At 42.4% G+C, this 576,716-nt stretch overlaps 2 protein-coding genes across 9 annotated transcripts; both read left to right on the forward strand.

The window, feature by feature from the left end:
• Positions 1–93,181: 93,181 nt before the first annotated feature.
• CPNE4 (copine 4) lies at positions 93,182–440,163 on the forward strand. 8 transcript variants are annotated; one of them, XM_075921920.1, is made up of 18 exons: positions 97,069–97,610; positions 172,445–172,492; positions 182,829–183,016; positions 299,659–299,838; positions 314,040–314,111; positions 317,729–317,803; positions 328,031–328,114; positions 332,251–332,340; positions 380,472–380,570; positions 388,952–389,038; positions 393,033–393,092; positions 399,940–400,073; positions 414,426–414,480; positions 421,293–421,394; positions 424,684–424,735; positions 429,334–429,467; positions 432,570–432,806; positions 439,586–440,163. In XM_075921920.1, the coding sequence occupies exons 3-18, from the start codon at positions 182,837–182,839 to the stop codon at positions 439,715–439,717; spliced, it is 1,773 nt and encodes a 590-aa protein (XP_075778035.1). In that variant the 5' UTR covers positions 97,069–97,610; positions 172,445–172,492; positions 182,829–182,836; the 3' UTR covers positions 439,718–440,163. The 8 variants fall into 8 exon arrangements, with proteins under 8 accessions (XP_075778032.1, XP_075778039.1, XP_075778035.1 ...); XM_075921921.1 differs by lacking the exons at positions 97,069–97,610; positions 172,445–172,492 and adding exons at positions 104,226–104,410; positions 105,087–105,197; XM_075921917.1 differs by lacking the exons at positions 97,069–97,610; positions 172,445–172,492 and adding an exon at positions 93,182–93,323.
• A 24,974-nt stretch (positions 440,164–465,137) lies between these two features.
• On the forward strand, positions 465,138–524,169 carry MRPL3 (mitochondrial ribosomal protein L3). Its single transcript, XM_075921925.1, has 10 exons — positions 465,138–465,387; positions 465,713–465,891; positions 467,832–467,923; positions 470,525–470,623; positions 477,175–477,274; positions 480,285–480,345; positions 496,947–497,055; positions 500,963–501,040; positions 502,981–503,058; positions 521,923–524,169. Exons 1-10 carry the CDS (start codon positions 465,296–465,298, stop codon positions 522,070–522,072), a joined length of 1,038 nt encoding a protein of 345 aa, XP_075778040.1. The 5' UTR covers positions 465,138–465,295; the 3' UTR covers positions 522,073–524,169.
• Positions 524,170–576,716: the final 52,547 nt, after the last annotated feature.

The following is a 576,716-nucleotide window of genomic DNA, read 5'->3' on the forward strand; positions in this document are numbered from 1 at the left end:
TAGACATATCCTTAAAGTGATACACAGAAGTGAATGGACTTACTCCAGATTTACCTATGATAAAGGTTGCATAGAATCCATCACTGCATCTAATTGTTACACAGGTGAATTAGATACACAATTTGATGGCCACTGTGCACTTTCTAGCACTTTCTGCTCATCTCCCTTTCCTTGGAGCTGTTGGTGGGATATTGTATCAATATAGCACCAGATCCTCATTTTGATATGAGATGGCAAAGCTCCATTAACTTTGGTGGAGTGATGCCAATTTACAGCAGATGAGGGTCATCTCTTACTCATGAGCACGGCTGACTTGGGTGGGAGATAGAGGGCATAGACTAAAATGTAGTTGCTGATGCAGCTAGACTGTTACTGATTAATGACTGTAAAATCAGGACCCAGACTTTGAAGTTGTAATGGGAGCAGAATGGGAGCCAATAGAGGTGTCCCACACTATGGGGGATAGTCGTTGCAGCTTTGGTCCATAGAGGAGGCAGACTGATGAATTCTACACAATAGGGAGCCCCTGCACCGCTTGCACCTTCAGCCCCAGATACAGTGAGTTCCAGTAACTCTCTCTCTGGAGTGTGAATTACTGCAGCATATTACCATCTGGAAGGAAGGTATTAAAGTCACAGAGTTTAATGCCAGAGAGGACCCCCCTGCCTTCCCATCATCTAGTCAGAACTCCTGTATATCACCATCCACTGGCACCACGTAGCACCCTACCCTAAACCCAACAGCTACAGTTAGATAGAAGCATTATAGCTCACAGGGAACTAACCTATTATAGGCCACAGGCAGAGAACAGGAACGACCAAGGCACACCAGTGCTGGAGGGCCCTACAATGGTAGAGGATGATTACGTAAGAAGTAAGGAGATGATCTTGGCAATTGACCGTCACCCCAGGATGCAGAGGAAGGAGAAACCCCTCCAAGGTCACTACCAATCTGGCCTGGGGGAATTCCTTCCCTACCCCACATATACTGATCAGTTAGATCCTGACATGTGAGCAAGAACTAGCCTGCTAAACACATGAGGGAGTGAATGCTCAGTGTCACCTCAGAGCCCAGTCCCACTCTGTTCCATATCCCATCTCCCTGAAAGGTAAAACAATGGCACAGTATGTCAGAATGCCCATGTCACTGTGACACATTGTCCTCCATGCCAACAAAAAGCATTATATGCTTGATGTGTGTCCGGTTTCCCTAGCAAACCTGATGTGGAGGAAGAGTATTTTCACTTGGCCATTTAGACTTGTTGATGAGCTGTGCAGGCTTCTGGGGCATCACATAATTTTGACAGAGCGGGCCAGATGCCTTTGATATGAGAGGAGGATGGCGTTTCTACCATCCAACCATCATCACAGCAGTTTGTCTTAGTTCTTCTTCCAGGTGCTGGCCTACAGGAGCCACAAAACAATGTGTGCGTGTAATCAGGCATCCAACTATTGTTCTTATGCACCTTACAATACTTTCTTTTGCATTTTAATAATTGTGTTTAACTTTGATGTGAACTACAATAGCTGTGATTAAAGCAATTGTTCTATTCAGCTGGAATGCTTTCTGGAACTGTGCTAGAGTCAGTGCACTGTGTCTAATAATACTGATTGGCTTATCTGGTGATTTCCCAAAGAAGTTTGTGCTGGAGTTTTCTAATTCTCCTTTTAGCTGAGGGCTTCTCATTAAAATGTTCCTGTTGTCGCCAGAATTAAACTGTGGATTATATAGCTAGAATCCTAAAGCCAGAGAGAAAGGTTGGTACATTTAGTCCTTTCTTTGCTGCAAAAAAGGGGTCAGAAATAGGTAGCCATGAAGCAGCACAGGGCACTGGCAAGGCCAAACCAGCGCCATCCTTACTCATATGCGGAATATACAGTTGCATAAGGCACCTGAAGATTTGGGGCACCCCTGGGTCTTAATGGCCACCCACCTACCTGACAGACCTATTAGCAGAACCTGTGAAAGAGCCATTCAAGTGGTAATGAAGCCATATAACAAGCATTTGCCAACTCCTGTCAGTTTCTGAATTTACTATGTTTAAAATTTGTTTGAAATATATTAGTGTGTTGCAAAATATTATAAAATCACATCTCTAAAGATCTTCATCCCCCCTGGCTGCCATTGGGCATAGGGACACCTGTGTAATTGTACAGCATAGGGTCCTACAAATCCTAAGGATGGCCCTGGGCCAAACCACTTTGAGTTTCCACTGATGCTGAGTATGCATTATGCCATTAATCAATTACAAACTCAATTTAAAGTTATAATGTGGACAAGCCCTTATACTGTACCAGTGTACAACAGTTCTCACAACAGTTCTCTGTTGTGGCTTTGGGCAATGTACTTATTGCACAACTTTATAAAACACTAGCCTGAGATCAAAGAAAAACACTAGTGCAAATTTTTCCCCTCCAACCTGTGCTGTCATCTTTGTTATCTATTCTGTACTTTACACGCAGACTTCAGTTGGTGCTCTGTGCACAGCATGAGAGCAAAATAGAGAACTAAGATCTGTATTGCAACTAAGAGCTACCCAGTGCAGATCAGAGACGGGGAATTTTACTCTCAAGACCTCGAGGTACTCTGATTGAAGTTAATAGCTAAACTCCAATGACATCAATAAATGCACGGTTGGGCCCCTTGGACCAGTTCCGTCTTGACGTATATCCCACTGAGTTCAAATGAGTTGTTTATGGGGTGAATGGCCTTAAAATGGCGGATGCAAATCTACAAGAGGCAGTGTTTGCCCTTTCTCAGGCAAAAATAATGTAAACAAGTTTAAACCCCATACCTTTCTTGCCTCGGTGTCAGAGGCAGCAGTGTGGGAGGGGAGGGGGAAAGGAGGAAGCCGGTATGCACAGGGAGCCCACTTTTAAGGGCATACCGACACCCATGCTGGTGCCTCTGATACAGCGGTTACACTCACACACATAAAATTCAGTGGTTACATGTTTATGTAAATAAATGTATGTTAACATCCCTACACCTGATACTGGAGCAGTTGAAATCTTCTAAAACTCATCAACTCAAAGCCCACACCTCGTATAAATAGAATGGGATGGTGGCAGGACATGTTGGGTCCTTAGTCCTGGAATGCACTTCCAGCCCTTGTTCATCACATCCTAGAGTTGATGATCCATATGAAGAAAGATCTGGTTTACTAGGCTTTATTTGGCAAGGTGGGGAGGGGCTTCTAGGAAGGGACCAAGTCCACTGTGGTTAGTAGGTAGTAAAATATTTAGCAAAATTAAGAGTATAAATATCTGTGTCCTGGAAGAATTCTTTTACAAAGGTATATTGCCATCTAGTGCTAGCTTCTGTCCTAAGTCATTCTCTTTTTGTGTGGGCTAACTGTAACATATTTTTGATTCACAATTATTTCTCTTTCATAATTGTGGTTGGAGTTCTAGTTATATGCTGGGAAATTTTGACTGGTAGCTTTTCAGCCAGAAACTGTGTGGATGGTCCAAAGCCATTTTACAAGCTTACATAATAATGGAGTTTAGTTTAATAACTTTTACAAAGATGGGCTGATAACAACGTAAAATAAATTTTAATTATTCTTCAAAGAGGACCTTTGCAAGGTCAAAAAGTGGTCTTTTCTGAATAACTGCAGTTGGCTGTGATGCCCTTCCAATCTTTAATCAATGCATCAATGAACTTCGTCTATATCAGGTTCTATATAGGGTACGTCTAGACTGCAATCTTCTTTCAAAAGAAGCTTTTTCAAAAGAGAGCATCCACACCTCAAAACCGGATCGAAAAAGTGATCTGCTTTTTCAAAAGAGAGCATCCAGACTGCATGGACACTCTCTCAAAAGAAAGCCCTTATTGCTATGCACAGAATGTTCACCAGGGCACCTGTGTTTTTTCCGATTGCCTCTTCTTTCAAAAAATGTTCCTGTTCTGTGTCCACACATACCTTTTTTCGAAAGAGCTCTTTTGAAAAAGGCGTTCTTCCTCGTAATTTGAGGTTTACCAATGGCGAAAAACCCCTGCGTTCTTTTAATTTAATTCTGAAAGAATGTGATCGCAGTGTGGATGCAGGTGAAGTTTTTTCAAAAAAAAAAAAAATGTAGTCTAGACATACCCTTAGTGAAACTTCAGCTTCAGGAGAACTGGAACAAAGTAATCTTAGGTAGGCCCTCACACTCCCTTCTCTGGCTTCTCTCTGCAGAATAGAATTGGAATGCAGAGTGTTAGATGTAGCACTTGAGGTTTACCTGTTTCATTTCCTCTCTTGAGAGTTGCATGAAAGGGCTGGAGAAAAATTACCAATTCATTTATAGCAGTGTTGTGTTGAGACTGTGGTGGAAGTTAGGGAAGCTTAACAATCATGGAACTCATTCAGAAGCAGACTTTTGCAGGGTTACTATGTGTAGAAAATGGGCCTAGAATGAGAGGTGGTATTTTGGTTTAGTTGGAGACTGGCCCCATGTCGAGACAATGCACTCCAATTTGAGGTTAATTGGAAGGGTTTTGAGTGGGAAAAATTTGGGCTTCATGGGAAATAGAGTTCATAGAGGAGGTTTTGGGAAACAGTAGGAATCTTTTGGGTGTCCATTACTCCTTTCCTAGGGGAACAGGTCAAGAAAGAAACTGTTGAAGATTCAAAACTCGGGAGAAAAAAAATCAATTAATAAATATTCCATTTTGGACCAGTCCAAACTAAAGTTACATCTGGCTACAGTGATGTCTCCTGGGAGTTGTAGTTCAGATGTTTCATGCCTCCATTCTTCTCTAGGGCCTGGGTTCCTCATCCATATTACATCTCTCATGATGCACTATGGTCATGAGACTCCCATAATGCATTATGCTGGCTCAGCTAAGGTGAAGATCACAGTGCCATACTGAAAGCCTATAGGTGAGAATGCATATATGAAGCACATAAATGATAACTTCCATGGGGCACCGCAGTAGGTCAGGTGAATGGAGCTTAATGTTGAAACTGAAATGAAAAATCTAAACTTTTCAGCCAAATTGACAATTACCCGCAGAACATGTAGTTTTTGCAGAAAATTCATTTTCTATAAGCCCCCTTCCGACCACATTGTGATGGAAAATTCCTGACCTGCTTTACTTGTGACTTATTTTATGATGATGATGATGATGAAAGCTTAGAATCTGGAAAGCCAGGCAATAGCGTCATAGAATCATAGAACACTAGAACTGGAAGGGACCTCGAGGTCATCGAGTCCAGTCCCCTGCTCTCATGGGACCATCTAAACCATCCCTTATAGATGTCTATTTAACCTGCTCTTAAATATCTCCAGAGATGGAGATTCCACAACCTCCCTGGGCAACTTATTCCAATGTTTAACCACCCTGACAATTGAGAAGTTTTTCCTAATGTCTAACCTAAACCTCCCTTGCTGCAGTTTAAGCCCATTGCTTCTTGACCTCTCCTCAGAGGCTAAGGAGAACAATTTTTCTCCCTCCTCCTTGTGAAACCCTTTTAGATACCTGAAAACTGCTATCATGAAGTGCCATAGAAGTGCCAGTGTGGCATACGGGAATATACCAGCTGTTTCTGAGCCCAGGAACTCTTACTCCAATAGATTCTTCTGGGAATCGGATACTAGCTAGTAGAGAACAGTGTGGGGGCAGAGAACCCTTTGAATGGAAAATGATGTTATTTCCAGTGCTTGTTTTCATACCCTGGTGAAAAGTTGCATGCCTTTTCTTATCAGAAACCCTTAATTAGGTTTCTCCTTTGGACTCTCTCATTGTTGCTGGTCCATCTATCCAGCACACTCACTGAGAAGACCAAATTTATGGATTCATTTTGCACTGCATGGTCATTAAAATCAGGCTGGACTGACAACTTACTTTCTTTGTTCTTTCGCGTTTTTGTTTCTGTCTTCTCTATATGTACCTTAAACCTGACCTCTAGACTCCCTTGTTCTTACAGGAACAAAATTTCTCAGACATCTCACATTATCTTTGGTAATATTTGGTATATATTTTCACTACAGAAAATTCAGCATTTCCATCTATTTTCATTTATTCTGAAGGGAAAACCATAATTATTTCAGTGTCCCAGATGTACATTTATTTACATTATAAGTATTAATGTGTAATGAGACTGTTAGAGTCATGTCATCCAAGAGCTGACTTAGCCACAGATTGATGCAGCTTCATAATAAAGTCATGCCCCGAATAAATTCAGGATACTTAATTGCCTTACACTGTTAGCTGGTAGAATGTGAGAAAGGCAATGCTGTCCTGTAGATTTTGAAGATGTGTAACAACTCTAATTGGAAAAATTCAGGGTTTAAGCCAAGTGAGCTGTACATTTCTAGCAAAGAACAGATGTATCTCAAATCCACCTACAGAAAAAAGGGACTAATAGATATCAACAACTTATCAATTAACAGTTGTGCCATGTAATTAAAACACAAATCTCATATCTCACTCCTGTTGGCACATCTTCCTGCATTACCACTTAATTATGAATATGATTGATTCAAATTTATGCTTTTTAAATTATAGAGCACAGGGAAAAAATTTATATATTAGAGGCAGGACTGGTAGCATTGCCTGTTATGAAGGTCACATGACACTTCTCTGTTTTCAATTGCTTATAACCTAAACTTTGACAGTTCAGAAGATATTTCTGTTTCAGGCTGAATTTTAGGAAAGATTTGGCCAAATGACTAAACCAGTCACAAGAATGAGGTTAGGGAATAATATGTTGTTTTGCCCACGTTAAAAATTACAGTATATACACCAGTCTATTTGGCACTCTCAACTTCCCTAGCAAGCTTTCCTGAAAGATGGGAAGGAATGGCTTTTTACCTCTTAGCTCCATGAATTTCCAAAGAGCATTTTCTCAAACTTAGGGCAGCATCACTGTATTTACCTACCTAAATGTTACAGGAACTTTGTAATGGTCGATCAAGTGTTGCATCTGTAACCCACACACCTGCTGGGTGTGGTTCACTGTCCCATTTAGTGGCATTTAGACCACTTACAGAGAGAGGAAGAATGAGTGTGCTCTACAGCGTTAGCTGAGAACCGGATGACTTATCACTGTAGAGGCACATGTGCTAAGCTCCAGAGGTTGTTCCAGACCAGTCTTGTCTCCCTGTCTTATTCCTAATTTTCACTTGGATTCTGACTTTTGATTTGGCTCCACAACCCTGACTCCTACTTCTCCCTGAGCTTGGTAGTTGACTTCTGGGTCTGTGCCTATTGTTACCCTGAACCACTACCTCATCCACCAGGCAAAGTCCTGCCCCACCCACTAGGTAATCCATGCCTTGGAAATTTACACTGTTCCAAAATGGCTCCCTTATTGATGACAAAAGAAGATTATGTACTTAAGTTATTGCATCTCCAGCATTTGCCAGGGTTAGCTAAACTTTCTTTAAAATGCTTTGGTGTTAGATAGAAGATGTATGCAATTTTGTTCTGGAAAATTGCAGCAAAAATAAATGGATATTTTTCTGATGCTCCTGCCATATTTCTTCCCAGTCTACTTCTGTCACTGAGAAATGTAACTCAGCTTCCTGATTTAAAACCCAGTTTTTGCTGGTTTCTTGAATTGCCATTTCAGACAGATTGCATTGTATTTGTTTCACTCTCTGTCAGCATTACTTAAATTAATGAGTTTCAAGACATTGGTTTTTTTGTTTTCATTATCACCTGGTGAGGAAAAGGGTTGAACATATATAAGGGCACAGACATTTTAATTTCCTGCAAGCAATATTTCATGTTGATCTGGCTGGCTAAATGTTTGCTCTTTCTTGAAACTTTTATTAATACACTACTAGAACTTGATATCTAGCTGAACCCATTATATTAAGGAGCATATTGTTGTAATGACATGTATAGTCTGGGAGTTTCTGGGGTTACTGCTGGTCAGGGTGAGTATGGTTGGTAGGGGGGTGGAGGGGATGGCAGGACAGGGGAAAAGGAAAAGGAGAAAATTTGCTGGCTTATAAATATGAAAACATCAGAACATAATTCTGAAATGGCCAGTGGAGGCTTGCCTTCCATCTCCAAAATCCTGAAAGAGATCCAGCTTTTGTTTGCCTGCCCTGTGTTCCACAGTAGTTTCAGATTTATTTTTGAGGTTGCAATACCGTCAACACAGTACAGGCAGTCCCCGGGTTACGTACAAAATAGGGACCGTAGGTTTGTTCTTAAGTTGAATCTGTATGTAAGTCGGAACTGGCGTCAGCCGCTGCTGAAACTGATCAGTTTCAACCGCGGCTGAATCTGGACGCTAGTTCTGACTTACATACAGATTCAACTTAAGAAACCCAGGCGTCCCCAAGTCAGCTGCTGCTGAAACTGATCAGTGGCTGATTCCAGGAAGCCTGGGGCAGAGCAACTCTGCAGGGAGACGGGGAGCAAAGCCTTGGAGCACGCCCGCAGCGGGACAGCCCAGGCGCGCCGCTGCTGTCCCACTGCGGGCGTGCTCCGAGGCTTTGCTCCCCATCTCCCTGGTCTGCTGTTCGGGAGACGGGGAGCAAAGCCGCGGAGCACGCCCGCAGGGGGACAGCTCAAGCACGCCCGGGCTGTCCTGCTGCGGGCGTGCTCCAAGGCTTTGCTCCCCGTCTCCCTGCAGACCAGGGAGATGGGGAGCAGCTTTTATTGCCCCAGAGGACGGGGGCAGCGGACCGCGGCGCATCTGGGCGTCCCGCCGCTCCCGTCCTCCGGGGTGAGAAAAGCCCCGTTCGTAACTGCGGATCCAACGTAACTCGGGGACTGCCTGTATCATCCTGTGACAACTGCAGTGTAGTAATGCAGTGTCATAGCCTCATGATGTGATTATTCAGTCACACTGAATGGTCACGTTGGCCAGCATTCTCCCTGGATGCTGTTCTCTTATGAGCAGACTCATTGTTTCTGTTTTGGAAAGATAAAGAACAACAACAAACAATCTTTTGACCAATAATGTGGGTGCATCTACACAGTACCCTGAACTTGAAATAAGGTACACAATTTGCGCTACTCAAATTGCGTATCTTATTTTGAAACTATTTCGAAATAGCTTATTTTGAAATTTGGTGCATCTACACAGCACCAAATTTCAAAATAACGTGCTATTTCGAGCTATCCCTTATTCCTTGTGCAACGAAGTTTACTGGGATGGTGAAATAGCACACCTTTTATTTCGAGAAATATTTTGAAATAATGGGCAGCTTGCAGTGTAGATGTACCCTGCCTGATAAAAGCATTGACTATCATCTACTGTGGCAGGGTCCCACTCCTGGGTCCCAGACCTCTGATCTGTCCATCGGGCCATTGTAGAAGTCCCACTTGCCTTTTCTCAGCATTTGGCCTTCTGTCCCTTGGCAAAACAAAGGGGTGTTGGGGCCTATGCCCCATGCCAAGCAGGGCTGAGTAAACAGTCCTCCTCTGCCACTGACTGAAGTTTCTGGCCACCTTGGGGAGTGAGGGGGGAAGGGAGCCTCCAAACACTCCCTGTTGGAGCCCCTCACCACTCCCTGCAGCCTTTAGCAGTGCTGATGTTCTGCTCTGCTTCTCTGTGTCTCCTTATCGGTTGTTCATTCCTCTCCACCTCCATTCTCCAAACTCCCCTAACCTTCCCCACAGGGAAAGTTTTTTAAAAGGTCATGTGGCAGCCTGAAATCAGCTCACCTGACCCTTAATTGATTTACAGCAATCCCTGATTAACCAGGGCCATTGCTGTTTCTTTTTTTGTTTTGTTTTGTTTTAGGTTTTTTTTAGAGCTGCCTCTCTCCCCTTCCATCAACCCCTTTAACCTTCCAAAGGGCAGGAAGATGTGATTCAAAGCACATCACCACAAGAGGATTGTATGATCAAGAGAGGCTCTCGTTATGGCTTAGTTGAGGTCCAGATAACACTTGGTCCAAAACTCATTATCAAGTTATTATTACCCCATCTTAGTGGTGTCTCACATGAAATGGAACCCAACCTGGACTCATCCTGGGTTTGTTTTTACAGAGCGTCATCTTCCATGGTCCATCTTTATAGATTTCCTTTGCCTCTCTTCCATGCTGTATTTATATTATTCCTTGATTTTAAATGCTTTTCTTTAAATCAATTTATTTAACAGAATACTGTATAAGACGCACATTACATATATTTACATTGAGGATACCTTCACTTCTATCTCATGGAGACATTAAATATCAAGAGATTAGTGTCACCTGATCTTATTTTAGGAGGTGTAGAGGGCTCCTCACCATCTTGATAATCTTAACTTCAAATATGTAAAAGATTGTTTAAGCCACACTGTGTACCGTGAGACTATTCTTTTGGCTGAGTAACATCCCATTGCAGGCTCATTCTTACTAAAGCAAGAGACTTCATGCAAAACTATCAAACAGATGACTCCAGATCCTGTTGCCTATAAACAGATGTTATCACAAACAAGGCCAATACCATCCTGACTCAAGGACCAGGTCACAAAGACATATAGGAATGAAGGGGCGTGCAGTAGGTTCACAATGAATGTGCATTTTTTTGTACTTCAATACATAATGGAGGAGGGAGAAGCAAAAGAAATGAAGGAAATGGAGAAATATATTGTAAAATAATGGGCACAAATAATCAGAAAGCAAGAAAAGATTTGTTAATGAACATGAAATTAAATAGGTTACAAAGGAATAAAATCCTGGGTTTTTGGGCATGTGTATAAATACATTGTAACCAGGTCATCTTTAATAAGTGTCAGACATTATATTCTCATAGTAAAAAGGAATGAGGAAATCCTGCTGGCTCATTTTCCCCCCTTGGTCTAATTAGAAGAACAAGAACATATTACCTAATTGTTTAGCGTTTTGAAGTAACAATGATTGTATGAGGGAATCCTCTTGAAATAGTGCAGTGTCTGGCTTGCTGCCATGCCCAGGCAATTATTTATTTTAGTATTTTCACATTGTTACTTGCTGCATTAAGCGAGCAGCATTTTTATCTAGCTTACTCAGGGAAGGTATTTATCTGTACTTATCTAGTCTGAAGTTGTATAGCAAATATGCTAAAGATGCAAAAAATTAAGTGAAATGTGATTTGACGACAATGAAAGTTTAAAACTTCTATACCACTTGCATTGCTCTAGGAATCTGGGTTAAGGGACATGTGCTTAGTCATTTCAGTGAACCACAACCCTATTGTGTTTACAGAATGTATGATGACTATGATGCTATGTATAAGAAAGCTGACCATTGGTATAATTGATGTTACCACTGTTATACAGTTGTGTACAAAGCATGTTGTGTAAGGTGTCAATGGAAAAGTTATGATGTGCTAAATATTATTATCCTGTTTTATGAGTGTATCATCTTTGTAGCTGAAGTTATGAAGCTCTATGTACGCTTGTTGTATTTGCTAGTGATACCCCCAGATGGAATTTACATTACAGTTAGACAGCTATGTGTTCATGGCCTGTTAAGGACACTACACTCTCACTATGGGCCACTGAAGAAACTCAAGTGATCCAGAAAGCTCTTCCTGTGGATTCCTCAGAGAGAAAGGAGCTAATGACCATCTCCTGTGTATCAGCAAAACATGCAGGGGCATGTGATATGCTCATGTGATCTCAGACTTCATTTTGGCCAGTAACTTTCCACGGACAAAGGCTGAGGGTTTTGGGAAAGGAAATGTCTATCCACATGGCAGTGAACATAAAGAGACAGCCAAGTCATCTTCATGTTTCCTCTTTTCCTCCTCTAAATCTCTGAACTGTGGATTTACAGTGAAAAGGAACATCTTTTGGAAGTTACTAGAGAGACTTTTATAAGATAGCAGCCTACTCTGTCATTGCTATAAACCTGCTATAAGGACTTTGCAATCATTTGTACATATATGATCTATTAACCAATTATAACTCAGTTGGTTTACTAAGGAGTTGGCAGACAATGTCATGTTTGGGTAAGATATGAGATTCATATTCACTTGGGGATGTGTTTGGTCTTTTGGGGATTAGAAAACCCCCTCACGTGGTGAAATAGTTTTTTAATAATCTCTCGCTATATTAGATTGGGTCGCCTGGATGGGAGCCAAGGGCTGGAATGCCTAAAGGAACCATGTTTGGTTTTGGTTAACCAGTATGATACTGCAGAGGCTTTTTTATTAGTGGTTTGGTGATTCTAATTATACAGCAAACCACCAGCTCTGGGGATTCTGCCCTTTTTCTTGCAGTCAGCCCTGAGTGTGGCATTCTCAGCTTGGCCAATCCCAGGCAACTGGGCATAGTGATTTGTTCTGACAGAGGCTCACTGCAGTGGAAAGTTCATTCTGTATGGCAGAAAGTGGTTGTAACTTACCTCTCTTAAGGGGACTCCTCATGGCCTATTGGTTCATTTTGATTTCTATAGATTATAGAGTTATTATTTGAACAGAACTTTTAATTAATCAAGCTGGTTGTAAAAAAAATCTAATTCATTTACATCTAGTTATATATTTACATCTATTCTGCAGCAGCTCTGTTGAATATTTTAGTCTCTAACAAGCTAAAAGACGTGAACGTGACTACATTCAAAATAAAAAAACTTTATTAAATGTGCATGCAGGTAGGATTATATTTTGCACGGATGATTTCTTTTGCATTTTATTAACAAATACAATTGCAATAAATACAGTCAAATTGTACTTCATCTTCACACCCTCTACTAGTTTCCCTTTAATGGGATTTTGCCAAGCACTCAAAATGCTTTCCATAGCCAAAGCTTTTATGGTTAAAGACAACGGCATGATGGCAAGAAATCAAAATAAATGAAGAACAGCTGACGCATAAAATTGATAGGCATTAAATCTCGATTATGCACAGAAGCATGATTGCATTTGATGCCACTTGTTGACTTCAATACATTTGGGCTTATGCTACATGAAGAGACGTTTAAGCTTCTAGGCCACAAAAAACAACAGAAGCTGAATATGGTGCTTGTTGAGAGGCAATAATATCCAGGAGAAATGATGCCTTGTGTTTAGCAGTGAATTGGGTTTTAGGAAATTTAGGCTAAGTTCCAAGCTCTGCCACCTGCTTCCTGTGTAAACTTTAGAAAGTTGCTTCATTTCTGTGACACTCAATTCCCCAAGTTTTTGGCTTGCCTCATGGGAGGGCTGTGAGGAGGAAAGAACTATGAAGTAAGTCCCTCAGGTAGTAGGGAGACAACAGCAGCCATGTAAGTTACCTAGTGTGGAAGACTAGGATGTGGGCAGTCATGCCTAGTGGTCAGAACGGTGCTGGTCAGGCTTACTAGTCAGAGTCAGAAGTCAAGCCAAAGGTCAGAGCTAAAAGTCCGTATCTAGGGATGGGGCATGGGAAGTGGAGTGAGGCAGGAATAAGTGTTACCCAGGAACTTAGTAACGACAATGAAATTAATGACATTTGGACTAGGATCTGATCTTGTTTGATTTTGTTCCCGACACCAGAAGCACAGGTCCTCAGACACTGTATCTATCACCAGTGGATTCTTATGGCCCCAGTAAAAACGCAACTCGGATATAAATTTAACCGATCTATTAAAGAATTTGAACAGTACACGGTATGTGATAACACAGAACACATTACACCAGTACAACCAGTAAACCAACCCCATACCCTCGAACCGGAAGAGAGAAGAAGATAGTAAAGGATTCTCAATACAATAAGGTAAGTTAAAATACTTCACAGGTGTCTGTCTGGCTTAGATGGAAGATGACCCTTAGCAGACTGAGGGAGAGATGCAAGCAGCCTAGGACCTTCTACCATTCAGCAGGGAATCTGCTGTCTGGGAGGAACAGTATGTGATCCCATGGAGATGTTATTCAGGGCTCCGGGCCAACCACGGATTCCTGTATATTGCAGAGGGAGGATGACAGCAACTGGCTCAGGGGGTGATGTGACTGAGTCCAGAGCAGAAAGTCGGTGGATTTGTCCCTGCAGTGCCTGATGATTGGTGGCCATCTGTGTGATCTGTGCATGCCTGGATTGGTTGTTTGCTCATATAGGTTTAGGCCAGAGCCCATTATGGAGTTCAATGACTTCTATGAACATTCATGTGGATATCTGGCCTTATCTGTGCATAACTGAACTTCCTCACCCTAATAATGTTGGTGGTGTTCTCCTTGCATAGGTTAGTATATTAATTACCTCAAACTTAGCATACTAGTCAATTGGTTACTATGGCAATTTTATGGTTGAACTCTTGCTGATGTTCCTGTCCTAAAATATCCCAACTGTCATCAAATGAAACTCTGTGTTTATCTGTCAGCAGCTTTGTCATACTTGTGTATTGCAGCATTTGATCCTATGCTATCTTGCCACTTAAGGTCACTTTTGGTTAGCAACTTATGCTAAAGCTTTTAGAGGCCTTAGGTCCTTATGCTAAATTATTGTCATACACGCTAGGGCCTGCAGGGCTCTTGCATTACTTCTCCCAATCTATTTCTTATCTTATATCTATATTTCATCTAACAAATATCTATACCTATACACTACAATGCATGTTTCCTTCAATTGGGAGCTTCATGGATGGGGCCTACAGTGAGCAAAAGTCCACCAGTTAGCATCTTTTTCTGGTACCAATAGGCTGCTGGATGGTGCTGCAGTCTAAGAACTCCAAGGGACCTTGCACCTACACTGTGTAGATGAGGAAGGACTTCTTGCTGCACATAGTCAATAAATAAACTCTTCCACAAGAGGGAAGTTGGTGGAGGAAGGGATGCTCAGGTAAATAAGCGTTCTTCTAGGCTCAAGTCATGCAGTCCAGGAAAATTGTAACACTGAGTAAACACCCTGGACAAGTGCCTACACTTACATCATAGTGAGGAAGGGAAACTTCGGAGCCTATTAGTCCTGCTGGATTTTTGGGGGATTACTTCTAATGAAGGAATATGACAAGGAACATTCCTTTTTCTCCAACACTTCCAGCCCCCTCATTGTGAACATATGGAAGAGTGTGCGTGGTTAGGGTTTTGAGTATTTAACCTCTTTGTGTTCTTGACTCAGTTCTGTTCTAAAGCTAGCAGCCGTGAAGAGGCTACTTCAGGTGACCACTGGAGATGTCTGTCCCCTGTGCACTAAGTACTCTTGGCTGGTGAGCTCTGAGATGGCAAAGGTAGTAGATGTCCTCAGAGGGGATGCTGACAACCTCAGGTAGCAGAGGTTGTAAATACTGTAACTGCTTTCACTGACCAAGAAAGGGACGACTCAGAGTCACAGGTGGCATTTTGGTTTTCCTGTCCAAGAAAACATATCTGTTCCTCAGAGTCATCTATGCACATGGTCCTATATGAACATTTAAACCAATAATAAATACAGTGTTTTCATAGGAACCCTATTGACACCCATTCCCTCTCTGAAGATCTCAAGGAATGCTTTTCTGATTAGGGTCTTTTTTAGTACTGATCAGTAAGCTTTCTATTTTTTAGCAGTAAATTAGTCATCCTGACTTCAGAGCATAAAATTGATCACCAGCTGAGATCAGAAGGGAATGGTTGTCCATGGTATAGTATTGCATAATTAGTTACTGTTTTATGTCTTCTAATTTGTTTCAGTTTAGACAATTTTAATTTTCCTGGGCAATCTATTACCAGAAGGTACTGAATCTCAAGTTATGTCATGCTGTCTGGTGCTGCTTTTACTGCCAAGACTGTGATTTCAGGAGATGATCGCTACTAACCATGTGGTAACATTCAGATCGAGGCTACATGCAATAGCAACATTGGAACAGCAAGTAAATTGAACTGAGTGAAAAGTTGTATTAAAAAGGAGTAGGTCAGACCTTTAAAGAGGTGAGCTCCACAAAAGCAGGCATATTAGGAAAGATAAGTCATTATAAAGGCAATTAGGGCTAACTTAATTTCCTTAGCAATCCTAAGGTCTCTTGTGTGGATTAATGGGTCATGATTTACAGAAAGCACACTCTGTCTCTCCTTTTGTGCACAAACATCCATTCACCCAAGCAATAGCACTGGGATGCAGGTGATATGCCAGGCCAAGCCCAGAACATGTAGATTTTGGAATCCCTCACCCAGGCACACAGGTCTCATGCTTGGCTGGTACACACACAAATGATTGTATTCTCAGAAATGGACACTTGATTGATGCCTCTTTGAATTTCAGGTCCATAAACTTGGGCATGAGAACCAACTTAAAATAGAGGAGTTTTCTTTGCACTATACCTTCTAGAAATACTTGTATTTCTATATTTATTATTTAGACTTTTGTTTGGTTGATTTCTTTTTATTTAGTAGCCTTTGGTTATCTGCTTTCCTTTTTGCTAGTGAATACGTGTTCATAGAAATGTAGGGCTGGAAGGGACATTAAGGCTATGTATAGACTGCAGGCTTTTTGCACAAGAAGCTTTTGTCGGAAGAGATCTTCCACAAAACCTTCTTGCACAAGAGAGAGTCCACACTTCAAAAGCGCGTCGACAAAGTGATGCGTTTTTGCGAAAGAGAGTGTCCAGACTGCCTGCATGCTCTCTCGCAGTGATTGCTATGGACAGAATGGCCACCAGGACACCTGTGTTTTTTCCTCTTCCCTCTTCTTGCGCAACCCCCCCCTTCCCTGTCCACACACGCCTTTTTCTCCAAGAGTTCTTGTGTAGAAAGGTATTCTTCCTCAAAGAATGAGGATTACCAATTGCACAAAACCCCTCTGATCTTTCAATTTACTTGTGCAAAAACACATTTGAGGTGTGGACACGCTACGAGTTTTTGTGGGAAAATGGTGTTTTTTCCGCAAAAACTCTGTAGTGTAGACATAGCCCGAACAGACCATTTAGTGCACCTCCTGTGCTGGGGTAGGACCTAGTAAATCTAAAATATGCCTTACAGGGTTTGCCTATTTCAGTGCTTAACTACCTTTGTAGTTAGAAAGCTTTTCCTACCATGTAAATAAATGTCTCTTGCTGTAATTATTTCTTGTCTTACCTTCAGTGGACATGAAGAACAATTGATCACTGTCCTTTTTATAACAGCCCTGAACATATTTGAAGGCTACCAGGTCCTTCCTCCACCCCTCCACTTTGTCTTCTTTTCTCAAGATTAAATATGTCCAGTTTTTAAAAACCTTTCCTTGTAGGTCAGATTTTCTAAACTTTTTATCATTTTTGTTGGTCCCCTTGGGACTCCCCCCACCCTTCTCTCTCCAGTTTATCCACGTCTTTTTAAAAGATAAGCAAAGGCCCCACCAGTGCTCTGTAGCACTGGACAATACACACCACAACTGCATCACACTGATTCATATTCAATTTGTGATCTGCTATAAACCTCAGATTTTCAGCAGTAGTACAGGTGGGGCTGGCTGCAGCTTCCCACTGCTCCCATTGGCTGGGAATAAGGAACAGTGGCCACTGGGAGCGACAGGTGGCTGTACCTGTGGATGCTCAAGGTAAACAAAGAGTCTCATGGCTCACCAGCAGCTAACCATGATGGGCTGGGAGCCAAAGGTTGCCAATCCCTGCCCTAGCCAGTTACTCCTCATTTTGTAGTTGTGCATTTGATTTATTCTCTTTGGCTACGTCTAGACTGGCATGATTTTCCGCAAATGTTTTTAACGGAAAAGTTTTTCCATTAAAAGCATTTGCAGAAAAGATCATCTAGATTGGCACTTTTTTGCGGAAAAGCGTCCGTGCCAATCTAGATCGCCATTTTCGCCATCGGGGCTTTTTTGTGCAAAACAGTTTTTAGCTGTCTACACTGGCCCTCTTGCGCAAAAACATTTCCGGAAAAGGGCTTTTGCCCGAACGGGAATGTCAAAGCATTTGCACAAGAAGCACTGATTTCGGACAATAGAACGTTAGTGGTTTTGCCCAAAATCAAGTGGCCAGTATAGACAGCTGGCAAGTTTTTGCGCAAAAGCGGCTGCTTTTGTGGAAAAACTTGCCAGTCTAGACGCACCCCTCAAGTATAGTACTGTGCACTCATCCTTACTGAATTTCATCTTATTGTTGGCAGGCCAATTCTCCAGTGTGTGAAGGTCAGTTTGAATTCAAACCCAACCCCCCAAAGGGAAGGATAGCACCCCCTCACAGCTTGGTGCCATCTGCAAACTTTAAAAGTGTACTGTCCACTCTAGTATCCAAATCATCCATTAAAAATATTGACTAGTACTAGACCCAGGACAGACCCTCTTTGGGACTCCACTATATATAACCCCCACCCCCTGTCTGACAGTGAACCATTGATAACTACTCTATGACTATGGTCTTTCAACCAGTGCTGCACCTACTTTATAGTACACATTGGACCTTCTTGGTCTGGCACCCTGGGGACCTGACTGGTCCTGAAGGAGGGAGTTTGCTGGACCAGGGGAGGTCAGACCCTCTGGCAGACTTTCCTGCCCCTGAGCCACCAGGCTCTCAGCTCCTTGGTTAGTCCTAGGGCTGCTGGGTCTCCACTGCCTGAAGGCTGCCAGATCCCGCAGCCCTGGAGCAGCTGGGGCTCTGCTGCTCCAGGGTGCAGGGGCACCGCTGCTCTGAGGGTACAGGGGCCTGCTGCTCCAGGGCTCTGCTGCTCCAGGCTGCTGGGGTTCCACTGCTCTGGAGTTGCTTGGGTTCCACTGCTCCGGAGTCACTGAGGTTCTACTGCTCTGGAGTGGCCGGGGTTCCACTGCTCTGGAGTCACTGGGGTTCTACTGCTCTGGAGTGGCCGGGGTTCCACTGCTCTGGAGTCACTGAGGTTCCACTGCTATGGAGTCACTGAGGTTCCACTGCTCTGGAGTCACTGAGGTTCCACTGCTCTGGAATTGCCAGGGTTCCACTGCTCCAGAGTCTCTGGGGTTCCACTGCTCCACAGTCACCAGGGTTCCGCTGCTCCAGAGTTGTTGGGGCTCTATTGTCCTGGGGCCTCTGGGGCTAAGCTGTTCTGGGGCCACTGGAGCTCCGTAGCCAGCCCCAGGGCCACTGGCACTTTGCAGCCCCAAGGCTGCCCCAGGGTGCCAGGACTCTACTGCCCCAAATTGGAGCTCTCTGATCTAGGGGCTTTCTCATTCAGCAACATCCATGGCCTACTGGACAATGGATTTTGGTGGGTCAGAGAGTCCTTGGACCAGAGAGGTTCAACCTGTATGCTGACTTCCTAGATGAAATGGGGAGGGGTATGATTCTTTAGCCAAGCAATTTTCCTTTGTGTGAACATGTTCCTTGTACACTAAGGAGTAACACTCGAAAATAAAGCAGGATTCATAAAACTCACACTGAGCACAGGTTTCCAGTTGTGGAGGGAATGTAGTTAAAATAAATGACTGTAATAATAGTCAAGGATTACAATGAAAGAACACTACTGTATTGTTTTTTAGACTGGCAGCCAAATGAATGGTTTGGAGGGCATATTGTATGGTAAAATGTAAGTAATAATAGCACATTAGTAAGGAACCTAGGTCTTCTCACTTCCTTGTCAGGAGTCTCCCACTAAAAGGTAGAAAAGGAGACACCATGGAGGATATCTATCTAGCCATCTAAAAAGCCCCAGTGTGGAGGAGCTGGTCCAAAATGCTCATGGATAGTATGTCTGCTGAAAAATTACTAATTTTAAAAGCAATTTATCTGGCGCCTGAGACTTGTCCCCTGTGTATCTCTCAAAGAATTGTAAAGACCTGGCCAAGGGCAGTTACTAAGGTGCCTGATCTAGGTGTTGAGTGAAATCCTTATAGGATGCATATCCTGAATCTATCAGGGAATTAGTGAGATGACGTGAATACTCAAGGGGTTGAAGTAATGTGTTAGGCAGTGCAGGGGCGGATGAGAGTTTTGCGCACCCCACAGCAGCCTCTTTTTTATGTTAACTGTTTTGGAGTTGTGTTTCTTCTATTCTCCTTGCTAAGAGCGAAATCACTGGGAGCTGAAATGGGCAGAAGTCACAGCCAGGAGGTGAGTTGCAGCAGATGGTGACTGATAGCCAGCAGGGTGGCAGTGGAGAGATGCGATGAGAGGCCAAAAAGGCAGAATAGTTCAGGACAGAGACACCCCTGCCATGAGAGAATGCATGGGGGCAGCCAACTTGTTTCTAATATTTAAATTGGGATTGCTTCTTCTCCTGTTTCTCTATGTAACCCTTCTGCCAAGTTCAATATCTAGGGGTTCCTAGATAAAACACAAAACATAAAACAGACATCCATAAAAGCCTCAGGGAGTAGCCTTGCTAACCTGTAACTTTAAAAACAAGTAGTCCTGTGGCACCTTAGAGACTAATAAATATATATGTTATGAGTTATGATATAATATATATATTATCATGAGCTTTTGTGGGCAAAACCTACTTCTTCAGATGAATGTGAGTGGAGGAAAAAAAAGGGGACCCTCAGAATAAGAAGGGAGAGGGAGAGGGAGAGGGAGAGGGGGAAAGTACCTGTCAGTTGTAGTGGCAGTGCTAATGAGGCTAATAGAGAGGGCTAGACGTGTCCCATACTTAGCTTTTGATGTCAATTGGGTGTTGAGTGTAAGGAAAGCTGGTTTTATAATAGGATATCCAATTCAAGTCTTTGTTAAGGAGTCACACATCCAGCTAAGTTACACAAATGCTTTCCCCAGCCACTCATGAGCCACCAATATAGAGGCTCCAGCTAATCCCTCCAGCGCCTCAGCTTTACACCCCAGGGCTATACCATCTTCCCCAGTCAGAAGCCTGACCAGTATACATTCATTACCTAGTTTGCCCCTCTCAGTGTGCAGAGGACACACGCTAGTCTGTGTAAACTGAACTGAGATTTCTGAGCACTTCTGTTTTAGGCAAAACTGCTTTCACACGCCATTTTTTATAACTAAAAAAAGATTTAACTAAGTAGTGAGCATAGAGACCACAGTTGGTTACCTAAGAAATAAAAGTAAAGTTGTAGTCTGAGTTCTATAATCTAAACAAAATGTCAATCAAGAAGTTTTCTGGGAGGGTTGTTGTGAGTGTGCTTCCCTTTAATGGGCTGCCAGTGCATCTGGCTGCTCCATTGTGGTAGCGGAAAGGATGGTTGTGGGTGTTACCATGGATATGTCAGTCACACACACATAGAAGAACTTCCTAACTTCCCCCACTAAGACAGCACGTACAAACCAACAGATATTAAAATTCAACTGGCCAAGACTTTCAAAAATGATACCTCACAAGGCATCCTGTGTATAAACCATATCATGCTTCTATGAGGCACAGAGGACTGCTTTGAGGTACAGAGTGTCACAGTTGCACACTTTGGGGTTTGGTTTGCAGTTGTCCTGCTCAGTGCTGACTCCCCTGTAGACATCCCTGAGTGAACTCTTTCAAAACAGCTGCTTCAGATCTCTCATGACTGTGGAACCAGACTTTTGAGGGTCCACCCCCAGACCAGGTGTGGCTGGTTTGCTCATTTAGTAACCCTGCTCCTGGCTGTAAGTGTCCTGCAGATAGTTCCCTCACTCCCTCTCATTTCCTTTGCTCTCTCACAGTGGAATAAAAGCCTTGAGTGATTGATGTAGTTAGTAAGATGGCATGATGATAGGCTGGGCATTCAACCATGAGTGCGATTAAAGGAAGATGTCATTTAAAATAAGAGTAGCAAAAGTGCAACCTACAAGGAAATGGGAGTGGATTAAGGATCTGAGAAAAACGGTAACTGAATGTCATTTGTTCGCTGTTAGCTAACCAGCAGTGCTCTTTCCCCGCATACATAGGTTCCAATATCCTGGGGAGTTCCCCCAGGACTGGCCATGATGGAGAAGCTGGGAATGGATTTTCCTCTCTATCTGCAACATAGTTGTTTAAGCAGCATTAAACAACTAGGCTACATCTAGATTGCATCCCTTTTTCGGAAAAGGGATGCAAATTAGACGTAGCGCAATTGCTAATGAAGCGGGGATTTAAATTTCCTCTGCTTCATTAGCATAAAAATGGCTGCCACTTTTTTTCGGCATGGAGCTTTGCCGGAAAAAAGTGCCAGTCTAGACGCGGATCTTTTGGAAAATAAAGCCTTTTCTGAAAAATCCCTTATCCCTCTTAAAATAAGGAATAAGGGATCTATCGGAAAAAGCTTTATTTTCCGAAAGATCCACGTCTAGACTGGCGCTTTTTTCCGGCAAAGCTCCGTGCCGAAAAAAAGCAGCAGCCATTTTTATGCTAATGAAGCGGGGGAGATTTAAATCCCCGCTTCATTAGCAATTGCGATACGTCTAATTTGCATCCCTTTTACGAAAAAGGGATGAAATCTAAACGTAGCCCTAAGGTTTAGGAGATGGTCTCTAAGTGAAATCCATGCTTTGATGAATTAGAGCCTCAGTTTGTGTTACTAGTGAATTTTGTATGGATGTGTCATGGAGGCATTAGCAAGAGAAGTCCAGTTCTAATGAAAGGAGTGTCAGGTGCATAGGTGCTGGAACTACGGGTGCTGCTCCACCCTGTGGCTTGAAGTGGTTTCCATGATCTACAGGGCTTCCAAATTCATTCAATGGTTCTCAGCATCCCCACTATAAAAATTATTCCGGTGCCCCTGCATGAGGGGAAACTAACACTGGGGAGATAAGGACTATTGGTAGAACAATGTGAACTCTAAATAAACAGCTGAGTTCCCCTATGATTAGCTTTTGTTTCTTGCAGAATCTGTGATTCAATGGGAAACCTCTTCTCCTCCACAAGGTATCAATCAAGAAAAGTTTCTGAAAGTCCCATGGCCTTTCATCTCACAGAGCTATATGTTTTGTTGTGATGCACAGAAAGCAAGCTCACATCTAACATTTGCATCCATTGCCTTAGATTCTGACATCTATGAAATGTAAAACATGTCACCTCCCTTTGGGTTTGTCACTCTGGGAACAAGAGACTTCCTTTGACATTCTATTGCTGGATAAACAAAGCCAGCTGCTCAGATCTGTGCCAATCTTGAACCCCCATTGGAAGGGAGATGTTTGAATTTCAAACATGAATTCTCTGTTTCATAATAGTACCTTGTGTGGTCCAAAAATTAACAGTCTTCTTATGCTTTTTGTAAGCATTACAAATTAATTACCAGATGTATAATTAAGTAAGCGTTCTCGACTCCTGGCCCTCTGAGCCTAATTGCACCTTTGTTGGTTCTCAGATGTAATTTACCCTGAAAAAAAGGGATTTCAGTTTGACTCTAGCTTCAGACAAACAAAAAGTCTAATGTAGGAGCACTGTGTATGCATATAAAGACACCTTTTTATAATTTTTTTGGAAACAGCTGAGAGAAAGAGCTTCCTTTTTTCAGCTTTTGTTTTCTTTCCCATTTGGCAAACATTGTTACTACTCTGATTTCAGTTTAACTCTGTTGGCTTTGCTGAATATTGAAGCCATGCTATCAGGGAAAGCCCTGTTCCAGGGAACACACTTTAAGTTGTTTCTCCTTCATCATTGATAAGGCCAAAGAAAACTACAGCTTTAGAATGCATTAATGCCACTGGCTTTTTACAGAGTAGGGAAAGAGGCACTTTTCTCCAGCAGTTGGAATAGCAGATAGAGGTCAGCTACTTCCATTGCATAATCCTATCTCCCGGACAGGGGATCCTCCTCACAGCTAATATCATTCTGACACCCTCATTCATATAAACTACAAACTACCACAGCTTTGCTAGTTGTTTATATAGTGTGGTAACTATGGCAGCTTTGAGCCCTTTTGGTTAATAATCATGTGCCGTGCTCAGCAATTTCGTATCTGATACATCCACAGTGTTGTTCTGCACCTTTCATTACTAATTATCATATAACACTTACATCCAGAGGTTCCAGTAAGAATAAGGGCCTTGCTATGTTAGGTACTGTATGACTGGAGGTAGATTTGGTCCCTGCCCTGTGGAGTTTAGAATCTGCTGGCAGGGAAACAAGTTAGATCAGGGGTGTCCAAACTTTTTTCAAAGAGGGCCAGATTTGAAGAAGTGAACATGCGTGAGGGCCGTCCCTGCACTCTCAGCCCCAAGGCGGAGGGTCCGCGGGGTCGGAGGCGGGCGGAGAGCGCAGGGCACACCGGCCTCACGGCGGTCCGGGGGCAGGGCGAACCCGCAGGAGAGCGGGGCTGCGGACGTGCCCTACAGGGCAGGCTCTAGGACCGCGGAGGCCATGGGCGGCGGCGGCGCGGCCGGAGGTGGCGTGGCCGGAAGCGGCATGCTGGGTGCGCAAGTTCAAAAGAGCGCCGGGGAGCCAGGAGAGGGGGAGGAAGCGGGGGCCGTATTAAACCGGAACACGGGCCGCAATTGGCCCGCGGGCCGGACTTTGGACATGCCTGAGTTAGATAGTCTATTAGGGCTTTTCTATTTGTAATTCTATTATTTTCATTAATGCTGTGTTTAAGACTAGCATTAGTTAGTTAACTTGTTCTCGCTCTCCACAACATATGGTGAAAATGTTGTAAATCCTATAAACTATACCTGTTTTTCAGATGATTTTTCAATAGGGTGGGGATTTAAAAATGAAAATAAAATCCAACAATCCCTCAAGTGTTTAAACTATTCAGATATTCTAGACCAGATTCTAAAATTAGGTTAAACTGAATCTCATCTATTTGACAATGTCTATTTAAATTTAACACAGTGTTTGCTTACAGTTGGCCCAAAGGAGAAAGCCCTGCCTTGCACCCCTCAAGGCAGATCAAACAGATAAAGCCTAATTACATTTACCAACTGTAGCTTGATTACAAATGTGAACTGACCAGAAGTGTGTCCCTGCCATCAGGGTCTAGCAGCAAAAAGTCCTGGGAGGGGACTGGCTCCAGAATTAGCAGAAGGTTGTGGCTGTTGGTGAGATCAGATCTCTTGCTTGCCTGCTGAGCATTAGTCTCCTCCTCATCTACAATTCCTCCTTGTTGTTGCCCGTGGCTGTGAGAAGAGTCACTTGGGAGGTACCCGCAGAAGATGGAGGGAAGGGTGAGAGCTGGGCACAAGGACTAACATCTCTCCCAGCTCCCCCTTGAAGGAAAGATCTAGCCCTGCTGTTGCTGCACTGCTGTCGCTGCCTTCTCCTGAGTAAGAGGCCTGCCCTGTTAGGACTCAGACCTTTCAGCTGAAGGTATTGCCTGCAGCCATTACCAGGGAGGCCACCGCCAGCAGGCTGCCCCGAAGGGCTGAGCCAAAGGGGGCTTCCCTTTGCGAGAGTCCTTCAGGGGCAGACTGAGGGCAGGGGTGTGTGTTGTGATGGTAGCAGTTTTGTGTGATATTGTAATTATTGAGTGCAGGGAGGGCAGGTGAGGGTTCTTGGGGAGAGGAAGTTCCCTTTACCTGCCCAAACTGAAGGTTTGTGTTTGTTCTGTTCTCCCTCCCACCCCCCATTATGTGCTTTGGCACAGATGGGGTGCCTAAGGGGGAGGGCTCAGATGGCATCATGGCAGTTGTGACAGGTAGGAGAAGATATGGCAGGAAGATCCAGACTGGCCAGCCAAGGGGAATGAGGTTTAGACAATTATGTGCTATTCCTTGTTCTGGTCCTGTTCCCAACCTCAATAATTCTGGGAACTTTAATACCTGGCCATCAGCCCTGAGGGTGCTGCTGCTGAATGCCAGGTCATCCCAGAAGACAGCTGTGATCCATGATTTAATCCTGGATGAAGGGGCTGACCTGGCTTGTATCACTGAGACCTGGCTGGGAGTGGAGGGAGGTGTTGTGCCTTTCCCAATTGTGCCCAGCTGGATTCTCAGTACAGCATCAGCCGCGGCTTAATGGTCGGAGAGGTGGGTTGGTGATTGTCTATTGAGATACTATCTCACTGGCTAGGGCCTTGGTCCAACGAAGTGTTAGATTTAAGTGTTTGTACTCGATTTTGGGTGCCTGGGATAGGTTGGGTATGCTGTTGTGTACCGTCCACCTCGCTGTATGGAAGATGCTCTGCTCAAGCTGGCTGACGTGGCCTTGGACGTGGAATTGAGGAACGCGAGACTTCTGGTCTTGGGGGACTTTAATATCCACGCTGAGACTGTCCTGTCTGGACCAGACTGAGATTTTATGGATACCATGACCACCCTGGGGCTATCCCAAGAAATAATGGATCCAACGCATGTTGTAGGTCATATGCTCAATTTGGTTTTTTGGACTAAGGGTGATAGAGTTCTTGGGATAAGGGATGTGGCTACATTCCCTTTGTCCTAGACTGATCACTACCTGGTCAAGTTTAGACTATTTGCTGACCTTCCCTCCACAGAGGCAGAGGACCAATTAAGATGATCCGCCCTCAAAGGCTGATGGATCTGAAGGGTTTCCTGAGGTCTCTGGGGATTGTTCAGCCATTATGGCAAATGGTCCTGTAGATGTCCTAGTCGATACATGGAACATCAAGGTAGCCCGGGCAGTTAACATGATTGCTCCTAAGCACCCTCTTTGGGCTAGTCAGCCAAGTTTGCTCCCTGGTTTTCTGGGGAGCTGATGGTAGAAAAATGGTCTGTGAGACGGCTAAAACGCCGCTGGAAGAGAACTAGAGCTGAGTCCGATCAATTGCAGGTTAGAGCTGAATTGCGAGCTTACTCTGTGGTGGTGCTGACAGTGAAAAAAAGCTACTTCTCTACCTGTATCGCATCCACACAAGGTCATCCAGCAGAACTGTTTCAAGTGGTTCGGGGCCTGTTGCAATCTGGCACTCATAATGAAATGGAGGAGCTCTTGGCTTCCCGCTGTGATCTGTTTGCGAAGCACTTTGCAGATAAACTCGCTCACATCCGGTCGGAGCTGGACTCTGGTTGCCATGTAAGTGGGGCACAAAATGTGTTGAGTGCACCACCCAGTCATTTTTCTCTGGATCAATTTCAGCTATTGCAGACTGAGGATGCGGACAAGGTGCTTGGAGGAATGCGACTGACCAGTGCTCGCTCAACCCCTGCCCTTCATAGCTTATTAAATCTAGCCAGCAAGGGATGACTGGCTGGATCCAGGGGATTATTAATGAGTCTTTTAGATCCGGTATCGTTCCTGCCGCCTTGAAAGAGGAAGTGATAAAACCGTTACTCAAGAAGACTTCCCTGGACTCATATGATTTAAATAACTATCGCCCAGTTGCTAATATTCCCTTCTTGGGCAAAGGACTCTAGCGGGCGGTGGCGTTGCAACTCCAAGCTTTCTTGGAAGAAACAGACTACTTAGATCCATTTCAGATGGGCTTTAGGCCTGGTTTTGGAACTGAAACTGCCTTGATTGCCCTGGTAGACGACTTACACCGGAAGATAGATGGGGAAGTGCATCCCTGTTGATTCTCTTAGACATCTCAGCGGCTTTTGATACCATTGACCATGATATCCCTCTGGGACGCCCAGTTGAGTTGGGTATTGGAGGCACTGTTTTGCAGTGGTTCCGGTCCTACCTGTCGGGACGCTTTCAGAAGGTGGAGCTAGAGGGCTGCTATTCGACCCCAGGGCGATTGTGCTGTGGGGTCCTGCAAGGTTCCATCTTGTCCCCTATACTGTTTAATATCTACATGAAGCCACTGGGAGAGGTCATAAGGAGTTTTGGAGGATGGTGCCATCAATATGCAGATAACACCCAACTCTATTTCCCTGTGACATCAGAACCAGGTGTGGCAGTGACTGATCTAAATCAGCGTCTGGAGGCAGTGATGGTTTGGATGAAGTCAAACAAGCTGAAGTTGAATCCAGATAAGACTGAGGTCCTGTGAATCAGGAGGCCATCTGTTCGGGAATGTGGTGTGGCACCTGTTCTAGATGGGGTTACTCTCCCTGTAAAAGAATAGGTTTTCAGCTTGGGAGGTCTTCTGGACCCTTTCTTAACATTTGAAAATCAGATTCCTTCAGTGGCCAGGAGTGGTTTTGGGCAGCCTTCCTGAACAAGCATGACTTGGCCACAGTGATCCATGCTCTTGTTACATCCAGACTGGATAACTGTAATGCACTTTATGTGGGGCTGCCTCTAAAGAGCCTTCGGAAATTTCAACTGGTCCAGAATGTGGCTGCTCGAATCTTAACTAATACTTGTTATATGGAGCACATTATGCCAGTGCTTTGGCAGCTGCACTGGCTTCCAGTATGTTTCTGGGCACAATTTAAGGTTTTAGTTATGACCTATAAAGCCTTAAATGGTTTGGGTTCGGGGTATCTGAAGGACCATCTTCTCCCATATGAACTTGAGCAGGGATTGAGGTCAGCTGGGGAGGCTTTGATTTGTGTTCCCCCACTTGTGGAGATAAGATTAACATCTATGTGGAACAGGGACTTCTCAGCTTTTGATCCCAGGCTGTGGAATTCTCTTCCTCAGGATATTCGTGTTGCACCAATGCTAGCATTGTTTTGGCGTTATGCTAAAGCCACCCTTTTTACTTGTGCTTTTATTAATGCTTGAGTCTGTATGTGTGTGTTCCTTTTTTCTAGATGTTTTTAGCAGTTTTCATGTCCCTCTGCGGTCTCAATTTAAAATTTTTATATATATTTGTATTGCGTTTAAAAAAATGTGTAAGCTGCCTCGAATATTTTAAATAGAGACATGGGGTAAAAATATTTAAATAAATAAATAAAATATCCAGGGACAGTTTTGGGACAGTCATTGGGTCCCCTCCTACATTCCCATGCAGCTGCTCATAAAAGAAACATATTTGAGGCTGTGACCCAAACCAACCATTTTCCGTCTTTGTCTTCTGCTACTCCTGCCTGAGCTCCTTTATTTTTACACAGCACTGCTGAGTGTCCCAGCTGTATCCTTTTTCACCATGTCCTATGTGATTCTGGCATAGATATCCGCATTTCTTCTGCTGCTTCGGAGTTCTGCCTGCACAGATTCCTCTCCCCACACAGCAATCAGATCCAGTCTCTCCTACATTCTCCATGTTGGAGTTCATTTGTGAGACTCACCATTCATGGTCAAGTGTGCTGCTGAGTAGTTGGCCAGAGTGGTCACATTGCGGCAGTGTGGGACATCTTCTGGAGTTCACCAATGTCAATTTTAACAGTGCTGCATCTCCACTATCCCAAAAAAACCCATGCGAGGTTGTATTTAGTACTACCCCTCTCATCAAGAAAATAGACTTTTATCACCCTTAAAGTTGGTGGAATGGGCTTGGTGATGAAGACTCATTGGTTATAAAGACACGCGGCTAACTTTAACCTAACTTGGTAGTCTAAACAATCCTAAGCTATGTTACCATCCTCTAGACATCTCTGAAGATGCTGCCTCTTGTGCAGACAAAATCTTACATTTCAAGAGGCTGTCATTTGCATCCATGGGTGTATAATTTGAGGTAATTAACTTTCATTACTAAACTAATGTAATATTATGCAAAACACACATCTAAGATATTCTTTGTTCCTGCCTCCCAGCTTTCCAAATCTATCAAACACTATATGAAAACCCCTAGCTCATCTCCCATGTGTTAAGCCTACAGATCCCCATAACATTCCCTGATGTTCCAGCTACCCATCACAGTACCCCATAGGGCTAAATCAACCCCAGGAGCGTGTGAGTTCAGGAAGTTTTATAAAAGTGGGTGGGGAGGGAAAGTGGGTCACAGATTTGTTGGTAGAGAATATTTTACAAGAACAGGTCTCTCCCCTCTTACCCCTCCTGGCAAGCTTAACGGTAGAAAACTTGCTGCACTGTCAATTCTGATTCTTGGCTTGAGCATCACAGATGATGCTCTCAGCAGGTTTCTTCGGCTTTTGAGCCAACTTTTGGAATGAGGTGACACTGACCAATATAAAACATTGCAATGCAATTTCTTTCAAGGAAACTGGAGATCAAGCTCTATTTCTTCAGCCTCATTGTGCCGGAGAGTAAAAAGCATGGTATCATAGTAACCAATTGATAGCTGGTCAGCAATATACTCTCCATAAACCTGCCAGCTCCCTGGGAATTAAAAAGGAGTGGAAAGTTTTGCCGTTTTACAGGAACACTTCTGGAACAAGGGGAGGTTGAAGAAGGTGTTTAATTGCTAATCACAGAGTAGGTAAGAAATGCTCAGGAAAGCATGGACATAACAGTGGACGACGTGTTTCTTCAGACTCTTAGAAAAAGGATTGTGATGGTTTCTGGGCAAGTAAGGAACAACAGTTATCTTACATTATATGCATGTGGTGGTTAGAGCAAAAGACAAGACTATACCACGATGTATAATCTGGCCAAAAGAAACAGGAGGGCTTCCAACATATCTTCTGTTTGAAGTGTGAAAACGTAAAACAGTAATTGTAAATTCAACAAGTGTGTGTGAGTAGTATCACCATTCATGGAAACCTTTACGGGCATTTGGCAAAGAAGAAAAGATGGTCATACATATATTCCATAGTTATAAATTAATTATAAGGTAAGGGCTGAAGGGAGTCTATACACAGATTTATATGGTAACATACCTTTTCCTAATCGCCATTTCGATGCAGAGGTATGAGAGGGAATGAATGCAGAGGAGGCATCTCTCATTTATGAGAGGGAGAGTGAAGCTGATACCTCTAGCACTTAATTGTTGGTTAATGTGAGGAAGTACCTGGAAGTTGATCTTATGGACTTATTGTCTGCCCAGTTTTGAGGGAAGGGAAGGAGCACAGAATATCTTAGATATGTTTTTTTGCTCCAGGAAGTAAAAAGCTACTTATCAAACCCCACCAGCATATCATGTGAGATAAGGACCATGTGAAATGGACCCCCTGATTTTTGTCTGCTGAAGGGAGACCATTTTGAGCTGTTGAAAGCATGGTAAAGGGCTAACTATTTAGAAACCTCATATTCATTGGTAAGCTGATCTTGGTTTAGTTAGAGGGTTTTTTAAACAACAACTATAAGTGGGATGCGAGCAGAATTGGCTTCATGTTTTCTAACTAGATTTGAAATTTCATCCCTGAGTAAAGCTCTGCGTTGTAACTTTTAGGCATTTTTTCAGTATGCAGTGAAATGATTGCAGTATTTCTTCACTTGGATTTCTCAGATACTAGGAAATTTCTTTGCTTCACTTGTCTGTTTTATCTGTATTCATCACTGTTTCAAAGACTTGTTCTCTTTGTTTACTGCTCCTATTAGCATATTTTTACAGCTGAAAACCATCAAACAATTACTTTGTGTAACACAGAGTGTAATTACCATGCTTTAGAAATTCTTTGCTAAGTGAATTTCATTATATTTTTCATCCTGGGTTTTGAAACATTAAACAATTTGTAGTTTGTGCTATGATTCTAATACAGATAGTCTAATGAATACATAGGGGTTTTTTTGTGTGTGTTCCAGTAATGCGGTACTTCAGCATTCCCAACTGCCATTAAAATCATACTTGTGTTAAGGAAGTGATTTGTGAAAACTGAGAATACTAAACCAGATTCCCAAGAAAAATCATGGTTATTTCCATTAATGAAGACACAAACTGGATGAGAGATTTTTTAGTAGACCAATGTCTGTTGGCAAGAGATACCTCATTGAGCTTACATACAGCTTTTCTTTTTTTCTTCAGTTTCTCTTTCACCCACAGAAATTGATCCAATAAAAGATACTGCGTCATTTACCTTGTCTCCTTGGGACCAACACAGCTACAACAATGGAAGCATACGTTAATAGTCAGTTATAGACGATCACTCCCCTCTTCACAAACACATGAATGAAAATCCAGAAATAGGTTATAACAAATATAATTTGCACTTCCATAACACTCCTAACTGAGATTTTCAGTAGCTCTCCAAACCAGAATTAATTTAGCCCAACAATACATCTACTGTGAAGCCATTAGCCCCAAATTATTGATGGTCAAACGAAAATAGAGAGAAGATTAATGACTTGGCTTGTTGTCATGGGCATCAGTGGAAGAATGGAGGAATATACCTATGTCTGTTGATTCCTAGCCCTGTACCACAACCACAAGGTCCACCTTTAACTCTGCAAACACATGGTTATGCATACACATTTTTTCCCTTTTGAAGTTACCCCTGCTAGCTATTTATGTGAATTTAACCCATTCTGTACTTTTTATAGTGGTTGCCGATGAGCAGGCAGAATGGCATTTCTCTTTAATGTGTTCTCGGTGAGTTGTATAGTCCTGTATTGCACAAATAGTAGCTGTATTTGACACTTTCCTCATTCCTTTGTGGTGCTCTGTTACTATGGTGCCAGACCCTATGAGTGTCTAGACAGATGCACTCTGACACCATCTGCCACGTATGGGAAGCTCAGAGAAAAGGAGTCTGTGTGGAGCTGGAGTTGGTGGAAGGAGAAGCTATAAGGAGCAAGTATGACTCCTATGGAGCCCTACCCAGATAAACCAAACCTGTGAGTGAGAGTTAAAAAGGGACGATGAGCTGAAAAACTTTGTTTCAGACTTTTGAATTCACTCTCTTGCAAGCCTGACAAGAACTGGTGAAGAGTGAATGAAAGGATTCAGTTTAGGAGGTCAGTGGAGACTTAAGTGATTTCTTTCAGAGGGCATGGATGAAGAGGAAATAGAGGTGAGATGGCCACAGAGAAGGTAGTGCTTGAGAGGCAGGTAGTGGCCACAATCAGAAAAGGATTAGACGTAATAGTGTCTATTAGAACCTCTCTCAGTTACATGAAATACCACAAACACAAGTGATTAAATACAGTATCCCTCCGCATCATAAGCGAACTTAGAAGGGTTAGGAGGAGGCTTTCTCAGGGGGCAGTCTGCCTACTCCACATCTGTCTACCGAAGAGTTTCATGCCTCTGTTTTCTGCCATTGTTAGGAACAGGACATTGAACGACTGTGATGGGGCGAGGCAGCCCCACACTGAATCTGCAGGGCCCAGCCAGGGTTACCTGGCTGCAGAGGCCCCTCCCCCACAGCCCTACCGAGCATGCCCAGGCTGTAGCTGTGCTATAAAAGCCTGGAGAAGGACTCAGTCTGGGGAGACAGCCAGAGGAGAAGGACTGGTGAAGGGAACTCCCACTCAGCTGTTGCTGGGGACTCCAGGAGAGGCCGGAAGTGACGCGTAGGCGAGTTGGTGCAACTCAGGGACTGCCTGTCGAGGGGATGCCGGCCCGGAGCTCGCAGCAAGCTGGGCAAGTACAGGGGAAGGAACCTCGGGGATCCAGGTAGGAAGTGGCCCAAGGCAGGAGCGGGAGCCGCCTCTCCTGCCCAGAGAACCTCGGTGCGTTACGGCCGGATTGCCCCGCCAAGGGAGTGACCTGTTACCCGGTTGCTCACAGGGCCCTGGTCTGGGACCTGGTGGAGTAGGGTGGGCCCAGGTCCCCCTACCTGGGGTGCGTCCCCGCTACAACCCTGAGCTGCATTGTGGACTCAGGCCAGGGGGCCTTAGACTTAAGAGGGAAGGCGGGAGGGGCCCGCCACAACGATACAGACCTGCTGACGGGGGGCTAGAAGGGAAGGGGACAACTGCCCTGGGGCCCGACAATACAAAAGGGCCTGGAGCTCCTGGCTTCACTAAGACATGGTGCTTTCTGGGTGGCACTGAGGGCTGCTTAGTCCCAGCTCTGCCCCTTCTGCTTGAGACCCTGCCCCTTCCAGGGGTGCCAAGTAAGCCCCCCCCTCACCTTGCCCAGGGGCTCGGTGAGGCTGTCAGTCCTGCTGAAACTCTATGGTTGAGTAGTCTGCTCTGCCATGGCAGTGTCTCTCTCTTTCTAATAGAAAGGTGGGGCATGTTGGAGTATGTATGTTGCAATCTTTACAGTTCAAGAAAAGCACCTGTCCTTAATCGTGGATTGGAAAACTGGCCGTTGAAATTCTGAAGCAACTTCATATTTAGGAGAAACAAAGGAGGAGTCCTGTGACACCTTAAAGACTGACAAATTTATATGACCTGCATCTGACAAAGGGGGTTCCAGCCCATGAAAGCTTCTGCCCAAATGACTGTGTTAACCTTTAAGGTACCATAAGACTCATTGTGGTTGAAACAGACTAACATGGCTACCCTTTTGAAACTTTATATTTAGGGTTTCGAAGCTTCCCTCTTTCTTCTTACAGCTTTGGCTTTTGCAGTCTTTACTCAAATACCAATCAATGCTTGCAAGAGCCATAGCGGTGGGTTGCCTGCTTTGCTTCAGTAACATTCAGCAGTGGCAAGCACTGCTCACCAATTTTATGAAAACATCAAGAACAGGATGCCTGAAGGGGAGGGGGAAAGAAGGATTAGTGTTATTAAGGGCTGAGGCAGTATTAAGTATTTATGAATGACATTTTGTGCTCCCTTAATTAAGGGAGCGCTTTGCTTGCCTTTATCAGCATTCATTCAGAAATACACTGTGCTTCACTGGACTGGATCATCTCAGGACGGACAAGACAGTATAAGCTGAGCATTTGGACACCGGCTGGAACTGCTTCACTTCTCACTGATTTCCAGAGCAGCGCTCAGGAGAACACTAACCAAGCTCAGCATAGTTCTGCCCCTCATCTCCATAATAGGTGCAGACATTGTTAATTATGCCTTTGCTTTCTTACTTCGCCTTTATAGCAGTTAGGGTACGTCTAGACTACATGCTTCTGTCGCCAGAGGCATGTAGTCTAGACGTACCCTTAGTCTCTCCTTTTACTGAAAGTCCACCAATGGTGAAATAGTGATGTGGTCTCTCAGGAAACTTGTATATGAATAGTTAATTCCAGAATTCTTATATTGTCAGTCAGGGTTAAAGTGCAGGGATACATGGGCCAACACAGCTTATGTTCAGTGCAGAGAGCTCCTCTCCTTTACCTCCTCCTCTTCCTGGCTAGGAAGAATACATTTTTTCCCCTCGCATCTTCTGCTCTTTCTTGGCTGTTATGGTGAGCAGAGAAATCTCATAGTTCAGCAGCAGGTGCCTGGCTGAAAAATTCTGAGGCTCCCAGCAGTCCTGAAAGGAGGTAGAGCAGCAGCACCCAATAAAAGAAGAGAAGAGTCTTAGTTTGAGCATCTTTCTAGCTCCAATCTCACTCCAGGGAGAGAAAGGAAGAGGGAGAACCCCCAGGGCTGACTTCTCCACTGCCATGGCAAAAAGGCCCCCCCTCCTACCACCAGCTACCTCTTCCCTCTTGGACAGTGATGGGGAAGCCATAAATATCCTAATTTGGGGCATTACATTTTTTGAAATGCCTTCATTTTAGGAAATGCCCCACACATTTTACTTGGATTTTACATCAGTATAGGGTTTCCACTCTGGCCATAGGAGAGTGTTGCTGCTGGCGAGTGTGTTGCTGAACCTTTTCTGTGCCTTTCTGCAGTATCCTGAGGTAATCTGGTTGGAGCAATGCAGGGCTCTGCAAACTGTAGTGCTGACATGACGTTTTTATTCCTTGAAATTTCAATGAGTGGACGGGAGGAATTTCAACACAATTTTCCCTTTTTAAAATGTGGGTTCATAGAGTTTAAGACCAGAAGGGATCATTAGATCTTCTAGCCCACTGAGGGGCAACCTAGACTAGTGAGTGGGCCACAAGATTTTGGTAACCAAGACGGTGTCCTGGGAAAAGGTTGTCTTGATAATTGCACTAAAATTTGTGGAGTGTCATGATTGAACCATAGCAGTACTTTGACTGGATGCAGAAGGAGCGTATAGCTCTCGCAGTCAATGTTGTGTGCAATCAGCATGCACCTCACTTCGCATGCCCTTGCTTTAAGTGCATATCACTTCTGTAATACTGGTAGAAAAAAACCTACGCAGAAGGAAACCAGCAGAATCTGGCAATCTAGTATGGGTGAGCAACTGTAAACAAAATATCTTGTGGGCAACACATAGAACCCCAAAGGACTGCAGGTTGCCCACCACTGGTCTAGTCCAATTGCGAGGACATCGGGGGACATTAATTTGCACCCAGTTTCCCCTGTGTTAAGCAGTGTAACTTGTTTGACTTACGTGTAATTTGTATATAGCACCTTTTCCCTCCCATCTCCTTTTAGGCTTTTTTACTATAATGTCTAGCTTTTTCTTCTAGTGTTTTTGGTTTCTTCTAGGTGTATATTTTAAAAAATTATCTCCAGTAAACTGTGGTGTCAGGAACCAATGGTCTTTGGTTGTTTTTTTTTTTTAAGGAACAAACATCAAAAACTGGAAGGGCCTATGGCATGGAAAGTGTGAAATAACCAACCTTGTCATTTTGCAAAGAGCCAGAATGCAACAAATGTTGGCCATAATCAGTCTGTATCTTCCAATCCGACCAAACGGTAACTTTTCCACAGAGGCCCATTCAAGGGGGGTGTCAGCCAACCCAATCCTTTTCCAGATGCTTGGCACACACGTGGAATGTTTGTCCTCACATCTATCGATTGAGCCATATTCTGACCTGTCCTTGGTGTTGTATCACCGACACAGGCCAGGTCTGAATGTGGCCCATTATATGTTGTTGCCGCCTCCCCTTGAGATGTTGCTGGTGGAAGACTGTGTTTCTTTGTACTTTGGCAACTGTTCTACTTCTTGACGATAAAACACTAAGGCAAGATGTTTAATTTTAATATCTATGGTATAAATTACCGGTGTTGTTCTTCCCTATCATTTCCTTGACAAAATTAATTACCAATACAATTTTCTGTAGCATGTGCATTTGCAGGCTGTAGGAGACAGTGGCTGAGGGTTCAATTTGTGTAAATTAATTCTAGTACAATTGACTGTGTGAAAGTGGTTGTGGCACAGATAAGATTAAGAGCCATGTGATAGGCTGGCATTCTGGAGCTTTAGCTCTCTGTTTTGCTGAGCAGTAAATGTAATGAGCCAGATTGCGTGATTAGCAAATTGGGCCTCATTGGCAGGATGTCAGAATGCAGATAAGACCCCCAAGGGAATCCTGGGATGGATGGTACAGAGTCAGGGATAGGACCATGGCTCTGCCTCCTTCCTATCCTTTGTAGGGTTGAGTGTACCGTGGAGGGGGCTAGGAGGGATCAGACCTTGCCCTCCCCAGCACTGATGCCCGGAAAGGACACAGTGTAGCTCAATATTGGTCTCAATGCAGCAAAGCACCTGCTGCATTTTCACCCCCGAGGGCTACTTTATGTGCTTAAAGTCAAGCAAGTACTTAAATGCTTTGCTTAATAGGGTGAGTTCAAAGCCCCATTTAGAAACACAATTTAAACTTCTGTGTGAACAGTTACAATATACTGGAGTAAAAAGAAGAGGATCCTATTTACTGAGGGTCAACTCATGAGTTCCTGACTCATTAAGGCACAGCCCCGTACTGTGGTATGGAGCAGAACCAGCCCACCTCAGGGGGGGCACAGAATGGGGGAGAGAGAGAATGCCACTCTCTCCAACCTGTGGCTCCCCCTGGCACACTAATCTTACTTTGTGCGCTAGAGGAAGGGGGGCTGGGTCAGGGCTTCAGCACCCCACAAAGTCAGGGGACTGTGTGCCCTGCAGTTTCCTGAGCTCAGGGATTATACAGTTTGGCCTAGCCCTTATGCAGGCTAAGCAAGAACAAAGGCTCCTGGTGCCCTCCCCCACAGTCCAGTCCTCACTCGGTCACACCATTTTCTAGGTAAATGGCAGTTGTATTGAGTATGGAGCAGGGACTTACAGGCTTTGGCCCCTAGTGCACTGCGTTCTGAAGTAAGGTACAGGCTCAGGGACCTGAATGAATGCAAACAGAATGCCCAGAACTAGCATGATGGTCACCATGTTGGTTCTGAATGGAGTGAAAACCATGAGCATCTCCCATTGGAATTAAGAACTAAATCCCATAGCTGTATGTTCCCGCTAAAGTGCGCGCCTGCATAACAGTGCACAAAAAATTCCCCCCCCCCCCCGCCTCCTCTGGAGAGCTGTGCAGCATCACTCATGCGCCAGGCGGCTGCTCCGGTGGGTGGGGCCGGCTGAGATAGCGTGGTGAGGGAGCTGGTGGGGCGAGGGGCCAGGACCTGCTGCGTGGCGGGGGGTTGCTCCAGTGGCTGGAGCTGCCACATGCCGGGGGGGACGGGGCCTGTTCTGGCAACTGGAGGAGTGTCAACTCTGGCCAGGAACAGGTATGCCACATGGCCGGGGGCGGGAGCAGGTTCTGTCCTGGCAGCAGAGAGCATGTTTGTGTGAATAAATTGGGTGCCACAGTGGTACACATTCAAACCAGGACACATGACCTCAATATTGATGCACAAACCAAAACTCACTCCGCTCATGGTTGGAAAATCTTAGAGGGAACACTGGGCCTGTAACAGACTCCCGTCCTCTGTAGGACCAGGCACAGACAGAGGCACTGACATGTAAATGAATGTAAAGTGCCTGTGAAAAGCTCTGTGCTGAAGTCCCCAAATACTGAAATCCCTTCTTTGTGTTCACAGAACTGATACAATGGAAACAGTTGGTCAACCACTTTCCTTAAGCCATACTGCCAAGTTACTGAATACTGACAGGACGGGATTAAGTCTGATTCTCAGATGCTGTTTCATTCTCCTGCTCGTTCCATCTTTGACGTCTTTCTAGTGGTGAAAGTAACTTAAAATTTCTTACAGGTACTGTCCTATTGCAACCCGGGTCCCTGCCAACTCTTTAAATAGCTCCGTGCTAGCTTTTGCTGCAGCTCAGCTAGCTCTTATCAGAGCTGTGCACCTGGATGAACCCACTTACTTTCACCTCTGCTTTTTTTTTTTATTTTACCAACAAGGGAGTCCGTAAATGCCAGTCTTGTGTTGTGGGCACATGTCTATTGGGAAGCAAACTGAGACCACAGCCTCATTGCACATGACTCAGCAAAAATTCGTCAGATGCTAACAATTTTGTGTCAATGGCAACCATGGGTAGAGTCAAACTACCAGCCTAAAGGAGACACTCCATCTCCCATTACCAATCTGCATGGGCTGCAACATTAGGCACAATCCTGACTCATTAAAGTCAATGGGTTTTAAATTAGGACTACAGAAGGCAACAGGATTTCTGATGTTGATTTCAATGGGATCAGGCTTGGGGCACTCACATTTCACAAAACTGGCCGGAGTAGGAGAGTGACAATTTAAAGGTTAACTAGCTCAAGGACAGTTTAGTCTGTCATGGGGCTGCGAAAAAGATCAAATGACATTTCACAGGTGGGGAAAAAGCTGATGGAAAAACAAAAGAAAAGGGGAAAATGTTATAGGTCTCAGAAATTCAGTACAAGATAAAAGATAGGACCATGAAAAGATTCTGGGGTATTTCAGAATTGTGTGAGCAATACATTGTGCCTAGCTTCTTCTATAGGAGGTTTTCCATTAAACATGTCCTTCATCCTGGTGCTTTAGAATTAATTTAAATTCTAGAAGGTCAAGCATCCACATTTCAGCTCCAGTTTAACTCAGCAACACCTTTATTATCTTCATTGCCCTTCAGTCTTGAATTGTTACATGCAAATGAAATACGAGGGGAGAAATGGCTTTCATTTTTGTATGTGACTGCATTTTGTACAACAGTTTGCATAAGAACTATAATAAAATATTTGTATATATTTTTATTCAGTGCATCATTGCTACAGATAAGAACAACAAATGTTTTCCACCTGTACAAACCATTAAATATATAGTACTTGAATAGCTTTCACATCCAATTTGGCATTTCTTGACCAGCATCTGGCAGACAATATATTTCTGAAGTGGGTTGTTATTAGCAACAGTGAAGCCACCTTTTAAAAATTAGCCCTCTGGGATAAACTGATTGGGTTATATTGTCCTGTTTGCTTCTTGACTTTGCATTGACCTGGAAGGTATTCTGGGATGCATGTAATGTTTTTTGCAAGCCTACCTTGATGGATGTCTGACTTCCCTATCAAAACCAGGCTTGTCCTGTGAAAACTGAGATGTGCAGTAGCTAGTTGAATTGTCTGAGGGGTAGCAGCAGTGTTAGTCTGTATGTGAAAAAACAATGAGGAATTCTGTGGCACCTTAAAGACTAATGGTATCCTCAGTGCACAAGGAGTAACAGTTAATTCAAGGGAAGGGTTTTGGATCGGACTACCGCATCTATATGTGGTGACTTAATTCGGGCTACTGGCATTTTAAAATGGTGACCGGCCGCTAATATGCTAATCAAGCGCGAGATATTTAAATCCCACGCTTCATTGGCAACTTCGATATGCTTTATTTGCCTCCCTAGTTCGAACTAGAGGGTAAGTATAGACATACCCAAACAGATTTATTTGGGCATAAGCTTTCGTAGGTAAAACATCTGATGGAGCGGGTTTTACCCATGAAAGCTTATGCCCAAATAAATCTGTTGGCTTTTAAGGTGCCACACGATTGCTACCTGAATTGGAAGTTTTGGATCCAAATGGCAGAGTTTGTTAAAAAATTCCCATTGTTTTTTAAAACAGTCTTTTTATACGAGGAGCTCTGCTGTTTAACTTTAATCTTTTGCATTAAATGTATAACCCAGAAGTCTGTACTCACAAATGCCACTTTTAATCACAAGCTTCATTTCAAACGGAATTGACAGTTTTAACTTGCAGACTGCTCTACACATCAAAAGTGTCTGGCTTAGCAGGGTCTTGTTCATAGAGCTGTGCAAGATTCATGTCTCCTAGTATTTGGGTATATTTGCCCAACTCCTGGTCCCAATGACATACTATTGATTACAGTGGAGCCAGGATTTTATCCCCCACATTTAACGTGTATGTACTCTGGCATATGCAGCTAGTTGCTATGGTGATAAATGCTTAAGATATTATTTTAGATAGAAAAATAAGATGAAGGTCAAGTGCTATGATGCTGGAATACTTGGGGTGACCATATTTCCCTGTGCTGAATACAGCACACCTGGTACAATTACTTGTATTCCAGCAAATTCAGTGGCAATCAGTCAGAACTATGCAGTACAAAAGTTCAAATTAACATCAGGTTGGCTGAATCTCTGTTTAAAAAAAATACTGTGTAGCCTGAGTCTTTTTACTTATCTTTAAGACTTGCATGGGGAGAGGACAGACACGCTCCCTCTCCCCCTGCATCTCTCTCACATGGGTGTGGAGGGTGACTTACTGTACTGATCCAACCTTCTCTGGCCAGCGCTTTCCATCCTCCATGCTTGGCTGCTTCTTCTGGTACCTGACACCATGTCTCCTCAAGGCAACAGGCTGGGGGCCTGCAGGGCACTGTGCAGGAAGGAAGGGATGGGAGTTGCTTCCAGCTGGAGGGAGGTGGGGGTGCGGGTAGGGATGACCTGGCCCATGTTTTTTCCAAAGGTCATCTCTTCCCTCCTGCTTCACTCATTCCTCAGTAGCTACAAGCAGCGTGTCCCTTCCAGCTCATGCAGTGTAGAAAGGCAGCTAGTGTGGGTAGGAATGGATTAAGCCCTAAGGGTGCATTTAAGCCCCCAGGGCCCAAGGGTACCTGGCTGCAGGGAAACACAGGTGGCTCTGCAGGGGGACAGAGCACACTGTCCTAGGGGACAAAACAGCCCCACACATCCTGGGGGCAGACCCTAGGGCAGGCACCATATGAAGAGGGGGCTAAGCCCCCCGGCCTGGGACCCTGCAGGGTTGGGATGCAAACAGGCAGGAAATAGCTTTCTGCCCACCCCTGCAGAGCTTAGCTGAGGGGTGGAGACACTTCTCCCGCCAGTGCTGTGGGGGGCTTTGGTACATGCAGGATTTGTCAGTGTCCTGGGCCAGAGGCCTTGAACTTTCCCAGGGCACAGCCCAGCCAGAGGCTGGGGGGAGGGGGGGGAGAACCTGCCAGCCAGTGAGCTGAAAGATCCAATCAGGGATGGGTTCTCTGCACAGCACTAAGAGCAGGACATTCCCTGCCCCCTCCTCGGAGGATATAGAGGAGCAGTGGGACTGGGCTTGTGAATGGGCACAGCTGGGAGAGGACAGTGAGAAGGGAAGCATGTAAAGTGCTGATGGGTAGGCAACGGAGGTGACACGTAACCAACCACTGCCTGCCCGTGCTCATTAGCTATCCCAGCAAGCAGTCAGCACTGGCTGGAAAAAGGACGGGGTGAGCCTGTTGGCCAAGAGCAGGCATGCAGCAGGGACTGCACTGACAGGCCAGTGGGGGAGTGGCCAGACCAACACACTGCAGCTTTGTGGGACCACACTCACTCCCAGGCTGTGTCTAGACTGGCAAGTTTTTCCGGAAAATCAGCTGCTTTTCTGGAAAAACTTGCCAGCTGTCTACACTGGCCACTTGAATTTCCGCAAGAACACTGACTTCCTACTGTCTGAAATCAGTGCTTCTTGCGGAAATACTATGCTGCTCCCTTTCAGGCAAAAGTCCTTTTGTGCAAAAGTTTTGCACAAAAGGGCCAGTGTAGACAGCTGAGATTTGTTTTCCGCAAAAAAGCCCTGATTGCGAAAATGGCGATCGGGGCTTTTTTGTGGAAAAGTGCGTCTGGATTGGCCACGGATGCTTTATTGGTTATGAGCTCTTTAATGAGACGAAAGGACTTCTTTCAACCACATATTTTTATCAGAGTATCGCTCACAGCTGGCTGGCAGAGGTATTAGATGCAGTAAATTTGATCAAGCACTTGATTAATTTAGGATTTTGAAAACAACAAAGAAAACTGCAGGGAGATAATTTGTTTATTACTATGGAGTGAATTAGAATGTAGATACTAATGTCAGTTTTTAAGGAGTAGGATGCCAATTGTTTCCATTGACTTTGACTGGAGTTGAGGATGCTCAGCACTTCTAAAAATCACCTTATAATTTCATACTTATTATTCATTCTGGACCACGTGGTACACCAAGCCTTGTGCAATTCTAGCTCTTTTCTAGTTAGCATATTGATTGAACTATTAATCCAGGATTTGTGGCTTTCCAATGTTCCAAAGCCAGGAACATTTTTTCCCACTGTGGAGCAATTCAAAGTTTTAAAATTAAATCTATCAAAGGACAAACACCAGTTTGGCAGTGGTGTTTTACAGGAGCTCTTTTGAGTGAAGTTCACAATATATACACATTTGTTTTGGTGGAATAAAAATATAGGACTATAATATCTACTCTTGCAAGATTTACAGTGGCCAGTAGGTGGCAGTGTTAATAACTTTATTTGAGCACCAAAAGCAAAGCTGTAACTTTGTGTAAATGACTGAAGGTTAGACAGTGTGTGTGTGTGTGTGTGTGTGTGTGTGTGTGTGTAAATCTAGCTTTTCTTATGAACTGAACACTAGATTTAACAAATGTTAAATATCTCTGATTAAGTCTTTCATTATGTCTGTTTCCCGTCCTATCACCTATAGCTTCTCACTAGCCACTTATGTTCATTGTTGTGACTAATGATTGTCATGCAATGTTTTCATGACTTATGTATTCATCTTCAAATCCCTGTTGTGTCTATGGGGAGGTGACTGATGTCCAAGCTAGTTGGTTAATGTCCATTATCTGCCCCATTAACCTCATGTGGGCTCTCTCATTTCAGGAACACAGGGCAATAGCTAGTAGTTACCCAAAGGTGTAGGACATGTTGTTCAGTGCAATGCTGGTTGCTAATAATCACTACACTCATATGTTCAGTATTGATATCCTATCTTTGGCTTTGCTTGTAGTACCAAGACCTGACTAGATGATTCAGCTAGTCCTGTGTAGCTGGGCTTTTTCATTTAATCTTAAGTGGATGCAGCACTGAACTTCTATTTTAGTACTAAAGTTCCTTTTTAACAGTCCGTGTATATATAGTTCTTTACAGATGAGAGATCTGCTGCCTGGGTGAGGTTGGAGCTGAGGGATTTCCTGCATGCTGCGATGTTAACTTGCGATGTTATCAATAGAAGAGTAGCTGTAAGCCTATGATTCATAAAGTTGTATGTTAGTTTTTTAAAAACATCCTGAAATTGGTGGAGAACTTCAAATTTGGATGGGAACAAGCAGCAAATCCTAGTGAGGAATGAATCTGATGATATTCTCAACAAAAAGAACACTCAGCGTGGTAGCTGTTTCCCACCCTTCACACTGACTCAACATACATTGTAGGCTTCAGAGCGATGTCAGGATTATAGTGCACTGGTAGTGTCACAGCAGGGGCAGTTGTCACATTCCGGAGTACAATCCAGACCAGTGAGAAGTTATCACCATCTGCTCTATAACTCTAGGGCTACGTCTAGACTGGCATGATTTTCCGCAAATGCTTTTAATGGAAAAGTTTTCCGTTAAAAGCATTTGCGGAAAAGAGCGTCTAGATTGGCACGGACTCTTTTCTGCAAAAGCACTTTTTGCGGAAAAGCGTCCATGCCAATCTAGACGCTCTTTTCCACAAAAAAGCCCCGATCGCCATTTTCGCGATCGGGGCTTTTTTGCGCAAAACAAATCTGAGCTGTCTACACTGGCCCTTTTGCGCAAAGGCTTTGCTCAAAAGGGACTTTTGCCCGAACAGGAGCAGCATAGTATTTCTGCAAGAAGCACTGATTTCAGACAGTAGGAAGTCAGTGTTCTTGCGGAAATTCAAGCGGCCAGTGTAGACAGCTGGCAAGTTTTTCCACAAAAGCGGCTGCTTTTGAGGAAAAACTTGCCAGTCTAGACGCAGCCTAGGTGTTTCTCAATGTTTTCCTGTTGTAGCTCCCAACCTGGGCCGCTCACAAACATTCAGCATTCAGGTTTACTCTGAGGCCTGGTCCACACTACAGAGGAAGATCGAATTAAGATACATTGAGTCCAGCTATATAATTGACATAACTGGAGTTGCATATCTTAAATCATGTTTCCATGCTGTCTACACAGTGGGTGGCTGAAGGGAGCAAACACTCCCATTGGCTTCCCTTACTCCTCACCAAAGGAGAAGTACCGAATGCCAGCTGGAGCTGCCCTCAGTGTTCGATTTAGTGGGTCTATACTAGACCTGTTAAATTGAACATCAGAAGATTGACCTCCAGGGTGTCAATCTTTCACATAGTATAAATGTTGCCTGAGTGTCTGTGTATAGCTGCAGTCCTAGTCCAGCAGCTTTGACCCAAGCAGATTGTCAGTAGCACAGCAGCCATGCTCAGGCATCTAGCTGCCTGGCTAATACATGCAGGGTGACCCTAAGACACTCCTTTCCAAATGTTCACCAAAATATGTGTTCTGCACTGTCCAACCCTCTCTTGGGCCATTCAGATACTAATTGTCTGTTGCTCCTGTAAATGGTCAATATTTAACAGTTTGCTGCTGTAGCTGATGTTACCAAACCGCTCTGTTGAAATATTGCACTGGATCGACTTGGATTTAAAAAAATAAAACATTTGTATTAATAAAAAGATAGGATTTTAAGTGAATTCAAGTATTGGGTACTAAAGCCAGAAATGGTTACAAGAGAAATAAAGACCTGGCACTTACAAGTAGCTAAAACTTAACAAGCTAAAATACTTTCCAAGTGTTTCCAGCAACAGGGCAGACCCAATTTTCAGTTCTGGATCTCCCCCAAAATCAAAGGGCTGGTACCTTTTGTTGTCTTTCTTTGATAGTCCAGTTACCCTGTGAAGTGGATTCTTTGGAGGGGTAACCTTCAAAGCAGTTGATTCAAACAGTAAAGAAGGTGACATGAAGTTAGGTGGCAAAGGAGGCTTCATGTCTTTCTTTCTTTCTCTCTCTGTTTGCTGAAATGAGAATTTTCTCTGTCTCCAGTCATTTCTTCTACCAGAGCAGGTCTTTGTGGTTTTGAACATGTGCTAATAATATCATAGAGGGGGATTTAATAACTTTACATAGAATGTTGCTACATACATGTCACCATAATATTATTGGGCAATGAATTATTAGTTTTCAAATGATACCTCACAACAAGGCATATTTTGTATAATGATTATTATAATACTGTGTAGGGTATGAATAGAGGGGAGCTGTCAATCAGAGTGGTTGTGTTGAATTGTGTCGGGAGGTTGAGCTAGAAGATGTGTGTGAGTGGCGTTTGAGCACATGGGTGTAGCAACTGGACCAAGTTATCCACTACCTGTGCAGTCTCCCTCATATGACTAATGAAATGCTTTCATGCAAATTAGGTGTAGAGTAAGGGTCATGACTGAGTTACCGCTGATATCACAGTGCTCTAGAACAGTGTTTCTCAACCTTTTTTCTATAAAGCACCCCATATATATATATATATATATATATATATATATACACACACACACACACCCAGTACCTACAGTTTTCAGACACACATTTTTTTCTATCATTGCAACACATTTGTTTAAACAACTAATCATAGCAGGGTGGGCAGTGAAATTTTTGGGTGTAAAAAGTACAAAAATGATAAAGTGCTATAAAACTTCAAACAAAAATTCAGTTTTCTCCAAATTTCAGTTGTGTTGATGTGCCCCCCAGATTTCTCTTGAGTAGCCCTAAGGGTACTTGTACCACTGGTTGAGAAACACTGGTCTAGAACTCTTGGCCTGGCATTGATACATGCCTTATATGTACAGTATGCAGATGTACTTTGTAAAGCCAAAATGGCTCAACTCAAAAACTGGATGAAAACAGTCCATGCAACCCAGTGATGATTTAACAGGGTGACTTGCTGAACAAAGAGAGCCCTCAGCCATGTTTTTCATCCATTGTTTCACAATGACTCCTATAGACAGGTTCGACCCTTCAGAGTGACCCTCTGAGTCAGACTGATGTTTCTGGAATATATTGTAGAGATACAAGACTGCACTGAAAAAACCCAAAAGTAGCTTGCTGAAAAATTTCAAACACTTTTTTTTTTCATATCCAAGTGTTCAAATGATTTGCAAATAGCTCTTTGGCAAATAATTCAGAAGAGCAACTGGCTCTTTGGGAAATCAAAAATTGCATGTGAACCATTCACTAACAGCAAAACATCATAATCTGCCAAGTTATACGGGTAGATTATTCACTAACAATCAGATCACTTTATTTCAGTCTTTTAAAATATTTTCTCAACTTACATTATTGAAAATATTATTCAAATATTATCACGATGGTCACTGACCATTTGTGTTTACAACAATGCCTGATTTCCAATAAAGCAAATATTGTGATAACCATTTTGATAAACATTGTTGAAATGTTATGAAAAAATTGAAAATGAAGGACAAGCCTTTTCATAAAACTAGAAAAATGTGTTTTTGTGGATATGGTTTTTGAAAAAATGCAGTTTATTGGCAGAGGAGCACCCACAAGTTGTTAGGAAAATTCTGACCAGTTCTGATAAGTCTTTAAAAGATTTAATAGTGACTTTGCTCCAAAGCCCAAATAGTTGTACTGTTGCTAGAGTGACCTGTAGTCAGTCTCACCCCTTAGATCTTCTCTGTCTCTATGGGGGGGGGGGGGGAGGGGGGGAATAATCTGTTCTGCCCTTGTGCCTGATACAGACTGCTTTCAGCTCAACAGCCACCCCATTCTCCCCTGCCTGGGTGCATGTCTGGGGACACAGTTGGGCTTGGACAAAGTAAGCAAGTCCATACAACATTTCCATCAATTATGTTTTGACTCCCTGAACTTCCCTTGTCAAGATTTTCTTTTCTGCTTTTCTGGGTGACAGGAGTGTGATGCAACTGCAGAAACTTTTCCTCTTCCAGAGCGGTTCTCTGTATAACTTCCCAGTAATCACTTGCTGAGTGTACTTGGACCCACGGTTGCTAGAAGAATTTTTATAGCAGAAGTGCTGATAATGGGAACCATGCATTTGGTGTTTGTTATTGTTACTTCAAGCCAGCAGGTGCGACAACACCCCTAATTCCAGCACCTCCACCTGGACTTTGAACTTGGTTTGACTCCTAGAATGTGAGGTAAATGGAAATATTAGTTTTCTCTGTGTTAATTCAGTCATGGCCTTTATGGAAGGGAAGACTCTAAGCTGTGTGAAGCATATGGTGCTTTCCTAATATGCTCCACTGAGAGCTATGTCAAAACGATCAAACTCAATTCTCTGAGGATCTCTTAGAGCCATCTCATCACTAGGCTATATATTAACTATAATCAGATGTGCACTGCGTGCTGAATTATCATATTTAAATTGCTTATTTTACCCATGCATGAAAGAAGTTTCCTTGGTGGAGGGGTGGGGGAATGAAAACTCAATTTATAATTTGAGATTCCTAAATGTATGTGTGTTCAGGCTTCTGAGTTGGCATGTGTTCTAGGGATACAGCTGTCACGCCTCTACCATAATCAAGGAAAACAGCATTATTTGATATCAGAGGCCATCTATACAATTAAAAGAATACTTTTTTAAAATAGCAAAGTAATATCCCTTTGAAAGATGATTGTATTTGTCCTTCCACTTAAATGCTGTTTTATCTAAAGATCCTCATCATACTCCCATTGCTAGATAACAATGTCTCTTGCTCCAAAAATTTCAGGATGGAATATTGGTCGCGCTGAAGTCAATGGCAAAAATGACATTGACTTCAGTGAAACCAGGATTTCACCTTTCAATTAATCCCATTTATGTAAATAGGACTTTTCACAGAGCAGGTATCATGACTGGACAGGATAACACTGCCAGATCATTAGGGTTAGGGATAGTTTGGCAAATTATGCTCTTTTTCTGTTAGCATATTGCTCCTCAAGAAACATTTGATTTCCCAAACAGCCAGTCACTCTTCTGAAATATTTGATAGCATTTTTGTTGGGGTTTTTTAGCAAATCATTCTTGCTTTTCCATATCTAAACTTGGGCTGAGAGTTTTTTGGACACTTGAGTGTAATGAGTCTAGGATAGCAGTGTGGCCTTCCTCTGACCAGAAGAGGAAGGGCTGTCTAAGATGCCTTGTGGGCAGGACCAGATTCACTCAGTCCCGTCCACAGGAAGCAGGAAGGTGGGGCTGGTAGTATAAGAGCTCAGTTGGAGCCCGGCTGCAGAGCAGGCCAGACGCTTGGCCCACTCTCCCGCGGAGGAAGGCCCAGCCATGTTGCCCTTGATGAGAGAAATAGGTTGGTCCACCAGGGCCGTTACTGGCCCCAAAGACTGGTCAAGGCTGCCACAGCCATGGCCAGGCCCCAAAAACTGGTCAGAGCTGCTTAGACCACTGCCAGGGCCCGAAGGTTAACTGGGACTAGGGTTGCCAGGTGTCTGGTATTCTACCACACAATCAGGTATTCTACTGGACAGTCCGGGATTTGCGCTCTTTGTCCGGTAAAAAAAATCAGTGAATACCAGACATGTGCAATGTCCAGTACTCTCTGATTTTTCTGGCTGCGCACCGGATGGAAACCTGGCGTGGGCGGGGGAAGCGGCTGGAAGGCGGGGCCACGTTCGGTGCTAGGAGCCTGTGATTGCAGAGAAGCCTGGCGGGGGTGGACTCCCAGCCACTCCCTCCGCCCCCACCAGGCTTCTGCGCAATCACAGGCTCCCAGCGCAGATGGAGGCGGGGTTGCGATCGCCACTGGGGGGCTTAGTATCCCACGTTCCTTTCTTTTTTTTTTTCGCTCGACCAAAAAATAGGGAAACCAGCTGGCAATCCTCACTGGGACTCCCAGGACCTTTGCCGGGCCCCAAAGACTGGGCTGGTCCACCTGGACCCCGGCCTGAGCTAGACCCAGACCCAGACCCAGAGCCCATGAACACACTCCCATCACCTCTGTCCCCAACGGACCCGCAGTACAGCCGTGGAGCCAGGGGGCCCCCAAGGGGAACTGGGAAGCAGTCTGGGGTAGCTGACCTTGGTCCGGCTGAGGAGGTGGAGCTCAGCTGGGCAGTGTGTTGTGGTCAGGATACCCACTGATCCAGGGTCAGCCACTGTTACGGTCCTGGGCTGCGGCAGAATGGAGCGGGTGGACCTATCTCCCCTCTCCCACCCCCCCAGCCACCCCTCTCCTTGGGGTGGAGGAGGAGACCTGACCCCCCACTCTGCCTGTAAACTGTCCTGAGCCCTAGACTGATAAACTATTTGTACTGTTTGTTGCCCCACCCTGACCAAGACCGTGGCTTTAGAAACTATTTACTTAGCTGGCAGCCAGAGCTGAACCTATACACTGTTTATTGCACCAGGGCCTGGTGTTACCTGAACCAGTGAACAGCTATTTGTGTGTCTGCTCTGCCCTGACGCCAGACTTCAGTTGGGCCTATGGACGGTTAAATGGATTTTGGGTGCCTGCGCTGCCCTGTACTCTGGGCCCGGGCAAAATGGGGGACTTCTAACTGACTCTTTGCGGGCCTGAGCTCAGGTTGGGCACTCAGGACTAAACTGCAACGTCTACATTGGGAAATGTGGTGGTGTTTCTGTTCCTTGATTAGATTTGTGTAACTCTTAGAACCATGCCTCTGGTGAAAATATATTTTCAAAGTCAAAATTTGCTTTCTGCACCTAACTCACTGTTATTGTGACCGTTCCTGAAATATATATGGAAAGCAAAGACAGAAGTGATGTGAACATAATCAGATTAACATGGTTTTGCAGTGAAACAAATATTCGCAGAGAAAGTATTTGTCCAACTTTGTCTTTGTACTGGCTAATCTCCAGGGAATAATCTCTCGTTGAAGTATTTTACGTGAGCACGATGCTGAGTGTGCCAGTCTGTTATTACCCATTGTCCTCTATATTGTGATTAGAATTGGAACAGATTAAGTTCCAAAAAAGAGCAGCTGCCACCAGTTCTGACCAAGGAAGTTATACTGCCAACAGCAGCAGCAAAACCCAGAGACAGAGCAGGCTTTCCCTTGTCTATATTGAAACAGCTTCACAAGTCATCATAATAATCACATTTAAAACTCCGCCTTCCCCTTTTTCTCCTGTCATCAATTATATCACCAGAAACCTCAAAAGAGTCAAAAATATAACATTTCACAATCTCCGTAATTCTTACTACACCTCAAAAAAAAAAAGGTGAAAACTAATTGCACACAACTGATACGTCAGAAAAGGCAGAGATACCGAAAACAACACAAGGATAGCAAAGAGACACAAAAATCTACCTAAAATATAGATTCTTAGAATTGCAAAATATGAAATAAAAGCACACACAATCCCTCGACATGAAGCTTTGACTCTATGTAGCTCCCAAGAGAACTTCCTTTCCTGCTCGTATATGATGGTGCTCTCTGCCTTTTGTTCTCTCCCTGTCCATCAGAATTACAGACGTCACTAGTTTCATCCCTCTTGTGTGACACCTTGCAAAGGCTTCCACTCCCCCATGCATCCCTCGGGACTGCAGGAAGGCAGCAAGTTCCTCTGCAGTTTCTCCTAGATACATAGGATGCTGGAGGACTGGCGCTTCAAGAAGTCAGACTGCCTCTGATCTTCCACTTCCATAGCTCCGCGCTCTGGATTGCATGTAAGCAGCTGGCGGTGGTGCAAGAAAGCAAAGGAGGAGGCAGTAGCTATCTCAGGCTTGGTTTACATTAGAGAGTTATGGCAACAGAAGTCAGCTTCCATTGACCTCATCATGTGAGTGTGCACACCATAGCCTTGCTCCCGCTGAAGTAAGTGCTCTACTTCACCAACATAAAAACTGCACCAGTTAGGGTGAGGCAGTGGCCACCAAGACACTGCAAGATTTACATCAGCTGTCGGCTCCCATTCTTGTCAACTTCATGGCTCCTTACTAGAGCCATGAAACAGGCAAGAAAGCTGGGCTAGCACCAGAGCCAGTGAAGGGCTCCAGTTAGAGCCTGGCTAACCCCTGGGCTCCCCACTTCCAGTCAGACTGTGCCTGCAATTCTTGGATCCTGTTGGCTCCCACCCCGCTCTACTGGATCCCAGTGCAGCTGTTGCCCGGGCTCCCCACTCAGAACCAATCTGCTGCCTGGAGGCTCCAGGCTCACCAGGTATTACCAAGAGGCTCTCCACTGCCAGGAGTCCCCTTGCTCTCGGCTCTTTGCAGACAGACTCAATTTAAATTTCTAGTGTAGACCCTAAGTCTTGGGTTGCACGTAAAACTTCTATATCTTCATAGAGGTGTTGTTCAGGGGTGTGGAAAAAAAAAATCAGAGCCCTGCTCTGACTGACAAGCTATGATAATGAACCCCCCAGTATCAGTGCAGCTACACTGACAGAGTGCTTCTGTTGGCACAGCTAATGCAGTTGGAGGTGGCGGTGTTCTTATACTAGCTTGCGGAAACAGCTGAACTGTTGTGTGCTGTGTCTGCACTAAGGGTTTACACTGGCATTCCTAATCTGTCATAGGCTTTGTAGTATAGGCCGCAGTCATCTTCCGGTGGTGGCGGAGTGAAAGGATATTTTAATAGGGGTGACTGACAGATAGGACAAGTGTCTCTGCTGAAAGGCCTTAAAAGTGCCAAAAAAAGAGCATATATTTGATTCTAGAAATAAACTTCCCCTGTGATCTGATTATTATATAATTATTCATTAGAGTCTTTTGCACCTTCTCTGAAGCATCTGGTCTTGGCCACACTCAGAGGCAGAATGGCTGACCAGATGGAGTTCTGCTCTGCTCTGGAACAGCAATTTCTAACGAAGGAAGTAAATATTCGGTAAAAATAACTGAACATGGGACACTCATCAGAAAACTGCAACTGCAACTAAAATTCCTGAACTATAACATTGCATGTGGACAATACTGAACTGTCAGTTATTAGGTACAATAGCACCTCTGCCCTTTTTATTGGAAGGAATGTGGGATTCTTTGGAACATTCTGTGGGATTGTCCAAAACTGGTTTATTTTGGAGAAATGAAATGTTTTAATATATGTAACGAACACACTTTATGCTTTAGCAGACTTATAAAAGTCATCTAGTAAACCATAGGTGACTCTGAATCTTAGATTCAGCAGAGCTGCATTCTGTTATAAATCTACCTAAAAGTAATTATTTAAATACTATTCACAAGTAGTTGTTGTTATCAGGGACTTAAACCCTTAGTCCAGGAAACAAACAGTGAAGTCCTTATATAACTAAAATGCTGAATAAACAGATTCACACGTTCCATATAACTAATCTATTCAAATTCACCAAATAGGCACAATACTCTTCCAAAGGACTACATCAATTGCAATTAATGTCACAAAGCCATTTCATTTTAGTCACTGGAGATACCTTCTTATAATTTGTCATTTACGTCTGCACTGCAACTCTATTTCGAAATAACTAGTGCTATTCCAAAATAGCTTAATCTGAGTCTATGCAGCAGGCAGTTATTTCGAAAGTGTCAAAATACTGTCAAGCTGAAGGACTTCTTACTCCAATTCCTGTAACCGTCACTGTACAAAGAATAAGGGAAGTTGATGGAAGAGTGCTCTATTTCGAAAGAAGTGCTGTGTAGATAGCACCAAAACTCAAAATAAGCTATTTCAAAATAAGCTATGTAATTGGCATAGCTCAATTTGCTTAGCTTATTTCAAGTTAAGCCCTGCAATGTAGATGCACCCTTAGACTGATAACTTGTTGTGGTTCAGATATTTGGTTCAAATATACATTTTAGAAGTTTGGATTTTTATTTGAAACTTGTCCAAACATCAGTGGTCTAAAAATCAGGCCAGGAATCTTGGAAAAACAGGCAAATTTGGTGGGTTTTCCCCCACCTCCCTGGTTCTAGGTTTTGTGCTAGTCTAAAATGCCTGGAGAAAAGCCTATTCTCCTGAGGCTTCATAACTTCCTCTTCTTGATTAAAAACCGGGAAGAGTTAAGAAGAAATATGTTAAACTAATTTAAAGTCTAAGTTTTGGATGACTGTTAGCTTGATTTCCATTTTATCTCTATTGGGGTTTCCATTCCTGGTGACAACAGAAATGTGTCATGCAGTCATTTAGCTTACACAGATTTCACAGTTTTTGCCTTTTTACTAAATGTTGGGAGTGGAGGAGACAGATTAGGTAGGCACAAGGGCAGTGTGCTTGGTTTCCTTGCCCACAGGAAAAGCAAATATCTGTGTACTGACACTATGTTGTTTGCTGATTTTAGTGAGACTCTTGTATAATCTCTTGTGATTTTTTTTCCTGCCCTCACAGCATTACAGCTTGATACTTCCCTAATGATTTTTGTTACATTTTGAAACCGAATAAGCACTGAAATGTGTATCCGAGATTCAGCAGCTTCTGTGAATTTGTTGTCCTAGTGGTAGTGTGACGGGGTTTCTGGGTGCGAACACCGCGCCCCTATCCCTCAGGCGGAGTTAGAGGGAGTTCGGCAGACCCACCTGTCTCTCAACTGTCCCGGGCGTCCCTAGCCCAGTTTAATCGCGGTGCCAGCAGATGGGTGCGATCACCCCCTCTGCCCTAGGTTGGGCGAAGGGGGGTTCGGCGGACCCACCACCGCGTGATTCCCTTCCCCCGTGGTCCGGGGCGGGGCCCCCTGTGACGGGATTTCTGGGTGTGAACACCGCGCCCCTATCCCTCCGGAGGTGCTAGAGGGGGTTCGGCAGACCCACCCGTCTCTCGTCGTCCAGGGTGCCGGGTGTCTGGTCCCCCTGGAAGCCAGGGTGACGGCTCCCTGCCCTTCCCCCTTCTGGGCCGGCCGCCGCCGCCTTTGTAGGCGCAGGTGAATGACGCCGTGGGGGTAAGCCCTGCCTCCCCGGCGTCCTGCCCGCGGCCCTCCTCCCACCGTACGTCCGCGGCCCCGCCCTGCAAGGCGAAGCGCGGCGCCCTGGCCGGGCGTGGCTCTGAGGCTTGAACTTCCCTCCTCATCCAGTGGCGCGCGCCTGCCCGCATCCTTTGGCGGGTCCGTGCTGGCAGCGCGCCGTTCAGCCGGCTTCCGGCCCTCGCGGCAGCCGCTCTCCCGTGGACCACGGGGGTCTCTCCCCCGCGGTCAGTGCGGACCCAGCAGGGTCCGTCACACACCTCCCCCCTTTGGGGAGGCTGGGTCTGGGTGGGGGTGGGTTCCCCTATGCGTGAAAAAAAGTCGGCGTTAAGGTGAGTGGCCCCAGGTCGATGTGTTATTTCGAAGCAGTAGGGCTGTAGGGCCAGGTACCTCCACATTATCCGGGCATTAGTATCCTTCATCAAATTTAACCAGACTAATGGGGCATGGTCTGTCACCAACTTAAATTTATTTCCCCATAGATAATACCACAAGGAGTCCACCGCCCATTTTACCGCCAATGCCTCCTTCTCGACTGTTGAGTAGACCCTTTCGCGTGGCAGCAGCTTGCGACTGAGGTATAGAATGGGGTGGTCCCCATCTTGTCCCTCCTGTGTCAATACAGCTCCGAGTCCCACCTCCGAGGCATCTGTATAAAGAATAAAGGGTTGGTCAAAGTTTTGTTGCCTCAATACTGGGGCAGAGGCTAGTTTCTCTTTCAATGTCTGGAAGGCACATTCGGCCTGCGGGTTCCATTGTACCTTGGTGGGTTCCGAATTCCTTACCAGTTCAGTCAGGGGGGTTGCCAGTGAAGCGAACTGGGGTACGAATTTTCTGTAATACCCCACGAGCCCCAGAAACTGGCAAACCTGTCTTTTGGTTGTCGGGGTTGGATATTCCTTTAGGGCCTACACTTTACTGTAAATGGGCTTTAGTTTTCCCTGCCCCACAGTGTACCCTAGGTAGGAGACCTCATGCTGTGCAAAGCGGCACTTTTTGGGGTTGGCTGTGAGGCCGGCCTTACCTAAGGCTGAGAGTACCGTTCGTAGGTGCTCCACGTGGTCTTTCCACGTCCGACTATAGATGACAATGTCGTCTATGTAGGCGGCGGCGAACTCGTAATAGGGGGCCAATACCCGGTCCATCACGTGCTGGAAGGTCGCCGCCGCCCCGTGGAGGCCGAACGGCATGGTCCGAAACTGGAATAGACCGAATGGGGTCGAGAATGCAGTCTTCTCTTGGGCCTTTGGGTCTAATGGTATCTGCCAGTATCCCTTTGACAGGTCTAACGTCGTTATATAGACCGCCTGTCCGAGTTGTTCCAGTAGCTCGTCTACCCTTGGCATAGGGTACGCGTCAAAGCGGGACACGGCGTTCACTTTCCGGAAATCTATGCAAAATCGAGTTGATCCGTCGGCCTTGGGGACCAGCACAATGGGGCTGTGCCACTCGCTTGCTGATTCCTCTATGACCCCTCACTGCCTCATTGACTGGATCTCGCGCCTTATGGTGTCCCAGGCTTTCCGGGACAGGGGCCGCAGTGGTTCCCGCATGATCCGGCCTTCCTCCGTGGCAATCTGGTGCATTCCTAGGGTCATTCAGCCCGGTCGCGGCATGAGGATCCCCTGGTACCACTGGAGGATGTCACGTAGTTGCACCTGTTGTTGTGGGGTCAGGTCGGGATTCAGGCTAATCTCGAGCTGTTCCATTTCCGTCCCTCCCCGTGGTCCCAAGTCATCCTCTCCTGATGGGGGAGCGATTAGCAGGGCGTCCCGGGGTACCCACTTCTTCAGAAGATTAACGTGGAAGAATTGGGTCCCCTGGCGTCGGCCCGACAGCTTAATTTCATAATCGACCTCCCCTATCCTCTTGATGACCTCAAAAGGTCCCTGCCATTGCACTAGGAGCTTCGATTCTTTTGTGGGCAGGAGTAGCATAACTCGGTTACCCAGCTGGAACTCCCGCCGACGTGCGTTGATGTCATAATACTTTGCTTGACGGTATTGGGCGTCCTCAAGGTTCAGTCGAGCATACTCGCCCAGACGACTTAGTTTCTCCCGGAGCTGCGCGATGTATTGCACCGTCACCCGCCCGGTGGTAGGTTGGCTTTCCCATCCCTCCTTCAGGAGGTCGAGGATTCCTCGGGGGCGGCATCCGTACAGCAACTCAAAAGGAGAAAAACCTGTGGAAGACTGTGGGACTTCTCTCACTGCAAACAGAAGGCTGGGTAACATCAAATCCCACCCCCTAAGGTCGTCCTGCACGAACTGTCGCAGCATCCCTTTAAGTGTCTGGTTAAACCGCTCGACTAATCCGTCGGTTTGTGGGTGATAAACCGAGGTCCGTAGCCACTGAATTTTCAACATTTTGCACAGCTCTTTGATGACCCGGAAGGTCACGTTTGGGCCCTGATCCATGAGGATCGTTTGGGGCAGCCCCGTTCTCGAAAAAATCTGGAGTAGCTCCCATGCTAGCGTGGGGGCTTTCGTGTTCCTCAGCGGGACGGCTTCGGGATTGTCCTGGGGGCCCAGCTTCGTAAGACGTAGGGGCAGATTAGGTCCTTCCCCCGCCACTCCTTGTCCTCCAGCTGCCACCCCCCATCGCCTTTCTACGGTCTGCCGCCACTGGTCCTGCTGGGCAGCTAATTCCTGGATCAGCAGCCTCTGGTGCTCCTGGAATTGAGTGGTCAGCTGCTGGACTAGTTGAGTCTGTTGCTCCTGTTGAACTTGATGTTGTTGCCACTGGGTCTCACTGAACCACTCGAGGAACTGTCGGGGCTCCATCAGATTGCCCGTCACTTCCTCGCCCACCGTGGGCTCTGCCGGCCAGTTGGCCTGTTCGCGTTCGTCTGTGGGGGAAAGTTTCCGCGATGCCCACATTCTCCACCAGTGTGACGGGGTTTCTAGGTGCGAACACCGCGCCCCTATCCCTCCGGGATGGTTAGAGGGGGTTCGGCGGACCCACCCGTCTCTCGACTGTCCCGGGTGTCCCTAGCCCAGTTTAATCGCGGTGCCAGCCGATGGGTGCGATCACCCCCTCTGCCCTAGGTCGGGCGAAGGGGGGTTCGGCGGACCCACCACCGCGTGAGTCCCTTCCCCCGTGGTCCGGGGTGGGGCCCCCTGTGACGGGGTTTCTGGGTGTGAACACCGTGCCCCTATCCCTCCGGGGGGATTAGAGGGGGTTCGGCGGACCCACCCGTCTCTCGTCGTCCAGGGTGCCGGGTGTCTGGTCCCCCTGGAAGCCAGGGTGACGGCTCCCTGCCCTCCCCCCTTCTGGGCCGGCCGCCGCCGCCTTTGTAGGCGCAGGTGAATGACGCCGTGGGGGTAAGCCCCGCCTCCACGGCGTCCTGCCCGTGGCCCTCCCCCCGCCGTACGTCCGCGGCCCCGCCCTGCGAGGTGAAGTGCGGCGCCCTGGCTGGGCGCGGCTCTGTGGCTTGAACCTCCCTCCTCGTCCAGCGGCGCGTGCCTGCCCGCATCCTCTGGCGGGTCCGTGCTGGCAGCGTGCCGGCCCTCGCGGCAGCCGCTCTCCCGTGGACCGCGGGGGTCTCTCCCCCACGGTTAGTGCGGACCCGGCCGGGTCCGTCACAGGTAGGTGTTACTAGAATTCTCCCATGATGTTATTAGTCTAGCCTCACAGAGTTTGTGAGATGTATATTGTGGGAGAAAAATCAAATAACTCCAATTATGTCTAAAGGGGGGACTGTGCAGGAAATCAAAACTGTCTAAAAGCAAAAGGCACACATCATTGAAGAGAAGCTTCCTTCATACGTTTTATTCATTTGCTGTCCTCCAAAAATATTTAGCGTTTGGAGATGGCAAAACACAGAGAAAGCTTCTGTCTGCTGATGGAGACCTGAAATGACTGCATCATAACCTGAATCAGATAATGGCTAGAGAGCAAGAACTAAGATTCCTGCAACCTGGCATGCCCAAGCTCATGCCCTTTCCATTTTGCTGAGATGTTCAAAAATGATTGGAGAAATTCAGGATATATAAGGTTATAAAAGTATAAAATGATTGAAACATCCTGCAGTGTAAGAGAGCTGACCTAGTGCAGTGTTTCCAACTTGGAAAGATTGAGAAACCTCTTAAAGTAAAAAATAAAACTCACGATCCCTTATATTTACCATAAAACCATGAGGCTAAAACCCTATGGGTGTTTACAGGGATAGCTGTATATCATTTGTGAGAGCTTCAATAGACTGACAGAATATACTAAACTTTGAAAGGTAAGAATGGATAGGGGCTGGGAATGTGAGATTTTCTTGAGGCTGTAGTAAAATGCCTTGTGACCCCAGCTCTCCCATTGCCTTTTATGCCCCTTTCTCAGGGGCATCACAACCCGAAACACAGATCTAGCAGACAGGGCACTGAAATTGGAATCAAGAGACTTGTGCGTATTCCATTCCTTGTTTACTCACTGACTTCTCTTGTTAGGACCCTGGAGCAAGACACTTAATCTATCCTGTATGTCAGTTACCCAAAAGAGATTGAACTTCCCTGCCTCAAAGAAGTGTTATGAGGGTGAAATCTATTAATGATTGTGGGGTGTTATGGAGATGAGGGCCATATCAGTGCACAAATAGACTCACATATTGCCGAGAGAATCTTAGTTGGTGGAAAATATGCACTGAGAATTGGGAATAAAACGTATGTTAAAAGAGCACTTGTTCTTACACCCTCTTGGTAGTTGCTTTTGTTTCCATACTCCCCTCTTCTGACCCCTTGATAGACATGTTTAAACTCCTTAGGAATCTCTTCAAAGGCCAGTAGTGCTGCCGCCATGGTGTGTGCCCCTTTGGAGACCCCAGCTGCAGTTTGATCTTCCTCTGTGCCCTAGTGCACTTGGTTTGAGCTGAAAGTCAGTATAGCGAGCCCTAAGGAGAATGCAAACTGGGGTAACGTACACACTTGGAGGAATGTAGGAAGAAGATTCAAGTTATACCATTTTAGGTCTTGTTCTTCTGTTGGACTGCAACCTTAATATGTTTCTAGACTTGCTTCCATTCTTCAGAGTTTGCCCCCAAGACATACATAACAAAGTGTATCCATAACATGAAAGGCACCAATAGAACTATTAACTAGAAATGCTAAAATAAATGCTAGACAGTCTGTTCTTGCATTTCTGTGTGCTTACAATTGGATAGGGAGAAAACTGGGCAGAAGAGGATTGTCTGGACTGTGAAGACTCCTTCAAAGATTTGGCTAAGCATCTGAGCTTCTGGTTGTTTTTTATCCAAGGCTAACCCTGAACTTTTGGAGTTTGTATGGCACTAATTATCACTCCAAAAGGACCAGGGAGACATTTTTTTCCCTTGTCGTCATCACTCAACATAACTGCAACAGCTATGGAAAAAATGCTGCTCAAATTGTGAGGTGAAATTTCCATCAGTCCACAGTGGACTTTTTCTCCCGACCCGTCATAAATAAAATACTATATATAGATGGCTTATCAGTGGTGAACATATTGCACCGCTATCCATATTGGTAAAGCCCTGCATAGATGCAAAATTTTGTATCTGTAGCCTCAAAAATGAGTCACAGATATCTGCACTGGAAACCTGTAGATATCCACAGATTTGCAGAGCTCTACATATCAGGCATACAGATTCAGGCATATAACATTTCAGTTACTGAATAGCCAGTCAACAGGGCTGCTTACAATTGTACAGTTTTAAGGAAAGAGAGTGACCAAGTCTGCTGTCACTCAGATATAATCATTCTCTCTCCAACATAGTGGGATGTTTCATCCAGAGCCCCAGTGGGTATGTGGGTGGGTGTGTATTCCATATGCCCATTGCCTAAGCTTGGTAAAACTGAGACCCTCTTCTGAGGCACAGTTTCAGGGCACTGAAAACTGAGCATGTCTGCAAAACTGTAGGCCAGCGCCTCAGCTGGTGCAGATCAGCAGAGCTCTACTGAAGTGATGCTATTGGCAATCACAAGGAAGGAGCGGTCTTGGGGAAATGTCAAAAAATTGCCTTTTTTGCAGTTCTTTTTAATCGTAGGGTAGAAACGCAAGCTTATGAAAATGAACACAATTGCGCAGGAGGATTAGGACCCTCTCTTACCTTCACAAACACAGTTCCTCAGTAGTGAATCCAGAAACAGAACTATGTCCACATGAGAACGGATGGGGGCAAGACTGCATTGGACAGAAACAGAGCTGAGCTATCAGGTGGAAAACATCCCTAAGAAGCTGATAGAAAATATTCTAAAGTCTTTGGGGCACAGGCAGGTATTAAGTGCATACGATAGGCTATTAGTATACAATTAGAATTCTAGAGCTGGCCTCTCACCCCAATTAATAGGAAGCCAGTTTGAACAATGCAATAAGGAAGAAAATGGTTCTCTTGTCTCTGTTCATTTTATCAAGTGCTGCTGCTTCTCTGTTATCACTTACTATCCTGTCAGGTTTTTCTTTGGCTTTTGGTTGACATGTTCATTCCTTCTGCCTTTCCGCTGAGCGAATCTGTGCTTAACAAGAATGAGAAAAGAGGTAAAGTCAGAGCCCAGTGAAGAAACTTTAGAAAGAAGAAAACTCTGAATTACATTCTCAGTTGATATAAACTGGCATAGCTCCACTGACTTCAGTGGCACTCTGGCAATGGATTAGGTGCCCCTTTGGACTGAGCCTGAATGTGGTCATGAATCTGTTTTCTGTGCCCCTTTGAAATCTCAGATGTCTGCTGGCCTGTCTGTTAGGGCTTTGAGCTCGAAGATCATAGAGCGTTAGAAACACACACTGGAGATTTTACGGGCCTGATCATTCATATATATGATTAATCCAGCCTAAAGGCTAAGTAACATTTGGCAATAAGGGTTCCACTAAACACCAATCTGCTGAAGGACAAGTGCTCTGGCTATGTCTCATGGGCCTGGGTGTGATGGTAGAATAAAGTAGTGTAGGGCTAGTTATGTGGGCTTTCCTCCACTCCTTTTAAGTAAAGAAAATAATAATAATTGGTACCAATAAAGCAACTTTCATCCAAGATCTCAGAATACTCACTGAGTATGGTTCCCTCCCTTGTTCACAGCTGGGTAACTAAGGTTGTGCAAAGATTGTGAATTCCCAAAGTCACACAGTAAGTCAGTGGCAGAGTTACAAACAATTTCTAGGTCTCTCAAACTAGCCTGTGCTTTCTGCCATGCTCTTTGGTATGCAGCAGCAATATACCCCCACTTCAAGCTCCTGACACCCTGCTCCCTTATTCCCCAGAAAAATCAGATATAAAGTGCAACTACTATAGGTAATGATCAACAAAGAGCTGTTAATGTGTAATATCGCTTCCTCCCACCAATTCCCTTAGACATACATAATATGAAACTATGTGTATAACATGCTTTTATTATTTGGAATGCAGAGAGCAAAGCTAGGTAGGTCATCTTGTCAATTCATATGCCTACTCTAATAGTATCAAACCACATTTCCTCTCAAGGAGTTGCTGACAGTCAGGTGGAGGAAGGACAGTTGCTAGAAACACTATTGAATCAGTGCTGAAAATTGAAAAGATGAGTTTCAAGCATCCTAGCTCTGTTAAGTTGAATGGCTCAATTGACTCTTCATTTGGGGCTGACTGGTATTTGACAGGGAAAGAGTACTTTGGAACATAGTGCTTTGAGTAAGCATGAATTGGTAAATGCTTCTGTCCACGTATTGACACAACAAATGACACTTTGCCAATTGCTGGCTCCTGGAAGCCTTAGATAAATTAAATGTGGTTTCCAGAGGCACAGGAATTCCAGTTATTACTACTCGCTTATTAACTTCTAATTTCATGGATCTATAGATCATGCTCCTCATTTTTATGCAGAGCTTTTTTTTGTTTGTCTTCCTATTGGATTTATGCATTTTTATCCTTTTAACAACTCTAATATAGGCATAAATATTATATCTGGTGACTGTGTCAGGATCACATTGTGGTCTAAGCACTAGATCCTTTGTACAAGGCTCATTTAATCTTAACAAGTTTTTTGTGTAATATAACATCAGCTATGATATACAGTGTATACAATACCACAAACATTTCTACTAATAGATAGGCTCTTTGGATTAGTCAAATCTTGTTGCTGGCACACAGGCTGTGTATCTGGGCTGGAGGGTGTGTATCTCATCTGAGGGCAGGGGAAGGAGTACAAACCGCTACTTTGGCCCCCATGATGTAGAAATGGATGGAGTAGGTTCCATGGCCCTGTTGCCACTGGTCCTCAGGGAGCTACCTAGTGCAGAGTTTCGCTCCTCAGCCTTGTAGGGTTCAGGTTATGGCCAGGGGCTGTTTAATTGTGGGGTAGATGCTCAGGTTCAAGATGGAACCAGGCTCTGGAGCTCTTTTCCCCATTGAGGTTCCAGAAACTGGGCTCTAGTCTACTCCTGAACGTTGTACACTGCCATTAGGCAGCCCTGTATCTGGAGCCAGTGGTGCTGGAACAATTTTTATAGTGGGGGTTTTGAGGGTGGAAAGTGTTTATTTTGGCTGTTATTACCACATCAAGCCAGGCTGACAGCAATCCCAGCACCTCTAGTTCCAGGCCCTACGGCCCAAGCCATGCGAACCTGGGTCAGCTGACACAGGCCAGCTGTGGGGGTTTAATGGCAGGGTAGACATGCTCAGTGTTTTCAAGGAGCTGCAGTCTATGGTGTGCAGGGGACCACCTTCCTGCTGTCTCAGATACTCTGCTACCTCCTTGCACAGCAAAATCATGCCAGGTCAGCAGCATCTAGGACCATCCCTCTCCATGGAAGTAGTGCAGCATTTTCCCTAAAACAAAAACTGATGCTGCCTATTTCAGCAAGCATCTTAATTTGCTAGATTTTTACACATGCCAATCCACATTGCTCATGTTCTTTCAAATCCAAAGAAATGAATAGCTCTTTCTGTGAAGAACTCACGCATAGTGAGGGTTTCCTGCATACTTGTGACTTAACTGAGTGACTGGTGAATCAGTTAGCTGACTGTCTAACAGTGACGCTCAGCAAAGGAAGCATCTGCCTGGATTCCAACTGAGTATTTCTATAAGCAAGTGGCGGGAAGGTATTTCAGACTCAGCAAATTGTACAGCAATATAAGTGTATTACATCAACACTTATCTTTTTTGACAAGTTTTGATTGATAAAGGAAACAACATAGTCTGAGCGCATCTATTTTCCATAAACCCATGTTGATTTGGCATTCATTGCATTCCCCTCCTTTAATTCTTTATCAACTGTGCCTTGTAAGATCCACTCCATTCTCTTACCCAGATTAATGCTAGAACAACAGGCCTATAGTTACCCAGGTTGTATTGTTTGCTCTTGTTAAGATTGGCACAACAATAGCTTTCTTCTGGAATAGTGCCAGCATTCTAGGACTTCTTGAAATCAATACTCCCAGTCCAAAGATGTCATCAGCCTGTTCTTTTACAACTCTTGGTTGCAAGTTATCTAGAACTGCTCATTATATAATCCCTAACTTTAGTAGCTACTGTATTACAGTGCTTCCATTTTACCAGTATCTCTGGAGGATATCATATGCTGTAGACGAGCACTAGGCACGGCCTTCCTGCCACAAGAGCGTGGGGTAATAAATGAGCAAACTGCGGAGGGCGAATGGGGTGTCTAATGTGGCCGGGGTTTAAGCATTTACCTCATGGTGCTAATGACCTGTTAGTTCCATGCTAGGCAGGAGCGAGCTAGTGGCTGTGCAGCAGCTTTCTAGTGAAGTCACGATCAGGTTCCTCTGCTCACCTGCTCTGTGCCCATTCCTCAGTTTGTTTGAAAGGTTCCTGGTACCTTTTTTTTTGCTCAACACAATTTTTTCTGGCCCTAGGGGGTCACAAATCAAAAAAGGTTGAGCACCACTGGTTTAGAAAGTAAGAGCCTCAGAAAGGTTTGGAACCTGTTCAGTCTGATCTACCTGGTACTAGCTGTCAAAACAGTGGGGGCATTGTCCTTTTACATTTTCCTTTACCTCCTTTTCTCCTAAGTTCCCTCTAAGTTGAGTGATCATGCAGCTATTTACTGAGCCCCACTCAGAGGTTCAAAGTTCCTCTGAAGGCAGGGAGCTCAGCTGACCGGCAGAGTGTGCGGCATCTGTAAGCTGCAGCTAAATGGCTGGGCACTTGGGATGGATCTACCTCTCCTGGTACCTGATGCCATGGCTTCTTGAGGCAACACATGGGGGCACCCAGATTTCTGCTATGGTTCACACCAGAGCATGGCTAGCAGCAGCCTTTCAGCAGTGTGTAAGAGAGAAGGGATGGGAGCTGCTTCCAGCCACAAAGAGGTGGGGGTGGGAGTATGGATGACCTGGCCTGTGTATTTTCTCCTGCCCTTACATCCTGCTTCCCTCTGGCTGGAAACAACTTGTCCCTCCCTGCCCACACAGGGTGTGTCTAGACTACATGCCTCCTTCGACGGAGGCATGTAGATTAGCCAGATCGGAAGAGGGAAATGAAGCCGCGATTAAAATAATCGCGGCTTCATTTAAATTTAAATGGCTGCCCCGATCTGCCGATCAGCTGTTTGTCGGCAGATCGGGGGAGTCTGGACGCGATGCCCCGACAAAGAAGCCTTTCTTCATCGACACAGGTAAGCCTCGTGAAACCAGGCTTACCTGTGTCGATGAAGAAAGGCTTCTTTGTCGGGGCATCGCGTCCAGACTCCCCCGATCTGCCGACAAACAGCTGATCGGCAGATCGGGGCAGCCATTTAAATTTAAATGAAGCCGCGATTATTTTAATCGCGGCTTCATTTCCCTCTTCCGATCTGGCTAATCTACATGCCTCCGTCGAAGGAGGCATGTAGTCTAGACACACCCACAGTGTTCAAGGGCAGCTAACACCTCCAAGCTGCTGCTGGCCACTGACATAACCCAGCCATCTCCTGGCTCCTGGCTCAAGCCCGAGCAGGAAGGGGTTAAGCCCTAAGATGCACTGTGCTCCATGGCTCAGAGACTCTGCAGTGGCTTCAGCAAACCTGGCCAGAAAGGTGGCTCAGCAGGGGAGGGTGCCTAGGGAACAGAGCAGCCCCACACATCCTGGGGCAGGACCTATGGCTGGGCAGTGTGTGAAGAGGGTGCTGTGCCCTTGCCTGGGGGGCTGCAGCAGAGCCTGCAGGGTTGGGGCACAAACAGGCTGGAAACAGCTTCCTCCCTGGCACTGCGGAGCTTAGCTGAGGGGTGGAGAAGCTCCCCCATGCCAGGGCTGTCTGTGGGGGGCTTTGGCACATTCAGGGCTTGGCTCTTCCTGGCCAGTGCCTTGGGTTGTAGAGTTAGCTTTCCCTGGGTGGCAGCCCAGCAAGAGGAAGTGAGGGTAGGCAGGAGCCTGCCAGCCAGGCTGATGGTGAGCTGAATGCTGGTTGGTTCTCCACATAGCACTGGGAGTGGAACGTACCCCGTTGGTGGGGGGAAATATGGAGAAGCAGCAGGACTCAGGGAGGGGAGGTGAACCAGCACAGGTAAAGGGCATGAGAGGGGAAGCCTGTAAAGGGCTGGGGAGCAGTAGTGATGTGTATCCGGCCAATGCCAGCCCAGTAGTACCACAGCAAGTAGCCCTTGCTGGCTAGAAACAGGACAGAGAGTGAAAGGGGGCCTGCTGGCCAACAGTAGGCACATAACAGGGACTGCAACTGGTGGATCAGCAGGGGGAGCGGCTGGCCCCGCATGCTGCAACGGTGCCAAACCACTAGTCTTGTACTCCCAACCCTATCATCAGCCACCAGACCGCCCCTTTCTTCTCCCCCACTCACCACTAGTGAGTGAGAAGCTGGTGAGGCAGGATCCAGCCAGCAGCAGGACTTGCCAGTACTGACAGAAGGAGAAAGGGAGAGAAAATATGGTACAATTGGCCCATTTAAAAAAAATAGGGACACCCGCAAGAAGGCTTAAATACAGGACTGTCCCTTTAAAAATGGGACATCTGGACATTCTAAATATCATCTATTGTTCCATCTGCAAATGTATTCATCTGTGCTACTTCACCTAAACAGTCCTTCTTTCTACATACAAGGAAAACTCTAACAGCTCCATGTAAGCCTCTATGATGTGCTGGCTGTGTAGGGGTGCCACTAGTGCAGCTGTGCAATTAAGTACCATAGTCCATGCATTCAAATAAGGCATAATCTCTGTTGCTTTGTAGTATATAAATATATGAATGATGGGCTTGATTATAGGGTTCATGTTTTCTTTGGCTCTTCAGTGGAGCTCATGGACTGCAATTGTAGCTGGCCCATGCCTTTCCACGGGTGTTTAGTACCGTGGAGTTTCCTTGCACACTTTACAGGCACTGACTACAGTCAGGTCCAAAGAGAATTTCAAGTCTTTAGCAGAGCTGCTTGTGTTTTGGTTAAAATGGTCCACAGGGTTACTTTTAATCAGTCACTTTGTTGAATGTCTTAGGAAGGTGCATCACAGAAAGAGGGCTGCATCTCTGAACCAACAGACGCATCCACTTGCTGACTTTTCTTTTGTAATCAGTTGAGTCACTTTCATATTTCTCTGGCTTTCTCTGACCCTATGGGGCAAGTCTTCTATGGGGCAAGAAGCAGAAGGCAGCAGGATGTTGATGTCATCAGCTATGCTCCTTTGATTCTACCACCTGGAACTTGCCTCTGCAGAGCTGAAGCTGGGTAGGGGAACTAGGTATCACAATACACTACAACCCCTCTGTGCAGTGGTGTGTAACCAGGGCTTTTTTGTGTGTCACGCTGATCTCCAGCTACCCCAACCACTCTTGGGACCATTAATAGCACCCATAATTTAAAACAGCCATCAGGTTGCTTTAACTTGTCTTACTACACAATTGGCTGAAGATCAAGGAAGATCCTTGATGGAACAGCTATTGGGGAACGTTTGTCCAGCACAAGAATTGCAATATATGGTGCGTTGCAGCCAGTCACACAGTTCTAATGGCCCATATGACAGTTACAACAAATTTAAGATTCTACATTTAATGTGAGACAGCATGGTGTCTCATCAGTTAGGGAATGGATATCAGTGTTAGTTAAATACATTGGAAGGGGCAGGCTCAGCCCTATGTGTTTTGCCTTCTTAGATAAAAAATATTTTGGCCATACCCTGAGTGGCAGAAGAGAAAATGTGGCACCCCCATATTGATTTGGTGCCCCCCAGATATTGGTGGCCAGGGCCGACCAATCATCCTAATCACCCATTGCTAATGCCAGCCCTAGAAAGGTGTGGAAGAAAACAAGCCTTCACTCTGCGTTGTGTTTAAGCAACAAGTAGCCAGAGGCAGTTTATTCGAGCAATATTGCAAGGGAAGACATCCATAAGCGGATCTTCAAATACAAAACAATTAAAAGCCAATATATATACCTTTCTATTACATATAACATTAAACAATTACTTCCCTGCCCACTCAGTTCCCATCGGACACTGTCTTATCTCAAGGCTCTCTCTGAGGTAAGCCTTCCACTCTTATCAATATGGGAGAGACGGAGAGGCGAACACAGCGTCTCTTCTGGCTCTCGCGTTAGCAGGAGTCAGAGTGACCCAGACTCTTGCTCTGCTACTGACAAACCCTGAAATGGCCACCCAAATCCCCTTTCCCTTAGTCCTACTTCCACAAAGGGGAAAACTCACATGTGATGGAATTCCACTGACTTCAGTAAATTATACCAGGGATGAATTGGGCCCAATATGTCAGTGCAATTACCGCTGCTTATCTCATCAATTTTCTGGAAATTTTACACTTGTTGCCACACAAAAGCAGATAATTTTCTCTGCTCTATTCATGACCTGATAAAAATAAATGTGTTCTTTGGTCCCAGTCATTTGTTCACTGAAACTGTAAAATGAATATGGAAATTCACACAGATTGAGTTAATAGAGAATGGACTAGCTGTTTATACTATGCAATGGTCCTGAAGTGTAAAAATTGCAAAGAGAAATGTGTTCAGTGAGCCAGAACTCCTTGAAATGCATTACATAATAGTAATGTTCTGCAGAGCACATCATAAAAGTTTGAGTAAATAACTGAATGGATGTACAATTAAAAACAAATTGAGTGCGGATTGGAGGGGATCGCAGTTTTCAGTAACAGGTTAAGCATGGCTTTTCAAATGAGTGGCGCTAGATTGCATGGACAAGTTAAGCATTTTTTCCACTTTAAAGTGCAAAGGAACTTGGAAATGTAAGCATGTTGGTTCTTATAATGATGCTGTGCTGACTATTTCCTGGCAGATAAAGAAGCAATAAAGCACTTTTGAGCTAGATGATGACTGCTGGTTAGAACATTGAGAAGAAATAGTTACTGATGACGTATTTACTACTCAGCACTTCACTCCTGTTTGACTTCAATGAGGAATTAACTTATTGAACCTTCTGTGAGTGATCTGAACTATGGACAAGGGCTCCAAACCTAGTGCAGTATATCCTTCTGTTCGCTGCCTTCTCGTATAAATGTACAATAGTTTGAATTTATAACTCATTTAAGACATTGTAATGTCAGAAATAATGAGGAGGCCTGTGGCACCTTAGAGACTAAGGGTACATCTAGACTGTGACACTATTTCTGGAAGAATCCCGAAATAGCAATGCCACGTCTTTAAACGTGTCTGCTATTTCCCAAAGGAGCGGGTGTGCTATTCTGGCATCCCCTGTAATCCTCATTCCACGAGGGCTAAGGGATTTGTTGGAATAGTGTCTTATTTTGAAATTACATTTCAAAATAAGCTCTTGCCACCTAGACTCGAAATTAAAGCCCCTAAATTGAATTAGCTGGTAAACCTCATTGCAGGAGGAATACCAGCTAATTCGAATTAGGGCTTTAAATCGGAATCCCGTTTCACTGCCATGCGTAGACGTGGGCAGTTACTTCAGGCTAGTCAATTTCTAAAATGGCGACCAGACGGGAACATGCAAATCAAGCACGGGATATTTAAATCCTGGGCTTGATTTGCAATTTTGGTCGCCCTCATTAGCCTTCCTAGATCGATCTAGGGGACTAGTGTAGACGTACCCTATGTCTCTAAGGTGCCACAGGACTCCTCATTGTTTTTGCAGATACGGAGTGACACCACTATCCTGCTGAAATTGTATCTTCAATCACACATTCCTTCTTCTCTGCTAATAAATGCCCATTGAAACAAATGGAAAAACTCAGTCGTACAAAATTAATACACTAAAACAGTTTCAGTGTCATGTTGCCTGTTGGGAAATCAGATGTGTACACTTGGCTTTCCCATCACACTTCTTTCCCAGATTTATCAGGCCTTTTTGCTTATGCTCAAAATAATTGTATCCAGGGCAGATTTGAGGTAAGCAACATTCAAAGACATGTTTGTTAGAAGACATAGAGTATATACTGAGAACAAGTAAAATCTCAACATTTGCAACTTGGCAGGGATTCCTACATCATTTTATCTTCTGTTCTATGTTTTGAAAGATACCATCATTACAGTATCTACCTAAGGCAGTGAATGTTGAATTTTTAATCATTGCCACTGCACATTTTATGTTGAAATAAGCTGGAAGTCACATACACCTATTAAAGAATGATGTGTGCAGAACCATTTGAAACACAAGAACATTTTATATATACCAGATTTTTATATTTAGCAAAGGCAATGTGCAAACCAAAATATGACACGAATTCAGAAGCAAAAGGTACTCAGGGTAAAAAAAGAGACAGTTTTTAGAAACTTGTCATAGCATCAGGAATTTGGCCTTTGTAGGTGTTTGTCAGACACACATTGGAGTGCCCTCTTCTGTGGTGAGAAGCTGCACATGGAAAACATTATGGTGACCTTAGAACCTTGTAGATTTTTAGCTCTGCCATTTTAAGTATTGATGAAATGGCCAAAGGTATATTGGCAATATGGTATTGGACATTGATTCTCAGGGAACATGGAATTTTCCTATGACTTCCTGTACTTCTTGACCATTTCTGAACAGAAGTGATGGTGGGCGATGTGCTACCATTTATGAGCTGTGAGGTTAATGGCAGCCACTGTAGACATTAAGATGAGGGGGGTTGGGCCTAACAGTTAGTCGGGAGCCCGAAACTGGATCCAGGGTCAGGGTTAGGTGCCAAGCTGATGCCCAGAGCTAAAGCCGTAGTCAGGTGCCAAGTTATTTGTTGAAGCTAGAATCGGTATACAGGGGAAGAAGCAAGACTTGGAGTGTGGCAAGAAAGCAGAAACTGGGAGTAGACGGGATCTGAGATAAAAACTGCAGGAATCAGGAACAGGAGGGAAAACAAGGCTGAGGTTGCAGGTAAGAAAGAAGGATCAGTGGTGCAGGTGTGCCTGCCTGCCTGCCTGCAAGAGATTCAACTTGTTCAGGTAATTTTCTATGCCACTTTCTCATTTAAGTAGGGTGTCATGGCCAATTAGTGGGCTTGGCTGTCTCCCCCATTCAAAACCTTTGTGGATGGGACCCTTTGGGAGCTAAAGCTTCCCTGGTCCCCTTCCTTACTGGATGAGAGGAGCTGCTTGGTAGCATCCGCAATCTGAGCACTACTTGGAGACCTGCAGTCCTGGGATTGAGGCCTGTAATCCTTCACAGCCATGTGTAAGTGTCAGTAATAGATTCCTAGTTTCCCTTTCTACATCTAATTCCAGACAATGTCTTGAGTTGGGGACACTGTCAGGCTGACAGTTTTATACAATATTACTTCATGAATGATCATTCAGAGGAATCTATCCCAGTTCAAGTCATTCTTAAAAGAAAAGCAGATTATGGCAGGATGTAGAGGCTTCACCTAAATGTCAGCAATATCTTTAGACTGTAAAGTCTTTAGACTGTTATCTATGTTGTATTATACAGTACCCTGATCTTGATTGTGGTCTCTGGGTGTCAGTGCAAAGCAAATAAGTACAATATCGAGTTAACATCCTGCTAAGATTTCAGACAGATACACATAATGACATGGAGGAATTAAATGGGGCTGACTTAATAAGGTAGCCTGGGGAAGGGGGCAGAATTCCATAAAGTCAGCTTCCAGGTAGTCAGACAGAAGGCTTGAGCCCCACAGCTAATTTCTAGAAGGACTCTGCTGTAGAATTCCCATGTAGGATCCTATGCAACATGAACCTCAAGAATAAAGATTTGGGGTGAAATCTTGATTGGTTGAAAGACATTTTTGCTGCTGCTGTTGGATGAAGTTAGTTGCTGTGGTACTTTGAGGCTACATGCCTACCAGAAATTGCTCACCATTAGACACAGCTCTATCCTCATTCAGCACGTGTTCTGGTTGATATAAAATTCATTGTTATAGGACTCCATTCTCTATAGACTCTATAGCCCCATGGCGGTGCATTGAAGCAATAGCTCTATAAATGTTGACCTCTGAGGTTATTCATGTAAGGCTCTTGGATATCATTCTGATTTATCATGATGTGCATTGCCAGAAAATCTATTATATGGATGCCGGAAATGTTCAAAGTGAGCAGAAATTCCCAAGAACTGAGCACCAGCATTATTTTTTTTTTATTTCTGCGGGAACTCATACACAAATTTCTCTCTTGATGTGGTAAACAAGAGTTTTATTCCTCCTTGTGCCTTTTTACATGGCTTCTGGTATAAAGTGTCATGAAAAATATGTGCTCTGGACTTAATCCCCTGGACCCTTAGATCTAAGAGTTGTTATATGAGGTTGATGATATGTTTGAGTTTTACCACTGTATGTGACTGATGTATGCTACATCAGCTCTTTCTGATTCATCACTCTTATCGATTCACCACTTTTCACCAAGACAGACAGATTCTTCTCTGGATACTGCTTCGTTTCTTGTTTCCTGATTGGGCCAGATTTATTCCCATTGTAAATCTGTTGAGGTCAGTAGCATTTCATCAGGGATGAATTTGGAGCAGCACTGAATTTCAACCGTCCACCCTAGAACTGCTTATTTTTGTACAATCAAAGATGTCAGGGCTTTTTTCTTGAACTATCAAAGCTCTTTCACCAGGCCAGTTGCTCGCAGGCCTGATGTGGTAATATCAGAGGGTAATTCGTCTCCATGGCGTAGGCACCCATGGGCCTCTTTTCTGAGACTTCCAAACGGTGGATGATGTTAGCATTTGTTCCCTGGGAATAGGACAGAGAGCATCTTCTCACTTTACACAGGCTGCCACACAGCCATGAAGATTGAACTTGCTATAGACTATGTTGCCCTTTACTAATGCTCTTGGAACAGTTGTGTCATTCTTCAGCGCATGCCACGTGTGGCTCTCGGGGATGCTAGTGCATGCGTGACTCTCGGAGATGCTAGTGCATGTGTGACTCTCGGAGATGCTAGCGTGTTGGAGTCGTTTGGGGATTTTCTTGGGAATCTTTTCCATTTAATTTTTAAAAATTTAAATACTGAGCACTTGGACGCAGTCATGTCTCTGAGGTAGAACCTTGAACTGAGGGAGGGTGCAAGACAAGCTCTGAGAAATATTCCACTTTAATCAGCAAAAGCAGAGCATCTGCTAATACATCCTTCATGGCATTCTACTTGGGGGTGGGAAGGGATGCCCAGGGAGAAAGAGCCCTAGCTCAGACTCCTCCCTGTCCTCTCTTTTGGGACATTAGGGAGAGAGCGGAGGGTAGGGGCTGCAACCGTGTCTGGCTCATAGGCTGTCCATGCAACGAGGAGGCTCCTTCTCCCACTGGCCACTGCTGTGGCCCCACACCAGGGACGGTCGCACTTTATCCTTTAATATTTTCCTTCTTTGTTTATATTAAGATCTTCAGTGCAAATCATAACATAATCCTGTGCTTGTATTATACTCCTCCTCCATACACCTACAGACATTTAGTGGCAATCTAGTTCTCATATCACAACTTCTCTGTGCTGCTTCACCACACTGAGACTGATATTAGAGAGGCAGCTTATGAGAACCACATTCTCTCTTATCCTAAGATTACATAAGCACCTGCTGAGGGCATATTCTTGCTTAGACTAAAAGGATCGGGGAGTTCGCCATTGGTTTTGGTTGGAGCAGGATTAGAGTTTGGATTAGTGAAAAAATAAATTTCCTTATAATAAAAATCAGGAAATATTTTGCTTTTGTTTTTATTTTCATTAAAATTAAAGCTAATGTAAGGCATTGTTAAACTGTGTAATTCTGTTGTGTGTTGTCACTCTGGAGGATATCACATTAACCCCAGAGTAACTCTACCACCAAAAAAAAAAAAAAAAAAATTACATTGCCTGACATCCTCTAAAAATATACATCACACATTGCTAGTTATTTTTAAGTAGCTGAAAGGAGAAGTATATTTAAACACCTCTCCAACATGTTTCAATTATAATTTATTGACATGCTAGCATCCTACAGAAAAATAACAGCCTCTCAACAGAAGGAAGGCATGAAAAGGAGGCAGCTTTTCTTAACAATTTTAAACAGTTGAATTGGGAGATACTATTAAGATGCTCAGATCCTAAGAGAATGCAGGAGTTGGTAATGTCCAGCAGTAAATTACGTGAATAAATAAATATGATATTGATTCTCTCTCCTAGGGAATTAAGTCTATGACTACATATTGTAACCTCACATCTTCCATTAATACCCCGTGATTAGAGCTGTATCAAGCAAAAATCATGGGCCAAATTAAAGAAGTCAACTGGATTTCTAACTCCTGATTCTTCCCTCTGGTTTTATTCTAGTGTGTCTTTTGTAGTTTCTCCTGCTATATTACCCTGATGTAGCCCCTTTTAATTAAATAGAGCTAGTCAGAATTTACTGTGATATAAGTGACAGCAGAATTAGACCCATCCAGGGCTAGATTGTGCTCAGCTAAGACCTGCCTGCACCTTGGTTCCTGCTCCAAAGCATAACCCCCCAACCCACTCCTGCAGACATTCCCATAGGCAAGTGAGATGGTGGATATGGGTGAGGATATTATTTGAGTCTTGGAATTCTCTACCCTTCTTATTCATCCGATTAGCTGGCCATGTCTGAAGGGGTGAAGTAAAGTACACTCTTTCCAAGAACTGCACAACTTTACTCTTCCCACCTCACCCATAAACTCTAAAGATTCCTCCCCTGAGCAGGGGAGAAATTGTAGCTTAGAGGTATCTCTCAAAGACTCCTTGCTTCCTGGGATATTCATCTTGCAGCATCCTTTGGTCAGGACTGCACCCACAGGCACAATCTAGCCTTAAAATAAGCCTAAGGCAAAATATTTGCACACCTGCCGAAATTCTTCCCTTTGAAAATCTTCTCCTTAACGATGTTGAACTCGCATTCATGCACGTTACATTTATTAGAATAGGCATTGGCATCTTGCTATGATTAATTTTGGGCAAGGGATTAGTTGCATTCAGCTATCATCCACAACCTGCCTTACAGAACAACTGCAGCAACGTGTCAGAGGGGTTATGAAACCAGGTTACTATCAGTTCCAGCAAATGGCTTGGTTAAAATATCCCTTAGCTAGGATCTGAATCAGTAAATATTGCTGAAGTCCTTCTCTGCTTTTCATTGTTCAAAATATTGGAACAAGTTATTAGACCATGTTACAGAGCTATCACTCTAGATCTCCATTTGTTGATGCTTTGAAGTTTATCCCTTAACAAAATCCCCAAATGTTGATTGAAGTCATGGTGGCATTAAATCTGAGGCTGCTTAAATTGAGCCTAAGGTCCCCAAATCCCTGTATGTATTTCCTGCAGAGTGATAATGACCAAAATGACCATGAGCCCTCTTTTTCTTGTACACTAAAAGGCTTCCTTGAGAGAAATGTCTCATCTCATGCCATTTGTTCAGTGCCTCATAATCACTAGCTCTTCTGTATTGGATGCAGTGTGGTCTAGTTATCTAGGCTACTGAAATGGCAGGCAGGAGACTTAACATCTATTCTGGGTTCTGACACAGTGTGTCACAAGCAAGTCACTTCAACTCTCAGTGACTCTATTTCCCTCCTCAGCTTCTATCTCTCTTATTGAGTTTGTAAGCACTGCAGGACAGGGGCTGTTTCTTAGTATGCAAGTATAAGACAACCCCATTCATAGATAAGGCATGTAGACAGAACTACAATAACATCACCACCACTACTACTAATCCACGCCACCAGATAAAAAGTGTGAGCTGCCAAATAATGATCCTGACATGCCTGGAGCACAAGCCAGACCCCTCATCCCCATTCTCCAGGATATGTCATTTTCAGTCTTCAACCTATGCAGGTTGCAATGGCTAATCACGAGGCATTAAAAATGCATGTTCACAAGGAATAAGAAGGGGATTTTTCCTCTTGGACCTGCCAACCCTAAATAGCTGAAGCAGAATTTAATAAAACCCTAATTACATTTTATATATAATACACTGGATAAGGAAGCCTTTAATAATCGAGATTGCCAATTACTATTATAAAATGGCTGACAGGATACGACTGCATCTTTGTTATAATATTATCAGATTTTCCTACTCTGGTATATGCTTCTGAAGCCAGCTTAATTAAAATAAAAAAAATACTTAATAATATACCTAAATAGCATTAGCCTGTTTTACTGGACCAATCAATACCTTACATTTCCTAGATAATGGGGAAAACAAAAAAAATCAGTGTTTTTAAAATATGCAGCTCTAGAGTAATTAATAATTAATCCAAACTTGTTAAATTGCTGAAATTAAACAAAGCATTGTTAATTGTGTGTGGCGGGGGGGACCCATTTTCTATGAGTGCCTCTCTGGGGGCAAATGTTTCTTCAGGATTAGCAGAATTCTTCACTAGCTACTTGTTATTATCCAGAGACTGTACATCAAGGTCATGCTCTCAGTATTTAAAGCCTCAGTAGAGAACAGCAAAGCAGACAAAAGCATAGTTGTACTTTAATACTGTTCCTTTACACATTATAGAAACAGCCTCAAATACTGTTGTTTGGAGTTTCTTTCAGTCATAAAAGTTATTTTCTTTATGGATAATACTGTGTTCTTACTCCCCTCCCTGAGGGATAAGGTGACCAAATGTTCCATTTTGGCCGGGACTGTCCCTTTTTGAAGCCCTTTCTTGGCCATCCCAACTATTTTGGTAAAAATGTGCATTTGGCCTGTTTGCTTTTGCCCACTTGATAAGTTGGCAAGAGCAAATGGGACAAAGGCCCTCTTTTGTCAAAAAAGTGGGGTGTAGAAGAATGTGTGAGGGGATGGTACTGGAGAGTTTTAAGAACAGGTTACACAACCCCGGTCAGGGATGGTCTAGATAGTGTTTCTGAAAGTGTTCCATGAAATCACTTTCAGAATTACATTAACTGGCCACCCCGGTTTGTTTATTTACTGGCGCTACGGCCACAGAGCTTCGCAGGTCCCATTGGCTCCGTTTCGTCCTTTGCAGCCAAGAGGAGCCGCAGGAAGTGGTGTGGGCCAGGCTACCACTTCCTGAAGCTCTCCTTGGCTACAAAGGATGAAATGGAGCCAATGGGAGCTGCGAGGCTCTATGGCTGCAGCGCCGATACATAAACAAACCAGGGCGGCCACTTAATGTGTTTCTGAAAGTGATTTCGTGGAAAACTTTCAGAAACACTGTTCTAGATGGTGCCTGGTCCTGCTAGGAGTGCAGGGATCAGGACAGGATGACCTCTCGAGGTTCTTTCCAGTGCTATGATTCTATGGTGATGCCAACCCCACATGGGTAGGTGGTGGGAGAGGCAGGGCTCTGACAGGGGGCCAGCAGTATTTGGGTGAGAAGCAATGCCAGCTCCAGCCTTTGGGAAATATGGTCACCTTATAGAGAGTGGCCCTTTCCAACATTAAGCTCTCCATTGAGAGCCACAGAAGAACATTTGTGTAATCCTTCTGGGCAAGATTATCATCATTTTGCAGTTTCTTTTTTAGATGTGTTTTGCATTTGAAATGGGAAGTATTTTGTGTTGCATAGTAGGGGTGTGACATAAGGTATGCATGTGGAAGGGTGAGATATTATTTAATGTACATTTGAGGACTTTTCTGTTGGGTACCTTAAGCCTTCCTGCCTGGTCTACTATAGACCAGGCCTCTGTTAGACACCCTAAAGTCTTCAGGCACAGAGTACTATAGAAGTAGACATACATTACTTATCTATTTGCTTGCAAATGACATGGCTACCTACATTAAGGGGGGAGGGATAGCTCAGTGGTTTGAGCATTGGTTAACTAAACCCAGGGTTGTGATCTCAATCCTTGAGGGGGCCATTTTGAGCAAATCTGTCAGGGATGGTACTTGGTCCTACTGTGCAGGCTGGGGCCTGGACTCAATGACCTCTCAAGGTCCTTTCCAGCTCTATGAGATGTTATCTTATATTATATTATACATGGGGGAAGTGAAATGTGGAAAACACCAATATTATCTGATATTCAGAAAGGATGTAGCAAAAATGAGAGCGGCATGACTAGTGATCTGGCCAGTGGACTGGAAGCCAGGAACTCCTAAAATCTAATCATGGCATTGATACTAATTTCCTCCATGGCATTGTTTATAGTGCCTTCCTTCATTCCCATTTGTGCGGCTAACCTTTCCGTGACTCACAGGGCTGTTGTGGTGATTAATGAGTTAATACTTGGAAAGAACTTTGGAGATTGAACACTCAGTATGTGCTGCTGTCATGAGTCAAGGGAATATGTTGTACCTTGGCAAGGCTGTGGGCAGCCACGATAATAAGATGTAGACTTGCCACGACTCACATAATTGGAGTTAGGGTTACTCATCATCTTTGACCTCAATCTTCCACAGCAATTTTTGGATGTCATGCTTCAGATATGAAGGACGTTAGCATGCCGAATATTTGAATAGATTACTGAAAATAGACATGTGCAGGTGGCGATGTATGTGGGTTGTGAACTGTTCATGGATAATGAATTACACGTTCCCTTAATATTCAATTTGTGCCGTTTCCAGGAAAAAAAAATTAGATTGGATAGCCACTAATTATTTTGCCATTCTCCAAAGAATGCTTTTGGCAAGGTATCAACAGGAATTAATAACCATTAATAAAACTTGGAAGTAACAGCTAAAAATGTTTGATTCAGAGGTGGCTATAGAGTGTTGTACTTGGCTTCCACTACTCTAATTGATGTAAGAACTCAAGTGTAAGGGAAGATATACTGGGAGGAGAACCCACTTGGACAGAAAACATTGGGGAACAACATTCATTTTGTACATGAAAGGATCACTTTCCTCAGTCTGCATTTTAATACAGTCTGGAAATAAATTCCCTTAGCAAAGCAGCAGAAAAGGTGTCACAAAAAACCCTCAAATACTGAACCTGCAAATGGGCCTGTTTGATAAATAGAGATTGTGAAGATTAAGATACTAAAATATAAGAAGCCCTGTAACTCCATTATCTTAGAAAAGTCACCAACTAGAAGGAAAAAGAGATATAAACCCCATGGAGAATTGAATTCCAGCTGAGGAGGAGAGAGACTGTACTTTTCTTTTCAGAAAAGATTGCAGATACATTGCACCTTCTGCTATCCTTTTCTGGATAGCCCTGAACCATAGAGGGGAACCTTTTTTGGGCCAGGTGCTGTTGACCCATCGAAAAATCAGTTGGAGACCACACACAAATGAGAAGCAAAACGAGAAGCTCCTGACTGAGAAGGAGAAAGTGCAGTGTAGCTGCACTTGAAAATTCAGAGAAATCTCTACTTGTGATGGGTCAGTTGGATCCCAGTTTCTGCACTCTTAGGGGTACCTTTAACTCCCATTATACTTATAGGCGCTGAAGGCACTCGTCACCTTTACAGGAATCATAGTTTAGGTCAGGAATGGGGAACCTCAGGCCCAGGGACTGGATGCAGCCCCCAGCTTGCCTGGATTCGGCCCCTGAGGCTCAGTATTGGGGAGCCCGTGCTGGTGCTCTAGCCCCCCTGCCACTCACCCACAAGTCTAGAGCACAAAAAATCTACTAGACTGGGTCCACCTAGGCTGTGGTGTGCCAGGGGAATGTGGGGAGTGTCTTTCTCCTTCTCAGTCAGGAGCTTCTCACTTTGCTTCTCATTTGTGTGTGGTCTCCAACTGATTTTTCTGTGGGTCAGCAGCCCCTGACCCAAAAAAGGCTCCCCACTCCGGTTCAGGGCTATCCAGAAAAGGATAGCAGCAGGTGCAATGTATCTGCAATCTCCTTTTCACCTGATCCTAGCTAGACGTTCTGTGCTTCTGCTAGATTAAACTCAAGGGCTGTGTCTACATTGGCAAGATTTTGCACAAAAGTGGCCACTTTTGCGCAAAATCTTGCCACCTGTCTACACTGGCCATGAGTACTTGCGCAAGAACACTGATGTTCTAATGTATAAAATCAGTGCTTCTTGCACAAATACTCTGATGCTCCCGCTCAGGGATAAGCCCTCTTGCACAACTGTTCTTGCGCAAGAGGCCAGTGTAGACAGGCAACGTTAATTTCTTGCGCAAGAAAGCCCGATGGCTAAAATGGCTATCGGAGCTTTCTTGCGCAAGAGAGCGTCTACACTGGCATGGATGCTTTTGCGCAAAAGCACATCTCTTGCGCAAAGGCACATGCCAGTGTAGACACTCTCTTGCGCAAATATTTTAATGCCAAAACTCTTGCGTTAAAAGTATTTGCGCAAAATCATGCCAGTGTAGACATAGCCAAGGTGAATCAAAACAGACAATGATCTAGACTATGTATGTAACCAATATTAAGATACAACTTGGTGAGGCAATATCTTTCACTGGATCAACTTCTGTTGATGAAAGACTAAAGAGACAAGTTTTGAGGAGAATTTCTGGACAAAAGCACCAAAAAACCTTATCCCGTACACTAAGGCTATGCCTACACAGCTGCATTATTTTGGAATAACTGATGTTATTCCAAAATAACAAAGAGCATGTTTGCACTACAAAGCCTTTATTTCAAAATAATGTCTAGCTGGAGGACTTCTTACTCTGACTCATAGTAACCCTCATTTCACGAGGAGTAACGGAAGTCAAAGGAAGAGTGTTCTTCCTTCGACTTCCTTCTGTGTAGATAGCACCAAAGCCGAATGAAGCTATTTTGACGTCAGCTACATAATTGACGTAGCTGAAGTTGCGTAGCTTAATTCAACTGTAGCCCCGCTGTGTAGATGTGCCCTAAATATCCAAGTGGGAGAAACCAGATACAGGTCGTCCCCGACTTATGAACAAGTTACATTCCAAACACTTGGTCATAACTTGATCTGTTTGTAAGTCGGACCCCATTCATTTAAATGTGACCGCGCTGTTCATAAGCGCGGATCACGTTAATAACTCGGGGACTGGTTTAATGGGAGGTTGGTCGTAAATAAGAACGATCGTAAGTCAACATGTTCGTAAGTTGGGGATGACCTGTAATTATTACACTCTTAAATGAACTCACACAGAAAAATGACAAAAGACAAAAACAGCAGACCGTGTATGGGCAAACACTTTTCACAAAATGATCACTCCATAACTGACCTTTCTGGCCGCATCCTCAAAGGAAACCTGCTCAATGCTTTCAAAAGACAACCCTGGGTACTCAAATTCATAACTTTGCTAGACACTGAAAATCATGATCTTAATAAAAGCTTTGTCACACTTGAAGGTTTAAAGTACAGCTCTCTGTGTAAACCACCTCCAGGAGGAGAGTAGCTAACAGCATTGGGAACATTTTGGTCCTGAAGCTGTGGAGGTGTTAATGGGCCACTTCACCTTGAATGCTTTCTGACAGTATGTATTAACTATTTATGCTAAACAATCTATTCTACCATGTACTTAGGTCTGATACTCTGAGTACCTATCTCAGACCTGAAAAAGAGCTCTGTGTAGTTCAAAAGCTTGTTTCTATCACCAACAGAAATTGGTCCAATAACTGGTTGACAAATTGTATTAAACAAATGTTTGAAAACAAATTTGAATCACAAGTTTAACAGTTATGGAGTGAATAGGGTATCCGGGGTCAAGTTTGGGTTGAGGGGGAGGGTACATAATGAGCAAGGTCAGTAATGGGCCACCCCAGTCCAGTGCTACCTCACTTATTTTCTCTCTAATGTCCTGGGACCAACACAGCTACAACAATGCAGAAGGACAGGTATTTAAATAATGAATTACACACACACACTAAATTATGCACAGCTTGATTACTTTCAACCTGGAATGACTCTTAAAGAGAAATCACTGGGACAAGTCATGCTCCTCTCAAAGCAAATAAACAGCAGGAGAGAGGCCCATTATGTGCTTTTGAGCACGACACCTTTGGACTGAATTGGGGAGGAAAAAGGCTTCTGTGGCTAGAATTTGGTGGCTGCCATTCGTTCCTTGAGATGTGGAGCAATCCTATCATATTTCCCCCTGTTTTTTCTTCCCAATATTCTATATTTATTTTTCACTAAAGCTGTGGTGGATAATCCACTTACTCTCTCCATGCAAGACAGAAGAGTCTTGTTTTCCACCCTCTAAGAATGACACTTCTGATGGAACTGAACTCAGTAGCTAAAATATCATTACTAGAGAGTGTTTTTAACTTCTGGAGTACCCCTGGTTCACACAGATTTTTGGTGATGGTAGTTAGCCTAGAATTTGAAAGATCTGTGAAGATATTGTTTCAATAACTACATAGTTTTAACTAGATTATGGAATATATGAAATAACTGCTCCTTTACTTTAGTTCATCTATAGCTCTTGTTGACCTATTAAAGGAATGTACGGATAAAAGATGACGTAGGACACTATCCAATAACAATGTGCAAATCTTTCAATGGGAACTGTTTGTTCCATTCATCAATGATAGTATAGTATTTGTTATGAAAAAGCAAAGCTGTTGCATACTATGGGCTTGGTAAATAAGTAGATAGTATTCAGACTAATGCATATTGAACACGAATATTTAGTGAGAACTCTTCCTGGGAACACCTGTCTTCTGGAGTCCAGCCAATTTGCTGTTCTCTCACAAAGAGGTAATTATTTTCATAATCGACTTCAACAGTGCAGCAGATGTATAATAAAAGGTTGTTAATAGAATGAGAGAAATATGTGATCAGCAATAACATGCATAGTTCTGGATATTTACCGGGCAAAACAAAAATAGAACAAGGTTAGAGAGACAGAAAAGGAAAAGATGAGTTAGCACATGGAAAGAAAAACAGATGAAAGAGAAGGAGAGGAGGAGTACATTAGGCATAATGTGCTAAAAGGGTCAGGAAACATGCAGAGAAGACAAAAAGTGATCAAAAGAGAATAAACCACCTGGTTTCTGATTTCTCAGTTGCAGACTTTTTGTGTGGAACAACAGAACTGACTTAAGGCACAGAAGCAGACATATCAGGATTCCATGCCAGTTACAAGTTAATAAGTTATCTTGGGTAATGTTTTATTTAGATAGGCCGTTTTCTCATCTGCTTTTAGCAAATGATTTAATGCCTTCTGCAGAAGTAATCAGGCATTTAAGGTACATCAGAGTAGCCTCTTCTAAACGTTCTTGTTAACTTGCAAAAAAGTAGAAAAGGGCACACTGGGAGATAACCCTTTCTCATTAAAAAAGAGTATAAAATTACAGTAACCTTGAAGTTCGTCTCTTGTTACCTTGAGCTACCATCTTCAGCAGTTATACAGAAAAATATGAGCTCAGCAGTGTTAGACAGAGATGGTTAGGAGTACAAAGGAAAGGCCTTCCTTTTGGAAATCTAAGGGCTCCTTCGTCCTTTTATTTATGACACATAATATCTGAAAAATGGAAACATCACAGATCCCATTTTTGGAAATGTGACTCCATTATGTGTTGGAAAAGCTCCGTGAACAGTGTTGCTTCTAAGAAAGCCATTGTCATCTTTTTTTGCTCAACGAACAATGCTTTACTTTTTTATGTCTTAGAACTACAGTTATATGGTATAAAAGGCAGCACTGCTGGGATAATCTTAAATAGGGGAACACAGCACTTGCTGGAGCAAATGAGACCAGTGTTCCATGTTCTTCCAGGCTCTTGTCTAGGAGAGTGATTAGGATCAGATATTTCAGAGGGTGAATGGACCCAAATGCAAAGTTTCTTCCTACTTCTCATTATTCAGTGGTTTGCTTATGCCCTGAAACACGAGAGTTTATATTCCTTCTAAAATCTTCAGTTTTAAAAATGACAGTCACAGAAAAGGATTGTCATAAGCACATTACAATGGAACCTCAGCATGATGAACACCAGAGTTACTAAATGACCAGGCAACCACGCACCTCATTTGGAACTGGAATTATACAATCAGGCAGCAGCAGACGGGGGAAAAAAAGCAAATACAGTACCATACTGTGTTAAACATAAGCTACTATAAATAAAGGCAAAGCAGCATTTTTCTTCTGCATGATAAAGTTTCAGTGCTGTTAAGTCAACGTTCAGTTGTAAGCTTTTGAAAGAATCAATGTATTGTTCAGAGTTACAAAGTTTTAGGTTTACGAACAACCTCCATTCCCGAGGTGTTTTTAACTCTGAGGTTCTTCTGTACTTTCCTCAGGGCCTTGTCCTGCAATGTACGTAAGGAAATAAGAGTGGAAATAAGGTGTACACTGATAATTATGCAGGACAATGTAGCACTTTAAAGACTAACAGGATGGTTTATTAGATGATGAGCTTTCGTGGGCCAGACCCACTTCCTGAGATTTGATCTGAGGAAGTGGGTCTGGCCCACGAAAGCTCATCATCTAATAAACCATCTTGTTAGTCTTTAAAGTGCTACATTGTCCTGCATTTTGCTTCAGCTACCCCAGACTAACACGGCTACATTTCTATCACTGATAATTATGTGAGTGAGTAACCACTACCCATGCTGGATTCTCCATCACAGATCAGTTTTAAATCAAGATTGGATGTTTTTCTAAAAGAACTGCTCAAGGAACTATGTTGGGGCATTTCTATGGCCTGTGTAATGGATGATCACAGTGGTCCTGTCTGGTCTTGGAATCCATGAATATGGTCTCTGTGAATTGATGCCCTTAGTCTGCATAAACCAATTAATGTAATAATGCAAGGTGTCTGTCCTCAACGATCACGTTACAGTATCAGGCTTTGCTCATCATACTGCATCTGCTCCCTGGGTGTCTTTGAGTCAGACCTGTTTATTGCTAAACAGGATTGTTGGATTGCTAAGAATAAGTTTTGGTCCTCAATAAGGGCTGCAGAATCAATAGATGAGCACACTGGAAAATATGCTCCCTTGTTAGCTAAATTCTCATTTCACGGGTTTGATTTCATGTTGTCAGGGGTGATCCCCCTCTGGCACTCCGAGTACAGAAGGTGGGGGCCCTCAAAAGACCTTAAATACTTTGCCTCTATAGGCTCTGCTTACAAAACAAAACAAAAACAACCACCTCCCCAGAGTCACAGATGCACTGGCTCTGGAAGATAAGCTGCCATCATCAAGTGATTTTAAAGAACCCTGGAAAAAAAACCCAGGAAGGAACACTTGACTCCCTTTCCCTGGGTACCTCAAGCTCTTCTGCCAGAAGAAAGCTTGGAAAAAGAAACAAAAAGCACAGAAAACAAATTGTGTCTCTGATAGCTGACCTCTCAGTTACCGTGGATAGTTCTCTGAAAACTTCCACACAGTGTGCAGCGGCGGTCAAAAAGGCAAATAGGAATGTTAGGAATTATTAAGAAAGGGATAGAAAATAAGACACAGAATATCGTACTGCCCTTGTATAAAACTATGGTATGCCCATATCTTGAATACTGTGTACAGATGTGGTCTCCTCACCTCAAAAAAGATATTTTGGCCTTAGAAAGGGTTCAGAAAAGGGCAACTAAGATGATTAGGGGTTTGGAACAGATTCCATATGAAGAGAGGTTAAAGCTGGGACTTTTCAGTTTAGAAAAGAGGAGACTAAGGGGGGGGGGGATATGATAGAGGTCTATAAAATCATGAGTGGTTTGGAGAGGGTTAATAAAGAAAAGTTTTTTATTAGTTCCTATAATAGAAGAACTAGAGAACACCAAATGAAATTAATGGGTAGCAGGTTTAAAACTAATAAAAGAAAGTTCTTCTTCACTCAGCATGTAGTCAACCTGTGGAACTCCTTGCCAGAGGAGGCTGTGAAGGCTAGGACTATAACAGAGTTTAAAGAGAAGCTAGATAATTTCATGGAGGTTAGGTCCATAAAAGGCTATTAACCAGAGGTTAGAAATGGTGTCCCTGGCCTCTGTTTGTCACAGGCTGGAGAAGGATGGCAGGAGACAAATTGCTTGATCATTGTCATTGTTGGCAGACAGGATACTGGGCTAGATGGACCTTTGGTCTGACCCAGTACGGCCGTTCTTATGTTCTTACACAGACCTCCTGTTGCCTTCCAGGACACAAGACTCAAATCATGGCCTTTAGGTGATTTTATTAACAAAACAAAAATATAGACTTGATAAAGCATGCTTGGTTGGTAGGAGTTACAGAGCAACTGAGAAAAGAACAGATCAAAACACACACAAAAAATCTCTTTGGGCTGTAGCTTAAATATGGTGAATGGGGGAAGGAAGGTACAGGGAAATCACACAGAGAAGTTTAACAAAACAACCAAAACAAAGAAAAATACCCTGATCGTGACTAAATATACATTTTCGCCTTATTTACTCACAATCCCTTCACGATGCAGTCCACTTCCATGCCCAAATTCCTTGGAGGCATGGTAGTCCTGATTACTGCATATTGTGCCCTCTAGCCCTTAACTTAGAACTCACACAAAGGAAGGAGCAGCTAGGTATCTATATATCATTCATATTTCAATAGTCCTTCCCATTGGCTTTCCTGGCTTTCTGCCAATACCCCTGCGAGCTATCTGAGTTTAACTCTTTAGTCACCAGATACTGGCCAGCACTCCTATCCATCACACATGTGTCTTTTTTTTCTTTTGCATACACAGATGTGGAATTTTGCAGATTCAGCATGTGCACATGCGTTTTTATAGGTACTCCTGTTGCACCCACTTTTGAAAATTTGGGTCAATTTCTGACCAGGGAACATGTAAAATATGAACATTTTTTGAGGAATATAGGATCTGTCAAAAAAGGGTTTATTTTTGATAGATCTGCATCTAGACTGCCATTTTTTTCGAAAAAGCTCCGTTTTGAAAAAAAGCTGCAGCCATGTTTATGCTAATGAAGCATGGGATACTTAAATCCCTACTTCATTAGCAATTTTGACGTGCCTAATCTACATCTCTCTGTCGACAGAGAGATGTAGACTAGACACAGCCACAGGTACTAATAGCAAATCTAATAGCCTGCACAACACTTGCTACAATAAGGATTTCACTTCATGGTTTAGCAAGATCCTATAGTTTAAGAAAGCAGTGTAACCCCCCTCCCAGGAGTAACGGATTTCCCTTTATCCAAGAGCTTCCTAACCTACCTTGTCGAGTATCAGAGGGGTAGCTGTGTTAGTCTGAATCTGCAAATGCAGCGAGGAGTCCTGTGGTACCTTATAGACTAACCGAAGTGTTGGAGCATAAGCTTTTGTTGGGAAAGACCCACTTCATCAGATGCATGTAGTGGAAATTTCCAGAGGCAGGTATAAATATGCAGGCCAGATCAGCCTAGAGATGACGAGGTGGACCCAATCAGGGAGGATGAGGCCCACTTCTAGTAGCTGATCTGGAGGTGTGAATACTAACGTAATATATGACATCATGTGCCAACAATGCCCTTCTGCTATATACATCGGCCAAACTGGACAGTCCCCACATAAAGGAATAAATGGACACAAATCAGATATTAGGAATGGCAATACACAAAAACCTGTAGGGGAACACTTCAATCTCCCTGGACACACAATTGCAGATCTAAAGGTAGCCATCCTGCAGCAAAAAAACTTCAGGACCAGACTTCAAAGAGAAACTGCTGAGCTACAGTTCATCTTCAAGTTTGACACAATCAACTCAGGATTAAACAAAGACTGTGAATGGCTAGCTAACTACAAAAGCAGCTTCTCCTCTCTTGGTATTCACACCTCCAGATCAGCTACTAGAAGTGGGCCTCATCCTCCCTGATTGGATCCATCTCATCATCTCTAGCATGATTCTGGCCTGCATATTTATACCCGACTCTGGAAATTTCCACTACATGCATCTGACGCAATCGGTCTTTGCCCACGAAAGCTTATGCTCCAACACTTCAGTTAGTCTGTAAGGTGCCACAGGACTCCTCGCCACTTTAACCTATCTTATAGCTCTCCCTGAACTCCATTCATCCTCTGGGAATCAGTCTCCTGTTAAGTATCAGAGGGGTAAGTTAAGTCTCCTGTTATTTGCTCCATGTCCACTGTCATTTCTTTAAAGAGTAATGCATAAGGAGTAGAAGCAGCAGCAATAGCGGCCTGGGTAAATTTGTTGATACTACTGCAAAATACAGAAATCAAAACCAAGTCGTGCTTCTGTGTCAGTTACTGAGGAATGGGAATAAAGAAGCTGTTATTGACAGAATTAAGTTCCTCTCCCATGTCTCTTCCAGCTGTTTTGTAGAGACCTCAATGGTTTTCAAGTTTCACTGATGAAGAGGAGAAAATAGCCCAGGGTTATTCTTCCCTCTCCTACACAAACTCAGAAATAGACTCAGAGTAGTGGTACAAACACTCATCTACTTTAATATCTAACCTTCATAGTCATCTTCTACCTACCAGGAACATGACTACTAGTACTTCAAAAATAAAGGTGGGGAGGAAACTATGGTCTCCGCAGGAATTCCAGCCAGATACAGAACATGACATCATAGGATGATCACTGGAAAGTTACAGCAGGAATGACTTTGGCTTGCAGAAAAAAGTAAAAAAATAAGGTATCTAATGCTGGAACAAATCACAAGCTTGTATTTTTGACTGGTCCATACACAAAAGCACCTTCCTCACTCAGGATGGGTACTAGGGATGTAAGCGACTAGTTGACTATCCGATAAGCAACAGCTAGTCCCTCAACTAGTCGCTTCCCCCCCATTGCTGCCTCTATCAGAGGCAGCAAGGATGGGGAGCAGGAACCAGTGCTGTGGGAAGCCAGCTTAAAAGCTGGTTCCCCCCAGCACTGTCTCCATAGGGGCAGGGGAGGCGAGGAGGTAGCAGAGACTAGCCATGAGCAGGGAATCAGATGATTCCTGGCTTGCGCCTAGTCCCAAATGCTCCTTTGCTTTTTAAATATATTAAAGTGCAGCAGGGGGGACCCAGTGTGAGCCAGGACAGCTAATTCCTGGCTTATGTTGGGTACCGCTTACTGTGCACCAGCCTTGTAAATGTATTTAAAATGTATTTAAAAGGCTAATGCATAGTGTGTGTGGGAGGGGAGACCCTATGCAAGCCAGGAACCAGCTGTCCTGGCTCGTGCTGGATTCCTTCTGCTGTGCTTTAGCCTTTTAAATATATTAAGAGCTCTTAATACATTTAAAAGGTAGAGCCACAGTGGGGTTAGCTCCCAGGTTGGATCCCGGGGCCGCAGCAGGGTTAGCCCCGCTGCAGCTTCCCGCTTATCGATGAATCGACTAGTCGATGGAAAATTCATCAACTAGTCAATTAGTTGATTAAACTAAATTTAACATCCCTAATGGGTACATAAGCAAAATTGTGCTCTGAGAAAATCTCCTGGCCTTATTTAAAATATTGGTCTCAATAATGAGGCCTAAACCATATTTTTTCTATATTCCATAGATGGAAGGTGAGACTTCCTCTCATGTGACAGATGAGAAGTGACCTTAACTCCAAGATTTCTGAATGTTACAGAATAAGTTCACCTTAAACTAAGCATCTAAATGATGAACGTTCATTAGTTCCGGTACGTACCTTCCTTTGTATGCATACACTCACGAAAAGACCAGCAGAAATTACAGTGTTAACTATAGGACACAGGAAATGTGAGATATTAAATATCCTCTGAGATCTCAAGTCTATAGCTGCATTCAAAAACTCTGACATCTTGCAAGGAAACAGCTCTGACCCCATCAGCAGAGACTCTTTATTACTGATACACAGAGATACTTCCTGCTGTGTGTGAAACTTCAGCACAAAGAGGTTGGGAGTTTTTTAAGCAAACTTTTTTAAATAAAAGATGCTTTTTCTCCCTCTCAGCCAATTTTGTTGAGAAAAAAAGCAATAGATCACTACTGTTAAACAAGCTTTATAGTTTTTCTTCTCTAAAGAAAATAGCATGAGACTGGCATAATCAGGTGCTATTTGACAAAAGTGCTAGAAATGCAAGCACCATGGAGTAGCTAAAAACCACTGAGTGGGGGGAAAAAAGAGCAAATGTCAGTGGCTGAAATAACATGAGTTGCATTGAATTTCCTCTTTGTACATTTTAACCCATGGATGAACAAATGGTAAGTGCACTGAACTTCCATATGTGTTCAAAATGTACTAGTGTGTCAAGAATCAGGCATCAGCTAAAGCAGCACTTCTCAACCTTTTCCATATCACGGATCCCATTTTTCATATTGGGACCCTCTTGGCTTTCCTTCCCTCTAGCTGAGATTTCACCTGGACTTACCCTCTCAGTAGCAGTATGGGAAGAACAAGGTGGTTCTGAAACATTGACACCTCTTTGCAACCCTCTTGGGGGGCATGCCTCAGGGTTGGGAAACCATATGTTTGAGGAGTACACTATAGCGCCCAATAATTGGCCATCTCTGGGTCATATTGCCAATTTGGCCTGAGCCTGAGGGTTGCACCTAATTGGTATAAAAGGGTTGTATAGCAGTCTTCAACTTCATTCTGGACTTGGAACCCACAGAAAGTACAGGTCCTAACTTGTGATGGTCGATTTTGATCCAAGGAGTGCTAAATCTGAAAAAAACTCTTGGTTTCACTGTAAACTCTATAGGAGGAAGTTGGCCTGCTGGCTCCAATGGCCAGAGCTGAGATACCCAGTGCTTTTTAAAAACTAACAAGAGGTTAGTAAGTTCTCTTCCCTCTTGTGGCCATATTAGTCTCTGCAGCCAAATGGCATCTCTATAAAAGCAGCAGCATGATTTAGCATCAGTAAGCACTACTGTCGCCAAATCCCATCACAGAACTTCTCTGGGACTTCAGGAATGCTGGGCTCTCATTTCCTAAGTTCCAAACAGTGACAGATTCCATTTTTCAGAAGGAGGCTAATTTTTATTCCTGTCTCTGTGGCTGGCATACTGCTTCTATAAGAGACGCTATTTTTATAAGGGAACACTGTAAGTTTTGAGATACTGGGGAAATTGCAATGGTAGCATGTCAGGGAAAATGTATTCCATGAACAGACGTGATAGGCTTCACTGGAACTATTTCACTTAGCTCAGGATCATCAACTCTTCCTACCTCACTCTTCCATTACCTTTTTCTCACTTTCTCTACTGCAAGATTTTCTTTAGGGCTCTAAGGATGCAGTGCATCTCCCCCCCCCCCCCCCCGAAATCTCTTCACAGCTATAGCTAAATTAAGGTTAATAATAAAGGAACAAACAATCTTGCCAAATAGGTAATGTTAATTTCCTATGTCGTTATTGCTGTGATTGTCTTGCATCAGTAGGCATGCGTATTGCTGGGCAGTAACTCGATTCTTTACTGTTGCTGATACTATGCGTGCAAGATTTACATCTAAAGGACAGGCCTAAATTGACTCTTGAATGTAGCACAATTGTACCATCCATCGTGTATTATGCTGCCTTTTTGTATTATATTGACTAGCTAAAAAAATGACCAGGCATTTTTCAGATCAAAATCCAGGGCAGCTACCCCATGGTATCAGCAACAGTTTTCTTAATTTTTCTGCCTCTGTCTTTTTTTCAATTTTTTTTCAAATCTCATCAAAACTTCCTGTGGAAATTTTCTAATTTTGACAAAATGGAATTTTCCGACAGAAAAATATTCAATTGGAAAATTTTCAAGTAGCTCCAAGGTGCCTGTACTGTTTACTTAGAAGGTGGCTAGATAAGGTCAGTGATATATCCCCAGCCCTAGTTAACTTTGCCTAGTTTATTTCATGGTGAAACTATAGTATCTTATCTCCACTAGGACTTTACAATGGCGCACCACAATAAAAACACACCTCTATTCTAGCACTGAAGGCAAAGCCTAGAAATTGTTGTCTTCAAGGAATACTATTGGCTTCCTTTTTCTGAAGTGGGACTCTGCTTTCAAAAGTTTGGGAAACACCAATGGAAAGAATAAATAACAGGTAAGATTTGAATTCTATAATCCAATCAAGGGGTCAGATGAAGTTGCATACCACAATAGCAAAGCCTCATTGATTTGTATAATCACCATGACCTCAAGATGTAATCACAGCTCCTTAATTCAAAAATCTCCTCTCTTTTTATTGTCTGTAATATATTCACTTGATTCAAGTGCTGTACAGGCAATGATGTTCTGGCAGCAAATCTTGGGAACTGCTAATTAAAATTCTGTTGCCAAACTGAAAAAAGGGTTGGGATAATTTCCTCCATTGAGTGGAAATCAACTCCTTTCTGAATACCATTAAGTCTGTGCATGCATTTCTAACTTGCCTAACCCTGAACTATCTATGCACCATATGCGAAACTGATTGAAAACACCCAGGTCTCCATGCCTTCCAGTAAGGATGACTTGTATTCAAGAGGCTCATAATATACCTGAGAAACAAATATTTTGTTTTTTGGTGTGAACTACATTGCCCCAAACAACAGGTTTGGAGTGTTGAACTCCAGGGCAATCAATAGGGAAGTTTATATTACCCTGCTGTACATTGTAAATGTTATGAATAAATAGGAATTGGGACCAAAATTTTCCAAAATAAGTAGTGCACTTGGGTGCCTCAGTTTTTGGGTGCTCAATTTGAGACACTATCAAGGAACCTGGCTTTGAAAAGGCGAGTGCTCAGCGCTCTGTGGATATCAAACATTTTTAAGGTGTCTCCCTTTAAAGAGGTTTGATATCCAGGCACCCAAACCTGAGACTCCCAAAACCCCCAGTCACTTTTGAACATCAGAATTTTGGTCGCTAAGATCCTGAATCCAGAAACTTTCACAAACTCTACATTTACTTCCCAATGTTCTAAACACTAAGGTGCAAATGTCTCATGGGATGGCAGGAGTAACAGACCAGACATTGTGAAGACAACAGCCACTACCGGTATCTCTTAAAAAATCTTTTAAAGCAGGAAAAGGGAAAAACATTTTCTCCTACCTGCTTTTGTGATCTTTGTTTTGTGCAGCTGGATGTGTCATTGGGATTAGGTCCCGTTGTGCAGGTTCAGGGAGGCTGCATAACCTGATGATATGGATTAACGGTACAAGATTCCTCACTCTAAAGAAAAAATAGGATAGAACTGTGTTTTGTGTTAGCATCTTTCCTACTCAGAATATCCCAAACAAATGTATAAATTAATAAGCTAAATAATGAGGCAGTGATTGTGTACTGAGATGATGTCAGTCATTGCTCATATACAACCTTGGATGCTGGAACCTGTTTAAGCGAGATCACTGACTGGGTCAGCAGTATGTTTTTTATCAGTGCCATGAGGTCATCACATTTCACCTATACAGAAAGCCACAGCTGAGGGTATCATCTTCAGTTCTCTCTAAGAGCACAGCATAGTCCTGAAGCCTCAACACTGGGTAGGAGGTGAAGTCCTGGCATGCTGACTCAACCTGTCGTCAGGTTTGTGTTTGTACTTTTGTGCTCTGCTAGATGAACTGTGATTATATCTGCAAAAGCGACGAGGAGTCCTGTGGCACCTTATAGACTAACTGAAGTGTAGGAGCATAAGCTTTCGTGGGCAAAGACCCACTTCGTCAGATGCATGCATCTGATGAAGTGGGTCTTTGCCCACGAAAGCTTATGCTCCTACACTTCGGTTAGTCTATAAGGTGCCACAGGACTCCTCGTCGCTTTTGCAGATTCAGACTAACACGGCTACCCCTCTGATACTTGTGTTATATCTGCTCATGTTTATGGTGTTGACCTGGACACAGGGATATAAAACTATTACCAACAAAACTAACAGAGGCCTCATTTTGCTTAAGCTACAGAGGCCTGTGGTTTTGGCCCTACATTCTCAGCCTGGTGTCTGATGTGCAGCTAGCTGATAATCGAGAGTGTACCCAGTATGTGGCCAAAGCTTCTTGTACCCTGCTGGCTCTGAGGTAGGAATATTACCAAGTGAGTGACAGTAATACTAATGATTTAAAATCATTAACTCAATTTAAATAACTGACTATTTGAAATCATTAGCACAAGCAGCTGTTTTCATCAAAATTATAATAAATGAAAAACAATTTTCTCTCTCTCTCTCTCACTCCCCCCCTTTTACCTTGAAGATATATCAATGCCACCCACAAGAGGAAGCAGGTATTTTTGATATCCACATCTCTCTCCATTTCAACAATTTCTTGTCTCATCTGCGAGCTTCCACAACAGAGGTTTCTTCAGCAATGCTAGCTGAAGACTTAGCAGTTAATGCCAGCAAGCACACAAAATGGCGAGGTGCGTATTAGTGAGGTATAAATAACCATGGGGTGATAGTGAAGTGCTTATTATATACATCTGGGGGGGGGGGGGAAGGGAGGGAAGCCTGCTTTGAACATGGGAATATAAGATGAAAACAAAAGAAAGCAGAAATCTAATTTAAAACTGTTCATACTGAATCAATCAAATCAGGATCCCAAATGGAGCATATAGTACATTAATTCTTTATGTGGTCTGGCCTGTTATTAACCTCTATGATTTCTCTGGAATAACATGCATTGCTTTAGTATATCCACATTTCTTTTTCTTTCCTTCCTTGGCCATATGCCAGTGCTTTTCTCCTCTCTGATGTGAGAGGCTCCATCAGTACTGGCATAGGACAACATGCTGCTGCTACCCTTACGCTATTAAACTCAAGACTTGTGATCAAAATGAAACCAAGATGGGGATGTCTTGGCTATCTTCAGAACTGGAGTAATTACATGGCCATGCTGTTATGCGTTAGGTAATCTAAATAAGGAATAAGGAAGACAACACAGCTTTACACTGACAGAAATAGTTACAGGGAAGAGGTAAGTGGAAAAGACAAGGGAAATCACAGATTATAACAGCCAATGGTTTGATGAATTGTATGTAAATCAGAATCTGTGCTGTACAAGTAAATTAAATTTATTTTTGTGAGTGAATAAATACAATGATTGATCCTTGATTTTTATGGTAGGAATGAATTCCAGGTCAGTGTGTTTTACATAATGGGCTCCGTTAAAATGCTGCTTTTAATTTGCACTGTATCTGCACTGAGAAAATTCAAGCTTTACAGTGTATGTTTTAACATTTCTTCTGCACACACTGACTGTGTGATGTTAGTGCTTCTAATTAGGGAGCTGAAGCTTGTTGGCAGAGGAATTCAGCTCCATTACAAGTTGTTGTTTTTTTGTTTTTAACATGCAAGGCCTGTGATGAGCGTTCTGGGTTTTGGCGATGGAATATGATTACACTGCTTGCTTTCTGTACTTCACACCTCACAGTGCTTGGGATCAGCCCGACAGGATTTACCAGCTCTGCAAACACTTGACATGAGTAGGTTCAGGGCATAGGAATGACTGTCTCTGTTTCAGGTATTGTTTCCTTGGAGAATCGCATCACTGGAGAAATTTATTTTCATTTCTGCTTTGTAGATATCTTAATAGCACAGAATCATAGGGTTGGAAAAGAGCTCAGGAGGTTATTGAGTCCAACCCCCTGCCCGAAACAGGACCAACCCCAACTAAATCATCCCAGCCAGGGCTTTGTCAAGCCAGGACTTAGAAACCTCTATGGATGGAGATTCCACCACCTCCCTAGGTAACCCATTCCAGTGCTTCACCACCCTGCCAGTAAAATAGTTTTTCCTAATATCCAACCTAGACCTCCCCCACTGCAACTTGAGACCATTGCTCCTTGTTCTGTCATCTGTCGCCACTGAGAACAGCCTCTCTCCATTCTCTTTAGAACCTGCCTTCAGTTATTTGAAGATTGCTGTCTAATCCCCCCTATACTCTTCTCTTTCACAGACTAAATAAACCCAAATCCCTCAGCCTCTCGTAAATCATGTGCTCCAGCCCCCTAATCATTTTTGTTGCCCTCCGCTGGCCTTTCTCCAATGGGTCCACATCCTTTTTGTAACGGGGGGCCCAGTACTAGATGTAATACTCCAGATGTGGCCTCACCAGTGCCAAATAATCACTTCTCTATATCTGCTGGCAATGCTTCTACTAGTGTTCCCTACTATGCCATTAGTCTTCTTGGCTACAAAGGCACACTGTTGACTCATATCCAGCTTCTCATCCACTGTAATCCCCAGGTCTTTTTCTGCCAAACTGCTGCTTAGCCATTTGGTCCCGAGCCTGTAACAGAGCTTGGGATTCTTCAGTCCCAAGTGAGAGACACTATACTTGTCCTTGTTGAACCTCATCAGATTTATTTTGGTCCAATCCTCCAATTTGTCTAGGTTACTCTGGCCCCTATGTCTACCCTCCAACGTATCTATCTCTCCTTCTAGCCTAGTGTCATCTGAGAACTTGCTGAGGGTGCAAACCATCCCCTCATCCAGGTGATTAATAAAAATGTTGAACAATACCAGCCCTAGAACCGATCCTTGGGGTGATATTGACCATCAACCAGACATTGAACCACTGATCACTAACGTTGAGCCATTGATCAGTATAGCTACTCTTCATACTGGGTGAAAATCACTGCAGTGCCCATCACTCTATTTATAGGGCCTCCATTGCTGTAGTAGCTGAATGCCCGACAGGAGGCTTATGAATTTATCTTCCCAGTACTCCTGCAAAGGGCTATAACTTAGATTTTGCAGATAAGGACCTGAGGCCCCAGAGGTCCAGATTTGAAAAGCTATTTAGTTGTTGCTCTGCTCAATGGTGCAACACCTATCTGACTTGGAAGACTCTTTTTCAAATGTGACTTATGCACTTGGCAGCCAAAATTGCAATGGGACTTAAACTCCTAAATCAGCTGGGCTAAATCCCTTTGCACATCTGTAACAGAGAGACTAAGAGCCTGATCCTGCAAACACTTAAACATGTGCTTTGCTGAAGATACAAATTGAGTTGCTTGTGTGCTTAAGCATTTGCAGGATCAAGACATAAGTGACTGGTCACTCAGGCTGTCTGTGGCAGAACCAGAAACCAAACCACTGTCACTCAATGTGTTGTCTCTTACCTTGGCTCCAAAACTATCCTTCATCCCTGTTGAGGTATTCTGCCTACCCAATTTTAGGGCCAAATATGGAGATTATGGCCCCAGGTCAGCAAATTAACTAACCATTTGAGTAGTCTCATTGAGACTACTCATATATGCTTAAAGTTAGGCACATTCTGAAATACTTTGCCAGATCGGGGTCTTTGCCACCCTAGGCTTTGCTTTCCTTTCTGGAGACATGAGTGGGATTTTCATTAGAGATAGGCCCAGATCTGAACACTACAGTGCCTTGGAAAAATTTAGAGGAGGAGTTGAGCGCTGTGCTGCAGATTCAGCTGCAATTATTGTCTATACAGTGCTGCCTGCATACATGGAGCTGCAGCGTGTGTGTGTGTGTGTGTGGCAGGGAAAAGGGGATGTATAGTAAAATATAATTTCCCCTCCACTCCAAATTTACTACAGGTTGAAAGTACCCACCCTTACCTGATCTGTGGTGTTGCTAGTGCAGTGCCACCATTTTAAGTGAGCAGTGGCTTTTGTTCCCTCTGGCATTCAGACTGTCTTGTTTATCTGTGTCAGGATTCCCAGTCTGCCTGACTGAAGATGATAACATACCCAGACACTGTTCTTTAACACTGCTGCTTTTGATTATGTACAGTGAGTTTTGGGTGTTCCCTTTGCCAATCTGGTTGAATCAGTTCTTTGGAAAGAGCCAGATGCGATTAGGATGGTTAATTTCTTCTTCCACTGAGCATCAGAACTGCAGATATCCCCCCAGCTGTCAGTTTTAGGGGTGCAGGAGACCTAACACCCTCACTGTGTCTGTCCCTGAAGGGGGATGGCTTGTATTTCAGAACTCTTTTTGCTCTGGGCTGCCAGCAGCAGGCTAGTTTTCCCACAACTAAGCTATTGGTCCCTGGTTCCCCCTGTCTATACAAACTCTGCCTGTAGTGCTGAAGGAGGCAGGAGTTTGTATATTGACATGTGCCTGGCGCTGATATTTGATTGATCTAGGTTAGGAACTTGAGTACTCACCTTCCCCCCCCCCCCCCCCCATCCAGGTGTTTAATTGTACTGACACCGTGGCGATCTAGAGGATGCCCTTGGCGGAGCTTTAGCTGATCAGCGTTGCCAAATGCGCCCCAGGGAGCCGTGGGTTCTGTGGACTGAGAAGTTGCCGGAGGGGGAAGAGAGCGCTTGAGTCCTGTGAAGGGAATTACCTGGCTGGGGGAGACGCTGTGCTAGCCGGGACCACCAGGGGGCGCCTGAGGAGGGCTCTCAGCAAGCAGCTGCCTCCAGAGCAAAGACGCCCGGGCTGCTCAGAAGGTGGAAATCGCTCCTTGTGTGAAGCTGCTGCTTCCCAGCCCCGCGCTTCCCACCTCGCTCCAGCTCTCCTCGGTGCTGCCAGCTTCTCCGATGCCCTGAGGATGGAGTCGGCTTTTCCGGAGGGATCAAACTCCTGCCTCCAGAGCAGCAGCCGCCCCTCCCCAATCTTCTCTCTTTAAGCCAGCCCAGCCCGGGAGGCAGCATTTAAAGAAGGGGACACCCTCCCCCCCGCTCCACCAGAATCTGGGACCAGCCTTTTCTTCCCCATCACTTGTTCAGGTAGGTGACCTGCTGGCTGCTGAGTCGCCTCTGTTCCGGGGCAGGGAGGGGGTCTCACTTTCCTCAAAATCTGTGCCTCCCAGAAACAAATCAACTTTAGTCAGTTTCTTCTTCCTTTCTCCCCAGCTGGGGAGCGCAGGCAGAGTGGTGCTAACTAGCGCTCTGTAATCTGAGTTCGGGCACGACCTAGGCGCTGGCTTTTCCAGCTGGGACCGCCTGCCACTGTGATTTCCGTGCGGTGTCACTGAGGTGACTCTCCTTCTGGGGTCTCAGCGGGTTAAAAAAAACCCGATTTGCTAGCCTCAGCTGAAGAGAAATTGAATGTCATTGGCTCCATCGTGCTGAAGAACCCGATGCGAACTTGGGGCTCGCTGTTGTTTTTACAGTTGAATACGGATTAATATTTCAGCGGCTGGGCTGGGTTTTCTGGTTAACTCGATCAATATAGTCTCTGTGTGCCCGTGTGTGTTTATCTCCATCTCCCCCTATGCAGCCGGCTGCTTGGCAAGTGCTTAAAATGAAACGGAAAGGGGACTCCCCAGAGGATAACCCAGCAGCAGTTTTTAAAATAATATTGAGAATTGACTCCACAGATGCTGGAAGTATTTGGCGGGCAATAATAGTGTGTCTTGGGTGCAAAATTAAACCCGGGGTAGCCAGATACCATTACCGGGCAAAACACACACACAGGCACACCCACCCACCCAAAAGATTTTTGGATCCTAAGGCAAAAGTTTATTGCTGTTCTTGTCAGTATTTGATCATCCTCTCATCCCCTTTTATTTAGCTAGCAACATTTCATAGAGGGTGTGTGTTTCTTTTTCTTTGGGGGTTTATGTTGCCTCTCTTACCTGGTGAAACTGGTTCTGAAGTTTCTGATGGGGTACAGCTAAAATGTCTGAGCATGCAGAACATGGCCCATATTAGACTAGAACATTGCTACCAGAAATGGCTTATACATAGTGAGTTGCATATAATACATAGTGCATATGCTTACTAGCAACAGCACTCTGGACAAGACTCAGCACAATACAGTAGGATCATCAACACACATGTATGATACTTCTCCCCAATCCTTATATGAGGTTGGAAATAAGAATTATGAAAGTTGTCATGATTTTTTTCTTGGCCTATCAATACAAGCAGATCTAAATCATTGTCTGTTAATGGGAAAATAATTAATTTGAGTCTTTTTTTTTTGAATAACAAAATCTTTAGAGACAGCTAATCAGAATTTTTTATTTCTTTAGTTCTAACTTTACCTTCACTTACAAGAGGGCAATTCAATTAAACATGCCAAAGTAAGTGAGGGAGAGAATTTGGTCCATTAATATTTTTGTTCACAAGACTTGTTTCTTAACTCTGTACTTTTAGCTCATACGGTTTTGGATTAGTTTCTGTAAGTGAAAGCTATGTGCTGAGTTGCAGTAGTGGGAGTGCTGTTTGCAAAATCAGTTTCAAGAAAGAAAGAGTTGAGAGAGTTTTTTTTCTAAAAGTACCTGGTAGATAATAATAGTGTCAGATCAATTCAGTATATCTGAAGAGCCATAAATCTTCCACCATCACTTCCACATTTGCTTTAAAATTTGCAGCTAGAGAACTTGCATGCTATTTGTTAAATCTTTCCCAGGCAAGATTTAATTATTTGTTTGGTATTCTACATAAGGGAGTGCCGTAATGTGATTAGTATGTATATATGGTAGCATACATAAAGCATAATTCTGCTCTCATTAAAGTGTGAGTTATAGATTTGCTTAGCATATATAATCTGATGTTTTCAGAGCTCAAAATAAACTTTTTCATTGAGAGAGAAATGGGGCTTGATCTTGAAGCCCTTAATCAGCCCTGTTAGCTTCAATAAGGAATTTTGGCTGATTAAGAACTGCAGGACAGTGCCTCTTTGTTACACAATTGGCTTTGTAGGTACAATTGATTTAGATAACTTTGCATCTGATCCTCTTTTCATGTTTCCAAAGTAGAATTATTATAGATGCTCACTTCTTAAAGAATCAGACCAATGAATCGGAGACATAAATATAATAGGGACTGTCAGAGAGAACAACAAAAGTTTGTTAGTTAAGCAGAGGAAAAGATGGTGTTAGTATGGGCACTGATTGAGAGAGAAATGCTCAGATAAAACAGTTAAGGGTTGCAGTATAAAAGCCTAAGGAAAAGGTGGTGATCCCTATATAGAAATGAATAGTATTGTCATTATTTGTATTGCAGTTGTGCCTATTAGTCCTAGTCATGAACCAGGACCTCACTTTGTTAGGCACTATATAAACACAGTACAAAGAGATAGTTCATGCCCCCAAAATACCTTGTGGATATTTAGTTGTACTCTCACCAAAATGTTACTTCATAGTGTAAAAAAGCCCTCAGACCACTATTCTAGCACATATCCACAAAGTGCTCTGCCAGTTTCCTCCTTCATCTTTTCTGGTGTTTTACTAGAATACCTGCCAGTAAACATACACAGATGCAGTCCAATAAGCTTCACAACACATCAGAGCTACTTGCGGAGCTTCAAAGACTGTGGCTGTAAAAAGAGTTTGTTTTTTCTTTCAAAATTCTGAAAAAGTAAAATAAGTAAATCTCACCCATGTTTAATCTAGTGGCCACATGGCAGCAATCTTTGTTTGAAGAGATACTTTCTGAATAAGCCCCTTTACTATGGATTTTACTTTTTGGAGAAACTCTATTTTGTTGTTGGCTCATGGGAAATTTTGGGGGAAAGTCTATGTACATTCAGATTCTTCAGGTGTGAAAAGACCCTTTACACTCCACACTACAAAACTCAGAGCCCATTTTTATAAAACTTTTAACTTACCACAAACTTACAACAACCTTGCCTGAAGGCAGGTAGCTTGGAAAAGCAATTTCCATTAAGAAATAGTGGAACAGATATGTAGTTGAGCTGGTACATGTTGGTGTAGTTCCATTAATTCCAATGGAGCCATACTGATTTACGCTAGCTAAGAATCTGGTCTGTACATTAAGTTTGTGATCATCAGAGCAAGGAGGAGATTGGATGCTGGAGTCCCTTTCCCATTGTGCTGAAGAGGGATGGCTCTATGTTAAGTGCTTTCCTGAATTGGGGCCTCAAAGGGCAGGGTGTTTATCAGCTAAATTCAAACACAAGTATCTAATTTATTTAGGAAAAGAGACTAGTACAATTCCAAAAGAGAAGATTAATATGAACATAAACAGAATTTGCAATTTATTTAATGGGAATAAAATCACATGATTTGAGGACAGAAATTGGCCTGGAATAGGGGGTCAAGATTGGTGAATTATGGAGGATTAATGCTATTAAAGAGAACCACGCATCCAAAAGCCTTCAGCAGAAAATCATAGCCTTGACATGCTCTGAGAAACTTTTAACTGTTTTCCATGGCACAGTGCTCCAGATATATGTGGGCAGATGTAATTCTCACTAATTGCATCACACATCTATCACTACATTTTGGGTCTCCTACAACAAAACAAACTTGACATCCCTACATATTTCCAGATATAATACATGGCACACAATGTTAAGGTTCCCTAGGTGTTTCCATTATATAGCATATGTCTTGTAATGGTCCTCTCTCTGTCAGATAGACAGACACAAATGTATATGTATTTGAGTATCTCACAGTATATTCAAATAAAATATATGCAATTATTTGAATGTGCTATCACAATTTTCCTTTGTCTAGTTCTTTTCATACTTGAAGCAGATGCAGAAGAAAAAGTCCACTACAATAGTGCAATGATAGGGTTGAGAATTTGAATGCATAAAAGTAAAGAATATTCCAAGTTATGTTTCCCAAAGCAACCATTATTCAACAACATTTCACATAAATATGAAGGCATAGAATTTAACAGCATGAGATGTGTTGCACTTGGAAGCTCTAAGCAAATATGAAGTTTAAAAACCTAGAAAGGGGGTAGCATATGTACAAAGAGCTAAATTATGATTGCTGTGGGAACCATAACTATGATTTTCTTAATTTTGTGTCTTGACTCTCTCAACCATGTTACGTTACTTTATTTTTTGCACTGAAAATATAACACACAGCTTTAAAGTGTTAATTAAAATAGTTTATTTTATAGGCTTGTCTTCGCTAGGAAACTTACCCATTGCTGACAACTGGTGCAGTTCTGAGGTTTTAAGTACTACTACTCAAATGGTGCATCATGAAGTGCATCTTTTTCAATGCTTTCTGCTAAAATGTTTGATATCAATTCAGACGTATCTATTCCTGACACCAATTGTCAGCAATGGGTTATTTCTGCAGTATAGACTAGAATTAGGTGATGTGACACATTAACTGCTAGCTCTCCGGTCTACTCTGTCACTCAAGACTCACATGCTCATCACAAACTGGTAAAGTAAATAGTGTTATTCTGCTCTTCTGTGACATTTGAGGAGCCGATCCTACAAACACTTCTGAGTGTAGTGCTTTCTTTCTCAGCCTAGCTTCAGGACAGTACTGCATTCAGGATAGCAGTTAAACAGGTGCTCAAGTCTGACATTCAGTGGCAGGTAAGTGCCTTTGAAAATCTACAAGGACTTCAGTGTGTGTTAAGCACATGCTTAAAGTAAATACATGCTCAAGAGCTATCCTGATGAGGGATGAGTTTAAGCCTAAGTACTTGGCTGAATCAGTCAGAGGCATCCTCTCTCTGTGTGTGTGTGTGTGTGTGTGTGCGCGCGTGCACGCACGCACGCACACATGCATCCTTTCTCTGTATACACACACAAATTAAAGTCAACAGTACCATGAGGATGAAAAGTATTTTGTTAGCGGCTTTTGTTGGCCATCTAAACCACTAGATCTTAACCTTTCCAAACAACCCTACCTCTTTCGGGGCACACAAGACAAATCAGATTCCTAAGTATCACCTCACTTCAGACTACTTGTTTACCAAATCAGATATTTAAAATACAAAACTGCCACAGAACATTAATGACTAATTGCTTACTTTCTCATTTGGCCTATACAATTTATAAAACAAATCAATTGGAATATACATATTATACTTACATTTCAGTATATAGAGCAGTATAGACAAGTCATTGTATGAAGTTTCAGTTTGTACTGACCTTGCTAGCACTTTTTAAGTTAGCCTGCTGAAAACCAGGTAACTAGATGAGCTGATGTATCTCCAGCGGTGTGTGTGTGTGTGTGTGTGTGTGTGTGCTTGTTTGAGAACCACTAACCTAAACCACAAAAATGGAATGGGAGTAGTTTGTATATACAGGTTGTACCTCCCTGGTCCGGCTCCCTTAGGCTCTGACCTGTCCCGAACCAGAATATTTGCCAGATCTGTGGAGGTCAAGAATGGCCCCTCAGCTGCTGTCAGCTGTTGAGCTTCACTCTCGTAGCAGAGAGACCATCATTGACCTAGTAGAGATGGGAAAGAAAGGTTATTGGGGGAAGAGACAGAATGGCTGCAGAGTTCCGTGGCTGGGGGATGGGGACCCGAGAAAGCATTCTTGCAGGAGCCCACCGACCTCTGCAGCCACTGGGCTGTGCGCCCGGTCCCCACTGCTGGGGCTCAGCATCCACCTTGCCTCTTTCCCCAAGCATTTCCTCCCATCCCCACTCTTTTCCCTCCATCTCAGAGCTTGAACTCCCCAAATAAGCCATTTGTGCCACTTTGGAAGTTATGGGACGATGGGGAAGGAGTTGCTGTGTGTGGAGTCCTCCTGGCTTTTCCCCCTGAGTGCTCCAGCTTGGGAGCACCTACAGGGATGTCACAACACAGATGTTGCCCTATAAGGCAAGTCTGAACTATAGAGGTCCAACCTATATTACTGGAACACAGACACACTATTATGTAAGTGTCCTAAATCAAAGTTTACATTCACAATCTAACCACAATTTCTTTCCTCAGCAAGAGGTGATCTATTGGGTGAATGCTCGGGCCAGTGAAGCCAGCGGCAAAACCCTCATTGACTTCAGTATAGAAAACCTTTCACCCTTCATGTTTGAAAGATCACACACAAGCAAGCAAACCTGATTTAGGGGGCTACCGTTTATTGCTTGCTTGAGGGAATTGTTTTGGTTTAGCTGGGATTTATGCATTTGGTTAGAATGCCTGACGTTGACTTAGTTATACAGGGTCTTACAATAATTATGATGAATCAGGTGAAAATTGTACTCTGTCATTGTGTGACCTGTCAGCCTGTTATCTTGATTCACCCCAAAAAATATAAAATGGAACAGCCATTCTTCCTTAGGCCAGTCAGTTTTGAAAGGCTACCTCTGTCTACCTGTGAAACGGTTGTCTAAATAATGTATGTGTGTACACACACACACACACAAAATGCTCCCAAATAAGAAACCTTCTCTTTTACAGTCTCACAAAGGAAGGCTTAAGCAGGTAAAAATGAGAAGTAAAAAGGACAATGTGTTAGGTTGGAACTTGAGATCCAGTTTCACCCCCTTTGAGCGAAGCTGTGGTGTTGAAAGGGCTGAGTGCAGGCAGGTGCAAACGGCCGTGGCAGCAAATGGAGGGGCAATGACAAAAGGAAGGGGCGTTGTGTGGGGTGTGAGAGGAGCAAGGCGGCCGGCAGAATCCAGGGAATGAGCGCGCAGGCCAGAAACGCGGGTCGCTAGAGGGCGCCCGAGCATCAGCCGAAGTAGAGCCGCGGCGTGTCAGCTGCTGGGACTGGAATTGGCGGGGATTCCCCCGTTAGGCGATCGCCGCTTTGTCGGCTGTCGGGGGCCCGGGCAGTGGGGTCCTGGGGAGGCTCTGTCTGCAGCGGGCTGGTCTGGCCCCGGCCCCCCGGGCCTCGGCCCCGCTGTGTGAGTTGCAGCCGAGCCCGAGGGAGTCCCCGGGGCCAGCCCCACTGGGAGGAGGGAGCCTCGGGCTGGGCTGAGCCCGCTGTGGTTAGCCTGGCCTGCCGAGCTACACGTGTGGGTGCGGTGATTAGAGATGGACCAAACCGTAACCCTGGATCCAAGCACGGGGCAGCGGGGTACAGCCCCTGCCCCCCCCCCCCCCAACACTTGGCTGAATCCCAGTGCCAGCCAGCGGGGCAGGGTGTGAAATCCGCGTCGGGCTCAGGGGCTGGGAGCCGCTTTGCCCAGCGGAGCGTGTGCCCGCCGCGCTCAGCAGGAGTGCGGATCCAGCGCTCTCCCTCCGGCCCCGCTCCCGGGTCTCTGCGCCTAGGTGCGAATGGCGGCCGGGAGGCTGTGCAGCCCCAGTCGGCTGACCCGGGGCTGGATGTGCTAAGGCAGAATGCCCTGCTCCCGGGACAGGAAACGCTCTTTGGGTGGGTGGGTCTCTGCAGCCAGGGCAACTTTCCAGTCCCCCTGGGGCAGCAGAACCCACAGAGCTGGTTCTGCTGCCTGGCCAGGGCAAAGAGATTGGCCAGGAAATGTGACTATCGTCCACTTTCTCCTTCAACCCGCCTTTTTTTTCCTCCCTGACTTTGTCCTGTCCCTTTACCTCTTGCTCTGTCATTCTCTCTGTGTCCAGCACGGGTTCTCCAAGTTAAGGAGACAGGATGCCTGCCAGACGTCTCTGACGACACTGTTGGATGACACGGAGCATCACCAAGTTATGGAAGTCCCAGTGGTGTTCTGGCTGGTGGGTCAGACTAGGGATGTTACATATCTGTTAATTGAATAGTCGAGTAATCTTGTGAAATGTTATCAGTTAGTTGACTAGTCTGTAGTTCCTGAGGCAGGGCTGGCAGCCACAGTATCAGAGGTAGAAGCGTGGGGTGCCAGGTGGGAGCTGGTCTGTGGGGGGGGGAGCCAGTTTAAAAACCAGCTTCCTTCACAGACCGGCTACCTGTTGCCTCATGCTGCTGCTTCTGAGAGAGGGGTAGCAGTGTGAGGTGGCAGCAGTCCTTTTCTAGGAGGAGGATGTCTGAGCTATTGGACCTAGCATGGGCCAGGACTGAGCTGGGCTGCCTGCCCACTTGGCTCCTAATACACTTTAAATGCAGAGCCACAGCAGGGGTAGGTCCCCGGACACATCGCAAACCAGGCTGCTGGCCAGCCTGCTGAACATTTACTGGGGGTGGGAGTGGGGAGAGGGAAATGTGTGTAATCTATAGCATTAACTGATAAGCAAAAGCTTATTGGTTAATTGGTCAATCAGGTATACTATTACATCCCTAGGCAGTGGTGGCCCGTCAATACAGGTGAACTAGGTGGTTGCTTAGGGTGCCAAGATAAATGGCCGTTGAGGGCTTTGGAGGTGGGGGCAGTGATTGCGTGTTTTGCCTAGGGTGCCTGTTGCCAGCAGCTCATCTACGGCCGCTCCTCATCTTAGGTCAGACCTGTATGCGATACAGGGCTCTTTAAGAGGCTGCATAGGGCTAAGGCAGCCTCTGATGGCAGGGGCACCAAACTTGAGGACCAGAAGTCCAGGTGAGGATAAAATAAAGTGTCTTTTACTTGAATATTGGGTATGTAGAGACTTGGTATATTGCAGATGAGAAAGTTTGCTCTGTTTTAGAGCTCTGTTTGATAGTATTCAGTCAGCAAAGAAAAATGCCCTGCACCTTTCAGAAATACAAAGATCTCTCGCCCAGGTTGGCCATTGTGACTCTCGTCTTACGGCTTTTATGATGCTTGAAATATATTTATCGTATATTTGTTTGTCATATCTAAATTTGCTTTGGTGAGCTTCTCTCTAATTTTCTATGAATTAGCAGAGTTGTATCAGGAAGCTCATTTTCTTTTATACCAATTTTGGTTTTTTTCCTTTCACTGCAAGGAAGTATGAGCGTTAATATGTGAATCACAGTCTAGAGAAATCTTAAAGATGTAAAATATTTTACAGCGTTATTCTGATGTAAATAATTGTGCAAACCTGTAACTAACAAGCTTTTAAATAACCTAGGCAGCTGTTCCTTGTTTGGTCTTCTGTTAATTACTATGAAAAACTGCTGTTTATTGCTGTTATGTTTGCTAGTTGATGGGGGTACGCATCATTTGCTGACTCCTGGTACAAATTTTGCCTTGGTACATCATGTGTTATAATAAACATTTAGCAGATGCTTTGATGGGCTTGTTTAATTTACAGTGGAAGCTTTATGGGATCATTAAGTTTCAGTGAAGAAGATAAAAGTAACAATTCTTGTATAGCATATTGGCCAAAAGGGCTTGGCTTTATATGATGATCAAGAAAATGAAAAATACTGTGTTTTATATGGTATACAACATAGTACAAATGAAGTATGAGAGAGAAACAGGATTAGTGTAATTAGGATACAGTTCACTGTGTGGAAGAATAAGTCAATCGCCTAGGTAGCTCTCAAGAGTATGTTCCTTTTTTTGTGTGTGCAAAGTCTGTCATGTGTTTAAGCTTGGGATTGACATTCTGGGTTCCGCTTCACTACTATGAAAGCAGCTGTAGTCAGTTCCATTGTGCTACAACTTATTTTTATACTATTTTTCATGTGTACATAATACATGGGTAGTGTTTGGAAATGACTGTACAAATGGGAATTGGCACCACAGAGGGCTGTTTGAATGAGCAGGTGCTTTATAGGAGGTACTGTAGCTTCCCTTTCCTGCCTTTAAGAATAGATGGGGTATACTGTAGGGTACCTTTAGCTTTTCTTTTAAGTTAATTGCCACTTGCTTATCTGTCATTAAATTTCAATTCTCCTTGTGAGCATGCTGACTTTAATGGCCATCCTAACATTCATATCTTTTAAGAGGCTCAAAAGAAAATAGTTTCCCATTGTAAATTGTGCTGTAGTGTTATAAAGACTCACACACAATTTACCTGCTTTGTTTTTAAATAACCCAAACCTTACTGTCTTCTAGACAAAAGTACTGAAACCCACAATGATATTGTGAATTAGCATCCTCTTCGCTGAATTGCAGGGGCTGGTGTGATAGAAATTGGTTTAGTCAGAGCCAGCTTCTTTGGGGAAAAAAATGAGGCACTTAGTGGCCCTCAGTTAAACGAATAATGTATAAAGTTGTTTTTTTATTTGTGACTCATGTCTTTGTTATAACTGTAATTTTAACTGTCCAGTGTAGCTTATAATTAGAAATGAGAGGCTAAAATCTCATAAATTTGGATTTGTAATGAATAGTTAGTTTAAAGCAAAGGGGCCACACAAAGACAGGAGAGAGACATTTAGTGTGATGACACATTCAGAATTGACCATGATGGGCCATTTCTGAGAAAATGAATGGTGTAAAAGTCCATAAGTAAAACCAAGTGCCCCTAAAGGGAAATCATTTTGGGTGGGATTTATGTATGGTATATGCTGACCACATGTGACTGAATCTCTAAGGGTTTAGAGAGTCTACACAGCACCCGAAACTCAAAATAAAGATATGCAATTTGTGCTATGCAAATTGCGTATCTTATTTAGATAGGCTATTTCAAAACTTGGCACATCTACATAGCACTAAATTTTGCAATAACACACTATTTCAAGACATCCCCTTAACTCGCATGGAATGAGGGTTATCGGGATGCCAAAATTGCACGCCTGTTATTTCGAAAAATATTTTGAAATAACGGATGGCTTGTTAAGATATGGGGTAGCTATTAGCTACAACAATAGCTTCATCTCAGACTCCAAGTTGTGTCAAATCTCAAAGCTAAAAATAAAGCTGAAATGCAAGTTGAAATCTGAACGCTTGGTAACATTGACTGTAGTGGGAATTTTACCCAAGAAAGGACCGCACCCTATGCGACCAGTCACTAAATATTCCCAATGGATGGTCCCCTGCACTGCTGCCCATATCTGATTTGTGCATGAGAATAAATTATTTAACAGAGTAATGGCTTGTTGTGATCAAAGTCTTTGTTGATTTATCTTGTATTTTGATCCTTAATTTCTATATTTGTAAGGGAAAATGGTTAGTGTTACTTTTTTTTTAACTGATGTAGTAAAAATTAACACGTCTAGTATTTCCTGATATGGGAGAAAAATCATCAACCCAGAGATATGTAAAGAGTCAGGCAAATGCTGTTTATGCTTCAGGATCCTGTTTTACCAACACTACTTAGTAACTAATCAGCTTCCTAAGTCAGATCTCAGGTTCTTGTCTAAACTGGACTTTTACCCATGAGTGTAGATCTGCTAGGCTACATCTAGACTGCATCGCACTGTCAACAGAGGGATGTAAATCAAGCACATCAAAATTGCTAATGAAGCAGGGATTTAAATATCCCGTGCTTTATTAGCATAAACATGGCCACCGCTTTCTTTTTAATGGAGCTTTTTCGAAAAAAAAAAAAAACCCCCAGAAACAAACAAAAAAACCCACCCTGTCAGTCTAGATGCGGATCTGTCAAACCCTTTTTCGACAGATCCTGTATTCCTCAAAAAAATGAGGTTTACAGGATCTGTCGAAAAAGGGTTTATTTTCTACAGATCCGCATCTAGACTGCAGTTTTTCCTCGAAAAAGCTCCATTAAAAAAAAAAAAAGTGGCAGCCATGTTTATGCTAATGAAGCACAGGATATTTAAATCCCTAATTCATTAGCAATTTCGACGTGCCTAATCTACATCTCTGTCGACAGAGAGGTGTAGTCTAGACACAGCCTTAGTGATTATCCCTAGCATGAAGGTAAACTACAAACAAGCCACACTGCAGCAGTGTAAATTATGTCTACCTGAGGGGATCTTGCTGGCTCAGTTAAACTGGTAACTAAAAACCCACTGTAGAAAATGTGACACCATAAACAAAAGGATGTGCTCAAGAAATTGGCTGGGGATATAGAACAGAGTGCAGTGGAGGTTATACATAACATACAAATGGAGGTGGGGTGTGGGGAGAACAAGGAGGTTCATATGATAATTACACATGGGCCTTGTAAGAAGGAGTAGACAGTGACCAATTTCAGAGATAATGGAACTTTATAGGAAATGTCCAAACACCAAGCAAGGGAAGGGTGGAAATCAATTTATCAGTGGGTGAAATTTTGTTACCATTGACAAAACTCCCAGGCTACGTCTACACTGCAGGCTTCTTGCACAAGAATTGTTTTGCGGAAGAGTTCTTGTGCAAAAAATCTTCCACAAGAGTGCATCCACACTGCCTTGTGCTTTTGTGCAAGAGTTGTGGATTTGCACAAGAGCATCCATTCCAGTGAAGACACTTTCTTCCGCAAGAAAGCTCTGATGGCTATTTTAACCATAAGGGCTTCTTGCACAAGAAATTAAAGTTGCCTGTCTACACTGCCCTCTTGTGGAAGAGCTCTTGCGCAAGAGGGCTTATTCCTCATGGGGAGAGGAATAACTCTTCTGGAAGAAGCCCTGTTTTCTGACGCTGTACTGTAAATTTACTTGCGCAAGAACACGCATGCAGTGTAGACAGCCAGCAAGTTTTTGCGCAAGAACAGCTGTTTTTGCACAAGAAGTATGCAATGTAGACACAGCCCCATTGTTTTCACTGGGACTAGAATTTCTTCCAGAATAAATATAGAAAAAGAGAAGTTGACCTATTTTGTGTTTACAAGCCTTTCAAGAGAAGTAACTCATCATCATATTAGACCCTCTGTGTGCTGACACACACACCCTCAGCAGGGTGTCACATGCAGTGCTAGAGAGGAGAGATGCTAATATTCTTCTGGAACAAGATCGAGAGAGAACAGATTTGGAATGGGTTACCTAGGGAGAGTGTGGAATTTCTATCCCTAGAGGTTTTTAAATTCCTGCTTGACCAAGCCCTGGCTAGGATGATTTAGTTGGGATTGGTCCAGCTTTTAGCTTGAGGTTGGACTTGATGACCTCCTGAGATCTCTTCCATCCCTATGATTCATCTATGATGACATCTTTAGGGGATATCAGTTTTAGTCTTTACAATTAAAGCTGAGATTTATGCTTGTGTGCAGCAGCTTAGCAGTTCTAGTTTGTGGCATGATTACTCTTGTGGTTCTGAGTATGCTTCCAGTGTTGTAGTTCAGCTAATGGAAAGTAGTTTTTGACTATCAAAAGTGAGTCCTCAGTAGCTCACTCGTATGCATAAGAATGCCATCTGACATCCTCAGAGAGGAAGCCGCCCCCTGTTCTGCGGGAGATAGGTAAAATGTGATGCGAGAGGCATCTGCGTTACTTCTCCTAATGCTATGGGCTCCGCTGCTAAGAGGTGTCACTGAAAAGGCAGTGGGCACTGTCGGTTGTAACAAGCACCCGATAACAGGAATCATCAAGGTGGATGAAACATCTGTCGTCTTCTAATTAAGACTAAAATGTAAGTAAACTGATCAGAGACTGTACATCTTGAGGCCTTGAGTTACTTTCAGTAACTAGTTCATTTTAAGTGTGGTGTGTCAAGTGTTGTCCTTCTGTAGGACTATTATTTCTTATTTCATTCTTGGGAACAATTTATTTCTTGGAGAACCTGAGTGAATGATTTCCAAAATCCTTCAATTTTATCATAAATGTGGTACAAGAAGCTTTATTTTTCTTACAGTGAACTAAAGATCATAGATGGGAAATGAAGTACCATGATGGTTCTTATGTCAAGCCATAATTTTTCATGCCACATTTCTTTGAAAACATTTGTTGTCTGATCCCGATCAGATTTGCTGCCTACTTTTCCCAACATTATTTTTGTACAGTATTTACTCCTCTGTAGAGTGTCAGAGACCTGTTGGTAATACTATCTGAGCGCCTTGGAAGAAAAACATTAAAAGTGAAATGACTGGAGATGCATTTTAAAACTACAGATTAACAGGGAATGCAAGGAATGTAGATATAAAAACATGTAAAGATAGTTTGTGATTACAGTAGAAAACTCTTCAGTTTGAGTGCTCCAGCATTATTCCTGTTTGATTGTGATGCTTTTAGTGTTTTGGGTTATTAAAACAAATCATTGTACATATTGCTCTTGGCACTGTTATCAGTGTATCCATTCTTTTCCTAGTTACTCTTCTTTATATTCTTTAGCTTTCTAAATAGGCATAATATGGTCAGGTCTTGCGAACCATGCTCACTCACCCCTGATTACCCCAATGAAAGAACATGTGCAGCAAGGGACTACTTAGCCTGAGTCAGATTGGCATAGTCCAGTCCACCAAATTTCTGTTCTGAGAATGTGTGATTGATACAGGTGACAGCGATGCCATTGCAAGATGCACTCAGGCTGCCTAAAATACTTGTTGATATTTCTTCATGACTTGGGTTTTTATTGCCGCCTTAGGTGTAATATATCATTGTGCATAAACAGTTATGTATTTAAGTATCTGCTGGAATGAAATTACATTGTATTTTTACATACTTTGGCAAGGCTTTATTGTGGAGGCAGTTGTACTTAATAACCCATTTAGTAGACGAATAGCTCTTTAATGCTGTACTATGGACTTCTAATTGCCCTCTATGACAGTCACATTTTAATTGTGAAAGGCACTAGTTTTATTTCTGTGGCTGGATTGAGGTTTGGAGTAAAATGGCTTGGAGAAAATTTTCAGGATTTGATCAGCCCGAAATGGCTCACCAATCCACTGCACCCATCTTCTTTCCTTCTTCCTTCAACTACAGGAAGATTCATATTAACTCCGTCACAAAATATATGAGCTACACTTTTAAAACAGAGTGCCATAGCATGTGTTGACAGCATAACCAAAGGATTTGTTAGGTCTGTGGCAGGGTAAATGTCCTGTGACTTTAGAGAAATGTGAGAAGATTAAAGAGAGAATTGACCTAAAATTATTCCAGTAGCGCTTGCCAGGAAAGTTCAGTTTGAAATAATCCTGTTATCGATCATGGGTTTTCTTGGCTCAATGATGGTATAAGTTAGACCAGAAATTAAATTGTCATGAACTGATTATTATGTGACCAATCTCTTCCTTGGTAATGAACTATAACAGTTTTTAAAGCAGGTATAATGACTGTGGGTGGGCAAATATTTCTATACAAATAATTATCTGATTTCAGTGAGGACAAATAAAAGTTAGCTCACATGCCTCTGTGGTGGCAAAGTGAGTACATTGATCTAAAGGCTTTTTGCTAAGTTAACGATCAAGTCATACCCTTCTTAAGAGCTCATGCTATGTTAAAATGTAGGCGCCGACCTTGCCAAAAAGGGGATGTAGTAGAATTAGTTATTGCTGTGAGCTGTATTTGGGGCATTAGAAGTACGCTTACTTTGTTTCTCACAGTAAAATCCTTTGCTGAGAGCCACAAGCTGCAGGTATCTTGATGTGCCTGCTACCTAGCTGCTTGCCTATGATAAATGCCCCAATGCAAAGGGGTAAAAGGACACATGCAAGTGTACAGCATGTGTAGTTGAACCCCTGGGAGTGAGAGAAGAGCATGCACCCACTGGTAAGGGCTGGTCTCTGTGCTCCTCAGGGCACTTACAGATGGAGGTATGTGGATGTTAAACATCGGCTAGCTCTAACAATGCAGTCTGTTGTGTATTAAGATAGGGTATGCTTGCAGCACATCCTGCTGAATCCATTACCTTCCGCTCACTGTTCACATTATCTGCTCTATCCAGTGTTCTTTGTTACTGAACAGCATGCAGATAATTTCTCTCCTCCTAGTTTTATTTTGCAGAGGCAAGTCTTAGGCCCTGATCCAGCAAAACACGTAGTCACATGCATGTCTGAATACAGGCAGTCCCCGGGTTACTACAAGATAGCGACTGTAGGTTTGTTCTTAAGTTGAATCTGTATGTAAGTCGGAACTGGCGTCCAGATTCAGCCGCTGCTGAAACTGACCGCCAGTTCTGACTTACATACGATTCAACTTAAGAACCCCAAGCTTCCCCAAGTCAGCTGCTGCTGAAACTGATCATCAGCTGATTCCAGGAAGCCTGGGGCAGAGCAACTCTGCCTCGGGCTTCCTGTAGTCAGCGCTGGTCAGTTTCAGCAGCGGCTGACTTGGGGACGCCTGGGGCAGAGCAGCTGGGGTGCTGCTGGGTTGCTCCAGTAGCACCGCTCCTCGGCGCTATTGGACCAACCCAGCAGCACCCCAGCTGCTCTGCCCCAGGCGTCCTGATTCAGCCACTGCTGAAACTGACCAGCAGCGGCTGAATCAGGACCTGGGGCAGAGCAGCTGGGGTGCTGCCGGGTTGGTCCAGTAGTGCCCAGAAGGCACTGCAGGACCAATTGGCAGGGCCCCAGCTGCTCTGCTCCAGGGTCCAAAACAAAAGCCTGGTCTGCTGGGGGGGGGGGGGGGCAGCACACTAGCCGCGCCCCCCCCCCCCCCCAGCAGACCAGGGATACGGGAGCAGAGCCGCAGGGGCAGCGGGGTGCCGCGCCTCTGAGGCTTTGCTCTGGCAAAGCCTCAGAGGCGCGGGATCCCCGTGGCTGCGGCTTCAGTCCTGGTGCCTGTGGTCTGCTGGGGACGGTCCCCAGCAGACCACAGGCACCGCGACTGAAGCGGCAGCCGCGGCGGTTCCCCGCGCTTCTGAGGCTTTGCTCTGGCAAAGCCTCAGAAGCGCGGGAACCCGCCCAGTGCCCCTGGTCTGCTGGAGACGGTCTCCAGCAGACCAGGGGCACCGGAGCAGCTTACGAACGGGGCTTTCTCGCCCTGGAGCTCGCAGGTAGCAATCCACTACCTCGACCTCCGGGGCGAGAAAGCCCCGTTCGTAAGTGCGGATCCGACGTAAGTCGGATCCACGTAAGTCGGGGACTGCTTGTAGTCCCATTCGCTTCAAAGCACTTTATGCTCATAATTAATTGGCTCTCTTCCCTTTCTTAATAGCTACATGGCTGGGAGGTTCAGACCATTTTTCTGGTTGAAAGCCACTTGTCTAAAGGAAAGATTGAGGTGTAAATTCCTGGCCCCATTTAAATCAATGGCAAAACTCCATTGATTTTACTAAGGCCTACATATCCGTCTAGGAACCTACTTTAGCCTGAAGCTGGATTTAACATTAACTCACTGAACAAATTTCTTTGCCTCTGTTTCCTTATATGTCAGAGGCTCTTGACAATTCATCTCACTTCAAAGTAGTTAATGTATGTAGAACACTTTGACTCCCTATTTGACATCCATGGGACTCTTGTGTGTGGACAAAGTTTAGTAGATACGTTATTGCTATTTCCTATAAAGCACCAGAACTCCAGGGCTATGTATAGACTGGCATGATTTTCCGCAAATGCTTTTAACGGAAAAGTTTTCCGTTAAAAGCATTTGTGGAATAGAGCATCTAGATTACCACGGACACTTTTCCGCAAAAGCACTTTTTGCGGAAAAGCGTCCGTGCCAATCTACACACGCTTTTGCGCAAAAGAAATCTGAGCTGTCTACACTGGCCCTTTTGTGCAAAAGCTTTGCGCAAGAGGACTTTTGCCCGAATGGGAGCAGCATAAAATTTCTGCAAGAAGCACTGATTTCAGACAGTAGGAAGTCAGTGTTCTTGCGGAAATTCAAGAGGTCAGTGTAGACAGCTGGCAAGTTTTTGCGGAAAAACTTGCCAGTCTAGACACAGCCCATTTGGTATAAACTGACAGTTCTGTGGAAGTAACTGGAGTTAAACCTGTTTACACCTGCTGAACTAATCTCTGTTGGTTTCAAATTGTTTCTCTGAAAGAGGTATTCTTTCCACGTGCCTGGTTGCTGGGTCTCACCCATATGCTTAGCATCTAGCTTAGGGGTGAGGAACCTTTTTTGGGTTGCGGGCCGCTAACCCACAGAAAAATCAGTCAGGGACCACACACAACTGAGAAGGAAAAAAAAAAAAGACAAACCCTCCCTGACATGGCCCCTAAATGAGAAGGAGAAAGATACTCCTCGCATTCCCCTTGTGCACCAGAATCTAGGGGGATCCAGGCTAGTAGAATTTGTGTGCTCCAGTCCCACAGTAGGTATGGGCTCCCCAGTGCTGGAGGGGGAGAGCTCTGAGCATTTGGGGCTATATCCAGGCAAGCTGGGGGCTGCATCCGGCTCCCAGGCCTGAGGTTCCCTGCCACTGCTATAACTGATCACCATATTTGGGGTTGAGAAGGAGTTTTCTCCGAGGTCGGATTTGGCAGAGACCTTGGTGGAGTGTGTTTTTTTTTTTTTTTTTTTTTTTTTTTTGGGGGGGGGGGTAGGGGGACATCCTCTGTATCATGGGCACAGGGCACTTGCAGGTTTCAACTGGAGTAAATTGTGAATTCTCTATAACTGGACATCTTTATACCAGGAATTGTGGACTTCAGTAATTCAGCCAGAGGTTATAGGCCTCTTGTGGAGTGGGTGGGTGAGGCTCTGTTGCCTGCAATGTGCAGAAGGTGAGACTAAGTGATCATGATGGTCCCTTCTGGCTTTGAAGTCCGTGAATGGCATTACCTTTAGGGTCTGATCTTGTATTCTTTGTGCATTGAAAAATCCCATTGAAGTCTATAGACATTTTGACTGTCGAAGGAGTGAGAGATTTGGTATATGCCATAATAATTCTGCCATGATTGGTACATTGTGCATAAACCATGAAAAAGGACAGAAAGGGAAGATGACGACTAGAAAGCTATATTCTTTATGATGAGCAGGAAACGCCTGGCTTGCTGCTTAATTTCATCTGGCCTACGGCAAATCTCCGGGCTGTGGTCTGGAAGCCCTGGCATGTCCTTGTGGCTTCTAGGTGCAGGGTAGATTAGGGAAGATCTGCACGGTGCCTAGTGCCAGCTCCGCAGCTCCTATTAGCTGACCTTGCAGGTGCAAGTGGTGAGTGCTGGGGTGAGCTGCCTGAGCCCTGCTCTTAGGGGTCGGACATGGTGGTTACTTCCGGAAGGAGCACCAGACAAGGAGCCTGACTTAGCCCTGCTGCGTCCTTGATCGGGAGCTAGCTCCTATGAGCGCTGCCCAAGCAGAGCCCACGCCTTTGTCCCAGATTGGAACCTCTTCTCCCACTCCAATGCCCTGCCAGACCCTGCACCCTCATCCCAATCCAATCCCTTGCCTTAGTCGTGAGCTTGTTTCCACACTACAAACCCCTTGTCCCACAGCCCCTTTCTGCAGCCCAAGCCCCTCATCAGCCCCACCCCAGAGCCCACATCCCATCTGGAGCCTTCACCTCCTCCCACTCCTCAACTTCCTGCCCCAGCCTGGAACCCCTTCCCCCATCCTGAACTTCTTTTATGTTCCTACCCTGAGGCTCTGTACCGCTGCTCTGTGGGGCTGGATGCAGCTCACCCTGCTGTGAGGGGAAGCCATAAGCTTCTGCGTCCACATAGCCCACCATTTTTTTTTCTGAGGGTCAGTGGCCTCTGATAGCAGGGACGGGGAACCTTTTTCTATATGGCATAGTTTTGGGTGATCGTGTGAGTTGTACTGTCATGTTTATTTCTTGTAAGGTGTGACTATAAAAAAAATGTGATGCGTGTTATTAAATTAAGATTAAAACATTTCAAAACTCAAAGTTCTTTGTGTCCTTTTAAGTGGATTTATTTGTTTTAAAAGATCAATAACTGCTTTTTTTTACTCCTGTTGCTTTTCATTAAAAGATAAAAGGATCTGATTTCTAGCATTCGTTAAATGTCTGGGGTTCTTAGAGTTCTGCAAAATTCTTGTCGCTAATAATTGTACAAAGTGGAAGGGTTTTTATCCCCCTTACCTGTGTTACTCTAGATTAAGACTGAAAGAATGTTTAAGACTCTAATTAAAAATGTTTTCTTAGTTCATTGATCTGAATCAAGTTCACTCTTTGGGTTGTGTGCATTAGGAAACTGCTGTTATATTTGGGTTGGAAAAATATAACTAAACCAGACCCACCTGATTTGGCACAATATGTCCCTTTAGTGTGGCTGACTCACAGGTGGAGGTGGTTGAGCCTGCTACAGCCGTGGCTGTCAGAACTAAGGACAAGTCTAAGCTATAAACTTACGTTGATATAACAGTCATTCAGAGAAATGGATTTTCAATAGCCCTGAGAGTTATCGGTCTACTGACCTAACCTCTGGTGTAAACAGTGCTATGTGCATGGGAGGGCTTCGCACTGCAGTACAGCTGCCACTTCTCACAGAGGTGAATTAACTAGGGCAAGAGGAGCAGTCCTCCCATTGGCATAGTAAGTGCCAAGGGTGAATCCCTGATGCTCACTCAGGGTGTGTCTAGACTACATGCCTCCGTCGACGGAGGCATGTAGATTAGCCAGATCGGCAGAGGGAAATGAAGCTGCGATTAAAATAATCGCGGCTTCATTTAAATTTAAATGGCTGCCCCGCTCTGCCGATCAGCTGTTTGTCGGCAGATCGGGGCAGTCTGGATGCGCCGCGCCGACAAAGAAGCCTTTCTTGATCGGCACAGATATGCCTCGTGAAACCAGGTTTACTTGTGCCGATCAAGAAAGGCTTCTTTGTCGACGTGGCGCGTCCAGACTGCCCCGATCTGCCGACAAACAGCTGATCGGCAGAGCGGGGCAGCCATTTAAATTTAAATGAAGCCGCGATTATTTTAATCGCGGCTTCATTTCCCTCTGCCGATCTGGCTAATCTACATGCCTCCGTCGACGGAGGCATGTAGTTTAGACGTACCCTCAGAGACGTGGCATTGCACAAAGAATGCAGCGTTGGACTCAAAACTTTCACAAGACCCATACTAGCCAGAGGACTAAACCTTTAGCTGGAGGCTGATTGAAAATATTAGAGAGAAGCAGGGGATACAACAGAAAGTACCCTCTCTGTCAGGGCCCAGGGGCAGTATCTGATGAGACTCCCATGAGAATCCAGCCTTCAGTTGCAAAGAGGGCTGCTGTCTTTCTGTCCTGATTGAAGTTTCTACTTTCTTTGGTGATCTCTTGCTTTAAACTAGATGGCCAGGGAGTGACGGGATGGAGAGGGACTTTGTGTTCTGGCTCTCCTCCCAGCTGCAGAGCACTACAAACCTCCATGCAGTTTTGCTGCACCAGTTGCATCAGTGAAATGGACCGGAATGTTCTCAGTTTTAATATTTCTCTAGACAGCAGTGAGCCTCAAGAGAAACACCAAGGCATTCCAACATGGGGGAGACTCTGATACTGTGCATAAGGGCTCCAGGGAATTCATTTGGCTCTTGCAGGATTCCTACTTCCTCCACAGTCTATTTGTGTGGGCTGCGTGCTGGGGACAAGTTTTATCCCTAAAGAAATAGAGGCAGTCGCAAGAGTTGAAACCAAAAGAGAAGCAAAAAGGTTGAAAAGGAACAATCTTCCTTGATGCCAGAATCCCACCAATTTTTATTTGTCACAAAAAAATTCTATAGATCGTGTTCTTGTCTCTAGATGGGTTCTTGTATAACCCATCTGCCAGGAGGTGATGGCAGCAAGAAGGGCTGGGTTCAGTATCTATAGGTTCCTCTTTAACTGTATAAAACAGGACCAGGTCAGGCAGGGCCAGCCCGAGCCATTTTGGCACCCCAGACCCACGTGCGTGGTGCCGCCCCCGGGCGCAAGGCACATGTGCGGCCCCGCCCTTGGGGCACAGGCCTGCCCCCCCCCAGGGTGCGCGGGCCTGCCCCTGGGGCACACGGTGCATGTGCGGCATGGCTACGGCTGCTGGCGCACAGCCCAAGACCCGCCCCCATGGTGCATGCGCTGCCCAGCCCGGCCCAGCTAATGCTGCTGGCGCGTGCGCCGGGCCGTGCAGGGCTCTGCAGCCGTGAGAAGAAGGGCACTGCTGGCCGGGGCCAGCGCTGTGGGAGCCGGGCGCACGGCGCCTGATGGCAGCTATAAGGGACGCCGCGCGCCCCTTACAGCTGCCATCAGGCGCGCCCCCTCCCCCCCATCGGTTGGCGCCCTGGACAGCTGCCCAGCTCGCTCGCCCCTCAGTACGGCCCTGAGCTCAAGCCCCAACCCTGTAATCGGGGAAGATTTAACCACCACCCTTGGGCATCTCTAAAAGGCAATACTTCCCTACTTGCAAACACTAAGACTACATCGATACTGCGTTCTCTTGTGCAATAAAATATGCAAATGAGGCGAAGAGGTGAATATCACGGCACCTCATTAGCATACTTGAGCTGCCATTTTGAGCAAGGGGCTTTTGCACAAAAGCTGTTCTGCTGCTTTTTTTTCAGGCAGAATGACTCTTGCGCAAGAAGGGGGTTTTGCGCAAAAAGGAGCTTTGTAGACAGCTCCTTTTTGCGCAAAAGCCCCATTGCGTAAAATGGCGGCTCATTAAGTATGCAAATGAGGTGCAGCGATAGTCACTGCTTTGCCTCATTTGCATACTTTCTTGTGCAAGAGAATGCAGTATAGACGTAGCCTACGTCTGTTTATAACAAAAGAAAACTTTAAAAGGGAGAAGAAACCCAGCACTAAATCAGGGGAAAACCATGAAAAAGCTGGTGATAGTAAGCAAATGCCCATTTTCTAGGACAAAGGGTGGTGTTCTTTGCCTCAGTTTCCCATCTTGTGATGTGAAAGTCCAACGAATGAATATCTGTATATCACACCACTCTCCTCTCCCTCTATGGCACTCCACTCAGTCAGTTGTCCCTGGATCAATGAAGTCCCAGAGGTCAGAGGTACATTCACATGGGTTCACCTCCCATCCCTGAAAGTCATGGACGTGGCAGATCATTGTGCAATGTCTCTCCTGCTGCCGCTGACTCGCTGCTGCTGCTGCTGTTTTCTCTGCCACCACTCTTTGCTCATTTCCACCTCTGGCACTGGTTTTCTTTGCCAATAATGAGCTGTTGCTGTCACTCCAGTTGATTGCCATGTCTGCATTGTGGTGTTCTGGAGTTCCACCACTTAGTCCAGCTATTACTGATTTCACTGGGTAGTGGGGAATCTCACTGCTGGTGCATTCTCTTGTTGCCTTTCACTTCAGCACTGTTATTACCCCTGTTCTAAGGCGTGGTCCCTAGTTGTGCTTGTCAGTGGTTTCAACTGTAATAATCACTAAACAGAAACCAGGTCTCTCAGTTGAGTCCAATCAGCTTTGTCTCCAAACACTGGGGAAAGAATGGCCAAACGATGAGACTCATGATTAGGACTCTTTTTAAGCAGGACCAGTGCAACCCTCTCATTTTCACTGGGATTTGGCATCTCTGTCCTCTGCTGACCAAGGGAGGTTTGGTTTATGGTGACCTCTTAGATCAGGGGTGGGCAAAAGGGCCTCTGCGGGCCAGATCTGGCCCACCTAGTGGGTGGATCCGGCCCCCAGAGGCCCTGCCAGGAGCACCGTGGTGTTTTTAAGTGCTGAACGTTGCTCACAGGGCAGGAACAGAGCAGAGGAGGCTTCGCACGCTCCCCCACCCGAGGCCCTAATTGGCCTCAGGTCAGGGGAGCGCGGAAAGTCTCCTCCCATGACAGGGGCATGGGCACCTAGAGGGAACATGGGGGGAGGGGGCAAGGCACTCCCTTACCCCCAGACCAATCATTGTCTGTGGGTGGGGAACCCCGAAATATCTCGGCACAGTCCCTTCCACTTGATGCCCCACCCCTTCCTGTGTGGCCCGGGGCCACTTCAAAAATTTCCGAAGTGGCCCCTGGCAAAAAATTATTGCCCACCCCGTCTTAGATCAAGGTGTGTTAAGTACAGTTCTGCCTCCCTTTACCAATACAATAAGGATAACACTTCATTATCCTGGTACTCAATGCTGAAGTGAATTGCAACCCAACATCAGCTAAACTTGATCACTTTGGCAAAGCAGCTCTATCTGCTGAACACCTGATCAGAGTACGGTGAGTCTATGCAAATATGGTCTACTTCTGAACTCTTTCCCTCAGTTCACCACTAGATCTTAGAGGAGAGCTCGTGGCCCTGGCACCAATGCAGCTGAATGACTCCCAAATATTAATGTAGTTACCCTGACAGGTTACCATGTGAGGGCGGGAGCAGTGCTATTATCTCCATTTTACTAATGGGGAAACTGAGGCACAGAGTGGTTAAGTAACTTGCTTGAGGCCCCACACTGTTTGTGGGAGAGTAAGGAATTGGAATTCAGATCTGAGTCCTGCTCCAGGTCCAATAGCACAAACAGGTCCTCCAATGGGAGAGGAAAAGGGGGCAACTGCCATGGGGCCCATCAATTCAGAAGGGTCAGGGGCTCCCAGCTGCTGCTACTACAGCAGCAGAGGCACCTGCATCCCTGGCCCCTTTAAATTGTCACCAGAGTTCCATGCAATACACTTCAGGTGGCTCTGAGGGCTGTCTGCTCCAGTCCCACCTCTGCTGCCCAAGGCTCCACCCCTTCAGGGAGCACAGAGTTGCCTCCCCCCACCTTGCTCAGGGGCATGGTGAGGCTGTCAGTTCCCTTGAGCACAAGATATCCTATTGTCTTTAAAAAAAAATTAATTATATTTTTAATTATTTAAATAAAGCTGAACATTTGAGGCTAAACTATCTAATAATCTTCCTTTTGATTTCTGTTTTGGATAAACTTCGTGCTGGGGAGGTGGTAGCTACCAACATTTCATAGCAATGAGGACACTCTTTCAGCAGCCATGGAAGAATCTACTATTTATGAAAAGATTTAGAACCATTTGTCTCAAGCACATTATTTACTTTCAGCTCTAATACCAGATGTTTTAAACGTCCATTCCCAGTACAATACTCTAAAGAACCATAGGAAGACAGTCAATTTAGGTAAATAGCAATGCCTTTTTCCAGACTAAAAAATGGTTCTGTACTGATATATCCCTAGCAAAGCCCAGGAACGTAATTTCTCTTTCCTTTTCATTTTCCTTTAGCTGTGAGATTTTTCTCCATGCAGGGAGGCATGAGAAAGGAGGTTCTTTTGTTAACAGCACAAAGGGTCAGTTAGGTTTTTTTGTATGTGATTTGTTTTTTTTTTTAATCATGTCTTCAGTTTCCTCCTCTTTAGAATTGTATCTGTTATTGTGACTGCAGACTTTCCCACTTACATTGTAATCCACCATGGGTTCTTAATAACCTTTAGAACCGTGGCATTTTCCAAACCCCTAGCCAAATGAATGCAGGATGTTTAGGAGGGTGGCTTAAATCATGTCATGTGCACATTTAGACTGTCCTCCTTCAAGCACAGTATGACTTTTATAACTGACAGTGGGGCTATGTGCCTACTGTGGCAAACAACCTTTGAGGTTAAGAAGCATCCTTGCTTATTGTTTGAAAAGGTGGATTTCCACACAAAGCGGAGGGGGAAATACCAAGCTACTGCTGAGCTTCACTGCTCTCAAACTAGGAGAGGGCATGATTGTTGTTATTTGGATTAGTGTAGTGCCCAGGGGCCTTATTCATGGACTAGGCAGAGGGGCCAGGAATAAAACACACAAGCAGAGTGGACAGCGGGATGACAGCAAAGATCATGTTATTCCAGGATTATTTGGGGATGGGTAGCAGGGAGGGTTCCTTAGGAGGGGGATCAGCTGAATGGAAATAAGAGGGAAGCTAGGAGAGGGGAGGTGAATGGAACAGGGCTGGGGGAGGAGTGAAACTGGAGAGGAGTCTGAGAGAAGTATAGGGGAAGCAGAGAACTGCAGCAAACAGCTGATCAGCGCAGGGCAGAGAATGTCATCAGTCTTTAGTTTTGTTTAGAGGTCTCTGCTTTGGCAGCTTCTGCTTCCAGAGTAATCTTGTGCTCAATCCTGTCCATCCTGGCTACAAATGTTAAGTGACCTAAAGTGGAAGTAAGATCACTTTAACCAACAAGTTGGGGATTTAAAACAGCGGTTAAAAGAAACTAAGTAACAATTGGGGTTTTTTTTAATGACTTGGGGAGCTGAATCAAAACCCATTGAAGTCAATGAGTCTTTCCACAGACTCCAGTGAATTTTGCATTAGCCCTTTCATGCTGGTCTTATGCAACAGTGACAATAAATATTTATATTCAAAGTATAGATGCCTGGGTTTTAACTGGATGATTTAATGGAAGGAGGGTGGAGCAACTAACATGTCTGAAAGGGCTAATGAGCTCCTTGGATGCATAAGCAGAAGAATCTTGAATAGGAGGAGAGAGGTTATTTTACCTCTCTATTTGGCACTGACACGACAGCTGCTGGAATACTATATCCACAATTCAAGAAGGATATTGATAAACCAGAGAGAGGTTCAGAGATGATCCAGAAGAATAACTGAAGGATTAGAAGACACCTCATAATGCTAGACTCAAGGAGCTCCATTCGTCTAGCTTAACAAAGATAAGGTTAAAGAGTGAGTCGATGACAGTCTATAAATACTGACCAGGCAACAAACATTTGATGTGCTCTTCCATCAAGCAGACAGAGGTACAACATGACCCGGAGTCTGGCTGTCAAAGCCACACAAATTCAGACTGGAGATATGGTGTACATTTTTAACAGAGAGAGTAACTATTGGAACAATTCCCCAGGGTTATGGTGGATTCTCAATCACTGGCAATTTTTAAATGAAGATTAGATTTAAAAAGAGAGAGATTTTGAGGCATTATGTTGGAACATAGCCTGTGTTATTCAAGAGGGCAGATGAGTAGAGTTTAAGGCCAGAAGGATCATCTAATATACCCCTTTTGGATTTCATTTTTGTAAAGGCATACTGAGCAGCTTTAAAGAGCTCAGCATGGTGGGGCTACTGAATCATCCTCACATCAGTGAGCACTGGCACTGCTACTAGCTTCCCAGTTGTCTACTGGCACCATCTCCCCACTAAATCTTTTTCCTGATGCTAAAAAGGATTTTTCACGTATGAGAAAAGGAAAGGAAACCGAGCATCATAACCAGCCTGCTTAACTGTGTCTTCAAGACTTTTTGAAATGGGAACCTTGCCATCAACCCTTTCTACTATCCAGGTATAGGGCATCTCTACACTTAACACTTGCAGTGATGTTGGTTAAAGGTGTGATTTTTGTTTTTGCTAATTTTTTTCCTCACACAATCATGCAGCTATAAAACTTAGCAGCAGTGAGTTGAAGTTACATCAACATAAGTGTATTTACAGTATAGCTCATTTTGCTCCGTATAAAGTATTCGTGCCAAAGTCCTTTTTGCAAGCATAAGCTTCATTTACACTAGGAGGGGTTTGAATTATTTTGGCAAATCCTCTTTACTGAACACAAGACTCCAGTGATGATTTTCATCCCCCACCTGCCAATCAGTTTTTTAAAAATCTTCTCCATAATAAGAATCTATAATAAACTTAAGCAACCAGGATAGATTTAATTGTACAACTAGGGCTGTTAAACTGTTAAAAAAAATCACAATTAATCACATGATTTTAAAAAAGTAGATGCTGTCAATCACGGTTTTAGTCACACTGTTAATAATACCCCACTTTAAGTTTGTTATGAATATTTTTGGATGTTTCCCTACATTTTCAAATATATTGATTTCAGTTACAACACACAATGCAAAGTATACAATGCTCACTTTATATTTTTTATTACACATTTTCCCTGTAAACAACAAACAAAGGAAATAATATGTTTCAATTCACCTCATTCAGATATTTTGTAGTGCAACATCTGAATCATGACAGTGTAACCTACAAATGTGGATTTTTTTTTTTTTACATAACCTCACTCAAAAACAAAACAATGTAAAACTTTAGATGCTACAAGTTGAAGCATGAAGGAGTATATGAAAGTTTAGCATATCTGGCATGTAAATACCTTGCAATATTAGCTATAACAGTGCCATGCAAAGAACTTTTCTCACTGTCAGGTGACATTGTAAATGAGCAAGCAGCATTAGCTCTTGTAAATATAAAGAAACATTGTCTTAGTGATTGGCTGAACAATAAGAGAGACTGAATTGACTTGTGGGCTCTAAGGTTTTATATTGTTTTGTTTTTGAGTGAAGTTATGTAAAACATTCTACGTTTGTAAGTTTCACTGTCACGATAAAGAACGTGTATGAAGTGAATTAAAAAATATTTTTATAGTGCAACAAAAATAGTAAAAAAATAAATTGGTATTCTATTGCTTAATAGTACCATTAACACAACCTTTAATTACAATTTTTTATTAATTGCTGTCAGTTGGTAGCACTATTTTGCTGTGATCAGTCTGGGAATGTGAAAGCTATTTCCAAGCAGCCTATATTCTGTAAAAGAGTTGCCACCCACCGACCAACCCCTTAGCCATAGCTTTTCCTAGGCCAGGTTCCCAGAGTGGCTAATTGTGTTTTGTGTTTGCTCCTATGAATTTCAGCAACCAAAATACAATCTGAAGGTAAAAAACCCCTACCTTTTCCTATCTTTTATTATTGTTCTTGCTCCGTGTAGAACTAGAGGGCCAGAAATTTCCCATCTAAAAGTAACATACTTTTTCTCAACAGGAACAGTAAGAATCATCTAAAAGACTGGTAAAGCAAGGTTCCCCCACTTTTATTTTTTAAAAAGGAATGAAGTAAATTGTTTACATAAAAAGTTAACCTTTAAAATTTTACACTTTGTTTTTATGTTCATGGTGTAAATTCACTTAGGGCTGTCAATTACAGTCCGTTAATCATGATTAATCATGATTAACTGCATTGTTAAACAGAACACCAATTGAAATATATTACATTTTGTATGTTTTTCTGCATTTTCAAATATATTATTTTGTTACAGTATTCACTTTGTATTGTTTTACAAATATTTGCACTGTAAAAATTATAAAAGACATAGTATTTTTCAGTTCACCTCATACAAGTATTGTAGTGCAAGCTGTTAATCCTGAAAGTGTAACTTATGAATTAGAAAGTTTTTATTATATAACTGCACTCCAAAACAAAACCATGTAAAACTTTATAGCCTTCAAGTTCACTCAGTTCTACTTCTTGTTCAGCCAATTGCTAAGACAAACAAGTTTACATTTATGGGAGATACTGCAGCCTGCTTCTTATTTACAGTGTCACCTGAAAGCACGAAAAGGCATTAACGTGGCACTTTTGTAGCTGACGTTGCAAGGTATTTATGTAACAGATATGCTAAACATTCATATGCCCCTTCATACTTTGGCCACAATTCCAGAGTGCATGCTTCCTTGCTGATGATGCTCATTTAAAAAAATCAATTCATTAAATTTGTCACTGAACTTCTTGAAGGAGAATTCTCCATCTCCTGTTTTGTTTTACCTGCATTCTGCCATATATTTCATATTACAGCAGTATACTCAATGTGGATTTTTTGAGCGAAGGTTTACTCGAGCTCCTGATAGAATTCTTCTACATCATTCACTTCGCTTGTGAATAATCTTGTTGAGTTGGAGGTGTAACACTGTGAATGCGCGATGACTTGAACTTGAGATGTGTTTTGAAGACCATTCCTTGTTGATGGTGAAGCAGATTTCTCCCACAGTTCTCATGCTTTCTCCTTTTCCCAGTACAATGGTACTTTTGTCTCTCTACCTCACTTCCATCTGCTGTCTTGGTTGTGTTTCATTGTCTTCTCCTCCATTAGATGTTTGGTTGAATAATCTCTCATCAGTGTCCTGCAGGTATAGATGCACATTGAGAGGTCCTTTTTCTGCCCTCTGAGATTCTGAAAAGCATCTTATCAACTGAACTCATCTCAACCATCCTAAAATAATTCAAAGAGCACACAAGAAATTGGGGCCCATTTCTTTGTGGTGTTATCCATTTCTTCTTCCACCCACTGGCTATTCTGTCAGTGGTATGTTTACGTCTTCAATTTAGCTATCTCCCAAGCTCAAGAAGGAGAGCTGTCCTCTCCCTGGTTTGGCAGTCTGACACCTGGTTGAATCTACTGAAGAATCTACTCCAATATCCTCTCTGTCAGACAAGCCAGGGCCTGTTTGTGTCTGAAGTGTTAGTATTAGGATATTTATTTCAACAGAGCAATTAGCACATACTCCCAGGACTTGCCAGTGAAGTTTGACATGGTGTTTACCAAATGAAGAAAGGAAAAAGCCAAATCCTCTGGGAAAACAAAACCCTTGCTCAGAGGTTTAGCTGCTACTTGGAAATGCGGAAGATACCATCTTGCTGGAAGGAGTCCAATACCATTCTGTTGTACAAGGGTGATTGTGAAGATCTAAAGAACTATTGTTCAATATTTTTGCTCTCACATGTTTACAAGCTATCCACCAAAATAATAACAAACCATCTCTCTCATAGTTTGGATGAACAGCAGCTGAGAGAGCAGGCAGGCTTTCTGAGGAATTTCAGCCCAATAGACCACATTTTCACTATAAACAAGCTATTGGAATGCTCAAGGAAATACAAATTCCCTTTATGTATTGCTGCCTTCAGCTGTAGAAGGGCATTTGACAGTATAGAGAATAATGCAGCATTGAAAGCGCTTGCAGATCAGGGCATCAGCAAAACTATATCAAACTATTAAAGGAAGCAAATTCTGACTGCACTACAGATATAACTTTATTTGATATTCCCCTTTGCATCCCAGTTAAGAAAGGTGTGAAATCAGGAGACACAGATTCACTGGAACCCTTTACAGTCTACCTTGAAATGATAATGAGATGAGTGAATTGGAAAGGTGGAATCAACATCAATGAAGAGCAATTGAACCATCTCAGATTCATAGACGATATTGTGTTGACTGCGACTAAGAACAGAAAACACTGTGAGAACTCAAGACCAAAAAGTAGTCAAAATGGACTGAAAATTAACTGCTCCAAAACTGAACTTATGCAGTCTGATTCCTTGCCAAAAGTGCAAATAACAATCAAAAGAGAAGATATAGAAGTTGAGCAATATGTCCATTTTGGGTCAAGAAATTGACATGCACCTGAAATGCCCCCTGTACTTTATGGAATTATTTTATGTGTACAAATATGCATAACTCAAAGATGCTTTGGACAAAATACCTCATGTAACCTATTAATTTTAATGTCTCAGTCTTCTGGATCTGCATATCTTGTTTTGGTACATGTATCATTATTGTATGTGAAGTTAGAGAGTTGGGGTAAGGAATGGTTTATGGTTTTAAATGTGCAAATGAAAGCCATCAAGGGTGTTTCCAGTGCTTGGACACCTCAGTGTCTGGGTGATCATCTGTAAACAGCATCTTTTCTCCTTTAAGTCTAAGCAGTGGTTGGTCTTAGGAAGACATGTGACTACCCCATCTGGTAGAGTCTGATCAGATAATTTTCCATGGAAGGGAGGAATGTAGAAACAAAGAATTCCCATCCAAAAGGAAGTCTGTTTAAGATGCAAAGTTTTCAGGCTCTTTGTCTTTGGCTGGTATGACACACCTGGCCTAGATAATAACTGGAGTCACCAGGGGAAAAAGATCTTCCCTGGCTTGGAGGTTGATCTGAAATAAGAACCGTTTTAGGGTAAGTTGGCAATAAGCTTTAGTGCGTTAGAGCTAGCTACGCAATTTCTTTTATTTTAAATTTTGTAATTTACTTGGCTCTGTCTGTTTTCACTTGCAACCACTTTAATCCTACTGTTTTGTACTTACCAAGCCCAGTGTAAATAATTGTTACCTGAGGGAGCAATCAGTGTACATCTTCCTTTCATTGTTAAAGGGGGCTTGCTTGAATGGTATATTTCAGGTTCTGATCCCATTTGGGAGGTGAGTTTCCTAGATGTTGTGCCTGAAACTGCATTCTCTTCAGACCTGAAGTGATTCAGTGTCTGCGTTGCTCTTGGGAGGTTCAGGGAAAAGTTGATCTCAGCTCTGTGCCTTGGCTGGGGGAGACCAGGAGATCTGGTCCCAGCAGGACAGGGCAGTGAGAAGCTGCAGAGAGCAAGGTGGCAAATGGCAGTGGTTTTATCAGCACACCCGTAAGTAGCCCCATTGGGGTTTCCATGACTGCACCTTATCACAGCACCATGATCAGGAAGGTGAACTCACAAAGAAAGAAAGCAGTTTGGTGCACATTTGGTTCTATCAAAGATGTCCTCCAAAGAAAAATCTACAAGGCAACATGCATTAGCCTCTTTGACTCTACAGTGCCAGCAGTGTTGTACAACAGCGAAACATTGGTGCAAATGAAGACAGCTGAGCATCAACTGTTGGTCACAGAGAGGGCAAAGGGATGAATTCTGTTAATTTCAGTCTGTGACTGAGCCCCCAATGACATGATCAGACAGCAGAGTGTAGTCCGGGATGATGATGTTGAGAGCAGGAATAGTAAAATGCGATGGGATATAGTGAGACTCATGGATGATCGATGGACTGCAGCTCTCACTGAGTTGTACTGATAGGAACTGAAATGACTAGTCAGCCAACCTCCAAAGAAATGGGAAGATTTTATCATGAAAAGTAATGGCCACACGTGGAGAATGGAAGATGCCTTGTGATTGGCACAATATACGAGGGCTGAAAGACTTTTTGATCAAAGTGATAGCAGTCTTGGATAACGATCCAGCGTGTGTGTGTGTGTTGTGTGGTTTTTTTTTTTTAAGAACTCTTTCACTGCTGAGTTGACAAAACACAAAGAGGTACCAATGTGATATTTCTAAAAATAGTGACAGCTCTTGACCCAGGATTTAAGAATTTGAAGTGCTATTCAAAATCTGAGAGGGATGAGGTGTGGAACTTGTTTTCAGAAGTCTTAGAAGAGCCAACACTTTGATATGGAAACTACAGAACCTGAACTAACAAAAAAAATCAATTTTCTGTAGGTGGCATCTGATTCAGATGATTAAATGCTCTGCTGATGAATATGTGCTGATATGCTCTGCTTTGGATCATTATCAAGCAAAATCTGTCATCGGCTTGGATATATGTCCTCTGGAATGGTGGTTGAAACATGAAGGGGCATATGAAACTGTAGTGCAACTGGCATGTAAATACCTTGCAACAACTGCTACAACTGTGCCATGTGAACACCTGTTTTCACTTTCAGGTGACATGGTAAACAAGAAGTAGGCAGCATTGTCTATTACAACTTGTTTCTTTGAGTGATTGGCTGAACAAAGAAGTAAGATTGAGTAGACTTGTAAAGTTTTACATTGTTTTATTTTTGAATGCAGATATTTGTATACATAAGTCTACATTTGTACGTTCAACTTTCATGATAAAGAAATTGCACTACTATACTTGTAATAGGTGAATTGAAAAATATTTTGTACTGTACTGTGCAAATATTTGAAATAAAAATATAAAGTGAGCAATGTATACTTTGTACTTTGTGTTGTAATTGAAATCAATATATTTGAAAAGGTAGAAAATATCCAAAAATATTTAGGTATTCTATTATTGTTTACCCACCCGATTAATCATGATTAATTTGTTTTAACTGCTCAGCAGCCCTACTTAGAATTTTTTGTACTACAGCAAGCAAAGCAAATCTCTGGCAAGAAAACTCCTAAGCCAAGCTATGCTGTGCTAGTAAAATAAATTAATAAAAGAACAGGGTAACTAAAAAAATTGCAATATCTGTAGGCCCAAATCCTGTTATGAGATTGGCACATGCTTTTAACACTGAGAGTAATTAACCTTTGGAACAATTTACCTAAGAAAGTGGTGGATTCTCCATTACTTAAAGTCTTCAAATCAAGCCTGGATGTCTTTTCTACATATTTCAGTAGAAGTTATGAGCATCTTGTAGAAACTACTGTACTATGGCCTGGGTTGCAGGAGGTCCGACCTAATGTTCCGTTCTGGCCTTTACCTATGAAGTTCATAGCAGGATTGGGGCATTAGAATATAAGCATGGGGGGGGGGGAGTTGTTTACTATGTGAGTATAGTGCCTAACTCGATGAGACCCTGACCTGGCTGAGTCATATAGGTGTGATAGGGTGGTTATTATTTATATTATCAGCTTCTCACAAAAGAAGTAAAGCTTCCTCTGCCCTTCACCATTTACAATGTTTCGTACTAGCTGCTAGATATTTGCTTTTCTGGTGTCTGTTATTTTCCTCCTCCTTTGTGGGGGTTCTGCGCCACCCCCTATCCCCTTTTTCCCCTACGTCCCAAGTCTGCCTCCTTTTTCTTTGGTTGGTGCACTTCCAGCAACAGAAGTGCGGGGTGGGGAGTCCGGGCCCACCCTCACTCCCGGACCCCAGCCCAGGGCCCTAAGGACAGAGTCGCACAGACCTGTCCCACCGGAGGGGTGAAGACCGTAAGCTCACCGGTGCGCCGGCTCCTCGCCCTGCCCTGGGCTGCTTCCACCCCGCCTCGGTTGGTCTCTGCACTTCCTATGCTTCTCTCCCTTCTCCGCTAGCTCTCCGCTCCTCTCCCCCCTCTCCCCATGTCCTTCGCCACCTCTTTGAAGGTCCCGCGGCCACATCTGTGGTGTCTGACGTCATCGACGTCGACCACCGCCGCCCCCCCGGCGGCCCCGCCCCTTGGCTACGCGCACACCCCTGCTCGACGGCTACCTCCGCCCCGCGGTTCAGCTGAGCCGCAGCGGTGCTACATTGCCCGCACGCCGCGAATAAGCCCCGCACTGCCCCCATAAGCGAAAGGGCGATCGCGGGGTCCATGTGGGGTGGGCCCGCTTCTACAGGGTATGCGGGTCCCGCCCCGTCACATCCTTATAAAGAGAACTCTGATCAAGTCTTCTCCATGTCCACTGAGAATAGGTTGAGTAGTAATTGGGTTAATCTGGTGCAAGGGAGATTTAGGTTTAGATATTTGGGAGAACTTTCTAACTGTAAAGAGAGTTAAGCTGTAGAATAGGCTTCAAAAGGAAGATGTAGCATTCCCCTCAATGGAGGCATATCCGAGTAGGTTGGACAAACATCTGACAGGGTTGGTCTAGGTTTCTTTTGTCCTGCTTCAATGCATAGGGCTAGACTTGATGGCTTTCTGAGGTTCCTTCAAGCCCTACATTTATGATTCTTACACTTCTACCATTGTTGGCTACATCCCTATTCAGAGCAACATAGTGGGGAGCTAAAGATTGGAACCAACAAGGATGCAAGGTCAGTAGCAGAGGAGAGTGGTACTGATCAGGGGCATGCAAATGAGGGGATACATTTGCTGCTGAAAATTCCACACTCACACACATTTCAGGAGGGTAGAAGAATATTCATTGTTTCGAACTTTGGGATGAGGAAAAAGAGGATAAATCGGTACAGCTATTTTGGGTTTGTTGAATCAGACAAGAAGAAGGTCACCATAAAAAACCTTTAAGTTGTAGGGTGGAATTTGTGTACAACTGTGATGAGCAACCTGTGCCCACTGGGATTCTTATGTGTGACCCACGAGACATTATGTTTACCATTACCCATATACACGGTTGCCAGATTCTGCTGGTTTTCATCCTACCAGTTTTACAAAAAATGACATACCGTTAAAGAAAGGGCATGCAAAGTGAGGTACATGCTGATTGCATACAACATTGACTGATTGCATATAACATGCGCGCCTTCTGCATCCAATCAAAGCGCCTCTATGGTTCAATCAGCACGCCCCACAAATTCTAGATATGCAAGTTACCAAAACTACCATCTTGGAGACCATCTTGGTTACAACAATCTTGCAGATGTTTGTCCACCCTACTCCAAAGTGAAGGAGCCCATTCACTATCCTAGGTTGCTCCTCATTGATATACAGAGTTGGAAGGGTGGCATAAGATTCAGAATGGGGAAATAGGGAATCGGGGGAGACTAGTAATCAAGTTGTCTCTTCCCCTCTATTGTCAAGTGAGTCAATCTTTGACATAGCAGCTATTATATAAATTGGGACTGGACCATAGCTCCTGCAGTAATTCATCTTGCTGTACTAGGCAGCTGTTGGAACAAATCTTGTGGCCCTTATTTCTAGTTTCTTATCCAATTTGTTGCTGTGGTTGCAGTAAATTGGATAATAAAACTTGAAAAAAGGTCTCCACTAAAGACTTCTTATTTCTAAAGCGACAAGCTCCCCCTTCTCCTGACATTTTATTCCACAGTGTTTTTCTGAAAATCTGTTCTGCAGTCTCTGCATTCTGCTGATTAATATAAAGTCAAGTCAGTTTGCTTCCAAATCAACGTTTTCTTTACACAACAGTTTATTCTGGAGAGCTGCAAATTAGGAAGGAAAGATAGAAGACCATGAAGAACCTCAGGGTGTAGATTGCGTGGCTTCTTTTGAAACTTGACAAAACTGGTAAGTTCATAAGGAATCAGGGTTTAGGAGTGGGATGCCTATGTCAAATTAGTGTCAAAGTAGGAATTGTCGCTGTGTTATACACAAAAATAGCTGTGTGACAACATCCATTTGTTAGACTTTCCCTGACAGGAGTCTGTCTTTCTCTAACAGAAGGATGTGTTAGTGCCTCAAGCATGCATAATGTTGACAAACCCCAGTTGTTGGCAGGTAGGCTCAAACTTTGGAAGCTAAGTACATGAGCCTTTTCTGCATGGAAGCTCCCTGTCAGTCTCCGCAATACACGAGGTTCGAAGGGATGCCGGAAAGAATGAGACCACGACTGGGGGGTTTAAAAAATAAAAACTGATTTTATTTTGATGAAGACTCTGGCGCCTAATGACTATAAACTTAGTCACATGCGCGGTCGCCAGACAATCATCAGAATGAAAAACAAACAAATCATCAAACAATATAAAACAATTCCCTGAGGCTTTTCTAAATCATAATAATTCTCAATAACTGCCCAGGGGTTAGAAACAGTCAAATTCACACTGGTGCTGTTCATAAGTCTAACTATTTACACTATATTACACAAAGAACAATTAAAATCCTTAGTTCTTTTAATAGTAGTTGTTAACACAATAACTCTTAAACTACTGTTACTTGATAGGCAATGAGGGCAACTCAAAAATCAATTGGGATAGGGATAATTGCAGGGAAGAGGGGTTATACCGATTCTGAAGACAGCAGGAACACGAGTACCAGCCACATGCTCACAAACTGTCTCCAGTCAGGTCGACCAACTCGAGGTATGCTCAAACAGACTCGAGAGCGGGGGGTGCAAGGTGACTGGGTGATCAGGCCAGGCGTTGACACGATGCGATCCCCAGTCGGGGGAGGGGGGGTTGCCTGCCTGTTTTATTGCCTGAGGACTTATCATCCCATAGGTTGGATTTTGCCGCAGTGGGTGGAGAGAGCAGGCCTGACCACAAGTCAGCCCATTGGCTGATCTTTCACTGCAGTGGGTGGAGCGAGCAGGGGAAGATCAGTAATTTACATGCCCTTATATGGGAAGCGCTCCACCTCACAGACAGAGCCCCCTATACCAGCCTTTGAGGTATGACAGGCTATGGCTCTCCTGCGACGGGCAGCCAATATTGATGTTCTGTCTCGGACACCCCCTGGCTGTTAGTCAAGGCTGACACACACTCATCCGTCTCTAGATGGTCTAGGTGCTATTAGAGTAGGACAGAGTGCCATGCCAAGTAGGCATAGGTTACGCATGGGTTTGGCAACAAGCTCCTGTAAGTTGAGGAACAAGAAGCTCTTTATATTAACTACAGTAAATACCTTGTCCAAGGCTACGTGGACTATAGCACTGAGGACAGCCAGGAGTTTTTTTTTTAAGTGGTCATTTTTGGAGATACGGCACTTCTACATAAAGACAAAAATCTGGCAGTCACAGCAAATAGCATGACCCTGCCAGATGATTGCTCCTTGGTCGAGGAACAAGGAGGCGAAGAGGAGTGGACAGGGATCACTTTGAAAGGTTGCCTATGTGGACTAGAGCCAATTAGAGTGAATGTTGAGTGGCTAAACTGAGTTGTATTTGGTGGTTCTGGTGATTAGGTGGGACCTCATTACCGTTGCTCAGTGGAACGAATTCCCAGACGCCTGCTCATTGTTTTATGTGGATTTACTAGACTGCAGAAGACTTGGTTCAACTGTAGGGTGAGATCATGTCTGCCTTTGTTGGAGACTTTTAAATGTGTGTGTTTGGGGAGAGGTGATGGCTTCGGAAATGGAGCATTGCTTTTGGTGTGCACTAAATACATCTTGAGGCTATAGGACAAGGCAGAGCAGATGAGCGAAAGGGTGTGTGTGTGTGGGGGAGGGTGTAAACCGTTAGACCATTGGGTCTAAACCAGCAATGGGAGAATAGTCTAAACATTCAATTTGTAGCTAGATTCTCATCTTAGTGGGGAGGATATGGTGGCCAGTAGTGTGTGGGTTTTGACTTGTTTATGGAATACACACACTAACCAGATAGAGGCTTGACCGCACCCTTATCCAGAAGACCATGCCACTGTGCTCCTGTGGAGTATTCAGATAGGAAAGTAATAGAAAGGTGATTTGGCTGTGCTAAGTGCTAAATGCAATCCCTAGTGAAAACACCTGATCATAAAATTTCTATATATACTTCTAGAGAGTTTGTGCATTTGACTGTCTGTCTGTGCATGATTCCATCCATCCTTCTGTGAGTCTGTTCATAAACACCTCTTAAATGGTAAGAATTAAATGGTAAATGTGGCATGCAAGGTTCTCTTATCCTAACTTAAAGCAAGGTCACGGTTTGGTTGTGTCAGGAAAATGGGATGTAACTGGAATTTTATTGATTTCCATAACATGGAAAGGGAGGAGTCTGATAGGAGGAACAGTTATGATCTGCAATGACTACTGGGGGCAGCAAGCACAGGGGACAGTGACCACAGTGGGGAGGCCACACCAGGAAAAGAGTGTCCAGTGGGGGCTAGGGCTTTCCATAATGCTGGCCACTGGCCAAGATAAGTGGCCTCCCTGCCCTCAATCTCCAACCCTCATCCTCATCTGCAGTGGCAAAGAGGGCAAACTGAAGGAGGGGGGTGACTGGGCAGGGTGGTCAAGCAGCTGGAGGCAGGGTTAGGTTACAAGCTGGAGGCAAAATCAGGGCCTGGGGGAAAGGAGCGGGATAAGCCCTGGGTTGAGGCACTGCTAGTTGATCATAGAGCGCAAAGCCCTGTGAAGAGCTGTGGGGGGTGGGCAACCCAGCCCTGCCCCTCCCACAAGGACCCACATAGGGGGCCAGGCAGCCCAGCCTCACTCCTCCTTCACCTCCCACCTGTATGGAGCCTCCGACTGGCTGGGAAGCCCCACCCCATGAGGAACCAACAGCTGGGGAGATGGCCAGCACAGCCCCTCCCCCCCAGAAGATCCACCAGGGCAGCGCAGCCCTGGGCCCCCAGGAGGAGCTACTGTTGTTGGCCATGAGACCCTGACCTCCCAGCGTCCTTTCCCCACAGCTTCCAGCCCACTGCCTTGACTCCTGCAGCCACACACCCTGCCCTTGTTGCAATTAGCCCATTGCTTACTGTCCTGTCATCAGAGAGGTTAAGGAGAATAATTTTTCTCTCCTTGTAACAACATGGTAGGTAGTTGAAAGCTGCTATCATGTTCCCTATGTCTTCTTTTGTCCAGACTAAAAACACCCAATTATTTCAATCTTTCCTTATAAAGATTGGTCATGTTTTTTAGACCTTTAATCACGTCTGTCGCTGTTTTCTGGACCTTCTCCAGTTTGTCCACACCTTACCTGAAATGTGGTGTCCAGAACCGGACGCATTACTGCAGCCGAGGCCTAATCAGCATAGAGTAGAGTGGAAGAATTATTTCTCATGTCTTGCTTACAACACTCCTGTTGTAATACATCTCAGAAAAAAGTCTGCCTCCCCCCTTTTTTTTTCCAAACAGTGTGTCACTGACTTATTCAGGTTGCAATACACAATGGCCACTAGATGCTTTTCTGCAGTACTCCTTCATAGGTCGTCATTTCCCATTCTGTATGTGTGCAACTGTTTTTTTCCCTAAGTAGAGTACTTTGCATTTGTCTGTGGAGAGTTTTATCCTGTTTACTTCAGACCATTTCTCTAGTTTGTCCAGATCATTTTGAATTATTATCCTATCCTCCAAAGCACTTCTAACCCCTCCTAACATGGAATCATCTGCAAACTGTATATGTGTACTCTACATGCCATTATCTAAATCACTGATGAAGATATTGAATGGAACTGATCCCTATGGAACCCCACTTGTTATGCCCTTTCAGCATGGCTGTGAACCATTGCTAACTACTCTCTGAGAGTGGTTATCCGGCCAGTTATGCACCCATCTCATAGTAGCTCCATCTAGGTTGTATGTCCCTAGTTTGTTCATGAGAAGGTCACGTGAGTCTGTATCAAATGCCTTACCAAAGTCTAGATAGACCAGTGTATCAGTGTATACTGATGGGCTCTATTAGAATCTTTCCTTTGATCTCAGTTGGTTTCACCTGAAAATCCAGTAACCTAAGCAACTGGTTACCCTGTTCCATCCAACACCTGTTGTGGCAGGTTTGGGTCCATGTTCTGCATTACCAACATACTACTATCAAAAGCTGAACTTTCCCCTATTTTAAAAATAGAGTTTGTTCTTGGCTGTCAATAGCATTCCAATGCTCATTTTGTTTTGGTGTGTTGTCCAGGCCTTTTGGTATTAATCTAGGAATTCCAGTGTAAGGGTAAATATAGTAGGCCATATTCATTTGTAATATAATTCCTCTGACACTCATTGAATTACACCTGACCTGTATTTGACTCTGGCAATACTGAGAATATTAGGTAATTCTCCTATGTTGGTCTAGCACCAGTACAGTAGTGCTTTATTTGGATTAACCACAGTGGTCTAGATTAGTGAGGATTAGACAGAGGCATTTTTATTAGTGTCCTTGAAGCAGATCTTGCTGGTAGAAATGTCTGTGGCCAGTCTGTGTTGCTGTTTGTATAATTGCACTGCATTTTTATTGGCAGAGAATCAGCAAAAATTCACTTGGTACCCAGGTCCTCATTTTGGTTACACTGTACTTGTTTCCTCTTTGTTGTTGTTGTTGTTTCTTTTTGTAATTGATGGCTTTACCTCATGATATAGAATAGTTTGGGTTAAGCAGGTTCTTTGAATCTCTCCTCATGTAAACCACTGAAATACTTTGAAAATAGGGAGAATTTGCTGGTCATCATTTTTGTTTTTAACAAACACTCCCACCTTAATTAGGTTAGCTGTCTCTAGCCAAACTGTGCAGTTCATTTTGATCAATTAATTCATAATCCTTATTGAATGCTGTCTTCAAGTTAAAAGGCTACCAAATGAAGGCTTCAGTATCAGATATTTAGTGCCCCTATTTGTCAGCAATCTAATTTTTTTTAATCAAGTAACTCAATTGCTCAGTTCCATCAAGCAAATTTCTGTTTCCCTAAGTCCCAATGAACTTGATTGCTGGGAGAGGAAATGTTAATCTCATCCTAATTTAATAATCTCTTTATAGAAAAGAGGAAAATTGCTTTTTAAAAAGTCAGATAATGAGAAAGCAAGTTTTAAAAGAGTTTGCAGAATTGCTAAGAAAGTGAATGTGCTGTCGTGATCTTCCGTCTGTCCCAGTATTTGCATAATACAGTTTTCAAGTCTCTCGTTTATATTGCTAATTATAGTTCAACATGGCTTCATGTTATGCAAAAACTACACAGTAGAGTCCTAGTTGTGAGGTTGTTGGACACTTCACTGTGAGCCTGAACTAGGAAGCATTGTATCTATTTTTTGAGACTGAGAATAGATATCTGCTTATTGCTGTGGAACCTATTGCCTATGAATTATGGAGGAAATCTCTTGCTAAGACTCCTAGATGAGGCAAAGTGTAGAACAGATGATAGGGATTTTAAACTATAAGACTATAAACCAAGCAGTATGTAAGACGCAGAAAACACTGGGGCCTCTTGAATCACTGCTTGTGGTAGAGCCCTTTTACAGATGAAGATAGAAAATTGACTGGAAATTGTGCATTCTGACTGTGCTTTTTGCTGCATTTCAATAGTGGCTTGAAAATACTGTTTCATTGGGAAGAATCCAAAGCTGTAAATCTGGCAAGGAGTGGAGGAGAGAGTAGGAGAACCAACACAGGGCATCTTACAATAAGTTTGTGTTCACCTAAGGTTTTTTTGGAGCATCCTCTCTCTTCCCTCTCTCCTCCTCCTCCCCCAACTTTCTATGCAGTTTCCACAGGACTCTGTCCTTGGTCTCTCTGGTGGTGTGTGCTGCCCCTTTAGAGAACAGTCTGGTGTTTACAGCCCAAGCAAACCTGTGTTTAATCAAGGATCTGGCTCCATCATGAAGCTAGCTATTAAACAGGAAGAGGAAACTGAGCAAAACTGGACAAGAAGCTATGAGGGTTGTTTTCTGACCTGAGCTAGACTTTGCTTGGTGACTCCAAGTTTGGGGGAGGGTCCGAGAGAACTTTAAGAAAATGTTTCTTCCCCGAGATCTTCTAAAAAGAGAGAGATTTGTTTGTTTTGGCTTTCCCTCTCTCGGATCCTTTACAGATCCCTTTTTCTTCTCCCTTTACATCCTGTCTCTGGGTAATCTCATCCACAAACCCAAATGCACCTACCCTATGTATAACTTTGTCTTTGCTGCTCCAAAAAAGTACTGTTTTTTTAACTGCAGGATAACTGCTATGTGTTATCTGTCTACTCTATGGCTTTACAGAAGTATAAAGGACTATAATTTTACCATGAGGTCTACCATTGATGGGAGCTACGTTGTTGAACTGATCTATCTAGCTTACGATAAAAATGATAGTGAACTTACCTGCACTAGGATATTGATGATACTCAAAACTGCCTCTCTGTTCCAGACCTGTCTCCCTCTGTCCAAACCAGATCTCAGCCTGTCTCTCTACCATCCCCTTCTAGATGATCAGATATTGGCCTAGGATCAGCATGACCAAAACACAATGCTTGGTCATTTTCCGCCTTCATTTCTCTTTCAGTCCCTGTGGATAGCTTCACTGTTCCCCTTGTTGATGGGGCCTTTGACATGGCCATCATCTGCAACTCAGCCCTTTCTCTTGTTCCTCAAGTAGTCTAAATCTAACCAATTCATTCTACATAACATCTCTGAGATCCAGCCTTTGTGTAAGCGGGGGAATGATTCCGCTATTGTGGGGAACTTTCCTGGCTTCTATACCACCCCAGTGAAATGGACCAGCGAAAGGATCTGAGTCCCCGCTCCCACTTCCTTTACCCCATAGCCTCCCTGATCCTGAGGGCTCCCCCTCCACTCTCCTGAGTAGTAGAGCCCTCGAAACCCCAACAAGGCTGGGCCCAGGTTTCCTGGGGCTTAATCCCTGACCTTGTAGTCACTAGGGGCAGGAGTTAGGGTGTCCCCACTCCGAGGTGCTCTCTTTACACTGCAGGCCTTCTTGGCCCAGTGATCACTTCATAAGGTTCAAAGCAAATACAATTTATTAAACATCACCTGATTAAAGAGAATAGAATAAGAAACAATGAGAATGGTTAAATGAGAACACACAGCCCTGCTCTGTAGCACAGGGACATCAAAACAGCAGCCTGCAGAGTGTAAGGACAGTCCACAGTCTCTTCCTTAGAGGCCCCTTAGAGGTCTTGGATGTGCTGCGGGGGGGAGGGGAGGGCTGCAGGCTGGACTTGCTTGCTCTGGCAGTGACCACACAGCCTCAAGCTCTAAGTGGCCAGACCCCTCTCCCAGTCCAGAGCCTCTCCCCACACTTTGCAGTTCCCAGCTGCTCACCATATCCAGCTGCAGGCTATGCTGCTTGGGCAGTTCCAGCTCCTTGTGTTGCTTCTCTGTTCCTTTTGGCTCTCTGAGCATTGCCAGTCTGCTGCTCAACACAGGGTCTGCACTCCTTGAGCTGTGTATGCCTGGCTCTGCTGTTGCAAGACTGTCTCTCCACACAGCTTGCACTGCTTGGCCTGTCTGTGTCTGGTTCTGTTGCTGCAGGACTTCTTTACACAGCTTGTACTCCTCTTTCAGCTCTCTGTCTTTGCAGGACCTCTTCTGCACACAGCTTGTTTGTTCAGAGAGAGAGCCAGAACAATCCCAGCTCACAGGGAGGATGGGGCCTGGCCTTTCCCCTTCCTCATTGGCCTATCCAACCTGTCAATCAGGCTGAGCTGCAGTGTTGGCTGCTTTCCATTGTCTCTGGGGTCTGTCAGCCTCCTGAACCCTTCCCCCTCTGAAAGTGGGAGCTGGTAAACCAAAAAACTCCCACAGAGTTTTAGTAAGGGGTAACAGTCCCCTTACATTTGTTTCCTATCCCCACAGCTAAAATTCCTGTCCAGGCTCTCCTAGTCACCTTGATTACTGCAGCATCCTCTTCTCTTGCCTTGCAAATACAGTCTTGCTGTGACATTGCCTATCATGCTGACTAATAGTGTCTCATTGTCTGCTCATGTTCCCCCATTTGTCTTTCTATATCCTTCTGCTGTCTCTTGCCTTATACTTAGATGGGAAGCTCTTTGGGGAGCTATTACAGTGTTTGTTTTGTACGGGCATAAGAGAATGTTGTCCTAGGTTGTGACTGGGACTCCAAGCTGCCACCACAATATAAATAATAATAATCGCTCGTTTCACACACACAAAATATCTTTTAGATATAAGCGCGCCTATCAACATATCAAAAGTAGTTACATGGGCCATGTCACTGCAGCATATGGCCACTTCGCAATTGGTACTAAATTTTCGCCTCTCATCACATCTGTATGTACTGAAGTACCACACTCATTTTACAAGTGGCAAACTGAGGCTCACAATAGATCTAGTGACTTTCCTGGGATCACTTACGAAATCTGTGGCCAGGTCCAGAACTGAACCAAAGTCTCCCCAAATCCCACAGGATATGGCATTGGACAAGACCAACCTTCCTTGACTTAAACGGATGAAACCTAAAGATGCTAACTCCCTCCTTAATCATCTTTGTACCAAAGTCACCCTGACCTGAATGAGGTATATGAATATGGTAATGAGAGCAAATGGCGGTATATATCTCTGCTTTCATGGTCTATCTACACCTTGCCCCAATGTGTGTGTGATGTATAGGAGTAGAGCAATTGCATTGCAATTGTGCTATCTTCTAATATGAAGTAGGTAGAACTTGGCTAAGGGTTTAGTTAGGCATAGTAGGGAATCAGTTGTAGATAATGCAACTTGCTTCTGTAGATGTCTAGCATATTTCTATGGTTGCTGCAACAGCTGAGCCTACCTCTAGACATCTGTAACAACCTTTTTGAGGTGTAATAGCATAGGCACCTCTAAAAAGGGAAAAGTCTGAAAAGACTGTAGTACTTGCTTATGTTTCACAGGTAAGCAAACTAATAATGACCAGCAAAGGCAAATGAATGTCTTTCCTAGATTAGAAGACATGTTGGGATACTGAGCAGAAAAAAAGCTGTTTAGTGATTTCTTATTCATAATGACTGACTGTGTTTCAGTGGTTACCACTGGAGAAGACTTGCTTGAACATGTTATAGAGATTTCCATCCTTTCAGAGTTAGAGCTGGTTTTCTGGCATACAGCCAAAGAGAGATGCATGCACACATAACTGGGTATTAATACAGATGCAGGCAGTATACAGGAAACTGCATGGTATGCATGGTATGCCCCCTTCAGTGCAAAGACAGTCATTCATAGATTTCATGCAGAATCATGTACTTCTAGTTACTTATACCACACCTAGTTCAAGAGTGCAAAATTCACAGCACCCGTTAAAGGCATAGGCTTGCCTTAACACTATAGGCTACAATGGCCTTATTCTTTTAAAGGAGTGCCCCACATCACTCTAAAATGGAAGAGACCTTTCTGTGGTAGTGTCTGCCTGTTGCCAGCTTGTGGTAATTGACTGTACAGATTCTAGTCATTGGTTTTAATATGGTTAGTGGAATGGGTCGATTAATGCTCTGTATTACCCGAAACACATAATGGCTGTATGCATTACAAACTATAGGTCTTCATGGCTTGCTTAGTTCATTAGTATCATATGGTAGGCCAGTGATCAACTTTACAGAGGATCCAGATATATACATGACTTCATAATAAATTTAAATGAAAGAGCTTAAAAAGCAATACAACTCATTCCACCTTACATTCTGAATTGTAAAGGGAATACTCTATGAATGTATAGAGTGTATGCAGCTTAACCAAAACATAAGAAATATTCTTATATGAAAATAGCTATTGATCCATTTGAAGCTTTGTCCGTTTCTAGAATGCCATGTTCCCCAAGACAGTTTTGGATGATGTGTGTGTGCAATTTTTTTTTTAAATCTCATTAAACCCTGTTATGAAAGTACAGGCAGTCCCCGGGTTACGTACAAGATAGGGACTATAGGTTTGTTCTTAAGTTGAATTTGTATGTAAGTCGGAACTGGCTCCAGATTCAGCCGCTGCTGCTGAAACTGACCAGGGGCTGACTACAGGAAGCTGGAGGCAGAATTGCTCTGCCCCCAGCTTCCTGGAATCAGTCACTGATCAGTTTCAACAGCAGCTGAATCTCGAGCCTGGGCCAGGCAGCTGGGCTGCCAGGTAGGTCCCTGAAGGACCAACCCGGCAGCACCCCAGCTGCTCTACCCCAGGGTCCACAACAAAAGCCTGGTCTCCTGGGGGGGGCGCACTAGCTGCGCTCCCCCCCCCCCAGCAGACCAGGGACACGGGGTGCAAAGCCGCAGCAGTGGCGGGGTGCCGCGCCTCTGAGGCTTTGCTCTGGCAAAGCCTCAGAGGCGCGGGACCCCGCCGCCGCTGTGGCTTTGCTCCCAGTGCCTCTGGTCTGCTGGGGACTGTCTCCAGCAGACCAGGGACACTGGGAGCAAAGCCGCAGCGGCGGCGGAGTCCTGTGCCTCCCCGGCTTTGCCAGAGCAAAGCCTCAGAGGCGCGGGACCCCTCCGCCTCCCTGGCTTTGCTCCAGGTGTCCCTGGTCTGCTGGAGACAGTCCCCAGCAGACATGGGGCACCCGGAGCAGCTTTTCTCACCCCGGAGGTCGAGGTGGTGGGACCACTGCGCTCTGGGTGGTCCCGCTGCCTGCGAGCTCCGGGGCGAGAGAGCCCCGTTCGTAAGTGCGGATCCGACATAAGTCGGATCCGCGTAACTCGGGGACTGCCTGTATGTGATTATTTGCGAAGTTCCCATGGTAGTATTCTGAGATTAGTGTGCATGTGTATCCATCTGGGTGGGGCCACTTGAACATATAGCAGGGGCTAATGGTGAATATGAATGAGAGATACAGCGGGTGTGCATTGAAAGAAAAGTTTTACTGCTGCAAAAACAGTCCCAAAGCTGAGTGGTATACTCATAAATTAAGATGTGATTAACTTTATGGGCTATGTTCACAGCTAATATCAGTGAGCGTGACTCTGCTTGCACTCAATGGAAATTGCACTGTATTTGATCCAATATTTCAATGCTATGAATTTTGTTACCTTATAAAGTGGAAAAATACATTATCTTAAGGTAGAAGTGGTGCTTTACAGTCATGAGATGGTTGTTTTTACACAGTACAGCTACAGTTTAATCTCCTTAGTTTTATTATTCATTTTGTATTGAATGAAGTAACTGCACTGTTTGATATATATTAAGGATTCTGCACATACAGTTTGATTTCCCCCTGGCATTTCCTTTAGTCTGGAAGATGGCATAAATTAAACTTCTATAAAGGTTTCTCATATCACCAATCCTGTAATCTTGGAATCAGCCTTGCTGCCCTACCTCATCTCATATGAAGAGCGATAATGCCATATGTCAGCAAGGAGGCGGCTGGAATTGAATTCATTTTTCTAAGACAAGTGGTTCGCACACAGAAAGGTGAACCCTGGTCACGGTTTCAGTGACATGTTTTGTTCCACATCATGTAAAACGAGCTGCTAACACACACACATACACTCCAAAGACTGGGCACAGGGGGACCTGTAACAACACTCACCAGTGGGTTCTGTAAACAGCATGCTAAGGAAGAAATCTGACAAATTAAAAAAACCTACAGAGGTATTGATGAATGTTATTCAGCCTTGAACTATCCTGATTCTCAGTTTCTGATTGGGCACCTCCTGCGCATCTTTTCATTTATAAAGAGGCCTACCTGTACAGCTGATTATTGGGTGTTTTTTAAATCACAGCTTGATGGAGGTCTGCCATGATTATGAAAGGTTCAGTTATATCCTGTCACCATCATCCTTTTTGATACAATTCACGCATATTCCCTGTCAGAACAATTTGATGGTATCAACGCTTCATTGTGGCTAAGTGTGTTATGTAGGCTGAAAGGTGCTGATTGAGCTGCCAAGTTTCATTCTGACATTAGGAGATCATTCTTGTATTCTTATAAAATGGGTTTTGTGGGGTTTTTTTCTTTTGGTTTTGTGACTGAATATACTTTGCACTTCACCCAGACAGTATTGAGTTAGTCCTGGGAGGAAAAAAAAGTGAGTGACTTTTGTCCCGTTGTTTGATTCTACATCTATAAATAACTCCAGAACTGCAACCTTCTGCTTTCATGGAGAAATGAATAATTAAAAAACCCATAGGAAGACATGTGGATTAATTTAGGCACTTAATTTCTTCAAAATATGGAGAGCATTTCAGAGTCTTGTGCAAATTGATGAGTCACAGACAATTATTTCAAGCAGGAAGACAGGCAGTGCTTTATTTTGAAAGCTGATGAAAGTTCGTTCAAAATGCTGTTTTTAAAAAACTGAAATTACTAATGAATTTCAGGTATGTCTGCTTATGCTCTTCAGATGAGCTGAGGGCAGGAGAAAGAAATACCTCTGCTAAACAGGCACTATTTATAATTAAGAATTTATAGAGTGACAGTCACATTTTAAATAATTGCAGTCTTAAAAACCGTTTTCTTACATGCATTGCTTTTCTTGCTGTATGCATCATGATGCAGAGGGAGTATTTTAAATTTCAGTGATCCTAAGAAAACTGATTATCTCCTTTGCATATCAGTTGACTTTCCATGGGGATATCATAGGCAGGGCAGGTGATACTGCTTATTATTAAAGGCAAGCCCTCACTCCAACCCCTCCTGAGGGAGGCCAGCCCCCATCGCAGGGCCAAATCTCCAGCCCACATTGGAGCACTGAAAGGAGAGGGAGGGGAGGTTGAGCAGCATTCATCCCCGGATGCTCTGGCTCCAAAGCATGGGGAGGGCAGGTGGCGCATGGCCCCAGTGTACCCAAAGCCAGGGAGCTGTGCTGAAGCAGGGGGAAGTGTGTGAGGGGGGTCAGGGAGGCATATCTGGCAATCTGGGAAGGCATTATCTTCCCATGTTTCTTATACCTGCCACCCCTGAACTTTACCAAACTTTAAGCAGATGATCACGAGCATCCCCTCTGACCTTAAAGTCTGAGAGTTATGTGGGCTGAATCTTTCAATGCCAGGTGTCTTCCTGAAACTAAGTATTTCTGAAAATTTTCAGCTAAAATGGCTCAATTGTTCCATGAACGTGGCTAGGGAATTATGTATCTATAGTTTTGACCTTGTTATAAGCTTTTAACAAACTCCGGGGCTATGGTAGTGGGGCAGCTGAGATGGGTTGGAGCCTCCCCTTGCCATGAGGCCCCTCCCCTTTGTGTGGCTCCACTCCCTGCCCTTATTGAAGGCCTGAAGCAGGAGCCGGATGATGTGGACTGTGTCAGTAAGAGTCACTCAGGTGGGGGGGATGACTTCAGGGCAGGCAGAGCCCTTGAGAAACAGCATCTTTAGGGGTAGGGCCCAGGAGTTTGGGCTGAAGCAGATCAATTTGAGCAATTATGGGGAGCCCCTGACGCTCTACCTGCCCTGGGCAGTGGACCCGTGGAGGATGACATGTGCCAGGGGCTGCTCCAAAGCATCCCTGCCACCCATCCAGGCTTACTTCTTAGCTGCTGTTGGAGCTGGTGCCTGGCCAGCAGCTGCTGCTCTCTCCACTCTGTCAGCCAGAGAGTGACAGCTATTGGGGGGCAGAGTCTAAGGCAAATGTTGGGGTGGCTGTTGCTCCCAAATGCCCCCCCCCCCCAAGTGCCACCCTGGGCACACTTCTCTTTGAATATTACTTTGAATTACACTAGCACCTCCATTCAACAGAGCCCTGATCCTGTAGGGAATAACCTTTGTGTCAGACGCGTGCACCATCCCAGTGAAACTCTGCTCAAATGTGGCCGAGTTATAAGCCTTTGAAAAATTACCATTTACTCATACTAAGTAGAAACTTAAATGTTAGTAGCTAAAATCTCTGAAGCTTCTGTCCTCACTGAAAATGCTTAAGACTTTCACTGCACTGGGGCGCTGGGTCAGTAGTCTCTGTAGACCTGGGGTTGGACAAGTTACATCACCACATCAGGAGATGGATACCAAAGCCAAGCCGGTTGCAGCTGAAGGCACGAGTTCGGAGCAAAATAGGGCCTAAGACAAGATTCATAGCAGTACCAAGCCAGAGTCCACATTACTGCTCAGATGAGTCCTTGAGGCTACTTCCTGACTTAAATAGCTGGTGTGGAGCAATCAAGCTGTCACAGGATTCTGTCACTCTGGCTCCTTGTGGCAGTGACTAACTTAGACTAGTAATTGTTGGATGCTGCTTTACCTGGCTCCCCAGTGGAAAGGTGGAGGTGTGAGCTGCCCAGGTTCTAGAGCTGTGGATTCTTACACTCACAGCTCCTAGTGCGCCATACTGCACGTGCATCATCTCCATAGGGCAGCTGTGTATGCTCTGGTGCAAGACTGGCTGAATGGAGGGAAGAAAGGAACTATGTGGCTGGGCAAGGAGACTGAGTGTGGCAGCCAGGAGAGAGCAGAGGAAGCTGGAACTGGGTGGGCAAGGAGACTGGAAGTAAGGGTGGGTGGTGAATCTGGAAATGGTTGGGCAGAGAGATGGGTATAGGATGGGGAACTGGTGAGGGAAATAGAGATACTGGGAGTCAGGGGTGGAGTGACAGGGTGAGCACTGAGATCAGCTAGGAATCTGGGAATGGCTGGACAAGGATATTAGGATTAGGACCAGTGAGAGGGAACTGAGAGGGGGAGAGAAGAAGAAAGCAGATTGGACAAGGAGCTGAGGTGTAGGGTGAGAATTATGCCTGGCTGGGCAAAGAGACTGGGATAAGGAACTAGGGAGGGAGAAGAATTTGGAAAGGAGCCAGGGAAGTGGTGGTAGGTGGGGAGGCTGAGATTGAATGAAGAGCCTGGGGAAGGAGAGAAGGACTGAGAGCCACTTGGGGAGTGAGGAGGCAGATCAGCAAAGGAACTGGGATGGGAGAAGCCCGAGGAATTGAGATTTAAGTGGTTAGAAAAATAGGACTGGGAGGAGCTAAGGTTTGGGAAGAGATCGGAATATGATACGGACAGGTTGGTGTGGATGAAGATCAAGGGATCAAGCCTGGGGTAAGTGGTCAGAAAAGTCTACTCGAGCACTCTTCCCTTCTGAGTTTTTAATGGAACTCAGGCTTCTTGAGTCTCACCATTCCTCTGTTGTGAGCAAATACTGGTAAAGTGTATGCATCATGCCCATCTATTGCTGCTCTACCTAGAAAATGACAACCTAATACTGCTATCAGTTACTCGATTAGCTCAAGTGGTCTGCGTGTCATATATAAAAGTTACAAAGCTGCTGATGATCCATGTGGGTGCCAATATCATGCCTTGTGGCAGAATTTTTATTTGTATAGTTTGCTTCTTAAAAAAACCTAAGAAATCAGAAATAGAAAATATCATGGCCCGCAGTTGACTCCGTTCTGCTGTATTCTCAGTCTAATACAACCCGGATGTATGGTCTGTATAAGACCAATGATGTCCTTTGGTTATAAGGACCTGATCTGACACCACTACAGTGAGTTATCTTTCCATCAATCTTTGAATCAGACCTTTAAATTAAGGCAGACTTTGGCTTTAACTGTATTCCCATCTCTAGCCATCACTTGATGACTTTCAACTGTTAAGAGGAAACAATACTTCAAGTCAAATTAATTATAATACATTCTGTAAATAGTTATTTCTTAAATGCTGATTGATTAGCAACTTCAATAATGGATTTTCAATGTTTGAGGTTTTGTTGTTCTTTAAATGCAAGTCTGAATGCAATTTATTAGGCTTTTCCTTAGATGGAAAAATATGCTGAACATTTTTATATAGCAAAGTTTTTATATATTGCTCTAGAAGTGCAATTTAAAATGCTGAAAAGGATCTCAAATTATGTAAAAATCAATTCCTGTAATTCCAAGAGGAATTACAAGGAGTAAAGCATTGGGTAGCATTCACTTTGCGGAACTGTGGCTCAAGATTCACAATACTTTAAACCTTAAGAGAACCTTTGAAAGGATTTCATTGGTTTTTAAGCCTGAAGAAACAATCATGTAAAGTATAATAAATAGTTTATTTTAGAATTTTTAACCAGTTAGAAAATCTATTGAGAGGCAAAGTCTTCCATCACATACATGGGTACAACTCCCATTTATCCATTGCCTGTACCTAAAAGTGGAATTTGATTGTAAGGACCTGATTTTCCCCTCACTTAAACTGATGTAATTCCTGTTAATTCATTGGGATGCTCCTGACTTATAAGTGTTCCACTGCCATGGAAATAAGAGGAGACTCAAGGCCCAGGGACATGTATAACTGCAATGAAACACTCATGTTAGCTGGCTCAGGCTCTTAAAGCTATAAAACTGCAATGTAGGTGTTTGTGCTCTCCCTCCTTTCAGGGTCTGAACCCATGATCCAGGCAGATCCTACGCTCCTGCCAGAGCCAGAATGTCTGCACTGATGTTTTATAGCCCTGCACATTGGGCCTTGTGAGCTCAAGTCATCTGATGCAGCCCAGCCCTGAAGACCTACCCAAAGAGTCTTAATTATACTGGAGAGAGAACCTTCCTCATCTTTAACATGCTTATAACTGAACAAATAGTTTGCAACAAATAACTTGGCTAATGGATTTTTATGTCTCTTTATGTTGTGGCTTGCCCATGAAGAATATTGCTGTTTTCTCAAATGTGTTTGCTGTTCAATTAAATATTGAGAATTCCAGTTGCTACTTGAGTCTGGATATTCAATCAGTGTTGCTGATCTGACTGGATTTCATAATCTGGTTTCTTGAGCAAAATCTCACAAAGGCGAACATTCTGCTTGCAACATTGAATAAGAAATTCCTGTTCAGACAGAACAACTGGTGATAGATCTCAGGGGAAGAGTCTTGCAGAAATGTCCCAGTTTTTCCATCTCTGTAGAAGTGGGGACCATTAGACCCCAATAGCTCTATGATTACAGAATCTAGAGTCCTCATTCCTTTTCTGGAGCAGGATGCAGACTTTGTGAAAGTAAATTAATAATTCCACAAGTTACCTTCACCTAATACCCAGTGACTCAGCAGCCCAAAGTATCCCACTTCTCTCTGGCTGCCTTAATGAATCACATCATATGTGAAATAGCACCTATTCTTGTCAGCGCTGGAGAACATCAGTGCCACTTTGTGTCCTCGGATGTTCACTTCTTATCCTCTGAATCTAATTCCACAGCATGAAATCATCTGTCAGAACCTGGCAATGTGAGCTGTATTCCCATGAGGCAAGGATGGGAACCTGGCCAATGTATAGAAAGTCTGAGAGAACTCTCCCTGTCAGGTGCAGTTGAAGTCTAGTTAAGCAAACTATATGCAAAGAAGAAAGCAGAGTATAAAGAGGAGTTGAGAATCAGACGAAGGTGTTTTGCAAGACAATCTATTTCCCTCCGTGTTTTTGTTTTGTTTAAGTCCTGCCAGATGTTGAGCACCTGTGACTCAAGCTGAAGTGATTTGAGGGCCCAGAGCACCTTGCTTGGCTCACAGTCCAAACCTTTAAATCAAAGCCCCTTTGGCCCTGTGATTGCTTGTGGCATCTCCACTGACCGTACTGTTGTCATGGTGACAGTAGTGGTCTGAGAGAACACTTTTGAGCAGCTGGGACAAGTGAATTCAAAGGCATATGTTGGGTTTCTGTGCTTTCCTCATTCAAAACACAGTGGGTCAAATACTGCCCTTTTCTGATCCAAATATCTATCTCTAGAGCCATCAGGAGATCACAGGAAAGAAGGCTCTGGGTGGGCCAGGGGATGCACGGCAGTGTCTGCTTTGCTGTCACTCCAAAGGGAAACTGTCAGGGTGGGATCTGGGAACAGCTGCACATATTTTACCAGCCACACAAGGACAAGGTGAGGAAGTACAGGTCGCCATATTGGCAGGAGAGATGGGATGAGAACCTTGACTGATGTAAATGAGAGCAGTGCCATTGATTTCAGTGGAACGTTGTCAATTTATAGTACACGAGCACCTGCTCCATGATATCTGCTCTGGTGCCCTGGGTAGTTTCTAAAGCAAAATGTAGCATCTTAGCCTTCTTTCTACAGGCGGAGGAAATATTGGATCGTGTATGTATGGGGTGAATCATGGGCTCTCTTTACCCCATCCAGTGGAGATTGTCTGACAGGTATTCTACAGGCATAGCTCAGGGTGTATGTACCTCCCCCAGTTTGGGGTTTCATGGGACTGCCCTCCTGTGACCCTCCCAGGCTCCTTGGCCCAGTTAAAATAGAACATTTCCACTGTCAGCATTGCCCATATCTGTGCACATATTATTCAGGGTGTATACGATTGGTGAGGGCAGAGTTTGGAAGGGCAGTGGCTTCAGCTGTTCCCTGGCATACTCTGCCCCCTCGAGCACATTCAGTGGCTGGGGCACTCACAGATCAGGGGGACTTCTGCCCAGCTGGGTCCGCCATGCTGCAGGCTGCTCCACCCGGCAGGGCTGCTTGGGCCAGGCCTGGCCCGCCACACTGCAGGTGGGTGGGGAGTGCTTCCTGTCCACAGTGCGGTGGGCCTAGCTGGACTGGAGCAGTCTCCCCCACCCTCCGACAGCGGGCGGGGAGCTGCTCCAGCTTGGCTGGGCTCTGGGTTAACCGATTAACTGTAATGCCCTTACAAAAGAGACAGCCAGTGACTGATCCTGATATAATGGTGCAGTGACAAGTCTCTGGCACGTGCCAGAGTTTTAATCAGGCACCAGATTATTTAAGGTCATGCAACTAATTGAGTCACTTTGAAATACTGTATATATGTTTCCCCCTTTTCTTTAAATATGTGGTTTCACTCTCATCTTAACTGCTTCACTGGCTGAACTACAGGTTGTGTAATAGCAATTTCATAGATTCAGTTGGGTGACTCAGTTCAGTTTATATGGGGGGAAAAAAGGCAAGATCACAATGGACACAGTCAGATAATTCCTTAACCAAAAGTATTTCAATAAGAGAGTCTCACCCGTTATCATTCTTTCGTGATTTTAAACCTCTCTTATTTGTAATAGTTGGAAGATTCTTGGGCTGGGTCCTAGATCCTGGATTTGACTTTAACTGGATAACCATTAGCACTGTTTTAGTAGCAAGGTGCACATTCTTAAATAATTCATTGCATTAACCACATAGTCAAAGCCAAGTATTGCTATGTGCAAATTAATAGAGAAAAATCCTGGGCCCATCTTTGTCCAGGGGATGAGAGCTGAACAAATAGGACAGCTGACGATTCCTTTGATGTATTCTGCTGTAAGTTGCCCCCGGACCTGACGGGATTGTGGGAATGGGCTTTGGGGCACAGACTTCCTCAGTCCCTCATTCTTTTGTCAAGAGCAGCTAGGCCAGGCATGAGGATTAGGCCCACTGTCTTCACCTCTTAACATCAATAAATAACTCTCAAATCAGAACTGCTACAGAGCATTTAGTTTTGTAACTCTGATTTCTCTGCTCTGTGCACTAAGTAATTGCGAGATTCCCTGAAGATTTGGCTTGGTCCTTGCTGTTTGGAATGCTGTCAGGCAACACTACTTCAGAGATGCAGGCTGACAGCTGAATTGCTTTTGATTCAGGTCTCTGCTCTATTGGTGTTATATTTTGCAGAATGGTAGTGTGTGCTACAGTCATGCATATAGAATCCTAGGATTAGAAAGAACTTCTAGACGTCACCAAGTCCAGTCCCCTGCACTCATGGCAGGACCAAGCACCATCTAGACTATCCCTGACAGGTGTTTGTCTAACCTACTCTGAGAAATCTCCAGTGATGGAAATTCCACAGTCTCCCTAGACCATTTGTTCCAGTGTTTAACCAGCTTGACAGGAAGTTTTTCCTAAAGTGTAACCTAAACCTTCCTTGAGGCAATTTAAACTCATTGTTTCTTGTCCTATCATCAAAGGTTATTTTTTCTTCCTCCTTCTAGTAACAACCTTTTAGATACTTGAAAACTGTTATCATATCCCCTTTCAGTCTCCTTATTTCCAGACTAAACAAATCTTTGCATCGTCTCTCGTAGGGCATGTTTTCTAGACATTTTTGATGCTCTTCTCTAGATTTTTTTCCAATTACAGTCTTTCCAGAAATGTGGCACCCAGAATTGGACACAATACACCAGCTAAGGACATCAGCACAGAGTGAAGCAGAAGAATTACATCTTGCTCACAACACTCCTGCTAATATATCCCAGAATGATGTTTGTGCTTTGTTGCGCAAAAAAAAAAAAAAAAGTCACACTGCTGAGTCATACTTAGCTTGTGGTCCACTATGACCTCTAAATCCCTTTTTTCAGTAAATCCGTTACTCCTTCCTAGGCAGTCATTTTCCATTTTGTATCTATGCAACTGATTGTTCATCCCTAAGGAGACTACTTTACATTTGCCCTTATTGAATTTCATTTTATTTACCTCAGACTATTTCTTCAGTTTGTCCAGATCATTTGAATTACAGTCCTATTTTATAAAGCACTTGCAGCCCCTCCCAACTTGGTATCACCCACAAACTTATAAGTGCACTCTCTATGCCATTATCTAAATCATTGATTAACATAGGGTATGTCTACACTACCACCCTAGTTCGAACTAGGGTGGTAATGTAGGCAACCGGAGTTGCAAATGAAGCCCGGGATTTGAATTTCCTGGGCTTCATTTGCATCTCGCCGGGCACCGCCATTTTTAAATGTCCGCTAGTGCGGACTCCGTGCCGCGCGGCTACACGCGGCACGGACTAGGTAGTTCGGAATAGGAAGCCTAGTCTGAACTACCTAGTCCGTGCTGCATGTAGCCGCGCGGCACGGAGTCCGCACTAGCGGACATTTAAAAATGGCGGCGCCCGGCGAGATGCAAATGAAACCCGGTAAATTCAAATCCCGGGCTTCATTTGCAACTCCGGTTGCCTACATTACCACCCTAGTTCAAACTAGGGTGGTAGTGTAGACATACCCATATAGAACAAAACTGAACCGAGAACTGATCCTTGTTGGACCCAACTCATTATGCCTTCCAGCATAACTGTGAACCATTAACCACTACTCTCTGGGAATGGTTATCCAACCAGTTATGCACCTACCTTATAGTAGCCCCTTATAGGGTGTATTTCCCTAGTTTGTTAATAAGGTCTTACAAGAGTGCATCAAAAGTCTTACTAAAGTCTAGCTATACCATATCTACTGCTTCCCCCATCTACAAGGCTTGTAACCCTGTCAAAAAAAGCTGTTGGTTTGGTTTGACAGATCCATGCTAAATTTTACTTATCACCTTACTATCTTCAACATAATTTGCAAATGGATTCCTTAATTATTTGCTCCATGGTACATAAATTAAGCTGACTTGTTTGTTGTTCCATGGGTTGTCCTTATTTCCCTTTCTATTAATGGGCACTATAGTTGCCCTTTTCCAATCTTTTGAAATCTCTCCTGCAGACTTTTCAAAGATGATGATAGCTAATGGCTCAGATAACTCTTTGGCCAGCTCCTTGACTATTCTACTATGCATTTCATCAGGCCATGGTGACTTGAAGACATCTAACTTGCCCAAATAATTTTAACTTACTTTAACTTTCTTTCCTTACTTTAGCTTCTGAATCTACCCCATTTTCATTGACATTCACCATATTGCATGTTCAGTTGCCATCACCCATGTTGATGAAAACTGAAATGAAGAAGTCATTAGGTATCTCTGCCATTTGCACATTTTCTGTTATTGTTTTTCCCTCATCATTCAATAACAGGCCTATCCTCTTCCTGGTTTTCCTCTTACTTCTAATGTATTGGTAGAATGTTTTCTTGTTACCCATTATGTGTCTAGCTAGTCTGATCTCATTTTGTGCCTTGGCCTTTCTAATTTTGCCTCGCCATACATGTGTTGTTTGTTTATATTCATCCTTTTAATTTAACCTAGTTTCAACTTTTTGTAGGACTCTTTTGGTTTTTAGATCATTTAAGTTCTCCTTGTTAAGCCACGGTGGTCTCTTGCCATGCTTTAAATTAGGCTTTCATTTGATCAGTATCCTTGTCTCCCTGTAGCTATAGAGAGGATTTATATGGGAAAGTCCCCTGTTGACAGTTTTTTAGATGGTATTAACTGTCTTTTTTGGGGGAAAAAGAGAAAAATATCAGTTTAGGTGGCTTGGAGCTGTTGTTGCTGTTACAGGAGCCTAAGCCTGATTCTGTGAAGCTGATACAAGACAAATACATGCAGAGAGGGAGCTAAAAGAATAACAAAGATAGGAATTGTATTTTCTGTCTCTGGTGTTTTCACTGCCAGAGAGCTATGGGCCCAGTGCACAGTCAGATCAGATAAACTTGTGCCAACATGGGGCTAGCGAAAGCATTGTTTTTAGCTGCCTCTCTGGACAACAGTAGGGTGACAAGATGTCCTGTTTTAAAAGGGACAGTCCCATATTAAGCACTCCTGCAGGTGTCCGAACTTTTTCTTAAAAACTGGCAAATTGTCCTATTTTTTAAAATCTCATCCCCATCAGTACTTGTGGGTCCTGCTGTTGGTTGGATCCCTGCTTTTCAACCACTCCCCACCAGGGGTGGAGAGAATCCAGGGCCAACAATGGGGATGGCTGTGCAAGGCTGGTGGTGGGGCAAAGATGCAAGATAAGGGGCTGTCTGCTGTCCCTGATGGTCTCAGTGCAGCCCCTGCTGTGGGCCAGCTCTTGACCAGCTCTCCCCACCCCCATTTCTAGTTGCAACTGACTGTGAGTGCAGTGGTTGGTGAGTTCAGGCAGTGCTAGACAGCAGCCAGTTGTGTCATCTCTCCTGCCTACCCACTGGACGCTTATGTGATTCCCCCTCTTGATGTCCTCTTCCTGCTTTGCTCCTTCATGTCACCGAGCTCTGTTACTCCTCTATATTTCTCTCCCCATCCCTCACAAGGGTGCATGTCCTACTTCCAGTGCTGTGCAGAGAGCCAGCTCCTGGTTGGAGCGCTCAGCTCAGCAACAGCCTGGTTGGCAGGTTCCTTCCTCCCCCCACTGCTTCTGGCTGGACCAGTGCCCCAGGAAAGCCCAACTTCCTCTGACATGGAGTGCTGGCTAGGAGGAGATGAGTCCTGCATGAGCACACTGCTGGCATGGGGAAGGGTCTCTGCCCCTTAACTAAGCTCTGGAGTGGTGGTGGCGGGGGGAGTGATTTCCAGCCTGTTCACGCCCCAATCCTGCAGGTTCCAGAGCAGCTCCTATATTAGAGACTTATCACCCTCTTTACCACTTACCCCCACCCTGAGTCTTGCCCCCGGGGAGTGCTGAGCTGCTTCATCCCCTAAGTATCCTCATCTGTTGAGTCACCTCTCTAGCCAGATTCGCTGAAGTCTCTGCACTCTGGTTCCCTTGGCCCTGTTGCATACTGCCTCCTTAGGGCTCATCCCCTTCCTGCCCATGCTGTAGCTGGGGGACAGGAAGAGACTGGGTTATGTCAGTGGCCAGCAGCGGCCTGGAGGTGTTAGCTGCCTTTCAACACTTTGTGGGAACAAAGGATTCCTTCTCCTTGCCCTTGTCCAATGTGGCTAGAAGCAACTCCCTGTATAGTGCTGAAAGGCTGCTGCTGGTCACATTCTGGTGTGAACCCTGGCAGAAACTGGGGGTGGAGCATGTGACCCTATGTGCCCCCTTCCCCCCCATGTTGCCTCAGGAAGATGCGGTGTCACATACCAGGAGAGGTGGGTCCATCCTAGAGCCCAGCCATGCATGGAGGGCAGAGAGTGCTGGGCAGGGTGAGCTGGGTTGGTCTGTCACCTCCCATGTGAGAGAGAGGTGTACAGGAGTGTATGTTACTTCTCCCCCTGAGTGAGTGGGGGAATGGAGGTGTGTCTGTCTGTCTGCCACGCCTCCCCCCATTTGAACTCTAAAGCCTTAAAGTCAAGAAGAAAAACCAAGAATTCAACTACACAGTATTTCATTTTCACGGGGGCTAAGTCAGCTTGGTGTTAATATGAACATTTGTAAGATTGATTCTTTGGCTGAATAAGTCATTTTATCCATTCAGCATGGGGAACTATGGTCACCCTGGTCAACAGAGTTGCAAAAGAGTGAGTTGTTTTGACTGGTTTACCTGACTCCTCTTAGATCAACAACAACAAAAAGAAAAGAGAAAAATAGCACAGAAAAAGGGACAATGTATTCGGAAGGGCATGACCGCAGAAACCCAAGTCTCACATCTGAGGTGTTGTTCAAATGATATTGCCACTTCTATCAGTTTCAATTACATTCTGATTATCCTTCTCTGGTCAGGACATCTTTCAGGATCAGGATGATGAACTCCTAGTGGTGTCATGGTGGATCCAGAAGTGAGACAGTCGTCATAGCAACTATGATGATGGATCTTGCTTCTTTTCAGTCCCCACCTGTGTCATTAGTTGCTGCCCCTCCCATGCAAGGATCTCCAGCTAAAGAATATTCAAGAAGCAGTGGCAACCTCATCCCATAAAAAATAACCAATCAAAACACATTTCAGCAATTTTGACTATAAACATTTCATCCTATTTCTAGAACTTTCCAGCTCATTGTTATACTGATCTATGACTTGACTTGAGCCTTGAAGTTTTAACCTAAAACATTTAGTTTGTACCATCTTTGCCCCCATATTTTGTCAACTTTCATAAACAGTTTTATGAAAAAGGCCAAATTGGACTTTTCAGCTATCCAAGGTAACAAAAGTCCTGACCGCTGCACAACAGTTCTAAATGGAGACACTAACTCCAATAATAGTCAGGTCACCAGAGTGCAAAGTACTAATAGTAAAAAGCAGCAGATCTCAGCAGATGAGCAGGAGCAACAGAGGAAAGATTAAGACCTTTACAATTGAACAGCATTTTTAATTAAAATATTCACTTTAAAATATTGCAGAGATAAATTATAATCCATCTTGAGCACTAGGAAGATAAGAGCAAGTTTAAATATTTCATTTGCCAGTGTGATTTTTGTCTGAACAAAATTCGGAGAGAAAAAAATCACCGGAAACCATGTGTCTAAGTTTAAAAAATGCTCTCAGATGGCAGTGAATTACTCAAGAACCAAAAACCACAAATGAGTGGAAACATGATGATTTATCTTTAAGCAAACTAAATATGATCTTTCTTTTTCTTCTTATGTCTTTCATCTCCGAGATTGTATAGCAGTGAGCTCTCCTGTGGCTGTTACTGAGCCTTCTTCTGGGCGATAGGCGTCCAGGAATGAAAGGAATTAAGCTCAATGGTTAGAGCCCTGCAAATCTGTGAATAGCCACTTTATATCCATTGGTATCCACATCCGTGGACGTGAATGTGGATATCTGCAGCTCATTTTTGTGATGTGAATACAAATTTTGTATACAGAACCCTGCAAATTTGTGGATATGCGTTTTATATCTGCGGGTATCCCCATCCGCAGATGTCAGTTTGGAAATTCGTGTCTAATTTTTGCAGCTATAGATGTGGATGCAGATATAAATTTTGTATTCATGGAGGGCTGTATCATTGGTTGTAGAATGTAAAAAACTTGATATGATACAAATTTATGAAGGGAGAACCTCCCTAAAGGTAGTTGGTAGATGATTAACCTGTTAAGTGAATCTGTTTGAAATAGGAAGAAGCAGAGGGGAAAAGTCCCAGGAATTTTTCATGTAAAGAATGAAGTTTCCTTTTCTCCTGCATAGATGAGGATCTCCTGAAAAGGAAGAGCAGAGAATTCTACTCTTATTACCAATCCAATCCTTGCAGATATTGATTCCTGCCTTCCCTGCTATGCACACCGCTTCTGGTCAGTGCACCTGTGCAGCTGGGCCAACAGCTACCACAGACCAGAGGGCAAAGTGTTGGGGGGGGGGGGAAGGGGGAGGAGAGAGGAGGGAGAGGAGGTGGGGCCTGGCTCCACACCCCAGAAAGAACAGCACCTCAGGCGGAGGGGTCAGAGCTGAGGGTAGTCTGCCCTTAGTGTCTCCTGAAGTGCATCACTGGCTCTTCCCCCCCCCCCCAGCCCTCAGAGCCCAGCGGAGCAGCACTCATGGCAATCCAAAGGAGCCTGGATTGCCGACCACGGCTGCTGCAGTAACATGCTGCGCCCCTGTGTAAATTCTCCCTCTCCCCCCATTATCAGCCGGCTTGCATATATGGATGTGATCAGAAGAATATGAACAATCCATGTGCCTCTGCCCAAATCACTGTACTTTTTTTTTTCATTCCTTCCCCAGACCATGGAAGAGCTGATCAGTTTCTTTAACCCTCCAAAAGTGTGTGAACAGGAATACTCAGGAATGTTAACTAAATTAATTAAGGGTGTGAATAATTAAGCAAAATCCATTTAAGGCAACTTTACTTCTGAATGAGAGCGTCTACACAGGGATTTGATGTGCTTTAACTAATGTGCCCTAAATTCACATGGTTAATTAATTTGATTTAACTTTCCTGAGTGGCCCAATGTAGATGTACCTGGACTAGAGAGTTTGAAGGATGTTATGACTGGAGAGTGTTGCACAAAAGATGCTGTATGCATGTTAATAGTTAATAGGCAATGTGCTACTAGATGGCATTGAAAAATATGCAGCGTTCACAAATTTTGCAAGCCTAAAGTTGTTTTGTGCACAGTAACTGACCCCCCACATCCAATGCAGCTTTATATACAGAGCTCTCAACAGATACCTGAATAATGCATTCTGGCTGCAGCTTATCTAGAGAGGTCTTATCTGGAGTCTTCCCGAGACAGCAAAAAGTCTCTCTCTTCCAGGCATATTATCAACCCAGTAGTTGAGGAAATGGCAGTGACTTCTTTCCTGCTTAATCCAGAATCTGATTAACAAATCAAACTAGCCATTCCCTTACAACAGCTGCTATTAACAAACAGCTAGGGTGGCTAAACAGCAAGGCTATGTCTACACTGTCAGCTTCTTGTGCAAGAACAGCCATTCTTGCGCAAAAACTTGTCTGCTGTCTACACTGCACACACGTTCTTGCGCAAGTAAATTTACAGTCTAGAGTTTTAAAACAGGGCTTCTTCCGGAAGAGTTATTCCTCTCCCCATGAGGAATAAGCCCTCTTGTGCAAGAGCTCTTCCGCAAATGGGCAGTGTAGACAGACAACTTTAATTTCTTGTGCAAGAAGCCCCTATGGTTAAAATGGCCATCAGAGCTTTCTTGCGCAAGAGAGCATCCACACTGCCATGGATGCTCTTGCGCAAAAGCACATCTCTTGTGCAAAAGCATATGGCAGTGTAGACGCGCTCTTGTGGAAGACTTTTTGCACTTGATCTCTTCCGCAAAACCGTTCTTGCGCAAGAAGCTGCCAGTGTAGAGGTAGCCCAAGTGTGAAAATCTGAGATAGGGTAATAGGTGCCTATATAAGACAAAGACCCAAATAGCTGATCTGTCCCTATAAAATTGGGGCATCTGGTCACCCTAGTAGCAGTCAGTCCTGCAACTGCCTGTTTTAGAGAGTTACAGATAAGCATTCAACAGGCCCTGAGACAGTGGGTCTGACACAGCTGTTTAAAAGACCTAAAGCAGTAACTTGCATTTTATTTCTGCTACCACATCAACAGCAGCAGGACTGGACAGAATGTTGTATCCTCAGACTCTGAAGTAAGAGATTTTAATGCATGTTGAAGATTTCAGGAGCCCCATTGTATGTTACATTTCTTTTGTTATGGTCAGATTTTATGCAATTTAAATGAAGTTGGTCTGAGTCATGGCTTCATAAGCCTATCCTAGTTGGTGATACTAGAATGCCTATGGCAGACTAACAAGGACAAGAAGATATGAAGTGTGGTGAGACTAGCATTTGCAGATGTAATTGCTGATGGAAAGAACATTTGTTGCACAGAATTGGAGTGTGGGGGAGGGGAGGAGGAAAAAGGGAAAATGAAAGCTGAAAGTCCATGTTTGAGGCAATATTTGTATAAGAAACACTGCCAGTTTTTCAAAAGTGACAACTCCCTTAACATCTGGGAAGCCATTAACAGTGTCCATCCTATTTAGAAATGCCCATGGCCCTGGACAGGGTCAAACTCAGAACTGAAGACACCTGAAATATTGTCAAAAAATCTAGTTGAGTCTCACCCTTTTCACCTGGTGCTAAGGTGTCTTACAGTATGGAGAATGTATGTGTTGGGTTTATTCCTGCAATGGCTGAATCTGCTCCTGGATCTTTCTCCCTTGAATTAAGCTGACTTCTGAGGTATCCATCACTGATGTCTCACTTTAATAATGTATTACACAAATGCATCATTAGAACAATAATTCTCTGCTGGTATATAGGAATAATTTTAGTGTAATGCATCATCTAAGCAACAGCTTGTTTTGATGTATTAGTCTGACTTATATTCCTGTTCAGTCATCTGTTGATGTATTTGCTCTAAAGTTTGGATACAGAACTAACTGCTCTGGGTATGGATTCAACATTATTATACAACCAGTGCTTCAACACATGAGCAGCCAGATGTTTGTATAACCTAATCTTTGCACCAGGCAAAAGTATGTATAATTTGCATCCTTACTATGGGACAGAGGATACTTCATACATCAATCATCAGGTTATACTGTGTGGCAAACAAAATTTATGGCTAACAAGCTGACAGGACCGTATAGGAATGCTAGATATTTTCAGAATGATTTAGGAGTTTTGAATACAGGCAGTCCCCGACTCACGCGGATCCGACTTATGTCGGATCCGCACTTACGAACGGGGCTTTTCTCGCCCCGGAGCTCACGGGCGGTGGGTTGCCACCCGTGTCCTCCGGGGCGAGAAAAGCTTCTCCTGGTCTTCCTGGTCTTCTGGGGGGGTCCAGCAAAGCCGCTGGACCCCCCCAGCAGACCAGGGACACCTAAGCAAAGCCGCCGTCTGGGCGGCTTTGCTCCTGTCCCCCTGGTCTGCTGGGGGGGTCCAGAAAAGCCGCTGGATCCCCCCAGCAGGCCAGGGGGACAGGAGCAAAGCCGCCCAGCCGGCAGCTTTGCTCGGGTGTCCCTGGTCTGCTGGGGGGGTCCTGCGGCTTTGCTGGACCCCCCCCCTCCAGCAGACCAGGGAGACAGGAGCAAAGCTGCACAGGCGGCATCCCGCCGCCTGTGCGGCTTTGCTCGGAGGCAAAGGAGCAAAGCCACACGGGCGGCGGGGTCCCTCTGCCTGTACGGCTTTGCTCGGGTCTCCCTGGTGTGCTGGGGGGTGAGGGGGCACAGCTAGTGAGCCCCCCCCCCCCCCCAGCAGACCAGGCTTTTGTTGTGGGACGCCTCGGGTAGAGCAGCTGGGGTGCTGCCGGGTTGGTCCTGTGGGAACCTACCGGGCAGCGCCCCAGCTGTTCTGTCCCAGGCTCCAGATTCAGCAGCTGTTGAAACTGATCAGGCTGATTCCAGGAAGCTGGGGGCAGAGCAACTCTGCCTCTGGCTTCCTGTAGTCAGCCCCTGGTCAGTTTCAGTGGCAGCAGCTGAATCTGGAGCCAGTTCCGACTTACATACAAATTCAACTTAAGAACAAACCTATAGTCCCTATCTTGTACGTAACCCGGGGACTGCCTGTACTTTCCTCAAGAGTCCCTGGAGCTGGTTGCAATGGCTCATAATGTATTTGGAGCAGAAAGACAGATATTTGTCAGCTTTTTGAGACATTCAATTACTTTGAGGTCCTGTTATTGAGACTGCACCTCAAAAATATTGTGAGAAATCACTCTTTTCTATTACTCATTGATGCTGTTTTAGTCTCTTTTTTTAGCATGTTTGTATCAGTCTTAGGTTTGGGCTATATGGAGAAATTTTTTTTTAAAAAGGGGGGCCTGTACTTAGAAAGGAGAAAGACAGTGAGGCCTTGGGCTCAAGACTATTATGAGCTCTACTCCCAGGGCCACCTAACGTTTTGTAAAAGAGAACTTATGTAGGTTCATGTGACCCTTATGTAAACCAAGAGGTTTCATGCATAGCCCAAGCAACTATATGAATTAATGGATTTTAAAGGCACCTATACACTTGAGATCATTACTATTAGAAATATGCACAGGATCAGTGAGCAATTAGAGAAAAAGTTCTAATATGTTTCTGAAGTTCCTATATATTGCAGATACACTTGAACCGCCATACTCTGTGCATTGCTAATCCAGGAACACCCATGATGCTCTATGCACTGCCGCTCCCCCTAGCCCTCAGCTAGGGGCATTTTTCCCCACCGCTCCCATAGCAGCAGGTGGCAATGCCTAAGAGCAGCAGGGAGTTTCCAGCCACATTGGTAAGTGGGAGCAAGGCAGTAGGTGAGAGCCCCACCCTGTCATGCCCAGACCCCACAGCACCTTTCCTGGCCTGGCAAACTCTTTAGTTTGGCATACCCTGCTTCTCAGTTGCCGGATTAAAGAGGTTCAAGTGCACTCTATCATCTGCACTCCATCAGCTGATTGTTGGTGTGTTGGAATTTGTGTGTTGTATTTGTGCTTATAGATTGTGTTAATTACAGATATATAAAACATAATTGTTTGCTAGTGTAAACTTAAAATCCGGGTGTAAATATCTGAATGGGGAATGGATTGCTTGTGTTGTCAGTCAAGTGTGGTTGTTCCAATGAGTTCCTGACAGGTCCTCTACTCCATTGATGATGATGATAAACTTTCAGCTGCGTGCATATGCTGCCCTGTCTAACGCGTTAACCGTGTGCAATTAGTTAACATGACAGCCTCCCGAGAGAGCCCCCAGAGACCACAAATCAGATCAAGATCGAAAGCATCTGAGGGTATGTCTACACTACGACGTTAATTCGAACTAACTTAGTTCGAATTAGTTAATTCGAACTAAGCTAATTCGAATTAACGGATCCAGACTAAAAAACTAGTTCGAATTAGCGTTTTGCTAATTCGAACTAGCATGTCCACATTAAGTGGACCCTGAACCGGGGTTAAAGATGGCCGGAAGGAGTGCCGGCAGGGCATCAGAGGAGGACTTAGAGCGTGGAGATGCTGTCTCAGGCTAGCCGAGGGCTGTGCTTAAAGGGTCCCGACCCCCACCCCGGACAGACAGTTCTCAGGGGTGCCCCGCTTGCAAGCAGTCCTGGCTTGGAGTGCCCGGACTATCCACACTGGGCACATCACACCACTCGGCCATCAGACTGGCTGCACTTGCTGCAGGCTGCCATCTGGGGAGAGGGGGCAATTGGGGGGCTGCAGGAGAGCTTCCACCCCCAGAAGCCTGCAGAGCCAGCCCAGTCCTCCCCATCGGGGGCTCGTACCCCATTCCTCCCTCACCTCCTTCCATTTACCCTTCCCTAGCCCCTCTTTTTAATGTACAAAATAAAGATAATGTGTCTTCCAAAATGGAATCTGTCTTTATTGAACAAAACTGGGAGAGACTGGGAAAAGAAGGTGGGAGAGGGGAAGAGAGAGGCTGGGAGAGGGGAGGGCAACTAAAATGATCAGGGGTTGGGAACAGGTCCCATATGAAGAGAGGCTAAAGAGACTGGGACTTTTCAGCTTAGAAAAGAGGAGACGGAGGGGGAACAGGATAGAGGTCTCTAAAAGCAGGAGTTGGGTGGAGAGGGTGCATACAGAAAAGTTCTTCATTAGTTCCTATAAAGAAGGACTAGAGGACACCAAAGGAAAGGAATGGGTAGCAGGCTTCAAACTAGTAAGAGAAAGTTGTTCTTCACAAAGCAAAGAGTCAACCTGTGGAACTCCTTGCTGCAGGAGGCTGTGAAGGCTAGAACTAGAACAGAGTTTAAAGGGAAGTGAGATCAAGTCATGGAGGTTGGGTCCATGGAGTGCTATTAGCCAGGGGGTAGGAGTGGTGTCCCTGCCCAAGGTTTGTGGAAGGCTGGAGAGGGATGGCACAAGACAAATGGCTTGGTCACTGTCTTAGGTCCATCCCCTCCAGGGTCCCTAGGGTTGGCTGCTGTCAGCAGACAGGCTACTGGGCTAGATGGACCTTTGGTCTGACCCAGGACGGCCATTGTAAGCTCAGGGCTCAGGGTCGGGGGTCTCAGTGGACCCCCTTGATTCTCTTGCACACCTGCTCCTGGGTGGCCAGGCTGGCAGCTCTCCTGCCCTAGCCGGCCACTTTCCTGTGCCTAGTGTGGAGATCGTGGACGAGGTCCACGATGTCTGCACTAGCCCAGGCGGGTGCCCGCCTCTTGCGGTCCTGGGCAAGCTCCCGGGAGCCGCCAGCCTGGTCCTGGGAAGAGGGGGAGGGCATCGGGTGGGTGGCTCGATCCGTGCCAGGTGCAGGGTCTGCTGGCTGGGTGCTGGCAGGCTTGCACCTGGCACGGGCACCGTAGCCAGCCCGTGCTCCTTTAAGGGGTCCGGGACCGGGAGGGGGACAGACGAGTTTCCCTGGTGTTGGCCAGAGTGGCCACCAGGGAAACCTGGGGAGGGCTAGCCTCCCACTAGTTCGAATTAAGGGGCTACACACCCCTTAATTCGAACTAGCTAGTTCGAACTAGGCTTAATCCTCGTGGAATGAGGTTTTCCTAGTTCGAACTAAGCGTTCCGTTAGTTCGAATTAAATTCGAACTAATGGAGCGCTAGTGTAGCGCCTATGAAAGTTAGTTCGAACTAACGTCTGTTAGTTTGAACTAACTTTGTAGTGTAGACATACCCTGAGTGAGTTTATTGCCAAGCGAAGTACAATAATAGTTGTCATCCAACAGACTCGCCACTATGTACACCATGACAATGGACTAACACCCAACTAAATGCTCTGGATTCTGGTGTCCCCCAGTCATGGTCAGCCGATGATCACCCTTTGGGGTGCACTCTTATACACAAGTACAAGCAAGTTCCACATCACTCCTGGTATGTCAGGTTGCCACCCTCTGTTAGTTAGTTGCCATCCCTTACCTCACAGAAGGGGAGTTTCCATTACTATCCATCATGCTGTCAGTTTACACCTTGTCCTGAACCTAGGTCAGTATGTTTGTGATTTGTTGGTACCGAGATGTTTTTTAACAAGGTGTTCTGTTACAACCCCTCTGGAATTTGCTAACAGCCTGTGCCTATTACCTCTTAGGTTTGAGTGTTTCTATAATATCAGCCCTGTTCTTGCCAATTTCTGTGAGCAGGGTCTGCCTCTTGCTCACAGTTTAACTTTGCTTTATATTAACAAAGTCTTGACCATTGCTGTCTAGGCCTCCTACTTGGCCTGTGATATGCGGGCTTATGTTTCAGACTACACCTTGGAGCACTTAGTTTTTATGTTGTACACTGTTCTTGGTTCTAGTGCTACGTAGTTCTGCTGTATATTTGGAGCTCAACCATTGATACTCTGTGTGAGAGGCTGTTTCTAGAGAGTGGGTACATGTTGCAGGCTTCTTTCAATTTAAGAGCCAAATATCTGTTGAACATGAAGCGGAGAATGGCAGTTGTGAGCAGGTGCTGCAGTCTCATTGGCAGGTGTGGTCTAGTTTCACACCTTTATTTTCACTTTAAAAGAGTTATTTGAATTTCTGCACAGAAGTCTTCTTTCTCCAGAGTTTATAAAATGTTCATTTGTATTTTGTATTCAACTGGTTTTTTAAACACATATTTCAAACCAACAGATAAAACTGGCTGTATATCTTTGGTTGGAGTCAGGTAGTGCATTGATGTTTCCCTTCCATATTTATTTTCTTATTCCTGTGTAATATGCCCTTGTCTCTTTTCTATGTCTGCACAACACCTAGCATAATGTAAGTAGTTATCACAACACCACTGTGGTCTGTTTGGATCTCTGTTATCCAAATAGCCATCCTGCTGGAGGCCTGCCATATTCTTTTGCCGTCCTATGCTGTGCGTGGGAGCCTGCTCTGCCCAGGCTGGAACGCCCCCTGCAGCACAGCATGGAAGGTCTGGGTGGAATGGAGCAGCTGCCCATGTGCAGCGTGCTGCAAGCAGAGGGCTGCTGTAGCCAGGCTGGGTTGACGCACCCCCTGCTCACGGCTTACCTGGTTACCCCAGTAAGTATACCAATAAGGCTATACTTACCAGTTAAACCAGTTCTCATTTCATCCTCCCTCTTTCCTCTCAAAAAGAAAAAAAAAAGTGCATTGTATAGCAGTCTTATGAGGAAAATGTCAGGGTTTATTGGGGGGGGGGGGGTAAAATCTAATCAAGGGAAGAACCTCCTGTCCCACTGGCTGCTTGGAAATAATACTGCTTTCTTCGAGGCTTCTTTGCACTACCACAGTGGTGATGGAAAGGGATCTTTGTATCAATGGGGATCAGGCCCGTAATGCTGGGTAAGTATAGGTTTTTCTCTCTTTAGTAAGCATTATTTCTGTGCATCAAATACCTAAAACTCTCCATCTGTGCTTTATACAATGTGCAGCATTAAGAGCTTAAAGCTAAGCAACTTCCTAAGACAGTTCTCACATGTTTCCATTTAAAATATCACACCTGCTCTCCAAAGATGAAACAGGGAAGGATCGTGTGGTGGAACTTGCCCTTGTGTCTTTAATATTAAAACACCATTTTAAAGAACTGAAAACTTGCTGTCAGGTGATACTTTCTATTTTTATACTCGCTTTCAAAGGCCGATGATTTCCTATGAAGCATCTGAGGAGAGGCAGGGGGAAATCACACTGACAGTGATTAGAGGATTGGGGAGAATGTTCAGGACTGCTTTTAAAAATCTAAATTCATGGAGCACTTGCATTATTAGTTCCCTTGATCAAGCCTACTGCAGTGCTTAATTTTTGACCTTTTATTTTTGTTTGTCTTTTAAATGCTGATGAAAGTAGCAGAGGCACAATGTGCAAGGGTGCTATTTGCTTGGAGCCTACAGCCATTGATTGTTCAATGTGAATTTTCACGTTCTGCTCCCCTACCAAGTAGTGGTATGTTTAATGTCACGATCAACAATATCTAGAGCTCTTTTTGTGGAATAATTTGAATGGCTGTCAGCAACGGAGCTTCTGCCAGTAATATGGCACGTTCCCTTATTGGATTTTACATACTTTCTGTTGCATTATTTAGCAACTGCTCAAAACAGCAGAGCTGAATTCTTTTACCCTTTTGTTGTTCGTACCTGCTAACAAAGATTGATGGTGACATTCAGATTGCATAGGAAGAACAAATTTGCTGTATATGTTCATCAGTTCCCTTTAAAAAAAACTGTTTTCAGGACAATCCAATTATGGAAATGTTCCAAAAGGCTCAGAGGTATCTTTCTTTCCCAGCAGTGTTTCTATTACAAAATTGACAACTGTGACACTTTATCTTCCTAGAAATTTAGATAGAGGATAAAATGTTCAAAAAGCATGTAAGGGTCTTTCTTCCTATTTTCAAAAGTGACTTAGTTACTTAAGAGACTAAATCCTGTTGACTTGCAATGTCTTTTGAAAATGGGACTTAGTTGACTAAGTTAAAAAGCTTCAGAGGGGTAACCAAGTTAGTCTTTAAGTGGAAAAACTTAAACAAATATTCTAGTAGCACCTTAAAGACTAACAAAACATGTGGGTGGTGGTATGAGCTTTTGTGGGAAAAACCCACTTCTTCGGATGACTGGAGTATTAAAAGTCCAGATCCAAGAATAAAAAGGGGGTAGGGGAGAGAGAAAAAAGACAGTGAATAGATTTTTCAAGTTACAAGAGGCTAATAAGAACAATTAGCATGATGTGGTATGAGAACTTTGGTAGAAACAATGTTAATTCTTAAAACTTATACATTGACTACTAGAAAAATGCTAGTAATAATATAAACAGCATTAAAAGACCCTCCTCATGTAAATGAGCTTTGCCCCAGGAAAGGTGGATATAAATCTAGTAGCTGATATAAGTGTAATCAATATAAATCAGTTTGGATGTTTACCAAAAAAAATCTAACCCTGTGAAGGACCAGACCAAGTTTTTTTTTTTTTTAACCCTCTTTCCCCTCTCACTCCACCAGCCAAAAGTCTGTTCAGACATCTACCGCCTTTATCTGCTATTTGTGTCCTACAAGTAATGACCAGTTCATATGCATTTATCTCTGTAAAAGATGTTCATATTTCCTAACTAGTTTGAAATATAATGTTCTCCTGCCTTTAGATTTTAATGCATTCCAGTTTCATGAGCTTCTTATTACAGCCTAAAGTCAAACCAACTGTTGCATTGGTTGAAAAGAGAGAGAACAAACTGGTGACTACTATACATTTTGGTAAAAAGGTGAAATCTCATAGTTGCTTCTGTAATATTAAGTACATCTTTAAGCCATGATATAGCAATGACTTAAACACACTTGACATTACATAATGAGAGTAAATCTATTGAACTATTGAACTATTCATATCATATAAAGGTAAGTATATGCATAAGTCTTTGCAGGATCAGTACCTTAGCTACACGTGTGGTTTTCTCTCTTTTAGGTGGAACAATGTATTACGTTCTTATACCTTATTTTGTCATACATCAGATGTCTTAATTTCCTCCCAGTGCCCTTCTTTTATAGCCTTGCAATTGAACCAGCTGGTTCTATGATGAGTCCTTTTGAATTGTCAGCGTGTGTATATTTCCATTTATTCTCTCGGCACTTTGTTCTGAGACCTTCTACCCTTCTGCCAGACTAAATTACCTCTACTATGAAAGCTGTCCGATGTTTGCAATAACACAATCAAGGATTCTCCTGATCCTCCTTGTTTACTGAATTTGTTGCTGTTGCTCATTTTATGATGAGTTTCTTCACTCTTTCAGTAACTGTCACTTGAAATAATCATTTGGATTGCTGCTTGAGTTACAAAGAATCAAAAGAGGTGTAAAAATATTTTTCACGGCATTTGCTTTCCTTTGGAAGCATCTACTTCGCCTATCAATTTCTTTCATGAAATGGTGATTTTATATCCAACTTGGTGTTGATACTTTGCGTTTTGCCATTGTTAACTGTAATGTTAATTGTTATAACAGCTTGATTATAGAACTTAACCAGAGCTAGAATATAATGGCTAAATCATCAGCTACTTTTAGGAAATAGCCTTATGTGGTGGCTAGAGAACAGACTGGATGGATAAGTGCTTGGCTCTGTTCCCAGCCTCTCAAATACTAATTCCTATCAGACCACAAAAGAAAATAATAAATGGAATAGAGGTGGCTAATTAGCTAAACAGTTGAAATGTGTGCTATTGTCTAATGTCCTTTACATGGCATCTTTGAGAAGCATTTGTAATGTTCATATATTACATAAAACTTCAGCCCAGGTGTGAGGTTTTTGTCAGAGCCTGATACCAAACATATATGAAAATTATCTTTATGTATATCTGAGAGAGGCGATAATCAATTAAAAAAGCACAGTGAGGAAAAAATGAACAAATAAATCTCTTAATTTCTCAGTTGTTCTTTGGCTCCTCCAGGTGTTAAAGGGTTCCATCACAATTAAACTCAGTGAATCACTTTCAGATCCTCAGGAAAGAGTTGCAGTGCAATGCATTGTTGTGCTATAATTACAGCGAGAGGTAACAAGAAGTACAACGAGGAAAGATTTTCTTTCTGTGGTTTGTTAGTGATTTCTAATCACTGTACACATTAGCAGTACGCAGTGTCAGTACTAGCCTATTGGCAGCCCCTAAGCAGGAATATTTGTGTCCCACCCACATAACACATTGATAATTTACAGAAGTAGCCCTTGAGCTACACGGGGCCGGAAACCATTGCTTAGTCTGTTTGGGCCTAGTGCCATTGCTGGTAGTACTGGTTATTCTTTGCAGCAGGACTAGAACTCTGGCAGCCCTCCTTTCTGTCTACCTTGGGCCCAGATTCTAGTGTTGCCAACTGTCTAATCACACAAACCCAAACACCCTTGCCCTATCTGCCCTGTCCCCTTCTTGGAGGCGCTGCCTCTGCTCACTTCATCCCCCTCCTTCCATCACTCACTCTCCCCCACTCTCTCTCACTTTCACCTGGCTAAGGCCGGGGTGCTGGCTGAGGTGCAGGCTCCGGCATGGAGGGCAAGGGCTGAGGTCAAAGAGTGTGGAGTGTGAGGAGGGACTCAGGGCTGTGGCAGAGGATAGGAGTGTTAGAGGGGTATGGGTTCTGAGAGGGAGTTTGGGTACAGAAGGAAGCTCAGGGGTGGAGCAAGGGGTTGAGATGCAGGAGGGGGTGCAGGTTTCTCTGCATCTCTGTATCTGGCAGGCTCTGGCTTACCTTGGGTGGCTCCTGGTAGCGACTAGCATGTCTTGCTCGTAGGCTCTGGGGTGGCCACGTGCCAGGGCACATTGTTTCTGCCTGTAGGAACTGTTCCCACAGCTCCCATTGGCCATAGTTCCTGCCTTGCCCCACTGTGCCACTCACTGGACTCTTAGCAGCCTATTATAATCTCCTGGATGACTTTCAATGGATGCCAGGAGATTGAAGCTGATCCCAGGCCAATCTGGAATGACTGACAACCTTACCAGATTCAGCAAGGTACTTAAGCAGCTGCCCAATTAAGCATGTGCTCAGAATTGGGCACTTGCTTAATTAACTTGATAAATCGGGGGCCTTAATGAGCCAGTGTACTAATGGATCATTTCTTCCTACTTCTTACTCAACTACACATGCTCTAAGATACTGTCATTATCATGGAGCCAGGTGATTATATGGTTTACTGTCTATAGTATGCAAGGCCAAAGATCTGATCTAATTGGCTGCTGTATAAAAACACATATGTTTCTGTTTATTTGTTGGTTACAAGTTGTCCTAGTAGAGTTATTTCTAGTGGAGTCACCTTGGACCTGAAGTTCATGGCTATCTTTCCATTGATTTGGATGGACTTTGGACCAGGCTGAGTAGGAAGATTGTGTATATTCATTCAGGATAAATAAATTGTGTTTTAGAAACTAAAATTTATTGGTTGAGTTGCTTCTTGCAAACTAGTAAAAGTTATCAAATCTACACCAGAAGTGAGTGGATTGCTTGTATATTATTTGGAGAGCTTTATTGCATTGAAGCTATAACACAAATCTGTGACCTTTTGTTTTCCAAACATCGTCTCTGTCTTTCTACTAATATGTGAACTTGAACTCCTAATAGTCTAGGAGCTGCTCATAGATTCTGAATGCAAAGCTTCTCGACTGCATTTGAGCTATAAATATATATAAATGGGAAAAGTTACTACGGCAACTTTTAGAGCTTTTAGCCCTAGTGCTAATTTTGATCAACAGGCCTCATTTCACACAGCCTGATTAGTATTCCTCACAGCTACACAGCCTGGACATGTCATTTAGCTCTTTTTGAAACACAGCCTTTGGTGTTTACGAATGCAGAAGCAAACAGCTGCTACCAGCTCCCTCTAATTCTTCTTCTTCACTTCCAGGGTGCCAGTAAAACAAATGGTTCAGAATACAACCCTCAACATATGGTGGTAAGAAACATCAAAACTCTAAATCCATCTGCTTGTCCTTTGGTCTGGAGTATGGGTTTCTAAATATCAAACCCAGTTTGGAAATGCAGAACACATCTGTGAGCACTATTTTATCTCAGTATCTTTTCCGTTCCCTGCCCGCTTGTTAGCTTACATTCAGTGCATCCACTTTGAACTGAACTCCAGGCAGATTATGTATATTTGTCTGCTTGCCTGTGCCAGGATGCTGTAGCCCAGCTAGCTGTAGATACAACTTCCCACTTGATTTTGCCCATGTAGGAGAGCAGGATGAGCCTGAAAGAGCAGAGGACAATATAAAGGTTGGCTTCAGAAAAACATTTTAGACTTATTTCATGGTAACTCTAATTTTGTTCTAATTTTGTGACGCAGTATACACGTAGCTTTGAATTAAGAACAGGATACATCAATACGTGTTTTACTCTGCCTTGCAAGTCATGTTCTGGAATGTTAAATGGTGTCATATTGGCTGCTACCATAGCACACTGTGCAGTGCTCTCTCTCTATCCTCCCCCACCCAATGACTAAACCACATAGAGGTTTAGGAGTTTATTATTGATTTCAAACTATTACATCTCACTCTTTACGCCAAGCCACAAAGGCTCGTGCATTTAGCTTCATAGCTCCCAGTTTCAATCCCTGAAGCTCCAGCTGTTGACCCGGCCAAGTGCTCCATGAAGCTCTAAAAGCATGAGAATCTACTACTTTAAGCATTAGATTGAAGCCAGCAGTAGATACATAAACTTCTTTAGGCTCTGCTGATGCTAGAGAGGGACAAAGACCTAATACCACACTCATTTTACAATGTATTCCAGATAGGTAGTGAGGCCAATGTTTTTTAAACTTGAATGCTTAAACTTAGGTATCTAAATAGATAGTAAGACACCTAAATCATTGGCCTGGTTTTCAGAAGTGAGTTGCAACTGCAGGTCCCATTAATTCCAGTATGGATTTAGGTAGCTAAATTAACTCTAGACTCCCAAGTAACACTATTGCTCAATGCCCTTGTTGCTTTGACACATTGCCTTATCATTTAATTCAATGGGATTACATGAACTGGTGGCAAAAGCACCCAAGTTGGTGAACACTACAGTCTTTACCATTAACATCACTAATCGAACTGCAGAGGTGAGATGTGCAGGTCCTAAATTTGCTAGTTTAGATACAGTTAGAGAATTTGGTTGAAGATTGGTCCTCACTTTGGGTAAAAATGTGAATTGATTCTTCATTTTAACTTAACTACTTTATTAATCTTTAAAGCCAAGATAAAAGGAGCCATTAGTCCAGGGGTGGCCAAAAGGGCCTCTGTGGGCTCGATCTGGCCTGCCAAGCAGGTTGATCTGGCCCATGAAGGCACTGCCGCTCCCCTGCCCCCAGGCCAATCATGGCCTAGGGACCAGGGAGTGTACGGCACTTAGTCAACACTGGCGGTTGACTCTAAGCACCATACACCTGAGGGCAGGGAGCAAGAGACTTTGCATGCTCCCTCCCCTCCCCAGGCTAATCAGGGCTTGGGGGTGAGGGGAGCGCATGAAGTCTCCTCCCTCCCTGCTCCCATCCGGCAGGGCGGGAGGAGACTTTGCATGCTTCCTCACCCAAGTCCTGATTGGCCTGGAGGGCGGGGTGTGGGAAGGAGCTTGCAGTGGTTCTCTTTGGGGGTGGGGTGGGACAAAGACTTCACATGTTCCCCCACCCACAGACCAATCAGGGTCTGTGGGCGGGGAAGCACAGAAGTGTCCTGGCCTCACCACTTACACATGAGACCTGCCTCTTCTGGGGTGGCCTGGAGCCACTTGAAAAATTTCTGAAGTGACTCCTGCTCAAAACTTGCCTACCCCTGCATTAGTCCATAGAAATGGCCACTTCATGATGATATTAAGCAGTGCAGCCATCTAAAAAGATGCATTTTCTCTCCTATGCAGGATACATTTCCCATCAGACTCAATGAGCTGTCCATGCATATCTGAGAGCAGAACTTGACCCAAAGCCAATAATGCATCTTGTTATACAGCATATATTTAAGAATGGATGAGTGTATTAATGTTCAGAATATGAGTACAACCTTATTTACTGTGATCTAAAAGCATCTGAAGACCACTGATTTGCAGTATGGTGGTATGTCTCTCAAAATCCAGTCAGTCGATATTGTCTTTTAAATTAACAACAGTGACTCTAGCTGGATAAAATTAACTACCAAAAAAAAAAAAAGCAGCAATATAATCAATGCCACACGGGGCTTGATTAAAAGCTCATTTAGGCAAATGAAAAGACTACTGTGGAATTCGGCTCATGACTACCGTCAGAAGAGCCTTTGTTTAGAAGGTATATCAACCTCACTTTTTGAGCTTCAGTGTCCAACCAATTCCAGCTGTAGCTGTCAAGTCTGTCTGACCTCTGCATCCAAAATAGTTACAGCACCTTTAAAACTGGAATATACACAATTGCTCCAGTTCTAGAAGCTCCATATACCAGACAGATGAAACTCCACAGAAAAAATATCCACACACAACTGAAGGACAGGTTGAGGTAATCTGATCAGAGTTCACTGCCTCTCCATTGTTGTGTGTGTTACTGTAGCACTTAGTAGTCCGAGTCATAGACGAGGCCCATGTTGTGTTCCGTTGTCTTCAGAACAAGAAGAGCTCTCAATCTAAGTTCTCAATCTAAGCTGTTTGAGTAGAATCTACAAAGGTACTTAGCTGTTGCAACAGTGAGCACCATGGCACCTCACTTAATGCCTAGAAAATCACAGGAACCATACTGGGATCCTGCCAGAGGAGTTAACCATGTAGTCTGTCTAAACCATTAATGGAGAGAGGTAGGCACCAAAGAATGCCATCCATAAACTCCAGCAAAATAGGTATGGAGCTGCCTCAGCAAGCCAGTGAAAGCAGCCAATCAGTGGGATGTGTTTTAAGCCCTGCACTTCTCTTGGACATTAGATACCCAAATCCAGGCTGCAGGGAAGTACCTTTCTCTGCTAGCAATCCACAAATGGCAACTAAGCCACTTTGTGATGAAATGAGTTAGACATCTGTCTTGCTCCATGCAAAATAGCTGGAGGAGGAAGGGTTGCTCACCTTACTTTAGCACAGTAATTGGAGCACTTGGGATGTAGAAGACCTAGGTTCTATTCTCTCCTTTGATTTGAACAGGGATCTCCCACCTCTCAGTGGAATCTCTGGCCCAATAACTAGTTATGCACATGTCTACAGTGGAACAGTCATTGGGCATATCCCAGCCCAGTGCTCTCACCTTTAGGCTAAAAGTTATAAGGTGGGTGCTACTGCCACCTTCCCCTCACATCCTGGGTTTTGAATGGGACATGGGGGGTGGTCTGAATGCTCAGATACTACCTATTAGCTTGGGCTCTGCATGTGAGTGAGGTGGAAGAATATCTATTCTCCCCACACTTAGGAACAGTTCAAGGGCTTAGCTGGGAGGTAGGTGTCCAGACATCTGGAGGGAGGCCACAGTACACATGCCCAGGGTCTGTAACAGAGGTGACTGGGAAACCTTTATCCTAAGAAACTTAAAGTGCTGAATGAATTTAAGAACCTATGGAGTTTAATAAGAGTTTTTGTGGATCTCATGAAGACAAAACAGGGATTTAGGCACCTTAAACACCTTTGTGGATCTGAGCCTAACTGCTTAATCATCCCTGTGAGTGAGTGATTTATCTACAGTGCTCATTAATATATTTCTAAAGAACAAATTGTTTTCTCCTGAACCAGATATTGGGTATTTTCAAAATAATTATTGAGGAGAGGGAAACTTAAACCATACTACAAGATTCTTGTTATTTCCACTGCTTTTCTGCTTTCAGATTTTAACATGCAAAACTGTTATGCTATCAATAAAAATAGATCAAAATATTGTAATCATTTAAAGTGCAAACATTTATAGCATAATACACTTTAATATACTGGTAATTACATCAGTAAGTTGGTTTGCTAGTTGATTTTGACTTTTTTTCTTAGAGGCAGAAATTATGTTGACATAGGAAAAATTATAAAGAATTTCTCCACACCTTCACCTGCATTTTCTCTCTCCTGGGTCCATGTGGTTTATCACTGTCTAATGAGGAAAATCCTTATGAGTGTCCTGGGTTGAAATATTGGTAGCATATCATTGACTAAAGGCACCATTTTAATCTTCATCAGAAGAAATGAAATGGAAAAAATATGACAATGAACAAAAAAATTCAGCATGATATGACCCAAGAGAGGGTACTTTCACATCCCGCTTAGTCCACTTGTCTTTTGTATCAACTGCATCTCTTCCCCTCAAAGGTAGCTGTCCATCAGTGGGGGGAAAAAAAAACCCCATATAAACTTTGAAGGAATAATGAAATACTAACGAAGCAAAGAGAAAAGATTGAGTCGAAAGCAAAAATGAATACTCTAATTTGTTCTGCTCTCGATGCATCTGTATAACTATCAGATTTCATAAGAGACTAACTTCTAAGTGAAGCAGAAGAATAATACTTTTTTTAGCCACATATCATAGGCTCAAAATATATTTTATGAGTCCCCCGTTTCCTGGTAACATGACATCAGTAGAGCAATCCAAACCAGTGATTATATAAAGAGAAGAATATAATGGAACAAAAGAATAAGGCAGCCACTTGATCTTTTTCGTTGATAAATTTAGTACTTGCAATAACTAGAGAAAAGGCTATGGTATTAAAAAGGGAAGTAACTTTATAGTTACTCACCATTGAGAAAAAACAGCCTATGATTGCTGGGGGAGGAGGAATAATACATCTTTTACTCCCAGGATTTTCTTTCTCCCCAGTTTTGAAGTCATCTGTGTTAAAGTTAATTATTAAGAATCACTAACCCATTGCTGCACAAAGGATGACATTTCAGTAGGGATGTAATATGTGTATGATGTGAAATTAACCTGGTTTTCAAACCAATTTAAATGCAGAGGAATAAAAATACCTTGACATCTAGTAGATAAGGTTGTTGCACAACTTCCTGAGGCAGGATGGATAATAAAGAGACACAGACATTTTCAAAGGCACAATCAACAGTTAGCTGGAAAAACTTCACTTCATTTTCAAAGTGGGAGTTAGCTAACTAATTGCTGTTTAGACTCTTGGAAATCTCCCCTGCAGTCTTCTCCCAGCCATAACAGATTAACCATGTGAGGGATAAGATATGAAGAAAAAGTCCTGGAAGTCGATGGCAAAACACCAGTTGACTTCATTATGGCCATGATTTTTGGTGTAATTTTTAGCCATATAATACAAGTTAAACTCTCTAGTCCGGCACTTTCTGCTTCAGCAATATCTGTGGTCCAGCATGAATTTGGTTAACCAGATGTCTGCTTATCATGGATGTGGCCATGTTTCCTGTGGTTCCATAAAATTTGTTTCCAGTCACCATCCCTGGCTCTCTGTGTTCTGTGCTGTTATTTAGCTCTAATTAATCCCAAAGTGTCTTCTAAGAGCCCAGAAAGCAGTGGAAGTGTTGGTTATGCTGATAGACAATATTGGCCTCCCAGGGTCCAGTAAATTCTCTGGTTTGGCACCAGTCAAGTCCCCAGGGTGCCAGATTAGAGAGGTTCAACCTATAGATTTTACTGGCCCCATTGGTTACTTCCAGCTTTAATGTCTTTTGAAAAGTTGCTGAATGTTTTTTGGATTTTTGGTTTTGGTGGCAGTTGTTCCAAGTGTCTGAAGGAGTGTTTATTTGACTCGCTATGTGTACACGACATACTGTCTAGAGATTCTCTTCCCTTCAAAGCAGTGGCTGACAAATGTTGAGCTTGTTTGAATGCGTTAGAGTAGGGGTGACTGTGTGAACTTCTGATCCAACCCTTCCCCCCTTGTTTTTAATCCATAACTGTGATATATTTTTTGCCTAACAGAGTAGCACCCGACAGAATGATACAATCCACATGGCAGAATATACTGGTTAAGTTTATACTATTGCTGGTATATTTGTGATTCAACCGTTTTAGGGTATTTATGCTAATTATAGTTACATGGATAACATTTGAAGGAGAGAATCAAAATTAGACCCAATTAAATAAGTCTGTCCCTACTCCAAATTTTTGGGTTCTGTCCAAACCAAACTCTCTTAAAATGTCATGTACAGTTCACCTTTAAAGGTCATCTATATTAATTTGTTTAGATCTCTATTCACAACAGCATTTAAACATGTGCTGTTCTCAGAGCCTGTCTAAGATGGTTGTAATGACAAATTAAATATAGACCAGCAGATGCTATAAACTTGAACAATGTGTTCTGCCATCTTTTTCAGTCTAGGCTGTAGCACTTTGTGGCATGCTACTTGAGTAAGCGCCTTCTTGAATAGGGAGAGATTTAAGCATATAGTTAAGGCTTTTCTGAACTAGGCACTTAATTACTCATGCTGTCACACATCACAGTCCCCACTCCTCTTAATCATGACTGTGGAATATGTGTGTATCAAATTGTGAGCCCCATTGGATTAAGCACTCCATTTTGGATTATGTACTGAATACAGGTTTTAATTTACCCAAGGCAGTTTATTGCATAGCGTTTCAGGCATCTGCCCCCTCCAGAAAAAGCATTTCACCCCTTTTTAGAAGACTGTCACAGAGAAGCCATCCAGGGAGCAATCAGGGGTTAATCACCATGAATGACTCTTGTCCACTGGCAGGTCCCACAGGGCACGTCTACACAGCAGGGCAAAAGTCGAATTAAGCTACGCAACTTGAGCTATGTCAGTTGTGTAGCTCAAATCGAAATAGCTTATCAGCTTTTGGTTCTGACTACACAGCAGGAAGTCTGAGAGAGAGCACTCTTCATCTGACTTCCCTTACTCCTTGTAAAATGAGAGTTACGGAAGTTGGAGTAAGAAGTCCTCCAGCTTGCCATTATTTCGAAATAATGGCTTGCAGTGTAGACACACTGTTATTTCAGAATGTCAGTTATTCCAAAATAAACCTGCTGTGTAGATCATAGCCATAGTGTTCCCTGTAAGCTGATTGCTTCAGTGGCCACTCAGGAGAGATGCTGGTGCTGCACAAATGATTGGCTGAGCTACTCTCAGCCAGCAACATGTGTTTCTATTGGTGGTGCACCTCTTTACATGCATTGGTGCACATAATACAAAAAATATTCTGCACCTGGATGGAAAAATTAGAGGGAACACTGGTCCCCAGGAAACAATCCATTTTCTATACAGGTGTGGTTAGCCTGAGTGGGGGAAGGCGATTAGAGCTTTCCAGCTTAGCACGTGGCCAAAGGAGATAGAGACCACTTAAGAAGTGGTGCCACTCTGAGCAGTGGGAGGCCAAGAATTGCTACATTTTCAGGGGACAATGGGCAGGGTGGATGTCACCAGGTCTGAAATATTGACCAATCTCAAAAACACAGATGGGGTGAGATCAGACCAGGGGAAGATGCATCTTGGGACGTTTGTTATTTTTCAAAAAGCTGTAACTGTAAAGTGACTTTGAAGAGTAAAATTACTGTGGTTAAGAAGTTCCTTTGCTGAGACTCCATTTCTTGCTTTTCTGTCACATTGGGCTTCTAGATTAATCCCTGAAGAGACAGAGTGCTCACAGGGTAAGAGAGACTCTGAGGGTGCCTTTGTGAGGGACTGAAGATGTCAGACACTGATTTTGGACTCTAGCGTAGCTGAGTGGTGGCACTGCATGATCCAAGGTAGGGCATCAAGCAAGAAGTCTGAGCCTAGGAGGTATGCCCTATAGACACAGAGCTAGAAACAATGGTTAGATTCTATCCAGACCAGGTGACTTAGAAGCACACAGGACCCAGAAAGTTGCAAAAAACTGGGGACTATTCATAGGTTATTGGGTTGTAACTAGAGCTGGGTGAATTTTTTTGGACAAAATGATGTCATTCAAGCTATTTTAATTGACCCAAAACAAGTCATGAATTTGAAACACAAATTAGCCAAATAGTTTCAGTAAAAACAAACACACAAACAACTTCCATAATAATAAAAAAAATAATCACTGGGCCAGGGAAAAGACAGTGTGAATCACTCTTCAATCTAGAGCTTGGGAAATCCAAGTTCATATCTCTGCTTCAATGACTATTCAATTGTTTATAGGAAGTGGAATAACTTCAACAGCAGAGACAGAGGCCTGTCCCATAGCCAAGGTTCCATCCTGCAATGAGAGAACACATTTTACATCTGTTCTCGTTCTCAGACAATAGGGAAAACTGAACCTAGGTCTTCCACAGGCTGGTAAATAATCTCACCACTAAAATAAGGGTTTTAGAGGAAGCCACTGCTGCCATGCAGCCCTTTACAAATGCTTACATAAAATCCAATTTGAATCAAATTAAACATATTTTGTTTGACTTGAAATAGATTTAAAACAATTTACTGACATTTTTCACACTTTTAAAATTTGGTTTGACCCAAACTGAATCTCCCCCTCCCCACCAGGATTTTCAAAAATCAGTTATTTGCCCGTATCTTGTGGTAATAATGACAAGCATAGAAAATAATGATTTGAGCCATTGTAGACGGACAACACGCATGTTGCTCCTTAGTGAGAGAAGCCATTCTGCTTCATCACTTAGACACTTTTCAAAATTTAATTTGCATTCTGTCAAGGTTCTACGTTGGCTTGTCATTGTCGTCTTCTCATTCTGAATGTTGAAAGTTGCTGAACTAATTGTACCTTTTAGATTAATAGAAGCACTGTGGATGGGCTCACATTGTTTTTAATGACTCTTGAGTGAAAGAAGGGCAATTTTAATTTCTTTCAAAAAATACCAACTGTTTGCTTTTATCAAAATTATTCTCTGCAAACATTAACCTCTGAAAATAGGGGTGTTGCCTGAAAGGCAGCGAGGAGCATTTAAAGAGAGCGCAGAAAACATATCGATAATCTAGTAATATTAATCCTGCTCTCTAGCAGAGTGTGAAATTGCTTGTTTACAGTTCTTCTCTGGGGGGGGAGGGGGGGAGCCTGAAGATAGCAAGCCACATATTAGAAGCACCAGATTTGCGAGGTCAAATTATCCTGTGAAGTTCAGACATGACTGAACAATTAAAATGGCCCAATATTCCTTATATATAACCTGGTTCATATTATAATTTTGTTACCACTGCTTCATTATTACAATGCTGCCTACAAAACTTGAGCTGCGATATGGTTGATGATAAATTTTTAAATTGTTTGTATTAAGCTAGTGCCCTTAGACTCCATTCTCAGACACTGAACAAGCTCTTAAGATATGGCCCCCCCTACCCGAAGAGCGTACAATCCATAATGCTGAGACTTTACAATTATATATGCTTATACTCGGCTGCCTATGCCATAAATTTAACACTGACCTGAAGCGAGGAGGATGGGAAGCAGAGAGTGAATATAATTCAGGCTTTATGTGTACTATTGTATCTTCGTAGCAGGGCCTTCTCTTTGTAGGGTTATGTGGAAGTAGTAAAGTGAATGTGTCTTTTGTTAGGTTGGCATGCAGCCAAATGGAGACCTCGCCAAGGATGGCTAAATTCATTTCATTACAATTTTGTGTTAATTTGAACATAGGGATGCTGAGGGCAAGTTCAGAATTGTATCCAATGAGCCCTTCAGTCTGGGGAATGTGATAAAACGTTGTCATAAAGGGAAACAATACAGCTGTCAAAAGAGAGGGTTGAAAGTTGTGAAGTTAAGTTTCACATCTGAATCTTCCTAAGGTTCCGGGTGAGGGTGATGAGTTTCAGTTTGGACCCATCTGTTTTATGTTTGACTGGATTTTCTCTTCCCTGTATGGATTGGACTATTTCCTCCAGCCCTTCCCATCTCCATTTCCCTTCCTCACAGTCTCTTCACCATAGTTTCATTCCACATCTGCTTCTCCACATCTGCTTCTCCACCATCCTGTCCAGTTAGTGAATCCCCATCTAACTAAACACACAACCCAAAATAAACTAACATTCTGTTTGGTGCCATCATGTTGTGTACTTTGCTAGTATGTCCTACCTCTTTCACTTACCCTGCAACTGTCTTGTCTATTTAGCCTACATGGCAGGACCATCTGGGTTTGCACAGTGGGGCTGCGTTCCTGGGGTCTTTTAGGCACTACCATAAAAATCATGCCTAATAGTTTATAAATGTGAAAGTTTTGGTAGTTGTGTGGGTTATTTATTATTATATATTTTGTTCTCTTCCAGGGCTTAAAAGCATTCTAGACATTTTCATTTGAATTTGCTATGACTCTCACCCATGACAGAGGGAATCCTTTTCTTTAGACAGCACAGAATTGGACGGGCTTCCATGTGAACAGAAGGATTGCACTGTGGTTAAATTGGTTTTGAGAGACTCTTTTCTCTCTTCACAGAACAGAGAATGAAGAAAATGAGCAACATCTATGAATCAGCTGCCAATACCCTGGGAATCTTTAGCAGCCCATGCCTGACTAAAGTGGAGCTGCGAGTTGCATGCAAAGGCATATCAGACCGGGATGCCCTTTCCAAGCCAGATCCTTGTGTCATCCTCAAAATGCAGTCACATGGGCAGTGGTTTGAGGTAGGTGGCTAATAAAATGAATATGAACTTGTTGCTGGATGCTCTGGGGTAACAGTTGAAGTACCATGGCGATGAATGTGCTAGATAGATGTAAAATAGTCAAGTTGGGTTAGGTAGTAACTTTTATTCAGACAACTTCTGTTGGTGAGAGAGAGAAGCTTTCAAGCTCACACAGAGCTCTTCTTTTATATATTTATATTTAGCCGTGACACTCTGAGTATCTTTCCCAGACTTGAAGAGCTGTCACAAGACTGCATACAGGCCCACTGATGGGAGCAGGAGGCAGTTGCACAAGGGCCTGGATTATTTAAAAGGGCTCAGGGACCCTTGACTTCTGCTGCCAGTAGAGCCAGCTAAGGGATGCTTTCTGCCTGGCCTGGCTCCCCGCTGCTCCCAAAAGTGTCTGTCATGACCCTGTGGCTGCTGGGGAGGGCAAGTGAGAGTGGGGGAGAGCGAGTGATGGTGAAGGGGGCTAAAGAGGCCAGAGCCTCAGAAGGGGCAGAGGGAGGGCAAACACTTTTGGGTTTGCATAATTAGAGCATTGGCCACCCTATTGGGTGGACATCAGTGTTCCCTCTAAACTGCGCCACAGACAGCTTCTCAGGTGATTAATCAGCCCTGCCCAGTCAGAGGCTTAGGGCTCTGTGTAAGGAGCTGATTGATTGGGCGGGGCTGATTAATCACCTGTGAAGCTGTGTTGCCCCGCAGCTTAGTGGGAACACTGGTGGGCATGTGGAAGCCCTGGCTAAATGGGAAAAGCATTCATAACAGTGCAGCTAGCAACTCCCTTGGCACCAGCTAGCACAGGCACAGCACCACCCAAATGTCAGGGGAACTGCATCCATGTCTTGTTTGTCCGAGGGGGCCCATTAACTATCCTGCCCTGGGGACCAGAATTGCTATTGTTGGGCCTGGTTCTTAGACCTTTTTTTTTTTTTCCCCCCCCTGCCCTCCCTTTTTGAAAGTATTTTAACCTTTAATGACCTTCCCCCACATGCTTGGTTGCTTTTGTGGCATCAGTGGAGATTCCCTACAGAGCTAAGTAACCATAGCATGCCATCCTTACTTCTACACTGCTGCCTTCAGAGCTGGGTGGCCGGTTAGCAGCCACTGTTTTCCAGCTGTTCAACTCTGAAGGCAAGGAAAAAGGATGAACAAGAAAAAGCACAAACATATTTATTTAAAAAATCTGTTTGGATGAGGTCATGTCTGGAAAAACCTGCACATCAAAGGTTACCATATCTTTGATCTCTACTTCCAATAGCTTTGCAACTCCTTTTAGATTGGGACCCTCAATTTGAAAAATGCTGGCATAGTAATCATTTAAGCCTGATGCAAAGCCCACTGAAATTTTTCCACTGACTTTATCACATCCTTAAAGATTTCTTTGGCTTTCCCCTGTCTGGAACCTTTATAAGAAGTCAGGATCATTTAACTATTCTCCTCCCTTTCTGCCTCTCCTTGGTGAAAAAATAAAAATAAAAAAAAAAGCTTACTTTGTAAAGACAGAAAGTATTTCAATGGAGACCAGAGAATTCCCACAAAATTATACTTTTTTCAAAATTCTGCATCTTTATTTAAAAAGAATGCAGAAAAGCCCTAACAAACATTAAACAGTCTGCAATTAAACAGCTGAGGAATACAGCCAATTCCCAAATAATTCTTCATTACTCACTGTTTCCACTGCTTCATAATAAATCTGTGGGATGCCTCCCTGCCATTTCTGCCTCAGAAAATCTCCCACGTAAGTGATATTTATAATGAAATCCTGGAGATTTTATTTTTAAAAAATACCTCCTCTTGTGTCTGCCTGAGGGGTCCTCTTTGATTCTCCTGATCCTTCACAGTAACACAAAGGAGAATGATGTAAGGATGAGGAAAGTCTTAAAATAAGATTATGCTTGAGGTTTTGAAGCCGTAATCTATTTGCCATTTTCAATAAGCGATGGAGGTTATACAACAAATAATTAGTCAACACAATTAAAACATTAAAGCTGGATATTACAGTTCTTTTTCCACAAGATGTTCTCTTTACACATTTCTGACTTGCCAATTGGTGGTTAAAAAACCCAACAGCCCCCTTTATTATTAATGAAGTTTCTAGGGTCACTTTGTGTGTGCACATGTGATGTATATAAAATTATTTTTGCTCATCTTTTGCTGCATTGAAATCCAGCTCTGTGCCATTTTACAGAAATGAAAAATGATTGTCAAATATACAAAGCTTTTTATCTTTATAACATAAAATGATACCCATGTTAGCTAGGGATGAATGGTCCGTCCTGTTCAATCAATAAGCAATCCCAAAAGTTACAATCTGACTTTTTAAAATTAAACCTCTCTCTCACTCTGGCCAAATATATATTCTTAGTTGCATAAAAGTTGTAATGAGATTGAAAATTCAGAATAAGACACGTTCTTGCAAATAAGAAAGGTAAGCATGCGCTAGAAATTTTATTCTTTAGCAAAATCTCCTGATTCACTGGTAAAACTTAGTAAGTACTATGTAATGGAGTTAAATGGATTGCAATAAATAATTTGGCACATTTCACTTTTTTCTCTTTTATTCTGTATTTTCTGTGCTTAGAATGTGAAATTCTAAAATTGTTGTCAGCTTTATGAATTTCAAGGGAAGAGTTCTTGGTGTAAAGATTGCTTCAGTTATGAATTTTGTTGACAGTTTACATAAAAAATCTCAGAGGGGTAGGTTTTAATCTGTAACTTTAAAAATAACAAGAAGTCCTGTGGCACTTGTTAGTCTCTAAGGTGCCACAGAACTATTCATTTTTGACAGTTTACATAGTAATTTAAATCAATGTAACTAACCCATGTGATATTGTGTATATTTGGTAGTAATGCCAGTTCATTCTATGTTGGTTAGGACATAAACCATAGTTACAATAAACAACAATAAATATGACTTGTATAACTAGCCAGCATAATGCAAATTGTGAATTTTACAACTGGATATACCATTAAAATTCAACAGTGTGATTATTTGAGCTAAAGTATTTATCTTTCAGGGAGGTGTTTGTGTTTATAAAGTTCAAACATGTGAGTCCTTATGGAAAGCAAACGAGGGTTGTGAACGTGGTCAAACCCAAACTCATTTTTTAATTTGAATGAATATTCATAGATGGATTCCCTTCCCCTCCCCCCACTTAGGAAGAGATTATTGCAGAATAAGATTTACCATAAACATAGCTATGAGTATACTAAGCAAAACAGAATTTTAAATTATGGTGTTAATAAACATTTTTAGCAAAGTTTACCAGACTTTTAAAATTGTACTCTAAGTGAAACTATAAGGTGTGTCTAAACAACACCCCTCTGCCGACAGAGGGATGTGGATTAGGCACATCGCCATTGCAAATGAAGTGAGGATTTAAATATCCCATGCTTCATTTGCATAGTAATGACCACCACAACACTTTGCCGGCAAAAAGAGGCAGTCTAGATGGGGATCGGTCAACAAGGAAAGCTTTTTCAAACTGATCCTGTAAACCTCGTTGCATGAGGCATAAGGGATCAGTCAGAAAAGGCTTTCCTTTTTGATCAATCCCCATCTAGACTGCCGCTTTTTGCTGGCAAAGTGCCGGATCAGCAAAAAGTGGCAGCCATTTCTATTCAAATAAAATATGGGATATTAAATCCCTACTTCATTTGTAATAGCAATGTGCCTAATCTACAGCTCTCTGTCAGCAGAGGGGTGTAGTTTAGACACACCCATACAGACTATCTCGGTTGTATCACTGCTGAAATTTAAGATAATTGACTAGTTAACAAAGGTAGACTACAACTTGTAACTTAGAAAATAGCATAAAACTAGTGTGTCCGATTTGTGATCATTCCTGTGATATAAATCTGGAATGCAATAGTAGCTCAAATTGTGCAAAAGTTCCCCAAAGCAAACAGTAAGCTCAAATCCTATTTACCACGTGAACGTTTAAGTGATACTAGAATAAGTTTTAAGTGATACTCTGTGCTGGTGTTCTTCACAGGGTGAATCACACCCAGCGTGTACGTGGTCTGCTTTCAGAAAAAAATTAAAAAGACCGTTAATAGTATATTTTAATTGTATAACTGACACCCCCATGGTTCATGTGTGATACTCATTTGAAAAGTGACAAAGAAAAAATAATTGCTCCCTGATCATCTTTAAATCTAACTTATGTCAGATTTACCCTGTGTCTATGGAAAGTCCATATCTGCCCATTTTATTGTAAACAAAAAGTTTCTATTTCTTCAGGATCCACAAAAATAATGGAGCAAATAATCAAGCAATAAATTTGCAAACACCAAGAAGATGGTAAGGTGGTTAGTAACTGTCAACAAGGATTTGTCAAGAACAAATCATGACAAACCAACCCGATAGCTTTCTTTGACAGGATAACAAGCCTTGTAAATGGGGGAAAGTAGTAGATGTAGTATATCTAGACTTTAATAAGGCTTTTGATATAGTCTCACATGATCTTCTCATGAACAAACTAGGGTAATACAACATAGATATAGCTACTATAAGGTGGGTGCATTACTGGTTGAATAACCATTCCCAGAGAGTAATTATCAATTGTTCATAGTCATTCTGGAAGGGCATGAAAAGTAGGGTTACCCAGGGATCAGTTCTGGCTCTGGTTCTGTTGAATATCTTCATCAATGATTTAGATAATGGCATAGAGAATACACTTATAAAGTTTGTGGATTATTCCAAATTGGGAAGAGTTGCAAGTGCTTTGGAGGATAGGATTATAACGACCTGGACAAACTGAAGCAATGGTTTGAGGTAAATCGGATGAAATTCATTAAGACCATGCAAAGTGCTTGTTAGGAAGGAACAATCAGTTGCACATACAATATGGGAAGTAGCTGCCAATGAAGGAATGCTGCGGAAAGTGATCTGGGTATCATAGTGGACCACAAGCTAAATATGAGTCAACAGTGTAACACTGTTGCCTTCTCCTTGCCCCCCTTTTGGCGACCCCCACTCAAAAGCAAACAGCATTCTTCAGGGGACTGGACTATATGATCTCTTGATGTTCCTTCTTGTACTATGATTCTGATTTTGTGTCCCCTTCACGGTGCTGCAGTGACGATAGAGTTTTGATAGGGCAAGCTTTTTTTTTCTTCTGAGTCGTGTATAATTAACAACTGTTTATTATGTTACTGGGCTCAGTTCACTGGAGTCGTGTAAGTATTACTGAAGACAGTGGCTGGGAGATGATGATGAACAGTCATGATGATGAACAGGCCAAGAATAGCCAGGCTGATGCAGACAAGCTGATAATGAGAAACAAAATTTTTTTTAAGGTTAAAATGATCCTATTTGATCCAGAAACCCTTGAGAAGCAAGAAACGTGAAACTCCGTAATGTCTTTTTTTTATAGTTACAATTTGCTGTAGTTCAAAGTATTTGTGTCAGGGCCTACACTATAAATCCTTATGTAAATATTTTTCTTATTCCGTATAAACTTGCCTTAGGGTACATCTACACAGCACCCTAAACTCGAAATAAGATGCACAATTTGCACCATGGAAATTGTGTATTATTTCAAATCTATTTTGAAATTTGAAATTTGGTGCATCTACACAGCACCTAATTTTGTAATAACATGCCATTTTAAGGCATCTCTTAACCCTTGTGGAATGAGGGTTACTAGGATGCTGAAACAGAGCACCCGTTATTTCAAAAATAACCTATGGTATCCTGAAATAGCCATGAAGTATAAATGTATCTTAAGGGTGACATTTGGCACACAGTCAGGACATGAATCTTGCCTATCCTGTGCTTTTGGGCAAATATAATTTGAGGGGAAATTGTCTCAATTTAGAATGGGAGACAAGGAAGTCTATTTCAATGGCAAGCTGGAGGCTTTTATTTTTAATGGCAGTTGAAATGCCTGTAAACTTATTGCTGTGTCTGGGTAAAGAAAAGATGTCCTGTTTGCTGGTTATAATGTACACATGGAAAGTAGGCATGTTACTTAGCCACCTAACAAGCTTTCAATGTGATGTCTGGTCCTATTAGGTTAAATGAAGTCAGGAGGTGTAATATTATGTGAACCAGCCAGATGGAAGGTGATGTCTGCATGTTTGTTTTACGAATTTGAAAAGAGAGAGCAGTTTTGGAAGACAGTGACAGTTTTTGTGAGTTTCACAAATACAGTGCTCTCTGTAGCACTGCTCTTAGAGTGAGCAGCAAATAGGAGGGTATCCGCTACCTTAGAGGATGGCTCAGGTAGCTCTTTTTGTGTGTGATTGTTTCAACCCCTTTTGGAATAAATACAGAGCAGGTAATTAAAGTGCCATCAAAAATAACACACAACCAATTCATTCTATCAAATAAGCAGATAAAGAGAACATAGATGAATACAAGCCTACAAATATATGCAACTGTTTAGTCAATAGAATATTGGCAAGCTCAGGGACAGTCTTACAGCACAGATAAACCATATGTCAGCCTAAGGCAGCACACTAGAAAAGTGGCAAGAAATGGAGCCATTATTCCCCCACCTGCATGCTTCCTTGTTTCTATTCCTTTCTTTCCTTCTATCTCAGAATTAGATCTCAGTGTCTTCCTGCAATTCTCTCTCTGTCTCTTCTTGTGCTAAGGTTTCTATTCCCTTTGTCATCAGCGAGGTCGGGAGTTGTAGGGAGAGCGGTATTGACTTGGAAAGGTGAATGAGCTGCATTACATGGTCTTCAGTTTGCCTTAGAACTTTTTTCTGTCACCTACCTATATTCCTTTGAAGGCCACTTGAGAAGATTCATGTGGAATTTTCTGAATTGTTTCAGTCGAATTCCAAGAAACCTTTCGTTTTAATGTTTGCCTAATTAACCATTTAAAATGTTTTGCTGAAGCAACTTTGTTTTATCTATTTACAAAACAAGTGCATTAATCAAGACTTTGCAGACATTACATGGTGGGGAGAAGTGAAATTCTTTTCAACTTTTTTGGTAGAGGGTACAAGAAAATAAAATAAATGTTTTGGGTCAATTTATTTTTTCCCCAGTTTTGACCAGATCTCAGTACAGCATAATGACTACTCTGGAATCATTGATGGAGAAGGATCTCCTAATTGAGGTTTTACTGACTTCACCTTCGGACTGTAGCAAGATTGGGATTAGGATTGTTCTTGAATAGTCATATTTCCTCATCGTTGAGTGTTCTGAGAGTGTGGTACTATAAAGGTACAGGTTGAATCTCTCTAGTCTGGCACTCTCTGGTCCAGCAACATCTGTAGACCAGCCTGATTTCAGTTATCCAGATGGCCACACTCATGATAAATGGCTAAGTTTCCCATAGTCCCATAAAGTTTTACAGTCACCAGTCCTGGCTCTCAGTGTTCTGTGCTGTTATTTAGCTCTCATTTACCCCTAAGTGTCTTCTAAGAGCCCAGCAAGCAGTGGAAGTGTTGGTAAAGCTGCTAGACAATAGTGAGGGCCCATATTCCAGCAAATTATCTGGTTTGGCACTGGTCAGGTCCTGAGGATGCCAGACTAGAGAGGTTCAACCTGCATTGTCATGTGGCATCAAAATAGGTCTTAAAATGGAAAGCTATAATTAAAACCCTAGCTGTTTAATTGCGTATGTGGCTTCATGATCTATTTCCTCCTCATGGAAGGTGAGATAGATTGCAAGATCTCTTTGTTTTAATTATTTCCTTTGCATTTAGTTAGACATTGCAGTTGGTGAATGTTAGCAGCTCTTCTCAAGAATATCTGATATTCAGTCCTGTTTCACTTCCAGTTTTTCTTCTGTTGATTAAATGTCCCAAAATCTTGCAATACAGTGAGGAGAGTGACAAAGGCATCTCTCCTTGTTCAGAAACACTTTAGTTTACAGTGTCAGACTACAGGCCTATAGAATATTTTATCTCTGTCTATCCTCCAAAAAGCCTGTATTCATTGGCTGCTGTACTTTCAAGGACTTGATATTTCAGGGAATTCCCTATTCCAAAAAGTTGGTTCCATGAAGGAGTTCTTTCTTTTTGGCTGTTAAGACAATTTCTGCCTGGGATTGTTCTATTTTACAAATGTTAAGAACAGCCATTCTGGGTCAGACCAAAGTTCCATCCAGCCCAGTATCCTGTCTGCCGACAGTGGCCAATACCAGATTCCCCAGAGGGAGGATCACAACAGGTAATCCTCACGTGATCCCTCCCCTGTCATCCACCTCCAGAGAAACAGAGGCTAGGGATACTATATCAGAGGAGGAACCAAGATTCCTATCAGAGGAGGAACGAAGACACTAATCATAAGTGAACCATGAGGAATTTTCTGTCTTTTTCAGAAAAATGACTTTGATATTTTTGGTGACGGTTTTTAAAAACCATCAATATTACATGTTTCCATCTTGTAGTACTCACATCCACCATAAGCTATACATTGAATTACAGTCAAATCAAGTGTATTTTTAGTCTTTTTTTTCTTTTAGCTCCTGTCATGACTATGAGGGATGGGCAGCAGCCTGGGGACTAAGGGGTTAACTGTACCTAGCCTAGCCAGGAGCAGTAAGCCAATAGAAATGCAGATAGGGATTTCAAACTGGGACAAAGGAATTTTTGTTTTTTTCCTCCTTTGTCTCTGAGCCAGACTCTCCAGATACTGAGGGGGACAGACAACATGTCCCTCTCCAAGAAAAGACTCTTCACCATCTGTAAGTAGGGCAAAGTCTAGATAAATCCATTAGGTTTTATTGTTTTATGGTTTGGGAATGGGAATCTGACATCTGTGCATTTAGATTAACCTTCTGTCTGCCTCTCCCCAAGGCAGCACAGAAAACAAAAGAAAAAAAAAGAGAAAAAAACTGCAAAGCTTGCAACTCAAAAGAAAAACTTACGTCCTTTTAAAATCCTGGGTTCTCAAAATGATCCCACTGCTCTGCCACCATGTCAAGGCTGATTGCCCACTCTGGCATAATGAATGCAGAAGTGGGGGCCCGCAAAAGTACCCCAAAATCTTATCTTTCCAGGCTTTGGTATAACCCCCCCATCCTAAAAACCTAGATTTTGGGGGATAAAAATCCGCTGCCACCATCAAGTGCTTTTGAACCCCAAACAGGGGTGGACACTTGACACCAACCCCAGGGGCACCCCAAGCTCTTTTCTCCAAAGAGCTTGAAAAAGAAAGAGAAAATATAAACTGCAATCTGTGGCTGCTAGCCCCTAGTCAGAGGCATGCAGATCCCACAGACAGATTTTCCAAGACACAGAACTGAACCAATACTAGGTTAATAAAAAAGAAAGAACTTTTATTAGCACAACAATACTCCTGTTACAAGCATAGTTAGGGTATGTCTAGACTACAGGCTTTTATCAACAGAAGTTTTGTCGACAGATACTGTCGACAAAGCTTCTGTCGACAAAGAGCATCTAGACTACATTCAGTTCTGTCGACAAAGCAAGCTGCTTTGTCGACAAAACCCTGTAGTCTAGACACAACCCTAGATGCAATAACACCTTCTGTCGACAGAACTCTGTCGACAGAAGGTGTTATGCCTCGTAAAATGAGGTTTACCAGCGTCGACAAAACTTCTGAGTTCTGTCGACATTATGTCGACAGAACTCAGCGGTAGTGTAGACGCAGGTTTAGTTTTGTCGACAAAAGTCTACTTTTGTCGACAAAACCCTGTAGTCTAGACACACCCTTAGATTGGCTAGATGGTAAGAGCCACCAATTCATAAACTCATGGGGAATTTTCCCATGGGAACAAAACTTAGTTACAAAAGAGAAGAAAACCCATTTTTAAATGCACAGACGTTAGATTCCCAAACCCAGGGGTGGATAAGAGTGCCACGGGGCCCAGGGAAGCGCCGTGGGGCCCCTCCTTTGACACGGCGCATGCGCGGGGCCTCAGGAAGCGCGGGGTCTGGGGCAGCCACCCCGCTTGCCCTGCCCTAAATCCGCTGCTGCCCAAACCATAAAACAATAAAACCTAATAGATTTATCTAGACTTTGCCCTACTTAGAGATGGTGAAGAGTCTTTTCTTGGAGAGGGACATGTTGTTGTCTGTCCCCCTCAGTATCTGGAGAGTCTGTCTCCGAGACAAAGGAGGGAAAAACCCAGACATTCCTTTGCCCCAGCTTGAAATCCGTATCTGCATTTCTATTGGCTTAACTGTACCTAGCCAGGTAGCAGTAATCCTTAAGTCCCCAGGCTGTTGTCCATCCCTCATGGTCATGACAGCCCCCCAAAATGTTTCTGATTACATTCTTGAATTCTTGTTTCTTATAATATGGTGTAGCTTTTTCTATAGACTAATTCCTTGGCTGTGTCCAGACTCAGGGTTTTTTTCGGGAAAACTAGCCTTTTCCCGAAAAAACTTCCCCTGCGTCCAGACTCAAGCCGCGTTCTTTCGAAATAATTTCGAAAGAACGCGGCTTTTCTTTCGATGGCGGTAAACCTCGTTTCACGAGGAAGAACGCCTTCTTTCGAAAGTTCCTCTTTTGAAAGAAGGCGTTCTTCAATGTAAATAGGGCTTCCTCGAAAGAGAGCATCCAGGCTCGCTGGGTGCTCTCTTTCGAAAAAGCGGATTGCTCTTTCGAAAGATCCGCCTGCAGTCTAGACGCGATCTTTCGAAAGATGCTTTCGAAAGAGGCTCTTTCGAAAGAAGCCTGCAGTCTAGACATAGCCCTTGTGAATAACCTGTTTTAGCATTGCAATTTCTACTGACTCACAGTTAACCAAAACCAACCTTCCCCAAATGTTATCTGTCCCTATAGGGCTATTTATATTGCGGTTTGGTATTTGCTCTTCAGCCTGCATTCTTCTTATAACATTTCCTCCTTTTAAAAATAGGTAGAGACACCTTGGTTTAATAACCCATCACACTGCACAATATTAAAAACTGTAAAGAAAAAGCATTCTCATATCACCGGAAGGAAAAATATTGTGACCATCTTTCTTATGGAATTCATGTTATTTGCTCACATTGTAGAGTGAGGAGAGTTATCAGGAAAAGAGTGTGGAGAATAGTATACTGCCTGAATTAGGTGCCTTAATTTATGTGTGCAAAACTTTGCATGGGCTCATGCATGTGCGCGCACACACACACACACAGCGCTCTGCTTCTGTGCTCGCTTTTCTAGCACCAATGACTCTTCCATTCAGCTAATGGAATCTCTTTGTAAAACCCATTGCCTGTATGTTTAATACTACTGCTGAAACAGTGCGTACTAACACAGTCAAAGAAGAGATATGAAGAATTAAGGGCTTAAATATTCTCATGCTGGAACATAACCAACCATCAGCTGTTGATTTTGTTATGCTCAGCTATACATACAGGCTACTTCAACACAGGCATAATTTTCCGGAAATGCTTTTAATGGAAAAGTTTTCTGTTAAAAGCATTTTTGGAAAAGAAAATCTAGATTGACACGGATGCTTTTCCGCAAAAGCACTTTTTGCGGAAAAAGCATCCGTGCCAATCTAGACGCGCTTTTGCACAAAAAAGCCCCAATCGCCATTTTAGCCATTGGGGCTTTTTTGCGCAAAACAGTACTGTGCTGTTTTGCGCAAGAGGGCTTTGCACAAGAGGGCTTTTGCCCGAACGGGAGCAGCACAGTATTTCCGCAAGAACACTGACGATCTTACATGAGATCGTCAGTGTTCTTGCGGAAATTCAAGCGTCCAGTGTAGACAGCTAGCAAGTTTTTCCGCAAAAGCAGATGATATTTTGATAACTCTTCTTGCCCCCATGGACTCCAAAGCTATTCTTCTTTCTTATGGATCACCAGTCAATATAGAGATGGTTCAGTCACCTAACTGCTCTATTGTTGAAAGCAACAAGGTATTGCAATCAGCTCAGTCCACTCTTTCACCACCTGTTAGATCATCTGTATTGCTGCCCTACTGTGTAGGCTCAGCTAGGCAAAATTCTGCATTGTGACAGCCACCCAGGTCATTCCAGTAAGCAGCCTCTTAAGTCTGGTCCAGGATTTACATCCTCAGTGCAAACAGGTGGCTGTAAATTAGAGCTTTTGAAATTAATCAGCATGCTTGTCTCTCCATCCCAGAATCACTGCCAGTCTTGAAGGACATTGCTATTGGCCCCTGATGTGCCTTTGTAATGCTAAGATTGGCACTGAGCGGGCAGCATTGGACACGACTGCATGAGGCTGGAAAAGGCTTGCAAAAAAGCAGCCATGGCAAGTCAGCAGGAACTGCAGGCCATAAGCGTTTTTTTCTGGAGCTGGGCAGATCTTCTGGTGGGGAGTGTGTGTGTGGCTTATTTGAACCTATTGGAACCATTGTTAGCATTGTGTGCAGCAGGTTGTTTTCATCCATCATAATCCTCCATGTTGTGCTAAAGGTAATGGCATCTTGTCAGTGTTCTGGTAGAGCAATATGAGCCTAAACATACATTACCATCTGAGATGTATGGGAAAGGTTGCCACTAATTATACAGGGGGTTGTGTTCAGCTCTGAAGCAACGAGATGTGTATGCTGATTGTGCCCCAAACTGCTACGCAATGTTCCACTGAAGTGAACACCAGCACCAGGACTGAGGTTTGTAAAACATTTGCTTCTGCTCCCTAGGAGGTTCCTGTAGCTTCTGGATCAAGGCAGGGTGGGAGGTGATTCTTTTTCTTCATGCATTTTATGTGGGACCAGAATGTTAGAGTACATTCCCACTTGACTCCTAAATAACTGACACCAGGCTGAAAAAGGAGGGGATGATGCCCTGCACAGACAGCAAGGGATTGATTTGCCTTAGCTGGCCAAGTGCAGGGTTGGGGCTATGGTCTTAGACTCATGTAATGTTCATCTCCACTGGTCAAGATAGGGGGCAAGAGCATTCATGTCCTGGCTGAGTGGCTTTTTGACATAGCATCAGGCATTACCCACATCAGCAAAACAGCTATTGTCTACATGTACCTACTTCTCAGTGTTAGTTGTTGGTAGGTCATACCTTTACATGTTGAAAAGAAGAGAAGCTAGAACAGATCATTGTGGGAGTTTATTACAGATTTGCCTACTTAGGGCTGCCAACCCAGACTGTGAGATAGTATAGACATAGGAGCCATCCAAATCTTGCAGAGATTGTACCTGTATCCTGAAGTTTTATTTTGGCTTGGAAACGTACTAAGGTCGTTTCCTAACATTTACTTTTTGCATCAGGGTGTTAGTAACATCCCTTTTCTAGTTAGAAGTAATAGTTAATCTGGAGCCAAAACCAAATAAATAAATGTTAACTTGCAGCGAGGGAAAGTTAGGTTAAATTACAGGAAAAGATTTCTAATGATAAGGCGAGTTGAGTTCTGTAATAGGCTTTCAAGCCAGCTTGTGGAATCTCCATCATTGAATGTTTTTATGAACAGGTACGACAAACATCTGTTGGCGTGGGATAGTTTTACTTGGTCCTGCCTCAACATAGGGAGCTGGACTAAAGCTTTTTTGGTCCCTTCCAGACAGATATGTCTATGATTCTATAGGACTGCATCTAAACAGCTCGGTCCCTGCAGCCCCAACCACATTGTGTCTCTTTCCCTCTGTCCTGGGAGATCTGAGGTCATCTGAACCAGACAGAATACTCTGAACTGGATTCAAACACTGGGAGTTGGACTCAACATAGCTAATGCTGTTTGACTTAAATTTCCCCCCACTGCACCACCAGTTCAGGCACAGCCCATTCCCACGGTACAGATGGAGGTGAGAGGGGGTGCCCATGGGGGAACAAAGAAAGTTAGAGCTTGTATGTTAGGGGCCCGTTTTCAGACTGTCTGTGGGCAAGACTGAGCTGGCCGCTTCCCTGCAATAGTTCAGAGGTTACTTCCCTCAAGCGTGGGAGGGAGGAGGCTGGATTCAGGCTTTTAAGTTTGATAAACTGTGTTCATCAGCAAAGACTTCTCCTCTCCAGGTTCCCTAACCCCGTCATGGTGCAATATAACACACATGCAGTAACTTTTTTATTAGCTCAAATAAATAAATGAGAGCAAGCACACTCCTGTAAAGCTATACAAAATAGAGCAGTGGATCTCAAACTTTTTGGCCCATGGACTATCCCGCTCAACACAGATCACCAGCCAACCACCCATAATGATAAAATGGGTGCAGGAGGAGGTGGGAGTGCAAGGTCTGGCCAGGAGGTAAGGCGCAGGAGTGGGTAGAGGTCTGGGAATGAGGGATGCTTACCTGGCTCTGTGCTGCCCACCTCTCCAGGCACCACCTGCATGATTCCAGCCAATGGGAGCCTGGGAAAGCCTCCAGGCAAGTGGTTTCCTGCACTGCCATTCCCCCACCCAGGAGGAGGGGGAGCAGCAGCATGTAGAGCCACTTCCTTACCCCATAAGTCGGATCTGGCCCATGATGCCTGAGTCCTCCCCCCATAGTGGGAAGTTGGTGCAGGGCTGGAGCACCAGTGCAGGCTCCGTGCTGCGGGGGAGAAGAGCCCCAAGCCCACGGATTACACATTGAGAACTAGGGATGTGAAAGACTAGTCAACTATCCCATAACAAATGCTTATGGGATACTTGACAGGCTAGTCGACTAATCGCTCCTCCCCATACTTGCTGCCTCCATCAGAGAGAGGCAGCAAGGTGGGGGCCGGGAAGAGATAGGGGTGCTTCAAAGCGGCAGCGCCGTGTGGATCTTGGGGCCAGATCCCAGGCTCCATGTGGGGCACCTGCTTTGAAATGTCATGTGCTGCCCAGGGCTGGCTGGGGTGTGCCTAAGCTGCAAAGGGTGTTTCAAAGCAACAGTGCTGCATGGAGCCCAGGGTCAGCGGGGGAGTCCCCAGCTGATCCCAGGCTCCACCCAGCACTTTAGTCTTTGAAGTGTAGCAACAACCCTAGGGCTGTTGCTACACTTCAAAGGCAGAGGCACCCTATCAACTAATCAAATAGTGGATGCAAAATGCATTGACTAGTCACCTAGTCAATTACTTGCAATTTAACATCCCTATTCAGAACCACTGAGTAAGAGAAAACGAAGAGCTAATAGGTCATTTTAATGTTCTCTTGCAAGCGTAGTTGCCTAATTAGATACTCCATTGATACTATGCTATCTGAGCCAAAATCTGTACTATTGCTATTTGTTTACTTTATTCATTTTGCTGACCAGAATCTGTGCAAATTATCGTGGGATGTTCAGTGTTGTACAGACAATATTTATATAACAGAGGCTGCGTTTTCAGCTGCTGTCTTCTGTCTAGTTTGTACATTCTGGTGTTGTGCCAGTAATGTTGCAGATGCACTCACAAATTTGCACATGCAATTCAGGTAGCTAGGCTGGGTACTCAGCCACCTAATTTGTGCACAACATTGCCAATGCTTGTGAACTCTCGCTGGTGTAAAATTCTGGACTGGTTTTAGACGGTTTGAAAATGTAGCCCTAATCTAGAATAATGACTCATATTTGTGTGCTGCAATGCATGAAACATTGAGAAACAATAAAGAAAAATCACCACTGTTTTGTATGTATGATGTTGCATTAAAATATTATGGGAGACAAAGTATATAACTACTTAATTATCTTTATTGTCTCAGGAAAATGGCACTTGAATTATGTCTGTGTAAGCATCCTAGTATACACTTACAAATATTGCTTGCAGCGGTGCTAAGTGGCTCTCACTTCATGCTGCATTAGGTTTTTCTTAGAGCCACTCAGATTAGCTTATTGTAAAACCCATGAATTTAAGCAGTTGAACAGATAAAAATATTAATTTTTTTCAAACGAGGCTACACAAGTATCAAGTGTACTAGCTGCATATTGTTTTCAAGCAGTTAAAAAATAATCCACCCAAAACATTTTTCTACAGTTTTACATGTCAGAATTCCCAGGGCAAGATTGGCTGATAATATCTGGAATGGTCAGAAAGACTCTTCCATTCTGTTTCTGATTCTGCCACAAGCTATCTGTCTGATCTTGAACAACATAATTTACCCATCCACAAAATGGGTTTAATAATATCTACTCTATCTGTACTACTTACGAGCATCATGAACACAGATGTAAATATGATTTATATTATGGTATCCCCTAGAATATGGGATCTAAGTCTAGAGGTCACAAACAGATCCAAGTGGTTGCTCACACCCTCTGTTTCTTTATGGCTAGATGAAAGGAGCATCCTAAATCTTTTTTTTTCTTCTTTCTGCTGTACCATGAAATCACATTATGGAAAGGTTAGTTACTCAGTGGTTCACAAACTGGGATATGGTTTAATTTGTGCTAGATGCTCTCTAAACGTATGCTAAGAGACAAGTGCACTTCAAAGAGTTTACAGCATAAAAGCCCTTCTATGCAAAGACTTATATGTGTGCTTAACTGTTTGTATGGTGAATAACATTAAGCATGTATAGTCTTTGCAGGATCAGGGCCTGAACAAACAAAAAAGGCAAAGAGAAGAAGAGAGAAAATAGTATTTTTGTGCCTCAGTTCCATGTTTGCAAAACAGGCAAATTAAGTGATCTGCCCAAGGTCACACACATCCCGGGGGCAATAACATAGCTATTTACAACAAGTGAAGCTCTGTCCCAGGATATCTGGGTCAGAACCAGGCACTGAAGTCCTAGTCTAGTACCTAAGCTATTTAGGCCATCAGTCCTTTAATTAATCATTTGTGATCTTTGTGATCTTCAGATAAAAGGTGCAAAGAATAAATACTTATTTTACAAGGCACCAGCTATATTTCTGGCAAGACATATGTTTTATTTTCACAACTGAAGGTCTATTTTCACTCACAAGTTTGAGATAGTCACTTGGAATAGTGCATCACCCTAGCAACTAGTGCATGTTACTAATGAATCTATCCTCCACACTTCAGCTATGCACACAAACTCAGGTGGCAGTGTGTGACCTAACTATTCACATCCTCCAGTGATTTTTTCCAAGGGCACCGAGCAAAGTCAGGGAAGTGAGGAGCTGATACCTGTATCTCTAATCTGAATAAGTAGGAAATATGCTGCTGCTGTTTCTTAAAAACAGAGGGATTCTGTATGTGTCCAAAGGAAGGAGTCAAGATCAAAAGTGAGTGTGTTGGCTTTCCCCTTCACCTGAAAGGAGAATTTCATCTGAAAATTCGATCTGAGTCTTGAAAGTGTGGGAATATTTTATCACTATGCTTAGAAGTTAAAATACATTATTTGGTTCCTGTGGGAGTTCCCTTTGACTGGCATCAATTAGAAAGAGAAATGGTACCTTTCTGCAAGAAAGAGCTACCTTGCTATAGCATCCTGACCCCATACTCAGAAAAATACATTTAAGTCCGTTTGATCCCCACTTTCATTCTTTCCTGCGCTTCAGTGATCATTTAATTTAAACATTGGTGAAAGTGAGTGTGACACTTTTGTCCCAGGCATACAGATACAGAATTTAAATGTAATCTAAATTACAATAGAGGTTGTAATTGAGCTGTCTTTCATGATGGCTATTTATTACAGGCATACAAACCTCACATGTCTCCAGCTTTGAGAAAACACTTGAATTGACTTGAGTCATCTGGCCAATTGTGGCAAACTGATAGTAAACAGGAACCTGCAAAGTTAGAAGGAGGGAGGATTCACTTTGTTCAAAGGTTTTCAAGAAATGGGGGTGTTTTGGTGCAGGGGTTGGGGAGGGATTGTGATCATCCTCCTTACATATTATTAGAAGGTTAATTCCAGCTACATATGTGGGGGATGCCTTGGGGGGTGGAAGGGTTCAGAACCACTGACGTATGTGAAGATCAGCTTCGCTTCCTGCTTCATTCCAGTTGTTCCTTGAATGTTTCCAATATAAGTAGTGATTAACCAGAGTTGAGCCTGAGTTCATAAACCTTCCTTTGAATCTAAAATCAAGTTAAAATAGGAGATCTTGTTGCTGTTGTACATGGAGTTTCAGCCTGCACTTTCAATGTCTCAAATTTGATTTCTATGAGGGCTCGTTTAAAATTTTCCATCTGAACCATTTTGATGGTCAGTTGGGTTTTTGACTAAACAAAAAATGCCATATAAATTGTCTTTATCTGGAAAATTTTGAGGCTTCATCAGTAAACCACACTCCTAAAGCCTGAAATTTTTGTTAGGAAATGTTACCCCAGTGCATCTTATGAATTGTATTTCGTGTGCCTAATAGCCCATAGTAGAGAATGGGGGCAAGTTCCCCATATTGACTACATTTCTCATGATTCTTGGTTGTGGCAGAACCCGGTGCATCAGGGAGATATAGTTCAGCCAGGAAGCCCAGCCCCTAGAGGAGAATGTGGGAAAGAGAGCTCCATTTTTCAACCAGTTCTAGTTGCTATCAGTTGCTTCAAAGAAGTAAATGAAGATTTTCTGTATACAATAGTTGTGTGATATAGTGACTTTTGAGCAGATGCATACATCAGCATACAGACCTATTTAGTTCTTATGAGAAGATTAGAAAACATGATTTCCATTTTAAAAAGCAATAATTACAATATTGAAAAGTTGGCTTCCCTCCTTTTTGAAATTGTTCATGTCACAAAAGGAGGCCTTCTGCCCATTAGCTTACAGCTTGCAGAGTTTGCCAAACTAACTGAAGTGTTGTCTCTAGACTAGTTCCTTAATGCAACCTCCCCATTGGTATCCTTTCACATGTTGTGGGTTTGGAACTGTCAATCTAAGAAATGGTTTCAGTAACACTCCTGGAGTTGTGATGCCTGCTGCTTTCTTCTGGTATTATATGGTTTACAAAAACTGCTCCCTGAATTCATGGCACTATGTAAAGCCTGTGCTGCATATGGTGTATTGAGATTATCTGGCCTGATTGGTCTCTATTGGTCACTGAGTTTGACTTAGTTGAGTTATGAAATTTACAAGTTAAAGAGGGCAAAATATGTGATCAACAGCTGCCAGGAACCATAAATACAGTGGCAGTTGCAATTCATTCACTGTTTCCGAATTCAAAGAAATACAGTCAGTTGTTTTGTAAAGTTTCAACATAACTGCATCTTAAACTACATGGTGCAATAATGTGAAATATGCAATTGTGGATTGTGAGTTTCAGGGTTATCCCATACACATGCTTTTTAAGACAAATAACATTCTGTAGTGAGGATACATTTTATAATCTCCATTTTATTATGGCATGTAGCCATCTTTTTTAAAAAAAGAGAAGAAAAATGAGAAACTCTTTACTGAATGTTTGCAGAAATAAATTGTTTTGCTATAATACACCTCACAAGATGTTATGCTTAGCTAGTGTAGAATTGACTGTTGAAGTAAAACTTCTTGTACTGTCACCAATCAATGCAAAGTCTGTTGTGCTGTTTATGTATTGGCAGACACAGCTTCTTTCAAGACAGGCCAATGATTGTTGCATCTACTAAATTTACCCTAACTATATTAGGGAGGGTAGATCCACCCCTCTCTCTCTCAGGCCTTATCTATACTTATGATGGCTTGAGGAATAAAGGCACTACCTGTGTAGCTACAGGGCACAGAGAAAGGCACATTGCGTCCACACTTGTCATTCTGTGTTGTATCTACACATGGCAATGAAAGGCTCTGATGGGGGTGGGAGGAGACAGCAGAGACACAACACTGCTACAAATAGCAGTATAAACATGAGAAGCACTGCTTAGGCATGTAGAGAGCCATGTCGTATATACCATAGGACATGTGTAGGGCACCCTGTTCCACTTCACTCTTTGATATTCTTTACCATCTACACTACTATTTATGCCCATACTAGCTAGGCATGTAGTGTCTGTATTCTACATGCTGCCATATGTGTAGACATAACTTTAGGTGCCTGTATGGAATAGTTTCAGCAGCCCTAATTCTCCCCACTCCCTCTGCAGTTCGTATCCTTTTGGCCATCTAAATAGTTCTCATTTACTGATGCTGCTGTTTGCTTTTTAAAACCATGTTTTAGTAGTGTTCCCCTTTACACCAAGCTTATTTGCTTTGTGGATACATATTTCATAGTCTGCAGGAGATTAGATATACTTGTAACTTTTTGTCAAACCCAATAGTCTATATTCAAGGATTAGGTAGGCAGCATTATATGATCTTTCATTTGTCTATTCAAGGCCACTGCCCTTGTGCCAAATCCCTGTGCTGCACTTTACTGCTTAATGCCTGGCCTACATTTTGTCTTGTTTATGACTCGGTAGCTGCCTGATTCTTTCCTTGATGCTTTATTAAATCAGTTATTCTACCATCCTTTGTATTAGTCTTACTGTTTCTCCATAAATCTGTCAGCGTGTTTGTCAAGAGCTTTCCTATTTGTTTCTTGATCTTCTCCTTCTATATAGCCTAACCTAACCCTGCAGTTAACAGGAGTTGCATTTTTTATTTGATTATGAATTTGTATGTTTTCTTGGTGTTATTGTGAAAAGGCTGATCATGGGAATGGGGTTTGATTCCCAGATTCATGCAATTCATATGAAAATTCTGTCTTCTGCCCACACAGGTAGACAATGACATTATTCTAGCGGGAGGTTAAAATAAGGCAGAATGAAGTGGTCCGCCGGATAACTCCGCGCCAAGGGAAAACGTTGAGAATTCAGTCCAAAACCTTGACATTCCACAGGGAGTCACTGAAGAGAACACAGCACCGGGGCAACATGCCCTCAGTGGCCCTGTGTTGCTGAGCAGATGTGCTGCTGTGCTCTGAACCAAGTGGAGCTGGGTGGGTTGTTTTAGATCACAGATTTCATTTGTAGGCAAAGACAATTACTCTTGCAACCTGTAGTTCACAAATGTATGAATCACCATGACTAATCAGAATCAGGCAGGAGGGAGCACAGCCTACTCGTCAACCACTGGAAAGCATATTTTTTATGACTATTGCTTTTTGTGTGAATAGAAGTGAGCGCTAAGACTGCAGATTACCTTAATGATGGGAGTGCAGATGTCTACAATAAAGGTAATATAGATATGGCAAGGGTTTGGGGAGAGAGTGTTAAGTGCTTTCCTTTCCCTATAAGCATCACTTTAATCTTTTCAGGATTCTGCCAACTGCTTTCCATCTAGTTGCTGATCTTAGCCAGGCCCTTGCATAGCTGGGACAAGACAATATTTGCATCTGATACGAAGGTGAAATAGAGCTGGGTGTCATCTTGACTAGTGCTGATGCTTTAGGGAGTCAATGTGGCCTAGTACTGGTACTTAGGAGATATAGGTTCCGCTGTTGCTTTTTTGAGTGATCTTGGGTTAGTTACATCACCTCAGTTTCCCTATCTGCAATATGGGGATAATATTTAATTTGCAAGGCACCTTAAGGTAGACAGGTAAAAAGCACTGCACACAAAACAGATATTAGTAGTCTATACCACTCCACAATCTTCTCTCTTAGAGCCTTCCTAAGAGAAATTGTATCTCTGTGGAAATACAAGGGAGACTCTTGAGGTAGAGTATGAGGTGCACATCTCTCCGCTGCAAGTGGTCTGACAGGAACCAGTGTAAGTATCTCCGTGCAGTCTAGTTAACCCCTTTGACACTTGAACTTTTGTTGCTCAGCTTTTCTGTTGCTGTTTTTCAGCACAGCCTTTGGGGATTTCTAATCCTCCAAACTCTTTGCATGCATTGGAACAAGGCAGACCAGTCTCTGAGGAGACTGGACTTTTTGTTTCCTCTGTGAACAGTGCGCGCCAGCAAATTTTAGTACAGATGTTTGATACCTTACAGAATAGTAATAGAGATGTAGCCATGTTAGTCTAGTCTAGCTGAAACAAAAACCAGGACTATGTAGCACTTTAAAGACTAACAAGATGGTTTATTAGGTGATGAGCTTTCGTGGGCCAGACCCACTTCCTCAGATCAACATGTTGATCTGAGGAAGTGGGTCTGGCCCACGAAAGCTCATCACCTAATAAACCATCTTGTTAGTCTTTAAAGTGCTACATAGTCCTGGTTTTTTTGTTTCTGGTAACCTTACATTCATTTCTTTCTCCATCATGCCTTTTTAAATGGGCTTGGTGACTGGTTGGGTAGGTGTTTGTTCTATGTTCACTGTATATTGTGTCTTTGTGATTTATTATTGTTTATCTTTTTTTTACTGCATTAGCTTTAGTTATATTTTTACACGCCTCTGTTTTTTTTCCACTGTGTAAAGTACCGAATCTCTTATCTCTGATGATTCAGGAAGGCTGTAGTTCATAGTCACTTTAGTATCTCAAACTGCTCCCCATCTCCATAGTAAAGGCTGAGACTTGCTATCTGTTGAAAGCCCAGTTTTTTTCCACCCATTTCTAAATTCTCATCAAAAAAGCCATTTTCAATTCAAACTCTATGTAGTGCTGCTGAGCAGCAAACTGTCCCTGCTTCCCTCCCTCCCCCGGTAATCTGTCTTGATTCAGGATTTGCTCCATGTCAACAAGTGAGTCATTGCAACAGCTGGAATTAGAGCTCAGGTGTTGCTCACTCTCGACCCTGTGTTCATTACTCTCGATCATGCTGACAACCCATGCTAACTCTGGTGGTTGGGGGTGTGTGTGTGTGTGTGTGTGTGTGTGTGTGTGTGTGTGTGTGTGTGTGTGTGTGTGTGTGTTTAATATTTGTCTCTAGAGCTGGCTGAAAAACTGGAACCTTTTTTGCACCAAATATATACCTTTTTTCAGAGAAAAGTATGAGATGAAAATCTTTTATCAGGTCTACTCCTAAGTAATCTCTGACCTGCAATAGCAATATCTCTTTTTACTGTCCAGTATTGCTTTGGTCATGTCAAGCTACTTTTCTTTGTGTATATATGTTACCACCCATAAATAGTTTCTTTTCTTATTTGGTTAAATTCAAACAAATGAAATAATTATGCCTTTGTTTTCTTTCATATTTGTTCTATGTTTTGCTGTTACTGAATTTATTTTTATTCCTAGTGTATGCCTTTATCTTTCTACCTATTTTTCTATATATTTATTGTATCTTCTTTTGTATATTTGTTTCCCTTGTCTCTGTATCTTATATATGAAAATAAACTGTTATGCACAGAACATCTTGCTTATATAAGTTCCATCTATATCAGAGTAAGTTAATCACCATGAAATATAGAGGCTTAATCAACAGTTAAGATATACTGGTAGATACTGGATTTTCTCCTGCCATGATACCTGTCCTCAGTGTTTTTTTTGTTTGTTTGTTTGTTTTCCTGGTTCTCCACTCTAAAAAGTAGTTTTGGGCATCGTAACAAATGTACAGCAGTTAATTAAAGGTAAGGGTAGAAAATCATTTTAATTCCAATCTCCTGCAATCATTTGCAACTTTTGCAACTTTTAGAATTTTACCTTTTAGGCAGAAATGTTCTTGGTCTTTTTTTTTTTTTTTTTTGGTTATACAGTGAATTATTTCGGGGGGAAATATTAGCAGTTTTGTTACAGTGAGATCAATGGAAACAATACATGTTGTGAACTCTACAAGTATTTTATCATCTTCTTTAACAACTCTTCAGTTGAATGGCTAAAATATTAATAAGTTTTTTTGCATAGAACTAGCATTTATTAAGGTTGCCATGTTCTGAAGTAACTTGGTCTTCACTGAATAATAATTTTTTGAATAACACATACCCATAAGAAAAAGCATTTTTCCCTGTTACAATTTTTGTTTGTTCTGTGATGGTGTTCCTTGTGGTAGGCACCAGTCAGGTAAATAATAAAGATGACAGTTCTCTGCCCCAGAGAACATAGTCAACATAGTAGGCATGAGGTAATAACATGTGGATGAAACAGACAATTCTTTAAATCAAAGCTCTCTTTGCAGATGATTTAAAAGATCAGGTTTCATGGGCACAAACAGTGAAGAGCAATTTAACATTAACAAGCTGCTTCAGATTAAGAGAGCCCCTGATTCTTTTTTTAGAAGCTATTGGATTCTGGGCCTGCACTGGGTATGGCAATTTCAAGTGATTAAGGTGCTTTGCATTTTATGAGTGCTTCAGTGAGCGACTGATTCAAACAAGTCTTTGTGGAGCGCTTCAGGTTCTGAAGCACTAAATTACTAATCATGTACAGCTGTAGAAAGCAAACAAGAAGCACAGATCACAATCCTCTCTTACATTTATAGGGCAGAACATTTAACAAGATCTCCAGTGCAAAAAGCCACTCTGTTAAAAACATGTATTTTTTTCTGCTATTTATTTAATCTCATGAAAGAAAATAGACTATTTAGACCAATAATAAAAAATAAATATTTTTTTAAAATTAATTAAATGTAGTGCATTTGAATGGTGTCCAGGACTCTTGAACTTGTGCCATATGCTTGTATCTCTCCTGCCAAACCCCTCCCTTTCCATTTAATGAGAAACAATCAAATTCCAAGTACATCCCATTGTCCTGACACAACCAAACCCTGGCCTTGCTTTATCTTATGATAAGAGGAAGCTGCATACAAAATGTGGTGGTCCTAGCTCGTACCATTTAGGAGGAATTCTTAAACAAATCGACCTACAGACAGATGCACATTTCTGAAATATATAGTAAGATAATAACTGATACATAATGAGGATTTGTACATAGCTGGTGCTGGAAACATATTCTTTCAACAGAACTCACATCTTTCACTGGGAAATATATGATAATATGGAAATGTTATGTAAATTAGGGTTGTCCAACTTCTACCGGTGTGTAGACATGCATCCATGTTGCACAACGCTGAGTAGGCATGTTGCAGCAGCTTGGAGAAAATTCATAATTTTTTTTTAAACAGTGTCTCAGCATATTTTGGATTCAGGATGATATAAATAAAACTTCCGAGTGTCAAGGAACGAGATGTCAATAGGAAGTTAAGAATTGGAGGATTTTTTGAATTAGTAACTTATATATTACAATTCAATAGTTTAATTAAGATAATTTATCATGAAATATATATCTAAGCCTTCTTGGAGATGTTTTGCGTAGGTGTGTAATTGTTAGGTCCTGCTCTTGCAAACACTTATGCATGTGCTTAACCATAAGCATGTGTGAAATCCCGTTGCCTTCAGTGGAAAACCCAACCCTCCTGTTTAGAAAAGCTACTGAGTCATATTGAGAATAGTTGATGGCCTGTACTTTTGTGGTCTTAAGATATAACTATTCTGTTGTTACAAAGGTGACTTCTGTGGGAGAACTCATGTGTGTAAAGCTAAATATCTTTGCTAGCATGTGCGTATCTTCACTGATTGAATTTCCTTCCTGTGTGTTGCAAACTAGAGTTGGCTAGAAAATAGTTTTCCTGTCTTGGAAAAAAATAATTTAATTGTTTTTCATCTTTTCCATCATGACAAAACTCAGATCATTTGATTATTTTTTTAAAAGATTAAAAAAAAACAAAAACCAGACAGTGCATAGTTAAGTGTTAGGGTATTGACCTAGGATATAGGAGAGCTAGTTTCAAATCTTAGCCCATAGTGACTTAGGCACGTTCCTGCAAAACTGTTTCAGTTATGGTGAAGTGACATCTTCTGACCATAAAAATGTTTCATCCAAAATATTCTGACCAACTGTGTTCCCAGTACCTTGAGTTCTGAGTGCTAATTGTATATTAGCCTCCCCCTCCTTTTTTTTTTTTTTTAACAATTCTTACTGTCTTCTAGGATTGGCTAGAAACAGGAATTAAGAATGGGGGTGGAGTGGGACCTACTTTCTAGATTGTGGCTCTTTTCCAGCTTTTGTCAGTTTTAAAACAATAATAAAGTGAAAGATTTATTTTCTCAGTGAAATCAACATTTTCATTTTTGGTCTAACACTTTTAAAAGTGAAAAGTAACACTTTTTAAATAAATGAAAATGTTACTTTTCTGACTTTTTACCTCCTTCTCCCCAGCCCACACTTTTCTGTGGGAAGTTGAAGGAAATTAACAAGCTGGGCATTTTCTCACAATTTCAAATGAAAAATATTTGGAAAATACTGAAATACTTTGGTCTTTTTGCAAAAAAAAAAGTTTAAATTAAGGAGATGCTTTGCAAAATATTTTGTTTGACAATATATAATTTTTCACCAAGAACCCATTTTTTAATTTATTTATTTATTTATTTTTGGCCAGCTCTATTGTATTCTGTATCATCAATGTTAGTCCACTGTGATCACATGACATATTTGTGACTCTCTGGAAAGAATGTGCAGTTGACATATTTCTTTTTATGCTCATTTTTCTTTCTGATTATATCAATAAAGAATCTTTACATTCTTCATTATGGCCCTGCAAACATTTATGCACTAAATTAACTTTAATACATTGAGCAGTCCCACTGAAAACAATGATCACTCATGGCAGTAAAGTTAAGCATGTGCATAATATTTATAGGATTGAAGCTTATATGAGATTACTGTACACTTCAAGGACTGGTTCTGTATATTAAGTTTTGCTTCTATATTTCCCAGCTAATGGAGTCTTTCTAAATTCTGCTATTCAGAACTCTCTAGTGAGTCTCATACCTCTTGGTACCAAATTAGATGATGCCTCACAAATCACTAAAATACAAAAGAAGCACATGGTACTTGCAGTTCATCCTTTCTCCATTGTATAATCCTGTGACCAAACCCTTTGTAGACTCTTCTGACTCCAAAGGGAAATTTTCAAAGGTGTGCTCTCTTTAATTTATATTTATTATTATTAATATGTGTTTATCACAAATAGACAAAAAAAACTCAGATGGAGAAAGCCTCTTAAGTCATCTCGGCTATCCTTCTGTGTCTGTAGTATTTTTTTTCCTGTGCTATATTCTGGAGCGCTTTGTCTTGTCTGGTTGATGACAGGATAATTGACTGTAAGCACAGATACTGTACACCTACTGTGTAAGAAAAACTATAGTTTTCATTAGCTCTGGTCACAAGAAACAAATGTTGTTTACAGTACTTCAAGTAAATCCATTTCCTTATTCTGGCATATCACGCAGTGCTTAATTTTAAAACACATGGTTCAGCAAAGACTGTTCAGGGATTCCTGTTATCATGGAATACAGTAGAATGGTGCATAGTAAAATGGATCACATTGATTTATGGCAAATTGCCAGAAAACAAATAGAAAAATGTATGGTTTTCTGCAGGGTAGGATTTTTGTGGGGGAGAGACAATTCCATCAGATTTAACTGTTTATAAGACTTAACATAGTTTAGCCACTGATGTCACACATATAAGATTAAATAGAAAAAGTGAGTATTTCTGTATTCAAATATTCTGTTTCTCACGTGTTCTTTTACATGGCTGATGTTAGATGGATTTGCAATTGTATTAACGAGGCTATAATATCTGTCCAAAATTAACCCCAAATTAACTCCAGGATCGGGCTGGAGATTGGGAAGCATTTAGGGTGCAGAGTCCCAGTGGCATTTACTGAGTCTCCCAGGAAGCGGCTGCTGGTTCCCTGTGGCTTCTAGGCACATGGAGGTCAGTCAAGGAGGCTTTGTGTGCTGCCCTTGCACCCATAGATGCTGCCCCTATAGCTCCCATTGTCTGGAAACTAGGAGCAATGGGAGCTGCAGGGGCAGTGCCTGTGGACATGAGGGCTGCACACAGAGCCTTCTGGGCCACCCCTGAGCTTTGAGGCCACAGAGACCTGGTGGCTGCTTCCAAGACCTGCTCAGAGCTAGGGCAGGTAGGGAGTTTTCCTTGGCCCTAGACCTCTACTGTGCCACCGACTGGACTTTTAACTAAATGGTTGGCAGTGCTGACTGGAGTCATCCGAGTCCCTTTTCAACTAAGTATTCTGGTGGAAAATCAGATGCTTGGCAAACCTAATATCACTTAATAACTCTAATTTTCAAACCACAGGAGTGAAGTATGATTAAAAAGAAAAAGCTTCCTCCAAGGAGTCAGGTGTTTCTGGTTCTAAATTCCATGTACCATTTTCTTCTCAGAAATGATTTTTCCAAACTCCTGAAACATTTCTTACAATAACTGAAAAAACACTTCTTAATATTGTTTGTTCAGCACTATGCATTTGTATCTTATAATTTAATTTTTATTGTATTCATTAGTCTGTCAATGGGGGTCTTTTTATGGGTGCTTTATAGCTTCATTTCTAGCATTTCCCTAAAAACTCCATATAAACTACAAGAGAGGTTAAACCACTTAATGTTCTCCATAAGGTGGTATTGAGAATGCAGCTCAGAATTCTTATTTTTAGGTTATACTTGTAATGTCAACTCCTGTGTCTGAAGCATAAGTGAAATTCCCATTGATGGAGTAGCATGGCACCACTTTGGTTGGTTGGCTTTTCATGCTGGAAAATGACTATAACAAGCAAACATCAGTGACTCTGTGTTGAATTAAAATCAGAATATTTCTTCTCTGTAGGTTCAGTGATGGCTGCAAGAACTGGAAGTGCAACTGTTTTTAAGAAAGAGTATCATAAACGTGAAATCAAAGGCAGAAAAGGACACTGTATATTTGATGATACAGCATTTCTCTCTTGGCTGCTATGAAGGTTAAATAATTCAGGTCTCTATTTTGCCTTTGTTCCAGGCAGCTGAGTACTGTGGACCCAGCTGTATGTGTACAGTGTTCCAAACTACTCATCCAATGAAATGCTATTTTCAAAATTCTCCAAGTCTGTGTGTAACAGAGGGCTGTGCACTATGGCTTTATTGCACTTGTATTAAGTGCTTATTTCTTTAGAAAATTAGTATGGGAGATTTGGGGAGAGGCCCCAGTTATGGCAAAGCTCTTAGTGAAGCAGCCTGTTTAGCAGCTTTTTGTAACAATAACAGTCTTAAACATTAGTGATCTGATTATCAGAGTTACTGAGTACCCCCTCAGTTTCTGTTGAGTTCAATTGGAGGTGATGCACACTCCCTGTTTTAAATTTTTCTTTTGGCAATCAATTGAATCTACTCTGTCACTGAGGTTTGGAAGAGACCAAGTAAACATCATCAGTGGGAAATTTAGTGATTAAAGATTGTCTGGCACAAAGTTAGCCAATGAGCCAGATCCTTAGGCAGGGTAAATCAGTGTCATTCTGTTGACTTCAGTGTATGTACACTTGATGAGGGTTGGCCCTGCATTTATGTGAGTTTTTTTTTCTTGGCTTTTGGACACTGAGTAGGAAGTCAAACTTAGCAGACAATTACCTTTTAACACAGCATGTACATTACATGGCAGAAAACCCTACAGTTGTTTACTGCGAAAATTTTGCCCTTCTCTTGCTCCAACTCTCTTGTAACCTACAGTATTCACTGGTCCTTTGTCAGATGCTAACTTAGATGGTAAATGTTGTGGGACAAGAACCAGTCTTACATGACTGTAAGGTACCCTGGAAATTTCCGATGAAAATCCCCAGACGGATTTTTTCCTACAATGAAACCTACAATGTTTTACCTGAAAACTGAAAAAAATATATTTTTCATTTTTATATGAAAGCCTGAAAAATGTAATTGGAAAATGGAAATTTTCTACAGAAATTTTTGCATCATGACTAAAAGCTACTTTCTGTTTGAGTCTTTGGCCCGCTGTACTCATCAACACTTATGAGTTTATGTTCAGCCATCTCTGAGGGAGGTGAGTAGTATAATCCCTTTTTTACTGACCAGGAACTGATAATGTAGATCCTGGTCACGTAAGCAGTGTCTGGCAAAGCCAGATCTCAAATCCAAATTTTTGAGTCCCAGTTTAGTATCTTGACCACAAGATTGTCCTTTTTATCTTGATGTAGTTCATTCATCACTAGCATGACCCCTTACTGTAACATTCAAGCACCTCACACTCATGCCCTGTGAGGTAGGGAAGTGCTATTCTCTCCATTGTACAGATGGAAAAATGAAGTACAGATGATTAATTCCAAGGCCAGTAGGAACCATTGTGATCTTCTCATCTGACCTCCTATATGACACAGGCCAGGGAACTGCCCCAAAATAATTCCAGAGGGACTAAGTGACTTGTCAAGGTCACCTAGAAAGTCCATGGCAGAAAAAGGACTTGAACACAGGTCTCACAAGTCAAAGCTTAGTGCCCTAAATGCTGGGCTACCCTTTTTTCTTTCATGCTGAGAAGGGACGATGGAAAAAATGAAGAAATGAGATGGAAATCATTTTCTTTCACTGTTTGACTATTTTTTCCTTGCGGTCCTTTCCCCTTCAAAAAGGGCACCTTTTGTCTCAGACTTGAGATTGGGAGGAACTCTCCAAACTTAAAATAAACGCTTCAGTGAGTAGCCGAGTTAGTCTATACAGAAAAAACAACAAATGGTCTGGTAGCACTTTATATACTATGTGCTACCAGACCATTTGTTGTTTTTTTAAAATATAAGGTTATAAGTAGATGAGACAGGGAAGGAAGAAAGAGTATAAAGTAAGAAGATTTTCACTTAGGGGCCTCGTAAGGACCTGCTAAATCAAACACTGATGGTGACCTGTCAACCCCCGGTACTCCATGGGGTCATGAGGAATAAGGGAAGTTACTGGAAGAGTTTCTCCCATTGACCTCCTTATGCTACTTTCATATTTGGAGTTGCATATCTTAAATTGAATTTCTCTTTCCCCCCCTCACCCCCCAGTGCAGACCTTGTCTTAGTTTTTCATTCAGTTAGTGTGCTACCTTCATGATATTCAGCAAAAGGAGAACAAATAAGCATTTCTAGCAATAAACTTGTCAATACAAACTGTTCTGTAAAAATTGCATCTGAAATGTGTTGTTTGTTAGTCAATATTCAGACCACAAATGTAAATACCATCCTCTCTTACATACACTGTATAAGTTTGCCTTCTTTATTTGAATTGTGCATCCTGTGGTATGTGAATAAGAGATGACAACTTGGGTAATATGTATAGGAGCGGAAAAGGGGATTTAATGAATAAGAAACATACATAATTTACACAGAAAACTCTGTACTGCTCTGTTTTTGCATACGTTATTTGTCAATCTTCTGGATTTGTGCCCTTTTTTTAAGCAATAGCCTTTTAGTATCATAAAAGGTAGGATTTCTCAGGTGATGCTTGCTGGATACACTGTACCTCAGGTCCCTGTTGCACTGAATTTTCTTAAATGTCATGGTTTCTTTCTACTTCCAAGGTCAAAAGAGACCTGTTAACAGGCTCAGGAAAAACACAGTGATGCCCAGCATGAGCAAGTAAATGGCTTAGCATATAGGGCCAATTTTTCAGCCAGGACATATTCAAAGACTTGTATCTTTACTCGCACAGATTGCAGATGCAAATTATTATAAGGCAATTTAGATCACTTGAATATCTAACCACCTGATTTATGGACCCAAATTAGTACTTAAATGTCCAAGATCACTAAATTAGGTATACAAGATTACATCAGCATTGTTGCACTTGAGATTTGGTGACACAAAAGCAGATGCTAACTTCTGATAATCTCATGGCACATATTTTAATCATGTTTATTACAGTTGTGTTTAGAGACCAAACAAGAAATGGGGCCTTGTTGTGCTAGCCACTCTTCAGCCATAGAGTAGTCGACGGGCTTGCAATGTAAAGCAGACAAATGCAGAGTTGGGGGAAGGAGTAAAACACATAAGCAGAGGGAACATTACATAGCTGGCAAATGTCACCTTAGTTCCATGATATATATAATCCTTATTGGATTAATTACTGGTGATTGTGATTGTTTGTTTGGACTTCCCTATAAGACTTTTTCCACTTGATGCTGCAAGTACTCAGTGCAGTTATGCCTGGGGATACTGGAATCAAACTGAGTGATACTTCCATACCTGGGTTTTATTATTAAACCAGGCATTTTGTTTAAACACCTCAATTAATTTTAACACTTTATTGCTTTTAATACCCCTGACTATTTAGTTCCTACTGAGCTTTGCTGTGTTAATTTGTACAAAAGCTTTTTTTTTTAACTGGACGTATATTTTTAAAATGACCTTTCTTAATGTTTCATTGTTTAATAAGTAATTTTTAAAGATCTTACTAGATACTAAAATTGGGAACTGTAACTTTTTAATTTATTTTTTCAGAATAACACATTTAGCACATTTTTGATGATTTTACACTTATTTTATGGGTTTTACACTTATTTTAATGTAATATATTTCATCTGCAAAGCTGTACTCACTAAATGCAGTCCTTGAAGAATGGCTGCTTTTTACATTGGATTTATGCAAATATGTAAAAATCATTGGGTTTTTTTTTTCTAATGTTACAGGAATTTTTTTGATTTTTTTTCTAAAATTTTGATTTTTTTTAATACTTTTTGCATTCATTCCTTAAGGTGGCACATTTTGTTTGTAATGTTTCAGGTTCCAGAAATAGTTCTTATGAAACTGCTGCCTTGATTTTGGCTTTCTTTGCTCTTGAATAAAAATAGATACTATTTTTTCATGGCTGCCAGTGGGTCTTATTTTTTTAAAACTTCAGTGGCAATTAACAGAGCTTTGCTGTGCTCTGCCAATATTTTATTTATTTATGGCATTTAACAGACTTTTGCTTTGCTTTGCAAAACAATATTTTTTTTTAATCTAATACGCCTCTCTGGAGTTCCACTCCCACCCCAATATTTCTCTGGGAATTCACAGCGTCTACCCTTAGATTTAACCTATTTCTCCAACATGGTGCTAACTTGTAATTAACCCTTTAAATCCTTCCAGCATCATTTAAATCCTTCCAGCATCATTTCCCTTATTATTAGGTAAGGCGGGTGTGTATATACATTTACACATTGCATTGCGTTTACTATACAGTGCATCACACATTTTGGGACTGGCTTAGTCACTTTGTCGGAACTGATTCCTTTACCATGTGCTCTGTCCTGACACTGTTCATGGATGGCTTACTCTTTGCTTCATCTTACATTTCAGGCTTACTTTATCCATTGTTAACTTGTCCATTGCAAATGGTTCCCTGGATGTTTCCCCTTATCTTAGCTGGTACAGACATTGTTTCCAGACTGCTGATTCATTTACTTTTCTAAGTATACCTTAAAAAAAAAAAGAGGCCTCACCCCTGTCCAATTACATGTCAAGCCAGACTTCAAGTGTCAGAGATGTAAAGGCAGGTACGTATTTATGAATTGAAGACATAACATAAAAAATTAACAGGGTACAAAAAAGGGCCCTGAGTCACACTCACTCACTCTGAGCAGAGCTCAGTACTTGTGTAGTATTGTAGACTCCAATTTATGCAACGAAGTCCCCTTTTTTTCTCCCTCTCTCCTATCCCCATCTATCTAGCAAAGGCTGTGCTGAATTATCAAGCAGGGGATGGTGCAGCAATGTTAACTGATTCTGAAATCATTAAAGATCTTGTTGTATTAAAAAATTATAAAGATTCTCATCAGAGTGAGAGGGCATTCCAAAAGACATGTGTCCATGCTGATGGTGGGTTCTGCTTGATAGCAATCCAAAGAAGTGTGGAACAACACATGCTCATTATCATCATCAGAGTCAGATGCCACCAGCAGAAGGTTGATTTTCTTTTTTGGTGGCTTGAGTTCCATGTTTTCTGCATCGCGGTGTTGCTCTTTTCTGAAAGCATGCTCCACTCCTCATCCCTCAGATTTTGGAGTGCACATCAGATTCTTAAAGCTTAGGTCAAGTGCTGTAGCACAAATTTAATTAATGTATTATTTCTTTAACGTGTGTCAACAGCATGGAAACATGTCTGCTGAAATGGTGGCCAAAGTATGACAGGGCATACGAATGTTTAGCATATCTGGCACATAAATACCTTGCAACGCTGAATACAGAAGGACTCTGTGAACGAACTCCTGTTCTCACTTTAAAGTGACATTGTAAATAGGTAACAAGTGGCTTTATCTCCCATAAATGTAAACAAATTTGTTTGTCTGAGTAGCTGGCTGAACAAGAAGTAAGACTGAGTGGACTTGTAGGTTCTAAAGTTTTATACTGTTTTGTTTTTCAGTGCAGTTATGTAACAAAAAAATCTACATTTGTAAGTTAAACTTTCACAATCAAGAGATTGCACTACAGTAGGTGATTGCACTACAAGAGGTGAGCTGAAAAATACTATTTTATTATTTTTCCAATGCAAATATTTGTAAAAATACAATATAAAGTGAGCACTGTACTCACTGTGTTCTGTGTTGTAATAAAAATCAAGATTTTTGAAAATATAGAAAAACATCTAAAATATTTTTAAAATTTACAGTTGTATTTTATTTTTTAATTTTTGATTGCATGAGTTAACTGTGATTAATCGACAGCCCTAATAGAAATATTTGTATCGCTTTGTGTACAGTTTACCAACATTTGCTGATAAGTTTTGGAAGTATTGGATTTTTGACACAATGTAAATGAAGAAACAAAGCAAGAAAAGAAATGCAGAGAAGAAAAGCAAATAGAGAAAACAATAATGAAGGTTTCTCTCCCTTACTACTCATAAACCTTGCTGACAAAACAGAAACACATATGCATGTATCACCAATAACTGTCCCTTCCCAAAACAAGAATCTCTTTTGTGATGCATACAAACAACAAAATTGCTTAGCAATGTCAAAGTAGTGGATGTAATGGCACTTCTTAATGAACTGATCAGGATTCACCCTTTACTTTGTGTCTTCCACTACTTGTAAATGTATTCAGTCCCCCTTTTGTTTTATTACATGTATAAACTGTCAGCTTTTTGGGGCATAAACTCTATTCTATTTGTTTACAGCGCCTTGCAAAATGGAGGCCCGGTTCTTTATTAGGGGCCCTCTAAGCACAACTGTAAGAAAGAATAAATCATGTTAAAATTATAAGAGAATCAAATTTTCTTCTTGTTCCAAATTAACTTTCCCTCAGAGATAAAGCAAGCAAGCAAGTAGCTGTTTTAGAAAAACACAGCTAACAGTATTATTTCTTGAAGGCTATTAATAAGCAAATAAATGCTGGAAAAGATAAATTTAGTTTTCTCAATTATAGAAAGATGTTCTAGGTGTAAAGCGGACAGACCCTGGTCGGCAGCAGGAAGGATTGAACCTGTGATCTTGGGGGCTAAATCTATATGCCGTTACAGCGTGACCTAAAAGCCAACTGTCCCTCAGCTGTGCTATAGAGCAGACATCACTCTCCCTTGTCTGTGGTCTCAGTGCCTCTCAGTTATATAGGGAAAGAGCTAAAGCTTGTGTCTCTGAAGCCTTTTCATCAGTCTGTCTAAAAATATGAAACACGTGAGTATTTATTGGAATTTTATCTTTTTTAAAATGTGGAATTAAAATTGATAGGGTTTTTTGTGTGAATGCAAAGTAATTGGGTCTTTATCAGTTTGTCAATTTTTCTTGTTTTCCCCATTTTAATACTTTGTACTATTCAAATATCCTAATCATCCATTTGAATAGATACTTTTGTATCTGTCCAAAATACATTTTTATTAGTTCTTTAGCCTACTAGTTCCCCCAACAGTAGAAGAAAAGTAATCAAATGCCAAACTCCTATTACTACAATTTATTGCGCTCTCAGTGAAAGCTAGGTTTTAATGAGGGAAGGCGAAGGTATCAATTGTGATATTGAACGCTTGCTGAAGTTAATTGTTAGCAATTTGTGACCTGGGATGGCTTTTGGCATAAATGAATCAGGTTGCTGTTTTTCGTGTCCACTTCTGCCATTAAGGCATTTGTTTTTCACTCACCCCAGTGAGAATAAGAAGAAAACATAGAATTGCGAAGTGTCACATACCTCATGTGACTTTCAATTTTGCAGTCCTGTTCAAATATCCTAACCATCCATTTGAATAGATAAAAATGTATTTTGGAGAGATGCAAAAGCATTAGTTCTTTAGCCCCCTCATTCTCATCAGATTTTTGTATACCCTGCTAGGGTTGTAGGCAGCATGCATTCGTAGGTTTTTTTCAGGCCAAAAGGGGATCATTATGATCATCTAGTCTGTAGAAGACAAGCCACAGAATTTTCATGCAATGATTCCTGCAGTAAGCCCATAGCATTTGAGCTATGCCATATCATTTAGAAGGACATCCAATCGTGTCCTTACATGATGAAAAATCTGCCATACCTTTAGAGGAATTGTTCTAGTGGTAAGCTACGTCACTGTTAAAAATTTACACCTCAATTGTAGTGGGTATTTCTCAAGCTCCTACTTCTAAGCTTATTTATGCCGTTGTCTGCTCAGTTAAAGAGTCAGGGTATGTCTACACTGCAGAGGTGGTTTCTTTTTGAAAAATTACCATTTTTCAAAAAAACCTTCAATTACATCCACACTGCAATCTCGTTCTTTCAAAAGAAAATTGAAAAAACAGAGGGGTTTTTCGGACATTGGTAAACCTCTTTCTACGAGGAAGAAGCCTTTTTCTGAAAAAGCTGTTTTGGAAAAAGGTGTGTGTGGACAGGGAAGAGGGAGTTCTTTCAAAAGAAGAAGAAAAAGCACAGGTGCCCTGGTGGCCACTCCGTCCATAGTAATCACAGCTTACCTCTGAAATAGCATCCATTCAGTGTGGGTGCTATATTTTGAAAAAGAAGATTGCTTTTTTAATGTGCTCTTGCAGTGTGGACTCTCTCTTTTGGAAGAAGTTTTTCTGGAAGATCTCTTCTGGAATAGCTTCTTCAGAAAGAAGACTGCAGTCTAGACATAGCTTCAAAAATCCTTACCCCATGTGTAGGCAATTGTAGGCCAGGGTGAACTTACCTCTTAACCTTTTCTTGGAGAAATTACATGTAGCCCCCTTTTTCCTCCGTGGCTTACTTGGGACAGGTCACACTCACATGTATGCCTGGGCACCTGATGTTTTTTTACATAAAAGGAGATCTTGAGTACCTGAGTGGTGATGTTATTTAATTGGGGATTCCCTGTCCACACCCTTGCTGCAGTCCCTTGCTCCCTAAGAATACACAATGGTGATGCCTTCACCTGGCTGGCCCTGTACACACTTAATGGTGTGCCTTGGGAGCCTCTGGGAATAAAATTATTCCAGTAGTAATCTGGATCTAATCCCAGGACAACAATTATAAATAATATACATCTAATAGATTACATAGAATTAACACACCTTTACTTAACAACTTAAAGAAACAGGGTTTAACAGATTAACAGTGAATACAATAAATTAACAAAGTACACAGAAATAATAGGAACTTATCTATCTGGCATTTGCACGGCCCCATTTATCCCATCCCAGAGTGTGCACTTCTTTGGAGTCAGAGTCCCAGACACTTGCTTGTGTGGGTGTACTTGTAGGTCTGCAGCTGGAGTGGAGACAGCACTGTGCAGATCCTGTGTGTTAGTCCAAGCTGAGCAGCCAGCTGCAAAATCCCTCCGCCACTGGAGCAGGCTCCCCCAAATGCCAGCAGCTCTGGTTCACAGGGCTGGACACTCTGCCTCCCTTTGGACCCAGAGTTAGTCTATATTTCTGAGGTCTATCCCAGGCATCTGGACTGGACAAAGGCTCCTCCACAGCAGCCTGGCGGCTCTGTCCCAAAATGGAGAACCCCTCTCCCAACATGCCCAGATAAGCCCCACTTCCTCCTTTTACCTCAAGGGCTCATGGGAGTTGTTGTCTCCCGTGCTAGATTGCAGCACACAGGATTCTCCCAGAAAGTCAGAGGCCCCTTTAGTAAGTGGACTACGCATCAGTTGGAGCGTCTTTATTGTCTAATTGCAGTATAAGGAAGCTTTTCCAGACCTTGATTCATTCTTGTAGCTGTTTTCTGAACTCTCTCCAATTTGTCAACAGCCTTTTTGAAGTGGACAGAGTATTCAGATAATGGTCTCAGTATTAAAGTATAAGGAAATAGCGACTAGAATAGTGAAAGCAAGAGTGAGTTTGAAGGCGATGGATAAGAGCTGGAAAAGTAAAGCAATTCACTTAGGAATGAAGCTGAGCGTCTTGAAAACGTGTATTTAGCAGCATGTTGTACAGGTGTGAGACATGGGTGATAAGAAAAGATTCTAAGAGAAGGATATTGGCATTCGAGAGGAGTTGTTATAGAAAGATCCTGAGAATAGGATGGATGCAGGTCACCAACAAGGAATCATATAGGAAGATACAGCCGCCAGAGAACCTACTGCAGAAGGTTATACAACAGAATTTACAGCTATTCGGGCATATCTGCAGAATGAATGATGAGCAAAAAGTTAAGACCCTGGTATGCAGCATAATGTATGGTCCAAACAGGAGAGGCAGACCCCACAGAGAATGGATAGATGATATAGTAGATTGGTGCGGAGCTAGTCTACAGAAACTAAGCCACTCCACACTGGACAGGGAAAGATGGAAGGAAATAGTGAGGGAGGCATCGGACACCAACGGGCATTGAGCCTATGGTGGTTGTAGATGATATGATATCTATACAGCAGGGGTTCCTTGGCAATGTCTCTTGCTGTCATTAGGGCCACTGTGTCAGCCTGTCTCTCCTCCTCTGCTCTCTCTGTTCCTCCATTGTCTGTGAGCCAGCAGGAAGCAGCTGGAAGGAAAGGGGGAAGAAGGGAGTTTCAAGATGATGATTAGCACTTTATTTCCTATACAGACTTCATGGAAAATTCTTAATGGCACAGAAAGGCAGAACCAGGATACATTAGTGATTGACTCAGGGCTCTGGGGCTGATAGTCAATGGGCAGAGCACCAGTATAGGTGAAAGAGCCGGTTTCAGCTAGAGGATTCTGTGGCTTTTAAAAACTCAAATGAACACAAAAGAAAGTACCTCTATAAACACCCAGCAGCCTGTGCTCTGGATGCCTATCCTGTAAATTAAACACACACCAAATGACAAGCCACCTGTGCCCACAAGACAGTTTTCAGCCCACAGGCCTCTCAATTCCCAACAGTCTGAGAAAAGAGAGATTCTATCCCAGTAATGTTAACAAACCTGGGCTTTGGCAAACTGAGGCGGGAGCAAGTTCTTACGTTGAGGATGCCTGCAGCTGCTGCTGCTTTATACAGAGTGAACTCAGAGTAAGCATCCCCTGCTGGCACATGGAATAGGTGGAGCGGCAAGCTCTCATATAACAAAGTCCCACAACACAGTGTGTCATATTTTAAAAAGTCCATCAAGCACAATCAAGTTCAGATTTTCAAAAGAGCTCATCTTCCATTTAGGAAGCAAAATGAGTGACTGGATCTTCCAAGAGCTCAGTGTTTTAGGGGGCAGAGATCTTTTGAAAACCAAGCTGCAATGGTGGTGGCTAAACCCCTAAAAAATCTGGCCCCTCTGACGTTGTGGGTGAAAATTAACACTTTGAATATCACATTCAAGCTAGTGCAGATCCCAGAGAAGTACTTTTATGTCCTGCCACAGTACGACTCCTCTTGCCATGTACTTCTAACTTTAAAGCTGCTGTGCTGTGTAACCGTGTGCAACTGCATATAAGAATGTGTATTCAGAATCCCTAACTTTGCTCTTTTGGGGCAGACTTTTACAAACAGGATACATAAATCCTCTCCCCAAGCAACTGAGAGTGATGGTTAAAATATAATTTGTATCTCTTATAAAATGTTGGTTGATCCCAAGGTGGAAGGGGTTGCTAGCACTTTAAAGGAGGGGGTTAAAATCCAAAATAACCTTGACAAATTGAAGAATCCATATGCAGAGAAGTACACTTGGGAAGGAAAAATCTCATGCACAACTATAAAATGGTCAATAACTTAGCTAGGTGAAGGTACTGCTGGAAAGAATCTTGAGTTCATAGTGGATCAAAAATGGAATATGATTCAACAGTATGATACAGTTGAGAAAAAGGCCAATACCATTCTGGAGTGTATTAATAGGAGGGGGATACACAAGAGATGGGAGGTAATTGTCATGCTCCAGTCAGCAGTAGTGAAGTCTCAGGTAAGCACTGTGTTCAGTTCTGGACACTGAACATTCATAAAAAAAGCGATGGCCAAATTGGAGAGCAATGAAGATGATGAAAAGTTTACAAAATCTGACCTGTGAGGATAAGTTTAAAAAAAAGGGGGGGGAGGCATGTTTAATTTGCAAAAAGGAGACTAAGGGCGGGGATGAATTATAGTCTTCACATTTCTCAGGGCAGTTCTACAGAGAACTGTGCTCAGTTGTTGTCCATGTCCACTGAAGATGGGACTAGAAGTAATGATCTTAATCTGCAACAAGGGAAATTTAGCTTAGCTATTAGAGAAACCTTTCTAACTGTAAAGATATTTCAACACTGGAATAGGCCTTGAAGGGAGGTTATGCAGTTCCCATCTTTCTAGCATTTAAGGCTAGACAAACAGCTGGCAGGGATGGTGTTTGATATACAGGCAGTCCCCGGGTTACGTACAAGATAGGGACTGTAGGTTTGTTCTTAAGTTGAATTTGTATGTAAGTCGGAACTGGCACATATTGTAGGGGAAACTCTAGCCAAAAATTTCTCCAGAGCTCAGTTTTATTCTCCCACACCTCACTTCCCTCAGTCCTTTATTCTCAAGCTGAGGTGTCTGCTGAGAAAAGCCGCACTGCGTCTCCCTGGTCTGCTGGGGGGGGCGCTAGCTTCGCGTATCCCTGGTCTGCTGGGGGGAAGCAGCTAGTGCGGGGTTGCCTCACCCCGTTTGTAAGTAGGGATCCGATGTAAGTCGGATCCATGTAACCCGGGGACTGCCTGTACTTGCTCCGGCCCCGGAGCAGGAGACTGCACTAGATGACTTCTCTAGGTCCCCTCCAGTCCTACATTTCTGTGATTCTACAGCGATTTTCACCTACAAATGCAATCTAGGTATTTATTAATCTGACTCCAGTTTGGCTTTCAGATCCCTAATTTGGTTGTTGCACTTATTATTAAATGTTCTTTTATCATCCTAGCAGCCCTGCCAACTCAAAGTCTTCCTTGTCCTCCACCCGCTGACATGGAAATATCAGTTCACTGCACTGTTTATCATTCCTGATTGGATGGTCTCCCAGGATATTTTCTCTGGAAACCAGCCAGGTCATTGTAAGATGCCATAGCTGTTCAAATTGAAATGGAGATGAACCAACATTCTTTTTACATTATACTGGTTGTACAGAAGGTCCATGTAGCAGGCTTAACTCTAAACTCTTAGGGTACGTCTAAAGTACATGGCTCCGTCGACGGAGCCATGTAGATTTGTTGTTTTGGCAAAGGCAAATGAAGCCACGATTTAAATGATCGCGGCTTCATTTACATTTACATGGCTGCCACGCTGAGCCGACAAACAGCTGATCAGCTGTTTGTCCGCTCAGCGCGCTAGTCTGGATGCTCCCCTGCCGACATCAAAGCCCTTTGTCGGCAGCCCCGGTAAACCTCATCCCACGAGGAATAACAGGGCTGTCGACAAAGGGCTTTGATGTCGGCAGGGGAGCGTCCAGACTAGCGCACAGAGTGGACAAACAGCTAATCAGCTGTTTGTTGGCTCAGCGCAGCAGCCATGTAAATTTAAATGAAGCCGCGATCATTTAAATCGCGGCTTCATTTGCCTTTGCCTATGTGTCTAATCTACATGCCTCTGACGACAGAGGCATGTAGTCTAGACACAGCCTTAGGGGTGAAAGCTACCTATGGTGCTGGATTTATGCACCATATGTGAAGTGTCTGACCTGGCCTACATTTGCATCCCTTATATGCAATACAAAGGGTTTCTCTCTCTCCCCATATAGTACTACAGGTTGAACCTCTCTAGTCCGACACCTTTGGGACCTGACCGGTACAAAACCAGAGAATTTGCCAAACCACTGTAGGTCAATATTGTCTAGCAGCATCACCAACACTCATTGCTTACTGGGATCTTAGAAGACATTTAGGGGTAAATTAGAGCTCAATAACATCACAGAACACTGAGAGCCAGGACTGGTGACTGTAAACAAACTTTATGGAACTGTGGGAAACTTGGACACACCCATGAAAAGCAGACATCCGACAAACTAAAATCATGCCAGACTGCGGAGGTTGCTGGACCAGAGAGTGATGGATTAGAGAGGTTCAACCTGTAGCATGCATGCCATTTTTAGAATAGGTCAGGTACAGGGTAGGGGAAGAGGGTACTGGATTCCAGTGTCTGCAGATCTCTTGGCTTAGGGAAGTGAACCACAGAGGCTGAAGTTGCTGGAATAAGAGCTCCAGGAGCAAGCTATGAGGAGAATGGCCATGTAGCAGTCCTGCTCGCAGGTTGTCATGGTAATTGCAGTATTGCCAATTCTTATTTTATCATGGATCTCACAAAACATGTTACTTTTCTTTAAGCTTAAAGAAAAGTAATCCTGTGAATCTCTGATTTTAATTAAAAATTTAAGTGTGGAGCCCTCATGTTTGTGAAAACCATAGAACCCAAAAGACACAACTCAGAAAACAGACAAATACTAAATGTAAAGTTCTTTTGAAAAAGTCTCATGTTTTTAATGCTGATTTCTTGATTGGGGAATTAGGGATGGGGGGGTGTCATAACCAAAGTTTTCACAAGTGTTGTTAATTGTGTGATCCCCATTTTCTGAGTGTCCAAATTCAGATACTGGAATCTGATCTACCAAAGTACTGATGCACGCAGCTGCAATTAAAACCAATGGGAATGGTGCTTTGACGGTATAGTAAAGCCAAGTACTTTGAAAAATTGGGTCTGTGTCCCAAAATTTGTGGATACTTCTGATCTTCATCTCCCTATTTCTCAGTTTCCCATATGTACAATAGAGAGAATAGTTTTCATCTCACAGGCATATTATGAAAATAAATTTACGAATATTCATGATGTGCTCAGATACTCTTAGCAATAAGCATCATAGAAAAGCCCAAGGGGAAATTAATAATTCTGTCTTCTGAGCTGGGTTTGAATAGTGTGCAGTAAATAAGTCATGGGACCACACACAGAACAATGAGGATAAAATTAAATATTGAATAGCTTCTCCGTCAGGGAGCACCTATACGCTGAATGAGGCAAAGGTCCTCATGTAATTAAAAACTGTATCATAATACACACACACACACACACACACACACACACACACACACACACACACACACACACACACACACCAGGAAGCCACACGCAACCTTAATTCTTGATTTAGTACCCTTTAATAATGTTCTTTTAATGTAGTTCTCTTTCTCTAACTGTAATATACAATATATATATATAACAATGATATGTAAACACAGTTTGCAGTAATACTATTTTTGCAATAACACTATCAAACTTTTTTGGTGATGACTGTTTTATATAGTATGCTCCTATCTTATTTCCCTTTGGATGGGGAAAATATTAAATTGACATCATATAAATTAGAAAACCTGGTAAGAAAATAACAGAAACTTGCAGCCTTAGCTATAATGGCCCTTAAGAAGAGAACAAAGAAGGTAATAATGCCATTCACTGCAAATCAGAGCAAAGAGAATACTCCAAAAGTGCTGACATTGGAAAGCCCTGATGCTTATGTATTTGTGGAGCCAATCTGAGGATTACATTCTCTGCCTGCTCACTCTTAGTAGTAGTCTCCAATTTCCAAAAGCAAAAATAAGGAGAAGCCTATCAGATAGCTCCCAATTCCATGACTTCCAATTCGCATTGGGAGCTTTCTTTTCAATTCAGGGAGCAGATTGTCACTTTGGTTTTCCTCTTTCATAAGTCAGGCAGAACTTTTAAAGTGAAAACATCCACTCCCCATTTAAAATGTGTTTGTCCTGAGTTGAAAGGATTTTTAAAAATTTGTAGCAAGTTCATTTCAGATGAATTCAAGTACAATGTGGCAGGTGTTTTCAACTTTTTTTTTCGTAATGTGGGCTACATCTTAATAGAAAATGTCTTGTCTGCCCTCTTATCTGTGAAGCTGCTGATCTCTTGCTCTCACACTAGTGCATATGTAACATCCCTGTGACAAGTATAGCAACTGCTTACAAGAACAAGTAATATGAGGAAAGTATGTGTGTATTTTCAGCAGTCTTAAATGTGAGTTAGCAGCTGGAAAGGTGAGCTCTTGAGGAAACCAAAGTTTAGCATGCTCTTCATGTTATAATCCGTTTCTGAATGGCTGGTGGATTAAACATAATAACCTCAGTTTTGCTATTTAATTCATTTTTAAGTGTATGGTAGAGTGCACAGCAGCCCAACAGAATTTAGCATTTGTCATCTCACTGTTGTTACCTTGTAGTTTGCCCCATCAGCTTCCTGTATCTACATATTATGTCTCATCTTATACAGGTTGAGACTCCCCTAGGCGGCTGCCCAAGCACTCAGCTTACAGGGAACACTGGACCCAACCCCATTTCCTGACAGGACCAGATGAGAGGGAGACCTACAAGGGGATCATTGTGTAGCATTCCTCTCGTGGGTTTTACCGTAGGAGAGAAGCAATGTGCCCAGGGCTCTGTACACTACACAATAATGTACTTATACACATCTTACACGTCACAGCAGAACTGTACTAAGTACTAATTTCCCATCTGCAACTGCACCGTGTGACACATGTCCAGCCCATGCTTCAGTACAATATATCTTGAAGCTATCTAATCCTTTTGTCCTCTGCTTTGACTGCCCCTATTACAAATATCTGTGCCACAAAGCACTCAGCCTATCTTGAGCTGAGCAGCACAATGCATAGGCCATCGGCTGTGCAATCAAATCCCAGCAAAATTGTTTAAGGCTATTTGTAAGTGCACTCTATTATTTACAGCTTTGTGTTCCTAAGCAAAGGTGTCTGGGTACAGCATGTAGCTGCTGTAAGTATGAATGGCTGCCTTTTTCTTTAAAATGAACAAGCCAAATCACTTGTAGGTATTCACAAGAATTGCGTCTGGGACTTGTGCTACATGATTTTAAATGTCCAATTATTATTTATTTGCATTGGTATGCATGTAGAGACCCCCAAGCAGGAGTGGGGTCCTATTGTGATAGGGATCATGTTTGCACAGCTCCTATTCCCAATATCTTACAGAGTAGTTTACAGAGCAGGCTTATAGACCATAAACCACTTTTGTGAAAAAAGTTACACTTATTTTTGCTCTTATGTGTTAAACCGTTTGGTATTTTCAATATTTTTGTGAATTAAAAATGTTGAGAATGTTATTAAACTTTTTCTCTTACAGCAAAGGTAGTAAATGGAAAAGTATGAAAACGTTAAAGAAATTTAATATTTTTTAAAAGATGTGCACACTATGTAACAATATAAAATAAAAATTCAACCACACTCACTAATTCTTGTGACTTTTTTTTTAAAGTAAATTGTTGACAAAAACCCTTTTCTTCTGAAATGTTTTGACCACCTTTGAAACAAAACACACATGTATGGTATAAACAGAAAGGGGGAAAGAAGAACAAAGAGAAAGAGAACAAGATAGGAGTTTGTTTGTTTCACAATCTTGTGGATCCAATGTGTTTTTAACAATAAATTAATTAATCAGTTAGTCCAGACTGCTGACTGAGCTAGCCATTGTTTGGTTAGCTGATTTTTTTTGTTTTGTAGGCACAACAGTGGTGTTGGGGGCCTGCGGAGGTGAGATAATCTAGTTAGTGACTTCACGGTTTAACTTACATTGGGTGTTCCTTGGGCAAGTCCTTGTCTACACTAGCAACTTCCTCCTGATCTAACCTACACAACTTCAGTGATGCTACTTTCATACTGACCACAATGTCTTCTGTGTGGTCAGGTCAGTGAGGGCTGCATGCCTGTCAGCTCGAGCTACTCTTCTCATCCTGGTGGAGTACTGAAGTCAATGGGAGAGCGTGTGGAGACTGTTTTATCATGTTTGAGCAGACACAGTGAATTGACTGCCAGTGGATTGATTGCAGTAGCATTGATCCACCACATAGGGAAGTCAAGCCCTAAAGAGCAGAGTGGGAGCAGAGTGGGAATGGCTTTTCAAAGGTGGCACTGTTTACAGAATGAAGGGGAGGGCTGGGAAGTACAATAAAAAATGTTGCAATGATAAAAAGGGAGGGGCAGAATTATGTGAATGAGAACATAAAGCTTGAAGGTGTAATAGAAAATGGAAGGTGTAATAGAAAATGGAAAACTAGTGGTAAGAATCACAGAAAGTACAGTCCGAATGGTGGACCAAGAAAATAATGCTTCGCTATTGATCAGTTGGTTTTATTTCCTTGGGAGGAAGTTACTTATTTTTTCTGTGTTTTAATGTATTTGCCTGTTCCCTCCTCCTCCTCCCCCCCCCCCCCCCCCGGTAAGATTCTCACACATATCACATTTCAGAATTGCTGATTTATGTATCAATACCAAATCACTCATATTTTGAAATGTGTGCTGTTCTTTTTAAGGAGATGACCTATATTTCTTCAACCCTTATATCAAATCTGTACTGTACTGGATAGCAGAATGAAGAGAGAGAATCTGAAGAAGGCTTTATGTAAAAATATTGATGGTACTCTGTTCCATATCTCATCCCATACGTGAATAGCTTCTATTTAATGGAGAATACTAAAACCTAATCTAGTTCTTATTTCTCATCCTTTGAGAGCATCCCCTGAGAAAGTTCAAATAATTTTTTTTGTGCTGACTTCAAAAATGGCCTATTGCTGTAGGCACTCTTGCCAAATTACAAGAAGATCTCTAAACAACAGTGGAGCTTCAAAATTAACCTTTAAAACAATAGCCTTCAAACTGATTTAAAAAGTCTAGGATCCCTTGGGGCACAGCCATTAAAATATAGGACTCTTGTGATTAATGGAATGAAACAATATTTAGAACAAAACAGCTTTTTCTCTTAATTTACAAAAGGATATTTAAGGATTTTTACTCCTTCAAATCTTGTCCTATCCTTCCTTACACGTTTCATTACTCCATAAACTGTTTTCATCCAGTTTATCTGAGGCCAGTTCCTCTGGACAGAGAGAGAGGACAAAACAGTATGAATGGAGCTAAACAGCTACTAACAGAAAGAGAGGATGTTGTGGGCTGCTCTGGTCATAAAATGTGACCACCTTAAGAACCTAATGGATGGTCTCAACTATCAGGAGATCATGTTTTGCCAATGTCCTGTGAATGAGCAAACACAAGTTGCAGAGATTGTTGTTGGCCAAGAAGTCAGAGACAAGGTGGCTTTTGGGGAGGCAGGGATCTGAGTTGCTTGATGGCTGTTCATTGAGTATTTGAACCTCCTTTTGGTTTGCCATGGCATTGTTTTGTTATAGTTTCTTAAAGATTATTACTACAATGTCATCATGCCACTCATTACTAATGAAATTGGGCATGGCATATTGTACCCTAACACAAATGCAGATCTCTAACTGAAAGAAAGGGTGGGGTGGATCTATTTATTAAAGAGGAAGTGATTATCATAGACCTGGTAATGTTTGATACTATTAGTCAAACATATTGCTCATAAATTGCAGCTGGTTACAACTCATGGGCTACGAGAAAAGATGTATAACAGAGTGACATTGTGGACTTACGTTCATCCCATCATGCATTTGTGCATTTGTTACATAGTTGAGAATTTCTTACTAGTAATTAAGCAGAGATATATGTTAGCATTGATACACAGAAGGGCTTAACTCGAAATAAGCTATGCAAATTGAGCTATGTCAATTGCATAGCATATTTCAAAATAGCTTATTTCAAAACTGGGAGCATCTACATAGCACTTATTTTGAAATAGAGCACTCTTCCTCTGACTTCCCTTATTCCTCATTCAAAGAGCATTACAGAAGTCGGAGTAAGAAGTCCTCCAGCATAACAGTATTTGACATTATTTCAAAATAATGTTGCTGTGTAGACATACCCTAATTTATCACAAGTATGGAAGTATTATCAGGGGAGATATTAAGGTAGTTGGGCACTAGTTTCACCATCACTAAACCCATATACAGTAAATTGATGTAGGTTCATCCTGTTATTTCTACTACTCATGTACTGGCCACCGAATGATGCTGGAATCTGGACATATGTGTCCTCCACTTGGTTTGAAATGTTTTCCTTTCATTTGTAGGCTATTTTGGTTTTATTCCTCTTGTATCCAGAGGTAGAATTATTAATGAAAAATGAGAGGTCTCTTGGTTAATAAGTTGCCATGTAATCTCTTTATGCCATGAACTATTGTTCACTTGTTTAGCATTTTGAATATTAGGGTCTCAGTATTTGAATAGTCAAGGTGACTGACATTTAAAAGTTAACTTTGTCTAACAGAAACAATAACTTTCTGCTCTAAGGATAGCTTAGAAATGTAGTATTTCAGCAGGGTTGGCAAGTGCTGACGTTTTAATGGTATCCTCTATAAGTATATTCTATTCTATATAAGCGATCATAAAATATGTATTATAAAAGCACAAAATGCTGATTGTGGCACAAATAGCATAAATGGACCAGCATCTCACATTTTCTAAGTACTTATATAGCAGAATGGGCAACTTTAAGTAAGTAGAAGGCTACAAAATCCAATAAAACTCTTTGGCCAGTCAAGCATTTTTCTTTTAGAGGCAGCAGGATGAAGTGGAAGAGGTTGTAGGTGAGGAAGCTGCCCTGGGACATGTCGCCTGCTTGCTGCAGTGAGAACGTGCACCAGAGTAACAAATCCTGCATTGACACCATCATGCCACATTGTATCACATGCACCTGCCTGCCCATGTTTGACTCCATGATCTCCAAGACAGTGGATGAGTCTGCACCCTCCAAAGGACATGTGGCCCCAGTCTGGCAACCCCTGGGTGTTGTCCAACAGGGTTAGCCAGGGAAAAGCCTACTGCAACTGCCTACTGCTGCTGTCTCCTGCTCTCAGTCCAACAGGTGCCAGTGAACAGCCTTCTCTCCTCTTCCAGGTGGTGGACGGAGGCACCTCCCATGTTTTTCACCATATTTGGCTCCATGTTGCCAGAGCCTCTTGCTCCTTACCTCACACCAGACACTTACAGAGCTATTTCTTATCCTCCCCCTTCCGTAATTTCTTGCACTAGCACAGCCACCTCCTTTCACGTTCAGATTTGGGTAGGTCTGGGAGCTTACTTGGGAGTCTGTGGCTACCCATCTAGGCCCTCCTATGGCTATGCTCATGGGTGTCCAGCCAAATAAAATGATCTGGGAAAGCACATGTGCCTCCCAGCTGCCCATAATGTTATCAGGCCTTTGCTCCGGTAGTTTGAATCCATTTTAAAAGATGAGGGCCTGGATTTACAAAGGGCTCAGCTGTGCCACACAAGTCTCATTTTCAAAAGTGATTTAGGCTGTTAGGAGCCAAAACTCTTATTGACAGTCATAGGGATTTAGGTTCCCAAGTGCCTAAATCAGTTAGACATGGCAATGCTCAGTGCAGCAATAACTAATACGGTTAAAAATCTGAGCTGAAAAGTTTATCTTTGTGTCTGCTTACTCCCGACAAGACATTGGAGCTTTTTCCGTCAAACCTATCCAGGGGTCAAGCCACAGCTGATGTAAAGATTCATAGCCCAATTGAGGTCAGTAATATCAGTGTTCCCTAGTATCAGCAAAATTACAGAACAATGTGACCAGTTATTTCATTAGGGCCATAAAGTAGCTAAGTTCTAGCCCAATTTCCCTGAACAGCTCATCAGAAAAAAGAATTCTGATAAGCACTTTAAACATTTGCTGACAAGAATTGTTGATGAAGTCTCACTTTTAAATTGAATGCAAATAAATGGCTAATTGCAGCAACTCCTGTTATTTTTAGATCTGCTTGAAAGGCAAGTTGACAGAAACCTAGCTAGCCCCTTACTTCCTTGTCACATCCAGTATCCTGCTGAGGAACCTCAGTCACTTGTCTTCATAAAAAATGGGCCCATTAATATCAGATCTCTTGCTTTTCTCAAAGAAAATGTCTGATGCAGGCAGGGGGAAATTTAAACCTTCTCTGACTAAAAGTTACAAAAAAGAACAGAAATACAATATTAACTTGCTCCCAAATCTGAAAAAGTTACTGTTTGGGGGCTGAATGGAATTTTTTATACACTAATATACTCTGATTGTTCTAGAGTCACGGTGCTATTTTCATTACACTACACTCTCGTAGTAAGCATAATATCTAGTTTAATGCTCCCTCATGGCTGAGTGTTTGGTTCATTAAGGCTTGGTCTACACTAATGCGGAAAGTCAACTTAAGATATGCAACTCTAGCTACATTAATCATGTAGCTGGAGTCGAAGTATCATAAATCACATTTTGGTGCCGTCCACACAGCAGGAGGTCGATTGGAGCACATGCTTTTTTTGACTTCCTTTACTCGTTGGAGGAGCAGGACTGTCAGTGCTGACAGTAGCACCCTCTCAGTTCAAATTAGCGTGTCTTCACTAGACCATGCTAATTTGAACCCCAGAAGATCAACTGTGGCAGCTTCAATCTTCTCTGAAGTGTAGATAAGCCCTCAGATACTCACCTGTTATCCGTAGGATGCTTTTCTACTTGAACATATTTTAACTATAATTAGACCCTCATGTGGCAATCCCCTGGTGCTCCCAATGACTACTGACTTCAGAAGGAGTTACAAAGGCACATGGATTGCTGGATCAGGCCTCAGCTCTGAGGAAAAGATAAGCGCTTTTTTTCACCATGTGCTCCTATCAGGCGATGATAAAGACCCCCTATTCAGGAAAGCACTCAGGCATGTACTTAAATTGCACTAAGTGCTTTCCTGAATTAGGGTCCAGTTGAGTTCTCCAGTCTAAAGAGAGAGAATTTTGGTGTGGTATTAAATATACTAGAGTTTGGATTTAGTAGAAAGCACTTTTCCTTCAAGGGAAATTGCTCAGCAGGCAGTGAATACAGTTCACATCTCGAGGCATAAAATGTCTGTGATGTGTAAGATGGTGTAAAAGCTACTACAGTGTTTTGGACAATGACAGTGGAATACTATGAGGCTTTTTGTTGTTTAATAAGGGCCTCTTGTCTGAACAGATCACCCAGAGCTGATTGCCTCAGAAATGCTTTCTAGCCCTGCAGCTGAACATGTCTCTCTCAGTTTTTCTTACCTTGCAAAGGACCATTTCTATGTATCTCTCTTTCCAGCTCTGTTAGGTCTTTCTCATCTACCATCACCCCAATCAGTCCTTTAGTCCTCTGCTCACTTTATTGCCTTTACTTTTCTGTTCATGCCTTTTCTTCCTAATTCAAGCAGTCTCTTCTCCACACTCCTCTCTTTTTGTCTGGACCTTCTCTCTAGCTCCATTCACCCCCCTTCATGAATTCCTACTCTATTGCCTCATGCTACTACTGCTTCTCAAAACTGCAGTAGGGTTTCTGTTATGTACTCTTTCTTGGTGTTTTGTCCCCTCCTATTTTCACATAACTCAGCCCACTTCCTCAATATGACAGGCTATTTCAGAGGGTGAGTGATATCACTCAGATAACTCAGCCTTCTTGCATCCAGCCATAAAATGCACTGTGGTAATTGGATCTCATGTCTGAAAAGACTTGGTTGCATCTTTAATGCTTGAACTAGTCCAGAATTCCCCAAATGCATCCTCTCTCCTTTACTGTTTACTTGGTAATTTGTCTCTTCTACTATGACAACTTCTTGGCTTCCAAGCATAAGTCTTTAAGATAGCAACAATAATTATCTTTAGAAGTGAAGTTATTTTTGTGTTTTTATAGCACCATGGTGATTCCATTGCTCAGCCAGATTTGTGACTACTTTCGGTGCAATATTGAGGGCTAAATTCTGATTCCATTTACATTTGAATTTAATAGGGAGTAAGTCCATTGATTTCAATGCCCTAACTCCAGATTTAATTTGACACTTACTATTTCTAAAAAATGAATTGCTTGCTGCTCAATGTTAATGAAAACTTTACTGTTTCAGAGTTCTGAATTAAATTGTTTCAATTGAAAGAGTTATTTTGGAATTATTTGCAGACTTAACTAATGTATCTTGATTCCCAAGACCAGCTCTACAAACAATATGCAAAAAAAATTACTTGAGGAAATTATGTCCTGAAAAAGTGTGAGACATTTGCCTGTGTTAAATCCCTTAAATGTCATGTATTTGTTTTTGCAGTGTCGTTGTAACCATGTTGGTCCCAGGATGTTAGTGTGACCAGGTGGTGGGGTAATGTCTTTTATTGGACAAGTCTCTGTTAGTGAGGAAAGACAAGCTTTTAAGATTCCACAGAGATCTTCTTCAGGTCTGAGAAAGGTACTCAGTGTCAGAACTAAATATAAGGCGGAACAGATTGTTCAGCATACGTAGTTATTTGTTTCTTCCTTATGCTGAAGGTTTCCTTGATATAATTATTTTCAGCAGTAGGCCTAATGTAACATAAACTAGCTATATTCTTCATTATACAAAAAACGACACAGATAAACCCTCAGAATTTTGTAATAAGTATAGGAGAAAATGTCATCGTTGAGGGCGGGAATAGTAGCCTCTTTATGGAGCTTATGTTCTATCCCCCTCTTGTTCTAGAAACATCTATATTGAGGTGGGGGCTGTTATGGCTCCTTACCCACTCTGGCACTATGAATGCAGAAGTGGGGGCCAGCAAAAGTACCCCAAAACCTTATCTTTCCAGGCTTTGGTTTAAAAAAAACTTCCCCCCAAAATCTTAACAACCTAGATTTTGGGGATAAAAACTTCGCTGCCACCACCCAACTAATGATAATAAACTCAGGGGAGCGATCACTTGGGAAATCTCTCCCCAAAAGTACAAACCAGGACACACAAATTAACCAATACCAGGTTAATAAAAAGAAAAGAGAAATTTTTTTTATCATCACCACAATATTCTTGTTGCAAGCATAATGACCAGATGGTAAAGTCACAAAGTAATATACTCATGGGGCATTCCAACATCGGCCCAAACTTAGCTGCAAAAAAGAGAAAAACCCATTTTAAATGCACAGACATCAGATCCCATTTCCCAAACAATAAAACGGATTTATCTAAACTTTACCCTACTTACAGAAGAGTGAAGAGTCTTTTCTTGGAGGGAGACATTCTGTCTGTCTCCCTTAGGAGCTGGAGAGAAACTGCCCAGGAACAAAGAAGGGAGTAACCCAAAATTTCTTTGTCCCAGTGTGAAATTCCTACCTACATTCTTATTGGCCAATTCTATCTGGCTTAGGTATAGTTAAGCCCTTAGTCACCAGGCTGCTGGCTAACCCTCATGATCATGACGGGAGCCCTATGGGATTCTTTATGGTACACCCTTAGCCTCTCATGCAGCCACAGGTTTTGCTACTTATCTCTTTGAGGGGGCTAGTAGATATGGAGCTTGGAGCAACAATAAGTTTCAACTGGATTCTACTAAGTCTTTAGGGGATCCTGCAATAAAGAGCTGCTTGTGAAAGGGCTTCTTCTGTTGGCTTTATGGAGAGAGGGGGAGAATGTAACAGATTTTGTACCTTGCCCAGTTTCTGCCAGTTTTTACTTGACTCTGCCCATATAAAAAGAGGGAAGCAGAGAGCCCCCACTTATTACATATTAGAAGATTGCTCAGGTCTTTAACTCAATTAATTTTCTAGTGGGTTTTTTTTTGGCAAATAAAAGGAAAATGCACATGCTTCATTTGAATCACTGCTTTGTATGGGGTTGGAGATGAGGGGTTCAGCATGCAGGCTGCCCCCAGGAGAGAGGACTGCCCCAGCTCTCTTTCTCTGCAGCAGCTTGGGGCCAGGTGACAAATGCCTTTTCATGGCCACTGCAGCTCCAGCAGGCACAGCCAAGAGAGGTGTATATGTCCCCCAGCTTGGGTGGATCCAGGTTTGTTTGCCCCCTGCCATCCACAGCCAGAATGAGGAATGAAGGAAACTCTGCACTTTTCCCTTGCTCCCTGATGAAGGGGAACAGCCAGCAATGTGCCTGTATGAATGAGAAGGGGAAGTTTCAGCCCCACCCTGCTCTCCCTAAAGGGTCCCTGGAGGGTGAGAGGCTTGGGGCTGGCCAGTTCCAGATGGGGGCAGTTGTGCCTTCAGCCAGCTCCTTTCACCTGCCTGGTGATTCTCTTTTCTGTTTGGTTTTATGAGAAGCAATCCCATTCTAGGCACATCCCACTGCGCTGGCACAACCAGCCCCTTACCTTGCTTTAAGCTATGATAAGAGGAAGCAGCGTATTGAGTTTTCTCTTACTGCTTAGGAGGAGTTCTTGAACAGACAGATTCACAAACAAAATCTCTCTAATATATAGTAGATTAGGAGAACCAGAATAGTCTTGCAAAGAGTAGCCCACTGCCTTTTTGTGGAGGTAGACAATAAGGTTTTATTCTTTGATCACGGTATGAATTAACAATAGTGGGAGCTGCCCATATAAAATCCTATTGCCTTATTAAGATCATAGACTCCCTTTGAGCTTGTTTAGCTAGGAATCAGAGGCAAATAGTGAACTTTCCTATTCCATGATACCATCTACATGTCTCGTTAGCCTTTAAGCTGCTATTAGACTATTTGTTGGTTTTAAGTAAGGTTACATCAGCTCTGAACTCCCCTGAACCAATCTGTTTGAAATCTGCAACATTCCATGGCTTGTGCCTGTCCTGAATGGGTGCAACTAGAGGGACATAAGAACGGCCGTACTGGGTCAGACCAAAGGTCCTTCTAGCCCAGTATCCTGTCTGGGGCACCAGGTGCCCCAGAGAGGGTAGACCGAAGACAGTGATCAAGCGATTTGTCTCCTGCCATCTCTCTCCAGCCTCTGACAAGCAGAGGCCAAGGGCACTATTTTATCCCCTGGCTAATAGCCTTTTATGGACCTAACCTCCATGAAATTATCTAGCTTCTCTTTAAACTCTATTATAGTCCTAGCCTTCACAGGGACATTTCCACATATTGTTCTAAGTCTAGACAGGTACAAGATAATACAAGGGAAAAACCATCAACTACTAGACTGTTAAAGTGCAGAATGTCAGAATGTTCTCTGAGGTTCCAATCACATCTAAAACCTAGTGATAGTGATGTGGTTGAAGCCATGATGAATACTTTGAAAATATGCTCCGCGGAGTGCTTTGCTTATCACATTTGAGACAACTGTGCACATTGCTCACCTTTTCGCTTATATTTTCAGTTCTGCACCTTCAAAAAGGGAAAAAAAATCCTAGTCTCAGAGAAGTTTTCGTTCATCTGCCATCAAGTCATTCTTTTGAGTCAAGAAAACCATAACCTTCCTCATTAATGAATTTATTCCTTGGCACTTGAAAAAGTTATTTTCTATTGTCTTTGTCTAAAAATAATGCAAGCCTGCTTTGAAATTTTGGAAAATGTATAAATGTAATTATTTAAAAATAGGCTTTAAAAATTCATTTTCTCTTTTGGCAATGTTGGTTGCCATGGAGTTCAAGTAATAGGTTGTGATGTTTAACACTGAATTAATTACTACTTCTCACTCACAGAGAACATCTAATTATACATATTCATGAAGAACAGTGTTTGGCATTCCTGAGGGAGAAAATATCCCTTTTTTTAATATTGTCTTTACAATATTGGGTCTGAAGCATGCATATTTTTATAGCACTTTGTAGGTGTTAAACCATTTCCACAGTGTTTTCAACAGAGGTGTAGTTTTAAAATTAATCTTAGCTGAACTTGTTTGCATTATGGTCACTTATATTTAACAGAACTGAAATTGTCCATCTTCTAAAAATATTTCTGTGTGTGTACATACGAGTATATGCATGTATTGTTTTTTTTTTATAATGAACACCTAGATATATTACTGAAAAGAAAACAAAAGTTAAATTAATATAAATTGCAGTATATCAGAATTAAAAGCCATCCTTGGAATGACTGCTTACAGACCTCTCAGGTCCAGATTTTCAGCTTGATTTATGCTAATTGGGGATTTTACTCCAAGTAAGTTATTGTATATTTGCTCATTTTGCAAAGCTTTATCGTCCTGAAACCATTTAGTTTAATAATCAGATCTGGCACAGAAAGCTATCCATGTAAGAAGTAAGGCTCTAATTTAGGAAAGCATATCTACATGGCAATTGTTTTATCTCAGGGCTTGGACCCACAAACTCAGAACCCTCCAGGGCGGGAGGGTCTGAACTCGAGTGAAGCCAGATCCCCATATCTGAACCCTATTGCTTTACAGTAGGGCTATAGTCCAGCTTCACTCAAATCCTTGGACACAATTCCATGGGATAATTTCCTCAGTCCCCTCTACCCCACCAATCTGCAATCCATTCTAGTGAAAACAGAAGCCTGCTTCCACCCCACCTGTCCTCCTGCCCCAGCAACCAGCAGCATCTCAGGTCATTATTGACCAATTGTTTTCTGACCACCCATCTGCAAGTACACTGTCACACAGCCTTCTGGGTTTGCAATGGAGAGCAAACTGATTGCGCCGTTTGCAAAATGAGCTGTTTCTGGTAAATGTGCAAGGTAGGCAGTAACTTTTTTCACAATCCACCATGTTCCTCGGGCTAGTGCAGCCACATTTCAGTAGAATGGGGAGTGGCTCTAGGAACTCTGGGCAGTGGTTACTTTCAGTTGGGTCTGGGCACTGCAGTGTGGATGCCAGAGCCCTACGTCTGAGCATGGGTCAGAAAATTCTTACCCGAGTTTAAAAACAATGTAGACACTTGAGCCCAAGGTTCCTCACTATGAGTCAGATGACTTGAGTTCCACTAACCCTGGACTTATGTTGTAGTGTAGACACACTGAAAGGAGCTGCATGATCAGGCTCTTAATCTTACCCTGTGAAACTACTTCACAAGATACAGCCAAAAGAGTCCTGAATAGTAATTGCTTTCATTTTAGTTGTGTTTTGAAACACAATCCCAAATTACGATGAACATTTTAATACATGTCCTGATAATTGTAGTGCTTTTGCACATTTTCTGCCATTGAAATGTGTAGCAAAGTGCCTATTGACCTCAAAGATACAAGAGCAAGTCTATGATGTGTCTGTTTCCCCCTTAACATGTACAGTTGTCTTCCATTGGCAGCAAAAGAACTTACACCTGTCAGGGGAGAAAACGGTCCCTTACCCTTTTTATCTCAGCTAATAAAATATATTTTAGGTTTTTTATTGAAAAAAGAAAATGGTTGTTTTAGAAACTATTCTTTGATTGCTATGTACTATCTATATAACATTCTACCGGTAATATCAAATTCACCCTGGGCTTTGGTGGAGATAAGGTTAGAACAATTCTAGACAAAACTGAAGCAAATTATTTGAATCAGTTTGATAAACATTGCCTGTGGAGAGATTTTGTGAAAACTAAGGAGACTGAATATTACTGTAATTAACTAGAAACTATGGGATTTGAAATCTCTGGTGAATTCTCTGCCATCTACAGTATGTTCCATTTCCTAATAATAATAAGGTATGCTCTCTTTTTATATTTAAAGTCATATTAATGAATAAATAAAGGCAGGAATTTCATGAGTGGCTCAACATTTTCTTTCTATTCACCCTCAGTCTTTCAAATTCTGCCAGTGATGTGTATCTCTTCAAGTTAATGAGATCTGTATTACCTATATGTATACATCCAAGGACAGAATCTGGACAATCTTTTCTTCTTTCTTTATCTTCCTGCACCCTCAGGGGTAGAGGGCATCCACCAATTTAATTTTGTGCTTGTCTGTTCAGGGTTTTGAGTGTCATGTCTATGAATTTGACTTCTCTCTGTATTGTTCTGCATAAAGTTTCTCTAGGTTTGTACTAATTTTCCTTTTTCCAGTTAGGGTCCATATTATCGGCTTGCTTTTTCAAAAAAACTGCTTGTAGTCTAGACGCTTTCTTTCGAAAGAAGCTTGTAGTCTAGATGTAGCTTAAGAGGAGTATTTTTATGTAGTCAGATATTTCTTCGATGCAATCCTGTTTATTTATAAAGAACGTGTGCCAAGTCCAGTTGACCTGGCCACAGTAGGGATAAAACATCAGGAAACAGTTTTCTTAGTCAATATTCCAAGGTTAAGTCTAACCACTTAATTGATTAAATAGGAGCAGCCGGGAAGGAACAGGGAGGGGGTTGCAACCAGCTGGTCTGGAGCAACTCCTCCCTGCCACCAGGGTTCCAGAACTCCCAGATTTCAAGTCCTGGAGCCTGAACAGAGTCCAACTCCAGCCCCAGTCTTGGTGTCTCTAGGCACACACTCAGTGCACAGACCTTCTTTTGGGACCCCTTCCCAAAGTGTTGGAACCCAGTGTCCCACTCCTCTCAGTGCAGCACTCCTCAGGTGCCCCACTCTTCCTCCAAAAGGTGTGAAACTTTGGGTTTACAATTAAGTCTCTCAGAGGCTTGGGCAGTATATAAAGACATACATTTCATACAATTTCTTCAACTTTATGCTCTTTATAGTTAATCAGGAAAAGTACAGATCATCCAACATAATAAAACATCCTAAATACAATGTCAGTCACTAGCTCACCCTTCAAATAGCAAGCAGTCACTAGCTCACCCTCCCCTTACTAGCCTGTTGGTTCAGCGTCTACCTTAATCTTAATCTGGTGCAAAATGCTTCTCCTTCCCCAGTTTCCCCCATGAGTCCCCTTTGTCAGTATCTGCTGGGGTCACTTGCTTCTTCTGTTCTAACTTTTGGTAATTTCACACCACTGTCAGCATCCCCTCCCCCATTTTAGAGAGGAGGAGGACTTTTCTTCTCCCAGCTAAAGTAAACCCAATTTCAAAAAGTGTTTTATTTTGAATAGAATATGCTTCAATGGTATGCACTCACTGTGGTTCTTGGCCTGGCATGACCTACCATTGCTAACTCATGCTATATAGGTTTCCATGATGAAGTCATTTAACGGTACAATTTCATACAATCATCCACAGTTCAGAAGTGAGTGGTACAAACAAGAATCCCCAATTCATCACAGCCAGCATATCTCCTCTTAGCTAGCTTTATAGCTTTTAATTTAACTCCTTGATGTGATTAACCTTACTGCTGTTTTCCATTAGCATGGTGATGATTTAGAATGTATCGGCCTGTTAGTATGATTTTGATCCATCAGTCTTTTCAGTTAATGCTGGCCCACATTTGTGCAGCTCCCTTCAGTCACTTGGCTGCAGATAAATTGTAAAACCACCGTGTTCTTCCAATTAATATTTTAAAGTGATGTTGGATTTCAAATGAAATCCCACTTGTTTGTATTCAAGAGAATGAAATCCAGCCAACTTGAAGGTTGTCATTAGTTTCTGACATGCTCTTGGGAAGGTAAGTATATGGAAGAAATTAAAATGTGTAAACACACTAGCAGCTTTAGTGATGGTAGTTGTAGTACATATTTAAACCAGTAAGTAGCGGTGTAGTATTTTCAGCCAAAAAGATGCTTTTTATTGCATATCAGTGCAATTAAAATACGTAAGTATTTGATCATTTCTTACCAATTTTGTTCATGTAAATGCAAAGAGAAATCCTGTTTTAGCCAATTAATGTTTCAAAGGACCTTGAAATCCTTGAGTGAAAGGTGTTGTAGGAGTACAATGTATTATAGTGGTGTTTGCTCTACCCATCACATGATTTCTCCCTCCCTCTTCCCCCTTCTCAGTAGATGTGCTTCTAAATTGGGATCCTAGGTTATTAGCATAGTCAGTGATATAGAATTATACAACAAATAATGAGAGAGCTCTTTCCCAAGGGAGACATATGGCTTTGTTTATCTTTCATGTGTCTTCAATGTGAGTCTGAATTCACCAATAAAGGAAGATCTTTGGGTGGTTCCTAATAGTGTCTCACTCACAAAATGGTAGTACAGTATTCAATATAATCCAGTCAAGAGAGGAGTCTGTGTTCCAGAATGGCCCATAACTCTACCTTACCATCAGAGCTGGGGGGTTAAAATTAAAATCCATTTTGCAGAGGATTTCTATATTTTGACATTTGGTTTCATTCCAATTCAGAATGATCTTCCACCCCCATTCTGTGTGGAAGGGAATGGAGCCCTGCTTTGTTTGGCTGCTCCAAGCCCAGGGCCACTGACCCCACAGCCCAGGTTGCTGAGGCACTGGAGCGCTCAGGTTCTTGCCTCCTCGTCAGGTCCCCTGGGTTGCTTACCAGATGAGCAGTTGAGCCAATAAGAAACTTTGTTGTAGTCAAACAGCTCCTACACAACGTTTCCAGTAAGATGAGTCAGCAAATTTTACAGCCAAATTCTGTCTCAGGTTGCACTGTGGGGTCTAGAGACTTCCCCTCACTTAATTGTCTCTCACTCATCCACACCCAGGACTTTCTATTCTTCTTTGGGTTGCTTCCTTGCTTTTGGTCCATTGTGTTTTCTCTGGCCTCAAGAGAGCAATGTTTTCTGCCTCGCTTTCATAGTATGTTTTTCTCTAAGTCCCTAGCCACTCCAAGCTTCTCCCTGTGCTCCTTACTTCCACTTATCTTCTGGGTGATCTCTAACCTACCTCAGACTTATCTGTCAATTTCTCTAGATATCTCCAAGTCCTCCTTAAGCACAAAGAGGTGCCCCAGAAACGTTGGCTGGCTTGCACTAGTTATCTGTCATTAAATATGATAGTATCCAATAGGAAGTAGAGTCCTGTAGATACTGCACGGAATTGGGCGTAAAGAGACCTGGATTCTAATGCTGGCTTTGCCACTAGCCTGCTCTGTGGTTTTGAGCATGCCTCTTCCTCTGTCAGTGCATCTGTTTCCCCTGTCCCTTTTTTCTCTGTTTTGATTGTAAGCTCTTCTAGGAAGGGTCTGTCTCTCAGGATGTGTTGGTACAATACCTAGGACTTCTGGGCACTGATCCCAATAGGGCTCCTATTCTAATACAACCAGTAGGAATCTGGGAATTTCATCTTGTGGACATCAAGCTCATAATGGGGAGAAAACATAATCATTCTGATCACCTCCTCAAAAGCCTATGACCTAGCCTCAAAAGTAGATATTATGATAGAGGTACGCACTTTAGCTTGATTTAACTGGCCGTTAATAATACGTTCAGATGCTGAAGGGGGGATTGCATCTAATGGTTACGGATGATCTCCAATATACGTCATGAGACGTGAGTGTCATTCAAGAAGATAAATGGGTACTCAATTTGACAGTGAGAAAAAAATGCCACCAGTTGTATCCGGTTAGCATATGAAAGTCTCAGCCATCTGTTTAGGTAATAGTTTCTGATTTTAGATGGAGAATATAGTCAGAAATTTAAATGTGGGGTGGGGACCTGTACCATCTCAACTGGATCCACTCATTTTCAGTGGGTTTCAGAAGAGCATATATATAATGTTATTGGTATGGTTTTTTAATCGTAAAATAATAAACAAAGCTACATAGGTATATGTTAATCTATACCTAGCATCCACAGAATCCTCAGGGAGTAGCCTTGAACCTACTTAATAATTACTAATCAATTTTAAATTTGGACTATTTTTCTAATAGAAGGGTGGGGAACATAAGGTCCGAGGAATAGATCAGGTCCCTGGCTTGCCTGGATTCATTCCCTGAGGCTCGGGGGGGTCCCCCAGTATTGGGGGCCCATGATGGCACTCCAGCCCCCCCTTAACCCCACTTCAGGGCTGGAGCACACAAACACTATCAAGTGTTGTTCTCTTTCTCAGTTGGGGGGCCACATCGATAAATGTTTATTTTGAGGGGATGGTTTCTTACTAGTGTGTGGCCCCCGACTGATTTTTCTGTGGGTCAGTGGCCCCTTACCTAAAAAAGGTTCCCCACTCCTGCTCTAAAACTTCAGGGAACAAAACCAAACCAACTGATTCTGGGCCAGATGGTATCTATCTCCATATGGGCCTCCAGGGGAAAAAAGCCTTTCCTTTGTGTCCCTATTCAGGTTTTAGATCAATCCCAGTCCTCTCACATGGAAAGTGTTAGGATGACTCCAAGTTAGTGCCAGTGGAGTGTACTTTCTCCAAAGTAAATTGGAAACTGGGGTCAAACCGCTCCGATCATAACTCAGTCATGGGACTCACAAGAAGTGGAAAGTATAATATAGAAATAAGGTTGTTTACCTAAACAGCCACAAGTAAGACACATGAAACTCTGCCCATGAATCAAGTTCCACTCTCCTGAGATGCAAAAATGAGACTCAAACTATGAATGTGGGGGCAATGCTAGACTTCTTGGGATGGGCTTGAACTTCATGGGATTCAGATGTTATCTTGGGCTTTGCTGGGCTCCCTGGGCTCAGCTCCCTCTTGCTAGTTCTCAGCTTCCTTATAATCTCTGCTGCTTGGCTCCCCTCGATGGGCCAGGAATGCCCCCAGAGTTCCCTATGAGCTGTGCACTTTTTTGGTGGCTCAGGAAAGAGTCAGATGCCGCCCAGCTGATTAGCAGAGCATCCACAGCTAGGTTTTTTGTTTCTACTGGTGGTGCACATTCACCTATGCCTCGGTGCACAAGTTCTGTTTGATTTCTCCATTTTACGGGTCATAATGGTAAAAAGGAAACTGACAGGCTGCGTCTAGACTGGCATGATTTTGCGGAAATACTTTTAACGGAAAAGTTTTTCTGTTAAAAGTATTTCCACAAAAGCGTGTTTAGTTTGGCACGGATGCTTTTGCGCAAAAAATGCTTTTGCACAAAAGCATCCGTGGCCAGTCTAGATGCGATTTTGCGCAAGAAAGCCCTTATTGCCATTTTAGCCATTGGGGCTTTTTTTTTTTGCACAAAACAGTTCTTCCCTGTCTACACTGGCCCTCTTGCGCAAGTATTTTTGCGCAAGAGGGCTTTTTCCCAAGCGGGAGCGTGAAAATATTTGCACAAGAAGCACTGATTTTTGTACATTACAAAGTCAGTGCTCTTGCGCAAATTCAAGCAGCCAGTGTAGACAGCTGGCAAGTTTTTGCGCAAAAGCGGCCGCTATTGCACAAAATCTTGCCAGGCTAGACGCACCCACACTCTGCCAACCTCTGCTCACAGCCCAACCACCAGCTACACGTAACATCCAAATGAGATGTTGCATAGATTTTTCAGGTGGTCTTAATATATCTGGGTCTCTTCCCTGTGTGTTTTGATAAGCAGTGGACGAATTTAACAATACATTACTGGTCGTTGATATTCTAAAGGTAATATTTGCAAAGGCTGGAGGTTTAATTTAAAAAATGAATACTTTACATTATTGAGCAAAAAAAAAAAAAAAGTACCAGGTCGCTGAGCTTCTGTGAACTGGCTTAGTTTGAGCCCCTGAAGACAGTGGCGATATCACACAGGGTAATGCATGCAATAGATTTGCCTTTTGTATGAAACATTGTTCTTGCAGTCCTATTCTAGACTGTAATTTCTGCAGCTCCACATTTCTGCCTTATTTTCTCAGGTCTAAGAAATGTAGCAACTTATGACATAACCAGTTCAGAGAGCTTCAGGTCATACAGCGGGTATTCTCAGCAATCAGCAGCCCTAGAAAAAGAGTGAATAAATATTTCATCTGTCATTATTAAAAAGTAATGTGGTTTGTAACACTGTTCTTGGAAGCACTCAACTGTGCCTGAGTCAAATCGGCAGTATCACATAAAGGTGTTTTGTGTGTGTGTGTGTGTGTGTGTGTGTGTGTGTGTGTGAGAGCACACGTGTGCTTAGAATGCTCACAGTGCCGGATTTATGCACAAGCAAGTTATTACATTTTAGGCCCTCAAATTATGAGGGGCCTCTAAATACAGCCCTCCTCCCCCCCCCAAAAAACCCCCACAACCCAGATTTTAGTTACATTTTTGCCTCTTTACCAGTATATGTACAAATATAAAACTTTATTATTTCTGTTTTCATTGTCTTTTCTATTAGAATAATACACTTTTTTTTTTTTTTGGTAATGGTATGGGGCTTCTTAAACTTGATGTATCTTAGGGCTTCAGCATGTCTTAATCCGGCCATGGCAAAAGTTTAAACAGCTGTTCTGCACATCTGGCCAAAATTCAAACCCAGAAAGTATTTCAGAGGGTTTTTTTTTATTTTGGATCATGGATACGTTCTGATTTATGTATTTTCTGACATTCTATTCTAATCCTGGGCAGTCACAGATTTATGTTATTTGCATGAGAATATATTTTAACATGCTCTAAGGTTTGGGGCTGTGTGAAAGAAAGGTGTGCAAAGTATGAGACATAGAATATAACTGAACTTTAATCTCAATTATATTGAATTTTAATATAATCCAGGCATTGACTGAACACTAACTATTTTGTCTGCTCTTGATGGTAATAGTAGTAACTGTATATGATGTGGGCTGCATCTCTAAATGGGTGAAGTCCACTTCAGCGGACTACCCATATTCAGCTGAGCCAGGAGTGGACAATAAGCAACCTGCAGGCCAGACATGGTTTGCCAGGGTTTGCCCACGGTGCGCCACTGGACACTTACCTGTTCATCCACATGTATTGCCACTTGCAGCTGCTTTTGGCTGTGCACTTCCCGCAGCTCCCATTGGCTGGGTGGGGTGATCTGCAGCCAAAGGAAGCTGCAAATGACCATATCTGTGGACCTGATCCTTACCTTGGGGCTTGAAACATCTAGCAGGGGCCCAACATAATCTATCTTCAATAGCTTTCTATACAGAGCTGCCCATGGTGCTGCTGTTCTCTCAGCCAGCCAGTCCCCAGTTGCACACCTTCAGGGCTCCAGAGACACTGACTGCTGTTCTGGTCTCCAGCCCCTTTTATAGGCCTACCTGGCTGCTGATTGGCTGGTTCCTCCTGCAACCATTCCAGCCTGCTTGGAGGACTTATCTGTGGCTTCTCTTCTGGGGTGGGTTGTGGCAAAGCCACAAACCTCCAGCAGATGGCTTTGGGGCCTAGTCCACCCCATCACAGACCAATTTTAGGAAATTCCTATGTACTTTATTATTTTACTTATAATGAAAACAAGGATAGAAAATCAGTAGGTCAAGGTTTCAGGCATTATTTTCAAGGTCCTTCATGGAATTGGCCCAGCTAACAAACTGCCCTATTCTGTGCATCCGTATGTTTTATAGGAACAGTGGAACTTTTATCCCTGTCAGGCATACAACAGTGTTTTCTCAGGAGTTGACTCATTCCTCAAAGATGATTAATGCCATTTCTACTCTTGTTGCCTTCGGATTGAAATGTGAAACCTGTTCTTCCCACTACAAAATACAACAGCCAAAAATAGCAATCAGAAGAAGCAAACAAAAATACCTGTACTGGCTGGGAAGCAATGGGAGGGAAGAGGGGGCTAGAAAGGTACATTCATGGGAAAGCTATAGATATATTATCGTGTTTACAAATTTTGTGAATAGGGAAAGAGTATGGGATAAAAGCATAGCAGGCAGATTAAGACAGAATAAATGCAAAGAATGGGCTTCCTTTAAAAATGCGAATATCAAAATGCTAAAGCAAATAAATGCATATGAAATCTTTTGGACATATCTAATGAGGACAGCTTGGAGACAATTACTATTATTAATAAAATACAGAACAAACAAGATCAATTTAAATTCAAAATCTAACCTGGGTGAACTTAATATAGTTTTATCTAATTTATTTTTTGACAGAGAAAAAGGCCAAACTCTATCTCCCTGCCTAAAACATTAATCCATATTTTCATTATCGACGAGGAGTCCTGTGGCACCTTATAGACTAACTGAAGTGTAGGAGCATAAGCTTTCGTGGGCAAAGACCCACTTCGTCAGATGCATGCATCTGACGAAGTGGGTCTTTGCCCACGAAAGCTTATGCTCCTACACTTCAGTTAGTCTATAAGGTGCCACAGGACTCCTCGTCGCTTTTGCAGATTCAGACTAACACGGCTACCCCTCTGATACTATTTTCATTATGTGACTTAGAACAGGGCCAAACTTAAATGAATAGGATGTTTGCTTTGAAACTGAAGAGCTGATTTTATCTCTTCTCCTCTTGATAGTTTTTTAAAGAGTTTACTGTACTACCTCTGGGTATGTCTATACTAGCTTGTTAGTTCGAGCTAGGTAGGCAAATGAGGGCAACTGGAGTTGCAAATGAAGCCCGGGATTTAAATATCCCGGGCTTCATTTGCATGTTCCCAGGCGCCGCCATTTTTAAATCCCCCTTAGTCCGAACTAACTGCCGGCGGCTAGATGCAGCAGTTAAACGTTAATTCGAACTAACTCCTTAGTTCGAATTAACTGTTAATTCTCATGGAATTAAGTGTTACTCCTCATTTGCAACTCCAGTTGCCCTCATTTGTCTACCTATCTCGAACTAACAAGCTAGTGTAGACATACCCTCTGTGATTGGCAGATATTTCTCCTCTCCTCTTTGTGTTCAATATGAGTTTTGAAAGCTTCACTTGTAAGACTGTAAAATTCAGTTGCATGATATACTAAGAATGATTCACTTTAGATTTAAGTAATGTTCGTTCCAGAGACTCCAATTCATCAAACTGTTTACGCATATATTTAGCTTTAAGCATGTGTTTACATCACCCCTATTCAGTAAAGCACTTTGAGTAAACAGTTAAATCTCAGTGATTTCATTGGGGATATGCTTTGTTGAACAGGGATGGATTTAACCACATGTTTAAACTAAACTTAGCTTAAATGCTTTGCTTGAATCAGGGCCTCGCATGCTCCCAGTTTACATATTTTGTTATTAAACATGTACGTTCTGTAAGGACATACATGTCCCATTAGGCATGTCGGCTTATTATTCTAAGTGCTATGCAAACACAGTTAACCATCGCTGTGTTGAATCAATAGGGACCTGAGACATATAAGTTTCAGTGGGGATAAAGAGACACTTGCAGGCTTAGGGCATATAAAAAGCATAACAAGATGAAGTATCGGGGATGGGACTACAAAATACAAATGAATGAGCTTTAGGAGTTTTTAAATTGGGTTACAGGTACTAGCAGGAATGGTGTCCACGACTTAAAGAAAAAGTATAAATGTAGATTCTAACATTGCAGGAAAAAATGCCTTTAGATTGTCTTTTTCTACCATTATCAAAATGCTCATTTTTTAAAAAGTCAGAAACACTAAACTCTTTGCACGCTCCTGCAGGGTGATGTCCTTTGGTCTGTCAGCTGGAAAATAGATCTGCATATGCTTCAAATAGTACAAAATTACTGTCATGATTAAAAGCAGAAAAATGGGAAATTCAGCAATGGGCTCTAGTTAGCTCTAATCCAGATCTTAGAGAGAGAATATTAGTTTCTTTACATGTCTGCTCAAGCTATATATTAGGCCATTGATAAAGGTTTCCATGTCTTTTATAAAATACAGGACTATGTAGCACTTTAAAGACTAACAAGATGGTTTATTAGATATGAGCTTTCGTGGTCCAGACCTACTTCCTCAGATCAAATAGTGGAAGAAAATAGTCACAACCATATATACCAAAGGATACAATTAAAAAAATGAACACATATGAAAAGGACAAATCACATTTCAGAACAGAAGGGGGATGCGGGGGAGGAGGGGAGGAAGGTAAATGTCTGTGAGCTAATGGTTAGTCTTTAAAGTGCTACATAGTCCTATATTTTGTTTCAGCTACACCAGACTAACACGGCTACATTTCTATCACTATTCTGCATGTCTCTTATATGTTTCTCTTGCTACACTAACTCATGTCTTGACGATTCTGGCAGTCACAGGCCTGGAACCCTGACTTCAGTAGCAGGTAAATTGATTGTAATTGTAATAAATAAGAATGATCATGGCTTTAACAAAGGGAAAGCATGCCTCGCCAATCTTAGAATTCTGTAAGAGGGTTAACAAGTATGTGGACAAAGGTGATCCAGTGGATATAGTGTACTTGGACTTTCAGAAAGCCTCTTATCAAAGTGCTTAAGCAAAGTAAACGTTTATGGGATAAGGAGGAAGGTCTTCTCATTGATCAGTACCCTGGGAAGAAAAGGGTTTCCACATTAGAGAGAGGTAAATGATAGCGACGAGGAGTCCTGTGGCACCTTATAGACTAACTGAAGTGTAGGAGCATAAGCTTTCGTGGGCAAAGACCCACTTCGTCAGATGCATGTAGTGGAAATTTCCAGAGGCAGGTATAAATATGCAGGCCAGGATCAGGCTGGAGATGATGAGGTGGATCCAATCAAGGAGGATGAGGCCCACTTCTAGCAGCTGATCTGGAGGTGTGAATTCCAAGAGAGCAGAAGTTGCTTTTGTAGTTAGCGAGCCATTCACAGTCTTTGTTTAATCCAGAGTTGATTGTGTCAAACTTAAAGATGAACTGTAGTGTCAAACTTAAAGATGAACAGCAGTTGATTGTGTCAAACTAAAAGATGAACAGCAGTTTCTCTTTGAAGTCTGGTCCTGAAGTTTTTTTGCTGCAGGATGGCTACTTTTAGATCTGCAATTGTGTGTCCAGGAAGATTGTAGTGTTCCCCTACAGGTTTTTGTATGTTGCCATTCCTAATATCAGATTTGTGTCCATTGATTCTTTTACGTAGGGACTGTCCAGTTTGGCCAATGTATATAGCAGAAGGGCATTGTTGGCACATGATGGCATATATTACGTTGGTAGATGTGCAGGAGAATGTACTAGTGACAGTATGGCTGATCTGGTTAGGTCCTGTGATGGTGTTGCTGGTGTATATATGTGGGCAGAGTTGGCACCGAGGTTTGTTGCAAGGATTGGTTCCTGAGTTCGAGTTATTATGGTGCGGTGTGTAGTTGCTGGTGAGAATATGCTTCAGGTTTGCGAGTTGTCTGTGGGCAAGGACAGGCCTACCTCCCAAGGCCTGTGAAAGCGAGGGATCATTGTCCAGGATGGGTTGTAGATCACTAATGATGCGTGGGAGAGGTTTTAGCTGGGGACTGTAGGTGATGGCCAGTGGTGTTCTGTTGGTTTCTTTCTTGGGCTTGTCCCGTAGCAGGAGGCTTCTGGGTACACGTCTGGCTCTGTCGATCTGTCTCCACTTCCTCGTGTGGGTATCACAGTTTACAGAATGCTTGTTGAAGATCTTGTAGGAACCAATCCTTGCAACAAACCTCGGTGCCAACTCTGCCCACATATATACACCAGCAACACCATCACAGGACCTAACCAGATCAGCCATACTGTCACTGGTATATTCTCCTGCACATCTACCAACATAATATATGCCATCATGTGCCAACAATGCCCCACTGCTATATACATCGGCCAAACTGGACAGTCCCTACGTAAAAGAATCAATGGACACAAATCTGATATTAGGAATCATAGAATCATAGAATAATAGGACTGGAAGGGACCTCAAGAGGTCATCGAGTCCAGCCCCCCGCCCTCAAGGCAGGACCACGCTCCGTCTACACCATCCCTGACAGATGTCTATCTAACCTGTTCTTAAATATCTCCAGAGAGGGAGATTCCACCACCTCCCTTGGCAATTTATTCCAATATTTGACCACCCTGACAGTTAGGAATTTTTTCCTAATGTCCAATCTAAACCTCCCCTGCTGCACTTTAAGCCCATTACTCCTTGTCCTGTCCTCAGAAACCAAGAGGAACAAATTTTCTCCTTCCTCCTTGTGACACCCTTTTAGATATTTGAAAACCGCTATCATGTCCCCCCTTAATCTTCTTTTTTCCAAACTAAACAAGCCCAGTTCATGAAGCCTGGCTTCATAGGTCATGTTCTCTAAACCTTTAATCATTCTTGTTGCTCTTCTCTGTACCCTTTCCAATTTCTCCACATCTTTCTTGAAATGTGGCGCCCAGAACTGGACACAGTACTCCAGCTGAGGCCTAACTAGTGCAGAGTAGAGCGGCAGAATGACTTCACGAGTTTTGCTTACAACACACCTGTTGATACAACCTAGAATCATATTTGCTTTTTTTGCAACAGCATCACACTGTTGACTCATATTCAACTTGTGGTCCACTATGACCCCTAGAACCCTTTCCGCCATGCTCCTTCCTAGACAGTCGCTTCCCATCTTGTATGTATGGAACTGATTGTTCCTTCCTAAGTGGAGCACTTTGCATTTCTCTTTATTAAACCTCATCCTGTTTACCTCTGACCATTTCTCTAACTTGCTAAGGTCATTTTGAATTATGTCCCTATCCTCCAAAGAAGTCGCAACCCCACCCAGTTTGGTATCATCTGCAAACTTAATAAGCGTACTCTCTATCCCAATATCTACATCATTGATGAAGATATTGAACAGTACGGGTCCCAAAACAGACCATTGCGGAATTCCACTTGTTATCCCTTTCCAGCAGGATTTAGCACCGTTAACAACAACTCTCTGACTACGGTTATCCAGCCAATTATGCACCCACCTTATCGTGGCCCTATCTAAGTTATATTTGCCTAGTTTATCAATAAGAATATCATGCGAGACCGTATCAAATGCCTTACTAAAGTCTAGGTATATGACATCCACCGCTTCTCCCTTATCCACAAGGCTCGTTATCCAATCAAAGAAAGCTATCAGATTAGTTTGGCATGACTTGTTCTTCACAAACCCATGCTGGCTATTCCCTATCACTTTATGGCAACATACAAAAACCTGTAGGGGAACACTTCAATCTTCCTGGACACACAATTGCAGATCTAAAAGTAGCCATCCTGCAGCAAAAAAACTTCAGGACCAGACTTCAAAGAAAAACTGCTGAGCTACAGTTCATCTTTAAGTTTGACACAATCAACTCTGGATTAAACAAAGACTGTGAATGGCTCGCTAACTACAAAAGCAGCTTCTGCTCTCTTGGAATTCACACCTCCAGATCAGCTGCTAGAAGTGGGCCTCATCCTCCTTGATTGGATCCACCTCGTCATCTCCAGCCTGATCCTGGCCTGCATATTTATACCTGCCTCTGGAAATTTCCACTACATGCATCTGACGAAGTGGGTCTTTGCCCACGAAAGCTTATGCTCCTACACTTCAGTTAGTCTATAAGGTGCCACAGGACTCCTCGTCGCTTTTGCAGAGTCAGACTAACACGGCTACCCCTCTGATAGGTAAATGATAGTGTCCGTCAATGATCTGTAGCGAGACCATTACTGTCCAACATATTCATACGTTATCCCGCAAAGTAGTAAACAGTAAGGTGGAAAAATTTGCAAATGATACAAAACTACTCAAGAGAATTAAATCCAAAGCTGACTACAAAGTGGGTGACTGAGCAACAAAACACAGGAACATAAGAGCAGCCATACTGGGTCAGACCAAAGGTCCATCAAGCCCAGTATCTTGTCTTCCAAAAGCTGTCAATGCCAGGTGCCCCAGAGGGAATGAACAAAACAGGCAATCATCAAGTTATCCCTCCCTTGTCATCCATTTCCAGCTTCTGACAAACAGAGGCTACAGGCACCATTCCTACCCATCCTGGTTAATAGCCATTGATGGAACTTATTGTTCATGAATTTATCTGGTTCTTTTTCAAATCCTGTTAAATTCCTGGTCTTTGCAATATACTCTGGCAAGGAGTTCCACAGATTGACTGTGTGTTGCATGAAGAAATACTTCCTTTTGTTTGTTCTAAATCTTCTACCTATTAATTTCATGTGCTGACCCCTAGTTCTTGTGTTATGTTTTCCTTATCTACTTTCTCCACATCAGTCATGAATTTATAGACCTCTATCATATCCTCCTTAGTATCCTCTTTTCTAAGATGAAAAGTCCCAGTTTTGTTAATCTCCCCTTAAAACAGCAGATGAAATTCAATATTGATAAATGCAAATGAATGTACATTGAAAAACATAATCCAACTATCCGTACAAAATGCTGGAACCTAAAATAACTGTTACCATTCAAAAAAGAGATCTTGGAGTCATTGTGGATAGTTTTCTGAAAACATATACTCAATGCACAGCAACCATCAAAACATTTAATAGAATGTTAGTATCCATGAGGAAAGGGATAGATAAGATAGAAAACATCATCATGCCACTGTTTAAATTCATAGTATATCCACATCTTGAATGTTGTGTGTTATTCTGGTCACTCCATCTCAGAAAAGATATATTAGAATTTGAAAAAGTACAGAGCAAAGCAACAAAAATGAACAGCTTTGGAACAGCTTCCATATGCGGACAGAATGAAATAACTGGGGCTGCTCAGTTTGGAAAAGACATGCCTGAGTGTGGATTGCTAGAGGTCAATAAACTCATGAAATACGTGAGGAAAGTGAATAAGGATGTGTTAGTCACCCCTTCACATAACACAAGAACCAGGGCTCACAGAATGAAATGAATAGGTAGCAGGTTTAAAATAAACACACACAAAAAGTATGTCTTCACATGAAGCACAGTCAACCTATGAAACTCATTTTCAAAAGTATGAAGGCCAAAAAAGAATGAGTTAAGTGTCATGGAGGATAAGTCCATCAATGGCTATTAGTCAAGATGGTCAGGACACAACCCCAGGTGCTGGGTGTCCTTAAGCCTCTGAGGCTACGTCTAGACTACGGGGTTTTGCGGAGGTATCCCTCAAAAACCCCGCCGTATCCAAGGAACACATTTGCTCTTCTGCTTTTTTCGTGGAAGAGCAAAAGCACTAGTTTGGGGAGCTCTGTATACCTCGTTTCACAAGGCATAAGGGCTCTGCTGAAAGAGGAGGCTTTTCCGCCACTTAGCTCCGTCTTGACAGGGCCAAATGGCGGAAAAGCCTCTTCCGCAAAAGCTGTCGGAAAAAGCTACACAAATTGTGGAGCGCAATTTACGTAGCTTTTTCCAATAAAACCCTGTAGTCTAGACCTAGCCTGACTGACAGAATGTGGGACTGGTAGATGAGATGGATCACTCAATATTTGCCCTGTTCTGTTCCCTCCGAAGCATCTGGCATTGTTCACAGTTTCAGCAGCAGCGGACTTGGAAAAGCCAGGTGAGGGGCAGCACTGTGGGACCAACCCGGCAGCACCCCAGCTGCTCTGCCCCTGGCTTCTCCAAGTCTGCTGCTGGTCAGTTTCAGCAGCAGTGGACTTGGGGAAGCCTGGGGCAGAGCAGCTGGGGTGCTCTGCCCCACGGCTTCCCCAAGTCCACCGTTGCTGAAACTGACCAGCTTCAGACTTGGGAAAGCCGGGGACAGAGCAGCTCCAATTGTCTGGCTGGCCAGAACACTTCCGGGTTCCAGGTGGTGCTGAACTATCGGGAGTGCCAGACTACTAGATGCCGAACAACTGTAGTTTTACTGTATTTCCATTCTTATGGTTTTTTCAGCAAAAAGTTGGAATCTGCTTTTTAAAAAATGCACTGGTCAGTTATTCAAGGATCTTCAGTGCTTAACTGGTTGCAAAGAAGACTCTTTATTTAGACATTTATATCCTCTCACCATTAATAAATGACGCGGAGATAGTATGTTACAGTCTCATTTTACTGTCTTTGGGGAAGTTATATTATTATACATATTTCTATGCAATGTTGTAGTATGTTTTATTACTTTGCTTTAAAAGAAAAAGAAAAAGCATTTCCATCACATGCAGCTATTTGCTAGATAGAAATAGCATACTTCTTCTGGCCCAGCATGTGTACCCATAGTGTAGCCCTACCCTCACCCCTCCTTATTTGCATGTTTATGCTTATAACCTGCAAGGAGACTGGGCTTCTTTGAAGCCCTGTTTCTTCCCAGAGGCACCATTTCTGCCTGCTAACAAACATGGCAAATACCCACCTAAAAAGATCATAAGCATCTGACAGTGACCTTTTAGAATTAAACTCAGGGATGACCTGTGTGGTTTTAGGCACTTTACTTATATATGTCTATACATGCAAATACAAAAAGAGATAACACGAAGAAGCTTATCTCTTTTCTACGTGTTGGTGGAGAGGAGGCAGAAGGGTCTGAGAGGGGATGCAGTACCTTTTAATGTAATGTCCTGCCCATCAGTTTTAATCCCCACGGTAGTAGAGAAGCCATTATATGCAACTCATGAGTTGCAGGTTCGCTTGTCTTGGGTTATATGAAGGTCTTTTCACTCTGTATGTTCATGCTTACTAATTTGGCTGGCGTTGTGCCTTTTCACAGCTAGTTTGACTGCGGTGGATGCCATCTGATGATGGATTCAGACATGCCACCTGCCTAGTGCTGCAAGTGCCATTACTACAGCATATGCCTGCTCTCTGCTCCTGAGAAAAGCCATTTCAAGGCAAAGCAGCATCACCAGGGAACAAACTCAGTCACAAATGAGTCAAGCTCATTGAATTTCACGAATGATTAGACCTGATATCTTGGCTTGATTTTCATGAAGTGCTGAGCACCTGCTCTCTGAACATCAGGCACCTCCAATGTGTCTTGATTAGATGCCCAAAAACAGAGGCACCCAGATGAAGTCACTTTTGGAAAACTGTGGCCAGGTTGTTCATTTGGCCCAGGATAGTTTACAGCAAAACAAAGTGCCTACTGTCTTCAGTCAAAGTGCCTACCGGCTTCAATTAGTAAATGGTATGCCGCGGTCTCTAGTCCTCCAAAGGTATGAACGTAGCAGATTCTTCCTACAAAAAATACACAGGGGAAAATGGCTTGTGGTAGTTCAGCTGGCGGCTGTTCTGTCAGCCCTTCAAAAACAAGCACAATTATGCATCTGGATATGACTACAGAGCCTAAATCTGGAATGCCATTTAGCATCCTGCAGATATGCACGAGTAAGAAACAAGTTTTTCAGCTGTGGAGGTGTTGTCTGTCACACTTGCATAGGTTGAACATACTCATCAGCGCTGGTCTCATGTGATGTGCTGTGTTCAAAACATTATGGCTGAGATTTTCAAAGCTGCCAAGGGATCTGAACACCCCGTGGTCATTTGTATTAATAGAAATGATGCATCCATATCTCTTAGGTGGCCTTGATATTCACAGCCTGCAAGAGTGAGACAAATTCCCTTGTATAGGGATTGCATGTGTTTTGGGTATATGTGTCAATGACTATGGCTTTGTGGTTTTTAATACTCTGAGAGGGGAAGGGAAAGGGTGTTGCTGATGCCAAGAGTCAAGGGCCTGGTGAGGGGATACTGGCTGCCCTTGAATTACACATTCCAGGCTCAGACAAACTCTGATATTTAGCTGAAAGAAGCCTTCTGTGATTTCAGCAAGGAGCTCAGATGTACTGCATGCTCCTAACTATGCTAAGATGAGACCTGGGTGCAAGTTTTCAGATGAATGGTTTATACACTGAAAAATGCCATTTCAGATTGACCCAAACTCTTTGCAAATATATGTTGAATCCACCAAATCATTTTGTTCAAAAAAGCAAAAATCAAAGTGACTTCAACATCATTTGCAGAAGTCAGGGTGTTGGGGCCATTCACATTCTTATGCCTGATAGCTCTGTGGTCAGAGCAGTCCCGTTGGATGTGGAAGACCCGGGTTTCAAGACCCCATTCTGACTGATTCAGAGCAGGGAATTTGAACTGGGGTTCTCCCACTGTAGCATACAACCACTGGGCAGTAGGGTATTCTCAAACAGCTTCCTTTCAAGCTCTCCCATTGAAGCTGTTCGTTGTAGGAATTATTTCTACATTCATTGCAACAAGGAATGGAACCAAGGTGTCCTTCCTCAGGTGAGTCCGCTAACCACCTTGTGAAGTAGTCATTTGCTCACTCTCTCTGGTCTAATGGTTACTGTAGTTCAGCGCCTCACTCCAGCTCAGCCAAGTGAGGCCTTGAACCCAGAACTTCTACATCCTGGGTGAGTGCTCTCACCATGGACTACAAAGGCACTCCCTTCCTTCTCTGCATTTCCAAATTCCCTTTTCTTTTAATAAAGATGCAGTTCAAATTGCCCTAAACACAATCTTTTTGTTCAAGGTCAAACTGAAAAAAACTTTCATTTCAGGTTTCTCCGAAATGATTTTTGTTTTCTGTTTTTATTTTGGTGTAGGCAGAGAACCAAAAAAAATTATTTGCACAACTCTAGCTGGAACAAAGTTCATTTTGGTATTGGACAGGCTCACAGGTAAATCAGACTTTCAGCTACCACTGGCTGTCATGGGGAATAGAAAAACAACCCACGGAAATAGAATTCAAGCATCATTCTGTGAATGAAACATAGTGTATGGCCATGGATAGGCAAGGAGCTGCTTTATTCCCAAAGCCAACTGCACCTAATGGCATTAATAGAAAAATGCATATGATTTTAACAATAAAGTGTTAGCTGTGAGAGGAAGAAACCTGTGGTCCACTGCTGTTACTGGTAGCTACATTGAAGCTCTTTGAGTAGGAGGTTTCTGTTCATTTGTAAATGTGGTGACATTTTGAGCTTTTGTGTAGCAAACGGAAGCTCCCTAGGAAGCTCATGGCTGAACGATTTCTTCCTAGAGAGCACTAAATGAGGTTAAATCAATTTTCTTCCGTGGGGGGTGGAGGGAAGGAAAGAGAGTTATCCTAGTCTCCCAGAAAACATTTGTTGTATTTATACAGCTTTTCTTTATATTCTACTTTTTTCATTTACTGTTGGTTTTTTTTTTCTTTTCTCCAAGAATAGCAGAGGGGAAACCCTGGTACAGGTGCAAAATCCAATTGAAATGTAGAGTAGTAGCAAAAATTACAATTGGATAGAATTTAACTGACCTCTGACCTGCATACAATATGGTACTGCAAGCTTTATTCAACTGGAAACTGAATTGTCAGCTGAATTTCTAACCCTTGATACCCCAGCTATGTGTGTGGCTTTTTAATATTGGGTAAACTCTAAATAACTCCCAAGAGCAGTAAAACACTGACATTTAGCATTTATTACAGCTGTCAAGAATTTGTGGTATCTCTGACAAGTGGGTGAAAACACTGCAGGAGTCAGGTAACACTGTTGCTAGATTAAATAACTGAGGAGATGCCTTCTCCCTATGTCCCTGTCACCGTGGGTCTGATTCTTTGAAGATAATGGGGAGTAAGAGTGCTTTGGCATCTGACAGGAGTGAGAGAGAGAGAGAGAGAGAGTGTGTGTGTGTGTGTGTGTGTGTGTGTGTGTGTGTGTGTGTGTGTGTGTGTGTGTGTAAAAGTCACACACTATAAAGGGTCCAGGCTCCCTTCACAGGTGGAAATATGAATTTGAGGGTGTGGTTTTAAGAAAATCTACTACTGCAATTGTATTGAATGAGTGCTGTAGGTCTTTAGCACCTCGGAAAATCTGGCCCATGATGTATTTTCAACTTTTTTAGAGATTATAAGGTAGAAATGTTCAACTTTGGCTAGATGCAGACAGTTTAACACATAGGATTTTCAATTTCACTAGTTTCGGCAGAAGTAATTCTGTGTCCCAATGTTAGTCACATAGTCCTGTCTTTTCATATAGTGGTCCTGTATGTCCCTAGAATTCTTTGCGATGTCATGGTTTTTCATTCCATCAATCCAAAAATTTGTGTTTTAAAAAAAAATAATTACAGATTTTTTGTTTAATACATATTGCTATATTGGATAAAACTTGCTCTGTGTTCACAATGACCAAAGAGTCCAGATGAATGAGTATTCAGTGTGATAAACAGTGTTTGGAGTGAAGAGAAAAATCAAATAAGGGTAGATACTGTTAGAGCTGTTCTTTAGCTCTAAGTGAATTTTATTACTCTTTTCAGCTTTGCACAGTAGATTTATTTAATACATTGTCACACTGGAAGAAAGTCCTCCACCCTGAAAGAAATAGCCGCTGTTGAATTAGAAGTTGTAGTTGAAGAGCCAAGACACTTTTTTTTAGAAGTGTACTTTTGCGTGAGTATTTTGTGACCTAAAAACTAATACCACAGTTGTGTCGCTATTTTTTATTTTAGTAAACATAGTCACCTTATCTGTGGCTAAAGCCCCCACATCATCATGGATTGACATGAGCTACAAAGTTTAGCTCTAGATTGAGATATGAATTTCCAAAATGTTCCTGGGTTTTCCGATTCAGGGTGTTGATTTGAGACAATTTCTGTCTTTATCTTGTGATACATATATTCCATACGGGTTTACCCTGATACAGTTGGTGATAAAAACATTTGCACTCTTTGCACTAAGATCTGGGGGAAGAGGGGAGCGTTAGCTTAATTTCTGGACGTTGTAGACAGTCTTATGATTGAATAATTCATTTCTAATGTCTTTAATATGGATTTCTGATAATCCTAATATTCTTTTCAATAATTGCAATTTTTGCTATGGTTTAAATGCTATGGATTAATCAAATGAAACCATTATGGCTGGAATCTAATCTCTGATACTGAAATGACTCCACTGAAGTTTCTGGAATTATTCTAAGTTTACCTTTACTGCTGAGATGAGAATATGGCCAATAGTATTTAAATGTCCCAGAAAAAGGAGAAATCCTGCAGTTATCATAAAATAACTGTACCACAGTAATATATGGCATTTAACCAGAAAAAAATCAAATAACAAAAAATCCTAGCTAGAAAATTAACATAACAAAAGAAAACAAAAATATGTTGATTTCCGATACATTCTATCTTGTTAACCTTCTAGAGATTTAGGTTATCTTTAAAAGCCATCATTTGAGTTATCTTTTTATTATACAGACTGAGCTGATGTTTAATGTATTCACAATGGACCTCTCTCTTTCCCCCCCACCCCCCATTGAGACAGACACTCTTAAAGAAGAGAAACTTCTAAAGGGAATGAAAACCTGATTAAATGAGCTGACACTTCTGTTTTGAATCTAAAGTAGAAGTTCTGGGATTGAGGCTGAGAGAGAGAATTTACATTTTTAGGGAAAAGATAATAATGCTTTTGTAAAAGGATGACATTACTTTTACATACAAGTTGACTACACATGCAACACAAATGAGCAAACATATTAATGGATTGCAAAATGTACCTCTACTCCTTTAGGATGAACGTCATAACTCACTACTGACTCTATTCCTGGCCAATAATGTACTTATGTCAAATTTCATTTTATAAAATCTTTCTATCACACCACATCATGCATCTCACAGGGAGTTAGATTGTAGTCCCTTTTGACCCCATGATTCTATAATTCTGTGTGCTCCTCTCCATATTACATGGACACTGTAAACAAGACACATTGTAACGAGGGGATAGAATGCTCCAGTTGCAAAGAAAAACACACGGAGAAGAGTTTGAACATTTTGGATGTCTGGAAAAAAAAGAGGGAAAGCCAAAGATTGTTCCAGCAATCCCTAGCTGTGGGAATGCCGCTTGCAGATTACTCCATGCTCCGTAGTCTTCAAATGGCCATGTAAGCTGAAAGTAGACACATTGTGGCCAAGGATTTGATTGTCTAATGTAAATCTCCTTGGTTACTTGTACGCAGTAGAGATTTAGAGGGCACAGAGGGACATAGTAGAGTGTGTACACAGTTTGGAATGTGACATGAATTAAAAATGTGTGAAGTTGTAAATAGAGGTGGTGAAATTTAAGGTTGGTAATGACAGATGTACTTAACAGACGGTGTGGGTAACTGTTTGATCGTCAGGAGGAGGGTGTGCAGGCTCTCAACTTCTCAGAAGTTTTATGAAACATTGTCAACCCCAGTGTGCATTTGAAAAGCCGCTTCCTCCTTCAGCCAACAAGATTTTAGTAAATGGAAAATACATGTTAGATATGAAATGTGTTCATTATGCTAATTTGATCTTAAATTTACATCTGGTATGAATGTGTGAGTGCTGTATGACAGATTGTGATGGCCTATTTCTCTGCTTGTCAAGGCCCACAAAATACAGCTAATTCCAATTCCAACAAGTCTTTTCTGTTACCAAACAAGATAACGTAACTTTGGTAATAGACAGATCTCTTCTTGTGTCATCAGCCACACACTTCCCAAGGTCCTTTTTAGGGATACCTAGCAGATTGACTCTCCCAGTACACAGGTGAAATTCTTCAGATGAAATTTCCCAAATGGAATCTCAATCTTTGTATGGTCTTTTGTATTAGCATAAAATGCCCCTAATTTCTCAAAAGGAAATCCTTTATTAGGGCGTAAATTTAGAACACAGTATTTCACCAGCTTTTACACCATCTGGTGAGATGGATTGATTGCTGAAATGAGTGCTGTTGCAAAAGATTTGGATTTTCATATAGTTTCCAGAGCATAGGGCAAGTAGTTTTCTTCTCTCTTACAAAATAGCGAGATGGTTCTGATCTCTCCCCAAATATCTCCCCACATTTTCCCCTAGCATTTGACTTTATTTGCAGTATCACCATTTGATTTGAAACCCAAGGTGGTGTTCTGATAAAGCAGCAAAAAATACCATAGAAGGTGATAGTCAATATTCTTTGGGGACCATATTAAGTTCTCATTTACATTGTTGCCGCTCTATGACTTTCCATGGGAATCGCATCAGTGTCAAAAAGATCAAAATATGGCCTCTTTCATCTTGTTACTCTGAAGTTTCAAACATCTGTTTGATTCTTAGAATCAATTATCTGCATGACCTTTTTTTTCTAGAAATTTAAGATTCAAAATACAGTCTTCAGGTAACAGTTGAAATCTTAAGCCTGAAAAACCTGTCAATTTCTCTGATATATATAATGCATCTTCCAAGATTTACAATTACAATTTGTATTTCATTTTAATACAAAGGACAACTCACACCCTTTCCCTGCCAACGTAGGTTCTCATGGAAATAATCATCCCCTCAATAATAAAATAGTAGACGAGGTTCCCTATGTAAACTTCACTTTCATCTACAACTTTTTATATGAATTGTCTTATAAAATGTAACTCAGTCTTGGTCTTCCAAATTCTCTTTTGAGACTGGCTGCTTACACATGTCCTAGCAATTGTAGCATATGGTGCAAGATTAGTGATGCATTAGGAGTTAAGGTGCATGTATGTTTTCATATGACAAGAAAAAATTTAGTTTATAATTCAACCTTCTTTGCATTAGCTCGTATTAATTGTCATGCTACAATTTAAAAATCACATGTAAAATGAGTGTTTTCTTCAGGAATGGAGGACCTGAGCTCAGTGAACCTATTCCACTGAGCTTCTGTGATAAAGACAGATGATGGTGTATGCTGCATAATACTATTTCCCGGGAGAGTTTTAGTAATATTTTAAAAGTACAGATGATAGATAAAAAGAAGTAAGGATTAATATACTGTCACCTATCTGCCAAGCATCATCCGCTGTCAAGTGCCTTACACGTTGGCTTCCCATTGAGGAATAAATCCATTGATGAGCAGTTAGGGTATTTTCTTAATGTAACTTGCATTATTTACTCCATATATACTAATTTTTGAACAGAGAATTCCACTCTCCAACCTTTCCCTTTTCAGGAATTTCCATTCAAATACTATGCTCCATTATCAGAAAGCCACTTTGCCCTAAGAATTTACTCTAGTTAGAGAACAAGGGAGAGACAAACTCTACAACTGTTTGTATTAGCCTCCCATACACAAAAAAACCCACATTTCAAAATTAACAATAACGTTGCATTTCTTCAATGACTGGATAATGCTCAGACACTGAAAAAAAGAATTTGTCAAATTAGTGCAATAGGATTGCCAGGTGAGCCCAGCATGACAATCCAGATCAAAATATACTTGATTTGAAGATCCTCATTTAATCTGAAGATCTCATTGCTATTAATTTATGTATTTTTCTCCCTTTTTCCTCCCAGGATTAGACTGGAGCAGGTCACACTCACAAGTGTGCCTGGGCGCCTGATGGTTTTAACGTAAAAGGAGATTCTGAGTACCCCAGTGGTGATGTTGTTTAGTTGGGGATTCCCTATCCACTCACTTGCTGCAGTCCCTGGCTCATAAAGAATATATAATAGTGATGCCTCCACCTGGCTGGCCTTGTACACACTTAATGGTGTGCCTTGGGAGCCTCCAGGAATAAAATTATTGCAGCAATAATCTGGATCTAACTCCAGGACAACAATTATAAATAATATACATCTAATTGATTACATTAGAATTAACACACCTTTATTTAACTTAAAGAAACAGGGTTTAACAGATTAACAGTGAATAAAATTAACAAAGTACACAGAAAGAATAGGAACTTATCTATCTGGCATTTGCACTGCCCCCATTTATCCTACCCCAGAGTGTGCACACCTCTGGAGTCAGAGTTCCAGACACTTGCTTGTGTGGGTGCACTTGGAAGTCTGCAGCTGGAGTGGAGACAGCACTGTGCAGGTCCTGTGTGTGTTAGTCGAAGCTGAGCAGCCAGCTGCAAAATCCCTCTGCCACTGGAGCAGGCTCCACCAAATGCCAACAGCTCTGGTTCACTGGGCTGGACACTGCCTCTCTTTGGACCCAGAGTTAATCTATATCTCTGAGGTCTGTCCCAGCACTTTCCCAAAGAGCCCATTTACTTACAGCCTCCTCCTGTATGCCAGTTTTTTGTGTAGTTCTTCACAGCCACAGCCAGAGTCTCTCCCCTCTAGGGCAATCAGCAGCCCCTCAAGCAGTCTGCTAGATCCAAGCACCGCAGGCTCTCAGTCCCAGACTGTAGCTGCAACATAACAGTTCCCAGACTGGATAAGGGTTCTTCACGATAGCCTGGCTCCTCTCTCAAAAAATGGAGAGAACCAGAACTGCAGAGCCCCCCTCTCTCAACATGCTTGGACAAGCCCTCTTTCCCTGGTTTCCTCAAGGGCTCATTGGAGTTGTAGTCTCTAGGCTAGATTGCAGCACACAGGATTCTCCCATAAAAAGTCAGAGGACCTTTAGTAAGGGGTCTACATATATTTATTTATTACATAGGATATGTTTTAATAAAATACATACTGTCTGGTTTATTGTATAGAAAATTATTTGTTTACATAAAAATTATCTCTGTAGTTTCAATGAGGATCTTCAAATAAGGCTTATTTTGATCTGTGTTATTATGGTAGGGTGCTTAGGTAGCCCTGTTGCACCTAATTTTATGAGTTCTTCTTAGCATGTAAGCATTGTCCTGTCTTTGAAGAAGTGTGGTGTTGTGGTTAGTGTTGTGATGCAGTTTCTTTTTCGGAGGGCTGTTCCTAACAAAAAAGAGAAAAGGTAGAGGATGGGGTTACAACACACAAACCGGTTGGTCAGGATCCTGACGGATATGCACATTGGTAAAGCTGCAAGAACATCTCAGGCTTCAGTTGTGGAAACTGCAACTTTAAACACGTTCTGCGAATTTAACACACTTCAAATTTGCAACGCCACTCTCTCCAGTTTGGCCCAGTTGCCCTCCCCTCATGCTTGATTTTGAGAGCCATGTAGGTCACGCATTATTTTTTCTGTGATCAAAACGTAGGCCGCTCCCCTTGGAAGAAGGAGCTGAAGCTACCATGTAGTCAGGGGCGGCCCATGGATGCAGGCAACCTCTTCAGTTGCCTAGGGCACCATATTCAATGGGGCGCACAATGATGACAATGGAGGTGGGGGCGCCGATTGCGCATTCTGCCTAGGGCACCAGCTGCTGGCAGCTCACCTCGAGCCACGCCTGCATGTAGGTGCGCACCCTATTTCAGTGCGTATTGTGGGGGTACCCCAAGGGGTCGTCTTGCCTCATTTGGAGACAAGTTGAAGTGAGATTCCCAGGAGCATGTTGCCTAGGGCCATGCTGATCTCCTAATGTCTGACTACACCAAAAACATGTCTTTAACAAACTGTGGCCACAGCTTTTGAACCAAAAAGTCACAGCTTTCTTACATCTTTGCAGATTGGTGGCTTTATGGTTGTAGAATTAATTTAAAAAGAAAAAAATCCCTCTCTGCCTTGATTTTATGCAAGATGCTAAGCACTATGGCCCTGATCCAACAGGAATAGTCCCATTCTTAAAGTTAAGCACATCCTTTGCACATGTGGCTAGGACAGGGCCAGACTGCTACCAGTGGTCATGAAGTATCCCTTCTAACATATCATATAATTAGTTGGTACAGCTACAGTTTCCCACACTGGATTAACAAAGAGTATCTTAGAGTTAACGGAGCCAACTGGCTTTCTAATGCCAAAACAGATTAACAGATTTTTTTTGCCTTCCTTAAACTGATTCTGAAATTCAGATAAATGAGCTATGTGCCAAAAAGGGCATTAAACTTTGAATACCTATGGGTTAAGTAACTAAAAGTTACATTCCTGATGATTGTACAGTGTTTGCACGAAAGTGGCTGCTAATGAGTATTAAATCCATTTAAATGATAACAGAGAAGCATTAATGTAGACAAATCTCTCTTCAATGGATGTCTGCAGGTGTTAAGTCATCAACCTTATATCTTAATTTTGACTAAGTGTGTCATTCTAATCCTGGATATTGGAATGTGCAGAGCCAAATGTAATGACACTTCTAGATGGATCATCTGGAAGGACTGTATCCAAGACCTTTGATTCTAACAGCATGCAGTCCTGAATTCAGACCTCATAGAGGGACCATCAATATGCCAAAGTAAAGGGAAGTACTGCCAATGTCAAACATTGAAATGTTATGAGACAGGCCCAACTATCATGAAATTGGTTTTAAAATCAGGAGGGTTTTTTGAAGAATTAACGTTCATTGCCTTATGGTTTTTGAGTCTTCACGGTGCACTCAGTTCACACTGTCAAGCTTTCCTTTTTAAACATTAAGGCTAGAATTGAACAGATTGAGGATCTGAGGGATGTTTTGTTTTGGGAATGAAAGTGAGATTCTAAGGCAACTTCTTGATTCTGTGAGTAGAGCCCCGTGAATACGTGGATATCCACGTTTTATCTGCAAGTATCCATGGCTCATTTTTGTAGATGTGGGTACAAATTTTGTCTCTAGAACCCTGTAAATGTGTGGGTATTTGCTATATATATATATATATCTGTGGGTATCTGTATCCACAGATGTGGATGTGGATATCTGTGGATCATTTTTGCAGATGTGGATGTGGTTATTAATTTTGTATCTATCCATGAAAGGTTGGGGCTTTATGCAAAAATGCCCAAAGTCACAAGATTTGTGAGTGTTGGAAACATGGAAAAGGAGAGAGAAATATGTAGCATCCATTTGTTGCTTCTTTAAAAAAATCTCCATAACAAACCAAAGGCAAATGTTACAGGTAACTCTACATGGAACCATCAAAGGAATGAGTTCTCTTGTAGGGAAAACTTGGAAGTGTAGGTTACTGCTTTTCAGGTGCTTCTTTTAGACACCTCAGGCTTGACCTTCAAAAGAGCTAAGCTCTTATAGGTCCAGTTGAAATCAGTGTGAGATCTGCGTGCTCAGCAGGTCTGAAAATCAGACCCTGGGTGTCAGATGTGTACTCCAGAACTTTCATGCAAAATATGAAGCCACTTCTGAAAATGTGACTGTAAATAATTTACCTTGAGTTAACACAGGAAGCTGATGTTAGAGCCAGGAATAGAATACAACCCAGTTTTGACTCCCAGGGCTGAGCTGTGAACTAGTAGACCTTTGGTGTAAACCTTCTAGTATTAATACATAAAATAAATGGTTGAACACTGAAGATAAATATAAGGGTAAAAAACTGTATATGATTCAGTGGGTCTCGGTGGATGATTTAATTGCTTTGGGGGGCTGATCCTGATTTCAGGATTTATGGTTAATTCCTTTTCTCTCTGAGCTGCTTCACCATGCCTTCTGCTGAGACACAAACAGGCTGTCCTCAAGAAGTAATAAAAGAAACTATTAGTAGAGTCAGCTAACTTGTAACTAACTCCTATGTAAAATGGGTTGGCTTTCTGAAGAGACTGATTTTTTTGAAACCCAGATATTTTTGCATTGTACTTTTCCTCTGTATTGACACATGTTTTATCTGTGGTGATATCTGCTTCTATTCTGTTTCAAATGGATAGAAACCAAGTGAGTTGTTTCTGTCTGTGGTAATTATTCTGTCGTACTGCTGTCTTTTTATCCTGCATGAATGGCAATAAGATCCTGAGCTGAACAATGTGTTTTGGGTTTTTCTCTTTTTTGGCAGATTCTATCACACAAATTCTCCTCCCTCTGCCATCAGTGTTCCCCGGGCTTTGTTCTTCTGCAAGCATGGCTGTCTGTCCTCCTTTCTGCTCATTGCTTGTAATGTCACACCATAAGATAATGAATACAATCCCTTGTGCCTGGCAGTGAGCACGCAGATTGTTTCAAAGGTGTCAGAAATGTCAGTCTGCCTAGGGAGAGAGCTGAATATCCCTCTCAGCAACACTGCTTTGGTCAGAATCATTTGTGGGGAGATTTAAGTATCTCTCAGTCCTAATGACCAGTGCTCTGACCTTTCAATCGGTAGAACCCAGGTGGACACTAGTTAATGGAGCTCCCCTTAATTGAAGCAATCTGTCAGGTTCCAGGCTCAAGTTGCATAATGAATTAAGTTCCTATGAAAAAGTTCCTAACTGTCAGGGTAGTCAAATGCTGGAATAAATTGCTCAGGGATGGTTGTGGAATCTCCATCTCTGGAAATATTTAAGAGTAGGTTAGATAAATGTCTGTCAGGGATGGTCTAGACAGTATTTGGTGCTGCCATGAGGGCAGGGGGCTGGTCTCAATGACCTCTCAAGGTCCCTTCCAGTCCTAATATTCTATGATACTATGATTCTGATAGCTAAATACAAGCAATTCTGTGGCCACACTATGGCCAGCTGAGGCATTGCCAGCAATAATTGCTGCGAAGGGAGCTGCCAGTGGTGTTGCTGGCTCCCAGTGCAGTGGGCGAGATTCCCCGAGGTCATTACTTCCTTTTGTTTGCTGAAGAGTGCACATTTGTTCCCTGTTTACTAATTTGAATGATGGCTGGAGCCTGCTAAAAATACTCTCTTAGGGTATGTTTACGCTACAGCATTATTTTGAAATAGTTAATTCGAAATAAGTTATTTTGAAATAACACGTCTACACACAAAATGCATTTTGAAATAATATTTTGCTATTTCGAAAGAGTGCGTCCACACTGAGTGGACTCTGAATCACATTTAAGGCTTGCCGGAACCCATTCCGGCAGGGCACCGGGTCAGGACTTACTGTGTGGGGCTGTTGCTTGAGGCTAACTGAGGTCTGTGCTTCAAACCCCTCCCCCTCTACCTTCCCCCCTCCCCCCCCAACAGACAGTTCTCAGGTTTCCCTGCTTGCTTGTCTACCTCGATGAGGGACAGCAAAGCATTTTGTCTCTGCGTGCTCTGGTTTCTCTCACTCGGGACACCACAGCACTCTGCAACATGGAGCCAGAGCTGCCCCTGGGCACTCTGGTGCTTCTCTTGGATGCGTTGCTGTGAGCCTGGCTGCACTTTCTGCAGGCTGCCATCTGGGAGGTCCATCAGGGGACTGTCAGTATCCAGGATGCCCTGCGGGAGAGCTTCCACCCTGAGGAGCACTAACAGGCTCCCTGGTCTGCCCCTCTGGGGGCTTGTGCCTCATTCCTCCCTCATGTCCTTCCACTTACCCTTCCCTAACCCCCCTTCTGGTGTAAAATAAAATACACACATTTTCATAAATACAAACGCTCTTTATTTAACAAAATGGAGCTGAGGGGGATGAAATTCTGGTGAGACTGGGGACAGGAGGCGGGAGAAGAGAGAGAGGGTAGGAGAGGGGAGGGGGAAACCTAGGAGAGGGAGCTGGAAGGGGGAAGCAAGGGGAAGGAGGGTGAGGAGAAGCTATGGGTTCACAGTTGGGGGTCTCGTCAGGCCAACTGTCTCCCAGCACCATGGGTGCGGGGGCCTCGGAGTCCCTGGGGGGATGGGGAGGGGATGGAGGGTGTGGAGGAGGTGGAGGGAGAAGCAGGAGGGGGAGAAGGAGTGGGAGGAGGAGTGGTAGCTGGGGAGGCGGCAGACGCTGGAGCAGCAGGAGGCAGCGCGCTCTGCACCAGGGTCTACAGGTGCTGGCAAATGGCATGGCCCTGGGCAAGCTACTCCCACCGTAGCTGCAGGTCTTTTTGCACCCAGTGCAGGAGGGTGCGGTGCAGGGCTCGCAGTGCCCCCAGGTGCTGCTGTTGGTATCCCTCCACTGCACAGGTGGGCCTGTGGAGCCCTCGGGTGTGGGAGCATGTCCTGGGCGGGGTGGTGCGCCCTGCACGTGCAGCTGGTGCGGCTGTGGAGAAACAAGAGAAGTGGTCAGTTATTCCTGGGGACACAGCGGGTAAAGCCCAGCCCCACTCTGCAAGGTGAGGATGACCATGCGATGTGCTTGTACACAAGCCATGTTCGGAATGTCCTACTATCCCCGGGAGTGGGAGCTACCTTGAGACCACACCCATGCCCCTGTGCTGTGTATAGTGTGGGGGTGGGAGGGAGATGTATCTTGTCTCTGTGTAGAGTGGCCTTGTGGAGGGAGGGCGTCCTGCTGTGTCCCACCCCAGAGTCAGGAGAATGTCATGCCTCCTCACATACGCATGGGGCTAACAGGTGGGCAGCCAGCTGGGGCCACATGCCCAGGGGTGGCATAGCACATGTTCGCACATGCTCAGGTTGCTACGTGATCTGTGGACAGCAAGGCCCACACATGCAGTTCCTGGTTTCCATCCTCCCCCCTCCCCTGCATAAGGGGACAGTGTTGGCACTCACATGTTGCCTCCCTGACCTCAGATGACACCGGCGACAGATCCGCTGGGGCAGCTCGTGGGTCCTGGCTCATCGGGGTGGTGATGATGGCCTTCTCTGTCTCCTGGCTCTCCTCCTTCTCCTCCTCGATGCCCTGGTCAGGGCCATCTGCCCCAGGGTTGACAACCACCTGGGGGGCACGGATCATCCTGCCCCCCAGGATGCGGTCCAGGGCGTCGAAATAGGGGCAGGTGTGTGGGTTGGGAGCTGGCCCCTGTGGCCCTGGCATAGACCTACTGCAGCTCTGATTTTCATGCTCACCTGCTCCTGGGTGGCCTTTGGTGGCCAGGCTGGCAGCCATCCTCCTGTAGACAGCCGTGTTCCTGCATCTAGTGCGGAGATCATGGACATTGGAGGCCTCCCCCCCCCCCCCCAAACCTCAATCAGGTCCATGATCTCTGCACTAGATGCAGGAACACGGCCGCCTTTTGCAGCCCCTAGCAGGCTCATGGGACCTGGGGGACTGGTCCTGGGGAGTGGTGGAGGGCTGGCTGCTGGTGGCTTGCTGGCTCGTTTTGGGGCCACCGGGTCAGATGCAGCAATTGCTGGCTCTGGGCTGGCAGGTCTGGAGCTAGCACAAGCACTGTGGCCAGACTCTACCCCTTTAAGAGCTCTGGGGAGCAGGGGGAGAGAGAGGAGTTTTCCTGGTTGTGCCCAGAGTAGCCACCAGGGCATCCTGGGAAGGCTGGAGGCCCCCTATTTAGAAATAAGCGACTACACAGCACTTATTTCAATTTAGCGTTATTCCTCGTGGAATGAGGTTTACCAAATTCGAAATAAGTGCTCCGCTAGTTCAAATTAATTTTGAAATAGCGGTTTGGCTGTGTAGATGCTAGGAAAGTTATTTCGAAATAACTTTGCTGCGTAGCCATACCCTTATGGAAGAAGGCATTGCTTCGTGAATATCTATTCCTCCAGCAACACGCGGCTCCTGTTTTAAATGTAAGAAGGCCTGGTGGTGGTCCCAAAGGACATTCTTGTTCCCTCTGTCTAGTATTTGCCATGAAAGGACATGAGGACAGTTTTCATCGTCACCATTAATTCGGGTTATTATTAGTCATTCTTGTTTTACTGTGGCACTCTGGAGACCCTAACTGAAATCAGGGCTCTTTGTATTAAGGGTGGGGTTTCCAACTATCCAATCACACAAACCCAAACACCCCTGCCCACTCCCTTCCCTGTCCCTTCCCTGAGGCCTCACCCCTGTCCCACCCCTTCTCTCATGCCCTGTCCCTGCTCACGTCATCACTTCTACTTCCGTTGCTTGCTCTCCCCCACCCTCTCTCAGTTTTGGTGGGATGGGGCAGAGGGTTGGGGTGTGGGAGGGTGTATGAGTTGTGGACTGGGGCTTTGGGCTGAGCCTGGGGCAGAAGGTTATGGTTGTAAGCTCCCCCCTTGAGGGCGGGGGGCTGGACTCGATGACCTCTTGAGGTCCCTTCCAGTCCTATGATTCTATGATATTCTATGATTCTAGGAGGGGGTGCAGGCTCTGGGAAGGAGTTTGGGTGTCACATGGGGAGTTGCAGGAGGGGGTGTGGGCTCTCAGAGGAGGACTCAAAGCTAATGCAGGGGTGTAGGAGTGGGAGCAGGCTCTGGGAGACCATTTGGGTGCAGGAAAGGGCTCAGGGCTTAGGAGGGGGGGTGGGATACAGGCGGGAGTGTGGGTTTTGTGGTCTGGGAGGGAGTTTGGCTGTGGGAGGGAGCTCAGCTGGTGCTAGGGGTTGGGGTAGAGGAGGGAATTGGGGCATGGAAGGGGGTCAGGAATCCAGTTGAGTAGCACTTTCCACAGGTGTCTTGAAGTCCCAGTTGGCAGCACAATGAGGCTAAAGCAGTCTGTCTGTCTGCACTGGCCCTGCACCACTCCCAGAAGTGGCCATTGATCCTTCCTTGTGGCTTTTAGATGGGGGCAGTTGATTCCACGCCCTGTCCCTGCATGCAGGCACCACCGTTGCAGTTCCCAGGTAGTGGAAGCTGCAGAGCTATCGCTTGGGGCAGGGGCTGCACATGAAGAACCCCTGCCTCCCTGCCCTGCCTAGAGGCCACAGGGACGCTTCTGGGAGTGGTATGGGGCCAAGTCAAGCAGAGAACCTGCCTCAGCCTCATTGCACCACCAGACTTTTAGTGACCAGTCCCCTGGTTTCGCTTAAGATCAAACCTGACTCCTGGAGATTGCGGGTGAAACCGCGAGTGTTGGCAACCCTAACTAAAAGTTGTTTACGCATATTAAAAGACAGTCTCTGCCCCAAAGAGCTTACAATCTAATAGATTAGACAAAGACTAAGAGAAATAAAATATTATTTTTCTCCATTTTTACAGCTGAAGAGCGGAGGCAGTGAGAGATGGTGACCTGTGCAGGGTCATAGGAAATCTCATCAAAGCTTGGGAGTGAACTTGGATATGTTGTGTATCCCAGTTCAGTGTCTGTCCTACTTAGACCATTCTGCCTCTCAGCACCCCTGTAATTCTTTATTTGGGTCTTGTGTTTTATTTATCTTATAGATCCAAGTGCCAGATCCTGCAGTTGTAAATCTTTTTTCCACATTTAGTAACTTGTTTTCCATTGTGCCCAAATTTTTGTACAGCATCGCAACAGCAATATTTCTTCATAGTAATCTGGGTCTAAAGATTAATTTTCCTCATTTGTTATTTACATTCCTTATTTTTGCCTGGGTCTCAGTTTGCTAATATAAATTGCCATGACAATCAGAACAGATCTTGGAAAAGAAGACCTGCAAGGGGGAATTTTAGAGGAACTATGTAAAGGGCAGATATTAAAATCAATGTGACTTTGGAAATTCACCATGTCTAAAATATATTAACCTACTTAGTGCAAAGTCAGAAAAACAATGCAGAAAACATCGTAAACATGATGCAAAAAAACTGTCATGCATTTAGAAACTATAATATTTCTAACTCTCTGCAAGTTTATAGCAATATCTTCCTAGATATTTACATGTCCCTAGTGCAGCAAGTCCCGAAAGCACAATGAAACTGCTCTGTTAGAGGTAAATGAAAAATCTATGGCTATGACAAGTTAATTATAATTGCATGTGAGCACAATGAAATCTAGAATGATTGATTGTGAGGAAGGACTTTGAAATTATAACCAAATAATGTCTAGACCTTTTCTCACGGATCAAAACTAATAAAACATCCTGTGTGAAGTAGTCACAATGAAAAATTAATTTAACTAATTGATATAATCATTAGATCTTGGTTGCTGCAAGATAAACTCATATTTTAATAAGCAACAAATAGATTTTTTAAAATGTTGCCCATAGTCTTGTGTAAGAGTTGGGCATAGGTTGTTATTATGTTGCTGCTGATAAGGTCACTGACATCTCTCAAGTCTGTTGGTGAAGAGTTTGTGTCAGATCTGAGAAATAAAGCAACTGCCTCTTTGAGCTCAGAACCTTGCTCTGGTGCACTGGGCTCTCAATTCTTTCCCTTTGGATTAAGAGACCATAAATCTCTGGGCTGAGATTTCCAATGGGGCCTAAGGAGTTAGGCATTCATTTGCCTTAGGTTACTTTGTGGTACATAAGGTGTTTATGTACTGTATAAAATGTAACATTTATAAAACGGTTACTATGCACTCCACATTAGAAAGATGGCATACTGTAGCTGGAAATTTGTAGTACTGTTTGGACTTCACTTAATAAAGCTTCAAAATCTGCTCTTAGAATCAACTGCAGGTTGAACCTCTCTAGTCTGGCACTCTGGTCCAGCTACATCCATGGTCTGGCATGATTTTAGTTAGTCTGATGTTCACTTATCCTGGGTGTGGCCAAGTTTCCCGCAGTTCCATAAGGTTTTTTTCCAGTCACCAGTCCTGGCTCTCAGTGTTCTGTGCTGTTATTTAGCTCTAATTTACCCCTAAAGCCATTGATCACTACCTATTAAACCCAAACTCAGCTTTCTATCCACCTTTCACTGGACTTAAATGCAAATATTTCCCCTGGGGCCTGGTTCTCACTGCCGTTGTAGGCAGCGGAAAAATCCACTGATTTTACTGGGAACTGAATCAGGACTTTATGCAGCTGTTGTATAAGCAAATGGGGGCCCACTTGATGGTCCTTGTTAGCACTTAAGTTTCAATGTGAAACAGCAAAACAGAGCTCAAGATATCGGGGATGGGGTAGACAAAGAATATTTGAAAAGTTGATTTTTCTGGACTCTCAGGGTATGTCTACACTACCACCCTAGTTCGAACTAACGCGGCACGGAGTCCGCACTAGTGGACATTTAAAAATGGCGGCGCCCGGCGAGATGCAAATTAGGCCCGAGAAATTCAAATCCCGGCCTTCATTTGCAACTCCGGTTGCCTACATTACCACCCTAGTTCGAACTAGGGTGGTAGTGTAGACATACCCTAATTTCAGGGCCTGATCCAAAGCTTACTGAAGACACTGGAAAGCCTCCCAGTGATGTGGTCAGTGGAATGGGAGTTTGGGGACCGTGGTACTGTACAGTGTGTGTTACATAATTGTGTACTTTGTTTCCCTGTTTTTAATGCATCAGTGACATAATTGATTTAACATTTGAATTATGACATTAGAAGCAAATTAATAAGTCTTTAATTATAAGCATATCATTAGCTGATGAACTTCTTAAGCTGACAGCCTGACTGGGCCTATATCAATTGACATGATTCATAAACCCGTATGAGAATCCATATTAGTTATGCTTCAGGTTCCTGAGTGTACAAATGAGAAAAATCTTCATCAGTATAAATAAATTACTTGATCACTATTTATAGTGAATTAATTACTCAGATACTGACCTAGCATGGTTCCTCACTCAGTGTAATGTCAGACTGATGCCCGCTCACTTAAGGGTCATCTAACAACTTCACTCTTTCTTATTAAGTTTTTATTGCCAAAGCCCTACTGTGATGGGGTGCGGTCACAGAAGACCCCTTTGGTTTGTTCCCCAATGTCCTGATTATACCACTCACTCCCAGCTTCCTACTCTTTGGGGCTTCCCACCACCTTGTCCTGCTGGGCCAGATCCTCTGGTCTTGCCAAGACAAGGCATAGAGTTGGGGTTATTGCCCACCTGAAGAGCAATGCAGACACTGAACCACTTCAGCTCTGGGAGAATGTAGTTCTCAGCACCCAGGAAACTAACCCCTACAAAGGGATCAAACCCCCGAATAAATTCATCTTTCTCTGTGTAAAAGTTTTACACAGTAAAAGCAGGTAAGACTCCTTTATCAATGAGAGAGGGATATATTCACTGATTCCCACTCTCCTCCAGGTAACCATTATTTACACTGGACTTGATAGTAAACAAAAGTATTTTATTAAGTACAAATACTAGGACTGAAGTGATTTCAAGTAAAAACAGACAGTAAGTTACTAAAAAATGAAAAGAGAATGCATAGCTAGTTCTAATTCAACTTATTGCAAGCAGATCTTTACCCTAAAGAACTGTTTTTATTTCAGGCAAATCTTCAAGTCAAAGTTGATCTTTTTCTCTGACTTGGATCTCCAGATCTCATTGTTTTCAAACCAGCCAAAGACCAAGACCTAATAACTTCTTCTTGCTTAAATAGATTTTCCCCTATAGTAGGAATCTTTTGCTCTCCCTGTACCAGATGGTATGGTGACATGTCTTGCTAATCCAATTATCTTTGGACTTACAGGATAGACAAGGCTCTTTACAAGTTGTTAAGTTGATCACCAAGATTTCAAGGCTTCTGAAGCACCAGTGATAGCACCCTTAAAACGTTAGCACATTTAAAACTATAAACAGTCTCATACTTCATAATTCTAACTTTCCACACAAGAATGATGCATGCACCAAAATAGGATACATAGATTCATCAGATTGTAATATTAAAATTGATAGGTTACATGAGGTATCTTGTCCAAAGCATCATTGAGTTATGCATATTTATATTCATAAGCCAATTTCATAAAGCGGGGGAGGGGAGGGGTGAAGTCACACCTACAATTTTGCCAGGTACATATTTTTACCCAGTAATAGGCGCTCCGAATGGTACAATATACACTCTCTTACAGGCAGCTCTTGCATTGACAATAGTTGTGTAATAATTAACCAAATTCTTACAAAGAACTATTTTTTAATACAACATAGATGTAAGATATCTAAGCATTGAGGTAGACTAGGAATCCTCAGACAGTCACTAAACATTTGTCAGACAAGCAGACCACTTTCAGTGAAACAGATGTAAAGGAGAGAGATGACACATCTTCACTGCATTGCCATAAGATTCCCTCTTCCAACATGAAGAGATTAACTAGAACTAAGCTACTACTAGGAATCGATTCTGAAATATGTCTGTTAAATAGCAGAGGCAAGAAGTGAGTGAAAATATATCTTGGGGCTCTCTGATTTTCACTCTGGAATGTTTTTATTGGCCTCTTTGTAATCCATTGTTCCAATGAAATATGCAGCATGTCTTACTGCAAACTTAACTCAAGCTCTTACTCGGGTGTTGCCCCTAACATGCTTCTCATCCACACATAGATCTTCTCGCCTGAGTAGGGTGCTTTAAATTCAGGCTAGCTAGCCCAGGAGGGATACAGGTTAGAGCTCAGGTGTTTCTCTCACATAGGCAGATAACCTGCCTGCTTTGTAGTTCAGATGCAGGCTCAATCCCTCCAATGCTAGTATTACTCCAGTGCCTTCCAATAATGCTCTCCTGGTACTCAGAAGGGTGGATGAGTTCTCCCACAACTCACTGGGAAAGAATCACAGAGCAGTTCAACTTACTGCTGTGATAAGAACCATAGGCTATGCCCCTCGCATTCCTAGCCACCCAGACATGGGAGTACAGCACCAGTGGGGACACAACAACTCAAATAGTAATTTGTACGATAGTGGTTCACACATGACATAGGCTAACCTGGGTGCCAAACTCCTGAGATCATGAAGACCATACCCTTAACTGATTAATCAACCCGATTGCCTTCTATGACAAGATAACTGGCTCTGAGGCTACAGGGAAGGTGGTAGATGTGATATACCTTGACGTTAGCAAAGCTTTTGATATGGACTCCCATGGTATTCTGGCCAGCAGGTTAAAGAAGTATGGATTGGATAAATGGACTGTAAGGTGGATAGAAAGCTGAGTTTGGGTTCAATAGGTAGTGATCAATGACTTGATGTCAACTTAGTGGTCAGTATCAAGCAGTGTGCCCCAAGGGTCAGTTCTGGGGCCAATTTTGTTTGACATCTTTATTAATGACCTGGATGAGGGGCTGGATTGCACCCTCAGCATGTTCACAGATGACCCCTAGATAGGGGAAGAGGTAGATATGCTGTAGGCTCTAGTAAGGGTCCAGAGTGTCCCAGACAAATTGGAACATTGGGCTAAATCTGATGAGGTTCAACAAGGACAAGTACAGAGTCCTGCACTTGGGACAGAAGAATCCCAAACACTGTTACAGGCTGGGGACCAACTGGCTAAGTAGCAGTTCAGCAGAAAAGGACCTGGGGATTAGAGTGGATGAAAAGCTGGATAGGAGTCAACAGTGTGCCCTTGTAGCCAAGAAGGCTAATGGCACATTAGAGTGCACTAGGAGGAACAGTGCAAGCAGATCTAGGAAAGTGATTATTCTCCTTTATTTGGCATTGGTGAGACCACATCTGGAGTATTGCATCCAATTCTGAGCCCCCCATTACAGAAAGGATGTGGACACATTGGAGATAGTCCAGCGGAAGGCAGCAGAAATGATTAAGGGGATGGAGCACATGATTTATGAGGAGAGGCTGAGGGATTTGGGCTTTTTTAGTCTACAGAAGAGAAGAGCGAGGGGGGATTTAATAGCAGCCTTCAACTATCTGAACAGAGGTTCCAAAGAGGATGGAGAGAAGCTGGTCTCAGTGACGACAGATGAAAGAATGGGGAACAATGGTCTCAGGTTGCAGTGGGGGAGGCCTAGATTTGATATGAGGGATTCTAGGGGCACGTCTAGACTACATGGCTCTGTCGACGGAGCCATGTAGATTAGGGTTGTAGGCAAAGGGAAATGAAGCGGTGATTTAAATAATCGCTGCTCCATTTAAATTAAAATGGCTGCCACGCTGTACAGATCAGCTGTTTGGTTGCACAGCACTGTAGTCTGGACGCTCCGCGGTCAACATCAAGGGCATTTGTCGACCTCCCCATTATGCCTCGTGGGATGAGGTTTACCAGGGAGGTCGACAAATGCCTTTGATGTCGACCGCGGAGCATCCAGACTACAGTGCTGTGCCGCCAAACAGCTGATTTGCACAGTGCGGCAGCCATTTTAGTTTAAATGGAGCAGCGATTATTTAAATCACCACTTCATTTCCCTTTGCCTACAACCCTAATCAACATGGCTCCATTGACGGAGCCATGTAGTCTAGACGTGCCCTATGATTCAACTTAAATGCATTAAGCTGCCTGGAAAACAGTTTCCTTGCTTATGGTCTCTGGAAAAGAGATCTCTCCACACATCTTACACACTTCTAATCCTGTTTCTGTAACCAGCTGGGTGTCAGTGTTTCCTTGTTTCCAGGGGCACAATGGATTGTGTAGTCAATCAACAAATAGCAAGGTGAATGCAGAATTTTTAAAAAGTAAAAAACTGTTCACCAGGCTAAGTGTGTATCTGAACAGGAATTATTTTTCCCCCCAGAAAGATCTTAAAGCTAGGTGCATAAAGCACCCCCATGACTTTTTCATTAGTGTGCTTTTGTGTTAAACCTATAGCTTAAAATATTCAGCTTGTTGGAAAAGAGTAAATTGATAATATGTTGGTGAAAAAAATTAGTCTCTGTATTTATTCATTGATAAAAATCTGCCCCCTTTGGCAAACAGCAAAATTGCCTCTCTCCCACAACCATTGACTGCAAGTATTATAACATGCTGCCAAATAAAAGTGAAATTGAAAGCGCCGTCAATCAAGTACTGCAGCCCCAGGGAGCATTCTTAAGTCTTTGGAAAGACTGTACATTAAAATACGCTATTTAAAAAGAATCCACAAATGTCTGCCTAGGATAGACTGTGCACTCGATTGCAGTCAATGGCTATGCTGCTAATTTGTTGCTGTGGCTAACAGAACATGAAGCTATGCAGTGCAATATATTATACCTCCAGCAGATCACCATCAGGAAGAATGCCACGGGATGCCACACATGTCCCCTGCAAAGAATCAATGTTGTCATAAAGACAAGCAGGGGGCGGAGGGTGAGGAAATAATATAAACGGAGAGGATATTGGATTCAAGCCTGACACATCCAATTGTCAAAAATAAGCAGTACTCAGTGTTGGGTGTGATGATATGATCTTGATTTCAGATGTTATGTACACAAAGATTAGCCTCAGTCCTGAGCACCTGATTTTGGAGTTGTATAATCCATGCAACCTGAGGGGGCATCTAAGAGTATTAGCCAGCTGAAGAAATTACATGCAAAGGGAAGGGGGTCAGAAAATCTTATTCTGCAAGTTCATGAGCATCCTCAGCTTTCACTAGTGCCCCAGTAAGACTGCAAATGAAATGAGATGATATAATGTAAGTTGGAAGGGCCTACAGAAAAGACTGTTAGCTTTCAAAGCATATCCAGCATGAGGCAGACATTTCCAGAAACCTAATCAGACTCTATCTGAGGGAAGTGCTCATGAAGTTATAAAACCAGGGTGCTTTCTATCCACCATTCTGCCGTCTAAACAGTTGTTTCACATATAGGGAGTAGCATTTTTGACACTGCTGCTATAGAGTGATTATGATGATGTGCTTATATGAGATTTATAGTGGGATCAAAATTCATTAAGCTTTGCAAAGGCATAAGAAAGGCCATACCGAGTTACACCAAAGGTCCATCCAGCCAAGTATCCTGTCTCAACAATAGCCAGTGCCACATGCCCCAGAGGGAATGAACATCGAGTGATTCCTCTCCTGCCACCCATTCCCCGCTTCTGCTAAGCAGAGACAAGGGACACAATCCCTGTCCATACTGGCCAATAGCTATTGATGGACCATGAAATTATTTAGCTCTTTTTTGAACCCTGTTATAATCTTGGCCTTCACAACATTTTGGCAAGGTATGACATGGTGGTGTTGGTCCTCTTGTGAATTCTAGGACTAGCTGCTCCAAGAAGCAGACATTTAAGGTGCCAAGAAACTTTATTTCTGCATCCCATCCTGAGATGACGTGTACTCAGTATGGGGATAGTTGAAATCCCCCATTACTATTAAGATTTTTTAATTTTTTTATAGCCTCTCTAATCTCCTTGAGTATTTCACAGTCCCTATCACCATCCTGGGCAGGTGGTTAATAATATATCCGTACTGCTATCTTATTATTATTAGAACATAAATTGCTACCATAGAGGTTCTGTGGTACAGTTTGTTTCATTTAAGACATTTATATCATTTGATTCTATACTTGCTTTCACACATAGTGCCACAGCCCCCCAGCACAACCTGTTCTGTCCTTCCAATATATTTTGTACTCTCAGACATATCAAAAAAATGTGAACTTTCTATCAGAGCACTATGGACCCAATCCTGTGACGTGTTGCTCACCCACGATGGCTGCTGATATCAAGCTTATAATGTTAGACATTTACTTAAGTATCTCTTACTGGAATTTGGTAAGGCACTTTGACCCAATTACAAGTACTGTATAAACACTCTGTGGCAGGGTATCCCCATCATTGCTACTCTCCTGCAGTGTTTAATGAGCACTCGGGAGGTAGGTTGGTTGAAGAGAAGGCAGAGCACTTTTATAACTGGCACCAACACTCAGCTGAGTCTTTATGAAACATCTAGTTCACCTGTGGCCTGCTCATTAATTTAACACCAGTACTAACACAGAGAGACAGGCCCTTAGCTTGGTAAGTTGTAGTTGTTGGGGGAAATCAATGGAGGTGGGACAGTGTACAACACTTATGGATGGAGAAGGAAGAGATTTTTCAAAGGGTCATACTTGCCTTCACATACTTTTCAAAATTTCCTCCACCAAGATTCCATAGCGAAGCCACTCTGATCCCTATCCTTACACTCTTCACCAGCTCACAGTAGCTTCACTGACAAAGAACTAGTACAAGATCTATATAACACTCCAACTGAACTATAATCCGTTCAAGCAGGCACTATTCACAGATCACATGCCAGTGCAATGTAGTTTGCTACAGCCCTCTCAATTCATCTTAACTGTTTGAGAAACTGGGATAATTTACAGTATATACCATAACCAAATTCTCTGGAATGTGTAGGTGACCAGACAGATGTGCCCTCGCTTGCCTTGGTTTTAAAAAGATATTTTTTCCCTGAGGGGAGAAATTCAGAAAGATTCAATCCAGTATATTTCAGCTGATTCAAAACCAAAGTAATTAGAACTACTCTGCTGAAAGGCATTTGGAGAGTTAATACTATGTAGTAGGAATGGTAAAATTCCAGTTAATCAATTAAATGGTTAAGCCTTAGGTTATCCATTCACATCCCTACTATGTTGTTTCCAAGACTGCATAATTAGGCAGAAGGACCTCAGTGGATTTGGATCCTCTCTCTGAAGCAGCAGGAACTAAGATCTGGCCCAAACAAGGATCTCTGCAGAAGCCAAAGAAACAGCCAAATTTGGCTGGGGGGAGGGGGTTGGAATTTAGACTTAGGTTTATATTTTTGTTATTTGTATAATTAAGAAAAATGGGGGCTAAATTTAGACATTTGGGGGTTTGGACTCTTCCACACAGGGCAGAAGCCCCACCTAATTATACCATCCTTGCAGAAACTTAGAAGTAAAAGAAAACATGAGCTTTAAATTAACACACTTCTAGATACACACATCTGATCTGCATGCACCAGCTCTTTTCTTTAGTTTTGCTCTCCTCTTGCAAGGAAATACCTTCATTTTATTCAAATAATCCTGGGATTTAGAGGTTTCTATCTACTGCCACAAACCGTGTGGTCTACTTTGGCTAGAATGATAATTTTTAGCCATTGTATGGAGTGCAATAAAAGCAAGCAGATTAAGATATTTGCTGTATTTGAAGGACTGTTCCACAATCTACTTTGTTCTCTGATCATTTGTTTGATCATGATACTGATATTTTATCTGTATTTGTCTGTGCTGGAGGCATGATGAACTGGAACATATTCTGCTTTCAATCACATCTGGGCATTTTCAGTAGGCTTACACAAGTGTAACTGTGGTCCGCCTCTGGCCCATTATTTTTGGTTTTCTCCTCCCCCTCCTTTTTTTGGTTTTGTTTTGTTTGTTTGTTTGCTTGTAGATGCCTTGAAGATAGTCTGTTAGTGGTAAGTATTGAAAGATAATGGCCCCAGGATCACAGCGCCTAATACAGGCATTCTATTGGAAACTGCTTAAACAAAATACATCGTCAGGTGCCAAGTGAGCATGATGTGAGAATCAATATTCCACTCTGCATCAAGTGCTGCCACAGCAAGAAAAGATAAGTCAAGGTTAAAAAGGAAAAATATCCCTGGGTTATACACTGTTCTACGGCCAAGATTTCAAAAGAGACTCACTATTTGGGATGATCAGATAGAGACACCTTAAAAGGGGGCTGGTTTCAGAAGGTGCTGAGCACCCTCTCTCTGAAGGTCTGGCCTCTTTAAAGCATCACAGTCAGCACCCAGAGGACCCTTTCAAAAAACTTGACATATACGGTTCTGAAATCCAGTTATGATAGGAGTTATGTGTATTTACTGGGTTTGCTGTGGGACGAGCTCTCCTCTTGGCTACTGATGCTATCTGGACATGAAGAAGCAGTTAAAATGTCAACTAGATCCCAAGCAGTGGCTCTGAGAGACACCCCCCCCCCCTTCATTTTAGGGAGCTAATATAAACTGCACTATTTCCTCCAGCCTAGCAACTTTTATCATCTGAATTTGCCACGTGATAATTAATACAGAAAGGACGTAGAAGCTCGGATGAAAGCATGATCATGTGCATTGATCTTTATAGCTACATACATAGTCCCCATCACCATAGTATTAGAAGTTTTTTCATATGTATTTATACAGTGCTTAACACAGTGGGGGTTTGTGGCTTCTAAGTGCTATCATTATATATTAAGTATTAAATATTTAGTAATTAAAACAATTTCTAGAAGGCAGTTGCAAGCCTGCTTTTGTTCTCTATTTGGTTTTCTGATTAGGTGGATTTGAGCACTTGGAAGGAGTAGTCCATAACCCATTGTACTTATTCCCGCAGTGTGAAGTGGCAAAAAAGAATCAGGAGTGTGACTTGGAATGAACTAGTTGTAGGTGATGGAATGTGTGAGTTAATGTTATGAATTTGATGCTAATGGAAAAGGAAATGTTAGGGGTACTCAAAATTCTTAGGATGAAAATCTGATTCTATTCACTCAGCTGCAAAGCTCCTAATGACTCCAATAGGGCCAGAATGTCATTCTTAGGGTGCGTCTACACTGTGCCGTAACTCAAAATAAGATACACAATTTGTGTAGCCCAAATTGCATATCTTATTTCAATGCTATTTCAAAATAGATTTTTTGTCATTTGGCGCTGTCCACACAGTGTCAAATTTCAAAATAAAGCACTATTCCGAAACATCCCTTACTCCTCGTAGAATGAGGTTTACAGGGATGTCGGAATAGTGAGCCTGAAAAAGGGGCTTGCTGTGAAGACTTGGGATACGCCAGTATCCCGAAATAGTGCTGCAATGTAGATGTACCCTTAGAGGCATAATACATTAAGAAGAAAAAAAAAGACAAGCTGTGACAAGACCTTGACTAAGAATGGAGCCTATGAAGTAAGCCTTTTCTGCTAGTAAGATGTTAAAAAAAAATGGGTGGCATTTTCACTGAACAGCACACTCACGAAAATATTGGCAGGTCTATAGAAACATCGAAGCTGAGTCAGACTCGCAAAAATAGTGGCGAGTCAATAGAAACGTCTTTGCTAAGGGTGAAGAATGGAGTTATCAGCATAACAATTAAAAAATCAACCAAAATGTTGTTTCTGAGCAACGCAAAAAGAACAGAAAATTGCAGTTTCTCGTGTCTTGATTTCAGATCATTCACTTTGTTAGAACTGCATAAAGCCAGATATTCCCCGTCTATTGCTTTTATGTTATAATGAAGTGTAAAGCTTCTTATAGCAGCTATAGTACCTTCGATATTACAGCCAGCTATGATGAGATAGTTACAGAACAGTTGAATATGCTTGAAAGACACTACTTCTCTTTAGATTATCAGGCAACTAATGATTATGTTGGAGCATCAGCTAAGCATAAATTCAGGTCTTCTCAGCAGAGGATGATTAAATGGACTGCAGAGTGAAAAGTACTGGGTTTTTTTCTTTGTGAGATAGTAGTAATAGCTTGTTCTATAAATTTGTATGTGTAATATGGAGATGTATGTACGATTTTATTGTTACATTTAACATGCTGAGCTCTGCCAGAGAAGAGATGGTGAAAACATGGACAGAACAGAAGAGAAGTTTGTGCTTAGATGAGTACAGTGGTTATTTCTTAACTGAGGGTATGTCTACACTAGCCCCCTAGTTCGAACTATGGAGGCTAATAAGGGCGACTGAAATTTCTAATGAAGCATGAGATTTAAATATCCCGTGCTTGATTAGCATAATCCCGGCCGGTCACCATTTTGGAAACTGACTAGCCCGAAGTAACTGCCCGCGTCTACACGCAGCAGAGAAGCAGGATTCCGAGATAAACCCTTTAGTTCGAATTAACTGATACTCCTCATGGAATGAGGTTTAACAGTTAATTCGAACTAAGGGGTTTATTTAAATCCCAGGCTTCATTAGCAATTTCGGTTGCCCTCATTAGCCTCCCTAATTCAAACTAGGGGGCTAGTATAGACGTACCCTGAGTAACTGAACAGTTTGTCAAGTGAGACTAAGGTCCCATGCACCCTAACAGCTACAATAGAGACTGGGGACTTGCTTCTCCATGGACTTAGCTGCAAACTTATAGGAGAGATGTAACCTAACCATGTCCTCATAACCAGGTTGAAAAAGTAGGCCTACATTTTCAAGCAACTAGTCATTTTGGTGTCTCAATTTTTGGGTGACTAACCTGAGACACCAGACAAATTTTCAGATGGCAGCTGCTCAACACTTTCTGTAAATCAAGGCCCCATTTCTAGCACTCAGAAAGAAGAAAATGATACATCTTCACTCATACGCCATTGTCCGTCTTGTATACTTGGGACACAGACTGTGTTTTTTCCATGCATTTTTTCAGTGGGATGCCCTTGTTCTGACTTGTGCTTTTGGGTGCTACTTAGTATAAATATTAAATAAGTAAGATCAATTACCTGTAGATAGTTTGAGGTCATTCTCAGGAAACAGGTCATTTCCAGCGTGCCCACAGCTCAAAGCTTTTGTGGTAGCGATAACAAGGTTATGATGTGCTGCTTTACAATCTTTAGGCTAAGAAAGAGTTAAATACATATTGGCTTCTCTTCACTGTTTCCAAACATCAATTAACATGAAAACAAGAGCTATACTGTAGGGTAACCTTTTCAATGACTCTTCATTTGTGGAATAGAGATGAGGTGATATGAAAGCACTATTAATAAAAAAAAAACATACTTATGAGCCACCAAGTGAAGTGTAAATTGCTTTACGCTTGTACCAGAATTTTGCATAAGATCCTTATCAAGAAGTTAATCATAGAATCATAGAATCATAGAATAATAGGACTGGAAGGGACCTCGAGAGGTCATCGAGTCCAGCCCCCCGCCCTCAAGGCAGGACCAAGCTCCGTCTACGCCATCCCTGACAGATGTCTATCTAACCTGTTCTTAAATATCTCCAGAGAGGGAGATTCCACCACCTCCCTTGGCAATTTATTCCAATATTTGACCACCCTGACAGTTAGGAATTTTTTCCTAATGTCCAATCTAAACCTCCCCTGCTGCACTTTAAGCCCATTACTCCTTGTCCTGTCCTCAGAAACCAAGAGGAACAAATTTTCGCCTTCCTCCTTGTGACACCCTTTTAGATATTTGAAAACCGCTATCATGTCCCCCCTTAATCTTCTTTTTTCCAAACTAAACAAGCCCAGTTCATGAAGCCTGGCTTCATAGGTCATGTTCTCTAAACCTTTAATCATTCTTGTCGCTCTTCTCTGTACCCTTTCCAATTTCTCCACATCTTTCTTGAAATGTGGCGCCCAGAACTGGACACAGTACTCCAGCTGAGGCCTAACTAGTGCAGAATAGAGCGGCAGAATGACTTCACGAGTTTTGCTTACAACACACCTGTTGATACAACCTAGAATCATATTTGCTTTTTTTGCAACAGCATCACACTGTTGACTCATATTCAACTTGTGGTCCACTATGACCCCTAGATCCCTTTCCGCCATGCTCCTTCCTAGACAGTCGCTTCCCATCTTGTATGTATGGAACTGATTGTTCCTTCCTAAGTGGAGCACTCTGCATTTCTCCTTATTAAACCTCATCCTGTTTACCTCTGACCATTTCTCTAACTTGCTAAGGTCATTTTGAATTATGTCCCTATCCTCCAAAGAAGTTGCAACCCCACCCAGTTTGGTATCATCTGCAAACTTAATAAGAGTACTCTCTATCCCAATATCTACATCATTGATGAAGATATTGAATAGTACGGGTCCCAAAACAGACCCTTGAGGAACTCCACTTGTTATCCCTTTCCAGCAGGATTTAGAACCGTTAACAACAACTCTCTGACTACGGTTATCCAGCCAATTATGCACACACCTTATCGTGGCCCTATCTAAGTTATATTTGCCTAGTTTATCAATAAGAATATCATGCGAGACCGTATCAAATGCCTTACTAAAGTCTAGGTATATGACATCCACCGCTTCTCCCTTATCCACAAGGCTCGTTATCTTTTCAAAGAAAGCTATCAGATTAGTTTGGCATGACTTGTTCTTCACAAACCCATGCTGGCTATTCCCTATCACTTTATTACTTTCCAAGTGTTTGCATACGATTTCCTTAATTACCTGCTCCATTATCTTCCCTGGGACAGACGTTAAACTGACCGGTCTATAATTTCCTGGGTTGTTCTTATTCCCCTTCTTATAGATGGGCACAATATTTGCCTTTTTCCAGTCTTCTGGAATCTCCCCTGTCTGCCATGATTTTTCAAAGATCATAGCTAAAGGCTCAGATACCTCCTCTATCAGCTCCTTGAGTATCCTGGGATGCATTTCATCAGGACCTGGTGACTTGCTGACATCTAACTTTCCTAAGTGATTTTTAACTTGTTCTTTGTGTATCCTATCTTCTAAACTTACCCTCTCTCTGCTTGTATTCACTACGTTAGGCACACCTCCAGACTTCTCGGTGAAGACCGAAACAAAGAAGTCATTGAGCATCTCCGCCATTTCCAAGTTCCCTGTTACTGCTTCTCCCTCCTCGCTAAGCAGTGGGCCTACCCTGTCCTTGGTCTTCCTCTTGCTTTTAATGTATTTATAAAAGGTCTTCTTGTTTCCCTTTATGCCTGTAGCTAGTTTGATCTCATTTTGTGCCTTTGCCTTTCTAATCTTGCCCCTGCATTCCCGTGTTGCTTGCCTATATTCCTCCTTTGTTAGTTGTCCTAGTTTCCATTTTTTATATGACTCCTTTTTTATTTTGAGATCATGCAAGATCTCCTTGTTAAGCCAAGCTGGTCTTTTGCCATATTTTCTATCTTTCCTACACAGCGGAATTGTTTGCTTTTGGGCCCTTAACAACGTCCCTTTGAAATACTTCCAACTCTCCTCAGTTGTTTTTCCCTTCAGTCTTGCTTCCCATGGGACCTTACCTACAAGTTCTCTGAGCTTATCAAAATCTGCCTTCCTGAAATCCATAACCTCAATTGTGGTGGTCTCCCTTCTACCTTTCCTTAAGATCATGAACTCTATTATTTCGTGATCACTGTCCCCTATACTGTCTTCCACTTTCAAGTTCTCAACTAGTTCCTCCCTATTTGTTAAAACCAAATCCAGAACAGCTTCTCCTCTGGTAGCTTTTTCAACCTTCTGAAACAGAAAGTTGTTTCATTAAAATTCAAATGACCTAAAAATAATACCATCCACTCATCCTCATGTATTTTATCATCTCCCTCAGCCCTGGATGAAAGTGATTTGCCAGATCGAATCAATATTTTTAGAAAAGCTTCTAGTGAAAATTTAGCCCTATATTTTATTCTGGTCTATAAAATATACTGAGAATAACCTGTTTAACTAATGGACTGCATCTTGCCTAAAAGATACAAGCTGATTAAGTTTCCAAAGAACACAGTATGAAGCTAATGCCCACATTCTGTCTTGCCTTAATGGGATTTGCATGTTTATAATTGACCCCTTCCACTGGCATTATTTTTAAAATATGTACGTAAATGCAGGGCTTGTGAATGGTGCCAATATTTCTGTACTGCAGACCAAAGCTTTTTCTTTGTTCATGAGATAGGTATTACATTTATACTAGACCCGCAAGCTCAGCTTAAGATCTTCAGCTCCTGCTATGTTATTTACGTAGCTGGAGTCAATGTACCTTAAGCCAAGCTTGACACAGTCTCCATATTGGGAGGTCGACGAGAGCCTCTTACTCCTCCCAAATCGAGGTGTACAGCACCAACTGGGGGTGCCCTCAGCATTTGAATTAGCAGGTCCTTATTAAACCTGCTAAATCTAATACCAGAAGATCAGTCTCTGGCATGGTAAGTGTAGACGTGGCCTTAGAAAAAGAAGCTGGATGGGGTAATATCTTTTATTGGACCAACTCCTGTTGGTGAGAGAGACAAGTTTTCAAGATTATACAGAGCTCTTCTTCAAGTCTGGAAACAACAATGGAAGGGGAGTTTCTGTACATTATCCTACCTATGTGCTTTAAATTTAACCTAGAAGACTCTTTCATAGGGGTAATAAGACAGTGAAGTCACTAGGAATATTCATCTCTTGGCCTCTCTGCCGAGGCTAATCACAGAAATGACTCTTAGTGCCTACTGAGATAATGGTGCATTTGTGACATAGACACATGTTTAGTAGGGACTGACAGAAGAACATACAGGCCATCAAACAGCTGTGCTATGGTAGTGATGCTTTCTTGCAATTAACCCGTGTGAAAGTTTAAGGCATGACCTATCTGTGAAAAGCTTCCTATCCCAAGTATTGTCCTCAGCTTCCCAATTCCCTAAGCCCAGGAGGGGCATTCACATTAGAGCCCAGACTGTTAAAATTACCAGTGCCAGTTTCCTGAACCAGCTCTTGTTGGTTTCTCTTGCTTGAGTTGGCTTCCATTTCCAGTTATTAATTGTGGAGGAGATGAGAAAGATCCCCCTGTAACCAGCACCTTCTGCTTTTTCTGTTCCTGGCTTAGAGAAGAGAGTTCAAAGTTATATGTACAAAATTATAGAAAGAAAATTTTGTATTTAAAATATAATTTTAAATGTACAAATTTAAAGGGGAACCTATTTCTAGTAGGAACCTGTTTCAGCAGCGTAGCATTCATTCCCCATTGAACTGTTCTAATTCTAATCACAACAGTTCTATTTCATGCTTGCTACTTCTTGGGATTTCTTATGTAAGGTGTAAAGGATGTAGGAGAGGTCATATTATTTTACTATCGGTTGGTCGTATTTACATTGGTTGCAATATGGTGACATGGGAGTTAAGTCCTCCAGGGCTGGTTTGCCGGTAGGCAGGAAAGTGGACAAATGCTTCTGATAGCTTTACATTCACTGCTAATTAAAGTACAATGTAGAAAGAACTGCATAGGATTACCCGGTGTCCAGTTTTGAACCGGACAGTCCAGTATTTGAGCTTTCTGTTCAGGAAACAAATCGAGAAAATATAAATGTCCGGTATTTTCTAAATAAGATGTCATGTAGATTGTGATGTAATCTCATGTGTGGCCGGTATTTTTATTGTAACCATCTGGCAACCCTGGAACTGCATGGAAATCCATCCCTGACCAGACCTGGCTGGGGAGCAGAAAGTAACTTTAAGGACATTAGAAGCATCAGCACTTAAAGAGCAGAGGAGAGAGGGAGACAGAGGCTGCAGCCTCCAACTTCCAACCTCCACCTTGGGTCCTGCAAGGTTGGGGTACATGGGATAAAGTAAGCTTATCTAATCTTAGGCACAATAGACATGCATAGAGAAGTCTAGCAGGACACTTTAATCCAATTGTGCCTGTTGTACCCCAGGACACAATCAGAGAGGGTCAGCGAGTGGGGTTGTACTTGGTGACTGAGAAGGATAAAACTGCTGAATTCATCAGTAAATCTGAACATGTGACAGATGTCGTTTAATGACCATGCTAGCAACTGTAGCGTTGTTTTGTTTGAGAGCTATTTTAACATCAGGCAGTGCTGCTGACATGGGGCAACCTGGCACATAGCAGCCATTCACCCCAGCCTTGTATAATGTCTTGCTTAATAGGACTCCAAAATATCAGGTGGCACAAATGTTAGGGCCCAACAAATCTTAAGGCCAGGGATTATGACAGGGTGGCATTTTATGAATGTTACTTGGTGGCAGTAACATTCATAAAACTCTGAGGTGTTGATAAGCAAGTAGGGTCTAGACTATGAGGGAGAGAGGAGCTTGTTAGGTCACACATGGGGGCTCGTCTAGGAACCACAGCCAGTAGGAGCTGCGGGGGAGACAGGTAGAGACAGTGAACAGAGCCCCCTGGACACCCTATTGCCTTGGAGCCGGAGGGACTTGTCACTGCTTCCTGGGAGTTGTCTGAGGTCAGAATCACCCAGAGCCAGTTCCTCAACTCTCTGCCCCAACCATGAGCTCCCTCCTGTACTCCGAACCCCTCTCCCTGAGCCCTACTCCAGAACCCGCACACCCACCCAAAGCTCCTACCTCTTTCCACACTCCAAGCCTCTGCTCTAGTCCAGTGAAAAGTAGTGCATGAGTGCATGTGGGGCAAGTGAGTGATGGAAGGAGTGGAGATGGAGTGGATGGTGCCTTGGGGAAGGGGATGGTGCAGGGCAAAGGTGTTTAGTTTTCTGCAATTAGAAAATTGGCATTTCTATTAAGAAGCTGCACAGCCTCTTTGTTAATTTGCAGCCAACGGATCAAATGTTTGATTTTTTTGTAGCAAGAATGGTCCTGCCTATAAGCATACTTGTTTGCAGCATACTACTCTTGGGTTAAACACTGTTTTCGGCAAAAGGAATGGAACTATATCATTAAATCTGTTAGTTGCAAATGAAATTCATATTGTCGTGTGGTTCGATTATTGAGATCCGAGGGAAACCAGGACACACCAGAGAGACTTAAGCACTTCCATATTTATTGAAAACCTTTAAGTAGTTAATACACAGTCTAAGCCTTGAATACAATCACTATACTTCTCAAACCTTAGATATAGTTAATACAGTTTTCAAACCTGTTTCACTTACGGTTCAGTGTAAGGACATTGTCTCAACGACTTGATTACCTGCATCCTGCTTCAAAGACCTTTTCAGACCACACTTGAAAGAGAATCCTCTGAACTGTCATTTATGCTTAAATTCGACACTTTACGCCTAAGTTTAAACAAAGACATTAATTATCTTACCCATTATAAAGATAGCTTCCCCAATTATCACCTCTAATATCATTAGCTCACAGACATTTACCTCCCCTCCCCGTCCCCCTTCTATTCTGAAATTTGATTTGTCCTTTTCATATGTGTTCATTTTCTTTAATTGTATATGGTTGTGCCAATTTTCTTCCACTATTTGATCTGAGGAAGTGGGTCTGGCCCACGAAAGCTCATCACCTAATAAACCATCTTGTTAGTCTTTAAAGTGCTACATAGTCCTGTTTTTTGTTTCAGTTCACCTATAGTGCAAGCTTATAATGCCAGACAGGAAGTTGTAGCCTCTTTCTTTTCCTACTCTTTGAGGAACCTGCACTTCTGCTGCCAGAATGAACAGTTTCTACTTTCAGTTACAACAAGCGGGACCTGTGGGCTAATTTTTTTGCAAAGCCTATTTTTATAGCAAAGCTGCACTTGGTCATTCATGACCATGATTTCCACATACTTTACTGGCTAAAGTTAGTTCCCTATTCAAATTTCGATTATGCTGACTTTTTTACCTTATCTTATCCTAACATGCGCAGTTATCTTAAGTTTGTTTAACCCTTGGTGGTGGGCATTTCTGAGCAATGCAGGGTGTGTCCGTTATTGTGCTCAATAATCCTGCAAGCGTTAGCAAGATTTTGGAAAGTTTCAGCCATGTTTGTTATTTATGGTCACACTTAGCAGTTTCAGCATTTGCTCATGATTTATGGTCAGGTCTTATTCAATGGCCTTAGGGCAAAAGATTACATTTCCACAGACTTGCCTACTATGGCCATGCCTACATGCGCATAGCATCAGGCTTTAGCAAGGCCTAGGCTTGCTGAGCCGCACTCAAGTGTCAAGGCAAGGTCGTGTAGACTCTTCCACATGTATTCATGCTCAGAAGGGCTATTGAACTGTCAAACTTTCAGAAGACTGTTGGAGTGCACAAGATAGGTGCAGGTTTTCTTTTCACCATGGGAATCACTGTGTGTTTTGTTATTGGGTGGGAGCAGAACTGAGGTCTACAGTGAGGTCAACAGCTTGTAAGATTGGCATGAGTTTATGGCCAAGCTACTATAGTACAGATTGTATTGCCAAGTGTCTCAGCACCTGAATCCAACAGGGCCTACGGTTATTGAGGTGAGCTGTTGCAACCTAAATCAAGTACTGCCGTGTTACAGGAAAATGGCCTCCTTAGTGATGACAGCTAAAAGCTGGGATACCTGTGAGAGCCTCATGTTTTCTTCTGCTGGCACAACCATTAAAAGAACTATTGTATTTTGAAATTAAACCTATCTGCTAAGATACTTCACTTGGAAAAGAACAGATTCCCCATCAGACCTAATTACTGACAATCTTGCATTTATATAGCACCTTTCATGCCAAAGGATCCCAAAGTGATTGGACGATATATACTTGAATCACTTAGCCCATCACTCTTTCTGACATGCAGCTCCTCCCAACTAAGGCTATGTCTAGACTGCAGGATTCTTTCGAAAGAGGCTCTTTCGAAAGCATCTTTCGAAAGAGCCTCTTTCGAAAGATCGCGTCTAGACTGCAGGCGGATCTTTCGAAAGAGAAATCCGCTTTATCGAAAGAGAGCACCCAGTGAGTCTGGATGCTCTCTTTCGAAGACGGCCTCTTTACATTGAAGAACGCCTTCTTTCGAAAGAGGAACTTTCGAAAGAAGGCGTTCTTCCTCGTGAAATGAGGTTTACCGCCATCGAAAGAAAAGCCGCGTTCTTTCGAAATAATTTCGAAAGAACGCGGCTTGAGTCTGGATGCAGGGGAAGTTTTTTCGGGAAAAGGCTACTTTTCCCGAAAAACCCCCTGAGTCTGGACACGGCCTAAGAGTGCACAACCACCTTACGCAGCACCCAAAGCCAGGAAGTGACAAAGCATGCCATCTCCGTACTGAGGGACAATTGTTATTCCTTTCCAAGTCGGGATCAGCATCATTGTGAAATATGCTGACAAAGTTAAACCGGGGACAAGTTAGACTAATGGGGTTTATGCTATTGAAAAATGCTGACTGCTGAGAGGAGCGGGCAGCTCATGAAGAATTATACGGCTTGTGGTGCTATTGACATTGCTTCTCTCCATATAGATTTCTTGCATAATGCAATGCTCAGACATGCTGGCATGATGCATCACCTCAATAACATGCAAAGCCTGAGAAATTCAGAGAAATGGGCTTTATTATAATACAGTCTATATCAAGGGAAGGATTTCAGTCAAGCATAGTCCTGAAAAAGCAGATGTCTGCCTTTCACAAATGATGCTCAGATTCTTATTTTCACTGTTTCCAGCCACATCCCTCCAACTGCATGCAGGGCACTTCCTTTAACAGCCTCCTTTCAGCTCTGCCCTTGAATATTTAGGCCTAAATCCTGCTCCTTTCTGCATGACACAAAGGATGAGAAAGGGCACTATTTCCTCACCTCTCTGTGGCAGCATAATAATGCTGATGAGTGAGAGATCCTAAAAGATTCTTTGATACTGGCTGTAGATGTCTTACATCCTTATGAGAGAGATTCTTTGAAATGGACAGCTTGTTAAGCAGTGTTGTCTCATGAGGTCCTAGACCCTCCTGCACTTGCAGCTCCCCCGACGTTGGGTGGCTGCCTTGGATAGCAGTGGTTGCCCCTCCGTGATGGCTGGACCGGCTGTGGAGAAATAAAGAGGGAGAGGTGGTTAGTCATCCTTGCAGACACTGTCCCTGAGGCCGTGCCCGCCTCTGCGAGCAGCGAGCAACAGTCCTCGGGCCAGAGGATGGGGAAGTCTCAGGAGCAAGCCCATGTGTGGCCTGCACAGTGGGCCCTGCCTCACAGGGGCCCCAAGGTGCCCAAGGGACCATGCTTCCTGCTCCCTCTTCCCCCCCATCCCACAGACAAGCAGGCAAGGAAAGTGTCTGGCCACACTGAGATCCCATGGGAAGGAGAGGGGCCTGGAGCAGTCTGGCCTTCTACGGAGCTCACACACACACATGCGCCTGGCAAAGCTATCTGCAGGAGCAGGTGGTGCCTTGCTCCTCACTTGTTCCAAGATCGGGGGTGGTGGCTTCTTGCGGCCAGAGTCTTGGCCATCCGGCTGTAGATATCAGCGTTGCGCCTCTGAGGGCGGAGATCCTACAGGGTCTCTTCTTCATCCCACACCTCCAGGAGGGACAGAGTCTCTGCCCCGGACCATGATGATGCCTACCTTTTGGTGCTGCTGGCTGGGTCCTGGGAGCCCTTGTCATGCTCCCTGTGAGGGCCAGGGACATCTTGGGAGGGAGGGAAGGGGGTTGGCTGGGCCATGGTTCCCAATTTGTGTGGCAGGAGAGCTATGCCATCAGGTGCAGCTGTCTGGGCCGGCTTCCTGCCACAAGGCTTGTCCCGGGTGCCTGCAGCTTTAAGAGCTGGCAGGAGATAGGAACTATAGAGTTCTGAATAGTTTGGATTGAGTGGCCACCAGGGCACCTGTGTTATTTCCTGGAGGCCTCTTCTTTTGAAAGAACTCCCTCTTCTGCATCCACACAGGCCTTTTTTGGAAAAAGGCTTCTTCCGCATAAAAAGAGGTTTACTGCCATTGGAAAAACCCCTCCGTTCTTTCGACTTTTTGTCAAAAGAGTGCAATAGCAGTGTGGACGCGTGTATTGTTTTTCTGGGAAAATGCTGCAGTATAGACACACCCTAACTTGCTAGGCTGCCTGCTTCAAGCGTGGCAGCCTGCATGAAGCCCAGGGAGGTGGGCTGGGAGTGGCCCTCTCCTCTCCCTGCAGCTAAGTAGCCAGCTGGCCAGTTTCTTGCTGGAGCACCACAGTGGAGCACACCAGCTTACGTTCACCTCTGCCAAGAGATTAAGCAATCTGTTGGCTTTTTGGCCACTACAAATGTTATTCACCAAGGATTATAGAAAGGAAGCCATCACTCTTCCTTAAGAGATAGACATTTAAGTGGTTATAAAGGATAGCAAACAAATCAAAGTGGATTACCCAGCAAATAAAAAACACAAACTAAGTTTAATATACTAAATAGATTGAATATGAATAGCAGTCTCACCCTAAGTGATATTAGCAGGCTGCAGATTCTTAAGGAGCAAGCTGCACTTGCTCATAGCTTGGAATTCCCCAGGTGTTGCATTCACAGGCTAAAAATCCCATTAGTCTGGTTCCAGCATTTTCCCTAGTTCAGTCTTTATTCCTCCAGTCTTTCCAGGAGTATCCTTGGTTGTGAAATCAGCAAAGAACCACAATGACGTTACTCTCCTGCCTTATAAAGCTTTCGCATTTGGTGGCAACCATTTGTTTCCAAGTGTGGTTTCCAGGCCAGTCAGTGCAAAAATTTGTTTCCATCCCAAGATGGAATCGAGCACCAGGTGACCTGGTCACAAGTGCCTGTTCAGTCACAGCAGTAACCCTCTACTGGCTGTTTGGAGCGTTCATAGGAAGGCTCACAAGATGGGAGATAAGTTTCTCCTAAGGCCTGTTGTTTCTTTCTGATAGCTCATTGCCCTGAATGGGTTCTTCCTAGCCACCCATATGGCCTGAGAGAATTTTGTCTAGTGAGCATTGCCCAGAATAGTTACATTCAGAATAGGTACATAGTTAATATTCATAATATCAGATACAAAAATGATACATGCATAAAATGGGATAATCATATTCAGGAAACCATAACCTTTCCAGTGACACCTCACATGTCTTATCTTGCATAAAATGCATCGTAATTATGATATAATCACATCCTACTAATAACACTGTGAAAAATATGCAGTACAGTGTAACCCAAGCTACTGTAATTGTAGGTATGTGGAAAGTATTTTCTGAGCTCTCTTACAAAAACACAGCAATACATTTTGATCTGATAGAGTTTCTTGCACAATTTTAGAGACTGGGGCAGAGGGATGAGTCAATATGTGACTTAGTGAGAAAAACATATATACATTTTTTTAATATTACTCTCCAAGAGCCAGCTTCTCCAGCAAGTAATTCACTTCCTTATTCATGCAAGTAATTCCAGGTGACTGCCTCTAAAAACTCCCTTCCCCCCTCCCCACGTATTCAGTTTTACAATGTGACTTTAATACTTTGCAAATGCTAAACTAATGGCACTGGAAACGGAAATCCTTTAGCTATCTATAGAGCAGTTGATCTAGATAGCAGCAGTGTCTTCTTCACCAATATTCCCAGTCTGGTCTGAAGTGGCTACTTCTGCGATGCCTAGTCTCTAGGTCGGGGTGGCCAATAAGTGGCCCATGGGCAGGATTCAGTTTGCCAGGGATTGCTACTGGTGGGCCTCCAGCACTTTTTTACCAGCTATCCTCAGATACTACTGCCCCCAACTCCTCTTGGCCCTCCCACACCACTTCCCGCAGCTCCATTGGCCAGAAATGGCAAACCATGGCCAATGGGAGCTGTGAGTGGCAGTACTTGCGGATGCTTCTAGAGGCCTACCCACGACAAACCCTGGTGAACCAGGTCTGGCCCACAGGCTGCTTATTACCCAACCCTGCTCTAAGGTTCTATATGTATCTTTACAGCCCATGGCCTCTCTGTTGAGACTGAGTGTTTAATTTTGCCCATCTGTGTGCGTGATAGAGAAGGTTAATAGTTACACTGTGGTTAGTGAAGCGCAGCAGTCAGCATTGTTTGTATTATCTTTGTTACAGGAGAGCACAAAGGTAAGAAGAAATGGGCAAAGGTGATAACATCCCATTAGACTAAGTCCCCCTTCTTTTTATTCTTTACAAAAGCCTGTGAATATAAAGCCACCCAGTGACATTACAAAGTTCAAGGTTAAAGGAACACTGCAAAGATAAAAATGATACATTTTTGAAAGTCCCAACCTGAGGATAAAAATGCCTGTTTCATCTTGGGTGGAACTTCATTAGTCTCAATGGAGTTGCAGTGAAGGTGTTTATAGAGTATACACTCTAACTTACTTTTCATTGTTTGTGCTGTTTGTTTATTCTTTGCATTTCATTAATCACGCAGGGCTCTCTTCCACTTACTGTAGCCAGTCAGTTTCATGTTCTCATGCATTTCTGAGTTTGATACTTGAGAGCACTGTGACTACTTACAGATGCAATGCATCTTTCTCTACCATTACCTCGTCCTCCTTTCCCTTTTCCTTTATTTATTCTCTCAGGGTGTGTCTCCACAGCACCCTAAACTCAAAATAAGATAGGCACTTTGTGCTATGCAAATGGCATATCTTATTTTGAAACCATTTCGAAATAGCTTATTTTGAAATTTGGTGCATCTACACAGTGACAGATTTTGAAATAATGCACTATTTCAAGCCATCCCTTAACCCTTGTGCAACCAGGTTTACTGGGATGGCAAAATAGTGCGCCCATTATTTCAAAAAATATTTTGAAATAACAGGCGGATTGTGTAGCTGTGGGGTAGCTATTTTGGGATACCGGAAGACTACTGAAATAGCCATGCAGTGTAGACATACCCTCACTGAGTGAGTAGTGCCTAGAGCTTAAACTGCGAGCTCTTTGGCACTGGCTTAGTATTGTTTCCTGCAACTATGCCTAGTTCAATAGGGCCCTCATTCATTGTTGGAAACTGTCTTATAAAAACAGAAATAATAAATGGTAATGTGACATTGCCTTTGGGTTTCCAAGAGCATTGGAGATTTCTTACATCTTCCTCACTCCCATTTTCACCTGAGAACACTGCAATACTAGGGGGTTGGACACTTTGTAGCTTGTGTAGGCTGAGTGTATTGCATTCACCCAGAGTTCCTTGCATCCCTCCATCTTCCCCAGAAGCTCCCTGTGGGCCTTTTTTCCATCCCCCTCTAGTTAAAGGACCCCATGCAACCTGTCTCCCTGTGGCAGGGAATCCTATATGTCCTCCATTCCCCCTGTCTCCCATACCTGGACCCCCCCCCCCATTCTTTTCCCTGTGCCAGTGACTCTTCGTGACTCTTCATTCTCACTTCCCGTATGCCCAACAATATACTCATCTGTGCCCCAGTAGTAGGGGCTCTGTGTGTCCCTATATGAGGGTCCCCCAATGTCCTCCCACTCACTAGGGGTTCTGTGTGCTCCTGCTCCCTTCATGCCAGGGTTTGATTAGATGTAATGTTCACAAGTTCTTATGGTACAGAAGACAGGCAGTCTGACTGTCAAACAGAGAAATACCATTGAGTCACAAGTGAAGCTTGGCAAGCACAGCCAATTCGCTTATTAAACCTTGTCTTTAAATTTAAAAAAATGTATCTACACTGTCTCTTTAAAGATTTTTCATTCATTTAAATGGAGTGCAATTTTGTTTGTTATTTTTGCTCTCAATTTAATTTGTGTTGTAGGCTGTTACTTAGAGACTAAAAAGACGCTGAGGCAAATCATCTCTTTTTTTTATTTATGCATTGGGCAGGTTGACAGGACAGAAGTGATTCGAACCTGTATAAATCCAATCTTCTCCAAGTTATTCACAGTGGACTTCTACTTTGAAGAGGTTCAGCGGCTACGGTTTGAAGTCCATGACATTAGCAGCAACCACAACGGCTTGAAAGATGCAGATTTTCTTGGTGGCATGGAATGCACTCTTGGACAAGTAGGTATCTCCCTCTTTCTTTCCCCCAAACCTCTTCTTTTTAAAAACAATACTAACTATTTTATCGGATCATAAGCTTTCATGGGCAAAGACTCACTTCGTCAGATGCATCTGACGAAGTGGGTCTTTGCCCACAAAAGCTTATGCTCCAATAAATCTGTTAGTCTACAAGGTGCCACAGGACTCCTCATCACTTTTGTAGATTCAGACTAACATGGCTACCCCTCTGGTACTTAATACTAACTACATCACTTTGCTGAAAAACCCATGGAATGAAATTAATCAAACATGATAAAATCATTCTTCTTCACCGGTTTGGTGCTTTCTGTGGGACTAAGGATAAAATGTTGGAAAGATAGTGTGGTTTCAAACTTCTTCAGGTGCACCAGTGACATAAGAGATATATAAGTCTCTTAATCCACCTACAATTTGTCTTTTAAGTTAAAGGCTCGATTCTGCCACACTTACATTGAGAAATATTGCATTACTCAAGAATTTTCATTTAACTTATTCCCAATGCAGTTTCACTAATTTTATCATTCGTATGACTACATGGCACACACAGGAAAGACTTCGGAGCCTGCATAACTTTGTTCACCTCATGGGTGAGTAATTGGGACTGCGAGGTTGCTTAAAGTAAAGTAGATGGATAATTGTCAGAATGGGGCCCAAATGAAAGAGGGAGGTAGAATCGAGTCCCCACAAGCCATACAAACATGTGCCAGCTTATGTAGCAAGAGACACGAGCCGCTTCTGTCAGGGTTTATTTCTAAGTGGCATGCTTTTTGCTCTGAAAGGTTGAGGTATATCGGATCCCAGCTTTATTCCTGAAAACAGTACTAAGGGGTGTCTTAGTCTTGTTAAGTCATCATGCACCAGCTAAGCAGAATGTAAATGAACATTTTGTGGTTAGGAGTAACATGTCCTACAGTGAGAGCTGGAAAGAAGCTTTGTGAAGCTCTGGTTTGGATTACACTTTGCAGCCCTTCCACTTAACTTGGAACAGAAACATTATTGCTTTCCACAGAAGAATCGACGGCTCTCACTCCCCTCCTCACTCCACCACAACACCCCACCTGCCTGTCCTTGTTGTTGTTGCTTAGGAAAAGCAGAAGCAGCTGAGGATTATTGTCAGGAAGCTTGAACCACATCAATAGAATCTCAAGGAGACCTGAAGGAATGGTTTGTCAGGAAAATCCAAGAGAGTGCCTGAAGACGAGCCCTATATAATCACCTATGCTCCTTTCTTTCCCCAATAGAAATAGATTCAGTAAAAAATATGATCTCACCCACCTTTTTCTCAGTTTACAGGCAGCTTTATTTACAGCATCATCAATGTGCTAGAGGTGGCTCTCAAGAGCTCCTTGTTAAAAATCCACAACCAGATCCCACCAAGGATTGGAGTGATTTCCCTGCTTTGGATACTGCCAGACATTACCGATTTTGGAATGGTCATACAAATACTCCTGAGAGAGCATATATGTTTTTTTGAATGGTCAAGACTTCACCACAAGGCAGGAACTTTCAAAATGGGCCCAATGCTACAGCTAAGCCTGCTTTAATTTATAGTAGCTTTGTGGCTGCTCTAAATTATATTGGGGTTATTTTGATCACAGGGTCAGAAAGAGGAGCTGTACCATCCTTCTCCCCCCACTCCTTTCCCCTCACTGAACAGCACAGCTGAGCACTTGTCTCCATAAATGTGTAGCAAAATATAAAATAAAGGTTCCATAGGAGGAAAAGTTTCTCATTGTTTTCTGGAGATTAATAGGAAAGGATGGATAATTAGGATCTTTAAAATGAATAATAAACCATGTTCTTTTTGGCAATGCTCTTGAAGGCATTTTGTCGCCACAGTCAAAGAAAAGGAACTGTTTATATTTCCCCAGATAGGAAAGAGAAATATAGAAAGCAATTTATTAAATATTTTTCTTTCTTAGCTGGTTTTAAAATGCAAAAACCTCACTGCTGCTGCCATTTGCAAAATCATACCCTTATAATGATTCTGCCTCTATAAATAACACACAGCTGGGTTGGTTGTGGTATAATTTTACTTTTAATGGTAACCAAGAAAAAATAACAACAACATGGAATCTGGCCATAGAAATGTAGCCTTGAGGTTTCTGATAATATAGCTGGGCTGTTTGTGTTTTGAATTTTGCATAATTAATTAACTCCTTTAAAAATATTTTATTAGCAGTAGAATTGATACCCAAATGGAGCTAAAATGAGACCAGGATTGAAAATCTTGCTACAGAGACTCTACATACAGCACTTACTCTAACACTTAGCAGTTTTCTGTAATTACTGTATTTTGTAGGATGATAATGGGGTGGCTGCTGTTCTTCAGCTAACTTTGGCATGGGATTTGTTGCTACGCTGCAATTTAATGGGTGCATAAAACATTATGATTTTTTGTGCCTGTCTATCAATTTAGTATCTTTCTCATCACAAAGAGGAGATGTTATATCAAACAGAGGATAAGCTTTGGGTTCTTATACATAGGCTAAAAGACTGAGAGGGGTGTTTTCCCCCCAGAAATGTGCCATGTTCAATTATTTTGTTCCAGGCAGGAGTGGTAGAACAATTAGTATAGCATGTGAACAATTAGTATGCGGATTCTGAGAGCCATTGAACCAAATTTGCAAACCCTGTATCTAATGGAAAGCACTTCAAACCAGGGGGAGCTGTAGTACCCCCAGCACCACTAGTCATGGGCGGTCTGTGCAGCCAGGGCTGGTGGAGACATGCCACCAGCCCCACCTATGGCCTCGCCCCCTTGGTTGAGGTTCCACCTCCCACCACAGGGAGAGGAGGAGGTGGGGCAGCATGCCGAGCGCTCCCCCACTCCCATCATGGGGAGGGGAAGAGAGAGAAAAGGGTGAGGGCATGTGTGCCCCAGCCTCCCCGGCCCCAGAGCACCAGGGAAGGAGGAGGGTGCATGGCCCGAGTGTTCCTGGCCTCAGAGCACCAGGGAGAGAGGAGGTCATGTGGCCTGAGCCTCCCCGGCCCCAGAGAACAGGAAGGGAGGGCGCTGGGGGCAGCAACACTCCACCCCGAGAATGCATACGGTGGTTGTTCTGGGGGTGGAGTGTGAGTGGGACCATGCCTGGCAGTTTGGAAAGGCTGTGCCTTCCCCCGCCTAGGCTACCGGATGCCCCTGTTTAGATCCAGCACCTATGGTTCCACATAGAGATTAACCAAAAAGAAATTAACCATGGGCTGAATGTGTGTTTAGATTATCTTTTACATGGGCGCTAAACTGCACTTTTACATTAATCCTTGTAATTCTCTGTTCCAAAAGCAAGGTTTACAGGAATCATCTTAGTTAAAGATGATATGTGATGATGTAGCTCACGCAGGAAGGCAGAGGTAAGGGTAAGACACCGCTGCAGCTGCAAACCCTGCTTATCTTATCTTCCTCCATCTGACAAAGTGGTTTTTACCCCAATAAATCTGTTTGTCTTTAAAGTGCCCAGGACTCCTCATGGTTAGTGCTTAATTTGTAATGAAAGAGATGCTGGGGATGAAGCAATTATTTTTTTATACTCATAAGTGATGCCGCAAGCCTAAAGGTGCCCGGGGTGTGAACTGCCAAGACAAGGGGGGAGCTGTGGCTCAGGCCTGGCAAGGCCTGGCACAAATTAAGCACAGCCTACAAGTATATTACATGGGATGTGAGCTTGTCAGAGGTATATGACTAAAAGCAATGTTGGAACCTGGATGGAAGACTTGAAAAATCCCAGTGCTTCAGGAAGTGAGGCCGGTAGCATTGCTCTCCATGATTCACCACTAAACCAATATCCCACCACAGTGGTGAGGGCAATGAGATGCAGCCTGTTAGGCTCTGACCACTTAGGATCATGAATTACCCCATGGAACTTTTAACAAAAGTAGGCGAGTTACTTCCCATGTCCTGACAAGAGTCAGCCTCTTGTAAGCCTAGAAGTAAATCTCACAAGTAACAGCATATTGGCATGGATGGAATCATTTGTACCTTGGAGGCTAAGCGAAGATACATTCAGCATGTATTTCAGATTGCTAGGTTATTGATATGCAAGTATAACAAACAACTGGGGATATATCTGCTGTGTTCAGTTAGGAAAAACGTCGATGTGCTGAACAGAGACATATACTTTAAAGGGCTTTGTTTTTCTCATCATTCTTAACAGTAGCCCCTTCAAATAAAGCAGCAGCAGTTCTGATTGCTACAGTTTTAAAATCTTTTCTTCCATCAGAGGCAGAGGCATGACTGAATAGAAATGTTGAACTAGACCTTCCATGCTGAAATGGCCTTCCCGTGTCATGGTTTTTTCAACTTCCCCTGAAGGGTCCTTGCAATAGAATATTAACTGCGCTATGTTAATCCATATAATATTCCATGCAAAAATTAGTGGCACATTAATACAGTGCTACAGCTGAAAGTTTAAGTTTTAAAAGTTAGGTAATTCTAAAGGTTAATGTGGAAATGTCAAGTTTAATTCTGCTTTTTTAGATCCCATAAAATAATATAAAATATAATACTAAAATTTCTTATACATGTGGGATATACTGAGCTATACTACACCAGTTAAATTTCCTGCCAAATATTACTTCATTTCTAAGACTTGTTTACAAGACAAGGTATTGCATGACAAGCCAGAGTGTGAAATTATAGAACAGCAGCCTGCTGCATAGTAACATCCCATGTGGCTGCTGATACAGTGAGGCGAAAGTCCTAGAGAATGGTTTAACACTGCTGCTTTGAAGTAGCAATTGTACGCTGAGCCTCATTCTGGAACTTCCATTGTGCTGTAGCAGAGTCCTCCCAGGAATTCATGGCAAGGCAAACAGGTGCACTGTAGTTTCATACCCTGGCTTGCCATGTAGGCAACCCCTAAATTTAATATGCAAAACTAACATGTAATAATAGACTCTCATTTCATTGCAAAAGTCACTACCAACAAACAGATCTCAATTCCTGTCAACATTTTACATGGTGATGTAGTAAAAATCCCAAGATATTTTGAACAAATGGATCTTGAAATTGAAACATATTCATAAGTTTCATAGGGCACTTTTGGCAGCAATACACAAACCTTGAAAGCCTGAAACTTCCCTGATACTGAACCCTCTTGGACTGGATATTTTTGAGTGTGTATGTGAATAAAGAACCCTACTCCTCCAAATAAGCCAAATTTGATGTTTCTAAATACAGTCTGAGTTTTTAATTACCTGAGTGCAAAATTTCTAATTGGAAGGTATTTCAATCAGAATTTAAATATACAGTTGAACTTACTTGACTAAAGCTTTCCAGAATTATTCAGGGTTGGGAAGAGACCAAATGTGAAAAATTTCATCCACAAAGGAATTTACTTTGAGGTAGATGAGAGTGCCTTTAGACAGTGGAGGGAGGGTCGGTATGGTAGTTGAAACACCCCCAAAAGAGATGTATTTTATACAGAGCTCAAACTGGTAGCCTCTCTATTCTCAGAAGCCGAGCTTCACTTAGATGTCAGTCGCAGTTGGATGGGCTGCTCCTGCTTGGCTTCCCGTCAGTGGAGTTCAGATATACCCAGGGGCTTGCCTGGATTATGATGTATGCATACCAGGCCCCGGTTCCCTGTGTCAGATTTTGACATCAAAATCTCATCTTTTGTGTAAAAATGTATGTTTCTAACCTTCATGGTTGTTAAGAAAAGCTTGAAAATGTGAATGGAGTACAAGTCATTCTGTGGGTTCTAACTGTGTCTGCAGTCAACCTCTCACAAAAGGAGGATCAGTGCTGCTAGAGCTAGAGAAGAAATCATCTGGCTCCATAGTTGTCACCAGAGCAGAGCAGGCTCCTGTTGGTCAGGACAAGAGGCAGAGGTTGGGTGTTCCACTGGGTTCTGCTTCCACCCTCTGGTATGTCTATGTGATTGAGGTGAAAGACATTAATACTATTTTGCCTAGAGCATCTCATCAGTGGGACCAGCATGAAACATCACTGTCAGTAGATCTTCGTATGATTGGCCTTCTTCTGTCTCACAGTTTTGTTAAGCAAGTTAATGCTTAAATTATCATCTTTAGGCATCTGTGTTAACTCTCCAGTTTCAGACAATTGTTTCAGGCTTTCTGTAACTCAGGTACACACCTACCTTGTGACAGTGTTCTCCATAACCGTAAGGCCAATAGATGTATTTTTAAAATTAAAGCTGAGATACCAGAAAAAGACTTCAGGCTAAAAAAAAAAAAGGTGACACTTTACTCTCCCACCTTGATTTGTCCGAGTTCAAGCCTTTGTTTACTCTCAGCAGTGCCTCTATTTTTCTCATATCTGTTGCCACTTGATTGCTCAAAGTAACTGCTCATTTGTGATGTAATGTTCTTTATTAGAGCTGGGTGCATAATGAAGTTTTCTGTTTTCTGACAATTCTGAAAAATTTGGGGGTGAGAGAGAAGAAATCATTCAGGTTATGTCTACTCTACAAGGTTTTGCGCAAAAACGGGCTGAGCGTCCATACTTCCAGTGCGTTTTTGCGCAAGAAAATCCACAGAATAGAGGGCTTTTGCAAGTAGAGTTATTCCTCTCCCCACAGGGAATAACTCCTTTTTGCACTACAGCTCTTGTACAAAAAGGCAGGTGTGCATGCTCCGGAGGGGTTTTTGTGCAAGAAACCCCTATCGGAAAAAGCACAGGTGCTCTGATGGCCATTCTGTGAAAGGCAATCAGAGCTTTCTTGTGCAAGAGCATCCACGCAGTGTGGACGCTTTCTTGCGCAAAATCATATTGCTTTTGCAATGTGCTTTGAGTTCTGGATGTGCTTTTGTGCAAGAAGTTTTTGAGCAAGAACTCTTCCGCAAATGGCTTCTTGCACAAAAACTGTGCTGTGTAGACTAAACCTCAGAGATTAACTGACATCGATTTTTTTAAAATTTGTGGCAAAATTAAATCCAAAATGTTTTGTTTTGATTCTGAGCATTTTAAAACATTTTTAAATTTTTGAAAGATAAAAATAAAGGAAATTTTGAAATCAAAAGTCCTTTTGAGTTGAAAAATTAAAACATTTCATTTAAAAAAAAAAACTTGTACTGAACCAATTTAGCAAGATTGATACAAATTCACGAAATGTTTTGGAGTCTCTGAATCTGCATTTTTTGTCAAAATGTTTCAGTCAAAACATTTGCCCAGCTCTTTCCTTATGCTTATAGCTAATGAAGTTGTAGAAAAACTCCCGGCACAGCAGCAGTGGAACAGCTCTCTGATTTCATGACCCATCACAACCTGTCCTCCTCATGCATAATTTAAGTGTGGAAATGCTAAATAAAGAAAGAATAACTACCGGTACATTACATTAAATAAACTGTTGCAATGTATCACTTTACCTTTTGTCTTAGGGTGTGTCTAGACGGCATGGCTCCATCGACAGAGCCATGTAGATGAGGCAGGACAACAAAGAGAAATGAAGCTGTGATTTAAATAATCGCCACTTCATTTAAATCAAAATGGCCGCCGCGCTGTGCCGATCAGCTATTTGTCGGCACAGCGCGGCAGTCTAGATGGGGATCTGCTGACCCCAGAACTCTTTACAGGATCTGCCGACAAAGGGTTCTGGGGTTGGCAGATCCCCATCTAGACTGCTGCACTGTGCCGACAAACAGCTGATCGGCACAGCGTGGTGGCCATTTTTATTTAAATGAAGTGGCGATTATTTAAATCACAGCTTCATTTCCCTTTGTCAAGTAAACTAATCTACATAGCTCCTGTCGACTGACTGAATCTGAGCTAATATTATTTTGGGGTTTAGTACTTGCCCTACACACATTTTATTAAGGATCTTGCTTCTTGATAATAATTGTCACTGCTTCACATATGCGTTTAATACCATATGTCATTAACAACGCTTGAAGATAATGAATCCACTTTTAGCCACTGCTCTCAAGTTGGAAAAAAGGCTAAAAGACCCATCATTACACCTGAATTAATTTAAATTTTATTTAATAGAAATAGTCTGTGCAAGAATAGTTGACTAATTGACTGAAGCCTACTCTTAGCCCACAAAAGAGATAGGATCAGATTTTTAAAGGTATTTAGGCATCTAGAAATGAAGATAGGCACCTAGCTCCCACGAGGACCAGTCCTTATATCAAGGCACCTAAATACCATTAAAAATCTGGCCCATGCTCTCCTGAAATGAAGTAATTGAATTCATTAGTGGGCTGAATAATGTACTTTGTGGGGCATGAATGCCATTTAATTCCTGCTGGCTCAGAGTGCTGTAAAATTATCCCATGAAGCACTCTTGGTAGCTTTATTGTACTAACTGTTTAAAATCCCTCTGTAATCCTTAGGGGGCCTGGTTTAGTCATTCTTTTGTATCAGAGTGTTCCGCATGATCTTTAAGGTCATATTGTTTCCACTACAGCAAGACACTTAGAGGTTTACGTTATACAAATGCTTTTCATAGTTCCTAATGCTTTGTTTTACATATTGCATCTTTTATATGAAAGACTGTGTTGATCCTTGAAAAAAAAAGAATTAAACCTTTTTCCCCCAAAGAGCTACAGGCACCAAACACTAATTAAATTTCAAACTATTTTCTAATATTGATAAACCCTTTCCAACAATATAATTGTGTCCTGTTCTATTACGGCTATGGACACTGATTCCCCTCTTTCTCCCCAATATCCTGTTCTGACTGGCTGGCGGCTGTCATTCTTTAAAATGAATAGCAAATTAAGGAAAAAGCCTACTTCAGCTCTACACATACTGTGAACTGATCGGTAGTGTGGGGTTCAAATCCAGTCTGGAAGTGTGTTGCATGTGTTGTGAAGAATACAATCCATAAAGTAGGGCTGGATACAGCAACGCTGGCGAGAGAGAGATGATGCTGTCTCGGAAAAAAATATTTAATGGGAAGAGGTGTGCAGAATGTCAGTAGGTCATTTCTTTAAATCTTATCTTAATGAACCATTGACCTAAACATGGAGGAAACATCGATAACCCTCAATATTTATATTGGGGAGTATTGTGTGTCTCTACAATAAAATTAAAAGTGGTGTGGAGGGAAATAACAGTGAAAGGATGCTATTATTTTAACTGCTATCTTGTGTGTGTGCATGTGTACGCACAGACAAACTAATGTAGACTATATAGTGTAAAGCTGCTTTTTATGAGAAAGGGATAATTCAGGGGCCTGTGCATCCCACAGCTGCTAATTTTACTCTCTTTTTACTGTGGATATCTCATGAGCTTTAGCTGACACACTAGATTATCTGTCTAGCCTTTCAACCTCCATGTACCAGTGTTCATATCCTGCATATGTCACAAATGAAAACAATCTTGGACAGTTATCCTAGTCAATTTTGTGCACATCTTAAAACCACTTCTGCCACTACATGGCTTGGCATGCTTGGTAATTGCTTGTCAAGAAATGGCCAAAGCTCAAGTAACAGGTTTTATAGGTTAATTCTGATATACTTTGCCAGAGCTTTTTTATGGGAAGCTGGCAGTATACATAGTCATCACCAGTATACATAGTCATCATCATAGATCTTCACTGTCATAACTTCTATATTCACCACAGGAAAAAATAGGCAGAGTAGTTTTTAAACCATTTTAAACTGGAGATAGAAGTAAAGTGCAAAATATGGATTCATATTTAATCACCTTAAGATTCAGAGTTTTAGTTTGGGAGCTTCTCTGTCCTTAGCACATTGGGCCAGATTTTGAACTCAGTTACAGCAGTGCAGACCCACAATGTCTTCAAAGGAGTTTTTTTCAGTGTAATTGATCTGGGAATTCAGCCTTAATGTTGAAGATCTTGAAGTCTGGATGAAGCTCATTCTTAATTTGCATATATATGAATATGCATAACTCTATGACATATCTGGTGTTTTTTCACTTAAATTTAACTTTTTTCTATTCCTATTTTCAGGTTTCTATATAGTATCAAGGACCTCTTGAAAAACTATTTAAAATCTGTTGCAGGGGAAAAAAAGGGGATCTACCGGGTCCAGTTTGCCCTCTAATATCCCTTTTCTAGAAAGAGAAGATTTTTCATTTCTCTGCATTGCTATTGCAGCAACATTTTCCCTTAAAGTTTTCAGTCATGAATTGCTGAAGTAGGATTCCAACCAAAGATGTCTAACAAACAAAAGACTTTTGATAAATACCTCGCCTTTGGCCATATTGGAAGTTCAACCATCTCTTTGTAACTCTGAACTTAAACAGCTGCTTCCCAGGTTCATGTGTTCCAATTGGCTAAAACTTGCCTGCTAGCAGCCAGGATAGCAAACACTTTTTATGGTTCTGATATGGAAGTAATGTTACCTTTACAGATAAACAATAAATGTGATTCATAATTGATTACCGCCCTCCCCTCCCCCCCACACACACATTCCAGCCACTAACAGCTACTCCTTTAGCATGCACACAAAAAGGGCAATTTACTGCTAGTAAAAATTGTTTTTTTGTCAATTATTTAAATGACAGCCTGCAAATCTTAATTGTTAATTACTATTTGAGGCAATGATGCAGGCGTAGAGCTGCCAGATGGATCCATTTTACTGGCCACTTGATTAACAACGTGTGGGTGTTCACACACAAATACACATATTTACATATGCAGAGTGTTTGCTGCAGCAAAATGACACTAATAGCTTCAAGAGCTGGTCTCATTAAAATGAGCTAATAATAGGAACATCAGAACACATTCTATTCACTGGATTTGGATGCATAAAGTTGCCACACAAGCGGAGACCCCAGAGTTTCAAGCTCCTGTCTGTATAGTGCATTTTGGTTCTTTGAACAACTTGCAAAGGAGCGAAGGGAGGGCTAAATGTTTAAATGAGGTGAACGGGTCAGGGAAAAAATGCTGGAATTACTAAAGGAGGCTGGGCAAGGATACCTCAGTGACCCCACGTGAGTATATGGAGAGTGATTGTTTTCTACCCATCATACACTTGAGGTTAACGTAGCACATCTAAGGGACTAAAGGTACAGAAAAGCATATTGGAAGGAAGAATTACAGTAACTCCTCACTTAAAGTGTCCTAGTTAACACTGTTTTGTTATTAAATTGTTGATCTATTAGAGAACATACTTGTTTACATTTGCGCAATGTTCCATTATAAAGTTGTTTGACTTGCCCTGCTCTTCCTGCCCATCCGGCATCCTAGCTGAGGAGCGGGGCTGGGACATGAGGGCTTGCCCCATTCCTCCTGCCCAGCATTCCAGCCAGACAGTGAGCAAACCCCTGACCTGGATCCCTGGAAAGAGTGCTGAGCAGGCAGAACGGGGCAATCCCACTCCCTAGAAAGAGTGCCAGGCAAACAGAGCAGGAGATGCCCCCTCACCCCAGCCCTATTACACCCCTACTTCCATCAAGCTGCATAATCATCATTGGTGAGTACAGCATTAAATGGCTTGTCTAAAATAATGTATAATATATTCTGTAATATGCATACACTGTCTTTTGTGTGGAGAAAACATTTTCCCTGAAACTTAACCTCCTCCCCCCCCACCATTTACATTAATTCATATGGGGAAACTGGATTTACCCCCACCTCTGCTTCAGTATCCTTCTGTATCCTACTGTACTCTCCTGCTTCAGAAGATACTTTCCATTTGTTTCATGATGCACTGAAACCTAACTGCACAGAGCCAGGTCTTTGAAAAAAAGTTAATTAAACCCATAGAATTTATGGGAGATGATAATTTGTTACTTGAACCCATTTGGCTGACAGGTAAACTGAGATGCAGATGGATGTCAATGGAATAATCCTCAGAAGAATCAAGAGTAGGATACCAGAGTCCTAGTGCACAATTTAATTCTTGCCTCCACACAACAGTCTCACCTTTATTATTTGTGTGCATGGGACAAAACTCTAACATGCAATGCATTAGCTACATTTTTATATATTTTTGAGAGAGGTTCTCTGTTTGTCTGTTAACCCAAGAACTCCTCCTAAGTGGTAAGAGCTAGAACCACTGAATTTGGTATATAGCTTCCTCTTATAATAACTTAAAGCCAGGTCAGGGTTTGGTTGGGCCAGGAAAATGGGATGTGCCTGGAATGGGATTGCTTCTCATAAAACCATACAGAAAAGAGACAGAATCACCAGGCAGGTGAACACTGCTGGCTGGCGGCGTGACCCTCTCTGCCCCAACCCTGCCCCCCCTCCCAAGATTCATAGGGAGGCATTGATTTCCTTTGTCAGAGAAAGAGGGAAAAGTGCAGTTTGCTGTATTCCTCACTGTGGCTGGGGAACACAGAGGGAAGACAAGTTGTGCACTTTGCTCTTGTGTCCTGACAGAGACAGGAAAGGGAAGAGCAAGCAGCCCTGGTCCGAATCTATAGAGGGGCTACAGCAATACGACCTCTCCCCTCCAGAGTGACTGACAGAGACACACACACAGAGTCCCTTGCTGCCCAGAGCCCCTTTTCACCCTCCAAACCTGACTCCTACACACCCTGCCCTGAGCCTTTCCTTAAGGACCTGAGCAATACTGAGTAAATGTGCTAGTGTATGTGTACAGACTCTGAGTGCGCCCATACCAAAGGTGGCTGTTATCACTGTTAAAGTAGTTGTGTTGCCTCAGTTACGTCCCACATCACTGGGGCACTATCCAGCAAATTGCATCTGAAAGAACAGCATTGCCTTAATGCTAGTTGCTTGTAGGAGACTGGGATATGTGATTCTGCAAAGCAAAACATGGGTGCCATTCTTTCATCCTCCGTACCCACTGCAGAGACTGCTCGGAGTCCTCTTCCCTCTGAGATAATGCAAAATAGTCTCAAACTTATGCTGGTTGCCATTGTACTTTGCAGTATATAATTCTTTGTTAGCACACTTTGTGCTGGTTAAAGCTGTTACGTTAATTACTGTTACTAATTTAACACATTATTCAAATCCATATACATTCCCAGAACATCAGCTGAGCAGTCATAAACCACTCCCTTTCCTTTATGGTCTCTTCAGTGGGTTATTGTTGTTTTTTGCATGCTTTGCATAAGAGTGACTTTTGTTTCCATTCCTAAATTACTGCACTTTAAAGGTCATGGGGTGCGCATCTGAGACATAATGCTTTAAAAATATGTTGTACAAGGCAGAAAGAATTGTTTTATTACCAAAACCATGCTCTGTTTTTGTTTTGTGTATATTTGATACTAGGTTATAAATTATTTGGAGAAGAACCTTCCCTTCGCCTTGTATTTGTATGGCACTGCACATATTCTGAACAAATAATGTGGCTCCTATAAACCATTGAAATGCAAACACTTAGTAATAATAATAATTAATAACTATTTCTCCCAATGGGTATTATCTAGTGTATATCTAATATTTCATAATTTTTTCCATGTTTCTAATGCATTTTTATAGAATCATACAATGGAAGCAACCTAATCAACTCGGCCATCCACTGCAGTCTATTACCACATCACATGCTTACTTTGGGCTAGCATAGGAATTTCCCATCAATCTATTTTTTCTCATATTTTTACTAGCCTAGTTTTAAATGGCTCAAGGCTATGTAAATCTACTGGTTGTAGTAATGAAAAACACGCAGATGATCATTATACCTGGAATAATGTTTACGTGATGTACATTAGTCACCCACTAGATGTGTCAGTGTTCTGTATAGAGTTCCCGACAAAGCGTGGTTCCCCATAGAGACAAAGTTGGAACTCAGGCTGTGATGCAGCCTGTTTATGTCTGAATTTATGTTCTTATTTTTTTTAATAAATGGGTGTCCTGTTTAAAACAGACTGTGATTCCTCACAGAGACTCAATGTTATGGTAATTTTTGGTAGCTTAGTTGCATAGAACTATTTTTTCCATGTGTCCCCCACCCCGGCAGTCTTAAGCTGCATCTTGTCACTTAAGTCTTTTAAAAAACCTACTCCTGCCCTGATGTCGTCTATCTGTCATTAGTTAAGCAAATGATAAGCAGCAGCTTCTGCTTTTCTGCTTAACTGTGTTCATTCTATCCCATCCTTCCACTTTTCCCTATCTCATTTGTCCTCCTGTTGCATCCTGCCTGCCATGCCATGACCTGAAGCAAGGACTTTCACTTATGCTACATATCTGTACAGTACCTTGCCCAATGGGATTCTGATCTTTAATTAGGGTTCCCAAGTGCAAATACAAAGTACAGCAATAAAACAACAGTCAAAATGAAATCCTTGTATTTATTACCGTTTCTAACGTTTTCCCTTTGCTTTGGTTTTGGCACAGATTGTTTCACAAAGGAAACTCTCCAAATCCCTACTGAAACATGGGAACACAGCAGGGAAATCATCCATAACAGTAAGCCAGATTTAAAATTATTTTCTCCGTACTTTTCCATAAACATTTCCTACTGAGTTTGTATGATCTCTAACTGAAAAAAAAAGTTTGATCCTTCTGATTTATTTTAATGTCACTGGTAAAATACCTGTAATTTACAAATGGCAAGAAAGTAATTTTTGTTTTTTTTCCAAGTGTCATAAAGTGCATTATTTAGGAAAAAGTATAGAGAAAAGAAGTTGTCCTGTTTGGTTATTTCTAATCCAAACTTTATAGCCTTTAAAAGTGTACTTACACTTGATTTTTCTAACACCAGTACAGATGCTTAGTTTTATACATCTGTGTAGTCCCATTGACTTCACTAAGCATCAAGTTAAGTACATCCATATGTCCTTGTAAGATTAGGGGAACATTTCTTTTGTAAACACTTTTGCTTCAAACATGTCTGAATTTTTTTGAGCAGTTTTGACTTTTTGTGCCAAAGCAATGGCTCACCAATATAGTGATGTAGGGAAACAATAATGTAAGTTGATGGAGAAAAAAACATTAATTAGTTCGAACAAGGGTTTTGACACAACTCTAACCTTTAAAGCTTTTATGAGTCCCTGTCCAAGGTTTCTTAACATTCAATTTACTGCAGTAAAACCTTGAACTTACTGTAAAATGTGAGGAGGACTACATTTTAACAGCCAGGAAAATTATAGTACAGAAGAGGGCTATAAGAGGGTGTGTGTGGGGGGGGGTGTGTTTATGAAAGCATGTATACAATATACTATGTATAACTTTTTTACACACACCCACGCACACACACGACTTGAAAAAACTAATTATGACTGGCGAGTATATATGTTTCCCGGAGAACAGGCTAAATCAACCATTTTTTAAGATTATACAAACATAGAAATAAGCTGAAATCCATTCCCTATGGCACTCCGAATCAAATATAAGGCGATAACATGATGATAAATAAAGATGTAAAGACTGCTTTGCATTTGCATCATGTTAAGCCCCTGTTATGCTGCCAGACCAGTGTAAAGCAGCATTTCTTAATCTGTGCTTTGCAGCCCCACATTGGGTTGCCGGAATCTGTCACTTTGCAGCTCCTGTGTCTCATTCCTATGGGCTGGCTGTCCTGGCTCCTTGTTTCAGGTATTGCAACTTCATTGCAGCACTGCTCGGGTTTGGCCCTGATGTCCCTCGGTTTTGAAGACCGGAGGGCAGCCAGGCCACATTTGAGTGATTTGCATAATGAACTGGTGTGCCAGGTCACAATGCCATGTGCACAAATTTGGCCCAGATCCTCCGGCCCCTTTAGGGGAATAGAACAAAGCCCTGAGCCAAGTTGTAATCCCAGAGGTCACAATACCTGGGGCAGAGAGCTAAGCCCAACCAGCCACACTGGACAGAAGGTGCAGGAGAGAGTGCAGTGGGGGGGAGAGGGGTGTAAGCAGCAACACCCTCCTCCCAGCAGGAGGACACCCCCCAAGTGGGAGGACCCAACCTCCCTTTGGGCCTTTCACACCAGAGGCAGACACCACCCCTAGACTATTTACTTGTTCATGGAAGGCTGTCAACATTTACATATGGGTCATGAGCCCAAAAAGGGCGAGACTCACTGGTGTAATGGGATTTAGTGTGAACAAGAATCAATCCCGTAGTTCTCTTATATATGGGCATTCTGATACTTGTTGGAAAATCCATGTGATGGTGCAATATAAACATTTAATAATATTTAAATAACGAGACCCAAGAATAGTGAGGTGAGGATTTGGACTACAAAAGTGCAACTCCTGGTTTGACAATTGATGTTGCCTAGTTGCTATAGCAAGTAACTGGCATCAGGATTTGCAAGATGAATTCCTCTCTCTGCCATTGTCTAGCTGCCTGATCTCAGACAAGTCACTTAACCTCTCGATTCCTCAGTCTGTTGGTAGAATACTTCCCTCTTCCCTGGTATCTTGTGAAGCTTAGCTGATTGACATGTCTGTGGCCCCTTGAGAAATATGCTGCATAATTGCAAAGCAATAGTAATATTTTAAGATTTCTCCTCAGAAACCTAGAATGACAACAAAATAAATAAGGAGGTACATATTGTTAGCCTTTCTGCAGACACTTTTGCTAACTACTTCTCTGCCAGGGCATTGAAAATATCAATTCAATTTTACTATTAATAACACAGCTAAGGATTACATCTCCTGGCTCTTACCCAGTGGTACTGTGAAGCAGATGGAATTTCCTCAAATTAGAACAGTTGAACTCAAACAGAAATAATTTTATGAAAACCTGGGTATCTCAATGTGATAAATCAAAATAAAATATTTTTAATTCATTTGGTCCCAGGATACATTCTGAGCATCTGTGAAATAGGGGATTTACTAATGTTAATGTTGCAATTTATTTTTAATACATGACTCCTATTGTTTTCTTTAGTGAATAGGAAAATTTCACTTCTCAGATAGGTGTGTGATTATCTTTAATATGGTGCTACCTTTAGCATTAACTAATCACAGGCTATCATTATTATTACATGGCTGTGGAATAGTAGTGGTTTTTCAACCACTGAATGAGAGGTCTGTGAGTGCTTATAACTGTAACACAATTATAAAATATTGCTGAAGCTTAAAATTTGGTATGCAGAAGCCTATGTGCTAATGGTGATGTGTCCTACATGATCCTTCCAACCTGTAGATTATCTGGGACAGAAAGGTAACAAATATCATGAGTTTTTGTGGGTAAAACCACTTCATCATTCAACATGGCTGATGAATTGGATTTTACCCATGAAAACTCACAATGTAGTATTTGTGTTAGTCTTGTAGGTGCTGCAGTAGTGCTTGTTGCTTGACTAATAGGGCTATCCCTCTGAGACTTTTTACATGTCAGTCAGGTATGGGTGTGTTTTTCCTGACATCATAATGCCAGTAAAAGCCCGAGGCCATGTTTACACCACAGACTTTTACTGTCATGGCTGGGTCATCCAGGGGTGTGGTGAAGATCTTTAATCAACATAGCTGTGTTGGGAAAAGTCCTTGATGAAGATTCAGTTCTTGCACTTTTACCAGAGTAGCTTATTTCAGGGGGCTAGAGAAAATTATACCATGAAAGCCCAGTTTTGCCAATAGAAGCTACTAGAGTTCAGCTGTATAGTTATACCAGCAAAGCCCACCTAGTGTAGATGCAGTTGCATTAGGGTAACTCTGCTTATACTAGCATAATTTGTGTCAGGCAGGGGAATTCACATAAATTATACCAGACTAGATCTGTATTGCCAAGTTTTGCTGGCCATAGCTACATTGGTTAGGAATGAGAAAATATCACATTATATACAATTATATTATACTATACTAGGATATACTAGCAAAACCCTCCTACTGTAGACAAGGTCTGAATTTTATTCACAGCTGATTTTATTCTTTGCTTCTTCATTTATTATGGCAGGTTGCATAGAAAAATCTTTAAAACTATGTGTGCTGTTTTGACCTATTTTGATATGTCTGCTAGCTAAGCATCTGGTTTCTTGCAAGGTGATTGTCAGTTTCCAGCTGATAGGGTCTATAGTCCACAGGCTGGTAAATAGCATCTTTCCAAATGTTTTCTTTCATTATACATGCAAAACTCAAATGTAGCTTCTTATTTAGGTGATTGCCGAAGAATTATCCGGCAACGATGACTATGTTGAACTTTCATTCAGTGCACGGAAATTAGATGACAAGGTAAGGTGTTTGATATTAACCTTATTGTAAGATATAAGAATGCCTGGAAATATGATTTAATAAGATTTTCTCCCACAGCTATTTTTGGTTGCTTGACGTTATTAAACACATCAGAGATTTCAGATCAATGCTCCCAATGAGGCTTTCCTCAAGTTGCAAAGTAATTAAAAATACTCAAGGGAATGTAATTAAAACCAAGACAATTTAATTATGCTGAGACCTCATTTATTTAAAATGCCACCGATCAGAAGTGTTAAGATAAGTGAGCTTTTTAAGAGGAATCAAGATGTAATATTCAAAGTAGGCATCTTAACATAATGCTTGAATACTTCACATCAACCTGGACACCATATATATATATTACAGATATATTTTGCTGAATAAAATGTATATATATATACATTTTATTCAGCAAAATATATCTGTAATATGAGAAACAGTGTCCTTCTTTGTGTTTGTCAAAACCATCTCCAGTTTAGTCGGTAATTTATGCATAGATTAAAACCTACCTCATCACTCATCTTTATCCATCAATGTTGACCACTCTTATGAATTATACTTATATAATACTTTACCGCTATATAGCACCTTTCACCCCAAAGAACTCAGATAACTTTGTATATAAGTCACATCCTTGAATAATCAAAAGTAATAGGAAGCATTTAATTATTTAAGGTAGTAGAGGGAACATCATTGTAATTAATGGATATCATGGGGCCATGACCCTGTTTTGGATAACTGGGATATTTAGATAATTGAAGGTCAGATAACCACTGTTGCACTGAAAGTCAAATACTCACCATTAGAATGCAGACTCTTTTTCGCTGTTATGCTACTCCTAATTAGTAACATGGTGACACCACACAGCAGTTTAGGACACAATCCTGAAAAGGCTTCTATAAATACATATATATGTTAGTTTACATGTGTGAGTGGCTCAATTATATCAATAGGAGTAGAGTTATGTATGTACATGGTGTTTACAGGATCAGACCATATCTGAGGAATAATAGCATATGAATTTAAACTGCCACAAAAACGTAGGTAGGCAGAATATAATGAAGAGTGCTGGAATTTGATCAGGACACAAGGGTTAATAGCATCCCTCTATTTAGCATCTTTAATGACCATAAATGATGAGTCCCATCTGGAAGATGAATTACCCCCCTCACTGGGAGTTGCTGGGTCCTCACTGAAAATTAGATAATTTATTTAGGTGCCAAAATGTAGATTTAAGAAACTAACTTTAGTCACTGCTTTTAAAAATCATTGTTTAAAATTTCAGCATTCACTTCAGCTGTTACTCATGCTGTTATGTCTACACAAGGAAAAGGAAAGGTACAGCATGCTAGGTGTTTCGACTGCCTGTTTCCTTCCCATAATTGTATCACACTTTCTGGTGAAAATATCATTGAGAAGATTGTGATTGTGACTGTCAGGAATCCACCTGAGCTATGTTCACTTCACAGCAATTTTAGAGAGCCTTTTAAGCACAGAGTATATATTTATGGGGCATATCTAAATTAACAAAGGGTCCTTATGTGCCATGACAAGAGCATCATGGCACCTGCTCTTTTTGTTATCTTATGGCTGATCTGATTGGCATTGAGGAGGGATAGCTCAGTGGTTTGAGCATTGGCCTGCTAAACCCAGGGTAATGAGTTCAATCCTTGAGGGGGCCATTTAGCAATTGGGGCAAATCTGTCAGGAATGATACTTAGTACTGCCATGAGGGTAGGGGACTGGACTCAATGACCTTTCAAGGTCCCTTCCAGCTCTATGAGATAACAATTATATAATATAATATATACCTAAGTAATAATATTTTAAAGAATAACGTTTCCTTGTGGGCTGAAAGATTTAATGGGGTGGAAGACTGTTCTTTTCTCAGTTCAGCCAATGATTTGGTGTATTGCCTGAGGAAAGACACTTGAAGCTTGTCAACAAGCTTGTCTAATTCAGAAAAATTAATCTGGATTAACTAAAGGTGTGAATTTAAAGTAGACTAGTTAGGAGCCTGTATTACAGCCTCTGCGTGAACGCTCATTGAAAATTAAAGTGGCCTTAATTCAAAAGACGGTTAAGAATCTCAGGGATCTGAAAAAGGACTGCCCTCTGTATGCACCTATAACTGCAGGACACTGACAAGAGACTGTTCAATCATCCATCTAATAGAGAAGAAGGCCAGGGCAGCCTTGGCAAAACACAACAAAAAAGGAGATGGAAGCGAAGTGGAGAGATGAGAGTATCATCATGTTGGGGAAAAGAGAAGGCACAAGAACTGCTGGAGGAATTGGCTTCCTCATCAACAAGGAGTGGGTTTCAAATATCATCTCCGGTAAGTATCATGCATTGGAATGCTGCACCTCCAACTAAACAAGAACAGCACCCTCAAGAATATTCGGATCCCTGCTTCCACCAGCGCAAATGAAGACGACATTGTGGAAGGATTTTATTAAGCACTTGAGGAAACCCAGGCTCAACTAACCACATGTAGGATTGTGGTAGGAGATTTCAATGCCAAAGTTGGAAGAGGGAAAGAAGGTGAGAAAGTTCATTGGCTGGTATGGCATCAATGAACGGAATCCATAAGGAGAGTGATGGCAATGCTGATGGAAACTAAAGAAAGGTTCAATAGTAACACCTGGTTTAAGAAGAAGGCCAAGAGGAGATGGACATGGATGATGCCCAGTGTGAAGAATAAGAATGAGATGGACTATATTCTGATCAATAAGAAGCACATTATGCAAGACATCTCGGTAGTACCCTTATTTAATGCTGGTAATGATGATCACTTGCTCAGAACACGGCTCAACTTCAACAAAAAGGTGGAGAAGAAAGCACTACAGATGGCAAAACAGAGACAGCCATCAAAAATATTCAACAAGACGATCTTGAAAGGGAATATTTCCAAGGAAGACTGGAATTTTATAGATAACTGAAATGATGATTATAAAATCTTCACTAAGAAGTTAAAGCAAAATTAGCCAAAAAAGAAAGACCAAAAAGAGTGAAGGGAAGAATCTTGGAGGAAACATGGAACTTACTAGAGAAAATGAGGCTTATGAAGCAAAATGATGGTGAAAAACTTGAGTACTCCCTCCTTATGAAAGCTGATAAGAAAACTAAAGGAGGACTTTAATAAACACCAAAATGAAAGTCTCTTAAAGATGGCTGAAGATCACAAAAGCCTCAAAACATGGAAAAAGGAATTGACAGTATACAGCTCAACAATAATGGTACTGAAGAACAGTCATGGAAAACCAGTACCTAACAACAATCATGCTGATTCAGACCAAAGGTCCATCAACCCCAGTATCCTGTCTTCTGACTGTGGTCAAAGGGAATGAACAGGTATTCATCAAGGGATCCACCCCCTGTCACCCTTTCCCAGCTTTTGAACAACAGTGGCTAGGGACATCATTTCTGCACATGCTGGCTAATAGCCATTAATGGACCTATCCTTGATGAATTTATCTAGCACTTTTTTGAACCCTATTAAGGTCCTGGCCTTCATTACATCCTCTGGCAATGAGTTCTACAGATTGACTGTGTGTTTGCATGAAGTAGTACATCCCTTTGTTTGTTTTAAACCTGCTATCAATTAATTTCATTTGGTGACTCCTAATTCTTATGTTACGGGAGCAAATAAATAACTTTTCCTTATTCACTCTCTCTACACCAGTCATGATTTCATAGACCTCTATCATATCTCCCCTTAGTCTCCTCTTTTCTAAGATGAAAAGTCCCAGTCTTTTTAATCTCTAATTTCTCTTCATATGGCAGTCGTTCCAAGCTTCTAATAATTTTTATTTCCATTTTCTGAACTTTTTCAAGTACTAAGATATCTTTGACAGAATTGATAGAACAGGAGTGGAAGTGGCCTGTAAAGATTTTCACAACAAATTGTCCGAGTCTCAAATAAATGTCCCAGTACCAACACTTTAACAGATTAATAAGCATGTACTGAACTCCCAGTCCTTGCCAGTGAAGTTTGACATACAGTTCACTAAATGGAGGAAGGAAAAGTCCCAGGGAAAGATGGACTTACAAACAAAATGATAAGAGCTAGAGACACAAGGCCTCTGGGAAACTGTTGTTCAGAGTTTTAGCCATTATTTGGAAATGCAGATGATGCCATCTGACTGGAAGGAGTCCAACACTATCCTGCTGTAAAAGAAAGATGATTGTGAAGATCTAAAGAACTATCATCCAGTATACCCTGTTCTCATATGTGTACAGGATGTTCACCAAAATAACAACATACTGACTCTCATGGGGTCTGGATGAGCAGCAGCGGAGAGAGTGAGCAGGCTTTCAAAGGAATTTCAGCACAATGGACCATATTTTCACTATAAACCAGCTATTGGAACCCTCAAAGGAATACGAATTCCCATTATGTATTGCCTTCATTGACTATGAAAACGTGTTCAACAGCATAAAGATTAGTGCAATGTAGAAAGCTTTTGCAGTGCGGGCCATTGACATAAATTACATCAAACTATTAAAGGAAGCAAACTGCACTACAGATATAATGTTTTGGTACTCCCCTTCACATCTCAGTCAAGAACAGTGTGAAACAAGGAGAGATTTTCATTGAAAACCTTCACAGCCTACCTTGAAATGGTAATCAGGCAGAGGAATTAGAAGGGTTGAATCAATATCAATGGAGAGCAGTATAACCATGTAAGATTTGCAGATAATATTGTGTTGATTGCCAAAAATACTAGCTAATGACAGACAATGCTGTGAGAACGCAACACAAAAAGTAGCCTTGTTGGACTGAAAATCAACTGCTACCAAACTAAGTTTATGCAATCTGATATCTTTCCAGAAGCCCAAATAACAATCAAGGGAAAACAAATAGAGGAAGTTAAGTAATATGTCTATTTGGTCCATGAAATTAACATGTGCCACAATCAGGAAGGTGAACTCTAGTGAAGAAAGAAAGCAGTTTGGTGTATATTTAATTCTATTAAGTATGTCCGCCAAGAAAAGAAATCAGCAAGGCAACATGACTTGAAATTATTGCCATCAATACTGTATGGCAGGGAAACATGGGTACTAATGAAGACAGAAGAGCAGCTATTGCCTGTCATGGACAGAGCAATGGAAAGAATTCTGGGAATTTCAATCCACAACTGAGCCCCCAGTGAAGTGATCAAACAGTAGAGTGGAGTGCAGGACATCAGTGTTGAGAGCAGGTATAGTAAAATACAACAGGTCAGGCATATAGTTACGCCCACTGACAATCAATGGACTGCAGCTGTCACTGAGTGGTAATCACCGGAACTAAAATGATCACTCAGCTGACCTCCATAGATATGGGAAGATTTTATTGCGAATAGACATGGCCACACAAGAAGAAAGGCCAGGAAACGAGAGGAATGGAAGACATGTTGTGGTCAGAGCAATCTATACGAGGGCTGGTGGACCAATTGGTGAAGATAATCAAGGTAAATTGAAAAGGGAATTAAATCAAGACTTTACTGAATAACTGCTCACATAGAGATTCAATCTGATATAACTAATCTACTTAAATTTCATGTCTTTAGTTAATTCAGATTAACTATCCTGGGTGTTCTTTTGTAGACAAGTCCTTGGAGCCGTATGTTCACTGGAATCAACATACATCCATTAACATCACTAGACATATATCCATTTGCACTGTGCAGCTAAGGATATTGCCCTAAATCTCTGAACCTTAGTTTCTCCTCGAGGGAAAGAAGAGTAACAATAATTATCCAGTTTCCTAAAGAATCTTGAAATCAATAAATAAAGGGCACTATTTGTGCAAAGTAGGATTAGTTATTTTTGCTAGTAGGCCAGAAATTTGATTACTCAACAAGTCAAATAGTTCAAACACCACAAGAAAAGTATGAGTGCCTTGATGCAACAGGGCTCTTTGTTACAGTTTATGGTCCTTTAAGCCTGGGTCAATTGCTGCCACTGTTTACCCCAAGTTTGTGAAAGTGCATGCACACTTTAACCCACACAAAACACATGATGAACATTTGCAAGTCGGAACTAGTGTACATGGCACTTTCCTAGGCATAGCAAACTGTTACGGAACATGCAATTATAGATATGCTTGAGTTGATAGTTCATGAAGGCTCAGCCTCTCATCTAGTCATGGGGACTTTGTTTTCCTCTCATGAAAATTGTTTGGAACCTACCTGTGACCCTGATGGAGCCCCTGGAATCCAGTGATGGCCACGGGCAGCCTCCCCATCTCTCAACAAAGGAAGCCTCCTAGCCCTGGCAGTCCCTGGAACCCTATAATAGAATGGGCACTGTGGAAATAACAGCCTTGCCCCAAGCTTCATTACTTATTCAAGCTAAGCTTCATAGGGCTGGGAAGGGGATGATGTGTGTGTCCTGAGACAACCCTGCTCTAGCCCACTCCTCATCTGACCTGTCCAGTCCCTATTGCCTTCTCCGATGTGCTGGGTGTGAGGATTCGGGGAGAAATAGTGTCATTGAGGTGTCTGAGCCCCTCTTTGACATGAGAGAGGTAAAGTTCCGCACGTGAATGGCTTCCTTCCTTAAGGCGACAATCTAGGAGTCAGACACGTATTACTGGCCTGCGACATCCCGTTCAAAATCAGACATGTGTTGGCTCAGTGATCCAGGCCCTGCCTGCTGGTAATAAGCTCACAACTCCAACTACGGGTGACAAACCAGATGAAGCTAAAACTCATCAAATACTACAGTGGCCTCATTTTGCAAGTGTAATGGGAACCCATGCCTCTTACAAGTGCCCTAAATATTAGGAATCACAAGACCATTCATAGAGCTATTTACAAGATGACGGTTATGGCCCAAATGGGAAAACACCACAGGCAGCTTGGATGTTGCTCATTCATGGTATGAGTATTTAGTGTTCTTTTTAAAATGCCACATGTTATTTTTTTAAAAAATCTACCTTATTTTATAATAGGAATATAGGATATAAACAGTGTGGTTTTAGCAGATTAAAAGGATCTGTTACTAGTTTAATCATTGGTGGAGATTTTTTCATAAAGCTTTAGTGGAGACAGAGAATAATAGAGTAAGAACAATAAATTATCAGTTTCTCTTCAGGGATATGGCTATAGCATCTCATATAAAACTATGAAAAACAGCAGATATCAAAGCTTGGTCCAACTGAACAAATGAAGGTTACATTCTATAGTACTTCACCTTTGGAAGGTATAGCTACAATTTCACGTTTTATTGAAACTCAGGTAGCTCAGAAGGCAGAACTTTGTTTCAAGAGATCTAATGAAAACATTTCACAGAAGAACAGTAACTTCCAGAATTCTTATATTAGTGTCTATCTCACAGTCACCCTAACAAGCAGCTACATTCATTGAATGCTGTAATCACTTTTGAGCACTCAGGCAGACACACTGTCATTTTCCCATTCTGGGGAAGTCAGCCTAAGAAAAAAGATCCTCACAGTGTCTGAAATATAAGACAACTTCTCTTTTAGTTTTATGTTGTTCAAAGATTCTTTTATCATTGTATTTTGTTCACAGTGCAGTTATAAACCTAATTTTCTTAAAGTAACTAGTAATTTTTGACATTTTGGTGCTCAATTAAGACATCTCAGAGGCTATGTCTAGACTGCAAGCCTCTTTCGAAAGAGGCTCTTTTGAAAGATACTTTCGAAAGAGCCTCTTTCGAAAGAGAGCGTCTAGACTGCACGCGGAACTTTCGAAAGAGCAAGCCGCTTTTTCGAAAGAAAGCACCCAGTGAGTCTGGATGCTCTCATTCGAAGAAGCCCTATTTACATTCAAGAACACCTTCTTTCGAAAGAAGCACTTTCGAAAGAAGGCGTTCTTCCTCGTGAAATGAGGTTTACCGCCGTCGAAAGAAAAGCCGCGTTCTTTCGATTTAATTTCGAAAGAACGCGGCTGCAGTCTAGACGCAGGTGAAGTTTTTTTGGAAAAAGGCTACTTTTCCCAAAAAAAACCCTGAGTCTGGACACAGCCAAAGGGGACTGATTTTTCAGAAAGTGTTTAGCATCCATGATCTGAATATCAAGTTTCCTAAAAGACTTTTCAGGTTGGGTCCAAAATTTGTAGAGCTCTGCAAATCTACAAATATCCGCTTCATATCTACAGGTATCCACATCCGTGGATGCAGCTATCCGCAGCTCATTTTTGTGTATATGGATGCAGATGTGGATACAAATCTTAAATCTAGAACCATACAGATTTGCAGATATTTGCTTGATAACCACGGATATACACAGCTAAGCATGTGGATATTCACAGATCATTTTTGCAAATGTAGATGCAGATGTCGATACCAATTTTGTTTCTGGACAGGGGTCTAAAATTTGAGCTAACAAAATCCTCTACTTGCTTCTGAAACTGTAAGTCATGTACTTGTGTTAAAATTAGGTAACTGCTTTTCATATTGAAAGAACATTGTGCATTATATCACTGGTGCACAGATAATGAATCATTTAACATTATTAAAAAACCTAGAGATTAAATCTTTATTGCACTATACAGCTTCCATAAAAAGGATTATTATAATGTTATTGTGAAATAAAATAAAACTGAACATGCTGTGAGACATACTGCAAGAAATGAAATGGTTGGAAAACATTAATAACTATTAAACAAAATTTGATACAACTCCTAGCAGATAAGTGTTTCTTTAGAACAAAATTTTTCTGAATTGTCATTAAGAAACTTTAATGTTGAGTGATATTTACTTCATAGATTCAGAAAGAATTGGATTTTTTTTTTAAATCGATCCTTTCCTAGATTATTAAAATAGCATGGTTTTAAAATAATGCGTTTTGGGCACTCTGCATAGGCCAATTCTTTTAGGGTTTGGTTTTTTTTTTTCATGGCACTGAACTAGAATGAAGCAGTGTTGGATCTGTTCACTTCTTTTAATCTATTTCCAGCTTCCTTTTTCTCTTTCTTTCCCCACAAAATGTTGTTGTTCAGTTTGAATTTTTAGTACAACAGAGGATATTTTATGGGTAGGGGAGATGTTTTGCCTTGAAATTACTTTTATCAAAAACCCATAAATGGTTTTGCATTCATTATAGATTTAATAAAACTTTTTAAAATGCCTGCATTGTGGTGGCCTTGTGCTTGCAGACCTTTATCACTATATACTGTACATTCATGCCTACTCCAACGAGATTCCTCATGTGCATAAAGTTACTCACATGCCTCCATTTTTGCAGGGTCAGGGCCCACATTGAATTTGTTCATTTTAAACAATAGGCCGGATCCTTATCTGTGCTCCAGCTGCTTTGCACTGTGATTAGAAAGTTGGTTTAACCATCTACTTGGGGATTCCTTGGTGTAGAGGGCCAGTTGCAGGTTGTGGTTGAGAAAAAAGGGTGTATAGTTGGACTGCTGTTGTGCTCTGACAGTTGTCAGCATTAATAGCAGCCCCTTAGGGCTACAGACTGCACTTAAGTTTAGAGCAGCCCAAAAGATGCTCATCAGGGACAGAATTCAGGATGAGGGTCCAGTGAATACTTTGCAGCCCTCCTGTACAATCAGCTGCATGCAGGGCATGTGTAATGGCACGGTTGAGACTCTGGAACAAAGTGTCTAAAAAGGGTTATTTTTAATTATTAGATATTTTGGATTTGCCCATAGTTAGGGACATCCGAGAGCTTCAGTTCCCCCCTTTTCAGTTTATTGTTTAAATGCTAAGTCATGTCTTTAATACTTAGGAGGACTCTTTTCGCTAAGAATATGTCACAAAAATAGCTTGCCTGCGCTTATGTTTGTTGGCAGTAGAATTATGTCCCACCCACTGAACCTCTGTTTGGATTATCCAAATAGGACTAAATTCATCCATGGTGTAACTCCTTTGAAATTTGGTCCAGCTTGACAAATATAATAAAACTGATGAGAAATGACCAAATTCCTATTTCGAACAGAAATAAATCAGCTAGATAGGCTGCACTCAGCGGGGATCGGGTTGTGTACAAGTGGGGAAGCAATCGGTAAAAGAGAAAGTGGGCCACAATGTTACTGTAAACAATGCCCATTAACATAATTGAATAGCCAAGCTGAGACCAACAGAAGTATCATGTAAGTCCTGGCGGAATGAGGATAAAAGATAGTTGTGGGATAACAAGTGGTCTGACTGAAACAGAATTAGCATTTCTTTTTCATTATCAGGGAAGCTGAGGGATGGATACACTGGGGATACTCTTGAATGGCTCGCAAGAGTAAAGTTCTCTGAATTTTATTTTAGGATTTTTTCAGCAAATCTGATCCATTTCTTGAGATTTTTCGGATGAATGATGATGCCACCCAGCAGCTTGTTCACAGGACTGAGGTGAGTAAGGGGTTGGTTTTACTGTTCTGGGGCACAGCTGGCCAGTGTCAAGAAATAGCTTAATCTCTACCATTTCAAAGAACACTCCCAAAAACCCACACTGACTCACTGAGGTTTCTACTTACTTCTTTCCCTCCAGTCTCACAGCTACTGACTTCAGTATAGCTACTTCTGATGTGTGCTGCTGGGAGTGAAAAGGGAATGTTCTTGGAACATAAGATGCAGGCTTAATTAAATTCACAGCGTATAATCGTGTTTAATGGGGTGACACTTTCTCGGGGCACCCAGAACTGTTACCCCTTTGTTACTCCTATGCCTTAGCAAATGAGAGACTTACTAGAGCTAAACGGCATGATGGTTTCCTGGCAGTGTTTACTTCTTAGGACTCTGCCAGCCTGTACTTTGTCTTGCAGGTAACACTTCACCCTAGTCCCCAAATGCCTTTGAAGAGTGTTCATCCTTCTGTCTCTGGACACACAGTCGTTACTAAGTCTGTTGCCTCTAACGAGACAGTGTACATACTAGCTGATTTGTTTCAACTAACAATTCACATGTATGATAAAACATAGAGAGGTTGATTAACAAAGATACAGTCTCAAGTGATACTGAGTAACAGTAGTAGAAAGAGATATTATTGAGGATAAAATAAATTACAAATAAAACAAAATTGTAACATGCTTCTAGGAGACCAAACCTAACTTTAGAAGGCAAAAATATTGGTTAACTTAAGTTTCTCGCCTGAAGCAACCACCTGGTATCTCCAGGCCACTGGACCAGAACCCAATATTCATGGATACAAAAAGTGTTCTTTCCACTCCTTCAATGATGGCTTATCACAGGGTTACTTTTCCTCCTCCTTGTGGTAGTCTAGAATACCTGTGAAGTATGCTCCCAGGCAAATTTCTTCTCCCCTGTTGTTTTGGGTTTTTTTTTACTTTATGTGCTTATGCCATATTGTCTTTCTCATTCTCCTGTTCACTTGTTTTTTCCTATTGCCTTAATATGCAAATAAAGTTGACTTACATAATGCTTGATTATATCAGAAACCAAGGCAGACAGTCAAATCAATGTTCCCCAGGGGAGGGGAGGGAAATGTGTTTACCTGCCTTGCCTGCTTAACTAATTTAAACATGTTTGTAGTACATTCATATAGCTGCTTGAATAACACCTCTACATACATTTGAAAATGCTTATAATGAGCAGTGTAATATAAGCTTTCATTTGACACACTATGACAGCACTGTGTGGCTATGTCTACTCTGCACTGTAGTTCAAAATAAGATATGCAATTTGAGTTACGCAAATTGCATAGCTTATTTCTATCTTATTTCAAAATAGCTTATTTCGTAATTTGGCGCTATTCTGAAATGTCCCTTACTCCTTGTGGAATGAGGTTTATTGGGATGTCAGAATAGTGAGCCCAAAATAATGGGCTTGCTGTTAAGATGTGGGATAGCTATTTGGGGATACTTCGGTATCCCAAAATAGTGTTGCCGTGTAGATGTTTCCTGTGAAATATAGTGAGTTTGTCAGGCCTGACAGGAGTTACTGACAAAGAGCTGTGAATCCCTGATGGGCCAATGTGTCACAAATGGTCATTATTTCTAAAGAGCTGCTATGACACTGAGACAGGCTACAAACAATACCATGTTTTCTCCACAGTCACATTAAACAATCATGGGATCCCTTGTGACTGTTCTTTCTCCCTGTGGCTGATTATTGCACAATGAGTATATGAACTGATGTTTCCCTCATTTGTTATTGAGCTGCTTCTCCTGCCTGTTTCATTGGAGTCCTGTGTCATGATGTCACTATTGCTTCCATGGCAATGAACTGTGGTACCACAAATAAAGGCCCAGATTGTGGCCCTAAATTTATACACAGGTTATATCAACAGACAGGTGTTCCTTGATGTAATGGATCCAACAATCATTCTGCTAGGGAGTTGGGGTGAGGGTATGGGCAGCACAAGGGCCCAACATTGATACATAGGCTCTCGTATCCTATGCTGTCTTGGGTGGGGAGGGTGGTTATCAAAGGAGAAGGCAGTCAGTATCACTTGGTGATGAAAAAGCAGCCATTCAGGGTCTTCTACAGATCCTGAATCTGCCATATTTGGTTGCTGAATGATGCTGTTAGAACAAAACTTTTGAATGAGGCCATTTTAATCCACCTTTTTCAGAAACTTTCATCCCATCTTCTAATGGCCTTCTACCTTGTGGTCATGTCAACTTCTACTCTTCAGTAGCTTGTGAACTGTAACCATGCTAGTCTCCCCTCTTTCCCAGGTGTCATGTGTACCTACCTGCCCGCAACAGCACAGTGAGGCACAGGTTGCTTTCACTCAGTTTTCATACTTGTTTTAAAACTGAAGCAAAATGTTTCAGATTCTTCTTGTTAAAGCTCACAAAGCGATTTTAAAAGTCACACTCAATGGATTGGACCGGTCAGATTGAAGTTGCTACTTCCATGAATAAGTTGAAGGTTGTGAAGTGGCAGGGCATTGCTCCATAAATTCATAGTTCTTAAGCCAAAAAGGGCCTTATGACCATCTAGTCTGACCTCTGGCATAACACAACTAATAAACTTCATCAAGCAATTCCTTCATCAAGCTCATAACTTCTGGCTAAATTTGATTTTAAAACAGAATAAAAGAGACTCCACCAAATTCCAATGGTAAATTGTTCTAACCAGTAATTCCTATTAGAGTTTAAAAAAATATGCTTCTTATTTCTAGTTTGAACAGATCTGGAGTCCAGACTCTTGAAATGCTGTTGTGTGCTAGATTAAAGCACCGTCTATTTATCAGAAATAGTCTCCCTGTACAGACACTTATGGATCATGATCAAGTTAACCTTTTCTTTGATGCAGACACAGTAGTTTCCACCACTGGTACCTTGACTTGAACACAGTCATGAGCAGCAGGTAATGTAGGCAAGGGAAGGCATTGCCTTCCCAAAACTTCCTGTACTGTCTAGCTGCCCAGGAGGGGCTGGAGCCACGCCGTGCTGTGTGACAGCCCCAGCCGGGGTTGGGCAGGGTGTGACTGGGGGAGGGAGGTTGTTGAAGGGGCATGGTCTCAGGGGGTAGGAGTGTGGCTTCTGGTGGAAGGGGCAGGGCTTCAGCTTGCCTTCCCTAGCTGAGCCTTCACCTGCCACCCATGAACATGGTCCCATGGCATATAGGCAGGCCTGGCCTTAGGGCAAAGTGAGCAAGGCGGCTTGCCTTGGGCCTCACACCTTCAGGGCCCCATGCTGTTCGGTGCCTGTTCGCCCTGCTGCTCATTCGCTGCACCCGGCCACAGGGTGCAGCCAACCACAACATGCTGCCTTGGACCCCACAAACTCTTTGGCCGGGCCTGCACGCAGGGGCCTTGGTCCCTGAGCGAGCTAGCAGCATCTTTTCACAGTGGTCCTACAAAGACTTTGCTACCTTCAGGGCTTGTTGGAAGGGTGGGGGGCAGGATATGTTTCTGTGTGACTAACTGCTGAGCAGTTGTCAGCATGTCAATGAACAGTATTTGTCTGCAGTGTTCCCTCTAACTTTTTCCATCCACATGTGGAAGAAATGTTGTTATGTGCACCCAGGCATTTGCAGATGTGCACTGTCAGTAGCAACACATACTGCCAGTTGTGGGCACTTTGCTAATCAGCTGGGTGGCATCTGAATCGTTCCTGTGTGGCTGCCCAAGTGCTCAGCTTACAGGAAACCTCTGTTGTGTGATGTAAAAGTTCTTTAAATTTCAAACATTTTCAAGGGCTTTAACACATTGGGGTTTTAGTTAGTGCAGGCTGTTACTTTTAAAGGGTTTCCTCCAAAGCCCACTGAAATCAATCAGAAGACCCTTGTGGACTTCATTGGGCTTTAGATCAGGGCCTAAATCTCTCTTGTTGCCATCCAAGCATAACAGTACACATAGAAAAGATGACATTTCCTTGTCCAGTGGATTGCTGCAATAACATTGCCAACAATATGGTGCACTTAATTTGATGGATTAAAGGTTTACTTTCTGCATGTTTCCCCCTTTTCTGATTAGCATACCTCATTGAAAGTCTTAATTATTGTTCAGCATTCTATTTTGAAACATGCCAATGTTAATCATTTCCCTTTCTTTCTTTCTTTCTTTTCATTCTCAGGTTGTGATGAATAACTTAAATCCAGCCTGGAAAGCATTTAAAGTGTCTGTAAATTCTCTGTGCAGTGGAGATGAGGACCGCAGACTCAAGGTCAGAGGCCTGTCTGTACCATGGAGTACTTTTCCTTCTAGAAAAATCAAACTTTGCTTCCAGTTTTCAGTAAAAGATTGCAACTTCCCAATGTCTTCTCCTTTGACACTTGTGCTGGTCACACAGGTTGGTTATGATTATTCAAATCAAATTAGAGATGCACAGCCATGATAATCCAAGTTCAGCTAATTGCCACTTCTGACAATGTCAGTTCCCTCAGGGAAACTTCACTTAAGTCAATAGACTTGCAGTGGTTCGTATAGTAACTTGAAAAAGAAGGTGGATGTGTATGCTGTTCAGTTTATACATGCTGCTGGAAAATTTATAACTAGAATTCTTCATCTAATATAAATATATTTGAATAAGAAAGCCAGCATCTAATCACTGCTTACTCACTCCCACATATGACCAATCTTTGCTTAAAAGGGGAACTTATATACTAATACAGTTGTCAATATACACAAACTGAGATGGTCAAAAAGGAATAGGTGATGTTGTAGTACTGCACATATGGTCCATTGGAAGCCTTACATGCTTGGGGTGGGGAAGTTTATTTGCCTCTTGATGCTTCTGGTTAATCAAGGCACAGACCATGTTAGCATGTCTTCCAATCAGATTGCTCTTAGCATTCTGCAAAACATTAGGGGAATTCCAAGATTATGAAGGATAACAGTGAAGAATCTGCTCCTTCTACTTTGCTAATTAATTCTGTAGATCTATTAGGAATAATGCCTACAATGGGTAAGTGACTGGATTTTGGAAAGGCTTTGTGAAGATATTAGGACTATGTTGCTGCTTGAGACATTGGATGTGAGTTGAAAGTTCCCTTCTCTCTCTTTCTTTGTCTGGTGTTGTGCTTCTTAGCCTAACAGTTTGCTTGATTCCTATTTGCTTTCAAATGACATGTACAACTGTGCTCTGCACATTGTGATTTCTCAGAGTTGTGTCACACATCGAGCTCTCTGAAATCTATGTTTAGCCATTTAAATGGCAAGGTAGATTCACAGTATCCCTTGAGTTTTTTGGGAGCTTGTTGGCTACTAACTTTTTTCTTTAAAAATATAAGGGGCCTGGTTCTCTGTAGCCTTGCATCTTATATACCCATTTACCCTTGTGCAGAGTGGGAATAAAATTCTGCCCTTCTTGTTGTTACTTTTTATACCCCCATTTTCCTTCACGTTGCATAGATATGTATGGCTATGCAAGGTACAAGGCAAAGGAGAATCAGTATATTGCCACTCAGTAATGGCCTCTGTTATGGTGATTCAACAAGGTCTTCTCTAGAAACTCAGTGGCAACCACTTCCTTTGTGATGCTGCAAGGAGCTCAGCATGATGGCCTTGATCTAGAAATTGCTTCAGAGCATGATTAACTTTAAATCTGTGACTATTCCTGTAAAGTCAATGGAGCTGCATCAATTTACACCAGCAGAGAACTTGTTCCAGAACTGGGATATGAAACTTGGCAATATTTCTTTCATAATACAGAAGTAATATGCTCCCCTACAAACCCGTTCTCAAATTTAAAATTAACCTGTTTTGATTTTGATATTGTTAAAGGATGTTCCTTTGTTTCCTATTGTTATTGATCTAGAGATAAATATGCACACACACACCGCACATGCAAACAGATGAAATTTTAAAAATTCTATAAAATCTTTCCTTTGTCCAAAATGATGTGTGTTTATATTTTAATTGGGTTTAGTTGTTGTTGGAGCTACATTTTCTCCACTATGAAATAAGGTCTAATAATGGTAAAAATGAGTTTCTATTCATCTCCTGAAGCTCATTTCCTTCTCTGTCCTTGAGCCCCAATCTCAGAGCTTTCTGCTATTTTGGTATCAGTATCAGAAGCTGTGCATTCCCCAGAGACAATTGACTTTTGTCGTTATTAATTTACTGTGTACTCCAAAATGTGTATGCCGTATAAATAAATAGAAACCCTGGTCTCTCTCCTAAAGACCTTTCCATCCGAGCATTCAGGAGACAGATGGGTTGAGGGGAAAGGTTAAGGAAAAATGGTGACAAGGACACATAGAGTAACTTATGTTTGCGCATTTATTATGGTGTTTGTGACTAATTATCTTAATAATAATGATGGTCTGAAAGGGCTATAGCGATGCAACTGTGATGATGTTCCCCATATCAGTAGGTTGGTAAATGCTAGTGGTTGCTTTATGAGTTTTTGTTCATTATTGGGGGTTAGCATGCTGGGCAACAGTGACAAGGGGGAGGAATGAGTTCTGGGTCAAAGGAGCCAGGACAGCAAGGAAGAGAATATAGAAGGTAGCAAAGCAGAGGAGAGGAGAGGACAAGGTGGGTGGAGGTAAGGGAGAGTGAGGAGAACAATGGGGTAAGATTATGACATCAGTAGTGATAGACTTAGACGGTGAAAATGAGAAAAAATCAGAAGTTACTCTGGGTAGCATCAGGAAGCTGGGGTCATAATGGATCTGTGCCTCTGCTCCTAAAGTTCTCCAGAGGTCAAACCAGTTGAGTTTGAGCAAATACTTATGGGGACACTTTGGGACAGTAACAGAGCTGAACTGATGAAACAGAATAAGCAGTGGAGAAGAACTGCCTCTGATTTAAACACTTGTAAGAAAAAGTGTATTCACTAAAGAAGCTTTCTGATGCAAATGAAGAAATATGTGGAGGAGTTGTTTACTTTAGCTTGTGTGGGATGGCAGTAATGTGAAGAGTCAGAACAATTAATCTATTGTCTTTGTGGGTTGCATTTTGTAATAATAGATTAAATATCCATGAATTAGTTACCTAAATACCAAAAGAATTGATTTTTCAAACTCAGGCCAGAGGACCAAGTACTCCATATTATACACAATATAGAGCATCAAAAAGAGAAAGCGGGAGTTATCCAGGGGTGGCCAAAAGGTGACTTGAAGGATAATTGAAGTCAATGGGCAATTGAGGGGCTCAGCACCTGCGAAAATGAGAGTACTTATTTAGGTCCCAGATTTAGACTTAGATTTAAATATTGCATCCAGATAAGAAAATTATAGCCTAGATGTTCTGCCTTGTGTAAGAAGATATAATAGGATATACATCCCTGTTCCCAGGCCTTGATTCAGAAAGCACATAAACACCTGCATAACTCCAAATAACTATAATAGAGATGCTTAGATACACAAGCTTAAAAGTTTGGCATCTTTATGTGCTTTGCTGAATTGGTGTCCTAATGTTGAAATATTAGAGGGGTTCTATTGTGTAAATCTTGGGAGAAGCTTCCGGACGTCCTTTCTCCAGAGAGGCCCACACAAGGCTCATTTTATGACTTCTTGGTATGTGAAGCTCATGTGAGGATCTGCCCTCTGTCACTTCCACCTATAGTTGCATATTCCATTATCATACTTTCCATCTTCCTCCTCTTTCTTTCCTTCTTCCTTTCCTTTCCATAGTTCTCATGTCAATCAGTGGAATAAGATGAACTTGCATGTGAGGGAATGTCTACACTAGCCCCCTAGTTCGAACTAGGGAGGCTAATGAGGGCGACCGAAATTACAAATGAAACGTGGGATTTAAATATCCCATGCTTCATTAGCATGTTCCCGGGTGGTTGCCATTTTGGAAATTGACTAGCCCAGAAGTTAAACCTCATGGAACTGGTAATTCGAAGTAAGGGGTTTATTTCGGAATCGCCCTTCTCTGCTGTGTGTAGACATGGGCAGTTCTTCCGGGCTAGTCAATTTCCAAAATGGCGACCACCCAGGAACATGCTAATAAAGCGCGGGATATTTAAATCCCGCACTTCATTTGCAATTTCAGTCGCCCTCATTAGCCTCCCTAGTTCAAACTAGGGGGCTAGTGTAGACATACACTAAGAGATTTAAACATTTAGGCTAAGGCTGGACTATAAGCCTCTTTCAAAAGAGGCTTTTTCGGAAGAATCTTTTGAAAAAGCTTTTTTCAAAAGAGATAGTCTAGACAGCAACCAGTATTTTTGAAAAGAGAGCAGCTTTTTCAAAAGAGAGCAGCCAGGCAGTCTGGATGCTCCCTTTTGACAAAGCACTGTTTGCATTCAATAACTCCTTTTTTCGAAAGAACACTTTCGAAAAAAGGTGTTATTGCTCATAAAACAAAGTCGACAGAACGCAGCAGTTTTGTCAACAGCGGTAAACCACATTTTACGAGGAATAACGCCTTTTTTGAAAGTACTCTTTTGAAAAAAGGCGCTATTGCATGGAAACTGTGCTTTTTCAAATGAGAGCATCTAGATTCTGTTTCGAAAAAGTGGCTTCTTTTTCAACAGTACTGACTGTAGTCTAGAGCAGTGGTCCCCAACGCGGTGCCCGCGGGCGCCATGGCGCCCGCCGGGGCATTTGTATGCGCCCGCCGACAACCCGGGCTGGCCCCGCCCCCCGGCGCGCGGCACACTGGAGGTGCCGGCCCCAGGCGCGCGACACTCACTGGCGCCTGGTGCGCGGCGCTCGGGCGGCCTCAGCCCCGGGGCACATGCGGGCGCGCGGCGCCGGTGCCAGCCCCAGGCGCGCAGCACGGGCGGCGGCGCAAGCCACGGGCCCACGGCACAAGGGGCTTGGGCGGCCCCGGCCCTGGCGTGCCCCAGGACGCGTGGCCCCGCCCCCGGGCGCCCGGCGCGTGAGTGGCCCCGCCCCCGGGCGCCCGGCGCATGAGTGGCCCCGCCCCCGGGCGCCCGGGAGCCCATAAAGGTTGGGGACCACTGGTCTAGAGGCTCTTTTTCAACAGAGGCTTTGTTGACAGTATCTGTTGACAAAGCCTCTGTTGAAAAAGGCATGCAGTCTAGACACAGCCCATGTGAGGAGTGGGTGAGGCAGGCTGATCCGGAAGAGTGGGCGGCTGAGTTTGCTGGGGGTTGAAGAAGAGAGAGAATGTGTGTGTGGGTGGGGGGGCTTCCCTCTGTGTTAGTCTGGCTAGGGTTTGGAGCAACCCTACTGACTGGGTGTGTGTTAGCGTGGAACAGGCTTGGGGTCCCCTCCCTTTTTCTTACCTTGAGGGTAATGTGTGATTGTTGTCATTCGCAGATTCAATCAGACTCTTAAACTCAGAAGAAACTCAATGGGAAAAAGCTCTTCCCCATTTCCCCACCCCCTGTGCAATGCTTCACCCCTGCTGTTCTGGCTTGGTAGAATGCACTTTTTATTTTTAATAACTTTGTATAATATATGTTTTGAAGCTTTTTGTCCTTTTATAATTTTCACAGTTGTGGGAAATTATGGGGAGGAGGCCAGATAATTTTGTAATGATAGGAGAAGTTGAGAATCAAGAAGTTCAAGCTTGACAGCTGTTAAAATACAGAGAGACAAGTTAGGGGAGGTAATATCTTTTTTGATTTTGGACCAGATTTGGTTGTTGAAAGATTAGCCCTTCTGAGCTCCACAAACCTAGACAAGAGGTCTCTGTAGTTGCAAAGATTGTCTCTTTCATCAACCATATTTAGTCCAATTAAAGATATTACTTCACTCAACTTGTGGCTCTCATCCTGGTACCAACATGACTCCAAGAAAAGAGCAAAACCCACTAAATGTCAATGTCATATGTCAAGACGTACAAAATAAATATCCTAATACCCAGTATGATTTGTTGATTTAACTATTCATTCAATCATCCCTTTGCAACAAGCCCAAATCAGAAGTTTATATCACTGAATTTAACTCTAACCAGTTCTCAAGTAGCATTTTTCTTACTTTCCTGATCTGTAAATAATTTAGTTATAACTGATGGCAATATTTCAGGATTTGTGTGTACTGTGAAATCAACAACTAAGTTATTTGCCAAAAAAAAAAAAATCCTAGAGATTTTTAATCCTAGAGGTGCCTAAATATTCTCTGGAATCACAGTTAAAGTGGCCCTCACCCCTACATCTGATATGGCAGCCCTGGTGAGTCAGAAGTGGCCAGAGGGCTGCAGCAGGGCCATGGGCTTAGGCAAAATGCAGCCCCCATCTGACAGCATGGAGCTCGCCTTAAGCTGCAGGCCAAGCACCAAGCAAAAGGAGCAAGTCTAGCTGAGGCAAGGGAGCTGCCAGGGCTTCTGCAGAACAGCTCAAAATGTGGAGGAAGAACCCACTGAAGTGTGAGAGTGACACACTGAGATTTTTCACTCACTGTTTCATTTCACAATCTGATGCCATTCAAAAATAGAAGTGTGCCTTCTGTGCCTCACATCTTAAGGTAAATATTTAATCTAAAATAATCTATTCCCCATGTAGCTCTTAAAAAAAGCTTGGCCAAGAAGCACTGATAATGACAATTCCCTTTGCAAGGGGCAGAGACAATAGCAGGCCCTGCATCCAGGGGAACACAGGACTGAGCAGCTTCCTTCGTGTGCCCCAAGGACGTGCCTTTTCCCTTAACCTCCTGAGACTCCAGTTCCACCCAGACCCTGGAGAATGCTGTGGCTCACAATCTTGCCTGTCACAAGCAATGTCACGGTTTGCAGCAGCAAAGACACACAGTGCTGCCTCCTGAATCTTAGCATCCTGCTGAACAACATTTTGTATTTGTTCTTATTTGTTAGTTTAGTGTTTAGTTTAATGTTTAGCTTTTTAACACTTTATTTCTTTAATACAGTTGAATCAAATTTTGTGTCAATATTTGAGTGAATTTATGAAAACTTTTGAAATTACCAATTTATTTCTGAAATTTTTACTAATACTACCACATACTTAAACCCAAGGGGCGCCAAAATACAAGTTCACCTGGGGCACCATTTTCCCTAAAGCTGGCCCTGATCAGAGAATTATCCACAATGACACTAAAATATCTTTCTTAAGTGGCAACATCTTATTTAAACACTTGGGATTATGTTTTCCAAAGTACATTACTTTGCATTTATCAATATTGAATTTCAGTTGCCATTTAGTTGCCCAGTCACCCAAACTTGTGAGAGCCTTTTGTAGCTCTTCGCAATCTGCTTCAGACTGAGTAGTTTTGTATCATCTGCAAATTTTGCCACCTCACTGTTTGCTCCTTTTCAAGGTCATTTATGAATATGTTGAATAGGATTGATCCTAGTAAAGACCTGTAGGAGACAGCACTAGCTACCTCTCTTCATTCTGAAAACTGACCATTTTTTCTTTCCCTTTGTTCCCTATCTTCTGACTTGATACTGATCCATTAAAAGACCTTTCCTCTTGTTCCATGACAGCTTACTATGCTTAAGAGCTTTTGGTCAGGGACCTTGGCAAAGGCTTTCTGAAAATCAAGTACATAATGTCCACAGAAACTTCCTTGTTCATGATCCCATCAAAGAATTTTAGTAAATTGGTGAGGCATGATTTCCCTTTACAAAAATGGTGATGACTCTTTCCCAAAAATTAATCACAAATACTATTACCATTAATTGTGTGTGCAAAATTGTACCTCCCCAGTAAGAATCTAGATTGGAGCTTCTTTTTAAATTCAGGCCCTTCAGCCTTTTGGTGAGGTAGGACTTGAAGAGTGTATTAGTGTGGTACAAAGGATTTTAAAAAATGAGTTGTTTCCCCCCAAAGGCTATATTACGTCTAAAATTACCATTCAATTTGCTCTCCATTTGGACCATAATTTAGGACTTATAATAGCAGTAAGGAGAACAGGAAGGAATTTTGGGAGTCTGTAATATTGGTACATTTTTGTGGTGCAGTATAAATTTCCTAAGCATTCTTCCTTTCAGCACAAACTTCCTGCGCTGAAATAGTTATAGAGCAGAGCATTTATGGGGCGGAGGGGGAAGACTTTATATTTTCTAAAGTAAAAAAAACCATCCAAAGTAATATATTCCTGCAAAATGTTGGAAAAAATCCTTCACAGTATTAAATATGGAGGCTTTTAGTGTATTTGTGCTAAGCCACAGCCACTTGCCAAGGTAGCCTGAAAATTGGAGAGAGAAATAATTAAAAGCTGGGTAGTTCACATGTGTACTAGCTATTTCATTCTGATGTCACTTTGTAAAATCTGCAAATGGAAGAGACTTGCCTAAGGTTGCTAACTTTCTACTCACACAAAACTAAAGAGCCCCACCCCTTTTCCATGGCTCCACCCCACCCCCACTCACTCCCTCTGTTGCTTGCTCTCCCCACCCCTACTCACGTTCTCCTTTTCACTGGGCTGGGGAAGAAGAGTTAGAGGGGACTGAGGGCTCTAGCTGGGAGTGTGGGCTCTGGTGTGAGGCCGATGACGAGGGATTAGGGGTGCAAGAAGGGGCTCCAGTTTGGGGCAGAGGGATTTGGCATGTGAGACTGGGCTTTAGGCAGGGAAAAGGGGTTGAGGAATGGGAAGAGGTAAAGGGTGCAAAATAAGGGCAGTGTCTACCTCAAGCAGCTCCCAGAAACAGTGCCATGTCCCGCCTCCTTCCTCCCCCCCGGTTCCTATACAGAGGCACAGCTAAATTGCTCTGTGTGCTGCCTGAGTAGCTCCCATTGGCCATCGTTTCCAGCCAGTGGGAGCTGCAGAGCCAGTGCTTGGAGAGGGAGCAGCAAGCAAAGCTCCCTGGCTACCTGTATGTGCAGATTAAACTGCTCTAATCCATCACTCTCTGGTCCAGCAATGTCGGTGGTCTGGCATGATTTTAGATAGCTGAATGTCCACTTATCATGGGTGCAGCCAAGTTTCCTGGGGTCCCATAAAGTTTGTTTGCAGATGCCAGTCCTGTCTCTCAGTTTTCTGTGCTGCTATTTAGCTCTCATTTACCCCTAAATGTTCTCTAAGAGCCCAGTAACCAGTGGAAGTGTTGTAAATGCTGCTAGACAATATTGACCCTCCCGTGGTCCAGCAAATTCTCTGGTTCGTAACCGGGTGGGTCCCAAGGGTGCCAGACTAGGGAGGTTTAACCTGTATAGGAGTCTGAGGAGGGACATGCCATTGCTTCTGGGAGCAGCATGGAGCCCAAGGAAGCTGGGAGCCTGCCTTAGCCCCTCTGAGCACTAACTAACAGCCCAGTCAGTGGTGCTGACCGGAGCCACCAAGATCCCTTCTCAACTAGTTATTCTGGTTGAAAACTGGACACCTGGGAACCCTAGATTTACACAGTATTGGACATATTACAAGGACTCATTGGAACCTCTTTCTTTTGAATCTCCAGTGGAAGTAGGTGCAGAGTCCTGCATGCCCTGGCCTTTCATCTCTGCCATTGAAATCACATGTGTATTGAGATTAGTGGTTTGACTCCTATTCTGAAGAACAGGGATTAACAAAAAAACAACTTAAAACAATATAGTTCATTTTCAAAAGTCTGCCTTTAATAGGTCTCAGATTCACAACAGCTTTAGAATTCTCCAGGCATTTGAAACATGTTTTGCACAAAAGATGGGTTGTACTTAAAATGATAAGACATGCAAGGTCAATAAGATGAGAGCAACCAGCAAATAGACTCTATCAAAACCCTTTCATCAGTTTCCTTTACGGAATCTGTTAATTTTGGATTCCTTGTGGAGGCTTTTTATTATTATCTTCCTATTTAGCTGTGGTGCAAAGAACATTTTTCTTTTTATTCCTCTGAGGATAGTTTGTAAAGCTTTAGTTCATTTTACTTGAGGGCTGGTATACACAACGAGCTTAGGTCAATGTATTCGGTGTTAGGGTGAATTTGTAATGAGTGTGTCTACACTGCCAAGTCCCTCCCCTTGATATAAAGGGGTCTTAAAACTGACTCCTGAACTTCACCTGAAAGAGTGAAGTAATGTCAGAGGCAACATTCACACCTCGAATTATGGGCAGTGTAAACATTGTGTATTGCAATTCAGAGTTACTGAGCTCCAAAGGGTGACCTGAGAGTGCTCCAGTGTGGACACTTGGGCGAGCATTTAGAACTTCAGTGGTCTTCAGGCTGATGGGCAGAAAAAGCCCTCGGAACTTTTGAATGTTCGTTCTTTGTGGGTACAGCATGGCGAGCCCACCAGCACAGCTCAACATGGATGCCCAGAGTTACAAATGGGAGCAGAGAAAGTCTGTACAGGCAAAGCTCCAAACAAGGAAAAGATATGATGTTAATAGGAGATTAGATTTATCAACTACTCAGCTTTTCATTTGGGGGGTCTAGTCACCCCTCTCTTTGTATTGCACACTTGTATGCACATCAGTGGAGAGGAGAGAGGCCTTTGAGCTAAAGTTTACATGTTTTTTCCCTAATTTGTAAAGAACAGGGATCAGTTTATATGAGCATTTATTTACAAAACTCAAGGAGACCACAGTCCTTTTGAGAGCAATTTAATTTACAATTTATACATTATCAGGCAGTTACACTGAAGATGATTAGTTGTGGAATGTTCACACCTAAAATGTGGTCTATTTTCCACTTTAAATAAAGGATCCTTTTGAATCTAGTATTGCTTATTAAAAAGCATCTGTCTGCTTTCTGTCTATCCATCCTAGTATTTCCGAGTTCTCCTCATTCTAGAGGCTCTTTGGTTACATAAGCTAGACACTGCCTCCTTTACATTAAATGCTGAAGTAAATAAACACTAGAGGAGACACAGAAGGAAATACATTGTGCACAAACAGTTACAATCACATGGTGTACAGTACAGAAACTACGATATACTATACGTATTGTGGAGAATACACTGAAAGCAGTTGGAAAACACACGTGCAAAACTGGGAGAAAACCAGGACAAAAACGTAGTTGCAAAGAAAGTACTAAAAGCAGGAGAGAGAGGGAAATCAGAGAAATATGTGCACAGAGTACAATAGGAAAAACCTGCCTAGTTTCCCTGCATTTACATTTTGTTTAAATAAATAATACACACAATAACCTTTTTGGCTTGGCTGACACTGTTATAAGTGGTTCATGCCTTACAATAGATGATGTTTCATAGTTTTTTTTTTTTAAAGAAATGTAGATCTTATCATACCGGATTCATGTACAGTATTTGCATTATCCTTCTAATATCACTTTATGACTTTAACCATAATCCTCTTTCTAAGATAGTCTTTCTAGTCCAACTTTTATTCTATGTTATATTGTGGATTTTCAGGACATTTCCTTTGCATGCCTGTGTTTAGTATTTGTTGTACCTGAGTTTCTTCTAGGCTGCTCAAAAGTGCTGAATCTCATAGCTTTCTTTGAATCATTAGCATTTCTTTTTTGAGAGGCCCATAAATATGTTGGATGCATTAGCCCATGTGAAGCAAGAGTTAAACAACAAAGATTATTGTGATATTTGCCTAAGCTTTCACTGGAATGTTTTCTAGAGCAATAAGCTTGCAGTGGCCTTCAACACCTTACTATAGTCTTGCTAATGTATGTATTTTGTAAACTGCAATTCTTCAATAAGCACTCAAGAATCTCTGAAAGTAGCTAGTGGGATAGTTAACTTAGTGGAACCTATGAAAAAGACTAAAAGTAAAGCTTAAGTGACAAGCAATAAGTAATACATTCTGACAAATCCATTAGTGCTTTTACTCTTTTGTGTTTTATCTATCATGTACGATTCTAAGAGCTAATGCAACAAGACATGTTGTATGGTCAACAGCAATAGTGTTTGTGCAGGATTTTAAATGCCAGATAGAAAAAAGGAAAATGCAAGAAAGCTGAAAAGGTAATTTTAAAAAAATCTAGGGATTTCATGCTTTCCCTAGGAAGAATGCACATTTGTTTTTTTGTTTTGTTTTGTTTTGTTTTGTTTTGTTTTGTTTTGTTGTTCTTTTAATTTCTTGTAGAAGCAAACTGACAGTCAGAACCACAGCTAGAAGATACTTTTTAGGTAACTTCCTAGCAGAGGGTTATAATATTATTAATCCAGAAGTATGGTATCAGTTAGACTTGATTCAGGACCACTTCTGCCACTTTTACTCCTGTTGAGAAATACATACACAAAAGTAATCTCACCAAATCAATGATTTCCTTCTCATTTAAATTGGTGTAAATAAGGATTTACCTCATTGATTCCAATAGAGTCATTCTGGCTATAAAGTGTTGAAAAATATGTGTGAGGTGAATGAAGACTTATTGCATTTAGAGATGAGGCCTGAAGATGCTTCAAGCAGTTTTTATAGTAAATCTGTTCGTTTGGTAGATGAGATCAAAGTTCTTGAAATAACTAAGTAATTCTCAGAGGATTGAGTGTTTATTGATGTTTATGAGTAATATTTACTTTACTGGTAGTCCCAATGAAGTCATTTTGTTGTGAATTTTCAGGAAAGTTTCTTTGTAGCATAGGATGTGCTCCTTGATAATTTCAGCTAAGATTCCCTCAGACTGGTCAAAATGAAAATGTGCATGTCTTTGAATCATTCTCAGTGGGTAAGGGGTGGAGTCTATAATACTCTTCATGTAATACTTATTAAGAGCAAGAGTTTCAGATCTGTTCCGTCAGAGAATGTTCTAGTTATTTTGAGGAAAAGGAAAGGGAAAAAGCATACTTCAAAATCCATATCTTTTAAGGGTATGTTGATGTTGTCTTCTTCAAAAGTCATTGGTCCTTATACTCCAGTAGATGACCAGGTTAACATTTTAGTCTTCTAAATGTTTATCTTTCTTTTCACATTTTCCCATTCCCTGTCCACATGCCAGAGGTTTTGGGAGTACCATTATATGGGCTTTGCATTTTAAAAACTTATTGGTTCTTCTTCCTCACAAAGTGATTGTAGGCAAGCACTCGCAGCTACTCTTCCCATTTTGTCCAATCTGTTTAATCTATAACTTAATTTGTTTTTTAATGATTGAAGTCTTGATTCATTAATCTCAGGAATGCATTCTGGTCACTGATTTGTATGAAGAAGTTGAGGACTGATCAAATATTCTCCATTACCTCTAAGCAGATGTGGATCCAAGAATTAAGGTGCCTGTAGTGTAATAAAAACTGCATAGTGGAATGAAAGTGAACAAGCTATTCTAACAGCATATTATACAGCCAGCTGTATCCTGTAGTTGAAGAATACCATGTATTCAGTGTTAGACAAAAATTGACTAATCCCAGCTGTGTGAACCAAAAGTTTGTCCATGCCATGTCCAATGTTCCCACTATTTTACATTCAAGTGCAGATTTTTTCCATCCAGGTGTGGAATAATTTTGTCTACCACCAATAAAAATAAAAAACAGACATCATAATTTCACTGGTATCTTTGATGTCCAGAAGATCTTTCTTTTTTTTTTTTTTTTTTTTAGGTCTATGATTTGAACTTAGTGGTGGAGGTGGGTACCGGGACCTCAGAAGAGAAGGAAATACATCATGGCTGTGTCTAGACTGGCCAGTTTTTCCGGAAAATCAGCCGCTTTTCCGGAAAAACTTGCCAGCTGTCTACATTGGCCACTTGAATTTCCGCAAAAGCACTGACTTCCTACTGTAAGAAATCAGTGCTTCTTGCAGAAATACTATTCTGCTCCTGTCCAGGCAAAAGTCCCTTTTGCGCAAAGCTTTTGCGCAAAAGGGCCAGTATAGACAGCTCAGATTTGTTTTCTGCAAAAAAGCCCCAATCGCGAAAATGGCGATCGGGGCTTTTTTGCGGAAAAGCGCGTCTAGATTGGCACGGACGCTTTTCCGCAAAAAGTGCTTTTGCAGAAAAGCGTCTGTGCCATTCTAGACACTCTGTTCCGAAAATGCTTTTAACGGAAAACTTAACTTGACTCCTGGGCAGGGAGTAGAGGATGACAATCAGTAATTTGTGTTCTCTGTGTTCCTTGATTCTTCACAGTGACTCTTCACTACAGAGCACAAATCACACAGATCCAGGTGTCTGTCCTCTTCTTCCCTCCTAGCCTATATTTATGAAAAATAAATTGGGCTACAGGGAGGAAATTCTAGAATGTATTGAAGAGATCGCTTCATGATAATAATCATCATACAACGGCTCTGATTCACCTCTCACTGAAAGTCAAGCAGAGTCTTTTTATTGACCTCTATAAGAGTCGCATTAGACTCTGTCACTATCACAACTAACACATATATAGCACATTATTTGTCAGATTAATTAATAATCTGGATTTGGGTTAATTGATGTTTCTAAAGTGCTTTGAAGATGAAAGGAGAACTGTTATAACAACAACTTGGGGTGCATGTGCTATTACATAATGGAGAATTTAGCTGAGATAGAACAGTTAGAAGAAAACTAGCGGATTTTCAAATCTCCAAAGACCCAAAATTGTTCATCATTATGGCAGCAGGGGATGGAGGGAGTAATTGCTACATGTAGCAGAAGCTGAATTGCTGACAAAGCTCTAAGAACCAGGATCTTGCTCCCTCCCTTGGGATGACCCTGAGAAGCCTAAGCTCAGTGTTTTCCTGGGGGGGGGGGGGGGGCTTTCAGTTCTCTGCCAGAGTTCCACAGTTTCACAAGCACTGAAAAAAGAAGGAAGAACCCCTCCTCCAGACATTGCAGGTACTTTTCTGTGTGTAGAACAAGGGCATAGGGACTGCAATAAGCAGGGTGATAACATTTTGTGATTTTTCTGCTTTTAGATGAGGGGCATTTGTTCTTTTGTGGGCAAATGACAAAAAGCTTCCCATAGTTTGTGCATCATTTTTATTATGAACTTTTATCTTCTTCTTTCATTGGAGCGCCTGGTTGCTTCCCGTGGTGAATAAATACAGGCTTCCTTCTTCCTTGACTTTGCAATGAAGAACACTGATGTCGGTAACGTTTCTTGAGAAATTCTCACTACTGTTTCCCACTTTCCTTTCATAGTGAACATTAACTGGCAGTACCCTGAAATGGAACAAAGAAAATCCCCATCAATGTTGCTGACTCTGATACAAATCAGAGATGTTTGATCCGTTGTGAGCATTTGTAAGGCCCATCTGTGGGAACATTTAAAATGAAACTGGCCAAAGCACTATTCTGAGGACTTGTTCCACAGTGGCTGGAGAATGAACTATATGAACATGAAACAAAATACAGGACTATGTAGCACTTTAAAGACTAACAAGATGGTTTATTAGATGCTTCTTGATCTGTGTGTGCTCTGTTTCTAATAGTCGTTACATGCAATAAACCCTACCATAACTGTATAGCTGTTTAGCAGTGAAGTTTAGGAGCAAATGTACCATCTTAGATAAAAATTTTAAATACAACTCCTCTCCTGCCAAAATAAAGTAACAATCAGATGCAAGCATAAACCTGCAAAACCAATTAAATTCTTTGGCAAAGCAATCCTAAGTAGCTGTTTGTTTGCTTTTGTGAGTTCATGTCTGAGTCTCCAAGAGAATCTGTTAGTTTAAAATCCTATTTCATCAATACATTTTCCATATCAGTTGCAACATAGATCTTTTAAGTGTTGCTTTTGTCTGTGTGGATATTGAAGAAATGGTTCTTCATTCCTACCATGCTATCTTCAAACACTCGCTCAGCAGAATTACTCATGGTGGCTGGTAGATTTAAATTGGCACCACTGATTTACACAGTTAATTTTTTTTCCATATGAAGAATGTTGTTGTTCCTTTGTAGACAAGGTCATGTGCTATCGTGGGGAAAGATCAAAATCTTCAAAAGGCAACCATTTAGCCTGCTTTGCTTGAGTTGAAGAAAGTGGTGGTGCTTCAAGTCACAGTCTGTGTGTTGAATATATGTTATTCCTGGCTATTGAAGACAAACAAGGAAGTATGAGCCAATTTTTGGTAGAACATGGCCATATCTCCCTGTTGGGGTGGAGAAGGATGGACAGCAGTTCCTTTTAAAGGAACTATGAGGGTATGTTTTCTCAAGAAATCAAATCTTGAGTTATCTAACTTGATAACTATTTATCAATTTCTAATCCTCCACTTTTAGGAAAGGTTATAGATAAGGTTGTGGTTGATCATTTCTAGTGTTTTCTGGAATCCTCAGATTTTCTTGAACTTCGGTTACAGTCATAGGAGTGGGACAGAAACAGCACTGGTAGTTGGTCTTTTTGGAACAATGGATATTATTTTTCAAGACCTTCTAGCTGCCTTTGAATATGTTGGCAATAAGATTTTATTAACACAGCTGGTATGGACAAAGTTTGTCTTGAGTGTCTTCATTATTTTCTTTCTGAGAATTTACAGAGGGGTTATAGGCAATTGCTTCATGTCCTGAAAGATCTGTTCTTATTAGATAATAAAAGTGTCTAATTTATCATGCTCACTGTTAAGCAAGTCATTTGGAAAGATTGGTAAAGAGACAAGGATTGCAGTGTTGCAGAAATACCAGAAGCATCCAGCTCTATTTCTTAATCACTTCTGGCCTGGCCATTGAATGAATAAGCCAGTGGCTCTCTGAGATAGAATCTGGATGGAGATTGGTGTACTGTCTTTCAGTTTTCATAAGATAGAAACAATGGGACAGAGCATCACTGAAGCTATGACAATTTACACTAGCTGTCCTAGTGTTGCTAGGTTGAAAGAAGAAGCTGGAAGGATTGGTGAGGAATATCTCAAAAATGTGAAATAATGCATCTAGCCTTTAAAATTCTAATTGAGAATGTGATATCTGTTGGAAACTGGGTCACTTCTGTCTGTTCAGATAGCATGATGTGCACTTGGCTAGAATGTGGACTTTTAATTTTGGAGGACAACGTAGCCACTATTATTCATGCCTTGCCCACTTCAGAACTAGACTGTTGTAATGTGCTCTGAACACACAGATCCATCCCAAAGCTTGTACAGATTGGAGCTGTTGCCTCATAAGTAGTGTATCAAAGAAATCACAGTACAGCAAGACTGCCAGGAGGTTTATGGGTGGAATTCAAAGTGTTGATTGTAATTTGTAAAGCCCGAAATGTCTCAGACCTGATCATCTGAGAGACTACACATATTGGTGGTAATTGCTCAAATATATTACCAGTTGGAATATGTTGTTGCATCTTTGGATCTTACCCCCAAAAAAATGAGCACTATGAGGAAACCATGAACACAGCTGAGTACTAAATAATTGTATTTGCTGTTTTGTATGTAATTTTTCAGACCTAGCTACATATGTACAGTGATGCTGTGATTAGATTCTCTGAGCTTCTCTGGAGAACACAGAGACGCCTCCTAGAAGACTTCCAAACTATTTATAAGGCTACTACCCAATATTCTACACTACAAATATGCATGATTGTTTGTAGAATAAAGTTTGAATGTGCAGTGGCTGACAGAATTTCCTGAAAATCTTATTTTTAAAGTAATTCCCTCATTAAACTTAAGCTGTTTATTTTTTAAATGAATTCATTTTTTAGTTTTAAGCAAAAGCATATGAGCCCCCTGATAACTGTATGTATCAGTAGGAGGAAAGATCACTTTTGCAACATAATTACTGCCTTGAAATATATTTATTTGGGGGAAAACATGATTTTTATCTGAACTGACAACTTAAGCACACAACTGTGTGTCAGTCTGATGGGGTTTGAAATGATTAAGGCAATACTGGATTTAATAACAGAAACACTTTGCTAGACCCATTAAGGGTGCCCATTTCAGCATAAGGCTATAATTTGACATAAGGGATTTAATGTTGTCAGGTTTTACCACTGTTGTTGTAATATTACAAACAAGCGTTCATGCATAACAGGGAACTAAGCATAAAGCCCCAAGCCCTGGCTGAATACATCATATCGATGGCAAACTTTGTTACTAGAACAGTTAAGGAAAGGCAAGGTTAAACATATTCTAGTATGTTGCTGTGCACAAAAAAAAAAGGAAAACCACCCACTGCTGATCAGAGTGAACCGTGTGCCCCTTTGAGCAAACTTATGAATATGTAAAATGTGCCCAAAATAATTAAATCACCAATTCATATTTTAATTGCCTTTGCATATTTTCTTTAGACATGTCCCATTAGTAGGAGCTCACAATTTGTTTGTTCACAGCATTTGAAGCCTTAATCTCTTTAACATTATTAAATCCTCTGTACTGCATAGCATTAAGGTAACTTGAAAAGGTAAATTACAAAATCCCAGAAATGTAATCCCTCTTTGCTTGGCTATTTGGTACATTTAGTAAATACTAGTATTCACTACAGTTACTGGAGTTTGGTTCTTTGCTTTGTCAGATCCTCTTTAAAATTTTGTGGACTAAGGTCCTGAACTCACTCTTCCTCGGAACCAATCCACACCTTCTGGTCTGCTCCAAGGGCCCTGACTCCTCCAGTTATTCATCTCATGCTGCCCTAGAGGAAAATAACATCCTACAGTTCCCCAGTTTATAGCTGTTGATGTTTAAGAGTTGGAAAGACTAAACGTTTTTACCAGTCTTTCTACACATGCACAGACCGATGAAAACATTTCCATCACTAATAATTGAAATTTACACACAGGCAAAGTAAGAAAATGGCTGCTTGAGAACTTATTTAAGTTTGATTTAAGGATATTTATTTAGTGTATTTTGACATGTGATGTTCCCAATTTGTGTTTTAATGGTTAAAAATAGTAAAATGTTTAAATATCCATGTCTACTGTCATTAAATAATTATACTCTGATACCCTCCTTGCTGTCTGGACACTGCCTCCCTATAATTTTCTGCAACTGTGAAAATTTAAATAGATACAAATAGAAGAAAAAGTTTTAAAATAATATTATCCTTCAAAATTATTATCAAAAGTCTGCCAGACATATTGATATTGCTGGGGCCAGAGATAGACATTTCCATTACGGAGCAACAAGGATTGTGTTGTATGTGTTGGAGAAAGGTTTTCAGAGGAGTAGATAAAAGTGATGAATGTGATGTTTGGAGTGGTTAAAACAGGGGTGGGAAATAATTTTAGAAGGAGGGGCCACTTCATAAATTTTTAAAGTGGCCCCAGGCTGCCCTGGAAGGGGTGGGGCCTTGGCCCGAATGGGTGGGGCCAAGAAACTTTTGTGCTCCCCTGCCCCAGACCGTGATTGTCCTGGGGGCGGGAGGAATAAGTGAAGTCTTTGTTTCCCAGCACCTAGAGAGAACTGCCACAGCTGACGGTTCCCTCTAGGTGCCACGCACCCTGGTGGTGGGAGGAGACTGCACATGCTTCCCCCACTCCCAGGCCAATCAGGGCCTGGGGATGAGAGAGAGCGTGCAAAATCTCTTGCTCCCTGCCCCTGCCCTGAAAGGGGCCCACAGTGCCTAGACTGAACAGCTGGCGATTCACTCTAGGCACTGTGCACCCCTGGTGCGGGAGGAGACTTTGCACACTCCCCTGTCCCCGGGTCTTGATTGATCTGGGGGTGGGGGAGTGGCAGGGCATCTGTGGGCCGGATCAATCCGGTTGGTGAGCCAAATCTGGCCCGCAGAGGCTCTCTTACCCACCCCTGTGTTAAGATGTTCTAAAGAAAGATACCTTACCTGAATATTTCCGTGGTTTAAGCATATGCATGGATGGGCATTCGTCATAAGCAGTCTTCACTGAAACTTTTCTCTGTGGGATACACTTTAAGCACAGATCATTTTTAAAAGTTACTCAGAATGCTTTCCATGGTTTAAAAGGGGTGGGCGGCTGCCTCTAGTGCAATGGTCACCAACCAGTAGATCAGGATCTACTGGTAGATCTTGGAGCCTCTGACAGGTGATCCTGACTGGTTTGGCCAAGAGGCTATCAAGTGAAGCACTTCAACTGCTCCTCTCCTCTCCCCCCCTCCCACTGTGTATCTCCTGCCCTTTGCCTTGGAGCTGCCCCTCCCTGGGAGCCTCCTGCTTGTGGTGCAGAGCAGGGGAGGGAAAGGTGGGTGCTGATGTCAGGGTGCCCACCTCCCACCCTGTATTCTATCTCCACAGAACAGAGTGGGGAGAGCACAACAGAGCTAGGGATGGAGGGAGTTTTCTGGCTGCTTTTGAGAGTGGTGCAGTGCCCTGGCCAGGGCGGAGGTGAGCCTCCCTTAGCCCCACTGCACCACTACCCAGGAGCCACCTGAGGTAAGCAGTGTCCAGTTGGAGCCAGCTCAGATCTCTTGCCCCAGTCATGAACCCCCTTCTGCACCCGAAACCCCTACCCCAGGCTCAGCTCAAAGCTCCTGTCACATTCCAAATCCCTTGGCCCAAGAGCCTGCGCTCCAACCCTCTGCCCCTGCCTGGTGAAAGGGAGGGAGAATGTGGGAGGGAGAGAAGATGGAGTGAGCAGCGGCAGGGCTACAGAGAAAGGGCACGAAGGAGATGGGGCAAGAAGATTTGGGTTTAAGGTAGATCCTGGATTGCACTTACATTGAAAAAGTGATCTTGTGCTTAAAAAGGTTGGGGACCACTGCTCTAGTGGCTTTGGTTGCTGCCCTCAGCCTGCCGTGCCTACTTGCACACAGCCTCGGATTCCCTCTTGAACCTGCTACTTTTGACATAAAAATGACTCCCATTTCCTATTCTCATTCTCTCTCTCTCACTCACTAATACGCCCCCGCCCCCTTATTAGTACACCTCACAATCTTTAATTGGGGCACCCAAAATCATTAAATCACTTTTGAAAATCTTGGCCTGTTTCATTAATGTAAGTGCATTATGTCACAGTATCCCATGTTGTATGATCCTGTTATTAAAGACCACAAGCAGTATGCATCCACTTGGTACTCTGTGGAGGGGGAATATGCCTGTATATATCTTTGGTAGTTCTCTACATAATGAAACAGCGGTAGCAGCTCTCCACAGCAGTAAGTATAACACACTTTTTCAGTATATTCCTGTGGCATATTGCAAATGTATGGCAAATGTGTGTCCAAGATCCGAGTGACATTGCTAGTATACTTTGTCCAAAACAGACAGCAAACTACACAGGGAAAACCACAAATGTTTGGTTAATGCTTGTAGAATGACCATGATAAATTTGTTCCATGTGACCTCAAAAACCCACTGGAAAGATTAGTCAAAAATATGCATAGCTGCTGGCAAGGAGCAAATGACCCATAGGGTTTCTGATGCCTTTATCTGTGTTTGTGCAGCTAATGTGATTTTGTTTGTTTGTGTGTTTTTGAGGCCAGGTCCCAAACATCTTCCAATAAGTGATGGGGCAGCAGACAGTTCAGGATAATGTAGCTTGGCTTCTGATTCTCTGCTAGTGAGGTCTCTCCTGTATAAGAGACTACTTTATAGATACTTAAGGCCTGTACAGAACATAATCCCATGCACCTGGCAGACATGCATATATGTAAGGAGGCAGAATAGTTACAGGCTGTGTCTACCCTGAGCCACTTATTCCGGAAAAGCAACTGCTTTTCCGGAATAAGCTGCGAGCTGTCTACACTGGCCCCTTGAATTTCCGGAAAAGCACTGACGATCTACTGTAAGAAATCAGCTGCTTTTCCGGAAAAACTGTGCTGCTCCCGCTTGGGCAAAGGTCCTTTTTCCGGAAAACTGTTCCGGAAAAGGGCCAGTGTAGACAGTCCAGTAGTCTTTTCCGCAAAAAAGCCCCGATTGTGAAAATGACGATCAGGGCTTTTTTCCGGAAAAGCGCGTCTACATTGGCCACGGACGCTTTTCTGGAAAAAAGGCTTTTCCGGAAAAGCATCCTGCCAATGTAGACGCTCTTTTTCCGGAAATACTTATAACGGAAAACTGTTCCGTTTTAAGCATTTCCAGAAAAAGGTGCCAGGTTAGACATAGCCACAGTGTTGGCATGTCCCAGCTTCCAGGGGGTCTAAGGTGAGCACCAAACACTGTTTATTTTTCCACCAATTTCTGTTTTATAGATTTAAGTGCCTCGTTCTTTTTATTTTGGGGGCAGCTTGTTAATTTGCAAGTGTACTGGATATGTGTATCTTACCCAAAGTGGATTTATTTAAATCAAAGCAATTTAAAGCACAATTTAAATTGGCAGACAGAAAGCCTTGATTTAAATAATCAGTTTTAACCTTGTTTTGCGTTTGTATTTTTTTGTTATTTTGCTAAAGAAAGTTTGATTCTTGCTGATTAGTAACCTTGAAACATGTTGATTTGCAAATAAATATAGACTTTACAGCACATTGAGTGATTTTGTTTGCTAACCTGGAAGCTATCTTATAGCAATACCTGTTTGTTTAAGCAGTTAGATAACTTAATTTATATTTATTCAAATTCTTAGTTTACATTTGTATTATATTAGAAAATAGTAAATGATGCATTTCTTAATTATTAGATGAGGATTAATATTTTACTTGTGATCTGTATCAATTTGTACTTGGATTGAAAATTGAATTTAGTTAAAATGCACAAAAACAGAATTTTGAATGCTTTATTAGCTACATACAACTGCTGTAGCTGTTGCTAGATAGATATTTTTTTCTTATAAAAATGTATCATAACATGTTTTGCATTTTTAAACTAATTGATTAAACAAAGGAAGTATAAAAGTTGGTGGATTTAACACTTTTCAAACAGCTTGTCTTTCTAGATTTTAGAACAAGTAGATCACATCCTCTCATTCCTTTTTCATAAAGAACAAGATTTCCTGCTTTTTCAACTCCCAATTGCTTTCTTAACTTTGTTTAAATGAACTAGTAATTGAACTGAGCTAGCTAAGGACACTGAAATGAGGAAAATATTCTTTCAGCACATTCAATAGAAGCTACTGTTATCAAAAGCTGATTTAGCACGTCAGTAAACTCTGGTTCCAGGTTATTAGCCATTGACTTTCATCAGTTCTGTGGACTTGAACTTTTGACTCATTGTCTCAGCTTTTCACTGTCAATTTCCACAGAAACTTTCCTCAAAATTCACAGAAGGGTATTCAACCTTATTTGGAACAGGGTCCAACACATTCCACTGCGGGCTAAAAAGTCCATCTCAGTCTGTCCTGTAGGGAGCTGTTCCATACACTGTAAATAATTATTCACTGGCTCAAGGGCAATAGACTGACTATCTAGCCCAATGGTATTAGACTTCCTTGTGATGTGGGAAATCCAGGTTGAAGTTCTTCTGCCTGATTCAGAGCAGAGACTTGAACCTGGTTCTTCCTCATGTCAGGTGAGTGCCCTGGCTACTGTGGGATACCTGTCTCTCTTTTCAAAACCAGAGATTCTGTCCTAAGAAGCCTTCCTAGTCAAAATTTTGTCAAAACAGACCCACACCTGCAAAAAGTTTGTTTCCGCAAATCAGCAGTTTCTAATTTAAGACAATTCATTGAAAAATATCTGACCACAAGCAAGTTGATAAGAGTATCCTCACTCTATTTCCATTTCCTAAAAGCTGAACAAATCACCTAAAACTTCTCCTTCCTGTGACCCAATTTTTCATGTAGCATTGTTATGATAGTGCCATTTCCTGATTCAGATATCAATGACATAATCTTTCAATACAGAAAGGTAGGAATAGTGGCTACAAAAAACATGCTGACTTAAAAGCTAGTGTTTTTCTTCCTAATGAATATTTGTTCTCAAATAAAATGGGGAATTCTTTATCTCATTCTTTTCTCTTTCTACAGAACTTTATTTCTAGCTTCTGACTGTCTTACGGGAGTCATTGAGGTATTTTGCATAGTAATCAGTGAATAGGTAGTTAGAGATGGCTCAAAACACAGAATTGGACAAGATGGTATTTTGTTTAGATCCCCAGTTCTGGACTTGTTTCTAATCCTACTCCTCAAACCCGAATGCTAGTTTAAAGCTAATCATGATCTGAGTATCACCTCTTCGGGTTATCTGTACTATTGACTAAAAGGAGCAACAAATTGTTTGACTGCACTCGTGATTTGTTCTTAAAAATGTTCAGGAGAAAAAATAACCAAACTTAGCCAAATATATTGTCTAAAGGCAAGGCAAAGAAAAGGAGACCTACCTTCCTTCAAGGAAGCAATTCTTCACATTCACCTTACATAGAAACTGTGCTTCAAAGATATGCATTTCAGCTGGTAGTTTTTATAGTATGATTTTATAAGTTACAAATGTCTTTATACCTTACTCTAGGACAAAATGGATGGAGGAGTGGGATGAGGGTGTGCGGTCTGGACACAAAGTATAGGAGCAGGATAAGGGTGCAGGATCTTGGAGGGAGGAGGGGTACATGCGGGCAATGGGGGTGCAGGGTCTGGGCATGAGGAAGATGAGGAGCACTTACCTGGCTCTGCACACCCCACCTTCCAGGCACCAGTCCCTGCTGCGCCCATTGGCCAGGATTCCTGCCAATGGGAGCAGCAGGAAAAGCTTCCAACTAAGCAGTTTCCTATGCTGCTGTTTCTCCAGCTAGGGGAAGGTGGAGCGGCAGCACATAGAGCCGCTTCCTGCCCCTGCAAGCTGGGTTTGGCCAGTGAGGCCCCCTGCAGCAGGAAGCAGATGCTGGTGCTCCAGCCTTGTAGGAGAGGGTGGGATGCCACAGGGCTGGAACTGCAGCAAAAGCTTCCCACTGCCATAGACGGAGCACCTGTACCTGTGGCCCACCTGCTTGTGGACCTCTAGTGCAGTGGTGCACAACCAATGGGTCATGACCCCCAAGGGGGTCATGGATGTCTTCCTGGGGGCCCGCCAATGTTCGGGCCCAGCCCCCGGCTGCCCAGATCTAAGTGCCGTGCCACACTTCTCAAATTATCTTGGGAGTTGCAACATGAGTATATGGAGGTTGCAGTTGAAAAAAGGTTGCACAACACTGCTCTAGTGTTCCAAGGACCAAGCTTTGAGAACCACTGCTCTAGGATATATGCTTTTCATACCCGCAAAGGATAGGCACTTATTCAAGAGATTTGGTAACTTCACTTGTAGCCTAAAGTAAGGAGCACAATGTATCTGTTCTGCCTAAGCAGCAGTCACAGAAAGGAAATGTGCACCTTTGTTGATGCAAAGGGCAAGTGACAATCACACAATGGATGGGCCCATGGAAGAGCTATAACTAGTATCAAGACATTCTGGCTCATGGGTAACTGCTCAGTAGGGCCAGAATGAGGGATTGGCTTTCAATCTGAGTTCCATTCTCAATTAGCCCTATTTGCCTTTATTGGTAGGCTACCCCTCTATAAGCCTTTGGGGTTGACCCCTGACATTTCAAACATCATTTTATGGGCAGCGAGAAAGCAAAGTATGCAACAAATATTGTGGCTGAGTAAAGTGTGATACTGTACAAAATACTGGTTTCCTTGGGCAAGGTATCCTAGTGTTAATTCATATGAAGTGTTAATCACCAACCCTCTCATATTTTCTGGAAGACTTTCCTCTGGATTCCATCCTCCTTTTTGGCATTCCTCTGACTTTGTCACCCTCTCATTCCCTCTTTCTTGATAGTTTACCAACCATTTATTTAGCCATGAATTTTCCACAGTACCACAGCAAGGTGTCTCTGGGATAGCTTGCATTTCTCCAGAATAACTGATCAAACTAGACTGAAACGTGGCTAGGAACCATCCTTCAAAGCAATTGACAGTATTTTTGAGGTCTAAAGACGCCCCAGATGATTCTGGAAAACCAAAGGATGGTGAAGCCAACTGCTGATTCAGTGACACACTCCCATTCAGAGAGAATACTGTGTTGTACAGTATGCCTTATGTGCTAGTTCTTGTTTTCAAAAGCCACGTCTCCTAAATACTCAACAGAAGCCAAAAATCATGTGGAAGCCAAGCGTTCTGTTTCTTCACACAATGGGACACATCATTAATTGATTCCTTTTTTCTGTGTGAGTAGAGAATGGGGAAAAGTTTATGCTGCTCTCAAGGCTGCCAAGCTTAGTGATCCTAGCAACAGCACTTCAGTGTGTGATTTGACACGATCCTTGTATGTGTGTCAAGGAACAAAACAAAATGTACAATATTCATATTCCCTCTATTTATATGTATAAGTATCTCTCCTAGGCTATGCCTACTCTGCACTTTCGTCATTAAAACTTTTGAGACTGGGGGTGGAAAAAACACACGCCAGTGAAGGACAAAAGTTTTAATGACAAAAAGCACTGGTGTGGACTCTGCTTCATCAGAGAGAGATGCTGTCCCGGCGACAAAGCTACTGCCCCTTGTTGGGGGGAGGGCTCTCACCTGACAATAAAGAGAGGCTACCCTGAGTGCCTTTCAACCGCAGAGCTCTCACAGCACAGCTGCACCATTGTAAGGTACCCAGTGTAGACATAGCCTTAGGATAATAGAAGCCTGTTATTCTCTGCCTGACAACTCCATTCCAAGCATCCCCCATCTTGCTCTGCCTAATTCAGAGTCAGAATTTGGGGGTTTCCTCTGCAATATATTCCTGGTAAATATTAACTATTTTAGGTATATTTTGTAAATCGAGTGCACAGTCCCTCTGTTTCTCTAAGTTCATCCTTACACTGCAGACTGTCAGTTTTTAGTAATATTTGGCAAAATGTTCTGTTGTGCTAGTATTGGTTTTTCTGGTAATAAGCCACCTTTTCATTTTGGCAACATCAGCTGTAAAGAAAAAGCATCATCTGCTCTACCTTTCACCAATCGTTTTAATGACAGAGATGTCATTTCACTTTACTTGCAACTCTTCTATGCCATGCTTACTCTATGGGCCTGATATAAAGCCCATTTAAGTCAATTGTTCAGACCCTCAGCTAGTCTAAAAGGATATTGCTTCATTGGAGTAAATGAAAATATATGTCTGCAGAGTATCTGCCAAAATCTTTCCGTTGACATCACTGGTCTTGGATCAGGCCCAGATACTTTCTGTGGTACATATGTGCCATGGAAAAATACATAGTTTTCAAAAGCCATCTAAGAGAATTGTATTTCCCACATTTGATTTACATTAGATTGGGTACATTACATAAAACAAGAATTGCAATCTATAGACTAGATCCCTAAGGAAGTTAGTCATCAGGAAACTCATGCTGCCTCCTAAGTACTATATAATGAAGACTTACTGAGTTTGGGAACAATGTGGTTTTATTTTATATGACATAATGGTGCCACCTGCAGTTCAGATCTCTGCATCTTCACTAATAGCTTCTTATAATGTAGTTGACAAGAGTAAACCTTTTAAACAGTCATATGAAGGAAAGCACAACCATTGATCATGTGTAGTACGTACTACATTTCATGGTGGGCTTTCATTTATTTTTATGACCAGAGCTTCCTTTTCCTTGTGACTTTCCTTTAAAATTAAGATATGGGACTCATAAGATCCGAAAAGCTATTCCTTTGAATTGGTGGCCCGCTAGTGGCAACAGAAAAGGCAGAATAACATTAAGTACTGTTGTCTTTTTGCTACCATGCAACCACAGATTTTATTTCTCATTATCTGCGTGCATGTCACAGTTCAGGAAAACTGTGCTCTGACTAAAGATAGTCTCGTGTTCTAAGATGACAGAGTAATAGGATTACCATAGAATCCAAACATTTTTGTGCCTTCCTTCAAAATGTTGTTGTCAATTAAATGTGTGAAATTAGAATGTGTAATACACTTTTGCTGTGTTCTCTTAGCCCTAGTTAGACCAATGCTTTTCTATGTTGTTTTTAAATCTGATTCCCTGTGTGCCAAAAGACTAATAATTGACTTTATGCTAGACTAGTCACATTAGCAATTCTTATGCTGTTTTTTATGATTTGTGGTATGCTTTTGATATGTCATGCCCAGTACTATTAGTTTTTTCTTCTTATTTCTCTTTCTGATTACTGTTCTTGTTATTGGTGTGCAAGACTCTTTACAGAAAGATATGAAGGAACATCCCTATCTTGAAGAGGTAGCAATCTAAATAGGGGCCATGTGCAAACACAGGAGAGGGACGGAGAAGATAGGCACAAATCCTGATGCTGATAATTCTTTGTTAACCCTTTCCTGCAAAGGTGATATTAAAGGGTGTCTGCTAGCCAGTTAGACTAATCATTTTATTCTGCATGGATGCTTCACATTATCTATGCCACATCCTGTTTCTCAATGGAGTGTGGTTATTTGAGTTTAACTACCAGCCGAGCTAATATACATGCATATTTTACAAAAGCATCCCTTACTTCCTGCAATCATTGTGAGATAAATTACCAGCATTAAAAGGAAACAGTTTGTGGTCATAATTACATTGGTTTAAATGTTTGATTCCTCTTGCTTTTTCCACTGATAATTACTCTAATGATAGTGTCTCAATTAATGTACCAGAATGATAAAAGAATGTCCACACCTACATCATTTTCCTAAATGCAGAGGAAATTGCATGCTAAGTTGACAAAATGTGGACATTAAGGGATGAATTGTCATCTCCTCTATAGCCAGTCCCTTCTTTCTGTGTCTTCAATTATTTATGGCATATTTAAGGCCATTTACACAATTTAAAAGTACCTTATTTCACATTTAAACCAGGTACTTAGATATCTAACAAGGACCGATAGACAGCTCTTGCTGTTACTTGCTACTATAAATTGTGGGTACAAAGGCAGACGTCAGTCCTTGGAAATATAGCCCTAAAAGAATAACTATACTACTTTGTAGTGAAGGAGATGCTTTTCGAAATCACTATCTTCCTTTTCAGTATTATTGCTTTAAATCACCCAAGCAATGAGACTATTGCTGTGTATTACACACAGTGCTATTATATATTTCTCCCAAATCCCTTTGCTGCTCTGTTACGTTGCCTTATAAAAATAATCCCCAACATGGCAACCATATTGTGCTTTTCTCATGGCAACCTGCATTATACTGCAGCTGGAACGGTATGTGTAGCTGGACAGTATTTCCTGATAAGCAACCATACCAAAGTATGTGACTGGTTTATTTTTAGAGACATCTCAAGCAGTCAGCTGTTTCCTTTCTTTGAATCCCAGTAGCTCTTATCTATACAGCTAAGTGTACTAAGTTCAAATACAGTAAAAGACTGTGTGGCATCATTTGAAAGTTGCTTTTATTAGCTTCCTTTATGATGCTGTTTTTGACATGGAAACATAATGATTTTTAATCTCTTGCAAGAGCCAAGTCACCAAAAGCCACAGAAAAAGTCAGGGCTTGATTTCTGTGCAGCTGAAAGGAAATTGTTAAAATAATAAACAGTAAATATCTTCCATTTTATAGTGGATTTCAACCAAATAATCCCAAAGTAAACTAAGCAAACAGACAAGACAAATATCTACTGGGATTGCTTCATCCATTACTGAAATGCACCCAAGTCTGGGGTGAGATATGACTATTGTTTAAAAGCTCACAATAACATGACAGTTCAGGGTAGAAAGCACAGACTAATACAGTAACTACAGCCTCTTCCCAACTTATGAACTGGTTACGGACCAAGCAATTGGTCGTAACTCGGTTTGTTTGTAAATCGGACCCCATAGAGTTACATGCGACCGCTCTGTTCATAAGTGCGGATTGCTTTCATAACTTGGAGCCCGCCATTTATGACAGCTTCGGTCGTAAATGTGAACAGCCGTAAGTCGACAGTTCGCAACTCGGGGACCAGCTGTAGTTAGAATGGCAGGGAGAAAATGAGTACAGGTTGAACTTCTCTAGTCTGGCACACTTGGGACTTGACTGGTGCCGAACCAGAGGACTTGCCAAATCACATGAGGTCAAGATTGTCTAGCAGCATGACCAACACTTCCATTGCTTACTGGGCTCTTAGAGACATTTTGGGGTAAATTAGAGCTAAATAACAGCACAGAACACTGAGCCAGGACTTGCATCTCTAAACAAATGTTATGAGACCACGGGAAACTTATCCACACCCATGATAAGGGGACACCTGGCTAACTAAAATCATGCTGGAGCAGAGGGTGCTGGATTACAGAGGTTCAGCCTGTGGAAGAATTTAATTACCTGTGTTGGATTCAAACCAATACATGAGGTCATCACCTATGTCTGTTTTAGAAGTGCTTTGACATCATTAATGTCACACCAGCACTTTATGTTGCAGCAGTAACTCTTTGCAGCAAGTTTGGATCCAGATCTAAATCTTGTGGGGCTTGGCCCCCAAATGCATTATGCCAAACCTGTGGCTCCAATCCTCACCCCTTTTAACACAAATCCACAACTGAGCTTCAGTTTTGTCTCCTCCCTACCTGTTCCAGAACACTGATAATTATTTTTTATTAAAGGCTCAGCATTTCTGTGCATGTGGAGGAGGGTGTGTCTTTTGGGAATCCTTCTGTTTCCCTTTATGTTATTTATTTATTTACTTTAAAGGCAGAAGATAGTTCAATAGGGAAATATTTTCAAAGCTGCTACTTGGAAAGAAAAATGTAGACCCACAGGGCAGCTTGAGGAATTTGCAGGATTAATTATTTGGTCATTCTTAGTTAACACTTCTCTGCAGGAGATCTTCAAAAAGTAACTACTGGCCAGTTAGACTAATCATGTTAATCTGTTTAGATGTTCCAAACCGGCTATTTAGATTCTCTGTGTTTTGTGCAAGGTGTGCAAAATGCAAACAGAAATCCCAAAACTAGCTTTATCATAGCACTTGGGATTGTGCTTATCATTAGAAAACAGGCAAATAATGGCCTTGATAATCTCTGGAATGAACCAGTGGGTCTTTTCTGATTTCCTGTTACTGAGGACTCTCTTGTATGAGTGTAATGTTTAGCCGTTTGAGTTTTGCACATACTCTTCAGTGCTGAATTTTGACATTCAAATATCAAGTACTTGCAGTGGAGTGCTTATAAGTGAGGAGGAGGCTAATCACAGGAGATATTAATAATAAATAAATATATCATTTTAAGGAACTCATCATCTGTTCGTGGACAACCCAAAAAGAGAGAGCCAAAATTCATCAAATAAATTACTGTTTACACATTACGTGCTTCGCTCTGCTGCAGTGTTGGGTACAGATTTGTCACAATAGTGACTCAAACATATTTTCCACAGCATTCAATCTGTGTGTAATGGCAGCAGATAATTGATCTCTTAGAAATATTGTTTCTTTCACTGAAAATTGACACATTCCCTCTATGGTATCAGTCTATGTGGCTGAATTCCATATGAGTTTTAATTATTCTATCATCATGTGTCTCATTGAATTCCCACTGACTTCACAGCAGACAAGATACTATCTGGTCTCTAAATTGTCTTGTAGATGCAGGACCTGAATTGGGATCTTCTTTCACTTCCCATTTTCTATTTATACTGCCTTTCTCACTCTCCGTTACACTCATGTCTGGATCTTTACAAGATCCTTTTCTAAGTAAATAAATAAGGGTAATGTTTTCAGCCCATCTGTGTAGCCTGGTACCTTCAAGTCTGTGAGATGCCCTGAATTGTCTGTGACAGTTGATGCCAGCACACTCATTTTGAAGTGCAGCACACTTAGCAATCTGATTTCCAGCACATATTGCAGGCAGGTATGCATTGAAAAGTTGAGGATTCATATTTGTATGTGAACTTTCCCAGGGTGCTCAAGTCTAAGTTCATGATTGATCCACAAACACAATTTGCTGCTCTAAAACAAATCCCCAATATATCTTGCTTATAATGTGTTTCACACTTGTAAAGAGGTGCATCTATGATTCTCCTTTAACCTTGCTCTTAAGTTAGTTTTCAGTGCAGCATTTTATTATGTCTCCTATTCCGTGGTCTTTTAAATTTAGCCATTCATCTCCCTTAACAATGTTTGTAGACCTTAACATCAGCTTTGTGGAACTCTAAATATACCTTTCCCATTGAATTTCCATTACCTCTCTTGGCAGAAAGATCTTTAATGATTTCCACTAAGGGTTAAATTAAAATTGTGGAATGATATTCAGACCTTTCAGAAAAGATAACATATCAGTTAAATAATGGATATTGTCTCATTTCTTTAAAACCTCAACAAAATGTAATATGTGGAGCAACTGATTACTTTATTGACATCTTTGTAATATCTAGATATTATTTTTATATTACGACAAGAGTGGGCACTAAAATGACGGTAGTTTGCCATGGTTAGCCACTAGAGGATGCCGCTGTCTTTACCTGTGCGTCTGTAGATATGAGGGATTGCAGCTCCCATTGGTCATAGATCGCCATTCCCAGCCAATAGGAGCTCACTGCTTGAGCTGCAAGAGCCCATACATGTGGAGATGCAGGTAAATATAGTGACACCAGCCCACTAGTGGATAATCTTTGCTAACTTGGCTCAGGCCCGTGGGCTAGTATTTGCCCTGGTGTATGATATTCTAGTGTATGGGAGGAAGGAGTTTGGTTTTGGGGGATTTTTTTTTCTTTTTAAACTTCCTGCCCTAAATCCCTAGATCTATGTTGTTTTTTCTTAAACAAAATATGATTCCCCATGTGTTTTCCTCCTACAACCCTGAAGATGTTTTTCACATATTTTTCACAACCTGTTTTTTTACCAATTAGTTTCTAGTCTATTTTTTCGTATTTTACAACTTTTTAGAATAAAAAACGCACCACTTTCCAATGCTCAGAAATCTCTCCTAATTCTAGCAATGTTTTATATGCCTACACTTTCAAGAAAATGTACCTTGTGGATTGACAAATTGGTAACCGCATGTATATTGGTACTGCATGTTTGCCAAGAAAATCACTCAGGTGCCCCATACAAATACCATGATGTGTGCTTTTTGCTTGGTGCACGTGTGCATGTGGTTTTGAGTCTCTAAATACAGGTGGAGCCCAAGTCTTGAAACTTTGATGCACAGAGTATAGTGTAGTTCCAACCAAAAAAAGGCACTAACCTGCGAAGTTCAGTGCAGCACTGAACCCATCCTGGGCATGAGGCCAGGGCAACTTTTTCAGGAGGAGGAAGCATTTTTTTGTCTAGCTGTGTCTACACTACAAGGTTTTTGTGCAAAAACCGGTGGAGAGTCCACATGTCAAGAGCGTTTTTGAGGAAAAAAATTACAATAAATTGACAGGACAGAGGGCTTTTGCCGGTAGATATTCCTCTCCCCACAAGGAATAACTCCTTTTTGCGCTACAGCTCTTGCACAGAAAGGTATGTGTTGATGCTCCGCAGGGGTTTCTTGCACAAAAAGAGCCTATCAGAAAAAGCACAGGTGCTCTGATGGCCTTTCTGTTAATGGCAATCAGGGCTTTCTTGCTCAAGAGCGTCCATGTGGTATAGACGCTCTTTTGAGCAGAAGCACATCGCTTTTGCAATGCGCTTTTGAGGTGTGAACATGCTTTTGCCCAAGAAGTTTTTGCAGAAGATCTCTTCCGCAAATGCTTCTTGCACAAAAACCCTGCAGTGTAGACAAAGCCTCTGTGTATTTGTTATATATTTGTTTAAATGGTAGTATTTTGAGGCTGATCAGACATATGGGTTATTAGAATAAGCCTTCTAGGAAGGAGCTGTAGTGGGCAGAGGGCAGATGAATCCGTCACAGGCATATGTTCTTCTCGTTAATTTTGTTTCAGTTTCTTCCTTCCATTAAGTCTCATTCTCACATCTTTCCCCTACTTCCATTTGCTTCACATGGCTTGTCTCTTTTCCCTCTATGTATCCACTTTTTCAGTCTTTTCCTCCTGTTTCCCCCCTCCTCTGGCTACTTCCTCTGACTTCCATTTCTACTTTCCTCCATCCCCCACTCTCCTTGTGTCATGCATCTACCTACATTTTTTCTCTCCCTCCCTCTGTCGTATGCCTCATTCACACTCAGGCTATGCCTACACTGCAGACGTCTTTCAGAAGAACCTTTTTAAGGGAGAGATCTTCCGAAAAAACTTCTTCCGAAAGAGAGCGTCCACACACAAAAGCAATCTGCTTTTTCGAAAGGTAGTGTCCACACTGAATGGACACTATCTCACATTTTAGCTGTGATTACTATGGATGGAGTAGCCACCAGGGCACCTGTGCTTCTCCCTTTGAAAGAACTCCGTCTTCCCCATCCACACACGCCTTTTTCCGAAAGAGCTCTTTCAGAAAAAGGCTTCTTCCTCATATAAAGAGGATTACCAATGCTGGAAAAAACCCTCTGTTCTTTCAGTTTACTTTTGGAAGAATGCGATTGCAGTGTGGATTTTGTCCAAAAAATGGCCGTTTTCCCAACAAAACTCTGTAGTGTAGACATACCCTTATACTCCCACAGATGATGCACATGTATAAATCAGCTTCTTTTCCTCACTTCACCCAAGTCCCTAGTCCATTTGGATAGGTTTGATATCAAGAGCTATAAGATTTGCAGGATCGGGCCCTTTCAGAGTAAGCAGCTTCTTTTGTTACCAATGGATGTTCCACCTGTGAAATAAGAGTGGAATATAGAATCAAAATTTTAAAATCCACTTTGCAGATAGAGGTTGTGACTTTTATTCTTAATATGCTAGTTAATACCTTAGTCTAATCAAGCTTGTAGGCTCCAGTTATGTTGCATGCCTTGTTCAACACACAGTGGCTGCCTTTAATATAGACATCTAAAATCTTTCAGTTCTGTGTTCTATAATGACAGTTGGTTTGGACTCTTCATTTTTTAACTTTATAGCTGTTTAATATCTCTGAATTGATTTATTGTCCTGATTGCCCTATGGCAAAACCCTGCCAGCATAAGGTCTTACTCATAAGGAAATTACCCATAACCACGAAGGTCCAGCATCATCAATACTAATAGAGTGGTGTCATACATTTAATAAATGTGCCAGTTATGGGCCATTAAACCTCATACTGTGTGCCAGACCATATTTTTATAGTGGTGCCCAAGAGCAACACATAATTAAAACCCTCACTGATTGACAAAATAAATTATGGTGCAATCAATCACTTTATATAAAAACTTGTCATTGCTACAAGTGGAAAGTAGAGATATGTGCAATGACGCAGTGCTACTACTGCCGATAGAGAGTGGATTTCACCGTTTCTCCAAAGAGTCCACAGTCTTGCTATTCATTTTGAGGTGTTGGTCAAGGGATTGATTTTGATTAGTCAACTTTCTGAGCTCCTGAACAGCAGGGATGGGGAACCTAAGGCCTGGGGGCTGGATGTAGCCCCCAGTTTGCCTGGATCTGGCCCCTGAGGCTCGCCCCCTCCCCACAGTATTGGGGAGCCTGAAATAGTGCTCCAGGCTGGATCACATAAAATCTATTAGAATGCCTCCTGTCCCCAAGTCTCTGCTGTGTGAGGAGAATGTGGGGAGTGTTTTTCTCCTTCTCAGTCGGGGACCACATTCAGTGAGGGTTTTAGGGTTTTTTGCTTCTCACTTGTGTGCGGCCCCCGACTGATTTTTTTCTGTGGGTCAGTGTCCCCGACCCAAAAAAGGTTACTACCTCTGCTATACAGGTTGGCCCTCCCTGATCCAGCACTGTCAGGATTTGACCGGTCCCAGATGAGGGATTTTGCCAGACCAGCAGAGGTCATTTCTGGCCCACCTGCTATCAGTCTTTCCAGTCCTGGACCAGCTGCTGGCCTCCCACCTCTCTCCCCTAATGTCACCAGACACCCCCGTCCCTACCCTGCTAGCCCTGTTGGGCAGCCCAGCTGTAGTGTGCCAGGTTCCCAGCCCTGCTGGAAGCTCACTGTTGGCAGCCCGCTGACCTCCTGGCCCACAGGGCTCCCAGCTGCCAGCCCTCCACCAGGACTCTCTGGTCCTGGAACATCCATGGTCCTGCCAGACCATGGATGGTGCTGGACCAGAGAGTCCTGATTGAGAGAGGTTCAACCTGTAGTTACTCAGGTTTTTGTCTGGGGGTGAGGACTGACAGTGGAAAATAAATAAACATTGAACAAAATAAACTTTTGTTCTGGGTTGAGAGTTTTAGTTGCTAGGTTCCTGAATTATGTTGGCAATGTTGTGCCAACCATTGAATCTGACATACCTCAAAATAGTTAATGCCTGCTATGGTGTGTAAGCTAGTCCCCAACCAGAGTTGTGCAAATTTTGCCCCACTTATCTTCACAGTAAATGTGAAAAATAATGGGGGAGGGGCTCCAAGAGGACTGATTTACCAGCTTGTACAAAAATATTGCAGGTGATATCCCTTTGCACAATGGACTGGAACAGAATGAGAAATAGAGGGGAAAATATTTACTGAAAAATTGGAATGAGGCATGTGAATAGTCTTATCAATTAAAACATGAAGGAATCTGAATGAAGTTTTTGCAAAAGTATCCATCATGCATAGGTCTGTTATGACTTAGAAACAGATGCATATTATGTAATGAGGCAGAACTGGATTAATAAGGCCAGACCCTCAGCTAGTATCAATTCAGCTATACTAATTTACCCCAATTGACAATGTGGCCTGTAATGCCTTTGTCATGTATAAGACACTGAGTTCTTTATGAATACAAATGGGGCATTTAAAATGATCCTACATCTTGTTTCTCCATCTAGTGTCTCTTGGGTCATTTTTGCTGAGGCCACAGAGAAATGAGAATCTGTAGTTAACATGGGCGACGAGGAGTCCTGTGGCACCTTATAGACTAACTGAAGTGTAGGAGCATAAGCTTTCGTGGGCAAAGACCCACTTCGTCAGATGCATGTAGTGGAAATTTCCAGAGGCAGGAATAAATATGCAGGCCAGGATCAGGCTGGAGATGACCAGGTGGATCCAATCAAGGAGGATGAGGCCCACTTCTAGCAGCTGATCTGGAGGTGTGAATTCCAAGAGAATAGAAGCTGCTTTTGTAGTTAGCAAGCCATTCACAGTCTTTGTTTAATCCAGAGTTGATTGTGTCAAACTTAAAGATGAACTGTAGCTCAGCAGTTTCTCTTTGAAGTCTGGTCCTGAAGTTTTTTTGCTGCAGGATGGCTACTTTTAGATCTGCAATTGTGTGTCCAGGCAGATTGAAGTGTTCCCCTACAGGTTTTTGTATGTTGCCATTCCTAATATCAGATTTGTGTCCATTGATTCTTTTACGTAGGGACTGTCCTGTTTGGCCGATGTATATAGCAGTGGGGCATTGTTGGCACATGATGGCATATATTACGTTGGTGGATGTGCAGGAGAATGTACCAGTGACAGTATGGCTGATCTGGTTAGGTCCTGTGATGGTGTTGCTGGTGTATATATGTGGGCAGAGTTGGCACCGAGGTTTGTTGCAAGGATTGGTTCCTGAGTTCGAGTTCGAGTTATTATGGTGCGGTGTGTAGTTGCTGGTGAGAATATGCTTCAGGTTGGCGGGTTGTCTGTGGGCAAGGACCGGCCTACCTCCCAAGGCCTGTGAGAGCGAGGGATCATTGTCCAGGATGGGCTGAAGATCACTAATGATGCGTTGGAGAGGTTTTAGCTGGGGACTATAGGTGATGGCCAGTGGTGTTCTGTTGGTTTCTTTCTTGGGCTTGTCCTGTAGCAGGAGGCTTCTGGGTACACGTCTGGCTCTGTCAATCTGTCTCCTCACTTCCTCGTGTGGGTATCGCAGTTTACAGAATGCTTGTTGAAGGTCTTGTAGGTGTAGGTCTCTGTCTGAGGGGTTGGAGCATATGCGGTTGTACCTCAGTGCTTGGCTGTAAACAATGGATCGTGTGGTGTGTCCGGGATGGAAACTGGAGGCATGCAGGTAAGTATAGCGGTCGGTAGGTTTTCTGTATAGGGTGGTATTGATATGACCGTCACTTATTTGTATCGTGGTGTCCAGGAAATGGACCTCCCGTGTAGATTGGTCCATGCTGAGGTTGATGGTGGGGTGGAAGCTGTTGAAATCATGGTGAAATTCTTCCAGAGTCTCCTTCCCATGGGTCCAGATGATGAAGATGTCATCGATGTAGCGTAGGTAGAGAAGGGGTGTAAGTGGACGAGAGCTGAGGAAGCGTTGTTCCAGGTCAGCCATAAAAATGTTGGCGTATTGTGGGGCCATGCGGGTGCCCATAGCAGTGCCACTGGTCTGGAGGAAACTACAATGCATAGGTGATCTTCCAGAAAACACCATCCTAGCCACCATGGATGTAGAGGCTCTCTACACAAACATCCCACATGCAGATGGAGTACAAGCTGTCAGGAACAGTATTCCTGATGATGCCACAGCACAACTGGTGGCTGAACTCTGTGAATTTATCCTCACACACAACTATTTCAGATTTGGTGACAACATATACCTCCAGACCAGTGGCACTGCTATGGGCACCCGCATGGCCCCACAATACGCCAACATTTTTATGGCTGACCTGGAACAACGCTTCCTCAGCTCTCGTCCACTTACACCCCTTCTCTACCTACGCTACATCGATGACATCTTCATCATCTGGACCCATGGGAAGGAGACTCTGGAAGAATTTCACCATGATTTCAACAGCTTCCACCCCACCATCAACCTCAGCATGGACCAATCTACACGGGAGGTCCATTTCCTGGACACCACGATACAAATAAGTGACGGTCATATCAATACCACCCTATACAGAAAACCTACCGACCGCTATACTTACCTGCATGCCTCCAGTTTCCATCCCGGACACACCACACGATCCATTGTTTACAGCCAAGCACTGAGGTACAACCGCATATGCTCCAACCCCTCAGACAGAGACCTACACCTACAAGACCTTCAACAAGCATTCTGTAAACTGCGATACCCACACGAGGAAGTGAGGAGACAGATTGACAGAGCCAGACGTGTACCCAGAAGCCTCCTGCTACAGGACAAGCCCAAGAAAGAAACCAACAGAACACCACTGGCCATCACCTATAGTCCCCAGCTAAAACCTCTCCAACGCATCATTAGTGATCTTCAGCCCATCCTGGACAATGATCCCTCGCTCTCACAGGCCTTGGGAGGTAGGCCGGTCCTTGCCCACAGACAACCCGCCAACCTGAAGCATATTCTCACCAGCAACTACACACCGCACCATAATAACTCGAACTCGAACTCAGGAACCAATCCTTGCAACAAACCTCGGTGCCAACTCTGCCCACATATATACACCAGCAACACCATCACAGGACCTAACCAGATCAGCCATACTGTCACTGGTACATTCTCCTGCACATCCACCAACGTAATATATGCCATCATGTGCCAACAATGCCCCACTGCTATATACATCGGCCAAACAGGACAGTCCCTACGTAAAAGAATCAATGGACACAAATCTGATATTAGGAATGGCAACATACAAAAACCTGTAGGGGAACACTTCAATCTGCCTGGACACACAATTGCAGATCTAAAAGTAGCCATCCTGCAGCAAAAAAACTTCAGGACCAGACTTCAAAGAGAAACTGCTGAGCTACAGTTCATCTTTAAGTTTGACACAATCAACTCTGGATTAAACAAAGACTGTGAATGGCTTGCTAACTACAAAAGCAGCTTCTATTCTCTTGGAATTCACACCTCCAGATCAGCTGCTAGAAGTGGGCCTCATCCTCCTTGATTGGATCCACCTGGTCATCTCCAGCCTGATCCTGGCCTGCATATTTATTCCTGCCTCTGGAAATTTCCACTACATGCATCTGACGAAGTGGGTCTTTGCCCACGAAAGCTTATGCTCCTACACTTCAGTTAGTCTATAAGGTGCCACAGGACTCCTCGTCGCTTTTGCAGATTCAGACTAACACGGCTACCCCTCTGATACTTGTAGTTAACATGTAGCTCTTTGCCATAAATTTATTGAGAGCCTCCTATTGCATAAATTGGTAGGCATGTACATTCTGAGTCGACAAATATGTACCTACTTTGAGTATGCGCTATCCAAAGTGTTTATGCAAATCTCTTCTGGATGTGTGTGGAACTTGATAGGCACCTGTATGATCATTTGGTCATTTTGAATGGGGGATTTGAGTGCAAAGTGGATATGCCAGATGGTTTCAACAAAAATACCAGACATTCTTGACATTACATCACAATCTACAATACATCTTATTTAGAAAATACTGGATATTTATATTTTCTCATTTATATTTTCTCAATTTGTTTCCTGAACGGAAAGCTCAAATACTGGACTGTCCGGTTCAAAACCGGACACCTGGCAACCCTACACACCTACCGAGTTACTGAAAATCAGGACCTAGGCTATAAAGTGCTATTGTACATGATTTTTATTTTAAGGAACTGTCTTAATAACAAATAACAAGTCATTGGTTAAAGCAGTCTGTTTGCAAGGTACCTGATGGTTCCTGCCTGCTGTGAGTTCTCAGTAAAAGGTGGCTTCCAGCAGTGAAATTTCCCCAGCTTTATTCACTGCTGACCTGTTCAACATTTCAAACAGGGAGTCTGAGATTCTCGTTCAGCGCTGCAGATGCCGTAGAATGTCCCTTTTACACTGAAGGACTTTCTGCAAGGGCTGGAGTATGGAAAGACATGCAGTGCAGCCGGTGTCATGTAACAGCAATCAATAAAATGCTTACTGAATTTCTGATCTTGAAAGAGGAACTGCCATTTCTGTTAATAGACAGAATAAGAATTCTCCTCCCTCCCTTCCTTGCATTCAGAAAGATAATTTTAAAGCACAGCCTTCTGCATTTTTGCATCCATAGAAAAGATTATTAGTAAAAATTCTCATTTGTATTGCGACTGATGAATCACTTACCCACTAGCTGAGTGTAACCCACAGAGGTCCTTCTCTGTGTTCAATCTGCAGAGGATATGGCTCTGTTATAGCCCCAGTCCTTTCAAATATAATGAAAATGTGCAGCACAGAAGTATCAGATGTGAGAGGTGAAATCGAACCTCCATTCAAATGAATGGTAAAAGTCTCATTGCCTTCAGTGGGGCCAGGGTTTCAACATGTGCACATCTGTCTCCCTTGATGAAATCTGAGGCATATTAGAATTTTGCAGAATATAAACTGTCACTAAAAATAATTTCTAGGCTCCAAGTAAACCAAGTGCAAACTGTTGTCTTCCCAAAGCTGCATGCAGGCTATCACAGTAACTCAGAAGCATGTGAATGCTCTTGCTCCAATTCATTTCATATTCTAAATCAGGGGTGGGGAATCTTTTTGGGGTTGCACACAAGTGAGAAACAAAAAAACCCACCCCTCACCAGCGTGGGCTCCCCAATGCTGGAGGGAGCCCTGAGCTTCAGGGGGCAGATCCAGGCAAGCGAGGGGCTGCATCTGGTCCCCAGGACTTAGGTTCCCCACCCCTGTTCTAAGTAGCTAAAAAGAGTGCAAATGGTCCTTTTGGGTAAATCTACACAGCAGTGTTATTTTGGAATAACTGACGTTATTTACATGGCAAGCCATTATTTCGAAATACTGTCAAGCTGGAGGACTTCTTACTCTGAATCCTCTTTTCACAAAGAGTAAGGGAATTCGAAGGAAGAGTGTTCTTCCTTCGACTTCCTGCTGTGTAAACTGCACCAAAAGCCAAATTAAGCTATTTCAACTTCAGCTACACAATTGATGTAGCTCAAGTTGCATAGCTTAATTTGACTTTTGCCCTGCTGTATAAATGTGCCCTTAGAGAAAACATGTCAAATTATCTTCTGCTAACTCTGAGTGGAGTGGGGAAGGGGTTTAGCCTGTCACTAAACCCGGATATTTAAAACCCGGGCTTCATTTGCAACTTCGATTGCCTACATTAGCCACCCTAGTTTGAACTAGCATGGCAGTGTAGACATACCCTAATAGACTTCATCGCCATGTCCCAGCTGGAGCTCACTGAAGAGTAGAAATAACCCAAATGAGAGACAAACTGATCAGGACACTTCATTCTAGCAATTTTTTTTAATTCTTAATGTTGACTCTAAAAAATCTTTTGGTTTTAATGTTGCTTTTGCTGCTAGAATGTGAACCCAGAGAAGCGTAACTGTTTATATCCTTACAGTGCCATTTAGTATCTGTCAGCTCAGTTTTGTTACAAAAATGGGGCATGTGTGTCTCAGTTCATTGCCTCTGGGAAATGCTAAGTACCATCAAAATTCTTAAAGCAAAGCCTGTAATGGGGACATGTTTGTTTAAACGTGGCTGGTCAAATTAAATTATATAGAATAGGGCTAAATCCTATGTTTGGGTCCACAAACAACCACTGCCCTACCTACCTACCCACCAAAGACCTCAGTCGACAGCCTTTAAAGGAAATAAATATCTGAACCAATTTCGAGCCAAACCTGAAATTGATTATTGGGATCTTTGTCCAGAACTATATCTGGGAAAAACCTGAAGGCCCTTATAAAAGAAATTATCCATCCCTTGAAAGCACTTGTATCAATTGTACTGTCAAGAGAGGAGCATTGTGGAACTAGTGCCAGTAACAGTTGATCAAAGCAGTGCAGTGTCTATAGTTACACGGTGTTGACCTACTTACATCAACCAGAACTCTATGTTACTTGGGGAGTGGGTGTTACTCAATTGGCAAACAGAGCCACTGATATCTCAGCGGGAGCCAAATTTAAGTGAAGACACTTCCACAGTTAGTTTGATGCAAAGCAAAGCTACCTAACCATGTTGCGTAGACCAGTCTTATAAGACAGAAATGAGTGATACTTTTTTATTGTAGATTTCCTTATGAATATCATCCAGTATTTCTAAGCTTTGAGACATATGATGAACAGAGGTAATCAAGAAGCATGTTAGGAGGTGGGGGAAGAATCAGAAAAAAAATGGAAAGATGTTACTGTATGTTACTCTTCACTGATATGTCAAAAATTTAGAAAATCTTCAATTCAATCAAATAATGAAAGAGTTTCCCCTCCCCTGGAGCAGCCAGTGGTGGAAATAATTCCATTTAAAATACAGTCAGTATGGCTGAAAAGTAATAATGTGTTGATTGTAGGATGTTTAGTAAAATCCATGTGATATTTTTATGGAATATGTAGTTTAAGAAAGGGGATGGGGTTGAGCTTGGTGATCACACAAAGGAAGTGTGATTGATCTAGCTGTCATGTATTGCGTGCCATAAGGCAAATGCAGACAGAGATCCCAGCTGCTCCCATGCAAGTGTGCCAGTATATGGTGTTTCCTTGTAAACAATCATTGGTGTATAACTCAGCTGCTGAGGTTGTGCCAAATAGCACATGGCTTCCCAGAAGCTAAAGTTAGAAGACCTTTGGAATGAAACAAACAAGCAGCTTGATCCATGTTTTGTTGAATGTGTTAAATGTAATTTGATTTAGATAAACTCCAATTAAAATTCTAACCTCAAATCTCCCCTAATAGTGCTTCCCTCTTCTTAACCTTGGTTTAGAATGCTAATGAAAAGCAGATAATAAATGAGTCACTAAAGCAACATGATTCTTTGCTAATTTTATATTCTATCAACCCGTGGGTCCAGCAATTCAGCAGTGAATAGAGCGAGATCACATAGGGCCACCTTCAAGGTAGAACTTGCAGGACATAATTGGAGTTAAAAATACTGTACTATGATTAAAGGTTCCTAAAAAACTAATGTTGGTCCTTTTCCTCCAAACTTTAGTGACCACATAATACGAGGGCAAACAAATACATTATTATGGAGGCCATGCTATTGCTCTCCTTCATAGATTGCTATGAACCCATCTCCCTTTGTTGGATTTTTCTTTTTCCATTTGTCAGATAGAGGTTTGTAGCTGCAGTAGAAGATTAGCCCCGTGCTCTCCCACTGAATTGCTTTACCAGCTGTTAACTGAGATTGATGGGTACTGCATGAGCACTCAGCATTTGCTACCAGTTCAGTACTTCTGTTCAGGAGCATGGGGCCTCTTGCCTTTGTCCTCTGTAGCTACAGGTGCTTACTCTCTTGGATAGGTCAGATTAGAGGAGGGAAAGCAGGTGAGCTGCTTGCCGGTGAAGGTGGGCAGCTAGGCCCTGAAATGTTTCACTTCTCTGTTTTTAAAACCCTTAATTATTTTTGAAGTACATAACAAATACTCAGACAATAGAGTAATGCCATCAGACTATAGAACATAGGGGGTGTGACCAGGGGTGTTCCAGGACCAGAGAGTCCCATGGAGGGTTGGTGGCTGGGAGCCCTGCAGTAGGGCTGGAGCCCAGTAGCAGGACTGCTCTGTGGCAGCGAAACTGGGAGCCCAGCAGCAGAGCTGCCACCAGGTGGCGACACTGCAAAGAGGTGCTTGAGGAGTAAGGAGGAGGCAGTGGGGTTGCCTGAGGGTGGGGCCAGGAACCTGGCAGCGGGGCCACCTGGCAGCACAATCGGGAGCCTTGGCATTTTTGCTGCCGCCCAATAGCGCAGCTGTGGGGCGGGACTAGAGGGCAGCGGGTCTGCCCTGTGGGGCCGGGAGCCTGGGAGTGGGGCTGCTGAGTGGCATAGCACAAAACCCAAGCAAGGCTGCTGCCCAGCAGCACAAATGGACCCCAGCAGGGGGGCTGCTCCACGGGCTAGGAGCCCAGCAGTGTGGATGTGCATGCGGCAATGGTAGGGCTGCCACAGTGGGGCCGGGAGCCCTGCACTGAGGGGCTGGTGGCAAGGGGAAGCCAGCTGGGAGGCTGGCAGCAAAGCCAGGGCTAGGAGGGACAATGGCACAGGAGCCCCAGAAATTACATTTCTTAGTCCATCAAAATCTCTCATCTGAGACTAGTCAGGTCCTGAGGGTTCCGGACCAGGGAGGTCCAACCTGTACTTGAATTTGAAACCTAAAGTGCCTTTATTTTTGTCATAGTTTTTCTGGTGTGTAATATACAAATAAGGAATATGTTCTGGCTGTTCTGTGCCTCTCTTTAATGATGGAAACAAAGGATGTTAAGTAATGATTAGTCAAGTAGTTGATAGAATTTCCATCAATTACTCAGCTAGTCGATAAGCACTTCCGCATTCCTCCTTTGACATGTACAAGAGCCCCACTGAGGAATGCAGAACTCCACGAGCTGCCTGGGGCCAGCGGGAAGTCCCACTGACTCCAGGCTGCAGGAGGCGTGCCAGCTTTGAAATGTAAAAGAGTCCCCCGATGACCCCGGGCTCCATGCGCGGCAAAGCTGCACAGCTGATCCCAGGCTCATCTGTGTGGCGAAGCCGCTTTGAAGTACTCCCTCTCCCTCCTCTTCCCCCCACTTTGCTGCCTCTATCTGATAGAGGCAGCAAGAGGGGAGGGGAGTCGACTAGTTAACCGATAAACATTGAAAACCAGCCAAAAACATGTTTGTGTTGCTTTACCTCACCAGACTAACACAAAGCAGGTGGTACATACCAGTGAATGTGGTCTACCAGCTTTATCCTACATACAAGCCAGCAACAACAATTGAGCAGAACAAATATGCAATAATAATAGCAATTCCTAAAGCAAAATAGTCTCTCTGAGTGATACATCTTTTCAGTAAGTAAATTAAGATACACTATCCTCAACATTGTGATACAGTTGGACCCATATCAGAAAAATTAGCATTCAATAACTTTTTAATACAATTTAGGAAATTCCTCCAAACCACACAACTCAGTTCATTTTCTGCTATCTCATTAGCGGTGTGTGTATATATACATCAGGGCTTAACTCCAAATAAGCTATGCAAATTGAGCTATGTCAATGCATAGCTTATTTTGAAATTGGTAGAGTCTACACTGCACTTATTTTGAAATAGAGCACTCTTCCTTCAAATTCCCTTATTCCTTGTACAATGAGGGTTACAGGAGTTGGAGTAAGAAGTCCTCTAGCATGATGGTATTTTGACATTATTTTGAAATAACTGCCTGCTGTGTAGACACAGACTAAGTTATTTCAAAATAACACTTGTTATTTCGAAAAAATGTTGCTGTGTAGACGTACCCTAAATCAGTTATCACTCAGCAGTCCTGAGTTGTTTAATAACTGGAGTTTCATTTGTGCAACAATAACAATTTTTCAGAGGAGCAGCCAAGTCAGTCTGTTTCAGCAAAAACAATGAGGAGTGCTACGGCACTTTCAAGACTAGCATATTTATTTGGGATACTTTTGTGGGTTGGAATCCACTTTGTCAGATGCATGAAATGGAAACTTCAGTTAGGCATGTATGGAAAGATCGGTTTGTTACATTACTATGTGGAGGATCAGTGCTAATGAGGTCAATTCAGCCTGAGTGGTTGTGGTCCACTCCCAATAGAGTGAATATGAAAAGAAGGAAAATTACTTTTTGTAACAAGCTAGCCACTCCCAGTTTCTAGTCAGACTCAGTCTGATAGTGTCAAGTTTGCCTATGAATAACCATTTTGCACGCTATAGGACTATCACACTGGGTATTTATGTTCTGTGGGAGAAGAGCTCTAACTCTTAGTTTTATTATGCAGAAACTGATTCCAATTTTATCGTTTCAAAGCTTCTCCTTTGTTCATGGTGAAGATCAGAGGCAACTTTCCTTCTGATCCCACCTTCATCCTCCAGGAGTGCTTAGTCACATACTAAAAATTAGAGCTTGTGGAATTTTTTCATGGAAAAAAAAGTAATTGAAAATTGCCCTTTTGCAAGTAAACAATCTTTTTCAAAAAACATTGCCAAGATTTCTGAAATTTTCTATTTTCACTAAATTTTCCAAGATTTATTTTACCAATATTCTTACAAGGCTGTTTTTTAAATTATAAAAATAATTTTTAGCTATTAGAATTTTACTGTATTTACTTAATTCACCAGAAACAGTGTTTTCTTTCTGAAATCAATATTTTCAGCAAATAAAAATGTGCCAAAAACATTTTACGTCAATTCTGAAAATTATTTTAGTAAAAAAAAACTTTTCACAGAAAACACAAAGTGGATCCATTTCAAACTAGGTTAAACTGAAAAAAAAATCAAATTTTCAAAAAGATGTGCAGAATTTTGTTGTGATGGGGTTTTTGACCAGTGCCTCTAACAGCTGTGGTTGACAATATACATGTACCTGGTTTCTGGGGTGTTTTTTTGGGGGGGCGGGGGTTTAATGCAGATTTCATTGTTAAGGATTTCTCTTTTAGTGATGGAAATGCTGCTTCAAGCTATATTGCAAGAGACATTCCTGCTATCAGAACAGGGAACCCAATTCTATACTACTGTTGCTGAATAAAACTAAATATGGAAACATGCACACAGAGGAACATTTCTCTTTCTGCTGTCAAAACTGTCATCAAACAATTCAGTGCCTAACAGAGAGAGAAATGTTTTTACTTGTTTGATTTGAAGATTTTCAATTCCTTTGGGACCTCTTCATAGAAAGGTAAAACAAAATTACACCTGATAAGGTAAAAATGACAGAACACTGAAGATGGGGGGAAGAGTTGTCTAATCAGTGAACCATTCCCATTGCCTAGAATCTGGAAGAGTACAGGAGCATGCTGCAATCTTCTTTGTGTGACTGCTACCTCTAGCTTGTTTGTGAATCAAAGAAACTTGACTGCAGTAGACCCACATCACTTATGAGACATTCTAAATGGGGAAGAGTCTGAAAGATCAATCTACAGCAAAATCTTTGGAAGAAAGGAAGTTAAGTGATAATGAGTAGTGGCATGTTCACCTGTGAAGTCTCAGCTCAGAATTTAGGTACCTCCTTGCCCAGTCTCCATAAAACAGATAAAGGTACCTGTCTTCATGAGTTTAAGAGGCTGGCTGAAAAACAAAGATTTTAAATAACACTTCATAACTGCATTTGAAACCAGGTCTTTGGCTTGCCAAGCTGGTCCCTCTGACTCTAGAATATGTATTTATTGACCTTCTATGCATACTGCAAGACCTGTCCAAGTACACAAGCTTTTGCCTGATGACATATGGGAAACAACGTGAGGTTCTATCTTTTAAGGAGTGTGTTGGAATATTTGCTGATGATGTGCCAATTTTAAAATTTGTTGTTTAACAATTATATTTTTCTGTGAGCACTAAGAGATGGCTTGCAAATTTTTGTGGTCAGAATTGATAAAAAACATTTCTAAAATTAAAGATGATGGTATTCACTTATAAGCTAGCTAGGGTGACGATGCTTACAAATGAAAATTAAGAATGACTGAAAACACAGTTGAAATGAAATTGGCCTGCAGTTATGGCAAGGTCTGCCATTCATGCTAAAATATGTTCATATTATTAGGCAGTGTGCCATTTAGAGTCAGGAACTTTTGGGTCCAAACCCTAATTCTTTCTCTGATTTGTTTTCTTGGCTTGGGCAAGTCACTCAAGCAAACGTTTAACAAAGTGAGATCTGATTTTTGGTGCCTCCATTTTTGTGTGCCAACCTGAAACACTTTGGGCCAGATTTTCAGTCATGCGGCATCCCCATGAAAGGCAATGAGAACAGCAGATGATGAGCAGGGCACCAGGTCTCTCAAAATGGACACCTAACAGAGGCCCAGAAATGCAAAGGTTCCTGTAGAAACTGTTAATGCAACTTCTGTTTCTTTCATTAAATGTAAAATGGGAATAATAATGTTTACCTACCTCTCAGCGGCGTTGTAAAGATGAAATAATGTTTGCTAAGCACTTTGGAGAGTGAAGTATTCAGATTATTATAACTCAGAACATTGTGTAAACACTAATATACAATTATACCCAAGATGCTTTTTTATACTTGGACTGTTCAATCAATTCGGTCACTAAACATGCAATTTCACTTTCTTCAGCCAATAATACAATAAACATCTCCCCCTTCTGGTAAGCTGTGTTGAGATTTCACATGTCAGTTTATTCTGATCTTGACAAAAATGTGTTTTTTACTGTATGCTTAGTTTTGTTCCCATGTGTAACATTTCATCAGATAAATACTTTAATTTCTCCTCTGTGACAGAATTGTTACCTAAAGAACAATGTTTTCCTCTGTTCTTTCCTCTCCCTCACCAGTGCATAGTGTGGGACTGGGATTCCAATGGCAAACATGACTTCATTGGAGAATTTAGTTCAACTTTCAAGGAAATGCGAGGAGCAATGGAGGGCAGACAGGTGGGTGCAAACCTTGTATAACATCTGAAAATTATAGACCACTGGTAAGTGCATGTTACTGGTACCCTTCTAATGCACAGAGGACATGAGTCTGGTATGGCTCTAGCTGGAGAGCCTTCATGTTTTAGCTCAAACTAAGGCAGCTCGTGCTTTTAAGCTCTGGGGGTCCCCTTCCACATTCCAGTTTGTTGGCCTAGATGGCACCCAACAGAATAGCTGCACTGAATTTATTTACAGAGTTGTTCATACACTATTAGAGACCTGAATTTACTGGCCAGATCTCAGTTCCATTGACTTAAACGGCATGCAAGTTAGTACAGAATTTGAGCCTACATATTTATCAGATGTATCAGGAGAGTTTCATTAAAGTTCATCGATCGTTGAGTCTAGAATTTGACCTGGAGAACAGTGCTGGGTCCCTCTTGAAAGATTTAGAGATGCATTTTAGTAGTTTATCTACACCTGTTTTGGCTCTCAAAATGGGCTGGAATTTTATGAAAATACTGATCTTACTTCTCACTAGATTTCCAGAATATCCTGATCATATTCTCAGGGGAAGGTAAAGTAAGAGTATCTTCTCCATCCTCCTGCTTTTGGTCTTGACCAAACCCAAGAAGTGCAGAGAGACTCATGAGAGAAAACAAAACAGAATAATTGAGTGGATGAATAGAAAATGCAGGTCAGTTCAGATTTTGTCTGAACCAGTTCACCATTCTTTACTAAAGAGGTGATCTGTGTAAGCTATAACCATTTTAATCACAAGCATCAGGAGAGCTCAGAAGATTTGCCATGAAATCTCCTGGTACTTCACTAGGACAAAAAAGATATCGTGTGCTATCTGGAAAATCACTGCACTGTTGCTTTGTTGAGAAATGGCGAGTCTGCAGAACTGGTAGCTAAGCTGCTCTTGAATCTGTGTAAATTTGGGCAGATTATCTGATAGGGATCTTCGTCTCCTAGCTGCAGAGTGCCTGCATCTCCTAGGCTATGTCTAGACTACATGGCTCCATCGACGGAGCCATATAAAATAGTTTATTCTGCATAGTCAAAGAATAATCCCCGCTTCATTAAAATAAAAATGGCTGCCAAGCTGTGCCGAGGATCAGCTGATCCGGCACAGCATGGCAGTCTAGATGTGGCGCAGTCGACAAAGGAAGGCCGCGTTTCACGAGGCATACTGGATCAGTCGAAAAAGGCTTCCTTCGTCAACTGCTCTGCGTCTAGACTGCCGCACTCTGCTGGATCAGCTGATCGTCAGCACAGAGTGGTGGCCATTTTTATTTTAATGAAGCGGGGATTATTTAAATCCCTGCTTCTTTGACTATGCCGAATAAACTATTTTACATGGCTCTGTCGATGGAGCCGTGTAGTCTAGACGTAGCCCTATAGAAGTCAATAGAAAAGCAAATGCTCAGCCCCTTTGAAAATCAGAATTTAGACTTCCTTTCTGTAGTTCAATTTATTTTGCTATATAATGGGGATAATGACATTAAATTACTGGGAAGCTGAGTGGCTTAATTAATTGATATTTATAAAGCATACTGAGATGGAGCCTCAAAGGAAAAACACTATCGCAATGCACAGTGACTTCCTAGCACTCAGCACTTTGCAAGATCGGGCGTCCCCTCTCATCAAAGCTGTACTGTTGTTATCAGTTCTCCTGATCCACAGAAAAGTATGAAGCTACATAGCGTTAGCTTGTGCTCTTCTAGACATGCAAGGATACTAAAAGATTGGGAAAGATATATTGTTTTCATGTTTCAAAGAAGGGGTAACAAATGATAAAGAATAAAACACCACAATTAAGTGGTACATATTTATTTGTATATTTGTATATTTATAATTACCACTGTGCTAGTGCCTAGGAATCCCAATCAGGAATCAGGATCCCAACGTGTGATTACAGTATGTATGCATAGGATATAATCCTAACCCCACAAGTGTTTACAGTCTAGGTGTGTGACAAATGGACAACACAAACAAACAGAGTGAGGCTGGCCAAGGTAACCAAAGGAACCGAGGTACAGGAGAAAAATAGAAGTCTCAGTTGGCCACTTGCATAACCAAGCCACATGATAGAGGTTTTTAGGGATCCCACCAAAGGTAGGTTTTAAGGAAGAGATTTAAAAAGGATGAAGTGGTCGTGCTTCAATTTTAATAGGGAGTTTTCAAAGAAAATGGTCCTAAGAGACTGTGATGATGTCAGCATAATCCCAAGTAATGATAGTATGAAAAGAATGAGAGAGAAGTTGACTTGCATTTTCTGGAGGGGAGATCAAAAGTTTAATTTTGGTTCTGTCAAACTTATGTTGCCACCTTAATTTCTCTCAGGAAATGTCACATAGACTGAGATGTGGGTTGCATGGTGGGAAAGCAGTAGATAACTAGATTAGTGAGTTGATGTGGTAAAAGTATTAATTGATGTTTGTGAATAATAGCATTTGCACCTGAGGTTTAAAGAGACAAAGGCAGGACAAGAGGCAGTTGGAGGAGCCACTGAACAAAACACTGAAGTAGCCTTTGGAGAACTAGAAGGAGATTCGTGAGAAACAGAGCTGCACAAGCTGGTGGAATTTTAAGAACCAGAGGGTAGTCAGTGGGTGTACAAACCAATCTGAGAGATAAAGGAAGATGAAAATGAAGAGCTCTGAGATTTGGCCAGAATGGAGTCATTGGAGACTTTATTAAGAGCAGATACAGTGTAATGTGAAAACTGCATGAGTGAGTGGGTGAGAGGGACAGAATGGAATCAAGGATGATCTAGGACCAGGGAACCTCAGTGCATCAGTGTATAAAGCACAGTCTATCATCTTGAAAGCAATGCTGTTTCCTTTAATAAAAAAGTATTTGTAAATATATGGAGAATGCCCTTGAAATTCCATTTTGTTGTTCTTTGTTGTTTTCATTTGAGATAAAATAATGACTCCAATGAAATCAATGGGCTATTTCCCATTTGAGGGTTGTTTGTTCTTTAATTTCCATGTTAATGCTTTGTTGTGCTCTTATTATATTCTGCTAACATGTCCAACAACAGGTCCATTAAAGCACTGAGTTATTTCCCAGCCACGTTCCTCATCAGCGCACAGTGCCATGAGTTGGAGGGGGGGGGGGGGGCGGTTCTCCTACTGAAGACATTACACTAAATTAAAAATCACTAAACGGTTTTGGCAGGATCTGGGGATGAGTTAGAGTTAATTAGAATTTCTGAACAAGCTTCTCCCTCTGGGGGCACCTCACCTCCCCATCACAAGGCTCCATTCTTAGCAATGCTTGGCTCCAGGAAGTTGCCAGTCTCTTTCTGGGAAGGACATTTGAACTAACTGACCCACACTGTGGTGCCATTGTATGTCCTAAGGTTATCTGGACAAGATGTGCTGAAAATGAAATCAGAAGGAAGAAGAGGTGCCACTCTTACTATGAATTATGTACCTGATAGAATTAGTCTCTCTTTCTAATTCTATTTCCAGGCAAATTTCTTTCTCCTATTTATATTCATGCAAGTCTAAGCATATAGGTTCTAGCAGCTTCTAGAATGCAACTGCAGGCCAATCTCACTGTCTGAGAAGAGATAGTCAGAGCACTCACCTGATGATCAAAAACCTTTCACTGAATGAGTGTCATTTTTCTCTCTCTCTCCCTGCCTTTCCCCCATTGCTTGCCCAGCCGTTGCTGCCACCAGCTCTGACTGGAAATCATCATGATGTAACTGATGAGTTTCTTATGAATTACAGTTCCTGGGAGAAAATTGAATTATTACCTCATTAATAATTCCACTTCTTTATGTCAGTTTGAGCCTCACAAATTGGGGTTGATGGCAGTTATTGAACATGATAAATGATTTTGTATATCTAATTTGAGAAGTTGTCATTTCCTATTATTATTTAATCCTGGAGCCATTAGTGTTGATACAGTCTCTGTGTGGGAATTAATAATGTTGGACCTCTAGATTGTTGGTGGTGTTGTAGTGACTGCCCTGATGGAGATGTGGGAATCAAGGTAAAAGTGCAAAACAAACTCAGTCCACACTTTACATTAAGGTTTTATTTGTAAAGAGGGTTACCAAATAGCTAACCAATTGGTACAGAATCCAGCAATTCAATAGGTTGCTTACAATCTATAATGTTTTCTGCTGATGTGTTTATAACCATCTGTGCTGTAACGTGACTCATGTCTGCAATATGCTTCTAACATCAATCAGTCATTTACTAACCCTTTATAAATCATTTACATGGAGCCTTACTATGGAGCCTGATCTAAACTTGTTCTCACAGGGCCGAACTGGAGAACAAGTGGTGGAACTGGACCCACTTGTACCAGGGGTGAACTGGCCCCGTACATTTTAGAGCACTTACTAGATTGCATTGGTGCATGTCGAAAATTAATCACCAAGTGAGTTTGAGTGGCATGAGAGCTTTCAGAAAGAGGGGGCAGGAACCAAGCTGAATAATATTAGCATGCCTGCTCTGGTGAGAAAACAGCAGATTTAAGTACATGTTTATGCGTGGGAGGGGGAGCATGTAATAATGGTCAAATGTGTGCATCCCTAATGGAAACTTCTTCAAAGACAGATAGATGCTCTGTCACCAAAAATGACACACATACGAATAATCAGAGACACTCTTCACCATAAAGCTTAGGGGAGAACATAGGAGATAAATAATACCTGGGATGTCCCAGACAGATTAATGAAGGGGAGAAACAACACATTTACTAAATTCATTTTTATCCCCAGCCTAGTATGGGGAGAGTTGTACTATCACAGGCTTATGAAATTATTACATTCACTTCTCAGTTTTCATTCCCCTTATATGACAGGCTGACATGGTACATCTCAAAACAACAGGAGAAAGCAGAAGACACTTCTTTTTCCATCAGATACCAAACATTATTTGGGAGAATGCTTATCTGGGTTATTTAAAAAAAAAAGAAGCTTCTAACAAACACCTGTCTGATCTGTAAAACATATTTCTACAAAACATATCTGATCCTTCAATTTTACCTTTCCTTGAGTCTTATCATTCCAAAACTGACCCTTCATGATTTAACCATCACTTTTGTCTCAGTGGCCCCTGTTCAGAATAAGCGCTTAAACCTATGCTTAACTCTACACTTATTCAGGACAGCACAGATTTCAGTAAAACATAAGCACATGCTTAAAGTTGAGCATATGAGTTGGTGCTGCTCTGAGTAAAAGTGTTTTCTTGAACTGGGGCCAATGCTGTACAGTTGTTTAATAACATGTATTAATACACTAACTAATCTGACCATTTAAAAAGTAGAATGGCCAAGAATGATAACTATTAATTGGTAAAACTGTTCACAGCTGAACTGGGGGAAATCCTCCTCTAATTAAAAACAAAAGCAAAAAAAAACTCCACACAATTTTGAAAATAGAGGCAATAGAACCAGATGGATTGGAAAAAAGCCATAGAAACATAAACCACCTGGACCCTACTGCAAGGGAAGAAATTATGTAATAGAAAAATCTGTCTCTCTAGTTACCAAAAAAAAAAAAAAAGAGAGAGAGAGAGAGAGAGAGAAACCTCCCTAGAGGTGCAAACTCCATTGGCATTCCCACAAGAATATTTAGCTCCCCCATAGAACTTCCCTAATTATGTCCCTCATTAATTAGAATGTTCTGTCAGACAAAAATAGACCTTTCTGGGGATTCCAATTACTGAGATTCGGAGGAGGTGTGGGGGGAGGGGGTCTGTGAAACACAGCTCAGAGCTCCCCTCTCTATCCAAAATGCTGAGTTTCTAAATGTTGTCCCAACCCCTAAGCCCTTCAGATGATTAGGGTTCTATTGCACACGTATAAGTGGGCCTGAGTGAGACGGTAAAGCAGTTAGTGACTTTAGTCACATACTAAGGCAATTCTCAGTTAGCTCTGGTTTAGTACACAGCTCCTGTTCTCTTTTTTAACATCAGAGGGTAAAATCTACTCAGTGGTCTGCACTGACAGAAGCCAGGCCCTTGGAGGCAGAAAAGAAGGGCTGCAACAGCGCAGTGCATATGTCATTTCCCTTTCATCAGTTAATCTGCAGGCAATCAGCACAGCTCCAGAAGTGCTGGCTAAGTTTTAGAGTCTTGGTCAAGAAATCAGGGGATGCTCTGATATTCACTGCAGTCTGCACCAGCAAGTCTCCTATGGAGCCCTGGCAGAGATTAAAAGCAGCCAGCCTCCTCATGGTGGGCACTTTCCACCCCTTCCCCCCCCCCCCCAACAAGCAGTGTGCAAACATCACCCATCCTCCTGGATGGAAGGAAGGAACAGAATGGCCCTTAAAGGAACAGAGGGGTGCAATTTCAACTTAGGAATCAGTAGAAAAGTCTCAGGGGGTAGCCGTGTTAGTCTGAATCAGCAAAAAGAAGGAGGCGTTTTCACTTACTTCATCATGGTCCCTCATGAAAACAAAAGTTCTGTTTCACAGTTTCTCTTACCTCAGGGTACATGGAACCCCTTGAATCTGGTACCTTTATTTATCTGACATATTGGACAAAGCCACTGCTGGAAGTATGCTGCTCAAAAAATCTGTTCTTTAAATGTGAATATTTAGGCCATTTTCTTGAGACATCGGACCAATGTAGACACTGACTCTCTCTTTTATATGTTTATGGGAAGAGGTGTCTCAGTGGGTCCCATAATTTTTCACTCCACTTCTTGGGGGATTAGTAGGGTAGGAGAAGGAACATTTGAGGAAGCAAACAATATTCTTTATTTCAGGGAGTAGTATCCCTTGCAGTGGGCATCTGTGTCTCACATTTCAGAGAAACAAAATACAGGACTATGTAGCACTTTAAAGACTAACAAGATGGTTTATTAGATGATGAGCTTTCGTGGGCCAGACCCACTTCCTCAGATCAAATAGTGGAAGAAAATAGTCACAACCATATATACCAAAGGATACAATTTAAAAAAATGAACACATATGAAAAGGACAAATCACATTTCAGAACAGAAGGGGGATGTTAACCCACGGTGAAGAGAAGGCCTCACTTTGTTATGAACGGATATCCTTCCCTCCCCCATTTGATGTTTGAAAGGAATCCTCCTTTTGAAATGCTGAATATGTAAAGTAATTGTATAAGCCACTGGTGAGCATGTGTTACAGGGCCCTAACATGCTGAGCCACAGAGGACAGAAATTGTTACAGCCCTTCATTACAGAAGTTTGGCTCTTTCGCTCAAGATTAAGCTACATATGCTTTTTAGTTCTGGAGGTTCTGAGTATAACCCCCACTGTGTTGGCCAAGATGGCAGCTATCACAATTACTCTTTGGGCTTTGTCTAAAGAGTGTTGAAGTCAATGGTACTGTCTACTTAAAATGAGTCACATCCTTCAATATGTTAGAGTCAGGACCTAATTAAGTATTTCTACCACATTTACACAAAACACTGTAACTTGAAGCCAGCATCAATCAATTAAAATTGTCTAAATACTTATTTACATAACACTGCCACCTCTCGTAGATTTTTTTATGTTGCCTAGCACCATGTCAGTACACAAATATTTCCTTGACTGTGTCCGTCCCCCCCCCCCCCCCCCCACCCCTGTTTTCAAAACCTGGCTTGGAAATAACATTAAAGACAATATTTTTCAAATCTCAGGTCCTAAGTAATAGCTCATGCAAAATGGGACTTATGCAGACAGGTATTTGCACATGCAAATATGTGTTATGCTTGTGGAGAGGCATCTATGCATATTTTTGAAGGTACTACTTAGAGTTCAAAGTGTGAAAATTTAGACTCTTAAACTACCAAAACCTAGTAACTTTTAAATTAAAATGAATGTTTCTGCAGCAAAACATTTCAGCTTCAACAAAGCAGCATATTTTTAAAAAATAGTTGAAAATGTTCCAGCTCGTTCTATGTGGTTATTTAAGCTGTCTTTTACAGATTTAGGTTAACTTCTTATTTTTCACTTCTTATTTTCTCATAGTACCTACAGCATATAATATTGCACTCTCAATGATCTGTTTACAACAAAAGGGATTAAGGGAAGTATTTAAATCTGCAGTCTGAATTGCTGTGTTCTTAGTCGTTTAATGCAAATCCTCAATGTTATATTAATAGGTAAGGAGTATCACACAACCTCCCCAGACATTTTTATTTATATGCAGAGACACTCTCTTTGTAAAAACCCTCAGTGTAAAACCTTCATTTGTGTACATAGACCTGGATATATTTGCATATCAGAATGTATGCACTCAGCCTGGGGCTACGTTAATTTCACTCCCTGTACAGTTAATGTTTAGACATCTTTGTCATTAGACCATCTGACGGGACTTAATCAACCATTGGGAACATATAGTGCAACCTTGATTAATACAGTTTGTTTACATGAATTTTCTTTCATGCGATGACTTGGTGTTTTTACAGGTACAGTGGGAGTGCATAAACCCTAAGTACAAAGTAAAGAAGAAGAATTACAAGAATTCAGGCATTGTGATTCTTAACCAGTGCAAGGTACCTGCATTTGAAAGCATATTTTGTCTGTTCCCCCTAACAGTTATTAATAATGTATGTATAAAGATATTTTTGGAAATGGAACCAGCAAAGAAAATATAAAATGTGGAGCCAAAAATTGTAACATGAGGACAGGAAAAAGGAAGCTATTTGGGTTCTGGCAGACTGTCCTTTCTTAGCCCTATCATGTAGGAAAAATACAGCAAAACCTGTCATAATAAGCTACTACTAAAGGGAACCACAAAAATAGGTTGCCTAGGAAATGTCATCATTAGGTAAAGTGGATCAAAGGTGCACCATGGACACTTTAATGTGGCTTCTTAAAGTGCACTTTGAAAAATGCTCATGGCATGTTCTTGCTCAATAGATCTGATTTCAGTGTATTCAGTCATGTTTCTTGCTCGTGTCAGACTAATTTTTTAGTCTGGTTTGTAGTCCAGACCCCCCACAATTACGAGGATTAATTTGGGATTCTACTGCTTGCATCTCATCAACATTATTTCATTGTTGTTCCAGTAGTCTCAGTCCAAGGATATTAGCAAAACAAGTAGGTGAAGTCATATCATTTATTGGGTCAGCAGAAGTTGGTAAAGAAAAGATTATTACCTCACCCATCTTATCTCTGCCAAGTTCTAATCAGTGACAACTCCTAGAAAGCAATGGGGCTGTGCTGAAGTGATTGAGGACTTAATCTGATCATATGCTATTGAACAGATGCTATTAGTATCCTAATATGTCCTGCAGAATCTTTATTGCAGATGGCGATAAAGAAGGAAACAACCCAACGTGAGTGAGAAACCAAGTCGAGTTTGAGGGGCTGGAATCTGTAAAAAAATATATATATATTTTACCTGTAAATTGAGCTCATCCAACATGGGAGTCATCAAGTAAACATGGAATTCTCTAACGCCATATTTATAGGTTTACTGTTCAAAGTGGAGCATTATTATGGAAAATCTGGTCATTGCTCCATAAAAAGAGTTGTGTTCACTTATGCACTGAAAGGACAGGTTCAACCACTTTATTACACAGAAAGAGTACACCATACACTCCACCAAATTCTCTCTTTCAGAGTTTAGAGGAACTTTTCTGAGAACTTACAGTAAATTGGTTACTTCATTTGATTTAAAATTGATTTTAAGGTGGTTCCTTTAAGAAATACTGTACCCTGTGATAATTTCCATTATTAGATGGAAATGGTGTAATTATCAGTAATAATGCAAAATAGGCAGATGTGTTTAATAAAAATTTCTGTTACATATCTGGGGGGGAAAACAGATTGGATAGTCCTATCATGCAATTATAACACTTTTTTTCAGTACACTAGTATGTAAGGAGAACGTTAACCAGATACTACACAAATCAAACATTTTCAAATCAGCAAGTTCAGATATTTTGTTTTGAAGACTGTTAAGAGCTGAGGCGCTCACTGCATTGTCATTGTGATTTTCAATACATCTTGGAACACTGGGGAAATTCCAGAAGACTATAGGAAACCTCATGTTGTGCTAATATTTTAAAAGGGGAAATGGGAATAACCAAGGTAATTACAGGCCTGTGAGTTTGACACTGATCCCAAGCAAATATGCTTTAGTAGCTGATAAATGTCTTGATACATAAAGAATTAAAGGAGGACAATATAATTAATGACAACATGGTATTATGAAAAATCAATCCTGTCAAACTAAGTTGATATCTTTTTTTTTAACAAAATAACATGTTTGGTTGATATAGGGGCTGATGTACTGAAGGCTAGGTCTACACTGGCAGAGAAAATGGATGCAAGATACGCAACTCCAGCTTTGTGAATTGCATAGCCAGAGTTGATGCATCTTGCATCTATTTTCTGGGGTGGCCCCACAGCAGGAGGGTGACAGAAGAAATTCTCCCGTCAACTTGCCTTAGTCACCAGGAGTTTTGGAGTCCACTGGGGCCCTCTCAGTGTTCAATTTAGTAGGTCCTTACCAGACACGCTAAATCAAACTCTGGAAGACTGACCTCTGGATAGACTCCAGGATCTCAATTTATTTTGCTTAACAAAGAGAAAGTTAAGAATTGACTTAATTACAATGTATAAGGACCTTTACCAGGAGCAATCTTTTAATAATAAGTTCTTCAGTCTCACAAAGAAGGTAGATGAATTGAAGTAAACAAATCCAGACTGGAAAGGTATAAACTCTTCATGGTGAGATGAATTAACCACTGGAACAATTGACCGAAGTAATGTTGAATTTTACATCACAGACAATTACTTAAATCGGAATTGGATGTTTTTCTAAAAAATCTGCCCTAGGAATTATTTGGGGGCAGTTCTATGACCTGTGTTACATGGGTGTGTGGAGGGGAATCAGACAGGTGATCCCTTCTGGCCTTGGAAATCTATGAATGTTGTCAGACCTGCCCCTCTCTCCATCCAGCCACAGACCCTGCCCAAATGATCTTAAGAATGAAGTAACTCAGACACTTAAAACTTCCCATACTCTCAAAAGTCATAAGAACATAAGAACGGCCGTACTGGGTCAGACCAAAGGTCCATCTAGCACAGTAGCCTGTCTGCCAACAGTGGCCAGCACCAGGTGCCCCAGAGAGGGTGGACCCAAGACAATGATCAAGCGATTTGTCTCCTGCCATCCTTCTCCAGCCTCTGACAGACAGAGGCCAAGGACACCATTTTATCCCCTGGCTAATAGCCTTTTATGGATCTAACCTCCATGAATTTATCCAGCTTCTCTTTAAACTCTATTATAGTCCTAGCCTTCACAGCCTCCTCTGGCAAGGAGTTCCACAGGTTGACTACGTGCTGTGTGAAGAAGAAAAAGTCCACTGAGATCTTGTGCCAAGGCTATCTTTGAAGAAAATGTTTTAGGATTATTTGTCATTTGTTGCCATTATTCTTCATAACTGAAAGTTTATCTTTCTGTTAGAGGCTGACAGATAATGTTCTTTTTCAGAAAATTCCATTAAAATCTACCTTTGCTCAACATGCTCTTCTTACCCTAAACTATCTTGCATAGTGACATCATGGGAGAGGGTAGGGAATAAAAAATAAAATTAATTTCATCTGGGTTTACAGACCCTAAACATTTTTAACCATAAACATATGACTATTAAGCTGTGTTACTGTCAAGCAGAGTTAAGGTTGTTCAGGTTTCCTAAACATCCATACTTAAAATAGTGGATTTTTCTGTAAGTTTAATTTTACCTCTGAATTCCTTGGTTAATAATGTTTGTTTTGGGAATAATTAAATCATCTCTATAATGTGTTGTACTGTAAATTGCTGTCATTGTGAACTCCACCTTAACATAATTTTTATCTGGGAACTTTAAGGTGAGTTTGCTGATTTGAGGTTGCAGACTTTAGAACTTATTTCAGTGTATTTAACAGCGTCCTTGTAAAATAATCCATGAAGAGTGCATCAAAACAAGGATTTAGGAGAAAATAAAGGAGCAATAGAAATAGAGCCCTTCAAAAGAGTAAAAATAGTACAGCCTGGTAGAGGAGCTAGTGTGCAAGCAATGGGCTCTTCCCCCTTTACTTCTTCCTGTTGTTTTATTTTATCAGGAAGCAATCCAATATGCCATACAATGCAATTATGCATCCCTATATCAAAGTTCATCAGGATGACCATCTATGTGAGATGTTTCCCTTCCCAGTCTTTCAAAGTCATGTGTCTGAATTTAAAAAAAAAAAAGCCTGCTCCTTCTCCCTCTTAAATCAATGGCAAAATCCCCATTGATTTCAGGCAGAGGAGTGCTGTTGTGTTCTGTCCTTGATGTGCGTAAATAATTGTAGTGGTTTCAGAATGGTTTGGGATGTGTTCTCATCCTTCTTTGTTCCTCTCTTAATTTAGGTTTAACTCTCTCTCTCTCTCTGATTACTCCCACACCATCCCCATCCATGTTCCATTTTTTCTTAATCAAGCTGTCTCAAAGAAAGTCTGGGTCTTTCAGATGAACTGTGTATTGCTAAATTTCTTTGCTTTCTTATTTCCAGATCCACAAGATGCATTCTTTCTTAGATTACATCATGGGTGGATGCCAAATACAGTTTACAGTAAGTTTTGTCCTGCTCTAACTTGCTTTACTGTAATGAAAGGAACTCCTTTTAAACACTAAGTTCATTGCTTTCGTAGGAAAAAAAAAGAGATCTGGCCAACCATTATGTAAATTGATTGATAAAGTGCTAAACTCCTCATGTAAAATATTTTTGACTATAAAATAAGATTTTCAAACACATTTTCATTTTGCATGTGATAGCCGTAAAGCTCCCACCATAACAGCCTTTATGCATATAGAAAGTCAGATCCTCTGTTGGTGAAAATCAGAATAAATCTGATGACATCAGTTATGCTGTGCTGTTGTGTGAAAGATGAAGATTTGGCCTCGAGTCTGCGCCAATAACTGGGTGTGTGGGAATTTTCACAAGATCTTTCTTGTCCTGCCCAGTCTTTAGTCAGTTCCAATTCAGTACGACCTGCCTGCCGTATTTCTGCCTGAAAAGCTCTTATGACATCGTACTCCTGATGCAATGGTTGGACAAATATTTGAATGTGGGCAAAATGTAATAATATTCCCTAATCCAATTCTTAGCAAGGTCTCAGTCATTGGTGCTGAAACCCTTTCCACACGCCAAAATTCAGAAAGTATATAATCAGCCTAACGCAGACACCTGCATGGAAAATGGCAGCCCAAGTGGGTAAAGTTTGGTGAAGTGACAAGGCACTGAAAATAGGGTATTATAATGGGAAGTTTGGGGCAGAAGTATAAGCAGTGCTAGTATCTCCGCCCACAATGCCTACACATATGCAGCTCTTAAGCCGTGAGCTTATCTAGCGGCTAAAAAAAAGTAAAAATATAAAAATATCCCTCAGCCAAACTTTATAAGTCCGCCTACCATCAACCACGTTAAATTCTTGGACCTTTCAGTTTTTCCACTTCCAACGCTAGTCCGGTACTATTTGATAATGACAGTCATAAATTTTGCTAGATCACCATTTTAAAAGGGTATTTAACCTTCCCCCAGTTTGCTCATGTGAAATGCTATCACCTGCTGTCACTTTTGTGCACACATCATTGAATTCGCACACAAAATGTCATTTTTGTCATTGTGCAGTTAATTTGTGTGCAAATGGATTATTCATGTCTATGTTCTGTCATATGCACTCTCAAATGCATAGAAACTATACAATGGTGATGGGGCAGATATTAAGACTATGCCAGGCCATTTTGTTCTAGAATTCATGTCAGTGCTTTATTTGTAATCAGTGCAAAAAGACATGTGTGGTTTTTTTAATGATCCATCAGTTTGCAGTTAAGATGTGCAGAGATGTTTGACTCTGCCTTAATTACATGGGCTCATAAGCTCACATTTGTCAAAGATGGCTTGGTGAAACACTAAGAATCTATGAAATCCACCATCCTGTAATCAGAAAGGGAACAGTATTTCTTGAATTCTTGTACAACATTATGGAATGTTAATGGCAACATAGAAATGTGTTCTGATAAACCTCAATCGTATATTTCCTTCCCTTTGCTAAGAGAGAGCCAAACTTACAAACTCATAGTAAGTCATCCAACCCTCTTTTTGTTTTAGAATTAATTATGTTTCCGTTGAGTTCACGCCGTGTACAGATAGTACAATGCAGCTGTGATCTGAAAGGGGGAGGGAAACTAGGATGCTAAGCATAGGTTTGGGAACAAAAAGCTATCGTAGAGTGCATCTGCTAATTTAAAGCACTAATGAAAGCTTCTGTAACATCATGCTGTGTGCTCTTGGGACACTTTGCTCCTCCATTGTGGTTACACAGTTCCTGGTTAGAACAAACATCTTAGAAAACCAAAAGTAAATGTATTTTGGTTCTTTAAAATAATGTGTAAAAAACCACCTTTATGCTAGCTGTGAAAAAACAGTCAGTAGAAGTTGGCAAAGTGAATGGGTTTAACATCAGAAGACATTCTCTTCATGTTAGGAAGTCTGGCAGAACGAGTCTGTAACACCCAGTTTAAAAGCTATAACCGAAAGAGTGTACAGGATAGCTTCTGAGTCAAACAGGTCAAGACAGTAAGACAGGCTGGGAATTTGCTGATTGAGCTGATAGAAGGCTAAATAGAAAATTATCAGTGCATTAAAAACACTTTTATACCAGTTAAGGAAATCATTCTAAGATTGTACAGGTTGAACCTCTCTAGTCTGGTATTCTCTGGTCTGCATGATTTTAGTTACCCAGATGTCCACTTAGCACGGGTGTGGCCAAATTTTCTGTGGTTCCATAAAGTTTGTTTAGAGCCACCAGTCCTGGCTCTCAGTGATCTATGATGTTATTTAGCTCTAATTTACCCCTAAATGTCTTCTAAGAGCCCAATAAGTGGTGGAACTATTGGTAATGCTGCTAGACAATATTAGCCTCCTGTTATCTGGCAAATTCTCTGGTTCAGCACCAATCAGGTCTGGAAGGTGCCGGACTAGAGAGGTTTAACCTATATAATCTTTTGCTGTGGGTTAGTCATACCAAACAGTGGGAGGTTATGGAAGTGCTAACACCTGGGATCAAACACAAGCAAATATGTTGTAGGGGAAAACCCTGTTTTAGCAGGGGATTAGGCTAGCAAATTCCATCCCTAATTTCTGTGATTCTTTCATTTAGAATCAGAACGCTGTCCTGTAGACACAGAGTTTTGGTCCTGCCATGCAAGCCTGAATGTCTTAAATTACCAGTTGGAAACATCAAGACACTTGAGCTGCTACATGCTGCTGCTTTGGAACCGTTGCAAATATCATTTTGACTTTCTGTAGAAAACCTCCTCTCTGCAAGACACGGGTTCAAAACTGAGCATTGGCAACTCAGTGCATCAGCATATGAGTGCCATTATTGGTTTTGTGGAAGGTTATTAGTAGTGAAAGAAAAGAGCTCATCACTCATCCCCTGCTTCCTCATATCCCTAGCGATGCATCTTTTAAAGCTTAAAAGCTTTTAAAGACCCTACTGTGTTCAGAGAAAGCAGCTGATGTTATGCTTTACACATTTGTGGATGGAACTGTAATTGTAGTTAATGATGGAAGAAAAAGACAGTATTCCTCTTCTACACAGCATACAGTGTATCTTTTGGTGATACCTGCTGTGAAGATTATACTGTGCAGCAAAATCACAAGTTTAATAAAAGCATCATAATAGGAAATGAGGGTATTCACGGTTTGTAAATACACACATATTAAGTGAATCTGTACTATAGGGACAATTTCCAGGGAAGAAACACATTTCGATCAGGCTTTTACTATCATCTTACCTTTCAAAACACCTACACCAAGCCTGCTCCCACTCACGAAGCCTGCTGCCTCATTTTGACATCCTGTGATCACTTTCGGTTAAATTACACCACAATGACCTGGGCAAACAGCTAATGCAAGGAAAAGGTCTTGTCCAATTCCATCTGGTGCATGTCACTCCAACTTCATTACAAGTTTCTTTTAGGGTTCTGAGTGAAAAAGCCAACATCCATAGCATCTTTATAACACCTGCCCCTTTTTATTCTAATATATGAGAAAAAGTAGAATGTAGGAAGTAGAATAACAATCATTTTTTGTAACCTATGCACAATATTTCCAGTTAATTTTATTCAGAGAATGTATAAATGTTTTACTAAATAATTGCAGGCATACATAAGCCAAGATATTCAAAAGCAGTTAACCAGCAGCTGGGAACTGAAATCAGACCATTGTTTTAGGTGCCTAAATACAAATCAAACTACTATTTTTAGACTCATGCTTTTTAAAAATATTGGTGCACAGACGTATTTCACAAGGAATACAAGTTTATTGGGATTCCTCGAAATATGAGCAGAGTCCATTTATGGCCACTGGTAAGATCAATAAATAGGCATAGTCTTCATGTAGAGTCTCTACTCCCTTTCATACCTACTTCCTTCCAATGTAAACTAAACCCAAAGAATATGGTTGTATCTAGAGCTGAGCGAGAATTTTCTATCAAACAATTTAAACATCTCTGAATATATTTTTTAAATTATCTGTTCTGTGAAAACAAGACCATACATTCATGTTCTGATTTGTAGACGCTCTTCTTCCTTCTCTCACACCACGCCTCTTTTCACTTTTTCTTTCAGTGTGTCTGCCCTTAAGTTGGTACACACCAGGATAGCATGCTAGTTTACACTAGCTGAGAATCTGCTCAAACTGTTCTGAATGTGTCTCCTGCTATTATTCTTGCTATGCTTATCAAATGGTTGTCAACAGTCCAAACTCCAATAGCTGCAGTGCTGAAGGTCTTAAAAGAATCATCACTCAAAAGTGTGACTAGCTGGCAGCTTGATTCTTGATGGTATAGGTGCAAAATGTTATGCACATAAGGTAAAAACATATGTTCTTCCAGTCTCCTATCAAAAGGGGCCAATTCTCAAAGATTTAAGAGAAGGAGTTACCGTACATGAAACAGATTCTGCAAACAACGTTCTGGACCACAATATGGAAACTGAGATTTGGTGGTGTGAGGATTAAAAATTCTGATTGGCTCTTACCACCTCTAATGACAAAGACTGACATTTTCAAAGATTTTCATTCCACAAGGAGTAACAGTTAATTCAAACTAAGGAGTTCGGGCTAGTGAAATTTCAAAAGGGCAACAGGACGGGAACATGCAAATAAAGCCCGGGATATTTAAATCCCGGACTTCATTTGCAACTCCGGTCACCTCATTTGTCTACCTAGCTCGAATTAACGAGCTAGTGTAGACATACCCTGGGAGCCTAAAATTATTCCCTTTGACTTGGGTTGCCAAATAGGCCCTTTCAAAATCCACCCTTAGACAAATACAGAATGTTGGTCTGTGATAGAACACTTTGGGAGAGCTTCATGTAGCTAAACAAAAATATCGTCTAGTTGTCAGAGCACAGGGCTAGAAGCCAGGACTTTCTGAGTTCTGGTTCCAAGTATGATACAACTGCCCTTGTCATTTTGGGTCAGTAACTTAAAAGAGAATTGCAAAGCAAAACTGAAAAATGAGTTCAGTGCAGATTTCTCTGCTGAATACCATTGCCTACTGTGTCTTCTGGGGAAAGGGAAGCAAAAATACTTTTAACTGTAAGTTTATTTAACATTGTTATTTCTCTTTGTAAAATCTTTTGGTTCGAATTGGTTCACAGAAGAGATCTCAGAATTCAGAATCACAAATGACAGAAATGTTATTCCAGCTCATGCCCCGATGAGCATATTCAGCATTTTGTTTTTGCCTTGTAACCCACCATTAAGCTTTCTGCCATCTGCATAATGGGGCGGGTTAAATAAGTTAATAATTGTGAAATGCATTGAAGCTGAAAAGCACTAAGGGCTAGTTTTCATGATTATGAAAATAATAATAAACAGTAACAAAGGAAATGAAGAAAGGAATGAGACTCTGTCTGGAATTTTTTTGTTTAGGTATTTTGACTCTGTTCAGATTTTATACTAGAGACTGATTTATAGACCAGGAATCACCTGGCTGGAAAGAATTTAATTAAACTCAGAGAACTTAGAACTAATTAATTAGATAGATTTAAATGAAAATATAATTCCCTAAATGGAATAATTATGTACTTCATTGTTTTTCCGCTTATATAGTTTCAAACATATATCATAACATTATCATTTACTTTAGACATACTTATAAATATAAACATAATTTAGATTTGGTGGCATTTATTTTATAACCTCCTTAGACTGGTTAGCCAGAAAACAAAGCATTTTAATACAGGAAAGAACAGTATTAGACTTCCATTTACAGTAAACTTCTGATAATCTGGCACCTTTAGGACCCAGGGAGTGCCGGATTATCAGACATGCCGGACTATCGGAAGGGGGGGGGGCTATGAGGGGTTTAGGCCCCAGACCCTTCATAGCCACCCCTTTTGATAGTCCAGCTCTGCCCCAGGCATCCCAGATTCAGCCGCTGCTGGTCAGTTTCAGCAGCAGCTGAATCGGGACGCCTGCGGCAGAGCATCTGGATTGCTGCTGGATTGGTCCGGTAGCACTGCCCCTTGGCACTGCGAGATCAACCCGGCAGCACCTCAGTTGCTCTTGGGGACACCTGGGGCAGAGCAGCTGGGGTGCTGCCAGGTTGGTCCCACAGCGCCAAGGGGTGGCGCTACCGGACCAACCTGGCAGCACCCCAGCTGCTCTGCCCCAGGCATCCCCAAGTCAGCCGCCGCTGAAACTGACCAGAGGCTGACTCCGGGAAGCCCGAGGCAGAGCTGCTCTGCCTCGGGCTTCCCAGAGTCAGCCGCTGGTCAGTATCAGCAGCAGCTGAATTGGGGACAGCTGGGGTGCTGCCGGGTTGGTCCCGCAGCACCGAGGGGCAGCGCTACAGGACCTACCGGCAGCACCCCAGCTGCTCTGCCCCCAGCTTCCCCAATTCAGCCGCTGGTCAGTTTCAGCAGCAGCTGAATGGAGGAAGCCGGGGGCAGAGCAGCCCCAATGGTCCGGCTGCCCGGAGCACTTCCAGGTTCCTGATGGTGCCGTACCATCAGGAGTGCTGGACCATCAGATGCCAGACCAATGGAGTTTTACTGTACAACCTAAATAAATGCATTACCGGCATGCACATTACATATAGTTTGTTAGCTAGAAAAATAAATTGTGATATAGGATGTTCACTGTAATGATGCTGTTTATGCTGATTTTTGCTCTGTATATGATGATGCCACAAAAGGGACATTATTGCAGAATTCATTAATTAGTTTAATTTTTGTTTTAAAACTATCATATCCAGCAACTGTCCATGATAAAAAATGTGGCAGATCTAGAGATACCCATGTACTGTAACATTAATGGAGAGCAACTCTCCTTTCCTTTCCTTTCCTTTCCTTTCCTTTCCTTTCCTTTCCTTTCCTTTCCTTTCCTTTCCTTTCCTTTCCAGGTAGCTATAGATTTCACGGCATCCAATGGAGATCCTAGGAACAGCTGCTCTCTGCACTACATCCACCCGTATCAACCTAATGAGTACTTGAAGGCATTGGTTGCTGTTGGGGAGATTTGCCAAGACTATGACAGGTAAATAACCATGTTTGCTAATAGAATTGTCTCTAGAATGTGTTTTAACAATACAGAACTGATGACTTCATGCTGCCGGCTGCAATCATTTAATGTTACTCACATACAGGAATCCTTATAGGTAAAAAAAAGTTTCAATCTACAAATACTGAGAGATACACTTGAGATTCATTCATTTAAAAACTAATGTTTAACAGAAAACATCTATCTCAAAGATATATCATTGATGTGTATAGTACATGTCTTGCCTGTCTGCTTCTATGTTGAATTACATATTCATGAGCATGGTAATCCTTTTTACACCTGTATGACTAGTTTATATATGCATTGTAGGTATCTTTTTTTGATATTCTTGTGGATGACTCTTTTTGACCCTACAAGAAAGTTGTGAACCCTTATTGATTTCAAATAGCTCTCCCGTCACTGTCAAATAGATTGGCCATTACTAATCTAAATTACCCTAGTAAAACCCCTTTAAGTATTCTTTTTTTTATTTTATGAATGTATACAGTGATTTTATGCAATGATTCTCTCCAAAATCAAGGACAAATTTTGACCACTCCAGCAAGGATTTTTAATTTATACCTACTTGTATTTTGTACAGCATGAAATAGAATCATAATTTTTAAAGAAGAATATATTATGCATTAAAAAGTATCCAGCCTGCTCACAGAATGATCTTCACATTCCAACATAAGTTTATCATGGCAGGTGTAGCACTGTATTGAACTGCAGCTTGATTTATTTCTCCCTTACTGTATATTAACTATTCCTTCAACCGGGGACTGTGAGCTTCTTTACTATTAAATTTTTTAGGTGCAAAAATATTTAAAAAAAAAGCCATACACTTTTGATGACCTCAAGGTTAGGTGAAATGCTAAGAGAGAGAGAGAGGACAGGAGGAAGCTAGTGGTGGACAGAAAGGAACAGATATAGAAAGGAAAGACAGAGCAGTATCTCACATATATCAGGCTGGATCCTTGATGGCACAGAAGGGTCAGATGTCCCAGTTGGTGTGCTGGTGTCATAGGGTTGGGAATGCATAATAATAATATAATTAGGACCCTACCAAATTCACAGTCCAGTTTTGTAAATCTCACAGTCACAGGATTTTTAAATTGTAGGGGTCCTGACCCAAAAAGGAGTTGTCGGGGTGGTTTCAAGATTATTGTAGGGATGATGCGGCACAGCTACCCTTATTTCTGCTCTGCTGTTGGTGGTGGTACTTTCTTCAGGGCTGGGCGGCTGGAGAGAAGCCAGTGCTATCCAGGAATCCAGCTCTGAAGGCAGAGCCACTGCCAGCAGCAGCGCAGAAGGAAAGATGACATGTTATGGATGCCCTTCTCCATTGCTGCCTGCAGAGCTGGGTGCTTGGTCAGCAGCCACCAATTTCTGGCTGTCCAACTCTGAAGGCAGTAGCGCAGAAGTAGGCTGGCATAGTATGGTATTGATACCTTACTTCTGCACTGTTCCTGGCAGCTTCTGCCTTCAGAGCCGGGTACCTGGCCAACAACTTCCACTCTGATTGCCCAGCTTGGTAGCAGTGCAGAAGTAAGAATGACGATCTTCCTGGAATAATCTTGCAACTCCCCTACAATTCTCTGCTGGGATGGGACTCCCGATTTGAGAAATGCAGGTCTCCCCTGGGAAATCTGTGGAGTGTAGGGTAAAAGTACACAAAAGACAGATTTCATAGCCCATGATGCATTTCTAAAGACTGTGAATTTGGTAGGACTCTAATAATGATCCTTGAGGTTCACAAGCAAAGGACAAGGTCTCTTCAGAGAGTTAGAGGCTTGTCTGTCTTTCCTCCTAGGAATCCATTCTCCATTTGATCCCCAACCAAGTCTTTTTTTAAGGATCTCAAAAGGGGCTGATAGTTGGAATAGTGTATCCGCTTATTATTTTGTTCACCATAACACCTAGTTTCCAGCATGCTAATTTTGGTCCATTAATTTCCAGACATGCTGTCACCACAGTCATTGGGTTGTTTCAATACAGCTTTTGATTGATCCAGTCCAGTCTATCGGTCTTTAAAGTTTTCTGACTTTTATAAAAAATATTATGTAACAGGCTGAGTTGATTTTTTTTTTAAACCCTCAGTCAAGTTCAAGTACAGGCCTTCTGCCAAACAGGTCTTTGGGGTTGTGAGATGAAACAGAAAATGTTTGCAGCAACTGCTGAAAAATGAAACCACTGAGTTTTGTATAGTTCCTGTCATTTGGAACATTTTCCTTTCCTGTATTCAAACAGCACACATGAGTATAGTGCTTCTTGTGCCAAATACTTAACAAAAAAAGATTGCGGGGGAGGAAATATAAAGCTCTCATCGGGGTATGGATATTATTTCCAACACCAGCATTATTAGAAAAACTATATAAAGATTGTAATTTAATAGAATAGGTAGGGAAATAATTTGTCATTGAGCATCATCAGTGTCAACAAAGCAAGTAGCATGATCATTTTTTATATGGTCAGTTCTGCTGATATCGCAATTAGATATGCTTTCTAGATCACTACCAAATATAGACATTTTGGGCAATAATGTAACTGAAGTCATGAGGCAGATCAATTTTCAAACTTGCACTTTGTGCTACTATAACAGGGTTCCCAACATCTTTTTTGGATAGATATTTGTGAACAAAGTAAATCAGCATTTGTAATAGAGTGGGTTTGAATATTTTTCAAGTAAATATTTTTCATCAAAAAATGTCAATTTGTAGAAACTGAAATTGTTTGTGGCAAAAGGTTTGTTTTGATAAATTTCATTACTTGAAAAAGGGGTTTTGAAATGATCAAAAATGTCCTGTTTTCACATTTTTATAACAAAACATTCATTTTCTTTTGGTTCAAGTCAAGCTTTTGTTTCAAAATTTAATTTAGTTTATACTAAAAACAAGATTAAAAGGAAAAAATATCAAAATTGGAATGAAACATCATAATCATCAAAGAAGCATTTCAGTACAGTATTGTGATACCTTTTTCCAATTTGTCAGTTCAGGAAAGTTTTCATGATTTTGACAACTTGTCCCAGTGTGGGTCAGGGGAAAAAAATTATATCCTGAAAAGTCTCTTGGGATGGGAAAGCCTTTTCCCATTCAGCCATATGATGTTTATAATTCAAACCCCTCAAGACTGGCCCATCTCTGTTGTGCTTTTGTTATATTGGCAGTTCCAGCTAGCATATATGATTAACACATAACAATGCAATGATATAAAAGATGCATCCCTCATGATATTTTACAGCCTCTTTGAAGGTCGTAGCCGTAAGTCAGAGCAATCCAGTATATCTCTACAAACATATAGTATATTAAAATGTCTGGTCTGATAGCCTCCATGATTTGTTTTCCCAAAGATGGTGCTGGACAATTACCGGACAACCATGAGTGGCACTTCATCATTACATAGAGATAACTGTCTCTGTACAGGGAAAATATTTTGGAATTGGATTGAAAAGAACCTGATCAGACAGTCTTAAATAAAGCTACACTATTTAAAATTCGGCTCCATCTACAGAGCCAAATTATGAAAAATTTTGTAAATAATTATATAGTAGTATAATTCTTCAACAGTAGCAAGTATGGAGCAAAAGAAGTGGATTGGATTTGAAAATCTGGCCATGTGTTTGAAATGTTGAAATTTTATTTTGCTGCTTGTAAAATTGCATTTCTAATCTCCAGCTCCCATTGATCAAATTCTCTATTTTAATTTGAATATTTTTATTCTCTTCCCTGATTCAACAATAAATGCATAGCCCCAGTTAAATCAATCAGGAAGAAGCACACGCCTAAGTGCTTTGCTGAATAACGATGGAGTTAAGCATCCTTATTCTTAGTGTGGAATGCAATATACAAATATCAGACTACTCAGTATGGTCCTACATCCTCTTTCATGACTAATTTTTACAGAAGATGTTACATTTATATCAGACCCCCTTTACACTGCCAGAGGAATATCAAGAGAGCTAATGTAAAGGAGAATCGGGTTCTATATAATCAAATTAACATTTGTAACTTTAAAAAGATGAAAGCGTAAAAGTATTAAATTTTTAAAATATTTGTGTCATCACAAAAATCACAGAACATCTCATTCTGCTTATGTGGCTGCCATTCTGCTGTGTTCTCACTCCCATAATTTTGTAAAGCATTTCATTTCCTGCCATCAGTGCTGGTGACTGGACTTGATGGCCTCTAGAGCAGCGGTTTTCAAACTACGGGTTGCAATTCAGTACTGGGTTGTGGAAATATCAGGCACTGGGTCTCATTGCTGCAGAGTGATCAAGTGAGCAGTGGGGGTGCAGAGGAAGGCTACCTGCCTGTCTTGGCACCACAGACTGCAGTGTGCCTCAGATGCAGGCAGCAACAGGATCGGCTCTTGGGGGAAAGGGTTCTGCACACTGTCCCTGCCCCAAGCACTAGCTCCACACTCCCACTGGCTTGGAACCTGCTGCTGGCTGCTTCTGAGTGCAGCATGGTCTGCAGTGCCAGCAGAGGCAGGAAGACCTGCCTTAGCACCCCCACTGCACCACTGACCAAGAGCCACTCAATGTAAGCCCCCCATCCCATCCTTGACCCCACCCACCAAAGCCAGAGCCCCTCCTACACCCCAAAGCTCTCATCCTCATCCCACCCCAGAGCCCACACACTAGTCAAATTATGTTGAGTCATGAGCATCAACAATTTTCTTCAACAGGGTCATGAGAAAAAAAGTTTGAAAACCATTGCTCTTGAGGTCCCTTCTAGTTCTATTTATCAATAGTAAGCGGTATCCATTTTGCTCATTCTAAAAGTTTGAAATTTCAAAGTTGTTGTTAGTTTACATTTCTCTGCTTGTTCACCTTCAAAGATAATCTTCTATTTTTATATTTCAAGACGTCCTTGAAACATATGGAAGCAGGGTTATATCTGTCCCCAGATGCCAACATCTTGTTTTCATTTATGGAAATAGCCTCCTTAATTCTACATCCACATATTGTTCCTGAATACTAACATGACAAATGTAAAATAGAGGTTTCTAGCCACCTCCCGAATGGCTATTAATGAGCAAAGAGTAAATAATTTCAGCTAAATACAGGAATAATGTATGCTCAGTGCAGTGCAAAATGTTTATATTGTAGTGAAAATCTAAAACCCTTTATAAATCCAACACTTGGATCAACATTCATCCAAGATTTGAAAACTCTTTAGGGTCTGATCCTGCTCCCATTGAAGTTATGGTGAGTTTTGACACTGTTGTATACTGTTGGTGCTCAGTATACAATAATAATGATTGATTATTGCTGTTACTTATTTAAAATAATAATTATTGCCTTGATGTTTTTATGGCTGGATGATTCAAACTCACCTATTCTGAATGAATGTACTAAAAATAAAACATCTCAAGCCTAGACCCAGCTCTTCCCTTTTCTCCAAGGACACCTTGCAATTTGTCATAGATGCAACTGTAGACACAAATTAAGCAAGTGCCTTTGGAGTTACATACATGAACTAAGCACTTGCTAGTGATTTGCCTTCAGGAGAGAAATAAAATTTCCAGGCTTAATTCATAAGATCTAGTTTTTAACTAGAACCCATTCCCATCCCAGTATCTTAAGTGATGCTAGCTCATTGTGTAGCTATTTTGTCCTTGCACTGTGGATGAAGAAATACAATGACTACCTTTGCTGTAGTCCTCTGAAGAAAACACATTAAAAGAATTATATCAGAAACAACAAGAAGAGCAGATTGTGGTTTTGATTGTAAATGTTATATAATAGTAATTACTTAAATTTGTGGCCAAAGGGTATTGTTTTTAATTAGTAAGTTTTCACTGTATGCAAGACTTAATTTTTCATAAATTCACTACTTAAAGCTATGAATGTTAAAAATTAATCTACTCATATAGCCCAATAAATAGAAATATTGTTAATTATTGAATATATCTGTTTATCACTTTAATTACAGAGACAACCTTTCTGCAGGCTGTTAAAAAAAAGATAATCAGACTATCTAAATAAGGTTAGAACCCACTGGAGAAAAGAATATTTTCATACTTCGTAAAGCAGTTATTGCACCATCTGAATAAAAATAAAACTTACATCCCAGTAAAATGAACAAAGAATTATAAAAATAATACTCTTAGACTCCCCATTTAAGCAAAATCCTTAGCCCATGCTCAGAAGTAAGCATTTGGCTTTAATTGGATTTAAGCATACGCTCAAATGCTATGGTGAGAGAGCTATAATAAAATAATAAATCCTCTTTGGACTGGATCCTCAGGATCTTGGCCATCACGCATTTTGTATGCACATTCATATAAGGAATGGTCACCATTACAAACCTATACTGGCTACCATCATCACAGTGTATCTCTGTAATTAGAACAGGAAATATCAAGGATAATTGTGTGATTCAGGTTGGAAAGATTGACTTTTGTAATAGTGATAGAGATGCAGCCGTGTTAGTCTGGTCCAGCTAAAACAAAAGACAGAACTATGTAGCACTTTAAAGACCATCTACTTCAAGACAGACCCAGGAAAACCAACAATAGAACACCACTTGTCATCACCTATAGCCCCAAACTTAAACCCGTTCAATGCATTATCAATAAACTACAACCTATACTGGAACAGGATACTACCCTCCGAGAGGCTCTAGGAGAAAGACCCATAGTCTCCTATAGACAACCACCTAACCTCAAGATGATTCTTACCTACAACTACAGGACATATCACACTAATACCAACCCTGGAACTTTCCCTTGCAACAAACCCCGGTGCCAGCTTTGTCCACATATTTACTCTGCTGACACCATTATTGGACCTAACCATGCCAAAGAAATTGACCTGAGAAGCAGATTCTTATAACTCACCAATGCAGTAAAAAATAGCATACTGTAGCTAGTCCAATACAAGAAACTAGGTAATTTCATGAATCTTTATGGGAGGCAGTTATTTTTGCTTTTTTGGCTAAGATAAAGTATGGTGTCAACTTTGTGTCTGATGCATCTTCCACTTGCATGGGATGAACTTAAAAACCTAGTAGATTATCCCCACGTTCCTAATTTCAAGGTATATAGAGCTTTCAGAGTAGTGAATTTCTTCACTACATCTTTTAAACATATAATCAGTTATTTATGTGGTAATCTGTCCTGTAGCGCCCCTCAGTTATACTTACATTTAGCAAATTGGTCCTGGTTGGAAACCCATCAATTCACACAGGTAAACCATTTTCCAGTACTGCTTAGGCAAGTTTAACCCTTTACCATGATAAGAGTGCACATCTTTTGTCACAGAATAGCATAACACAAAGACGTGAGGCCATTTCTCTGCTTAGTCACATCTTTATCACCCCTTTGGAGTGAATGGGGTTACAGGTGTAACTGACCATGGGGTGTGTCTCTTTATTACTTAGATTTGCTAGGAAAAAGCAGCCTTCTACCCCACAGACCTCTGAGTAGTAGCTTGTGGTTTTTTTTTACATTGACACAACTGTCATTGATTGCTGGCTTTTGTTTGACTGACCTGATAAAGTCAAGAAAAATGTCCAGAAATAAATACAGTCCCTCAGTATGGTAAATGTGGCTGATTCAGGAGTTTTGTGGTGAGAATTTGACTTCTGCAACATGCAAATATATTATAAAATGTCCTTGATTTTGGATTCCAAATCAATAGCTCAGAGAAGGATTTTTAGGCAATTTGCTCTTAGATATTGGATAGGGCATCTAGCTGAATTCTTAATTATCAACATGCTTTATTTCTGTTTTTGTAATTTTTTTCAAGCTGATTGTCATTTTGATTTCAGTTGAATTAAACCAGCAGAGAATTTATACCTATCTCATAGAACTGGAAGGGACCTTGAGAGGTCAGTGAGTCCAGTCCCCTGCCCTCATGACAGGACCAAGTACCATCCCTGACAGATTTTGCCCCTGATCCCTAAATGGCCCCCTCAAGGATTGAACTCACAACCCTGGGTTTAGCAAGCCACTGAGCTGCCCCCCCCCCCCTTGAATCATGGAAGGGTCACTTCAAATACTTCTGGTCATCCTAAAAAATTAATTTCCTTCCAGTAGCACATTAAAAATCTCTCACTCATACATATATGCCTAAATATGCTCCTACTCTCCCTACCTCCCAAACAGAATGAATTTTCTATCTGCTTAGTTCTGGTAGAAAACAAAATTAAAAGGAATGAAAAACATTGCAGGGAAAAGTCATATCATGTCATGCATGTCACTGAAACATTAAAGATAATGACTTATCATGATGCAAAGAAAAGGGATAGAGCTCAATATATATGCAGCAATGATTTGGGTTTTTTTCCTGTTGTGCAGCATTATGTACAGTCTGGAACTGCACTTGTCCAATGTAAAGGTGCTCACTCTTGTTCAGTGAAATTGACCCTGAAGGGTAGGCTATCTTCTATAAGACCAATGGAGTTCTAAGTTGCCAAGGGCTTCTCTACACTACGGGGATCAACACTGCCAGAGTCAATCTTCTGGGGTTTGAATTAGTGGGTTTAGTGAAGACCTGCTAATTCAAACTGAGAGGGTGCTCCCGTCTGCAACAGTTGTCCTGCTCCTTATGAGGAGTAAAGGAAGTCGACAGAAGCATGTGCTCCTGTCGATCTCTGGCTGTGTGAGTGAGGCCAAAATGTGATTTAAGATACTTCGAATCTAGCTATGTAATTAATGTAGCTGGAGTTGTGGATCTTAATTCAACTTTTGTAGACTTGGCCCAAGACTGTGAAGGGTTGTGAAATTGTCCTTTGTTTGGGTTTGGTATCAGTTTACAGGTTCATTGATTTCCAGAGCAATTTAGAGTTAATCCTTTGGAAACTACAGAGATCCATACACATCCTCCTAAGGACTCATTTGACTGGTAGTCTGGAAATTGCTAATATTTTAAAGATTAGTAATAGCCCTCTTATGGTCTCATGGAGTGCCCCCACAGTCTTTCTAACTATGTGGTCCCATTTTATCAGCAAAGGACATTTAGTAAATTAGGTTGTTTTACACCTGTAAGTATAAATCAGGTCACTGTCAATTTATTTATAAACTAACAAGGAAATATGCATTTTGGTCTCATCTCTCTGATCATGCCGTTTTACCAGGCTATATCTCACAAGACAGTCTTGTAGTTTTTGCATTTTATTTCTATAACCTTTCATTTCCCTTCACCCATTTCCCACCTTATTTACAAAGGCTTTTTTTCAACAGATATTTACTTTTTTTGGTGCTTAGCTTATGAATTTCAGAATTCATTTGGTATTTTAGCACTACTGAGCTTTTTCAGCCTTCTTTTAATGTTAATCAGGGGAAGTTTAAGGCTATTGCATTTGGCTTTGGATTTGTTAGATACTTCATTAGTAGATGTCGTTCAGTGGGTAGCTTCAGGGAATTTGTATTCCCCATATTCATTAATTATGCTCCTTGTAGGTGAGACTGCTATTACCATCAGACTCTTGATTCCCAATTTTATAAATTTCTATTTCTTCCTGCTCAGCAGATTCCAGCTCCCCAAAGGTGCCTAAGAAGCATTTTGTAATGGACTGTATTTCAATCACAGCTATAAGTAAAGCTGACACAGGAATGTTAATGTCTAGAATCTGAATATTTATGCCTTGACTGTGTAGAATTTCTGTCTGTGTCCAACCAAACAGTGTAACAGGAGCCTTAATGTATCATAGCAGTTTTTGTATTACACGAACTAATCTTAACCCTGCCCATAGCTCCATGAAACCCACTGTGCATTAGTAGCCAAATCGTGAGGTCCATTTATCTCCACAGAAGTTTGCTTACCCAAGGACTTACTAAAAACTGGGGGGGAGGGGCTCTGTTGTACTTAACAAATGCTGGTTCTGCCTTAGTAGTGATTTGGCACCATATAATAATACAATCCCTCTGAATGCACCTGAAGAACTGCACCTGCTGCCAAGCTCCTCCACTGGTCCTCATCCAACCCACAAGCTCTGCATCTAGCAACTGAAATGGCTGGCAGAAAGGAAGTACTTGAGCCATGGCCCACCTCTTCTCTACCCCATGGGAATATAGGGGTGCAGTTGTGCCCAGCTATTTTGCAGGACCATGGGGGATGAAGAAGGCTACTTGTTTGTTTCATCTGCTATACATGCATGGAGCAATTGGATCCAATCTGACTTGAACCAAGGTCATCATTATTTGGTTCTCTTAGGCTCTGGGTATCCTACATATACATAGTTTCAGTTATGATGCTGGAACTGGAAGAGTTGAAATATTTCAAATGGCTGCTGTATTTTCTTTGGAGCTACAGCTAATGCCTTGTAAACTGTTGTGATTCTGTATTTATTGACATGAAGACCTTCTGAGATATAAGTACTTAATAATACACTCAGAAACGTTATTCACTCACACAGTTAAAAGATAAAACACTTTAATTCGGCTCATTTTCTTCTCAGTCATTCCCTAAATATGAAAGATTACAGTTTAATCAAGTTTAATGACAGTTCGCTCTTTTGCCTTTTTGCTATTTTCCATGATTTTTTAATAAATTAAATGTGTAATAGACATTTGGCTTTTAATTTGGCAATTTGAGATGTCTGTTTAAGTGAGAAAAACATTTGATTTTATCATGGGAAAATTTACTGAACCAGACGGAGTTCCGTGCCTTTTGTGTAGCTAGACTGGAAAATGAAAGGCACGTTAGTTGGTTTTGGTCACCTTTGAACCACGTTGGAAATTATTCTCACTATATCTTTGCTCTGACCCTGAATCAAAATTACAGAGACAGGTGTACAGAGACATTCCACTCCCCTAATGTTAGCACAGTGCTATTGCTTTTACTACTGTACTGCTGGTGCACTAGCATATTTTCCTGTTAGGGTCTCAAAGCACATACTCATCTTGAAGCAGTTGAAATCAGTGGAACTACCCATATACTTCAAGTTAGCAGGAACACAAGTTGCTGAATTGCAGCCAAAGTACTTTCACCGACAAAAGTAGTCCAACAACAGCCAAAGGAGGTGGATAGGTATAAGTGTTGTTTTACAGATTGGTAACATGACACACAGACTAGTTAGAAACAAAATTTTCCAATTGCCTTAGAATTGGGTACTTACATCTGTATTCAGATACTTAATAAAAGTGGCCTGATTTTCCGAGATGTTGTACACAATAGCTCTCATTGACTTCCATAAACTTAAGAGCAAAGGCATCAGCAAACACATGGGCCAGCTAACTCAGTGTCTTGAGCAATGGCCAGTACCACTGGTTCCAGAGGAAGGTTCATATGACTTACCTAGAGTTTTGCCCTATCTCCCTGAAGCATAAGCATTTCTATTTTTTGCAGATGTTTTCACTGAGCTGTCTACAATGATTTGCAAGTCTTTTTCCTGGATGTTACAATTAGAACCCAGCAATGTATGAGTACTTTACATGATCCCTGACCATGTGTGTTGCCTTATATTTGTCAATAACATGTCCATTGAATCTGAACCTTAGCCCTGACTTTTCCTCTGACTCGAGTCCAAGCCTATACCCAATTTAGATCTACTCAGTCTATAGTATCCTTTAAGTGTTATGTATCTTCCTAGCAGAATAAATATCAATAGTCACATCTCAGCATTCAAATAAGAAGCAGCACAATTATGGCAACTATTTAACCTACCAGCACAGCACTGCAGTTGTCACTGGCTTCTCTAGTTGCCTTTTTGCATAGATTAGGGCTCAAAATTCTCGCTGTGCAGGGTGCAAACTCTCAAGCCATGTTTCCAAAATAAGTGTTCCTTGTCAAAGCTGATCTTCACATTGATTTTCTGTTATTCCTGGTAAAACGTGCCATAATATTTATCATCCCTGAAGTCAAATCATTGAGAATTTTGGAAATTATGCCTTGCTTCGAGTTTCAGAGAAGCCTTTTCTGCTCTGTGTAGAATGGAAAGCTACAGAAAATATGAAGTAAACTTGGCAAGGTGCTCATTGTTTATAATTTAAATGGTTTTGTCCAAGGTAAAATCATAGTAGTAGTCATAGTATTATTTGTTTATTAGTATTATTATTATTAATACTGAGTCCAGAGTCAACCTTAGGTTTTGTCTAGCACCACTCTCTTTCCCTGCCAATGCTATCTCCTCCTATGTTTTTGGCAGTGCTGTTGGTCATGATGGAGGTGGCAACTTACATGTGCATGTCCAAAGCTCTTTGTGACAGAATAGGCAGCACAAACAAGACTACGTCTTTGACTTTTTTCCACACGTGTCTTTTTTTCAGGTGTATTTATATGAAAAAGAAAAAGAGCACTCGGCTGCGATGAGTTTTCTTTTTCATATAAACACATTTGAAAGAAGATGTGAGTGCGAGAGAGAGCCAGAGTTGCAGCTCAAGGGGGACTCAGTAATGTGTGGGGCAGCCTCAATCCTGCACTGTCCAGATGGCAAAAAAAAACTCCTGACATACCGTAGAGCAGCTGCAGGGCTGCTCTAAATTATGTCATCCACAGCTGGGGTGATGGAATGCTAGGCCCCTCCTGTCCCGTCATATCTCCTCCTCCACCCTAATGCCTTCCGTGTAGGAAAAGGAATTTTCCTGCAGACCAGGGAACCTTTAGCAGTCCCATTGGCAGCTTTTCTCCTGCCACGTCTCAGCAGGGCATAGATGATGAGGTGGAAAGGGAGCTGTGGATCATGTTACAGGTGGGAACCCTCATGGAACTTGCAACTTATTATAGGTGACATTTCCCCTTCTGTAATGTTGCCAGAAGACATTTCCCACCTGGCCAGTTCCATGAACCTGAAACACAAAGAGCCTTAATTACACGATCCTCCCTTCACTAATCTCTGCCATCTTGAGGAGGATGATCCTGTCTCCTCTTATCTGAAAGAACTATGTTGTCACAGACTTTACCTATATGAAAATTGTAAGGTAAGAGCCCACGCTACTCAGTCTCAGGGAGCAGGAAACAGAATTTAGAACTACACATATTATGGTCTTTCACAGGAGGTGATCTGTACATGGTTTCCCACTGGTGGGATGCTCACAGACCATTTTACTCTGTAGACATCTCCAGTTGGTCTGAATCTCCAAACACCTGAAATTTTTCACCTGCTTGACTCGACTCCCCACTTCTCTTGCTCTTCTTCGCTTCCTCTCTCCCATTTCTCTAGTCACAAGCCACTTCTGTTTATACTTCCTTTCCATCATGGAGGTTGTGGTGTTTCCATTATGAATCAGGCATGCATTCTAGTCTTCTTCTCTTGGGCCACGTGATAGGGTAGTGCATTTTTGTCAGGGTAAATTTATTTCAATGTGTTATGTTGTTCAGTAGAGGTGCCATGATGGGTCTGGATAAAGATGGGGACTGAAAGAAAGCAATAACTAGCATTTAATTACTCGTGGAAACAATGACCACCAAAATACAGGCAGCTGTCTGTTTTAGGAGTAAGAGAGGCATTGCTAGTCAGGGGAGCATCTGAGAAGTTGTAGACCCAATCCAACAAGGATTTACTTATATACCTAACAGTATATACTATGGCTGTGTCTAGACTGGCCAGTTTTTCTGGAAAATCAGCAGCTTTTCTGGAAAAACTTGCCAGCTGTCTACACTGGCCGCTTGAATTTCCGCAAAAGCACTGACTTCCTACTGTAAGAAATCAGTGCTTTTTGCGGAAATACTATGCTGCTCCCGTTCGGGCAAAAGTCTTTTTCCGAAAGACTTTTGTGTAAAAGGGCCAGTATAGACAGCAGAGATTTCTTTTCCGCAAAATAGCCCCGATTGCGAAAATGGTGATCGGGGCTTTTTTGCGGAAAAGCGCGTCTAGATTGGCCACGGACGCTTTTCTGCAAAAAGTGCTTTTGTGGAAAAGTGTCCTGCCAATCTAGATGCTCTTTTCCGAAAATGCTTTTAACGAAAACTTTTCTTTTAAAAGCATTTCCAGAAAATCATGCCAGTGTAGACGTAGCCATTGTGAATAATGCTTTAGAGTAAAAGCCTTTGTTGTGCAAAAGGTAAAGTATGTGCAGTCCTTAAATCTTTCCAGGATCAGGACCTTGATCAGCAACTCTTTACATTAGACATATCAAATAACTGGACGTAATAGGAAAAGAAAACTAAATGGTATGTCAGAATTCAGAGTATAACAGTCCAACTCAGAGAAAAGTGCTGAGAATCTAGTAACATCTATGTTTCAAGATGCTCAATTAACACAAACAGGAATCTAAATGTGAGGGTAAGAAGTGAGATGTCTTGCAAACACAAATAAAGGTGACCAAATGACATGCTTGATCTAGCAGCCTTTTCTGTGCTCTTCTGCTTTGACATATTTTTCATGGGCAAATATAAAAGAATAAATGGAACAATGTCTTTTCTTGGTTGGAAAAAAACTTTTTTTGTTTTATTTTCAGTGATAAAATGTTCCCAGCCTTTGGTTTTGGAGCCAGGATACCACCAGAATTTAAAGTAGGTGTACAGACGAATCTTTCTGATTTCCATGGTTTATATGGCACAATGTATTGCTACTGGTAAGATGGTTTACCTCTGGGAAAATAGTTCCCTCAGCTTGTTTCATTCTGATGGTCTTCTGCTCAAGTTGTTATCTTGTTACATATACAATGCTAAAAGGCAACCCAAAATTAATGATGTTACAATGCCATTCACAGTTTTTTCTGAGGCTGACATTAGGGTGAGTAGGTTTTATCTTTCCTGGTTCAGATTAAGTTTTGAAGTAAGTATATTTTAGAGCTGTATTTTGGAACCATTAAAAATGTGCTAAGGTCTGATATTACAGAGCCAACATTTGGAAGATTCACTGGGGCCTGCTGCTTTGAGAAAATGTGATTACACCAACACTGTCTCTGAAAATAATGGTCTTAGTGATGCTCTAAGTTGTGGCAATTTTGTATGTCCAAGAGTCTGTCGTCAGTGCAAGGAATGGAATGCTGGAAAATATCCATGTTAGAGAGAAGTGTACCCATGCCAACGGAGGTGAGGAATAGATTGATACTGAGTCTAGAAGAGATGAACATAAGAAAATAAAATCCAGACAGGGGATAATAGAGTCAGTGAGGTATCTGGAAAGTGCAGGTTATGAAAACAGAGACAGGAATCCAAATTCTTTGTTGTGTGTGTAAGTTGGAGTGAAGAGTAGCCAAAGCATTGTTCCTGAGCTGATAAGAAACACAAAGCTACTTAATGATTCTTCACTAGTTTAAATCAGGTGCAATTTGAGAAGCAGGACTTGATGATCAGGATGGTTCCTCCTAACTTTAAAGCTTGAGAATCTACAAGCTCCATACTTCCACAAGTGCAAAATTCACTCCACATCAGAATGCCTCCTCCTTTGCATCGCCTATTCCCACTCCCACTCCCCCAGACACACAGTGTTGCAATTACAGTAACATTGGGAGAAGCCTTAGCAAGGTAAAAGGTCTATGTACAGGTGTGGGTTTTGTGTTACATAAGTTATATTATACCATGAGAAACAATATGTTCAGGAAAATATACCGGAGTGTCCTTGTGTCCAATAATACTGTTGCCCAGCAATAAGAACACAATATCTACTCATAACATACTTTGTATGTGTCCTGAATGGCAATATTTTAGTGCCAGTCTACAACTTTCCTAATAGCATTTGCTCAGTTTGATTTTTTCAGTACGATTAAATCCCCATTGACTGAAAAGCTCGAATGTGAGAAAATGGACTGCACACAATAATAGATAAGTGCAGTACCTAGTAACTAAACAGTAACCTGGCATTTCACTGCTTTCCAGAAAAGAAACAGCCTATTCAAATTGTATAAGGTATGACATGATAATCACAATATGAAAAATTACTATTCATACACATTCGTCAATCACATTTTCTTTGCAACAGCAGCCAGGAGCCATAGTCATTATGTTAAAAACAATGATTGGGAAGATAAATACATAGAATGACTTCCCCTACCATTAGCATTAGTGACACCTAGCAGACACATGTGAACTTTGCACATCTGTACCTATGGGTTATAGTCCTTAAGTGCATTTATCGTAGAGCCCAAGATGCATAACTCTTTAGCTAGATGGGACAATACATGCACCGCAGCAATTTGTTTTGTGCGGCAAGGAGAGTGGTCATCATGCCAATCAGCAACACATCATTGGGCATTTGCACGCTTCTTTTGAAATTCATACAAGTAAGTGCCCTTAGTAAAAGAGCGGCTTTACAGTGAAATTGCAGTTCAGGGTACATTGGAAGTCTCAAAGGCAATAGCAAGAGCTGCCCGAGTGGTGGTAAGGAATTGGCCTCACAGGACCTAGGCAATATGTGGTGGGGTGGAGTAAAAGTGGCCAGGCAGGCCAATTAGCTCCATGGGGTGCACCTGGAGGAGGAGCCAGTGAGCATGCCACTAATTAGAAGGTAGCTCAGCTGGGCAGGAACAAGATGGGTCTATATAAAGCCTAAGATGAGTGAGCACCAAGATGCTGCAGGAAGGTGGGGAAGTAGACTCAGTCACTCCCTGACTGAGAAAGGGAGGATCTTAGTGTCCTGCCCAGGGGAGACTGCAGATCTGGTAGCAACCAGGGTTGCAGACCAAGACAGGACAGGGGATCACACTGCTAGAGAGAGGGAGCAAGCCTGGCGGAGATAATTCCAGGATGGCCAACAGGAGGTGCCTCTACCAGTGAATGGCTCCCATAAAACACTGACAGACAAGAACCTCACAAAAAGGAGATGGAGATGGAGATGGGTTTAGGAGAAATAATCTGAAACCTATGAATTCATTGATTTGTAAATTGAGTGTATGCATGAGCAAAGGGAGCTACAAGACACACAGCTCAAAGAAACACCTGCAATCTGCTCAATGGGAGAGTGCCATAGACATGATAGAGCTAAATGATAGGACCTCAAATAGCCAAATGAAAACCCAAGGAAGAGAATAATCAGACTGCAGCAACAGGTGGGGGACTTGCAACCAACTTGATGTGAGCTCCCAGGAAAGAGAAAGCCTCAACAGCACTAACTGGTGAGGAAGAAGGCAATGAGTTTCACTATGCATCTGAAAATCTTAACTAGCACATGCATGAACATTGAAAGTGGTGTTAATAATTGTCAACTCAGCTGTTCAGTCCATCCTAATGACTTTCTGCATGTCTGTGTGCAGTGACTGTGTTCTACATAAATTAGTATTACTTCAGCTTTGCTTTAACCCCTTTTCAAAATTAAGTTAAAACTTGTGTCCCCTAGGAAGTAGGGAGGGGTGTCAAAATCAATACATGAATAAAGGTTAATGCATGAAAAGGTATGGCTATCTCCACTCTAATTAGACACTTGTGGCCAGCCTGTGTAACATCACTTGGGAGATGTGGTGAAGGGGCTGTTATCTGCACTGTACATGTTTGCTCTGGAAATCCTCCCCACTCACAGGGTCCTAGAGCCTCCATCCCCAGCATGAAAGTCTACACTGCAATTAAACAACCCCTTAACCTGGGCTTCAAGAGCTCAAGTCAGCGAACACAGGCCAGCCATGAGTTTTAACTGCAGTATAGATACACCCTCAGATGCCAAATATTCCTCAGGAATTGTCTCACATGGGAACATCAGCATCAGGGTAACTGTGAGACACCATAACTTTGCTGAAGTCCAAATGGGAGCCAACTACTCCTTGTGCTGTTGCAAGGTGAAGGAGAATGAGAGCAACGTAGCTGGGAAAAGCAGTGGACAATGGAATGTGCAAAGTGCCGGTCTTATTTATGTAAAATAGAAAAAAAAACATAATGTACTACTAAGTGTGCATTCAGCCTTATAAAGTAGCCATTGAACATTTCATTAACCAGTTGGGTGCCACTTATATGCAAGTTGACCCTAACCTGAAAAAGCTGTGGGTCGGTGTCTCATAAGTACCCAGTATCATTATAGTTTTCAGAAGAATTTATATAATCCTACGTGTTAGACAAGTTAGGCTTTTTCAATATCTGTTGGGCTTCTGTTAGTAGTTAGAGATCAATGTAGGAAGCTAATAGTCTATTGTTGGCTTTAATATATTCTGTCCTATTTTACCACCTTCTAACCTCCCCCTATTTCCTGTATTAAGTGCAATACTCAGCACAGTAACTATTATTCTTTACCACAAAATGCATCTTCCCCTTCCAGACCTGAAGAAGAGCTGTATGTCAGCATGAAAGCTTGTCTCTCTCGCCAACAGAAGTAGGTCCAATGAAGACATCACCTCACCCACCTTGTCTTTCTGCCAGTGTTCCACATTGTCAATCAAAAGTGGAAATGTCCAGGCAGAACAGAACCTGTTTGAGAGTGAGCTCATTGAAAAACATGTTTGTTTATACAATTTCTACAGTATTTCTATGAGGTGAATGTCTCTGTCACATTGGCTGAATAATATTTTTCCATATTTGAGCTCCAAATGAAAATACTCAGATTCGATTCTTTTCCTGCTAGCAGCTAAAGAGTTTAAACATCTGTTTCTGTGGTGGGACAAAGAACAGAGCAGATACAATGAGAAGTAGTATGCGCATCATTCCTAAGAAGCTCCAGCAGTGTCATCTGATATTTTGCAGTACGAGAATTCAACTCCAATAAGTCTTCTCTTCATCAGTCTGCCCTCCAACCCAAGTGAGCTAGTACTGTCACTGAGAGAACATTGATTGCTCACACTTTGACCAGAGTAGGCCTGTCAGACACCCCACCCCTCTGTAATTGACAGTTCTGCCAGACAATTCTGCTGTGTTACAGAGAAATGAACCCCCAGACAGCAATGACCTTTATCAAGAGGAGCTGGATTTTACTGCCATATCTAAGCAAAAACAGCCCAATCTCTCTGAGACTGAAAAATCCTCATATACTAGCCCAGGAAAGAACACACAACATGTGGAGCATGTACGATTTATCCCAAGGGAATATTCTATACTGACCACCCAGTTCTTGAATAGTGCTTCTATATAGGAGTCAAAAAAGAACATATTTTGGATGACCAAAAATATGGATTCAGAAGGAAAACCACAATAAGGAGGATGAGGAAGAGGGGAAGACTTACCAGACTCATCTTTCAGAAGACATGACACAGAGCAGAGCTTGCAAACCATACACCACCAGAAAAAGCATTGTTATAGTAGAAAAGAGCAGTTAAAATGATGTCAACTCCCTGAGAAAAGAATTGCCAAAAGTAACTTCCCTAATGAAATATCCCAACTGTGTATGTTTTGAAGACTGTACAGGTTGAACCTCTCTAGTCCGGCACTCTCCAGACTGATGATTGCCAAACCAGAGAATTTGCTGAACCACAGGAGGTCAATATTGTCTAGCAGCATCACCAACATTTCCACTGCTTACAAGGCTCTTATAAGTGTGGAGGCAGGAAAAGGGAATAAGGGAATTTGTGTGCAGCCATCTTGGTCTTGTTAACAAGAGAGCAAGAGTCAGGCTAAGTCTGTGGCCTGACAACGTGAGATCTGTAATTAGACGCTGCCTTTGCCTCTCGCCTCCATACGGAGATAAGGATAGAATGCTGACTCTGGCAGAGACCTTGAGATAAGGAGCATCTGGGTGGAACTAAATAACTGTTAACCATTGGTGTTTGTAATGGGAAGGAGACTAATTGTTATTGTTATTATATCTAATAGATAGTATATAAACTGCTTCATAATTGCTTGTATTCGAAGATCTGCCTGGGGGGGGGGCTCCCCCCCTGTCCAAACCAGTTTTCCCTTGCTGCAGCTCGTAATAAAACTGCCTCTGGCTACTTGTTGCTTAAACACAATGCAGAGTGAAGGCTTGTTTTCTTCCACAAAGACATTTAGGGGAAAATTAGAGTGAAATAACAGCACAGAACACTGAGAGCCAGGACTGGTGGCTGTAAACAAACTTTATGGGCCCGTGGGACACTTGGCCACACCCATGATAAGTGGACATCTGGCTAATTAAAATCATGCCAGATCACAGATGTTGCCGGACCAGAGAATCCTAGAATAGAAAGGTTCAACCTGTCTGAGAAAATTTGCTGCAGTCACAGGAACAAAAAAATATTCAGGATTCTGCACTTTTAGTCTATGGTAAGCATGAACCTGACCCTACTTCTATTAGCAACGGCCCATCACCTTGAAAAATGTGTACACCTATGTCATTTCCACTCTTTTAGAAGCATGAACAAATTGTGGCCGCAACTAAAAATAAAGTCTAGTAAACGGGGATGTGGCAGACCAAAGAAGTGAAGATCCTACCATCATGAGTCTAACTTTATCACCTGGTTGCTGGCTATGGAAATTGTGCAGCATGCTCTTTAATGAACTATAATTTTTTTGTATTGACAATATTTGTCAAACAGAAATGCTTTTAGCCACAGCTGCATTCAGTGCATCTGCCAGACTATTATCTTACTAAGTGCCTTGGAAATAATAGCTTTGGACTGATGATTCTTTGCTTTTTATGCATCTTAAGAGTTTTCAAAATATGATGCATTTCTGGATTTGAAATTTCATTCTCTGTCAGTGGCTTAATACTGTTAAATCGGATGTAAGTGAAAAGCATTGTGCATCACAGAAATTATGTTTCTATGCACCCAGTACATTATTGTTCATGCATCCTTGACAAACTGTATCTGAATAAGTAATAGAGCATGTTCCTAACCTTCACTGAATTTGTCAAATCATTTTGTCAGGCAATCCAAGTACTATCACAATTAATATGGCTGAAAAACAGTGAAATAATCAAAGTACTTTGTTCCTAATGCAGAATCTGTGCAAGGTGTTGTCTGTAGCTGTCAGGCCAAGTTGTACATATGCAATTACTAGTCATTTGTTGATTTGTATGGTATTGCTCTGCACTGTACATTGGCACAGCAGTCACATCTTTCTGCTGAAACCTGTGCTTAGCTACTGTCTCACACAGTTTACAGTGCTGAATGAGTTACCCAATGGCATGAAAAAGAAAATAGTTGGCAAATCAATACTTTCTTATCAGATCCCATGTTGTACACTTCTTTTAACAATAAGCAAAGGTGGTCTTAGTACTTTTGCAAGAGTACATGTCTTTGGAGGGAGAGGGGACATTGGTGTATGGGCTGAGGAAATCCTTATTATGGCATAAGAGAAATTTTTCAATTAAAAAATTCTCATTCAAAAATGCCAAAACTGAAACTGGTTATTGGAAAGGGTCAGTTTGACTAATTTCCTGTTTTATACATTTTTAAAAAGTTTCAAAATTGTCATATTATTTCATTTTGACATTTTGAAATGGAAAAGATCAATTTTGGGGGTCAGAACAACTTTTCATTGGGCAGAGCTGCATCCTGGTCCACGCCGCTTCACGCAACTCCCATTGGCCAGGAACGGTGATCTGCAGCCAACAGGAGCTGTGGTCGTTCATACCTGCAGAGGCACAGGTAAATACAGCAGCAGCAGCCCCCCAGGGGCTAACCCTGGTGAACTTCTGCCATTTTATTGCCCACCCCTGAACTACAGTACAGCAGATTTAGATTAAATCTCAGGAAAAACTTCCTAGCTGTACAAACTGGACATGGTGGAAGAGGCTGCTAAGGGAGGTCATGAAAGATCCTTCACTGGAGTTTTTCAAAAGGAGACTGTATCGCCATCTCTCTGGGATATTTAGACATAACAAATCCTGTATCATGGCAGGGGGGTTAGACTAGATAATCCTTGTTGTCACTCCTAAACCTCTATGACTCTATGATTAGCCTAATAAGCAATAATCACTAATGCCTACCTACTGTTGCATGTCTTGAAGGTCTCATGACTGCTTTTTTTATTTTACTCTAGTATCTGTGATATGTAGGTTATCACTGATCAGGATTCAGAGAGGATCCTTAAGATGTTAGTCTTTAACAAAACCTGGGTGGGATTGCAGATTGTAAGGACAATTGGTTTCCTTTTCCTGAAGGGGGCTCAGTTTTCAAAAATTTTGGAAAAGCTACCTGAGATACAATCATCACTGGCCTTCTGTACATGATGACTTTTTTTTTGTTAGAAACCAGGACTTAACCATTAGAACAATCTCACACCTGTGCATTATTCCTGATGACCTATTGCTAAGACAATTTGAAGAGGTGCCAAATGCTTGTGTTTTCATCATACTTCCTGCCTCTTAGCTAGGGTAGATTTTTCCACCCATTTACACAGTGAATAATTCCTTTCTTTGCAAGTGGCCCCACTGAAGAAAATGAGACTGGTCTTGGAATAAGCCACCACTTAGCACGAGTAAGGATGGCAGAATATAATAACATCTGTTACACTGGCAGTATTCTTACTCTGATTATCATGCACATTTACTAGATTTGTGGTTTTCTTATCAGACTAGCCTGGTCTATAAGTCTTTCTGGAATAAGCACAGTGACCTTGGTGCTGCAGCTCTGAACCGGGTGAATGATGTTAACCACAGTCAGCAGGTATAGCAGCAAAGACCTACGTGGTCTAATAGAACAATTTCATTTGCAGTTATTTTGCTATAATTTCTGCTTCATTGGGGATTAAGACCCAGAAACACCAAATAGCCACTGAACAAACCAAAGAGTGGTCGATATCTATTGTGATCCTTATTTTCCTTTTGCACACATCCAGCTAGTAGAAAACTTAGCAGGCAGAGAAAGAGTGAATCTAGTGAACAACAGCAAAATTATTACTGAATGAAAATTCAGATAAAAATACTTGGCAGTTTCAATTACCTTTGGTCTGCAACTGGTTGAGAGAGTGGCAGATAGCAGCTGGTCTTTTGGTCAGATAGTGCCCTTAGGCATGTAGTTTGGCCAACTAGAAATGTTCTGAAATGCCTCCAAAATGTGTCTGACAGTGTTGCAGTTTCATGTCCACTGATATGGGAAGACATGCAGTGATTTACTACTTGTTTGCTTCCATAAAGCAAATGGGCCTGCATGAATAAATGGTCATGTGATGTCCTGTGACTGTAACAGCCAAAACCTGGTGTAAGCAATCCAAACTTTGGTTTGGATGTAAGATGAGCTCACAGACTTCTTGAAGGAGATTGGCTTAATTCCTTTGCAATGCTGGTAGCTACCATGTTCAACTCCTGCTTAATATCTTTTGCATAATGGTAGTATTATGACTGTAGCGAGTAAGACTTCAGGTGAGAGTAGCACCTTTTCTACCTAACCCCATCACTGAAATGAATAAGAGTCATGCATTTACAAAACAACCTAGTCAACTTTTTGGATAGCTCCTTCCTGAAAATATAAAGCATGTCTACAATGACAAAACACACGAGTTCCACTATCGGAGATCATTCTTAAGTGAGTTAGCAGGTTCTCTTCAATATTACAGCAGTTACTGGCCCTGGTCCAGTCCATTTATGTAACCATTAAGTAGGTGGAGGCTGTCAAGTTGCTTTTTGTAGTTAGCAAACAGTGTACTGCGAGTACATAACCTCTGATCTCTAGGTAGGAAGACAACTGGATCAGGGATAAAGATACCTAATCCTAGCTTTTAGAATTATACCCTTCCAGGTGATGTGTGTTACCACTTATCCCACCATTGCAGTTGGCACATACAGTTTATGCAACACAGAAATTTGGGCCAGATGTTTGTAATATGTATATTAAGTAGACGAACATGGTGATTATGTGATAGTGTGTTAGAGTAAAAAGGATTAGGACCACAGTGGTGCAGGCAGATGTAGAAAAATGCAGTCTATAAACAGAGAAAGATGAAGACAGGAAGAAAGGACCCGCCCCAGAAATGGAGTGGTGCCTCAGAAGAAAGTCAGTCCCAGATGATCCTCACTGCGAGATGCAGCACTGAAAGTGCCAGAGAGCCAAAGGGGGCTAGAAAACTGATTTTAAAATAAAAAAGTATTATTATTTTTCTATGCCACTACATTTCACGTTTCCCTTTTAATCCGCTTTTTGCATTTTCAGTCATGTCGCTTAGAGAAAGAACCAGAAGAAGGGATTCTGTGTGTATCATGACAGAACTATTTTTGTAAAGGAGGTGGAGCATTTGCAACTCCCTTGAAGTTTAGAAGAAATTTGGTGATTGAAGGATTTTTTTATTTTATTTTTTTAATTTCCCTACCCTTAGTTCAAATAATAAGCACCCATCTGTCTTAGTTTGTTTATTTTTAATTTTTTCTTCTTCATAATAGACCAGACTGTGATTTTCTCATTCACACTGGGAAGCAGTTACACTCCCACCCCATAATCTCATTGGTTTCATGTGAGTAACTGCTCATCAGCATGGATGAGGGCTTTACCAGAGACCCAACGTTATTTTAACAATCATTTTACAGTGTAGCATGACCGTCTTTAACTCTCATCTTTGAACTGGAGAAAGCATGTCTCTTAATATGTCCTCAAATCTAGGCCATTCTTTAGTCACAGATGTTGGCAGTGCCATTTCTGAAGGGCTTTTTATAGTCTCTGTTTGTTTGTTTGTTTGTTTGTTTGTTTGTTTGTTTGTTGGAGGGAAGGGGTGTGTTTGTTTTGGTCAGAGGATATTACTTTGATTCCTGCACATTTTCCTGTTCCTTCAGCTCTGCGGGGAGTTCCAGCTCACTCTGCATTTCACATTGATGGGCTCCAAGTTTTAAGGTTCCTGTAGTTTAACACAGAACAAGTGTAATGAGTGTTTGAGATATGAAAGACAATTTAGAATCATTTTTCTGAACATAAGTCTTATTCTTTGTTTCTTTTTGTCAATGTGTAGGTCTCGCATGATTTTGCAATCAATTTCAATGAAGACAACCCAGAATGTGCAGGTAACACTTGCGTGAAGGAAAGCAGATTGGTGTACTTCTGCCATCTGCAAAGTGGCTAGTGGTTTTAGGAATCTGGGTAATGTCCAACATGAAATGCTGTAAAGGGGCCTGATTTTTAGAAAGTGCTTTGCATCTGTCCATTGAAAATCAGACTTTTTTTAAAGTATGTCTGGTTGGACACACAAAAACTGAGTCACCCAAAATCAGCAGCCTCAAAGAGGTTGCCGTGTTAGTCTGTATCTGTAAAAACAACAACGAGTCCTGTGGCACATTAAAGACTAACAGATTTATTTGGACATAAGCTTTCATGGGCAAAAACCACTTTGTCAGATGCATGGTGTAAAAATAAATAAATTGTATTAGAAAAAATAGTGCCCTTAAACTCATGCATCTGATGAAGTGGGTTTTATCCAAATAAATCTGTTAGCCTTTAAGGTGCCACAGGACTCCTCTTGTTTTTGCATAATTTTGGTTTGAACTTAATCATTGGCTTGCTTATTTTGTTATTTTTTGTTGTTCATTTTACTTATTATGTCCTGTATTTAAGACTCAGTCATCTGATTAACTAACATTTAGCCCTGGTCTACATCAGGACTTTATTCCAAAATACTCCCCCTCTCCTCCCAAGTTCAAATTTATAAGCACTACCAAGCCCATTATTTCTAAAAAACGGGCCATGGAATCGAACTCTGTACTCCTGCTTTTCAAAAGGAGTAACGCTAATTCCAAAATAGTAATTTAGAAAAAATGTTAGTGTGGATGCTCTGGTGTCACTAATTCAAACTTATCAGCCTTCGGGAGACCTCCTGCAGCTCCCCAAAGTGCTTCCTGGAGCTCTGAGTCTGAGGTAGTACCTCCACATTAACGGAACCTACCTTGGACTGATTTCAATGCTTCCCCCATAGTGAGAACATGCTAGACTGAATTTGTTAAATCGGGAGTTCCTATGTCAAATTTAGTAGTTTCCTAGTGTAGACATGGCCTTAAAGTGCAGGGATAGAGCATAGGGAGACATAGCACAGTATGGGAATATCAGAGGGAGAATTTAAAACTACAATAAAAAAAATCTCAAAGGGGCTTTTCAAGAACATTCGGATTCTAGTCCTACTTGGCCATTGGCCTAATACATGATTTGGGGCAAGTCCCTCCATTTGCCTCTGTTCCACTTTCACCGTTTATAATATAACTATATAATGATACTTGTCTCCTTTGTAAATGACATTGCGATCTATTAATGGAAATTGATATATAAGATCTAGGTACTCCTATTATTCAATTTTACTTGGTACCATTTAAAGTGATGTCCAGTTGAATGAAACAGAGAGAGACAGGCCACAAAGCACCCCATTTAATTATTTGTTGCAACTCCCATTGCCTGACACCGACTCTTGATTAATTCCTGAGCCAATTGTTCTGTAATCTGTCTTTAAGCTTCTTGAACACTAACAGAACTCAACTATACTCTTTGACAAGAGTGTGCTCTTGGAGGGAAAAAAGGTTCAAATAAAGAGTTTAAGAGCCCTATTTTTTCCTAATACTGTATGGCTGTGTCTAGACTGGCATGATTTTCTGGAAATGCTTTTAACGGAAAAGTTTTCTGTTAAAAGCATTTTTGGAAAAGAGCGTCTAGCTAGGCATGGATGCTTTTCTGCAAAAGCACTTTTTGCGGAAAAGTGTCCATGGCCAACCTATTTTCGCAATCGGGGCTTTTTTGCGGAAAACAAATCTCAGCTGTCTACACTGGCCCTTTTGTGCAAAAGTTTTGCGCAAAAGGGACTTTTGCCCGAACGGGAGCAGCACAGTATTTCCGAAAAAAGCACTGATTTCTTACAGTAGGAAGTCAGTGCTTTTGCGGAAATTCAAGTGGCCAGAGTAGACAGCTGGCAAGTTTTTCCGGAAAAGTGGCTGATTTTCCGGAAAAACTGGCCAGTCTAGACACAGCCTATATTTTCTTTTATACTTACAAAACTTACATGTAGTACAGCTAGTGTGATGATAAATTCTAGCCTAATGCTTCTTGGTGCAGACCAACAGATTGATGATTCCTATCATGAAAAAGCATTCTTCTGATTCACTTTAATGTACTGGTTGAGTTTAGAGGTAAAAATGAAATCCCATTTTGCGTGTGAGTAGCAAACTGTCACTGGCCACTAGGGAACAACTGACACCATGATAAAAGTTGACACGTCATTCTGTTCTGAAAAGTGACTTTGTAAAGATGGTATCTCCTTACTTATCAAGTCAACAGCTAAAATAATATCTATTATTTTTTACTCCCATTAGCACTTTCTGATAACACAGCTAAGACAGTAGGAATTGGATTGTTTTCTTAGTTATACGTGAACAGAATTTCTTACCAAATTCCAATCAGCTACACCTTTGCAAACCCATTAAAACCACTGAAAACTCTTAAGGATGCACAGCTGTATCAGAGAGCACTATTTGGCCCCCAGAATTTCTATCATTGGAAGTCATGCTTGAGAAACCCAGCTTGATTCTTTGATTGCACAGTGAGTTTGCAGGCTGGCAGTTAAATAAAAAGTTATTCATAAACTGAACGCATTTGATATGGAAATCATTGGAGCAAACAATAAACACTGAGCCCTGTGATGACATTTTTATGGAGTCACTTTTTTGAGAGAAACTTTGTTTCTGAGAACTTTAAATAATCTAGGCATTTAAATTCAAATGTTTTCTCTGAGCTCACATGCTATTTCTTGTTGGAAAAAGACAAATGGGAGATTGTTGAGTCTGCAATCTGAGCTATAATCTTTGCTTGGTTTGTGTATAGAGATACAAACATACTCTTTGCATTTAAATAGCTTACTTTATCCAAGGAACTCAAGCTGTATTGCAAATATTAATGAATTACACTGTGAACAAAGTTATAGGTAGGGTGATAAGGCAATCCGAAAAACAAAGGGATGTCCAAAGATGACAAACCATCCAAGTTGCAATAGACTTTGGGCCAAAAAAAGCATTTTATTATAATATGCTAGGAGACTAAATATTTTCTGATGAGTATTGCTAAGGATATATGCTTTTAAAAAGGTATATTTATATAATATGCTCCCCTATTTGGTTCTGAGAAACCTATTACTAATTTACATTGGAGAGAATTTATTTTTGTGAATTTCAAGATCTTTTTGTGAATATATATATATATATATATATATATACACACACACAAAATTGTGTTTTGTATTTTTATTTGAATAAAGTTTTGTAGGCCTTAGTGGAAGAGACAATAACTAAATCAAGACTGGATCCTCATCCAGTTTAACACCAGGTGTAAAGCAAAGGGACATCCAAGACAAAGGAATTCTTCCTTGCTATGTCTTACACTATCTAATTATCCTCTCTGGAGTTACTGATGAAAAGTTTGTAATATACAGCAGTAGGCTTACAGTCTAAACAGCTAATCACAGCGAGAATTAAAAAGCATTCTTTCAATTTATTACTACTGAAGGTGGCAGAAAAATAAACTCAGTAGATCTAAAGATCAAAGTTATAGTCTCCATAGTAGTTGTACAATGTAATTACAGTCTACTTTGTGTTGTTAGGATAGTCTATTAGGTCAGAGCTCCTCTTAGAAACAAGATCAGTGTAGGATCTTGTTTCATTAATGTCACTGTTCAGCAACCTTCTTCGAAGTTCTTCAGTCCTTCACTTTCTTACTAACAACTTTCTAGCCTGGTGTGTTGGGAGTTCTAAATTTTGAAATTACTACACTTGGCATTAACACACCAGGAAATTCCTTTTTTTCCCCCCTCAGGAAAAAAAAAGCTAAAAATACCAATTCTTGAGTTCCATTCTTTATACAGTATCTGTAAATACAACCTTGGTCTGCCTAGGTTCCTGCTTCCCAGAGATGAAAGAAGGGTGACACAATGTCCAAAAATGGTTCATTCTTCATCAAGACCTAGTGACTGAAGTGCATTTTGCGATAGACAGCAGAGTGTCTTTTTGTTTACTTTTATATTTTTTGCTCAGATTGAAATTTAACTGGTGAGACCCATTATTCAAATTTACCCTGAAAAATATTTTCCATTGCACCGGGGAAATTTTCAGATTTCTTGGCAAATGTATTAACAGAAGGGAAGCCTGTAGCTACTTCGATGAAGCAGAAGTAAATCTTTCTCTAAAAAGAGAGAGTTATCAAAGGGGTATCATCTTTTCCTAATTAAAGTCTATATTCCTAAAGTATGAACATTCACTGGTGCCCAAGTGATCTCTTAATTTCTGCAGAGAAAACAATGAATCTAATGCATTTGCCAATTGTACGTGCTACTCCAACACAGTACCACTAATCCCTGAAAAATGTATGCTAAATACTGTCAGTAAGCAGAAGAGCAAGGTAATGAATTATACATTATAAAACAGCTAAAGGGGGTCAGGACAGCTGGCCATAGTTTCTTTGGAACAATCTTGCAAATTCACAACTGTACAGAATAAATTGATTGATGTGCTAGAATTGCCCAGATAATTTTAAAACATGATCAAAAGGGTCTTTTGTTTGCAAATTAAACATGGTACCACTGATGTGCTCCTTGTTACATTGCTTCTTAATATTCTCTGCTTACTGATTTTTATATAAGGGATACAAGGAGTTGTTGAAGCGTATCAGAACTGCCTCCCTAAGCTACAGCTTTATGGGCCAACAAACATTGCTCCTATCATCCAGAAGGTGGCTAATTCAGCCTCGGAGGAGACCAACACCAAGGAGGCATCGGTAAGAATAGGGGCAAGTTGCTAGCTATGCTAGGATCTGTTTGACTTCCTGTATATTGGATCTTTGCTAGGCAGTCATGATCTGGGTCATTTTAATATAGATGAATAATTTCTCAATGCTGCTATATCTTAGCAGCCTCCATAAACATCTTCACATAAGACAAATAGAGCCAGGGTCACATAGGGCCTGTACTTGACACTTCCTGTGATAAACATTCCCAAACTCAGTTCTAAAACTTGTTTTCCCCCATCTGATATAAAGTAAATTGTGGTTTGATGTCAAATTGGGAAAGATTGGAACTGACCTCAGTGCAAAATGCTACAAAACTGAGATGGCAGCATTTTGTGTTCACTTTGCATACATTTAAATGATAGTATAAAGTGCAAAGCATTAGGGGTAGGCCCCTGAATATGATAAGGCAAAAGGTTAAAAAAATGGCCGTGTCACAGAGCCCATACTGTAAGCCTCTCTGTTACCATGGCATTCTATCCAACCATTCCATTGGCCTTTCCCCTCGTGAAATATTTTGTTGCTTTTAACAATAGTAAAACAGGTCTGTAAACCTCCATTTGTGATAAGCCCCATGACAGTTTCTTTCAGCTGAAAGACCCAAGTACAGAATTTATTTTAAATGTGGTTGAAATGTGTTGTACTTATTGTCCCTCGGTCCATCAGGACTCAAAATGAGGGAGGGAAAATGTGTTAGCCCAGTGAAGCCTCATATGCAATTGGCTGTGAAAAAATGTGCAAAAATAGCATTGATGTGGGAGTCAGAGAGCAATGAAATTTTTGCATGCCTCTGAGGAGGAAATGACTGCACTATATGTCATATCAGAACAGAACTGTACAATGGCACCATTGTCATCACTTCAGCTAAGGCTTGCTCAGAGTTTTCTTCTTCTATCTCGTATATTGCTGCAATATTCTCCACATAACGCTGTTTTAAATAGCATTGTTTAATGCAAGGGAATATGCATGAATTATGGCATGGTATAGTCATTAGGGACTAGACTTCTTTAAAAAATCCTCTTAGGATGATCAGATAGCAAGTATGAAAAACTGGGATACACTTTTTCTGGGGGAATAGGGAGAGGAGATAGGGGCAGTATAATTGCATACATAAGGCACTACCCATATATACTTGAGCTCACGCTCATCTCATCTGAAGAAGTCAGTTTTGCCCATGAAAGCCCATGATACTATTTTTTTTCGTGGTCTTCAAGGTGCCACAGGACTACTTGTTGCCCCTAGTATGAGGACCATCTCAATATTATCAGGACCACTGGCCCCCCTAATTCCATTGGGTGGAGTCCATCTAGTTCCAGAACATTACGCTGAGAGTCTAAAGACCTGGGCTCTCTTCTCAGTTCTCTCACTGATTTTGTGTGTGACATTAAGCAAATTACTTCCCCTCTCTGTACTTTGGTTTCCTCATCTTTAAAATGAGGATATTAATGCTTAACCAGCTGTGTTAAGGGGCAATGGATGAAAAATAGTACATGTGTAATAAATAGTATTGTTATTATAATATTGTATTCCATTTTAATTAAAAAGTAAGTCTAATCACAAACTCCATACTTATGATGTGCAGGTTGAGAGGATGGCTGCTGACCGAACTATAGAGCATTCTGGGCTACATTTCGTGCATTCAGCTCCTAAGATCTATTATTTCATGTTTATATAGAAAAGAAAAGAAAAAAAATGTTTAAATTTCCAGTATGAGTCTTTAAAGGGAAAAAAATCTCCATGTGTTTTGGTACTCACACATGAGAAGCAATGAACGTGTGTGTACATTTTATATATGGATACAATTACAGATAAACTTTAACTGTATGAAGTTTCTCTGCTTTGTTCCCACATGAAACATGCTTCAATTCTACTATTCCCTTTCAGGAATTAGTTTCCTTCTAAAGTTCATTCATAAAGTGCTCTCCAGCTGCCCCACTGTCTAGTAGGGCCAAAGTGATAGTCATTCTTCCTCATCATCAAATGAATGCCTCATGTCCTATTTCATCTAGTTCAGTGTAACTCACGAGTAGAGAAGGGAATTGACAGATACGCCAAAATGCTTAATCTCTTTTAGAAACCTGAGAATAACTAACCCTCTCCTCAGGGTTTGGCAGTGGATTTGAAAATGTTCCTCATTCTCCACTGTCATCTCATATGTCCTGTCCTGAGGAGCCCCTCTCAAGCTCTTGGACAAACTTGGACTCCTTTCCATGGATCCCAAGAGAGGGTAAGCCATCTTCTGCTGGGCAGAAAGCTGCACCCTCCCCACCTGCCTGACAGCAATGTTGGCTCCCTAAACAGAGCGGTTGTGATCTCTGTTGCAGTTCTTCTCCAGCTTCAGATGCTGGAATTCAGCACTTGTCTTCACCTCTCTTCTCAGGAGAAGAGCGTCCGAAACCAGAGACCATCAGTAGAAAAAAAGTGAATCACGCAGGGATCACAAACCCGGGGGGAGCCAGACCAGTCAACACACCAAGCAAAAGTCCTGACACACACTATGGGTATGTCTACACTACCCTCCTAGTTCAAACTAGGAGGGTAATGTAGGCATACTGCACTTGCAAACTAGGAAGCCTAGTTCGAACTACCTAGTTCGTGCCCCGTGTTGCCGCACTGCACGGGGTTCGAACCAGCGGGGTTTTAAAAATGGCGGCTCCCCGCTTATGCAAATGAAGCCCGGGAAATTCAAATCCCGGGCTTCATTTGCAAGTGCGGTATGCCTACATTACCCCGCTAGTTCGAACTAGCGAGGTAGTGTAGACATACCCTATGTTCCTAGCAGCCAGGAATCCACTATTCTCCTCAATATAGTATTTCTTATGGCTTCCCCCACCTCCTGGAAATTAGCCAAACTCTAGTTAAAAAACACCTGAAAATAATCTAGAGGTCACCACAATGGAGGTTGATTCCTATGGGTTGCAGCCTACCTCTGAAAACATTTAAAGTAATTTCTTTTTTGTAAATGGACTTTGTCTAAAGCCATGGTTTATATTTGCCATAAACGTGTATTAGAAAAAGCGAGGAAGATACAGATAAATGTTAAGGTAACCAATGATGTTTTCCCCTGCTCTTCTCTCCTTTCCAAACCCACAGCAATATTTCATCTTACTGATTCTGACAGACGGTGTGATCACAGACATGGCTGACACCCGGGAGGCTATCGTTCATGCCTCTCACCTGCCTATGTCAGTTATCATCGTTGGGGTTGGAAACGCCGATTTCAGCGATATGCAGATGCTGGATGGTGATGACGGGATCCTGAGGTCCCCCAAAGGCGAGCCTGTTCTTCGAGACATTGTCCAGTTTGTGCCATTTAGGAACTTCAAACATGTAAGACAGATTTTCAGTCTGCTCAGTTTAGAGGCTTGTTTCATAGGCTGCTCTTAGTTCAGACTGAAGCAAGAACTCAAGTGAGCCAGTCCCAGCAAAATGGCATTTTATTTTGAAAATGAAATGGAAAGAAAAATGTAATATGCATGAGGGAGAGGAAAAAAGCGAGGGGAGAGTAATTGTGTTTCATGGGACATTGATGTGTCTCTTGTTTGGTCATGATATGTGCCTTCAGTTCTGTATTTCTCAGTTTTTCTCTTCATATTTGTATTTGTCCTGCTTTATTTTTAATCTCTGTTATTTTTCCTTCTCTGTTTGGCTCTCTTCCCTGAGATCTATAATTACCCCCCCAGATTGGTCATTTCTACACAGAGACTGTGGATTCACTGTGAATTTGAGCTCATACTCAAATTCACAGTGAACAACCAGCTTGTTTCCTTGCTGGAATTTAGCCCCCTAAACCAACAGAGGCAGGACCATCTGTGGGACAGGCCGGTGATTCCTTGTTGCCTTCCCCCACTCCCCGCTCAGCCCCATCTCCCTAAACTCTGTGTAAACATGGCTTCCTGAATCTCCAGTGTTCCCCAGAATGCATTCCAAAGAGATGCAATGGTAGGAGGAGACGCATGATGGAAAGGGTAAAGTGGATAAGCACAACTTTAACTTACTTGCTAACACTGATGGAGGAAACATTGCAATGCAGTGCATCCATGCCTTGGCCCTGCACAGTCCCATCCTCAGCCACCCACTCCTATATGGTAGCACCTGGTCCGCTCAGCATTAACCATGACTTTTCTTATGGGCCAGGGAAATTTAGACCCTGTGTCACTGAAACTTCTCTCCCATATACAGTGAGACTTCACAGGAACCCATTTTCTTCCTTGTCAGATTGAAGGGGGCTTTTGTACATGCATGCGTGTGTGTGTGTGTATCCTGACTTTCTCTTATCTATCTACAGCTAACTCTCCCCTTTGCCTCTTCTGTTCTTTTCCTGCTCATTTCTTCCCTTCCCCCTCTTCTTTCTCTCTCTCCCTTTTTCCCTTGGTAAATCTGCTTCCTATCTTCTAGCGACACTGTATTTGCACTATTTCATTTTGACAAGTTTTTTACACTGTACTATATCCTATTAACTGAGTTTCTTTTTCTTTATGGAATAGACATTTCCATGTAGCTCCTATGTACTAGTCAACTATGGATCTGCATTTATCTCCATGAAAGATTATGTTAATTTTAGGATTGTTGAGGGCCCATTACATCTGTGGGTTATTCTGTGTCTCCAAATATGGGTCTCTTGGTTACATTTTGTTCCCCTCTGCTCTTTTATTACCATGAGGAGATTCTCAATTTGTCTTCTCATCCAAATCTCATTTTGCCACATTTTTATTAATCTCTCCTACTCCCGCAAGGCCCATTGCAACATTCACTGCAATTTCACAGAATAACCTGGTTTCTCTCTCCTCTTTAGCTTTAATTTTGGGGTAAACTTAGAATCTGGGGGGCACATCCTCAGCCAGTGTAAACTCCCATAGTTCCACTAAAGTCATCAGCTGATGATCTTCCTCTGAATTTGTAGGTGTATCCATGACTTGTCAGTAGTGCTACTTGGTCAGCTATTAAATAGAAGCTTTAACAAGGTGTTATCATGAACTGCTCATAATTCAAAATCCCCCTTTACAGCTAATCATATTGTGCAGTTTTCCCCTTTAGGCACAGTCAGTGTATTTTGAAAGCATTGGGAGGAGAGTTATTTGACACACTTTTAGTTAGTTAAAAGAATGTTTCCATGAGGAGGTGGCAAAGCCAACTTTTTTGTTTTTAGTGCCATATTGTGACTATAAGACACTGAAATCATCCTTGGTTGAATGGATCAATGTTGACCATTGTCGTTCTTTCTGGACACTGAGTAGGCTGTGCTGCTGCTAATTTGTGAGCAAGTCTGTGTGTGATCTTCATTGCTGGTAGTGGGTATATTACAAGAATCTGTTGTGTTTAGTAATTTAAAGTTAACTTTCAGAAATTTAAAAGGGTAGCAATCTTGGAAAGTTATCTCACTTATTAAAAGATGAGAAACTTGGTTTCTCTCTCTATAGGTATAGATACACACAATATTCTCTCTATATCAGAAGAACCCATGTAACTTATATAGCATGGTATTCAGCCTCTTTATTGAGAACTTGAGTGTCCCAACTTAACCCTGTAAGGTGCACAGATGCCAGTATATACAGTAAAACTCCATTGGTCCGGCATCTGATGGTCCGGCACTCCTGATGGTCCTGCACCATCAGGAACCCGGAAATGCTCCGGGCAGCTGAACCATTGGGGCTGCTCTGCCCCCAGCTTCTCCGATTCAGCCACTGCTGAAACTGACCAGCGGCTGAATCGGGGAAGCCGAGGGCAAAGCAGCTGGGGTGCTGCCGGTAGGTCCCGTAGCGCTGCCCCTCGGCGCTGCGGGACCAACCCGGCAGCACCCCAGATGCTCTGCCCCAGGCATCCCCAAGAGCAACTGAGGTGCTGCCGGGTTGATCTCGCAGCGCCAAGGGGCGACGCTACCGGACCAACCCGGCAGCACCCCAGATGCTCTGCCGCAGGTGTCCCGATTCAGCTGCTGCTGAAACTGACCAGCAGCGGCTGAATCGGGGACGCCAGGGGCAGAACCGGACTATCAGAAAGGGGGGGTTATCAGGGGTCTGGGGTGGCATCCTCCCCACACCACCCTAGACCCTTCATAGCCCCCCCTTCCGTTAGTCCGGCATATCTGATAATCCGGCACCCCCTGGGTCCTAAACGTGCCGGATTATCGGAAGTTTACTGTAGGTGCAAAATAAATGCTTGTGATAACAATCACCCCTTGATGAATCTCTTTTTTATGGGAATTATGCAAGATAATGTTTCTAGTAGCAAGGTGAGGTTCCTTGCCTGCCTATATTTGGACATTACTAGCCTACGTCATGGGTCTAGTATTGGAATAACTTGTTGGATCACTATAGTCACACAAGAAAGGTGAAGTCTGTAAGGGAGAGCTGGTAAAAATGAGCATAGAAAATGGATCTCTGGAAGCAGCAGGTCTTGATTCATCAATGCATTTAAGCATATTCATAACTTAAGTGATTGGAATTACTCAGAAATTTACATTTAAGCAGATGTATAAGTGCTTTGCTGGATCAGACATATGTAGGAAGTGAGTACTGTGCTTTATTAATATTCACAGTCATATTAATGCCAATAATATAATTTCATTATGAAGGCCTAATGCTACAAGATGTTAAGCTCTCCCTGTGTGGTATCACTTTACACCCTGGAGAAAAAGATCTTTGTATTTGTAAGTTCTTCAGTGCAGGGACATTGTTTCTAAACTAATTTGCTGCTGGAGAAAGAATTATAATAGGAGTGGTTCTTAGCAATTCCTAGAATCATGGGGCTTTGATAACAACCCATGGAGCCACTACACGTAAATAATAATTGCATCTTGACTAGATTCCACATTTATCCTAGCTGTTATGGAGTAATTTGAAAATAGAGAAAGAAAATGTTTTCTCTTGACTGAATTGAATTTCTGTCCTCCAAAATTATCAACATCTAAACAATTTGTGTGTCATTCTCTAATAAAAGCAGAACTATGATGCCCATGAACAATTGCCAATATGTATAAGTAGATGAAAATTATGTGTAGCAAATGAAATTCTGCACTACAGATTTTGAGCATTGAATGTTTCAGTCTTTTGGACTGAGGACAGATTTACCATGCACAAATCTTGTGAGCCTGTGGATTGTTTTCTATTCTCTGTTGTGTTTAATCATAAATTCTAACAACTATGGCTTAATAACACATATCACAGTAGAGTGTGGAAAGTCAAGCCCCTACCTTTGTAAAGAGTGATGTTTGTACTATGCTTTGTAATTAAAGTTTAAGCATGGTGAGCCTTTAGAACAGAATCAAAGTCATTTGTAATATATACCAATTATCATCAGAGGGAAGTATTTTCCCACTGTTGGCTGAGTTGATTGTTTGTATGAATCATTAGTTCAGAAGTATTCATCTTGAGTTGTTTGTTGCTACAATGCTGTTCAAGCATATCATTAAATGAAGGAAAAATGTTATAGTGAAAATTAATGTATCATCTGTGTTAAATTCCTAAGAAGAGTAACACTTATTTTATATCATTGATGCAGTGCCATTAGAGTGAATATGCTTTACAAGCCAAAGACATAAATGAGGTGTTATCCTCATTTATACTAAAGGGTCTTTACACCACTTTGCTCTTAAAGTGGGTGCACATTATCAGAGCAAAGATAATCAGACCCATGAGCTGAACTCTGAGAAACTTACCCGCTAGGGTCCTGGTTCTGAAATGAGCTCCACTAGAATGGACTCCTGCATCCAGGCAAAATCCCCCAGAAGTGAATGGGGCTCTGTAATGTAGACCCACAATAAAGAGTCAGTTTACAGAATTGATATTTTTGTTATATAAAACTGGATGTGAACAGAGAGAACATGTGATGATGTGGTGGGGCAGAAGGATGCAGATTTTCAGAACTACTGAACATCTACCTCTTCCCTCCCACTGAAGTCAGTAAGAGCTGCTGCTGAACAATGGCTTTGAAAATTGAGCTGTGTAAGGCCCTTGGTGTTCTCGGTCCTGCACTGCACATGTTGTGTGTGTTTTCCTGCCCTTCTGTTCTTTATATGACTCTATTTATGTTAATTTATCCCAGAAGTGGTGGTCAGTGTAGCAACAGCTCTTGTGTGGTTTTGGGTGGGATGTTCCAAAATTCTCAGCCCTGGCCTAAATATGTTGCTCTTCCACTGAAGTCAATAGGTGTTTTCTATTGATGTCAGTGAGAGCAGAGTTAGGCTGATAAATTCCACATTTATCCTTGAAGGGAATTAATACTGAAGGACATTGTAACTTCTTATATCTGAGACACTCTCTCTCTCTCTCTCGCTCTCTCTCGCTCTCTCTTTCTCTCGATATAGATATAGATATATATGCGCATCTGCTGTCACCAGAACAGTTTGTTTTGCTCTGTTGGTTTGTGTATGCTGAAGTGTTTCATGCATTTGAACACTTCACTGTCTCTGCAGATTTCAGTTCAAGTGTCATAATATAAAGCTATTTCCCTTTTATTTTTTATTTGTTACTGTCTTAGTTTTTGTACATTACCAGTAAAGTACAAGAACTTGAAATGCAGATGATAGTATTATTTTTGCATCCTCTAATTTATTGTAATGTTTCCACATTATTTACATATTTTGTTACTATTAAATTAATCTAACCTAAAATATTACCTAAGAAGAGTGATGAGGAGAGGATCTGTTAGCCAAAGAAAAGAAGTTAAAAATCCAGGGACTCCACCCGCTTTGTTGAATACCTTGCCACAATCACCTTGCTTACGAAACGAGAGTCTGGCACCTGTGTTTTGCTATTGCAGTCAGTTCAGAAATGCTTGTACCTGATTTAGAGCCTGATCCAATTCTACTGAAGTCCATGTGAGCCTTTATGATGACTTTAATGGGAGTTGGATCAGGCCCCTTAATTAGCATCCCTTGTCAAATCTAGAGAAGTATTGGAAATAGGCATATTGGAAAGCAGGGCAGGATCAGATGCTTAATGCATGGGTAGATGAGTGGGACTCCAGGGTCTTCCTTCCCCCCCCCCCCCTCCTCCAGCTCTAGCTGCAGGATGGAGGCCTTGGTTTATCATCTTAATAACAACTCCACAATATACACAGACCTTTCCTCTGCTGTCACCCAGGATGTTTCAAGATATCCTTGGCAAAATCCACCGGTGTTTATAAAAAGGAACTGCAATCCTGCATGCCATCCTTTTCTCAGAGTAGCACTCTCTAGTGACAATATGCAACCCATGCACGTGCAGAGGGTCATAGCCATCAAATCTCTCTGCGTTCAAGGGTCTTTCAATGAAAATATGTGCCACCTGCAGAGACACTGCCATGACTTTAGTCCTGTAATTTACATTTGGCATTTTTGAGGCTTCCTGAAGCCTGTCAGTGGAATGTTTTTCACTGATTAGTTTTAAATTGGAATAAAACCAACATTTGTATTTGAATTTAAAACTTCCCCTGGAACTTAAACAAAGGCTTCCCTTTCACATGATTGACTTTGAACTCAGTGGAGTTGCTCACACGCTTAATGTTAAGCTCATGCATTAGTGAACCTAACTCATTGAGTAGTATTGACTAGACCATTTAGGAGCACTGGGTAAACAAACATCAGGGATGATGAAAAGTAAAGTTGTCTTTACATATTCCTTTAAACCCCCTTCAATTTGACAGTGCTGTAATTAACAGAGACAAGAGAGTTTTGTTGTTCAGTAGTCAGATTTTTGACCCTTTAGTTATAGAATCATAAATTACTAGAACTGGAAGGGACCTCGAGAGGTCACCCAGTCCAATCCGCTGCCCTCGTGGCAGGACCAAGCACCGTCTTGGCACTCTAGTGGACAAAAGTCAAGCAAAAATATACAGTGGTGCAGCAATTGCAGGGTAACATCCTCATCCACCCTCAGAACTGTAAAGATGGCAGACTGGGTAAAGCCTTGATGACTTTAGTGAGGCTTTGTACAGGTGCAGGAGGTCTGCTTGACACAGAATCACTTGCAGTATTGGGCCCTGAAATAGTGTCATTTACCTTGATAGCTATTGGTCTGCTTTTATTCCATGTTTATGACCATGATCTCCCAGCCCCTCTGATTATAAGACCAGTTGGCACCTTTTGCACAGTGGCAGGTTAACTCTGTGTTTTCTACCATTTCCTGCAGGCATCCCCAGCTGCACTAGCAAAAAGCGTTTTGGCTGAAGTTCCAAATCAAGTGGTGGACTATTACAATGGCAAAGGGATTAAACCAAAATGTATGTCAGAGTATGAGTCTTCCAGGACAGTAGTGCCATGAACTTCCCCGCACCCTTTTACAGAGTTCAAAACTGCTACTACTACAACTACAGTACTTTAAAACAACAACATAGCACGTTTTGGTGATTTTTAACTAAAATAATTTTTTTGCATGTGTAGCCTAAAGGCTTGAATCTGTTAAGCAGTTGTTATTGTTGAAAACTTTTTATGAAAAGAAGGAAACTAACTCTTTGCATTACAGCATGTCGCCTTGAAATAAAAAAAAAAGTTATCTGTATCTGGTTTTTATACAGGTTTGTTGAAATTTTGCTAAATTTCTTATTATCTTTCCACTGTAAAGCATTTTGAAACATTTGAGAGCTGATGGCCAAAATATCTTTGGTTTTATCTGCTGTGAAACGAAAGATTTTTCAAAATGGCAGATGCATGAACTGTATTTTGCATGTTTAAAATAAAAACAACACAGTTTTGCAATTGTTGTCTTTATTTCTCTCTTGCCTTAAAGTTGCCTGCTCTAAACCTCGTAGTCAGCACACTGTACTTAAAGGAAAGAATGACCAAAACATTCTGTGATGCTTCTGAAAAATCACACAGCCCATAGCATGGACATGTCTAATGATGGCAGCTTATAACAAGGGTTCCCAAACAAACTCAGCCAGTTTACTGGCTCCATTGCAACTCATCTAGAGACTAAGGGCATATCTGATTAGTGTAACATTAGCAGACTATAGTTGCATTTCTCTTTACTATGGAGAGATGGTCCTTGAGGCTACGTTGCTTGAGTGTCATGTTCCATCTTGATCCACACAACTTGAATGACTGGTATATGGGCAACATTTTGGCCACCTTTGATTTATAATCAGGTGTGGTTTTGAGTTATTTTGTTTGTATTTTTCATTTCATTCACAATACTGAATTTTGGCTTGGAGCATGACCCAAGACAGATTTTGCATGGCCTAATTTTTACAAAGCAAATAGCTTGAAGGCTTCGTTCAGCCGGAGTTTGCCTGTGTACAATGAAAAAGCTGTTTTATAAGACTATTAGAGCTACTTTCTTAATGGGATAGGGAGGAAAATAACAAATTTTGTTTACATTTAGAATTTCTCCATTAACAAAAATCAGGTGATCACTTCTAGAGTTTGAGTTCTAACATCTGGTTTTTCACAATACACGACAGCTAAACACAAAACCAGTTAAAAGATGAGGTTGCAATTTGGGGCAAAAATAGCTATTTCGGGTGAGACATTGTGCCAAAGCTCTCAGTATTGAACTAACTCTGCTCCCATTGAAGTCAATGAGAGTGCTGCCATTGGCTCCAACCGAATCAGGCCAATGGTGAACGCTTTGGATAATTCCACCCTTAAACTCTAGGATGCTGGGGTTTTTTATGTGTTTAAAAGCATGGATTTCAGCATAATATATGGTTTTAGTTTTCTTGTTTTCATTTAAAAATACTTTCCAAAGAATCTGTTTTGATAGATGGTTTCGTAGTGTACAATGAAGATAATGTGTGTCTGTGAAGTGTGCAGCTAACTGCCCAGTACATTTCACTTATATTGCATCTATGCCCTTGCAGAGCAGTTTCTCTAGCTGCCTAATAAATATTCCTTCGGGTGATCTCATGTTGAACAGCCAAGATACCTAGTGGCCAATTTTACTTGGTCGTAGGTGTAAATTGTCTATAGATGTCCCAGGCGATAGATCTCAAATCCACTTTTTCATTAAATGGTTGACTGTGCACTTAGGGTCTGTGTCAGCTGATAGCAGCCAGCGCCAGTGTGCAGCAGATTTCTCCCTCTATGGATGTATTTTTGCAAGAAAACACAGTGATTTCTTCTATCATAGAAAGCACAGCTCTGCCAAAGCATCTTATTCCTGACCTACAGCACCTTGTTGTCCAATTCCTGATTTTCCTCTTATTTTGGTCTTTTTTTTCCACTTCCAAAGGAAGCTTTATCATCTGAGTGGTTCAAGCACAGAACTGGAATTCATTAGTTGTGTGTTTCTAGCTTTGCCACTGACTTCTTGTGTGATCTGGGACGAATGGTTTAATTTCTTTGCACTTCAGTGTCCTTATCTGCAAAATGGGATGATAACTTTTAATGAATTGAACTGCAAAGGAGTGTTGTGTGACTCAGTTCATTAATTTTTGGAAGCTGCTTTGAGGTCCCAAAAGGCAAGATGCTGCATTCAGGGAAAGAAAACATTTTTCATGACCTGCAAATTTAATAGACCGCCCATTTCTTTTTCTTGTCACGGTCTTTCATCAACTTACAATTAACAGAGAAGAAACAATATCAGTACACATTAACTGCATATAGCTGCTTAACTTAAGCACATTGATTGCTGCTTAACTAAAAGGGTGAGATGGTAGGACAATTAGGGTGTGTCTAGACTACACCTGTCTGTTGACAGAGAGATATAGATTAGGCACATCGAAATTGCTAATGAAGCCGGGATTTAAATATTCCGTGCCTCATTAGCATAAATATGGCTGCCACTTTTTTTTCAAAACGGAGGGTTTTTTTAAAAAACCCAACAATCTAGACACGGATCTGTCGAAAATAAAGCCTTTTTCGACAGATCCTGTATTCCTCAAAAAATTAGGTTTACAGGATCTGTCAAAAAAGGCTTTATTTTCAACAGATCCGCATCTACACGGCCAGGTTTTTTTTTTTTTAAAACGACGTTTCCAAAAAAGCAGCAGCCATGTTTATGCTAATGAGGCACGGGATATTTAAATCCCGGCTTTGTTAGCAATTTCGATGTGCTTGATTTGCATCCCTCGATAGACAGAGGGATGCAGTCTAGACATAGCCTAAATGTGCACCAACAGAATAAAATCCCTTTTCTAAAAGAGAGGAGTTAGTAGTATCAAATGCTAAAGTTTCTATAAATAATGATAATTTGATGGAGCACTTTGCTACTTACCTAACTTTGCATAATGAGAGCCAATACAAAATTTGGAAGAGATATAAACTGAGTGCATCAGGGCTTAAATCTATCTCTAAGTATTAGCAAACAGGATGAGACCTAAGTGAAGGGCATATCGATCTACTGCAGATTTCTTACACCTGCCTCTGAAAATATTTCTGCACAGCAATTGTGCAACGTGATTCCCAGCAAGGGTAAAAATATGTTTACTAGTTCTGCTTGCAGCTATGCCTACAAACAGAAGGGTGGTTGCAGTAATACAGGCTGTGGCTCAGGCTCGCCATCCAAGGGACAGGGTAGGATTGCAGCTAGTCCAAATTGCCACTACACTTTATTCTATTCTATGAAATAAGCACTGTGGATGAGACTTGTTAAACCATGGCTATACTTACACACAGGAGATCGATTCTCTGGCATTTGATTTAGTGAGTCTAGTTAAGACCCACTAAATTGAACACTGAGGATATAAGTACTCCTCGCAGTCACAAGGAGTAAGGAAAGCTGATGGTAGCATTTGCTCCCATTGACCTCGCACTGTGAAGACTGTGCCAAACTCAACTTAAGGTATGTCAACTCCAGCTACATTATTTATGTAGCTGGAGTTGTCTCTCTTAAACCAACCTTCCAGATCTAGTGTTTGCCCAAAAAATCTACAGAGAACCCTGACCTGTCCAACCTTAAGACAGAATCTTCAGGGGGTATCTGAGTTAGTCCGTTACAGAAAAAAACAGCAAGCAAATGGTCTGCACTTTATAGAATCATGTATACCATCTACATGTTTTTTATTCTATAAAGTGCTACCAGATAATTTGCTTGCTGTTTTTTAAGACAGAATAGTAACCCTGAATTACAGAACTGTAATTCTAATTGAATTAAAGGAAATGTGAGAAATACTAATATTTAAAGATATTATTCATCACAAAGACATTAATATCTGTTGAACTGGGTCTCCAGCAGAGCTAGCATGTATATGTCTACCCACACTGGAAATTACACCACTCAGCTGCTGTATAGAGATATCCAAAGCATCTGTTCCTGCCATAGTTAGATAAACAACTGGTCTGATCCAGTCTAGCAGTTCCTATGTTTCTATCTATTGGTGTTGCATGGATTTTCTGTTCAGTAAAGTCAGTGTTTAGATTCATAATTCCAAGGCTTGAAGAATCCATTATGATCACCTAACTCACCTACTGCACATTTGCCATAGCCACCTTGGCATTTTGTGTTGCAAATGACATAATATAGCCTTGCTTTGGATAACTCACCCTCCATAGGTTTTGGGGAATTGCAGCTTCACTTAGTAATGCTCAGCGAGTGGAGTGGTGCTCACAATTTGGGAGAAGGTTGTTCTGGTCTACATCATGGTTTTGCAGCCTATTGGTTGGTGAACCTGGTTTCAGGGCCAGCTCGAGCCATTCCTGTGCCCCGGGCAGCAGGAGCGTGACGCATGCGCGGCTCTGCCCCCAGGTGCATGGCACATGCACAGCCCCAACCCCCGGCGCGCGGCACTCCTTAGAGCTGCAATCAGGTGCCGCGCGGCCCCTGGCCCTGGGTGCACAGCACCTGATGGCAGCTCTAAGGGACACTGCGCAGCCCCCTGACCCCAGGCGCATGGCACCCCTTATAGCTGCCATCAGGCACCCCCCATAGGTTGGCGCCCCAGGCAGTTGTCCGGCTAGCTCCACCCCCGCCTTAATCTGGCCCTGCTGGTTTGGGAGATGGGAGGCAAGGGCCACAACTCTGTTTCCTTTCTTCTTGTATAGATGAGAAAGGGAATCTAGACCCTTTTTTTTTTTTTTTTTTTGTGGTAACAGAGTCCCGTGACGGGACTCACTGATCTACACATTTATATTCTTACTCTTTTTTGATTTCTCCTCAAGAGACATATTTTTAAATTGTTATAAGTGAGTGAGAAAGATGGAGTGCAGTGAATGTCTGAGACAGCTACAGCCATTCTAATAGTCCTCTTCTTTGTTGTGCATATTGGGTTGTGCATTGGAGACAGAAATGAAACAGTATCACCTAAAATCCTGTTCACTGTGGAGTCTGGATTTCAGCTAGTAATTCCTTCCTGCCTCTTCTTGATTTTCAAAGAAAACACGGTGAAATTTGTTTGGATGGCTCAGCAAAACATTTGATTTCCTTCCTTCCTTTGAGTGAACCAAATTGTAGTGAAGATTTTGTGGCTACCTCAAAGTAGTTAGTTACATGAAGTCAGGAATTCACTTAGGGTACGTCTACACAACAGTGTTATTTCGGATAACTGACATTATTTAAAGATATACCAAAATAACATAGTCTGTGTCTATACTAAGAGCAGGTTTTTTTACATAATATCGAAATAATGACAAGCTGGAGGATTTCTTACTCTGACTCCTGTCACCCTCATTTTACGAGGATTAAGGGAAGTTGGAGGAAGAGTGCTCTACCTCGAACTTCCTGCTGTATATACAGTGCCAAAAGTCGAAATAAACTATTTCAATTTAAGCTACACAATTTATGTAGCTCAAGTTGCATAGCTTATTTCGGCTGCAGCTGAAATAAGCTTTAGCCCTGCTGTGTAGATGTGTCCTTACTAGTGGTGTTATGTTTAGGTTCTACAATATGGCTACGTCTACACTGGCCCCTTTTCCGGAAGGGGCATGTTAATTTCAGAAGCCGTAATAGGGAAATCCGCGGGGGATTTAAATATTCCCCGCGGCATTTAAATAAAAACGTCCGCCGCTTTTTTCCGGCTTTTAAAAAAGCCGGAAAAGAGCGTCTACACTGGCCCCGATCCTCCGGAAAAAAAGCCCTTTTCCGGAGGATCTTATTCCTACTTTGAAGTAGGAATCAAAGTATTTGATCTGAGGAAGTGGGTCTGGCCCACGAAAGCTCATCATCTAATAAACCATCTTGTTAGTCTTTAAAGTGCTACATTGTCCTGCATTTTGCTTCAACTACCCCAGACTAACACGGCTACATTTCTATCATTAATGTCTTTGTGATTAATAATATTAAATATACAAATACAGCTCACAAATTAATATTTGTCACATTTCCTTTAATTCGATTAGGGTTTCAGGGTGACTGTTCTGTCTTAAGGTTGGATAGGTCAAGGTTCTCTACAGATTCGTTGGGAAAATGCTGACAAATATCATACACAGTCCTTCATTCATAAATGTATCATTTTAATGTCTGATGTGTCCTCTATCAGGGACTGCATCCTGCCGTAGTGGGGCAATCAGTGATCTAAAATCTCTTCTTTTATGTGTCTACTCTGATCCTGAGTTCCTGTTTTCGGTCTCAAAATTCTGTCCATTAGTCTGTCCAGAATATTCAAAGATATTTATAATCACAAGTGGCTTATGCACAAGTTGAAATCCATAATTCATAAATCAGATAGTGGGTCAAATTCTGCTTCTAGTTACAGGAGTGAAATCTCATACACTAGGGGAAAAGCCATCGCAACACTGTCAATTATTATTACCTTACGGTTGCAGTAACTATCTATCCTCACAGTGTTGTGCTATGATAAGCAACTTAAGGTAATGTATTCTTAGAGGAAAGGTGCTACCAGTTCCAAATAGAAATGGGAAAGAAATAACTTAAAACTCTTGGAAAATGCTTTATTTTTTTCTCCAAAGATCAAAGGTTCTCTTGGTAGCGAAATTGGAGAAGCAAATTGAAAGTGATGAATTAATTAGTTAGCAGACCTACAGACATAATATAATAGAGAAAAATTTACCAAAACAAATTTTGCTCTCACTTGTACATGTGACTCCTATAGGGATGACTGAACAGATGTAAAACCCTGCAAGCAGATTCATATGGTGAAGGCCTGCAAATGTGCAAACCCCCATTGACTTTAGTGGGTCTGCTCATACATACCCATTTACAAGTCTGGAGCTTAAATGGAACAGAATTCGATCCATCAAGTTCCCAGAATCATATTACAGTTAAGGGTTGCTAGTTAACAAAGCTGCCTCTTTGAGCTTGTCTCTTCATTTTCTCTAATACTGTAAACGTTCATTCTAGAAGGAAAGAAACTAGCTTGATATCAAAGTCGGGCTTTTTTTAACAAAATTCCTTTTGGAATCTGTAGCAAATCTGTCTTAAATAAGTTACATCACAGCCCTTGCCAGAGATGAACAAGTACCAGAGAAAAATAGTTTTCAGGGACATTAGCTGAAAACAAACCTGATTTTTTTCAGCAATAGTCACAACCTCTTTGCTTTTCACAAGAATTCATTCTTATCATTTCCTTTGTGAGAACATTCATGAAAACAGACAATGTCATGGCTAACGTGTGCGCATGAATGTTTGTATCACAAGTGACTCAGTCAATCCCTCTCCTTGCTTATGAAAGTTTCAGTGATCTAGTCAAGGAGCAGGACCAATACCACATTACCAAGGTGACCAATTTACAAAGTGTAAATAGTAAATTGAGGTTAGAGTGTATCCAAAGCAATAGTCACACTGACTGGTTCATGAACGACAAGTTGAATTTTGTTTGCATAAATCATGTATTGAATAATTTTGACCAGAAAAACGCATTCATAAAAATTAAGATACAGATATTTGTAGAGAGTGTAAAGGGGCTGTATTAATTGATTATTGTATAGAACTCCTTTTCTGCCATATGGTGGGGGTGGAAGATAATCAAGGTAATCATAAGCTACATGTTACTGAAGTTTAGCTCCTCCTGTGAGGAAAGGGAGGAAATACAATTAAAGTCCTGATGAGTGTGAAGATTAATGCAATGGCATTTCTGATGGGGTTGCTCTAAACAGTAGCCTCTGCTGTAACCGCAGATGAGGAGAGCATCTTTCTGGGCCTGGATATCCAGAGACCTTGATATAAAGGAGTATCAACCTCTTCATGTAGGGATTTTGGCTCTAGGCTTTTGGGTTAGCCCACAGCAAAGAGAATTCAGATCGCTTTATCACATACTTACACTCTGGAATGGGTATAAAAGACATCAGTGTTCATTTCCATTCTAGGTGGTAATTTTATTACTTTATCATTCCTGCCACTTTTTGCCCTCATTCTTTGTAGCCTCAGCTGCTTTGCTGCCCTCCTACAGTTCAACCTGGGAACAGCAGCCAAATGCAGCGATGGTCTTTGAAGTGGCAGGAGCGCAACAGCACTTTACCCGTAGTTGGGGCAAATAGCAAAAGCAAGTGTTGACCCTTTTACCTGGCATGTTGAACAGAAAGGGCTGTCCTATTAGAAACTGTATGTAGATTTGATGTCTTATCTTTAGGTAGTACTATTACAAAACAAAGCAAAAATAATCTCATCATACTTGCATCTCTGCTAGTCCCATTTAAAACAACACCCCAGTGCCTGGGAGAGGCACATCTGCACATCTCACCTCTCCTGTAGCAAAACTGTAACACATCTACCTCACCTCTCCTGAAGACACTGAGCAGACTTAACAATCACTAGCATGAGATCTAATTGTAGTCATGCCAGTCTCAGGATATTAGACAAAGTGGGTGAGGCGATACCTTCTATTGGCCCAACAGAAGTTGGCCTCCTTGTAGAGAAGGCCAAATGTTCTCTTTCAGGCAGTTTTGTACCACTCAAGTAGCTGAGCTCTGTTCCTAACAGACTAGCTAGAAACCCCCCTTTGTGTGGAAAAGCTCTCACCTGGTACAAAGCAGGCAGAAGTGGTGCCTATGCCAACTGCCTCCTGCACCTGACTCCAATGTAAAAATTGCATCAGATGTTCCTTCCCCCACCTTGTCTCATTAAACAGCTCTTCTGGAGATTTGCTACCTTTGCAGGAAGAATGGATTTGGAACACCCATCCTCCCACTGAACTGAATCACCGTCTGTTGGTGTCTAGCTGCAGTCTCTCACTTCACAAAGGTGTTCCCTGTTTCTATTGAGTGCTATTAAGAGTGGGCACCTCTCTTCCCAAATGAGGCCTTTGCACTGAGGCTTCAGAAGGGAGTGACCTTACTGTGTTCAGTGTTGATGGGGAGCAAGTCCCTGTTCTTTTAAGTGGCTTTAAGAGAAGATTCAGACCCATATTACATACAGGTCATTAAATTAATTCACACATTTGGGTCTGGAAGGTGTTCTAATGTCAGCTGAATGGTTCCTAGGATAAGAAAACAGTTGCCTCCATTCATAGTGTTTATTCTCTTCCTTTTCTTAGGGGGGGACATTTGTCACAGCATGGACAGCCTTCATGAGGCCCTCTACACTACCGAAGTCCTTCTAAATCCTTAATTCAAAGCTTAAATAATCCAGAAGACTTTATGTGGACCATTACCACCAGGGTGGAGTTTCACCCAGAGAGACTTACTGGAGCTTTGTAGCAGTCTAAATTATTGCAGTCTAACCATCTAGTCAGTTGACTTTAATATGAATTGTTCTTCAGCTACAGTGCTCAGGCTCACTCTTTCCTGCCCCCTCATGTCATCCTGCTTGTGTAGAATAGTTTCGTTCCAGGAATCAATTCAGTGAACATAACATGACTTCTCTCCTGTGAAGGTGCAAAATGAGTCTTCATTTTCTCATTCTTTAGCTTCTAGAAAATATATTTGTCAATGTATTTGAATGGAAATTAATTTTATTTAATCATATGTAAGCCCTGGCAATCTCCTCAAAAAGTTTAATCATTTTGCTGATATCAATTCTGTTCTCACCAAGCATGGAATATACTTCTGACTGATTACATAGCAGCCAATTCATAATCTGATTACACGCTGAGCTGCAATTATCCAGCCAAAAAGAGATTGTGTGTCTTTAGTTTTATAAAAATCTGCAAAAATAAATCTGATGTTGCATCAGCATATTGGCTGCAAATCAGAAACAAAATGGGAGGAGGGGAGGTAAAGAAAAGGTTAATTCTACAGTCAAAAACCCCAAAGGAACAGCTCCTTCAAACACATACTCATGTGACTTGTACTAACATCGGGGTTATTGTTACCATTTACATAAGTAAGTGTGCATCACACTTTACAAACCCATGCAATTACACCCGTGATGTAGGAGTCATTTCAGATTCACAGCATAAATAAGAGAAAGGATGGTCCCGTTGTTAGCATACTAGCTGGGATTAGGGTCCCTGCTCCTCAGTAGACTTCCAGCATGCCTTTGGGAAAGTAAAGTCATTTAATCAGGCCATAACACTGTTTTATCTTTCCGATGCCTCTGTGAGGTACACACATTAAAGCTTATGAAGACCATTTTAATGTAGCGTAATGTGGTAATATCCCTTTAAATAGTTTGGGCTCCCTCTAGTGGCCATCCCTGTCTTCTAACACAGAAACCCTACTGCACCAGAATATGCAAGAGCTACAGTGTGTGTCTGTGTAACTAAGCCATGTTGTTAGTTGGAACTCGACTGTGCCTGTGTGGTTCCTAATCTCCTTAACGTTGCATAGGGAGCAATGGCACATCAGCCTCAAAAATATGCAAGATGGGTAATAATTGGATTTGGCCCATTGACATCAGAGGGACTGTGAACCTTAGTAAAGGCTATTGTGCTCCAGGATTTATAAACCAAAAGAAAAAACAAGGAGGTGGGAAGAAATGAATAAATTCTATATACTGCAGAGCAGCCCATTTCTATCACGAGATAATCTTCATGGTGCTGAAAGACACATGTTAAGGGCAGATCCCATTTATAGCTCAACCATTGTTTCCTCCTCACCTCCCCTTTGACATGGCTCACTTTGACTTTGCATGACTAGCATCTGTTAGTTAGACATAAAGACTGTTTTTACATTTTGAAGCAAGGCTATTTAAGGAAAGAACCTTAGTGCTTCCAGAAAAGGAAGAAAAATCTACTCTCCCCAATTCATTTCTCCTGCTCTTTTGTTTTCTCAGTCCTTGTCTTCCCTGGTCACACCCTCCATCAAACCACACCATGGTGTCTTATATGTGTTTTAGGCACTGACCCTGCAAAGGCCAAGAATGTGTCCTTGCACAAGTTTAGTTCAACCTGTGTAAACTCCTGTATGACCACATGTATGAATTTAAAACTGGTTAAATCAGTTTAGCATGCTCCTGTGAGTCTGAATGGAAACTAAATTTACAGGGCTAAGTGAAATTGACATAAGCTTGGTTTATGTCAGTTTAAGAGTGGCCACACATAAATTGGTTGCAAATCACACCTTTAAAATGGTGCAATTTTGTGCGTAGAGACAGCCTTAGGTCCAGCTTCACTTATGCATTTGTGTGCTCTCATTCAAGGCAATGGGATTAACCACATGCATCAATTGAATGAACCACATACCTAAATCTCTAGAGAAAGGGTGCCTTCAATTTTAAGTTCCTCGGGTGGTTCTTGTATGGTGCTTCTTTGGAGACTTGAAATCTTCACTTTGGATTACAAAATGTATACGTCACGGTGAGTCATTGCCAGCTTCAGCAGCTTTCTTTCTTTTGGGAAATGCAGTTTAAAAACTGTAATGTCCAAAAAGTATATATAATTTTAACAAAAAACCTGTATTCTCCATACATATGTGTATTATAGATGAGCCTCTTAAATCTGTTATCCCTGAATGCAGATGACCCCGTCCATCAAAATGGAAAAAATAATGAACACACAGCTCAGGAGGAACAAACAGCAACATAAAACTGTCAATCCATTATTTTGATAGGTTATTTAGTATTTGTTTCATTAGGACATTTATATCAGAGAACACAGGAAGATGGTTAGGCTCAAATTCAGTCCTCTTGTCTCATGTTTAGCTTCCCCCTGACATTTTATGACAAAGTAAAGTTGCTGACAACTAGGGATATAATAGTGTAGTCAATTAATCAAAAAGCAAAAGCTTAAAGGTTAATGCTATAGATTACATGCATTTCTCCCCCTCCCCTGCCAGTAAAGTTTTTAGCAGGCTGGCCAGCAGCCCAGTTCTGGCTTGTGCTGGGTCTGGGACCTACCCCTGCTGCGGCTCTGCATTTAAAGTGTATTAGGAACCAGGCGAGCTCAGGAGTGGGGCCAGAGCGCACTGGCTGCTTGGCCTTGTCCCCAAGCACTATAGAATAGTCAAGTAACCAATAAGAATTTATTAGGTTAATCTACTATTGAATTAAATGATATTTAACATCTCTACTGACAACACTACTCATAGTTAAGGAGCTAGGTAGGTGAGATAATAGTTCTTATTGGACCAATTTCTGTTGGTAAAACACATGGCTACAACCCTGCAAATCACTGATAATCAACATTCACTTGTAACACGACACAAAACCCCAATGTCAATGGAAAGCTCCGCAGTGACTTGACTGGGGCCAGGATTTCATCCTTAAGGGGGGGGGGTCCAAAAAAACTCCACATTGCTCTAACTTCCCTTCTGTTGAGCTCACTGTAAACTTGACCATTGACTTCAAATGGACCACAACAGGCAGCACCACTCACGGTAACATCTGCGGTCTTGGGTGCTAAATCCTCCTGCTGTACTGAAGTATTATCTGCCACTGTGACTAGTGAACGGAATATCACTGAAATCACTGGAAAGTACCTCTGCCATGCAAATGAGACCAGGATTTGCCCCATATGCTGTGTTTACATGTCAATTGCTTGTTCTCAATACATATCTACTTTCTACTGATAAATCAGCAGAATTTGCTGTTTTTATTTATTATGCCTGTGGTATTATATATACACATCAGTATGCTACATGTGTGTCTTTCGGTGTCATTGCCTGTTGGTACTACACTGTGTTTTATATTCCACTGGCCTTTTCTCCCACTTTGCTTTTGAAAACAATAAAATTAAAAAAAAAATGTGTATTTTTTCTTATTAGCCTCCTAAGAGCTAGATAAAATAGGGTAAAACAATCACTACAAAAAAGCTTAGCTTGACTTTAAAAATGACTTTGCTTCTGTCAAACTCTCCCCTGTTTAGAGTTTGCTGTCGGTGAACATTTAAGCATTCAGGTCTTTGAGCATCAGTACACCTCTAGACAGCCTCTGGCAATGATGCTTGTATGGAACTTCAGCTATAAGTTAGGCTACCCTCCCGCTGCTGGAACCCCTGGGAGGGGCAGAATGGGACACTGCCTGCCTACCTGGGGCAAGAGGGAGGTTGGATATCTCTGGGAACAGCAGCACTTACTAATGCTGGAGGCAAATTGAGCCTTTCCAATTTACCTCCTGCCAAATCTATTATCTCAGTAACATGCTGCCCCTCTGTTATGAACTCTGTCAAATCTCTGCAGTCAGGATGCATTTCCCTTGTTCTTTTTTTCTAGCTCAGTGTATTTGATAATTGATCTTAACACAGTTATAATCAAACACAGAATGGAAAAATAAATAGTTTAAAGCAAGATATGCTATTACAGCATCAAGTAACATTTCAAACACGAGTGATGTATTAAGCATTTTACATACATTTCATTCTACATGTAAACTCCTCCTGCTCCTCTCCAGTTCTACAAGACAAAGAAGAGCTGGGTCCAAGCCACAATGTTCAGCTCTGGCGCTGAATCCACCCAAACTTCAAATGGGTTTAAGGTTTTGGTTTGGCCTCTTATACATTTAACTGCAAGGGTCAGATCCGGACTGCCACCGGATGTTCAAATGAGAGCTGAACAGGCCCCGATCCCAATCTGCATTAAAACCCAATTCACAACTAAGTATTGTCTACATCTACGTCTTCCCTGGGGTTTGTCTTTGTTAACCAATAAAATAACGACACGGGCCATGTCTACATTATGGACCTTACAGCCGCACAGCTTTACTGGTACAGCTGTGCTGCTGTAAGATCTCTTGGGTAGCCCCTCTATGACATTGGGAGAGAGCTCTCCCAGCTATTGGCATAATTAAACCTCACCAATGAGTAGCAAGCCTCTTGCCAACATAGTGCTGTTCATAACAGCACTTATGTCAATGAAACGTAGCTCAATCTGGTTTTTTTTTCAATACTCCTGAGAAACAAACATTTTACAACAAAAGTGCTAATGGAGACTATAGTGAGTCAGCATGGCTATTCGCTGACCCAGAAGGGGAAGCCCTCCATAAGACTCATTGGTGGGCGGGGCCAGAGCCTCCCAGCCCCTCCCACAGGAAGTGAAAAGGCGGGGCTGGAACTATAAGAGCTGGCCTGAAGAGCTCTGTAGGAGCCCAGCAGGTGAGGAGGCCAGTTGCTCTCCCTGGCCTGTCCAGGAAGGAGGCCTAGTGGCCACAACCCCAGAGGGATGACTGGATAGGGCCCCCAAGACCACTGCCCGACCCAGGAGATGGACCAGGACTGCTCTAAACCCCGCCAGGCACTGAGGAGGGACCAAGAGGACCAGAGCTCATGCCAGGCCCCAGAGTCGGGGCTGCATTGCCAGAACCAGGGAGGGACTCTGACCCTAAGCTGATGGACACCTTGCCAGCGCCAGCACTCCCGGAGGATCCCGAGAAGCAGTCACACCAGGTAGACCCCCAGGGGGGATTAGGAACTGGCCCAGGGAAATCTGCCCCCCCGCCGGCTGATGAAATGGAGGTCGGGTGGGTGGTGGGTTGCAACTTGGATTGCCAGTGACCCACTGACCTGGTCAGCAGATTGCAGCCTGGATCCCTGCCGACCAAGTGGCTCCTGTGTTGCCACCACTAGGGCCCTGGGCTGGAACACAGTGGAGTGGGCGGGCCTGCATCCTCCCTCACTTCCCCACAGGGAAAAAAAACCCTCTGCTTGTTGGCTCTCCACCAAGCTAGGAGAGCTGACACCCAACTCAGCCTGCACCCAGGCTCAAGCCCTTGAACTATTGGGGACTTTTCTGTGTGTTTGCTGCCCTGTCCAGACCCCCCAGCCATGGCAATCGAACTGTAATAGACCTCTGTGTGTTTACGGCCCTGCCCAGACCCAGGGCTGCAGCGTTGAAACAATATAACTGCCGGACTGTGAGCCACCTGACCCCAGAACAAGAAATTCCAAGTACACCAGCAAGTGAAGTGAGTCAGCAGGGCTGCCCGCTGACCTGGACTGGTACAGAGATATAGCCTTGGCTAAAATTTTCCCCACTTCCTGTCTATTCCTAAGATTTCTCACTTAATGCTACCTAGCCCCATACCTGTAGGTCAGGAGAAAGAAAAGAGTTTGGATTACATGCCCATTTAGTCACAGTGAAGCTCTCAGGGAGGCTGCAGTGATGCTGCTTGTGTTACAGACACTTGTCTATGGCGATCTGGAGCGTTAGCTCATTTTGCAAGAGGAATGTTCCACAAGGGCACACAATGAAGTCAGAACTGAGAGTAGCTCTCCAGAAATGTTTGGAAGAATGTGGGTCCTTGGACCCCTTGGAAAACCTGTTGATGGCAGTATGAATTATACATAGGAAGCAAGAACTGAATATATCCCTTAAAACTGGTAATTATTCATTAGCCATTAATTATTGGTCGTGTGGTACTCTTGTTAGTTTGACAAGAGAGAGAATGCCATCCTACTACTTGTACTGTGTCCATATTTACAATACTGGGATAATCTTCTAAAGGTAACGAAGTCCAGTGTTTTTGATCAAGCAAAATCCTCCAGAAGAATGATTGATACTTTAATTTGCATTGTTCTTCCCTTACATTTTACAGATCTACTATATATTTGAGAGAGTTTGTCTGTTTGTGTGTCTGTTTGTTCAAGAACTCCTAAATGGTAAGAACTAGGGCCACGAAATTTGGTAGACAGCATCCTCTTCTCCTAACTTAAAGCAAGGTCAAGGTTTGATTGTGCCAGGAAAATGGGATATACCTGGAATGGGATTGCTTCACATAAAACATACAGAATCACCACACATGTGAAACTGGCTGGCTAGGGATCCCCCCTCCCTCCCAATTTGTGTCCAGGACTGCCCTAGCTCCAAATCTCCCACCCTCAGATGCTCTTTAGGGAGGGTGGGGATGGTTGAAACTCCCACCCCCCAGCTTCATAGGGGGACATTGCTGGCTGATCCCCCTTAGTCAGAAAGTGAGGGAAAAGTAAGTTTGCTTCATTCCACACTCTGGCTGGGGAATGAAAGGGGTAGCCGAGCGGTACTCTTTGCTCTCACTCCCAGACAGGAAGAGGAAGGGGAAGAGCAAGTAGCCCTGGTATGAATCTCGGGAGGTGGAGGGGAAAAGACTTTCCCCACACTCTGCTCCCTAGACACGCACACGCACAGTCCCTGCCCAGAGACCCTTCTCACCCCCTAACTCTGACTTTTGCATCACCCCATACATAACCCCGTCCCTTGAGCTCCTCTATAAGGACCAGAGAAATGCTGGGTAAATGTACTAGCATACTATAGAAACTCGCATATTTAATAACCTCACTTGAGCTCATTACATATAATCCTTTTTATCTTTGTTTTTAATTCATCTAGTTTCATATCCTCACTTTGTAAACTACATTTATCTTTCAGGTCTGAAACATCGCCAAATTAATTAACTGCTTCCAGAGCTTTTGGCAGGGGCACATGTATATTCTGACTATCACGGTAATGTGTCATCTGGGGGAAAAAAGGAAACATAATTTCAATATTTCCCATCCTATTGTCATGCATTAAAGTCCTTTTCCTGAAGGAAGATGCCAATGCTTAGAATACAAAAACACAAAGATAGTAAAAAGGGAACCTTGACTGGCCCCTCTGGTCATTTCAGGCTGAGATGCAGCATTTTACTAAATATGACAACAAAGAATTAAGATAAAATCTTATCCCTTTACAGGCCAGAGATGCAAAAAGGGGCAGAAGGGCAGAGAGGAACAGCACTACCCATGTTGTCTGGCTCACGTATCATCTCTTAGTTCTGGTTAGGGTGTCTCAGGTTTGACCAGGGATAGGTGCAGGGTGAAGGACGAGATTCTATTCGGTGCACCATTCTCTGAAAAGAAGCAGCATACATCTTTGATTGTTTGTACTGCTGAAGGCACTTTGCATGCTAACCCACTGCGTGGCTTGCCTTCAGTCATTAGCCCATCCTGGTCCAATGATGTGTTATAGGGCATTGAAGTGCCACAGGACATGGTAGCAGGACTCCCTTGCTGTACTCCTTTAAAATTCGTACCCAGTTGTTCGCCCCATATCCATGTGTGGTGGAGACCCTTTGCAAGTGGACCATCCCCATCTGCACAGAAGGTAAGGATACATCCATCTTCATAGCACCATCCACCCTCCAACCTCAGAAGTGGAATCTTGGCTAGCTCCAGACCGCAGGCTTCTTTTAGAAGAACATTTTTTTGGAAGAGATCTTCTGAAAAAACTTCTTCCAAAAGAGAGCATCCACACACAAAAGCACATTGAAAAAGCGATCTGCTTTTTTCAAAAGATAGCCTCTACACTGAATGAGCGCTATCTCACATTTAAACAGTGATTACTTTGGACAGAGTGGTCACCAGGGCACCTGTGCTTTTTCCTCGTTCCTCTTCTTTCAAAAGAACTCCCTCTTCCCTGTCCACACACGCCTTTTTACAAAGAGATTTTTCAGAAACAGTCTTCTTCCTCACAGAAAGATGATTACCAATGCCAGAAAAATCCTTCTGTTCTTTTGATTTACTTTCAGAAGAATGCAATTGCAGTGTGGATTAAACTGGTTTTATCAGAAAAACAACCATTTTTTTCTGACAAAACTCTGTAGTGTTGTGTAGTGGGGTGGAGATGTCCCCCACTACCAAAGGGGAGGAAATACCCCTCTGGAAGCCATTTTATGTGCAGCCTAGCCCCGCCTCCTCACCTGATAGGAAGTTAAGGGGCATGGCTAGGACTATAAGAATGCTGCCAGGGAGCTCAGTCAGTGAGGCTATGTCTACACATGCGAGAACATGTCCACACTGCCATGTGTGAGCTGTGCTTTTGCACAAGAGCGCCCATGGCAGTGTGGATGCTCTGTGCGCAAGAAAGCTCTGGTGGCCATTTTAGCCATAGGGCTTTCTTTCGCAAGCGTCCACACTGTCCTCTTGCACAAGAGCTCCTGTTAAAAAAGAGTGTAGCTCTTGTGCAAGGAGCCCTCTCTTACCACACCATACTGTAAATTTACTTGCGCAAGAGCAGGTGGGCAGTGTGGACGCTCTGCAGATTCTTGGGCAAGAAGCCACGAGTATAGACATAGCCTCAGAGACCAGTCTCTGGAGGAGACAGGTCTTCCCCGAGCTCCCTGACCTGGAGGCTGAGGCCTGGCTGGGGCCACCCACAGCCACCTTCCACACAGCCAGCGCAGACTGCCCGGGCTGGGCTGCAGAGGCTTGGCCAAGCCAGCCAGCAGAGCTACCCACTGCCCCAGAGGAGCCCGGGGCTCTGCTGGTGCCTGGTGGGTTTGCAGACCGGCCTGAGCCTGAGGTCCCGCTTGAGCCCAGAGACCTGTGGACACCCGGAGACCCTGAGGCCTTGCCCAGGCTAGAGGACCTATGGACTGACGGGGACCCTGAGGGCTTGCCAGAGCCGGTGGACCAGCTGGAACCCTGATGGCTGCCTGGGGCCTGGTGAACCCGCTGGACGCTGCAGAGCTCCAGCCCACTGAAGCCTGGATTGGGCCGCCTGGACCCTTCTGGGACGATACTGTCCTCAACTCCCTGACTGACCTGCCAGAGGTACAGGTACCTGCGAAGGGGGAGACGAGTGGCCCAGGGGTAGAACAGGCTGATAGCAACCCTAGGCCAGCACGTTGCGGGATGGGGCCCTTTTGAGCCAGTAGCAGCTGCACTGCTGCATCCAGGGCCCCTAGGCCGGGGCGCAGTGTAGTGGGTGGTCCTGTGGGCCCCCCCTCGCCACCCACCAACCGGGTGGCAATTTACCCCTCACCACTGCTGCAGGTGCACTGCCTGCCCAGCTCCTGAACTAGGAGCTTCTACAAACCTGGGTGTTTGATTGCGGCCACACCTTGCACCAGGGCCTGGCCGCCATTTGCTGCCCCGCCCTGAGCTAGGGCCTTGCCACCATATTGTGTTTGTTGCCCCACCCTGTACCAGGGCCCAGGCTCAGTTTATTGTGTTTGCCGCTCCAGGGCCAGGGCCTACTCACTGTGTTTGTTTGTGGCCATGCCTTGCACCAGGGCCTGGCCACCACTTGCTGCCCCGCCCTGAGCTAGGGCCGGGCCTCCAGTTTGTTTACTGCCTTGCACCAGGGCCTGGCCACCATTTTGATTAGCTGCCCCGCCCTGTACCAGACCCTGGGCTCAGCTTATTGTGTTTATCCGCCTGCCCTGCTCAAGGGCCTGGGCTTACATACTGTGTTTTGGAACCCAGCCGGGATCCAGGCCGGACCTTTTAAAGGGGCAGGACTAGGACTGTTGCCCTGCCCCGAACTGAGCTGAGAGACTTGAGTTTACATTAGACTTCTTCCCCCCATGGCCCGGACCTGAAGCAAGGCCGGGCATGTGAACTATTGCCTCTCACCCCGACCTGAAGCAAGGCCGGTTATAGACTCACTGACTTGGACTATTTTAAGGCATGATAGGATAGTGGGGTGGACTGGCCGCCCACTGCACCGGAGGCGGATGAATCGCCTCCTGAAGGCCCACCGACCTACAACCCACCCCTGGAAGGGGGGAGCTCAGACTGTTGTGGGCACTGCCGGAGGGCAGTGTCCCGAAAAGGATCCCGCCACCTGCCGTCTGAGCTAATTCCCAGGACCGACGGCTGGTGGTGCTGTGGCGGTGAGTGTACCCCGTTACATGTAGACATACCCCTCTTCAACTCTCTCTGTGGTTCCGGATACATACAAGGGGACAGGGTGAACAGGATGAGATGGGGGAAGATGCACATCATCTTGTCCAACAACAATCCCATGCGGAATATCACTGCTCCCCCAACAAAGAATTTGAAGTAAATTCATCAATGAGAACGACACAATGTTTTTATACCATAACCTGTGGGAGGGAACAACCTGTATTTTAGGTGGGAATCTTGCCCCTTTTGGGGTGTATTGTGCAGGAGCGTGGCTTCCTATCCAACTCAATCAAGGCAGAAGTTGGTCTTTAGCCTACAACACTACAGTGCATATTCCACAGGGAAAATTCATATATTAAAAAAAATACACACAAGTTCTTGCTCCTGCCTTGTAAATAATCCTTTTGATTATGAAAAGAACCATTGTGTTTCTCACTGTTTCTGTGCTGCTGGTTATTTATTGTCTGAATTTTGCTTAGCCTGGAGATGAAAACTAGACTAATCAGGTCAGGAAGTTCTAACCAGTTTTCACTGTCAGTTTCATGTGTACTAACACAGGCTGCACCAACCTTCCACCCCCATCTGAAGATCCTCCAACATGGGCTACTGGGTCCCTGTGCAATGTAGGGCTGGTATCCCTGATTCCCACACCGGTTCCAGCAGTGTACTTGACCGGGGTCCTTCAAGGGCCCAGGAAAATTCTTTTGCCACAGATTTTTGAAAATGTTGGCTATAGTTTAATTACACTATAAATCAGACCCAGAACCATGATTAAAACCAAGACTGCAAAACTCAAGCCTGATTCACTTGAGCAGTGTGTGTCCCAAGTGACTCATGTGAGGAGGTATGTGATTGGGTGCTGATGTGGTGAGTGGACCCCATGACAAGGCACAATCACAAGTGACTAGTTTTCGTTGTTTTGCATGCTGAACTCTTCTCCTGCGTGTAGCCTAGTGAGAAAAGGAAAACACAATGAACTTTCCATAGCTGTTGTAGATTGATAAGGGAAAATGTGCTGTGTTTCTGATGGAGGTGAGGTGAGGTGAGGTCTGGTCAGTAAGTACTGTGCTCTCTCATTGGTTGCATGCAGATTAACAGATAGGGAGCCCTTCTACCCAGAGATCAATCCTGGATGATCGCATCACAAAACGTATTTTACCATTGATTGTTAAAGGTAAATAAACATGGTAGGGAGAAACCTGTAGCTTACAAATGCCATCCTGCATGTGTAAGCTACAGTCAATGGTCTGAGGGGAAAATGTCATTGTCCCTTGTCTCCCATGTCATGATGACAGGCAGTCTGGAAACAACTCAGGCAGAGTCAGTGTTAAATATGGGCTTATTCTGCCCACTTGCCAGAAGATATAACCACAGGATCACTGTCAAATGAAACCTGTCTGCTTCATTTTCAAAAATCAATACAATCATTGTCAATCTACCATGCTCCCTCCAGGACTTGCCTTGTTGTCTGGTGCTGTGATGCACTGGTAGAGCTATGAGGCTGTGGCTGATCAGAACATGTGTGTGCATTGGCAAGGGGGCAACACACATGCACAAATCTGTATTCTCTGGGATGGTTTGGCCCCTGGAACTTTCAAACATGCCTCTTCATGCAAGGCTCCAAGGAACCTCCAACTGGGCCAACATCCACATCTGCTGTATAATCAAAATGCTAATAATGTGCAAAAACTCAGATGTGAACACTTGAAAAGAGGAGATTTTGAACCAGTATTGTTTTTTTTTTTTAAAAAAAAGACCAGAGAATAACTAGAAGAATAACTACATCAGCACCTTTTGGTTCATGTTCAGGTGACGGCTAATGAAGGAGAGGAGAGAAAGCAAAGAGGAATGTGTACAACTCTAAATTTATTACTACAGAATAGGGAATGTAGTCCTCATAAACAATTATCTCAAGAGCTAGTACTCCAATGAGGAACAGGCTGGGGACTCAGATAGTGAATCTGATGAAAACTGTGGGTTGCACTTGCAGAGTGGTAACGGCTAATAAAAAAAAAGTAGAAAGGCTTTTGCAGATCTATAAATAAGGTAACTGTATGCATACCAGCCATGGGATAAGAGTTCACAGCAGCAGCAGAGGCTATGGATATGACTCCCCACACTGAGATCCTGACCCAAATTCTATTGGCAGCCATCACAAGGAATGACACCATAGAGATGATGAGTGAAGCACCAATTAAATTTTGGTGACACATTTCTAACACCACTCAAAATTCACTTTGGAAAGTGTCATTGCTCATTCTTTCATCCTATTGACATCTGCCATGCTCCTGCAAGCATCAGAGCCTTGAGAGACCATGATGTCTAAGTATTCAGGGATGACCCTCCCACTCCAGAATGCCTGGAAATCTATAGGAGATACTTGAAATTTCAAATGGGAAGAAGGTTGAAGGACTCCATAGATTTTATATTTTCTATTGTTTTCCCCAGTGATAACTTTGGAACTGCCCCTGATCTCTTTGGAAGTCAGTGGGAGTTTTGCTATTTAATTTATCTTAATAGGATGCAGTGTGGTTCATGTCCCTACATATGAGTGAGAGTGAGAAAGACATGCAACTTCCCTCCTCCCCACTCCATGATGAAATATGTAAGTTCAACCCAGGAGCACACTATGTTGTCAGAGAATGAGAACGCTCTATTGAATCCTCCTGATTCTAGCCAAATTTTGCAGATCATGGTGGTCCAGTCTACATGGATCTTGTGATGATCTCCAGGAAAACACCTAAGACTCAATAGCAGTTCACCCAAGCAAGACAGATAGCATCAGGTTTCTCTAGTGAACCCTGTATAGGGATTTTAGAAAAGAGCATCACTGATAAGTGCCAAAGTATAGTATTTTTCTGGAAACACTGTCTTGGAATTAGGAATAGATATTGACATTGCGGCTGATTGCATTGTTGGACCTTGGCTAAATCCAGTTATAGGAAGCATATTATGGTTTTGAGACTGCTCGGAGAACTGCAATATAACGTAAACACTATTCCTATTACAAAGGAGAGTTACTTTATTTTAAAACAAAATGGTAAAAACATTGACCCGGGAATTATCTTGAGAATGAGAGGCAGGTGAGGATATGAACATTGCATTTCAAAACTGGCAAAAAACAGAAAGCAGGGACTTACAAAACTATCAAAGTAAATTATATGTTTTCACAAGTTATTGAACTTGATGTAGGAATTACTGAGTGATGTTTTGTGTTACACTGTTACCATCTAGAAATATATTTTAGAAGTGGGATGTTGTTCACCTCTTTCCAAACCAGTCCTTGACTTAGGGGAAGAGGGTGACATCCCAGGCCACTCTTGCCAGGACCATTCTGATGGAAATTGACTGGACTGTAATGAAATGAACTAAAAGTCATTGCATTTCAAATTGATGAAAGAAAATACTGTGACACAGAATACAAATAATCCATGAAACACACAACATATCGTTTCCAGATGCTTATCAGTACTCAGGAAAGTATAAGACCTTTATGTGGTTAGGACATCTACAGTTACATTAGCCAGATGTAATATAACTAAATACAGGATATAAATGCTCATGCATAGATATTAAACACTAATTTATTGTAATTGAAATGTAATTGCCTAGGATTAAGAAGAAACTTTTTCCTATGGAAAAGTTATTCCATAATTGTCCATGATGGTGATTCTTGCACTTTCCATGGGAAGCATCCGATCTGGAACTTTGTATGAGTCAGAATACTGGATGGCTGGAATACAGCTTGGACTGATCAATATGTTTGTATCTTCATTTATAAAGCAGGCAAGGAAGTTGAGCTGGTTAACATTTGGAGTTTTGCATATGATAAAATAGTAATGTTTCAAATGCCTTTGCAGCATAACCTTTTCTGAGCAATCTTACAAAATGGGAGACTAACAAAAGAAAAATGTTTGTTTATTATAAATTGGTATCATAACACTTCACATAACTGATTAATATAATTTCCATTTCAGTCACATCACACTTCAACTTTGCAAAGCACTTTAAGATCTACAGATGACCAGTGCTATATATGAGTTTGGCATCATTATTATTTGTGTGTCTAAATTATCGTTCTAAATAGGATCTGGTATTTTCAAAACTTTTCTCCTATGGGGTTTTGATATTAGTGTGAATTCAAGCATCTGAGATCTGTGTAAGATTCTCTCCTCTGCCCTGCGGCAAGAGCTCTGGTTAACAAACCAGCTTGAGTTAAGCCCGGTGTCGAACTGTTTCAGTCGGAATCCCAATTGGTTTGACCTCCTTCCAAACCGGTCCTTGACTTGGGGGAGGGAGGGTGATATTCCATCCCAGACTTGCCAGGACCATCCTGAGGGAAATTGACTGGGCTGTAAAACAGCTCCTGAAACCTGTGTTAAACAGAAGTCTTGGAGGGGTAGCTGTTTTAATCTGTATCTGCAAAAAAAAACCAAGGGCTATGTCTACACACACATCTTCTTGTGCCAGAAATATGCAAATGAGGCTCCGGACTATCGCCGAGCCTCATTTGCATACCTAATGAGCTGCCATTTTTGCAGAAAAGGCTCTTGCACCAGAAGGAGCTGTCTACACTGCCCCTTCTTGTGCAAGAAATCGGCGTAACGGCATTGCGCAAGAGGGGTTTTCTTGCTCAAGAAGGGGCAGTGTAGACAGCTCCTTCTGGCACAAGAGCCTCTTCTGCAAAAATGGTGGCTCATTAGGCATATTTCTGGAACAAGAAGCCACGAGTGTAGACATAGTCAAGGGCTACATCTAGACTAGCATGATTTTCCACAAATGCTTTTAATGGAAAAGTTTTTCCATTAAAAGCATTTGTGGAAAAGAGCATCTAGATTGGCACGGACGCTTTTCCGCAAAAGCACTTTTTGCAGAAAAGCGTCCGTGCCAGTCTAGACGTGGTTTCGTGCAAGAAATCCCCGATCGCCATTTTCGCCATCAGGGCTTTTTTACGCAATACAGTTTTTAGCTATCTACACTGGCCCTCTTGTGCAAAAACATTTCCGGAAAAGGGCTTTTGCCTGAATGGGAACCTCAAAACATTTGCACAAGTAGCACTGATTTCGGACAGTGGAACGTCAGTGCTTTTGTGCAAAATCAAGCGGCCAGTGTAGACAGCTGGCAAGTTTTTGTGCAAAAGCGACTGGTTTTGCAGAAAAACTTGCCAGTCTAGACGCAGCCAAGGAGTCCTGTAGCACCTTAAGGACTAACAGATTTATCTAGTCAGAAGCTTATGCAACTATAATGCATCTAACACAGTGTTTACCAACAAAAACTTATGCTCCCTACCTCTTCTTGTCCCCCCCTTTTTTCTCCACCCCTTTCTGCCCTATTTTAGTTCTTGACATCCAACACTGTGCCCACAAAAGCCCATGATACTATCTACATGTTTTGTTAGTCTTTAAAGTGCTACCAGACTATTTGTTGCTTTTAAAGTTTAACAAATAAATCTGTTAGTCTTTAAGGGTCACAGGACTAGTCCTTGCTTAAACGTAAGGACAGCAGTGAGGAGAAGCCTGTTTGTTCTGCAACCTAGCTGGAAAGCTGCCTGGGGCAGCTGGGCCAGGGGTGAGCCCTGCCATGGCACTTACTGCTGTGAAGAGCCTCCCGTCCTACCCTCCTGCAAAGACACAGCCTGACCCCAGCAAGTCCAGCCACCCTATGGACAGGCATGGCCCTGGGCACCAGTTTCTGGGGAGAGGTGAAACCAAGGTGGTGAGCAAAAAGCTGGCAGCCCAGCTAGAAACTGTGAACCCACGTGTCCTGGCCAAACAACCCCACCCCGCTGCCCCCTGGCGATGGTGACCTTCGGCTCTTTGTTGGCCTGCAATGACCAACTCCCACCAGCAGGGGGACGTTCTCCCTGAGCCACGCCCCTGTGGCTCCCCCAACATTCGCTGCGCCCGAACGGCTCAGCGGCGTTCGCTGCCCCTTGCTCCGGGCGCTGGTTGGGCGCGGGGTGGAGATTGAATCGTGACAGGGCCCCGCCCCCGCGCGGTGCCCTTCGGAATTCTTCCCCCCGGGCGGCGTTCGCGGAACGTTGTTCGCGGCCGGCGGGCCGGGCGGAAGGCTTTGCCGCGCGGACCAGGCTGTGTCCCGGAGCGGGCGCGGGAGCCATGCCGGGCTGGGGGCTGTTGTGCCGGGCGGGTGCGCGCCTGCTGGCGGGAGTCCCGGGCGGTCCCGTGCAGGCGGCGGCTACCGGAACTAGGTAGGTACCGAACCGGGGTGAGGGGGAGAGGCGGTAGAGCCTCGCGGCCGCGGGAGGAACCTCGCGAGCCCGGTGGGGGCGGGGTTGCTACCTGGTTCCTTGGGCACGTGACTAGCGCGTGCAGAGCCCCCCTGAGCCCGGTGGGGGCTCGCGTCACTGGGGCGCTGGTGCCCCGAGCTCATTGGGCTGCCCTGCTGCGTCCCGGCCCGCGCCGCCTCGTTCCCTAGCGACGCGCGGGGGCGGGAGGGGGGAACGGGCCGGGGCCGTTTGGGTTCAGTAGTTAAAACCGTTGCGCGCGTTAATACCCCCCCCTTTCCCTTGGTAGGGGGCCTTGGCGCTTTATAGTCCGGCCTGTTAATAGCAGCACCTGGTGGGACGAGCATCTTTCTAATGAGAACACCCAGTTCCTGAAGCAGCTAACGGCAGAGGAATACCGAGCTCAGACCGCCAGCAAACTGTGTCCACTGAAAGATGAGCCATGGCCACTGCACCCCTGGGAACCAGGTTAGTATAGGGAGAGAGGCAGCTCAGGCTCTAGTCGTCATGGTGCTGTTGCAGTGTGCAAGTAATATCCGACTGGTGTCATATGAGGTTTCTCCTTTTTTACCTTAGTCATTTTCTTTACTTTTACAAGAAGCAAATGACTTCTTTAGTCGTCAAGTTCCTCTCTTATTCCTGAGGATCTTCAGCTTCAACTTATTTATCATCGCTTTACAGCCACAGCCCCCTCAAAATCTGTTTTGCTTCCATATCCCTGGAATATGACTGCCATGAGCGCATCAAATGATACTACCTAAACAGCTGCTGATGTGACTAATGTGAACGACTTCATTCCGAAGCCAAGGACTTGGGCCAAGTAGCATTCCTGATTTACAAGGGACAATAGATTGACTCCCAGTTAAGGATTTAAACAAATAACCAGTTGACTGGTGCCTGGGAGCAGTCCCCAGCCGTGAGTGAAGGGCTGCACCAGCCCTGTCAGTGCTGGAGCCAGCAGCCCTATGCGGCTGGAAAGCTGTCAACCCTGGGGCGGTTGGGGGGGGGGGGGAGAAGGACGATCCAGCGTAGCTGGAGTGGCCCCTGCTCATGGGATCCTGCTTAACTGGTTAAACTTAATATTTAACTGTTTAATTAAACAGGCTTTACATTCCTACTCCCAGTCACTGCATAGAAGAGGTAACACACTAGGTAGCATAGTTTGTGTTTAAAGTCCATTTGTGTCCACAAGAACCCTCTTGACACAGACTTAGATGAATGCATTTTATTTTCTAGGTTTTTGGATGGTCCATTACTTAGCTTATTGTTGCTGTTAGTGGTGTAATAGTATAGTCAATTAACCAGTAAGCAATAGCTTATCACTTAATGCTATAGACTACACTCATTTCCTTCCTCCCACCCCCTGCCAGTAATTTTTTTTAGCAGGTAGGCCAGCAGCTCGGCTCAGTCCTGGCTTGCATGGGGTCCGGGACCTACGCCCACTGCAGCTATGCATTTAAAGTGTATTAGGAACCAGGTGGGCAGACAGTCCAGCTCAGTTCTGGCTCACTCCTAGTCCAGGAGTTCAGCTTCTCCTCCTCCCCCAGACAGGGGCTGCTGCCATCCCCATGCTGCTCCCTCGGTATCATAGGCAGCAGGGGGCTCCTCTGGAGTGGGGCCTGAATTCTCTGACTGCTGGTCCCACCCCTGGAGACTATAGAATAGTTGAGTAACCAATAAGAATTCATGAGCTTAATCAGCTATTCCATTAACCAATATTTAACATCCCTAGTTGCAGCAGTGGTGCAAGATGCCTCTGGTAAAATCTAGCTTCTGGCATTGCAGATGACTACTTCATATGCTTGGAATGGCCACTAAGCGATTGATACCATATGTAAATATTATATAACACATTTGAAGATGTTCTTTCTTCCCCACACGTTTAAAATATTTATTTCTTAATTATTCTTTACATGGGTTCTGTGTTCCAAGGTAAAGACCCAAACATTTGAACCGTTAAAAAGGACAGATTTGTTATACAGTGGCTAAAAATAAAATAAAAATTTAAATATTTAGAGTGGGGGAAAACCTAGTCAAACAATGTTTATTATATATACTTTTAATTTTGTTTTGGATTTTCATATTATCTGCAGAAAATTGAAATCACCTTTGTATTTTTCAAAAGTGACCTCAACAAGGAAGTTATATATTTTAATAAATACTGAGTGCATGTTGCTTTGCACAAACACAAGTAGTACATTAAAGAAAGCTTTCTATTCCCAACATACCCAGCAAGTTTAAAACCTTTTTCTCTTCTCTCTCAATTCCTTTTATTGGGGGGGGGGGGGGGAGGAGAGAGAGAGAGAGAGAGAGAGAGAGATCTTATAACATACCCTGATGATGAACAGACTTTGATTCTGTTTGATATTTAGTCTTACATTTCAATTATGGTCTGTTTTGTTCTAAAGGTTCCCGGAGAGTTGGCCTTGTTGCAATAAAGTTAGGAATGGCTCCCTTATGGACCAAGGATGGCGAAAGACATGCTGTCACATTACTTCAGGTAAGAGAGCTGCTTTGAATTTTTGGCCTTAAATGTTGAATTTATATTTTAAGAAAAATTATAGATTAAGAAATTAAACTCTGTAGCATGGGAAGGACTATTAAGAGGTGGGACCACAAAATTACCCACTTCTTCTGGGTTGCTCAGTGCATCTTTTCTTTTATATTTTAGATGATAAACTCTTCAGGGTAGGGGCTGTCAGGTTGCCTGGAATGTGTGTGGTCTGCTTGAGAGAGATAGTATAGGTGGCATTTTATTCCCTTTCTGGCTCCTCAGCCTTGGGAATTGGTCTGGTCCATAATCAAGTTGAAATAATCTCAGATCTGCTTGAAATTACAAAGCACTAACAACCTCAACAAGTCTAAAGTGGGGAAAAGTAAATGTAGGCAAGAAGTTCTCAATCCTTCCCCCCCCCCCCCCCTTGAGGCCTCCCCACCATACTATAAAAACTACACTGCCCTCCTTTGCCACAACAACTGTTTTTCTGCATATAAGAATCAGCGTCCGGGGGTAAAAAGCAGAGTTGCTCAGGCATTGTCTTCAACCCTGAGTGACATAGTTCTGATCCCCAGGCTTCACCCCCGTCTGGCATCCATTGGGGCTTCATCTTTCTGCCCATTAAATTGAAAGCCAACCCTGTTTGGTGGACCTCTGAAACCTGTTGACGCTCCCCCCAGGGAGCCCCGGACTTCTGGTCGAGAGCCTCTGGTGTAGAGCCAATTTTTTCAGATTTATGTCACTCATGGAATCCCCTTTACATGTGCCAGCATTAGATTATAGGTGTATGTATTTTTAACTTCTAAAACAAACTTTGTACTTTTGGATAATTTAAACAGATGTATAGAACAGGGATGTTAAATTTTAATTAATCAACTACAGGCAGTCCCCGACTTACGTGGATCCGACTTATGTCGGATCCGCACTTACGAACGGGGCTTTCTCGCCCCGGAGGTCAAGGTGGCGGATTGCTACCTGCGAGCTCCGGGGCGAGAAAGCCCCGTTCGTAAGCTGCTCCGGAGCCCCTGGTCTGCTGGAGACCGTCTCCAGCAGACCAGGGGCACCGGGCGGGTTCCCGCGCTTCTGAGGCTTTGCCAGAGCAAAGCCTCAGAAGCGCAGGGAACCGCCGCTGCTGCCGCTTCAGTCGCGGTGCCTGTGGTCTGCTGGGGACCGTCTCCAGCAGACCACAGGCACCGGAACTGAAGCTGCAGCCGCGGCGGGGTCCCGCGCCTCTGAGACTTTGCCAGAGCAAAGCCTCAGAGGCGCGGCACCCCGCTGCCGCTGCGGCTCTGCTCCCCGTGTCCCTGGTCTGCTGGGGGGGGGGTGCAGCTAGTGTGCCCCCCCAGCAGACCAGGCTTTTGTTTTGGACCCTGGGGCAGAGCAGATGGGGTGCTGCTGGATTGGTCCAGTAGCACCGAGGAGCGGCGCTACTGGAGCAACCCAGCAGCACCCCAGCTGCTCTGCCCCAGGCGTCCCCAAGTCAGCTTCTGCTGAAACTGACCAGCGCTGACTACAGGAAGCCTGAGGCAGAGTTGCTCTGCCCCGGGCTTCCTGGAATCAGCTGCTGATCAGTTTCAGCAGCAGCTGACTTGGGGACGCCTGGGGTTCTTAAGTTGATTCTGTATGTAAGTCGGAACTGGCGGTCAGTTTCAGCAGCGGCTGAATCTGGACGCCAGTTCCGACTTACATACAGATTCAACTTAAGAACAAACCTACAGTCCCTATCTTGTACGTAACCCGGGGACTGCCTGTAATTGAGTAGTCGATGGAATTTCCATTGATTAGTCATTAAGGGATGGGGTGGGGCACTCCCTATCCCCCATGTGCCTCTGCCTTTTAAATTTCAAAGGGAGAGGTGGTGTGGGGAACACTGGGCGAGCGTGGAGCCAGCCCCAGCACTGGCTCCTGCTCTCCCTCCCTCCCCCCTGCTGTCTCTCTCTGATAGGGGTAGCGGGGAGCAGAGGTGACTAGTTGTGTCACTACTTGACTATCCGATAAGCATATGCTTATCCGGTAGTTGACTAGTCATTTACATCCCTAGTATAGAAATTAGGAATGTGAATGGTTAACTGATAAACATCATCCTTCCCAGGTGATGCTTACTGATTTTGGTTAACTGGTGACCTGGCCACACTGGAACAGCCTCCCTCCTGCCCCTGTTTAAGTGGTTAATCTAATTAAATGAGATTTTACATCCCTAATAGAAATTCTTTCTCTTAATCTGTGTATTAGATAATTTTAACATTAGTTTTAATGAAGAATTTGTTTGTTTTCTAAAAGTAAAGTTGTGATAGTTGTACTATCTAATACAGTACTTAACTTCATGATTATAAAAAAACAACTACTCTCATTTTACTTTTAGGATTTACATAAGAATACTGTATTACATATGTTTTTTCTATTAGGCTTTCTAGTGATCTGTTAGAGGGTTCATTGTAAATAGTTAACTTTTTCTTTTGTTTGACCTTTGTCTTCTATTAGACAAATAAAATCAGGTGGAGACTGACTTTGCAAACACTGTTTAATATGTACTTTTAATTTAAATTAGACTATGAGTAGATGTATCTATTTTCAGACCCTTTTAACTGTGATTTATTTTTTAAGGTGAGAGACTGCCATGTTTTAAAGTACACATCAAAGGAGGAGAATAATGGAAAAACAGCTCTTCTAGTAGTTGGAGGAAAAAATTCATCTCCTTTTCATGTAAGTGTACTACTTCCTTTTCTTGGTTAGAATTATTTTTTTAAGGATCACTAATTATAAATGCTTTCAAATAGAACAGTGATATATTAATACAGGCCTGGGCAAAATACAACCCACAGGCCAGATCCACCCTGCCAAGCCACCGGATCCGGCCTGCGGATGCTGCGGGGAGCCTCAGGCAGGTTCCCCTCTTGCCTTGCCTCACCAGCAGGGCACTCAGAAACACAGCTGCAGAGCAGTTTTTCTTTAAAAACTGAGTCCAAAGGGGAGGAGGGAAGGTCTAGGAGCTGCTCCCGCCCCCAGCACAATCCCATTGGCTGGTTTCTGGCCACAAAGCACAAGGAGCTCCAGAGCAGATGGGTACAGCCTCTGTGGGGGCAGAGCAGGCAGGGAGACTGATTGAGGAACTGCTGTTGGCTGGTAAGTTTCTCCTCGCAGAGCATATATCGGGCACCCCATTCCTTCCCTTCCCCAAACCTCTGTCCCCTACTCCACATAACCAAATCCTCTGCTCCCCTTCTGTACCTATATCCCCTCCCAGATCTGATGCCCCAGTCCTCTGCCCAAGATCAGTCCCCTCCTGCCCTAGCTCAACCCAATACCTGCACCCCTTTCTGTACATCCATTCCCTGTCCTAGGTCACAATCCAACCCTCTGCACCCCAGTCCAGTGCTCCAGGTCACAACTGCCTCCCTTACTGTAAGCTCCCTTCTGCACCCAACCTCCATCACATAATACATCCTACATTAATGTCATGGAAGAGTGTGGCCCTCGACCATTTTCCAAATTCTTGGAGTGGCCCCCCCCATCAAAAATTGTTGCCCACCCCTGTATTAATAGGTTTTTAATCAATGATGAGTCTTTTTCAGAGGCTCATCTTTGTGTCTCACTCATCTTCACACACTCATGTTTCATAGGGTGTTTTGGGGGGGGGTGATGGTTTTTTGGGGGTGAAGCTTCACCCCAAGCTTCCCCAAAATCTGTTAGATAAATCTCGAGGTGAGGTCAATTCCATTAGCTTTATTTTCCTCTTGGAAATGGTACAAGGTAGGGATGTTAGATATCATTCAATTTAATAATTGTGTAACCATACCAAATCTTAGCAGTTGCATGATTATTTGATGGTTCCTGGGGACAGAGACGGCAGCCAGTGTGCTCCTGGCCCCGCTTCCAGAGAGACCCCCTGCCATCCTGCATTGCTGCCTCTGTAACAGAGGCAGCAGCATGGGGTAGCAGCAACCTCTTGTCTGCACGGAGCCCAACCTCACCACAGACAGATGCTGCACCAGCACCCCTCTGCGATGAGCCCAGGCCCGCTGCTGACAGTGGCTATGCTGGAATCCCGCCTCTTCCCCTCCTCCCCCAATCCTGCTGCCTCTGATGGAGAGGCAGCAGCGTGGCTGGGGAGGTGGCTCCATGGGAGCCAATACTTGGGAGAAGCCAGCTTCCCTGTGTTCTGGTTTCCGTCTGTCCCCTTTACCCTCCACACTGCTGCACCTCTGTCAGAGGCATGGGGTGGAGGGGAGGGGAGCAGGCGGCTCCATGGGATCCAGTGCTCATGGGGAGTTAGCTTAAAAGCCAGCGGGGGCACGAGCTCCTGCCTCTCCCCCGCTTCTTAGCTCTGATATAGAGGCAGCAAGTGGGTGGGCAGAGTGAGAGAGTTATTAGTATTAACCAATAAGCTCAGATTTATAGATTAATCGTTTACGCTACTATACACTAACATCCCTAGTAGAAGGCTGTATTATTGAAAGCTGCTTTGATGCACAGTATTCTATTGGTAATTGAGGGAACTACGGGAAAGGGGAACATACATCCACTGCTACTACAGGAAGCAGGTGTTTAGCCCTACAAACTTGCATTGGACCTAATTTGAGATCTTGTCCACAAATTTAAATCGCTGAAATAGGTGAGTTTCTCAGGTCCTTTTTCAATTCTGATATTAGAGTGATCATTTGTATATAGTGTTCCTGAGAGAAGAATTAAACATGCACATTTGTGAATGTAGCTTATTGATGATGGTTTCACAAACCACTAATTCAAATAGCTCTAAATGTCTGAAGCAGAATTTTGTCAGTTTTCAATGTCCAAAGCAATGTAGCAGTTTTGCCAGTCACAGGGGAAAATAAAATAACCTATGTCATGATGGGGAAACCTAGCCTTGCTGGAAAGAGCACATTTTTATGATTCATTCACATAAAGTGTTACACATCTCTTTGCATTGTTCTTGAGCTCTTGTCTGGTTGACTCAAAGAAATACAAAAAGACATTAAATGACCTATTTGCAGGTCATTTAGATTTCTTTTTCTTAAACGATTGTTACCTCATTTTTTCAAGCAGGAAATCTACTCAAAACCCCAAATGAAAGTATGCAAAGCTTTTGTAGGGAAAGGATTTATATTTCGAGGGATCTTAGATTAATTTAATGCTTGCATGTATGCACCTCACCAGTGTTTCCTTTAGTTTCCACGTGTCTTATCTCTCTGGTGCATGTCCCCTACTAGGTGAGTATTTTGCACTTGGTGAAATTACTCCTTGTCTCTTACCTGTATTAGCTCATATGAATGTAGTAATTTTTAAATTGCTGATGGTGCACTAGCAAAGGAATGCAAGTGTGGTAGTCCTGACTACTCTACAGTATTTTTTTTGCTTAGCAGAGTAACATAATGCATTGACCATAGAAAATACAGGATTCACGCAATTATATGTCAAATTTAAACTGCTCTTATTGTGATTTGTATAGCTTTCTTTGATGCACAATGTTTTAAAATGTCATATTGTTGACTCTGGTTTGTTAAATTATCTGTGTTCCTTTCTAGGAACTTTTTGCTAGATAATTCTATTAATTAGGTTACATTTATTTGTTTAAAATGGATATAGTTGAATAAGTTTATGTAGATCTGGGCCTATCTTTATTCTGAGGTTGAATCTGGAATAAATGTATTCAATAAAATTACGTAGCTTAAAAGAATGACATAAGTTATTTTATTTCTGTTGAGCAGAGGTGGGGAACCGTTTTTGGGTCAGGGGGCCGCTGATCCATAGAAAAATCATTTGGGGGTTGCACACAAGTGAAAAGCAAGAAACCAAAAAACCCCACCCTCTCTGACATGGCCCCTGACTGAGAAGGAGAAAGACATTCCCCTCACATACCAGACTGTTGGGGACACAGGCTAGTAGATCTTGTGTGCTCCAGGCCTGCAGGGGAACAGAGGGTAATCTGGAACACCAGTGTGGGCTTTCCTACACTGGTAGGGAGCCCTGAACCTTGGGGGCTGAATCAGGCCCTTGGGCCTTAGGTTCCCCACCCCTGCAGTTTATGCTTGTTAAGGACTCTGCAATTATAATGTACCTTTTTCTGGTTTACATTGAAACTTGAAGTTTCTTACTCTTTTATTTATATTTATCACTTTCTTGTTTTCTTCCAAATGTGAGTTCGAAAAGCTAAACTGGGGAAAATTAGTCCTGTGTTGTGTTGGCGGAATTCATGTTTCATTACTTCCCTGTAGTAGCATCTGTCCTCTCCAGATATTGACAGTGACTCACCTTAGTGAATTGTCTGATAAACCCCTTAGTAATTTCACTAATAATGAAGGTTTTATGTATTTAGATTATATGACAAATTATTTGAAATTTTTAAATGCATTTTTAGGAGTTTGTTTTTTAGGTTGGCAGATGCCACTGTGTTCCAACTAGATAAACTTTCAATTTTTTTGTTAATGCACAGTTAATTATCTTTTTCCCAAAATACATGGTACAGTGACAGTTTTATCAATGGCTTTTAAAAAACAAACTCTAGTTTTGAGGTCTGTTAATCATTTTGCAGATGTAGTCTGTTTTGCAACAGTCTGTACTGCGCTAATCAGTATGCTTTCAATAGACCTTTTAAAACTATTCACTTGAGAACACACTCAATATCTCTGTAATGTTTCCATTTAAAAATCTTTCCCCTATTTTTGCAAGGAGCCTAAGAATGTTTTACTTTTGCTTTGTCCATTAGAATGCTTTATAAAATTTTGTTTCATTTGCTGAAGTGAGACAATAGAAAGCTATAGTCAGATGTTTTGGTGAAAAATGGGGGGGGAGCTTTCGTATCCCTTGGTGACTTCTATCTAGTGGTTAGTCCTTTTCATGGGCCCATTTTGAATACACTGTTAAGCATTCAGTTTTTGGTCAACTAAACAAATATAATGTAACTTTCCAGTCTAAATACGTCTGATAAAGAAGATACCTATTTTATTTTTCGCTTCTGTATGCACTGTAGTACAGGATACAGATGATCAATCATTAAACCAATAATACAGCCAGCTCTGTAAAATGCATAGTTTAATCATAATTATTAAAAAAAACCTTTTGTTTAAAATGTGTTACCATACAAATTCAAGTTGGCAAATCACCTTTAAAAATTAATGGATTGCTGAACCCTGTACGGATTGGATCTCCCTAGTCTGGCACCCTTGGGACCTGAGCTGTCCCAGACCAAGGAATGTGCCAGACGATGGAAGGTCAGCCCTGCTGGCTGCTGCACTCCAGAGCTGCTCTCCTTGGGGCTGTTTGCCCTGCCACTGGCCCCTCTAATATTGGCCCGGCACGGCTCTCCACCCTGCTGCCTGCCCGCTGCCCCAAGGTCTCCCAAGGTTCTGAGTGGGCACCGCTTGGCTGCTGCCAGTCCTACTGCCACAATATCTTCTATGGGTTCCCAGCCGGAGCCACCCAGCCACCACTGGGGCCACCTGGCCACCCTGCCTTGCTGTTGGATCTTCCCTGCTGCCGCTGAGGATTTGGACCACCCTTCTCCGCCAGCCCAGTTACCTCAGACCTGCTGCCACCGGGGGTTTCCCGGCGTTCCTGGATGGGGCTGCCTGGCCACAGGTAGCCCAGCTGTAACTGGAGGTTCCCCGGCTGAGGCTGGGACTCCCCAGCCACATGGCCCCACTAACACCAAGGTTCCTGGGTTGCTGCCTGGTCCCGCTGATGCCGGGGATTCCCTGGACAGGGCTGGGGCTCCCCAACCACCCCCTAGCCCCATTAATACTGGGGGTTCCGGGCCAGTGCGGGGGATCCCCAGATGCCACCTGGCCCAGCCGGGGCTCCCCTGCCCCTGCATTGCTCTGGGGCTCTTCGGTCCAGCAACATCCATGCCCATGCCAGACCATGGATTTTGTCAGGCCAGAGTGTCCCAGATTTGGAAGGTTCAACCTATATCAGCATTCCTACTTAAGTGGAGGAGAAATATTTTCATAAAGATGTTTGTTTTGTTGGCCTCTAATGAAGTAAAAAACAAAGTAATTTTATCAGTTGGTTTCTAACCAAGTATAATATGTCTTTTGTTGTTCTTGTAAAATGTGTCTATATAAAGTTAATAAAATAATGAAGAATGCAGATTTTTTAAACAAAGCTAAGTAGCCTTAAAAAGCATCCTAGATCAGTTTGTCTGAAAGTTCAGAGAAGTGTTTTTATTAGAGAGAGGATAATTTCAGAGAACTTTAAAAAGTGATCCCCTCACAGATGATGTTATTAAAGAGTGACACTGCTATCAGTTGTTTTAAATTGCTTTCTAGGAGGTTTCATTAAAAGAAAAATCTCAGCTTAGCTACTGTGTACATTCAACTTCTGTTTTCATACACCAGGTTTCCATTTGGCTGGTATTGACCCATCCATTTCATCATATGATCACTGTGCATTTAGACTGTCATTACACTTAGAGGTCTTTTAAAACTTCTGAAGCTAAGAGGAGAAGCCAGTCATTTTTTCTTCATACACACAAATATTTTACTGCTTAGTAAACTTTTTATGTATAGTACATTTTAACTATAGAGTAATTTAAAGTGCAATCTGTTTTTCATATGTTGTTATAAATACACATTTATATTAATGATATCTTTTTACGGTGCCACAATGTGTATGTAGTTTTAAAGACTGTGAACCTCATAGCGTCGGGACATAATCTAAGGCTCTGATCCTGCAGAGAGGTTTTTATATACTTAACGTTATAAAAGTCAACATTCACTCAGCTTCACAGAGCACAAAGATCTATTTCACATCAGAGTCTGAACAGCAGAAGACTCAAAAAACAAAGGCTTTATGTAGTTAAAATACACCAAATTCATTTAGTTGACAAATAATCATTGGTTACAAATGAAAGCTTTTTTTATTTTATCAAACATCAGCAACTGCCTTTTAGAAACATTCGAGCGCTGAAACAGTACCAGACTCTGGACTGGTAACTATAACATCATCTGGCGGGACTGTGTGTGTATGGTGATTGTGTGTGTGAGTGACTGAAAAGCATATGCTACTGTTTTATTCTCGATAAATGTGGTGTACTGCCTTTTCCACTATAAAAGATCTTGCGTGCTTTGTTTAAGCATAACACCAATAATGGAAGACAGGAAGTTCATGGAGAAATGAAGCTACAGTAATTTTAATATAAAGTTTAAAGTCTTCCTGGAAAGTAAAAATGTATGCCATTTTTTTTTAAGTAGTACTGACAGATGTAAACATTTTTCATATTTTTAAGTTCACTTGTTTTTATGGGTCCTTTTTTCCAGAAATCAGAGTCAGCATTGGAGATTTTCAGAGAAGCAGGAGTACCACCAAAGCAGAAAACTACAATATTTAAGGTGTCAGATAATGCTATAATTAAGCCAGGTAATGTTTTTGAACTGAAAAAACCACATGTATCATTTAAGCTTAATTTAGACTTAAATAAACAGAAGACGTTAAGGTGCACTTACCTTTTTAAGTAGGAAAATTAATTAAAAAGTAACTTCTCCACAATCAATGGGGCCATATCAAATCTTTGAAAATAAGAAAATAGAAAATGGCCTTTTTTTCCCCTGGGTGGAGAACAAAATTGTTGTCTTCTGGCATATCTTCTTTTTGTAGTAAATCAGTTCCACCCCTTAGAAAAGTTATTCAGTGCAAAATGGCTAAAATGTGAATCCATGTTAGACATGATTGTGAGTACACTTCCCTAAAGGACTTTGGAGGTCTTATAAGGACACCATAATTGATGTTTTGCAGGAAGTTGGGAAAGTTGCCATTTAAGAGTTTTCCGTCTTCTCTGTGCTCCTCTGGTTAAGATAAATTAGGTACCTCTTGAAATGCCATTGTTTTATATTATCTGAGGCAAAAAGGATTCAACAAAATGGTGCATTTGGTTTCCATTAAGAATTTTGCTTTTGAATCAGGTTTGGAGATTTAACTTCCATAAAAATTGTTTTAAATGTTTCAGGATTTATTCATGTGTGAATTTGGGTTGCTTATATTTTGCCAAAGTAATTTTGCTTCGGGCATTTCAATAGACGACTTAATTGGTTTTATTAAGGCAGTATTGTGGCTTCTTTGGTTGCCAGTAGAGACAGTCTATGAACAGATCTTAGATTTTATTGCAGCTACTCATTAGTACTATCCAGTGCAAAATATGGAGAATATCAGATATTTGAAGCAAAGGCTGAAAGTTAGAAGCATTCAGAGTCCTAAATATTTACCACACATTACTGCAGCATCCTCCATCTTTCCTCTCTTCTTTTGATTATTTGCCTTTGTTTTCTGACTTAGTATGCTTACTTATTTACACTTCATGTAGTATAAATAAATAATGTAGGCATTTTTTCTGCTTGGTGATTTAGTAGATGGTCACATCATCCCTATCTCCATTCACTGACCAATTAATAGAATGAAGCAATTTAAGATAATTTAAGAATGAATTTGGTATTACAAAATTAGATTAAAATGTTTTAAGATCTAAATTTGTGAAAAATAATGAGAAATCCTGTGACACTTTAAAGACTAACACATTTATTTGGGCATATGCTTTCGTGGGTGTGAGCCCACTTTGTTAGATGCATGAAATGAAAACTTCATTAACTGGTTTGCAGTGCTTCTCAATGCTTGTCAAAATCCCAGGTAGGTTTTCTGATTTAGGTGAACTGCAGTGCAAAGTGAGGCCAGAGGCTCTTCCTGTATGAATAACTACTGCTATCTTCTGAGAAGTAACTTGGTAAGGAAAAAGATATGTGAATGAAGTCTATAATCGGAAAAACGTTTTCGGTAAGAAATTGTTTTAAGTTGGAAAAGGGAGAAGAGGAATTTTACAAAAACCATTGCAAGACAAGAAGAGTGGGCAGAGGGACAAAAAAGAATGAACATGAATGATATAAATACTGAAGTTTATGCATCTGACAAAGTGGACTCTAGTCCATGAAAGCTTATACCCAAATAAATGTGTTAGTCTTTAAGATGCCACAGAACTTCTCTTTGTTTTTGCTGAAACAATCTAACACAACTACCCTTCTGTAAATTATAAAAGCATTTTTTTTTAAATGCCACTATTGGTTGTGTTTTCAAAGTTTATAGGACTGCTATAAGTAAAAAACAAAATATTGTAAGCTAAGATCTGGATCCTGAAAGCACTTAAGCAGATAAGTAATTTTACTTATATGAGTATAGGTTGAACCTCCAAAATCCGGCAGGACCACATATGTTGCTGGATCAGAGAGCCCTGGCACCTGGGAGTGCAATCCAGCTGGGAGCTCTGATTAGGCGGACAGCAGAGGGACCGGCAAGCCTCGTTCTGGAAGCTTTTGCTGGGCGGGGTAGTAGTGAGAGAGCCAGTGACAAAAGCAGGACAGCTGGCAAGCCCTATCCCAAGGATCTCCAGTGGCACGTGGCAGAAGTGGGGTAGCCAGCAAGTGCCGTCTCAGGGATCCCCAGCAGAGCGTGGCAGAAATGGAACAGCTGGCAAGCCCCATTCCTGGGGATTCCTGGTTGGGTGGGGGAGAAGAGGGACCACAGTGGCTGGGGAACCCTGTCCCTGGGGAGCCCCAGTGGGCTGGAGCCCAAGTTCAAGCCTGCAGGCTAGAGCTCAGTGGCAGTGGGGCCAAAGCAGAGCCAGCTGCAGGGAGGGGGAAGTCCTGAGAGACTGGTGGCAGGGACCTTCCCATATCCGGCAAATTCCCTCCTTTGGGATGGATCAGGTCCCAAGGGTGCTGGACAAGGAAGATTCAACATGAAGTCCCATTTTCTTTAATAGGACTGTGCGTTAACTTAATTAGCAATGCATTGTGTTTGCAGAACCACAGGCTAAAATTATATTTGTATTAAAAACTTTTTTCTTTGCGTCATCATCTTGGTCATATCAAAATAAATTGCTTCATTGTTAACGCTGAAAAGCTATTTAGTTGTACAATACATTAACAGAGTTATTTAAAATGTTTTTATACACACAACCCACAATTTTCAAAAATAGAAGCAAAAAATCAGGGTAAAAAAGTACCTGAAAATGTGATACTCTGTGCTATGTTTGTGGCTATTTGCATATTTTGTGGTTTTAGTTTATTTTATTCTCTCAGTAAAGATATTAAGGATCCTTGATTTGCCTTTTTCAGCATAGATGAGCATCTTAAAGGTGAACATTTTAGTTGTAAAAAATCTGTGTAAAATCTGAAATTGTATGTATTGGGACACAAGAACAAAAATTCCAGTTTAGCAATTGAATACTATAATATGGGAAAAAATAGTCATATGTAATTTTTAAATAATTTTTTAAAAGAATAATGATTTAAGTTAAAATATTTCCTATTTTAAATTATTTTGACAGGATAATGGTTCATGTTTCAGCTCTTAACTGAATGATATATATTCCATCCTTTTTAAGGTACACCCCTGTATGCAGCTCACTTCCGCCCAGGGCAGTTTGTGGATGTCACTGCCAAAACGTAGGTTCCTAATATTTTGTAATATATTGTATTTACCAATTACATATTTATCACTTTTCTTTCATATGCTTTGTCATCCTAATGCTATAGTTGGCAAAGATAAATTAAATAAACACATGAATTTTAGGATAATTTGTGGTTGTGTGGGATAATTTGGGAATGCATTCATTCGTGTGGTATTGTATGATGAGTGTGTCTCATCACTATTAATCCTGGGCTACACTAGGGTGTTATTTTGAAATAACCCCCATTAGGTTGAATTCATAAGCGAAGCATCCACACTACCAAGCCATTATTTTGAAATAACGGGCCACTTATTTCAAAATCTGTAATTCCGCTTTCCTCAGGGAAGGATGCTAATTTCAAAAGTTATTTTGAAATAGCATTAGGGTGGACGCTTTAATGTTGCAGTTTCGAAATAACTACTCCCCAGTGCTTCTTGGGCCTCTAAGTCGTGGTAGCATATCAACATTAATGGAGCCTGCCTCGAACAAATTTTGAGGCTTCCCTTGCAGTAGGTATACGTTAGTTTGAATTTGTAAAAACCGAGAGTTAAGTCATTTAGTTATTTCAAAATAATTTCCTAGTGTAAACATGCCCTCACTGTTAAAGATGGTTGGTGTTTTGGTGTAAGGCTTTCTCTCATGAGTTTGGTTCAAGAATAGTTGCGAGTATCGGTTAGAATGAACTTAAAATAAAGATATGTGAATGAAGTTTATGGGGAGGGAGAAATATCTTATGTAGGAAATTTTCAGGTTTGGAAAGGGAGACAAGAAGTCTTACAAAAAGATTCCAAGAGAGAAGGAGTAAGCAGAAGAACAAAAACAAATAGCTATGCATGATATAAATACCAATATGAATCTTATATCAAAGGTAGCATTATATCTTGTCATCGTTCAATTGCAGATGTTTTTAACCGTCTATTCTAGAGCAATTGTAGGTTAGTAAAATTTGGCAAGAATTGTTCAATAGAACCAAAGTGTGACAAATTCAAGATTTCCAACAAATATTCACAGGAACCACTCGTTGTTCAGTATAACCAAATAAACTAAGCTAAATGTGATGGTTTTATACCACCTGTTTTTTGAGATATGTTTCAAATAATTACAATTTATTTGATTCCTCTTTCCCCTCCCCCCTCCCCCCCCCAATTTCTCACAAACTTCTTGCCAGATTTCTCTATATTTTCAAGAAAACCCAAAAAGTCACATGTCAAGTAACTTCTTTATGGTAGTGAAGCATTTGAGAAGAAACTTCAAAGAATTGATAGTTTAAAAAAAAAGTGAAAATTGGGTTTATACTGTCCATTTCTAGTTACTGAAATATAAACAGGTGAACTGCATAGTTAATCACAATCTACATTTATTGATTTCACCATTCCGTTTTTATAAGAAAAAATTACCTGTTTTGTCATACCTAAACATGAAGGAGGACTATGAGTTGGTACAAATGATTATTTTAACATTATTTTTGTTGATTAGCACATTTTTTCAATATTATCACACTGCTAGAGTCTGTCATAAGTGGTCTGCCAATACCATGTTATATGAGAGACAGGTGGAGTGTTGTTTAGGTAGATATTTTATTTGTACTACGCTGTTGCCTGGGAACCTCAATTATGGAGTAGGAGCCTGTTGTGATAGGCGCTGTCTAGACATGTAACAAAGACAACAGTTTCTGCCTGAGTGCACTCACAATTGATGTGACAGATGGGATATAACTATTGGATGAAACAGACATGCTGGCTGAAGAGTGGGTTAGAAGGATGTTTAGCAGAAAAACTGCAGTCATCACTTGGCACTTTCCTAGCCAATGCCAGATCTGAATGATTTGTCAGCATCAGGGTAGAGAGGTAGTTTTTGTAGAAGATAAGGTGTAGTTTTACAGTAATTGATGGGGATTTTTCCCATGCGTGGGAAATATATGGGAGAAAATTTAGTGGTACTTGAGAAAGAAGCGCATAAGTGGTCAATCGAGGTTGCCATTACTAGCAGAGTGAAACAAAAGACAGGACTATGTAGCACTTTAAAGACTAACAAGATGGTTTATTAGGTGATGAGCTTTCGTGGGCCAGACCCACTTCTCAGATCAAATTGTGGAAGAAAATTGGCTTGATCATATATACCAAAGTGATACAATCAAAAGTGAACACACATAAAATTGACAAATCAGATTTTAGAACAGAGGAGGGCTCAGGGGGAAGGTTAGTGTCTATGAGATAATGATATTGGGGGAGTAATGTAATATATCTTATATATAGAATAGGGATAAAGAGTTAAGGGCCTTAAAGGCAAAGAACTTGTGATTGATTTGGTAGGGGGAGGGGAGGAGCATTAGAGGGGATGCAAAGAGAGAGGGTTAATATAGTCAGAATGGCAGTCCAAGAAGATGATCCCAGCAGCAGCATTTTCAGTAGATGTTGAGAGTGAGAGAGGGAGAGAGAGTATCAGGGCTGCCAGGCACCTACAGTATGTGGTCTGTTAATTTTTTCCCATATCCCTGCCTTTTTTTGCTTACCTGCATCACTATACCTTTCCTTGTAGGGTGAGAGCAATGGTTTCTTCTCACACCACTACCAATGCTTGTTTACTGTTCAAATGTTGGCAGGTGCATCCTGCCACCAAAAATTAGTTTTATCCATTCTGTGACACACACAATTTCTACCGATCTAGTCAATTGGAATCCACAACCTCCTTAGTTCAGTAAAGTGCATTTGTGTCATGATGTAGTACCAAGCAGGCCCTGTCTCTACCCCCTGTTTCTTCTTTTGTGAACTGGAAATCCCTAATAGTTCGCATAGGAGTGTTGAGAGATTTTAGTTAGTATTTGTTCAGTGCTTTAAAAATACAAAATTGTCATTCGGGGCTTGTCCATATGAGGAACTAGACTGGCAAAACTGAAGTGCAGTTCTCAGGAGCGGTCCAAGATCATTTTGCAGGTGGACCACAGGCTTGGGGCTTGCCTCTCCCTCGCAGTGGGAAATCTGAGCTGGTGCTCCAGCACCCCACCTAACTCTCACAAGGTTGGAGTGCCGGTACCAACTTCCCACTGTTGGGGAAGAAGGCGAGGCGTAGGCCAGATCCAACTTGCAGGGGAAGGAAGTAGCTGCCACTCTTCCTCCCCCTCAACTATGGAAACAGCAGCAGGAAACCACTCACCTACAGGCTTCCCTGCTGCTTGCATTGGCTAGAATCCTGGCCAGTGGCAGCAGCGGGAAATGATGCCTCAGAGCAACGAAAGGCACAGAGCCGCATAAGCACCCCTCATCCACTCCCTCCCTCCCGGACCTGCCAACCCCAACCCACTCCTTCACCCTCCCTTCCTCCCAGACCCTGCACCCCCAGCCTGCTCCTGCACCCTTCTTCCCATCCAGACCCCCTACTCCGCTCCTACACCTTCGCTCCTTCCCAGATCCTCTAACCTAAGCCCATTCCTTTACCCAACTTCCCTCCCAAATCCCCTCCACCTGCAGCCTGCTTCTGCACCCTCCTTCCTTCCCCAACTCTCCACCCCACCCTGCTACTACCTGCCTCCCAGATTCTCCCACCCAGAGCCTGCTCCTGCATCCTACTTGCTGGCCAGACCCTGCATCCCATCCCCTCCTGCACCCATTTTGTCATCATGGATGGTTGGCTTATGGTCCGTGGAAAGGTCTGAGTTGAGCATGGTAGACCATGGGCCAAAAAGTTTGAGAACTACTGCTGTAGTGGAATAACACCCTGTGCAGAGTTATTCTACTCTGAAAAAAGTAATTTCATTTGGGAATAATGCCCAAATGGGGAGTTAATTCTTGCATAGCTATAATGCTGGGGTGGGGAACCATTTTTGGGCTGGGGGCTGCTGACCCACAGAAAAATCAGTCGGAGGCTGCACACAAGAGAAGAAAAACAAAACAAAAAAACCCAACCCCCTCACTAACATGGCCCCCAACTGAGGAGAAAAACACTCTCTCCACATTCCCTTTGCACACTAGAGCCTTGGGGGGCTTAGCGTAGTAGGTTTTCTGTGCTTTCAGCTAGGGATGTTAAAATTAGTTTAATCAACTAATCGACTAGTTGGTGGAATTTCCAAGCCCACCCTGGGAGCTATCCCTGCTGCAGCTCTGCCTTTTAAACGTGTTAATAGATGGCAGGCTTTTAATACATTTTAAAGGCTGAAGGGCATCAGGGGGACCCGTCGCAAGCTGGGGCAGCTGATTCTCAGGTCACACCTGCTTCCTGCTTCCTCCCCTGCCCCTCACAGAGATGGTGCTGAGGGAAACAGCCTTTTGAGCTGGCTCCCCTCCTTGCTGCTTATTTCTGATAGAGGCAGAGGAGAAAGGGGAAGCAACTGGTCGCTAACATCCCTACTTCCAGCCCTGTGATGGGACAGCAGTGGGGCTGGAATGCCAGTGCAGGCTCCCCAAAGCTGGGGGGGTGGCTCTGAGTCTCAGGGGCCACATCCAGGCAAGCAGCAGGCCATATTTGGCCCCCAGGCCTGAGGTTCCCCTCTCCTGCTGTAACGGAATATTTTATTCCATTATGCAGTGGTTCCCAACGTTTTCCAGATGGGGACCCATTTTGACAATTCAGGAAGACTTGGTGACCCAAGGCAATTCAAAAATGGGGGGAGGATGGAGGATGGGCAGAGCCACCTGGGAAGGCACTTGGCAACCCTTTTGAAATGTAATGGCGACCTATATTTGGGAAACCCTGCATTATAGCTATGCCAATCAATTCCCCTGCGTAACTAAGCCTTTATTTTTGTTTGGTAGAAAGGTGTATGGTTCTAAGATGACTGCAGTAAGTGGTGAATTGTGTGTTTGTGGGATAGATACCTTTAAGTCCAAAATCTCAGTTTACAAACTTCATACTTATAACATCCAGAAACCTTATCAATTTTGGACAGTATATGAAGAAAAATCTCTTTGAATGTCCAGTCTTTTAGACCAGAGTAGGTGAGATATTAATTAGAATTAATGTTTTGGTAGAAACAGGAAAGTAAATCCTTGCTTTTATTTTGCTGCTTGGACTTTGCAGAATATTAGTCACCTCTGTATCAGTCTTGGAAGACTAGCACTATTAACAGAGTAGCTAGTTTTCAAAGCAAAGTTCTGTATCATTAGTACATTAATTGAACATTGTTGGTGATTGTTTTTAGAACACTTCAATAAAAGTCCCAGAGTATTTTGCATCTTTTTTATAAATTAAATTCTCAGAAGCTAAAGGGCCATCCTAGATGTCTAGATAGCAAGGCTCCCAGAGAGGAAACTATGTCTGTATATTTTAAAGTACATCAAAGCTGTAATCTAATAATGAGTGTTTTTTACATACATGTGTCAGGAGTGGGTTTTTTTTTTTTAATCAAGATGCAGGCAAAATTTCTTTGTGGAAGTGAAAGCAAGTTAATTATCCCGTTATAATTTACCAATTTAGCTTGCTCGATGCTATTTAGAAATACTGGGAAACGAAACATCTAGTTTCCTGGTGTTTTCCAGTCTTTGTGGCAGATCCATCCCATCTTTAGAGTTATGAGTTGTAATCTAGAACAGTATTTCTCAACCTTTTGTTATAAAATACCCTTTTTTTAAAAAAATAAGTACCCCTAGTACTTACAGTTTTCAGACACACCATTGTTTTTTCTACCACTGGAACACATTAATTTAAACAACTTAATCGTAGCCGCGTGGGCAATGAAATTTTTGGGTGTAAAAAGTACAAAAATAATAAAGCGCTGTAAAACTTAAAACAGAAGTTCAGTTTTCTCCAAATTTCAGGTGTTGAACATCTCTTGAACACCCATAAGGGTACTCATACCACTGGTTGAGAGAGACTGATTTAGAACATCTTTTGCTCTCATTATTTGTCTGTTACCTTTTAAAAATTATCTAAATCTTTTAATTAAGGGCTGCTTTTGGTAGTCTGTTCCATATAATCTATATCTACAGCTCTTAAGATAGAAATTGCTCTTAAATTCTTAACTCTAGTTATTAACTTTAGGTTTTCTTATCATGTTTTGCTCTGAATATGATTCTGTAATCTTTCCAGTCCTCCTTTGTATCTGATGTGTAATAAATTTCTTCCTGTACCTCTTTTTACCTCTATTGTGTGTTTTGCTCATCTATGTTGGCCTTTTTTTCTGTAACTCTATATTTATCATTAGATTGCCTTATGGCTCCCTGGAAAACATAACATTATCTTTGAATACCTTGTTTCCCCTTTGTGCCCTTTACTAATTTTACTTACTTCCATTCAGCTTCATCCAGTATTGCCTCCTTAACACTTATCTTCCTATCCTTTTGGTTTTACTCCAAACTTTTTTTTTAATGAATGCAGCTGCCTGAACAACTGTTCATAAGTGCATTGCTCAGTGAGCAATGATACTTTTATATCCCAGAAATCTTAGAGCTCCTGAGGATGAGGAGATTCCTTGAAAAATGTGCACAGTGTTTTGTGCTGCCGCTAGGTGTTTATCAATGCATTCTGGCTATCTACAAATATACTTGAGCTACATAGTGTTAAGTAGGTGCATTGTTTTATTATGGGAGGAGCTATTAGCTTTAATTCAAAAGTTTAGTTTGCTTTAACTAAGTCACATGTCTGTCAGAACCCAGATATGCCAAACATGGTTCTGTGGCATTTATAACTGTAAAATGGCTAGGCCCACTTACAATTTTATATACAGTAGCTTTAACAATGCAACACCACATGTTAGTGAGCAGAGACTGTCTTTCACATTGATAAGTATTTTCTCATTGTGTATTTGTACTTCATTGATCTGTATCCAACTATCCTCTCTTGTCTTATGATAATAGTATAATAAACCCTTTAGGGCAGAGGCTGTCTTTTTGCTTTGGGTTGGTGTAGCACTTGGCAAAAAGGGGTTCTGATCTGACAGCAGGGATTCTAGGCGCTACAGTAATGCAAATAATAATAATAGACAAGTGATCATCAATTGCTCTGAATATTGAAAATAATTTGAAGATGCTGCTTACTAATGAGTTGTAATGCTTCCTGGACCATGCTTTCAGCATGAGAAAATCCATGATCGGGTAATCCCTGAAGTCACATCCTCAGGGGGTAGGGTGTCATGGGGGGAGAGGATGAGGTTCTGGGGGAGAAGCAGCTACGGTGGGTGGAGCATATAGTCTAGTGACTTGACTACCCAATAAGCCTAGGCTTATTGGTTAGCTACTCAACTAGTCACTTACATCCCTAAATGCAATATTAAAGAAAAATTCCCTAAGTATAGTTCAGTTGTGGCACATACAATTGTATTTTATAGCTGATGGAAAGCCATTGGCATTTTTACAGTAATATGTTCATCCAGATTACAGAAAAATATTCCTTAATTGATGTACCAAAACTCTGAATCAGATGTGTAACCACAATGCTACTACTGTAATAAGAATATGGATAATGTTATGGATTGTTTTTAAAGAAATGGATTCCTTTCACCTATCTGCTTAAAAGACATTGTGGAATATAATTCTTTAAAGTTTAATATCAAACTGAATTAATAATATGTAGTATTACCATAAATTTTACACACTCTTATCCCTGACACAGTTCAATTAAAAAATAAACCCTTGTGAGGAAAATACTGAAAATTCAGTATGTTAAAATTGCTAGTTTAGTGTGCTCTGAGATCTAACAGTTCTTGAAAAACCATTTTTTTCCTTTCCTAAAAGGCTCTTTGTTTTGTGGCTAACCTGAAAAGCGCTTATTGCAATGGTGCAATCTTACCTTCCATCTTTCTCAAGAAGAAAAATAATGAAAAAGCAATCACAAAACTTTGCATTTGGCTCTACACCATTTTACAGGGATCTGATCCATGAAGTAATAGTCTGAATTCATTTGCAACTTTTAAAATGATTAGAAATGCTGTTGGAAGTTTGCTAGTTACTTCAGTGAATAGATAATTTTCCTACAATAACCTAATCCTAAATACATCAGGTATATGATAGAGGTAGTTACACATTTAAAAAATATTAGTTTCACAGATGCTGTTTTTAAGAAAAACAAATTTGCCATCATTCATGTTTTAATCTTAATTTTGACAGCTGCAAGAGTTGTTCCTTTTTTTAAAAAAAAAAGGCACCAGTCCCCGCTACTCGGGCTCACAGCTGAGAAAAAGAAACAGATGCAGCAGCCTGTGTGTGGGAGAGAGGAACGAATCAAACAGGGAGTCTGTCTGAGGCTCCCTGCTGCATCTGTGGGTTGGTCCAGTGGCTTGATGGGCTGGATCCGGCCCCAGGCCATATTTTGCCCAGCCCTAATCTAGAAGAATTATGAATCTTATTATGATCATCCAGGGGTCTGCTGTTGTTTGGCACAAATTGCTTAAGATTGTCAAGTAGGAAGTAGGATGTAAGTGATTAGTGGAGTAGCTGACTACTCGATAAGCCAACTATTCACATTCTCCATCTCTCCCTCCTCCTCTACCCCACCACTGTCTCTATATCAGGGGCAGCAAGGGGGGGGAAGCGGGAGCCATATTAAAAGCCTGTTTTTCCCCCCTTCCTCTCAGCACTGTCTCTGTGGTGCCGCCTGCCTCTCCACCCTGCACTGTTTCCTCTATCAGCGGAACCGGGGTAGGGGAGGCTGCTATGAAGCAGCCTCTGCCCGTGGCAGGCCCAGGCTCTCCATGAGCAGAGATGGCTCCGCATTCCGCCATCCCAGGCCACTGTGGACAGGGGCTGCTGGACCCGGCGCATGAAATATCCCCGTTGCAGCTCTGCATTTTAAATGTAGTGAGAGTTGGGCAGCTTGAGCTGGATTGAGCCGGGCTTGCTCAGTCCCTGCTTCCGCCGGTTACGGGACCTACCCCCGCTGCAGCTCTGCATTTACACTTTGAGAGCAGCAAGAGTTGTTCCTTTTTCAAAAAAATGGCTAAAAAGTGAATTTTAGTGGGACCTACCCCTACTGCAGCTCTACATGTAGAGCCACACAGGGGTAGGTCCTGGACTCGGCGTGAGCGAGGACTGAGCAAGCCCGGCTCAGTCCTAGCTTACACAGGAGCCAGGAATGCTGTGGCTCTGAATTTTAAATGTAGTAAGAGCTGCCTGGCTCTTGCTGCATTTAAAATGCAGAGCCGCACCCAGGGTAGCTCCTGGACCCGGCACGACCTGCTAAAGAGCACCAACCCTTATCAACTAATCGTGTAGTTCCGTGGTCACCAACCCGTCGATGGCGAGGCCTAGACCAGTCGATCGCGAGGCGTTTGGGCAACCCCACCCCCCATTTTCTCCCCACCCCCGAGAAGCCCCACTACCTACCTCTAGTGTAGTGCCAGCTTCCCACGGGGTGGACGGAAGTCCTGTCTGAAGCCTGCGTCACTTCCGGGAGTTCCGGAAGTGCGCGAGCTGCTCCCCTCCCACAGCTCTGTTGCATGCTGGGGGAGGGGGCGTCGGCCCCAGAAGAGGAGTGCAGAGGCTTCCCTGAGCCACCAGCGCCGGAGGGGTGAGTTGAGTGCAGGGGTTTCCCTGCGCCGTGGGAACGGGGGTCGGCCCGGGGTTTGGCCCCAGGGCAGGTGCCCGTGGGGATTGGCCGTGCTGCCGGGAGGAGGGTTGGCCGGGTCTGGCCTCACCCCACTGTGGAAGAGAGGTTTGGTCCCGGGGCAGGTGCCTGTGGGGGTTGGCCGTGCTGCGCTGTGGGAGCGGGGTTTGGCCCCGGGGCAGGCACGCGAGAGGTTTCCCTGCCGCATAGGGGGGGAGGGAGAAGGGGGAGTCGGGCCCGGAAGAGGCATGTGCTGGCTTCCCTCTGGGAGGAGCGAGGGGAGAATCCTGGGAGGAGGCAGATTCAGGGGAGACTCTGCTGCCACTGGCACCCTGTCCCCACTCCCCAGACCCTACTCCCCTGTCCCTAGCTACAGAACTCTGTCCCCATTTCCATCCCCACTCCCCGAACTCTGTCCCCACTGGCACCCTGTCCCCTGCTGCAGAACCCTGTCCTCTGTCCTCCCAGCACCCTGTTCCCTCTCCCCTGCCCCCAGCCACAGAACTCTGACCCCACAAAATGTATAATTATAAATGCTTCATTTTAGATTTAAATAGCATGAATAAAAAACAGACCATTTATTTCATAACTATAAACATGTGGTTTTAATTTTATATATTGCATAATTTAAAAATAAACTGTTTATCAGTGTGTGTAAGTAAGGGTTGGGGATAGCAAGTGATGGACAGCAGGAGAATAGAGAGGGCGGGGCTTCAAGGAATGGGCGGGGTGGTAGATCTTCGCCTGTTCTGAGATTTAAAAAGTGATCTTCGGTGTAAAAAGGTTGGAGACCACTGGTGTAGTTGATCCAAATAATATCGACTACAGGATTAGCCAGTTTCCTGCCTCTTACTGTCCTTAGTAGGAAGCTAACTTTTATGGTAAAGTAGTATGATTATAGTATGTTTGTTTTAGCTTGCTGTTTATTCAAGCCACGGTGATTCTGTGTGTGTTAGGGATGTAAAATATTGTTTAATTGGTTAACCATTTAACCGATTAACCAATTGAAGGGGAGGACAGTATGGGGGTTTTTCCTGCCCGGTCGGAGACGGCCCTGTCTGCGGTGAGGTGGGGAGCTGCTTATGTGGTCACAGGACCTACCTACATAAGCCACCATATCAGAAGCTCATACAACTGCATATCTGCTAATGTGATATATGCCATCAAGTGCCAGCAGTGCTCCTCTGTCATGTATATTGGCCAAACAGGACAGCTTCTACTACAAAGGATTAATGGACATGCATCAGATATTTGAAATGTTAACACACAGAAACCTGTTGGGGAACATTTTAATTTGCCTGGGCACTCATTAATGAATTTAAAGATGGCTATTCTCTTATAAAGTAATTTCAGGAATCAACTAGAGCAGTGGTCCCCAACCTTAAGAGGCAGCCGGGCGCCAGAAGGCGGGGACACATGCACGCCCGGGGGCGCCCCCCCCATAGCCGTGTGTTCGGGGGCGGGAGCCCCCTGCAAGCGCCCCGCTCCGGGGCCAGCGCTCCTCCCAAGTGCCGCGCGCCCGGGGCCTGGCCCCCCTGCTGCAAACGCCACGCTCCCGGGGCTGGCGCTCCTCCCAAGCGCTGCGCGCTGGGGGCCGGCGGCCCCTCCAAATGCCGCGCGCCCAGGGCCGGGCCCCCCCCCCCCCCACAAGCACTGTGCGCCCGGAGTCGCCCCCCCCCCCCCCCGCAAGCGCAGCGCGCCCCGTGTTGGGGGCCACTGAACTAGAGTGTGTCTGCAGAACTGGCCTTCATATACAGATTTGATACTATAGCTCATGTCTTGAACAAAGACATGAATTAGATGGGCCATTATATTCAACACCCAAATGACATCAAAAGCTAAGTACAGTAAACTTCCGATAATCCGGCACCTTTAGGACCCAGGGGGTGCTGGATTATCAGATATGCCGGACTATCAAAAGGGGGGGTTAAGAGGGGTCTGGGGTGGGGGGGGTGGCGCTGTGGGACCCCCAGCACCCCAGCAGCTCTGCCTCAGATGTCCCCAAGTCAGCCGCTGCTGAAACTGACTAGCGGCTGACTCGGGGAAGCCCGGGGCAGAGCAGCTAGGGTGCTCTGCCCGGGCTTCCCGGAGGTCAGTTTCAGCAGCGGCTGACTTAGGGAAGTCTGGGGCAGAGCAGCTGGGGTGCTGCCGGGTTGGTCCCGCAGTGCCGATGGGCGGCTCTAAGGGACCAACCCAGCACCCCAGCTGCTCTGCCCCGGTCGTCCCCAAGTCAGCCACTGCTGAAACTGACCAATGGCTGACTCGGGGAAGCCCGGGGCAGAGCATCTCCAATTGTCCGGCTGCCTGGAGCACTTCCGGGTTCTAGGTGGTGCCGGACTATCAGGAGTGCCAGACCACTGGATGCCGGACAACTGGAGTTTTACAGTATCAGGTACTTATGGACCACTCTATTAACCTCATTTAGCAAGGACACTTTAATTGACAGGTTTTTCCCCCTCTCCCTTTCCCCTCTTTTTCTGCATTAGAATTGAACCTCTGTGCCTTTTGCTCCATATTTGTCATCTGAAGAAGTGGGTTGTGCCCACGGAAACTCATGATACTAACGATATATTTTTTTGTTAGTCTTTAAGGTACTACAGGACCATTGTTGTTTACGTTTTTTTTAGTTACAGACTAACACGGCTACCCTTCTGAGACTTTCATGTCTCAGTTCAACACACTGGAAATTTAAGATTATTCAGAGCGCTATTCTTTAGTCTGTCTGTTTCCTGTAAATTCACTAAGGGCCTAATCCTGCACAATTTGAGCATGTGTTCAAAGTAATATATATGCATAAGAAAACAATTGGAAGACAACTGAGAGCAGAAGATAGGTGAGTGCCGTATGCTTTACTGCATTGAATAAATTATTAAACACAGGAAATGTTATCCCACAGTACAAGCAGCACTTGTTGAAAACATATCTTCTACTAGATACTGAAGTACTACAAATGATTATTTCTGAAGTGCGGCCTCTTAAATATATACAGTTGGTGGAACTGCTTTTTTATTTTGATTTTTTGAAAAGTACAATTTACAGCAGAGTCTAGACAATTGGCTTTCTGGATGAAACATTTGAAGTGAATGTTCTGTTTCATGACCCATGGGATTATGCTCCTTGATTAAAGTTGACAGGACCATTTTCTTTGATACTGGTTCCTTCAGATGTTGAATTTTAGTTTAATGCATTTCTGCTGCTAAAGAATTAATGTTCGAATTTCTCTGTGTGGTCACTAGATACTTACCATGAGATCTGGTTGCTTTGAGGTCTAGATATTTACTAAGTCCTGCTAGAGATGCCAGAAAAATATAATTTCTGCAGTTCATACATGTGAGTCTTCAAGTATTCCCACTTCTAGTGTTTCTTTTAAATTTCAAATATTCTTCTGACATTGCTGCAGAGTAAAGGTATTCAAGTCGTTATTAAAAATATATCCTGAAATCGTCTCTTCTTGCAATAATAAATTAAGATGGAAACTTGATGTGGTAAGCTTTTTAAAATAAAATCTTGATAGGATATCTGACATAAGCTTGTGACTTTGAAGACATTTACTATGTTTGTGGTTTGTTTTGTTTTGGTTGTATGATTTTGTAGTTATTGTACAAATTAATTTTACATTAATATGTGTGACTGTCCCATTTAGCTTGTTTTCAGTGTTCAAATGCCAGCACTGCTATAACATGGCAGTGAATTGGAAGAGTATTATGGATTTTTGACACGCATATGAGTAAATCAAGACTCAAATATTCATCAAACCGAACCAAAGTCTCTAGTTGACTGTTGGATTCAAATGTTTCAAAGAGGGCACTCAGTGGGGGGAACATATAGATAGCTATTTTTTCTGCAACCATATTTTAAACCTTCTCATTAGTTTTTAATGCTATAATTTTATGGAAGCAAGACAGCAAACAGAAGTTTCCCACATCCAGACCATGTATATAAAAATTATCGTACAAAGACTTGGAAATTTTTTGTATCTGTTCATTTTCTCTTGGAAGCCTCCGGACAATTGATCTTGTAGGATTATGAATCTTGGATACAGTGCTGGACTGAGCCATACTTGCGCCCCAGGCAGTGGGTGAGTGGCGCATGCGTGGCGCCCCCCTCCACCCTCGGCACATGGCGCCCCTTACTACTTTAGTCAGGTGCCCCCCCCCCCACAGGTTGGCACCCTGGGCAGCTGCCCGGCTAGCCCCCCCTTAATCCGGCCCTGCTTGGGTATCAAAAGAGAAAATTGAGCAAATGAGTTGGGAAAGGGCTTTTTAATCAGATTGTTAAATGTTCATGTCTGTATTTTATCCTTAACTTTTTTTACAATCAATTTAAATATTTTATATTAGAAACCATAATCGATAGGAACTGCTGCTTTGAGTGTTCTGTATTTTGGGATGTAAGTGACTTCTTGAGTAGTGACTCAAGCTGCAAGGTGTGCAGGGAGCTGGCTTAAAAGACATTTCCCCCCTGCCCTGTCTGGAGGAGTGGAGGAGGCAGAGGCATAGCCGAGACTGGGCATGAGCTGCGAATCAGCTGATTCCCAGCTCCCACCTGGTCTCTGCCCCCCACCCCCACGCCTCTGCTTTTTAGCTCTGCTGGGGGCTAGCCCCACTGCACCTCTGCAGTTTCCCTCCTTATCAACTAATCAAGTAGTCGATGGAAATTCCATCAAATACTCGATTAGCTGATTACATGTAATTTAACATCCCTGTTCTGTACAGTGCTGAGCAGTTGGCTCTAAACAAATGACCCACTCCTGGCAAAGTGTTTGGAAAAAAGATTCTCTTTGTGAAAGCTTCAGCATTTTATCTGCTCAACTAAATAATAAGAGGGTCTTTTGGTTATCTTGTGCTCTTAATCTTCAAAACCACGGTGAACAAGCCTCAATTATCCTGATATTTGGGATGTTGATTATTCTAGTAATCGTGTATCCGCAACCATTTTTAGCTGTTGCACGGTTATAATAATATATAGAGATATACCATCTCATGACCTCTCAAGCTCCCTTCCAGGTCTATCGAGTCCAGTCCCCTGCCCTCACAGCAGGACCAAGTGCCATCCCTGACAGATTTGTCCCAGATCCCTAAATGGCCCCCTCAAGGATTGAGTTCACAACCCTGGGTTTAGCAGGCCAATGCTCAAACCACTGAGCTAGCCCTCTTCTCTCTTCCCCTTCCCCCTCGCTTTACTAAAATGATCCCGCCCCCAGGGGGCAAGGCTGGGAGCCAGCATGCTTCTGGCTCCTGGCCCCACTCCCAAGGAGCCCCCTACCGTCGCATGCTGCTGTCTCTGTATTAGACAGCAAGCGTGGGGTGGCAGCTGGAGCCAGTCTGCGAGGGAAGCCACAGAGGGTGCTCTGTGAGCTCCCCAGAGGCAGTGTTGAGCTTGGATCCAGAGGGAGGGGGGCAGGCGGCTCCATGAAGTGGATGATCATTGGGAGCCAGCTTTAAGAGGCAGCAAAGGGGGGATAGGGTAGTTGTTTGGATTCACCGATAAATGCAGGTGTCATTGGTTAATTGTTTAAATGACTGTGTGCTAACATCTCTGCCTGATATTAGTAAAATAAAAAAAAAATAGGAGGAGAAATATTAACTAAATACAAAACCACCACATGTACACAACATTTTCAGGGCTTCTTTATACAGCAGAAAGAGCAAGGAAAACATTGGTTTCTGCAAGCTTTACTGAAAGCTGCTTGTTTTGGAACATTTATTTAAATTAAACTTAGTCATTTTAAAATGTCATTACCATTTTATTGCACAATGTTTGTAGTAGTGATGTGAGTAGTCGAGTACTACTCACTTCCACCTTCCGCCCCCCCTCCCCCTCCCTTGCGGCCTCTGTATCAGACACAGCAACGGCGGGGAGACAAACAGGAGCTGGTGCTGGGGGGAGCCAGCTTAAAAGCTGGTTACCCTAAGCACCATCCCCATGGTGCCACCTGCCTGTTTCCCTCTCCGCCTTTCTGCCTCTATCAGAGGCTGTGGGGTGTGGGGTAGGAGAGGCTGCCACAAAGCAGCCTTTTCCCATGGCAGAGCTGGGCCCTCCTGCAGACAGGAGCTGCTGCTACTGAGAAGCATTTAAAAGGCAGAAATGCAGCAGTCCTGGACAGGCCTGCAGTCCGGCTGAACCCTTGCTTGCACCAAGTTGAGATCCAACCCCTGCTTCAGCTCTGCAATTTAAAAGGCAGTAGGAGTGTGGGGGGTGGGGGGGGCGGGAGCGGACAGGCTGCCCAACTCCTCCTGCCTTTTAAATTGCAGAGCTGAAGCAGGGTTTGGTCCCTGCACCAGCCGGGACTGAGCTGGCTGCCTTTCCTTGTTGAGCAGTTGATAAAATTCTGACGACACAACATTTTATCTATTTTTAGTCAATAACAATTCTATTGATTACTCGATTACTAAAATAACCTAATTTGAACATCCCTAGTACAGCTTCATGCTATGTTGTATTGTTAAATTGAGACAAGTTATTTTAACTCTGTGAGTAGCTGCTTGGTATGTGATTGGAAAAAAGAGAGCTTTGATGAGATTCTTAAATATAACTCTTTTAAAGGCCCCCTTCAGTAGACATATGCCTAAATTTATTCACATGAGTTGTCCATTAACTTCAATGGAATCACACTTCAGGCATGTGCTTAAGCACCTTCATCCACCAGGGCCAAGTATGACTTTGATGTCTACTTAAGTTTTTACGTGATATGTAGTTTGGAAAGGAAAGTGTTTTATTCATTTCAAGGCTTGGCTTAGCAACACTTGAGACCCTCAAGTCTCTTGCTTGAGTTTCAGGGTTCCTTTCTACAGAGTTCCCAAATGAGTCTTCCATTTTATTTACCTCTTTCAGGTTTTTTCCTTTCTGTTTCTAAATTCAATATTGGTGACAATGTAATTTATAGTAGTGGAAGATGAAGGCCAACACAGCAAGAAACTTTCATGTATGTTGATGAAATTAATCTTATGCTATCTGACTTTCCTCTACAGCCCCTGACTACCAAAAGCAGCACAAGTAATATAGTTGATGAGCTTTACATAAGGTGAAAGATGAAGAGCCTGTCTGGACCTGTAATTACTATTGCCAGAATATTTTTGTAAATCTATTTCAAAGCAAATTGAATTTGGCTTTGTTTATTTTCAGAATTGGTAAAGGATTTCAAGGAGTCATGAAAAGATGGGGATTTAAAGGTCAACCTGCCACTCACGGACAGACTAAAACACACAGAAGACCTGGGGCAATATCCAACTCTGTAAGTAGTTCATGTCTATATTTTAGAGATGTAAAAGGTTAATTAGTTAACTGATTACCTGGTAACCATTAGCCTTACTGGCATACTTACCCACTTGACTGGACCTGTCCAAACCTGGATGGAGGGACGAGCCTGGCTGGAGCAGACCCTGGCCAGCAGTGTGGGGCAGTGAGCACAGCCAGCAGGACCTTGGCCATGAGGGGGTGGGCTGGAGCAGCCCTCCCAACAGAAAGCCGAGCTAGAGGAGCCCCTTGCTTGCAGCAGGCTGGCCAGTGGGAGCCTGACTGCAGTGGGACCGCAGCCCTGACAGGACGCCAGCCCTCCCGTGGTTAACCAGTTAAACAATATAGTTTTAAAGATTAACTGTTTTAATGGATATTTACATACGTTCCTAAGTTGAACTTCATTTATCTCATTTATGATGCATTCCACCACCGTAATTTGGAGCAACACTTGGGTGGGTGTGGGAAAGGGGAGAAGAGGTTTGTGCTTAAAATAAACCATTTCACAGTCTCTAGACATGCTAGAATAGACCAGTTGTCCTTCTAGGCCAACATCCTGTCTTACAATACCAGATTCTTCAGAGAAAGGTGCAAACAGCTACATAGTGGATAGCGTATGGAATAACATATCCATAGAAGTTTCTTTAAACCTGAGGCAATAATGCTTTTCTTACATCCTGGCACACACTGGCTAAAGCATTTATACATTTTTAATGTAACTAACTGATGTTATTAAAGATAATGTTTTCTAACAAAGTAAAGAGAAATAAAATCCCCTCTTAAATCAGTGCTGAAAGGGATCTGAAATCTATATATTTGAGAGAGCTTGTCTGTCTGAGCGTCAGTCTTTCTTTCTGTTCAAGAACTCCTCTTAAACAGTAAGAGTTAGGACCACCAAATTCAGTATATACCGGGTTGGGCAATCATTTTTGCCCAGGGGCCACTTCAAAAATTTTTGAAGTAGCCCAGGGCCACCCCAGAAGGCACAGAGCCTAAACAGAAAGGGGCGGGGCTACCCCGCCCCCAGACCATGATTGGTCTGGAGGTGGGGGAGTCCCTTTGCCCCCCCTCCCTTTTCACTAGGCACACACGCCCTGGAAGAGGCTTGACATGCTCCCCCACTTCCAGGCCAATCAGGGCGTGGGAAGCCTCCTCCTGCCCTGTGAGGAGTATGTGGCATTTTTAAGTGACGCGGGCTCCTTGCACGTCCAGGGCAGGGCAGAGGGAGCATCATGCAGCTCCCCCGCCCTTAAGCCCTGATTGGCCTGGGGGGCGGGGGAGCACGCAAAGCCTCTTCCGCCCTCCCACCTCCCCCCCTTTTGCTCCCGCCCTGCGAGCAGCACACGACTCTAATTGGCCTGGGGGCGGGGGAGCAGCAAGGCCTCCGCAGGCCAGATCCACCCGCTTGGTGGGCCAGATCCAGCCTGTGGCACCCCTTTTACCTACCTTCCTCTTCCCATAACTTAAACCAAGGTCAGGGTTTGGTTGTGCCAGGAAAATGGGATGTGCCTGGAATGGGATTGCTTCTCATAAAACCATACAGAAAAGACACCAAATCACCAGGCAGGTGAAAGGGGCTGGCTCCATCCTGAGTCTTCTGTGCCCCAGGTGCCCATTAGGGAGCACCAAGAGGGCTGAAGCTTTCCCCACCCCCATTTCATATGAGAACATTGTTGTCTGGTCCTCACCATCGGGGAGCGAGGGAAAAGTGCATACTGTAGGGCAGGGGTTCCCAAACTTTTTGACACGGGGACCAGTAAATCCATTCACGAACCTTTGGAGGACCGGTAATGTTCATTTGCATGTTTGCATATTCATTAATCAAATGATGAATATTCAAATAAGTTGTTACTGGTCCTCCCAAAACCCCCAGTGCCAGCTTTAGCAAAGCTTTTGATATGGTCACCCACAATATTCTTGCCAGCAAGTTAAGGAATATGGATTGGATAAATGGACTGTAAGACAGACAGAAAGCTGGTTAGAACAGGGTTTCCCAAACTTTTTACTTTAGTTGGAACCCTTTTTTTTCCCAATACTGCTTTTTGCAGCCCAAAAATATAAACACATAAAAAACAAACTGAGAAAATACCAGACATATAACATATAACATTTCTCATTAGGTAAGTTGTATTATTATTAGATGTATCAGTTTGTCGTTTCGAACTGCCTGACTGGTAAATGTGCTCAGGCTGCATGAGTGTGTCTACCAGCCAGACAGTTCCCAACTACTTGAGGGGGTGTGTGTGGGGGGGAGGAGGGGGAACAATAGAATCCCTGAGCCGGACTAAGTCAGGTTTTGTGCTTTGCGGGAGAGAGGGGGGAACAGAGGCAGCATTCCAAGATCTACATATGGCTGGGTCAGTCCCACTCCCCGCAGGCTGATTCATTCCTCCCCCCTGCTCCCCCCACTGCACCTCTGGCCAGCCCCACTTCCCCCAACCCCCTTCCGGGCAGCCAGGTCCCCCCCACTTCTCCTCCCAATCTCCCTTGGCCAGCCCCGCTGCCCGCATCCAGTCCTCCTTCCAGCGGTCACTTCTTTTCCCTGCGCCACTCCCCCAGTCTTCCCCAGCCAGCTCCCTGCCCCCAACCTTCCCCCCCCCCCCCGGCAGCCCTGCTTCCACCGACCCCCCAATCTCCCCAGCCTGCCCTGATTCCCCCGTCCAGTGCTGCTTCCGGTGGCCAGCTCTCCCCTCCTCCTCACCCCAGAATCCCCTGGCACCTGTACCTTCCCTTAGCCCTGCACTCTCCTGGTGCCTCCCCCTTCCCTTACTGCCCCTGCCCCCTTTTCCCTCTCTTTCCCTGATACCCACCCCCTCAGCACTCTCTTCCCCATCCCCTCCTGCCCCTCTGTGCCCTCACACATGACTTGCTCCATCCCCACCTCTCTCATGCCCACCCCTTCTTTCAAGCCTTCTCCCAGCACCTCCTCCTCCAGCCCCCAATATCCTTCCCCTCTCCTCTCCCAGCATCACCCTGTCCCCCCTCCCACTGACACCTCCCCTCCTACCGTTTCCATCACTGTCTGCACTTGGCCCCCTGGCATTTGTGTCTCTCTCCTGCACTCTGTCCCTTGGTGCCTTCCCCTCCCAAGCCCCTTCTCCTTCCACTCCTCCCCCTCCGTGCAAGCCCGCTGCCGCCTCCGCCTCCTCGCCTCCGCCTCCTCGCCTCCGCCTCCTCGCCTCCGCCCAAGCCCGTTCCCTAACTTCTGCCTTCCACATTGCGGGGCCGGAGCCCGCCAGAGCCAGCGTGGCCCTCCACGTGCCTCTGAAGACTTTTAAAATCCCGGGCCGTGATGTCACATCTTGCCCGGGCGTCCTCCCCGCCCACGTGCAACGCCGCATATGGGCAGCAGCAGGCGGTGAGTTGGAGCCACGCACAGCAGGGATGTTCTGGGGGCGGGGTGGGAGTACGCGTGGGAGACCCGTGCCTGTGCCAGGCAGAGCCGGGGGAGAGACCCAGCTCCACGTATTGGTGGAGCAGGGCCCCCGGCTCTGTAACTCGCCGGCACTTCCGGGTTCAGGGGCGTGGGGCCCGAATCAGCCTAAGGCCGGCTCTGCCAGCAGCCACCAGGCATGCTGAGGCCCGATATTTTTTTTCCCGGGGCCCAGTAGCGGTCCGCGGCCCATAGTTTGGGAAATGCTGCTGTAGGGGAAACTTTGCACACCAGTAGGAAGCATTTACAAATGCTAATTGGTGATAGAGATATTCAACATTTCAAATTTCTCTTGGTGTCATTTAGTCCAGTAAGTGAAACAGTCTGTGTTACCAAATGTAGCTTTCTCTGTTTGAGTTTGTGACCTCCCTTACTTACTTCCATGAACTTTTCCGAAAAGCTCTTATTATTGCTTTCAGTTTGCAGTGGTACCTTTTGTAACTCTGTAACTTTGGGCTGTATTTTGACACAGAAAGTTAGCAAAGTTTTCCGTGGAAAGAAAATGCCTGGGAAAATGGGCAATATCTACAGGACATCTTTTGGATTAAAGGTGAGTTCTAAATAAAGTAGAAAATGTGTGGACATCACTACCACTGCTCATTGGTGTGATTTAATAATGTCAGTGGAAGAGCTCTCTCCCATCAGCATAGAGCTGTAGAATACAACTGTGTAAACTCTCTGTGGCAGACATGGCCTAAAACAAAAAAAAAAGTTTGTCAACTCATTCAGAAATTTTTGCTGAGTATTGTTGAATTGCATGTAGGGGAGTGGAAGAAGGAGGCATAACATTTAGAAACTGAGAACACACTGAATGGAGACACAACATTTTAAAGTATGGTTTCTGATCCTGGAAGAAATGTAGGTAGTGTTTTTTTGGGTGTTGGTGCTGTGAGCAAAAGAAACTGTTTGCTGCTATTTGATTCTTTTTGCATTCAGTGACATAGGACTTGGAACTTTTTTTATTTAAAAAAAGAAAATGCATCAGAGAAATACTTCACTATCACCAATTTCTGCTCCCAATAGGATCATCTTAGTGCCCCAATCTTGGACTAGCTGCTTCTGTTGAAAAGTGGAACACCCCAAATGCAATGTCATATTTCTTTAAGAACCCAGATTGTCAGCAGAACAGCATCATGAGAGAGCCAAAAGGTCTCCAATATCATGTGTCTTCTCTCACCTTTCAGCTTAAAAAGAAGGCATCTATTCTGCTCCCACATGTGCGCATATTCTAGGTGTTTCGATTTTTGGAAGTGGGATGAGAATTGTAGGTGAGACTTCAGTACATATGATATATGTCTCACTTGTCTTCCTGAGAGGTGGGCAGGAAAAGTGCTAGAAGCCTTCAACCAAAAAGTAAACTTCTTGGAGCCTTTGTCAGCTCTAGTTCAGATCCAGGCCAGGTCAGCAGTGTAAGAAGTTCTTACAATCTGATGGCCATTCATTTCTCTGCATCAAATGAGGTTGTCTCAGTCGAGTTCCTGAGGTACACATGTTCACAGCACTGCATGGGCATGAACACACACTCACCCATACAGATGACCTCTTCAGATAATATGAGAAGTATTTTAGTACTGTGGTAGAAGGAAGTTTGTGCTGCTGCTGTCTGCCATACCTGGTTGGTGGTTAAGTAGAGAACTTATATTTTCAGGTTGTTCAAGTCAACACTTTGACAAGTACTTCAGCAATTAACGAGTATTTGCAATAACATTTCCATGATGCTTTCTTGTCTAAATATTATTATTATATTATTAATATAATATTAAAAGGTTAAGTCCTACCCTTTCTCCTCAGATTCCCAGCTGCTGCTACTATGTTTATGCTCCTATTTGGCCATTGAATGTTGCTATACTGGTGCCTTTTGCATGTGCATACAATATATTATAAAATATATTCTCCTACATGGTGTAACAGGGATGGGGAACCCCCAGCCCGTGTCTTCCTTTGACCTGGCTTGTGAGGTGTGGGTCTCTGTCCCCGAGCTGCCCTGCAGTGGAACAAGCTGGCACTGGCATTCCAGTCATGTGAGGGCACCATGGCTGGAGTGCCAGCACTGGCTTCCTGCTGTGGGGGGAGCCCCAAGCTTCGCAGGCCTGATCAAGGCAATCCGCAGGCTTTGTCCAGCCAGTGGGCTCTGCTTTGTCCAGCCAGGCTTCAGGGAAGCACCCCCTGCAGGCACTTCTTCCCACCTGTATTGTATAAGCATCCCAATTACAAAGCTAGAGTCCTGCAAATCCATAGATACTGAGGCTGCAGATGCAAATATATATCTAGAATCCTGAAATTTGCAGGTATCTGCCTCCAAGGATCATTTTTGCAGATGGGGATACCAATTGCAAGGCTATATGCATAGCTATGTTTTACTCCAGAATGGTTTAAATTTACCATCTTTTGTCTTATGAACAACTTTTAACTGGCTATGAGTAGTAAATTGAATAAATCCTGAAACCAAAATAAAATGCTTGGGTTTCAATGTTTTTCTCATTGTTGCAGGTGTGGAGGATCAACACAAAGCACAACATTATTTATGTAAATGGTTCTATCCCAGGTCACGCAAATTGTTTGGTAAAGGTACGTTTTTCTCAAGTTGTTTCATTTATCAAGTAAATATTCATAATCTTGACACTGTTTTCTGTGGTCTACATTTTCTGTTTTTTAAAAGTTTATTTGTTGTAGAAAATACTTGTCTGTGCTCTTTATTTGTGTAGGCTCTGATCTTGCACCTTTGAATTCAGTGCAAGTGAGATTAGGACTGGTATGGGGAATAAGAAGTAGAGATGAGGCCCTTATTCAGATTTTTTTGCTTTGGAAAGATGGAAATGCCTATTGATGTTTAATCTACAGCACATTAAAACACTTTGAATATGATTCTGTAATGGGTAACTTAGATGTAGTGCATTTCATCCTATCCTGGATTGGTTAATGAGCTTTTCAAGGTATTTGTTCCAAGAGCTGTGTTGATCATGAACAGAAGTACAGTTGGCATCCGATTAGGAGCAATCTGGTGTATTATCAGTCTCTTGATAACTATGGCAGGAGCTGGAATGCCACATTTTTGTCTTTCTCCAAAGCTGTTTTCTGAAGAATAGTAAAGGTGAAAATGGAGCAGCTAATGTTCATAGGATGTTTTTCTTCTGTTAACATGCACAGAATACTGCCATTTTCTGTAGCATTTAAGGAGTTAATCTCAGACTCCCGTGAGATCTTCTCAGGATTCATCTGTCTGTAATTTAGAGGCACCTGTCTGTGAGTCTGTTCAAGAACTCCTCCTAAACATAACAGTTAGGGCCACCAAATTTGGTATGGAGATTCCTCTCATCCTAACTTAAAGCAAGGCCAGGGTTTTGGTTGTGGCCGGAGAACAGAATATGCCTGTAATTCAATTGTTTTCCATAATATGGAAAGGATTAGGGGACTGATTGGAGGGACACAGTATTGCACAGTCACCCTTGGGGTCAGCAAGCATGGGGGACAGCTATACTTCAGAGTGACCACTGGGAACAGCTGCGCCAGGAAGGGAGTGACCATCTGGGGATGGGGCTTGTAGTCTTGCTGGACACCAGCCCAGGCAAGTGCCCCAAACCTCTCCCTCCAGGCTCTCGGCCGCAGCACCAAACTGAAAGAGGGATGAGGGAAATCCCTGCTGGCTCCGCTACCCAATGAGGCCACGCCAGCAGGGCTGTGCAGCCCTCCTCTTCCTTGGCCAGCTCCCTGAAGGTCACCGGGTTGGCCTGCACGTCCCCCACCCCCACCTGGCCCAGCCCCAGGGTGCGCTAGCAGGAGACCTCCGTGTCTTTTCGCCCCTCCCTCCCGCAGGGCCAGGCCCAGGGAGCTCCAGGTAAGTCTTCTAGTAGTAAAATAAAAGACAAGTCATGGGCAAATCAGAAAGTATTTGACTTTAAGGATTCTTTCAAACTAGACTTAATGCTTTTCTTGCTGACATTGCCTAAGCAAATTATAAAAAGGTTTTTGCAGCTATCTATTACCAGGAGGAAGTTAAACCTGTTCCGCTGAGTGGGCAGTAGATAACAAGGTATTGAGAGTCTTTGGGGTGTTTGTATAGCGAATAAAACACCCACAGCTGGTCCAAGTCGGCTGACTCTGGCTTACAAGGCTTAATCTGCAGGGACAGAAACCTGTTAATTAGTTTACAGATGTTCAGGCTGGGGCTGGAACCTAAGCTATGGGACCTTCCATCCAAACAGAGTCCCAGAGCTCGGGCTCCATCCCAAGCCCAAATATCTATATGTGAGCCTCTAAGGCCAAGTCAGTCAACACAGTCCATGGATCAGCTGTGCGGCGGCTGCCCCTTTAAAATGCCACTTCTGGCATTTCAAAGTGGCAGCTGCTGTGGAGCCTGTGGGCAGCTAAGGACTCACAGCTGACCCGGGCTCTTGGTGGAGCCCAGAGTCAGCGGGAGACAGAGTCCCTCATTGACTCCAGGCTCCATGGCTTTGAAATGCACAAGAGCCCCCACTGGGCCTGGGTTTACAAGGAGTTCCACATTCCTCCTTTGAAATGTACAAGAGCCCCAGCGCATTTAACATCCTTAGTTTGAAGACTGTGATTTAAATTCATGTTTCTGGAATATCTTCTATTATGGGCATTGAATTTGTGATATGTACTTCACTGTTTGGAACAGCATTACAGACTTGCTTGCTTTTAGAACAAAAAAAGCCTTGCTTTCCAAGGGAAATGTTTTTTTTCTCTGAGGGGAAAAAGTAACTTCTCATCAACTTTTTTCTTCTTTGCAAATGCATCGATTTTTTTTTCTTGACTTTGGTCTCAAAATCATTTTCAGAGTTCAGAGGCACCTTGAACCCTGCTTTGCATATGACATCATTTCCTAGTTTAGGAGAGGGATTACACAAATCAAAGGAAAATGGGATTAAACAGATGGCCAGAAAGATGTTTTAGGCTGAGAAATTAAACTTCTCTCCAAAAGTATTGGTTGTGGCATCAGTATTTGGGACTGCGACAGTGGGTGATTGGTTTCTCATCTGTTTAAATTTTTTTGTTCAGCTGCATTCAGAGGTTCTTGTCAATCCTGAGAGACACAATTTAGGTTGATGTGGTTACGATTGATGGGTTTGAGGCCTAATGAAATAAGAGTGAGAGAAATCTATAGTGCAAATAATGCCTAATTTTAAACTATGTAAAACCTGTTTTTCTCTCTGTGTGGTGCCTTTCCTCTGCAGCATGGGGCACAAGTCACTTGCTGATTTAACTACAGTAAATGGTGGATTTCCTGTAACTTGAAATCTCTAAATCATGTTTGAGGACTTCAGTAACTCAGCTAGAGAATATGATTCTCAGGCAGTGGGTGGGTGAGGCTCTCTGCCCTCTGAGCCAGATATCAGACTAAATGATCTTGATGGTCCCTTTTTGGCCTTCACATCAGAGTCTAATTGTAATTTTGTTGTAGCTCATTACTTTTAAATCTTAATTTGTGTGATCATGTATGTAACTGGTGACGTATAGAATTTTGACATGTAAATACGGAGATGGATCTTTGCCACAGAATCTGAACACCTTGTGAGTTCTTGCTCACATTTTTATTTAAATTAAATGACATTAAAGATTAGACCTTATACTGTACTCAGCGCTGCATATTCTTCTATATTGCTAATAACAAGGGTTTGAACCATGAAAAGTTGTAAGAGATCGTAATAAATGGTATTAATTTGACTGAGGTCTAGTTTAGCATGATTTTGGGTTGCAAAATAGTTTACAGAACTATTGGCTTGAAACAATGAAACATCTTTTTAAAATGGAATCATGCTACCTGGGCTAATATACAGGTAACCCCTGCACTTACGACCTAATTGGTTCCTGAAGAGCAGTCATAAGTCAAACCCTTATTTCCCATTGGTGCAATGTTATAAATGACACTTCCGTTCCTAATAATACAACTAGGTGGGACACTAGTGTAACAGCCCCTCCTGCTGTGATTCCCATGAGGCCACGCAGCGGGAGAAACAGCTGCTTGCTTTGCCTCCTGGGAGTTGTAGTCCCCAGAGCTCCAGGCTTGAGAGGCCACGCTGGGCCGGAGCAGGGTGGTTGCTAGGGACAGGCTACACAAATGTCCCAGGCCTGCAGTGGTGCTGATCAGGGCCTGGAGGAAGGCCCTGCTGACCTGGCGGGGCATCAGTTCAAACACTGCTGATTGGCACTGTTACTGACGTGTGGAGTCTCCATTGTAAATGCGGGGGGTTCTAAGTCGGGCAGTCTTAAGTTGAGAGTCACCCGTAATGTGTTCTAATTAATTCTCCATTGGCCAAAACTATTTGGGTGAATTAGTGTCAAATTTGCAGAGTTACATGTTGACCAAACTGCATGTTTTAAGTGAATATAAATTGTTTAAACTGTTCTACCATCTCTACACAGTACCTCACAAGAGGTGCTCGTTATATCCTAGGAAGGATTCAGCTCTTGAATCAAGCAGGTGCTTCTGAATTATAACCTTCTTGCTTAGTTGTCCTAGCAGAAAATGAGAATTACAATTCAGGAAAGCATAACAAGCTTTTCTGACAATTAAAATCTCAAATAAAGCAGAGCAAGGCTATTCTCACTAGGAGAGCTCACAACTATGCAAGTTTAAAAACAGATTTCCTGTGAGTTGCAGAGTTTGGTGCAGTTGCTGCTTTTATTACCCTTGTTGTAATAGTAAGCCTTTAGAGTTTAGTGACTAAATACAATCTATGAATGGGATTTCCAAAAGTACCCACTTGATGTAAGAATAGTTTGACTTTCTAAGGGTGTGTGTTCGTAAGTAATTTAAGGCACTTCTGAAAATATCACTCTTGATCTTGGTGCAAATCTCTGACTCTTTATAGTTCTTAAATTAGAAGGGATTAAATAGCTTTAATGTTTTTCCATAGAGGAGAGTGGTATTTGGGTTACAGACAACTTGTAGAAGGCCAGCTAGTCTCATGGGTATGCAGTTGGGAGAAAACATCAGGTGAGGGACAGGATAGCGATAATACAATCATCAAAGTAGTTGAGGAAAAATGTTAGAATGTTTTCTGTTTTTGCTGTGGGTACGTCTAGATTACATGCCTCTGCCGACAGAGGCATGTATAATAGGCTACCCGACATAGTCAGTGAAGCGGGGATTTAAATATCCCCGGCTTCATTAAAATAAAAATGGCCGCTGCACTGTGCCGGCTCAGCTGATCGTTGGCACAGTGCACGAGTCAAGATGCGGATCAGTCGACAAGGGAAGCCTTTGTCGACCACTCCCTTATGCCTCATGAAACGAGGTTTACAGGCGTGGTCGACAAAGGCTTCCCTTGTCGACTGATCCGCATCTTGACTCGTGCACTGTGCCAACGATCAGCTGAGCCGGCACAGTGCAGCGGCCATTTTTATTTTAATGAAGCCGGGGATATTTAAATTCCCGCTTCATTGACTATGTCGGGTAGCCTATTTTACATGCCTCTGTTGGCAGAGGCATGTAATCTAGATGTACCCTCAGACTTTTACTACAAACACTGTCATTACTTGGGTTTCCATTTTTAAAAAAACTTACAAAACAGTTTTTACATAGGCTATGTCTACACTGACATGATCTTGCGCAAGAACTCTTTTGCGGAAGAGTTCTTGTGCAAAAACTCCTCTAGAAGAGTGTGTCTATACTGGCATGTGCTTTTGCGCAAGATCATCCATGCCAGTGTAGCCGCTCTCTTGCGCAAGAAAGCTCTGATGGCTATTTTAACCATAGGGCTTTCTTGCGCAAGAAATTCATGTTGCCTGTCTACACTGGCCTCTTGCGCAAAAACAGTTGCACAAGAGGGCTTACCTGAGCAGAAGCATCATAGTTCTTGCGCAAGAAGCCCTGATTTCACACATTAGAACGTCAGTGTTCTTGCACAAGAACTCCCTGCCAGTGTAGACAGGCAGCAAGTTTTTGCGCAAAAGCAGCTGCTTTTGCACAAAATCATGCCAGTGTAGACACAGCCTGTGGGTTGGGTTAATATAGTTACAATGCTCATGAGTGGATTTTTCACAGTGCAGACCAGCATAGTGCTATCAGCCTAAATTTTAAATGAAGATCAAGTTTATCTTTGACCCTTGTACTATTTCTCATTGCCATGTGTGGTTGGTCATTTGAGGTGAAAGTTGTTGTGTCTACTCCCTGGCTAAATGATTGTCTTGTTTTATTCTTTTGCTGAAGAGATTTCAGGTAGTGGCTATCAAATAACAACTACATAGGCTATGTCTACACTGTAAATAACAGTTGCACAAGAGGGCTTATTCCTGAGCAGGAGCATCGGAATTCTTGTGCAAGAAGCACTGATTTCATACATTAGAACGTCAGTGTACTTGCTCAAGAATTCGCGGCCAGTGTAGACAGGCAGCAAGTTTTTCCGCAAAAGCAGACGCTTTTACACAAGATCGCACCAATGTAGACACAGCTGAAGTGATTAACTGTACCACAGGGTGCATTAGCAGGGATTTTAGGCAGTTGAAGTTACATAGGCGTTCCAAAAACCAGAGGTATGCACCAGTTGTGTACAAATGCACAACATAGCAGCAGATTAGTGCAATGTTAGAAGGGCTTAATAGTATCGGTTTTTTTGTATTGAAAACTATTTTTAAAATTCATAATTTTAAGGAACACAGTTCTGTCACTCTGAAAGGCTGTATTCTCTTATTTTCCTTAGTCCCGTACTTGCAAAGAAAGATTCCACTAGAAGAAAATAGACTAGATGGTCACTTTCCTTGAAAGGTCATGTATACGCCTGACAGTTGAAGAGGGAATCATATTTTTGAAGCTCATCTGAAAAGATGCCTTCAAACTGATTGTATCTAAATAATCCTAAAGGCAATTTACACAGTAGTGTGAACCAAAAGAACACTTATGATAATTGGTACTTTTCAAGTCATGGACTGTTGGAATCCTCCAAGTGCGCAGGTCAGATCTTGCATGCTGGATGGATTTATGTGGGCCTGTGATAGGTACAGATTATCCAGCAAGAGTGCAATCAAGAACATTCAGCTTTTTGTAAACAAAAAAAGAAAATATAATAATTTTGGGGGAAAACATTTATTAGGAAGTCATCAATGTTCTTTGGATAGTTATTTTGAAAGTGCAACCCTTATTGCTGTGCACACAATTGCAGAGAACTTTTATTAGATCAGAATAGCACTTTTTGAGGCTACTTCACACAGCCTATATAAACTGGAACAAGGTTTCAGCTCTGGTTTTATAGCAATAGCTGCTTTTTCCAGGATTGCCATTGTCTTGTCTTTATAACAAGGCATCTTCAATAAATGCCTGATAGCAGTAAAAATGGTGAGGGTTTTTTTCCTTCTTTAATTCTTGTTTTATAAGGATATTGAAACTCAGAATGTTGTTCTATTTTTTGCCAGCTACAGGCTTTCATAGACTTTAAGGTCAGACTTCACTCTAAGTACTTCCTACAGATAGTGGATGGGTATTTGTTACATCACGTGTTTCAGTGATGACATTCAGTCAGTGGAACACTGAATTAGATTTTTAACACAGTCTGAGTGCTCAGTCTTCAGGCTGAATCTGATTTAATTAGAAAAGGTCTTTCCTTCTATAGTTTACACTGTAAATCCACCATGGATGATACCTACTGATGTGGGTTGGAAACTTGCACAAAGATCAAAGGCAAAATTTGTCCTTTATAGTTAGTAATGATACTGGGCCTTACTTTAGGAAAATATGATGCAAGGTACTTTTAGAACTGCTTTGATATTTCTTCTTTTGGTAATTTACATGAGGAAATATCCAAGTTTTGCATACAGATTATATTAATCTTGTGTAAACAACATGCAACTGTACCCTTGTGTTTGAAAATATGCTAAGTCACAGAGGAACTTCTACCAAGATTCAGATGGCTGCAAGTACACATTTTGGGACTGGCAAATAATACACATTGCACTTGTTGTTGTTTGAAATTATTAAACTTCAGGGTCAGCACTTGATTGAGAATGGGGCCAACTCACACTTTTAAAGTGTTTCAGACTAACAGTATTACAATCATAAATGCTACAAACTTAATATTTTTAAAATGTTTATTGTTGGCAATCAGTATTTGATTATGTTGACATTAAAGCATACTTTGATCTATAATACAGTAATTACAAATTATATAAAAATCACCTGCACAAATACTTTCAGCAGTTGAGGGAAAGGAATCAAAACAGTGGGGAAAGGAATAGGAAACTATTCGGTAAAATCCAGGTGCATTAGCAATAAATAAGTCAGTAGAGTGCTGTGAAATGGAGAGGCTACCAAATACACTGTGTCTGTCACAGAGCCTTGAAGCATGTCTGTAAACCACTCAATAGTTGTGAGCTGCTAGGTCTGTGTGTTCTATCTTTACGCAGAATTTTCTAAAAACAGTGTAGTGTGGCATACTATAGATACCAAGTATGCAGTCAAGACTAATTCCTTAGGCATTACCTAGTGCTTTAGTCCCCTCGCTCATTCTGAGGATTACTGAAGTCATAAATCCATGTCAGTGTTTGAGATACCGTTTTTTTATCCCACCTGAATAAGCATCCTAAGGACAGGATAGGATAAGGCGAATTGTTTTGAAATCTCCATTTGTTAATTTTATTCAATGGAATACCTTTTACATGGATTTTCCCTCCTTTTCTCTGTCTCTTCTGGGGCAACTAACCTTTTTAGTCTTTGTTTCCTTGTTCGGCGCCCACACCTCCTGCTTTCCTTCCAAGATTCTTTGTCTTCATTTATGCAGACATTTTCCTCTATTCCAGATTTAGAGTAGTTTAGATTTATGGCGGGATAGCTGCCCATTGCCATAGATTGTTTTGGATCCTGGTACAAGCCACCTGTCACAGTCCTGTTGAATGAGACTAAAGTACGTGGTGGCTGGGAACCCCTCTTCATCTCAGCTCAGAGTAGGCAAGAATATAATAGTAAAATTTTTCTGAAGAGAAGAGGAAAGGGACAGTGCATTATAGCCCATATCTGTTGCTTGGCAACCAGTAAATCACCTTGCAGATAGATATAAAATTTGGAAATCAATGTTTCCATGATGAGTCCAGAATGAGACTAATCATGAATTTTCAGGCCTTCTTTTTCAGCAATAAAAGAGCACAAAGTCTTAGAACTCAAAGCTGGTGAATTTCTGGTTTAATTAAAGGGGCTTGCCTTTTATACTTCACGTTGAACCATGGAGATAAATAACGTTGTTAAAGTATTTTTTCCAGTCCGCTAGAAAAACTTGAGATCCTTAGCTCTGAGAAGATAATAAAAAAACAACTTCTTTAAGCAAGAATTCAAGAACTTTGCTAATACAAATATGAGTTTGAATTCTTTCAGACTGGGGTTTTGTGATTACTGAAGCAGTCAGGTAATACTTATTGTCCTTCTGTTCCTCTTACTGAGATACAGGGACTAGAACTGCTGGCTGTTCTGTGGATATAATAGAAAAGAAAAGAGGTGGAATCTCTTCTGTTAGGAGCTCACAATTTTGGAGTTCTCTCCTATGCCCTGTATGCAGGTTAATCTGTTATCCTTTAGGGAAAGCACCAGACTATTAGGCTACGTCTAGACTGCAAGCCTCTTTCAAAAGAGGCTTTTTCGAAAGATACTTTCAAAAAAGCCTCTTTTGAAAAAGAGCATCTAGACTGCAACCAGTACTTTTGAAAAAGCAAGCCGCTTTTTCGAAAGAGAGCACCTAGGCAGTCTGGGTGCTCTCTTTCGAAAAAGCACAGTTTGCATTACATAGCGCCTTTTTTTGAAAGAGCACTTTCGAAAAAAGGCGTTATTCCTCGTGAAATGAGGAGTACCGCTGTCGAAAGAAAAGCCACATTCTTTCTATTTAATTTCAAAAGAACACGGCTGTAGTCTAGACGCAGGTGACGTTTTTTCAAAAAAAGGCTACTTTTTTTAAAAAAACCCTGCAGTCTAGACACAGCCTTACTGTATTTTATACTACCTGAGGAGATATTACAATTTAGAATGTTTTAGTTTGTGCTTTATAGATTGTCAGTTCTATTTCCCTTTTTGATGATATTTTACAGCACTGTTTAGCAATTTAATCACACAATTAAGTGTGATTAATTTTTTATTACACTAGAATCATAGAATAATAGGACTGGAAGGGACCTCAAGAGGTCATCGAGTCCAGCCCCCCGCCCTCAAGGCAGGACCAAGCTCCATCTACACCATCCCTCAAGCTCCGTCTACACCGCCCTCAAGGCAGGACCAAGCTCCGTCTACACCATACACTGTTAAGCAATAATGCAATGCCATTTGTTTAAATATTCTTGGCTGTTTTCTACATTTTCAAATATATTGAACACAGTGCGCACTACTCATTTTATATTTATTTCTATGACAAATATTTGCACTGTAAAAAACAAAGAGAAATATTATTCAATTTTCCCCCCATTACAAGTACTGTAGTGCAATCTCTTTATCATGAAAATTAAACTTACAATTTAGAAATATGCATAAAAATATTACATTAAAAGATGAAACAGTATAAAACTTTGTCATTTGTAAGTCCACTCAGTTCTTCTACTTGTTCAGCCTGTCAGACAAAACTAATTTGTTTTCATTTGAAGGACATAATGCTGCCCACTTCTTGTTTAAAATGTCACCTGAAAGTAAGAATAGATGTTTGGTGGCACTGCTGTATCTGGCATCGCAAAATATTTGTGACATGCTCTAAGGATTCATATGTCCCTTCGTTCTTCGACCACCATTCCAGAGAACAGTCAATTAGGGATGTTAAATTTTGATTAGTCAATAAGGGGGAGGTAGGGCGCTCGATATGCCCGCAGAGCTCTTGCTACATGTCAAAGGCTGAAGCTCCACAGTCGAACACAGGGTGAGTGAGGGCTGCTTGACTCCCCACTCACCCTATGCTCCCTGTGGCAATTCTGCTTTTGAAGTGTAGCAAGAGCCCCGTGCACCAGCTCCCCTTAGCACCAGCTCCTGCTCCCCACCCCTTGCTGCCTCTCTCTGATAGCGACTAATCAAGTCACTATTCAGCTAGTCAACAAGTAAACTAATCGCTTACATCTCTAATGTCCATGTTGATAACATTATGTTTAACCAGTTAACTGATTATCTTTATCTTAGCTTCACTTAACCTTCACTTAACCTTGGAAATTTTCCACGGAGGTACTTGAAAGCTGCTTGTGTTTTGTCCATGGCCTTGACAAAGTTCTTCATCAGACTCAGCTTAATGTGTAGGGCTGGTAACAAAATCTTCCTTGATTTAACAAGTGGTGGATGCTGAACACTTTTCCTCCCAGGCTCCAATGACTGTCAGAGTGGCCAATCTATCTTGATGTAGTGGGAATCTCTTGCATGACTATCCTATTCACAGAGAAAACAGCAGTATCTTGTGTATCCAGTCTGCAGACCAAGCAAGAGAGCAACAACCTTCAAATCGCCACAAAGCTTCCACTGATGTTGGTCATACTTTATGCACCTCAAAAGTTGGTCATAGGTTTCCTTCATATGGACTGCATGACCAACTGGAATTGATGGCAAAACATTGCCATTATGCAGCAAAACATCCATGACTTCTAGGAATAACATGATGCAATTCATATCATGTATGACGCAATACCAGCTTCAGATTGCGTCATTCATGGTTTTGCCTAAAAAGCAAGTACTGTCCAAACCCAGTCATAGATTTATTCAGAGATCCAGTCAAAGATGTATTTTAGTCATTTCTGGTTTAAATTGAGATCCCTTCCCTTTATAATTCACTTATCCTCCACCATTCGCAAGTCACGGTTGTATAAACTGACCCAGTAGCATATCTTGAAAGTTTTAAGCATCATTTTTGTTCTCAGTGACCCAGAATTAGTAAAGTTTGACTACATTTATTTCAGAAGCATTTTAGTTGTAGAGCAGTGTTATACAGGGGTAGTTGGAGGTGCCACCACATGGGTTGGGGGTCAGCAGCCTCGTTGGGGAGAGGAGGGAGTTATATTCCTACTTCTGATTCATTATGGATAACCCAGCCCTCCTTTCTCTCCCTCCCCTCAGTGCCACTTCCACCCAGCACGAGCCTGCCAATTCTCAACCCAAGCAGCACCCGCACACACTCAGCCACTTCCACCTGAGCAAGCCTGCCAACTCCCAGCCTGCAAGCCTGTTAACAGTTATCTGGTAAGCATCACATGTTAATGGTGATGCTTACCAAGTAACCAGTTAACTAGTTGCCCATTCACATTTCTTATCTGAGTTAGATGCCACCAGCAGAAGATTGATTTTCTTTTTTGGCTTGTACTCTGTAGTTTCTGCATCAGCATGTTACTTTTATAGGCTTCTGAAAGAATGCTGCATGTCATGTCCCTCTAAGAGTTTGGGAAGCAGATTAGATTCTTAAACCTTGGGTCAAGTGCTGTAGGTATCTTCAGATATCTCATATTGGTACCTTTTTTTCTTTCAAATATGCAGTGAACGTGTTCTTACAATGTACGTGTTGGAGCATCATCCAAGATGTCAGATGCAGGTAAAACAGAGCAGGAGACATACCGTTCTCCCCCAAGGAATTCAGTCAAAAATTTAATTAACGCATTATATTTTTAAACAAGCTTAAGCAACGTTGAAGTGTATCCTCTGCAATGGTGGGCAAAGCATAAAGGGCATATGAAAGTTTAGTATATCTGACACGTAAATACCTTGCTACAGAAGTGCCATGTGAACACCTGTTCTCATTTTCAGGTGACGTTTTAAATAGGAAGCAAGCAGCATTATCTCCCCTAAATATAAACAAACTTGTTTCTTTAAGAGATTGCCTGAACAAGAAGTTGGACTGAGTGGACTTGTAGACTCTGATACTGATCAGCAGCTGACTCCAGGAAGCCCGAGGCAGAGCTGCTCTGCCCCGGGCTTCCTGGAGTCAGCCTCTGGTCAGTTTCAACAGTGGCTGAATCAGGATGCCTGGGGCAGAGCAGCTGGGGGGCTGCCAGGTTGGTCCCACAGCGCCGAGGAGCGGTGCTACTGGACCAACCCGGCAGCACCCCAGCTGCTCTACCCCAGGTGTCCCCAAGTCAGCTGCTGCTGAAACTGATCAGGGGCTGATTCCAGAAAACCGGGGCAGAGCAGCTCTGCCTCGGGCTTCTTGGATGGAGTCAGCCGCTGGTCAGTTTTAGCAGCGGCTGAATCGGGGAAGCTGGGGGCAGAGCAGCTCCAATGGTCCGGCTGCCCGGAGCACTTCTGGGTTCCTGATGGTGCTGGACCATCAGGAGTGCCGGACCATCGGAGTTTTACTGTATCGGGGTAGCTGAGTTAGTCTATACAGGATAAACTGAAAAGCAACAAATAGTCTGGTAGCACTTTAAAGACTAACAAAACATGTAGGTGGTATCATGAAGAAGTGGGCTGTGCCCACGAAAGCTCATGATTCCATCTCGTGTTCTGTTAATCTTTAAAGTGCTACCAGACTATTGTTTTTTAAGTTTATTTTTACAGTTTTCCTTTTAGAAAATGGCAAGATGCATCTCTTATTTACTATATTTGGGTTTGTTTTACTTGTGGTTTGTGTCAAACATCCCATTTGGATGGAAATTGGAATTCAATTAAATGCACATGAACATTTTTAAATTGTTTTACTTACTAAAATTACTTTAAATGTGCTGGTTACATTAAAAGTTTATCAAAACCTATTTTTCATTTAAAACTAACTTACCAAACAGTGGGAACACTATCTATAATTGGTGAATTTAACTTTCAGGTCACCTTACCCTTCATGATTTTAGAACTAGTATGCCTCATTCTTTCACACCTAGTTTTTCTTCATAGATTAGAAGTAGAAAACAGGTTTTCCTGCTTTGTCAGTTCTCATTAGCTTTCTCAACTTTGAGTGAGCTAATAATTGAAATAAACTAGCTGAATAAACTGAAATGAAGAAAATATTCTCTCTGAATTTGCAAAAGAAGCTACTGCTGTTCAACGTTGTTTTAGCATTTCAGAAACTCTGGTTCTAGATGCTTAACTGGTGAATTCCTTAAGTTTAGTGGAGTAACATTCTTTAAAATATTGGCAGCAAGTATGTGCTTACTGAATCCTTTTAAAAATGTCTGGGGGACTCTGTTGGGAGGCTAAAGTACTATCAAGTATTCGTAATAAAGTAATATCTTCCCATCAGAACTGAATTGTCAGCTGGTATCAGATTGTTCAGGCCAGGATTTTGTTTGTTCTCCTTAATTTGTGCCATAAACAACTGGTTCTTTGTGTATGTTTTCCAGTCAATTGAGACAAGGCTTCCACTTACAGTAAACTTGTTTTTCTACTCCCCACTTTTATAACAGATCATACGGTCAGTTTAGTATCTGCTGGGCATAGTTATCTCTGTTGTAATATGCTTCTTCTCAGTACAGTTACCTTCAGTAGATGAAGGGGATTATTACAGCTTTCAGAAGGAACTCCATATATAGTAATATAGAAATGATGAGGTTAGTTTTAAATGAGATTTTATGCCCCTTGAGTGAGTAGTTCTTTTTTCTTCAGAGATACCAGGTCTTTATCATCTGCCTCATACAATCTATGGGCACAAGGAAAATATTTTTCTACTGATAATTCTTACCTACTTATTTTTCCTTGAAGATTGGAATGCAAGGCTAGATTGGAAAAAAAAATCACATTAGAAAGGTCAGTATAAGAAGTACCTTCACTATAGCATTATATTTCTTGAAAATTGTCTGTTTCTTAAAATTTTATGTTCTACAAACCTGGGTCCTGGTTTTGCAAAGACTGAAAGCTTACGCTCCAATAAATGTTAGTCTATAAGGTGCCATAGGACTTCTCATTGTTTATGCACATTCAGACTAACACGGCTACCTCTCTGATACTAAAGATTTGTGTGCGCTTTAGTTTACATACTTTACGTGGCTCCATTGAAGACAATGGGATTGCTTTTAGTGGAAAAAGATAAACTCATGAGTAACCCATAGCAGTGTCAATGTCCACGTTTAGTTTCCACCAAATTCACAGATGAGCCTTAACATCAGGTTGCAGATATTGTTGCAAGCTGTCATAATCTGACTTGTCATCTGACAAAGATGTATGGAACATAAACATTAGTAAAGCAAATATATGAAGGAGCGAAAAACACAATTTACAAAAACGTGCAAAATTTGTTAAGAGTTCTGAGTTAGAGGATATCTTCCTGCTGGGAACTTCCAGAATGCTGTATTCTATTAATTTCTTAATGAATTCTTGTTGCTCTTAAACTAAGAATCTTTTTTTATATATTTAGCTGGAATATTGTATGTAGATCTGGGTGCCATATTTCAAAAAAGACTTGGTCAAACTGGAGAAAATCCAAAAAAGAGCAGCAAAAATGATTAAAGGTCTAGAAAGCATGAACTCTGAGAGAAGATTGTGGGGGGGGGAGGGTTTGTTTAGTCTGGAGAAGAGGTAACTGAGTAGAGTCATAGGTTTCAAATATATAAATAATTGTCAGAAGGAGAACGGAGAAAAATTGTTTACCTTAACTTCTGAGGATAAAATAAGAAACAATGGGCTTAAATTGTCCCAAGGCTGGTTTAAATTGGACATTAGGCAGACTTCCTCTGAGTCATTAAGTGCTAGAAAAAATTGCCTAGTGAGTGGGTCATCATTCTAATTGACTCTTAAAAAAATCTCCAAACCCCTGTTACGGATGGTCTAGGGCAGAGGTTCTGAACCAGGGGTTCATGAGCCCTGTCAGTGCCCCCATGCAGGGCTGAAGTTGGCATTCTCCTGAAGCCAGGAGAGGTGTGCGACTGAAGCCAGAGACCTCTCCTCTCCACGTACTACTGAAGCTGGGAGTTGTGTAGGACTGAAGCGCCTCATTTGGAGCTTTCTGCGAGCAGAAGCCCTGAGCCCATTACAGGAGGTGAGGGGAGCGGCAAGGGTGTTGCCTTCCCCACCTCCAAAAACTGTAGTGCCTTACCCAGGGTGAGACGTTCTGGGGCCAGCTTCACTCCACGCACACCGTCTCCCCTAGGCCCAGCCCTCTGCCTGGGTTGTAGGTGGGAAACCAGAAACAGATAATGTAGAGCAGCTGCTCCACTGGCTGGTGGGTATCAGGGAGTGGTCAGCCGTGACATTCCCCCATGTGCTGTGGCACCCAGGGTTGCTCTTCAGCTCCCAGCCCTCTTTGCTCACAAAGCTGGTAAGAGCGGCTCAGGTGGGGGGACCCAGCTCCGTGTCTGGTGGAGCCCTTGGGTAGCAGCCACTGCAGGGAGAGTCCTCTTGGCACATAGCCCCTAGCTATCCTTCTCCCTGCACCCTGTGCTACCCCCTACCCACGCATTCCCTAGCTATTCCCTGCCTACGCCCTGAGCACTCTTCATACTTCTGCTTTGAATTATATTTTTGATGTGTCTCCCCACAACCCAGACAAGTGGGTGGCCTGATGAGGTGAGTCAGGAGATGGAGGTAACGTTCCCTCTGTGGATTTTGCTATGCAGAGCTGGCCTGAGCCCCGCCATCTCTTTCCTTCCCCCCAAAATAAGCAGTCAAACTATGCCTGTGCACAAGGGTCCTCTGGAGCCCTGAGGCTCCCCCATCCCTGCTTGGCCTTCGAGTTTTAATAGACTATTGAAGGTAAGGATGATAAATTGTGGTTATCTGACTAATCGTGTAGTCGATACAATTTGTATTGACTATATGATGAGTCGATAGGACTGCTCTCCAGAGCCACAGCAGGAGTAGTTCCAGGAGCTGGCTTGAGCTGGGACTAAGCAGTCCTGGCTCCTGCTGGCTCTGGGAGCCACTTGCACTTTACAACCTTGCATTTTAAATATAGTTTAACTACTGTATACAAGCAGTCCCCGAGTTACGCGGATCCGACATAAGTCAGATCCGCAGTTACGAAAGGGGATTTTCTCACCCCGGAGGACTGGAGCGGCGGGACGCCTGGTCCCGCCGCCCGCCTCCTCCGGGGTGAGAAAAGCTGCTTCCCGTCTCCCTGGTCTGCTGGGGGAGCCAGCAGACCAGGGAGACGCTGAGCAAAGCCGCGGAGGACCCGGGCCGGACCGTGGCGCTGATCTGGAAGCGCCACGGTCCGGCCCGGGTCCTCCGCCGCTTTGCTCCACGTCTCCCTGGTCTGCTGGGGGGGGGGATGCAGTTAGTGCCCCCCCCCCCCCCCCCAGCAGACCAGGGAGACGTGGAGCAAAGCCCGGGGCCTGTGGTAGAGCAGGTGGGGCGCTGCCGGTTGGTCCCGCAGCACCGCTCCTTGGCGCTACTGGACCAACCCGGCAGCACCCCAACTGCTCTGCCCCAGGAGTCCTGATTCAGCCGCTGCTGATCAGTTTCAGCAGCAGCTGAATCAGGACGCCTGGGGCAGAGCAGCTGGGGTGCTGCTGGGTTGGTCCAGTAGCGCCGAGGAGCGGCGGCGCTACTGGACCAACCCAGCAGCACCCGAGCTGCTCTGCCCCAGGCGTCCCCAAGTCAGCCGCTGCTGAAACTGACCAGCGGCTGACTACAGGAAGCCCGAGGCAGAGTTGCTCTGCCCCCGGCTTCCTGGAATCAGCTGCTGATCAGTTTCAGCAGCGGCTGAATCTGGATGCCAGTTCCGACTTACATACAGATTCAACTTAAGAACAAACCTACAGTCCCTATCTTGTATGTAACCCGGGGACTGCCTGTATTTAAAATGCAAAGGTGCAGCATCGTGGACCAGCACGAGCCAGGACTCCTTGGTCCTGGCCCACACCTAGTCCAGCAGCCCCTGTGCACAGTGAATAGACGTGGCTACAGAGAACAGGGGCTTCTTCCGGAGCAGCCTATGTTTACGGCAGCCAGAGAACTGGTCTGGCAGCAGCCCATGACTGCAGCCAGTCCTGGCCATGGCCAACCTTGGCTGCTGCAAACAGAAGCTACTCTGGCAACAGCCCCTGTTTGTGAGGAGGCCCAGTTCCCCACTGGGGTACCCACAGACAGGAGCTGCTTTGCAGTAGACTCTCCTGTCCTCCTCCTTCCACCCGCCCACCCCTAGCTGCCTCTAATAGAAGTAGTGGGAGGGCAGGGCAGAACCACAAAGACGGTGTTGGGGGGGAACCAGTTTTTAAGCCGGCTCCCCCCAGCACCAGCCCCTGTTCTCTCCCCTTCCCCTCCCTTGCTGCCTCTCGGAGGCAGCAAGGGACGGGAGTGAGTAATCGGTACTCTAGTCAGCTACCCAATAAGTTTGTTTATTGGGTAGTCGACCACTGTCTAACATCCCTAATTGAGGGGGGTTTCATCAAGAAAAAGGTTGAGACCCCCTGGTCTAGACATACTTAGTCCTACTATGAGTACAGGGGTCTGGAATAGATGACATCTCAAGGTCCCTTCTAGTACTACAATTCTATGATTCTGTATGCAAGGGTCTTCCTAATTTGTTCAGAAAAATATTATGAATTCATGTATAATGACCAGATTTGCACATGCGAATGGCAGTTGTGTTTTAATTGCTCATTTGGATGTGAGCATATAATTTACATGAGTAGCCAGCATTGTTTGTGAATGAGCAAGAAAGTCAGGGGGGTATAAAATAATAATATGCTTCTTAAATACTGAAGAACAACTGTTTAAAAAAAAAACTGTTTTTTCTGAGTCTGGAAGAATTGATGGTATTAGTTGTAATTAAGTTTTAATATCTTGTAGGACAAATTTTCTGTATCCAGTATAAAAACCTAAATGATACTACAATATTATCAGCTTTTGGTAAATATAGTTTCAGACTGTCATTTTGGTTATCCAAAGATTTATGATGAATGCAAACTGATTAAATCCAATTCCAAAAATTCTTGTGACTTTCTATCAAGTAGTATGTTTAGACAAGTAGAGAAATGTGAAATTTCATGTTTAGCATACGAGTTTCTGAAATTACAAGTACAGCTGTTCAAGGGATACAATCAACTTAAAATCTGTTCTATTTACAAATAATGAACTAAAGAGTCATTTCATAGCTCTCTAATTCTTTTGTACTTTTACAATTGCATCTTCCCATTTAAAAATAATTGTCTTTCTTACCGAGTCAAAAAATTCACAAGTGCAATGGGGAAATTTTCTAACTAGAGAAAAATATGAAACTCTTGTACACACAATGTTACAGGGTACAGAACTGAACACAGTTCTCTAATCTTTATTAAATTATTCCTATATTTTACTTACCTTAATAGTCATTAAAATATTCAAATTATTGATTTAAAAGTGCTATATGGTAGATGTAACTTTTACTCTTGATTTTAGTAGTTGACTTTGATTCATCCCATAACACAGTTCAAAGGTCTAATGGCTCAGGCATAAAATATACAATTCATGAGCTGAATAATTAATTTGACTAATGACCAGACATGGAATTCTTTAGAAAAATAAGTGTAACTTGAATGCTGTTTTCCTCATGCATTTAAAAAAAAAGTGATTTCCTGGGTTTTAAATCTATTACTATCCATGAATCATCTGTTTGATTTATTACACTTTTTTCATTCTAGGTCAAAGATTCATTTTTGCCTACTCGCCAAGACTGCTATAAAAATCCTCCATTTCCCACATTTTTTGCTGATGGAGAAGAAGAGCTACCAGAAGACTTGTATGATCAGGAGGTTTTCCAGTTCACTGATTCTTCTGTCACTTATGTTTAGTGATATTGACATCTTTAAGAATGTGCAGCTTTCATGTTATTTCTGTGAACTTTGCAATGCTCACAGATTGCAAACCGAGGAACTGCACTCTAGCTGAATCCCTGAATTCATCAAACATTTGTTGGGGAGTTGTTTTTTTGTTTTGTTTTTTTTCCTCCAGGTACCACAGTCTGTTCCGAAACGGTATTAAAGCAGTGGGTGGTATTAAGTTGGAGTGTCTGAGGGAAGGATTGCAAAATAATGTGTATATTGCTGACTTAAATTTTTACTTTACACAATTGCCACTTGTAACTTTCCCCTTTTACAGGCTGCCAAGATTTAAATTTCTTTAAATCCATTGTCTTGGAATTATGTGCATCAGTTGATTGATGAAGTTGAGACAATTAAGTTGGGGTTTTTTTAAATTAAGAGATGTGTACTGATTAACTTTGACTAAAGAGAAAATCAAAGCTTTATTAAATATCTCATATAGCCATCCAGGGACATAAAGTGTCTAGGACTTTACAAAGAATGAACTTGAAAATGTTGAGTAGAACGGAGGGGCTGAGGAGGGGAGGAGAGGAGGGAGGAAGAATTCTAGCTTTCTCTTCTCTACTCAGCACACTGTTAGCAGTTGCCTCCTCGTGCCCCGAAATCTTTTTCCACTTTTCATTTCCCTCTTCTCATCAAAGCACCTCTCCTCTTTATTTTAATGTTCTGAGTTCAGAGCAACACTTACATAATATACATTTCCTGGAGGAGAGAATGAGGCTAGCAATATCTGCTTGGTAAGAGATGCAGCAGTGCACACTGGCTGTTGTAAAGGTTAGAAATGTTCAGTAATGTGGACACTGAGAATATACTAGGTGCCAGTTTTCCCCTTCGTTGTAGCTTGTTCTGATAACTGCATAAAAATGCCCCTTGCTTATGGACTATGGAGAAATATGTTCCCTTCCGTTGTCTTCATATCTGAGATATTATCTGTTACGGACGAGCTTTGGGCCTGTCCTACTTATCTTCGTAATTTTAAAAAATGAGCCAACTGTGAAGAGGCTTTTGTACAATTAACTTCTCCCTGTCACTCCTATCTTCTATCCATGTAGTCCTTTGAATTGGTCAGAGTGCAAGTTCTCTCTCTTTGTCTGTCTTTACCTGCAGTAAGCGATTTACAATTTAAAGACCGCATTCTTTTAACCATTAATTTATTTGCACAGACATTTCCTTTAAAGTCCATAGGACTAGTCACAAACATGAAATTAAGGATATGGCTGTCTATTTGATGGATTGACACCTAATTGCTTACCGCATGATTTTCACAATACAAGATTTGCATTCACATGCAGCGTTGGGGAGGAGAGGATCCCTAGGTAAAGTCCCTTTTTATGTCTACAGTTCATATAATGCTTGTCAGGAATTCTATCCATTAATTTTGTGCAGCTTCACTACAAAAGGTGATGTATTTTATATTTGACTAAATGATTTTATCAAAACCCGAAGAACAAATATGTATGCACACTCTCAGAGGTGAGATCCTACTGTACATTCTGTTATCTCAGCTTATTCCTGAAGTTTACTGAAGATATTGAATTTGTTATACTGTTTCCAAGAGATTAGAACATCTTTTACACACATTAGGTATTCACAGGAGATAATAAGGGGATAATGTCAATATCCTTAGTGTACACAACACAGAACTATTAACTGGTAACATCTATGTTAATGAAGTCATTAATCTGAGCAAGAATCTCTAAGTATGACAAGTAAGTAGGGATACTGCATACTACTTTACCCCTTTATAAATAAAATCAGGTCAGTCACCAATGCTCATATATCTTCTTAGATCTCCTACAAGTACATTGCTAAGAAGTTGGCGCTAACCATTTCCATAATAAGTCATGTATTGCAATGAGCTTTTTTACACACCCATGGGAAAGTGAAATGTTGTGATCTGGTGCACTGAATGGTCCCTACTAATGCTTATAATTTAGCCTTCTGCTAACAATAATGATATTGTTTCCTGAGGGCAAACTCTTCGGGGTTTGAATTGATCACCTCAAGTTTTTACAACATTTAAAATGTTATTTTTATTGCTCTCTGAATAAAATGTAAGTTAAAGTATTATCTGTAAGAGAAGAACCATTTAGATCTTTTTTTGCAACTATACATGCTGTAGTTAACACACTTGGACTTCTTTCATCTGACGTTCTGACAGATTAAAGATTTTGATGGGCAAGGGAAGGAGTGAGGGGGATGGGGGGGGCCACTTACCTAGCACTCCGCATCATCTGACGCTCCCAGGCACCACCCTCTGCTGCTATGGAAGTGACGGGGAAAAGCTTCCAGCGGGGTGCATTGCTTTACTGCCATTCCTCCAGCTGGGAGAAAGGGGAAGCAGCAAAATGCAGAGCCTCTTCTGCCTCCACCTGCCAGGATCTGTACTATGAGTGTTCCCACATTTTCAATACAAGGACCCCTCACATTTAAAATAGCCTTACTGTTACACTTTCAGTTGTGTGCACTGTTGATTTAATTACATGTTTTTCCCACATCCAGAGATTACTTTTCCATTGGTTTCATTAAAACTATGTATTTTTTGTTTCAGAAGAGAAACTGTTCACCATAAAGCCATTGTAAGTCATCATTGCAACCATTAAAGAAAATCCTTGAAACGAAAATAAAATAATTCATGGTTTTGCAAAAGCACATAGGAAAATCTAAAGTTCAACCACCCCCATGCAAATCCCACTAGCTAATATTGATCAGCTTTGAGAGACAACATATGAATAGACCTCCCTTACAGCTGCTTGTGTTCTCTGTGGAATGCTTTACTGGCTGCTCATGATGTTGAACAGATCTCTATACATCAGCCTCTCACTTGTCTCCAAAAATTGCACAACTCAACCCAGAAATGAAGCATGGGGCAGAGACAGAAGGATCATAGGATTTTTTAACATGCAATTTAAACCCACTTGGTTTGCCACAATTCACAGCAAAAGCAATCCCAGGATGCTTGCTGTTTAGGGTGGACACAAGGGACATGGGGCTACCGCTGGAAAATGTGACACGCTCAGTTTGCAGAAACTGCCACCCTGTGTTCACAGGATGTGAATTGAAAATGGCACAGGCATTCTGTGTGCACAGTTTGTCTGACTTGTACTGTGATTTACCTGATCATCTACATTCAAAAGCTCCATGTAGACAGTCCTATGGTAGTTGGGACCCATTGTGTTAAGTTTACAACTGGGTTGTGTATGATTGTGTTTTACTCCATGGGAAAGGGTTACCATTTTTCCTACAGAAACTAAAAATCATGGAAGTTTATTAAGAAAACTCACTGGCTATCTCTACACTCATGGCTTCTTGCTCAAGTACAGCCGTTCGTGCACAAGAATCTGCAGAGCGTCCACACTGCCCACCCACACGTGCGCAAGGAAATTTATAGTACGGCGTGGTAAGAGAGGGCTTCTTGTGCAAGTGCTATGCTCTTTTTTATCAGGTGTAAGCCCTCTTGCGCAAGAGGACAGTGTGGATGCTCAGCAGGGATTTCTTACGCAAGAAAGCCCTATGGCTAAAATGGCCATCAGAGCTTTCTTGCGCAAGAGAGAGTCCATACTGCTGTGGGTGCTCTTGTGCAAAAGCACAGCTCGCACATGGCAGTGTGGACGTTTTCTTGCGCAAGATGTTCTTACGCAAGAAGCCGCTAGTGTAGACATAGCCACTGAGTTTAAACAACTCTAGAGAGATACCAACTCCTGGAGAGGAGACAAGAAGGGCTTTGGAGTAAAAGGATGAGTTTAAACTGACAAAGGCCTTTTTTTCTGATCTAGCAAATGGACAGGTACCTCAACTCTTCAGCATGGCAGGAGTGACTTTGTCCTGCTAGGGCCGTATAAGACTGATAGGTGCCTCCTGGAATGGTTAGCATAAGTTAGGAGGTTTATTGTGTATGTTAATTTAACTCAAAAGCTTTATGATGCTTTTACTTTAAAAACAAAGGTGCTTGCTTAGACATAGCTGCATGACACCACGCACCTGGACTTTGGCAGGATGAGTATAGTTACCCTGAAACAGTGACAAATGATCCTTCGTGTTTAGGTTGGAAAACGGAGGAAACTGTGTAATTCTATACAAAATAAAGTTTCAACTAGTGTTTGGAACTGTATGTATATTGGCTATAGTTCTATATTGCTATCAATACAGCCAGTCCCCAAATTGCGAACAGTCAAGTTATGACCAAAGCTCCCATGGAGTGGTCATAAAGGTGGTCCCCAAGTTAAGAACGTGATCTGCACTTACGAACAACACGGGCGCTATGTAATTCAGAGGGTTCTGAGTTACAAACAGACTGAGTTACAGCCAAGTGTTTGGTCCATACCTCGTTCATAACTTAGGGAGAGGCTGTACACCTTTCACTAATCTACCTTTTCTTGTTGTACATTGCTCTATAGGATAATGGTGGGGAGGGTGTTTTTCTGTACAGAGATAGATGTGCGATATGAGAATTATTATGAAGACAAAAAGTTTCACTTCACTTTCTCAGTTTCTGTTGTTCACTGGAAAAATTTATCCTATTAGCAAATATATAGAGAAGTCTGGTGCTATCTGGAACAGTCTTCTGGAGAATATATTTAACTTAATACCGAGAATTAAAACCTACATGAATAGCAACATTTTAAGTTGTACCCTTTTCAGAATAGAAACATTGTTATCTGAATGTCTATCTAATCATTTTAGAGTTTGTACATCTGTTTGTCTGTTCAAGAACTCCTTCTAAGCAGTAAGAAATAGGACCACCAAATTTGGTATGCAGTTTCCTCTTATCCTAACTTAAAACAAGGTCAGGGTTTGGTTGTGCCAGGAAAAACAGGATGTGCCTGGAATTCAGGTTTTTTTTCCATTTTTCTTGAGGACTTCTCGAGGTCCCTTCCAGTCCCAGTATTCTATGATTCTATACATGGAACAGAGGGGGGATGATCGGCTGGACAGCAATACTGCAGAGTGGCCAATAGGGGGGGCAGCTATACAAGGAAGAGAATGGCCAGCTGGGGCAGAGCTTACCATCTTGCTGGCCATTGCCCCAGCTAAGTGGCTCCTGCCCCGAACCTCTGCATCGAAGCAGCGGGTCAGGGGGAGAGAAGCTCCACTGTCCCTACTGCAGTGGCCTCCTCTCCAGTAGTACAACTAAGGCTGGACAGTGCAGCGCTTCCCACACCCCGCAGGAGCCATAGCACTGCCTTGCTGACCTGCGCGGCCTCCCCCCACGCCCAGGCTGGACCTGGGCAATGCCAGGTAAGTCTTCTCGTATTTCATAGATGCCTAGGACTTTGTGGGTGCTATCAGAGACAAATAATTTAGCTGGGACCATTTTCAACATAATCTTGTTACACAGTGACTTGCATAGAGAATGCATCCCCTGGCTGCAGAACCTATTGCAGAATTGTGCTATAGAATCAGAAGTCTGGTCTGCAAGCTAACTTTGCACTAGTTTACATAAAGTTAGTTATTTAACTGATTCGTTAAACCAGCACACATCCTTGTGTGGACACACTTAAATCAGTTTACAACTTTAGTGACCTAAATTGCTATACTGAGCTATGACTCCAGCTCTCCTAAATTCTAGGACAAGGCTATCTCCTTTTACGTTGCTTCCTATTACAAACCAGGAAGTAGGGGCGTTGTCCACTCCTACAAAACCAGAATAACACGTCCAAAGGCAGAGGTGACAGTGCTTGGTCCTAGTCATGCTAAGAATTTTGTAAGCTTCAGAGGACTCCACAAAATGTGTTAGAATCTTGTTACTAAAGCAAGTTATTCAGTTACTATTAAGCAAATATCTTCTTAGCGGCCCTATGGTCTTTCTCCTTCATCTTGCCACTCGGGGCTTGTCTTCACTGCCACAGAGATTGATGTAATCAATCATCTGGCATTCGATTTAATGGGTCTAATAAAGACCCACTAAATCAAACACTGGCGGTGTTTGCCCCCAGCAACTGCAGTACTCACAGTCGAGAGAAGTAAGGGAAGTTGACAGAACCGTTTCTCCCATCGACTTCCCACTTTGGGGCTACCCCTAAAAATCGATGTAAGGTATGTCAGCTCCAGCTACACAATTGTCATAGCTGGAATTACATATCTTACATCAATTTTCTTTGCCAGTGTAAACCTGGCCTCAGAATAACACTAGCAATAAATCTATTAACCCAATAACTATTCCTCAGAATATCTACTTGCAATTATGCTGAACTGGATTCTCCTACCCTGGGCTTCTCACAGGTAAAACAGACTAGAACTAAGGCGTATGCTTTTAACACTGAGGATTAACAACTATTGGAACAATTTAACGAGCGGGGGTGGATTCTTCATTACTGGCAATTTACAAATCAAAAGTGGATGCTTTTCCAATAGATCTTCTCTAGGTCGGAGAGGAATTAATTCAGGGAAATCTCATGGTCTGTGTTATGCAGGGGGTCAGATTAGATGATCACAATGGTCCCTTCTAAGCCCTGGTATTCATATTATTCCCAAGCAGCTCCAAGTGGAGTTGCTCATTTGGTTGTCCTGCATTTCTCACAAGGCTTCATCCTTCTGACAGATTTAAAAGATGCATGTTCAGTGCAGTTAAAGTGGACAGAAACAGGAAGGAGAGTGCTCACCCTGTCGGTCCACGGGTAGGTGGAGCCAGGGGTCAAGAGTCACATTCTCCCTGCTTATACTTTAGAGCTTGCATAGCTGCATATGTTAATTGCTAATTTAAAAAAACCTAATAGAGCATGGGATTTATTTAAGAAGTCTCCTATTTGGTGTTAGTTTCGCCTTTTCAGGCTATATGAGGTTCCAAGCATGCTTTGTAACTGACTGCTGTCATAGCCCATCTCAGGAGTCAGTAGATTCCAGTAATTAATTGGCTGGGACAGCACAGTTATTGTGTAGGTGGCTCAGCTAACCACCGAACACCATTCTCCTCACCAGGCATGTCTCCCCTCAGCCATGTTGCTTATCCCTGCAAGGTCGCTCCCTGAGGCTCCCTTTCTGTTTCAGACTTTTGAGCTCTTCTTGAGCCAGATTCAAGGCCACAGAGGGGATCACAATCATAAGCATTCCCATCTGTTATAGACCTCTCTCCAAGACACAGTTGATGAGAGACTTGAGGACAAAAATGTGGCAGTTTTGAATGGTCATTCAAGCTTTTCCAGGTGTGAGGCAACTAGAAAATCTATCCAGTGAGAATGACGGTATATATCAGAGAGAGGCCATTTACAAGCTAGGAAAACTGAATGCTGTGTGTTTCAGGACTTGGTTATTGAGATCTTTATGCCTTCCATCTGAAAAACACACCACAAACCCAAAGCCCTCTTCTGCCTTTTCATACACCAGAATACAGTCTCATATTTCTTCTAGCTTTAATAAATTTGCTTGCAATGCACATGCCATCAAAATGCCCTCCCCCCAAACATCTGCTTTTGAAATGCATGATACAAGTAAAGAAGATGATTGGTTTGATTTGCAGTAGTGCCTAGACATCCCAATCAAGCATCTAGGACCTTTTTCACTAGACCTCATAATGGCAGGAGTGCCATTTTAGTCATGGCCTGGGATTGAAGTGGGGACCTGAAGAGCTGAAAACATTATATTAAAGGACTAAGTCTTATAGCTGGGAGCTGCTATAGTCGCACTTTCACTGTGGATTGGACACAGAGGGGAATGGGTAACACAGGCTGAATGATGTGTTTATATATACACCTAATGAAAAAGATAGTCCTTTCCCCAAACTGATTAACCATCTAAACATTCTGTCTCTCCCAGGGCGATTGAGAACTGATGCTGCCTTGTTTATCTCAAAGTGCTGATGTGGAAAGATATACTGGAGAGTAGGCCATGCATATAGTTGCTGTGACCTAGTTTGGAGCTTCAGCATTTATTTAGCCTGTTCTCCCATCTGGCTTCAGAAGACTTGCACTATTTCATGTCATTAATTTTCCCCACCTTCCTCCTCTTCTGATTAATGAAGAGTCTTGCACCAGAGAAGGACAGACTGAATTAATCTTGAGGACTGAAATCCTTCACAAGTGGAATGATGTTAAATTATATATACCCAGCTGCCAACCTGTATGTGGAAAAGGCCACAGATTTTTTCTGAGGTATATTTAGACATGACCAGAGGTGCAGAGCAAAACAACAAAGAGGAGGCACTGGATATTTGTTCCTTGGGCTTTCTTTGAGGCTAAAAGGTGGTGGCTCCTGTTGGCCTGAGCCACAGGGACTATGTTTTCCTCTGTATTTAGTGAGCACATTTTGCAGCATTGCCAAGCTCAAAAACTCATGACAGACCCAACTGAAAACATGGTGATTTTAAATATCTGCTTTGTCATTAGACTGAAAAATTTGGCAGGCAAACTCATCATCCTCTTCTCCCCCCACACACTCCTCTTACCTCACCTTGGCTGTGTCTACACTGGCAAGTTATTCCGGAAAATCAGCCGCTTTTCCGGAAAAACTTGTCAGCTGTCTACACTGGCCACTTGAATTTCCGGAAAAGCACTGACGATCTAATGTAAAATCATCAGTGCTTTTCCGGAAAAACTATGCTGCTCCCATTCGGGCAAAAGTCTTTTTCCGGAAAACTGTTTCAGAAAAGGGCCAGTGTAGACAGCACAGTAGTGTTTTCTGCAAAAAAGGCCTGATCGCGAAAATGGCGATCGGGGCTTTTTTGCGGAAAAGCGCGTCTAAATTGGCCACAGACGCTTTTCCGGAAAAAGTGCTTTTCCGGAAAAGCATCCTGCCAATCTAGACGCGCTTTTCTGAAAATGCTTTTAACAGAAAACTTTTCCGTTAAAAGCATTTCCAGGAAATCATGCCAGTGTAGACGTAGCCTTTGAGTGTGTGGTTCAGAATCCTAGCAAGCCCTACAAATGCAACGTGCAGAATCCCAGTTCCCTTTCTTTGGTGGCCCCATTAGCGTTGCATTGGGCCTTTCTCCATTTTCTGCTCCTTTTTCTAGGCTCAGCATGTGCTGCTCTCCAGCTCACACTGTCCTGTGCCGTTCCTGAGAATTTCTGGGTGTGACAGCAGCCCTAGGCACTGGGCTTGTATAATTTTTCGTGGTGCCCAGAACGAGTCCAAGCAGAGTCATCCCATCCATAGGAAGGACCAAGGCAATCACTCCAGGCCCTATGTTTCGGGGGGATACAGGGTCCAGGATGGCCTGGGGGGAATTAATGGGGGAGCTGGCAATGGCAGCAGTGAGCAACCCAGCCCCAACCCACCCTGCTCCTGCCCTACCCCCACTTCACCTCTTCCCACAAGCCTCCATCCCTGCTCTGCCTCTTCCTGCCTGCTCCACCTTCCCCCACACACACCCTCATTCGACCCTATTCCCTAAACCCCTGCCCTGCTTCTTTCCAGCTTCCACCCCCTCAGGTAACACCAGGAGCTAGCGGAGCAGGCTGAGGCCATTGGTCTCACTGCTGCCGGCACCAGGCCCACTGCTACCCTCCCAGGTTACCCTGGACCCAATGTCCCAATGAAGCATGGGACCCTCAAACTGGGCGGCCGCCCTGGTCCACCCTATGGATGGTACAGCTCTGAATATATAAGCCCAAGCATTGGCAGACCTGAGCCCATGTTCCTGAATATTAGTGGAGCACAGGTACCATGTCACCCCCTATGACAATGGTACATTTTGGGACATTGAAGAAACTCAGAAAAACGTTTAGATGCGGTGCCCTTGTTTTGGGGCAGGTCTGTAATATAAACAGCAGTTCGGTCCGGCCCCTGCAAACACATGTATGAGCCCAGCTTTACGCAAGGGAACCATCCCAGGGAAGCCGTTGAGCAAGGGCTTACAGAATCCGAGCCTGAGATTATAAACTCTCTGTGGGGAAGGCTGCACTTTCCTCTAAGCTTGTGTAGACTCTTGCACAAGAAGACCTTGTCCTGATTAAATAACAATAACCTGGGCCGAATTTGTTTGCTTATTTGCTTTTTTTCCCCCTTTCTGTTTTGAAGAGCATTAAGACTCTTATTTATTTAAAAAATATGCTTTTAAAAGAGAATGAACTGGCATAGTAGTGGTAAAACAGTAAAGGAAGAGAGGTGGCAGGTGTACATTATGTGGTAAAATGGGAGTTGGCAATAAACAAGGGTTTGTTTCCTTTGACCCAATATATAAATTAAAGCTGCAACATTTCTCTAATACTATTTAAGAGTAACAAATATTTTAGCAATGTCTTTTGCTATTTCCATTTGGCCTTGTATAATGCATAGAATATTGTTGGCATGTAAATAACAATTTAGTAAAATGAAAGGTTTTTGGTATAGTTTATTATCATAATTTTGCCCCTCTGGATGCTATTATACCCTGGAGAGACATAGCCTATGGCTTTTCTTTTAACAGTGCTCATTTTCGTCCTACTGTATTTAAAAACTAGTTCTTATTTCTCTTGGGACTGACATACTTCTATGTATGATTAAATTGCACAAGTAAAACACAACAAAATAAAGTAGAAATGTTTATAGAAGTACCTACACTGAACGATCTTTATGAAAACGAGCACAAAGTGATAAAATTGGATAGAATTTTGCCTGTGTACAATTTGTTGATTTTAAAAGCCTGTTGCTCAGCTTGAGACCACAATAAACGCCTGCTATCTTCTATTCATTTACTGTTTTACCACTATTATGATGGCACCTTCCGATTTAAGCGCATATTTTAAAATCAATTGCTATTGCCCTAATGCTTTTTAATTAAGAAAGAAAAAAAATCAGACCAAGTAAAATCCATGTTATGATCTGTACTATTTACATTTAATTCAGCTGGGGCCTCATTGTGCGAGGTTCTGAAGTGTATTCCTCTAAATCAAGCTTCTGTAAAAGTAAATGACAGGCTACGTCTAGACTGGCATGATTTTCCACAAATGCTTTTAATGGAAAAGTTTTCGGTTAAAAACATTTGTGGAAAAGAGCATCTAGATTGGCACAGACGCTTTTCCGCAAAAGCACTTTTTGCGGAAAAGCGTCCATGCCAATCTAGACGCGCTTTTGCACAAGAAAGCCCCAATCGCCATTTTCGTGATCGGGGCTTTTTTGCGCAAAACAAATCTGAGCTGTCTACACTGGCCTTTTTGCGCAAAAGCTTTTGCGCAAAAAGACTTTTGCCCGAACGGGAGCAGCATAGTATTTCCGTAAGAAGCACTGATTTCTTACATGAGATCGTCAGTGTTCTTGCGGAAATTCAAGTGGCCACTGTAGACAGCTGGCAAGTTTTTCCGCAAAAGCAGCTGCTTTTGCGGAAAAACTTGCCAGTCTAGACACAGCCTGTACAGTGTAAACTACTGACCAGATTGACCCATGTGAACCAGGTGCTTCTCCTCACTGGCCACAAAGCAGCAGTAAACTTGATACAACTAATCTGTTAGACGGTGTGTGTGATGCCTTTTGTCAATAGCATCATGCAAAGTGGCTAAGCATATCAATGAATATATTCTCCATATGTTTCTTTCTACCACAGTGGCTTGCACAGTACTTGTATGAAGCATACTTTGCTTTTAAAAACAAAACAAAACAAAACAAAAAAACACCTCCTGAGACAAACACTTTAAAGAAGAGCAGCAGATTTAATGTGAACAGGCTATTTTCTGCCCTGATAAACAAAACTGGGGACTGTGATTATTGCTATGGGCTATTCATTTTTAAATATGCTGGTTGATATATGTACAGCTTTCTGACATGTCTCCCTCTATATTGGAATGCTCCCCTGATTTATGGTAGCCTATGTACTCTCCCACACTTTCTTGAAATCTAGCTTGGGAATACACCTGTTTCATGAAGCAATTCTGTCCAGTCACAACTCTGGGTGTTATCTGCAGTGTGTATCTGCTAATGACTTGAGCCTATGGACAAGTTGTCAATTGCATGTGCTTAGTATCTCTGTCTTGTAGTAAATTGACTTGTGCAGCTGCTGTTTAAACTCCTGTAGTGTTGTTTATTTCACCACTTCATATGGCACTTTACAGCTGTAATATTACTCAGGAAATACGGTCTCTGGTCTGAAGGGCTTGCATTTTTTTTGTAGCAAATTGGCAGTTCCTGATACAATTTAAATTAATTACATGTATCCTTGATGCTATATATAATATTCATCAGTAAGACAACTGAGATATTTAATTTGCAGAGCCCTGGTATGTGTCTAGTGGAGATGGGGAATACAAAAGAAAAATCAAAACCCAGGCAGTTTGTTCATAGTTTACTATAGAATTTAGCATAGGAAGATGCAATGTCAGAAAGCAAAGTGGACATATTAAATACCAATGACCTGTTACATCCCCAAAATACTACAGGTAGCTGTGCTCCCTAATGAAAGGGCATCTAAAAGGGAAGCATTTGGTGCCCAGTATAATGGGTGAGGACAATCTTGAAAATCCCAGGGGAAACAGTATTTTACATTTACCCGTGCATTCCAGAAATCGTATCTATAGGCTGTGTTAGCAGCAGCAGAGTTACTTATAATCATCTCTCTTGAGTTTCAGTGTTAGTTTGAGCAAACTCTTCCCCCCTCCTCCACCCCCGAATAGAATAGAATCCCTTTTAGCAGTAAACAAACATATGAAAAATATATTGCACAGTCATCAAGGTGCTAACCTGAGTCTGAGGGAACCCAGATGCCATTTCCTGATCTACCACTGACTTCCTGTGGACACATCACATGGTTGCTTTGTGCTTCAGGTTCATGTCTCTAAATGCTTCACTGAAGTGGTGTGAAGGTAAATATATCATCGAATCATAGAGCACTAGAACCGGAAGGGATCTCAAGAGGTCATCAAGGCCAGTCCCCTGCCATCACGGCAGGACCAAGCACCATCTAGATCAGTGGTTCCCAAACTTTTTGGCATCACGCCTCCCTTTTTGATTTTTGAGAAATCCTCACACACATACCCAAATAGCAGCAAATCTTGTTGAGCAAAAAAAAGGAACTGACCGGGGACAAAAAACAAAAATAGCAGCACAACTTGGGGCAGAGGCGGGAATTGACAGGAGGGGGCTGGGTTGCCTCGCAGCCCCCCCCCCCCCCCCGGAATTTCTTCACACCTCCCAGTTTGGGAACCCATGATCTAGATCATCTCTGACAGATGACTATCCAGCCTGCTCTTAAATATTTCTAGTGATGGAGATTCCACAATCTCCCTAGGCAATTTATTCCAGTTTTTAACCACCCTGACAGTTAGGAAGTTTTCCCTAATTTCCAACCTAAGCCTCCCTTGCTGCAATTTAAGCCCATTGCTTCTTGTCCTATCCTCAGAGGCCAAGGAGAACAGTTTTTCTCCCTCCTCTTTGTAGCACCCTTTTAGATATTTGAAAACTTATCATGTCCCCCCTCAGTTTTCTCTATTCTAAACTAAACAAGCCCAGTTCTTTCAGTCTTTCCTCATAGGTCATATTTTCTAGCCCTTTAATTATTTGTATTGCTCTTCTCTGGACCTTCTCCAATTTCTCCACATCTTTCTTGAAATGCGGTACCCAGACCTGGACACAATACTCCAACAGAGGCCTAACCAGCACAGAGTAGAGCGGAAAAATGACTTCTCGTGTCATGCTCACAGCACTCTGTTAATGTAGCCCAGAATCATGTTTGCTTTTTTTGCAACTGTGTCACACTGCTGACTCATATTTAGCTTGTGATCCACTATGACTCTTTCCTTGACAGTCGCTTCTCATTCTGTATGTGTGAAACAGATTGTTCCTTCCTAAGGGGAGTACTTTGCATTTGTCCTTATTAAACTTCATCCTATTTACCTCAGATCATTTCTCTAGTTCAGGGGTGGGCAATAATTTTTGAAGTGGCCCCAGGCCACCCCGCAAGGGGTGGGGCCTAAATGGGAAGGGGCGGGGCTACCCCACCCCCAGACCATAATTAGTCCCCCCCCTTCCCACTAGGCACCCATGCCCTGGAAGAAGTTTGGCACGCTCCCCCACCCCCAGGTCAATTAGGGCCTGAGGGCGGGGGAGCGCGGGAAGCCTCCACCCATCCTGTGAGCAGCATGTGGCACATTAAAGTGCCATGAACTCCTCGCAGGACTAGGGCAGGGCGAAAGAAGCTTTACCCACCTCCCCCGCTCCCAGGCCCTGATTGGCCTGGGGGTAAGGGAGCACGCAAAGCCTCCTCCGCTCTCCCCCCCACCCTATGAGCAGTGCACGGTGCTTCAAAGTGCTGCAGGTCGGGAGGAGGCTTCGCGCACTCCCCTGCCCACAGTTAAGGCCTGGGGATGGGGGAGCAGTAGGGCCTCTGTGGGCCAGATCCACCCCTGCTCTAGTTAGTCCACCCCGGATCTGGCCCGCGGAGGCCCTTTTGTCTACCCCTGCTCCAGTTTGTCCAGATCTTTTTTAATTATGACCCTATGCTCCAAAGCAGTTGCAACCCCTCCCAGCGTGGTATCATCTGCAAACTTTGTAAGCGTATTCTGTATACCTTCAACTAAATCGTTGTTGAAGCTATTGAACAGAACCAGTCCCAAAACAGACCCCTGTGCAACCCCACTTGTTATGCCTTTCCAGGACTGACTGTGAACCATTAAACAATGAGAAGTCCTGTGGTACCTTATAGACTAACAGATGTATTGGAGCAGAAGCTTTCGTGGGCAAAGACCCACTTTGTCAGATGCAAGTAGTGGAAATTCCAGAGGCAGGTATACATATACAGGCATAAGAAAAGAGTTCCAATCTAGAGTAAAGCTAGAGATAACAAGGTCAATTCAGTCAGGGAGGACTTCATTTGCAATCCCGGGCTTCATTTGCAAGTTCGAATGCCTACGTTAGCCACCCTAGTTCAAACAAGGGGGCTAGTGTAGACATACCCTAAGGTGTTACAAGACCACTCATTTTTAAGTCCTTCTGTGCTGCAGTGTTTATTTCAGTATATAAAGATTTCAGTGTGTAAAGTCCTCTGGCAAAAACTATATAGTGAAGTAGAACTTTGGACTTGTGTAGCAGAATTTCTCTTACTCTTATTCCCTATCATTTAGGTCATGCTATCTAATGTGTTTTGTATTTCTAACCAACTCTCATGAACAGCTCAGTAAGGTTCATTTCTCTGTCCTTCCTGACCCCCCACCTCATCGGCTACGTCTACACTGGCATGATTTTCCGAAAATGCTTTTCATTTTCCATTTTCGCGATCGGGGCTTTTTTGTGGAAAACAGTTCTGTGCTGTTTACACTGGCCCTTTTGCGCAAATGATTTGCGCAAGAGGGCTTTTGCCCAAACGAGAGCAGCACAGTATTTCCGTAAGAACACTGACGATCTTGCATGAAATCGTCAGTGTTCTTGCGGAAATCCAAGCAGCCACTGTAGACAGCTGGCAAGTTTTTCTGCAAAATCAGATGAATTTGCGGAAAAACTTGCCGGTCTAGACACAGCCAATCTTGTCGAGTGCGGGTTGAGAGAAGAAGGAGGGAGGGAGGTTTATTATAAGTCTTGAAAGATTATTATTGTTGCAGGTGCTCACAGGAATAACCTTGAAGAGGGTCCCATTTTCACATGCTGCTTTATTGAAGAACAATATGATTAATCTAGCATAGGCAAGGTACAATCTTTAGAACTAGAGCTTTTTTGTATGTGGCATCCACTAACGCAGTATTCCATGAGTTCCACCCCAGGGATAACCATCTGATATAGTCTGCAAAATAAGTGGCATCTCCAGTGTCATGCAACATGTGATGCTGTTTAGTGCAGGAAAAAAAAATCACACTATGAATTATGGTTTTGGTTACATAGTCTGTTAATGGGCTGGAATGCATCTACTAAGAATCAGGCAAAATGTGCGTGAGAGGTGTCAGAAGAAAGCCTGCCACACCCCTTGGCTTGAGGAGGCTTCTATTATAGGTACAGTGTTTACAGTTTGGTTCAATGGCTCTCAGCACCCCCAATATAAAACTTGTTCCAATGCCCCTGAATGAGAGTTGCAGGTGATTCACAAATGTTGTTTGGCAATGTTGTTCCTTTTTCTGTGTCTTGCAACTTTAAATCTTCAGGAGCTCCAACTTTGTCTATAGGACAAAGATATAGTAGACATTCTGTTCTTAGAGTTACTGGAGCTTCTTATAGAAAGAGACACGCAAACACCATAGTCTCTGTATGAATATTTTCTTTTGAATTTTCTTGGCTATTCTTTGACTAAAATAGGCCATTGAGAGCTTAGGGGTACTTCTTATTTGTGAAGAAACATAGCAATGACATGACAGATTTGATTTCTCACCACCTGCACCCCACTGCTCACCTCACTATATCACACTAAGCCCTTTTTCTCTATAGGCCACTTTAAGAAAGAATACATATTTTTCTATGAAATTGTGGTTTGATTTCTGAAATATTCATCTTTCTGGTATTTTACCCATCAAGAAAAGATGTACTGAAATGCTCCTGTGCTATTTCTGAACAGATCTCGAATACGTAAGATCATGGTTTTGAGCCAAAAGGCTATCAGCATGGCAAGGCATCAGACCCAGAATTTTTAGCCTTTTATGTAAGGATATGCTACTACCTGTACTGTTTGCATCTGAGACCTGGTTGTTAGATGAAGAGGTAAAAGCTGTTGCTCCAGACATGCGCACACAATGAAAGGGATTTCATGGTATTGAAATACAAAGCCGTCTTTTGTTATGCACTGTGAACGTGTTTCTGACATTGGCTAGCACCTACTCAGGAAAACGTCTGGCAATCCTCCCATGCTTTTAATTATGGAGAAGTTTTATGCTCACATACAATAATAATGTGGCTGATGAAGGACAAATTTACCAGCCCATCAGTTAGTAAATGAGTGACAAGAACAACACTTTAACTTTACCTATTGCATGTGTGCATGTCTGCCCTCCGGAGCTGAAGCCTTGCTGTTTGTTCATTCCTGTTTGGGAAATTGCGTGACAAGCTTTCAAGCATCTCCTGTTTACAGTTCAGTGAAACTGTTCTAGTAGGCAAAGCTGTCTCTTCTCCTGACTCTTAAAACAAAACAACAAATCAAATCCTGAAGCTTTTGCTAGGCATGTAAGTGAAGGTACTGGCATTCTACCCTATTACCCCACCCCAATATTCAAATCTATCATCCTTATTGGTGTCCAAAATGTTTTCATGAACCTGAACAAGAAACATGCTCCTGTCTGAAATGTATCAGAGATATAATCAGATGCTGTCCATGGAAGCTAATGCTTTAACTAGTCGTTCTCGCATAGTAAGACTGGTACACTAGTACAGAGGTAATTGCTTATTTAGAACCACAGAGCGGTTTTAATAACAGTTATTAAACATCAGCGTTATGTATACTAGCTAATTTACTAATCCTAATAGAGGAAGAAACCTAATACAATAAGATTATAGGTGTATATATTGCTGTTAATTTACCATGCACTTTACAATCACAGGCTCTGATTGTCCAAAGACTGACACGAGTGGTCCACTGGCTTTAGTGATATAAGGAGTTTGCAGGAGGTGAGTCGAAAATGCAACCTTTTCCCTTTGCCAAAGTTATTAAAATCAAAATGAGACGAGAGATGGGACAACAGGAAGAAGTGAGGGTTGTGAACAATGCAAAGGACATCAGGAGTGCTTGAAGAAGTGGGTTTGAAGGGAGTGCCCAGCAGGTGAGGATGGGGCAGATTGTTTTAGGTATAGGCAATGGCATGGCCAAAAGCACAATAGCAAGACTGTGAGGCAGAGACAAAGGTGATGTGATAGAGCCCAGCACATGTAAGAGGAGGGTAAGCAGATGGATATTGGAGCACAAATGTAGGTATAGGAAATCGAGAGGATTTTGTAGGCAAGAACGGGTACAATGCAGCTACTTTCTTATCATTTACTTACCCTTCAGGGGAACCAAAGCACTGAACTAAATCTACCAGATCCTTATTACTGGGGACATAGACAAAGGCCAGGAAATGCTATAAATGTCGGCATTTCCCTCAAAGTGCAACAACCCAATGTTAAGTTCCTATCAGGCACAATGCACTCTGCTGTGAAAACATTGCCTGACCACACAATGCTGATATCATCTGCCTTCAGGTGATCCATGTTAATTCCCTTATTGCCAGGTGAATCATAATCTCTAGTGTTGACTTCATCAACTACAGTTTGCATGACAAATATGGATGAAACGCAGCTGATGTGAAGAGCCTCTCGTTTATTTGTGGCTATTATGATATCATAAGGATAAGTCCATTTAAAATAGTTAGTTCTCAGATCAGCTACAATCACTCCAGTATTCAGCCATCTCTGCTGGAGAATTCAATAGTCATCTGGGGTTATACAAAATCTGATCGATAGACATTACAAGCTGGGCCTCTCTCTCATAGAATCATAGAACACTAGAACTGGAAGGGTATGTCTACACTAGATCGTTAGTTTGAGCTAAGTAGGCAAATGAGGGAAACCGGAGTTGCAAATGAAACCCGGGATTTAAATATCCCGGGCTTCATTTGCATGTTCCCGGGCACCGCCATTTTTAAATCCCCCTTAGTCCGAACTTAACTGCCCACGGCTCGACATGGTAGTTAAACATTAATTCGAACTAACTCATTAGTTCGAATTAATGTTTAACTGCCGTGTCGAGCCGTGGGCAGTTAGTTCGGACTAAGGGGGATTTTAAAATGGCGGCGCCCAGGAACATGCAAATGAAGCCCGGGATATTTAAATTTGCAACTCCGGTTGCCCTCATTTGCCTACCTAGCTCGAACTAACAATCCACAGTGATCTTGAGAGGTCATCAAATCCAGTCCCCTGTCCTCAAAGCAGGACCATGCTCTTACTGAACTACACTTTCTTCATGACCCTCAGTAAACCAGCAACTCTTCACTCTGCCCACTAGAAACAGAGCTATCATCCCTGGCCTCAGGTGGGTCACTTCTGCTGGTGATCACCCTTGCAAATTTCCCTCGAAGATAGCAATATCCCATTATTCTCCAAATAGGCTTCTAGCCCAAGGCTATGTTGGAACTAGAGAAAAGCAGACTGGGACTAAGCTCGTTGACCGATATACTATGTGTGTGTCTCATGTAACGTTTCAATAGATCAAGCACATTTGAGATTTACCAAGCAATCTTTAAGGTCACCTCTAAGTCCATCCCACGTGGCTGGCAAAAAACAGCACCAAAATGTTCTATACCACATGTATACAAAGAATCCGCAGTACTCCTTCAATAGCATAAAAATCAAATGTCAGAAATCGCTAGTCAGAACTTAGTCCAAAGAACATGCTGAGGAAAAAAGCAATACAAGAAAGACATGTCAAGATCTAGCAAGAAAGTATGGACAATCATCAGGCAGTCTGGTACAATAAAAAAATCCCACCAAATATATGTCAGTAGAAGGTCTCTCCAGACAATGTCACTGCATACCTAATCAACATTGCTAAAACAAAGCTATTTTTTTCTGGTATCAATCACAAAAGAGAAGGAGTCAATACAAGCAGTCTCCACAGCTTGACCAAGATGAAAATTTCCAATCATTCTCTAGGGAAGAAATAGAAAAGTCACCGAAATCAATGAAAACCAGGAAAGCCTGAGGCGTTGAGATTGCATCACCAAAACTACTTCAACATCTTGGGGAGAAAAGCCAACACCATTTGTCTTTGCTTTATATCCTGCATCACACAGGAGATCATCCTTTGCAAGATGTGTCACGTGACAGTTTTGCCAAACTTAGCTAACGGCCACTCTTTAGCAACTAGCAATCTCCCAAGTGTCAGGCGGTTGTAGTTACCAATCACTCCTAAGTTGTAGCTGCCAATGTGTGGAGTGGGTGGTCTTACTGGAAATTATGCCCATTAAAGAACAACTTGGAGTCATAATCAATCAGTTTTCCCAACCAAATTGAAGCACCTGTGGCCAAGTGATAGCACTAACTGCACACATTCAGGAAGAGTTTCAACAGAAGAAAAGAACGGGAACTCCTTTCTGATCTTATGACTGTGCCTATCAGGCACAATCAACACGTGCCAATCTGGCACATGTTGGCATTGAGCTCATGTTCTAAGAAAACATTTTTTGTTGGCTCCGAGGCACAAAGTCAGCACCTGGAGATTGCACAAGAAGGAACTTTCACAGAGTTTGGTGAAGCACCAATTTTATTTATTGTATTAAATGTCCTCTCTTGAGGGTTCATGTTCACGGAGGATATCTGCTTGACTTCAAGGGACTGTGACTTCCAAAAGATTAAAGAAAACCTGAACAATCTTTGGTGACTGTTGCAAGAGATGGAGACAGAAACCAAGCACATCTAAAACTGTGTCAATATGATTCCATTTGCACTCAGAGCCAACTTTTGCTTAACATCTTTTTGAATGACCAGTAACTGATTCTAAGCCAGTGTATCTAGAGTTTACCCTATAAGGGGACACTCACATACAAACACCATCTCAGTAAAAGAACTCAAAAGAAACTTCTCCTGAACTAAGTCATGTGCACTTGGGGCTTGCTCTCAGCTATTCAGTTGGCAGATACTGTGCTGCAGTTTAGTTAAACTCTGCCCATACTAAATTAGTAGGTACACAGTTGAATCATACCATACTAGACACACTGCAGCCAACAAAACTTGGATGGTTACCTGTACTAGACAATATTTCTCCATTTAAAATCCAGGGCTAGAATGCCACCAACAAGCTATTAACCAAGGTACAGCAAGGTACTTGCTGCTTTTCAGGAATATATGGGATACGTCTTGCCTTGAACTGCATAGCAGAAATCATATCTGGACAGTGCTGCGCACTTTCCTTTGAGCTGATAACATCATCAGCTCACTGTGGCCAACAAACTGGAAGATCGCCTTTGCCACAACCAAGAACTCCTACATCAGCATTAGGCTGGATGACTGGCTACCTGGTGCTGGAATCCCACACTGCCTCTACAGCCAACTGAACAGGTTCCGTGTGACGTGGTTCTTTGCTTTAAGACCAGCTATGTCAGGGGCATGCAGGACAGCCATCCCACCATGGCTCTTGGATGTGGTGAAGGATGCTGAATGGTTGCTCTTTTCCATGTGAGTCTCCCCAGAGGTCTTCTCGAGCTGAACACTGCGGTGTCAGAGCAAACTGATTGGGACAAGGCCATGTAGATGGAGGGGTGTGTGTGAAAAGTTTGCTTTGCTTGTCTTGTCCACACATATTATCAGTCTCTCTCTCTCAGGTTAGGATGAGAAGACTGAATCTGGTGTGGTAAGAAGTAACCACTGGAAGGGAGAGGGGGTTTGATGTGCCTGGCTGGCGAGGAAGATGGCTTTGGGAGACAGATTACAGGGAACAATTCAAGAGCGGATGAGGACAGAGACAAGCTGTAGAGAGGAATAACATAAGCAGCCATACTAAGTCAGACCAAAGTTCCATGTAGCCCAGTATCCTGTCTTCTGACAGTGGCCAATAAAGGATGCCCCAGAGTGAGGGAACACAACAAGGAATCAAGGCTTGTAGCAGTAAGGACAATGATGAAAGGGCAGATGTGTGACATACTAAAGCAAGCAAACTGATAGAATTTAGTGAGGAATTTAGAGATGAGGGGAAGAGAATTAGATCAGAAATTATAACCAGAAAGTCTAGACAAGTTAGTGATGCAGATGGCAAAGGACATAGATGAAAGATGAGGCTACATGCCATGTTAAATACCACCTTACTAACAACACGTTTGCTGAATATTAACTCTGCAACACTATAATGAATGAATGTATAGTCACTGCTTGGTCCATATATGTGAGAGGCAGAGTGGGATAGTGAATTGAGCATGGAGCTGGGAGCCAGGAATTCACAAGTGCTGACTGTGGTTTTCTTACTTAATCTCTGTGTCTGTGTCATCCATCTACAAAATAGGAATAATACTGATGGAGATAAATACAGTGTGATCTGATGGACTATATTCTCCACCACCAGGGCATTTGTTAATATTTATTCAGCATGAATAATAGGGCGTGCAGTACAAGCACAGAACACTATTATCCCAGTCTCTGGCTACAGCTTGGTATTAGAGCAGTTACGTGTTTCAAATAATTTGTTTCTGCTGCAATATCAGTATTTAAAAATGTGCACAGATGAGTTCATTTGAATTGTGGGATGAATAAAATAGTGCTTGTTTATGGCACTTGGGTGCCAGCAGCCTGTCTATGGAAGTTACATATTTTAGTCAGAGGATGTGTAATCTTTACCATGCTCTTTTTGTAAGTAACCATAGTCCTGACCTAGAAAAACCACTTGAGAAAAATGTTTAGATCAATAGCACACATGGTACCTTAGACAAGGAAACAGATGAAATCACTGAAGGACCTTTCACTGAGATGGGAAACAAAGCTATTCATTAATAATCATAGGATGAACCACAATATGATGTTTGCTTATTTTATTTTCAACTGTGTGCACATTTATTGATATTTAAATCTGAGAGTACTAAAATAAAAGGAAGGATGATCCAGTTAGTTACAGTGCTGACCTGAGACCCAGAGTTAATTCACTGCTGTACTACAGATATCCTGAGTGATTTTGAACAGTCACTGAACCTCTCTATGCATTGCTTCCCCATCCATACAATGCTATTAATTCACTCTAGGTGTCTAGACCGGGCCAGTTTTTCCGGAAAATCAGCCGCTTTTCCGGAAAAACTTGCCAGCTGTCTACACTGGCCGCTTGAATTTCCGCAAAAGCACTGACTTCCTACTGTAAGAAATCAGTGCTTTTTGCGGAAATACTATGCTGCTCCCGTTCGGGCAAAAGTCCCTTTTGCGCAAAAGGGCCAGTGTAGACAGCTCAGATTTGTTTTGCCTAAAAAAGCCCCGATCGCAAAAATGGCGATTAGGGCTTTTTTGCGCAAAAGCGCGTCTAGATTGGCCATGGACACTTTTCCACAAAAAGTGCTTTTGCGGAAAAGCGTCCATGCCAATCTAGACACTCTTTTCCGAAAATGCTTTTAACGGAAAACTTTTCCGTTAAAAGCATTTCCGGAAAATCATGCCAGTCTAGACGTAGCCTAGAAGTGTTGCAAGAATAAATGCATTCAACTTGTTGAGGCACTCAGAGACTATGGTAATGAGTGTTTTTTTATTATGTTAAAGTTTCAACTTTCAGCATTTCTGAGAACACTGGCATAGCAACACTAAACAGTTTGGCCAGTGTTAGCCATTTTCTAACTTTCTTTAAAAGAGTTCTAACCCATTTACAGTGTAGGGTAGGAACCTGAATACACACACAGAGGGAGCTTCTGAAAGCTACTCTGCAGAGAACAACCTACAGTTACTACATCACCTTTCCCCAGACCCTGTGTCCATTCTCATATGTCTCTACTGATCTGTCTTTGGCTGTCACTCCTAATCATTTAACAAAATACCAGATTATGTCTGGTGGCTCATTGTATGAGATTGGGGGAATAGTGTGTAATACTTTGGACTAGATGCTGGAGAGAGAATCATAGAATCATATAAGTGTGGGATGGGAGAGGTCCTCTAAGCCAGTCCCCGGCACTCAAGGCAGGTCTAAGTATTACCTAAATCCTGCAGTTTTTCAAACTTTTTTTTCTGGAGACCCAGTTGAAGAAAATTGTTGATGCCTGCCACCCAACAGAGCTGAAGAGGAGGGCTGTGGAGTGTGGGAGGGGCTAAGGGCTGAGTCAGATAATCAGGGTACAGGAGGGGATCAAGATTGGGGATGCAGCCTCTGGGGTGGGGCCAGGGAGAAAGGGTTTGAGGTGCAGGAGGTGGCTTTAGATATGGTGGGATCACAGCTGGGGCAGCGGTTTGGGGCACAGGCTTAGGGAGTGAGCTTACCTCCAGGGGCTCCAAGTCAGTGGGTTGCACAGACAGGCGTCCCTCCGTCCTGGCACTGCTGACGCACCCTAGAACCAACCAGCAGCAAGTCTGGCTTCTAGGCAAAAGTGTGCAAGCCACTCCCTGCAGCTCCTGCCTGCAGGCACTGCCCCTCCCCCCCAGCTCCCATGAGCCAAGAACGAGCCAATGGGAGTGCAGAACTGGTGCATTGAGCCGTGGCACTGCATGGAGCCCCATGGCTCCCTGGTCTAGGAGCTGGGGTTGCTGCTGGCTGGTTCTGGGGTGTAGCGTGGTGTCAGAACAGGTAGGGACCAGCAATGGTTTTCCAAGAGTGGGTCATGACCAGCTTTGAAATAGCGCATCCACCTTGATGTGAGCCTGTCTCAGATGTAGAACCCCAGAAGCTCTCTGGGGAGAGCAGCAGGAAGGCGGACACGTCCTGTGGCTGCTTGGTGAGGCAAGCTGCGACGCGGGCTTTCAGGGGCTTCTCACACGCGACTCCTCTACTGCCTCCCCACTCGCAGGACATAAAAGTGACTCAATGAGCTCTGGTTGCCCTTGTGGACACCACAGCACTCACAACATGGAGCAGGAGGTGCTGCAAAGCAGAGCCAGGCTCATGGGCCTCGTGCTGCGCCTCATGTCACAGTACTTCCAAACTGCCTGCATGTTGCTTTAGCAGGATGAGGACCTTTATCACCCAGGACCTGGCACTCCTGCTGCTGCATACGCCCCTCAATCCCCTGGACACATGGCCTCATGCTGGCCTGCCAGCTGGTCCCAGGCAGCCTTCCTCTGCTCCCAGTCAGTGGCCCACTCCCGGCACTCCTCCTGGAGGCCCTGGATGAGGGACTGCAGCAAGCCATCTGCTCCCACAAGAGGTCCTCCTAGCATTCTCTTCTGCCTGCAAGAAGTGCAGGTGGCGTGGGAGGTGGGGGACGTGCTAACCTTGCAGCTGGCCCTGCTGTGAAGAGAAGTTGCAAGGGCAGTCATCCCAGGAGACACTGTGTATGAAGTCTAGCCCTGATCTCTGAGCTGACACTGAAGGTCTCGGTTCAAACGATGGCAATGTGCTTTGAGTAAGGCCATATGTCACCTAGACAGCAGGCACTTTCCAGCAGGAGCACAGATGTCCTAGGGGAACCTTGCTAGCCCCACGCCTCAGGGACAGGCAGGCATGGAAAGATGCTGGCCAGTCCAGGATCTTGTGGGTGGGAGTGCAGGATGAGGTGGCTTGGCTTCCTACTGTGTCCTGCACACAACAGGCAGCACTGGCGCCATCCTGCAGAGAGAGAGTGTCTATCCCTGCCTGCTCCAGGGGGAGGAGAGTTTTGGGTGGGAGGGGGAATGAGTTGCAGAGGCCACTTGCTGGAGAGAGTGGTACTGGGTTCCCCTCCTCTTCCTTCCCCCCGGCAGGTTCCCATGCACAGGATCAATCTCCTCTGCACTTACAACCTCTGCTTATGTGAGCAGAGATTTATAACTGTAGGGCCTCATGCTGTATTTCATGCACACTCCACATTTCTGTTGACTGTAATGGGATGTTTGAGGAGGCAGGGAACTCAGAACCTGACAAATACTTAATTATACCTCTTGTAGCTGATATCTCTGCAGTGTCAGGTTTCATAGTACTACTCCAGATGCTTTGGCAGTTTCATGTTGAGTTTTAACATGTGTCTGACAGCCTCTGTGACTGATCACATCTGTGCCTTCCTGACAGTTCTTACACGGTGTAGGTTATGTTAATGTTTCCAGCTCGCTGTTGACAGACAAAATCCTAAAAGGTGTGAGGAAGCTGATAATAGCTTCCTTTAATAAAAATGAAGCTTTACAAAAAAAAAAGTTCCTTGTAATTGCTAGGTGTGTGTGCAAATTATAATCACTTGTCACAAAGTACTGAAAGTTCAGCCTACCTGACTCTGATATGTGCATTTATGGCAATGGAAGTCCATGTTTTATTCACTGGACTAAGCCAACGTAAGAAGGGCCGTACTTGGGTCAGACCAAAGATCCATTTAACTCAGCATCTGGTCTTCCAGCAGTGACCAATGCCAGGTACTTCAGAAGGAATGAACAAAAGAGGCAATTATCATGATCCATCCACTCTCACCCATTCCCAGCTTCTGGCAAACAGAGACCAGAGACAGTCAGAGCAGATTTATGCATTTTTGCCTATCCTGGCTAATAGCCAGTGATGGTCTATGCTCCATGAATTCATCTAAATCTTTTTGGAACCCTGTTACAGTCTTGGCCTTAATAACATCCTCTGGCAAAGAGTTCCACAGGCTGGCTGTGCATGGAGCAGGTGCAATTTGGGAGTTTCACCTCAGATGGTTAAGGAAATAGGTTTCATTCCATCCACTCACATCAAGATTTTACTAGTTAACCCTTTAAAGCCAAGTAATGATTTTATAGAGTGTCACCCTAAAATGGACTTTGAGAGAGCACTGGAAGGTCCATCCCTTCCATCACTGTATCTTTGAGAAATGTAAGGGTACACACTATAGGTTAGGCTCTTATCTCACTCAGCATGGGGTAAATCTGAGATAATACCTTTGATATCTTTAGAATGTCAGTGCTGACAGTGAAACCAGAATCAGGACTCAATGACTCTAACAGGGGGGCTTAACATTTGATTCTTCATTCAATGCCAGCGTGTCAGGTCAATTCTGTCTGATAAATGGCATCCCAAAGGAATTTCTGTGGCTTTGGCAATAAGCACTTGTAAGCTGACTCTGCCATCAGCCTGAAAAGCTTTGCATTAGAGTGGCATTAAAAAGGCAGCACTTCAGCAATGGTAACAATGGGATAGACCTATGGCCACTTGCTAGATAATTGAATTTCTCCACTCTGCACACTTCATGCATCTTAGCCATGCTCCAAAGCAGGGTTAGTGAAGTGGTATATAGATAACCATGGAACTACACAGCCTGTAAGTATTTCATTTAGGCAAACAGATCAACTCACACAACACCACTTGTAAATGCATTTATCTGTTGTCCTAGCCCTACAAAGCGTACCTCATGGTCCTGTCATAACTGATAGCTACTAAACCATTGTGTATTATATCAGCTAACAGCAAATGCATTTTCATTTCATTTTCCAGCAGCCATACGTACTATTGCTACTGATATTTCCTGTAACTTAATGTCTATTTAGTGTCACTCCTAGTGAAGTGTTAAAGACCATTGACTTTCAACTGGTGTGCCTCTAACTCTAGCAAAAAAAAAAAAAATCCCAATACTTTCTATTGAGAGGAAATGAAATACAAAGAGGAACTCATTCATGGTTGTCATGAACAGGCTTGAAAAGCTACTCCCAAATGGAGATGTGTTGCATGCCCTCCATTAGCTCTGATTACCTCATCCAAGCTAAACCCCAATGCTTAAAGCAATGGGCCCAGTTTCAAGAAGAGTGGCAATGGGAGGTTAGTAGTTACAGCTGGGACCCAGTAATCAAGAGGTTTAGGGTGTACACCAAGAACTGCCACTGATTCACTGTGAGAGATTGGATAAGGCACACAGGCCCAGATCCTTGAAGCTATTTGTGCTCCAAACTTCCACTGAACTCAATGGGTGTTAGGTGCCTGAGAGCCTTCCTGGATCTGAGCCATAGCATCGCCATGCCTCATTTTCCTCAGTTGTAAAATTTGCCTGTTGCTCCCATAACCACTGACTCTGTGGGTGCTCTGGGGCTGGAGAACACATGGAAAAAATAGTGGGTGTCTAGTAGCCACTAGCCACAGCTGTTCAGTGATGCTGCCAAACAGCTGTTTGGCACCTCAGGAAGGCGCTAGAAGGAGGGTGAAGAGCAGTAAGGGGTGAGTGAGGGCTGGGGAGAGGGGCCATAGCAGGGGTGGACCAGTGGCAGGAAGAAGTGAAGTGAGGGCGGGACCTTGGAGGAAGGGGTGGAGTGGGGGTAGAGCCTTGGGTCAGTTTGGAGGTGGAGCACCCTTGGGGAAAACTATAAGTCAGTGCCTGTGGCTGCTGCTGCAACAGCTACTTCAATTTTTCTCCCTGGGGTATTGTGATGCTTCATTAGAGTTAAATTGTTAAGCACTTGCATTCTCTGTTGTGCATCACCCAGGTCTTGCAAGATTAAGGTATGTACCATGGGAGAGAACTGAAACCATGCAGAAGGAGGAGTTCTATGCTCCCATCCCCAATTCAGTAGCCTCCTATTTGCTAAGCTCCACACCAGGCAGGGAACTTGCTCTTCTAGCCCCTCTACAACCCTGAGCGGGCAATCTAGCCCAGCTCATCTGCTTGAGCAACCTCCACCGAGGAGTAGCTGGATCTTTTCCCCACTCTGTCCCCAGCCCCTTCTGCTCCCATGCTCCTCCTCTCCACTTGGTCCTTAGGAATCCCGATCCCTCTTCCTCTTTATTCTCTGCTCCCATGTGATGTGGAGGGAGGGTATGTGTTTTGGGGAAAGCTATCAGTTCACTGCTCTTCACCTGGACACCTTTGTCTATATGGGTGCATCTGCACTGCAGGGCTTAACTCGAAATAAGCTACTGAAATTGAGCCACGTCAATTGCGTATCCTATTTCAAAATAGCTTATTTTGAAATAGGGACCCTCCATTCAGCACTTATTTCAAAATAGAGCACTCTTCCTCCAACTTCCCCTTATTCCTCATACAATGAGATTCACAGGAGTTGGAGTAAGAAGTCCTCCAGCTGGACAGTATTTTGACACTATTTCAAAATAACTGCCTGCTGTGTAGATACTGAGTAAGTTATTTCGAAATAGCGCTAGCTATTTCAAAATAGTGTTGTAGTGTAGATGTACCCCGTGTGTCTACTCCCAGCTCCCTAATGCACCCCCACATTTCTGTCCTCTAGTTCCTTCCCCACCCTCTCAATTTGCCCATTTCACCTCCAGTCTTTCCAATCCTCCACCCCTTACTCTTCCCTCCATCCCCCATGTGTTTCTGAGGAGGTGTCTCACCCTGCTACCCTTCCCCTCTGCAGTTACTAGTGCAAGGTTTCTACAGCTGTTCACATCTGGCCAGAGTATCTGGAATCTTATATCTGAACTCTACTCCTAAGAGGGGTCCTTGGGCCTTGGGGGGAGGGGTCGTCCTCAGGGAGTCTCTGGGTTGCCATCAAGGTTTAAAAGTAGGCCCTGAGCCCAAATAGGTTGGGAACCGATCATTTATAGCATCAATCTAAGTTTGTCTTTCAAAATGTTGTGAATTAAGTCACATTCTAATGAGTAGCTGAGGTTAAGGCAGCAGGAGGCTCTCAAATATTGTAAATAACAGGAAGACAACTGCTGTCTGTTGAGCTGAGCAGTATGGGTCAGCACCGCTGTGTAGTTCAGGAGATGGAGAGATTGGCATTCATCAGAATATGGTAATTTTTTTAAAAAGCAGCTGTTCTGACTGGCTGCTGGGCTTTTATTAGCTCTGCATTTAGCTTTCTCCATGGACTCATCAAAAATAGAAGGAGCCTTTGTTACATGATGGCTAGGTTTCCTTTTCAGGTGGATGGAAGAGCTAGAGGAGAGGAAACAAAATACAATTGAGGCTTTAGAATATGAGATTCAGAAAGACAAATAAGAATAGGCAGTGTGCCATGCTATCAGAGAAAGTGATTTTTGTGCTCTTGGTAAAAGCCTCTTCTGGAGCAAGGCCAGGACTTAACACCTGGAGATGACAAGACCTTCTTCCCTGCTTGTTTACAAAGGTCAGGAACATTTAAGGTGCTGAGCATGGCAGACAAGACTACTGGAAAATATTTAATTAGCACAATCAAACTATTAAGATATACAACATGTATGGTTACTAAATATGGCTGTCCTAGCCATTCCTTGACTTACAACTAAGTCAAACTCACAACATATCCTGTTCTAGTGGATGCTGGTTCCCATGTAAAATCTGGGCTTGATTTTTCAGAGCTTTCTCTGACTATTTAGACTATGAAGTCTTTCGACAGGCACTTTTTGTCTGTAGGTCCTAGTAAAATACTGGATACAATGAATAATAACAATAATGAATAAGGCTGAAATTTCTTCAAAGTCTTGCTTATGGATGCTGAGAGGGATCTTAGCTTTCAGAATAGTACATTTGTGTTAAGTGGAAGCTTCCCTAAAAAACAGGTGAGATTGCAAGAGGTGCTGTTGGGTGGGATGTGGTGATAAGATGGTGGTTTGTGAAGAAGGCTAAGCTGTTTGTGAAGTGTGTGGGCCAAGTCTGAATTTCAGTTTTTGCCTGGTTTATGAGAAGCAGAATTAGGCCCTGTACAATATGGCCTGTGCTCCTTTACTATTTTGATGGGCATGTCAGATGTTCATGTCCAGCACTAGAGCTTGACTAATAGACACAGAGTACTTATGTGAGTTCAGAAAAATGAGGGTGAGATGGACCTTGTGATTAACATTTAATGGTTGCTGTTCCTGACAGCAGATAGTGGAGGGGAGAAGGCAGGCTGGAGTTGTGGGCATTTTTATGTTATCTGAGGTCATGCAGGGTACAGCTACTGTGGCCTGATCTGCTTCTGCCTAGTAATGTAGCAAGACCTAAGCACTGTGCTATGACAACCACGGTAATGCACGAGGAGCATAGATTCTATGGGGAAGAGGACCAAACCTTGACATGTAGTTTTAAGGAATTTGATTAATATTCCTGATTTCTGTTGCATAAAAGCCTCCTGAGCTATTACTTGATTTTACACATGGATTTTCTGGAAATACACTAAACGGTAAGGTCCTGCCAACACATGGCTTAGAGACTGACAAAAACCTCCTGCTGACTGCATTGCTGGGGGGTGGAAGGAAGTTGTCTTCTAAATCACTTCCTTATTGATGATTTGTAAATGATTCTCTGAAGTTTTGTAATGGTTTCAGCTGCATTGCCTTTTAAACTCTGCAACTTTGTTGTAATCTTTGTGAAACCTTGCAACTCTGTAATCTTTGTACAACCTTGCAACTTTGTAACTCTCAGCAACTTTGCTTTATAAGTTCAGAAATCTACCGTAAGCTTGGTAATTGTTGAGCCTTGCAACTTTGTAATCTTTGTAACTCTCAGCCACCTGGTTTATAACTTGCTCTAAACTACATTCTCCCCTGAGATATGAATGTGTGTGTGAGAGTGGAGAGTATGGTGTGTTTGGGATTAGAAACTGCAAGGCTGAGTAGTGGAGCCAGGTGATGAGTCATCAGACCAATTAAGGAGACTGCTGCTCTGCTGGATCAAGGGAAGTCTGGGCATGCTCCCTGGTGATGAATGTGGATGAGTCACAGGGGTTGTACAGAGGCTATAAAATGAGAGAGCATATGGCAGTAGCCCTTTTTCTGAGAAGCTCTTCTTTCCATCCTGATCAGCAGGCAGACCCTCCATAGCCAACATGCCTTGGCTCCATTCTGCAAGACTGTAAGTGTGTGAATGCCAGAGGGCAGGAGTGTGTGTGTGTGTGTGTGTGTGTGTGTGTGTGTGTGTGAATGAAGGGTAGGTGTGTGTTTGTGTGTGAGAGAGATAGCTGGCTCCCCTTTACTTAAAACCTTTAGTGGCAGTTCTATCCTCTTTAGTTTAACCATATAGCACATATAGTGGAGTGTTAATTCCTCAATCAATAAATGCATGCTAGTGTAACCCTGGGTGGTCTTCAGTGGGAATTTTTTGGGTAACAATACCAGTGTAGAAGCACACAGATTTACTCTTGGGAAAGAGTGTGTTGGAGAGCTATCTTGGACAATATGTGCGCAAGAATGACATTTGTATCTTTTGGTGTAATGGGATGCGAGAGTCTTGGATGCTGAAGGCTGGCCTCTCCTGAGTCATCCCAAGGCTAAATGCTTGAATCCTGCATGAAAGAAGCATATAATTACTACCAAATTATACTCCTAACCAGTGGATCCTTGTTAACTCCATCCAAGCTATAAAAGGGGTTGGAGTATCCTGCTAGGCAGAAAGAAAGAGGGCCTGCAGGATTGTGAGATTTTCTTGGAGCAGATGCTGTATGAGTAGCCAAGTTTGGAGAGAAAGTTTGACCTAATATTAGTTTTATTATTTTATACCAGACAAAGTAAAGCCCACTGAGACTGCAATACGGAAGGGAGGGGGATTTGGCCTGGAGCTGGGTGGGATCCACACATGCTTACATATAGTGCTTAATTTCATAACGAAAGAGATGTTGGGGCTCAGACAATTAGATGCCGGGGCTCCAGCAATTGTTTTACTTTCACCAGGGGTGTAGCCAGACCAGAGGTGCTGGGGCTATGAACTGCCAAGCCTAGAGGTGCCAGTACTCAGACTCGGCACAAATTATGCACTGCTTACACCTGGATTTAAAAAAAGTTCACATGCTGAACCAAAGGGGGCCATTATGCAATTCTGGAGATATCCACTTATGTGTATATTTTTTAGATAGCTTTAATATATCCACTGTACCTGGTTTGTGGCTCCATTTTTGCTTCTTGTTGACAGTGTGAAAACAACCTGGCTATAAATACATGATGTATATGCCATATAGTCTATACACTTCCATGGCTCTAATGTTATGACATTTGAAATATTTTCAATATTGCCAATCTTTTCAGTGTATTATTTAACTGAAATTAAAAGTATATCTCTCTCCTTTAGGAGCCTGGTTGGTCCTGAGCTATCTTTTTGGTGGTAGCCTGGGCAGCTGTAGTGTTTATTTTTTCTGTCCCCAGCATCGTTTATCCCTGTCTGTCAAAAGTGCTTTCTACTGTGTCTGTGAGCAGCTTTTTGCTTGGCCTCTGCACACTGGGTAATACAACACTCGCAGTCTGTCAATCACATTGTTAATGCCTGCCCACCTACTGTGCTTGGGACTCTCACCTGTCTTAGTTGGCTCGTTCCACACAACTGAATCCCAACTTGTATTTATGCCCTAAGGGCCCCATTCAGCTGTCATTTACACTGGTATAAATCTGGAGTAACTTCACGGGCCTCATCCAACTCAGTGTTTAACTTGGTTCAGAGCCTTACACCAGCACGTGTAGTAACTGACAACAGACTCTGGCCCTTCACTATTATCTTACAGATGCAGACTTGGCCATGACCCATTGTAGTTAAATTTAGGCATCAGAGAAATATAGAAATATTCTGGGCCCAATAAGAGCCAGATTTCTATGTTCATAGGTATCCACATGAATTGCCTATTTAGCAGGAATTTTACAAAACCAGCAAGACAAACACAAAGCACATATGTATAAGAAATCTTGAGGGGCAGCAGCTGTGTAATGGCATTTGTTAGCCTTCAATAATGCAGCGAAATAAAAAAATCTGTTGTTGTTCAGTCTTCAGAATGGGTGACCGCTGCCTCTTTTCTGTTTCACTTCAGGTGTTATTGGATCCATCATCGTTAAGCCAACCTAAGTGCTACAGTTAATCTGTCAATTCCCTGGGAGAGAGGATGTAACAGGTACGTCTGGACCCTTTGATGTACACCGCTGTGGCTGTTGTGTGGCCAAAGTGGCAAGGGCAATAAATAACACATACTCAAGCATCTGCTCTCCTAGCAGTCCAATAAGCTGTAAGGAAGATTCCCAGTGAAAACTGTCTAGCAACTTTTCTTGGTTTTCATTTGCACTTACTCTAATTAAAACACTTCTGCCAGAGTTTCACTTGAGAATGGTAACAGGATGTGAGAGAGAGATCTGTGTCAAAATACTAACTAGGAACCTGAATCTGACTTGTCCAGGCAGTACCATTGCCTGCACAGAATCCTACTGACTTCAATAGCGGAAAGTAGAGGATGGTACATTAGGGAGGCCGTGAGAGAGAAACATAAATGCATCACTAGAAGTAATGGAATTAAATGATGCAAAAGAAGCAGGTGCGTACCTAAAACAACAAAGAAGAAAAAAGCAGCAAAACAATGAAGGAGGATCGTGCATGGTACTAGGTAGCTAATATGAGGTCAAACTGCTCTGCAGGGGGAAAAAAACGATGAAAATAAAGCTTGTAATTAGGCATGAAGATGTGACATGGTGGGAGCATTTGAGCTTGTGGCGTATTATGTAAGGTGGAACTGAATGAAATTATGGTAATGGTAATAATACTTCTTAGTACAGTATTGCCAGACCCATGTGAGCGTGATTTGTGTTATGAAATGGAACTGCAGAGTTCATGGAGCACTTGTTGAAAAATCCATATATTTCCTGCCGATTGTAAAGCATCCAATCTGTGGGGCTAGTTTGACTTTGAAATTGTTAGGGCTTGGAAATTTCCATAACTTGTTAAAAAAATAGGTTTTATTTTTTTGTGATGGTAATTTCCAAGCACCATTTTCTGCATTAAAAAGTGTGTGTTTGTGTCTGCACACACATACACACATTTATTTCTATTTACTGTAGTTCTGGGGGAATTGTGCGGGAATTGTGCAATTATTGCATGTGGAACCACAGTAAAATTGCAGAATTCCTCCAGGACTGTTTATTGATTTAAAGACACAGAGGAGTTAACTCTGACTTAGTGCAAGGACTTTTGTCAAAACCCAAATTTTACATTAGGAAACAAGCACACACTGGTCATGCAATTCCAACCCTACAGTCAGATTCAGATCTATGCAGGCTCAGCTCTGAAGACAGTGAGACTCCACACAGCTGTCAGGGTGTGTCCTTGTGGATTTGAGGACTGTCATTCAGTACTGGGACCTTGTGTGAAAATGCATGTACTGTGTATGACAACTCGCTCCAGCAGAAGTGTAGGAAGGCAACATTATGTTGTCCCATCTTTTCCTTTCATTTTATCTGGTTCAGTCATCTTTCCCATCCATTTTCCTTGATTTTTTTTTTTTTTTTTTGCATCCCTAACACTAAGAGGGAAGTGGAAGTTTCAGAGTCTATATTGTGCAGAAACAGAGCCATCCTCACCCATAAACAGAATACGCAGCTGCATAGGTAGGGCACCCAAAAATTTGGGACACCACTGGGTCTTAATGTCCACCCATCCGCCTCTTCCTATCCCTGTTATGTGTATCTGCTTCTTCTGGAAGGATCTGGTTAACTTAAAAGTAAAAAAGCCTGCCAGATCTATTAGTGGCACATTGAACCTGTGAAAGAGCCATTCAAGTGATAACAGGCATTTGCCAACCCAGGTATATCCTGTCAATTTAGAAACTGACTGAGTTAGTCGACAGGACCTTACTTTAAAATTGGGGGACCAACATACCTCTGAAAACAGGTGATACACACTTTTTAGAAACATCTGGCCCAACATCATCAAGGTTGCAATCACTGCTGGTGATTTACTCTCATCAGCAAAGCTACGTGACATTTTTTTTCAACATTTTTTTCAGAAACAAATGCAGATTCAGGCAGAGAAAAACATTTTGCAAATGAAATTTTTAAATGTTTTGATTTTTTTTCTATTTGAAAGGATTTTTCCTTTAGAAATGTCCTTCATTTTTATTTTTTTAAACCAATGTTGAAAAAGCTCAGAATCAAAATGTAAATAACCTGAACAAAGACTTTTGCTCAATCCACAACTTTTTACTTGTTGATTCATCAAAACTTTTGAAAAACTTTGTTTTGGTGTTGTCAGCCAACCAAAAATCAGCAATTCTCACAGCTTGACTTTCTCATTATTTTCAGAAAGTTTGCCTCCTGTACATACCATGTGTCCTTACTCATAACACACTGCTTGGCAATACATTTTTGCGGTTTTAATAAATTGAATAGAGATAATGTTTTTAATGTATTGACAAATGGAAAACTGAATTGTCAAGCAATTTTTGTAAAGGGCATCTTTATTTTTTTTGTTTTACTTTGCATTTGTAACAAATGACCTCTTATAGAGTAGTATCTCTTACTCCTTCCTTTATACTCCTTTTTATTTGCAGTGTTATAGCTGTGTTGGTCCCAAGATGTTAGAGAATGGGAGGTAATATCTCTTATTCATTCAATGGGAGATAAGTTGAGGAAAACTCCACAAGGAGAAACTCATGGTTTTCCTCCCACTTGTGCTCTTTCCTGTACAGTTTTCCATTGAAAGAGGTGACTCATCATCCCTTATTGGGTACAGCTAGAATTCAGGGTTTTTTGGGATACTGAAAAAACTCCACCGCATCCAGGGAACACGTTTGCTCTTCTGCAAAAAAAAAAAAAAAAAAAAAAGCGGAAGAGCAAACGTGCTCTTTTGGAAGCTCCTGTATTCCTCATTCCACAAGGAAGAAGAGGGCTTTCAAATGAGGGTTTTTTCTAAAATTTGGCCCAGTCTAGGCAGGCCAAATTTTGGAAAAGCCTCTTCCGACAAAAGTATTGAAAAAAGATACGCAAAATGCAGAGCACATTTTGTGTATCTTTTTCTGATAGATCCTCGCAGTCTAGAAGTTCCCATTGTGAGGATTAATTATATGTTTTTGGGGGTGGGTGCTTTTCCAACTTTGGCAAGCACTGGAAGTGTTTAATGTTAAACATCTACTTTAAATGCTTGACTGAATCAGTGCCTAGATGTGTGTACAGTGCCTAATGCAATAGGACCTGATGCTTCTTTGGGACTGCTAGCTGCTACCATAATACAAATATTCAATAGGAATGAACTGTAAAGCAGCAGTGTGATAAAAGTGTAATGCTGTTAATTATTACCATTAGTAATGCTTTGAGAAGTATTAGTTGTGCTTTGAGAAGAAGAAAAGTTTTAAAAGATCATGAAAACAAAAGTCATAACTGAAGCCTTTCTACTTTTGAGCTGATTCAATTAAAAATAAATGTCTGGCATCATCACTTCAAGGATCACACAGCCTGAGGTTTTGCAAAATTGTGCTGTCTCATAGAAACTGGATGTAGACATTTATTCACTCTGGCCCTAGGCAAAGTATCATAATTCAACATTACTGTACACTGCAATTGACAGAAAATGCTATTATTTCAACTGGTTCACAGCTCTAGAACCTTTGAGATTTTACTGGCAAAAAGTGGATGTTCTTCAGTTATGCATGTGAAAGTGTGGCTTTTTGGAGGCTAAATATGTGCTTTGCTAAAAACGTGTTTGTGTGCAGTAAAAGTTGATCATAGGAAATGTTAAATTCAAAAAAATAATCAGAAGCTATGAAAGTGGCACTAGCTTGAGGAAAAGCTCTCTTATGACATTATCCACATTGTTGTGCTATTGAGTTCATAACTCAAATAGAAGATTTTACTGCATATTACTGGACAAAATAGTGTTTCTGCAATATCTGGCATCACCTTCACCTCCTGTAGTCTCAAAGGAATTCATAATCATTCCAATTCTTCATGCATTCAAATACATGTGAATCTCAGCTTATAGACTAACATAAAACCTCTAAAAACCAAAGACAAATCTCTATTTATAATTTAAATTAGGGCTGTCAATTGACATGTGTTAATGCCTGTGATTAACGCAGTCCAAGATTAACACATTACATTTTTTAATGCATTAATCGCAGGCATTAATGCTGCACTGCCCCTTTGAAGTGCTGCTGTGGTGTTTCAAAGGGGCAGTGCAACGTGGAGTCTGGGGTCAGCTGGGGACTCCCCAGGTGACCCCAGGCTCCACTGCCCCTTTGAAACACACAGAAGTGGTGCTTCAAAGGAGCAGCCACCTCACCGCTGAGCTGGGATCAGCTGTGTGGTGGCTGCCCCTTATAAATGCCATCTCCACATGTTTCAAAGGGGCAGTGGAGCCCGGGATCAGCTGGGCACTCCCTATCTGATCCCATGCTCTGTGCGGCATTTCCCCAGAACCCGGGATCAGCTGGGGAGTCCTCTGCTGTGGGGAGCCCAAGATCAGCTGGGGAATCCCCAGCTGACCCCAGACTCCAGGGCTCCCCCTTTAAAACGCCACCTCTGCATTCCCCAGTGGATCCTGGGCTCTGTGCTGTGCTGCCCCTTTTATGTGCCACCATGGTGCCTCAAAGGGACAGCACTGCATGGAGGCCAGGGTCCAGGATCAGCTGGGGACGCTAAAGGGACGTCTACACTGCTGGTTTTGCTGACAGTGAGTATGTAAATGAGGCATGGATTAGCATATTGCTGGACCTCATTTGCATAATTTATGCACACCGTTTTTGGGCAAAGGTTTTTTTGGGGGGGGGAAGTAGTGTGGACATGGGGGGTTTTGGTGCAGAAACCCCATTTTCCACAAGATCCTTATGCCTCTCTGCATAAGGATCTTGCAGATAATGGGGGCTTTGTGCAGGAAAAAAAAGTTCACACCCTTTGCCTAAAAATGGTGTGCATAAATTATGCAAGTGAGGTGCAGCTATATGCTAATTCACGTCTTATTTGCAGTGTAGATGAAGCCTAGGTGATCCCGGGCTCCATGCAGCACTGCCCCGTTGACATGCTGTGGTGGCCTTTCAAAGGGGAGGCGCACATGATTAATTGTGATTAAATTTTTTAATCACTTGACAGCCCTAATTTAAATATAATGCTAGTTAGGTTTAAAACACTGAGAGACACTCCACACACAGAGGGCAACATTTGATCTACCTTAAGATTATCTGATGTGAATTGCCCTCTGGAGGCTAAACATCAGATTATTTTGACATCCCACTTGTGCTGAGATATTTGACTATAGCCACACACACAAGCTATTGTTACTGCTTGACCCAAAAATATATTTGTTTTGCTGTTGTAACAGCTGCCATCCAGTCACCAGACAAAGCCCAAGCTGCTTAAAAGACCAAGATAAAAACTTATCCAATAGTCACACACCACCACCTATGTGAAGCCATACGGAGATCCCTCAAAGCTCTGTAAATGATTGCCTTCCTGACTTATAACATACCAATAGGCCATTCTTGGGCCTCTGCTCAGCCCAGGTCTGCAGTCATGCTGAATTCTGTCCACTTGGTGGGTATAGTTTTGTGATGTCCTTACCTGGGAACTAAAATGGGGCTAGTGTATTTGCAAGAATAGAACACTTCACGGGGGAGTTCTGGAGTTTGTGGGGCTTGTGGACTTTTGCTTGTTCAGTTTCACAAACAGCATTTCACTGAACTCCTGTACAGACAACTCTGGAACCGGGGAAATAGAACATCTAAAAATAAACCCTCCCAACAGGACTTTTAAAAGTGCAGGCCCCTTCGGTTCATAGGTTGGGGGCAATTTGCCATTACTGAGGTACAGCAGAACAACAGACGAAAGGCCAGACAAAGCAACAGGTGCCCCCTTGGTTTGAAGAGTTATCTTGATGAAAAAATCCTATTCAATGTGACTGGCATTTAATCAATAAGCTTCATGGAAATTACTCTAAAAACATATTGAATTTCATAGAGTGATAATTTGTCTACCTTTTTAGCCAGCATATTGAATTCTGTAAGAGAATATCCTTTTCTATTAAAACGTATTGAAAGATCCAAATGACATATAAAACTATTATAATTTTGTGTTTCATTCCATAGGGCTTTCCCAGAAGGGTAAGAATTTAAATGCCATTTGTTTGAGAGTTCTGTCCATGCATTTGTTTACATGTATATTTTCTAAGAAGTGTGTCTTGCTCTTTTTCATGCACTTGTTTTCACACGGTGCATTGTGGACCCTTTTGGTTCTCACTGAAGTCAGTAACAAAATTCTCTCTAATTAGGTCCCAAAGTAAGGATTAGTTAGATGGAGGAAATTGTTCTTCTCCTTCCAGTTGCGTGTCTAGGTTTATAGTAGTGAACTGCAAAAATACTGCTTGAGAGCTAAATTTGCTCTCATGGCCTGATCTAAAGCCCACTGAAATCCATGAGAAGACATTGACTTCAGTAGACGTTGGATCAGGTTTTCACACATGTGGTTTGGTTTTTAAAAGTATTTTCCCCTTTTGGTAATTTGCAGTAATGAAATAGCTGGAGTTTGATCATTCACAGCCAGGATGCTAGCCCCTAGAATTATCAGCTTTTTTTACATCAGCAGCAGTCCACAAATTCAAAGTTGCTTATTTCTAATTCTATATTTATTGCCTGCTGCTAATGAATTATTTTCACTCTCTCTGCAATGTGGTCACACTCCCATTTCAAGTCTGGCAAGATCATCTACAATCTTTGCGGCACTGACCAAACTGCTCAAACAGCCCTATGATGTGCAGAGACACCTTGGCTGTGCTGTGTAAAGCCTCTGCCCCATGCAGTATAATGTAAATGTAATTTTCAATAGAATGTGAATGTAAGTTTTGTAACCTTTTGAGCTCTGTAATATTCCACTATGTGAGAGAGAGATCCAAAGGATTCTTGTGATTCAGTGTGATCACACTGTTGCTCTTAGAATTAATTAGAATATAGATTGTGTTATAAAGAAAATGCGACAATGATTCTTTGTATTGAAGTAGAGTGATACCTTTTGTATGGACAATTGTATCCCTTTTCCCATGTGTGAAATGATTGTGTAGTTCCTGGGGAGGGGGAGTGAATGTGTTTAGAATGTGAATGTTTGGAGAAGAGGCATCAAGGTACCATAAATTGAGGCCCAAAACAAAGCAGACTGTTTGCTCTTAACACTCCAAGATCTGCATCAAACAACCTTGAAATAACACTGGGAAGAAGGCACTAACATACTGATGTCAGCTGGCAAAGATGAATGACTTCCAGATAAACAGATGTTAAAATGGTGATTGATTATGAACTGATGCAGCAAAATGTATAAACTTGAATGGAAGAAAAGTCCTATAAAAGAGAGGGTGCCTTGCATGAATTTCCAGGTCTTGGCTTGTCAAGGTTGGAGTGTTGGTCCAGACCGAGCAAAGACCCCGCCTTTTCCCCTCACATTTAACTTGCCTGGCCAGTGAGTTAATGTGAGTAACAGACTAGTAACCTTAAGCAAAAACAAGATGGAGTTGGTTTGTTTGTATATGGGTGTATGTGTGTGATCAGGTGTGAGCCCTTTTCCATGTGATCCAACAGCGGCATTTAATATATGTGTAACCCTGGGTTGGTCTTTAGTGAAAATAAGGTAACAGGCTGCAGGTATAAATAGATGAGTGCGTATTCAATCTACAGGATGTATTATAATAAATTACAGGGACAGATCCATTGTGGGCAGGTTTTGTGCTGCTCAGGAGACACAAAGGGGGCAGAGGGTGAGCATCAGTGGCACACAGAAGATTTACCTCCCAGTTTGTGTAAAACTACTAGTGCTAGGTCCAAAGCCCCACTCTCTCCGGAAAGCATAGTGGATGTGCAAGGAGACAGAGGAAACATATCAGGGTGGGACATAAACCCATGGCACTTTTGCCAATCCTACACTGACCTAAGTCTTTAGGAACCTTATGTAAGTTAGAGCAGCCCTTACGCTGCTTTAAATCACACCCTGGCTGACACAGAGTCAGGGAGATGGAACCAGCACCCTGATGATTCCCCTTAACCTGCGTTTAGTGGGAATGGAGGAAAAAATGAACCTGAACCAAATAATAGTGCATGGGGTGCACTGACCAGTCTGAGAGAGCCTGTTGACAAAAACAGTCACATAAAAGAAGCACTCAGTATTCTCCTAGGAACAGCTGGAATTTAAACAATCAGTTTTAGGCAGCCCTTTTTTTCAGAGGCCCCAGTTGGGATTACCCCCTGCCCTCCCTCCCTGGGCCATTGTGGTAAAATTGAAAGCTAACCTGGAATGCCTTCCCCTCCCTGTCGACTGGTGCTCAGCTAGATTCTACATATTCTTTTTTATGTGTTGAAGAATCAAAGGGGCAGACACAAAGAATAGGCAGAAGTCATACATATGAATGTGCACATACACAGACAGTAACCTTTCCCTCCTCTGATTACTGTAGCAATGAATGCTTGTGACATCAATATTTTATGAGGTGGAACCATGTGTGATTACCAAATGCCACTTAGGAATTACAGAGTGAGAAAAAGGAATTAATCATCTGACATTTGGTTTAAGTGACCACTCCAGTTTTAAATTCACAAAAGTTAGGCATAGGGAATGCTTACTCCATGATTCACCACCTCGTGGCATGTGTAAGAAATAGTCTCCAGGTACAAGACATGTCAGATATGAACCTCTCTCCTGACTCCTCTTGTCTGCATTTTACTAAGCTCCATTTAAAACAGTCTCACTATGAAATAGCACATGAATATATGTGCATTGCAAAAGGGAACAGGTTTCTTTGAAAGTCATGGCTAATTATTCTTTAAAGAACAAAGATTAAGAAAACTGTTTAATGTTTAATCGCCTCACGATTTGTCAAGATCCAGCTGAGACAGGGAGCAGGGGGCAGTGTATTCTAGCACAGATTAATTGAGTTCATATTTTTACTTCTAAATTAAAGCTGACCCTGGATAATTTCTGCACCTCTTTACACTGTATGTCTGCCGCTTATGCATGTTTTACTTTGGAGCAAGTATGAGCATGCTTGTTTCTGTTGATTCCATAAATGTTTGGAGTTTTGCTTTTTCTTACAACCTGGAGATATAAAAGAGGTAATTGGCTTTGGGCAGTGGGGTGGCGCGGAATCACTCAACTGAAAGAAAAGAAGAATTCCTAGTATGCTAACAATGAGCAAAATCCTCTCTGACATTTGTGGTCTTTCTGGTTTTGATTTACTGCACAGGTAGCCACCATTTATCTTACAAAGGGATACATTTTCCCTTAATACTTCAGAGTACACCACCTTTCTGAAACTGGGTTGCCTGCTGAAAGGTTTGCAAGGTGAAGATGAGCAGGAAGGTGTGTTTGTTTAAAAAAAAAAGTATGATTTGATTGGTTTGAATAGTGGAAGAAAACAAAGGCTCTTACGCATTCGATCGGGCATCTCTTTCCTTCAGAAAATGTACAAAAACTCCAAACACCAATTTTGCATGATTATATTGCCTCAGTAAGTAATATAAAGACAGTGGCCTGAAAGACTCAGTGGTTTCTAATCAAATATGTACTTTTCCACATGACTTATTATTCTCTTTATTTATTTGGCTTTGTTTATTTGTGTTATGGAAGCTGTCAGAAACTCCAATCAGGATCAGGGTCCCATAGTGTCAGATGATGTACAAACATAAAGGCTACGTCTACACTGGCATAATTTTGCACAAGAACTCTTTTGCGGAAGAGTTCTTGTGCAAAAACTCTTCCAGAAGAGAGCGTCTACACTGGCATGTGCTTTTGCGCAAGAGCATCCATGCCAGTGTAGACGTTCTCTTGCACAAGAAAGCTCTGATGGCCATTTTAGCCATAGGGCTTTCTTGCGCAAGAAATTCATGTTGACTGTCTACACTGGCCTCTTGCGCAAGAACAGTTGCGCAAGAGGGCTTATTCCTGAGCAGGAGCATCATAGTTCTTGCACAAGAAGCACTGATTTCATACATTAGAACGTCAGTGTTCTTGCACAAGAACTCGCGGCCAGTGTAGACAGGCAGCAAGTTTTGGTGCAAAAGCAGCCACTTTTGCGCAAGATCACGCCAATGTAGACACAGCCAAGGATTGTCCATGTTTAGGTCTCAGCTTAGGTCTAGGACTCTTGTTCAGATCAGGTCCAGGTGGAAGAGCTTGATGCCATCTGACAGTTATTTGATCGTCTCTAGGAAGTGAGCTGAGCCCAGTCCCAAACATGCGAAGTCCATAAGACAACAGGTACCTTACTTGCAAACTCAGCAGAAACACCAAATAGTAAACAAGCATGGGAGACGTGCGTGGTTCACTAGACAGGCAATGTGTGAGAGAGAACTTGTAATATTGCTGCTCCTAATGTAGGAGTGAGGGTCCTGATCCTTCAAGGACATTTGCATCAGAACATAAGTGACCCTCACTGATGTACCAAGGCTCAGTTGTGTACGTCACTGTGGGTACGTCTAGACTACAGGCTTTTTTCGACAGAGGCTTTGTCGACAGATATTGTTGATAAAGCCTCTGTTGACAAAGAGCATCTAGACTACAGCCGGTTACGTTCACAAAGCAAGCCGCTTTTTCAACAGAGTCTAGACGTTCTCTTTTGAAAAAGCACAGTGTGGATGCAATAGCACCTTTTGTCGACAGAACTGTCAACAAAAGGCGTTATTCCTCTGAGAATTAGGTCGCCGTCGACAAAACTGCCACGTACTGACAGAACTCGACAGTAGTGTAGACGCAGATATAGTTTTGTCGACAAAAGTCCACTTTCGACGACAAAACCCTGCAGTCTAGACACACCCTGTCTTACTGACAGGAATATCAAACTTGCCCCAGGACTGTCACGATGACTTTAGTCCCTATTAGTTCAATTGCTAATTGACATTTTTTGGCTAATTGACATTGTTTTTTGGCTCGATGGCTTGCGTTTTTGGAGTTAGAGATTGTATACTCGGTATCACATTTGACCCCATTCCTGCACCATTTAAGTTAACAGAAGGTTTGCAATTGAATTCAATGCACAGGATCAGGTGCTGTGTGCAGCTGAGCTTGTGACAATGACATCAGAAACGTGAGGTCACAAGTTGTTACATATTGTGGCTGAGCTGTGGATAAAGCGAGCCATTCACTTTACAGATCTGTCTATCTGGCACCTTCCCTGAGCTCTAAAATTAACTTACTTTTTGTAAACAAGGCGGGGGAGGGAGCCTTAATGGTCATTTATTGTCACAGCAGCTGCCAGTGTTCAGTCACAGAAGGAGAAATGGACCAGATTCTGAACTGTGGCCAAAGAGCACTTGGCAAAGCTTTAGAAAGTATGTGCGTGTAGAGCTATGTAAAATGGTCTTGAGCTACATTTGCATTCCTTCAAACCTACGTTGATCTGTACTGGGCTAATTCCTTCAGGTGGCTATATGCTGTACTATCTACCTGGGACCCTAAGGAGTTGTTATGACAGCTGAATGACAATGGTCACAAGAATCACAGTCATGTACCTTGCACGAGCTGTAGCTGGAGAGTTGTGAAGACTCAGTTCCAAGCATTCTGCATCACCCAAGCGTCTCTTTTCTAAAGTTCTGGAAGATTGCCCTTGGATCAACTGGCTTTAGAGCAGTTCTGTGCTGGGGAAGCAATGCGCACTTACACTAGCACAGTTCAACATCTGCCCCAGTGTGGGTTTGTATTAGTTGAAGTGCTGTATCGTGTACCAAACACACCTGAAATAATCCTCATAATCTCTATTTAAATGTTCAGAAGTAAAAGGAGGCCTACTGAGTTCTATAACTCATATTTGTTTAGATAGTAAATGCAGGCCAATTGAGCAAATATATCTAGAAAAAAATGTTATCAAAAATATCCCTCCTCTTTAATGTATCATTAAGAAACCAATATAGCCCCAGTATTCCAAGTAGCAAAGGTGCAAATATATATAAATGAGTTGACTCTTGCGGGGTAGCGGGAGCAAAAACAACAACAGCAAAAACAATTCAAAGCAGCAGAGGATAAATTATAAAAGCCCTGGAAGAGAGATGGCATCATAGCCGGCAGTTTTTATAATCCCTGCTATCAAAAGAGGGCCTGAAAGCTCAGAAAGGAATCCATTTGCCTGTGATGAAAAGAATGGTAATTGTCTGTCAGTTTTATCAGAGGAAATTAACAAATGATTCCTCATTAACAAACTGGTGGGAGCTAGGAGTGGGAGGACCCTCATCCATCATGTTCAGAATTGCCATCACTTTCAGACACTCTCTGGTGGTTTACAGCTAAAGGATCTTATAAAATAAATGTAAAACCTCATAAACAAATGGTGCTTCAAAATATCAGGGACAACCTGCATGAACACAGAATGGGAAGTTACAAGGTAATTCTCTTATGTAACAGGAGAGTCCAGTCCCCCTTCCTGTTCTCTTCAGTCTCTAGTCGCGATCCCCTGGTTATGGTCACCAATGGCGGGGAATGGGGGGTCCGGGCCCACCCACTGTCCCGGACCCCAGCCCAGGGCCCTAAGGACAGGTGCACCGAGACCTGTCCTGCTGGTGGGGCGCCTGCCCGAAACTCACCAGCATGCCGGGTACTACCCGGCCCTGGGCTACTTCCTATCCCCCGTCCCTATCTCCCCCGTTTTGCTCCACTCCTGCGTCCTCCTCTCTCCTTCTCCCAGCCTCGCTGGGGTTTTTGAAATCCCGCGCCGGCGTCCCGACGTGGTGACGTCGGACGCCGCGCACGTTAGGCCCGCCCCTTCCCCCTGTCTCCGCCCCTCTGCCGGCCTTGTCTCTTGCATGCCGCTCGTCAGCTGGGCAGCGGCAGCGGAGCAGGAGCGGCACGTCATCCCTACTCCTCGGGTCGTCCCAAGGAGTGTTAGGGTGACCGTGGGTTCAGTGCGGGGGGGGGGGCGGCCCACTCTGTCACATCTTACAGGCACTGAAATTCACAGCAGATTCCCTGCAAGCCTGGCCACATTCAGTGAAGTGAAAATGATTGAGGATCACAAGGGACCAGAGGCAGTTAGGCACTTTCATCCCATTGAAAGTCAAATGGGAATTATGCATCTACCTCGCTTAGGGTACATCTACACTACAGAGAAGATCGACCCTCTGGAGGTTGATCTTCCAGCATTTGATTTAGCAGGTCTAGCATAGACACCTCCGTCCCCCCAAATCAAACATCATTCTACAAGGTGTAAGGGAAGCCAACAGGAGAGTGTTCTCCCATCGGTCTCCCATAGTATAGATGCTGTGACAGCTTGGATTAAAGTAAACTGAATTCAGCTATGCATGTTGTGTAGCTGAATGGCATGCCTTACGCCAACCTGCATGGTCTAGCAGACCAAGTCCTAGGTGTTCTGGAGGTGGGTGACAGGGGAGGGATCATGTGAGGATTACCTGTTGTGTTCCCTCCCTCTGGGACACCTGGCATTGGCCACTGTCGGCAGACAGGATACTGGGCTAGATGGACCATTGGTCTGACCCAGTATGGCCGTTCTTACGTTGTTATAAATTCCACTAGGTGCATCTCCACATCTTTAGGGATCAAAATATTTTTATACATCTGGCCGGAGGCCCCTACCAGGATAGTCGTGTGCCTATTAGATGTGCTGAGATCCATGTAGAACCTAGGAAGTCCAATGGATTTGGAATATGAGTGTGACCTGCCACTTTTGCTGAGGTACAAATCTGTCTATTTTCCCCTCTCACCCTATCCCAATGAAGGAGATGAAGAGGAAGCAATAGGAGTAAGGACTTAACAAGTTAATGTATTCTTGACAAAGGAGCTCATTTGGTACCAGGAACAAACTAATAAAAGAATAGCCTGATTCTTTCCTCCATTAAACTGATTTCATTTCAGTGTAACACTTCCAACAACAAAGGAGCTAGTATGAAAACAGTGTATTGGAGTGGGCAAACGGACCAGTATGTTTACTGGTAAAGATAATCCAATGATAAAACAGTTTTTCCTAAAAAATGATGATAACAAATTCACTGAGTTGATATTAGATCTATTGATGTGAAAGGGCCAGACTGGTCTGGAGTAGATGACCTAAGAAGTCCTTTCTAAACCCATCATCTATCAGTCCATGACAAGACAAGCATTTACTAGTCACTTTTCAATAAATCCCACACACTGGTTTGAAATCTGCTAAACCACTTACTGGAAAAGTGCTCTCCAAGGGACTGAAATGTACAAAGGCCAGACTAGTTTATTTTTAAACAAAATGGAAGGAAATCAGACATTCCTGAGATGAAAGTAGCAGACATTAAGCAAAATTGGAAACCGCATTTGAGAAGAATTGAGTTTTTTCAACTAAATTCTCCAAAGAAAATGAGCAGAGAATGTGCTGCAAATTATCACCTTCCTTTGCAACCCAGCAGTTAATTATTCCATTGCACAGCAAGACTGGTACACCTGGAGATGGGATAAAAGAAAGAAAAAAACCCCACAATCAGGCAATGTGCAGAAGATGACTCCTTTGATAGAAGATTACTTTACTTTTTTCTGCTGCTAAGGGTGTAAATTTTATGTTGTCTTCTGAAGTGACTGCTAAATTACTAGGAAAATGGTGAAGGTATTTGCTTTACCTTTCCAAATGACCTAGATCCATCTTTTAAATTCTTCCTTTGTGTTACTTTTTATGTCCTAAATGGCAGGCAGATTGTTGCTTGACAGAAAAGTTTTTAATCCGTGGGGGTTTTTTTGTATTACTTTTTATGATCATGGAAAACAGACATTGGCCAGTGTTTCCTGTTTGTTTTGCTATGTGACAGACTTCTTCCTAGAGGGAAAGCTATTCATCAAAACAGATTTAATTCACTTTTACTGAAGAGTCCAGTGAAACCCTCTGAGCCGGATAAAGATAAAAGGACTGTGCTTCCAAGGCAGGCGCAGGTCATCGAAAGTTAACAAATGAAGATCAAATGTTCTTATCAGTCCTCTTAATTCAACACAGCTTTGATGTGCTCTTTTGCTGTTCCATTCAGAACCTAACTCACCATTATCTGACAAAGCCACATAGAATTTAGCAGGGGGTTAGACTCGATGACCTCCTGAGGTCTCTTCCAACCCTATGATTCTGTGATTTAGCAGGGGGTTAGACTCGATGACCTCCTGAGGTCTCTTCCAACCCTATGATTCTGTGATTTAGCAGGGGGTTAGACTCAATGACCTCCTGAGGTCTCTTCCAACTCTTCTGTGATTGTCAGAGTTATGGAAGGAAAGCAAAAAAATAATGGCAGACAGTTAGTCAACCTGGTGTAGGTGGCTCTGCTTGAGAATGGATTGACTGCAGACATACTAAAATGGCTGCCTTCACAGTTTTGTCCGGTTCATAGCACACTAGTAGAAAGAAGAGTGGCCACCAAACAGTGTTGTATAGTGAAGTATAATGCCAGATGGTTGGCTCCAAACTGGAGCATAACAGCTAGAAAGCTGTCCAAAAGGAGCAGCTGGACATTCCCCTGATGTAATATAATTGCTAGATGGTCCAAAGGTAGCATAGTCAGCCCTAGGGAACCAGTCCTTCTGTTGGAACTTTTAACATCTGATCTAAGTCGTATTGGGGCCAACTGGGTCATGGCCAACTCCAGGACTGGAATGGGGATTGGAAAGATGACTGAGAGCATATTGCTCAGCCAGATTGGTCATCTAACCCTACTTCTTTGTCATCTGTTCCTGATGATTCCGCTTCTCAGCTTGCTTGAAGTCTAAGACTGAAGTTTTGGTGGCTAGGTGGCCGAGGTTCATGCCGAGAAGATAGAGCTGATGTTATCTTGTTGGCTGGGGATAATATCCAGGGAAGATGCTGGAGTTGATATTTTCCCTCGCAGATCACTGTTGAATGGATCCCCAGATGATTTAAGAGGGCCATATAGCACAAATAGCTAAAAATGCTTGTCCAGCTCTGTATGGCCAGGACAGTAGTTCCAATACTTCAGTTTGTACAGCATTTGAAAGCTGGCTGTTAGCACGGTGATGTTGCCTCTAATCCTTGTTTCCAGCTGCTAACTCTCAATTGACTACAACTGCATTAAATATTTCCCTAATATTACTTTTCCATAGAAGCAGTTGCCTCCAGGATGTTATGTGGGGTTGTGAATGGAAGGGGGAGGTGGTTGGCATAGTCACAGATGGGAGGGGAGTTGGTATGTGCAATTGTGAATGGAGAATATTAGCAAAACAATCTCTGTATTGAGATGTGGCCCATGTTAGGAACACATTTGAGCTCCATTGAGACATGAGATTGATTTTTCCATTTGGAAGGGGTGCTCCTGATGGTTAATAGTATCATGGTATTGTCCAGAAGGATTAGTGCAATGGTTCTACCTGGGTGGCACAAAAAGCACTCCGAACCTACATCTTGGGTAGAATGCAGCTTGGGCTCCAGGTTGCACAGTGACGAAAAAAAGAAACAATATGCAGAGGATACTCAGAGCTGCCAAAGGGGAAAGAAACAGAAGCTCTCTCTGACTCCCACTCATCTGATGAAGTGGGTTTTACCCACACAAAAGCTCATGATCTAATATATAATTACATTTTGACCCAGACATCCCTTACCTAGCAATGTGGCTCACAAAATTCCTTTGAGCTGACACAGGCTTCTCAGAAAGGGGGGAGGGATAGCTCAGTGGTTTGAGCATTGGCCTACTAAACCCAGGGTTGTGAGTTCAATCCTTGTGGAGGCCATTTAGGGATTTGGGGCAAAAATTCATCAGGGATGGTACTTGGTCCTGCTGTGTACACAGGGGACTGGACTTGATGACCTTTCAAGGTCCCTTCCAGTTCTAGGAGATAGGCAATCTCCAAAAAAAACAAAAACAAAGAAGTCCATCAGTTTCTTTTAGTATCATTTCAGCAATGAGACTACCAGGGATATTTGGGTTTTGTGCACCCTACAGTCAGAAATCAGCTGGGGAAAGGTAGGCCACTTAAATTAGGTGTCAGAAGGTAAACTCATCCATCAACATACTAGAACTGGAAGGGACCTCTGAAGGTCATTATGTTCAGCCCCCTGCCCTCATGGCAGGACCATGCACCAGCTAGGTCATCTGCAAGGTTACTTGTGGCTTATGGTAGCCAGGCCATTGAAAGCTTGGTGCTAGTTACAGCCTGTCCAAGACTCAAAGATTTGGCTCACACATGTGCTTCTGAAGAGGTTGTTATTTTGCCTTCACAATGCACCAAATTGCTCTAGTCTCAAGCCCCTTGTCTCCTGTGAGGGGTTCAGCCACCTCTCCCATTCCAACAGTGATTCCATACAAAGAGAACAGAAATATTACCTGGGAGAAGCGGAGAGTACAGCTGCTGATTAGGAAACAACACTTGAAAAGGCAGACACAATTGTGATAGTCTGAGGGGAAACTGTGAGGAAGAGAGTGTGAAACAAGTGAGACAGCAGGTGCCTTGTTATACCTCCCAGGCCTGACTGGGGAGTTGCTATTTCCAGTGGAGTATCCTGAACAATTCCAGTTTGGTGGGACTATGAACCGAGTACTGATGGAGACCCTGAAATAATGACTGCCCGGTGAATGGGTAATCTAAAGAAGTAGCCCCCCCTCCCAATGACACCTGCTCTGAGTGCATCAGTGCAATAATTCTGCAATGAGCATTGCATGATGTCTGTTGCTTCAACTCTGTAGCAGAGAGTCTTTATCCCATGATAACACTGTCTGATCAAGTTGAGACTCAGTAAAAGTAATTCTGCAGAATTCGGAATAAAAATAGGGAACGTTTCTTGGAATTGCTCAGGGAATTGTTTTTTCTTTTTGCTAATGCTGCAGAAAATTCAAAGGTACGATACATGTGTGAAATGTTATTTCCCCAAAGGTTAATTAAAATGAACAGATTTTGCAGATGAATTGTATCAGCTGGCTGCTACATTTAACTCCATAGTCATGGCTAGCATTATATGAAATCCCAGTGTGTGGAATCCCTTTGTATTGACATTTATTTTTCTCTGTGGATTACTGTATCTATCAGTTGTACTGTTCTCTCTAGCCTTTGTGCTGTGGATATTAGTAAACCCAGTTCAGTCCGTTTTATGTTTTAAAATCTCTCTCTCCTTTTAGCCAATATTCAAACCTAAATTCTATACCAAAATACTGCAATGAACCTGTTTCGTGACTGGGAAACCTCTCCCCTCCAGTAGAAGTTGGAGGGAAAGGACTGGGCCACAGGTATGCTTGGAGGGGCAAGGTCATGTCACTGTACTAGCCAATACAGGGCCCCAGGATGCACAGTGACTAAAAAGAGAAACAATAGGCTGAGGATGCTAAGAGCTGCCAAAGGGGAAAGAGACAGAAGTTCTGTCTGACTGCCACTCATCTGATGAAATGAGTTTTACCCACAAAAGCTCTTGATCAAGTATATTTGTTAGTCTCTAAAGTGCCACAGGACTGCTTGTTGTTTTTGTAGTGGAAACAGTGACCCCTGTGCTCTTTGATTTGGAAACTTGAGAGAAAACTAAGGGGATGTGAGCTGCAAGGACACACAGGCAATATAGAAAGTGAAGTGCAGAAGATTAGGGTTCAGTTCCTGGCATTAACGGTCTGTGTGATCTTGGGCAAGTCCCTTAATCTTTCTTTGCCTCAATATCTCATCTGTAAAATGGGATGAGGACACCTTTCCTTTCTTCCACATTTTGTCTGTCTTGTCTACATAGGTTGTGAGATCTTCAGGACAGGGAGTAACTTACTGTGTGTTCATGGCCTGGCACAATTTGGGGCCTGGATTTGACTGTGCCTCTAGGCACCACTGTAATTCAAATAATAAACAGACATTGTCGTTAAATGAGCGGCTGTTGGGGGACTCCAGACATCAGTGGATTGGAAAAGCTGGTTCAGAGGCACATGCAAATCTAACTCCAAACTTTTGGGCTTTCTTGCTAGTATTTTACTGCTAACTCTGTAGTCTTACGTTGTTTTACAACACTGGCCACTCTGGCCTACACCTTTCAACTATTTAGCGTTGTTCCACTCAGCATTGCAATGCCTAACCCTATAATGCCTGCCACCCAGTGGAATTTTCAGCTCTGCCCCAGGGGCCTGGACTGCCCATACAACGTTTGGGGACAATTAGGCACACAAAGAAGGGATTTTCAGAAGCCAGACAGTTAAGCAGGGATCTGCCTAATGAAACACCAGGGGCAGGGACAGGGAGGGGCAGAGGGGCAGTCTCTGTGGCTGCTTCAGGGCTGCCCAGCACCCACTAGACACAGCTGTTTTGGTGCCTGCCCCTGATCAGCCCATTGATGGCTGGGAATAGCTCTTTGGGGAGGGTGGAGAGCAATAAGTGAGCAGGGCCTCAGAGGAAGAATGGAAATGGAGCAGGCAGAAGTGGAGCGAGGGTGGGGCTTCAGAAAAGAGGGGAGGAGTGGGGGTGTGGCCTAGGAGAGGAGTAAGAGTGGAGCACCCCCAGGGAAATAGAAAACTCAGCACATATGGGAAGAGGTGGGAGAATTAGGTACATTAGTGGCTACCTGAGCTGGTGCACCTGACTGACAGGCAAAAGACAGGCACTTCTCTCAACTCCAAACTGTGTCCAGGACTTATGCATCTATGTCAGGTCAGTTGCTTGAAGTCAGTCTCAATGTGTGTCCCAGGATCACATGATTTTGTGTCAGGGTGGTGTGTGTGTGTGTGCGTGTGCATGCAGAGGAGTGTGTATTTTAAAATCTGAATCTTTGATTGCAAGAAAAATGGAACCGACACAAGTTTATGCCTTGTGAGCAGGGCCTCGGAGGAGGAATGGGAGTACCCTCTTCCACCATAAATAGATTGAACACTTGGAATTCCATGTTCCCCAGTTTAGTGGTGGGTGGCAGCTTAAAAATCCCCCTGGGATACTTTTACCTCCAGATGAATAGCTGCTGCTGTTCTTGCCAAAAGGTACACGCCACATAATAATGTTCAAGAAACACCTCCCATTGCTGTCTTTTATAGAAATTTTGAGGAACAATTACATAACAGCTGCATATAATTACTACTTCAGATGATGTGCCCTTTTCCAACCAAAAAAAGTAACATAATTTTGCAGTTAGTCTGAAAAAAACAAGGTTATTTTTCTACTTTTTTCTAACTACATGCTTATTAAAAAAAAACCTGTTGGGATCAAACTAAAATTGTTCTTTTTGTCATATTTATTTTTAAAACAAGGGCCATCCATTTTATTTCTATTGCATCCTGCACCTCCGTTCCAGGCACCTGGCAAAATGGAACTAACACAAATCATAACATAAAAAAGGCAGCAGAGCTTAATGAAAAAAAAAAAATGTGGCACAGAGCCAAGAACAAACCCTCTGCTCTCCAGCTTGCTGGTAAGCAAGGCATAGTCACAGACTTTGAGTTGGACTGTAACACAAAAATCCCCTTCCCCTAATTCTTCCCATGACCCACTATACTTCACCATCCTTAACAAAGGATTGGGGAATTCGGTCATGGGGCAGTGTTTTGGCCGTTTTGGGGTATTGTGAATGTTATGAGTTGGGGAGTGGGCTGATGCTTCTGGGAAATAGGAACCTGTTTGATGAGGGGGCTGGATTGTGGCATGTACTCCGTGTCTGTCATCTTCCTCAAAGCCCCTGTCTCCTCATCTCTCTCTCCTAGGGTTGCCAACTGTCTAATGGCCTAAACCCAAAAATCCTTGCCTCCTCCTTCCCCCCCCCCCCACCTCACTCTTTCCCTGAGGCCACATTCCTGCCCCAACCCTTCTCCAAGGACCCATCCACACATACTCAATTCCTCCTCCCTCCATCGCTTGTTCCCCTACCCCAACCCTCACTCACTTTCACCAGGTGGAGGCAATGTGTTGAGGTGTGGTGGGGAGGGATGCAGGCTCTAGATTGAGGGTGGAATTAAGGGGATCAGAGTGTGGGTCGGGGCTCAGGAATGGGAAGCAGGGTGGGGCCACTGGCTGGGTGGCACTGACCTCCCAGGAAGTGTCCAGCATGTCCAGCTCCTAGGCAGAGGCATGGCCACAGGGTTCTGCATGCTGCTCCTGCCACTCCCATTGGCTGCGGTTCCCAGACAATGGGAGCAGCAGAGTCAGTGCTCAGGATGGGGGTAGTGCACAGAAACTCCCCGGCTACTCCTACACCTAAGGGCTACAGGGACACGCTGGCTGTTTCTGGCAGCCATGTAGAGCCAAAGCAGGTAGAGAGCCTGCCTTAACCTCACTGTGCTGCCAATTATCTTCAGTAATTACCAGGAGACCAAGGCCAATTCCAGGAGATTCCCAGCCAATCCATGAAAGGTGGTGACCCTACTTTCTCCTCCTCCAAAAGAGTTTGTCTACCCACTCCAAATAACTCTTGTCTCCGCCCCAGAACCCCTCTTCCTGACAGGGGACTCTGTAGCTAACCCTTTACTACGTGAATTGGGAGAAGGTTGGCATGTGTTAAGGGTTAACTCTGCTTTGCTCTAGCCATATTAGGGAGCCAACCCTTCCTCCTCCTCCAGTGAGTAGCAGGCAGGAGCAAAGCTGGACTCTTGCATCTGGCTGAGTCTGGCGCTGCCTGTGTCTCTGCTGTGTGGGTAAGCAGAATTCTTCTCTCCACTCAACAGCCTGTACAGGAGAGGCTTAGCCACCTACAGCTTCCTGTGGGTGATGATCCACCGCTGAGCATAGCTCCCATTAGATAGTGGGTTCACGCCCTGAACTCAAA

The sequence above is a fragment of the Pelodiscus sinensis genome, chromosome 2 (assembly GCF_049634645.1).
Source record: "Pelodiscus sinensis isolate JC-2024 chromosome 2, ASM4963464v1, whole genome shotgun sequence".
Classification (NCBI taxonomy): domain Eukaryota; kingdom Metazoa; phylum Chordata; order Testudines; family Trionychidae; genus Pelodiscus; species Pelodiscus sinensis.

Bases quoted from the DNA above. Each gene is read 5' to 3' on its own strand.
- CPNE4 (XM_075921917.1), top strand. From the start codon at position 93,272: ATGCTAGCTGAAGACTTAGCAGTTAATGCCAGCAAGCACACAAAATGG. The intron at 299,839-314,039 runs GTAGGTATCTCC...GTTTTGGCACAG, and splicing joins TGGAATGCACTCTTGGACAA to ATTGTTTCACAAAGGAAACT. The intron at 380,571-388,951 runs GTGGGTGCAAAC...GTGTTTTTACAG, and splicing joins GAGCAATGGAGGGCAGACAG to GTACAGTGGGAGTGCATAAA.
- MRPL3 (XM_075921925.1), top strand. From the start codon at position 465,296: ATGCCGGGCTGGGGGCTGTTGTGCCGGGCGGGTGCGCGCCTGCTGGCG. The intron at 465,892-467,831 runs GTTAGTATAGGG...TTTGTTCTAAAG, and splicing joins ACTGCACCCCTGGGAACCAG to GTTCCCGGAGAGTTGGCCTT. The intron at 497,056-500,962 runs GTAAGTAGTTCA...ATTTTGACACAG, and splicing joins CTGGGGCAATATCCAACTCT to AAAGTTAGCAAAGTTTTCCG.